Source organism: Pinus tabuliformis, chromosome 9 (genome assembly GCF_031772625.1).
Source record: "Pinus tabuliformis cultivar Carrire ecotype Pingquan chromosome 9, CPIR1, whole genome shotgun sequence".
Classification (NCBI taxonomy): Eukaryota; Viridiplantae; Streptophyta; class Pinopsida; order Pinales; family Pinaceae; genus Pinus; species Pinus tabuliformis.
The window spans coordinates 759,357,391-759,934,106 of NC_142307.1; the positions used below are offsets into that span (position 1 = coordinate 759,357,391).

A 576,716-nucleotide genomic window follows, 5' to 3' on the forward strand; every position below is an offset into this window, starting at 1 on the left:
TGAGACAAGGTGCCAGAGCAAAGTTCCTTTTCTTGTGTCAAGCTTGTTAAAAAAATGAAACAAGGTCTATGAGCATAGTTATTTTCATGTGTCAAGCTCGTTAAAAAATGAAACAAAATCAAATTCCCCTTCAATTTGAGTCTTTGATTCGATCTCATAAATTCCTAGTCAAGTTTTTCACTTGATCTCGTAAATCAACCTTCATTCCATCCACCTATTAGTAACATGTACTCTAATTAGGTGAATGAAATGAAGCTTGCGGGGCATGCACCTAGAATTGAATCATTATGTTGGGGGAATGCAAACTTATATCAAGCATAGCTTTCCTTTATTTCAAGCTTGTGTAAAAATGAAACCTCTCAAGCATAATTTTTCCTTATTTCAAGCTTGTGCAAAAATGAAACTACTTTCAAGTACTCTCAAGCATAATTTTTTCTTGTTTCAATCTTGTGTAAAAATGAAACCACTCTCAAGCATAGTATTTCTCATGTTTCAAGCTTGTGAAAAATGAAATCATCTTCAAGTATTCTCAAGAATAGTTTCCCATGTTTCAAGCTTGTGTAAAATTGAAACCATTCTCATCCTATCCTATGTCAATGCAATTTTTTTAGCCTCTTTTTTCCATATGAGCCTTGGCTTTCTCATTCCGTTGTCACCATATACTTGGTCGATCATACACTTTCACTTGGTTATTTTACCCTTTCTTAAGGAACCACTATGATGAGTGATCTTATTATCCAACCTCTTAACCTATATGTGTTTTGTGTAGTTCCATCATGACCAGAACTAGTTTCTACCCTCTATACCACTCTTTCCTCCAGGAGGAGTTCTCCTTCATCTCTTTTCAGACTCCCAAAACATGAAAATATTGTTGGGCACTTGTATTTTTGAACTCGTTAAAGTAAATGAAAAGATGTCTACTCAATAAGTTTAACCCTTTTCTGGAATGAGATAGACTATTTACAAAAAAGGAATACCTTAGTCAAACATGGCTAAGAGATCCTCCTAAGTGTCATTTTTTTCCTTTTCGGACTCAAGAGAAAATTTACAAAAAGGAACTTTTGGAGTTTTCTTTTTCACCTTTTTTTCAAACTCTCTAAACGTGAAAACAAAGTCAGATTTCACCTTCGTTGGACTCATAAAATAATCAAACAATGATGAACTCATCGAACATGAAGATACCAAAGCACTCCATTTTAGGGTTCGTAAAAAATACTTAGAGGGATTCATCTAAAGGATGAACTTACATATCAAGCATATGTTATCCTCCTCAAGCTTGTTAGAAAATAAAGAGGTATTGACTAGAAATGTTGGGGAAATTTGAAAAATAGGGTACTCTACATATTAATGGCAATGAGTTTCTCTTGAACATGACACTCTTCTACTTCATCTCCATGGTTTTTCGGTTGGGAGATTTGCTTGTCTTTTTGGTTCCTCATATCAAAGCGTTCACATTTAGTTTTAGTTCAATGATGTCGACTACATTGAGTGTCACTGATATGTTCAAGAGAAGTCATTCAGTTGATATCTTCTATGATATTCCTAAGCCTTCATTCCATTTCTGTCGTTCATGAACTAGTTCCACATCAATATCATTTTGTCTCAAATCTTGATACCAGTTTCATGTCATTGATGGGGGAAACATCAAGGCCCTCCTGTGATAGGTCACTTCCTGTAAACATCAACTCATTATCTAGGAAGTTGACTTAGAAAATCCCTTTGATACCTTTGGGGCTTGCATACATCAATGGTAAGTTTCCTCACTCTCAGCGATGGGTTTTCATCATTGGACTTCGACTGAAAGATTTTGTTTGGTGTTTGACTTCAATTCATTCATTCACACCATATAGATTATACTATAGTACCTTGAGATCCATTAACATCATTGGTGGTTTCTCTCACGTATGTTAATGGATTACATCATTAGCCTATAATAAAATGGTGTCTACCATGTTCAACTCCAGCTCATTTATTCACATGGTTAGACTCATACATTGGATGATCAAGTGAATGAGATATAATACCTTAGATCTAGTTCCATCCATCTAGACTGTGCTTTCAATATTAATACAAGATTACAAAAGTATGATGGCTATGATGATAGAAACAAGTATCCAAGCATGGGTCCACTCTCTGTGATCAGTGGATAGATTTCTTGATCATTGTACATGTAATTTTAGCTTAGGCGCTGAGCATGGATATCACTCCCTCAAAAAAGATATCATGATGAAAATGTATTGTAACAGATGATGATCTCGGTCAGTTGTTCTTTATCCAAACTTGTCACAAGGTAAAGCACTTCAGTCATCAACTACCATTTCCGACTTTGCGCTTTAGGGGGTAATCTGTTATAGGCCATTTTGAAAAATCTGGTCAATAGTCCTACAAACCGGATCAATCCACATTCATGAACATGTTTTCATCACCCCTACATAAAGCCCTAAGCACGACCTTTCTAAAAAGTCTGAGTTTCTAGGATTAAATGCTCAAAATCAATATTTTTAGCCTTGGCGCACTCTACCCCTTTGGCCACCTGCGCTCAACACTATTTTCTCTCTTCTACACCAACGTTGGCCAGCACTAGTTTCTCCTTGCTTGGGGTGCATTGATTCTGCAAATTAGGGAAAATTAAAAAAAAAATCTAAAGCTTCCTCTTCTAGAAGCTTCCAGGGGTTGTTTTAACCATTTACCATGGATAATAAGCTTGATTCCTATTTGATCCTACCTTGGATACTTCACCTCTTATCCCTTAAGTTCATCCTCCCATCATAAGTGGATCTCAAGTTCATTATGGTAAATCCTAAATTACCATCCCTCTCTTATAAATTTACTACCATCCATAACATCAAGGTTGGATTTTGGAGATTGATTGTGCCCTCATGTTGCTACCTTGAATCTAAAAGAACCATCATATTTATGCAATATTAGGGTGACATTAAGGTTTTCTTTGTGACAAGTAAGGACAAGTCAAATTGGGAGATATCTAAAAGATCAACTAATATTATTGGTTGTAAACTCTCTCCTATTTCTATTAATACAAAGGGTATCATGTTTTCCTATATGTGTTGTGGTATATTTACATTCATATATTTCAATGCCTTGTTGATTCATTGAATAGAGTAATTGGATTATGCTATGTAAATGTTGTGGATCCTTGTCTTATTTTAGTTATATGTGCAGGTTCTAATTATAACAATCAGAGCTATGATTAGATATTATGAGCCAAGAGGAAAGTAAATCTTGCAATAGATTCCAAGTAAGCCTCTTTCCCATTCTTCAATTTCTCTAAGGAAAGCTCTATATTATTTGCTTTCTGTTGTTCTAGACCATTCCACTAGGTCTAGGGAGTTCACCTTTGTCCACAATCATAAATTCCTCGCAACAAATGTGTTGTACCACCACTCTTCCGAGGGCAACCATTTGACCCATTGCCATTTTTTATTAGATGCAAAGTAGTGTAGATATCCTTCTAAACATTTATTTAAAATATCAGTTTTCCCTTCAAATTGAGGATGGTAAAATGAGATGTGAATCAATTGAGTACCCAACCAAGAAAATAATTCAGTCCAAAAATTTCTAGTGAAAATTAGATCCTTTTCACTTATAATAGTATTTTTTATTCCATATATGTTTTGGCCTATTTCCATGAATTCTTTTGCCACAATACTTGCTTTAAAAGGATGAGAAAGAGAGAAAAAGTGGGCATACTTTGTCATTCGATTTGCCACTACCATAATGACAATTTTTCCTTTAGATTTGGTTAAATATATAACAAAATACATTGAAACTTCTTCCCAACACTGGCTTCTTATGGCTAATGCCCGAAGGAACCATGGGGTATTGATAGTCTCTCCTTTATTTTGTTGGCATAACACACATTTTGCCACAAATTTTCACACATTTGTTTTAAGACCTTCCCAAATAAAATATTTCTTGACCCTATGGTATGTCTTCAAGAACCATGAATGTCCTCCCATAGGAGAAATGTGTAATTCCAATAGGACCTTTTTTTTGGGTCGAGAATTATTACATAAGTATAAGCAATCTTGATACCATAACAAATAATTTTTCCATGTACATTTTTATTCTGCATCAAGGTTTTGTTGTAGATGTTGAATGATCTTGCATGTATTCTCATCTTGGTTTCGTTTTGTCCTTACGTCTTCCATCTAGTCAGATTTTGGAATGCAAATAAAACATAATAAACCATTTGAGTCTTCCTCCTTCCTTGAGAGTGTATCTGCCACAATATTTTGTTTTCCATTTTTGTAGATAATTTCAAAGTCATAACCCAACTTCTTTGTGTCCCATTTTTGTTGCTCTTTTGAATATAATCTTTGCTAAAATAAGTACTTCATACTATCATGATCTATTTTTACTTTGAAGTGTCTTCCTATTAGAAATGGATGTCATTTCTTAACTATATGTAGTATGGAAAACATTTCATTTACATATATGGGTCTGAGAAAGTTATTTCCTTTGATTTTTCTACTTTCAAAGGCAAGGGGCCTTCCTTCTTGCATCAAAACTGTACCAATTCCATGGTCTGAGGAATCACACTCAATAATGAATATTTTTATGAATTTAGGTGTCATTAACATGGGATTTTTACACATAGCCTCTTTAAGTTCTCCAAACAATTTGGTTTCTTCTTTAGTCCAAGAAAATTATTCCTTTAATAATTGTGTTAGAGGAGTTTCTATATGACCATGATTCTTGACAAACTTGCAGTAATATCCTATCAATCCTAATAATCCTTTGAGTTTCTTCAATGTATTAGGGATTGGCCATTCCCTCATAGCTTTGATTTGTTAAGATCCACTTTGACACCATCATGTGATAAAGTATGACCCAAATATTCCACTTCTTGAGCTCCAAAGAAACACTTGGAAGGATTTTCATATATTTTTTTCTCTTCCAATAGTGTCAATACCCTATCAACATGTTGTACATGCTCTTCCCAAAATTTTATGTAAATTAGTATGCCATCAAAATATACTGGAAAAAAATTCTAAGGGTTTAAAAATATAATTCATCACGCTTTGAAATGTTGAAGGTGCATTTGTGAGTGCCAATGGCATAACCAAAATCTCATAATGACCTTATTGTTTTGCAAAGGCTATTTTTGGAATGCCTTCTTGCCTCATTATGATATGATGCTATCCAGAATGAAGATCCAATTAAATAAAGAAAATTTCTTCATGCAATTCATCTAAAGAATCATCAATCATAGGAATATGAAACTTATCTTTTGATTTTCATTTTGTTGAGCTATATGTAATCTAGAAACATATGCCACAAACCATCAGCTTTGATAACCATCACCACTAGTGAAGAGACACCACTCTGGCTAGGTTGAATTATGTCTGCTTCTAACATTTATTGAACCATATGCTCAATCTCACTCTTTTGTTCATGTGGATATTTGTAAGGCCTAATGTTAGGTGGTACACTTCTAGGTTGCAAATGATTAAAAAGATCATGATCTCACATAGGTGGAAGACCATTACGCATTTCTCCAAATACCTTAGCATGATTGTTAATAACTTTTTGAAGATCCATTGGAGTAGAGGATATAGATGTTTGAACATCTAATGAACATAATTGTACAACTTAACCTTGGTGTCCCTTTTTTCAGTAATTTTGTCATACTATTTGAGCTTATCACTTTACTAAGTTTCCTGGGATACCTCTAAGGGCCATTGTTCCCAATGAATGTAACCATTGGACCCTTAAATTAAGGGCCTTAATACAAGATCAACACTACCAATTTGGATTTAAATCATGATATTGACTAATAAATAATCCTCCATATTCAACTTAATATTATTGCACTTCCTTGAAAAATTTATGGTACCTCTACAATCATCGCTTAAAATTTTGGTGTTGGATATACAAAGAAATTAAGATGTTTTACCAATTTCAAATTAATGAAGTTATGGGTACTACCTGAATCAATAAATACTTTTACCCTTTTCCTTTTGACATATCCTTCTATCTTGAGGTTTTGTGGAGTATTGATGCTAGCAAGTGCATGAAAAGAGATTGTTAGAGTAGTCTCTTCTAGCTTTGAATCTTGTGAAGTTTCCACTTCTTGATCTTCTTCATATTCACAGTCTATGTAGAATAATTTCTTCTCACTGCACTTATGCCCTTTACTATAATTGTTGTCATAATTGAAACATAGTCCCTTTGATAGTATTTCATCCATTTGTTGAGGATTCAACCTTGTTGGTTTAAGAAAGGGAACATGATTTTCTCTACAATTATTAGTGACCAATTTTCTAGTGGCCATATTTTTACTTTCAACTTTCCTTGCTAGACTGAAATCATGCTCTAGAGATTTTGGTTCAAAGATACAAATTACATGTTAGATGCTTTGTGGCACTGTGAATATTTGTCTCTATACTTGGAATGATGAAGAACATTCACATAATCATTTAATTTTCAACCCAGGGTCTGATAGACTTGTGAGGTCTCTGTGATATATGCAAAAGTACCAAATTCCCTATCAATTTTTACGCAAGAAAACTATAGGTGATGGAAAATAATGGCTAAGTGGGTTCCAACTATTGAAATTGGTTTAATTAGTGGAGTCTAATTCAACACTCAAATATCAAGGGAACTATTCCAATTGGAAGTAGAATTCCTATCAGACTCTGGTTTTGAAACAATCTCTGTAGTTTTGCAGTAGTTCTGATGATTTTGCAGTAGTCGTTGTCGATTATGTAGTAGTTGTAAAATAACCTCTACACACACTATAATCAAAACTTGGCCTAATAAAATACAAATACAAAGAGTAAATAAATTTCATTTGAAAGTAAATACATTGTGCAATCACCCGTCTTTTTGCCCCTGTTGCCAACTGAACTAGCCAAGGGTCCTTAGACTTAATAGGTTGCAACTTACAATGCTCCACAATTCTAGGACTAATATAACTTAATGTTGCACCAGGGTCAATTAAAACAGTTACAGCAAGGTCTAAGAGTTTACCTTCAAATTCCACCATGGTCGGTTGGTACTCCGCCTAACGATCCTACAGAGCAGCATTAATCCTTGGTAGGATCCGTTCTATTCGCCAACTGTAGATGCTTCGTATACTTGGGAAACTTGTTCGGTTCCTTTTCGTTGAGGGCAGTTTTTCACGTAATGGGGTCCACCACAGCCCCAACATTGCACTGGAGGCCTTGCTGTCCCTTCGTTGTCTATTTTCCCAGACTGCTCCGTGGTTCTGGATTCATTGGGGGGTTTTAATCAGAGCGAATTCTTCTGCATACTTTTGCTATTTTGTTCCTTGGTGTATCCTTTGTTACCTCCACCACGATTTCCTTTAGTACTACCAGCCAACTTGCTGCTTTTCTTATCGAACCATTTCTTACCCAGAATTTCTCCCTTCTGCTTGTTTTGCTGGTAGCAGATTCGAGCCTTACGTATAGCCTCATCCATTGTCTTTGGGTTGTCAAATTCGATTCTTTCCCTCATGTTCAAAGGTAGACTATTGACAAACCTTTGTACTTTAGCCTTTTCATCCTGAATATAAGGCACATAACGTAGCAGTGAAGTAAAACGAGTGATAAATTCATCTATAGTTTGTTGTCCCAACCACAGGTCATGGAATTCCCTAGCCTTCTCATCATAGAAGCGCTCGGTCAGGTACCTTTCCTTGAAGTATCTTTGAAATTTCTCCCAAGTGATGTTCTGTTCACTTACTCCTCTTACCATCTTAACTTCTTCCCACCATAGGGTAGCCTTTCCCTGTAATTGGAAGATGGCCAGCCGTGCCTTGAGGTTGGAATCATATTCGTATAGCTGGAAATATTTATTCATGTTGATCAACCATGCTTCAGCTGCTTCCTCCTGTTCTCCATCAAAGTGTGGCAGTTTGATCTTACGGAATTCTCCTTGCAACTCTACTCATTGCCTTTTTGATGTCTGTTATTCGAAAGCATTGCCAGATTGTTCCTCTTCCCGTCCTTCTGACTCTTCATGTTCTATGTGGTGATTCTGCTCTTCTGACATTCCTTGCTACTCGGCACTGGGATTCGGTGGATGCTGATTCTGTTTGTCGGACAGGATTTTTATAATCCTCTCTTGTTCCATAGTTAACCTTGCATTGTCTTCCCATAATCGGGCCATTTCATCTTTTAACTCTTGTATTGTCTCCAAAATTTCTAGATTTGTGTTGCGATCCTCCTCTCCAAGTTGTACCCATATTTCGAGGTTATGTTCAGGACCAGCTGCAGGGCCCTGTCCCACCACATACCTGCGTGACGTGTTGTCTGCTCTTCTCATTTTATTAGCTTTTGTTTTTCCTGCACTTAACCTAAAAGTAACAGAAGAAGGGTCAAGCATTAACTTTTTTTTTTGTTACCTGTAACGACTCAATAGAGTCAAAAATTAAATTGTATGTACTTTATCTATTTATCAGTTTCCAGTTCTAGTTCCCAGAGGTCACAGTTTTTGTAACTTCGCTTCGATACCACTTGTAATACACCCATCTACGGAATCATAAATTATTTTGTTTTTACTTAATGTTAATCTTTGCATTAAATCTCGGAGGTATGGATAGGATGACATGTAATTGATGTTAATTATTCTAGTCTCCATATTTCAGCATGAAAGGTTGAGAATAACGTGTTTCTCCTTTAACATTATTAGAAAAGACTTTCCGGAGGTTAGTGGATATCACTGGCTTCACTGCTGACTCTGCTAGCTCCTAACACTTGGCTCTGGCATTCAATTCTGTCGGCTATGTCACGTGAAGGGATGAGGTCTAGGTAAACCTAGATTTTATGCCCTCGATTCCACCACCCTCATCGATGGCTTGGATGTTCTGCTGCCCATCCAAGGGCTGTGCTGCAACATATGGCTTCTCCTTGGTTTAGGCGGAGACGCGAAGTAACCAAAAACATTTCCAATGTTCTGCAGCGGCTTTGGCTAGCTTGCTGCGATTCCCGCTCAGACTCCTTTGCTCTATGAGGATACCATCGGTCCTTCATCCTGCCGAGCACCATCCTAGAACCCGCCTTGGTTATACAGCTTGGTTTTCTAGTAAGTGTTGCGCCATGCAGTAATTTTTTTGAATTGGTTCGTTTTCTTATCTTGCCTCTCACAATTATTGCTCATTGCATCTAATGGCTTTTCTTATTTGGTCTGTTCCATGGTCGAGAATGGTGTTTTCAACCTCCGGCATCTGCTCTTTGGGTCTAGTCGAAGCTATTTGGTCTCTCGAGTTCTTCCGACTCCCAAATTGCCTAACAGGTATGTTCTTATCAGTAACACTCTCATTGTGGTCAATTGCAAGCTTGATTCTAGTTATTCATTCCTCGAAGGGTAACAGAGGGGTTTCCCTTTTGGTTTCTTGGAAAAGTCCAAGCGGCCCATGGCCTTACGTCCATTCTTCATTGTTTGACACAGAGAGATGGCGGATTCTTACGCCATACTAGAATGCCCTACACCCTTCCGGCTTCAGGGAATCTTGTCCTCGGTGTCGCCATGCCGAACCGAGGTCCTGGATATTTCGTGGTTTATAAGCATGGACTTGCCCTCGGGCTTCTCTTGAATTGTTATGTAATTAATTTCTATTTATGGACATGGCACAGGGTAAAACCCTGGTGGATACCTCTGTTTTGTTTACAGTTTGTTAATACAGTGTATCGTTGTTGTTTACTTCCATTTGCTGAGTTAAGTTATAGCCTTCATGTCCATTATGAATGCTATTTCCAAATGTACTAGCTTAGCTTCTGTTATGTGGTGCATAATTTATTATAACGCTTTTTTTTTTTAACGTTGCCTCCCAGGGTTTTGGAATAATGGTGCTTTATCTATGGATATCTCATTGTAATTTTTATTAATGCACAGTTCTGTACATTGAGGCAACACTATAATATTTTCACCTGCTAGACTTGTCCTTGTCTCATTCTGTTTAAGCCGCACCCGTATGGGAGCAGGATGTCTGTTCGGCAATCCTGTGATGCATGAGGGCATTCTCCTGCGGAACTAGCCCTAGCATTTGGCTGGCCTACCATGTGAATAGTTTTACGATTTTGTATTATATATTGTTTTTGCTAACCTAATACCACTACACAGAGGTCTAGTTAATGCTTACTGTAGCGGCAACATGAATGTCTACTGTCATTTGGTCGGTTATATGCAAGTTCATTTCTATGTTATTTATTTTCATGGATGAATCTTGGCTTTGCCTTAAATTTCAGTAGTGGATATTTTCATATAGAAAAGAAGACGAGGGTTCTATATAATTTTTTTTAGATAATCGAAACCCTTACAAACACTCTCTCTGTCGCTTTAATTGTTATCCTCAAACTCTTGTATATAGTAGTCCTACCAGCCACGATTTAAGCCCCTATACTCTGTTCCTTAAAGCTTACTACGTTCTCGTGCATCTAATCATGCTTAGGTGGTAATCTTTAAAACATCCAGCAACCGCCTACTATGTAAGTTTCCCTTTGACCATTTTTAGGGTTAGCCTCTTGCCTTTAGTTTTCTTCTGTAAGTTCTTGAATTTCCCACCTTATATAGATGTATTTTTTTTTATTGTCTGCCCCTGTAGTCTTGCCCACTATTATTATTTAATTTCTTTTTAAGAGATAACAAGAATCTGCTCTTCCACTAACTCGTGCCACAGTAAAATAATTTCTAAAGGAAAACAACTATAACACCCTACAGTTACTGTAAGGAAAAACCCTCCAGACTCTCCTACAGTACAGATGTATTTCCAAACATAGATTTACCAGCTATTTTGTTCCAAGAGATTCTTTTACATACCTGGAATTGCTGCCTTGTTAGGATCTTTCTGACAGTCACCCAAACCTGGGTCTGCTTCAATTCAACCCCCCGACCATGAGATTCATCTTTCGAGACCAGAATCTCCCCCCTTGCTTCTTGCTAGACCGCAGTCTTCCGCAAGTTGCTCATACAAAAAGCAGGGCTATCTGGTCATCACCAAACTTAGCCACTTTTCTATCCTTCTTGGATTCTTTTTCTTGTTCTCTGCCTATCACTACAACGCAGATTTTTCCTCCTCCTCCCTCCTTTTGGAATATTGATTCCCTAATCTAACGAAGGGTGCACTTGTAAGGACCCTTATGTTTGTAATGTAACCCCTTCTTAAATTGCAATTGGAATATTCTATTTTAAATCCACTCTTTGAGCATTTCGCAAGTGATAAATTTATATTTGTAAGACTCATGGTTATGAGAAAATGGTTTTGAGAACTCCTAGTTTGAGTTGGCACTATATAATTTATGTAACAATGAGGACTCTATTACATATAAGGAATATTTCTTCTCATTTTCAAATCAATATATAATAATGAAGAGGTTGTCTAAGGCATTTTCAGCATTTTTTTCATGATTATTAGTATTATTCAAGGAGAAGAATATGTTTTTTTTTTATATTTTTTTCTATGGAAAGTGATGCAACAAAGGTCGAAGAAAGGAATCTTGCTCGATCAAAAATACATCTATTTCGATATCTCCACTTGGTTCTCATTTGACCATCTAATACAAGTAGTTTTTTGTTGAGTTTAGACATCCAAGCATCTTCCCTCTTGTCATTCTTTCCCTTTGACATCACTCTATTCTACTTGGGTGTGATCCTAATCAAGACCATCCCACGACCATATCCCAAGAATCCTAATCACCCCTATGTAGCTATCGATGTGAAATCCTCTTGGTTACATCAACACTACTCTTTCCTAAACCCTAGTCCCATTTTGAAAGGAAAAAAATTATCCCATAACTCTCAAAGCATTGGTCTTCTCTCATCTCCAACCAAAATACAAAATGTACAAAAATTTTCAATCTCTTTACTAATCTTGTCTTCACTATTTTTTCTTTTATATGGATTTAAAAGTATATCATCATTGGATCACTCAAGCTTGAGTCCCATATTCATTCCCAATCATACTAAACTCTTTTTATTTCCTTGTACTTGCCTTGGATCTCCTATATATCAATTATAAGGTTGGTATTGAAGGTTTATGCATTTATTTACATTCATTTGAGTATAACCCTGTATTTTCAAAGAGGGAAAATAAAATTCTCATCAAAATCCCATAATTGTCCCTCATCTCCTCAGTTTAAGTTACATTCAATTATCATATTTAAAGGAGAAATTTTAAAATGTTATACATCCCCTTGGGAAGTGATACCTCTCATCAGCTTATAGATTTGGTTATCATAGAAGACTTAGCCTAAATTAAGTATACAACCACAAAAATAACACCTCCATACCTAATTCTCCCTAATACCATTGGTCATTACTACCTCAACATTGTGTCCCTCAATCAACTCTTCAACAAGTTGTCTCAAAATACCAACATTTGTGTCCTTGAATTATTTGTCTTCACACCATGACCCTCAAACTATTACCTTAATGTATACCTTAATGTATGAAATGTTGAAGTTCTAATTGTTTTATGCAATTAGGGATGCAAACCCTAATTTACTTGGTGCATCGTTGACCAATGTATAACTAGTTATGACATCAACCTAGGGTTTATCTCTCCTACACATATATTTCTCTCTCTTAGTACTTTAATGTTCACAGTAATATATTTTTGCAAGAGGTAAGCCTTGAATTTCTTATGAAACTCATTAATTATCACTCAAGACCAATTTGTATCATCTCCATCCCTTGATTCTCTTAGGAACTTGCCCAACAACTAGACGTAAGCCCAATTATAGCCAGTTGTCTACTAATGGCCTATCAACATGTAACCATTGCGGATAACCATAGCTAATAGTGTTATACATAAACCTCACATTCCCTCATTTTTCCATTATCCATGAAATGTATAACAAACATGGTATGAGCCACAAGGGGCATGGGTCTATCCTCCCATCAAGGTATAATCATTCTACATGATCTTATCAATCTTAATTTGCATAAGAAATAACTCTGGATAGCTCTTGTGCTCATATCATATTTGTAATCACTCATTATTGGCATGTTTGGCACTCCTTGGCTAGAATAATTCATGTAATTAAATACAAAAAACTCATCACACATGACATATACACATTAACAATGGCTTTGTAATCATATTTAAGGATTTTTGTGGAGGATTGTTCATTGATTTATATGGATAAATAGAATAAATGGTTGTCGGAATAATTGATTAATAATTTAGTCATTGTGTTGATATTCATAGAGTTTGGTTATGATCACATTGCTTAATACATTTTTATTATCATCATGGTTGCAATATAGGCTCATTAATAGTTTGAATTTTAATGTTGACATAAGCATTTATTGTTTCATCAATATATTGAGTTTGTGACCTAATTAAACACTAATCATATTGATGGCAACATGATAACATTTTCTACGGTGCAGTTAAAGTGGGCCAGACCATCATTTAACCAATATTATATTTCATTCACCTACTATCTATGCCATTGCCTTGGTGGGTGGGTGAACTATCTTATTGTTTGTTGAATCATGTCATTGTCTCCCTTTGTCTCTCCAAAGCAACCTTGACCTAATTTTTCTATTTATGGATTCTTTCCTTATGTGTAAGACACCTTACTATGAACCTATAAGTGAAATACAAGGCCACTAAGGAGATAGTGAGTGGATTTCCTAATAGTTTCTCTTAGGCTCTTGCTAGCAGGCCAAGGCTTTCCCTTTGCCAAGAGTTTGAATAGCAATAGAATTCTACCACAAAATATATCACCTATGAAATATAAAGTCCTAATGACCTAAGTGATAAACTTGTGTAACTAGGAGGTTGGTCGTTTTCACCTTACCAATTATTCTTTTATCTTTAAGCTAGCTTTGCTTCGGCTCAAGTGAGACTTCCCTAAATAGTATTACTAGATTTATAAGGATATGGAATGAAAATACATTTTCAAGAGAATATTATAAAAAATTATGTTTGTGAAAAGTTAAGAAAATGGAGTGGATGTTGAAATAAATATTAGTGCTTTACCATTAGTTGATGGAGTCAAGACAACACTTAAATTGGAGACAATATTAAATGATGGAAATATGACCAATGTCACTGAAAAATAAAAGTTAATTAAGCTCCTATTCATTAGTGTTGTCATTGATGTCAAAGGTCAAGGGGAGACCCTATCATGGACAAAGTATTGATGGAAGACCATTTTACATGTCAGCTAAGCCAAGGTTTAAGGCCTAGCGATGTCTAAGGCCTCATTGGATGGGATGGATGGGCTTCAGACATATAATATGCCCACAGTTGCTTAAATCATGCTTCTTTGTTGGTTGGTATGACACTCTGACTATGGAACCCCCTTTTCCCTTATCAGGAATGGATTGATGGATAATGAGATGATCAAACCTTACCCTTACTTAAGTGCATATGTTCTACCAGATGGAGATTTCATTTTCTACTACATTCAACCTAGTATTTATCCTAGAACGATAGAGTGATGCCATTAAGTTGGTATACACGGGAACTAATCACCTTTACTCTATGTAATTCTTATGAATAAAAACATATTCAATATTGGTACATCTGAGCTTTATTTTCCCATTATATGAGTTAGACATTAAAACCTGCTGCAAGGAAAGGAGAACATGGACCTTCCCACCTGAAAAAGAACTATACCGATCAACCCTATACTTTATGGAATCACTTCATGGCTACTACATTATACTTGATATTAGTGGGTTAGAATTAGGCCGATCCACCTTACCTTTCTTACTCTCTTCAACCTAGGAAAAATAGAGTGTTGTCCAATGCTTAAGCCGGGAATGTAGGGTCGACAATAGGATATATGAACCTTTACTATACCTTACCTAACCTTGCTTAACCAACCCACCTGCTAGAAAGAAATATACCTTTAGCTCTAAACCATGCATGAATTCACTTAGAGTTAGAAGAGCTATGAAACAAACCTTCCCTTATAGAAGCACCAGATTGGACTGGATGGAATGACTTGGTTTAGTCCTAAACTTATATAGACCCTTCACTCACTTCTTTCCATATTTATGAAATTATTGGGGTACCTTACCTTGAACTTATGCCATTCACCCTAGAACGATGGAGATGTAAGGAAGAGTGTTTACTGCCCTTACTTACTTGATGGAATAACTTTATGGCTGCTACACTATACCTTAGCGAGTCGGGATAAAACACTTTACCCTTACCTTTAATGCGTTCACCTTAGAACGATGGAGATGGATAGTGTGCCCCTATTACCTTCACCCAAGAATTGTAGGGGATCACTATCAGAACCTTCCACCTTGTTGGTTCCACTTACCCACCTAAACATATAGAACTTTGGAGGTACCACTATCAACTACCCTTCCTTATAAGTAGCACTAGATGGGATGAGTTGATTATCCCTTACCTTAGTCCTAGAAATGTCACTCATTGTTTTCCATATGCCCCTGATATTAGTTAGTGTAGTGGTGTTCCCTTACCCTTCCCTTAATACCTCACACGTATTAGAACCAGAACATAGTAAGTATATGTTCCCACACCAGTGTCATTATTAGCTTAGATATATGTTAGCTTATATTAGCCTATTATAGTTACTTATAGGTCGGGCGTTAGCCTGCATCAATACGGTTCATTATTTCACCTATGCACCACACTTACAACATTGAATGGAAGGGCTTCCCATAAAGACAAGCATTCATTCACGGGCATTCACAACACTTACTTGAGGAGAAATATTGAATTTTTACCACCCTTATATACTTTTGTTATTGGACTTGGGTACAACATTTAGTCAGAGCCTTTACACTACGCTCCTTTACTTGCATATTTTCCCTTTACCCTTACAATGGATGAACAACTGGGCACCCACTTACTTCACTAACCTTATGACTTTTTCATGCAACAACAAAACAACGTTCATTGGTTTCCCACATAGCCCCCCTTCTAGACAACACTCACTAGAATCACACTTACTTAATTAAGATGTTGGCTGGGTGCACATATATATTTATAATATTATACTATATAAATAGGTATTTATTATATAAAAATTGTAATATATAAATCTATTATAATATACTTTACATCAATTATATATTAATATTTTAAAATTTAATTATTCATTTTTGTCCCTATCATCTATTTAGGGTTTGCATGACACATCCTACATTCTCCTCGATATTTATTTCCCTTCATTCTCTTCACATTTCAGCAAGCCTTACAGATGGACCCGACTTGTGGTTCTGAAACATCAACTACAATATCTAAATCTGTGGATCATTCTCTTTCAATCAAAAATCTCAACCACATAAATCTTAAAATATATCTAGATTGTTAACATATGTTTTAGAGAGCAGGTTGGATTCCATTCTTTACAAGTTTCTAAGGACATAATGTCAAAGTGACTAAGGCATTTGTAGAAACATTTGATAGAGAATGTTTTCAAATTGGAGATATAATAATTTGTGTTTATATAATTAATTAGTAGGAATTACAAGATTCCCACAAGAAGGAGAAAATTGGTTTAAAAATCAGAGTATGAAAGAGAAATCCTGGACCCCATTCCTAAATAGAGCATTACAACATCAAAATTGGGGAAAAAGATATATGAGAATGGCTACTAAATCCTTGGCGAGATGTTTATTTTTTCATCCAAAAGTCTATAACATTTGAAGGGAGGTATACTCTCATTATTATATATCACATGCAATGTCTCTTTCATTCAAAAGCTCATCAAACAATGAATATGCCCTTATATTTGTTGAAGAATCTTACCAAGGTGGCACATCATATTCAGAAGCAACAACATAACATACACTATAGCCTATCATGATCTAGTTAAAAGGAGTTTTATGGATGAATTTCAACAAAGGAATATATATTAGTAACAATTGTTGACCCAAATTTGATATCAAAATGAACCAATTGCCAAAAGGCCAAGAATGTCAAAATGAAGGCCCATATTCTCAAAGTAAAAAGGATTCAAGTTCATATGAACAAGGAATCAAGTAAAAAATCCCAAGAAAACAAAAGGGGTCAGCTTTTGGAACAAAACCTTCAATTTAGAGAATAATTATCAAGGGAATGTCTAGAGAAATAAATCATGGTTATAGTGAGGAACAAATAAAATGATGGGGAGCATAATTAGAAGCTTCCAATTTTAGTATTCCACCCAAGAAACCTCAAATGAGGTATACTACAAAGCCACCAGCAAGTCCAACAATAGGCCTTCAACAACAAATCTTTTTTGATTATTGGAATCTCAAGAAATTGATGAAAAGGTACCATCTCAACAAACTATTGATCAAGTTCTAAAACCTCAAGTACCTCATAATGAGGTATTGTTATGATCCTTGTGCCTTAAAAATGATAAGGAACCAATAATTATAGTCTTCTTGTAGGGGGAACCTCCTTTTATGATAAATATAATGAATAAGACAATATTTGATGATCCTAAGACTATGTCTCCCCAATATATATATATATATATATATATATATATATATATATATATATATATATATATATATATATATAGGAGACAAAGGGTACAATTATAATAAAATGGGACCATGAGGGATTCTAGCCTACATAACAATATAACAATAGAAATGTTATCACTCAATATCTAGGGATTAATAAGGGGTTTTTGGGTTAAAATGGGGCTTATATAGGGATTTACATTCTCCTCTCCTTCAAACAAATGTAGTCCTAAACATTTGACTATCTATGGATATTTTGCCTAAAAAAATCATCTTCCCATGTCACTTCTTCCACTGGTAGGTTCTTCCATTTGATGAGGTACTCAGTAATTGCTCAATTTCTCAATTGCTTAGTCCTTATTTCTAAAATTGTTTCTAGTTGTAGTATCATTTTCCCTTCTTCATTAAACTTCGCTAGAATAGTTTGGGCTAGGATATTATCATCGATTACCTTCTTTAAGCAAGAAACATGGAGAACTGGATGGACACATGAAGATGGAGGCAACTCCAATTTGTAAGGCATACATCCAACACTTGGAATCCACTTATAGGGGCCATAATACCTTGGGGGTAATCATTAGAAAAATTTTGAGGTCTAAAATAGGCCTCCTAAGGAATATTATAAAATAATAGTGGAATATTATCTCCCCACAATTTTACTCAAATTTCAAGCAGGATGACTTGTTGGATGCATAACTTAATTCCTCATCCAAGGAGTACCCATTCCACATACTTTCAATGGACTGTGCTACATGAAAAATGAGAAATGCATGAAAAATTGTGATTGTGATCACGTTTTTTAATGTATTTCTCATTTTTCGTGTAGCAAGGTCCACCGAAAGTATGTGACATGGGTACTCCTTGGATGAGGAATTAAATTATACATGCAATGAGTGCTCCTGCTAAAAATTGAGTAACATTGTGGGGAGATAAGTTGAAAATACGAGTTGAAAAGTAGTTTTTTTGTTTTTTAATATTTTTTCCTTTTTACTCCAAAAATGGCGAATCATCCCCCATGGTTGACATCATCATCTTGAATCCTATTGGTTCATATAAAGTTTATTTTGGTTGTACATTTTTTCTTTGAGGCGCATTTTTTACCTCAAAATTTCTCTAATTTTATTGTCCTTCTTTTGTTGCTTGAGGGACATCTGTTTATATGGTTGTAGTCTCACAAATACCCAATCCCCCACTTCAAATTTTCTTTCACTGCAATGTTGATATTCTTGTTGTTTCATCCTATTTTTTGCTATAGCCAAGTTGTCCTTCAATAGTTTGAGAACCTCTTGTTGGTGTTGTATGTGGTCCTCTACTTCTTGAGCATTTATAGTCCCTTTCAAAGGTGATGTGATGGATGGAGGTTGATATGGACCATAAAGTTCCATAAATGGTGGTGTGTTTGAGGAAGTATGGAAAGATGCTATTATAGGCCATTTTGTCACATCTGGTCAATGGGCTTGCAAACTGGATAAATCCACATCCATGAACATGTTGTCATCATCCCTACACAAATCCCTAAGAATGACCTTTCTAAAAAGTCCAATTTTCTGGGATTAACTACTCAAAATCAATTTTTTTAGCCCTAGTACACTCTGCCCCTTTGGCCACCTTTGTTCAGTGTTGGTTTCTCCCTTCTGCACCAACCTTGGTCATCGCAAGTTGCTCCTTGTTGGGGGTGCGCTGATTCTAGAAATTCGAGAAAATTAAAAATATTTCTAAAGCTTCCTCTTCCAAAAGATTCCAGAGGTTGTTTTAACCATTTACCTTGGATAAGAAGCTCGAGTCCTATCTCATCCTACCTTGGAGACTTCACCTATTGTCCCTTGATCTCATCCTCCCATCATAATTGGATATCACGCTCATTATGGTAAATCCTAAACTACCATACTTCTCTTATAAATTTACTTCCATCCATAACATCAGAGTTGAGATTTATTATGCCCTCATGTTGCTAACTTGAATCTAAATGAGTCATCATCTTTATGTGTTAGGGTGACATTAAGGTGTGCTTTGTGACAAGGAATGACAAGTTAACTTGGGGAGATATTTACAAGATCAGCTACTATTCTTGGTTGTAAACTCTCTCCTATTTCTATTAACACAAAGAGTATCTTTTTTTTTATATGTGTTGTGTTACATTTATATTAATATATTTCAATGCATTTTTGATTCATTGAATACAATAAATAATTATGCTACATAGATGTGGATCCTTGAATTGTTTTAGTTATATGTGCAGGTTCCAATTATAACAAACGGAGCTACGATTGGAGCTTACAAACCAGGAGGAAAGTAAAGATTGAAAAGAATTCCATGTAAGTCTCTTTCCCATTCTTCAATTTCTCTAAGGGAAACTCTATATTCTTTTCTTTATGTTGTTCTATACCTAGTCCACTAGGTCTAGGGAATTCACCTTTGTTTGCAATAATATTTTTTTCATAAAAAATTGGTGACTCCATTGGGGGACATTTCATCCCTTAGTGGTTTCCTTAAACTTAACACCTTTTTTCGCCTCTTAAACCGATATTGGTTGATTCACTCAGACCTTGATTGACCCTAGGAAAACCCTTCTTTGAGCTTGACTTTATTTTTTATGTTGTATTGTGGTTGGATCTACCTAAGCACACTACCTAGTCTAGAGAAAGAGTGCTTCAGTGCACCCTCTCCTTCTCTATACCTACGCTACAAAGCATTGGTGCTTGTTCGACACCTACATTGATCCATATAAGATCCCAAAAATTGCATTTCTTGCATTTATCTTTTATCTCCTTTGGTCCAACAAGTTTTCCTTGTGTCTCTAAGTTTGTCTTTGTCTCTAAGAAGCCAATCCCTTGAGTGAAATTGTGATTTTTATTTCATTTTTACAAAAAAAATTCCCCATCAATTTCTAAGGGGGGGAGGCTAAATTGTGTATGAGTGTTAACCACCTTTTGATAGGATTTTGTTTCATTCTTTATTTCTTCTTGTCAATTAGGGTTTGTATGCATAGATTGATTGTTGAATTTGAAAATTAAATTTTACATTACAATTAAATTCTATGTGGTTTCTTTTCGTCAATGATCAAGTTGCATTCATATGTTTCTTTGCGTTTGAAACATTAAAAGAAAGGAAAAGAAAAAACATTATTTGCATTGCATATAGTTTTTTGATTTTGATTGAAATAATGAAGTTGAGGAGGTCGATTATTGCATTTCTTATTGATTTCTTCTTCCCTTACTTAGTTAGGCCTTTCATTGTTAAAAGGAAATTGAAAAGAGTTATTTTTATCATGTTAGTTGCATCATAGGTGTGTTTAGGTGACATCAAGTTTTGAGCCTTGAAATCGAAACATAATTCAAGATAAACTCTAAAATTCACTCAATTAATCTAAGGAGCATCTTGAACGTTAACGCACACGTAGAGGTCTAGGCTAGAGACAAGTTAAAACATATTTAAACGTAGGAGTTTTCATTCCTTGTTAATGTTACAATCTAGGGGTGTTTTTTTGTTCCACATACATAAGTGTATCAGATATTTATCCATGTACCTTCAGGTATATCAGATGGCACTCCATGCATGAAAAGTATATGGTAACGTTGTCATCGAATTGTTACACATTAGGCAACAGTACTACGGGTTGTGCTTCCACATACCTTTGGGTATATTTTGGAAGTCCCCACTAGGTTGGCATTCCACCTTACGTAACTGAGTCAGTTGCCTTGTACATTGTGATACACCAAAAACAACATTCAGGGAGAGTGCTTGCACGTATGTAAATTCTTGGTTTACGAAGGTGGTATATTGTATTTCATGGCGACCTGGTAATCATTTTTTCCGAGTTTACCCCTTTTTATCTTTATTATGTGTCTTTAATTTATAAAATCAATTAATTGACTATGGAACAACTCCTTAGTGGATCTTAGGTTGCAAATAATGGCAATATTTCCAGAGTTTACTAGTCAAGGAAGCCCCTCTGACTGGAATCTTGTTCCTTTTCCTTCTTTTGGAAAAATTGGTGCTCCTTATATGGCAACATTGTCCCTTCCCGGATTTATCATTGGTTTGCGAGTTTGGTTAGTTTCGACCTCTTTGGTTATGAATGTCCAAAATGTTTATCAACCATGTAGTCCTCCACTTGAACAACATCAACCTCAAGTTGAACCTAAAGTTGACCCTTTTCCTTCTTCACCTATTGTTTCTTCATCCCTTTCTTCCTCCTCACCTGGTGAAAGTCTCAATTCTAGTAACCACAAAGCTAAGAAGAAGCAGAAAAGGATGAAGAAGAAGAAGCAAAATAAGCAGGGGGGAAACCAATAAACTATTGGTACTAATGCAATTAGTATGGAGAAACCTTCCAATCAGCCCCACAAAGTTAAATTCCCTTGCAAGTTATGTAAGGGTGATCACCTTCTTAGATATTTTCCTAGTATTCACAGGTATTAGAAGTTTGGTGCAAAGGCTCACATCATCCCATGACATCGGCCTCTGGAGATCATGATGGTGATAAATCATCCACTAGTGATAGTAAGATCCATGGGAAAAATGGTAAAGTTGAGTTTCCTTGTAGGTTATGTAAAGGAAATCATCCTATTCACCTTTGTTCTTGTATGGATGAAGCCTCAAAAATTTTGGAAAACCTTACTACTTCTCAGCCTCATCTTCTGGATGGTTATTAGAAGCTTTCCCTAATTCTCCACTAGTTTTTGAAGTGATTGATTAGAATATGTCTCAAGTCAATCCCACTCTCTCTAAACATGAATCACATGAGTCTATTCCTAACCAGCCATTGGTTGAGAAAATGTTTGAATATATTTCACCTTCCGTTGATCATACCTTTCCCATAAAGATCATACCTTTCCCGTACAGAGTGAGTCTCATACCACTCAAGTTCTTCTCGTTTCTTCATATTCTAATGAACTTAGGTACAATCTTCTCATTACCATGACACAATGGGGCAATCCTCCCATTCCAACAGTACAGGGGAGAATTTATCCCATTCCCATAACAAAAGCGGGCAATCCATGTCGTTCCCATGACACCCCCTCCAAGTAGTATGGTCATTTCCTTTGATTGGAGTCGATTGGTAGGATATTGTCTTTTGCCTTATGTGCCCTTCCAGATCATAGTATAAACTTATAATATGCTTGTACATAGCACAATTATAGATGAAGGCATGTTTCTTCGTATTTTTTCCTCAACTACTTGGAAAGATTTAGGTTATCTTTAGCTTGTGCCCGTTACCCATAATTTGTTGGCTTTTAACAGAGGAACCAATCAATTGTTAGGGATCCTTCCTCAATTGCCTATTACTTTGGGAGGAAAAACTATCTATATCAATGTGATGGTAATCCAATTCCCTTTGTATTTTAATTTACTCCTTGGGCATGAATATGTTTATGACATGGGAGCTCTTGTCTCTTCACTATTTCATGTGATGTGTTTCCTGCATGAAGGAAGAGTCATGATCATCGACCAACTTTTTTTCATTGGTCATAATTTTCTTCCAAATCAACCAGCTTCCCTAAATGACCCTTATATGCAAGTGGTATCTTCCCCACCACAGAATAATTATGTGGAAACATGTTTCATGCCCACGTCTACTGATGATCTAGTAAGTGATGTAGCGCATCATTTATTGGTAGCATTGGCGCCTGATCTTTCCCTTGGATCCCTTGATATGTATCCCTTCCAAAGCATTATTCTCCCATCTAATGAGAACCTCTTGGAAGCCATGGCCTCTTGGTGGTCATGATCAAGGTTCCCAAAGTAGAGTTCATTTTCTTGTGTCAATCTCCTTAAAAAATGAAACAAGGTTCCCAGAGCAGATTTCCTTTACTTGTGTCAAGCTCCTTAAAAAATGAAGCAAGGTTCCTGAAGCAGAGTTCCTTGTCTTGTGTCAATCTCGTTAAGAAATGAGACAAGGTGCCAGAGCAAAGTTCCTTTTCTTGTGTCAAGCTTGTTAAAAAAATGAAACAAGGTCTATGAGCATAGTTATTTTCATGTGTCAAGCTCGTTAAAAAATGAAACAAAATCAAATTCCCCTTCAATTTGAGTCTTTGATTCGATCTCATAAATTCCTAGTCAAGTTTTTCACTTGATCTCGTAAATCAACCTTCATTCCATCCACCTATTAGTAACATGTACTCTAATTAGGTGAATGAAATGAAGCTTGCGGGGCATGCACCTAGAATTGAATCATTATGTTGGGGAATGCAAACTTATATCAAGCATAGCTTTCCTTTATTTCAAGCTTGTGTAAAAATGAAACCTCTCAAGCATAATTTTTCCTTATTTCAAGCTTGTGCAGAAATGAAACTACTTTCAAGTACTCTCAAGCATAATTTTTTCTTGTTTCAATCTTGTGTAAAAATGAAACCACTCTCAAGCATAGTATTTCTCATGTTTCAAGCTTGTGAAAAATGAAATCATCTTCAAGTATTCTCAAGAATAGTTTCCCATGTTTCAAGCTTGTGTAAAATTGAAACCATTCTCATCCTATCCTATGTGAATGCAATTTTTTTAGCCTCTTTTTTCCATATGAGCCTTGGCTTTCTCATTCCGTTGTCACCATATACTTGGTCGATCATACACTTTCACTTGGTTATTTTACCCTTTCTTAAGGAACCACTATGATGAGTGATCTTATTATCCAACCTCTTAACCTATATGTGTTTTGTGTAGTTCCATCATGACCAGAACTAGTTTCTACCCTCTATACCACTCTTTCCTCCAGGAGGAGTTCTCCTTCATCTCTTTTCAGACTCCCAAAACATGAAAATATTGTTGGGCACTTGTATTTTTGAACTCGTTAAAGTAAATGAAAAGATGTCTACTCAATAAGTTTAACCCTTTTCTGGAATGAGATAGACTATTTACAAAAAAGGAATACCTTAGTCAAACATGGCTAAGAGATCCTCCTAAGTGTCATTTTTTTCCTTTTCGGACTCAAGAGAAAATTTACAAAAAGGAACTTTTGGAGTTTTCTTTTTCACCTTTTTTTCAAACTCTCTAAACGTGAAAACAAAGTCAGATTTCACCTTCGTTGGACTCATAAAATAATCAAACAATGATGAACTCATCGAACATGAAGATACCAAAGCACTCCATTTTAGGGTTCGTCAAAAATACTTAGAGGGATTCATCTAAAGGATGAACTTACATATCAAGCATATGTTATCCTCCTCAAGCTTGTTAGAAAATAAAGAGGTATTGACTAGAAATGTTGGGGAAATTTGAAAAATAGGGTACTCTACATATTAATGGCAATGAGTTTCTCTTGAACATGACACTCTTCTACTTCATCTCCATGGTTTTTCGGTTGGGAGATTTGCTTGTCTTTTTGGTTCCTCATATCAAAGCGTTCACATTTAGTTTTAGTTCAATGATGTCGACTACATTGAGTGTCACTGATATGTTCAAGAGAAGTCATTCAGTTGATATCTTCTATGATATTCCTAAGCCTTCATTCCATTTCTGTCGTTCATGAACTAGTTCCACATCAATATCATTTTGTCTCAAATCTTGATACTAGTTTCATGTCATTGATGGGGGAAACATCAAGGCCCTCCTGTGATAGGTCACTTCCTGTAAACATCAACTCATTATCTAGGAAGTTGACTTAGAAAATCCCTTTGATACCTTTGGGGCTTGCATACATCAATGGTAAGTTTCCTCACTCTCAGCGATGGGTTTTCATCATTGGACTTCGACTGAAAGATTTTGTTTGGTGTTTGACTTCAATTCATTCATTCACACCATATAGATTATACTATAGTACCTTGAGATCCATTAACATCATTGGTGGTTTCTCTCACGTATGTTAATGGATTACATCATTAGCCTATAATAAAATGGTGTCTACCATGTTCAACTCCAGCTCATTTATTCACATGGTTAGACTCATACATTGGATGATCAAGTGAATGAGATATAATACCTTAGATCTAGTTCCATCCATCTAGACTGTGCTTTCAATATTAATACAAGATTACAAAAGTATGATGGCTATGATGATAGAAACAAGTATCCAAGCATGGGTCCGCTCTCTGTGATCAGTGGATAGATTTCTTGATCATTGTACATGTAATTTTAGCTTAGGCGCTGAGCATGGATATCACTCCCTCAAAAAAGATATCATGATGAAAATGTATTGTAACAGATGATGATCTCGGTCAGTTGTTCTTTATCCAAACTTGTCACAAGGTAAAGCACTTCAGTCATCAACTACCATTTCCGACTTTGCGCTTTAGGGGGTAATCTGTTATAGGCCATTTTGAAAAATCTGGTCAATAGTCCTACAAACCGGATCAATCCACATTCATGAACATGTTTTCATCACCCCTACATAAAGCCCTAAGCACGACCTTTCTAAAAAGTCTGAGTTTCTAGGATTAAATGCTCAAAATCAATATTTTTAGCCTTGGCGCACTCTACCCCTTTGGCCACCTGCGCTCAACACTATTTTCTCTCTTCTACACCAACGTTGGTCAGCACTAGTTTCTCCTTGCTTGGGGTGCATTGATTCTGCAAATTAGGGAAAATTAAAAAAAAAATCTAAAGCTTCCTCTTCTAGAAGCTTCCAGGGGTTGTTTTAACCATTTACCATGGATAATAAGCTTGATTCCTATTTGATCCTACCTTGGATACTTCACCTCTTATCCCTTAAGTTCATCCTCCCATCATAAGTGGATCTCAAGTTCATTATGGTAAATCCTAAATTACCATCCCTCTCTTATAAATTTACTACCATCCATAACATCAAGGTTGGATTTTGGAGATTGATTGTGCCCTCATGCTGCTACCTTGAATCTAAAAGAACCATCATATTTATGCAATATTAGGGTGACATTAAGGTTTTCTTTGTGACAAGTAAGGACAAGTCAAATTGGGAGATATCTAAAAGATCAACTAATATTATTGGTTGTAAACTCTCTCCTATTTCTATTAATACAAAGGGTATCATGTTTTCCTATATGTGTTGTGGTATATTTACATTCATATATTTCAATGCCTTGTTGATTCATTGAATAGAGTAATTGGATTATGCTATGTAAATGTTGTGGATCCTTGTCTTATTTTAGTTATATGTGCAGGTTCTAATTATAACAATCAGAGCTATGATTAGATATTATGAGCCAAGAGGAAAGTAAATCTTGCAATAGATTCCAAGTAAGCCTCTTTCCCATTCTTCAATTTCTCTAAGGAAAGCTCTATATTATTTGCTTTCTGTTGTTCTAGACCATTCCACTAGGTCTAGGGAGTTCACCTTTGTCCACAATCATAAATTCCTCGCAACAAATGTGTTGTACCACCACTCTTCCGAGGGCAACCATTTGACCCATTGTCATTTTTTATTAGATGCAAAGTAGTGTAGATATCCTTCTAAACATTTATTTAAAATATCAGTTTTCCCTTCAAATTGAGGATGGTAAAATGAGATGTGAATCAATTGAGTACCCAACCAAGAAAATAATTCAGTCCAAAAATTTCTAGTGAAAATTAGATCCTTTTCACTTATAATAGTATTTTTTATTCCATATATGTTTTGGCCTATTTCCATGAATTCTTTTGCCACAATACTTGCTTTAAAAGGATGAGAAAGAGAGAAAAAGTGGGCATACTTTGTCATTCGATTTGCCACTACCATAATGACAATTTTTCCTTTAGATTTGGTTAAATATATAATAAAATACATTGAAACTTCTTCCCAACACTGGCTTCTTATGGCTAATGCCCGAAGGAACCATGGGGTATTGATAGTCTCTCCTTTATTTTGTTGGCATAACACACATTTTGCCACAAATTTTCGCACATTTGTTTTAAGACCTTCCCAAATAAAATATTTCTTGACCCTATGGTATGTCTTCAAGAACCATGAATGTCCTCCCATAGGAGAAATGTGTAATTCCAATAGGACCTTTTTTTTGGGTCGAGAATTATTACATAAGTATAAGCAATCTTGATACCATAACAAATAATTTTTCCATGTACATTTTTATTCTGCATCAAGGTTTTGTTGTAGATGTTGAATGATCTTGCATGTATTCTCATCTTGGTTTCGTTTTGTCCTTACGTCTTCCATCTAGTCAGATTTTGGAATGCAAATAAAACATAATAAACCATTTGAGTCTTCCTCCTTCCTTGAGAGTGTATCTGCCACAATATTTTGTTTTCCATTTTTGTAGATAATTTCAAAGTCATAACCCAACTTCTTTGTGTCCCATTTTTGTTGCTCTTTTGAATATAATCTTTGCTAAAATAAGTACTTCATACTATCATGATCTATTTTTACTTTGAAGTGTCTTCCTATTAGAAATGGATGTCATTTCTTAACTATATGTAGTATGGAAAACATTTCATTTACATATATGGGTCTGAGAAAGTTATTTCCTTTGATTTTTCTACTTTCAAAGGCAAGGGGCCTTCCTTCTTGCATCAAAACTGTACCAATTTCATGGTCTGAGGAATCACACTCAATAATGAATATTTTTATGAATTTAGGTGTCATTAACATGGGATTTTTACACATAGCCTCTTTAAGTTCTCCAAACAATTTGGTTTCTTCTTTAGTCCAAGAAAATTATTCCTTTAATAATTGTGTTAGAGGAGTTTCTATATGACCATGATTCTTGACAAACTTGCAGTAATATCCTATCAATCCTAATAATCCTTTGAGTTTCTTCAATGTATTAGGGATTGGCCATTCCCTCATAGCTTTGATTTGTTAAGATCCACTTTGACACCATCATGTGATAAAGTATGACCCAAATATTCCACTTCTTGAGCTCCAAAGAAACACTTGGAAGGATTTTCATATATTTTTTTCTCTTCCAATAGTGTCAATACCCTATCAACATGTTGTACATGCTCTTCCCAAAATTTTATGTAAATTAGTATGCCATCAAAATATACTGGAAAAAAATTCTAAGGGTTTAAAAATATAATTCATCACGCTTTGAAATGTTGAAGGTGCATTTGTGAGTGCCAATGGCATAACCAAAATCTCATAATGACCTTATTGTTTTGCAAAGGCTATTTTTGGAATGCCTTCTTGCCTCATTATGATATGATGCTATCCAGAATGAAGATCCAATTAAATAAAGAAAATTTCTTCATGCAATTCATCTAAAGAATCATCAATCATAGGAATATGAAACTTATCTTTTGATTTTCATTTTGTTGAGCTATATGTAATCTAGAAACATATGCCACAAACCATCAGCTTTGATAACCATCACCACTAGTGAAGAGACACCACTCTGGCTAGGTTGAATTATGTCTGCTTCTAACATTTATTGAACCATATGCTCAATCTCACTCTTTTGTTCATGTGGATATTTGTAAGGCCTAATGTTAGGTGGTACACTTCTAGGTTGCAAATGATTAAAAAGATCATGATCTCACATAGGTGGAAGACCATTACGCATTTCTCCAAATACCTTAGCATGATTGTTAATAACTTTTTGAAGATCCATTGGAGTAGAGGATATAGATGTTTGAACATCTAATGAACATAATTGTACAACTTAACCTTGGTGTCCCTTTTTTCAGTAATTTTGTCATACTATTTGAGCTTATCACTTTACTAAGTTTCCTGGGATACCTCTAAGGGCCATTGTTCCCAATGAATGTAACCATTGGACCCTTAAATTAAGGGCCTTAATACAAGATCAACACTACCAATTTGGATTTAAATCATGATATTGACTAATAAATAATCCTCCATATTCAACTTAATATTATTGCACTTCCTTGAAAAATTTATGGTATCTCTACAATCATCGCTTAAAATTTTGGTGTTGGATATACAAAGAAATTAAGATGTTTTACCAATTTCAAATTAATGAAGTTATGGGTACTACCTGAATCAATAAATACTTTTACCCTTTTCCTTTTGATATATCCTTCTATCTTGAGGTTTTGTGGAGTATTGATGCTAGCAAATGCATGAAAAGAGATTGTTAGAGTAGTCTCTTCTAGCTTTGAATCTTGTGAAGTTTCCACTTCTTGATCTTCTTCATATTCACAGTCTATGTAGAATAATTTCTTCTCACTGCATTTATGCCCTTTACTATACTTGTTGTCATAATTGAAACATAGTCCCTTTGATATTATTTCATCCATTTGTTGAGGATTCAACCTTGTTGGTTTAAGAAAGGGAACATGATTTTCTCTATAATTATTAGTGACCAATTTTCTAGTGGCCATATTTTTACTTTCAACTTTCCTTGCTAGACTGAAATCATGCTCTAGAGATTTAGGTTCAAAGATACAAATTACATGTTAGATGCTTTGTGGCACTGTGAATATTTGTCTCTATACTTGGAATGATGAAGAACATTCACATAATCATTTAATTTTCAACCCAGGGTCTGATAGACTTGTGAGGTCTCTGTGATATATGCAAAAGTACCAAATTCCCTATCAATTTTTACGCAAGAAAACTATAGGTGATGGAAAATAATGGCTAAGTGGGTTCCAACTATTGAAATTGGTTTAATTAGTGGAGTCTAATTCAACACTCAAATATCAAGGGAACTATTCCAATTGGAAGTAGAATTCCTATCAGACTCTGGTTTTGAAACAATCTCTGTAGTTTTGCAGTAGTTCTGATGATTTTGCAGTAGTCGTTGTCGATTATGTAGTAGTTGTAAAATAACCTCTACACACACTATAATCAAAACTTGGCCTAATAAAATACAAATACAAAGAGTAAATAAATTTCATTTGAAAGTAAATACATTGTGCACATTAATTAGACTGATCCTACATTGTGCACATTAATTAGACTGATCCTAATCCATGAACATCTAAAGAAACACACATTTTGCACGAAGGAAACACACACAAATTATTGCAGGAAAATGCAACACGACACCTTATCTCGAGTGGGCCCAACTCGGGGCTCAACCTGTGCCTAATAAATGTTATTCATGTAAATAAGCTCAACAGGTTGAATAACACATCCACGAGAAATTATATTTATGAAAAATATATGACAAAGTTTAGCAAATTGGTTATGAGTTCATACATACATATTTATAATTAACAAGGGAATCTACATCCTGACACACTATCTAAATTTAGAGGCTCCATCATTCAAAACAATTGCCTCATAATTTATCAATTCTAAATACAACCAAACACAAATGTGTCGATTTATGAAATATTCCAAGTTTGGCCTCAATGATGCAATGATTGTTGTATGCCAAGGCATCTTGATCAATCCTCAACTTTTAGTGTGTTGGTTCATGAGACATGGATCACCCTTTTCGATCTTGGAGAGGATCCAAGATAAGAGTGCATGTCTGATTGGTCTGTGAGCAATGGTTGAAGGATAACATATGAATAAAACATCCAAAAATATTGAAAGATACTTCGTCCACTTGCTCCATTTTTATAGTGTTCCATCAAACTTCCAATATATCACCTATTTCCTCGCAATCATTTGTTTATGAAACAAATAATTTCTTTTGCATGCCTTGGCCATGTTTGAATTAACACCTCATGTTTATTAAAAACATATAACTAAAACATCAAAGTTACTCTTTAAACTACTCAACTATAATCTCGAATGTGAATAAGAGATCTAAAAAACTTATTTCATACCTTAGTTGCTTGTGCTAAACATTAGGATTTTGAAGGTGTTTTTAAAGGAAAAGAGGAATAATTGGCCAAAATGGGGTGGATGATTTTGTAGAAAAAAAGTCCAAGCCTCATAGCTCATAATCTCCCATGTATTGATTTTAATGCATGTCCTTGTGAATCTTCGCCTTTCTCTTCCGGAAGTCTTGCATACATATTGCTCTGAGAATATAAAGGATGGTCAAATTCCCCACTATAATAATAGCCTAAGCAATGCTGCAACTCATGCCACCGAGTTTTTTTTTCCATTTCATCCCAATGGGTGCATGCCTTGTAATGCCTGGTTGGGAACCAAATGATTGGAAAATGAAATATCATCCCAATTCATTGGGCTCCATGCTTCAATAGAGAACTAGTATAAAGAATAGCTTGGTTAAGGGCTAAAAAAAATACGGATAACCCATTGGAAACCTCTATTGAAGATACTTGGGGAGACCATTCCACATGTCCTAAGCAATAAGTAAATCCTTACAAGACTCAACCTTGACTAACTCCCAATACTTTGTAACAGTAAAATGTTGATTATGTTGGATGGTTAGCATGTCTGTAGGATCCATCCTTAATTTGTTCAAATCATCATGAACATGCCCCATTTAAACCGTATTATTCTCTTACCATGAGATTTGATGTACTTTCTATTTCTCCATAGAAACTGTGGGAATTCCTCCACTATATAAAATTGTTTATATAGGAGATCAGAGCCCTGAGCTAAACATCACCTACAAATGAATTAGGATTCCATTTGGAGTTCTCTAGCAAGATGAAATTGAAAAGATACAGTTCACATATAAAATTTTGATTGGCACTTTCAACATTAATATATATCCAAAATGTCTCGTGGTTGTGAGATTTTATGAGGTTTCCCATCTACAATTTGCCTCAATTGTAGGTTTTCCTGTCGTTCATGCAAATATATGGAATAAACTCATGAGGGGACTCGACATATAAGACCTTGCAACCCCAAATCTGTTGTAGTCATTTTACGTTTTTCTTGCAAAGCCTTGTCATTCCATTTCTTAATCTTAGCTCTCGATTTAGCTTCTTGGGCCAAATACATAGTAAACCACCTCTTCCTCATTTTGTCAATAACTTGACAATGGGTCTCCTTGTCTACTATCCAAAGATCAAAGAGCTCATATTTATTTTGCCACTAGGGAAGGCCAAGCTTAAGTTGTAGAAACACATAGGTATTAGTGATAATGTCATCAAGGATACTATTAATAAGATGTTGAGCTTCCTTAGTACATTCCTACAAATATTTTTTATCCCTAACTTCAAGTCCTCCTTCTTGATCGATGGCTTCCAAAAGAGTATCCATGATTTGAAGTTTTGGACTATGTTTCTATAATCAAGTCCTCAACTTTTGATTTTGTAGCAAGAGTCATTTGTTTCATTTCAATAATGTTTGATATGCAGGGCCACATAATCTAAATGGTTGGGGCATCACAACCTTACCTCTTGACTTCAATTTCTTCACATTAGGGAAATTTTGAGGTAAAAGATGGCCTCAAAACAAAAATGTACAACAAAAAAAACTATTTTATAAGAATGAATAGGATTCAATATGGTGATGTCAACCATGGGGGATGATTCACCATTTTTGGAGTAAAAAGGTAAAAAGATAAAAAATAAAAAAAGACTACTTTTTCAACTTATCTCCTTACGATTTTACTCAAATTTTGAGTAGGAGCACTCATTGGATGCAAAATTTAATTTTGCAACTGTTAGAGTCGGTCTTTTCATCCCTCCGTCAACGATCAAAATCTCTTTTGTTGCATTTCATTTTTAGGTGTCTCATTTAGTCCAGTCAGTTGCATTCTCCTATGAAGCATAGATTATCTGACGGAAGGGTTTCTACACTCATTTCCCTCATGTTTGACCTACTGGTTTGGTCAAAATTCATCAAAATTGATTTCAGTCCTTTAAAGTCATGGATGGTCTCTTGGTCAAACAATAGTCATTTCAGTCATTAGGTCTAGGGTTTGGTCTTCAGAATGTCAAATAATGCCAGCAAGCCATGAGGATATCTCCAATAAGTTTTCATTTCAAAATTTTCATCATCAATAATTCTCGAGAATGATTCTTCTTCAAAACTCTATTTTGAAGAAGAAATCGTCTAATTTGTTTTTGTAATGAATATGTAATTTTTTTTAAAGTTTTCAAACATGAAATGTTTCAGGCGCAACAATGGTCATCCTTTGCTGAGTTCCAATGCCAAACATCCATGCAAAAATTTCCAAAAGGTTCATCATTTCAATCGAAAATCAAAGGAAACAACGAAAGCAGAGTTTGAAAATAAAGTCATTTCAAAAACCATTGGAAAAAGGGGTTTTATGAGCCAAAAATCTAAAATCTCCTTGTTTATAAGTCGTTTCTTCATTTCAAGAGTTCATTTGCAAACTGGAAACAAGGCAAACATACTTTGGGGTGAGCAAAGCAAAGTTGGAGAAATTCAGTCAAAAACCAGAGGCACAGTGCACTGGGCAAGAGGTGCGGCGCATACAGTTGGCGCGGCGCACTGTGCATCAAATTCCAGTTCATTTTTACACAGGCGCGACGCATAGGAGGGGTGTGCCACATTGAGCGAGCTGCACGGCGCATAGGAGGGGCGCAATGCATTGGGCGAGCTGCACGGCGCATACAGCGAGAGGGTCCCAAAACTGTCAAAACTCCCTCAAATTGCCAAAATTTCTCAAACCTTCTAATGTGCAAGTAAGCTAAGCTCTTTTCCTTGCTAGTGAAGGAGTTTTTCTTAAAGTTTATGGTGGTTGTGTAAAAGAAAATCTAAACCCTAATATATTGCAATCTCTTAAAAGACATTGCCTAGGGTTTTGTACTTGTCATTTTGCTGCCTTCTACCACTCCTTCACTTTTCATTCCTCCATTTATTTTCTCAGCTTATCACCCATTTCCTAACTCCCATAATTAGTCATACCTATCCCCAATTCCCATTTTCCCAAGTCCCTAGTCCTAATTATCCCAAACCCTAGTTAAAAATTCCCAAACCCTAATAGCTGTCCCAAGAGCTTCATGTCACCATTAGGCAAAATGTACCATCATTCAGAGGGTTTTCATCACCATGCCAAGTTTCACTGGGTCATTTTATGCCTTGTTCATGCTTTAGTTGTGCTTAGGTAAAGTTCGAAGGAAATTTCTCTTGGATGGTCAAATCATGAGAAAAACTTGTATCCTGATGTTCATACACCTTCCCCTATCCTTAATTTACTTTATTAAACACTTCCCATCACTGAGATCCCTCAAATTCCTCATTTTTGCACAAACCCTAGTTTCTTGCTACAACTTGACAATTTCCTAGGTTGGGCCTGTGTTTAGCCCTTTTGGACCCCTTCCCCTCACTCAATCTTTGAAATTCCACTTTCCCCTACTTCCTAACATCCCTCCCTAATTTCCAAAATTTTCTGAAGAATTTAGAAGCCCCTTATCGCCTTCATTGCGCTTCATTTCGACAAATCCCCTGTTCCACACAACGGGGTAGGTTTTACTCAAATGATGTTTCTAAGCAAGAAAAGATGAATTTGGAAAAACTGAGAGAGGTTTTTTTCCAAAATAGGCAAATAAAGAAAAACCTCCTTCAATTTTTACACAGGTGTCATGGTTTTAGATAAATGTGAAAAATACAGTTGCCTCGGGAGAATTGATGCACCTCTGAAGTGACCTTGGGAAAATCAAGTTTTCTCCTATCGTGGTTGGCCAAATGACTTTCTTGTTGAGTCAAATTATAATAAGACACAAAGATATTTCCAATGAGCTAGCATGAGCTCAATTTGGATTTGAGGAAGATCTTCAAAAGTTGACTGCAACAGCACTCTGCCTTGAGGCAGCCTCATTTGGCACATTTTGACCAGTCTTGGGAGATTTGACTTTTGACAGGGAAAATGAACTCCAAATTGAAACATTAAAGTTGGGTTGGAAATTATACTCAATACGCTTTCCAACGAGCTATCCTGCGCCCAATTTGGACCACAAGAAGGTCCTCAAAACTGGTATGCAAAAAAGCGCTATGCACAGAAATTTTTAACACAAGGTTTTCCTCCCTATGCACCGCGCCACGTGGCGCTCGTTTTTGCTAGAGGGCTCCAAATCCAAAAAACTTTGCATTTCTAGATTTTTCATGATAAATTATGTTTTCCTACCTATGGACAAGAAATTTTGGCAGGTTTTGAGCCCTCAAGAGGTCAAAAACACTCAAAAAATGACCTCACTGCCCTTATTTTGACACACAGGAAGCAGTGTTGGGAGATTGAAGTTTTGGAGGGGCAAATGGACACAAAATTCAGAAATTACACTTGGTTTGGAAAGTAGACAGGTAGGGCTTTCCAAAAAGCTATCTTGGGATCAGTTTGGAATTCGTTAAGGGCCTCAAATTCAGCTCCAAAGTGGCATGACGCATAGAGAATCAGGCGCGGTGCATAGAGGATTTTTGCCTATTTTTCACTGTACAGCTCAGAAATTCGCCCAGTTTTGACTAGTTTTACTTTTTGATGTAACTATTGATCTACCATGATCTAATTTGATGAATATTGATGTATCATGATGTAAATATGTCAAATTCTCACTTGGTAAGGTAGATTCATTAGTTAAAAAGTTGTTTGAAACTGAATGAATCAGTTCCCTAGTTTATAGAGGCAAGCAGTTTCATGGCCTAATTTCTAGTTCCTAGTTTAGAATCAGTTGGATCAGCTCCTAAACATGTGAGCTCGACCCCTAGAGGCTAGGATGAGCTATGGTTTGTCTATATTATGTTTTTTTTTTTTTTTTTTTCAGTCATTAGCATGGTTGGATACTTGGGATTGCTTGGCACCCTATTGTACATTTCATTTATGCAATTTTGGCAAAGGAAAGACCAAGGTTTTGCAGCACTTGTTGGAATCCATGTGGCTCTTTGTTTTGATGGTTTTTTTCTTCATGTGATTGTAAGTTCATTGATGTTTTATGTATGCCATTTCCCTTCTCTTTGCTTCTGAAATTAAACAAATTGAGTGACAAAGGTAGAATTCATGAGTTTGTTGTGCTCTGCCTTAAAATTTGTTTAGTTTTACATGTTTTCATCTGTTTGGAGAGGATTCTTGCAGCCCCTTTCCCTCTTCAGCTCCTCAACGGTCTTTTCTATCCATTCATTTAATCTAAAGCATCAAAGCTACTGCCTACCTTGCCCCAACCGGAACTCTGCAAAAATTTGGCCTCATCCCCGGACCCAAATTTGCCTTTCCCTTTTTCCAACGAAACTCCCAAAAAATCAAATGAAATTCTTGCACTTCATACCTAGCCTAATATTAGTTGTTAAGTCAGTCATCTCAAGCCCCACCTGATTATCTTTTGCTGAGATTGACCCGGAGAGAGCCCTCTCCTGTCCTCGTAGGGATAGCTACGAGGCTGAGCGTGGTTTGATGTGGACCTAGAATCTTATCTTTTCAGCCTGAGGTAAATCTAGGCTCTAACAACATCCAAAGAGTACCCATGTTGCATACTTTTGATGGACCCTACTACATGAAAAATGTGAAATACATGTAAAAATATGATTACAATCACGTTTTTCAATGCATTTCACATTTTTAATGTAATAGGGCCCATTAAAAGTATGCAACATAGGTACTCCTTGGATGAAAAATGAAAGTCTGCATCTAATGAGTGCTCCTGCTTGAAATTTGAGTAAAATTGTAAGGACACAAGTTGAAAATACGAGTTGAAAAAATATTTTTTTATTTTTTCCCTCCAAGACTTGATGAGGTAATCTATTCTTATTTTATTATTTTTACAATTATTTTATAATATTCCTTAGGAGACCCATTTTAGACCTCAAAATTTCTCTAAAGCTTTATCACCAGTAGTCCCCATGTGAAATTGCATAGCCTCCTCTTGCAATGGACAATCACCTTCACTCTAAAATGAATAATTATCTACACAAGTGTTGGCTATATTCATTTCCACTAGCTCGGACTCAGGCTCCGACTTTGGCTCATTGTCATAAATGATATCAATAGGATCTTCCTCTATTTGTTTTCCCTTTTCCCATTGCAATGCCCTAGTAGAATATCATCGTTAAGGACTAGCCTGTGGGGTGGACTCCTTTTTGCTTCTAGATTCCAATTTCTTGGTACTAGGCAAGAATAATTCCCTTGGTTTAATTTTTCCTCCTTGTGAAAATGATCCCCACGAAACCTAAATTCAACTTAGCTCGTCTTTAATAATGATTTTTATCAGGCCTTGATGAAAACGTGTAGACTAGATTCTTCCTTTTTTAAACAAATGTAACCATATTGGTTAAACTTTTCATTAAGAAATATGACATATCCATTCATTTAGTCTCGAGTAAGTGCATCAAAATGCATATATGGTGTTGGCATTATGATTCTAGTATGGCTCTATGTTACAGGTGTTGTACTTGATGGCAACTCTCTTAAGTGGCAATGCTCTGTTTAGGCTCTCAAAATATGTTGGAAAATAAAAGGTACGCAGGTACACCGTACAAAAGTTGCGGACCCGCAGGAATATCATAGATAAAGTGCGTACATACCCACAGGTTACCCGTTCATGAGGTGCGGACCCCAGTTCACTCACTTCAAGGCAGAGAAGCGCGCTCACGTGGGGTTTCTTATGTTTGGCCCGTGGTATTTAGCCCGCCGTTCTTGATTCTATGGTTTTGGCACGTGGTATAGGATCTAATTTAGCCCTGGTTTGGATCCCTTGTATTGGTTATTGATGGTTTTTTCCCATGGTGTGAATAAGGGCTTGACTATAAATAGGGAAGGAGATCACTTGGCTAAGGCATCTTTTGCAAATTGAATATCTTAAGATCTGAAATATTGGGTTATCGGTTTAAAAGCTTGATCTATATAAAAGTGAAGTTGAAAGTGAATCTATGAAGTGTGATCTCTCAAGCGCGTGATCATATCTGGGCATCTGACTATCTGTGGCACACTAGTGGACTGCCAATTTGGCCCTAATCAGAGGTACGTAGGTAATTAATGGTGCAAGTGTGAGGGTACGCACAACAGAAGAAGGCGCAGTGCGTGGGTACGCACAGCAGAAGAAGGTGCAGTGTGTGGGTACGCAGTGCGATAGAGGTTCAGGTGCGGAGGCACAGTGAAAGTACGCGGCGCTACAGAAGCCGCAGGTGCAGAGATATAGTGAAGGTACGCGGCGCGATAGAAGCAGTAACTGCGGAGGCACAGTGAAAGTACGCGGCGCGATAGAAGCAGTGGGTGCGGGGGTACAGTGAAGGTACGTGGTGCATTTAAAGGAACAGTGCGTGGATACGCAGTGCAGTTCAAGGCTCTCTGCCAGGATACGCAGAGGTGCAGAAGGTGAAGTGCGTAGCAACGCATGCCAGATAAAGGAAAACTGCGGATCTGTATTAAGGCATTTATTTGACTGACTTTTCTCTATTGATAAGGTGTTCTGGGTTTAGTTTACTGTTAATATTGATCTGGTTACTGCAGTTGACTGGGTGATTTACTTGTACTTGATGATCTCTTGATATTTATGGATCCAGTTTGAAAATTTATGAAAAGTGGTCCTTGAAAGAAAAGAAGTAGGGGGTTGTAGCTCCCTTCCAGGAGAGACTAGAAAACGAGAGAGAGTTGTAGCTCTCTGCAGGTTGCAGCCTGTGTACTGGTAAAGGACTGCACCAGTACAAAACCATTGCAAAAGGAGTTTCTAATTTGAAAGAAGATAGAGACATATTGCAGCAGGTGGTTTTCACCCACATTGGGTTTCCACCTTATATCTGGTGTTCTTTGGTGTGACTATCTATTTTTCTTGTTCATGCTCATTATTTTATGGTACTGACATGCAAAAATAATTCAAAGTATAAATAAGGAAGATTTATTAAAAGAACTTGATAATACTGATTCACACCCCCCCCCCCCTCTCAGTATTATTTCCAACAATTGGTATCAGAGCAGGTCCTTCAGAGAAGGTTGATCGCTTGAAGGAATATCATTCATCATGAGCAAGTACGAGAGGGAAGCATCAATCAGGCCACCAATTTTTGATGGGACAAACTTCAATTATTGGAAGGTAAGAGTTACTGCCTATCTTCAATCTCTTGGTACAGAAGTTTGGGATATCATAGATACAGGCTACACTTTTCCTTCAGCCACTCCTACAGATACGGCCGAAAAGAAGAAATATGAAACAAATGCTAAAGCAGTCAATACTCTGCTGGGATGCTTATCTCAAACAGAATTCGTGAAGGTTATATAATATAAATCCACAAAAGAAATATGGGACAAGATTGTCTTGAGCTACGAAGGAGATGAACAGGTAAAGCGTGCTAAACTTCAAACCCTCAGGATTCAGTATGAGAATCTCAGAATGTATAAGGATGAAAGTGTGGCTAACTATTTCCTTCGGGTAGATGAGATTGTTAATTGCATGAAAAACTTGGGTGAAGAAATAAAAGAGGCTATTGTGGTTGAAAAAGTTCTAAGATCATTGTCCCCCAAGTTTGAATCTAAAGTGTCTGCAATAGAAGAAAAGGAAAATCTACGAACTCTTACTATGTCTCAGCTACACGGAATCCTAACTGCTTATGAAATGAGAAAGGGAGGTCCATCAGACAGAAGAGAAGCTGCTTTCAAGGCTTCAGGCAAAGGAGACTACTATGAAGCAAGTCACGTGCCAGAAGAAGAAGAAGAATCAAATTTTGTCAGAAATCTTCAACGGGGTACTGGAAGGTTCAGAGGTAAGTTACCTTTTAAATGCTTTGCTTGTGGAAGAGTAGGTCATTATGCTGCGAAATGTCCTCATAAGGATAAGATTGACAAAGGAAAGGAACCTGCTAGATGGAACAAGAAACGGAATGCAAATAAGAAAATCTACTACACTCATGAAGATAATGATGGTCTATCAAATAGTGATGAAGATGAACGAGGTAATGACTATAAACTTTTAATGGCATTTGAAGATGATGATTACATGGATGCTATAGATTGGGATAGCTTTTATGAAGAAATTTCTAGACTCAAGACATGTATAGAAGAAAAGAATAAGATCATTGATACCCTACAACTTCAAATTGATGAAAAAGAAAAACATCTTGAAAAGTTAGAAGGTGAAATTGTTGGTCTTAGAAAAGAGATTGAGAAAACAAAGGCTATTAATATAAAGTTTGTCAAAGGATCTAAAACTCTGGATGAGATCATCAATGTACAACGTTCTCCTCTAAACAAGACAGGTCTGGGCTATAATGGAGAAACCTCTCAAGCATCCACCTCAAGAAGTTATCTTGATGTAGCAAGAAGGAATGAGCAAAATCACAATGGAGATCACCAGGTAAAGTAGGGACGAATTGCAAACAAAGACTATCAGGGGAAATCCGTCTTAAGGGTGAACATACAACCAGCCACAGGTAAAATCTTCTCAATTTGGTTCAAGAATGGATGACAATAGAAATTACAATCATTTGGCCGGTAGATTTGATAACCGCATAATTTTCTTCAATGGAAAATGTTTCTCTTGCCATAACTTTGGTCACAAAGAAGCTCAATGTGTTGCATATAAAACAATCATGACTAGAGAAGCTCAAAAACAAAGAAGTATGACCGGGATTACAAAAAGGACCTATAACAACTTTTCGGCTCTTGAAAATGAATTTGAATGTTCTATTTGCAATAACTTTGGTCATGAAGATTCTGAATGCAGGAGTAGGTTTCAGCAGACAAAGGAACAATCCTCAAGCACCAAAACATGGAGAATAAAGGAACCACAAATAGAAAGATGTGGGATAGCATTTTATGCAGAGGGACAGGAAAATCTATGGTACATTGACAGTGGATGTTTGAAGCATATGACAGGTGATAAAGAAAAACTTGAATCATAATCTGCTTTAGAAAAGGGAAAGAAAGTTTCTTTTGGAAATGATACTCCTGCAGCTATAAAAGGAAAAGGCACTGATCAGTTAAAAGAAAAAGTCAAAGCTGGAAATGTTTTGTATGTTGATGGATTGAAGCATAATCTTCTGAGTGTCAGCCAGATGTGTGATCAAGGAACCGAGGTGATATTTAGATCAAATGGATGTCTTGTTCATGATCTTGATACAGGTAAAACAGTGATCAAAGGTGAAAGAACTCCAAATAATATATACATATTTGAAGAAGGACAACAACAATGCTATCTAAGCAAGGATGATGAACACTGGTTATGGCACCGAAGGTTGGGGCATCTAAGCTTTTCAAAAATAAGGAAAGCATGCAAATATCAGGCAGTTCGCGGTCTTCCAGATACAAAATTCCAGACAACACCATATGCAAATCATGTCAGTTTGGAAAGCAAACCAGAACTAACTTTCCGAAGAAGGAAGGATCAGCTAGCATGCCTCTTGTGCTAGTACATACAGATGTATGTGGTCCATTCAGGAAAAGGACACCTCGAGGAGAAGAATACTTGATATTATTCATTGACGATTTCTCCAGGTTTGTCTGGTTAGGACTTATGAAGCACAAAGATGAAGCATTCGAAAAATTTAAATCCTTTAAAGCCTTGGTTGAAAATGAGTTAGGATACAAAATTAAGTGCCTCAGATCCGACACAGGTGGGGAGTTTATCTCAAATGAATTTTTCGATTTCTGTGAAGAACATGGGATAAGAAGAGAATTCTCTACAGCTAGAACTCCTCAGCAAAATGGAGTGGTGGAAAGAATGAACAGAACAGTCCAACAAATGGCTCGTGCTATGCTTGATGAGTCTGGAACTCCCGCAACTTTCTGGGGTGAAGCTGCATATGCTGCGGTTGTTATTCTCAACAAAACAAATGTCTGGGTGAACAACACTCAAACCCCTCATGAGCTCTGGTATGGTGAGACTCCTTCGGTAAAGCACTTCAAAATCTTTGGGAGCAAATGCTATATTAAGAATACTGATGAGCAACTTGGCAAACTTGAACCTAGAGCAGATGAAGGCATTCTTCTTGGTTATTCTCCACACAGCAAAGCATACAAGTGCTACAATAAAAGACTTGGAAGAATTGTTGACAGCATTGATGTAGTGGTTGATGAGAAGGGATACATTCCTAGGCAAGTAAATCATGAAGATATCGAAGAAGATGAAGACTACCCTCAAAGACAGAATGATGAAGAAGAAGAACCAGAGGAGTAGATAAGGATAGAAGAGAAGACTCCATCCAGATATGTTCAGAAGAATCATCCAGAATCTCAGATTTTGGGGCAGAAAGAAGCAGGTGTACAAACAAGAAGAACAATTGCAGAAGCTTCAAGCTATTTGGCATTACTCTCTTCCACTGAACCACAAAATGTGAAAGAGGCATGCAAAGATGAATGTTGGGTCAAACCAATGGATGAAGAACTTGAGCAGATCGAAAAGAACAACACTTGGGAGTTAGTTCCTAGACCAAAGGATAAGAATGTTATAGGGACAAAATGGGTCTTCAAAAATAAATTGAATGAAAATGGAGAAGTAATTAGAAACAAGGCCAGACTTGTTTGTAAAGGGTATGCGCAGCAAGAAGGAATAGATTTTGAAGAAACTTTTGCTCCTGTTGCAAGACTTGAGGCCATCTGAATGTTCCTTGCTCTCTAAAGCTTTCAAAACTTCAAAGTATTTCAAATGGACGTGAAATCAGCCTTTCTGAATGGAGACTTGGAAGAAGAAGTATACATTGAGCAGCCAGATGGTTTCATTCTTGGAAATGATCCAAATCTTGTATGCAGATTGAAAAAGGATCTCTATGGTCTCAAACAAGCTCCAAGGGCTTGGTACTATCGTTTGGACAAATATCTTCATCAACAAGGTTTTTCAAAAGGATCAACAGATAGCAATCTTTATATAAAAGTTGAAAACGACAAATTGCTAATACTTGTTGTGTATGTAGATGACATTATTTTTGGCAGCAATGAAGAAGCTATGAGTCAAAACTTTGCCTTGGTAATGTAGAAAGAATTCGAAATGTCCTTGCTGGGAGAACTGACATATTTTCTTGGTTTGCAAATCCAACAAAAAGAAGGAGGGATCTTTTTGTCTCAAACCAAGTATCTCAAGTAGATTTTGAAGAAATATGGCATGGAAGATGCAAAACCAGTATGTACACCCATGGTCACAGGATGTAGCCTCAGTGCAAATGATGAATCAGCAGCAGTGCATCAACCAACCTACAGATCTATGATTGGAAGTGTACTTTATTTGACAGGTACTCGACTAGACATAATGCATGCAGTAGGAATAGTTGGAAGATTTCAGGCAAATCCAAAGGAAACTCATCTTCAGGCAGTAAAGAGAATCTTCAAATATCTTCAAGGAACTCAAAACTATGGCTTATGGTATCCTAGAGATACAGATCTCACACTTCATGCTTATACAGATGCAGATTGGGCCGGAAGCATGGATGACAGGAAGAGCACAAGTGGTGGTGCATTCTTTATGGGTTCCAGATTAGTATCTTGGTTAAGCAAGAAACAGAGTTCGATTGCCTTGTCTACAGTTGAAGTGGAATATGTTGCTGCTGCATCTTGCTGCACTCAACTCCTTTGGATGATGCAGACCTTGCAGGATTTTCAAATCACTTGTATACCACCCATCTCCATCTTATGTGATAATACAAGTGCAATCAGCATTTCAAAGAACCCAGTCATGCATTCAAAGACCAAGCACATACCGATCAAGTATCATTTTCTCTGGGAACAAGTACTTGAACAAAAGGTCAAGTTGCAGTATGTTCCTTCTAAGGAACAAGTTGCTGATATACTCACCAAACCATTGCCCAGGGAGACCTTTGAATACCTCAGGCAAAAGCTGGGGGTTGTTGATGCATCATCTTGTTGTTGAATCTCTTCTGATGGTTGGTTGTACGCAAGGCTCATATGCGTACATGTGCTAGGTTGCGGATTGATCGAAGATCGAATGGCACAGGTTCAGGGGGAGCATATAATGCATTGTTGGCATTATGGAGGAAGTACAGAAGAAGATCATGGATGCTGGTCTGAATATTGCTGCAATATGTCTCTATCTCTTTCATGGTCATTTATGGTGTTTGGTGGATTATGGTTCTTCTTTGCAGATCTGGTTTATAGTCAGGGGAGCATGTTCTTAGGGGGAGCATAACCCTTTGCCCTTGATGTCAAAGGGGGAGAATGACGTTGAAGACCTTGAAGTTGCCATCAAGTCCAAAGGGGGAGATTGTTGGCATTATGATTCTGGTATGGCTCTATGTTACAGGTGTTGTACTTGATGGAAACTCTCTTAAGTGGCAATGCTCTGTTCAGGCTCTCAAAATATGTTGGAAAATAAGAGGTATGCAGGTACACCGTACAAAAGCAGCGGACCCGCAGGAATATCATAGATAAAGTGCGTACATACCCGCAGGTTACCCGTTCATGAGGTGCAGACTCCAGTTCACTCACTTCAAGGCAGAGAAGCGCGCTCACGTGGGGTTTCTTATGTTTGGCCCGTGGTATTTAGCCCGCCGTTCTTGATTCTATGGTTTTGGCCCGTGGTATAGGATCTAATTTAGCCCCGGTTTGGATCCCTTGTATTGGTTATTGATGGTTTTGTCCCATGGTGTGAATAAGGGCTTGACTATAAATAGGGAAGGAGATCACTTGGCTAAGGCATCTTTTGCAAATTGAATATCTTAAGATATGAAATATTGGGTTATCGGTTTAAAAGCTTGATCTATATAAAAGTGAAGTTGAAAGTGAATCTATGAAGTGTGATCTCTCGGGCGCATGATCAGATCTGGGCATCTGACTATCTGTGGCACACTGGTGGACTGCCAATTTGGCCCTAATCAGAGGCACGCAGTGGTGCAAGTGCGAGGGTACGCACAGCAGAAGAAGGCGCAGTGCGTGGGTACGCACACCAGAAGAAGGTGCAGTGCGTGGGTACGCAGCGCGATAGAGGTTCAGGTGCGGAGGCACAGTGAAAGTATGCGGCACTACAGAAGCCGCAGGTGCGGAGAGACAGTGAAGGTATGCGGCGCGATAGAAGCAGTAACTGCCGAGGCACAGTGAAAGTACGCGACGCGATAGAAGCAGTGGGTGCGGGGGTACAGTGAAGGTACGCGACGCATTTAAAGGAACAGTGCGTGGATACGCAGTGCAGTTCAAGGCTCTCTGCGGGGATACACAGAGGTGCAGAAGGTGAAGTGCGTAGCAACGCATGCTAGATAAAGGAAAACTGCGGATCTGTATTAAGGCATTTATTTGACTGACTTTTCTCTATTGATAAGGTGTTCTGGGTTTAGTTTACTGTTAATATTGATCTGGTTACTGCAATTGACTGGGTGATTTACTTGTACTTGATGATCTCTTGATATTTATGGATCCAGTTTGAAAATTTATGAAAAGTGGTCCTTGAAAGAAAAGAAGTAGGGGGTTGTAGCTCCCTTCCAGGAGAGACTGGAAAATGAGAGAGAGTTGTAGCTCTCTGCAGGTTGCAGCCGGCGTACTGGTAAAGGACTACACCAATACAAAACCATTGTAAAAGGAGTTTCTAATTTGAAAGAAGATAGAGACATATTGCAGCAGGTGGTTTTCACCCACATTGGGTTTCCACCTTATATTTGGTGTTCTTTGGTGTGACTATCTGTTTTTCTTGTTCATGCTCATTATTTTATGGTACTAACATGCAAAAATAATTCAAAGTATAAATAAGGAAGATTTATTAAAAGAACTTGATAATACTGATTCACCCCCCCTCTCAGTATTATTTCCAACATATGGTAGTGGTATATTCTATTAAAGAACCCATCACATGTAATGAAATTCTACACAAAATAAACAATGTCGCATCACAGAGGTTGCAATAATTCTCTCCTTATCCCCTGCCTTAGATTAGCTAATGATAATGGATCTTCCAAAAAGAGACACCAAATCTCATTCAAAATCTTGATATTTTTATACCACTTCTTACCGGTTTGAGGAAGCCGAGTGCTTACAGCCAATGTTTCCCCATTCACACGAATGGTGAGCTATTGAACTAAAGCTTTGGTTCCCTTAAACGTATAGGCAAATTCAAAATCTATTTGATTATCATGCCCTTGGAATTTCTCCAACAACACGATCCATTCAGCTTGAACAAAAACATCTCACACAACTTGGGTAGCTTTAATGGATTCCACATCCTCGGGTTCAAATTGCACTACATTTCCCCATATTTTATCTTTGTATCCTCTCCACCCTCTACTTGTTAAATTTCTCTAGCTATTTTTGTATACAACCCTGTTTTTCTTGACCTCGTGTTATCTATGCAAACTCACCCCTCCACCCAACTATTTTCAAACAAAAAAACATAATAATTCCATCATCAATGCACACATGCATTCCCCTATCGCCCGACTGTGAAATATTGTCCTTTCTATTTGCGTCATAATTGTTTTGTTCTATGATTTCATCGATCATGTGAAGAAACATGCTACCAAATGATGCATCACAATTTGAAATGGCATAGGCTACAAAATGGCCATTTGTTGAGAAATCAAAGTAAAGTGGTGATGTGCCAAGTGGATCGAACCATTTATGGTTAAGATGAGGGATTAAATAATGCTAAGGTTGATAAGGTGGTATTAAGTGGGGGTATTAGTATTTGGATTACCTTTGATAAGGTAATTATATTAGGCATAGGCCGGTCAAGAGTAGAGTTTAGTTAAAGTAGTTCAGGAATAGAAGGGTGAATAGTGAGATCATGTAGATAGAAAAGGGGTAATAATAGGCATATCTTTAGGATAAAAGAAGTAAAATGTAGGGTAAGGAGGGTAGTTTAATCCTAAAATAAATTAGTCATGTTCATTGTAATTTTAACATGTTATTAGTTATTATAAATGTTTAGAAAAAAGTGACCAAGAAATAGTCAAGGATTACCTGACACGTGGAGATAAGCATGCAATAATTTTGATTGTCCTTGTATTTAGCATATAGTTTGATCCTAAAGGATAATATCAAAAGAGTGATGATCTCTCTAGAAAAATCAATCATGTTGACATCAAGCAATGTCAAAAATATCATGCCAAACAAGCCTATATTACTTTTCTCTCTCTTGTTTTTTTTCAAGCTCTGCCAGACGAAATCACGGTTTTCCAGCATAAGCATGTACAATTTTGCCCAATGATTTTTCACAATTGAAAGTTTATTTTTCCTAATGATGTCAACTATTCTTTATTTTTCTAACATTACTAGTGCCAATAGCGCCTAGAAACCAGGTTTTTTCTACCAGACCTTTTTCTCTTTCTCATTTTTTTTTTTTTTTAATTTATGGAATAAAAAACAACAAAGTTGTAGAAGGGATGAAAATGTCTACTCATTCTATAAATTTTATATATGACTTATTTGCCAACCCCTAGATGAATTATTCATTGGATTGGAGTTTTTTATATAACCTCAATCGGTATCCATTTTCCATCAATTGTGTCCAAGCTTCTTCAATAGTATAGAGTCACACTGACTCGTTATCAAACACATTTTCAATCTCGTAAGGCCCCAACCATTGAGTGTAAAATTTACGTTTGAAATCCTTGTATCTAGAGTCGAACAAAAGAACCCAATTGTGGGGACCTTCAGTAAGACACTATTTTTTTTTGAACTATAAATAATGTGAATAAGCTTAGATTACAACCTTAAGTAAAAAAGTATTTTCAATTTAGTTAATCATTAGCTAGCAACATCCATACCAAGATCATGGAACACTTTAAACACCCACCATCATTGGCAACACAAATATATTAATGCATTTACATCTAAGGTCCATGAATTACAATGCATTCCACATGTCATTTTCTTTTACATTCTATTAACCATAGATACAACAAATCATGCAATAGAACATCATGAATATAACATGTATCGTTCACCCCGAAGAGGAGATTCGATCTTGGAATTGCCCTACTTTCACTCCCTTGCTTTCATCTATGTCCAAGTGTGAATGTTAATGTGCTCCAACTGAATGTTAGTGACCCACTTGTTGACCTCCCATCTTACTCCTTGGGTACTCTTCTTCCTCGTGGACCCCCGAGATGCAATGGGATTGTACAATAGAGGACATATGGTAGCTAATAGAGGTGTGCACTCCTTGGCTTAAGATTCCCCTCTCTAAAGACCTCCACCTCACCGAAATCAATATAGCTCGGAGTCACTCATAATAACATAATTTCATACATCCAACAATAGGTAAGCAAAAAGCCTCTTCTCCCATAACTTGCCCCTTCTTTTATAGGAGGTTTCATAGGTGACACTTGGAAATTCATGCATAATTAATTATTTTTATTATTCCAAAAGATTTATTATTCACCCACCCATGTGTCACCGTCTCACAAAGGCTCTCAAAAATTATTTTCTTATATTTTAATTTTAAAATAGTATTTTCCTCACCCCAACATGATTCCCTATTTCTTCTCATAAATCTCTCTTGATCCCCCTTTTCTACTCATTAATTTGTGTTCATTACTGAAGTCAACTGATAAGTCTTGGATTTGGTCTCCCTAACTACCTCCTAATTTAACTCAACTTGCCTCTTAAATGTATATTCTTATGTTGCCTCTTACCACATGGAGGTTCTATAAAATGCTCTAATTTAATTTTCTAATCTTTATTTTTATTCACCACCATCTTTTCTTAATAAAGTTTAACTATTTTAGAATTGATCTTTGTTAAACAAATATATGGTGGAGGCAGAATATGAATGATAAACATTGAGATGCATTTATTATTCACAATGATACATATTTATAATACATAGAAGTGACCCCTGGTTTCATATTCCAAGTGGTCCCTTGGACTCCCTTTGGCTATTTAGCTTCCACACCAACCCATAGAGGATTAGGTGTCCAACATTCCCCCCCTTAATTCGAAGGGGTATGTATGAGTCCAAGAAGAGTGTTGTAATACAAAATGTGAAAAATGCATGGAAATACTAGGCTGAATGTGCTCTCTGAAATGTTTGTATAACGGAGGTGGTTTAAGGATGATCACCAACACTTGAACGCTTAGTGCAATTCCCAGAAGTCTTCCAAGTCTGGCAAGAAGTTGAAATATTTTGCAAGAGGAAGTGTCCCTAATGCTTTGGAGAAGGAGAGCTCCAACCTGAAAAAGGGAGGTCTACAACCTGCAATGGTTTAAGGATGACCACCAACTTTTGAATGCTTAATGCAATTCTTGGAGCTCTTCCAAAACCAGCAAGAAGCTGAAGTCTTCTGCTAGAGGAAGTATCCACAATTATTTAAGAGGCATCACCAACTAAAGGCATGCTCCGGGGCATCTTTTTCTCTGGCTACAACTCTGAATCTGGTATGGAAGGTTGTGGTTCAAGCTCGCTTGATGTGGCTTTGAAGCTTGTAGATGACCATCACTTCCCCTTGTAAGATACAAGGTGAGAAGATGAAGAGATATCAACTGCAAGACTTTTCAATATTCGAGAACAAATCCTGTTGTATGAGTGAAATATCTTCTTGGTTGTTGAAGCCCATTTCCAAGAAGCGATCCATCCAAGATGAATCTTTGTTCTTGCAGGAGGTTTGTTTTTGAAGCATCTGTGTGAAGAATGGGTATGATGACCACAATGCTTGCATGGATTAACATCAAAACAGTGATCCTTCACATGGCCAACTCTTTCACAATGTTAGCATTTCACAATCTGTTGTTGTAGAGGAGGAGGAACAAGTGAAAATGAACCATCCTGAAGAAACCCAACACTTTGAAATTGAATGGGCTTGGAGTAGTTTGAAATGTGAATGGAAACCTCCTTTTCATATCCAAGACCTATTTTGTGCTTGTTATGGACAATCTCTTCCCAAGGTCTGATGATCATCTTGGGAAGTACATTCTTAATTTCTATTTATGCATGCAATTATGCTGCTTCATTGGGTATTGGATTTGAATAAACTTGCTGCTTATGGGAGTCTGTTTCAATGTTTTGAATAGAAACAGGTTCAAAATAATGACTGCACTATTGTAATTCCTCTTGCTGAAGTTGGGATTCAAGCTGCAAAAATTCTATCTTCTCTTATGCATTTTGTATACATATTTTACTGTCCACATTAGTGTCCTTACTAATTTAGACTGTGTTATGAGCAGTAGATAGCATTAGATTGTTTAATAACTCTAAAAATTCGTCAATTCTAGCCATGTGTGGGAAGAATACTGCTGCAATGGCTAATGGAATACAAACATAAGGAAACTTCTCCAAAAATCAAATCTGAAAGTTTAGCCTGTGCATAGTATGGTTGCAGATAGAAACCTAAATTTTGTTATTCCCTTGGACTTGAATAATACAATAACTAATGTTGATATGCGAGGTTATAAAATCCTGGAGCATATGCACTTTCAAAGCAACAATGTTGGCTATCAAAACTTCAACTTCCTAGAGGTAAGCGATGGTATTAAATGTAGCACCAAAGAATGGTTTCATACCATGTCAGGCTTGCGTTATATATTAAAAAAAAACCGGTGGTATACAATGGAATTGGGAGGTATGATATTGGTGGAAGAGCATATAATGGACATGTGTTATATATTTTATATACCAGCATTCAGCATATGCAATCATTCCAATTCCACACAAACGTAGAGAGCATACAATCAGCATATAACTCACTGTTAACAAAACACATGAACCATATAACTCAAGGAGCACAAACCAACATATAACAACTCATATAAACCAATGCAGAAAGACCAAACAAACATGGCGTTCAACACATATGTAATACATTGAAACTATTCAATGTTACGTTCAAGTTGTCATACCAAGAGCGAATCCAAGCTGCACCTAGGTGATATCGTGGAGATATCGGGATTTAAAACGCTTTGAACACCCTCGAGACACAACCAAAATATTCTACTGCGACAGCTTAAAAGATGTGAAAGTCATATGCCATCAAGTAAAAATTTGATCCAGTTTGCAATTGCTACCCTTTCCTTATCACAGAGCTCGTGTTTTTCTTTGGCGCAACTAAGGTTGATCAAGAAGAGGTGGGCTCGTAGGAGAAATGAATGGTCACAGGTTCAAGTATTTAAAGAGAACGAGGCCTCCGTGAATTTGATATCATGGCATTGCCAACAAAAGTTGGTTTGATCATTGTGATGGTGATAAATTCAATTACTAGAATTCATGTTCATCTTGTCTAGAATTTATAGAGAAGAGCGTGTCTCCATGTAATAAGGATGGAAACTGCAAATCTAAAATTACCATTGTAATATTGAAAATATTGTTGCAGGGGGGAACCGAATTTTTGAAGTAAAAATTTTCAAATCATGCCTCCCTAATGATGAAAATGACTCCATAGAATCAAAAGAAAGCAACAACCCATTATGGTTGTTAATAACCTTGAATCTCCATTCGCTACCCTCTGAAGAAATTCATGTTATTCCAGCTCCAGTGCAAGACCCATATCAACAAACTTCCTAGATAGGATAGGTATTCGATTGATTGTTTCCATTGTTGCAAAGATGGAGAACGCCTAGGTTGCAGGTTCAACTTCGGCAATTTTAATCACATGCGTTTCAAACCCAGTATTCACGACTGCTAGAAAATGCAGTTCATCCTCGACACCATGTTGGGCTATCAGCTTTATAACTCCTATGCGGTTGTTCAAGAGTTCGCCCATGATTTAATGGTTGATCTAATGAATAATATACAACTTCAATTCTGGTGCTAGGGCCATCGTGATGACCATCATGTATTTTATTGCATGGCATGCATGATAGCCATGTCTAAAACCATAGAGGGCCCAAGAAATGATGGAGAATAATATTATTATCTTTGAATCCAATGGATTTCAATGGAAACAATGGATGGAAGTCAAAAAGTATTTCCTGGATGAGGACTACACAACAACAATTCTGTCATCTGCAGAGAATGCCTAGAATGATAGAGTGGGCACAAATTTTGGATTGAACCATTACATTCGTACTCAAGAGGTAAATTGTTTTTTTCAAAATATTTACATTGTATTTGAATGAATTTCCCAATAGAGATATTGAAAATTTAGGCATTGGTAAAGTAACAAATTTGACAAGAGGCAAAAGAAAGGACCATGAAGTGTAGATTTTACAGACTCCTTAGAGTGCCCAGGTCTAAGTGTAGAGCGCAGGAGGCAGTACTGATGACAGATTCAGGATTTCATCTGAGCTGAGTGAAATTCGAGCAAAACATACATCCAAAAATAATTTTGAGCAAATAAATTGACACAAAATTTCCAGGGGAAATGGCATACCTTTAAGCAGAAATCATAAACCCGATCGATTAGTTCCTCAAAATCCACAAGAGTGCTTGTCAATTTTTTTCAAGTGATCCACATATACCATGCACAATCAACATATATTTGTCCTCAGTATGCAATGTGAGGCTTGATTCTCCAAATGAGTTCACACAGATTAACAATATGTAGTATATACACATGGGCAACATGACCAACGATGCCAACGCACGTAATTCAAGAGAATATGAATCGACTCTTCAAATCCTTGGCAAGCAACAATGATATTTTATGTCAATGTTAGAGAATATTAATGGTTAGATGTAGTGTGGTAGAGTAATTCCTGGCAAAAATCAGATAGGTGTAGTTCTAAAATGCGTAGAGAGACAAACTTGATTTGCCCAGAAAAATTAAGAGAAACAGGTCCAACCAATTGTGGGCAGAGCTTGTTGCTAGAATTTAGTTGAGAAAACATTCATAAAATGCAGAATTGATGGCAGAAATGACATGCATAGAGAGGCCAGAAAACAAGTTGCTCAAATATGAGCAGGGCGGGATACGTCTACTCTGATACCATGTTAAACACACACATGGAAGAGGAAGAATATGAATGATAAACATTGAGATGCATTTCTTATTCACAACGATACATATTTATAATACATAGAAGTGACCCTTGGTTTCATATTCCAAGTGGTCCCTTGGAATCCATTTGGTTTTTTAGCTTCCACATCAACCCATAGAGGATTAGGTGTCCAACAATGTTTCTAATTGACCCTATGTCCCTCTTCCTACTTATATACATTATTTTCCTAATGTTTTCCAACATGGGAAGGGTAGAGTTCTCAAGCGGTACAATATTTTAATTTCTTCCTATCCTCCCTTTACCCCAAGTTTTATTCTTGATTTAATTGCCTTAGTTCTAAAACCTCATTTACCACCTTATGTGAATTAGTAGTATTTTCATATCTTGATTATATTCAGTAGTTTATTTTTTATTCCAAGGGTGCCAATTTGGTCATGCCCTTCAAGAAATTCCCTTTGAAGTTCCAAGTGTGCCACGCCTAATAGTTTCTTCTTGATGTCAAGGGTTCCAAGTTAGTCGTTCCCTTAAAGAACTTCCCTTTGAAGTCCCAAGGGTGCCACATCGCTTTCACACCAAGTACCCAGTGACTACGATGTGAAGATATAGATGCAACGACAAAGACTACTATCATCATTCGTGTTTCCCTCTATAGTGAGACTAATGGTCTTGGGGATCGAGGAATATGCCTCAATGGGTGCCCCCTAGTAAAATCCTCATGAACATCCCAAATCTAGGGCTTGCCCCCATGATATCATGATCTTCAAGGTGAAGGTTTTCCAACTCTTCCAACCCAAGTCATGGCGGGAATTCTAGCAAGTGAAATCAAGGATGTTGTCCCACCCCTCCCATGAAATTCCATCTATATGTATAACGCCCTTACCCATATGTGAGTCATTTGACTAAGAAACTAACTTGTGCCTACAACGACTAACATATCATTAGAATTTACAAAAAAATTCAAACTAAACTTTAAAATTTCAAACACAAAACATTCAATTCCATCAAACAAGATGTCGTTGACTCATCACATGCAAGTGCACCTGGTGGTCTCTTTCCCTACTCGATAATCATCAGTAATAATGTTTCGAAATGTTAGTCATTGACATAATAGCGTATTTTAAATCATTAACATGAAATATTCATCCACATTGTTGTTCACTATGAACCAGAACTAATTTAAGTGGCTAACATAATGAACGCATCCATCACAACTAACATCATCATAATATTAGTAGAAAACATGCATATCCATCAAAGTTGTCATCATCATAACATAGACTAGGAAACAAACAAATCCATCACAACTAACATCATCATAACATCAACTAGATAACAACATAACCATCATATATGTTAATAGTAGATTCAAATTCTAGATCCTCAACCTGAGGTCCTAAAAGAATAATGTGTGAGCCTTAAGGCTAATTCAATGCTAATGTCATATCAAAGTCATTCAACTATAGTGGGGCACTACACATACCCCATATTAATAATATACTTCATCCTGAAGTCTTCAAAATAGGTAAGGAAAATGGTGACACATCTCCTTGGCATCCTCCCAAGTGGTTGAACTGGAACTATAATGATCCCACTAGACCTTAACCCGGTTCACTAATCTTTGTCTAAGATGTAGAGTTATCTGGGAAAATATGTGAACTAGTTTGGCCATCATTGTTCCCTCGTCTGAAACCTACAAATTACCCAAGTCAATAACAAGCGAAGGGTCTAGAATATAATGACATAATACCAAAACATGGTACACATCATGCATACGTGCTAATGATGGAGGTAAAGCAAGCCTATATGCCATTTACTCTTTTCTTTCTAATATTTCAAAAGGTCCGACAAACCATGGAGACAATTTTTCTCCCTTTCCAGATCTTATAGAGCTCTTCTATGGCCTTACTCTAAAAAACACCCTATCTCCCACTTCATAACTTCGATCCATTTTCTGAGTGTCAACATAGATCTTATATCAATATTTTGCTTCTTTAAGCCACCCCTTAATCATGGTTATTTGTTCCGCCATCTCTTACACTACTTTTGGTCCTATTAACACTCAATCCTCTAACTGATCCCAACTGAGACGCATTCTACAAGACCTCCCATACAAGAACTAAAATGGTTCCATCTTGACGGAACACTAATAATTGTTGTTGTAATCAAATTCTACTAGTAGTAAAAAATCATCCCATCGTTTTTATTGGTCCATCACATACATTTGTAGCATGTCCTCGAGGATGTGATTAGTCCTCTCTGTTTAACCACCTATCTTAGGGTGATAAGCAATGTTGAAGTTCAACTGGCTTCCCAAGACTTCTTGGAAACTGGTCCAAAACCTTCATGTAAATGCTACTCCCCTATCTAATATGCTCCTCCTTGGGACTCTATGTAATCTCACAATCTCATCAATAAAGAATCTGGCTATCTCTGGTGCATTATATGTAGTCTTAACTGGTATAAAATAGGTGCTCTTGGTCAACATGTCTACCACTAAAAATATGGCATCATGTCTTCTTGTGGTCATTCGTAGTCCCACGATGAAGTCCATTGATATAACTTCGCATTTAAATTTTGGTATCTCGTATGGTTTTAGTAACTCTACTAGATGTTTGTGTTCATTTTTTATCCGTTGACACTCTAAGAATCTCGCTACAAATTTTACAATGTCCTTATTCACCCCCTTCCAAAAGAAGAGTGGTTTCAGGTCCACACTCATATTTTTAACATCGAGGCGTTCCATGTATAATGATCTATGTGCTTTACTCAAGATTAATTTGTGTATATCTTCATTCAGTGGCACATATATCCTCCCCTCAAATCATAGTAATTCATCACTATCAAGGGAGTATCCTTCATAATTTGGGATCATCATTTTGTCTTCCCTCAGACTCTTGCTCACCGCGCGATACCAGGTGTCCTCAATTTGTAAGTCAAGAAAATTTTCCCTCAGATTTTTCTTTAAGGGAATCACTGAAAATATCCAAGGCCTCCTACTTAAAGCATCAACCACCCTATTTACCAGTCCTTTTTGGTAAGTAATATCAAAATCATATTCATTGATTAGTTCATACCACTTTCTTTGTCTTGCATTTAAGTGGTCTTGAGTGAATATGTGTTGTAGCCCACAATGGTCAGTCCTAAGTTCAAACTTCCTTCATAGAAGGTAGTGTCTCCAAATATTTAGGGAATCAACAATTTCTGCTAATTCTAGATCATGGGTTGTGCATCTCTCTTCATGGTTTCTAAGTTTTCTTGATGCATATGTTATTACTCTTCCTTCTTGCATCAATACACAACCCAATCCTTCCTTGGAGGCATTGGTGCAAACCAAAAATTCTTGCTCCATATTTGGTACCTTTAAAATTGGTGTCGATTTTAATAATACTTTTACCCTTTGGAATGCCTCTTCACATTTTTTAGTCCAATTGAAATTCTTGTTCTTTGTTTGGAGCTCGGTAATGGGGCCTGCTATCTTTGAAAACCCTTTGACAAATTTGCAATAATACCCTACCATGCCCATGAAACTTCATAATTTATGAAAATTTGTCGGTGTTGGCCATTCCATGATGGCCTCAATCTTCACTCAGTCCACCATGATACCCTCCCTAGAGATAATGTGCCCAAGATAATGTATCTCGGATTTGTAAAAGGAACACTTTGACAACTTTCAATATAGTTGGTTCTCTATAAGACATTGTAGAACTAGCCTCAAGTGTTCGTCGTGGCCTTTTGGGGTCTTTGAGTAGATCAAAATATCATTGATAAAGACTTATAAAATCTTGTTTAAGTAATCCCAAAATATTCAATTCATCAAACTCATGAAAACACTTGGGGCATTTATCAAACCAAAGGGTAAAACTATAAATTCATAATGCCCAAATCTTGTCTTAAAGGTTGTCTTGGAGATATCTTCTTCCTTGATTCTTAACTAATGATATCTCGACCTCAGATCTGTCTTTGAAAACACTCTTTCTCCCCTCATTTAATCTAAAGAGTCATCTATCCTTGGTAGAGGGTATTGATTTTGATTGTTACCATGTTTAAATAGGGTAGTCAATGCACAATAGCCAATACCCATCCTTCTTCTTAAAAAAATTACAAGGGATCCCCACGAAGATATGTTGCGTCATATGAACCCCAAGTCCAATAATTCCTTTAATTGGATTTTCAATTCCTTTAGCTCTAGAGTTGACATAAGATAGGGTACCTTTGCAATAGGCTCAGTGCCTGGCTTAAGGTCCCTGGTGAAGTCAATTTCCCTTTTTGGGGTTATCACAAGTAGTTCTTTAGGAAATACATCCTCAAATTCAGTAATAATTGGATGATTATTGAGATTTTTAGAATCTCCCTTATCATTTAGAGCTACCACCATGAACATTTGAAATTGATCCAGGTGGCTCCAGAGAGACACACAGGACAAAGAGGGTTGATAAATTCTCGAAAATCAAAGTTCTCAAAATGACTTCGAACTAGGACCAGAGCATAGATCTCATCGTCCTGATTGTGGAGGTGTGAACGGAACGTCAAACCGAGCTCGTGTGAGGGAGAACAGGCCAGTCAAAGTTTGGTCAAAGTTGGGTTGTGGGCCAGGTTTAAGTGTCCTACAATTTGACCGGCCCCGAGGCATAAACCTAGCTCCCAAAATCAGTCAGAATTGTTTCCTCGTTAATTTTCCCAATGACCCTTATTTTCTAGAAGTTTCAAAAAACCTTCCTCTTTATAAAAATCCAAAAAATATATATTTTAATTATTATAAGGTCGACAGGCCATAACTCCTCGCCGGCCAAATCGCAACAATAAACAATATATTTGTTTAGGATAGGCGGTCATAACCCCCGTCAAACCCTTTAAACAACCATCACATATTACAAGGCCGACGGCCATAACCCCCGCCAGCCTAATAGCAAATCACATCAATATATTGTTTCGGGTCGGCGACCATAACCCCCGCCGAACCCTCCGAAGGCCTGTCGCATATATGTTATATATTACACTGTATTATGGGGTGGGCGCGGGCCATCGACGATGGACCCGACCACACCCCATCGCTTCGATACCATATATCGCGCCGATATTATATGTGCCAACCACCATAACTGTCGATCTTCGATTTTAACGCGCCGATTAATACGCCGACACCCGAACAACACCGATCGTCGATTTCCAAAAAGCGTCGATCGCCGATATGCAATAGCGCGGGGATTTCGGGGGCGGGCCACCCAAGGCGGGCCCAGCCACCTGAATTTCTTTATAAAAAGTTTGGTTATGTTATATATGGGCAGGCGAGATTTGATCCCCCAACCTACCCGCTTTAATAGCTCTGCCCTAACCAACACACCAACCACTTTCTTGGTAAATCCACTAGAGGAAAAATTATATAAACCCAACGTATTTTACTAGTGCAGGGAGTTCGAGGAGCAGAAGGTGGGCACAAATTTCGAGGTAGTTAATTAATATTTTAATGCAAGAACCATGAATTTTGCAAGAGGGAAAAATTTTCACTTTGTCATATTTTGACAAATTTTATATGGATTATAACCTCTCATCACCGCGAATGCAATGGTGTTGTCCATTTCTTCATCACAGTTCTACATTTTTCGGACATTTCTAGAATGCATGTGGAACCATGATTTCATCGAAAACAGGGAGCAAAACCATGAGCCTTGAAATTTCCCCAAGGAGGTAAAATTTTTCCATGTCGGAATATAGTAAATTTTATACTTGTTTTTCATGGTTTTCCGTAGGGATCACAATGGCGAGATAAGATTCGTCATTTGAGTTGCAAATTTCTAGTCCATCCATGGAACAAAATCTTTGAGGAACCCTAGGGGAATCTAAAAGATTCCTTGTGCCCAGAGTTCTCAACTTTTCAGAATTCGGATTTTGGACAGTCGATTCAACACTACTCGATGCCACAAATCTGATGGTACACTAAGATTTTTCATTCTCTCATTTCTTCTTCTGGTCACTTTTCTAAGTGCCAGTGCAGATGTCCACATTCATGTGCGAGCAGTCATCTTCATACGATCGATGCCCTGAGATCGATGGTCTGGGAAGCTTCAACAGTCTGACATCCACTTCTTCAGATGGCCCTTGGTTGTGAGGTATATGATGTGTTCATGTACTTCCTCTTTATGCATTACGCTGCACAGATCCTTGATTGATGTTGATGCAGGATCTTGTTTATTACATGTTGTCATGATCCCTTTCTTGATTTGATGCAGAATCTTCTATGTGATGTACTTGCTGTCATAACTCATCATGTTATGTTTTGAGATCCCTTGTTGTATGTTGTTGGGATACTCTTGTTGTCGTCATGCATGTTTTGCATTGAGATCCCTTTTGTGCCATGTTGGCGGGATACTCATCATGCATGTTTTTGTGTCATACTAATAGGAGTCTTTTGATTGAGAGTTCTAGTTATGGAACATCTCCCAGAGACATTCCTGCGTGAGGGCATTTTTCCTTGTATGATTGCGACGTCATCTCTTGTGTACATCACCATTATTGGAAACACTTAATGTAGTGGCCTACACCATCTTGATACCGGGGCCCGGAGACATAGTCCCTCCTAGACGAACTCTGTTATCAACACTTATGTTTTCATGTGCTGATGATTTTTATGTCCCTCTTCTTTTCCGCATGCAGATGTATTCATTAATATTCTTTTAAAATGCAATTTAAGACATCACGAAAGTAAAAGGTCTTGGAAGGGTCCTTCGTCACACTCGGACCTGGATCAGACATCCCTTTCATCTACATTTCATCAGTTGCATTGAGGAGATGAACCAAAGGGACACCCCTTGGTTCTTTCCCCTCAAGGGTTTTCTTTGGCCGCCATCATTTATGAAATGCAATATATTATTTTTACAGTCTAGAACTAGTTCATATCATTCCAGCCAATCCATTCCTATGACTACATCATAGACTCCTAAGATCATAGAGTACAAGGATACCTTGGTCTTGCATACTCCCAAATCCATCTCATAATCATTTACCATTCTTCCTACATTTCTTTTCATACCACATGCAATATCTACATATCTAAAATCATGTTGTACAATTTCTTCATGTTTAATCTTTGATAATGTATTTAGAGAAATAAAAGAATTAGTAGCTCCAGGATCTATTAAAATGACAAAAATCGTACCATTAATATTACCTGATGTTTCCAACATAGTGGACTAGTGTTTGACCTAGTGATTGCTCACCACTACATGGATGCAATGAGCTTTCCTAGATCCCTCACCGTAACTCATTTTTTATTTGAGTTGGTATTATTTGTCTTTTGAGGGTATTACATGTCTCTAAACTTTTCTTCAAATAATTCCCAAGTTACTTCTGAGACATCCATCCCCAAATGGGGTAATAATGTCTTCCACCAAAGTAGTGTGTTTCCCTTTAACTGAAATATACCCATCTTGGCCTTCAAGTTTGAAGTGTATTCTCTTAGGGTAAAGCACATAACCATGTTTTCTAACCATGGCTCTCCAATTTGACCATCTGTGGACCCCCAAAATTCTAGAAATTTTACCTTTTCCAAATCTCGATGTACATCATTTCTTGTGATGTTTTGGGGTGCTTAATTATGCATGGCAAGTCCTCCATGTTCTCATTCCAAATGATTTATCAATGCCTCAAAACATATGTTGGAATGACCTCATTATTTTCAATACTTCTCTCACAAGAATCTGATCTTGAATTGTGACGTGTTCCCCATCATCTGATGGCATGATAGGAGTTGGATGCTTTGGTGGCGCCATGTTGCACCCTCTAGTAGCCCTACTCTTCTTGGCTCCTCTTCTAGCCATGAAACCTGTTTTAATCAACATCAAGCTGCCTTATTTTCAATAAAGAAGAGACAATAGCTTTAGGGCCTACTATAACACATGCAAGAACCAAACATCCTATCTAAATTAGGCAACACTACACTTCCACCATGAATTGTCCCCAACATGTAATCACACATACATATTTACAACTCTTACTCAACTTATCAAGGAGTCAATGAGAAATCCTCATGGAGTATTTTACCCATATTTTTATTTACTTAATATCTTATAATGTGAAATGAGCATAATCAACTATGGATCTTGAATTACTTCCTAAAAAGAAACATATGTTCCTTTAAAAGAAATACTTACTGTTAACATTCAATTTTATATAGATAAGAGTAACCTTGTATTATTTAAATATTTTATTAACATTTTAATATAAATATTTCTATAATGAATTTTAATGCAATTAAAAGATTAATTAAGGACGTACTTTAGAAAAGGTCAGCTCACGTAAGTCCACGTTGAAATAAAAATAACATTTTAGGGAAAGTATTAATCTTGGTGTTAGAGTACTTTTTTGCCACCTCCTCAGCCATGTAAATACCTTAGTTTTGATATTTTAGTTGAGGCCTTATATAAGAAAGGTTATAAACTATAATGCATATAAATTTACACAATAGTAGGATGGATTTCCAGTATTGTTATTGTAATACCCTAACTGTGTAATTTTTAACAAGACAGTAACTGGGGTTTAGAATTTTAAATTTGCAGAAGAATACCTAGAAATTTTTTTCACTATTGACGTCAATCTCGAGCTGTTGATGCTCCAAATTTTCTCTTTCTACCAAAATACCAACACTTCCTTGCCAACTGGGCAAAATCTTGGTACCCAACTCCAACATACTTCAAATTTAAAGTAATTTGGCCCCCGTGCCCAAAAGCTTCAAGGACAATTAAGATTTCTCTAATTGTAGTTCTTCACTGTAAATTCTTCCTTCCTGCACTATGTTCTCAAGGCCAACAAAAGGATCCCTTCACACTCCCTTCTCTTTTATTGCTTAGAGCCCACTCATTCATCCTCCACCGGCGTGGCTGTGAGACGAGGATTCTTGCCCCCTGTCCCTTTGTGTGGCTCCTCATAGTGATTTAAGGAGGTAGTAATGTCTTATTTCACACTCACTAGTTGTATTAATTTACACATTCCCTTTTCATTAAGGTTTATTTAGTATTATTTTATTTTTGTTTTAATGTTTGATCTTTAATTTGAAAATTAATTCTTTTATAACAACATAATTCTCTTTTATCTTTTAACTTTAATAATTTAATTAATTTTTTGTACTAATTTATTTGGAATAATGTATTGGTTATTTTATGGTGGTGATATAATAAGTATTCCATAAGCATATATTTATTTGATTCTGATGAGTTTAGGTATTTACCTCGTATGTTAATAATTCATTCACTGGACTTTTATAAATGGTTTGAATATATATTAATGCAATATATGCGATACATGCATATGTGGCTATCATATGCATGTCTCATATGCATGCTAATATTTATGTTTTGTTTGTAAAATGTAGGTGGCTCATTACATACACCCCTCCTTCAGAAAACTTCGTCCCGAAGTTATAATTTATGTAGTATATCAATATTTATTTAATAATTAGTATAATTATGTAGGATTTGAAGTTTGAACATTCATAGTTTTACAAACTTAATAGCCATACCTTGTCATTGTTGAATTCCCAATCTATTCTAGATTGACCCTATCCTTCCTAATATCTTCTGCTCTCATCCTATCCGTCCTCTATTGGAGCATGCCATGATGTCATCTATATTGATCTAACCATTCATAGGTTCTAAGGATGACAACGTTGACTATATTGACCTAATTTCCCAGTAGGAATCTGAAAATCATCATCACACATCTAGTGGAGCGTGACTCGCACAATCCTCCCATGACTCTAGGTTTTGGATGATAAATGGCGTGCAATACCTCCACCCCTCTTTTAAGACCAGGGTCAACATCCTATCATGGAATCTTATTGAGCCTTAATTGTTCTTGGAGATTTTTTCATCACATGGTTATTTGGTAACGATGTTAACTACAATGTGAACACTTGTCCATACATTATAACATATGCATCAATATATAAAAAAATCATATTTCAATAACAGTTTCTGTGTAATTCATATATGTTGTTGTCTATGATATAACATACTTGGCCATGTCCAACCCATATATCAATAAGTTACCTTTCATATTAAAATGTAGTCATATTTTTATTTCTATCTCATCAATAATGTCGATATGCATAAATGAAACCAAATTATAGATATCTTCGCCCATAACATAATTTATGATTAAGATTTCATAGCAAGGTTAATCAAATACTAAACTTCATATTGGTATCCATATTCCATCAATGTTAATTAAATAGCATATTTCATATTGTTATCCACGTACCAACAAGTTAAGAAAATAACATATACCATGTACCAACAAAGTTAAGTAAATAACGTTTTTCTTATGGGTATCCATGTACCAGCAAAATAAAATTCATTTTTTTACATGTGATAACTCAAAATGATAGTCTTAAGTATATAACTACAATAAGTAGTTATATACAAAATAAGGTTTTAAGTTCATCAAAATCAACACGGGTTGGGATATATTCGACATATGGGATTTGTATCTTCCCAAATAGTCTATCCAGGGTTATACTTGTCCCACTGGACCTTAACTTGGTCTACCAAGTAGTTCCTGAGCTGTCGAACCCTACGTTCCAATATACGTAATGGTTCAACCAAAATTGTTCCCTTGTTAGATACCTGCGGTTACTTCCATTGAAGGTCATGAGATTTTTCAGCTATGTAATGTCTTAATACATATACATGAAATACATTATGAACTTTATACAAGTGGGGTGACAATGCAAGACGATAGGCGACAGGTCTGACTTTTTCTAGAACTTTGAATGGCCCAATAAATCGAGATGATAACTTTGTTCCTTTTCCAAACTGGATGGTGTTTTTTTGGGTTTGATGCAGATGAAAACTTGATCTGCTACTTCATATTCCTATCTATCCTATGAGCATCAACATAACTTTTTTGTCTATATTGTGCCTGTTTCAATTGTTGCCTATTTTTTTTACCTGTTCCTCCATCTCTTGAATTAATTATGGCCCCACTATCACCTGATATTCTAACCTATCCCAACTTAATGGTGTCCTACAAGGTCTGTCGTACAATGCTTCAAACAGAGGAATTCCAATTTCCAATTGAACTATGGTAATTGTTATTGTATGAAAATTAAAATAATGGAAAATACTTTTCCCAATGTGTTTATTGGTCCATAATGTACATCCTCAACATATCTTCTAGTACTTGGTTTACCCTTTCTGTTTGTCCATCAGTCTCAGGATGGTAAGTTGTACTTAAATTTAGTTGAGTTCCTAAGGTTGACTGCATACAAGTCCAGAATGTTGAAGTGAAGTGCGAATATCTATCTGATATGATCTTCCTAGGTACTCCATGAAATCTGATAATTTCATTTATAAATACCCGAGCTACATCAACAACTTCGTAAGTATCTCTTATGGGAATAAAATGGGTGTCTTTCATTAATTTATCCACCACAATTAGAATGGAATTATGCCTTTATGGAGTAAGAGGTATACCGATGATAAAATCCATATATATTATCTCCCATTTGGTCATAGGAATATCGTGAGGTCGCTGGAGACCTGCTGGATGATAATTGTCAGCATTCACAGGCTGACATTTGAGACATTTTTCAATGAATTGGACAATATCTTGTTTCATGCCTACCAAAAAGAAGAGTTTCTTTGTATCAGCATACATTTTCTTTACACGAGGGTGTGCATAATGTAATGCTCTATGGGCTTCCTTAAGGATGGTGTTTTAGATATCCCCTCTATCAGGTATGCACATCCTTCCATGGAATCACAAAATTCCATCATCTTCAAGTTCATATTCCTCAAACTTAGGTTCCTTTGGATTTTTACTATCAAGCCCAGATCTCACTTTTAAATACTAACTATCACTCAAGAGATGTTCTAGTACTCGCTTCCTCAAGTCTACCTTGATAGGTATGTGGGAATATATATGAGGTATTCTACTTAAAGCATCTGACACTACATTCTCTTTTCCTTTAATGTATGAAATTCCAAAGTCATACTCACTTAGGAGAGTCACTCCATCATATTTTCCTAACATTCAAGTCTCTTTGAGTAAACAAATATTGTAAACTTTGGTGGTCGCTTTCAAGCATAAAGTTTCTCCTTACCAGATAGTGTCTCCATATCTTCAAATCTAGCACTACAGAGGCTAACTCTAAATCATGCATGGAGTAGAGTTCTTCATGAGGCTTTAAGTTCCTTCAGGCATACACTATTATGCCTTTATCATGTCGTAATACTGCACATAATTCTTGCTTGGATGCATCCGTACACACAGTAAAATCTTTTTCCATATCAGGGACTCACAAGATTGGTGAATTAGTCAACAATATTTTAAGTTCAGATAATTCTCTATGAAATTCCTTAGTCCATTCATACCTAACACCTTTACGCTGGAGGGTTGTGATTGGCTTTGCAATTTTGGAGAATCATTCTACAAACCTTCAATAGTAGCTGGGTAAACCCATAAAGCTTCACACTTCATGCACATTTTTTAGTATCATCCATTCCATGATTGCCTTTACCTTCTCGGGATATACCTGAAATCCCTTCACCAGATATAATATGACCCAAGTAATAAATCTTTTTCTGAAAGAAAGAAGACTTGGCTAACTTTTCATATAACTAGTGTTCCCTGAGGAAAGATAATACTATCTGTAAATGTTCTTCATGCTCTTTCTCATTTTTGGAGTAGATGAGAGTATCATATAAGAAGACTTGTACATATTGGTTGAGATATTTGCATAAAACACTATTCATAAGGTTCATGAATATTTTTGGTGCATTTGTCAACCCAAATGGTACCACAATGAACTCATAATGCCTGGAGCGTGTTCAAAATGTAGTCTTAGAGATATCACTTTCCTTAATTATTAGTTGGTGATAATTTGATCGTAGATCAATTTTTGAAAAGATAGAAGATCCTTTCATTTGATCAAAAATGTCATCAATTCGAGGCATTAGATACCTACTCTTTACTGTAGCTCAATTTAAGTCTTGATAGTTTATGCATAACTGCAAGGAACCATCCTTCTTTTTGACAAAAATTACAAGAGCACCCCAAGGTGAAATATTGGTTGAATGTGTCCTATGTCCATTAGTTCCTTCAACTGAATTTGTAATTCTTGAAGTTCTGGAGTTGTCATTCTATAAGGTGTTTTAGAAATTGGTTCTTTACCCGGTTTCAATTCTATCATGAGATCCAACTCTCTTTCAGGAGGTAATCCTTGTAGTTCCTTTGGAAAAACACTCAGAAATTCGGATAACACCGGATGTTGCTCTAAGGATGGTCCTTTTTCATTGCTTACTTCCTTAACTACATATACCTGACAACCTTTACTTGAGCAACGCTTCATTTGCATTGCTGAGATGAAGCGTAAAGATATCTCTCTCTTTATACCTTGAATTTGGATAATCTCTCTTCATCATTTATACAAAGAATTATTTTCCCATAACAGTCTACCCAAGCTTGATGAGCTTATAACCAATCCATGCCTATGACAAGGTCATAAGTTCCTACGGCCATGACATAAACTTTTAATTTAGTCGAATAGACCCTAGATCAACTTTGCATTCCTCCACACTTAAGTCTACAGAGTGAAGTTCTCATGAAGACATTTTCACCTGTCTGAAATCGTTTTTCTTGTAGGTTTCCAAACCACATTTATTTAGAGCATATGATGAAATAAAACTATCAGTCGCACCAATATCAAGTAATATCTTTAGTTTTATATCGTTAATATATCTGAGGATTCTATTATAGTGGACTGATGTTCTGCTTGGTTATTTGTTGACTACTGCATGGATTCTATGATTTCCTTGGGTATTTGATGATAGTTCTTTTCCTACTCGATGCATTACATTTGACGAGGTTTCTGGAAAATAATGCTAAAAGTGCAGTGCTCCACATCCCCAAAAATTAACTTGGGATGGTCCCCTTGAGTCAGAATGTGAGTTTCTAGACAAGGAACTTCGTCCTCTTGTGCTACTTCTTCTCGTGTTTCTTCCTCTATTACTAGTTCCTCGAGATTTCCATGGACTTGTGTTTGACAATTCAACAACTATAGTATTAACTGTCATGGGAGCTATTGCTCCTACTCCTCTTGGGTTAAATCTGTTACCATAAGGAGGTGGTCTCAAGCTACTTCCCCTTAAGAAGTTTCGTGGAGCCTTCCCTAGAAATCCTAGCTGTGAGGGTTCTGTTGGTCTGACATCCCTTTTTAACCCCAGATGCTCCTCTATATAACAGCCACATTTAACGTCCTCAGCTAATGATGATGGCTTCCACATTCTAACCATGGCCATAATTCAAGGATTTAATCCATATACAAAGTGCTCAACTTGTTGTGCATCAATATCTAGATAATGAATATATTTCATAAGCTGCATAAAGCTTATCTCACATTCCTCCACAATTTTTTTACCTTGGACTAGAATATGAAAGGCCCCGGCTTGATGCACTTGAAAGTAAGGTGGAAAGTATTTAGCGCAAAATCTTTCCTCGAACAACTCCAAGGGAAAATTATCTACTGTGAGGTGTAATTTTTTTCCATATTTCCCCACCAAATCAAGGCACTTTCCCTTAACTGAAACATGGAAATCTTCATCTTGGAGGTAGAAGAGTACTCTCTTAGCACAAAATATTTGTTCATTCCTTCTAGCCATGCTTTGACACATTCTCTAGCTCGTCTTCCTGAAAATTATGGGAGTTTGATCTTTTGCAGCTCCCTAGAAATATCTTCCTTCAGTTGTTTATAATCAAAACCCTTGGGCTCCCCTAGGTTTCTTTCCTCAAGTTGAGGTTTCTCTTCCTTGGTATTAGCTATTAGCAACCCTTTTAATGTTTCCAAGGTGACTTCCAATGATCACATTATAACGGTTAACTTAGTTGCTGAAGCGGTTGGCTCTGATGATGGTCTCGGTGGAGGTGATGGCAATGGCAATGACAATGGTGGTGGCGTTAATGATGGCGATGCTACCCGACAGTGTCGTTGTCATTGATATGTATTTACCATCACAACTTTTCCTGGACATATAATAAGATTATAAAAATCTAAGGTATAATTTAGATTTAATATATATAATTTCATAAATTCAAACTCACATATGGGTATAGCTTTTTTTCGCTATTATTACCTGCAGACAAGTCTTACTGGTACTGAGGTCAAGGAGGGTGGTATTGCTACCTCCTTTTCCTAATGCATGGTGATCTATTTTGATGTGTAATAATACTTATTAAAATGCATGAGTCTTCGTAGATCATAGTATCACTTAATAATATATGCCTAGCATTTTCTAGTTTTATTATGGCTGTGGAAGCGGTTATTCAAAAAACATATATATAGATTAGAAGTGTTATAAATAAAATAAAATAAAAAAACATAATTTAATTTTTTTTTTAAATTATTAATATTATTATAATAATAATAATTTTATCAATTATAACTTTCTAAACGAAGATAAATGAGAATGACAATTTCGCTGAGGATAAGGAAAGACAAACAATCACTGGTTAAACTACTTTTATTAAATCATCATAGAGTCATATATGGTGAGAACACAAATTGTAAAAATTTCTTATCCGTAACACAAAGGCATCATATTCTTTCTCTTGGTGGAGGCGATGGCAATGGCTATGACGATGATGGTGGTGTTAACGATGGCGATGCTACCCGATAGTGTCGTCGTCATTGATATGTATTTACCATCGCAACTTTTCCTAGACATATAATAATATTATAAATATCTGAGGTATAATTTAGATTTAATATATATAATTTCATAAATTCAAACTCACATATGGGTATAGCTCTTTTTCACTATTATACCCGCATGCAAGTCTTATTGGTACTGAGGTCAAGGAGAGTGGAATTGCTACCTCCTTTTCCTAATGCATGGTGATCTATTTTAATGCGTAATAATACTTATTAAAATGCATGAGTCTTCATAGATCATAATATCACTTTGTAATATATGCCTAGCATTTTCTAATTTTATTATGACCGTGGAAGCAGTTATTCAACAAACATATATATAGATCAGAATCATTAAATAATAATAATAATTTAAATTTTTTCAAAAAAATTATTAATATTATAATGAAAAATATATTATTATTATTATTATAATAATAATTTTATTAATTATAACTTTCTAAACGAAGATAAATGAGAATAACAATTTAGCTGAGGATAAGGAAAAACGAACAATCACTTGTTAAACTACTTTTATTGAATCATCATAGAGTCATATATGGTGAGAACACAAATTGCAAAAATTTCTTATCCCTAACACAAAGGCATCATACTCTCTCTTCATATATATATATATATATTACCGAAAACAAAATATAGTAGACATAATATACTCTATAAGGGCATAGTGAAATTAATTGAATGAAACCGATGGAGCATGATTAAAGAGTTTCATATTTTGGAAGTATCTCGGTCATAATGGAACATCATTCCTGACAAATTGTGATTTAAACCACTAAAAATTATATTGAAGCAATTTAAATTAAACCATTAATATATATATATATATATATATATTTTTAAACTAAAATTAGGTTAGAAATATGTATTTTAATAAAATTAGGTGAGAAACTTTTTAATGGTTACATAGTCTATTATCGGAAAGAGCTAACCAGCCATATATTGGGTATTTAATGCCTTCAGAGCAGCACACGACTTAACGCGATAACACGAGAGCGGGCAAATTCGGCAATAAATAATATTTGCCCGCTCCGTGTTATCGGGCTAAGTGACGTGCTGCTCTGAGGACATTAAATACCCAATATATGGCTGGTTAGCTCCAGCCGTCTATTATCCATTGAAACTGGTGCACTTCAAGACTGTGAGCTATCACTGAAAAGAACAATTGAACCTTGCACGAGTCCTTGAAAAAGAGTTGTGATTCCTTTTGCAGATCTCCACACAGGTGTTGTATTGTGCGAGAACTAACTTTCAAATTACAAAGATTTTATAACAGCTACTGACTGACAAATAAAAAACCACCATATCTTTGAAAAAATTAATTATTACAATACATCTAACACAATTTAACAAGGCTAACCAAAACATAAATTATACATTTGTAACAAGATCGAACACCACAGCAGCGACACGCCATGTATTATCATCAGTAGTAAATAATTAGCAATAAATTTTGGTCAACGTGATAAAAATTCCCGAGGATGAGATTAGATTCTCAGTACGAATCCATATCTATAGTAGCCAGTTGGAACCAGACGGGCAAAGAGTGCGATTTCAATGTGAAATTATTATAACTTGAAATGAGGTGATATGTCGTGCCTGCACTAGATTACCAGTGTAGATGGACAATTTTATTAGGTCAATAATACCTAACAACATACCCGTTAAATGACTCGCTGGAAGTGACTTCATGGCTATTTTATTAGTGACTTTCTTTCTATTTTATCTCTATTTTATTCCTTTCAATGTTTTTGCTGCTTTACTTTTTTATTTTTATTTTTGTGAGACAGTAACAAGTAGTTTAAGCAGTTTAAATGTCTGAAGGATTTTTTTTTGGGATCAATTTATTCCAAATTTACTAGAGATTTTAGTGGATTGATAAGTATCAGTTATAACATTTGCAAAAATTTAAAAATAAAAAGAAAGAGGATTTTTTCCTATATAGGCAAACCAAAATTGAAACTCTGAGTGCTTTGAAAATCCTGAATTTCACTGTGAACAACTTCAATTCCCCGATCATCTAATGCATTCAACTACAGGATCATGTTCTGGAAATTTTCAAATTTATTTCCACTTCGATTTGAGCCCTCAACGTTCACTCCATTGAAATAATTTCACATCTACTATCATTTGTAATGATCATTCCTTATTGTGAAATTAGAAGGCGAATATACACAAGTTTGGGGTTGAAAACCAATCGGAAGACTCTAATGTGACACATAAGAATCGAATTTTCATATCAAGATTTTATAAATAATTTTCTCCTGAAAATCTTATCGGAACTCGAATTTTTTATTTTTTTTGAAGATGCAATGAGTCTTCAAGGTTTTTAAACTTTACATTAATAAAAGAGTCAAATGTTCTGCTCGACGGAGTCTAATCATAAACAAGTGAATTTATTTGATCCTCTATGACGACAACCCACCCGCCAAAACTACACGTTTTTTTTTTTCGACTGTGCTTCCAGTAGCCACCGCGTGCTTCACGTCCTCGACAACTATGATCCCATTCACCCCTCCGACATACCCTATGTTTCAATGGACCCTGCCATTGGCCTAGTGATAGTTGCAGTGCGGGAGATACTTCCGAAGACCCTGCGGTTGATGGGTGAGCTTTCGAAACTCGTCATGGTCAACATACAGGCCTTGATACGCACCATTGATCCTATGGACAATACCGTCGGTCTGCGGAATCTCTCTGAAAGGGAATTTTTTTTTTATATATATAATTTTCTTGGAGAAATATCGTTTCTAAAGGCGTTGACACAAGAGGCTACGTATCCTGATGTCGAAAAAGTCCCACGGAGGGCGTACGTGATCCTCACATAGGGCAAGAATAGATGCAAAGCCTATGAGCGATACCACCAGGATTTTCATGTACCCAAGGAAACTTGAAATTGATAGACAAAACAATGTTCATACAGGTTATCCGTGTGTGCAATGGGTGCGGTTCTGGGTATTTTCATGTGTGGAAGCCCTAAAAACTTTTACGGAAGCAAATTTATACATTGTCATGGCATTGCAGATTTAGGTTGTCGAAAGATTTACCCCTAAATTCAACAACTGTCGCTAAACACCCTAAATCTATAATTATTCACAATCAGAGCCTTAAATTAAGTTAGTCCATCCATATAACAAGACACATAACATTAGTCAGTGTATCTAGGGCCTATAAGGTTTCGCAGAGTTTGAACTTACTCTGATACTATAATTTTTAACTAGATAATAATTGGGGTTTAGAATTTTAATTTTGCAGAAGAATATTTGGAAATTGTTTTTGCTGTTGAGATCGTCGGTTGTTGAAATTGTTTTTGCTGTTGAGATCATAGGTTGTTGACGCTCCAAATTCATTCTTGTTAAAAAAAACCAACACCTCCTTGTCAAATTAGAAAAAAATGTCATACTCAACTTCAAAATACTCCAAAATTGAAGTAATCTGACCCATGCCAAATCTGACCCATGCCCAAAAAAATTCAAAGACAATTAAGGTTGCTCTAATTGTAGTCCTTCTTCCTTCTTGCACGGGGTTCTCAAGGCCAACAAAAGGATCCCTTCTTCATCGCACTCTTTTCTCTTTTATTACTTAGAGCCACCGTTCATTCATCCTCCACCGCCTTGGCTGTGAGGCGAGGATTCTTGCCCCTTGTCCCTTTGCGTGGCTCCTCACAGTGATTTGAGGTAATCACTTTTATTTGATGCTCACTAGTTTTTTCAATTTATGTATTCCATTTCAGTAGGGTTTATTAATATTATTTTATTTGATCTTTAATTTAAAAATTAATTCTTTTATACTTTTCTCTTTTAACTTTAATAATTTAATACATAATTCTCTTTTCTCTTTTAACTTTAATAATTTAATTCAGAACCTTTAGGTTTATATAGTTTATATATATATATATATAATATATATATATATACAAATTCTTTTATTTAATTAAATTATTTTGTATTAATATATTTGGAATAATGTATTAGTTATTTTATGGTAGTGGTATAATAAGTATTCCATAAGTATATATTTATTTGATTTTCACGAGGTATCTACTTCATATTGTAACAATTTATTCACTGAACTTTTATAAATGATTTGCAGCATATGCGATACATGCATATGTATCTATCATAAGCATCTCTCGTATGCATGTTAATATTTACGTTCTGTTTGTAAATTGTAATCGGGTCATTACATTTATGTGGCCCAAAAGAGTGAGGACATTAGAACTACGTTCTATGCGCACATGTAAATTACCAAGGAGCCAAAGACACATTTTGCTCACCTTGTAAATTACCAAATTTTTCCTTACCCCTAACGACCAGGTGGGTGGAAAATAACAAGTAATAATTAAGAAGATAAAATTCCAAAAAATAATGACGGACAAACATTTAAGCATTGATTGTTAAAATTTTGAAGTACATTGGATCATAGATTTTAATTATTACTATTATTATTATTTATTCTCATTTTATTGTTATTTTGTTTGGATTTTCTCCCCCTCCCTCTCAAAGTAGAATCGTGGACTATTATAGGGACAACTTAAGGTTTAACTAAGTAGACGCTAGGCAAGCTTCAGTGGGGTGGGGTCTTCCATATATTTAGTTTAACGTTATCCAATATGGTATCACTATCCAACCATTCCCATGCACAAGAATTTACTCAATTATGAATATCACTTTTTGTAAGAGAAATATAGTGGAAATATAGACATTCATAGTTCCTTGAATATAAATTAATCTATTTCCTAGTGGATTAATAGACTTTAAAGAACCACATATGCATGTCGAAGGTATTTAATTGGATAGTGAGTTTGGTTCTATCACCCTAGTTGCAATGTGCACCTTTTTCTTTGGGGCATTGTCTAACCAGGCCTGGGGTGTTATCTAACCAGCCACAACCCACAATTTCCTTTGGTTGGGGAAATTTTAATTTAAATAAATTTGACCACATAAATGATTAATTCTTTTTTTGTATAGCGGAAATAGATTTAACAAGAATCTTGGAGCACTCAAAATCCTAAGCTTAACAACATTTATTGGTTATCACTCACATCATGGTTGTTAATGTGGTTTTCTGAGAGGAGGGCGTGAGTTCGATTAACTACAAGTGTAGAAGCAATAAGAGAAGTAGTGGTATTTCACAATACCCCAACCATTTTGAAGGTGTTGGAACTGTAAAGAACAATATCCACCAAGGTTCCACGTTTTTTAATTTTTTTCAATTGTCCACAACCATAAAACATAATCATAACAGGACTAAAAGACTGAGAAAAAACACTAGGGTTATTGAAAATAAAAATGGAAAAGCACTGCCTGGCTTGCACGGAAAGTGGGGATAGCACAAAGGGCTAGAAGAGCCACCATGGTCATGACCTGTCTAAGCCTTCACCTTCTCAAAAGAATCATAGTTCCTCCCCCTCCTGATCCGGACTTAAATAGGAACGCAACAAATTACAGAGATAACCATAAACACAGATATGCAGTGGAAATAATGCTTCATTTCATTAATGTAAAATACTGAAATATGCTTACAAACAGTAATGGAAATAAACTAGCTAGGGCGATGGTAGCTTATCTCTGAGAAGAGATGTGGTGGCTACATGCCTCCGAACTGCTAAAAACTATGTTACAATGAGGCTCGAAGGCCTATTTATTATTGAGAAACAATGGAAAACCCTTAACATTCCAAAACCTAACCCTAGAAGATGAAACGCCAAATTGTGGGCCCCATTTGGGTAAATTGGTGCATCAATTTCCCGGGGTCGTAACTTTGGCATACGATCTTCGTTTGACGTGTACAATAGCTCGTTAGAAAGATCTATCCGAGAACTACAATAGCTCATGGACCGATGTTGCCCCAGATTTCCCAAAAAACGTCGTTTAGGGCCTCAAAACAGCTCCGGAAGTTCAAGACCCGAAAAACTGCTAAAAATAGTAAGTTGTGCTACAATTAAGGAAAATGAAAAGACTGAAAGAGATAGTTGTGGGGGTCCAAATGGGATAGGTGGGTGGCCACCCACATCCACCTGGATCATTCCTCCCCCCTTAGGAAGCAATGGTTCCCATTGCGTTGAGTTCCTCCATCTACTGAACTTGTCTTGCAATCTCTGATGTGTCCAGTAATGGTGGGAAGCATGGTCGACAATGGTCCATATTGAACACTTGGTGCAGGCGAAGGAATGGAGGAATGATTTGCTCCAAAGCATTGTTCCCCATAGCCTGGGTACTGCTGTAAGGACCATGTCGAAGTGGTCTGAGCTTCTGATGGGTTCTGGTAAGGCGTTCTCTCTGCAGATGTAACCAAACTTTGTCGCCCACCTGAAACTTGTGTGGTACCCTTGTGGGTGAGGAGAATTTGTTCCTGTGTTCTGTCATGACCGTATCCCTTTGCTGTTGCTACTGCGTGGAGGAACCCTTTGCGGGGGTCATGGATGTGGTAACGATCTTCCCCTTACTTTGGGAGTGAATCAGACAGATGAATTTCCTGGTCTATGATATGAGCTTGCTGCCTTTCTTGGTAGTGATCAAAGAGGTGGCGATAGGTGGGGCTACCTCCGGTATCCTGTATAATGAATTATCCAAAGAAATAATGACAGCGCGAGGCCTTGACTCATACACAGTATGTCGCCTCCACAAGTATGGTTGGCCTAACAATACATCGCAAACATCCAGAGGTGTAACATCACACAATACCTCGTCTGTGAAGGGCTTGATGATGTAGGGAAGGCGACACTACTGGCAAACTTTGAGATCTCGTCCTTCGTGAAGCCACCTGATACTGTACGGCTGTAGGTGTGGGGTAGTCAGTAGGCCCAACCGCTTCACGACCTTTGCTGAAACAAGGTTCTTTTGGCTGCCACTGTCGACAATGAATTGTAGCGGCGAGCCCTTCACCCACATCTGTGAGTGGAAAAGACGCTCCCCCTCCTCTGGATCTTCAAGCCCATTTTTCTGGATCTTGGCGGTGGCAACAGTGGCACTGGGATCCACATCAATGATTTGCTTCCCTTTGCCATTCCCCTTATCGGGTTCTGGCTCAGGGTCGGAACATGCATCTGATTCGGAAGCCTTCAACTCAGCCACCAGCGACTGCTTGGTCTGGCACTCACTTGTGTTATGAGTGGGACTCTTGTGGAACTCACACCACTTTCCTATGTCCTTCTTCGGCTTCGTGGTGTTGTTCTTTTCTTGCGGCTTTGATGGGTTGTCTTAGGTCACCCCGCTTTGGCTTTGTCCTTTGGGCTTCGGATTTGCAGATCCAAAGTCTCACTTCTTCTGTTTGAACTTTTGCTCAATTTTGACAGTGTATCTATACGCCGTGCCGAGCGAGGAGATGTTCAGGAACTCCATCTCTTCCTGGATGTATCTGTGTAGGCAGCCACGGTATTTGAGTGCCAGATGTAGCTCAGAATCTTTGATACCCAACTGTGTACGAAGGGTATGAAAAATGTTTTTGAACCCTGGCACATCTTGGTCCCGTCCCTGCCGCAGCGTGGTCCATTTGATGTATTTGTCCTCATATCTTTTGACAGGGTAGTACTGCTCCTTGATGGCATCCCAGAAGTCATTCCAAGTGGGTGCAGCTGAAAATAGTGAGCCTGTACTTTCATCCTTCTGCTCGCAGTAGGTTTCCCACCAGTCCTTGACGTGGGGGGCTGCTTTGAGAAGAGCGAAAACAATATTTTCCCGACTCGAAAATTCATGAACAGAAAAATAACCCTCTAGCAGATTTAACCATTTATCTACGACATCTACGTCTATCTGACCCTCGAATATGGGGATTTCAAAATTAACTTGTACCTTAAAGGGCGTGGCATTTCCAGAGTAGCTGCTGGAAGCCGATGCGTCACTTTTGGGTATCCGCTAAAGGATCTGCGCAAAGCTATCCATCATCGCGTTCTGTTGTCACTCGAGGGCTTCTTCGAGCAAGATTTTGATGGGATCTACTGCTCCCTCGTCTTTCTTCTCATCCGTGATGGGAGGTCGTCGGGATTTGTGAGGCTGGTCTTGCAAAGGTTCGACCAGTTCAAACCCTAACTCCTTATATCTCGACATTGTTGGGGACATGCAAAGAAAAACAGAGAAAAAGCAGACCACTCTGATACCACTGATCCGGACTTAAACAGGAACACAACAAATTACAGAGATAACCATAAACACAAATATGCAGTGGAAATAATGCTTCATTTCATTAATGTAAAATACTAAAATATGCTTACAAACAGTAATGGAAATAAACTAGCTAGGGCGATGGTAGCTTATCTCTGAGAAGAGATGTGGTGGCTACATGCCTCCGAACTGTTAAAAACTATGTTACAATGAGGCTCGAAGGCCTATTTATTGTTGATAAACAATGGAAAACCCTTAACATTCCAAAACCTAACCCTAGAAGATGAAACGCCAAATTGTGGGCCCCGTTTGGGTAAATTGGTGCATCAATTTCCCGGGGTTGTAACTTTGGCATACGATCTCTGTTTAACGTGTACAATAGCTCGTTAGAAAGATCTATCTGAGCATTACCACTTTGGGAGGCAACATCGGTCTATGGAGCCATGTTGCCCATATTTCCCAAAAAACGTCGTTTAGGGTCTCAAAATAGCTCCAGAAGTTCAGGACCTGAAAAACTGCTAAAAATAGTAAGTTGTGCTACAATTAAGGAAACTGAAAACACTAAAAGAGACAGTTGTGGGGGTCAAAATGGGATAGGTGGGTGGCCACCAACATCCACCTTGATATATATATATATATATATATATATATATATATATATATATATATATATATATATATATATATATATATCAACTTCCTCATTTGTTTTAAATGACCTATGCGCTTGATAGTGGGGGGGAGGTGATCCAGGTGGATGTTGGTGGCCACCCACCTATCCCATTTTGATATATATATATATAATTTATATAATTTGAGTTGCAAGGTTTATATTTAATATGAACAGTGAATGGCTATTTCCCATACCATCTTTAAGCAATAGTCTTATTTGGCATCAAGGGAGGAGTAATAGTTTAATCTCATTTCGTTTAACATATCCACAAATGAAAAATAAATGTGATATTACAAGAATTTTATAATTTTTTTTATTGTATAACCGATCCTTTAATTATCTAGAAAGTCTTAGCATATAGCACACACAAGTCAAGCAAAAATATGAATTTTTGTTTGAGCAGATGCTTTCTCTTAGCGTAGAAACATAAATATGAATATTTATCTCTATATATAGTGCTATATTTTAGAATGATTTTCTATAAAAAAAGTTTTTTTAGATCTATCAATGTATAGATAGCAAATTCCATAGAGTTACCACCCATCAATTGTCATCAATACCCTATTTTTAGCTGACATCAGTCATCAGTGACTCTGCGTTGACATCCGGTTTGCACCAATCTTCAATGATGCATATTTTAAGATCTTTTCTTATCCCTCTAGTATTGATTGCATTTTTTAACATTTTGATTTCCTTTTGAACCGAATTGACAATCTATGGAGCTGCAGGTGCGTAGTTGTACCTTTGATTTATTGTTTATAACCTGTGTATATGTGTGTGTGTGTGCGTGTGTGTGTACGTCGTTTTGATTTATGCCTTTTGTTTATTACTTGTATTCTTTTTGTATATGTTACATTAATATAACATATGGTCTAGCATAGTCTTCTAGGGCATAACTAGTTAACCATATTACTAGTCTGATATAGAACTATTTTCATCTAAAATTATTTTGCAATTAAGGTGAACATGTATAAGGATTATGGGCCAATGCTGTGTCTGTTGAGTATTGTATTTTTACTGTATACGTTGCTATAGTACTATATTTTATGGTATAGCTACAACTTTAATGATGAAGTAATTGGATTTTTGGTGAACTGTGGAGCCATTATTATTCTGGGAAGAGGATCTGTTGGTCGATTCCTTTTCCAAAAGAGTGATATTGATGACCCTTCAACGTATATTTATGTAATAGAAGGAAACTACAAGGTGTTATGATTCAATGAAATGAAAAAATGATGTCTTCCTAAGATTCATATTACCATAGCCAAGAGGAATTTAAAAAATTGCGGAGGTAAAAAAGGCCCATAAGTCCTAGAGGTTGAAACTTAGCTCTAATATCAAGATGTAGGGACCTTCACTAAGACACTAATTTTTTTGAACTATAAGTAACGCAAATAAGTTTAGATTGCAACCTTAAGAAAATAAGTATTTTCAATTTAACATTAATCCTGTTTGGATTTTTGTTTTTTTGTTTTTTTTCTAGAAAATTTTGAGAGTTTCAGTGTCACCATTGTAGTTGTAATAAACATGGAAATCACCAATAGCAGGGCTATGAACACTTTAAGTTTTCCAATTGTATTTTCTGAAGAAATTCGCTGACAATGAGCTTATCAACATTTTCGAGATGAAGTAATTGGATTTTTGGTGAAGTGTGGGGCCGTTAGTATTCTGAGAAGAGGATCTGTTGGTCGATTCCTTTTCCAAAAGAGTGACATTGATGACCCTTCGACGTATATTTATGTAATAGAAGCAAACTACAAGGTGTTATGATTAAATCAAATGCAAAAATGATGTCTTCCTAAGGTTCATATTACCATAGCTAAGAGGAATTTAAAAAATTACAAAGGTAAAAAGGGCCCATAGGTCCTGAAGGTTGAAACTTAGCTTTGATATCAAGATGTAGGGACCTTCACTAAGAAACTTTTTTTTTGAACTATAAGTAGTGCAGATAAGTTTAGATTACAACCTTAAGCAAATAAGTATTTTCAATTTAACATTAATTCTGTTTGTTTGTTTTTTTTTTTTTTCCAGAAAAATTTGAGAGTTTCAATGTCACCATTTTAGTTGTAACAAACATGGAAATCACCAATAGCAGGGCTATCAACGCTTTAAGTGAGAAATTCGCTGACAATGAGCTTATCAACACTTTAATGATGAAGTAATTGGATTTTTGGTGAAGTGTGGGGCCATTATTATTTTGAGAAGAGGATCTATCGGTCAATTCCTTTTCCAAAGAGTGATATTGATGACCCTTCAACGTATATTTATGTAATAGAAGCAAACTACAAGGTGTTATGATTCAGTCAAACGCAAAAATGATGTCTTCCTAAATTTCATATTACCATAGCCAAGAGGAATTTAAAAAATTACGGAGGTAAAAAGGGCCCATAAGTCCTAGATGTGGAAACTTAGCTCTGATATCAAGATGTATAGACCTTCACTAAGACTCTATTTTTTTTTTGAACTATAAGTAATGCAGATAAGTTTAGATTGCAAACTTGAGCAAATAAGTATTTTCAGTTTAACATTAAATTTATTTTTTTATTTTTTTATTTTTTTCCAGAAAATTTTGACAGTTTCAGTGTCACCATTTCAGTTGTAATAAACATGGAAATCACCAATAGCAGGGCTATCAACGCTTTAAGTCTTCCAATTATATTTTCTGAAGAAATTCATTTACAACGAGCTTATCAGCATTTTAATGATGAAGTAATTGGATTTTTGGTGAAGTGTGGGGCCATTATTATTCTGGGAAGAGGATCTGTTGGTCGATTCCTTTTCCAAAAGAGTGATATTGATGACCCCTCAATGTATATTTATGTAATAGAAGCAAACTACAAGGTGTTATGATTCAGTCAAATGCAAAAATGATGTCTTCCTAAGGTTCATTTACCATAGCCAAGAGGAATTTAAAAAATCACGAAGCTAAAAAGGGCCCATAAGTCCTAGAGGTTGAAACATAGCTCTGATATCAAGATGTAGGGACCTTCACTAAGACACTAATTTTTTTTTGAACTATAAGTAATGCAGATAAGTTTAGATTGCAACCTTAAGCAAATAAGTATTTTCAATTTAACATTAATTCTATTTGTTTGTTGTTGTTGCTTTTTTTTGTACAGAAAATTTTGAGTTTCAGTGTCACCATTTTAGTTGTAATAAACATGGAAATCACCGATATCAGGGCTATCAATGCTTTGAGTGTTCCGATTATATTTTTTGAAGAAATTTGCTGACAATGAGCTTATCAGCATTTTAATGATGAAGTTATTGGATTTTTGGTGAAGTGTGGGGCCATTATTATTCTGGGAAGATGATCTATTGGTTGATTCCTTTTCCAAAAGAGTGATATTGATGACCCTTCGACGTATATTTATGTAATAGAAGCAAATTACAAGGTGTTATGATTCAGTCAAATGCAAAAATGATGTCTTCCTAAGGTTCATACTACCATAGCCAAGAGGAATTTAAAAAATTACGGATGTAGAAAGCGCCCATAAGTCCTAGAAGTTGAAACTTAGCTCTGATATCAAGATGTAGGGACCTTCACTAAGACACTAATTTTTTTTTGAACTATAAGTAATGCAGATAAGTTTAGATTGCAACCTTAAGCAAATAAGTATTTTCAATTTAACATTAATTCTATTTGTTTGTTGTTGTTGCTTTTTTTTGTACAGAAAATTTTGAGTTTCAGTGTCACCATTTTAGTTGTAATAAACATGGAAATCACCGATATCAGGGCTATCAATGCTTTGAGTGTTCCGATTATATTTTTTGAAGAAATTTGCTGACAATGAGCTTATCAGCATTTTAATGATGAAGTTATTGGATTTTTGGTGAAGTGTGGGGCCATTATTATTCTGGGAAGATGATCTATTGGTTGATTCCTTTTCCAAAAGAGTGATATTGATGACCCTTCGACGTATATTTATGTAATAGAAGCAAATTACAAGGTGTTATGATTCAGTCAAATGCAAAAATGATGTCTTCCTAAGGTTCATACTACCATAGCCAAGAGGAATTTAAAAAATTACGGATGTAGAAAGCGCCCATAAGTCCTAGAAGTTGAAACTTAGCTCTGATATCAAGATGTAGGGACCTTCACTAAGACACTATTTTTTTTTTGAACTATAAGTAATGCAGATAAGTTTAGATTGCAACCTTAAGCAAATAAGTATTTTCAATTTAACATTAATTCTTCTTCTTCTTCTTTTATTTTTATTTTTTAATTTATTATTATTATTATTATTTTATTTTTTTTATAAGTGTTCCAATTATATTTTCTGAAGAAATTCGTTGACAATGAGCTTATCAACATTTTAATGATGAAGTAATTGGATTTTTGGTTAAGTGTGGGGCCATTATTATTCTAGGAAGAGGATCTGTTGGTCGATTCCTTTTCCAAAAGAGTGATATTGATGACCCTTCGACGTATATTTATGTAATAGAAGCAAACTACAAGGTGTTATGATTCAGTCAAATGCAAAAATGATGTCTTCCTAAGGTTCATATTACCATAGCCAAGAGGAATTTAAAAAATTACGGAGGTAAAAAGGGCCCATAAGTCCTAGAGGTTGAAACTTAGCTATATCAAGATGTAGGGACCTTCACTAAGACACTAATTTTTTTTTGAACTATAAGTAATGCAGATAAGTTTAGATTGCAACCTTAAGAAAATAAGTATTTTCAATTTAACACTAATTATGTTTATTTGTTTGCTTTTTTTTTTTTTTTAATTTAGAAAATTTTGAGAGTTTTAGTGTCACCTTTTTAGTTGTAATAAACATGGAAATCACCAATATCAAGTCTATCAATGCTTTAAGTGTTCCAATTAAATTTTCTGAAGAAATTTGTTGACAATGAGCTTATCAACATTTTAATTATGAGGTAATTGGATTTTTGGTGAAGTGTGGGGCCATTAATATTCTGGGAAGAGGATCTGTTGGTCGATTCCTTTTCCAAATGAGTGATATTGATGACCCTTCGACGTATATTTATGTAATAGAAGCAAACTACAAGGTGTTATAATTCAGTCAAATGCAAAAATGATGTCTTCCTAAGGTTCACATTACCATAGCCAAGAGGAATTTAAAAAATTACGGAGGTAAAAAGGGCCCATAATTCCTAGAGGTTGAAACTTAGCTCTGATATCAAGATGTAGGGACCTACACTAAGACACTATTTTTTTTTGAACTATAAGTAATGCAGATAAGTTTAGATTGTAACCTTAAGCAAATAAGTATTTTTAATTTAACATTAATTCTTCTTCTTCTTCTTTTTTTTCCAGAAAATTTTGAGATTTTCAGTGTCACCATTTTAGTTGTAATAAACATGGAAATCACTAATAGCAGGGCTATCAACACTTTAAGTGTTCCGATTATATTTTCTGAAGAAATTCACCGACAACGAGCTTATCAGCATTTTCAATAAAGTTGATAGGCCGACTGTCAGCGCCAAAAACAAATTTAAATTTTAAGATGTGGAATTACGCTGACCGCGTTAAAGTTAGTGATGAGCTCTACAAGCATGCCATGAGTAAGTGTGAATTTAAATCATAAATTTATCTGCCGCCATCGATGTATGGTTCGTTGAATAATCATGGGTTAAAACATGTTTTCTCCGAATCGTAATGATTTCCCTTATTCGTCGCTAAACTCATTCCATTTTGTAAATTCGTCTTTCATTTGTAAGTTTCATTATTGTGTTATTTACTTGTTAACGATTGGAAATATATCATCAGGTTTCTCACGCAAGGATCCGTGATCAAATCCTGGGGCTTTCAGTTTCCAAATAAAGACTGCAATGGGAAAGGTGATAAAGCTAATCGGGTTGAGCCCAAAGCACCAGATTTGATGGATATATATCCAGATATCTAGCAGTAGTTTCAGCAATCCAGTTGGAGTGAGTTTTTCCACTACTGCACCGACTACCACAATATCGTGGCTCACTCATTCGCTCAAAATTTCAATGGGAACTGGGTGGAAGTCGATGGGCTCTCCTTCCTGGTTATAGAGAAGCTAATCTCAGAGGCCACAACCCTGCCAGTAGACGAAGAAAGATTTTTTAGAAGCCATGTGTTGGCAGGGGTCGATGTGCCTTTCTTTCTGAAGGAAGAATTCAAGAATCACAATTGGAGAACTGGGGTTCAGAGGGACTGGCTACAAGACAAATGGCACGGCCTACTTCACATCTCTCAGCAATATTTCACATGCGAAGGAAGATTCAATTGGGTAAACCTCTATCATTTCCATTTTCTTGCACATTTGGCTAGTCAGGTTAGAATGAATGCTTGTTTCTATTTACTAGAGAGTCTCAGGCATATGGCAGCTCATTTTAGAGCCAGAACTGACCCTTCTCCCCATTTTATCTACCATAAATCCCTCATTAAACTATTGATTGAAAACCAGTTGGCCAAGGTAGGAAGAACCTGGAGCCACTTCCTATTTTGGGGAGGTTTTCAACCTCAACCCCCTAAAAATCAAAGAGGAAGGCCAAAGACTGCTAAAAAGGGAAAAAAGACTCAAGAAACAAACCATTTTGAGCCAACTCCTAGCCAAAAAGACATAGAGGTCCCTTCTACATCCTCTGGCCCTAAAATCCCCAAAGTCTACCAAAGAAAAAGTGTCAACCTTAGTAAACTAAACCCTGCATCTCCTGTAAACTTATATTCTACTATCAATTCGCCCCAAGTAGTGAGTTCACCTGTTGAAGCCTCCCCTACAAACACAACTACACCAAAAATTATTAAAGGAAAAGAGGTCAAAGTTGAGACCTAAGCTGAGAAAACATTGTTTGAAACTTTTAAAGGAGACAAAAGACCCCATACAAGGCCAACAAACAAATTAAGGTTAAAAATTAAAATAAGAAACAACCCAGATTTGGCCAAGAAGGTAATTGATGTGGATAATCTTCCATTAAAGGACCTTTTCATCAACAGAAAGAAGATTGCAGGCTCTAAGAAGAGCAAGGACAAAGAAACTATAAGAAAAGGTCTTATGGATACAAGGAAAATCAAGAAACAAAGGTTGGAGAAGGTGGATGTGCTTCTTAAAGCAGCCAACACCCTTGGCTAGGAGGCTTGGCGTCATTTTGAAAATTTTGGTTATATGAACTTAAGAAACAACATGTTTTTCCTTTATCGCTTACAAAATGCTTAACAACATTTTATATATAGTAGAGCAAGAAGGAGATGACATTCCCACTGTCAATGATTTTGAAAGAAGCAAGGAGCATTGACATCTCTGTTGTCAACGAAATTTTAACAAGTGATAATGCTAACATTCACACTATCAACAAATTCTAAAAACAAGTAGAAAATGAAATTTTGACAATCATTTTGTCATCAAAAGCTTCAATTCAAAAAAATAAAGGAAGTTGACAATGAAAGTATCAGTGAATTTCACCAGGAAGCCTGATGGAAAAGAATGACAACAGAAAAACAATTTTGGTGAAGATTGAACCTGTTTGCAGAGGGACCTATTTGCCAACAAGGATTCGATTCTATCAGTCAGGGACCTGTTTCTATTTTCGAGGAAGATATTCTAAAGATACTTTTATTTGCCTATGATATCATATATTCCAACATATATTTTATTTTTAGAAAAAAATTGTGTAATTAAAAAAAAAATTCCACATGCATGAACTTAACATATTTTGATATTTTTGGATTATTGTAATTAAGATTGAAACTATAATCCTGTGATCAGTTGATGTAATGTCTATAAAGACAATTTCTGAAGAAAGGGAAAATGTTTCCTTTTATTGTAAAAACATTAGCATTCTGGTGTATTTGAGTAGATCTTAAATATATTACAATTTGATGAGCATTTGCAGAAAATTCATGTGTTATAGTTCCCTATTCGTTATTTCTTTGTTATGAAAAAACTTCTTCATGTCTGGAAAATTTTAGTATCTGAGATTGAAATTCATTAATGCATCTTTCTCATATTTCTCGGTCATTAGTACTTGTTGTTTCTATCAACTATAATTATGTTTTCTTTTCAATCTTCTTCTTCTAAATTTCTCAAATTGTCAAAGGAGTTATTGCTACCTTTATTTTTGTGCCCTGCTCATTAGATATGTAGCATCATTTGATAAAAATAGACTCCATGCCCAATGGTATGTTTTATATATAGCCCAACCAAATTTCATCCTACGAACTAAATCTGGCCATATAGCTTAAAGTGTAAAGCCTACTACTACAATGACCTAGAGTAGTTGTGTTTTAGGGATAGATCCCTATCCAGGTTGAAGGGCCATCTTTCAACCTCAAAGGGGTTAGAATTTACCTTAGAGGCTTTCCTACAATGAATTTTCCTCTAAGAGATAACACATACCAAGATCATGAAACACTTTAAACACCCACCATATTGGAAACGCAAAGATATTAAGGCATTTACATCAAACATCCATGAATTACAATGTATTCCGCATATCATATGTTTTTACATTCTATTAGCCATAGATAAAAAAAAATCATGTAATAGAACATCATGAATACAACAGGTATCGTTCACCCCAGAGAGGAGATTTGATCTTGGAATTGCCACTACTTTCATTCCCTTGCTATCGTCTGTGTCCAAGTGTGAATGATGATGTGCTTCAACTGAATGTTAGCGACCCAACGGTTTACCTCCCAATCTATTCCTTGGTTACTCTTCTTCTTCGCAGACTCCTGAGCTGCAATGGTGATGTACAATAGAGGAAGTATGCTAGCTAATAGAGGTTAGCACTCCTTGGCTAGAGATTCCCCTCTCTAAAGACCTCCACCTCACCAAACTCATTATAGCTAGTAGTCACTCACAATAACATAAATTCATCCATCCAACAATAGGGTAAGAAAAAAGTACCCTTTCCCATAGCTTGCCCCTTCTTTTATAGGAGGTTTCATATATGACACTTGGCACTTCATGCATAATTAATTATTTTTATTAATCCAAAAGATTGATTATTCACCCACCCATGTGTCACCCTCTCACCAAGGCTCTCCAAAATTATTTACTTATATTTTAATTCAAAAATAGTATTTTTCCTTACCCCAACATGATTCCTTATTTCTTCTCCTAGATGTCTCTTGATCCCCCTTTTCTACTCCTTAATTTGTTTTCATTACGGAAGTCAACTGATGAGTCTCAAATTTGGTCCCCTAACTACCTCCTAATTTAGCTCAATTTTCCTTTTAGATGGATATTATTATGTTGGCTCTTGCCACATGGAGGTTCTCTAAATTTCTCTAATTTAATTTTCTAATCTTTAATTTTATTCACCACCCTCCTTTCTTAATGAATTTTAACTATTTTAGGATTAATATTTCTAATTAACTCTATGTCTGTCTTCCTAATTATGTACATTATCTGCCTAATGCTTTCTAACATGGGAATGGTAGAGTTTTCAAGTAGTACAATGTTTTTATTCTTCCTATCCTCCCTTTACCCCAAGTTCTATTCTTGATTTAATTTCCTTGGTTCTAAAAACTCATTTACGACCTTAGGTGAATTAGTAGGATTTTGATATCTTAATTATATTTAGTAGTTTCTTTTTTATGCCAATGGTTCCAAGTCAATTGTTCCCTTTAAGAACTTCCCTTTGAAGTTCCAACGGCGCCATGCCTATCAGTTTATTCTTAATGCCAAGGTTGCAAAGTTGGTTGTGCCCTTCACGAAATTTCCTTGAAGTTCCAAGGGTGCCACATCACTCTCCCTTCAAGCATGGAATGACTATGAGGATAAGATATAGGTGCAACAAAAAAGATTGCTATCATCTCTCATGTTGTCCTCTATAGTGAGACTAATGGTGTTGTGGATTGAGGAATCTGCCTCGATGCACGTCCCCAGTAAAATCCTCATGAGCGACCCAAATCTGGGTCCTTCTCCCATGAAATCATGATCTTCAAGGTGAAGGTATCCCAACCCTTCCAACCCAAGTCACAAAGGGAATTCTAGTGGGTGAAATCAGGGACATTGTCCCACCCCTCCCATGAAATTTCATCTATCTATACAACCCCATCACCCATGTGTGAGTAATTCAACCAAGAAACTAACTTATGTCTGCAGCCACTAACATATCATTGGAATTTATAGCAAAATTCAAACTGAACTTTAAAATTTCAATGACAAAATATTCAATTCCATCAAACTAGATTTTGTTGACACATCACAAGCGAGTGCATTTGTTGGTCTCTTTCCATACTCGATAATCATTGATAATAATGTTTCACAGTGTTATTCATTGACATAATAACATATTTTAAATCATTAACATGACATATCCATCCACATCATTGTTCACCGTGAACTAGAACTATTGTAATTAGCCAACATAATGAACGCATCCATCACAACTATTATCATCGTAATATCAATAAAAAACATGCATGTCCATCAAAGCTATCATCATCATAACATCAACTAGTAAACAAACACATCCATCACAACTAACATCATCATAACATCAACTAGATAATAAGATAACCATCACATATGCTAATAGTAGAGTCAAGTGTCCAAATCCTCAACCAGAGGTCCACAAAGAATAATGTGTGAGACTTATGGCTAAATCAATGCTAATGGTATATCAAGTTTAGTCAACTAGAGTGGGGCATTACACCAATCTCCTTTTTAAACTTTTTCTTTTTTATAAACTTATCAGGTTACTTTGTGCATTGTTGTTGTACAACATTTGTTTGATGTATGGCATCTTGGTGACTCTCATCGAGTTCATTAAGCTAATCCAATTGGTGTTGTTGTGCTTTGGAAAGATCCATCCCTACTTTTAAGGTAGTTCTCAATGTCTTCATTTCAAATTTGATAGGGAGAACAACATTTTTCCCATATACAAGCTCATTTGGAGTGAAACTTGTGGTATCATTTCAAGTGAGTCTATAAACCCATAAGTCTTCTTGAAGCTTCTTGAACCAATCTCTATGATGTTGTTGCACTGTTTTGGTCAATATATTTTCCACCACCTTGTTAGTGACTTCTACTTGTTTTTTTTCTTGTGGATGATAGGAAGTGGACATTTTGTGCTTGATTATGAATTTCTCAGCCATATTTTGGAAAAGTTTTGAAGTGAATTGAGTTCCCTGGTCATTAACAATCTCTCATGGAACACTAAATCGAACAAAGATCTCCTCATACAAGAAGTCACACATTGCTTGTTCATTTTCCCTTGGTATAGCTTTTTCCTCCAACCATTTAGTCACATAATCAAGACATACTAAGATGTACGATTTCTACTTTTATGGTGGATTAATTGGCCCCAAAAAATCAAGGGTCCATTTCTAAAAAGGTCCTATCATGATCTATGGTTGTAGTGGCATCTCATAGTATTGTGTTGGCTTTCCCATTCTTTGACATTTGTCACAACTTCTAACTTACTTGTGAACATCTTTGAAAATGGTGGGCCAATAGTACCCTTGTTGTAGAACTTTGTTTGTAGTTTTTTTGTCTCCAAAGTTCCCCCCACAAGGCTCGTCATGGAAAGCCTTTAAGATGTCATAAATTTAATCTTCCCGGACACATCGCCAAATAACATGATCAGGTCCGTCCAAAACATGTACCCTTGAATGCAAGAGTAATTGGCACTATCCCTTATGAAATTATGTCACTATTTGGGTTACAAATGTTGTGGAAGTTTCTCTGCAGCCAAATAATTAGAAATATCTGCAAACCAAATTACTTCAGTAGATAAAGTGAAAAAATGCTCATTTAAAAAACATCTTCTGTAGAGTCAGACTTATCTTTGTTAGGAATTCATGATAAAAAATCAACAACCACATTTCCCTTTCCAGGTTTATCAATAATATCGATGTTGAATTCTTGTAAAATAAGCAACCATCTAGTCACTCTACCATGACTAATAGGCTTGTTCATAAGATATCATATGGATGAATGATTAGTATGCACAAACACAAGGTATTTGGTAATGTAATGAAGAAATTTTTTGATGGTGTGGATTACGGCAAGGAATTCTTTTTCAATAACTATGTAATTCAACTCGATTGGGACTAGTTTTCTACTGGTGTAATAAATGGCATATGGATTTTGTTCTTCTCTTTGTCCTAGTACAACCCCATCAGTGTTATCTGAAGCATCAGTGTGAATGTGAAAGGGAAGGTACCAATTATGACCTCGCAGAATGTGAGTGGTGGAAAATTTATGTTTAAGTGTATCGAAATCGTGTTGACATTGATCAAGAAAATTTTGTAGCCTTCGTTAAAATATGGAAAAGGGAAGAGGCCATCTTAGTGAAATTTTCTATGAATCTTTGATATTATCTAACATAGCCAAAAACAAATTGGACATCCTTCTATGTGATAGGGGTAACTATCTTAAGGATTACTTCTATTTTGGCATAGTCCACTCTAATCCCTTCATAGGAAACATGATGTCCTGACACGATCCATTGATTAAGGATAATTTGACACTTTACATCGCTGAAAGCAAGATTTGTCTCTTAACAATATATTAATACTTTTTCCAATTTATTCAAGGCTTTTTCGAATGTGTCTCCATAGACAGTGAGATCATATATATAGATATCGACACAGTCATGGGTTAGGTCAAAAAATATGTAGAGAACAACCCATTGGAAGGTTGTTGGAGCATTACATAAACCAAACAAGAGCACTTGGTATGCATGTTCCCCATGGACAAGTAAAAGTAGTCTTCTCTTGGTCTTCAGGGACTACTTGAATTTTATTATAGCCACTGAATCCATCAAGGAAAGAGAAAAAATTATTTGCAACCAGAATATTGAAGACTTGGTCAATAAAGGGTAATGGAAAATAATCCTTCAAAGTAGATTTATTCAATTCTTGATAATCAACACATACTTTTTATTTCCCATTCTTCTTGGGGATAATAACTATAGGAGAAACCTACTTGCTTTCAGAAATGGGATAAATAAAGTTAGCATTTAACAATTTTTATAACTCTTCTTTCATAACGTCTTTCAAATCTTAGTTCATCCTTCTCTAGGGCTACTTGACCGGTCGGGCATCCTCCTTCATATATGTCTGATGAGTGTAGATATGAGGAGGAATCTCTTTTATATAAGTATAATACCAAGCAAAAACACTACTATTCCTTTGGAGTACTGCTACTAGTTTCTTTTGCTGGGAGGACTCTAGTTGGACATTGATATAAAGATTCTTTGCAGGATAAATTTCTATAACCTTAGTTTGGTTTCTAGTATCAGTACTTGGTGAGGATATCACATCCAATTGTTGTACCAAATTAGCACTTTAGCATGTCTCTTGAAAATGTTTCCTTGAGATTTGATCATTTGATGAGAGATAGTCGACATAAGGGTTGGTTAAAATGGTACAAATTAAGTCATCTTCAGTATCTTCTTTAAAATTAACAACCTACTCAACGGCCAAGAGAGGTTTGGTGAATTATTCATCACTATCCTCAAACCATAAAGGTTTTTCAAATTCGAGTAAAGGTTTGGTAGGTGGATACAATGTAATCTTTTTTGTGGAGTTCCCATGTGAAATATTCATATTCCCGAATCTACAGCTGACGTAGTCATATGTTGTGACCAACCAAGATCTTCTAAGATCAATGGATGACCATCAAGGTTAGCTTTAGGTTTTGGAATTATGAAATCAACCAAATATTCCCACAAGTCTATAGAGATGGATCCATAGGTGTGTTTCCATATGATTGAGGGGGCTAGGGTTTCTTTTGGGCCACGACTTAGATTTGTTCAGTCTCTTCATTGGTTTCATGGAACATGGCCTTGAGCCAAAGTAGAGAGGGGCAGTCTTGAGTCGAATTTTTTTTCTCACAGATGTTGCATATCTCAATTTTATTCATTAGGAACTCCCTAAAAAGGTGTTTTTTATGACATTTGGAGAAAAATATAGATAGGTATAGATCATACTCCTTCTTTTTCTTGGCTTTAAAGGTATCTAATTGAGAGCTTAGGGTACTAAGGATACCAATTTTAAATTTTATAGCTCAGCTTTAGTTACCCCTGTACCACTGGATCTATTATCCCAAAAGTCACGTTCCGGTAATTTCGATTATATTTCAAACTTCCTCTAGAATATCTTGTCATAAGATAGCTGAGAAACATCACCTACATCCATGAGATTTAATGTTTCAAGGAAGTATTTATGTATTCCTTTGAGAAAAAAATACACAAGGTTTTAGGATCTATGAGATTTTACTTTGTTCTTTGTAAGGTATATTGAAATTGTTTCACATAATCTTCCAGACTCTCATCGTGGTCTTGGGACATCTTGAAGATCTCCTCCAATATATTTCAAACCTTACAATAGTCCCAATATTTCTTTAAAAATATTTTCTTCATCTCTTCCTATGTTCACATGCAGTTCCCCCCATGCCTGATAAACCAACAGAGAGCTACATCTTCCAAGGTTGTAGGAAATAATTTTTTTGTTTATGCATTCATTGAAGAATCATAACTACGACAAAGAACATCAAACTCAAAAATAAAATGTATTAGGATCTTCCTTAGAAAAGCCATGGAAATTTGGGATGGCAAAGAGATTAATATTCTTCATTTGAACTATTACATCAAGATATTGGATAGGAAACTCAAAAGTGACAAGGCGTTATTTCGTTGGTCCATTCACTTCTTTGCCTCCCATCTCTTTCTCTCTTATATTTTCAAGGGTTTGAATTCTATTAGATCTTGAAGATATTTCTAGCTCCTCATTCAATGTGATTCTTTCCCCTATTAGTACTTCACCTTTCAGTGGTTTCCCTATTGCACTATTCTGAACAAAAGTGACCTTCACTAGGTTCCCCTTTTGATTTGCGAGGATTTTCACAAACATGACTCCCACTACACCATGTATTAGGCTTTTTACATACATTTTATTTTTCCTAACTATGTTGTTTTATGTATGGCTAACATGATTTAAATGCAGGACATTCAGGACATAGGTTACTAAAATGGTTAGTTAACTACCTCCCTTTGGTCACTTCTACACGTAGTGTCATCTCTATCTGACAGGAACTTCTAATAATTTTGAGTGCCTCCTCGACAACGACACCAAAAATGATGGTGTGATACTTGAATCTATATTTGGAATGATGATGATAATTCACATAATCGTTTAATTTTCATCCAAGGGTCAAATAGACTTGTGAGGAGTCCATGATATATGCACAATTACCAAAGTCCCTACCAATTCTTATGCAAGAAAAACTACAGGTGATGCAAAATCATGGCTAAGTGGGGTCCAACCACTAAATTGGTTTAATTATGATTTTCTTAAGTGTTGGAGGCTGAGAAAACACTTAATCTCAAGGGTACTATTCCAATTGGGAGTTGAATTCCTATCAAGCTCTGATTTTGCAACAATCTATGTAGTTTTGTAGTCATTCAGCTGATTTCATAACATTCATTTCAATTATGCAACAACTATGCAATCACTACTACACACACCAAAATCAAAACTTGGCTTAAGAAAATACAGGAACAAAAATTACATAAAATTCATTTGAAAGTAAACACACTATGCACATTAATTCAACCAATCCTAATCCAAGAAAATCTAAGGAAATACACACATTCTGCAAGAAGAAAACACACACAAATTATTGCAAGAAAATGTAATGTAGGCCCAACTCGAAGCTCAACATGTGCCCAATAATTGGAATTCATGAAAACAAGCACAGTGGGTCGAATAACACATCCAAGGGAAATTATATTAATTATCAAAAATATGGCAGAGTTCAACATACTATGTTCTGAGTTCGCACATACATATTTATAATAAACAAGGGAATCTACATCTCGACACACTATCTGAATTCGGAGGCTTCATCATCCAAAATACGCTCCTCATAATTTATCAATTATAAGTACAATGAGACACAATGGTATCGATTTACGAAAGATGATAAGTTTGGCCTCAGAGACATAATGACTGATGCACACCAAGGCATCTCGATTAGTCCTAAAATGTCTGTGTGTTGGTTCATGAGGCATGGATCATCCTTTTCCATCTTGGAGAGGATCTAGGAAGTGAGTGCACGCCTAATTGGCTTTTGAGCAACGATTGGAAGATAACATATGGATAGAACATCCAACAATCCTAAAAGATACTTCATCCACTTAGTCCATTTTTATATTGTCCTATCAAACTTCTAATATGCCACATGTTTACTCACAAGTCATTTGTGTTTGAATCAAATAATTTTATATGCATGCCTTAGACATGTTTGAATTAGAGCCTCATGTTTATTAAAAACATATAACTAAAACATCAAAGTTACGCTTTAAAATACTCATTAACTCTAATCTCAAACGCAAATAAGAGATCTAACAAACATATTTCATAACTTAGCTACCCATCTAAACATTAGGATTTTGAAGGTGTGTTTAAAGGAAAAGAGGGATAATTGGTAAAAATGGGGTGGATGATTTCATAGCAAAAAAGGATGAAAGCATGGATTTGGGTTACACTTTTTAGAGAAAGAGAGAGTGTTTGGGTGGAAAAATCAATGGCTTGATCAAGCTCCTTGGGTGTTAAAAAGATAGCTCGATCAAGGGTTAAAAACTAACCCTTGATTGAGCTTTAGGGCTTGATCAAGCCCTTCATATATATAGATATAGATATAGATATAGATATAGATATATATATATATATATATATATATATATATATATATATATACCGCTCCTGCGGTCTGTGTGCACGATTTGCACAGATAACAGGAGCTCGACTGAGAGTTGAAGAGTAGCTCAACCGAGGTTATTGGAGCTCGATCGAGAAATGGAGCGTTCAAATCAATCTCACCAACCACCCCGCCAACATCGTAGAGACCCAAACGAAGGTAGGTACTTTATCCTTTGTCTTTCTTATTTATTTTTTTCACAAAATGTTTAGCAAATTAATTAAAAAAACAACCATGTACAAAAAAACATGAAAACCAATTAATTAAAAAAAACAACATACAAAAATTATGAAAACCACAAAAAAAAACCTTTGAAAAAAATATTAGAAAATCACAAAACCAACCAAGAAAACCATTAAAAAAAACCTTCAAAACAACTTAGAAAACCCCAAAACCAGCCTAGAAAACCATAAAAAAAACCCTTGAAACAAACCTAGAAAACAATTTGAAACCACACAAAAAAACTATAATGTAGGTTTTAAATTTGTTTCTTACTTGCAATGTTTTGAGTATTAAATGAATATTTTATTTTTTTTTTAATTTTGAATGGTAATTTAAACATTTTTTTTCTAATTATTTTAGGTTTTAAAAATTTTCTTTAGGAATTTTGTGAAATAAATTTTCATTTTTTTTAATTTTTTTTTGTTATTTAAAATGAATTTTAAATTTCTAGCAAATTTGACCAAACCCTAAAAAACTCCAAAACATAAAACAATGAAACTATAACCAATAAATAAGTAAATTAAGAATTTGAGATTGACATGATGAATATGGTTGCTCATAGTGAACCTCTATTTATAAAATAAGAAATTTTACTTTATTTTATTATTTTAAATTTAAATTAATTTATATTTTAAATATTTTTTTAATAATAAATATAGTATGATTCTAACTATTTTAAAAATAAAATATTAATCTTTAGAGTTAAAAATCTAAAAAGGAAATTTTGATATATATATATATATATATATATATATATATATATATATATATCATGTCACTAGGTATATATAGTTATAACATTTTACATAACATATATATAGCATAATATGTAACTATATTTCACTATTATTTAACTATCACATCACATAGTTATATATTATAATATTATATATGAAATATATAACATAACATCGTTTTAAAACTATTTAACATAACATACAATTATTATATATAACATATTACAACATAACCATAACTTTAGTTTATAACATAATTACTATATAATTATATATATTTAATGAAATTATACTTATTTATATAACATCTCATACACACACATATTATAACATAACATAGTTCTATAACTATTTAGTTCATATAACATAAATCTATAACATAGAATTTTATAATTATTTAACATGTATTATAACATAAAATTATTTAACACAACACACACACACACACACACACATATATATATATATTTATAGCATGTCACAACTAGATATCTTATAGTTCTATATATTGTTTATATAACATAACATAACTTGTTAAATAACATTTAACATAACATGAAATTATATAACACACACACATATAAAACATAACATGTAACTATAACTAGAGAGTTTATAATGTAATTATAATATAACTATAACATTGAACATAGCATAATTATTTCCTAAATGGGGGTGATGAACATTGGCTCTATATGGCCGTATGGTGGCGCATGGAGCCCGATGGGCCTCCACGCACCCAATGCGAGAATTTATGAAGCTCCACGGTATGTCGTACCCACCAGAAAATCAGATCTTGGCGCGATAGTTTATATGAAGGCAGGGAGACCCCGGAAGGCTATTCAACGACTTTGGGTGATGAGGAGGGAGTGTTTGGTGCATATTTTTTTGGTCTTAATGTTTCCTGGCTGTAGTTCCGACTAGGGGCAGATGGGCATGGTCTTTACATTGCTTACAACCTAGAGGAGGGAGACCACCAGCAGCCGGAATGGCCATGGGATCCGGGGGCTCTCTCAGCCCCGCAACAACATGAAACTCCAAGGCATCAACCCTTTCTCTAGGTGAATTGGGATAGCTCATGGCACTTATGCTTTCTCTTGGTTTGGTCATGGGAAAATCTTGGTGGGGGGGACTCTGCTAGCCATATCGCCGATAGTGTCTTGTCGATTGGTGAGCTTTGTGCAAGACCGACTCCAACAGACTCCTAGGCTCTCTCTATGGCTTCCTGTTCTTCTACCATTGGTGTTTCCTTCATGAGAGGGTGGATAACATTCAGAACGATGCCTTAGTCTCGAAAGTGCAGGGTTGGTAAAGGTCTCGGTAATGTCTTTTGTTTACTCCTTCTGCAAGTTCAATACAGTTTGTTTTGGTTCTTTTCTCTGGTTAGGTGGAATGCCATCCTCTCAGGGGTGGCTAGTGGTTATGGCGGTGTTCTAATGCCCCGTTAGAGGGGACATGCGCGCTGGGGAGGGGAGGCTCTACACATGGCAGTGCAACAGTAGGAAGAGGAGCCAAGCTCCGCTACTAAAACTACTGGTAGCCATCATTTGGGAGAGGGTGTGGCTTTGTCACCAGCCCACTCCCTAGGTCAAGTAGAGGCCCCCGCCTCCTTGGATTCTATTGCTGCTCAATTGATCAACATTTGTTGCTCAATTGATCAACATTCATCTCAATATCGATACTCTAAGGGAGCAGAGGTATGAAGATATAAATGAATTGGTAGCTTATATCAATGATCTTCAACACATGTAGAATGAGATCCTAGACTCAGTGGAAAGTCTACGTCGTCACCACAGGCAAACAAATGACCACCTCCTCTCCCTGGAAGCGAGGGTGGCACACATACACTTCCACATGCATGAACGCACTGCTCTCTTTGTTGCTCCTCCAATCTTTCCTCCAAATCCACCTCCATAATGTGGATTCCTATGATATGTATTTTTGCCTATTTTGTGCTTTGTAAGTAATTTCTTGTAAGCCAGCCAACAATCACTAGTGATACCAGTTTTCATGGTCTTACTCTAGGATACTTGTAACTTAAATTCGGGCTTAAACCAAATTCTAAGTCTATGGAGACATATTTTGTATTTGTTGATTTTTGATAATATAATGACTATTTTTCAACCGACAAAAAAAAATCATAGCATAATTATTTCAAATATAATATATATATATATATATATATATATATATATATATATATATATATATATATATATTGTAACATAACATAGTTCATAACATTTAACATAGTGTAACATGTACATTGTACATAACTACCATCCTAGATCCATCTTAACTCCAAATCTATAAAGCGTCAAGAGAGATCAAATATCTTGAGGTGCAAACCTTTCCTCGAGTTTTGTAATAAAAAAAGAGGTTTGCACCACGATAGATTTGATCCCTCTTGGCACTTGATAGATCCAGAGTTAAGATGGATCTAGGCTAGTTTTAGTCGTGTGCGGCAAGGAAAATCTATCAAAGATATGATTAATTTTATCAATAATGTGTAAAAACTAATATTAATATAATAATTTTAAATATGTTAAATATGTCTGAGATTAATCTCGTCATTTTAATTTTAAATTTTCTTAGTCACCTCAGTTTGTTAAGATGATAAATATGTTAATAACTGTAATGATGAAATAAAATTTTGAATGCAAAGTGACAATGTAATAGTGTTGAATGATAGAAAATGTGAATAATAATAATGTAGTCAATTACAAATAGTCTTCATTTTGATCAATCTCAAACTATTTTCTTCTACTATTCTTATTGTCACCTTTGTTAGTTTTGTCATCTTTTCATATCAATTATATGAAAATGACAGTTGAAATCATAAACCATTTAAATCTTTAGTTCCAGTTATTGTAGTAAACATCATACATTGTCTCTCTTGCTCTCCAATATTAATAAGTTGAACTACTACAACACAAAAATCAAGGTACATTTCCAATAATTTTTTGTGCTTACACTGAAATTAATGCACATTGTTAATTTAATCACTTTAAAATTAACGTACCATCATACATCCCATTACATCAAATCATAAATCAACATCTACACTGAAATCAATGCATATAATATAAGCAACCAAAAAATATTAGAAAACAACTTCTACACTGAAATGAATTCATCTAATGCAAGAAATCAAATAGGATTAGAAATCAACATCTACACTCAAATAAATGCATCTAGTGCAAGTAAGAAAATAAGATTAGAAACCAACATCTACACTGAAATCAATGCATTTAGTGAAAACAATCAAATAGGATTAGAAATCACCATCTACACTGAAATCAATGCATTTAGTGCAAGCAGTCAAATAGGATAAGAAATCATTTACATTGAAATCAATGCATCTAGTGCAATAAATCAAGTATAATTAGAAATCAACATCTACATTGAAATCAATGCATCGAGTGAAAGAAATCAAATAGGATTAGAAATCACCATCTACACTGAAATCTATGCATTTAGTGCAAACAATCAAATAGGATTAGAAATCATCTACATTGAAATCAATACATCTAGTGCAAGCAATCAAATATCATTAGAAATCCACATTTACACTAAAATCAATGCATCTAGTGCAAGAAATCAAATGGGATTATAAATCGCCATCTACACTAAAATAAATGCATCCAGTGCAAGAAATATTCTTCCCACTCTCCCCCCTACATCTATATCTATATCTCCCTCCATCTCCTTTTTTGTCTCTCTATATCATCCCCCTGAACACACCCGCTCTCTCACTCAATATTTATCAGTCTCTTTGTCCCTACCTACCTCTATCCATCTCTCTCTTCTTCCTTCTCTTCACCTTCCATCAATATCTCTATCTCCCTTTGTCTCTTTATATCACCCCCAAAACATACACTCCCTTTCTTCAATCAATCTATCTATCCCTCCCTCTCTCTCTCTCTTTCTTCCCCTTCTCTCCCTCTCCGCAACTTCTCTCTTCCCTCCTATTGTCCTCTCTCTCTCTCTCTCTCCACCTTTCTCTCTCTATGTCCTTTTTCTTACCTCACTCACTCTCCCCCTCCACCTCCATCTCTCTTTCCTTCCCTCTCTCTCCCCCTCCAACTTCATCTCTCTTTCCCCCTCTCTCTCCACTCTCTCACATCCTCTCTCTTCCTTCATCTCTCTCCCTTTCTCTCCCGCCTCCCTCTCTCTCTCCAACTGTGTTACTATATCCCTCCCTCTCTCCTTCACCTCGCCCTTCTCTCCATCTCTCCTTCTTTGTCTCTTTATCTCACCCCTAAACATACACACACTCTCTCTCCACTTCTCACTCTTTATGTCTTTCTTCTTTCCTCCCTCTCTCCCCTTCCAACTCCATCACTCTACTCCTCCCTCTCTCTCTCTCTCTTTGCCCTCCAATTCTCTATCTCCCCCATCACTCTCCTCCTCTCTCTCATCCTTCCTCTCTCCCCCTTTCTCTCCTACCTCCCTCTCTCTTCCCCCATCACTCTCTCTCTCTCTCTCCCCCAATCCTCTTTATCTCTCTCTCTCTTTTCCCTCCAATCCTCTCTCTCTCTCTCTCTCTCTCTCCCCCATTTCCCTCCAGTCCTCTCTCTCTCTCTCTCTCTCTCTCTCTCTAATATTTTACTATATCCCTCCCTCTCTCCTTCTCTACCCCCTTCTCTCCATTTCTCCTTCTTTGTCTCTTTATCTCACCCCTAAACATATACACTCTCTCTCTCTCTATCTCTCCCTTGTCACTCCCTATCTCTCTCCACTTCTTACTCTCTATGTCTTTCTTATTTCCTCCCTCTCCCCCCCTCCAACTCCATCTCTCTATCCCTCCCTCTCTCCTCCTCTCTCTCGTCCTTCCTCTCTCTCCCTTTCTCTCCTACCTCCCTCTCTCTTCCCCCATCTCTCTCTCTCTCTCTCTACCCTCCAATCCTATAACTATCTCCCTCCCTCGCTCCTTCTCTCTCTCCCTTTCTCTTCTACCTCCCTCTCTCTTCCCCCATCTCTCTCTCTCTCTCTACCCTCCAATCCTATAACTATCTCCCTCCCTCTCTCCTTCTCTCTCTCCCTATATCTCTCTTACACTTATCTACCTCTCTCACTCCTCTCCCTCTCTCTCTCTTCATTCCTCCTCTCCCCTCTCCTTCAAGTTTATCTCCATCTCTCCCTTGTCACTCCCCTATCTCTCCACCTCTATCACTCTATGTCTTTGTTCTTCCCTCCCATATATATCTAGAGTTAATATATATCATGATATATTAATATATATTATAATATAACAAACTTAATATTGTATTAATCCAAAGTTATTAAATTTAATAATATTAATTATAATATATTAATATGAATATTAGATTTAATAATAATAATAATCTTTAAATATTAATATTAGGGTTAATAATGTTTTTTTGCATGGTATTAATAATAATTTGGCCCATGGTATTTGTCCCATAGGCTTCACCAAAATAAAACCTCTTTTTTGAATGTTCGTAAATATAAAGTGGATTATGGAGTAAATATAAAAATAGGTTTTATTTATTTACCATACTTCTTTTATTTACCATGGTATTTGGCCCATAGGCTTGGTATATAATTAGATGCTGATTTCTAATCCTATTTCATATAATTTTATTTATTTATGATACATCTTTATGCCTCTTTTATATTTATTTAATTACTATACCTCTTTTACAAATATGGTATTTGGCCCATAGGTTTCACCTAAATAAAACCTATTTTTTGAGTTTTATTAAACATAAAGAGGTTTATGGAGTAAATATAAAATGAGGTTTTATTTATTTACCATACCTCTAGTTTATTTATATTTTTATTTATTTACCATACCTCTAGAGTAAATATTAAAACAGGTTTTATTTATTTACCATACCTCCAATTTATTTATATTTTTGTTTATTTACCATACCTCTTTTTTGAGTGTTAGTAAACCTTTTTATATTTTAAATTTATATTGTGTTTATACATAATAATAATTAGATTGATTTTTAAAGATAAATTTTAAATGTTAAACATTACATGTTAAATGTTTACATTTACGTTTACATGTTTACGTTAGATCTACCCCCATACTAGGCAACACCTCTGAGCTCAATAACATAATATAACTATAATATTTAACATAGCATAATTATTTAAAACATATATATATATATATATATATATATATATATATATATATATATATATATATATATAAGTTCATGTTTCAACAATAAATCATTGATAAATACATTAAATCCATCATGAAAAGTGCATTTGGTCTAGTAAATAAAAACCCCCATACTGGGCTATAGAGCACCTCTGAGTGCAATAACATAATATAACTATAACATTTAACATAGCATAATTATTTAAAACATAATATATATAAGTTCATGTTTCAACAATGCATCATTGATAAATACATTAAATCCATCATGAAAAATACATTTGGTCTAGTAAATAAAAACATTTAGACTCAAGTTTCTAATTTGTACCATATCGTTTCATTACGTAGTAGAAATGGTTTTTTTGTAAACATTTTTTTCTTGAATTAGTTTATATGTATTAAATGTAATATGTTGAAGCATCCCATATATGCACCCCAACTGTAGGCCATTGTAGTGAGAGAGGTTATGTTATATGTGGTCAAGCTCGTGATAGATCATGTAGCCCACTGAGAGTTAATGTTCCCATTGTAAAGCCTACCTCCGATTTCAGTCAAAGTGTCAGAGGTAGTGTTTTTGAGTTTTTGTTGAGGACCATGCTACATCCAGTGGACCTTCTTCGCCCATTTCAAGTATACCTCTTGCATTTTTAAATCCTCTTTAAATATTATGTGTTTATTTCTTCAAATTATCTTTAATTTTTAAATTGTCTTCAACTGATGTGTTTGAATTGAATGTATATGTCATTATGCTTCTACCTTGCTGATTCACCAACTCGCCTTGCATTGTCTTTGATGTTGGATAGCATGACATGGTTTATCGAGATATACTAGAGGTTGGGCCCACATAGCCACATATTACAGTTCATACATAGTGTCAGGAGGCATGAGATTAGAGGCCCAGATTCTTGGGAGATGGTGAAAGAGGCCACCAAGGACATTGATGTTCATCAGGAGTTGTTCAACATCCCTCTGAATAACCTTGCTAGACATAAAGGTGCAATCCCACTAAAATATTTTAGTAATTTTCATGCATCCCCTTTTGTGTATGATAAATTCATTGGAGTTTGACAATTTCCCCAACCATGACCAAGTCGCAGTTTATTTTGCTAAGAATTTATATGCAAATTTTGTGTTACATATGAGGTCAGATTACACTGATATCAGATCTTTTATGGTACCGGAATGGAATGTACCTATGAGCGCAAGGGGGCTCATAGGAACCCTGGGCATGTACCACCATCTCCAAGATTCTTGCCACTGCCATCTTGGGGCTTGGTATTACCTGGAGAGCTAGAGGAATCGTCGCAGATCGGTGGTAAGACACGGGAAACTATTGCAAACAACATGCAGGTGTCATTGGCTAGTGTGTATGTTGCAATGCATGGAGAGATAAAGAGACCACCACCATTACATCGTGACCCACCAATGCCTTTATATGATGATGCATTTCTCGTGGCTTTACCCTTTGATCAGCTTTTGACACCTACATGTATGTATTGTGATGTCATTTGTGAGACTTGGAGGGTGCATGGCCCACGTAACATAGACCAGGTATATATATACGAAACTTTTGACTCTTATTGTTAAATTATGCATAATTATTTATATTAAATTTTCTAGTTCGTAAATTAGATTGCATAATTATATTAATAACTTCATGATAACATGTAGACACATCCCAACTACATGGATGAGCTTATGAGGTCATTCAAAGGGGTTGGTGATCATCCAAGGCATTCTCGACTAGAGCACATTTCCATGGATTCTCCTCCACCTCCACCTCACATTATATGTTCAGTAATGTGGAGGAGAGTCAGTATGTACAGCGACATGGACCAACAGTTGATGTAAACTTATTTATTCTTAATATTTCAACATTTGCTTTTTTTCAAGTTACATAAATATGCTAATTATTTTGTAGACTAATTATAATTTGTCCTTTCCATTGTGTACACAGGCCCATATGTAGAGTGTCATTGATACCATTGCTATGTGGAGATTTGAGTGGGTGATCAAGAGCTCAAGTCCAAGCCATGGAAAAGGCTCAAAAATTGAAAGTGTTCAAAAACACTTGCAACTTGAATGACCAGATAGGCCTCATCGATATGATCCTGTAGCCGCAAACGACACTCAAATCCGACACCGTATGGAGAAGTTATCGCATTTTGAAAATGCCCAATAAACTACAAAGTTTGAATTTTAAAAAAATTTAAAAAGAATATTCCTTGGAATATTCCATGGAATATTTCCCAGAATATTCGTGGGAATATTATGTTTTGATGACCAATTGGGAGTTGACACGTGGCCTGCCCGGAGGCCGCCACGTGGCCCCAAGTCTACAAAGTTTTGCATGGTAAAATTTTGGTGCACTTCGCAGGATTCGACCCCAGGCCAGGTGGCCGCCAACCCACAGGCTCGACTGGCCCACCTACATGGTGGATCTTAACAACCTAAGGGCGCCGATTATATCTAAATTTGATTGATGTTGAGGTTGGGCGGAAAAGGGGCAAACCCCTAAGGTCCAGCCCCCTAACCACATGACCTAAGCGCAGAACCAAAGGCTAGACCCAGTGAATAACCACAACCCCGACGGTTAAGGGATAACTGGTCACATGCATGCGGTTTAGTTGGCGGAGCACGATAAATCTAGGGGAGGTTGCCAAAAATGGCGGATCTAATTACAATTAGCCAAAAATAATGGAGTTTTTCTAGGTGAAACTGAACAAAACTTCAGGAGGTCATAACTTTGGCTAGGAAAGTCCTTTTGGGACGATTTTTTTTTTGCTATTCTGAGCATTCCAGAGCCATTGGGACAGGTTTTACAGCCAGCAGAGGTCATATTCAGGTACTTTTGCATTGAATAATTTCCAGGAGCCACTAGGGCCTAGGCAGTGTTGGAGTTGTATTGGATTGTGTGTATCCATTGGAGGTGAAACAAAAGTCATTCTTGATTGTTTTCTGTGTTTTGAACTCATTTTCACAGCTTATTTTGCCTGTTTAGGCTTTCTTCTCATTGTATAACCATTTTGAGCATCTAATTCAAGTAAGGACATGCCCATTTGGGAGCCTTGGACCTAGCAGATGTAGCCCAGGAGGGGTGAACTCCCTTATCAGCTGCTGTGTTATATTATGTGAATTTATCTTGTTGTGTTTTTCAGAGTTGATATGCTAAACAGTAAATTGAAATAATCCTCCTTCACACATAAGACTTAGAAATTTACCAAAAACACTTTGTTTCAATTGCAAGACATCATTAACATTTTTCACATTTAATTTAATGGAAATGGATACCTTGCACACATTTTCAAGTACTTCCATTTTCAGATCAGATGGTATCAGAGCTCAGTTACTGTTTCTGTGAATCTGTGAGCAATAATATAAACTATAGACAGAGTCTGAAGCAAGCCAGGAAGCCTTCGAAATGCTTTTGTTATACAATTGCAAAGTAGATAAAATCTCCTTCAGTCAATCTTTGGTTTAGTTTATATTTTGAGTATTAGTTTTGTGCAAAAGGTGTTAAAACAATGTAAGAGATTGATTGTTTTATGGGTTGCAAAATGGTTGATTGTATGAGTTTACTTGAGTTGAAAGGATAGCTGATGTTAGCTAAGTCTTGGAAAGGATTGAAGACTATTTTTCTTACCTCAAATTACCTCAAGATTATATTTGGAAAAACAAACCCATTTGATTAGTGTTTGCTGCAAAAGCTATTGGAGTTTGTGTTTTATGGCTACTTGAATAAGAGTGTAGTTGTAAAGACAGTTGGTTAAAGCTTGTCATTTGTTTGAAAGCTTTGAGAACTTTGCTTTGAAGTTCCTTTTGATAATTTGACCATTTAAATAGTGTCAACTACATCCACACGTGAAGTTTCCTCCTTCATGATATTCTTCAGTGATGACATGAAGAATGAGTTCATTAAGGTGAAGGACATGTGCAGATTCTCATTGAGGATCAAAGAGAAAGTGTTAAGCTTCATGCACAATTGTTGGATATGAAGGAAGAAAGGGAAACAATTCTCCAAAGACTGCATGACATAGAGAAACAACTCCTTCAAGATCAAGAAGCTTTGTCCAAGAAAATGCCTAAGGATGAGGTAAATAATTCAAACTTGTCTTCAATTTCCTCAATTGAAAAGTGTGTTGATTCTTTTGAGAAACATACAAGGGGTATAGGGTCCAAATTAATGTTTAAGATGGGCTATCATGAAGACAAAGGTTTGGGCAAGCATGCACAAGGCATGGTTGACCCTATTTCGGTGGTGGAGTGACCTAAGAATGTTGGTCTTGGATATGAGCAGTTTAATGGCGAAGAATCCAAATCCTTGAATGCATGTGATGCAAATTTAAAGAGAACCTTTATCCCAAGTTCTCAAATGCATATATGTCAAAATTGGTTTAAGGATGACTGCCATTGTTTTAAGCCATCATTGCAGCAAGTAGAGGGTAAACATGTTGCTTATGGCGAGCATGCAAATGTAAATAGTTTTCAAGACAAGCACAGTGATTAAAGTCTAAAAATGAAAGATGTCTCCTCTACTAGTTCATCGTCTCTCGAAGACAAAAAGTATGGACATTTTATGCAGCAAAAGGGGTATAATTGTTCACATGATCAATTTGATTATGTTTCAGCAAAGAATGATTATTTTTCTTGTTCAAATGAAAGGATTTTTTGTTGCACATTTTGTGGTGGATTTAACCATGTTGCTTCAAGATGCTGGTTGAAAAAGAAAGCACACAGGAAGCAGAAGAGGGAAAGAAAACTTTCTCAGAAAGTGGTTAAGCGTTGCACATCTTGTCAAAAGAAGGGACATGATGTTTCTCATTGTTGGACCTTGCATCCAACAAGTCATCCAAAGCACATGCAGCTTGAGGACAAAAAGATTGGCGCAAGTGGATCTATGGATTCCATTATCGATGTGGAAGATTCACATGAAGAACTGTTGCTGCAACAAAAGACGCCATGGAGTTGGCTTGGTAGGAAGTGGATTAACTTCTTATTGCAGTAAGTCATACTCATTTTGTACATGTAAATTTCAGATTGGTATGCATGTATTTTAGTTGAAAAGTTGATGCAAGATTGCATGTAAAAGCAGTTTCAGTTTGAAGGAATTTTTATGTTGTTGCAAAATTTTGCCATGGAGGTGTAAAAGATGAGTATGATACTCACTTATATTGCAACAATGTCTTTTTAGTTCATCTCTTTGTCACCCACATGTTTTTTGGGATGATGCACTTCTTGGTATTTGAAAAGAAGAGTTGAAGTTGCACATGTACATACAAGTTGTATGTGTAATTAGCAAGCTGTATATAGTTCATTGTACATAATACATACACGTGTTTGTAAAGATGTATCTTTTTGTTTATCGACTTGTGTCGATTGTGTGCACACTTTTTACATTGATGGTTGTGTCAATTGTATAGCACATTTCAGGTCAACTTGTTGTTGATGTTGTATGTTGCACAAGGTGCCTTTGGTGTCGATTGGTGCAGAGAACGAAGTGTCGGTGCAAAGCGGTGCAAGATTCCATGAGATGGAAAAGCATGCAAGCAAAGAGGGCACAAATTTCAGCAAGGGTCACTGCTGGTTTCAGAATGGCAGATTGGTATGGCGAGAAAACTTGGTCGGGATTCGACACAAGTATATGGCTCATTCAACAAAAATTCGCCATGAGGACAGTTGGCAAGTCAGGATTTTTTTTTTAAGGCTGAAGAGAAGAGGATGTTGTTATTCTCTCATTTTCTGTACAGTTCAGTTTCATCACTTCAGTGAGCTTTTGGGGTCCAAAAGCTTCTCATTTGGGAGGTGTGATCAGGAGCTCAAGTCCAAGCCATGGAAAAGGCTCAAAAATTGAAAGTGTTCAAAAACACTTGCAACCTGAATGACTGGATAGGCCTCGTCGATACGATCTTGTAGCTGCGAACGACACTCAAATCCGACACTGTTAATTTATGGTATGTTCTATGCTTATAACAGTTTAGTTCTTTTTCTTATTATATTCCACATATTAGCAATCACATGTACATAAAGTAAAGTGTAGATAGAACATTAAACGATCGACAAAAAACAAGCCAAGACAAGAGACACAAGATGTGGTGGCTAGCCAGGGACAAACCCCACAATGTGTGGGGAAACCCTTTAATAAAATCTTCTTTTATCTTCAATAATTCAGCAGAGAGAAATAGTATAATAAATCTGATTTATATTAGTAGTAGCAAACCCTAGATCAGCAACATTAGCATTAGCGGCTTCATCATCAAACTAGGGCAGACGATATCTCACAAACGGACCGTCGGATCGACTTGATTCCACCACCAAAAGTTTCGGGTTCCAGAAGAGGTTTAGATGAACCTATAGCGCAATTCAGATGAGGAGATCTTCTGGTCCATGTAGGTCAAACTTCACTTCTACAGTTGCAGTGTCAGTTTCAACAGCTTCCTTCAAATTAAGGCAGTCGATATCTTGCAAACCATCCATCGGATTGTCTTGATTCCACCACCAAAAGTTGCAGCTTTTAGAGGAGGTTCAGATGAACCTATAGCATAGTTCAGATGAGGAGATCTTCTGGTCCACGCAAGTCAAACTTCACTTCTACAATTGCAGCTTCAGTTTCAGCAGCTTCCTTCAAACTAGGGTAGTCAGTATCTTGCAAACCGTCCGTCGGATTGACTTGATTCCACCGCCAAAAGTTGCGGCTTTTAGAGGAGGTTTAAATGAACCTACAACATAGTTCAAATGAGGAGATCTTCTAGTCCACGCAGGTCAAACTTCACTTCTGCAATTGCAGCTTCAGTTTCAACAGCTTCCAACTTCACATGTGTGAGGGAGAGACCCTTTTTTGCGCAGTAGAGAAGAGACTCTTTTCTGCACAATAGAGACAGAGAGATGTGATGAGATGAATGAGTCCAAATGAGGAAAAGTCCTCCTGTATTTATACACAATGTTGGTGTTTGAATAGATGCGATTGTTGGGCTTTTGAGCCTACATGAGTTGTAGGTCGGCTTGATAATAATTCCATAATCAAAATAAATTCATAACTCCATGATTACTTATCGGAATCGGATGATCTTTATATCAATCCTACACCTCTTGACAAGGGGAATCTAATTAAAATATTATCAGCCATGAATAAGATGACACACATGAAGTTTTGCCCTAGTTGCCAATTTTAACGGACACCGTATGGAGAAGTTATCACATTTTGAAAATGCCCAATGAACTGCAAAATTTGAATTTAAAAAAAAAAATTAAAAAAGAATATTTCGAGAAATATTCCATGGAATATTCCCCAAAATATTCGCGGGAATATTTTGTTTTGATGACTAATTGGGAGCTAACATATGGCCTGCCTGGAGGCTGCCACGTGACCCCAAGTCTACAAAGTTTTGCATGGTAAAATTTTGGTGCACTTCACAGGATTCGACCCCGGGTCGAGTGGCTGCCAGACCACAAGCCCGACTAGCCCGCCTACATGGTGGATCTTAACAACCTAAGGGCATTGATTATATTTAAATTTGATTAATGTTGAGGTTAGGCAGAAAATGGGCTAGCCCCTAAGGCCCAACCCCCTAACCACATGATGTGGGCACAGAGCCAAAGGCTAGACCCGGCAGATAACCACAACCCCGACGATTAAGGGATAACAGGTCACATGCGCGCAGTTTAAGTGCTGGCAATTATGATCTAACTAGTAGTTTAGTTGGCGGAGCACACTAAATTTGGCGGAGGTTTCCAAAAATGGCGGAGCTAACTGCAGTTAGCCAAAATTAGTGGAGTTTTTCTAGGTGACGCTGGACAAAACTTCAGGAGGTCATAACTTTTGCTAGGAAAGTCCTTTTGGAACGATTTTTTTTTTGGTTTTGGCTATTATGATCATTCCGGAGCCATTGGGATAGGTTTCACAGCCAACAGAAGTCATCTTCAGGTACTTTTGCAGTGAAGAAGTTTCAAGAGCCACTAGGGCCTAGGCAATGTTGGAGCTGTATTGAATTGTGTGTATCCATTGGAGGTGAAACAAAAGTCATCCTTGACTTTTTTCTGTGTTCTGAACTCATTTTCACAACTTATTTTGCCTGTTTACACTTTCTTCTCACTGTATAACCATTTTGAGCATCTAATTCAAGCAAGGACATGCCCATTTTGGAGCTTTGGACCCGGAAAATATAGCCCAAGATGGGTGAACTACCTTATCAGTTGTTGTGTTATATTATGTGAATTTATCTTGCTGTGTTTTTCATATTTGATATGCTAAACAGTAAATTGAAATAATCCTCCTTCACACATAAGACTCAAAAATTTACCAAAAACACTTTGTTTCAATTGCAAGACATCATTAACAGTTTGCAAATTTAATTTAATGGAAATGGATACCTTGCACACATTTTCAAGTACTTCAATTTTCAGATCAATAGGATGTTGGGTTTAAAGGCATTAATGATGTAGGTCCATCGATGCAGGCCCCAATCATCGAGCCACATGCGTGGGAGCACCAAACCCAGATTCATAGCCACACCCCCATCCTATTGAACTTGCATTTGGACTCTACTAAGGTTACTAGATTCATGTATATATGTCATTAAAAATGTGCTTCGATATAAGTTGCTTCTGTATTGTTTATTTTGTACAAATGACGATCTAATTAGTTTGAATTTGAATGTGTTATATTGCAATACCAGCTTATGGACACTTACCTTGTGTGGCGAAACTCACATAGGATTTCAAGTGGTACTTAGAGTGTCATAGTTTGTATATTTTCATGCTCATTTCATAGGGCACATTCACATGTGTGATATAGTCTTTGTATATTTTCATAAATGGACAGTTTATAGATGTACATCATGGAAATTATTTTAGTTTATGGATGCTTATTATTTTAGTTTATGGATATTCATGTGATATTTGTAATTTGTCATATGGATAGTTTATTCGTAAATGTATTCACTATTTCATTTTATGGACTTGTATTAAACTTGTTTATTGATGCTCATTAATTTTTGAAGTTTAAATGGATCTGTTAAAATTATTTCGCTAATTTAATAATTTTTCTAAATATACTATAGCTTTTTTTAGTAAAATATCTTCAATTTTGACTTCCAGTTTCATAGACTAAGAAAATAATTACAATCTTAAGAGTTATGATGCAAGTCACTTTGATACTTAAAATGAACTTAAATATATCATGTATCAATTTAATATTGAACATGGAAACAATTTCAATCATGCTTCATATTGGCTTGTAGAAAGTGCCTTTTACTGCAATCAACATGTATGTTATTACAATTCAACTTTAAAAAAAAAATATTTGAATTATAAAGTCATCCGTCATATATATTTATATGTGTGTGTGTGAAAATTTTGTGACCCACCCATATACCATTGTGTGGACAACTTTTTTAATTATTTCAATCAATTTTTTATCACAAGGTTCAATTACAAAACACAAATATGATTGAAATAAGTTTTATTCAATTTTAATATTAAAATGTCATGTAAACAACGAATAGGTTAAATTATTCAACATTATTTATTTTGAGATTATCTACAAGAGCTTAGTCGTAACATGATATAAGTCAATCATATTAAAATTTAATATAAAGGTCAAACAACAATATATGGCAACATTTCTATTATTTTATATAATGGTATCAACTTTCCTAAATTTATGAATAGTTATCCAAGTATTTTAATCAATTCTTTATGATGGAAAGTTAAGTTTTATTCAGTTCTTTATGATGGAAATTTAAGTTTTATTCAGTTTTTAAAAACTCAAATATGATGGAAATTTCTCTTCTTCGCTCTCCCCCTCTTCCATCTATATCTCTATCTCCCTTTGTCTCTTCTTCTTCATCTCTTTATATCACCCCACAAACATGTACACATTGTTTCTCCATATCTATCTATATCTCTCTCCCTCTCCCTCTCTCTCTCTCTTCCCCTTTTCTCCCTCTATCTCCTATTTTATCTCTCTCCCCCTTCTCTCCCTCTTTCTCTCCCTCTTTCTCTCTTCCCTCCTACTCTCCCTCTCTCTTCAACCCCCCTGTCACTCCCTCTCTCTCTCCCTCCCTCTCAAGTCATCCCTCTCTTCCTTTCTCTCCCACCTCCCTTTGTCTCACCCCCACATCTCTCTCTCTCTCTCTCCATATATATATATATATATATATATATATATAGATATATGCCTTGAACTTCTTCCTTCCCTATATTTTCCTCCAACTCCATCTCTTGAGGCCCTCTCTTTTTGGGAGACTCTCTCCTCCTCTCCATCTTTGTGTCCCCCTCTCTCTTACCCTTCTCTCCCACTCTCTCTTACTCTATATTTCAAAAAATTTAAAATATTCTGACAATTAAAATATTATGTTTAAATATTTTTTTATGTAATACATATTTAAAATGAAAGATTTCAGATGTGTGTTGTACATTCACCAGGAAGGAAAATGATCATTTTCATGGACATATTGTCTAAAATTTTCCAAAATATTAATGTTGCAGCTACCTCTATCAAAGTTACATAGAGGGCTTCATGTCTTCCACATGACACTATTTAGACTTTATTTCTTTAAAGGTAGCTTTAAGTTATGATTACTTCAATATTTTAAAAACATTATATATTTCAGCTGAAATATATAATGTTTTTAAAATAATCTTCATCTCTTTAAATCACCCCACAAACATGTACACATTGTTTCTCCATATCTATCTATATCTCTCTCCCTCTCCCTCTCTCTCTCTCTTCCCCTTTTCTCCCTCTATCTCCTATTTTATCTCTCTTCCCCTTCTCTCCCTCTTTCTCTCCCTCTTTATCTCTTCCCTCCTACTCTCACTCTCTCTTCACCCCCCCTGTCACTCCCTCTCTCTCTCCCTCCCTCTCAAGTCATCCCTCTCTTCCTTTCTCTTCATTTTAAAATATTGAAGTAATCATAACTTGTGCAATATACTTACACAATATATGTGAGGCTATCAATTTTTAATTGGAAAGAAGACTATTACAATTGTGAGATGAAAGTAAAAGTCTAATGATGAGATCATAGGAAGAACACACATGTTTTGTCTCAGAGACCAAAAACAAGTAAAAAATGAAATTGAAAACTTGTAAATTTAAATAAATTCAAGGCAAACTATAATATTATGAAAGCTTCAAAACTCTATTCTATTGAACAAGGAAATGAAATCTTATTCTATTGAAATTGAAAAGATAAATTTACTCTATTGTATTTGGAAAGGAAACCTAAGTTATTTGACTTGGAAATGAAATATATTCTATGAAAATTTAATGCAAATCTATTCTATGAATCTACAATAGGGAATTCAAAGACGATTCCTATTAAAATTTGTCAATTAAAGCAAATTTGATCTATGAGACTTGAAAAGCGTGAAAGTAACAAGATTATGCTACAATTGGAAAGCAAATGACAAGAATCGAAATGCAAGAAGCTTAAGAGATTACTAGTGTGTGCCTACTGAACTAGAACTAATCATAATTGTTTAAACATGAATTTGAGACTAAACTAAAAAGACAATCAAAGTAAAAAAAAAAATGGTGCTTTTGGTATTTTTACCAAGCACTTAACCTGTAGAGAAGAAAAAGAAAAGTGAAATTCTATTTTTAAAAAGAGCACTAAAATGAAATGGAGTATTTGAATGAACAAAAACTAAGATTAATCTAAATGCATAGCGTAAATAAATCAATGAAAAAAAAACATATATGCTAATCTCACACATCCTCAGGGGGTGTCCTAATGAGTGTGAGGTGTTGGAAACTCGGATCAAATAGAGAAAATCTCCGCTCAACATTTAAAAGGAAGCCATAAACATAATTATATTACTCACAATGCGTAAAACAAAGTCTTCACAATAGGAAGTGCAATGATAATAATAACAATATCTGAACTTCATTCCCTCCCTTCGCTTTCAAAATGAAGCATTTTTATAATGCTTACAAAGTTAAACAACTCGAGAAACTATTGCATAGAAACTAGAACTTAAATCTATATCTAAGTTTCTGAATCAAAGTGGGAGTTTCACATCTCATGATTCTCTATTGAAGGAGTCAATCATGAGAAGAGATTTATTAACACATCGTCTGCTTCAACAGGGTCTTTAGATCTCACTTTCTTGATTGTAAAACTAGTCACTTGATACTCTGTGCAAAACAAGTATGCCATAGTCACATTGACCACAGGTTTGACCAATCAGATATTCTTATCCTATGAGCTTCGACCTATAGCCAATAGGTGGATCTCCATATTGATGACATTTAGCAACTACTTATGTGCTTTGGTTTTTCTCTAACATGTGCAAACTTGTAGAACTTTGGATTTGGCTATGAAAATTTAGATTAGCCACAGAAAGTGCACATTTTAGTAGCTATAGTATAGTTAAACCAACTTCATAAAGAAAAACAAGATTTTGAGTTGATGATGGATGATTACATTTTAAATGTAATTTGCATGACTTGAATGACTTTTAATTCATGAAAGAGATGGAATGAAGTGAGAATGTATAACAAAATGCATGGAAAAAGGGAAGATGGACTGCCAAAATGAGGACAATTTGGAGGCTCAATATTCCCCCACGCTGAAGGTGTTTCATGTCCTCATGCTTTTGAGAGGCAACAAATTTTCAAAATTTGCAGAGAAATCCTTTAAAGAACGACCTTTTTGGCTTCAATCAAAACATCAAGATCGGAGTGCCTTTTCTTGCTCTTAACATTCGTTGTCTACCTTGGTTTTATCATCAACAACTTAGCTCGTAGCCCTTTGATCTTATATTTCAGAATTTCATTATTTCCTTTGAGTTTTTTATTTTTGTTACACCAATAACACATCTTAAGTAACAGAGTGTCATTCTGAGCTTTTATCACCTTATTCACATCCTTTATGTGCTTATTTAATACTTCTAGGTCATAAATTTCCTACTTCAAAGGTTTAATGATCTCTTGACATTATCTAAGAGAAGTGATATTTATTTCTTGCTTAGGTGAATCAAACATAGGAGTGTCATCATGGAAAACATCATCATGAAATTTTGGTTCGGAAAGAGAATTTACCTTATGCTGTGATTCTTTCTCTATTGACTCAAAATAATCATAATCTTGTTAATGGATGAAGTCTACTTTTGGAGTCTTCCTTATGGCGGTATATGGTGGTTCTTCTTCTACTTCATCAATTCTAATGATCTCAAGTGGACTTTGAGTGATATGATTGGTCATACTTCTTGTTAGTCTCATGTTATTCCTTTCTAGATGCATAGATTTTACTATCTTATCAATGTTTTTCCTCTTGTTTCCCTATTTCTGAGATTCCCTTTTGTTTTCTTCCAGCACCTCTATTTGTTTTTCTTCTTTGTTGGCTTTATTTCTTCTAAAGTTTTCCAATTCATTCTCCTCTTTATTTTGATTTTGTGACTTCTTCTTTGGTACATCCTTCGAATATCTTGCATGCTTCATGAATTCACTAAGTGGAATGTTATCCTTAAAATCCTCAACATTTGGAACCTCTATCTTTGTTGTAGATTTTGCAGCCAAATTTTCATTCTCCTCTACTTCAGACTCAGGGTTAGGGTTTGTAGAAACCCTCCTACGACTTCTCCTCATTATCTTGACTTATTTTTCCTTTGTGCTTTCCACAAAATGATTTCTCTCAAGGAAGTTCTGCCAATTATCACCATTGACTTTCAACTGTGCTTCTACAAGGATTTTTATTAACCCATAATGATATAAGGCTCAGTCAATGTTCCTAGAGTCCCTCTAAATGTTGAATTCCATATTTTTCAAGCTCCACATAGGATAGTAAGGAAAATTGAGTTATTTTCCCTTGCTAAAGTGCATTAAAAGTGTAACATGGTAAAAGAGTAAGGTGCCATATCTCCCTTCGCAAGTAAGGAATTTTTGCAATACTAACAATAAATTTTTCCATTTAGACTTTATTGCAGACACAAGAATCCCTTTTTTGAAGGCTGAAAGATCCATACCAGGATTATGAAGAAAATACTTCCATTGTTCATCTTTAATTCTTTGGTTTTTAATGTCCGTCGGCGATGGAGGACTCAGTTATCTTCAACTTAATGTCCCTAATTTTGCATCTTCTCCGTCAAATGCCTAGGCGAATGCTCTAGTTACCTAAATTTTGTGCCCATTAAACTTCTCAAAGAACTTAAGCAATCCTACCTTCTGCAATGTTTCTCATACCTAAGGATAAGCGCTGAGAAAATTCATCCCCACAGGTTCATGGCGAACAACAAACCCATCATTTAGAAGAAGGACGATTCGATAGGGTTTTAGTGGAGAAATGAGTGATGGGATGGGTGAAATTTGACAGTGGTGAGGTTTAAATGATATGAATGGCTTAAGGTGGTGACAATATTGGAGTAGAACTCTTTCTTTTTAATTCATAATTACCCATGATTCATTTGGATCTGATCCGTTAATACCTTCATAGATTTTAGGATTTGAATTAGTTACATGCGATAAGGAGAATTTTTAATATGATGGAATGACATGTCTGAAGTGATGGAATATAGGATATGATTAAATTCATAAAATAAAGGTAGGTCATTAATTCAAATGTCTATCAATAATTTGCTAATAAATCCATCCACTCAAAATATTTGTAATGTACTTTGATGAAACTGATTAACCATTCCTACAGTTACCTCAGGATGCATAACTCACTTTTTTGTGTTGATTTTTCTTGCTTGCAGGTACATTATGTATCTTTAGAAGAAATGGAAACAAAATGTTGGATGAGATGTAGAATGTTGACAATTTATCTTCAATCTTGTTGCCTACTATTTTAAGATTTGTTAATGCTAGATGTTGACAATGACTAATGATGCCAATCACTGTTGAAAGTTCTTTATAAAAGAGAAACAAATTATTCAAAGAATTTTATTTGAACTTGAAAAAATTATTTTGCAAAGAAATAAAAGGGAATAAAGGAAATGGGAAAAAGGAAGGGAAATGAGAAAATCTAAGTTGCCAAGGATCCCTTGGTTTTCAACTAAGATTTTCTACATAGGAATGCCAACAATGCTAGTTTTCATAACTATGTTTTTATTTTATTTTTCTCCTTATTTTTCTCTATATATATATATATATATATATATATATATATATATATATATATATATCTTTTTCTTTTTCAAGAAAAAGAAATTACAATTATTTTGGAAGTAGAGGAGAAAAATCTCCTTTCCGTACCAACTTTAAATCATAATTTTCTTTCAGATTTTTAACAAACTCTTCTCTTTTCAAAAGGTTATCATATAATTTTAATCTGTGCCTATTTATAAGGAAAATAATTCCTTCTTCATAAATTGTCTTAATTATAAATTTTCCATTATCAAACACAATTTTTATCTCATAGGGATCAAGCCAATGTGTTTGAAATTTCCCTTGAAAATTTTTAAACTTGGAACCAAAGAGAACCCCAATCACCTATCTTGAAATTTTTGGCTTTTATGAATTTATCATGCCACCTTGTCCTCTATTGTTGGATTACGCTTGTTATTTATATGGCATATTGCCATATCCTATCTAGTTCATTCAATTGTGTTATCCTTTGTTTTTGGGCTTCAAGGAGATCAAGCCCCAAGTTTGTTGTTGTCTTGAAAGTCTCCTCTTGGAATTTAATAAGAAGAAAAACTTGTTATCCATAGACAAGCTCATAAGGAATGTGTACAATAGTATTTTTCCATGTGGTACTGTATATCCAGAATGCTTTTGGAAGCCTTTTCGCCCAATCTCTTCTATACAAATGAACAACCTTGGTCAGTATAGCTTCAAGTACTTTGTTGGTGCATTTCACTTGCACATTGGCTTGTGGGTGGTATGGAGTAGATTTGTGGTTAATCTTGTATTACTCCATAATCTTCTACACCAACTTAGATGTAAATTTAGCTCCCTTATCTGTTACAATTTCCCTTGGAATACCAAATCAAGTGAAAATATCCTCAAAAAGATATGTAACTACAATATTTTGAGTAGAAAAAGTATGTGGCTTAGATTCTACCCATTTTGTAACATAATTTGTGCAAACAAGTATACACATTTTTTGCTTGAATGGAGGATTGATGGGTCCAACAAAATCTAGAGCCCATTTTTCAAAAGGATCTATTAATACTTGTGGCTGTAGAGACTCATCTTGCTTGAATGAATAGGTCTTCCCATTCTTTTCAACTATCACATCGTTTAGCATATTCCTTGGCATCCATGAAAAGGGAAGGCCAATAATATCCCAAAAGAAGCACTTTATATGTAGTCCTTCTATCAATGAAGTGCCCTCCATATGGCTCATCATGGTATCCTTTTAGTCTGTTAGGTACTTCATCCTATCAAACACGTCTTCGAATGATCAAATCAGGTCTTGTTCGATACAAATCTCCTTCAATCCAAAGAATAGGTGCACTGGCTTTGATGACCTTTTTTTCTCTCTAGCTGACAATTGTGGAGGAAATTTTGTTGTAGGCAAATAGTTAACAATATCTACAAACCAAGGAGTTTATTAGATATTGCAAAAATATACTCATCAAGAAAACTATCGATTACATGAGTATCATTTTATCATTTTGCATTTTGGAAAGAAAATCAACCACTATGTTTTCTTTTCCTAACCTATCTAAAATGGTAATATTGAACTCTTGTAACAACAAAAGCCATTTAGTTATTCTACCATTAGTAATTGTTTTTTTCATTAGATACCTAATAGCAGAATGGTATGTATGAATGAAAGTCTCATAACCAATTATATAAGGTCTAAAGTTATTAATGACATGAACAATAGTTCAAAACTCATTTTTTAATTGTGTAATTTAACTATGCAAGATTCAAATTTTTACTTGTATAATAAATAGCATAAGGAGTCAAGTATTTTTGTCCCAAAACAACTTCCAAGGTTTTATCTGAAGCATTAGTAGAAATATGGAATGGTAGGGGCGTAACTTGGTCCTCTTAAATTGGTGCTTCAAAAAAATTATGTTTTAATAGCTCACAAGCTTTTTGCTAGTTAGAAGTCTAATAAAATTCACAATCCTTTGTAAGAAGTTTGAAAAGTGGTGAAGCTATTTTTGTGAAGTTTTCTATAAACCTTCTATAGTAACATGTGAAACTAATAAAATTGTTGACATCTCTTTGGCATGTTGGTACTGGAATTTTGGAAATGACTTCCACTTTTGATGTATCCACTTTGATTCCAACACCCGAAATATGATGGCCCAAAAAAATTCCTTCATTAAAGATCATAAAGAATTTTTCATGACTCAATGAAATATTAGCTTCTTTACATCTAACAAGGACTTTTTCTAATTTTTCCATAACTTCTTCAAAGGTGTTCCCATAGATAGTAAAATCATCCATATATACTTCTATGTAATCATGGATCAAGTTAGAAAATATATCTAATACTTCTCTCTAGAATGTAGCAGGTGCATTACATAAACCAAACAGAAGTACCTTGTAAGCAAGCATGCCCCATGGACATGTAAAGGATTTTTTTGTGTTGATCTTCATGTGCTAGTTGAATTTGATTATATCCATTGAAACCATCAAGAAATGAAAAATATTTCTTACTTTATCTATAAAAGGTAGTGGGAAATGATATTTTAGAGCAACGTTGTTTAATTCTCCATGATTTATCGATACTATCCACTTTCCATTTTTCTTAGGCACAATCACGAAGGGTGAAACCCATTGACTATCTGAAATTGGGTAAATGAATTTCACATTAAGAAATTTTTGTAGTTCCTCTTTAACAATTTCCCTCAGATTAGGATTCATCCTTCTCCTAGGTTGTCTTACTAGTTTAGCATTCTCTTGTATATAAATGTCATGCATACATGTATTTGGATCAATTCCCTTCATGTTAGTCTATTACCATGTGAATGCAGAGGAATGTTTTTGTAGCATATTTATCAATTGTTTATTTTGAAATTCTTCCAAGTTATTATTAATGTTTAATTTTTTACCTGAACGAATTTCTACCAAAGAATTGCTAAACTTTTCCATAGAGTTTAACGATATTTTGGATTATCGAGACGAAAAATATTCAATTCCACATCTTCCTGAAAAATTTGATCTAGCATGTCTACATAGTAATTTTGTTCACAATATGAAGAGAAATCGTGATTGTTCATTAAATTCACTAATTAGCTTTCATCATTTTGGGAAATAGTTAACACTAGTTGAATGTTTTCAAAGTCTTCATCATTATCATCTTCAATCCAAACTACATTTTCTATTTTAGTTATTGTTTCTACATGTGGATATAATGTGAACTTCTTAGTAGAAATTCCATCAGAAACGAGCATATCACTAGATCTACAACTTATGAATGCATCAATTGTAGCTAAGCATGGTCTACCAAGAATCAATGGAGGTCCTCCTAGATTATTTTTGGGAGTTAGTATCATAAATTCAACAAGATACTCCCGTGAATCTAGGGATACTGACACATATTATAATATATCATCAGGTTTGATAACAGATATGTCTGCTAATTGCAATAAAGTTGGGGTATATTGAAGATTGGTTAACCTCAATTGATCCATAATATGTTTTATCGTGACTGTTGCACAAAATATTGTCACCATGACATTCTGAAATCAGTGTGAGTCTATCACCACTCATACTTTCCTCCTTTGCAAGTCTTAAACCTCAGTTCTTCACGTCAAGCCTTGAAAGATAAGAGAAAGCCCTTAAAATTCTCTAAAACTTTGGTTCCGCACTTTCTCTTATCATTACTTGCAGTGCCGCACCTACTGGTCATGTCCCCTGTGTACCTGACCGCTCTGTCTCTATGTAATGGGTGCGGACACCTGTAAAAGTCAAAAAGGCACAAGTACATTCTTAAAAACTCACTTTGAGTCATTTCTGGAAGCTTCTAGAAGGAATCTTGAGGTGGCAAGTTCGCTCCTTTAAGGTTCATGCATCCCATACCTTAAGGAGCTAACCCCTTGATGTGAGGAGCTTATCCCTTTGAAAAGGACTCTATCCCTTCATAGGTGGACCTGTAACCTCCTTTCTTTGCACTATAAAATGAAGCATTGCGCTGGTTACTGAAGGGGTTGAATGCTGAATATTTTTGAGGTGAAATGTTGTTGGAATTTAGTCTTCCTAATTGAGCTTGAGAGGAGAGATTACATACCTTTTTTGATCTCATTGGGAAGAGTGTGAGGCTTGTCAAAGTAGAGGAGATTCCTGTTTCGGACCCTGGGAGGAGCTTGTACAACATCAAGGCACCAAAGGTTGTAAAGTTCTTCGATTTTCAAAGTTAATACAATCAAGTTTATTTTTCTCAATAAGCTGTGCTTTATTGTTTATTTCATGGATTCCTTGATCACCATGATGAATATGATTTATTATATTGACTATGCAGGTGTTATTTGTTGTGTGCTTGTTTGTGATTGCAGGTTCTCAAAAGGAAACTCGTTTGGACGGTTGAAGCGTGGCTGCCACAAACTAGTGTTGGACTTAAGGTAGGGTCTAAAACACCTCTTTATTTTTTATTAATGAATCGCAATATATTTAGAGAAAGGTAGATTTGCTTGTCCTGCTTGTTGCTAGATATCTGTTGATACTAGGGAGATCGGTCTTGTCCGCAAGAACGATTTATCCGGCCAACAAATTGGCAACTCCACTGGGGACTGGAATTTGGTTTTTTGCTTTCCCTTTTTCTTTGACTTGAGAAACTTATCCCTGTTTCTAGTTTTTGCTTAATGTGTGTGGGATTGGGTAGTTTTTAGGATCTGGATTCTTTTTGTTTTTTTTGAAGTTTACAGGGAACCACACTTTTCTTTTACAGATAGTGCGGACCTCTCCGCATCTTTCCTTTAGTACATAGAGCGGTACCGCATCTGGTTCTACTGGAAGCCTGCGGACCCTGTTAAAATTTTTGAAAAACCTAAATTGTTTTCGTCCAGTTAAGTTTAGTTTTATTTTCGGCTTTAGTGTCTACCCATATCTACATGTGTTTTTTCAAGAATCTCTTGTGAGTGAGTTCCATTGGCATTTTGGTTTTAGGTGATTTTCTAGAAGTTTTGCGTGCCTGGATTGATTTTCGCTTGGTCTTTGTAGTGACTCAGAGATTAGAAGCCTAAGAAACCTTAGATTACCCTGGTCTTTTTGGTCTTCTTGATGAGTCTAACTGATTTGTGAAATCTCCCCTTGCTGAGAAATAGATCTTGTTTTCTCTTTGCAAAGCTTTGAACGAACTTGTTTGAAAGTTTTGAATTTCATTTTTATAAAAGAAAACGTCGCTGGGTGTTTTTTGATTAATTTGTTATTCTGAATGAATTAATCCTTAGTTTAATCAATAGAAACTAAGTAAAACGTCCTCAAAAAGATTTAAAGATTTTATTCCAATTAGATTTTTAGAAGTTTAGGTCTCAAGATTGATTTTTATAGTTTTGAGTGGTTTCTAGAAATTGTAGAATCTCTTCTGAAAGAAATTGTTTTCTGTATTTTTTGAGTGTTGAAAAAGAAGGGGATTTTTCGTGAGCATAATTAGTAGTCTCGTTTTGAGTTTATTGAAAAAGACAAAAAGATTTTTTTTTCATTTAAATGTTCAAAGAAAGATTTGTTTTTTAAAGAATTGCATTCTCAACTCTTTCTTTTAGTTAGAAATTCATTGAAGAAAAATAATTGTTTATCATCTTAGGTGCATTTTTTGTGTTTTTGGAGTCGAGTCTTCACACCATAAAGTTTCATCTCCATTCCTATTGACTTAAAAAAAAATCCATAAAAATAACGCTTAAATTAAAATTGATCTAGCAATCTTTTTATTTCTAGGGCTCTTATCACCAAAATAGCTTCGACTAGTATCTTGGAGTAGTGGGTAATTAACTATCCAAGATAGTTAAAACAAACAAGTAGCTATATCTTGCAGTAGGAAAAATTCGAATTGTTGCATGTATGCTCTGGGAAGCTCCTCTTAAAGGAGTCAAGCACGAGATCATATCTGAACCAATGAGGTAATCAATCCTTCCTCATTGGGAACGATAGCAGATATACACATATTAAAAACGGTAAACCTCGAATTGACCATTATCGAGGAGCCTGTGGTCACTTGTTGGTAAACCTTGGATTATGTCAAGGAGCCTTCAAGGGGATTGAGCTTTGTTACTCTGCCCTTGCATGTGTATCGAATTGTAGACTATTCTCCCAGGTATATTTGTTTATGTTGGTAACCTTAGTGGCCATAATCTATAGGATTCTTTCCTAAGGTGACGGTGGAGGGAAGATCCCACTGTACCTAGAGCAGACGTCAACTAGACTCACTTGGAATCTCTGGGGGGTTCTCTTCACTTGAGACGGTTTTGTGAAGAAACTTGTGCCAGTCTGTTTCATTAAGCAGGTTGTCGGGGTAACTGTTCCAACCGCCCTTTCTGTATTGAATTCTGCGACGTTGGATTTCATCACCAACTAGTGTTTTTGGTATGGAAAGTTACTGTTTGTGTGTGGTTTGAACTCTTAGATTTTTTAGGCGTGTGATTCAATTGTTTGGTTCTTTAGAGACTTTAGGTGGTTTTATTGAGATTTTCTTTGTTTGCATGTGAAGTAGTTAAAATATTTAATCGTGGCTGAATTATCGAGACAATCCCGTAGACTTCGGGGGCAACCTCTCGAGTATACACCAAGCCAGCTTGAAGGGCTACGAGCTCTTGTAACACCTAGTGACAGTAGAGTTGGGTCACCGGAAGCCGGAGAGTCTCCTTTAATTGTTCATCCTAATTATCAAGTTCAAGCAACAGAGTATATTTCTAAACCAATTTCATTTTCTGAAGTTACTGGTAGTATTTCTTCTACTAGTGAATTAGCTGAAGAACCTGAAATTTTTTAGCCTGAAACTGAACCTGCTGCTACTCCATCTTCAGGATTTGCTTCTCCAACATCTAGTGGTCCTGGTTCACCCAGAGTAGGAAGGATCATTACCCAAAATCTTCCTTCTGGAATCATTTCTATTGAAGAACTTGTTAGTCCGGAAGAAGATATAACTCTCCTTGAAAATCAACCAACTTTAGAACTTAGGGAGCGTGAATCAATTTTCTACAGTCCACCTAGGAGGGACGCTTGGTACGTCTCATTGACCAACTTTTTAGAAAATCCGGGTCTTATTTTTTCACCACCTCGAATTCTTTTTCATCCAACACCTAGAGGTTATTATCCTCCTTTGAATATGTCGAGACAGTCATCCATGTTTTCCCAATCACCGGAAACATTTTTATATGGCGGTTCTTCTGTTCCTTCTGGGTATCAGTCACTCACTGGTACTTTTTTAGGAGCATCTCCTCAACCCATTAAACATGGGATATCAACCGGTAATAACTGAACTCAGCCGTTGAGCATAGAAGAAATTCTAATGATGTTTGGTACTATACCAAATCCGCAACCTCAAGCTAATCAGTTACTGCTTGGGGGGAAACCTCAAGGTACTCAATTATCGTCTGGGCAACCTCAAGGTAGTCAGTTACCGCTTGGGGGGCAACCTCGAGGACAGTACATACCTTCAGGACAATACATACCTCAAGGTCAGCCCTAGACTCAGTACATACCTCAAGGTCAACCCCAGTATCAATATATACCTCAAGGTCAACCCCAATTTCAGTACGTGCCTCAAGGTTATCAACTTCAAGGTCAGTACCCAACCCAAGGTTTCCAACCACCTTCTGGTCAATCATTTGTAAAAGGAACTAGAGATGTACCATTTAATTATCAGCCCTATGCTCAACCCGGTTATGGTCCTCAATATGCTCGACCTTCTATGGGTCCATACCCCGGAATGAATATGGTGTGGGATCCATCTCAATCTCAAAATATTTTGCAACCTAAAGTGCAGTTGTCATCTCAATCTGGACAATCTTTGGTTTCTGGTTCAACCTAGCAACCTGTTTAACCTACTATTCAAACTTCTGCACCTGGTGTAGCTCATCAGTCTAGGCCTAGTTCGCCTCGAACTCCGCCTCAAACGACTGCTGCAATTACTACAACTTCTGTTCAATCTACCCCACCTACATCTGGAGTATCAGCTACTCCGGTTTCTACTGTTCCTACATCAACTCCTCAAGCCTCTTTACCTCAGTCAGGACCTACAATTCAGACTTTGGTTCAGATGTCTGTAGGACAACCGGGTCCAAGTACGGTTGTCACAAGTCAACCGCAATTCACTTATCAACTGTACCAGAGACAATACCAATTTGGTAATGTTGTGCAAAGCCCAGTTTACCAGTATCAACCGTACCCTGGATATACTTATCAGCAACCTCAACAACCCCAGTTTGGTCCAGTTAATCCTGGTTTTCCGGGAGGATATAATATTCCAAATGCAATTCCAATTCCAAGTTATCCTGGATATCCTCCTCCTGGGGCTGGTCTTATGACCCAAGGTTTTCGTGACCCTAACCATCAGTTACCGTTTATTGCAACTTTGGACTTGCCTGATTTGTTGCGCCTTACGAATGATCCGATTAATTATCTTCCGTTTTGGCCGCCAATGCCGAATAAGTTGCCCAGTGATATCCCAAAGTTTGAAGGTAAATCAGGAGAGGATCCGTCAAACCATGTGATGACTTATCACCTCTGGTGTGCATCTAATTCCATTATCGATGATTCAATTCACTTATATTTTTTTCAACGCACTCTGATTGGTCTTGCGGCCAAGTGGTACATTGAGTTACCGCGAGCTTCCTTTTATAATTTTAGTCAGTTAGCCACTTCATTCTTAACTCATTTTCAATTGCCTGTCAGACCATACACGGAATTATTAACTTCATTAAAAAAGTCAACGTCCACATATATTTCAGATCATATTCATGAATGGCGGTGTAGACGACGTTTAGTGAAAGTTTTTATTCTAGATCAAATTTTAGCAGAATGGTTCGTTAAATCATTATTATCTAAAATCACTGAGGATGTAGCTAAGGAAGGAGTTGTTACTGAAGAGCAAGTAATTGCTCAAGTTTAGTACCTTGACCTCGTTTATACGCAGTCGGGTACTTTACACGAAAAAATCTCCGACCTTCCGAAACAAAATCAAATAACTGCAACTCCTTTAGGGTCTCATGCCGCTCATGCTATGATTGTTTCAGTTAGCACCAAAAGCAAGAAGAAATCTTTTAAGAATTCTTCTCCTATTATAACTTTACCAGATTCCCCGACAGGAGACTTTTCCGCTGAATTTCCTGCCGATATTCATGTCGTAGAATCATCTACGGCTAAAACAAAATTCGGTGGTAAAAATAAAGGGAAGAAGAAAAATAAACAAAACTCAAAAGAGAAATCAGATAAAACTGAATCTACTGACGAGAAACGTAAACCTCGCTATCCTTGTCTCATTTGTGACGAAGAGCATTTTACAAGAGATTGCCCACATCAAGCTGAGGTTGCGAAAATCGTCAAAGGTTCTCAAACATCTATTGTCTTGAAGGATCCTTTTCCTAGTCAAGATAGTAAGATGATTGGTTCTTCCTCAAATGCCTCAGAAAAACCCATAATGATGATGTCTCATGTTAGGAATGTGACGCCATCGCAAGATTATGGTAGTAAAAGTCCTGTTGGTGGTAAGGAAGCAGAATCTTCTAATGCAAACCCATCAACTTCAACTCCCTCTGGTTCTGATCCGCTACAGATCCAGAAACCTAACCCATACTTAGTAATCAAACCGCCTGCTAAAGGTATACTTCGGAAGTCAGCTTTCAATCTGCATGCGAGAGCTGCTCAGAATTATAACATTGTTGAAGACTTAGCTATTTCTCCTTCAGCAATGTCGGATTTGGAGGTGCTGCAATCATGCCCAGCACAATGTAAATTACTATTGTTGGCTATAGGAGCTGTTGATATTCTGAATTCGAACCTTATAATCTTCGATTTAGAGAATAGTACACCTCGCCTACCTCATCAAATGGCTTTCCAGATTCCAGTGTTAGTCAAAAACAGACCTTTCTTTAGGACTGTAATTGATGAGGGAGATTCTACGTGTATTATGTCGATCCAGTGTTGGAGATCGCTTGGTTCTCCTACACTCAATCAATCCCCGACGATTCTAAAGGCTTTTGATGGCCGTGGGTTCCATCCTTTTGGCATTCTACAGGATTTACCTATAGGGGTTGAAGGCAAAAATGTTAATCTAGATGTGGAAGCGGTTGATGCCCCTCTAGATTACAACCTTCTCTTGGGTCGCAACTGGTCTTATGCTATGATTGTTTTTGTTTCATTGGTCTTTCAACTTATCAAGTTTCCTCATAATGGAAAGATCGTTACAATAGACCAGCTGACTTATTTTTCATCCGACCCAACCTCTTCTGAAAGTATCCAACATGTCGGTAAAACAACTATCCCTTACAAGGATGTTGGGGTAGGATTGATTAAAGATTCTGGTTTACTAGGAACTTTTTCCTTTCCTCCTCCTAACGTATCGCCTTCTACTGCAACTATTAATATGATTTCATCAAACACTATTGTTTTTTATGATCCTTGGACCATACCTTCCGATTCTGAGGTGGATTCATTTGGTGATGCAATGCCTTTGAGTCCCTATGAAATTGCATATCAGGTTGTACAGTTGTTTTCTGACCCTTGTTCAACCGAATTTGATCTAATGAATGTGGTCCATGGAGACTCACTTTCAATATCAACCTCAGATTCAACAACTTTTTCCGAGCTTGTTCATACTGATGAGCAGATTCGTGAACTTTTGTCTGTTGATGATTTACCATGGGAAGATCTTCATCATCGATCTTCGTTCTTACCTGAGCTTGATCATTTTGAAAATTATTTTTCATCTATTTTTACTACTGATCATGTCAAAGAACCACAGAATCCATTACAACATCCTGATTCTAAGTTAAATTTGGGAAATATCTTTCGAACGGTTCCTATTGACATTTCAGTTAAACCAGGGGTTATTGAAAACATTCATATAGGTGCTTCCTATACGGACAATGAACTCCAAACTTATAAAGCCCTATTTCAAGAATTTTGTGATGTGTTTGTCTAGTCATATGAAGAAATGCTAGGAATTGATCCATCAATTGTTGTCCATGAAATTAAAACTTATCTGGATGCTAAACTTGTCCGGCAATGTTTGCGTCAAATACATCTGCGAAAAGTTTCCGCTATTAAAGCTGAAGTTGAGAAATTAGTTCGAGCAGGTTTCATTTATCCAATTTCCTTAACGGATTGGGTATCGAATATTGTTCCTGTTAACAAAAAGTAAGGAACGATAAGAATATGTATCGATTATAGGGATATTAATCGAGCTTGTCCCAAAGACAATTATCCAACCCCCTATATCGATCAAATCGTTGATGATTGTGCCGGCAGTGAAATTTTCTCCTTTATGGATGTTTTTTCCAGTTACAATCAAATCAACATACTCCCTGCTGATCAACCAAAAATGGCTTTCATTTGTCCATGGGGGACGTTTGCTTATTGCAAATTGCCTTTTGGATTGAAGAATGTTGGAGCAACTTTTCAAAGGGCTATGTCTTACGCATTTCATGACATCAAACACATTGTGTAGCCATATCTCGATGATTTACCTGCCCATTCATTACGTATAGCTAATCATCTCACTCATTTACGAGCAATTTTTATGAGATGTAGGCATTATCGAATTAGGCTGAATCCACACAAATGTGTTTTCTGTATAGAAATGGGTCGTTTACTGGGATTTGTTGTTTCAAAAGCTGGCATTCGTGTCGATCCCTCGAAGGTTGAAGCTATTGTCAAATTGCCTCCTCCTTCGACTCTTCACCAACTCCAAAGTTTGCAAAGGAAAGCAAACTTTTTTCGTTGTTTTATTCCTAACCACGCCGAGATAACAAAGGGTTTTACCAGGTTGTTGAAACAGAATACTCCATTCTCTTGGGATGAGATAGCTGACAAATTTTTTGATGCACTTAAACACGCGTTGAACCATGCACCGTTAGTGCATCCTCCCAACTACACCCAGGATTACTTCTTGTACTTCGCCGCTTCTCATTCCACCATTGGGATGGTTTTATTTCAGGAAGACGAATTTAACAGTGAACATGTGATTTACTATCTTAGTCGAACTTTGAATCCGACTGAGCTTAAATATTCACAGGTGGAGAAATTGGCCTTGGCAGTTGTTCAAGTTGTCCAAAGATTTCGTCATTACATCTTACTACGCAAAACTATAGTAATTTCTAACTGTAACCCTATGATCTATATTTTGACCAAACAATTGCTAGGGGGGAAGTATTCTAAATGGATAGTTATCATGCAGGAATTTGACTTGGAATTTGAAAAATCCAAGGCAAAGAAATCTTTGGTATTTGCGGAATTGATGTGTGATTTCCCGCGTGCTGATACTGAAACTATGGCGGAAGAGCCCATTGCGGACGAATCCTTGTTTCTTATTAGTACTCTTGATCCATGGTATGGAGATATCATTGTTTATCTCCAAACCCAATCTTTTCGGCCTGAAATTTCACGATCTCAGCGACGGAAAATACGTTTCCAATCCCAACAATACAATATCATTGGAGATACACTCTATCGTCATGGGGCAGATTTTGTTTTCCAACGTTGTTTAACTCATGAAGAAGCTGAAAAGGTTCTAAATGACTGTCACTCTAGAGCATGTGGCGGTCATATGTCTGGGTATGCCACAACCCAAAAGATATTGTGCGCTGGTTATTTCTGGCCGTCTTTATTTAAAGATTGTATATATGCGGTCCGAAAATGTCACGATTGTCAAATTTTTTATCGTAAGATGTGTGCTCCACCTACTCCTCTCCACCCTATAATTGTCGTCGGTCCTTTTGCAAAGTGGGGTATCGACTTTATTACATGTAACCCTCACTCGGCCGGGGGGCATGCGTATATCATCCTTGCGGTAGATTATTTTACTAAGTGGGTCGAGGTGATGCCTACATTTTCGGCAGACGGCAAAACTGCTGCAATTTTCGTTTTCAATCATATAATTACTAGATTCGGTGTTCCTCAAGCGATTATTACCGATCATGGGAGTCATTTTCGAAACATCATGATGACTGAACTAACAGATCAACTTGGCCTGCGTCACGATAGTTATACTCCATATTACCCATAGGTTAATGGTCTGGTTGAAGCTATCAACAAATTTCTAGTCATTATGATCCGACGAATCATTGGCATTCATAGGTCGAATTGGCATAACATGTTATTTTCAGCACTTTGGGCGTATCGAACCTCAGTAAAAACATCAACTGGTTTCACTCCTTTTCAACTGGTTTACAGTTTGGAAGCTGTGTTACCCATTGAATGCGAAATTCCATCATTGCAAATAGCCATAGAATTACTCCCAACCACTTCCGAAGAGAAGAAATGTTTGTTGTACTTAGCTCAGCTAGATGAAAAGCGACGTGATACTGCATTAGCAATCGAAACTCATGCCAAACGAATTAAAGCTCAGTACGATCGAAATGTTACACCTCGTAATTTTTCGAAAGGAGACCTAGTCTTACTATACGATCAAGCAAACGATAAGCTAGGGGCTGGAAAATTTGTACCTATGTGGCATGGTCCTTATGTTGTTAAGCGAAAGCTGGCAAAAGGGGCCTATGAGTTGGTAGATTTTGACGGTGTCTCTTTGGGTAAACCCAGAAATGGTCTTTATCTGAAGAGATATTGTGCTTAAATTTGGGTGTGGAGATTTTAGTTAGATTAGTTTCTTTCTAGCTGGTGTGTTTCAGATTAGAAAAGTGTGTTAGTTTAGAGAAGTGTTTTTATCATTATTCCTGCTTATCTTGATTTTACTCTTGATATTACAGATGTCGACGTCTCTTCAAACATACATTGGTTTCACTGATGGTGCTTGTCGTAATACACGGAACATTTCTTCCGCAGCTTGGGTTATCTATTCACCCTCTGATGAGTTGGTATCTATGCATGGGGTAAGCCTCGGTCAAACAACGAACAACATTGCAGAGTATAGTGCAGTGATTGAGTTATTATCTGAATCCATCTCATTTGGGATTCGGAGTTTGATTGTTAGGTTAGATTCTGAACTCGTTGTATTGCAACTTAATAGAGTTTATGCCATTAGAAATCCAGTGTTATTAAGATTATTTTTTAGAGTTCATCTCTTGGAACGTGAATTTGACTACATTGAATATCAGCATATTCCAAGATATTTAAATACATTAGCAGATGCAATTGCTTCTCGAATGTTAAATAGACATTTGTAATAATCAAACAGTAAATTTAAAAACATTCCATAACATGTTATACAAGATAGCCAGTAATAGTGATATAGCATAGCATAGAAGTGTGTCAAATATACATCGTCTTCGATCATAGGTTGAAAAACACCTTATGATCGGCAAAAATGATAGTACAAAAAGCAAAAATGTCGTATGAGTCTACAAAGGCGATCATCCTATCACTGGTGATGATCATGATAAGAAACCACTGCTCAAGCCACCCTACAAAGGAACCTCCTGAAAGGTCCTGGGACCCTAATCACATAGCGCTGTAACCTAAGTGGAATATCATCTATGCTAGTGTCTGGAATATCTGCTGTCAAACGCTCTAGATGATTTTCTAATTCGGTCAGGGTCTCTGTAGATTCGTCTCGTGGGGCCGATACTACTGCAGCTGGGTGTCTCCTCTTATAGGGCCAGAGAGCGGCTAGTCGTCGTGGACCCACATCTGCATTTGCAACTTTTATTATCAGTTTTGGACGATTTAAAAACAAACAAAAATTTAGTTAAAACTTAGAAAATATTGAGAATAATTTTACCTGAATCATCCCACTACTCTCCTAGTGGAAGAGTCATGTCTGAGTCACCACGATAATCCATCCCAACATATGGAAAATCCTGAATCACGAAAAGTTAGTTCTCTAACCAACGAAAATACTCAGGCGGAAATCGAACAACCTCTGAACCCTCCTCAGGATGACGGGCCATAACTGCAACCCAACGCATTAGCTTAGGTTCTCGGGGAAGTCTAACTCCAACGGAAAGCTGTTGTGGGACCAACATTGGAACCTTCTCTAGACCAAAGCTCACAACTAGGAAACCATATCCAAAGTTTTTTAGTTGTCCGTTCTTTGCTCTAGTTAGTTGGCCTTTTACATTCGCCAACACAGTTTCGCACCAGTTGCAGATGGTGCCTCGATAACAGTGTACTGCCATTCTCATTTGGGATCCAGTAGCTACATGCAGTGCTGCGCTTCCGCATAGTCTGGTGACAATAAATGCAATCACTTTAAGTTTAGGACAAGAGATAGTTTTGATATCGATCCCTTTGTCCTTTGTTTGGTCATTACAAAACTCTAGTCGGAGACTATCGACAGACTGGCCACCTGGCCTAGTCCTGAATAGAGATAATCGTTCACCTCTCTTGGGCAAACCAGTCAGGAAATAAATGTCCTCTAGCTCGATTTCGAGCCGGTGGCCACCAATAATGAAACATTGGTCCTGTATATTCCACCTGTCTACCAGCCATTGCAAAAAGTCTACTTGGGCCCTCATGCCAGGTATGGCCCAGAATTTAAATAGTTTGCATGCTCTCAATGCATCCAATGAGGGTTGATGATTTATTGCGGCAAGGTCCACATCCTCGTGCTCACGTTCCCGCCAAATAAACATTTTGTATGTCCTACATTGCACAAAGACATATTGGAATAATTTAGTTCGAAAATTTTTGGGCAGAAATGGAGAAATTTGAAGCTTTAAAACCTATTTCGCAAGGTCCGCACCCGCTAGTTAAGGAAAGTGCGTAGGTCCGCACTCTTCCTGAGCACCAGGTGCGGGACCTTGGCTCTTTCCTTTGTAGAAAAAAGTCGAGGTCCGCAGGTTCCGCATGTCGCGCCTGCGGACCCCCACGAGCGATTTTCTAAACTAATTTTTCCCTAAAAAATCAAAATGGAAGCCTAAAACTGAAATGCAAATGGTTGAAATGCAAGTTAAGGATGATGTGGATTAACTGGAGCTGACAGTTTTCGTTTCCAACGGACGGATTTTCCGTAATCTTCACAGGAAGTTTCTTACCCAAAAGTTCTCTCTTCTCACTCTTAAGTCAAATGGTAAAAATGAATTTACAAAAGCCCTTTTTATAAGCTTTTTTGAATAAATGAATTTTCAATTTGTTTATTTTTCACTTTAAAAAGCTAAGTTTTTGATGCATTTTTATTTATTTTAAACAGGTGTGAGTAATGTTTGAGTTTTTGTGCAGAATATTGGATTTTTCAGGGAAAACTGATCTTTTTCAACAAAAAACATTGGAGTCCTCTTTAAGATCTTTTATGACTCGTAAAATATGAAAAGATTGCCGAGTTTTTCTTTTTAAGCTCGTTAAAACGGAATTAAAAGGACGGTCCACTTATAGCTCTTTTATGACCGTATAAACATGAAAAGATTGCCAGACTTTTGTCGTTTCAAGTTCGATATTGGTTATAAAATGACGTGTCATTGATCGCTTTTTTACTTTTTCGGATCAGAGACACTAATTATGAAAAGTACTCCTTGATCGTAATGGTCAAGTGGTTCTCTCAAGTATTATTTTATACTTTTTCGGGCTTGGGAGACACAAATTTACGAAAAAGGACAACCATGGAGTTTTCTTAAGTTTTTCTTTTGACTCCCTAAAATTGAAAAACGTCGAGTTTCTCCTATACTGGACTCGTTAAAATTTAACAGTAAAGGCCCTGTTCAATTTTAAACAGGAACGAACCACTCCTTCTTAAGGTTCGAATTTTAAACTAAGTTGGACTCATCCGAAGGATAAGCTTATAACCAAGCAAATGTTATCCTCCTCAAGCTTGTCAAAAATAAAGAGGTACTTGCCAAAAATGGTGGGGGAAAAGAGAGAAAAATGAACCTGTTCGTTATACTTTGTGTTTTAGAAAAACATTTAACCACTCTTGAACACGACACTTTTTGTTCACCTGGGTTGGGAAATCCTTTTCCTAACAGTTAATCAAACCATATTGAAAGTCTTCAGCCGGTTTCTGGGTATTATCTTTGGGTCAATTATCACCAAACTATTTGCATTGTCGTTATGTGTTCAAGAGGTCAGTTCAAATAAACCATTCATCTGCAAAATATCTGTCATCCATCTTGACCATCCCTGAGTTAGTCCTTGCCAAATATATTTCTTCAAACTTGATCTATGATTTCGTGTTGTGGACTTGCCTACGACGGATCGTTTTCTATCGACTTCAGCTCATTATCTAGAAAGATGATCTAGAAATCGTCAGTACCTTGTAATCTACATGCCTCAATGGCAAGTTTCTCGCCTTTGATGACAGGTTGCATCATTTGTCTTCAATCAAAGGATTCTATGAGATGTTCGACATCAGCTCATCCATTCACATTTCATGGATTGTACTGAGTACTTTGAGAACCATTGACATCACTGGTAGTTTCTCTTACACTTGTTAACAGTTCACATCATTGACTAGTAATCAAGTGGTTTTTACCATGTTCGACTTCGACACATTCATTCACATGGATAGAATCGTACTAGTTCGGGAAGCAGAAATCAAGACCCTGGATCTAGTTTCCACCATCCAGGCTGCGAGGAATTTTATTATTCATTATACAGTGGACTATTCATAAACAGATGGTTGCGCCCATAGTGTGTCTACATATGTCTATACTTGTGATGTATTACAAAATCATTCATGTATCAAAGCAGTTTAGTTAGTTTTCTAGTCAGTTTTGTTCTGAGTATGGGAATGCCTATCTCAGCGATGATATGTTCACATAAATGTATTTTGTATTGAATGTTTTTACAGGTTCCAACCAGGGTGTCCACAGGATGATCCTTGAAATGATAAAGTACTTCACTCTTCTTAGATGACAAATGCTATCCTCATCTATTACAGACTTCACACTTTAGGGGGTAATCTGTTGCACAAAATATTGTCACCATGACATTCTGTAATCAGTATGAGTCTATCACCACTCATACTTTCCTCCTTTGCAAGTCTTAAACCTCAGTTCTTCATGTCAAGCCTTGAAAGATAAGAGAAAACCTTTAAAAGTCTCTAAAACTCTGGCTCCACACTTTCTCTTAGCATTACCTGCAGTCTCACACCTACTGGTCATGTCCCCTGCGTACCTGACCACTTTGTCTCTGTGTAATGGGTGCGGACCCCTGTAAAAGTCAAAAAGGCGCAAGTACATTCTTAAAAACTCACTTTGAGTCATTTCTGGAAGCTTCTAGAAGGAATCTTGAGGTGGCAAGTTCGCTCCTTTAAGGTTCGTGCATCCCATACCTTAAGGAGCTAACCCATTGATGTGAAGAGCTTATCCCTTTGAAGGAGGACTCTATCCCTTCATAGGTGGACCTATAACCTCCTTCCTTTGCACTATAAAATGAAGCATTGGGCTGGTTACTGAAGGAGTTGAAAGCTGAATATTTTTGAGGTGAAATGATGTTGGAATTTAGTCTTCCTAATTGAGCTTGAGAGGAGAGATTACATACCTTTTTTGATCTCATTGGGAAGAGTGTGAGGCTTGTCAAAGTAGAGGAGATTCCTGTTTCGGACCCTGGGAGGAGCTTGTACAACATCAAGGCACCAAAGGTTGTAAAGTTCTTCTATTTTCAAAGTTAATACCATCAAGTTTATTTTTCTCAATAAGCTGTGTTTTATGGTTTATTTCATGGATTCCTTGACCACCATGATGAATATGATTTATTATATTGGCTATGCAAGTGTTATTTGATGTGTGCTTGTTTATTATTGCAGATTCTCAAAAGGAAACTCGTTCGGACGATCGAAGCGTGGCTGCCACAAACTAGCATTGGACTTAATGTAGGGTCTAAAACACCTCTTTAGTTTTTATTAATGAATCGCAATATATTTAGAGAAAGGTAGATTTGCTTGTCCTGCTTGTTGCTAGATATCTGTTGATACTATGGAGATCGGTCTTGTCCGCAAGAACGATTTATCCGGCCAACAATGACATTAATGGTTGCACCTAAGTCAATTAAAGTGTTTGGAATTTCAATAACATTGATATGAATTTTTACAATAGGGCTACCTGGATCTAAATATTTTTCAATTATTGGTTTCCCATCATAATATCTGCAATTTTTCTTACCAATTGTGTTTTTTTAATGTTTTTTCTTTTTCTTCTTGGTTTCTTGATACACAACTCCTTTGTTGTCCTTACAAAGATAGGTATTTCTTTTATAGCTTAATCTTGATGCAAATATTTTTCAGTTCATCTAACATGTTATAATCAGGTAAAACTATTTGCCTATATTCCTTTATCAATTTGAAGTCTCTCAAGAAAGAGAGGAATTTGTAAGAAAATAAAGGGTTGTTTAGTTATAGGAATTGTAGGAGTTGATTTTATTTGGTTTTCATCTAATTGTGTAGGAATATTTTCCTTTAGAGGGGTCTTTTATTGATTAGGAGATGCCTCCTTTTTAGGAATTTTATCCTCTTTATATTCTTGGATGACAACTAGAGGTGTTTTCTTTTGCAAGACTTGACCATATCTAAGTTGAACATCATTTAGATCTAGGGGGGAGCTATCATACAAACTTGAAAATTTTGGCTCTCAACATTATAGATGGATAGTTTTATTATTCGAATTGGGGAATGGTTATGCAAGTAGTTGATTAGATTTCTGAGGAAATGGAATGGATGGTAATGGAAGGGGTTGACTTGAAGTTAATTAAGATTGGAATTGTGGTTGGATAGGTTGTGGAGGTTGGGGTGGAGAGTCATATCAAGGTTGGTATTGAGGGTATTGTTGTTGGTAAAGTTGAGAATATTAAGAATTTCTATAATAAGAAACATGCCATCCTCGTGAACAAGATGGGTTTTGTGGTTTTGTGGTTGAGGTGACCAAGTTTTCCATGGTAGGGGTGTATTCCAATTATTTTGTGCTTGTGCATAAGATTGTTATTGTGAATTGGTATCTTGTGCCGTCCCTGTTTTCCGAAGTTTCCAAGGTCTTTTAGGAGAAATATAACAAAGTGGTTTTGTTTGCATTAGGGGAATTTTGAGGTCTAAAATGGGTCTCCTAAAGAAATAATAAAATAATATCTAAACCAATAAAATAATATTTATGAATTTGCAATTCACTTTTTGCACCACAATCTATGCAAACATGGTTAAATTCAATTGAAATTACATGGATAAATTCAATTGAAATTTTTTACCAAAATAAAATTAATAAAAAAATTGTATTGATGTGACTATAAATATTTTTTGAGAAAAAGTCATTATCATTGAACTAATGCATTTATACATAAATAACTTAAAAAAAATTATAAATATAAATTCTTGATTGTATAATATATTATTAATTAAAATTTATATTATTTAAATTATATAATAACATGTAATTAATATATATATATATATATATATATATATATATATATATATATATATATATATATCATATAAGAAATGTAATATATTAATTTATGTATTAATTTTATATTACATATTGAGTTGATATGATTTATAATACAAAAAGAAATAATATATAATATAAAAGTGACTATAATATATATTCTATAACATTTAGATTATTTTTCATAATGCTATATATAATAATATATAATATTAATTATAAGTATAATATAAGATTTATATACATTGAAATTTTAGATTTTTTTTCCCCAAACTAAGTTGAACTTAATATACCTTTTTTCAACATATAAAACTAATATACATGTTTTCATCATACAAAACTAATGTACCTTTTCCTTTTTTTAATTTTAATATGCTTGTATTGTTATTAATATTATAATAATATTATTCACAGATTTGATTTATCCTAAAATTACAAAGTTACATTTTTATCTATTTTGATTTCATATGTATAATATATATGTATAAATATTAAATTATAATTAATTTGAAATTGTAATATTAAATAAAATGAGATGAATATATAATTTAAAAATAAATATATGAAAATATACAGATATAATAATTATTGAAATGTGTGTAAATACATGAAGATTGTGTAGGGATATGCATTGAAATATGAAATGATAATAATGATATTTTATTCAAAAAAATGTGAAATGACCTTTATTATGAGTACTCTACTTTATGACTTTAAAAGTACTTAGAGCACTACCATGGTTAACCATGAGTTTTTATCCACTATTGAGAATGTGATAAGTAAGTACATTTAGCTCAAGCAATGTCACCTCAACCATTGGGGATAATGTCATTCCCTAAAATGTGATTGGTTTTCATAAAGTGAATTTTGATTGTACGTTTTCCTTAGGAGGCTCCATTTTAGACCTCAAAATTATCCTAATGACTTGTCCCAGATTCTTCTTGGTAAATAGCTTTAAGTCTCAGTATTGAAGGACACACCTTTGTAGCGTGATTTTATGCACATATAACACATATTTCAACATTATGAAGAGGACATTCTCATAATGCATGCTTCTTCCAACATCTAGGACATAAAATAGACAAAGCAACATTTTCAACATTTTGTTTTTTTTGTACTCTTGGCATATCTAATTGTTCACTAAGATTCCCAAGAATATAAGTTTTAAAACTATCAAGCAAATTATCTAATTCTTCCCTATGTATTGTTCATAATGCAAATTTGTTAACCCTTGACATAAGTAGATCCCTTGGATTCCTGCCATATTTTGATTTTCACCTTGAAATATGTTTACACAATTCACAAATCTCTTAAAATGACAATTGAAAAATGTTTCATTTACCCATTAGTTTAAGAAGATCAATCCATTCATCCCATATAGCTTTTAGTAAGAGAGTTGTTAATGTGTCAAATCTTAAGTCATGCAATTTAACTCTTTTGACATTAAGAGTAAACATCCTTGTGGTTAGATAGGTTGTGGAGGTTGGGGTGGAGAGTAATATCAAGGTTGGTATTGAGGGTATTGTTGTTGGTAAGGTTGAGAATATTAAGGATTTCTACCATAAGAAACCTGCCATCCTCGTGAACTCGGGATTTGTGGTTGAGGTGACCAAGTTTTCCATGGTAGGGGTGTATTCTAATTATTTTATGGTTGTACATAAGATTGATATTGTGCATTGGTATCTTGTGCCATACCTGTTTTATGAGATTTCAAAGGTATTCAAGAAGAAATATAACAAATTGGTTATGTTTGAATTATCCCATATTCTTCTTGGTAAATAACTTTAAGTCCAGTATTGAAGGGCACTCCTCGCGATTTTCTGCACATATTTCAACACTATCAAGAGGACATTCTTATAATGCATGCTTCTTCCTACATCTAGGACAAAAAATAGAGAAAGCAACATTTTCATCATTTTGCTTGTTTTGTACTCTTAGCATTGTTCACTAAGATTCCCAAAAATATCAGTGTTAAAGTTATCAAGCAAATTATCTAATTTTGCCCTACGTATTGTTCCTAATGCAAATTTGATTATGCTTGACATAACTAGATCTCTTGGATTCTTGCCATATTTTGATTTTCCCCTTGAAATATGTTTACACGGTTCACAAATCTCTTGAAATGACAATTGAGAAACATCTCCTTTACCCATTAGTTTAAGAAGATCAATCCATTCATCCCATATAGCTCTTAGTAAGAGAGTTGTTAATGTGTCAAATCTTAAACCATGCAGTTTAACTCTTTTGACATTATGAGTAAGCCTCTCTACTAAGTCTTCTAGGCTTGCATCCTCTCTTTCACTCATCTTAAAGACTTCATCTCTAAGGTCACGAGGTATGCAATAACATTTATATTTTTCTAAAAATACCCATTTTATATCATCACATCTTTGTCGAATTTGTCCCTAGACGCATGAACCATTTAAGAGCCCCATCTTTTAATGTAGCAGGAAACAATTTTATTGTTTTAGTATCAAGTAAATGGTCATAAGATCTGCATAGTACCTCTAACTCAAAAATAATATTTATGGATCCTCATTTCTTAAACTGTTGAAGTTAGGGAGGATAAATGGAGAAATATTTTTCATGGTAGTAGTGGTATTAGTGTCTTGAATAGGGAATCCCAAAGGATCCTCTTCTTCATGAAAACCTCCATCATCTTCTCTTCCTCCTCTTCCACCTCAACCCCCTCTACCACCTCCTTGTGGTGTCCTACCTCTACCTCCACCAATTCTTGGTCTTTCCTCTCCATTATGTACTTCTCCTTCTTCACCTACCATTGTAGATTCTTCAGAGCTAATATAGGGTTCAATGATAGGGTTGTCTTCAACTAACTCCTCTTCCTCTAGTTCCTCTATCAATGGTTGTTCAGGAAAAATTTCTTCCTCTACTTCTTCCTCTTCATTAGGTACCTCTAACTCTTGTCCAATGAGTTGTTCACTTGTTGAAGAAAGAAATATGACTCCTTCAATTGGGGATGTAGGTTCTTCTACTACAACTTATATAGATGAAGTTGGTGATTCCCAAGGGTGAATTTTTGACCTATGAACTTCACGAAGTCTTGATCTACCTGCAAATGATGGAATGCATGTATCGAAAGGTATTGTGGCACTACATGGTCAGGCAAGGGTGGTTGGTGATGTTGGAATTGAACTAAGTCGTCTACTTACAAATCTACCACTAGAAACTCGTTCTTTATACATGCATCCTAAAGGATTTTAATATGAATTTTAATTATGCATCTAAAGAATGAATGCAACTATAATGAAATGCAATTGCGACAACTCTAGTTTAGGAAGAACCCCACAATCGTGATGTGCAGATTCTTACCTCTTGTCTTAGCACTGTTTCGCTTTAGATTGAAATTGGAATTCAAGAATTAGAGTTTGAATCATAACCCCAATTCAAGAACCACTCCTCGCTTTCACCCATGCCACAACATTATCAAGGGTTGGAGAAAAGAACTTTGCTAACTGGTAGGACAATGGATAGATAATTAATTTTCATAATATCTAATTAGTTTTAACTGTTAGTATGTTGATTTAGTAAAAGGAAAGTTTTCAAGATTAATAATATATTTTTAAATTTAGTAAAATTAAGTTTCTTTCCTAGCATTTCTAGATCATTCACATAAAAAATAAAAAGAAAATGGTTGACATTTTGGTCCAGCAAGTGTGGTTCATCCTCGGGATGGAGATACGAAATCTAATCAAGCGCACAAAGATAAATAGGTGAGAGATGTGGGGTCGGAAATGGAGAATAAACGTTAGGTTAGTGTAATGTTAGTAGCTCAAATATGTAAAAAAAAAGGATTAACAAGATTCAAACGTTCACAATAATTAATGAAAGTATTAACATAAGGAGCGAAGTTGAAAAGAATTCAAAAGGTCTTAAATGCTAATAAGATTAAGAAAGGAAAACACAAGTAAATAATTATTAAATAATATACATAATAAGAAAAAATATAAAAATATAATAATATTTTAGTATATTTTTATATTTTTTCTTATTATGTATATTATTTAATAATTATTTACTTGTGTTTTCCTTTCTTAATCTTATTAGCATTTAAGACCTTTTGAATTCTTTTCGACTTCCCTCCTTATGTTAATACTTTCATTAATTATTGTAAACGTTTGAATCTTGTTAGTCATTTGTTTTCATATTTGAGCTCCTAATGTTACACTAACCTAACGTTTCTTCTCCATTTTCGACCCGACATCTCTCACCTATTTATTTCTCAGTGCTTGATTAGATTTCGTATCTTTGTCCAGAGGATGAGCCACACTTACTAGCTTGAAACGTCAACCATAAAAAAAAAAATTAATGTGGGTGATTTGGAAATGTCATAACAAAATTACTCTTCTCACAGAAGCCTTCACTCTAAAAACAAAATTAAGTTGTTTGTAGTATCCTTCATACACACACATACAAATTTCTAATTTTTTTTTACTTAATAACATTTCTATTGACTATATATTTTTAACAAAGAATTTATTAATTAAATTAATTTGTAAATCAACATAAAATAGGGATTAATATTAAACTATTTAATCACTTAAATATTTAATAGATTTGGAAATGTCATAACAAAATTACTCTTCTCACAGAAGCCTCCACTCTAAAAATAAAATTAAGTTGTTTGTAGTATCCTTCATACACACACATACAAATTTCTAATTTTCTTTTTACTTAATAACTTTTCTATTGACTATATATTTTTAACAAAGAATTTATTAATTAAATTAATTTGTAAATCAACCTGAAATAGGGATTAATATTAAACTATTTAATCACTTAAACATTTAATATATTTTTGATATGTACTGTAATGTAATATTTCAATCTATAGTGAGTTTGGATGATGAGTATGTAGAAGATCTAGTGAATCAAATTTAGAGAATGAAAAATCTTAAGAGTGGTGTGATGTCTACCGCATAAATCATTTCTCATTGTCATTATTATTATGTCATTGAATTAATATGTTTGAAATGTCAATGTGAATAGTTGCAGTTGCATATACCGTTACTCTTGTGCACTTGATGAATAATTCATTACAAGCCAACTCATCTTTTGGAAGTTCATCTATAAACTTTGAATGCTAGATTTAGTTTAACCTCGTATGTTTAAAATTATACCGATGGAAAATGGAATATTTCTATCCACTTTTGGTGGAAATTTTCCATATATAAACACCATCTAGCCATTTTCCCTTTTTGTTCTACTTAAAGGTTCTAGTTATATTGCTTAGGCATGCAATTTCTCCCTTTCATTTTAAAAATTTAGAAAAACTTTTTGTATGTCAAAACTAGAACCACATGTAAAAAATATATCTATACAAAAAAGTGGTGGCATTGCCACCACGTGGTTCTTATTTTACGAAAGATGGGATTTCATGAATATATAAACTTTAGGAAAGGAAATAATTACCTCATTGTATTTATACTTCATTCATCTCCCAGATGGGGTGTTGGGGATGCAAACATTGATGAATGATGCAAAAGAGGTAGGTAGGTTACACCACATTAGCACAATGGAGGATTAATTTGGCGACTATGTAACAAACCTATCAAATATTGTTTCTCATAGAGAAGGGACATCTTTCAATCATCAATTCACATGGTGCTTAGACTACAACTTTCGAAGGTTCAACACATCCTAGATAGCTTGAGTGGTAATGCATTCATATCACACCCGTCATTTTGTCCGTGAATTAACTAACTCCAAGTGGTAAGTCAGAGTTGTCGATAGAGCTAAGGTGTTAAGCATAATTTGATTTGAGTAGAGGATCAAGGTTTGAAGGAGGATGGACTATTCACCACCCTAATGGAGCTATAAGTACAAAGAACATGTAAGAGGATAGGTACAAATGAAGAGAGAAACCATACAATTGCAAACATGGAACACGTAGAAGCAATAACACTCATGTGAATGGAGCTAAGAAATTGAACATTGAGACTATTTTTGGGGTTTTACCACTCTAAGAACATTAGGAAGTAAGTGGAAACTGATAACCTCTATCAAGAAGAAGAAAACACTAGTTATATATCAAGAAGTGGATGTTGTGAAAGGTTTCATCATCCTTGACCCTCGACACTTGATAGGTTGGGATTCTAAATATACTAAAATTGTTGACTTGTATTAATATGTAAAAGTAGAATTGATCAAGAAGAGGCCAAAGCAAGCCCAATCCTAGGAAGATTTATATGGCTAGAAAACAAATATAATGACCCTATCAGTGCCATTTTAGGCATAAATGAGAGAACCTTGGATGAGCCTTACAAGCGTTGAGCATGTCATTGCAAATGGCAATATAGTTGATAATGCTACTATCATGAAGGTAGCTACCTATTACCCACCAAAAGAGGGTAAACCATAAGAGAAAAAAACATTCCTCATTAGATAGCTAGCCAAAAGCCCTATAATGTTCTTCAGATAGCTTTATGTTGGAGTTCTCCACCTATTGCTTCGATCAGTTCTCTCACCCATCTAACATTCCTCTTAAAGGAAGGTGAGTCATCTAACAACAAGCATTTCAACCAACTTCGTAATCATGTGGTTTTATTTAATGTTATGGGAATATTAATATGGATCACATGGCAAACTAGATGATTTATCGCTCCTGATTGTATCATTGTTCCCACACTTCACCTAGGAGGTTAGACTTTGATCATAGTCTAGTGAGACATCCTCTAAGTCCTTATGGTTCAGGAAGGGCACTAATAAGGGGCATTAATTTATACAACATGCCCATTGTCATACTAACCACTTTCCATTTTTCCCATTATTCATCTCCATGCTTTGGGTTGATTTTCATTAGTAATTGGGATTGGCACATTATATCCACATACTTGAGTCAGGGCCCAAACATTTGGCCCTGGATGTTGGTGTTGTTCAAAGAACAATAAAAGAATATAAAACCACAATAGAAAGAAAATGTAAAACACAAAATATGGTTGGGACTTATTTAGCACATGGAAAAAATCCTAGTATGATCTCTACCACCCTCTTTAGCCATCGCCCAGTTCCTCAAGCATTTAATGCTTCATGTAAAATAAAGGAACTATACATATTTCAAAGGTATTGGAAAAGAACAAAGCGAACTTGGTATCTTAATCTATGCACCAAAGAAAGATAAATCATTAAAATAAAAGGTACACCAAAGGGGTGGAAAAAGCAGACCAAGGAAAGTGGTGACTCATGCCTCCATGATTACTCTCTCCTTACACATCATTATACTCAAGATGTTGGACCTCCACTAGTGGGTCTCATGATTGTGGCATCTTGCTTAAAGCCTTTCCCACTCCATGACCACATTATCACTTACTCCTATAGATTGATGGGCCTCCAGAGGATATATCACTCTTTTTGAGGGCTAGAAACACCTAATAGGATTGTTGACCTAATCATCCCTAACATAAGTGAGGTAACTTGTTTACAAATCTTGAGCTAGTTAGACATTTGAAGGTAAGTCTTGTGTGAAGTATTCCTATGCCCCTAGCATTAGATATGGTCCACTATGATGCTTTAATGGTTTTTGTCCCTAATGATGTTGATCTCACTTGATCTTGAGAGGTTTGTTTAGGTGGTATCACACATGCAGTAGAGATCCCTTGAAGGATGGCTTGACTCCTTTCCAACACATTCTAAAGGATGCTTTGTCTTGTTATGAGAGCCAATGTGACCTTGTAGCCCCAACCTTGGACCTCTAGAGATGAGCATGGGGCCTTGAGCTGATTCCACATGGTTCCACACCTCTCAATGTACCTTCAAACATTGAAATGTTGAGCTAGAAAGCTTTAGCATTGGTTTACTGGATGATGTGCCTAGATGGACCTAAGACGCCCCCAAGCTGGCCTTAACCCTCTTTGAGGGACGTTGCCTTGTTCAGAGCTCAAATGAGGATGGATGTCACGAAGATGACTTGGGAGGGCTAACACACTATGCCTTGATGTCAATGCTTGATCCAAATGATGCCATGTCATTCCTATGTTCATTAGGAGATATAAGCCTTTTTGTGGACGTTGTCATGATGGATTAAGTGCCTTTTGGATATGTGCCCATGCACTTTAAGGATTTATTTAAGTGAGTAGTACTCATGGACCATTTCATCACTTGCTTGATGGAGATTGATCACTCTTGGAAGATGAGGTAATGGTGGAGTCTTACTTCCCACACATGTGTTATTTTGGTGTTATTATTATATTTTTGAGCTATGTCAAGGTCGGCTTATAACATGTTACCTAGTTTAACACTTCAAGCAAACATTTTACGGATTTTCTTGTAAAATTATGGAAAAGTGACTTGGTTATCCTCGTATAAATAGAAGGCAGTCACTTTCCATTATTCACCATCATCATTCATCACACACATCTTTTCTAATAAGTGCACACTAGCTCGTCTTCCCTATTGAACGCAATGTGATCATTTGTGAAGCGAATTGTCTTGGGAGGGAGAATTTTGCATGGAGATACATTTTTGGATTGATATGTGATTCTTATTGGAATTGTGTAAGTTTAATGTCATCTTCTTCCATTTTGCATGCTATATCTCTGAAATTAGGTTCCCATGTGTGCCATATTAAAAAGTGCAATATATTTCCTTGAAATCTTGATTATTTATGGTATGTAAAAAAATTCTTGTAAGAATCCATTAAAGGAACTTGGTTCATGAATCCTTTGACCTTAAAATCTCCCTATGGAGAAGTAGCTAGGGTTGCTAAGAGAGGAAATTCTTTCCTCCACCTTCATCCAAGGCCCTCTATCACTGATCTTTCCCTAATTGATTCATTGTCCAATTAGATAAAGGCACTTGTCTAATAATTGTTGATCAAAATAAATTTCTCTTTCTTCCTTGTAAATTTATGGTAACTAGGGTTAGGGTTGGCTTAAAATTTGCATTTATAGCAATTTTATGTCCATATGTTATTGTCGTATTGGAAGGCATTGCATTTAATAAATAATAAAAGGGAAGAATCTAACATTGCTTACATATATTAATCCTAAAATTAGGGATGACATCTTGGTAATTTATTGTTGTTATATGCATTTTCAGCCATTCAAAACTATTGTTTACTTAACCCTAGTTTGTCTTTCTCATAGCATGTTGATTATTTGTTGACCTTATCATTTGTAGGTTATCATCTAGAGTTGCTATATACCATCAAGTGCCCTATATTTGCATATCTTAAAACATTAACTTATAAAAACTCTCTTCTAAAATTTCTAGGTATTAGAAAAACATACTTGAACTGTAGGCAACTCTCATCTTATCCTTTCTAGGCTCTACTTGTACCTTTCCCTCAAATCATTACACCTTGTATCACCATTGAACCTTCCCTAGTTGAATATCTTTCTAGTGAATTTTATAGGTAAGCCTCCCTTGTAAGATTAACTTCACCACTACATAACTGGAGAGAAGCCAATGAGGTGACAATAATGGTTCATCTCTTGTCACCATAAGGCTTGGGTTGTCTAGTGGGGATTTACCCTAGGTTTGCTAGGTTTTGCAATATCACTACCCATTCCAAATCCATCAATCTTGATGTTGATGGCCAATAACGACCCTTGGGACTTCCCTAATTCATTTTGTTTTCATCATTTCTACTAAGTTTTCTCTTAGTTTTTGGGTTCAAACAATGTAAATAATGATAATTCCTCTCCTTTTTCTCTTTCATTATGAGCGGTAAAGTTGGTTCTTAAGGCCTTCCTATTGATCTAGATTGTCATTGATGTCAACATGGAAATATTATGGGATACTAAATGATGATGTGAAGCCAAGGAGAAGCAAATCCGTGAAGTAACAGGAGAAAGAAGCTAAGGAGGAAAGCCATTAGGGAATCCATTGGAAGTCAAGAACAGGAGCTATCAAGGAAGAGCTATCGAAGCAAGAGAAGCATATCGGAAGCGAGAGAAGTAGTTTATCGGAGCATATCGCATATGCCCAAGGGTAAGTGCTAAAGCAAAGAACAATGACATCTATCACATATACCCAAGAGTAAGTGTTAAAGGAAGAAAACAGGGAAATCGAAGGAGCATTGTGGACCCAACGGTTATGTTACAATACGCCTCTATTGAAATATCGCATCCACCACATCACGAGTCTTGAAGCCTTGTTACACTGAAATCCCCGATTGCGATATGAGTTGCGGACCCGATGGTCCCATTATAGCACGCCCTAATTAATATCACATTAGTCGTATCAGAACCTTTGCAAGTTATGAAGGTTTGTCACATTAAAAATCCAAATGCAATATAATATACAGACCCGAACAGTTTATGGTAACAGCCCTAATGTAATATCGCATCCGCCTATCATATCACAAGTCATAAGGAATGTCACATTAAAAACTGCGATTGTGATATTATTGCAGACCCGACTGCACCACTATAACATAACTTAATGTAATATCACATTCATTGAATCGCAAAGTTCAAAAGGGATGACATGTTAAAATCGTCGTTTGCGATAAAGTTGTGGACCCGATTGAGTTATCAAAAGAAGCTTATTGGAATATCACATCTGTCGGAAGTGGGGGCATCGACAATTTTAATATCAGAAGACAAAGCATTTCATAACTTGAAAGACCCTTGACTTTTATGAAATTGTGTTTGTGGGACTAAAGCAATGACGTGGCATGTGGGGACCGCCAGACATCTATTATAATGTGGGTATAGCCTCTCCTATATGATTTTCGTAAATAAACAAGTTTATGATATATTTGGAAACAGGCCCCTCCGATATAATTTTAATATGCGAACTCATAAGTCGGCCTCTCCTCCTAATGAACGTGTCTTTTGGTTATTGGTAGGTGAATCGAGTATCTATCACAGAGAAGAAGGTCAGTTCACAACTCGTGAACGTGAGGTAGCAGAAGAAAGGAAGCCAAAGGTCGAGCAAAAGAAAGAGGAAGCCGAAGATCGAGCGAGCAAAGAAGGAAGCCGAAGGTCGAGCATTCGTTGACTGGGTTATTTATTGAAAGGCTTAGACCCGTGTTTGACAGAAATTCAGATAACAGTTCAAAAGGATGTTTTGCGGATTTAAGAAGATTATCTGAGTATGAACAGGGTTGTTTTAATTGAACGCACAATATGAAACCGCGACAGTCACTCCTCTGAAGAAGTCACTCCTAAAGCAGTTACTCCTGAAGTGCCACTCTTGAAGCAGTTACCGCGATAGTAAGAATAGAGGGTCGAAACAAAGAGATGTTTTGAAAAGACATTGAGGCCTAGTGCAGATATCTTATTGATAAGCATCAGCAGATCTTGAAGATCATGATGCATTGTTGAAATCATCATGAGGTAAACTTTGCAGACTATGTTGGGGAATATGAAGAATTGTGAAGACTCCATATGAAAATAGGTTGGCGTTGATGAAGCAGCATGGATACTACAGTGAAGTTGTAGATTGAAACGAGCTCAGTTAAGAAGATTTTGGGAGTCATGAATTACTGTAAAACATATCTAGACAAAGTATAGCAATGGATTAGAGCCTAGAGGGTTAGGGCCCTAAAGGTTGGAACCTCAAACAAACAAGGTAGGTGCCTTGAAGGATAGAGTTGGAGCCCTAGAGGATCGATGTCCTCAAGAAACCAAGTCAGAGCCTGTACCAAAGAAGGGTTGGTGCCTATGGTGTAGGTAAATTCTCGACGTGGACAAATACAATTCCCCTAGCCCGAGAGAGTGGGTCTAGCCACAAACAAACAATCTATGAAAAACTTCCTTAAGCTAAAATCAAATAAGAGGGCCTACCTCTTAGAACGTTATTCCGCTTGATGATGATCCTGCTTCGTTACTCCAGCTACCTTTCATTTCCTTCCTTCGAATACCTGAAACAAGCTTACAAACAACAACAACAACAAACATGATAGCATACAAATTGCATTTAGCCTACTTAAAAGCTCAAGGAATCTTAAGCCATCAAATGTGAGATAACACTTAATGTAGGAAATCAATCAATAATTGTATTATATAAGTTCGTAAAGAGATTACAACCAATGCCTTGACGTTGTTGGTCTCTTCCGACGTATTTGGGTTACCACACCTCCACTAGCATCTCATGGATAGCCCCAACAATGGAAATTTTAAGGCTTCTTCCCTTTAGTTCCAAACCAAACCAAACACACTATTCTCCCTCCATAGACATAAACTAGAAAGCTACAAGCTATGATATCTTGCTGGTTATTCAAGCTCCAAAAACACTAAGACCAGTTTAGCTTGGAAAAGGAGGAGTTTATATAGCTAGGATGGAGGGGAGATGGTTCCTCTTATCATCGGAGGGGCTTTATCTATTGGGTTTGTTCCATCTTAATAGGGGAAAGGAGCCCAAACTGACTTCCTCCGCTCCATCCAACCCAATCATTTACCAAACTTTCGTTACAAAGCTTCTAGACCTGGAAACTTCGACTCCTTTTTTAAAAAACTTGCCAAAAGAGGATTGATGTGACTAAGAAAAGGATCAGTTGCATCGTACGACAGTAGTCCTGGTTTCAATCTCTGCAAATCGATGCGAGGAGGGAATGGGTCATTAGTGTCGGTCTTGTAAATTGGGGTAAAAGGAATATTCTTGGGAAATGATGCAAAAGGGAATTGTTCTGCTCATGAAGAGGGATATAATGGGAGTCCCTTCATGATGGGACAGTATGTAGGGTTCACTATAGAGGTCCTCCAAGATTGTGGAACAAGAAGTACAAGGACAGTGACAAAATGTTGTGTAACAGAATCCCCCTAAAGCGTGAAGAACGAACTAGAGTGGGGTGAAATGCTTTACAAGTAGATGCAGGGAACCAGAGTCCGTCATTAGAAAACCTGCAAGCAAGCATAGATACATATACATTACTAAAAACTGTGACAAATGATACATGAATCGAGGTATGGACGCAGCCATCCAGAGAAAGATCATGTAAATGGATCCAAGGCATGGGCGCAGCGATCCAATAAAGAGGATCATATCGAAACCAAGGTATGGTCGCAACCATCCAATAATGAGAAGTATCACAGATAACAACTCATGGTATGGTCGCAGCCATCCATCTAAAAGAGACAGGTATATCAACATGATCATGTCACATCACTTTGCAACCTGGACTTTTGTAATCTGAGCCTAAGGTCTTGCGCTCCAACAAGACCTGATCAAAGTACAAATTTTAACATGTGAATAAATTTGTTGAAGTCGAACATGCCAGAAAGTCGTTTGATTACCGGTCAATGATGTGCATTGTTAACAAGCGCGAGAGAAACCACCAATAATGATAATGGCTCTCAAGGTACCAGTAGCACAATCCATGGAATATGAATAAAGGAACTGAAGTCGAACACTCATGAAATCACCCAATCGAAAGCCAATGATGTGGACTTGTCGTTGAGTGCAAAGAACTTACCATTAGGGCATGCAAGCGCTAAGGTACTAGAAGGGGGTCTCTCGGCCAGCTTCCTAGATAATGAGCTGAAATCGACAGGAAGTGACCCTGTCAAATGAGGGTCATGATGTATCCCACATCATCGACACAAGACAAAGGGATGTAATGATTTCAAGTGATACGGAGAATCAGAAATGAGTGTAACTGCAGAAGGACAACTCTTGAACATATCAGCGACATGACTCTGGAGTTTGGCAGCTTTTGGATCCATAGGATCAGAGGTCATGATGACGTGGCAGAGATCAAATGGAAGGCAATAATGAACGGCCCAACCTAGGAAAGTCAATGATGAAGTGAGGATATCCCAACCCGACACGAAGCAGAAAGTGTCATGTTCAAGAGTGAGTTGCCGACACAACTAATAGAATTTCCCATTTTCCCCCACCATTTCTGGTAGGTACCCCAATTATTTTTAATCGCAAGCTTGAAGGGGATAGCATGTGCTTGCACTGTAAGTCCATCCTTCGGATGAATCCGACCTAGTAAGATTAATGAGCCCTAGGAAGGAGAAGCTCATGTTCGTCATGGTGACGAATCTGATGTCGTTTAATGTTTTAACGAGTCCGACAAAGGTGTAACTCAATATCTTTTTCATGTTTAGAGAGTTTGAAAAAGACACGGAAAAGAAAACTCCAAAGGTCCCTTTTCGTATATTTGTGTCTCTCGAGCCCGAAAAGGTAGAAAACGATACTTGAGAGAACTGCTTGACCATTTCAGTCAAGGAGTACTTTTTTCGTAAATAGCTTATCCCAACCCGAAAAACGGGTAAATGTATACTGGATAAATGACGTTTCGCAGCCTTTAACGAGTTCGAAACGACAAGAGCTCGGAAATCTTTCCGTGTTTTGAGAGTTAGAGAAGAGCTTAAAGTAGAATCCCTTTTTTTATTTACTTTAACGAGTCAAAAAGAGAAAAATACTCGGCAATCTTTTCATGTTTTACGAGTCAAAAAAGAGCTTAAAGGTGACTCGTCCTGGAGGAACGAGTGGTATAAAGGGTAGCAACCGATTCCGATTATGGGGAACTACTCAAAACATGTAATGGTCAAGAGGCTGGCTAGCAAAACCACTCATTGTTGTGGTTCCTCAAGAAAGGAAAAACAACCAAGTGAAATCATATGATCGGACAAAGAGATGGTGGCGATGGAATGAAACAACCAAGGCACATCTAGCATAAATTAGTTGATAAAAATGACAATCATGAGATGTAAAGTGGCCATTGGTTCATTTTTACACAAGCTTGAACCATGGAGAACTCTGCTTGAATTCGGTTTCATGTTTACACAAGCTTGAAATGAAAAAATATGCTTGAGTTTGGTTTCATTTTTACACAAGCTTGAAACAATGACAAACTATGCTTGAGTTAAGTTGCATGCCTCTAGCATAATGACTCGGTTTGAGGTACAAAACCATGCAATGCAAATCAATCAAACAAGAGGATTGGGTCCCCAGTGGAGTCGCCAATTTGTGGTGTAGGTAAATTCTTGATGTGGACAAAGACAATTCCTCTAGCCCGAGAGAGTGGGTCTAGCCACAAACAAACAATCTATGGAAAACTTCCTTAAGCTAGAATCAAATAAGAGGGCCTACCTCTTAGAACGCTATTCCACTTGATGATGATCCTACTTCCTTACTCCAGCTATCTTTCATTTCCTTCCTTCAAATACTTGAAACAAGCAAACAAACAACAACAACAAACGTGATAGCATACAAATTGCATTCAACCTACTTAAAAGGTTAAGGAATCTTAAGCAATCAAAGGTGAGATAACACTTAATGTAGGAAATCAATCAAGAGTTGTATTCATATAAGTTCTGAAAGAGATTACAACCAATGCCTTGACGTTGTCAATCTCCTCCGACTTATCTGGGTTCCCACACCTCCGCTAGCATCTCATAGATAGCCCCAACAATGGAAGTTTTAAGGCTTCTTCCCTTTAGTTCCAAACCAAACCAAACACACTATTCTCCTTCCACAAACATAAACTAGAAGGCTACAAGTTATGATATCTTGTTGGTTATTCAAGCTCCAAAAATACTAAGACCAATTTAACTTAGAAAAGGAGGAGTTTATATAGCTTGGATGGAGGGGAGATGGTTTCTCTTATCATGGGAGGGACCTTATCTCTTGGGTTTTTTCCATCTTAATAGGGGAAAGGAGCCCAAACTGACTTCCTCAGCCCCATCCAGCCCAATCATTTACTAGTTTTCGTTACGAAGCTTCTAAACCTGGAAGCTTCAACTCCTTACTTAAAAAACTTGCCAAAAGAGGATCGACACGACTGAGAAAAGGCTCAGTTGCCCTGTACGGCGCTAGTCCTGGTTTCAATCTCTGCAAATCGACGCAAGGAGGGAATGGGTCATTAGTGTCAGTCTTGTAAATTGGGGTAAAAGGAAGATTCTTGGGAAATGATGCAAAAGGGAATTGTTATGCTCATGAAGAGGGATATAATAGAAGTCTCTTCATGATGGGACAGTATGTAGGGTTCACTGTAGAGGTCCTCCAAGATCGTGGAATGGGGAATACAGGGGCCGTGACAAAATGTTGTGTAACAGATGCCCCCTAAAGTGTGACGGCCAAACTAGAGTGGGGTGAAATGCTTTACAAGTAGATGCAGGGAACCAGAGTCCGTCGTCGAAAAACCTGCAAGAAAGCATAGATACATATACATTACTGAAAACTCTGACAAACAATACATGAATCGGGGTATGGACGCAGCCATCAAGAGAAAGATCATGTAAATGGATCCAAGGCATGGGCACAACTATCCACTAAAGAGGATCATATTGAAACCAAGGTATGGTCGCAACCATCCATTCGAAAGAGACATGTATATCAACATGATCATGTCACATCGCCTTGCAACCTGGAATTTTGTAATCTAAGCCCAGGGTCTTGCGCTCCAACATGACCCGATCAAAGTACAAATTCTAACATGTGAATAAATGTCTTGAAGTCGAACATGCTAGAAAGTCGCTTGATTACCGATCAATGATGTGAACCGTTAACAAACACGAGAGAAACCACCAATAATGATAATGGCTCTCAAGGTACCAACAACACAATCCATGGAATGTGAATAAAGGAACTGAAGTCGAACACCCGTGAAATCATCCGATCGAAAGCCAATGATGTGAACTTGTTGTCGAGTGCGAAGAACTTCCCATTAGAGCATGCAAGCTCTAAGGTACTGGAAGGGGATCTCTCGGCCAGCTTTCTGCATAATGAGCTGAAGTCGACAGGAAGTGACCGTGTCAAAGGAGGGCCATGATGTATCCCACATCAACGACATGAAACAAAGGGATGTAATGATTTCAGGTGATACAAAGAATCATAAATGAGTGTAATTGTAGAAGGACGACTCTTGAACATATCAGCGTGACGTGGGCCGTGGCAAAGATCAAATGGAAGGAAATAATGAATGGCCCAACCTAGGAAAGTCAATGATGAAGTGAGGATATCCCAACCCAACACGAAGCAGACAATGTCATGTTCAAGAGTGAGCTATCGACAGAACTGATAGAATTTCCCATTTTCCCCCACCATTTCTTGCAAGTACCCAAATTATTTTTAATCGCAAGCTTGAAGGGGATAGCATGTGGTTGCACTGTAAGTCCATCGTTTGGATGAATCTGACCTAGTAAGATTAATGAGCCCTAGGAAGGAGAAGCACATGTCTGTCATGGTGACGAATCTAATGTCGTTTAATGTTTTAACGAGTCCGACAAAGGTGTAAATCGGTATCTTTTTCATGTTTAGATATTTTGAAGACACAAAAGAAAACTCCAAAGGTCCCTTTTCGTACATTTGTGTCTCTCGAGCCCGAAAAGGTAGAAAATGATACTTGAGAGAACCACTTGACCATTTCAGTCAAGGAGTACCTTTTTCGTAAATAGTTTATCCCAGCTCGAAAAAGGGGTAAACGTATACTGGGTAAACGACATTTCGCAGCTTTTAACGAGTTCAAAACGACAAGAGCTCGACAACCTTTTCATGTTTTGAGAGTCAAAAGAGAGCTTAAAGTAGAATCCCCGTTTTTTTTACTTTAACGAATCAAAAAGAGAAAAATACTCTGCAATATTTTCATGTTTTTCAAGTCAAAAATGAGCTTAAAGGTGACTCGTCCCGGAGGAACGAGAGGTATAAAGGGTAGCAACCAGTTCCAGTTATGGGGAACTGCTCAAAACATGTAATGGTTGAGAGGTTGGCTAGCAAAACCACTCACTGGTGCAGTCCCTGAGGAAAGGAAAAACAACCAAGTGAAAGCATATGATCGACCAAAGAGATGGTGGCGATGGAATGAAACAACTAAGGCTCATCTAGCAGAAATTAGCTGATAAAAACGAAAATCATGAGATGTAAAGTGGGCATGGGTTCATTTTTACACAAGCTTGAACCATGGTGAACTTTGCTTAAATTCGGTTTCATGTTTACACAAGCTTGAAATGAAAAACCATGCTTGAGTTTGGTTTCATTTTTACACAAGCTTGAAATAATGACAAACTATGCTTGAGTTAAGTTGCATGCCCCTAGCATAATGACTCAATTTGAGGTACATGCCCCCCAAGCTTCATTTCATTCAGCGAGGTGGATGATATGAAGGTTCACTCTCGAGATCCAGGAAAGACTCAATGGGGATTTTACGAGATCTTAGTCAAAGACTCGATTTGGAAAAGGGAGTCGTTTCATTTTTTTAACGAGGTTGACATAGTGAAAGAACTATCCTCGGACATCTGTTTCATTTTTAAATGAGGTTGATACAAGAACAAACTATCCTCGGACATCTGTTTCATTTTTTAACGAGGTGGATACAGGAAGAAACTATCCTCGAAATATGTTTCATCTCTTAACAATGTTGATACATGAAGAAACTGTCCTCGGACTCCTTGATTAATTTTTTAACGAGCTTGACACAAGACAAGGAACTATGCTCACACCCCTTGTTTCATTTTTTAACGAGCTTGACACAATACAAGGAACTATGATCACTAATCTGTTCATGGACCATACAAGAACATGGCTCCCAAGAGGTCCTCACTAGACGGGAGAACCATGCTCTAGGAGGAACACATGTCAATTGGTACAAATGACAGATCAGGTTCCAATGCCCCCAGTACATAGTGTACTATACCATCTGTGTGATCATCAGCAGATGTGGAGACGGAACAGGTAGCCACATAATTGACCTGTGGCAGGGAGGGTATTGCTTGCAAACAAGAACCAATAGGGGACGATGGTTGCATAGGAGGCACTTGGTGACCAATGAACAACAGTTTATCAATGGTCACTATTCTCCCTTCATGTGGAAAACAAACCACATGGAAAAGCAAAGAAACAAGAGCTCCCATGACATAAACATAGTCACGTCCAAGGAGAAGATTGAAATCTAAGGGACCTTGGACTACCATCACATCTATATAGATGGTCTTTCCTCCCAAAGTAATAGGGAACTTCAGAAGGATCCCTAAGGGTTGATTGGTTCCTCCGTTGAAAGCCAACAAATTTTGGGTGATATGAACAAGTTGTGGGGAACTCAAATATTGCCAAGTAGTAGAAGACATGATGCTAACAGACACGCCTTCATCTAATATAGTGCCATGTACTACCATATTATAGGCTTGTACTGTGATATGGAAAGGCACATAAGATGGGAGGCGGAAAGCAGTCAATTGACTCCAATCAAAAGAAACGACATAACTACTTGGTGGGGGTACCATATGAGGCGGAAAGCAGTCAATTGACTCCAATCAAAAGAAACGATAGAACTACTTGGTGGGGGTATCATATGATTTCCCCCATGCTCTGCAGGAATAGGAGAAGGACTCTCCTGAACAACTGGGACAAGAGGGTCACTCTTCGATTCATGAGAATCTGAGGAGACGAGAAGAACATGAGCAGTATGATCACTACTCTCTTCGGGAACAGAGTGAACAACTGAAGGCGGAGCCAAGTTAACACTCTTTTCGACCAATGGTTGGTCAGGAACAGACACAAGAGAGTCATGCTTAGGAAGAGCAGGATGGGCAAGAGATGAATCCAATTCAATCTCTTTACCAACTAGGAGAGGGTTAGAAGAAAGCCTTTGATAACCAACAGGAAGTTGGGGTTGAGGAGCTGTAAGGTTTTCCAAAACTTTGGAAGCTTTATCCATAAGAGGACAAAGGTAAAGAAGATGTTCTCCTTCACATAACTTACAAGGGAATTTAATTTTTCCCTTCTTCTTACCATCGCTAGCCAAGGGTGTAGCATCAACATGATCTCTAGAGGTCGATGGAGATGGTCGATCCAAATTTTGAAACCATACCTCTAAGACTATGGGAATACAAGGACAATCTCAAAGGAGATGGTCACCCTTACATAGCCTGCAAGAGAATTTGATCTTCCGTGGAGGATCAGATGGTCTATCCACGGGAGGTGCATTTAAAGTAACAGTTGCATGGCTGGCCTCTCGCTTATCTGACTTCTTCTTCTTCGTCTTCATCTTCTTCTTCTTAGCCCCCTAGTTACTGGATTTCAAACTTTCACTAGGCGAAGTAGAAGAGGAAGGTGAAGAAATAGGGGAAGAAGGTGAGAGGTCAACCTTAGAATCAACGTGATGTGATTCAAATGAAGGAGATGGCTGAGCAGGAGTTGGGACACTTGGGACCATCGAGGTCGAAAATAACCAAATAGGTAAACCAATGGTTAACCCAGGGAGGGACAATATTGCCATATAAGGAGCACCAGTGTTTTCAAAAGAAGGAAAAGGACCAGGATTCCCATCTGAGGGGAATACTTGACTGGTAGACTATGGAAATGTTGCCATTGGAATCGACCCTAAGGAATCACTAAGGAAGATAAATTTAACTAGGAATATCTCGTGGGTAGTTAATTTTAAGACACTGAAACAAAACTTTTCCTTTTCATATTTTAAGAGTCGAGAAAAAGGCAAAAGGTGACTCTAGTCACTTTCAGAGTTAACGAGCTCAAAAGAACAAATGCTCAATGATCTTTTATATTTAGGGAGTCAAAAATATCAAAATGATTGCTCAGGATAATCTACGCAAAAAGGATTACCAGGTAACCGTGAACTACAGAATACCTCCCGGCAAACTGAAAAGTACGAGCATGCAATCTCCCTGAATGTTGTGTTCGGTGTATCATGTTTACAAGGTGACAGACTCGGTTTCCTACGGATAAAAGATTTCAAACCTAGTGGGGTCTACCTTTATATACGCAATGGTACAGGGAGCACAAGTCCGTACTAGGAATTTCTAGTGCCGAAGCGAACGACAACTGCTAGGTTTAAAGACGCTGGAACACGTCTCTAGCCTAGACCTCTAAATGTGAGCATTTAGCTTCAATGCTTCCTTAGGTTAATTCAATAAATTTTAATGGTTGATCCTGAATTAGGTTTCAATTCCAAGGCCCTACCGCTTTCATATGAAAACTCCTATATGTAGTTGTATGATAAAAGAAATCTTTCTTTGATGAAAGTTAACACTAATTGAGGGATAGAGAGCACACAATCAATGTAACAATCAAAGAATGAAATCTTTCACTAATACATGTCCTAAATGCACTTAATCTTCCCTTAACAACAAAAGAAGTTTCATTTCATTTCCAATGCTTATGATGATGCAATTCTAGCTTCTCAATAATGCTACTAATGCAATATTTTCACTTAAGTAAACTAGAATGATGTTCTTTTCATAAAATGCAAAATGAATCTTTCACATAAAGCACTTTAATGAAAATTTTCACAATTCCGAACAAACAAGCATCGATCAAATCCAAAGCATGATAAATGAAACTAAAAGCAACTTCTTCCCTGAATCGAACAAACCAAACACATAAATGCTTCAATCGACAAACCAAGCAATGTAATCTATGCTCGGAAAGAGAAAAGAGACACTTGAAATAAGAGAACAAATGAGACTCTTTCACTCATTCAATTGAAAATGAAGCAATGAAGATGTTGCGACTAAAAGATGGATTAAATGAAGCAGCAAATCAAAAACTTGACACAATGAGTAAACAAACAAATGAACTGTAATTGACCTAGATGCCCTAGGGTCATAGAAACCATCCAAAAAAAACTTCAAAAAATCAAGCAATGAAACTTCAAGCCAATCAATCAATCAAAACCAACAAACAAAGCATCCTAGTCACTTTTGGGCAGAAGAAAAGAGTTTGAGGGTCAAGACACACTGGCACTGGAATGGGAGAAACTCTGATTTTTTTTCTTAACTCAGAGACCGGCACGACTGACTAGACTACAACTAGCGTTGATCGGCATGACCGGCATGACTGGCTAGACTACAACTAGCATTGATAGGCCTGATCAGCACGACTAGCCAGGCTACAACTAGCGTTGATCGAGGGATTCAAAGAAAAAATAAAAAAGAACTTCACACAGGGCCAGACTTAACACATCAGAGGGTGGGCTAGTGTTTGTATGCCTTCAAACAGGCTAAGAGGCAGAAATTATGAGGGCAAGACACACTAGTTATGATTAAGGAGAAACCCTGATCTTCACCTACAGGAAACGAGGTGATTGCCTAACTGACAACAAGCGCCACAAGGGGGTATGGCGTGACTGTTTAAGAGAAAATCGCATTCGTTGGTGGGATTGTTTAAGAGAAAATCGCGTTGATCGATGATTTCAAGAAAAAAAAAAAAAATTCATAGGCCAAAACCAGACCTACCATTGTAAATTTCAGACTCAGAGCAGTGAACCAAGCAAAGCAGATAAAACCAAAGGGAAATGGTGATACTACAAAAGTTCACACAAACCATGCAATGCAAATCAATTAAACAAGAGGATTGGGTCCCCAGTGGAGTCGCCAATTTGTGGTGTAGGCAAATTCTCGATGCGGAGAAAGACAATTCCTCTAGACCGAGAGAGCAGGTACAGCCACAAACAAATAATCTATGGAAAACTTCCTTAAGATAGTACTAAATAAGAGGGCCTACCTGTTAGAACGCTATTCCGCTTGATGATGATCCTGCTTCCTTACTCCAACTACCTTTCGTTTCCTTCCTTCGAATACCTGAAACAAGCAAACAAACAACAACAACAAACGTGATAGCATACAAATTGCATTCAGCCTACTTAAAAGGTCAAGGAATCTTAAGCCATCAAATGTGAGATAACACTTCATGTAGGAAATCAATCAATAGTTGTATTCGTATAAGTTCAGAAAGAAATTACAACCAATGCCTTGACGTTTCCAATCTCCTCCAATGTATCCGGGTTCCCACACCTCCGCTAGCATCTCATGGATAGCCCCAACAATGGAAGTTTTAAGGCTTCTTCCCTTTAGTTCCAAACCAAACCAAACACACTATTCTCCCTCCACAAACATAAACTAGAAGGCTACAAGCTATGATATCTTGTTGGTTATTCAAGCTCCAAAAATACTAAGACTAGTTTAGCTTGGAAAAGGAGGAGTTTATATAGCTTGGATGGAGGGGAGATGGTTCCTCTTATCATGGGAGGGGCCTTATCTCTTGGGTTTGTTCCATCTTAATAGGGGAAAGGAGCCTGTTGTCGCGCGGATTGACACGACAACCGTCAGACCGGGGGCTGTCATTCTGATCCCCGATCCCTCCGTTTAAGCCTGTCTCCCGCGGCTAAGGGGGGTAGTCCTTGTGAGATGATGAGGCCAACTATCGACCAGTTGGCTGGGAGACACGAGATACGATTAAGATAAGCACTAAAAAGATTTAATTAATTTAGCAGACCAGTGCCTTAAGAGATTATAGTTAAGATGATTACTTGTTAGATGATATAGAAACGTAAATCATGAATAGCAATCATTTGTCATCGAAAGATATCAGCTAGATCACATGACCAAAACGATATCCGGCAACTGAAATTTTTGAAGAGATAAATGCCTTAAAACACTCCGAGAATCGCAAATCATTAACCAGATATCAATTTCGTATCTCGGCTTGAAAATTTAGATCCCAACATGAAAGATATAACATGGAAACCGCTGAAACTGGCAAAAATAATTTTCCACAAAAATTTTTATATTTTTTCGAATTTTTTTTTTTTAATTTTTTTTATTTATTTTTATTTTTTTAAAACAAAAGTTAAGAAATGAAATCTAAAACTAAAAAAAAAAAAAAAAAATCTTAAAGTTAATCTAAAACTAAACTATATAAAACTAAATCTAAAATCTTTTTATTTTTTATATTATAAAAATCTAAAAAGGAAAAAACCTAAAATTATAAAGCTTTAAACTCAAAATCTATTTGAAACAAAAAAAACTAAATCAAAGTCTAACTAGAGCTAAATTTAAATTCTAAAACATAAATATTTTTTGATTTTTACTTATATGAAACCATAACTAAAAGCAAAATCGCATTTCATTGGTTTTTATTTTCTTTTTATTTTTATAAAACTAAAACTAACCAAAGGTAAAGCCTACAACTAAAAGACCGAAATTTTAATTTGGAAAATTGATAAACAAAACAAAAAAAATAAACGTAAGCCGTAAGAAGATTTCGAGCTGCCAATTCGTAACCCTAGACTGATGACCATAAAACGCCGACTCGATTTACCTGCTACGCAAACGGGATCAATGTTCACCTGACAATATGCAGTTGTTGAACGCGTGAGTAAACAATTCTTTGTAGTGAGAACCGGTGGCGCTTTCAGATCGATCTCTTGATACGCATTTGTTGAACGCAGATAGTCCACAGTGATACGATGTGCAGGATCGAAGGAAAGAGACTGAACGCAAATAGACCAGCGCATTCAACCTGATGCCCACGCTGAGAACGCAATCTCCTATGCTGGCTTTCACGTCGATGAATGTTGAAGATGCCCTTTCGATGCGTTCATAGTTTCTTCTGTCGGCGGAAATGACTGGTTGTGCAAACGCTATCGAAGGTGACTTTTCTGAATGCAAACTGAGCGTTTTGAACACGATTTTGGAACGGGCTCCTCACCTTGCGCTTATGCAAATCACCTGTTGGCAGCTTAAGTGAATCGTAACGTTGCAGAGTTTCAATGCCTGATAGCGTGAACCCGATGAAGCTGACGGCGAATCTTTCTGCGGCAACGTTTCAGATGGAAAGCTTATACCGGATTTATAACTGTGGTGAATGCTTTTAAAACCGTAGATTAACTATATTATTGCTGCCGCTGCAAAGTACATGGTGACCTGAAGGAATTGAAGTAGGCTTCTATTGTATGGAAATGGCGAAAATGCAGATACAATGGTGGGGAGAAAGGCAGTGAAAGATGGCCACGATTTTAGGCTATGATCCGGGCAGCCCTGATCTCCTTCTGAAAATCCTAAAAAAAAATTTACTCGTGATGAAAAACCTGTACAAGAAAAACATAACCCTAATGAGAACTGTATAAAGCAAAATTTTGAAACCCTAGAACAGCTAGTTAATTTACAGATTTGGCCCCTTAACAGCTTGATTCAGCAGTAAGCACGGAAAACATTTTAAAGAATAGAAATTTCAGATCGTCACTGTGAAGAACTTCAGAAAATCTCTCATGCAAACTTAGAAAAATAAACCGAATGATAGACCCAGGATCAAATCCAACTGGGCTCAACACAAAATGCTTGCGGGAGTTGGCTGGTTCAGCCGAGAACTTCCCCGAACGCCCACAAAATTCCTTCAGAAAATGTTTTCTGCACAGCTCAAAGTAACCGTCAACAAAGAGGGCAAAAATGCTGCTAGATCTCAAACAGTAATGGAGATACCTGTCATTACTTCAGAAACCCTAACAGCACTCAAACCCCAGCACGTGAACAAGATATCTGTGCTCACAATACTCTACAAAAAGCTATTATTAACAGCTGAAAATAACATATGCAGAAAATTAAAACAATCTCACAGCATTTCAAGAGAGTAACACCAGCAAGATATGGACCCCAAAGTCTTCTTTTATTAACCAGAAACAGATTTACAAGAGAGCTTCTTCAGTCTTTAGACTCACAGATCCAATGATCTGAAATGACCACCTAAGACCCTATATAAAGGAAATGATCCCAACGGCTAGTTCGAATGATCCATGTAGAAATGATCTCGACCGTTGATGAGGATCAAGACATCTCTTGATCTCATCCGTCGATTTATTCAATTAATTTTTTATTATTATTTTTTAAATTTAAAAATTTAAAAAAAAATTATTATTTTTTATTTTATTATTATTTTTTAAATTTTTAAATTTAAAATTTTTTTATCATTTTTTATTTTATTATTATTTAAAAAAAAAATTTAAATTTTTTATTTATTTAATTTTTTAGATTTTTTATTTATTTTATTATTTTTATTCATTTTTTAATTTCTTAATTCATTTTAAAATGGATCATCGAACTAAGCCTTCGGAAACATCACTTAGGACCTAGGACTTAGGACTCACGAGGGGATTTAAAACATTTTCAACCCTCAAGACACATTTCATGATGACTTTTTTACAATTTATATCTCAAGGGGACAAACCCACTTAATACAGACCCTCACAAAACACCCAGTTCTGCGACACAACTATAATCTAGCAGATCAACACACTAGGATTCTCCTAAAGTTCTAATGACAAAATCCATCCCGGCTTTGGGGTCAGGTTTGAAGGAAAACTCTGCCGATCCATGGATCGGTGAGACAAAAAACCTTCCGGGACGTAGATTACCACTAGAAAGTGGAGTTGTCTATAATGCGACTTTTTGGAAATTCCGGTGACGGAATCCGGCGGAAGAAATTGAGGTTAAATCTTGATTTCTTGCAGTTAAAATGGTTTTTTAACTGCATATTTGGATTCAGCACCCTGGAAAACCCCTGGGACGCTTTCATTGTGCAGAAACTAGCTATCAAACTTGCGATTCCAATAAATTCCTGCCGGATTTCGACTGGAAAAACTAGCGGAAAGGCTTTCAAAAAGTCGCGTTATAGACAACTGCCTAGAAAGTTAGGTCCACCTAGGCAATACACATACACGACTCATGTCTGCTAAGATTATTTACAATTCATACATGCAGACTGGGTTTACAATCAAAATGATCAAGCTGCTGATGACTGCAGGATGGCACGAAAAAGCTGATCAGGTGTTGCCCCTTCTCGCAAAGAAGGGGGTGTACTGCATGGGTAGTTGACCAGTAGAGGTCAACATCTGGCTCTACTTGGGGACACGTTGCTGCTTGCAGGAATGTGAGAATCCAGAATCTGCATCCATACAACACAAAAAATAAGTAGTGTCCATCCAAAATCATGATATACATTAAGCACAATAAAGATAAAAGCTCTTCATTTATTAACTATCTAAAGCAGAAACGAAAATGCAGAAAAAACAAGGAGTAGGGTTAGAAATACGATACAAAGGATGCCCCATGGCATCAGATGTGTTCAATATAGTGTATACTGAGCATTTCCCTGCTTTCAGGCAAATCTGTCGGCTGCTTGTCGGATGTGCCATGTCCAATTCTGCATATGGTAGGACTCTTTCCTATCCGAAAATCAAGCTGCTCACGGCCGTCTGATGCATCAAATCTTCTTCTTATTTTCTTTCTCTTACGTTTTTTCTTTCTGGCAGGTTGAATTACTGATGACCTGGAACTTTCTGTTTCAAAGCTATCAGATGAAGTATGTAAGATATGCGTGCTATGTCTTTCTTTATCCTGCATCTGATCTTCATCATTCTTAAGTCTGTCCGGATCACCTTCAATTAACCATCTTTCAATTGAATCAATAACCTCCTCATAATAAGATGGAGCTCGTTGTAGCACATGAGAAGGCTCCTGATCTATTGATGTCACCTGGTTTCTCTCATTTTCCAATTGCTGAAACCTTTGAACCTGTATTTCAAATGCATCTATCTGACTAGCGTGTTCAACCTTTATAGCACTGATTTGTCTGGCATGGTGCTCCTGCATGTCTTTTATTACTTTAACATTCTCTTCCTTTATGTCCATCAAGCAATGCTGCATAAAATTTATTTCTTTTATGATTCGCTTGCATGTCAGCCAACTAATTATTATGATTGAACGTCATGATAGTCATTTCCTCATCCATAGTTAATAACTTGTTTTGTATAGAGTCAATTTCCTTATCATGATCAGCTTTAATGGTCACCATATTTTCCTCTAAGACTGACATCTTGCTTTGCATGTTTCCAATTTCTGTTTCATATTTAGTTTTCATGGCCTCGATTTCTTTAGCATGCTGATTTTGCGTGACCTCAATCTCCCTATTACGTTTTTCCAGGTGGGTGCATAAAGTTTTCACATCATTGACATAATTAGTTTGATTGATTTCCATATTTCTCACCAGCATCATTAGGTCTCGTATAATTTGCTTTTGCTCTTCTTTTTCATTGTCATTTGTCCCTGATTTTTCACTATCATGAACTTGATCTGCAATATTTCCGGTGGATGACACATCCTGACATGATGAATCGTCTTGGGATCTTTCAGCTGGACCTCTTATCAAATTACTTTCATTCTGTTGCACAATTTTAGAGGTAGAAGGCAAGCTGTTTGGACTATCATATCTATCTTTAAAAGCATTGAGAATGTCTTGTAAAGAAGTGAAGAAATCATTAGGAAAATTATTAAACCAATTCAAGGCATCACCCTCTAAAGAATGGACAAATAGATGCATCTTGAAATCTTCATGATTATATTGAGGGAATCTACAATATAAGATCATTACACAAGTAAACTTGTTTAAATGTTGTCCAACAGTGACCGAATCACCACCCGAAAACTTAAATAATTTAGAAATGGCCTCTTTCGGAAGATCATGGAGATTATCAGTAAAATGACATGGTTTACATGAATAATCCATGATGAACAATAAGGGATCAAATGGATGATAGAAAGAGATTTCTGCTCAAGAAAATTAAGAGATGAGAGAAGTGGAGTCGCCACTTGAACAATGAATCTGATTCTAGGATCCAAAAAGTAACCACAAGCAGATATGAGGAAAGCTTCTTGTCTGGGAAAAATGAGAAAATGGAGTCGCCACCCAAACAAGAAACAAACCCAAGAGATGCTGCTGATATGGGATGAAAAGATGCCAAAAATATTGAATCTGCCAGCTCAACTGAGAGATGAGAGATGAGAAGATGAATGTCGATGAAACTCCAGGAACAGAAAAACTCTGTCCCCGGCAACGGCGCCAAAAAATGTTGGCGTTGCCGGGCCAGATGAAGAGATAAGAAATGAGAAAAATGATTTGTCGTTTGAAACACCGAGAAAACAATTTCCCCGGCAACAGCGCCAAAAAATGTTGACCTCTACTGGTCAACTACCCATGCAGTACACCCCCTTCTTTGCGAGAAGGGGCAGCACCTGATCAGCGTTTTCGTGCCATCCTGCAGTCATCAGTAGCTTGATCATGTTGATTGTAAACCCAGTCTGCATGTATGAATTGTAAATAATCTTAGCAGACATGAGTCGTGTATGTGTATTGCCTAGGTGGACCTAACTTTCTAGTGGTAATCTACGTCCCGGAAGGTTTTTTGTCTCACCGATCCATGGATCGGCAGAGTTTTCCTTCAAACCTGACCCCAAAGCCGGGATGGATTTTGTCATTAGAACTTTAGGAGAATCCTAGTGTGTTGATCTGCTAGATTATAGTTGTGTCGCATAACTGGGTGTTTTGTGAGGGTCTGTATTAAGTGGGTTTGTCCCCTTGAGATATAAATTGTAAAAAAGTCATCATGAAATGTGTCTTGAGGGTTGAAAATGTTTTAAATCCCCTCGTGAGTCCTAAGTCCTAGGTCCTAGGTGATGTTTCCGAAGGCTTAGTTCGATGATCCATTTTAAAATGAATTAAAAAATTAAAAAATGAATAAAAATAATAAAATAAATAAAAAATCTAAAAAATTAAATAAATAAAAATTAATAAAAAATTTAAAAAATAATTTAAAAAATAATTTAAAAATAATAATAAAATAAAAAATAATAAAAAAATAATTAAATTTAAAAATTTAAAAAATAATAATAAAAAATTAATTGAATAAATCAACGGATGAGATCAAGAGATGTCTTGATCCTCATCAACGGTCGAGATCATTTCTACATGGCTCATTCGAACTAGCCGTTGGGATCATTTCCTTTATATAGGGTCTTAGGTGGTCATTTCAGATCATTGGATCTGTGAGTCTAAAGACTGAAGAAGCTCTCTTGTAAATATGTTTCTGGTTAATAAAAGAAGACTTTGGGGTCCATATCTTGCTGGTGTTACTCTCTTGAAATGCTGTGAGATTGTTTTAATTTTCTGCATATGTTATTTTCGGCTGTTAATAATAGCTTTTTGTAGAGTATTGTGAGCACAGGTATCTTGTTCACGTGCTGGGGTTTGAGTGCTGTTAGGGTTTCTGAAGTAATGGCAGGTATCTCCATTACTGTTTGAGATCTAGCAACATTTTTGCCCTCTTTGTTGACGGTTATTTTGAGCTGTGCAGAAAACATTTTCTGAAGGAATTTTGTGGGCGTTCGGGGAAGTTCTCGGCTGAACCAACCAACTCCCGCAAGCATTTTGTGTTGAGCCCAGTTGGATTTGATCCTGGGTCTATCATTCGGTTTATTTTTCTAAGTTTGCATGAGAGATTTTCTGAAGTTCTTCACAGTGACGATCTGAAATTTCTGTTCTTTAAAATGTTTTCCGTGCTTACTGCTGAATCAGGCTGTTAAGGGGCCAAATCTGTAAATTAATTAGCTGTTCTAGGGTTTCAAAATTTTGCTTTATACAGTTCTCATTAGGGTTCTGTTTTTCTTGTACAGGTTTTTCATCAGGAGTAAATTTTTTTTAGGATTTTCAGAAGGAGATCAGGGCTGCCCGGATCATAGCCTAAAATCGTGGCCATCTTTCACTGCCTTTCTCCCCACCATTGTATCTGCATTTTCGCCATTTCCATACAATAGAAGCCTGCTTCAATTCCTTCAAGTCACCATGTACTTTGCAGCGGCAGCAATAATATAGTTAATCTACGGTTTTAAAAGCATTCACCACAGTTATAAATCCGATATAAGCTTTCCATCTGAAACGTTGCCGCAGAAAGATCCGCCGTCAGCTTCATCGGGTTCACGCTATCAGGCATTGAAACTCTGCAACGTTACGATTCACTTAAGCTGCCAACAGGTGATTTGCATCAAGCGCAAGGTGAGGAGCCCGTTCCAAAATCGTGTTCAAAACGCTCAGTTTGCATTCAGAAAAGTCACCTTCGATAGCGTTTGCACAACCAGTGATTTCCGCCGACAGAAGAAACTATGAACGCATCGAAAGGGCATCTTCAACATTCATCGACGTGAAAGCCAGCATAGGAGATTGCGTTCTCAGTGTGGGCATCAGGTTGAATGCGCTGGTCTATTTGCGTTCAGTCTCTTTCCTTCGATCCTGCACATCGTATCACTGTGGAGTATCCACGTTCAACAAATGCGTATCAAGAGATCGATCTGAAAGCGCCACCGGTTCTCACTACAAAGAATTGTTTACTCACGCGTTCAACAACTGCATATTGTCAGGTGAACATTGATCCTGTTTGCGTAGCAGGTAAATCGAGTCGGCGTTTTATGGTCATCAGTCTAGGGTTACGAATTGGCAGCTCGAAATCTTCTTACGGCTTACGTTTATTTTTTTTGTTTTGTTTATCAGTTTTCCAAATTAAAATTTTGGTCTTTTAGTTGTAGGCTTTACCTTTGGTTAGTTTTAGTTTTATAAAAATAAAAAGAAAATAAAAACCAATGAAATGCGATTTTGCTTTTAGTTATGGTTTCATATAAGTAAAAATCAAAAAAATATTTATGTTTTAGAATTTAAATTAGCTATAGTTAGACTTTGATTTAGTTTTTTTCTTTTTTGTTTCAAATAGATTTTGAGTTTAAAGCTTTATAAATTTAGTTTTTTTTCCTTTTTAGATTTTTATAATATAAAAAATAAAAAGATTTTAGATTTAGTTTTATATAGTTTAGTTTTAGATTAACTTTAAGATTTTTTTTTTTTAGTTTTAAATTTCATTTCTTAACTTTTGTTTAAAAAAAAAAAAAAAAATTCGAAAAAATATAAAAAATTTTGTGGAAATTTATTTTTGCCAGTTTCAGTGGTTTCCATGTTATATCTTTCATGCTGGGATCTAAATTTTCAAGCCGAGATACGAAATTGATATCTGGTTAATGATTTGCGATTCTCGGGGTGTTTTAAGGCATTTATCTCTTCAAAATTTTCAGTTGCCGGATATCGTTTTGGTCATGTGATTTAGCTGATACCTTTCGATGACAAATGATTGCTGTTCACGATTTACGTTTCTATATCATCTAACAAGTAATCATCTTAACTATAATCTCTTAAGGCACTGGTCTGCTAAATTAATTAAATCTTTTTAGTGCTTATCTTAATCGTATCTCGTGTCTCCCAGCCAACTGGTCGACAGTTGGCCTCATCATCTCACAGGGACTACCCCCCTTAGCCGCGGGAGACAGGCTTAAACGGAGGGATCGGGGATCAGAGTGACAGCCCCCGGTCTGAGGGTTGTCGTGTCAATCCGCGCGACAACAGAGCCCAAACTGATTTCCTCGGCTTCATCCAGCCTAATCATTTACCAGACTCCCATGACAAAGCTTTAGACCTGTAAGCTTCGACTCCTTATTTAAAAAACTTGCCAAAATAGGATCGGCACAACTGAGAAAAGGCTCAATTGCGTCGTACGACGTTAGTCCTGGTTTCAATCTCCGCAAATCGGCGCAAGGAGGGAATGGGTCATTAGCACCTGTCTTGTAAACTGGGGTAAAAGGAAGATTCTTTGGAAATGATGCAAAAGGGAATTGTTCTGCTCATGAAGAGGGATATAATGGGAGTCTCTTCATGATGGGACAATGTGTAGGGTTCACTGTAGAGATCTTCCAGGATCGTGGAATGGGGAGTACAGGGACAGTGACAAAACGTTGTGTAACAGTGCCCTAGGGGTTGGGGCCTCTAAACACAAGGTCGGTGCCTTGAGAAGATAGGGTCGATGCCCTAGAGGTTGGAGCCTCACAAAAGACCAAGTTGGTGATTGGAAACAAGTTGGAGCCTGAGGAATTGAAGATCAATGTCTTCATCAAGGGTTGGAGCCCTATATATTGTACTTTATTCATTATAAAAATTATATTAATAAAAGGATTTATTCCTATTGCTGATTTTGTGTTCTAAATATAATTGATTTAATTGGTAAATGTAACAACTAAAAATGAATATTGATTCACCCCCCCTCTTAATATTTCCAACAATTAGAATCGGAGCCAATACCTTTACTCAAAGCCTAACAGCTTGAAGGTTAATCAATTAGAACACAAATGGTAAAGCCAAAGAAGAAAGTCTCCAATCCTCCTAAAGATGTGTCTCCCTCAACCACCGAAGTTGAAATCAATCAATTTGTGAAGGTTGCATTGTTCAATGGAAACTTTGATATATGGGAAGCAAGAATGAGGAATTTCTTAAAGACTCAAGGCATTGAAGTCTGGAAATCGGTGATTGTTGATAGCATGATGGATGGAGAATCCAAGGAGTACAATGCAAAAGCAATGAAGGCAATCTTGAATGGGCTACCAGATTCTATAAAGGACAATTTACAAAAATGTTCGTCAGCAAAAGGCATATGGGATAAACTTCATGATCTTCACTCAAAAGGAGCGTTGACAATGATCTTTGGTCAAGAAAATGATGGAAAACAAGAAGGAAATCCAGAACCCATCAAGGAAGGTGAAGATAAGAGTGATAACATCAAGGCTAAAGAAGACCTAGAAGATGAAAAGAATCAATTTTTTTTTTGAAGATCTCCTTACTAAACTTATGGCTACCATGGAAGAGATTATCAGCTTGAAAAAGGAAAATGAGGAACTTAAGAAGAAAGCACTAGTTGGTGACCAAGACCAAACAAGGAAGGAAGTAGACCTTGTCAAGCTTCAAATACAAGAAAGGAATGAAGAGCTTGCCAAGCTTAAGGAGGAATTTCATAAAAAGAAAAGAAAGCATCATGAAGAAGTCATATCCATGGCAAATCAATTGGATAAGGCAAAGAAACAGGAAGATACATTGTCAAGCCACCTTGAACAAAGGCACAAAAGCTTGAACAAACTTGAAGCAGAGATTGGTCAATACAAGGAAGAGATCTCCTCTCTTAAATCTCAACTAAAAGAAGCAAGAAAGTTAATACAAGGAGCTGAGAAGACAATGGAAGCATTGGCAATCATAGAAGGACAGGTTGATGAAGCAGAAAATGAAAGAAACACAATGATATGTCAACTAAAATCAAAGGATGAAATCTTCAAACTAAAATCTGACGTCAACCTTCTCATGACCGAAACATGTAAAGCTACAAGGATCGCGGAAGAAATGGAGAGTAGTCTAGCCAAGGAAAAGGAAGAATTTTTTAGAATGAAATCAGATATCATCTCCCTTAAAACATAAGCAAATGAAGCAACTTGTATCAAGGAAGAAATTGAGAAATGACTTGCTAAGAAGAATAATGATTGCAAAAGATTGGAAGAAGAGATTGTCTCCCATAGGAAAAAGGTTGAAAGAATGGACAAAATCTTGAAGAGCTCTCAAGCCTTGGATGACATGCTCAGCCATCAAAGATCTCCATTTGATAAATCAGGTCTTGGCTATGAAAGTGAATCCTCAAGCAAGAATGATAATGCTTCAAACAACAAGGATGTGAGGAAGTCAAAAAGAAATGTTGATGCTCCCAGTTTCAACAAACGTAAGGATAAGAATCAAGGCAACAATGAAGGAAGTCTTGTTCCAAGAAGAAATGCAGATGATGTCAAGGATGCGAGAAGCAATGGTTATCATCAAAGGATCTCAAGGCAGAAATACTTCAGAAGTACAGCAAGGAAATCTCCATCTCTAAGGTACTAAAGTTTATCTCTTGGTTATTGTTATGCTTGTACAAACTTTGGACACCTGGCTCCAAGAAGCAATTTTGCAAGAAATCATGAATTCTTATTCATGAACAACATAGAATGCTTCAAGTGTCATAACATTGGTCATATGGCATGTGATTGTAACTTGACTTGGGCTCTTACACAAGCTAGAACCATGCCAGAGAAGAAAGCCACTCAAGTATGAAGAAGAAAGCAAATACAATCCGAAAATCTCCTTAACTCTTCAGCCAACAACACATGTTATTGACTTGATGAAGATATCCTTGATATTTTGAGTGTTTGATGATGGGATTCTGCCAAAAGGAGACCATGCATACAGTTAGGGGGAGCTTGTGATTCTTGATCATTATTGCAGAAGCTATCCGTGAAAGGGTCCTTATGATATCCTTGATGAGCTATATTAACAATCATTCTTTGATAGATCATTTCTCAAGAACTCTTCATTGAAGAACATGATCTCTTATCTATCTAATGGAAGATATTTTTCTACTTGATAACTAAGCAGAAATTGGAGTAGCAGAGAAGGCCATCTAATGCTAATAAGGAAAATAACTATGTTGTTGTTATTACAGAAGTTGAATGTCTCGACTCAGGGATATGATGTGAGAACAGGTAAATTGTGGACACAAATAGATGCAACCTTCAAACAAATAGATACATCTGGAAATGGAGCTTGAATGTTTTGTTCACTACACAAGCAAGAGCAGTTGGCAACATTTAACATAATTGAAGCATTGCAAAAAGTTGTCAGTCAGTAGAAAGAATTTAAAAGACAGTCACAAATTGATATCAAAATCTGCTAATGGAGATAACTTGCAAAGAACACAAGGAAAAGATGGCTCATCAAAAGGACTATAGAAAGAAGAATGTTGTGCAGTTGAATATAGCTCAGGTTGATGTTGGTCACTTAGAAAAATAGCAATAGTAAGGCACAACCTCTCACCATTTCATCCAAATGCAATGATGTTGAAATATTGGATGGCAATGACTTAAGGAGAAGCACAGAGATACAGAGGAACTCGGATCTAAAGAGAGATAGCAAGAAAAACAATTTCAGTGGCATTTTCTCTTGATTCGGACTATGAAGACCTCTTAATTCTGACTGTGGAGACAACAGAATTTGGATTGCAGAAGCATAAAAACTTGGACTTGGACATTTGGTGTGTGGCTATTTGGGGTCTGTTTGGGACAATCTTGGAGCAGCATTGTTGAAGCCATGATAAAGTAGTTCTTTTGAGACATGAAGAACATATAATGTGCTAGTTGATGATAAGGCAACAATCTCTCTATCTTGAGTAAAAAAAAGAAGAGCACCATGACAGGGGGAGCAGTTCGACGGGGGAGTCCTTGTGCACTCCTTTGCCATTGATGTCAAAGGGGGAGAGAAGAAGAATATTGCCATCAATGACAAAGGGGGAGATTGTTGATCTAGATTGTCATTGATGTCAACATGGCAATATTCTGGGATACTAAATGATGATGTGAAGCCAAGGAGAAGCAAATCCGTGAAGTAACAGGATCAAGAAGCTAATGAGGAAAGCCATCAAGGAAGCCATTGGAAGTCAAGAACAGGAGCTATCAAGGAAGATCTATCGGAGCAAGAGCAACATGTCTTAAGCGAGAGAAGCAGTTTATCAGAGCATATCACATATGCCCAAGGGTAAGTGCTAAAGGGAAGAACAACGACACCTATTGCATATACCCAAGAGTAAGTGCTAAAGGAAGAAAACAGGGAAATCGAAGGAGCATTGTCGACCCAACGGTTCTATTACAATACGCCTCTATTGAAATGTCACATCCACTACATCACGGGTCTTGAAGCCTTGTTACACTGAAATCCCCAATTGCGATATGAGTTGTGGACCCGATGGTCCCATATAACACGCCCTAATAAATATCGCATTAGTCATATCAGAATCTTCGCAAGTTATGAAGGCATGTCACGTTAAAACTCCAATTGTGATATAATATACAGACCCGAACAGTTTATGGTAACAGCGCTAATGTAATATCGCATATGCCTATCATATCGCAAGTCATAAAGGGATGTCACATTAAAAACTAAGATTGCGATATTATTGTGGACCCGACTGCACCACTATAACATAACTTAATGTAATATTGCATCTGTTGAATCACAAAGTTAAAAAGGGATGACATGTTAAAATCGTCGTTTGCGATAAATTTGTGGACCCGATTGAGTTATCAAAAGAATCTTATTGGAATATCACATCCGTCGGAAGTAGGGGAATTGGCAATGTTAATATCAGAAGACAGAGCATTGCACAACTTAAAAGACCTCCGATTTTTTTGAAATTGTGATTGCGGGATTAAAGCAATGACGTGGCATGTGGGGACCGCCAGACATCTATTATAATGTGGTTATAGCCTCTCCTATATGATTTTCGTAAATAAACAAGTTTATTGTATAATTGGAAAAAAGCCCCTCCGATATAATTTTAATATACGAACTCATAAGTCGACCTCTCCTCCCAATGAACATGTATTTTGGTTATTGGTAAGACTCTTATAAATACAAGTTAAAACGCTTCACTTCAACTAGGTGAATCGGGCATCTATCACAGAGAAGGACAGTTCACAACTCATGAACGTGAGGTAGTAGAAGAAAGGAAGCCAAAGGTCGAGCGAATGAAAGAGGAAGTTGAAGGTCGAGCGAGAGAAGAAGGAAGACGAAGGTCCAGTGGAAGAAGAAGGAAGTCGAAGATCGAGCATTTTGTTGACTAGGTTATTTATTGAAAGGGTCAGACCTATGTTTGACAGTGATTCAGATAACAATTCAAAAGGACGCTCTGCAGATCTAAGAAGTTTATCTGAGTATGAACAGGGTTGTTTTAATTGAACGCACAATATGAAACCGCGACAGTCACTCCTCTGAAGAAGTCACTCCTGAAGCAGTTACTCCTGAAGCGCCACTACTGAAGCAGTTACCGCAACAGTAAGAACAGAGGGTCAAAATAGAGAGATGTTTTGAAGGATAGGGTTGGAGCCCTAGAGGATCGGTGTCCTCAAGAAACCAGGTCGGAGCCTGTACCAGAGAAGGGTTGGTGCCCTAGGGGTTGGAGCCTCTAAACGCAAGGTCGGTGCCTTGAGAAGACAGGGTCGGTGCCCTAAGGGTTGGAGCTTCACAAAAGTCCAAGTTGGTGATTGGAAACAGATTGGAGCCTGGGGAATTTAAGATCGGTGTCTTCATCAAGGGTTGGAGCCCTATATATTGTACTTGATTCATTATAAAAATTATATTAAGAAAAATATTTATTCCTATTACTCATTTTGTGTTTTAAATATAAGTGATTTAACTGGTAAAAATGACAATTGAAAAAGAATACTAATTCACCCCCCTTAATATTTCTAACACTTACCCCTAATTTAGGTGTAACTTTTCTTTGTAAATTTTAATAAAATATAACAACTCTTTAAAAAAAACAACCTTTAACCTTTCCTCACGTTGAGAAAGTTTTCTTAAATAGCTTATGAACCCTCTTTAAAAGTTGAGTTATCCTATTTCATTGCAAACTTTTTGCAATAATTTGATAGGCTAAATTTTCATTTATTCTCATTTAACCTGAGTCTGGAAAAACTAGATTCCATGAATACATTTAATATGTCCTTTATATAATCTCTATAAACACCTTCCATATGCAAACCCTTTGTTTTCTCTCCCCAAAAAGCTACCTAAAATTAGCTACTCTCCCTAAAAACGTCACTTCAACTTTTACAATGCAACCTAATGGTTCTTAGAAACGAATTCTATGGTTAGTCAATAATCAAATATTTTGTGAGACAGTGGAAGGATAATGATCGGATTAATTAAAAACGTTAATGCACTAAAGGCTGAATAAAGAATAATCTGAATAAAGCATAATTATGTTAGTATAACAAAATAAGTTATAGTTTGCTATGTAAATGTGTACATGGTGTGTTAGTGTTAGATTATTTAATAAATTTGTAAGAAACAAAGTTCATCCTAAGATGGTGTAAAATGCAAGGATACTATTCTCCAATAAAATCTACTAGCAAAGTGCTTTGAAGTTTGCACATAGATATGAGGCCCATATGATCCTCAGTTCAACAGTCAACCTTATGACACAATATAACGACTGTCGGGATCATCTACTTGTAACATGACTCTTTTTTTATACCACTAAATGTTCTGGATCCATGCGACACTCAATTCAGCCTTATGCCACAATATAATCAAGAGTCGTGATCATCTATTTGTAACATCTTATCAGTTATTTCTAACATGACTCTTTGTGGTATCATTAAATGTTCTGCGAGTTGGTGCCTACCAAATCTCTGCCAAGGAAAATAATAGAAAGTTAGAGACAATATTGTAATGATAATTTTAAAGTTAAAAAAACACATAGCAATATATTTGGCCAAATAAACTTGTCTGTCTAATTTTAGCCCCATTATTGTAAATAATAGCCAATCTGAATACTTTAACTGGAAACCCTTACGGAATATAAACTTACATCCACTGTTGTATTTCTGTAGGGAGTGCAGATACATAATTGATTGATAGTTTGTACATAAATCGAAACTTAAAGAGTAAATTTACATGGCCTGTTTTATTTATATGGGTGTAATTGATTCATAATTTGTACATAAATCAAGTCCATTCCTGTAAAGTTACATACACAGTTTTATTTCCATAGGAAGTGCCAATGCATAGCTGATACATAATTTGTACAAAGATCAAGTCAACTTGTGCCAAAGGAATGGAGTTGCCTCTGTAACAATCGCCACTACCATACCAAATATTTGAGAAAGACTTCTCGCAGTATTCACGTTCCCTAGATATTATTTCCAATAATGGTATCATAGAACAAGTGATAAAATGAGTTGGATGATTTGTTAAAAAATCAACTTCCGGGAAATTCATCACACAAAAATATAAATCATTAAACACTTAAAACAACAAAAAAGAAAAAAAACAACTATCAATATTGTATTCGGCTAAAATATCGAAAGTAGACTAGGTCAAAGGAAAAATAAGATCAAATTAATCTCAATAAGAATATACATTAGTAAAATTGGATTCCTTGCAAAACATTAGTAAAATTGGATTGAAAAGGAATTTGACCCCAAGTGAAAGAACAAACTTACTACCATGGAAGATGCATGAACGAATCATTGAATATCCTTACAGCATACATAATAAATAATGCTTCAATCCATGTTATTATTTTGAACATCACGTATCACTTTTCAAAGAGACTTATAGAAATTGATTGTTCCTATGATTAAGAATAGAGATTTAATATATTGATTACTTTTACTATTAAGACTTGTCAGGCTAGGCGGTAACTCCTCAAATGAATTGTGTTTCATCATTAAGATTGCTCATGGATATATACAAGGAGGGAGAGACTCTTGCGCTTTACCTCCCAGTGTCTCTTCATTTTCCTATTCTCCATTATTTACTATTTACGTTATTTACAAATATTCACCCAATCCCAGGTGTCAACATTCCCCCCCCTTAATCTGAAGGGATGTTGGTGAGTTCAAGCATTGTTCTGAATCTTTCGAACTTTTCTCTTCCAAGCATTTTGGTGAAGATGTCTACAATCTACTCATTAGTGGAACAATGGTGTAGATGGATTGTCTTGGCCTCAACATGATGTCGAATCAAATGGTATTTTGTATTGATGTGTTTTGTTTGATCATGGAACTTTCAGTTCTTGGCCAACTTTATTGCTGAGGTTTTGTCAATCATGAGTGGAGTTGAATGCACTTGTTTCACCTGCAAATCTTCCAGAATTTTCCTGAACGACACAATTTCTTTTGTTGCCTCAGTTGCTGCCACATATTCTACCTCTGTTGGGAAATCTGTTGGAACTGATTGTTTGTGTAATCTCCAGAAAACAACTCCTGATCCAAGACTCATAGCATAACCTGAAGTAGATACCCTAGTTTCTTTGTTTCCATCGAAGTCTGAATCAAAGTATCTAATCAAGCTGAGATCACCCACCTGTGTATACTTGAGTCCAAAGTCTTGGGTTCCCTTCAAGTACTTTAGAACTCTTTTTGCAATAGACCAATGTCCCTCACAAAGCTATTGCATAAACCTGGAGAGGATTCCAACGTCAAATGAAATGTTCGGTCTGGTAGTAGTCAGGTAGTTGAGACTTCTTACAAATTGTCTATACTTTGTTGCATCTTCAAATTCTTTTATTTCAATGGATGTGAGCTTCAAGTTCAGTTCCATTGGAGTAGTCAAAGGATTGCACTCAGCATGCCAAACCTGTCCAACAAATCTCCAATGCACTTCTTTTGAGAGAGGAATATAGACTTCAATGTTGAGTTACTTCAATACTAAGATAGTAGTGAACATAGCCCAAGTCAGTGATTTCAAAACCTTTCCTCAATTATTTCTTTATGGATGCAATGTAGCTCTCATTGTTCCCTGTCATCAAAATATCATCTACATATACCACAAGATATACAACTGTTTTGCCAACTTTCTTGACAAAAAAAGTTGCATCATCAAGATCATAATGTTTGAAGTTGAGTTTCAGAAGATGCTTAGTTAACTTTTCAGACCAAGCTCGCGGTGCTTGCTTGAGGCCATACAAGGATTTCACAAGTTTGCATACCTTGTGTTCTTGGCCCTTCACAACAAATCCTTATAGTTGGGACATAAAAACATTCTCTTTCAAATCTCCATTCAAGAAAGCAGGTTTTTACATCCATTTGATGGACTTTCCAACCGTTCTGATCTACCAAGGCAAAGAGTGTTTGAATAGTAGCCCATTTTGCTGTGGGGACAAAAGTCTCCTCATAATCGACCCCTTTCTTTTGTGCAAAACCTTTTGCCACAAGCATGGCCTTGTGCTTGTCAAGTGAGCCATCAGCTTTATACTTGTTCTTGTAGACCCACTTGCAACCAATTGGTTTGGTTCCCAATAGAGAGTCAACCAGCTTCCAAGTGTCATTCTTTATCAAGGCATCATACTCCTTTTGCATCGCTTCTTTCCATTCATCATGAAAAGTGGCTTCTTTGAAAGAAGTTGGTTCAAAATCCATAGAAAAATTCAGTTCACAATCATATGAAACATCAATATCAACAGGTGAATCAGAATCATCTACATCACCTACATTTTGCCTGGTTGAATTTCTTGTTCCTATCTTTCCAAACTCATCAAAATGAACACTTCAAGTGTCTTTGTCATCCATTTTGGAGGACCTTTCTGAGATGGCCCAGGCTGCTTAGTTGACTGAGTTGGTACTGAATCAAGATTGAGTCTCCCAATTTTGTCAATCACATCACTCAAAGTATCATCAGTGGTTGGAGCTTCATGTGGGGGAGAGAGTGCTTAAGAAGAAAATTCCACATATTGATCTAGTATAGGAATCCCCCCTTCAAGATGTGGAATCTGATTATCAAATTCTTGAAACAATTTTGCATGTCCGAATCTATCCAAGCGATCAAGTTGCCGCTCAACAACATTGTCAGCTTTGGAAGATTCAAGAAAGATTACATCTCTAGATACAAAAAACTTCTTATTAACTTCATCATAGAGACAATACGCTTTGGAGGTATTTGAATACCCCAAGATGATACACTTGCGACTCCTTGCACCAAGTTTGTTTCTTTGTTCCTTTGGTATCAAGGCATAACAGGTGGAACCAAAGACCCTAAGATGTTTTACCGAAGGAATGTGGCCATACCACATTTCATAAGGAGTCTTGTTTCTAATAGCATTAGATGGACATATATTCTTTACATACACAGCACATAGAACTGCATCAACCCAAAACATCAATTTCACATTCTTAAAAAACATCATGGAACATATCATATTTAAGATTGCCTTGTTCATTCTTTCAGCTACTCCGTTCTGTTGGGGATTATAAGGCACAATTGTTTGATGTTTGATCCCATGTTGGTGAAGATAGTTTTCAAATTCATTTGAAGGGTATTCTTTTCCATTATCAGTGCGAATGGAGCCAATATGAGATTGTGCATCATTTTCAATCCATGCATGGAAGTTCCTGAATGTTTGAAAAGCATCAAATTTGTTCTTCAATAAATAAACCCCACACATTCTGGTGTAGTCATCAATAAATGCCATCATATATTTATTTACATTTGCAGAAGGAATGGGCATTGGACCACATAAATCTGAATGAATGAATTCAAGTTTTCTATGTGCTTTGAAATGTGAATCATGAAAAGACTTCTATGCTTTCCTAGAATACAAGCATCACATTGCTTAAGTTTCCTAGGAATTGTAGGCAAACTAGTAACACCATTTTTCTTCAACAAGCGAAGGTTGTCATAGTTCAAGTGTCCAAATCTAGCATGCCATAAAAGACTTGATGGAAATGTACCTTCATCATAATGAGAACTGTATGAGAAATTTTGTGCACGAGCAAAGGTACCTTGCAGCTTCAGAAGTCTTTCTTCTTCTATCCCCGTCATGACAAGTGAGTGATCTGATGCTTTTCTGACCTCAACCTTGCCATCAAACATATGAATGGAGTGTCCTTGTTGGCGAATGTGGACAAAGGACAACAAGTTTCTCCTTAGCTGAAGGAGATATAAAACATCATGCAGAAGAAAGTCTGGAAGACCAAACAATTTGAGCCTGATTGTGCCAAGCCTTGATGGCTTGAGTTTTGATTTGTTTGCAAAGTATACTGCTCCATCAACATTGTCAGTAAATTCTTCAGAAAAATCTTTTGTAAAATTCATGTGGCAAGTTGCTCATGAATCAAGCAACCAATCATTTTTCCAAGAAGCAAGTGAAACATTAAACAAGTCTTCAGTTACTCCAATATTACAATGTGCCACAACATAGTGAGCGGATTCAGGTGCTTTACCTTTCTCTTTGTCATTGATTTTACCTTTGGCTTGATTTTTTCTCTACTCAATTCTGTCCCAAGGAAACTCACATGTAGATGCGTCATGTCCATCTCTATTGCAATGTATGCAATGAAGATCAGACTTTTTTCCTTGAGAGTGTCTCCCCCCCCCCGCCTCTGAAATTTCTTCTTCCTCTTCCTCTTCGACCACCTCTTCCTCTAGAAGAATCTTGAGCGTGATTCTTCTCTCTGTGCAAGACACGCAGCTTCTTCAGCAGACTGAGGAGTTGTCTTCTTCCCAAAAGCTTTCTCTCTCTCAACAAATTTCTTCACAAGGGATTCAAAGGTAATATCTTTGAGGTTTCCATTTTCTTGCAATGACTCAAGATAATTTGAATAAGTGGGATAAATTGCCTTCACAAAAGCTATAAGAGGAATGTCTACTTGAACATCAATGGCTTTGATATCATGCATAATACATCTTACTTTCGATGCTAAAGCAAGAAGATCATCATTTTTCAATTCAAAACTGAACAATTTAATCATCAATTGAACAACTTCAAGTTCAGAGTGTAAGTCATAGACTTCCTTCAACTTCTGAAAGGATTCAAAAGCATTTGAAAATGGTGAAATATGGCGACTCACCTCTTCATTTACAGATGTTGCAATCAATACATAGGCCTTGTTGTTCTTGTTTTCCCAAATGATGAATTCCTTGTTTGAGGTGGGCTTTGCAAGTTCATTATCTCTTTCTCTTACACAAACTCCTTTCCACATCTCATTGAAAATGAGAGTGTGTTTTATCTTCTGTGACCATTCTAGATAGTTCTCTTTGCCAGAGAGAGCTACTCCAACTATAGATATCAATGAATGCATTTAAAAATGTGTATTGTGGAAAAAAATTGCTCTTCCGTTAGCAAAAAGAAATTGCACTTCCTGTGTAAAAAAAATTGCGCTATAGTAGCAATATTGTAAAAATATAATTCTGATATGTATATATCTTAGGTATATTTGGGGAAAGGATTATATGGGAAGGGTGTATATGGGGGAGGTATTATTTAAGGGAGGGTGTATATGGGGGAAGTCGTTATACAACATATGGAGGTAATATAACGTATGATATGAGTTGTTTTCAGAGTGAGGAATGGTTCGATGGCGCGGGTTGGTAACGAGCCCACGGAGGGCAATTTGCGGAGTCAAGCAGTATGGTGCAAAGTGGTATATTGACCAAGTGATATGTATTATAACCGGAGTATGGTGTGGAGGCAACCGGTGTGCGGGATTAAATGTAAACCAACCAACCAACATTCAGTGTGTAATGGACAGCATTATGTATTAACATAATGGACAACATTCAGTATGTAATGGACAGTGTTATGTATTACTATAATGGACAGCGTTATGTATTAACATAATGGACAGCGTTCAGTATGTAATGGACAACATTATGTATTAATGGTAATGGACAATGTTCAACGTGATATTAACTGTGCGGAGGAGTGGTATACATTATAAAATGGAGGTGTTATAATAACTGTGCGAGAGTATCGAACCCGTGGGGGTATGTGGAGGGAGTTCGGGTGCAGAACAACAAAGGTGGTATCCGAGCAGAGTCGTATTAGAACGGTGCAGTATATGACAAAGCACAGTAATGGTAGTATTGTTTAACTGTGTGGTCGGAAGGTAGAGGGGCCGAGAGGCCGGAAGAAGAGATGAGGGCAACCATGCCAAAAATGAGCGCATAGTAATGGCAGAAGAAACCCAAATAGAAATTGAAGTTCACAACTGACTTGAAATTTTAAAGATTGTACAAAAGACTTATGCCCAAAAAAAAAAATCGTGAAGACACCACTCTAGCTTCAATGCTCACACCGCTCTGGCTTCAATGCTTCTTTTCACAAAAATTGAAACACCGCTCCAGCTAACATACTATTCAGAATGGAGGAGAGCGCTTGGGCACACAGAGAAAAATCTACAAATGGGCATAAGGAAATGCAGGACAAATTTTATGTCAAAGGAGAGGGGCAGAGGACAAACTGCAAAAAAATGGCAGAAGGGAGTTACAAGGGCAGAAAGGGATGCCAAAAATGGAGTTGGCTCTGATACCATGTCAGGCCAAGAGGTAACTCCTCAAATGAATTGTGTTTCTTCATTAAGATTGCTCATGGATATATACAAGGAGGGAGAGACTCTTGGGCTTCACCTCCCAATGTCTCTTCATTTTCCTATTCTCCATTATTTACTATTTACATTATTTACAAATATTCACCCAATCCCAATGATTAGGTGTCAACAAGAGTGTATATATATATATATAATTGTACTAATACAAAGTGTTTTTCTATAGCAAAAACCAGTAAGGAAGGCACACTCAACAGAAAGTTTCTTGTTTTTCTAAAGCAAAAGGCACTAGTAAAGAGAGTAAGTGGTTGGTATCATTCATTGAATTTTGGAGTGATGATGTGATTGAAAAGTAACATGTTTTTTATCATTTCTTTTAGTGTAGAATTAAAGATTTTTGCAACTAGAATATTATTTTTAAATGGATGCATTCAAAGGTTATAAAAGTTAATATGCATTAAATGATGTGAAAGTGGGAATTTGTCCTAAATCATTCCTATTGCCAATCAATTACTTCAACAAATGGGTAGAAAGAAAACTGATTGGGAAGATTTAATACTTGAGCTTACAAAGAAAGAAGTTGCAAGATCATAGGCAGGGACAAACGAAGTGAGGGCTTCTACTTGAAGCGATTACTTCAAAAAATGGGTAGAAAGAAAAATGATTGGGAAGATTTGATACTTGAGCTTGCAAAAAAAGAAGTTGCAAGATCATAGGCAGCGACAAACAAAGTGAGAACTTCTACATGGCTTCACCTTGGACAATGCCCTCAATGAGCTCACATTTTTTTGTTTCAAGAACCACATTTCATGCATAAGAATCTACTAGGTAAATGATTAAAATAAAGGAGATGCAAGAAGCAAACAATATTGTGGGTAGATGTTTTATGTGGATTGACATTTCATTCAACATTGCCAAGAACAACTTGTTCTACCAGTCTATGTTTGATGTTGTTGTTAGCCCAAGTTAAAATATGCATGCCTATGAAGTTTTATGGGTTGAAGGAACATAAGAAATCATGGGAAGTCACTAAATGCATTGTAATGTTAGACATTTGGACCCATGGGAAGGGTATAACCATTAATTTCTTGGTTAATTGTCCCAAGGGGACATTGTTTGTTAAATTTGTCTATGCACCCACGCATGTTAAAGATGTGTCATTAGTATGTGAGTTGTAGGATGGGTCTGTAGAAATTTTGAATAATATGACACATATTCAACAGAGATTATCCTGATCATACAATTTAAGCGGAACATGTATAATACATAATCTCCTCTACGTTGATCATCAAATTACAGAAGCAGAAACATCCACAGGCACACATAGAAGCATCAATCAAACTCATAAACACAGTATGTATCCCGGGGAAAGCATCTCACTAAAAACCCCACACTATCTGTATATTATATTGATTGAATCATGTAACAATACAAAGCATAATACTTCTCACAAGTATCTCCACCTGTTACACACAATACAGCTCAGATTTGATCTCCAAATCTCTCCCGCTGCTTGCCTGCCTCCACTGCTCAAACCTGCTCGAGAACTGATGAGAATAGCTTCCCAAACTCGATTTTACACTGCAAAATAGTCACCCACACTATGTTGGACGTGAGCAACAGCTATAATATCATGAAGATACGTGAGCAAACTCATTGGCATACTCAATCCTTTGATTGTGCAAGATTTGATGCACAACTATAGTCACAACTGATAGCAATCTGATTCTCTACCACTTGTCCCTGTTGAACTGAACATGCACTGACATGCAACTGAGTTAACTGGTGTATTCATTAGTTGTATTATGAGTTAATAACTTGTGAATTAATTAATAACTAATTCACCCAACTCATCTCTAGTCTATTGATCAGTTAGACTAAATACAACCAGTTTAACAAAGCTAAACTGAACACAACTCCATCAACTGCACCTCCAGTCCACTAAACTCAACTCACTTGAGTTCTAACTGAAGTCCTGCATGCAAATATTAGTCATCCCATAGGTAACCACGTATTTCCTTGTGGGATCTGCATGTACCACAGCCGTAGCTCATTCTGAAGTGCTCCAAGAGAATAAGATTAAGTTTATAGTCCAAATATTATTGTGAGATAATAATATTTGACTTTTCTATTTTTGACTTTGATCACTCACACTGTGATCACTCACACTGTGATCACTCACACTTTCATCAAAAATAGAAGTCCATCTATTTTTCCCAACTTGATCAATCATCCATAGACATGATCCATATGTCTAAAAATAGACATAGTCTAAAAATAGACTTGCGCCAAAAATAGCCTGCGGGCCCACTTAGTGAAGGCGACTCTTTTCACTAAGCTCCATCATCTTGTTGCACTCTCAACAAGCGTTTCTTGTTGCACACTTTTCAACACTCCCTCTCAACAAGAAAGGCTTCCTCTCAAACCCGATCCTGTAACTCTGGAATGTTCTCCATGCAACACATTTGGCCGGTCCACTTGCTCTGTCATCAAAGTCTCTGACTGCTATTGCCTCTGTCAACTGAAACTCTGCATCTCTGTGCTCTTCAGTATCTGACTGCTCTAGCCTCTGTCACTTTGATCTCTGACTGCATCCGTGCTGCTGCTGGTTCTATCTCCCAGCATTGCATCCGCACTGCACCTCCCTATTGGGATAGAAACCTCCTCTGATGTTGAAGCTCTACCTGCTGCTGACAAGTGCTCCCTCTCTGAAATCTGCGCTACTGCAACATCTCCATGCATCTCGCACCATTGCACACCTCTCTGTGCCACCTAGCACTGTGCAAAACACTTGTGCCTCTCGCATTGCTACAGCCTGCTAGCTATGCGCTGTCCTGGGATTCCCTGCACTGTCGCTCTCTCTGCCGCTCCATCCACATCTGTCTCTACCCAATCAGTCAGTTCCTGCTACTACACATCGGGGCTCCCGTAGCAAGGTCTCATCCAAGAGGTTGGGTACCTCAAGGATCCTGCCCCTCCTCCTTAGGACAATCAATCCACATCACCCCACCTCCTACCTGGAGGTATGGCTGCATGCGATCCCTCAGCCCACCTGGCTCGAAGTTTCCCCCTACTGGAGGTCTCTGGATGAGTAGATGTCTCTACTCCATCTCCACACAGCTTCCCCTGTTGTGGCTCCTCCACAACCTCCTGAAGTTGCTGCACCAATCGTGGCTCCTCCACAATCGTCTGAGACTTCTTCTGGCTCTGCATGTTGAGAGGTAATATACGCTCCCTCTCAACCACCAAGTCTCCATCAGTTGCCTTGCTGCTCAAGGCTTTGCATGCATCTTGAACCTCAAGAGCATACAGGTTCCTGACCCGTGAACCAATCTCATGACAACGAAAGCATCTCACCTTCGACTTGTCAACCTTCTTCCCATCACTAGAAGAACAAGATTCGAAAAGAGAAACCTTCTCCTTCCCCTTCTTCGCCTTACTTGCTAAGGCACAGTTCTCCTCATCCTGCATGGATGAAGAACCGTCTCTGGTGCTCCGTCTAATCTCCTCCTGCATCAAATCCGACCATGGTCGTTCCCAATTTGGCAGTTTCTCCCTTCCATTCACCGAGCCCTGGTAGCTATGCCAACTCTCAGGAAGGTCAAGGAGTCCTAGACTCACCATCCTCATCATCAATAGTAACCCCCACACTTCCCAGCTCATCTCGACACTGAGTGAACCTCGTGAGATACTGGGGCATACTATCTCCATTCTCAAACTGAATGTTTCTGAGTTTTATCTCTTGCTTTGGAATTAAATTCGAATTCCACCAGCACAAAACTCAACTGCTTCCGATCTAGAATTCGTGAGAACAAAATATTTCTCGTACAGAGATTGACTGTATGGGCTTTCACCGGATATTTCACCTTCCAAAGGAAGGATGAATCCAGAGGCTACCTGGCCCGATTACAGACTCTGCCTGAAGAAATAGAATGTAAACACTTCCTGAATAGTAGATCTGATGATCAATCCTCGCTTGATATCCTGTAAAAATCTCTTCTACAAATCAAGCAGCTCTGATACCATGTAGAAACTTTTTCTACAAATCATCTAGCTCTGATACCATGTAGAAACTTTTTCTACAAATCATCTAGCTCTGATACCATGTAGAAATTTTGAATAATATGACACATATTCAACAGAGATTATCCTGATCATACAATTTAAGCGGAACATGTATAATACATAATCTCCTCTACGTTGATCATCAAATTACAGAAGCAGAAACATCCACAGGCACACATAGAAGCATCAATCAAACTCATAAACACAGTATGTATCCCGGGGAAAGCATCTCACTAAAAACCCCACACTATCTGTATATTATATTGATTGAATCATGTAACAATACAAAGCATAATACTTCTCACAAGTATCTCCACCTGTTACACACAATACAGCTCAGATTTGATCTCCAAATCTCTCCCGCTGCTTGCCTGCCTCCACTGCTCAAACCTGCTCGAGAACTGATGAGAATAGCTTCCCAAACTCGATTTTACACTGCAAAATAGTCACCCACACTATGTTGGACGTGAGCAACAGCTATAATATCATGAAGATACGTGAGCAAACTCATTGGCATACTCAATCCTTTGATTGTGCAAGATCTGATGCACAACTATAGTCACAACTGATAGCAATCTGATTCTCTACCACTTGTCCCTGTTGAACTGAACATGCACTGACATGCAACTGAGTTAACTGATGTATTCATTAGTTGTATTATGAGTTAATAACTTGTGAATTAATTAATAACTAATTCACCCAACTCATCTCTAGTCTATTGATCAGTTAGACTAAATACAACCAGTTTAACAAAGCTAAACTGAACACAACTCCATCAACTGCACCTCCAGTCCACTAAACTCAACTCACTTGAGTTCTAACTGAAGTCCTGCATGCAAATATTAGTCATCCCATAGGTAACCACGTATTTCCTTGTGGGATCTGCATGTACCACATCCGTAGCTCATTCTGAAGTGCTCCAAGAGAATAAGATTAAGTTTATAGTCCAAATATTATTGTGAGATAATAATATTTGACTTTTCTATTTTTGACTTTGATCACTCACACTGTGATCACTCACACTGTAATCACTCACACTGTGATCACTCACACTTTCATCAAAAATAGAAGTCCATCTATTTTTCCCAACTTGATCAATCATCCATAGACATGATCCATATGTCTAAAAATAGACATAGTCTAAAAATAGACTTGCGCCAAAAATAGCCTGCGGGCCCACTTAGTGAAGGCGACTCTTTTCACTAAGCTCCATCATCTTGTTGCACTCTCAACAAGCATTTCTTGTTGCACACTTTTCAACAGGGTCCATCTGAGATATAGGTCCATAGAGTGTTGTACAAGTCATATGGATAACACTATTGATTATGTGGTTCTTGGCATATTACTTATCTTGAGGTATTAGATTTTGGTTTGAACTCCTTATGTCACCAATTTGATTTTAGAGGATATGGGAAAAACATCATATATCAAGGCTATCATTGAATCAACTAGAAGCATCACAAAATGTACACATAATCATACATTTCTTCTTAACCTTTCAAGAGAATTCATAGGTAACAGGGAGTCAGTGCATCCTTCAATAACACGTTTTTCCACTAGCTTCATTTTCATTTAGTCTCTCTTGACTTGTATGTGAGGGGGGTAAAGAGAATATTCCTTTGAAATGAGTGGCATGCTTCATCATTTAGCAGTGAACCGAATGGCCAAATCATGTCTAGGCTAGTGTCATACAAGGTTTTTCACTTGGCTAATAAAGACTAGCCCACAATGGGCTACTTGTATAAGGTAATGAAATAGGGGCTAAAGAAGATATCCATGCCTATTATGAGGGGCAGGGAAGATAAGGGATATGAAAAATGATTATTTATGTGGAAGGTGATTGATGAGCAATGAAACAAAACATTCCATTTGCCCATTCATGCTACAAGGATCTATCTCAACCCCATATTCTATTTTCATGTAATGTTAGATTTGATACTGAGATTAAGGACGAATTTCTCATATGTGATCAACGGATGCTCCCAAGTCCGCAAAAGTGTGGTAATTTTTAATGAAAAGGAAATATAAAGGATATCCAATGGAACATTTGGATTTGACATGGCTTGTAGTGCCTTTCTCTAGTTGACTGGGTTTTACATTATCTTAACCTTGACATAGCCTTATGGGACATATATTATTCTTTAAGGGCCTCAAGTCGAGGATCCAATTATTTTTACTATTATTATTAGGGACGTGATGATGATTGTGATGTACCAAATTGATGTTATTATTGGTTGTGATAATGACTATGATGTACCTATTTGATGATTATATCAATATGATGATTTCATTATATGCTACCACATTTATATATTTTGATGACTATCTGCTTGATTTCAGTTAACATTATGTCGAATATTATGTTATGCGTAGTCATGATGATTTTGATATTGATCTTCTAGCACGTTTAACTATATCAATGACTAAATTTATGAGGCCACCTGGATGAACATGCATGTGATGAGTCAACGACCTCAGGTTTGATTGATTGCATACTATTTATACTAGAATTCAATTTGTAAATAATATTCTGCTATGATTTCTAATTTCATGTTAGTGGCTGCAAACACAAGTCAATTACTTGGCTAAATGATTCGCACCCTATTGTTGGATGAATGTCCTAATGACAATTTGCATTTTGAGGGACTCTTGAGATATGTAGTGAGTTTGATGCAAGTGGAGGTCTTGTGAGTGGGGACCTCTTCAACTTGAGGTCTATTCTCCACTTGCTAATGCACTCGTCTTCCGTACAACCCCATTACAGCTCGAGGGTCAGTGGGAAAGAAGAGTACCGAAGGCATAGGAAGAGAGGTTCACCGGTGAGTTCACAAAGATCAGTAAAGCAAGAAAATTTCAACGCATATGGGATATTAACATCGCAAGGCTAATTCAATTGACACAAGACTTGGGAATCGCTACTTCGATATTTGTACTGCTGAAGTGTTTAAATTCATATATTTTAATTTCATTGTAAGCAATGTAGATCCTTTTTTAAGATATTGAAATGGAATACTAAAGAACTTTATATCAAATTTCATAAGATGAGGTTGTTGTGTAAATGAACAAGATAAATAGTTGCAACGTAGCATAGTCCCTGCCTCTACCGCTAATTAATTGATTAAGGTAGTGCCTCTTTGTGTAGGGCCTGCATTTTGTCGTTATTCGAGAATGCCACATTTCCACAATTTGTTGTTATTCCTGCCTTCGCACCTTTGTACCGCACTCAACGTAATGAAGTTACTCTGAAGACTCCGCAATCTGCATACCGCACTAAGCACAATGAGCTTACTCTGAAGACTCTGCATTCCGCATTCGGCATAGCTATATCTTGAGAGCCTAAAACTATTGAATCTAATTGTAATTTGATAGTATGTAAGCGATAACACTTGAACCTTACCACAGATTTAGTGAAGTGTTGTAGTACAGGTTAAAATCAATTAAAATAGTAACATTGTTCCCTGCATTTTGTCATTATTTCAGCCTTCGCACCTCCATACCGCACTCAACATAATGAACTTATGTCGAAGACTCTGCATTCTGCGTTCTGCATTGATATGGCAACTTATTAATAACACATGTAGGTTGTTGATACCTTGATGAACCGTGAGAAGTGTTCATATTTTATCCCTAGCAAAAAGCTTAATGGTTAAACTATCCTTAAATATTGTAACTTATGTTCATATGTTTTAATAAAACCATGGGTTTCGTTGATACATGATGCAGAGGAAGCTTATTCCTCCACACTCAACGTATCAACCACAGATCCCGAAGATCCACTAAGTTATACAGGAATACCAATATTTGTTTCCTACCCCAATTGCTAATGACAAATTTCAAAGGTATGATACAAGCTCTGTGATGGTTTTGTTGATACAATGTGTGGAATGCAGAGGAAGCTTCTTCCTCCGCACTCTGCAAGGCAGCGCTGAAAACACTACCATTCAAGTCAATTAATATGCTAATAAAGTGGACATAGCAGATTGTTAGTTCATAAATATCATCATATTCAAATATTCAAATTTATGGTGAATGTAGTTAGATTATGATTTCCATACATATTTTTGGGTTGAAAATTATAGTGGATGTAGTAAGATCGTGATTGTCGTTATTTGTCGTTATACGGAACAGACGCCTGAGAAGAACACGTAGTGATATATAATTCAAGGTTACACTATAGTCACATAACCATTTACAGCCACGTCTATAGGTACACTCATAGTTTATTTCACAATGTCGAGGCGCAGATAAAGAGTTTCACTCTGCTCACACAAATCATTTTTAACTTGAATTTCGTTGAAGCTTAAAAGACTCTTGAGATTTAATGATAAGAGTATGAATAAAAAATTTGGCATTTTGTTATGCTTAAGCATTATCGCAATTATATGCGAAGATATGTTCCATGATTTATCATCAATAATTAAATCACTCTGGCTCTATCCACGCATAAGGATGAAATAATCTATTTTTCAGAGAAACAATTTTTGGCACTATGCAATCCAAAAAGGGGATATAGCAATCTTGATGTGTTTCGACCTTATAGATTCATTGAAATTGGCTTTTTCCATCTAAGCCATAGGTTGTAACAAATAATATTCATTGAGCTTTGAATTTGCTATAATGTTAAATGGTAACAAAGATTAGTCCAAAATGACTTTGCGGGATGAGGTCGACATCTCTGTGGAACCCATAGGCTTGTGGAACTTTGTAGATAGTTGAGTTTCTACATTGGTTTCAAACCTACCTGTGTCATGACATACCCAAATTGTCACACTATTACCATAGTATATTATGTAATCATTAGTAGATGATATTTGACCCTAAAGCCTTATCAATGAATGCATTTTGTGTGTCAAAATTCCTCGTCTTCTTCTACAAACTTTTCGTTAGTAGAACGTTTACAAGTGGATTGGGGCCACCACTGAGATTGGAAGGCAAACCGTTGTTGTAGTAGTCACAGATGAGCACCGAGAACTGAGAAAAGATGAGCTTCCTGATGGTTGCCAAAGAGATTCTCATGTTTTCCATGGACACTCCAATGGGTGTTCCCTGAAATCTTCCATTGTGAAGAGCCATGTCTCTCGAAACATCAATTAACGAATTGTCATTGACGGAATTGATTTCCCGCTCAATGGAATGAGTGGCCGCGTGGATGACATCGAGCAGAGGACCCAACCAGTGCGGAGACATTCACAAAGTATAGGGGTTTTCCTTCGGTTTTCTCAATGAGTCACCCTTGTGAAGCCACGCTGCCTCTTTCACATAGTCCCTACCATCAAGGAGGAACTCCATCACTACGCGGCTTTAATCTACCTTGGGTGGTGCTTCAACTAGTGGGTTAATGAGTCTACAAACTCTAGCTTCCCTTACATCACCTCAAAAAAGGGTGCCAACACAATCTTAGCCAGCACGCCCAACACATTAGTTTCAAAGCAGACAAAGGAGGCCATGGTGGATCCCACCGTTGTGCCATTGACAGTGAAAAAGGAACAGATATCTTAGCAAAAAGAAGAATTTTGATAAAAGCATACATTGAATGTTGAAGAACTCTACAAGTGCATTTGGTGAGCCTAATGAATGAGCCTTTCTGGAGCTCCCCTAATGCAACATGGGTATTGTATGTGTTACTGCTCAAACTAGCAAGGGCCCTAGGAGGGATCCTATAGGGTAACTACAGCAACAATGGAGTGACCCACTGTCACCGCAGCTAAAGCTCCTTGCTCTTTACGAACTTTCACTGATGGGAGGAGACTCGGTATAATAGGGATCACGATAATGAATAGATCAATAATTGGATGATAGGTGACCTTAAAGGCCTATTCACAAGAGAGGCTCAAATATATGGCTCGCTTACTTTGAAAGCAAGATGAAAGGCTCTCTAGGAAGGGCTTAGGAGAATTTCAAGGGCTAGGGTTTGAGTATATGAGTTGCCAAGGAGATTCCTAGACCTTAAAATCCTTGTGAAAACTTGATTTCTAGATGGTCTTTGAAGAATTAACTTTGATAAGAAGTGGGACCACACAAGACCAAGTGGACCTAGAATTTGGTCAAGGGGATGGAATTGATCAACCAAGGGTGTGCTTGACCTAATTGAGGGGGAGAAAGGGATTAAAGGAGAAATTATCTTTGAATTTGATGAAATAATCCCAATGAGGTCACTAGCCAAAGGAAACAAAGGGCAAGAATCAATATTGGACCTAGGGCTTGAAATATCTCAAGATCCCACCATCGGAATGGCTTCAAATTTGGAAGGCTCCTAGGAAACACAACAACGCAGTAGAGGCTAGGAGATCAAATTTTTTTAATGGATAAGTTGTGAGAAATGTGATGCCCTAGGTCCCCTATGGAGGTTAGGCCTAGAAAAAAAACAAGGGGGGTGGGTGATAAAGAATATGTTTTTTGGTGATCACCTATGGAAGACCAGTGCCTAAACCTTTGGGAGAAATGGAGTCAAGGAGATTTCAATGCCTGAGATGATTTCACTTCGTGAAGGAGGCCTCTAAAACAATTTCGCATGGCAATTAGGGCATGGGACAAGTGCTTCAAGATCTTTATACTTCGATATGCACTATGTGATGATTTATCAAGATAAAATTTCAACATAATATCTCTAGGAACATTCACTTATTCAAACATGTCCCATCACATGATGCAACGCTATAAAAAGACAAGTTTCCCCTATGTCACACAAGAAAAGCAACAAATTTCAGCCTAGTATAGCGAAAATCCCTAGCAACATGCACATGACATAAGAGAAAGACAAATTAGCATGAAAAGAGCACTTACATGTGAGAAAATGTATATCCAATCATCATATGCCAATATAGAAGCTCAAAGACAAAAATGAAGAGATCCAAACATCAAAATTCATCCATCCATTCAATTTTGTCCTCCAAAAAGAATAGTGAAAATCTCACGAGAGAATGATCCAATCCAAGTGATGATGAATAACAGGGAATGCCTCTCTTCTATTTATACAATCCTCTAAGGGATTCAAATGGCCTAATTTAGACTAAAAATGCCCCTATAATAAAATAATGTGCATAATAAAACTACTTTTGGTGACAAGCCCACCAAATAGCTCAATAACACAAGAAGAAGCCTCTCAAGAGGGTCAAATGATCAACAAAGTGAGTCGTTGGGCCGTTGAGGAGGCCTAATAAAGTCCAAGGGGTGCCATGATCTAGAAATGGACTTCCATCATAGTGGACAAGTGGTTGACCCCTTGTTCTCCAAGAAAAAACCTATGGTTCTCCCAAGTGGGTGTGGGGGCAAAAGGTCATCCTCATGGGTCTCCAAATGGATCGGAACTGCCTGTAGACCATTTGTAAGGGTTGGAATGATGACATAAGCCCCGCCTCTGTAGCAAGGAACAATCCTCTAGATCCTGGAACATCTGCCAAGTGTATGGTGCATCTGTGGAGCCGATTGGGGATGGTGAACTAGGTGCATCACCCTCATCCCAAAGGTGGAATATGGGCAATCAACGAACGTTGTTGGGGGTCCATGAAGTAATCTCAACTATGGTGGAGGCCCATGGCTCTTAATGCTCACCCTACAAGTGCCAATGTGGTCTTCTGGAGGACTAGGACCCCGTATAGGGAAACCAAGCCCCAAATGGGAATCCACCTGCAATCTAAGTAACAGGACATGTCCCTTAGGGTCACGTGTCCCGTATTTCACGTGTCAGACACAAAATACGAGCTAAAACATGTCCAAAATTGTTTTTATAGTGTCCTTCAATCACAACACATGTTTTCGACGTGGTGAAAACGTGCCCAAATGTTTTTTCCCCTTAGGACATGTGTCCCACGAAAAGTCACTCATAAATCCCGTGCATGGTTCATTTTTTTGGTTTTTTTGATCATTTTTTGTCGTCAAAACTCACTGGAGCCATTACTGTGTTGGAACTTGGTCATTGTTTGCTCGTTGGAGTCATTGTTATGTTGTGTTGGAAGTTCCTTCAATGATTCCCAATTGTCAACTTCACATCGACCTGAGTCCTGGATAATAGCGTTCATGGTTTGGAGTTCATGGTTTGGGGCTTAAATTTCTTGTTTTTGAGCGTGTGGGGGCCACGTAAGCATTTTCTTGTATTCCATACGCCCATACCTATATTTGTATTCAAGTGCCTTTTCAAGTGTCAGCTGCCATTCACGATTTTTAACTTTTGAAATAGCTTTTTTCATGGTCTCTATAGCTCGATTCATTTTCTTGTTCTTTAAATATCCATCCACAAACATTTCCCATGTTTTGAAATTTTGTTTTCCCCCTTTTTCTAAAACATGTTCAAGAAAGACTCTATGGCTTGCCTTTTCAATCATTCCTTTTGTGATATAGGCATCAATTAGTACATTGGGCACTCTAAAATCATAACTTAGGCCATCGAATTCCCACTCTTCAAAACATTTTTCAACTCCCTACATATCTCCAAGTTTGACCAATGAAGAAAGCATGCATGTATAGCCATTGTATTGCTTTAATTGCAAATTTCAATGCTATAGAGAGTTGACTTAAATATATAGGGCTCTACCTAGTTGATTTTGTCTTGCAATTGCCCACATTTTCCAAGATGTGCAACTTGAGTAAGTCAAATTCATATACTAGTCAACAAGAGAGCTAGAACTGCTGAGAAAGAAAATATCAGTGTCTGATGTCATATGTGCAATACGCAAAATGCCCCTGTTGAGATCCTTATTTTGGTTCTCAATCTGTTTAATAAGTTAATAACATGAAGATTAAAAAATGAACATTGAACTGTGAGCAATGAACATCATTGAGGTAGTAAATTAATAAACTAATACTATATTTCAGTAACTTAATATGGATCAGGAACTATATTTCAGTGTTATATATATATATATATATATATATATATATATATATATATATATATATAACGTGTCCCTCGTGTCTTGTTTTTGGGGTCGTTGTGTCTCGTGTCGAATACTCGTATTTATGTGTCCTTTGTGTCTCGTGTCTCGTGTCTCATGTCATGTGACTTAGCCTATAATCCTGCATAAGAGCCAATGCGTCCCCTTGCCCTCCAATACAAAAAATCATCAGAATAATCAAGTAAAAGAGCTTAGAAGTCATGAAACTAATGGGGCACTTAATGCTAGCATGCCCTTCCATAGTGGGCTTTGGTATGCACAAGTATCTCCAAGGTCAATAGGGGGTTAGCCAAGGACCATATTAGGTGGTTTCAACCTCTGGAGGGGGTGACATGTCCGTGGTACATCCCTCAAATGGTAGGTGGGAAATGATATAATGATGGAATGGAGTAGGGATCGGGGAAAACATCCAAACCACATGTTAAGGTGCCAAGGTAGTTAAAATAAGGGAATCCCACACCTGGGTATATTAGTGTAGGAGGGAGCAAATCGTGGTACATGAGTTACCCCAGCCTTTGTTTTTCCACCCTTCTTCATATGCCTTTTTCCTTTTATTGATTTTTCTTCATAGCTGCTTGGGGCTCCAAGGGATGACAGCATGATGTGTAACATGTAGCAGTGAATACCCCCTTAAGGTGGAGCAGTTCATTGCCCACCAGGGGTTGGGACAATCATGGGTTCCTTAATGATAGAGGGGACTCATCTAGGGCCGAAAGGAACCAAAGTGATGGCCATGGATAAGGGGTAGAGCTCATGTTTGGCTTTTGCCCACGTGCTAAATTTGTATGTCTCGACCATCTTTTGCATTTTGTGGTACATTTCCTGTTGAGAGTGATCAAATTATGTTTTTTCTTTTCTTTTTAGTTGCATCAACCTCCGCGGCATTGTTCCAGGCCTGACCCAACGTGCAGACAAGGGGAGGGGGAAGCTAACCCTATGTGGACCCAGTGGACACATGTGGACTTGAATGGGAAAAGAGATGAATGGGGCTAAAATGAGTGGAAGGGAAGTAATGTAGGTGGTATCGGGAAGCGGGACCACGCAACCCAAATCGGGATTCCCCATGATTCAAGATGTGAAGCCCACCTAAGAAATAAAGGATAGAGCTTTTGACTGAGCCAACATGTAGTGCCAACCCTAAATCCAAATGGTCACTAAAGGATATCCCACGAGACTAGGATAGAAGGGTAACCACAATAATACAAGCCTAACCCACTCTCTCCATCGAATCCCCCCACCAATCCATGCCCAAAAGTGCCCATGACAAGTAAGGAAAATTACTCAACTATACCAATGAAAATCCATACCTTTGGGGTCAGGAGGCCCACCTTCAAACACACATTCATAACAAGTGCTCGAGGGACTGCATCGCTGGCTTAGCTGACAGAGAAAATGGCACATTGAGCTATGTGGTAGCTGCAAGGAGTTGCTAGCTGCTAGTTGAGGACCATCTAGGAGAAAAACTTTCTCCTATATGCACTACCCACAGGTGGTGGGTAACATCTGGCTCTAACTGGGACATGAGCTCTCAGGAAAGTGCATGAAGCTACTCGGACAAGAGGTCATGAGAACACCAACAATCTCATGGTACTATAGATCTGTTACCTACACATATCAAATACCAAGAACAGGGGGCAACATGTTTTCGTGGTGTCTTATGATCAGCCATGCTTAATATTAGGCCACAAAAATCAACAAGAAATTAAAGTGCAAATTTAATCTAAATGCAGCTAATGTATCATGAGAAAATGTCATATGATGTAAGTTCTAATGAGAAAATCAGCATGCAATGCATCCTACCCTAACATGCATATAGTAATACTAATAATAAGGGTAATGATAAAGCTAGTGCAACCAACATATCATCATATCACTATAAATATGCCTGCCAATATGATTACTCATGAAACAAAACCCAAAGCAAATGCAGACATAATCACATGGAGGGTGAATTGGGGGGGAGGTGAGACAATGTGATTTCCATTCGAGTTAAAAGGAAGCCCTAGGAAAGCAAGTCAATCTAGAAATGTGGGGCTTTCCCTCTCAGTACATAATGGTGGAATGAATGATCACTCTTAAGGACTCCCTATCACGATCATTACTCATAATATTATGCTTTGTGGATGCCACAAGATCATGATGGGAGGGGAACAAAGGGTGAGGAAGAGGAGTGCAACAAATAGGTTGCTCAAGAAATTAGTAGATAATGCCTTTGCTTCTTTGAGATCCCTCCTTGATTCATTCAGAGATAAATATGGGGATAAGAGAGAAGGGAAGTATTTGGTTAAGGAATTCAACACTATTAAGAAAAGAGAGAATGAAATAGTGCAAGAGTTTAACCAAAGATTTAATAAGTTGTTAAAGGATATGACTCGGGACTACAAGCCTCTCAACAAAACAATTTTGTTAAAATATCTTGAGGCTTACCCTGTAGAGGACACAAAGCACAGCTGAAGAATTGGAAAAGGACAAGAAAGCCTCAAGAAACTCAGAAATTCCAAGTTTTGAAAGAGTTCTAGTCAAGTCTAGGGGGAAAGAAGTTAAAGAAGAAGAGTCTGAATCGATAAAAGAATAGGCCCGATTAGTGAGAGAAATGACGATTGAACATGCCAGACACATAAGCGAGATGCAAAATCAGTTAATAAAAATGGAAAGAGTCTAAATGCAGAATATTTCACCTAGGAATAATAATAATAACAGGGGTAACAACAATAATCCATGGCCAAGAAGAAATCCCCCGAATGATCAAAGGCCTCCTACGCCACTTGAATTTGCTCATATGATTGATGAACCTGTCCCTTTCTGCAGACCTTGCGAGAATTTCCATGAGGAAAGTACATGTGTCTTTGCTAAAACAATCTTGGAAGAAAGTAGAAATGAACAAGATAATAATACAAGTCCAGATAACTCCAAGGAAATTCGATGTGCCGACATGATTTCTTTAGCCTTTACCATCAATAACTTCAATGAGGAGGACCCCATTACTCAAGCATATGGTGAAAGTCCTTCTCAGGAGAAAATTCTAGAACTTGCCAGAAGTAAAGTTTACACCTATCAAAGGAAAAGTAAAAATCAAAATCAAAATAAACAAGTTCCTTCTAAGAGGTATAAGTCTAGATTAAATGTGGATTGGGCAGCATGGATTAATAACATCAAAATTGCAGTTCCAGTCTTAGAACTATTAAAGATTCCATCATAGAGAGCATCATTCTTCAAGGTTTTGGGCATTTCTCAACATGAAAAACTTGATACTCGGCCTAAAGATGAAGAAATCAAGTTAAAATATTTAAATTGTTATATGACTAATGAAGACCATCAGCCTTTCTTTCTGACATTGGATATTAATGATCATCTCCTTCACAATTGCATGCTTGATTCTGGTGCATCTACGATTGTTATGACCAAGAAAGTAATGGAACAACTAAACTTAAGGATTTCTAGGCCTTACCATAACATTTTCTAAATGGACTCTAGAAAAGTGGAAGTCCTTGGTGTGGTCTCCTTAGCTGATTATCCATACAGGATCATCACCATGGATATCGCAGTAATTGATGCGCCAGATGTATGGGGAATGCTCATTTCTAGGAAGTTTGCAACCGATTTAGGTGGTTCTATTCAGATGAATCTATCTTACGCCACTATTCCGCAGCAGCATGTGGCATGGTCAGATTGTACAAAGAAGTGGAAAAAAGGGATCATGTGGAAGTTCCAAAGAGATTGGAGAATGGTGAAGAGGTTGTGCCATAAGATCATCCTCCGCATTTTGAGTCAGAGTTTGTTCAGCCAGTTTATCACTTTTCCTCATTCCACCACCCATCCCCTCCTCCAAGCAAAAAGAGAAGCATGTTCCAGTTTGACAGAGATATCAAGCATAGTGGTGAGCAGTTACACCAACCAAAAAGGGTCAAATTTCAACAAGGGACATCTGAAAAGCAACCTATTCATCTACCAATAAGCAAACAGATGCCCGAGATTGTGCCACATCGATGACATCTAATGCCATAGGGCATCGTTTGTATAGTATCTCTAACCCTACTCCCTTTTTTTACTTCATGTCGTTAGCTAGTTTTATTTCATGCATTTATGTTTTATATTAGAGTAGATTTTTTTATTCCAGCGAATTTATTATGTATGTATGATGATTTGGATTTTGAATGGATATCTATTTGATGGACTTATGTTTTCTTGGATGCAGGATTCTGGGGTTCCCACGTTACTTCATGGAAGCAATGTGTCCCCATATGGAGTTAGATGTTGCACTCATTTTGTCAAGGTTTCGAGGAAGCAATTGTACCTATTTTTTCCTCGAATGACTAAATCATCAGCGATCAACATGTGTCATTGTAAACCCATTTTGCAATTTGGTAATGTGAATGATGCTGGTAAGACCTTATATGTATGTAACAACCTAGGTAAGCCTATTATTTTGGCGAAAATTTCATCCTAGGAGGTTTTTCGTCTCACTGACACATCTATGTTTCTAAACACAAATGGTCGGCAGAGTTTTTCCCTCTAGCCTCAGCCCAAAGCTAGGGTGGAATTCTTCATCAAAGTCTTAGGTGAGTCATAGTGTTTTAATCGAGTCATATGTAAAAGTAATTTGGGAATAATTTAAGCTAATTAGCTAAATTATTTTATAACAAATCACTTGGTCTACTAGATCATATTGTGTTGCAGAATTGAGTATGTATTTTGAAGGTCTATACCAAATGCGTGTTCCCCCTTTGAGGGTTGAACGTAAAAATCTTATGTAAAAAATATTTTAGTGCATGGTCCCTCATACTTAGACACCATGGATAAAATATTAGAGGGTGGAAAAAATATTAAATCCCCTCAAGTATCAATTAATTAAATTTTCTAGCAAAAATAAATTAAAATCCTAAGCCAGAAATTTAATTAATTAGTCAAAATTAAATGTCTAAAGAAAGTGGAAAAATTCGTGGGTCTCAAAGGAATTAATTTTTGGAGATTCTCCAAGGGAATATTGGAAATTTCAATAAAAATTGGACCCTTGGACCTTGGTAGTTAAGTCAAAGTCAAAGTTTTGAGGAAATTAACTCAAAATAATTAATTTTGAACTAATAAAAAATGTTTTAAAAGAGAAATTCGAAAATTCCTCAAAAATAATTATTTCAATGGTGGGGATTAAAAGATGATCAAATATTTTCAACGACCAAGATTACTTTGACGGGGATCGAGCCAAGTAGCCATTATTTTTCCACTTGGAAGATTTATTTATATATAGAGAGAGTCATTTGTGTGTCAAAGCCATCTAATTTTTGGCAAAAAAATAGATGTAACGCTACTATCCTGCTGGGAATGTTTTTTGAATCATACTAAAGACTTTGAGGTGCAGTTCATGGTGTTTAGTGTTCACTTATTTGTGGTATGTGCTGGGTACAAGCTTTCCTATATTGTGCTTAATATTTTTTTAAAATTATTTATTCATTAGATGGAGATAAGATCATTTTATTGGTAGATTTTGGGTTTATCTTAGGTGATCTGATTTGCCATATGTCTAACAAGCTTTTCTTGAGAAGAATATATAGTGTTTGCAGGTTCCCTAGTACTTGGGCTCCAAGTTCACAAACTGTGGGCATCAACTGGCCTTGTTTGGACTTAAAATATTTTCATGGTTTATCTAACTTCGCTAAGGTTCTAGATTACATTAATTTTCCAAAGTATTATTAGCCATTTATCAAAGAAAAATTTATAAAAAAATTATTGCTCAAAATTTATTTCAAAAGCCTTGTATATTTGAAAATATTATAAATATATTTGTAAAATATATTTTGTAAACTATTTCTAATTGGGGTTTTGGAGTTTTGAGGATTTTTGTATAAATTAGGGTTTTGGGTATTTTTATCTCCATTTTTGCAGGTTAAATCAAGTGAAAGAGCTGGAATGGAGCTAGATCTAGGCCCTTGAGGGTAAGATCTAATCTCCAAAATTTTTGCAATGTCAGCCATTGCAAAATTTGCAATAAAATTCAGATCCGAAGCAAATTAATTTTTCTGGAACAAGGATTTCAAGTTTTAGCCCTCCCAGGCCTGGATCCAGCCTCCCCAAGGCCAGGGTCTTCCTCCTTAGCCTCTGTGTCAGCCTACAAACTCTTAAAATTGGCAACTAGGGCCAAACTCCATGTGGGTCATCTTATTAATGGAAGCTGATATTTTTCATGGATCCTTCTCATCAAGAGGTGTAGGATTGATCTAAAGATCATCCGATTTCGAAAAGTATTCATGGAGATATGAATTTATTTGTGTTATGGGGCAATTTGTCAAGGTCGGCCAGCCACCAAATAAACCCCATTTGTGTTCAACGTTTTAGTATAAATAGAGGTGGCCTTCAAGTCATTTCAACACACTTGGGATCTCTTCCTCTCTAATTGTCTTTGATTTTAGTAGGAGGAGAGATCCTAAGGGATAACGCTGCCCTAATCTAGAGGGCAGAAGCTGGAACTGTCGGAACTGCCGGGAATAGCCGGAATTGCCGGAACTGCCGAGAACAGCCGGAATTGCCGGAACTGTCGGGAATTTGTCAGAACTATCGGAACTGCCGGAACTGCCTGGAATAGCCGGAATTTTCGGAATTGCTGGAACTGTCAGGAGAAGCCGGAACTGCCGGGAAAAGTCTAAACTGCCGGGAATAGCTGGAATTGTCGGAACTGTCGGAACTGCCGGGAACTACAGGAACTGTTGGGAACTGTCATAACTGCTGGGAATAGCCGGAATTGCTAGAACTGCCGAAACTGTCGGGAACAGTCAGAATTGCAGGGAACTGCCGAAACAGCCGAGAACTGTCGAAACTGCTGAAACAACCAGAACAGTCGGAACTGCCAGAACAACTGGAATAGCCGGAACTGCCGGGTACTATCGAGAACTACCAGGAATTGCCAGAACTGCTGGAATTGTTGGGAATAGCCAGAATTGCCAGAACTGCCGGAAAAATTCGGAACTGTCAGGAATAGCCCGAATTGCCAGAACTGTCGGGAACTACCGGGAACTACTGGGAACTGCCGGAACTGCCGAGAACTGTCGGAACTGCCAAGAACTGCGGGAACTGCCGGGAACAGTTGGAACTGTCGGGAACAGCGGAAACTGCCAGAACTATCGAGAACTTTCAAAGCATCTATCTCCGAAGGAGAGCAGCATGCAAGGGACAACTAACTAACATTGGGAGAGTTGTATGGTACTTAGCAGCAAATACACCAAGCATGCAATGTTACAACTAGCATGCAAGGGACAGCTGGCATGCAACAGCGAGGATGCTAAGGACAACAAGCATGCTAGAGACAACAAGCAAGCTAGGGACAACAAGCAAGCAAGATGCAACCAACACATAGGTCAGTATGGCAACATGGTGCAGCAATGGCACATAATGCAATATAGTCATGGGTACAGTCATGATTAATGAAGCGTGATGAGATGCAGAACAGTGATGATGCGTGCAGCATGGTGCAGCACGGTGAGATGCAACATGATGACGAAATGCAGCACAACGATAGGTGAAGGAATCACCTTGGAGAATCAGTTGAAGCAACCTGTCTTCAACTGATCTCATGTATCATCTTCTTAGAGATGATCTATGCTCTTATATAGATAAGTCAAAGTGTTGACTTCTGTTGTAAACGTACTATCTCTCTCTCTCTACTAAACTATTAAAGAACATATAAGAAGAATTGATCAAGGATTTCCCCACATTGGGGTTTGTCCCTGGCTAGTGAAACATCTTGTGTCCTCTTGTCATGGCTTGTCTTTTGCGATTTATGTTTATGTTCTATCTGCAGTTTACTTTAATACTGATATGATTGCTAATCTGGAAAAGATATTGAGCTAACTATGAAAATTGAAATAAATTGCTCTAAGCATAGAACATACCTAAAATTTAACATGGTATCAGAGCTAAGGTGAAACCAATGCCCAAGCAAGAGTGAAAGAGTAATCACCGAAGATAGTTGGGAAAAAAAAAGGATCAATGGATTCCTCATCCCTCTTCAAATTCACCAAGGGTGAAGTCGAAGCAGTTAATATTATCAGAATGGCGCAGCAGAAGTTTCTAATGGCCTACCTAAAGATCACTTCAATGGGAAGTCTAGATCTAAGGGTGGAAGGAAAGGCAGATGCCTTGGTTGTAGTAAGTTCGGCCATTATGCAAAGGAGTGTCTGAGGTAGGGATACATCACTTGATGATGATAACAATCATTCCAGGGGCATCTTCAATGATCAGAGAAATGACAGGTAATGCAGGTCATCAAGGAAACAACTGACTCTTCAGAGCAAGCAAGGAACCCCAGGTATGAAGAATCAAATGTTGTTTTTGATAAGATAAAGAAGCGTTATCTTGTATTGGCCCTCTCCTTCAGATTCTTTAGGAATCTCGCTTATTGACCGTAGTGCTTCAAGGCACCTCATTAGATAGAAGGGTGCTCTCTCAAATTTGGTAGAGACGGAAACAACCGTGGGATTATACTTGGAGTCGATGCCACCTATCCCGGAAGGGGTGTAGGGAATGTTACCCCTCAACTGAATGAGGGTAACTCTATTCATTTACAAGAATCTCTTTTATGTACGTAATCACAAGAAGAACCTAGTGTCCATCTCGGAAATGGAAGTCAAAGGTTTCAGGGTGGCATTCATCAATGGAAAGGTACGTGTTCAAAAATAAAATTTTCAAACATGCTTTTTCTCATGGGTTCAGGGTTGGCAATTTGTATCAAGTTGTAGGATGGTCCATTGGGGATCATGTCAATTGGCATACTGCATCTATAACACCGAAGGTCTACCTATGGGGCTCTACCCGATGTGAGTCAAATGGTGATAGGGATGCCTGAATTCAAGAAGAGCATGAAGGTACATGTCTGAGATGTACCGAAGGAAAATCTTACAAGGGGACCATTCCCCTCATGCAGCAGGTCCACAGGTTTGGAACAACCTGAGGAGTTTGAGATTCATGATCGGGAATCTCATGTATACAAGTGGAAGAAATCCCTCTATGGCTTGAAGAAAAACACCCCGAGCGTAGTATGAGAGGATTGATAGCTGTCTGATGAAGCTGAGATTCACTAGGAGTGAAACCGATCCAAACCATTACCCGAAGGTTGTGGATGATAGACCTCTCATACCGGCACCTTATGAGGACGACCTATTTCTGACAGGTGCAGACCCTCTCATTTGCAGAAGTAAGAGGGAGTTGGATTCTGGATGTGGAATGATAAATTGCAAGCCTGTGACTACCTTGAGGATCTTAACTTTCAAAAGTTATATGGTAATGATGTCAGACCAGATTTGGGAAATGCCTTTGAGTTTCATAAACTCATTTGCGTTGATGTTCTTGGTGAACTTCCGTCCGGACATATGTTTTGCAGTTAGCATGGTGAGCTCATATTTGGTTGAGCCTCACTAGATTGGTGCCAAGAATCTTCTGAGATATCTTCGGGGCACAATCTCTCATGGATTGAGATACACTGCCGGAAATATGAAACTGTATGATTATTCGAATGCTGACTGGGCAGGCAGTGTGGAGGATCATTAGAGCACTTCTTAGTGCTGGTTCTCTTTGGATTCTACTTCGATATCATTGATGAGAAGGAAGCAGAAGTCGGTTGCTATAAGCACCACTGAGACCGAATACATAGCTACGAGTATGATCTCGTGTGAAGCTGCATGGTTGCAGAAGCTCTTAAGTGAGCTATTTGTACACATGATGAATACCGCTGTGATTCTCTGTGACAACTAGAGGGGGGATTCGATTATTGAGGAATCCCATATTCAATGATTGCTCTAGCAGATAGACATCAGATACTTCCTTATCTAGGATATGGTAAGTCGATGAGTGAGGAGGCTCCATCGGATTGAGACTGATGTACAGGTCGCAGACATTTTTTCAAAGCCCCGGGGAAAGGTCAAATCTGTGACTTTCCCGAACGACTTGGAGTCGTTGAGAGACCTTCTTGTAAGGGTCCTGCATGTTGCATGCATTGTGCTCTGGGAGCTCTGGGAGCTCTGGGGGGCTTGGGGTATTTACTGGAGCAAGATACGACCACAAGGCGAATCACCCTCCCCTAGTGGTGCGCTATGTACAAGATGACAGGTTCAACCTTCCCCTGTGATACCCCGTGGCGACTATGGAACAGGATGATTAGTTCTCCTGTGGCAACTGTGGGCCGGGATGATTAGTTCTCCCGTGGCAACTGTGGGCCGGGATGATTAGTTCTCCCATGGCAACTGTGGAACAGAATGATTAGTTCTCCTGTGGGTCGGGATGATTAGTTCTCCCGTGGCAACAGTGGAACAACATGATTAGTTCTCCTATGGGCCAGGATGATTAGTTCTCCCGTGGCAACTATGGAACAGGATGATTAGTTCTCCTATGGGCCGGAATGATTAGTTCTCCCGTGGCAACTATCAAACAGGATGATTAGTTCTCCTGTGGGTCGAGATAATTAGTTCTCCTGTGGCGACTGTGGGGCAGGATGATTCGTTCTCCTATGGACAGGATGATTAGTTCTCCTGTCGAGGCATCTTACCCATGCAGTTTGGGACTCATGGGAAGTACCTCTCATCTAATCAATGAGCAAGGAAATGGAGTTAGGGACCATAGCAGTACTATCGATGGACGCATCGATGTATCTACCATACTCCCTATGCTAGGATGACCTCCATTGATCTGGGATCAATGAAACTGATCTAGGATCAGTATGAGTGGTTTGAGACACTCTCTTGTGATATTGATCTGGGATCAATAAAACTAACTTCGGGCCAGTAAGAGTGATGTGACACACTCTCTTCAGATGAAACTGACTTTGGGTCAGTAGAGAATGGTATGAGACATTCTCGATCAATTCTTCTTCTTCATGGTTCAGCAGAGCAGAGAAAAGCAGTGCAGGGCACTGATGGCAGAGATAGTACAGTCAAACATATGGATCAGCGGATGGAGTTCTCCCTAGTTGAGAGGGAGTGTTAAAATTGGCAACTAGGGCCAAACTCCATGTGGGTCATCTTATTAATGGAAGCTGATATTTTTCATGGATCCCTCTCATCGAGAGGTGTAGGATTGATCTAAAGATCATCCGGATCCGATAAGTATTCATGCAGATATGAATTTATTTGTGTTATGGGACAATTTGTCAAGGTCGGCCAGCAACCAAATAAACCCCATTTGTGCTCAATGTTTTAGTATAAATAGAGGTGGCCTTCAAGTCATTTCAACACACTTGGGTTCTCTTCCTCTCTAATTGTCTTTGGGTTTTAGTAGGAGGAGAGATCCTAAGGGATAATGTTGCCCTAATCCAGAGGGCAGAAGCTGAAACTGCTGGAACTGCCTGGAATTGCCGGAATTGCCGGAAATGCCGGGAACAGCGGGAATTGCCGGAACTGCCGGGAATTGCCGAAACTGCCAAGATTTACCGGAACTGCCAGGAATTGCCGGAATTGCCGGAACTGCCGGGAAAAGCCGGAACTGCTAGGATTAGCCGAAATTGTCGGGACTACCTAAATTGCCAGAACTGCCGGAACTGCCGGGAATTGCCGTAACTGTCGGGAATAGTCAGAACTACCGGGTATAGCCGGAATTACTGGAACTGTCGGGAACAGCCAGAATCGCTGGGAACTGTCAGAACAGCGGGGAACTGCCAGAACTGCCTGAACAGACGAAACTGCCGGAACTGTTGGGAACTACCGAGAACTACCAGGAATTGTTGGAACTGCAAGAACTGTCGGGAATAGCCGGAATTGTAGGAATTGCCGGAATTGCCGGGAATAGCGAGAATTGCCGGAACTACCGAGAACTGCAGGAACTGTCGGGACTGCGAGGAACTGCCAGGGGAACTATCGAGAGCTGCCGGGAACTGTCAGAACTGCCGGAACTGCCGGGAACAGCCGGCACTGCCAGAACCACTGGGAACAACTGGAACTGCCAGGAATAGCTGGAACAACCGGAACTATCGGGAATTATCGGAGAATCTATCTCCGAAGGAGAGCAGCATGCAAAGGACAACTAACTAACATTGGGACAGTTGTATGGTACTTAGCATCAAATACACCAAGCATGCAATGTTACAGCTAGCATGCAAGGGATAGCTAGCATGCAACAGCAAGGATGCTAAGGACAACAAGCATGCTAGGGACAACAAAAAAGCAAGATGCAGCCAACACATAGGTCAGTATGGCAACATGGTGTAGCAATGGCATATAATGCAATACAGTGATGGGTACAATCATGATTAATGAAGCATGGTGAGATGCAGCATAGTGAGGATGGGTGCAGCATGGTTGCAGTGCGGTGAGGTGCAACATGATGACGAAATGCAGCACAACGATAGGTGAAGGAGTCACCTTGGAGAATCAGTTGAAGCAGCATGTCTTCAACTGATTTCATGTATCATCTTCTTAGAGATGATCTATGCTCTTATCTAGATAAGTCGAAGTGTTGACTTATGTTGTAAACGTATTATCTCTCTCTCTCTACTGAACTATTGAAGAACATATAAGAAGAATTGATCAAGGGTCCCCACATTGGGGTTTGTCCCTGGCTAGCGCCACATCTTGTGTCCTCTTGTCTTGGCTTGTCTTCTGCTATTTATGTTTATGTTCTATCTGCAGTTTACTTTAATACTGATGTGATTGCTATCTAGAAAAGATATTGAGCTAACTGTGAAAATTGAAATAAATTGCTTTAAGCATAGAACATACCTAAAATTTAACATAAACCCTCAGTGTCATCTTTTTAGGCCCTTTTAGGGTTGTTCGTAGCATTCTAGGGCCTCGAACTTCCTTATTTGTCCCAGCATCAAGCCTTAGAGGCTTTTCCAGGCTTGGCCCTAGGCCTAGGAGGCCTCAACCTACCTCGTTACCCTAGAAGGCAGCCATAGAGGGCCTTTCGTGGGTTCTTAAGGCCCTTACGGTCTAGCTACAGCCTTTTTAGGGCTTTCTCCTGCCCTTTGCTCTCTTCCTCTACCTTTCGGCATCCCTTTGAGCCTTCCTCCTCTCCTTTCAGCCCTTGTGTTGACCCCTTTGGCCTTTTGACCCTAGCCGCAGGCCTATTTAGGCCTTTTCCCTTTCCTACTGGGCCTAGCGTTTCCCTCTTCCTAGCCCTAGGTTGACCTCTATCCATTTCTGAAATTTTTTGGGGCTGAATACTTGGTGTGTTTTGCAGAAATTTTGGCTAAAAAGCTTGTATTTTCAAGTGGCATCTTCATTGGAAAATTTCAGCAAATTTGAGCAAGTGATCTAGAAGGCCTTGGGCCTAGGGTTTGCTCTCTAAACCCTCATTTTACCTCTGCTTTGTCACAGCTGTAATATTTGTTTCATAACATTGACATAAGAGCCCTAAAATCACAATCAAGTGATCCAAACACATCAAAATTTTAAAAATAAAAATTTCCTAAATTTTTGGCCGCTTGGGCATTGATCATCTAGCCTAGATCACTGTTTAGCTTGCTAGAATATCTCTACATAACTGTGAAATCAAATTTGATATTTTTTGAATATCACATCCCTAAAAATCTAATTTTTCAGTTTGGCAAGCCTCTAAGTTTTGGGCATAATTTGACACTTCTTGTAGTATTGATAACACATTGATTGTTCACTTTACTTACTATTGTAATAAGTGTTTCAAATATGATATAACATTTAGTAATTCATCATAAGTGGGATAAAATTCGCAAATTTACACAGGCAAGTTATTAGGTTATTCCTTGGTCATCTTGTGATTCATATGTTTGGCAATTTCCTTGTTTAGGAGTGATATGCTTATTGTTGTCCTAACTTCATCACAAGTAGTTTTTTTATGATTTATTTGGCTAATAGTGGTTTATGTTGTTAAGCTCTAACAATTGCTTGTCTTTGAGAAGTTATTAACTTGGCACTAAAATCACTCAAACATCTATATCCTAAATCTTGTTGATGAATTAAGTTATTTCGGGCATTTAAGATCTAATTGGCATTGTAACATTGGCATAAGACCATCATTAATATCTTGAGTAATTGTAATTGCCATCTTGTGTTGGTAATCATTGGCTAATTGATAAGCGACAAGTGCTCTAAGTTCCTTTAATTGTTGTCACTGGTTAAATATCTTGTGGATTGATCTATTGTTGGCACAAAGTAAATTGTCACTTTCTTGGTTGTGAGATTGCATATAATTTATTGCTAACTACTTTGTCGTCAAAGGTTAATCATGACTCTAAGTACTTAAAGCATTGAGCTAATCTCAAAACTAAGAACATCACTCATAAGCATCCTAAGCTTAGCTTGCATTAAAAACTTACCTCCAAGCATAAGCTTGTTTGATAGACTCTTAGGGAAACCCTTGCTCATCTAAATTGAGGGATTCAAACCTTCTTAGTGGTTAACACACTGACTTTTCAGTCGTCAGTGCCACAGCCTCTGCAGCGTCGGAGGCACTGGGTGGTTGGAAAACAGGGGGAGGTATCGCTAATCAAACCTTTGCTTGTTTCCTATTGGCTTCCATCCCACAACCTACTATGAAGACTGTTCTCAAAACGGTTAAGGGGAAGGTTCCATTTAAATTAGGCATATAATCTAAAATTAACCAAGATCCTTGCATCACACACAGATTTTAGGACTTGCACCTCATGTAGGTTAATCATTCATTAAAGCAACAGATGTCCATCTGGTTCTTGACTTTAATTTGTAATAAGCAAGAATTTTGACTCCATAAGGCACTGGTTTCAATTCCAAATCTAATTGGATCCTTAAGTATGGATAAATTTCACTGAGTAGCTAGGCCACTCAACTGTGTCTCGTGGGCAAGTTGATTTCCAACTTGTTTTCCATCATCTCACTTCCATAAGGACTACCCTTGGTAGCCTATTGTTGGGAGACAACTAGAACGGAGTGGGCGGGGATCAGAGAGACAACCCCTACCCTGAGTTGTTATCGCAATCCCTGTACAATCTGAGTGACAACAGGACCATCTAGGAGAAACATTTTCTCCTATATACACTACACATAGGTGGTGGGTAATAGTATGTTGATGGATGTTCGAAGAGTCCATGTTGATTTCTTCAACAAGTGCATGTGGATCCTTAATGAATGTTTGCAGGACACCAGGATGAACAAAGAGGAAAATAATAAAGTTGTATTAGTATGAGGTTCCACCTGTGTTCGAAAGCTACAAGAACTCTTTCAAGATTTCTTCCCAGGAAAGAAACTCTGCAAAAGCATAAATCCCAATGAAGTTGTTGCATATGATGTTGCACTTCAAGTAGTAGCCTTGAACAATAAAGGCATTTGATACGTCCTCATGGACTTTAGTCTTGGAAACGAAATTATAGGAGGTGTTGTCAGTTAGTTTGCACACGTGTAAGTGTCAATCATGGGTTCTAATTTTTGGTCCTTGTTATTCACTAAGTGCGGAAGTGCAAAGAAATCACCACTTGTGGAGACGTATGGAGAAATCACCATTCTCCGCACTTACGCATTGGGTCAATATTGACCAAGTGCAGAGAGAGCACCATTCTCTGCATTTCGGTTGCATCTAAACCAAAGAACCATTGGATCAAATTTTGCAGCTACAGCAATAAAAACATTCACATTGTGTTTTGTGCCATATTGAAGATGGAGTAAGCATGGGTTGCATGTAGATCGAAAGAGGAGAATTTTTCATGCGACTTCGAAAATTCAAAACTCCTTGAAAATTTACAACATATGACATTTCCCAAAACTCAATGGAATTGCATCCAAGTCTACTCTAAATACTACTGCCAAGATTACAGAACCAATGTTGTTGTGGATCCTCCGAAGAGCTTTATCTGGGATTCAAGATTGAAGTCATTGAAAACAACCATGCGAAAAGAATGGGCTAGTTTCGTGCTCTTGTCCCCTAGATCCCTTTTGGATGTTAACCTTGGATTCTAGTCTCGTGGGATCTCTTTTACTTGCCATTTGGATTTAGGGATGGTACTTCATGGGAAACCATGATTTTGGTTGTGTGGTCCCGCTCCCTCATCCACATATATTGCCCCCTTTCCACTCATTATAACCCCATTCATCATTTCTCCCACCTAGGTCCACATTCCTCCACTGGGTCCACATAGGGTTAGCCTTCCCCCTCCCCTTGCCCACACCTTGGGTCATGCCTGGAATGAGGCCCCAGAGATTGATGCAGCTGAAAAGAAAAGTAAAAGCATAATTGGCCACATTCAACAGGAAATGTACCACAAAATGCAAAAGATGGTCAGGACAAACACATTTAGCACATGGGCAGAAGTCATTACATGAGCTCTAGCCCATTCCATGGCCATCACCTTGGTTCCTATAGGCCCTAAATGAGCCTCCTTTATCATTTAGGAACCCATAGTTGTCCCAACCCCTGGTGGGAAATGAACCACCCTACCTTAAAGGCGGTATCCACTGCTATATCTCACACACCATGCTCTTACCCTTTGAGCCCCGAGCAATTAATTAAAGAAAAGTCATAAAAGGAAAAAGGCATACAAACAAGGGTGGAAAAATCAAGGTCGGGGTAATTCATGTACCACGATTTCTCACTCCTACACATCATTTACCCAAGTGTGGACTTCCCTCTTATTAGCTACCCTTGTACCATGGCATGTGACCCAGGTTGCCCCCCCCCCTTCATCCCCTACTCGGTTCCATCACTTTACCACATGCCACCACCATTTCAAGGATGTACCATGAACATAGCCCCATTTAGAAGCAGAAACCACCTAATAGGGTGCTAGGTTAACCCCCCTTGGAGCTTGGAGACATTAGCACATGCCAAAGCCCACTATGGAAGGGCATGCCATTATGAAGTGCCCACTTGTTCTCCATGGTTTGTAAACTCTTTTACTTGATTTCTTTAATGACTTGGTATGCTGGAAGGCACAAAGACGCATTGGATCTTATGCAGGATTGCAAATGGTCTCCATTTTGGGTTTGGTCTCCCTATATGGGGTCCTAACCCTCTAGAGGGCTACATTGGCACATGTAGGGTGTGTGTAGAGAGCCATGGGCCTCCATAGCAGCAGACAACATTCCATGGATCCCCAGAGTCATTCATAGATTGCTCATGGTTCACCTATTGGACGAGGAAGATGCACCTGGTTCACCATGCCCAACCAGCCCCACAACTACATCATGCACTTGGTAGATGACCCAGGACTTGTATGATGATGTGGCATCACTTATACCATCATTCAAGCCCTTCTAGATGGCCTACAAGCATCTTCGATCTATTTGGAGACCCATGAGGACACTTGTGTGCCCCCACACCCATTTGGGAGGACCACAAGTTTATTACTTGGAGAACAAGGGACCAACCCCTTGTCCACTACTTTTGAGAGTCCTATCTCACATTATGGCACCTATGGACTTCATTAGGCCTCCTCTAAGGCCCAACAACACATGTTATTGATCATTTGACCCTCTTGAGAGGCTTTACTCTTTTATTATTAAGCTAGTTTGGTGGGATTTGTTGAAAATAGTATATTAGGTTTGGCCTTTATTATGTCAAATTTTTTCATTAATGTATTTTTCTATTAAGAGAATTATTTTTTTTGCTCTAATTAAAGAGCTCAATACAAGTCATGTAAAAGAGAAGACAGACGTGTATTATTTGTGTAGATGTAATGAATGTAAGTCCTTCTAGATCATCAAAGAAATACTCAAATGTGTACCCACAGATTTACTCAAGAAAAACCGCTCAAAGGAAGGCTATGGATTCACGTCGGCTCAGATATTTAATCAAAGGACATGTCGGCTTAATCTAGGGTCATGTCGGCTCAATAAATGAGAGGACAAGCCTATATATAGGCTACGTGTGGCCCCACCAAAACGCAATTCAATTCATCTCTCTCACGAAGAAGAGCAGCAGCATTAAGGTCGAGGAAAGAGAAGGTAGCCACAGCATGTGAGGAAGTCTGTCCCCTCATGTGAAGCCACCATTGAGCCTACTCCTCATCACGACATTCGGATCTGGGTTAGGGTCTTGCATCACATAACGGTGTGGATGGTTTGAAGGGCAGTTCTGGCTGCAAACAAAAGAAGGAGACTGTTGTTGAAAGGTGTGAGGGTATCGTAGGGCTAGGAGAGCCCTAACTCCATTCATGCATATGCATACGTTCTGAAATCTAGGGCTTCTACCTTCGTTGTGTTGACAGTCAACGTTGTTGCCTTGTGAAGTCCTGTAGACAAGCTCTAATCATAACCTTGGTAGCGTATGAGGCATCTACATATAATGCGAGGATAGATCGAGGCTAGGAGAGCCTATCCAAATTGTTTGGTGCAGACTGTCATGCTCATTCACTGCAGAATTGAACAGTGTGATTGGGTACACATTTTGAGGTATTATCTGTTGGTGTTGAAGGCATTTATGGGTCAATGTTTGGTTCATGTAACTTCTCAATAAAGATTTTATAAGAAAGAGTTCAAGGGTTTTTGCTCTCAAGTTTTGGCGAGGTTTTTGCCCTGGCATGGTGCCAATATCTTGTGTACTTGTGCATGATTGATTTTCTTGTTTTGATAGAGGGTTGATGATAACACTATATGGTAATAATATCAATCAAATCTAAAGAAAATAATATTTCAAGCAATTATCATAGTAAAGAGAAATAGAACAATTGTATTGCCCTTAATTTCTCAACATGGTATCAGAGCGTGGTTCATCAAAGGGCAGAAAGAAGATCAACTCCCTCATGCAGCAGTTAGCAAGTATTGGGCTATGGTTGACAAACCTCATCAATCAAAGGATCAAGCAAGCATGGGTTTATCTAATATCCAAATCTGACAGATCTACAAAAGCTGATGGTTTATTCTTCGCACTCTCAAGCACATTTCAAGATGAAAACATCTGGGTAATAGACAGTGGAGCTTCAAGGCATATGACTAGTCACCATCATCAACTCAAGACTCTCTCCAAGGGAAAGTCCTATTCTGTGGAGCTTGGTGACAATAAAAACTATCCAATGAAAGGCATCGGAACTACCTCCATCAAGCTTAATGATGGAAGCAGTATTCATCTCAACAACATCCTCTATGTTCCAGGTCTGCGCAAAAATCTTATTTCTATTTCATTTTAGAAGAAAACGGTGATAGTGTAGCTTTTATAAATGGAAAGGTAGTTGTTTGGGCTAAAGAATCAAGTCTTGAAAAAGGTAGAACTATCGATGTCTGAGAAGGAAGATTATACAGACTAGCCTCTCCTACAAATTTAGCACTCTGTAAAGGCCGATATTAAATTTCAATCAGATTGACAGATTTCTTTTGTAAAAAAAATGTAAGGACTGATATTAAATTTCAACAAGATTGACAAATTCCTTTTGTAAAATTCTATCAAGTTAATTCTATCAAATTAAATGCATTTGCGTACCTGATTCTCCCATTTGTGTTGATCACATTGCTCCAAGTTTTCTGGTTTCGTTACCAAACCAACTGATTCCTCCCTGCCTATCTGGGATCAACCTCTGTGGTTCCCAGATACAAAGAACTTCGAAATGGAAGTCCACTGGCCCCCGTGCCCAAAACTCCAAGAACAGTTGAAGATTTTCCAATTTTCAATTCCAAAATCCAGCCCCTGGCTCATCCCTCCAACAGATTTATTTTTCTCCTTCTCTATATATTCCCCCCCTCCCTCCCCCCCCCCGTCTTTTTTCATGCTCCTCTTCCGACTTTATGTATTATTTTTGGGCGGTCACCACTCCCTACATGGTGACACCTTACCTTGTAATGTGTAATTCTATCTAATCAAAGCTACAGGAATATTGACGAGTATTAGTTTACCTTTAGGATTTTTTATTAGTTTTCTTTAAATATCATTAGTTTATAATATTTATTTTATTTTGATTTGAATTTCACATTTTAATAATTTATTAATTTAATATTATGCGATATATAAATATATAACCATATTTATATTTAACTTAAATTTTACATTTATTTTCTTATAACTAAATTTACTTTATACTTTTAACTTCATATTATCAAAATTATTTAGGATATTTTATCCTTAATTACAAGGCATTAAGCAATATATTAGGTGATGGGTGAGGGTGTAACGTTTATCTGAAGCAATGTCGATTTTCAACATTTATAGTTAATTTAGAATATATATATATATATATATATATATATATATATATATATATATAGTGCAATACATGCATATGTAGCTATCATATGCATGCATTGTATGCATGCTAATATTCTAGTGCTCTCTATATTAAAGATGGGTCATTACATACATCCCTCCTTCAGAAAATTTCGTCTCGAAGTTAGACTTTTTTACCGTATATCAATACTTATTTTAGCAATTTGTACATTCTTGTTAGGGTTGCGTATCAAGGTTAAATTCTCATTTAATGAAATGATACTATAAAATTGGTGTATTGAAATTTAATATCAGCCTTTACATTTGAGGTGTTGCCCATTGTTTATCCTCCAAAACTTGGAGTCATGGGAGGACTGTGCGAGTCACGCTCCCCTAGACGTGTGATGATGACTGTCGGATGCCTACCGGGAAATCAGGTCGATATAGTCGACGTTGCCATCCTTAGAGTTTATGAAAGGTTAGGTCAGTATAACTGACGCCATGGCTTACTCCAGTAGAGGACGGATAGGATGGGAGCGAAAGAGATTAGGAATGATAGGATGATTTTAGAATAGCTTGGGAACCTGGTTAGGGCAAGGCATGACCATTAAAATTATAAACCTAAAAGTATTCAAAACACCAATTTTATAGTATCTTTTCATTAAATAAGAATTTAACCTCGATACGCAACCCTAACAAGACTGTACTAATTGCTAAAATAAGTATTGATATACGGTAAAAAACTCTAACTTCGGGACGAAGTTTTCTGAAGAGGGATGTATGTAATGACCCATCTTTAATATAGAGAGCACTAGAGTATTAGCATGCATATGATAGCTACATATGCATGTATTGCACTATTATATATATATATATATATATATATATATATATATATATATATATTCTAAATTAACTATAAATGTTGAAAATCGACATTGCTTCAGATAAAAGTTACACCCTCACCCATCACCAAATATATTGCTTAATGCCTTATAATTAAGGAGAAAATACCCTAAATAATTTTAATAATATAAATTTAAAAGTATAAGTAAATTTAGTTACAAGGAAATAAATGTAAAATTTAAGTTAAATATAAATATGGTTATATATTTATATATCGCATAATATTAAATTAATAAATTATTAAAATGTGAAATTCAAATCAAAATAAAATAAATATTATAAACTAATGATATTTAAAGAAAACTAATAAAAAAAATGTAAAGACTGATATTAAATTTCAACAAGATTGACAGATTCCTTTTGTAAAATTCTATCAAGTTAATTCTATCAAATTAAATGCATTTGCGTACCTGATTCTCCCATCTGGTGTTGATCACATTGCTCCAAGTTTTCTGGTTTCGTTACCAAACCAACTGATTCCTCCCTGCCTATCTGGGATCAACCTCTACAGTTCCTAGATCCAGAGAACTTCGAAATGGAAGTCCACTGGCCCCTGGGCCCAAAACTCCAAGAAGAGTTGAAGATTTTCCAATTTTCAATTCCAAAATCCAGCCCCTAGCTCATCCCTCCAACAGATTTATTTTTCTCCTTCTCTGTATATTCCCGTCCCCCTCTTTTCTTATGCTCCTCTTCCGACATTATGTATCATTTCTAGGTGGTCACTGCTCCCTACATGGTGACACCTTACCTTGTAACATGTAATTCTATCTGACCAAAGCTACAGGAATATTGACAAGTATTAGTTTACCTTTAGGATTTTTTATTAGTTTTCTTTAAATATCATTGGGTTATAATATTTATTTTATTTTGATTTGAATTTCACATTTTAATAATTTATTAATTTCATATTATGCGATATATAAATATATAACCATATTTATATTTAACTTAAATTTTACATTTATTTCCTTATAACTAAATTTACTTTATACTTTTAATTTATATTACTAAAATTATTTAGGGTATTTTCTCCTTAATTAGGGTGAGGGTGTAACTTTTATCTGAAGCAATGTCGATTTTCAACATTTGTAGTTAATTTAGAATATATATATATATATATATATAATAGTGCAATACATCCATATGTAGCTATCATATGCATGCATTGTATGCATGCTAATACTCTAGTGCTCTCTATATTAAAGATGGGTCATTACATCTTACCCTCCAGGGCCTAGATCTGGCTTCAAACCAAACTTCACCTTCAAATCCGCAACATACTGAAATCAACCCATGTGAATTATGGCATAGAAGGTTGGGTCACCTACATTTCAAAATTATTCCAACTTCGAACTCCATAGTAAATGGAACCCCAAACCTTAAGGAAGAACATGAAGGTATATGCAAGGGTTGTGCATTGGGAAAGATTGCAAAGAAGCCACTTGGACATAGCACATCCCGTGCTCAAGAAATATTTGATCTCATACACTCTGATGTTTGTGGTCCTATGACAAAATCTCTTGGAGGACATCTATACTATATCACCTTTATAGATGACCACTCCAGGAAACCTTGGGTTTACCTTCTTAAATCCAAAGATGAAGTCTTTTCAAAATTTCAAGAATTCAAAGCCGAAGTAGAAAATCTCACAGAAAGGAAAGTCACGATTTTGAGATCTGACAACGGTGGAGAATACACTTCGAAGGAAATTATAGCCTTCTGCAAGGAGGCTGGGATTAAGAGGGAGCTTATAGTTCCATATAATCCTGAGCAGAATGGAGTAGCTGAACGAAAGAACAGATCCATAGAAGAAAGTGTCAAAGCTATAATTCATGACCAAGATCTACCGAAATTCCTGTGGGGTGAAGCAACAAAGACTATTGTATATGTTCAAAATAGAAGCCCCACAAGTCTCTGAATAATCGAACACCTGAAGAAGTCTTCACTGGAAAGAAGCCTAATGTGGATCATCTCCGAATATTTGGATGTCCTGTGTATATCCACATTCCCAAGGATAAAAGGAAGAAGCTAGATCTAGCAAGCAAGAAGGGAATATTTGTGGGATATAGTAATTCATCCAAGGCTTACAAAATCTACATTAAGGAAGGACATCATATAGAAGTAAGCCGAGATGTAATCTTTGATGAAAATATTGCATTCAAAAGGTCAAAGGACATTTCATCCGATTCCGATGAAGAAGATCTTCCTATATTTGAGGAAGAAGTCAACAAAGAAGAAGAAGATACTCATCAAGAAGATGAAGGTCCGAGCAAACCTGTTACTGTTCCGGAAAAGAGGAAGAGACCTAATTGGTTGACCTCCACACTTCAAGAAGCTGAAGGACATCAGGCTAGTGGAAAGTTCAGAGAAAGCAAGAAACCCAAAAGGTACTCTGGGTATGCAGCCTACATGTCAAAACTGATAGAAAATGAACCATCCACATTTGAAGAAGCTTCCAAGCACCCTGAATGGAAGTCTGCCATGAATGAAGAATATCAATTGATAATGAAGAATGGGGTTTGGGAAGTTGTTCCTAGACCAGAAAGCAAATCTGTGGTAACTTCGAAATGGATTTACAAAATTAAGCATGCTGCAGATGGGAGCATAGAAAAATACAAAGCCATATTTGTGGCTAGGGGTTTCTCACAAGAAGAAGGAATTGACTATGAAGAAACCTTTGCTCCTACAACAAGATATACAACCATTCATTCATTGATTTCTCTGGCTGCATCCATGAAGTGGAAAGTTCATCAAATGGACGTAAAGACTGCATTCCTGAATGGCACCATAGATGAAGAAGTCTACATTGAGCAACCTTTGGGATTCGAAGTCAAAGGTAAAGAAGACTATGTTTGCAGATTGAAAAAGGCCCTATATGGCCTCAAGCAGGCACCTAGAGCATGGTACGCCAGGATGGACGCTTATCTGCAAAGACTAGGCTTTACCAAAAGTTCAGCTGATCCCAATCTCTACATCAAAGTGGTAAAAGATGAACCTGTCATCATCTTACTATATGTAGATGATCTTCTACTAACTGGTGTAGAAGAACGTATTCAGGAATGTAAGAAACAATTGACTACAGAATTCGATATGAAGGATCTAGGATCCATGCACTATTATCTGGGACTAGAAGTATGGCAAGAACCCAATGAGATTTATTTGGGTCAAGGAAAGTATGTAATTGAAATTCTCAAAAGGTTTGATATGATGGAGTGCAAGCCTATGATGACTCCAATGATCACGAACCTGAGACTGTTGAGAAATTCTGAATCCAGTCTGGTGGATCCCACAAGGTACAGGCAATTAATTGGATCCCTGATGTACCTAGTAAATACTCAGCCAGATATATGTTTTGCAGTGAATGTTCTCAGTCAGTTCCAGATGGAGCCTCGTCATGATCATTGGGTGGCAGCCAAGCATATACTGAGATACTTACAGGGAACCATACATTACTGCCTAAAATATGAGAAAGGGAAAGATGTACTTTTCACAGGATTTACTAATTCCTATTGGGGAGGCAGCGCAAAGGATGGCAGAAGCACAACCGGAGGATGCATCGGTCTAGGATTCTCGATGGTCTCTTGGATGAGCAGAAAGCAAGAGACAGCTACCTTAAGCAGTGCTAAAGTCGAGTACGTAGCAGCATGTGAAGTCAGTCGGGGAGCGATCTAGTTAAGGAAATTGTTATCCGACTTATTTGCAGGACTGTTGGCCCCTACAACTATTCATTGTGATAATACCAGTTGTATAAGATTGTATAAGGACCCAATGTTTCATGGGAAGACAAAGCACATAAATAACAAGTACCATTATATTCGGACGCTGGTGCAGGATGGAGCACTGAAGCTGGAGTATGTTCGAATAGATGAGTAGACTACCAACATATTAACGAAAGCGCTTCCGAACAAGAATCTTGTGTATTTTCAAGACAAGCTTGGTCTGGTTGATATGTCGTCCCTCTTTGAGCGGGAAAGATAGACACTACATTTCTGTCTTCCTAGAATGAAGAAGAAATGGAGGATTGAGTTATCATCTGGCATTCGACACTCTTTGAGGATGAGGTAGGGTATCCAAGACAAGAGTGGGCAAGAGGACCGATATTCTTGAGGGTTGGGAACCCAAGATGAGAATAGTCCTAGTAGGGCATACTCGAAGAACACCTGGGTGGGTATAACCCTAAGAGAGACAATGACGAGTGCGTCTATAAGTCATTGGTCTCGCCAACATTGTGCTTTGATCTATTATTGAGAGATGGAGCGATTAAACAATGTTGGTTGAAATGATGCTGTAACAGATGGATAAATAATCCGACTCTTTGCTTATGAGAACTCTTGTATTGAGAATGTCCATGTACCATGTATGTATGAATACCTCCCTAGTTAAGAGGGAGTGTTGAAAATAGTATAACTAGGTTTGGTCTTCATTATGTCAAATTTTTGCATTAATGTATTTTTGTATTAAAAGAATTATTTTTGCTCTAATTAAAGAGCTCAAGACAAGTCATGTAAAAGTGAAGACAATCATGTATTATTTGTGTAAATGTAATGAATGTAAGTCCTTCTAGATCATCAAAGAAATACTCAAATGTGTACCCACAGATTTACTCAAGAAAAACCGCTCAAAGGAAGGCTATGGATTCACGTCGACTCAGCTAATTAATCAAAGGACATGTCAGCTTAATCTAGGCTCATGTCGGCTCAATAGATGAGAGGACAAGCCTATATATAGGCTACGTGTGGCTCCTCCAAAATGCAATTCAATTCATCTCTCTCACGAAGAAGAGCAGCAACATTAAGGTCGAGGAAAGAGAAGGTAGCCGCAGCACGTGAGGAAGTCTGTCCCCTCATGCGAAGCCACCATTGAGCCTGCTCCTCATCACGACATTCGGATCTGGGTTAGGGTCTTGCATCACGTAACGGTGTGGATGGTTTGAAGGGCAGTTTTGGTCGCAAACAAAAGGAGACTGTTGTTGAAAGCTGCGAGGGTATCGTAAGGCTAGGAGAGCCCTAACTCCATTCACGCATATGCATACATTCTAAAATCTAGGGCTTCTACCTTCGTTGTGTTGACAGTCAACGTTGTTGCCTTGTGAAGTCCTGTAGACAAGCTCTAATCATAACCTTGGCAGCGTATGAGGCATCTACATATAATGCAAGGATAGATCGAGGCTAGGAGAGCCTATCCGAATTGTTTGGTGCAAATTGTCATGCTCATTCACTGCAGAATTGAACAGTGTGATTGGGTACACATTTTGAGGTATTGTCTTTTGATGTTGAAGGCATTTCTGGGTCAATGTTTGGGTCATGTAACTTCTCAATAAAGATTCTATAAGAAAGAGTTCAAGGGTTTTTCCTCTCAAGTTTTGGAGAGGTTTTTGCCCTGGCATGGTGCCAATATCTTATGTACTTGTGCATGATTGATTTTCTTGTTTTGATAATTGGTTGATGATAACACTACATGGTAATAATATCAATCAAATCTTAAGAAAATAATATTTCAAGCAATTATCATAGTAAAGAGAAATAGAACAATTGTATTGCCCTAAAGGCCAAGCGAAGTAGTCTATGAGGCCTCCTCAACCGAGAAATGAAGTCCTTTCTCATCATTCTCCTAGTCTCCATTCTCCCCAAGGGATTAGGCACTAGTCTATCAATAGGTGGTCACTCAAAGAACCATTTTTTTCTTCACCCTTCCCTCTTCATTCTAGGTCTAGCCACGATGGGCCACTTAGGGCATCACTTTCCCAACAAAGTAGCCATAGAAAAAGTTCGATCTCCTAGCCTCTACTACGTTATTGTGTCCTCAAGGTCTCCTCCAAATTTGAATAAATTCTGATGGTGGGATTGTGAGATATCCCAAGCTCTAGCTCTAAGATCAAACTTTGCCCTAGTGTTCCCAAGGCTAGTACCTCATAGGATCAATTTGACACCTCTAAGTGAAAACTCTTTTTTTGAACCTTTCCCCTTCCTTGTCTAGGTTAAGATATTCATTGGTTGCTAAACTCCCTTCCCTTAACCTAGGTTGGGTCCACGTGGTCTCGTGTGGTCCCATACCTTTGAAAAGTTAATTCTTCAAGAACCACTTGGGAAACCAAGTTCAATAAGAATTTTAGGGATTGGGAAACTCCTTTGCAAGACACATTCCTTAAATCTAGCCCTTAAATCCTCACCTCCTCCTAGAAAGCTTCATACCTTGCTTGAAGAGCAAGCAAGCTCCATCCTTAACCACCTTCTAGGAAAAAGATCATTAAGGTCACATCACATCCACTGGTTGATTCATCCTTCACAAGTGTCTTTCCATATATCAGGTCTCCTCCTATCGATGAAAGTCCGTAAACAGTAGGGAGGCTTAGCTGAGATGACAGTGGGCTAAGTCGCCATTGTTTCCCTTGACCTAGCAGTTGTCCCTTTAGGAATCCCTTTTAGGCTCCCTGTTAGTTTGACCAATAACAATCCGATTCCTCAATCATTTTATTTGGTGTTTATTTCTTGTGATTAGATTTGAGCTCAAGCTAGTCTAGCTCGAGGGTTTTAGATGAGACTCTTAAACTAGTTTCGATGGACACGAATTGCCACCCTAGTTGGTACTCAACTGGTTTCAATGGACATCAATCACCAGCCTAGTTGGCTATTGGGGAAAATCACTTCAAGTTTCCTGTTGTTGAAATTCGAGTGAAAGCTAGAATTTCTGATAATAATAATTATTTGTGATATATATATGTGTGTGTGTGTGTGTGTGTGTGTTTCTTTTAGCATTCACGTCATTTAGTTATGTCATAAAGCAATTATACATTTAACTATGCAAGTAGATATCACAATGCACAAAGAGACAAGAGACACTAGAAATTAGGCCAGCAGCCAGGGCAAAACCCGGCAATCCTTTCCTTATAGAATATTTTTCAACAAGAGAGAAATCCAAGTCATTAACAAACCAACCAGTAGACCAATTACCCAAGTGCCAAGTCAGCCCTCCATCACGATTGTCCATAATATTGTTCATAATATTGTCCACAAATTTGTCCTTAGGATGTCATATACCACTGAAATAAAGTACCTCGGGAACTTGCTTAGACACAGAAGAATACGCTCTAGAGATTCACATAGACATAGAAAATTATAGCCTCAAGAAGATCACATAGTCACAGGCAAATAGTGCTTCAGGTAGTTCGCTTAACCACAGAAAATGTGCTTCAGGTAGCTCACTTAACCATAGAAAATGTGCTTCAGGTAGCTCGCTTAACCACAGAAAATGTGCTTCAAGAACTTTGCTTGTCACAGAAGAGTAGTGATTCAGGTAGCTTGCTTTAATCATAGAGAATGTGCCTAAGGAACTTCGCTCTTCCTTGAAGAATAGTGCCTCAACTTTTGCTATCTTCCACAGAGATGTGTAGCCTCAGACTTCATATATGTCCGTCTATATATATATATATATATGTTCTTCTTACAAGGTTACTTTTGAAGGGAAATGAATGATCTATATAGAGCCTTCATTAAGAGAAAATGGGTGTCTTCATAGGTAGGCTGACATGACTTCTTGGAGGGTCGACTTAGGCCCTTGGAGAGACAAGACTATACCATAAAAATTCAATTCTCTTCCTTTTAAATGTCCAAATGGGACATGACAAATAATTTTTCTTCTGACTCAAATAAATTATTTTTTATTCTGGCATGAACAACATACTTTGATAGATTATAATAAATATATCAATGATAAAAATATATTATGAAGACCAAACCTAATTACAATTTCAATACTCCCTCTTAACTAAGGAGGTATTCATAATGACTCATCGTGTTGAAATTTGGCAGCTCGGGGAGAAATTCCCTCATTGAGGAAGCCCTCCTCACCCTAAGGAGACCCTTCTAGTACTTGGAAAAATTTAATTTGCACGTGGGAAAATTATATTTTTAATGTGGAACCATGACACCACAAAAAGTACAAGTCAGCCTAAAGGAGGAAATTCAACCTCATCAACCACATATAAATACACCTAATGGGACATCATTTGGAGGAATCACATCACACCATCCATTCATCTTCTTTGGTTCGTACAGGTCTGAAAATTACAGGGTCTGAGCTCACATGTGCGAAGAGAAGAGAGAGGAATCTATTGACTACATTGACTTTATGTTTTGGACCTATGGCCAGTGTTGACTTTTGGTGTTTGGACTTGGTTTGGCCTTCTTTGACCTGAGTTTGTGGATCAACATAGCTAGCTCATTCAACCTTTTCCTTGAGAAACTTTTCAACAAGAGAACATCTCAATAGTCATTATGGATACCTCCCTAGCTAAGAGTGACTGTTGAATTTTGTAGATATGGGCGGTCTTCATAATTAATGTTTTAGCCTTTCAAATAAATGTAATGATAAATGCAAGACATGTTCTTCATCTCGGCTTCAAAAAACTGGAAATTTGAATTTTCAAATTATGAATTTTTGCCTCCAAAAAGTAAGGTCGGCTCAAGTCGGCTCAGGCATATGTTGAAGAATCTAGGGCAAATTAGGTGTAGTGTGATTTTTTGTTACTTGATAACAATTTGTGAAGTATTTTACTTTTCCTTATTAGCTTATTCTTCATCTTATTATTAGTGCATATGTGTGTACTTCATCAAACTGCTACCAAAACATAAAAACAAGAACACAAGATGTTGGCTCTCTACCAAGGCCAAAATCTCTCTTCTCTTGAGAGGAAAACCCTTTAGTGAATTTCTCTTATTGAAGCTTCTATTGATCAATGCCAAACCCTAGACCCTTGACTAGAAGATCCTCCAAGCACAAGTCAAGTCCTTTCAAGATCACTTCCTCTTGCAACACTTCGTCCTCTTCTTTCTAGCACTTTGTCTTCAACACTTCTTTCGTAATTGTAGAAACCTTAGATTGTGTGTTCTAGGATGAACCTTGACCTTTTCTTCCTTCGCTTGGGATGGAGTCTTTCTACCTTAGGATGATGACCTTCTAGTCTCCCAACTGAGCCTTCTTTTCTCTTGACAACTATTGCAGACTTAGGGTAGCAGCAATGCAACCCTAATTCTTCGCACGTGTGGGGGATTCACTTCACAAAACCATGTTAGACTTATCTTCCATCCTTCACTTGCATACCCTTCTTTCACGCTTGAGAGAGAGGCCTTGTAGGCCTAGTTTGCACCCAAAACAATGAGATATGGTGAACTGTAATTTTTTGTTGTCACACCTGCAGGGACTGCTCTCCTTTCCTCACACGTGTGGTTGTAACTGGCCCTTTAACCCTTCGGTTTTATCCTTCTTTTCTTCGCTGCCTTGGAGAACTTCTTCTTATCTTTTTGGTGCCCTTATCCTTACCTTGTACCTTTGCAGACTTCAAAGGAATGTCTTGTCTTATGAGGGAGTGGACAGCCTCTATATATAGAGGTCTATCCCTCCTTTAAGCCGACTAGAAGGTCGACTTGTCAACTTGTTTGCAGGCCAACTTGAGGACTGTTTGGAGGCCGACTTGTTGAGCATACTTCGGATGGTTTCTATGGTGGTGTAACATGGTTGAAGGAGCTTCTTGATGGTGCCTTTGCATAGGAGGAGACTTGACTTTGCTTGGAGGTTTTCTCTTTGAGTTTAATACATATTTATACAAGGTGTAACATGCCCTTAAGGTCTTCAACCTTTTCTTTTCACTATTTGACTCAGCTATAGCACTTTAATTAGTGCTAGACCTATTTCAATGAGCAAGAAACTCATTGACATATATTATAAAAATAATATTTCCTTTCTTGAATAAATACAAATATCAAAAGTACATTTAGGAAGACCGAACCTAGTTACATTTTCAATGCTCCCTCTTAACTAGGGAGGTATTCATACAACATTACAAGGTGTTTGGCTATTATCAATCTTGAAGATTTCACATAAGAGAAACCGGATTTGCAATCCATCTGTTATAGCATCATATCCATTAGCATTGTCATAGTGCAAGGCCTTGACTAACAATTCCATCTCTCTATGGGGCCATGAGTTACAATGCTGGCGAGACCAGTGATTTATAGACACCTTCATCATTGTCTCTCAAGGTACATACCCACCCAGGTGTTCACTGACTATGACCTTCTAGGACTATTCTTGTCTTGGGTTCCCAACCCTCAAAGAATATCGGTCCTCTTGCCTACTCTTGTCTTGGATGCCCTACACATCCTCAAAGAGTATCGGATGCCAGATGATTACCCAATCCTCCTAATCTTTTTCCCAAGTGAAGACAAGAATGTTGTGTCTATCTTGTGTTTACATTTCCATTCATGGCCTTCATCTAGACTTACGGCTGTTAGTCCTGGTCTAGTGCATGACCCATGAAATGAAAAAACACAATTGTCACTCCTTTGTAATCAGGGGTGATCCAAAACTCCCTCTTGATCAAGGACCTGTCAGAGCTCCCTCTTAACTAGGGACTCTTTCTTTCATCAACAACTTCTTCTCCGTGGGTCCTTCAGTTGCTTGATCTCTTTCCTTTCTTTGATGTCATGAAGTCTCTGTTCAAACTTCTTCTAGGTAGGGCACCATCTATCGATCACTTTCCTTCTTGGTTTGTCATGTCATTGCTTCCTTCGTGGAAACTGGCTTTCTTGTCATACATCAGGTTTTCTTGTCATCTAGCTACTCCTTTTTCATCTTGCCCATACTTCGGAATACTCTTCTCATGGATGCTTTGTTGTACTTGTTTGTTTACATGTTTTGACCTAGTAGCCTATCATGACTTCCTCCTGATATTGCTTCAACATTGCTCTTTCTTTTGCTAGATGGCTTCTTCATCACGACATCTTTGTAGAGTAGAATCATTTATCTGCATATTTCATATCTCCAAGGCTTTCGTAGGTGTCAAGGGTCCTTCCTTCCTTTGTCAGAGTTTGCCCTGCCTTCTTTCGGGAGATCTCTTCAAAGTATCTTGTCAGATAGTGATTCTCAGTGATCATGGTGTTCTTTCACACGCTTGATCTTTTTCTTTGTTTGCTTCTTCTTAGATAGATAGGTCAACCATTTCATGCTTCTTGTGAGAGCATTTCTTCCTTGCTTGTTTCCTCGACTAGTCAGCATTTCTTATTGCTTTGTAGTCAGCAATATTATACTCCTTATGTGAGCATATTCTTTTGTTGACCTCCATTGCATTGTAGTACAAGCCTTTGAGCATGTTCTTGGTGAAAGAGATTCTTTCATACTTGATCATGTTATAGAACTATTCTCATGACTCAACAATATACAAATGATAAACTCTGATGCATACATACCTCATCTTGATTCTCCTTTGATCATCTTAGCTACATTTGGTGGTCCTTAGTGTGGCCCTTCTTGCTCCATCTTAGCTTGCCTTCATATCATCCTTTTCTTGAATCCCATGAATAGGATTCCCAATGAGACATCTGCTTTGGTTCATGAACCTTCTTTCGAAGATTCCATCATAGGATCTTAAAAATCCTTATCTTGCAAATGTTTCCTTTTTCTTTTGATGATGGAGGTCTTCTAAGATTCTTAATCATGATCAAATTTTCTTTCATCATGGATGAGGTCCTATACTAGGTTTGCTTCTTCTACATGAATATCTTGAGCTATATCTGCCATGCTCCTATATTCTAGAAGATATTTCCACCCATGCATTTTTATTCTTATTATAAATGCCACATCTTCATGAGTATCTAGAACTCTATGCACATCATGCTTCTAGATTCTGGAGGATGTTTCTAGTCATGCAAGTTTATTCTATTCCTACATGCACCTATACTACTCAAAACTTTGAAAGAAGACTTGAAGTAAAGACTTTGACTTAGTCATAGTAGAGATCCGGAGGATCTTCCTTCTTTTGCTTCTTTCCTTTTTCTTTCACTTCTTGAGTTATGTGAGCTTCTTCCCGCTTTCTTTTGTTGTTGTTGTCCTTCTTAAGCTTAGGACAATTCCTTTTGTAATGTCCATATTCTTGGCATCCAAAACATTGGATTTTGGACATGTCTTTGTTGTTTGTTCTTCGTGGACCAAATTTGCCAAATTTACCCTTTCTCTTGGCCATGGTAGCAAATGCTTGCTCCTTTGATCCCACATCTTCCTTTGCCTTGAGTCTGGTTTCCTCTGTCCTGCATAGAGACCACATTTCACTGAGAGTGGTTGCTTCCTTCTTGGCATATATTCTTGATGTGAAGTTGCCCCAATCCTTAGGTAGAGCATTGAGTACTACAGTTTTCATTTCTCTATCAGACATGACTTCCCCAAGCTCTTGAAGTTGATCTCTCATTTCAAAGATTTTCATGAAGTAGGGAGCTATTCCTTCCTTTGTTATCTTCATCTTGTACAATTCATTCCTCAGAGATATTACTTCTCCGATTGTGGATACCAAGAATAACTCTACTAGCTTATCATAAATTTCTTTTGATGTCTCAAATTTGGAGACATAGGGAATGAGAGAGTCTTTGATTGATTCTATCAGAATCCTTTGAGCTCTTGTCTCATCCTTATTGTACTTAGCTAAGGCTTAAGTTTGTTCCCTAGCAGGGATAGCGATATTCCCTTTGACATGTTCTTCAAGTTGGCTTCTTCAAGTGGACTTGCTTGATGATGAGGTTTGCTTGATGACTTGTAGCTTGATGTAGGTCCTGCTTCAATCTGCTCTTCTTTGTAGGTGCCATTATGTAAGGCTCTTCTTCTTGCTATGTAGACCTTCTTGATGATTGATGGATTGTAGACCTTCTTGTCCTTGAAGTGATTGAGACTTCTAGGCTTGATGCTTCAATCTTGTAGATGCTTCTCCTTGATGAGTGTTCTTGAGTTGCCCCTTCCTTGATGTGTCACCTTAGCTCTGATACCATTTTGAAGAATCTAGGGAAAATTAGGTGTAGTGTGATTCTTTGTTACTTGATAACAATTTGTGGAGTATTTTACTTTTCCTTATTAGCTTATTCTTCTTATTATTATTATTAGTGCATATGTGTGTACTTCATCAAACTACTACCAAAACATAAAAACAAGAACACAAGATGTTAGCTCTCTGCCAGGGCCAAAACCTCTCTTCTCTTGAGAGGAAAACCCTTTAGTGAATTTCTCTTATTGAAGCTTCTATTGATCAATGCCAAACCCTAGACCCTTGACTAGAAGATCCTCCAAGCACAAGTCAAGTCCTTTCAAGATCACTTCCTCTTGCAACACTTCGTCCTCTTCCTTCCAGCACTTTGTCTTCGACATTTCTTCCGTGTTGATTTGGGGTAGCATCAGATGTGCTCTATCCATGTAAATTGGTGGAAAGGCTAAAGCACATGAGATCTCCAAGACCTAGAAAGGGTTTGGGTAGATTCTAACTGGTTTGGGAGATATTAAAATAATTAATATTTTTAATGGAGATCCTAAGTCTAAACTTAGGAAAAATAGAATATTAATGGGTATTAATATAAAACTAGGTTAGAAGGTTCCAAAAGTCATGGATCAAGCCAAATATAATCTTAGCCGTTGATTAGAGATTTAATTTTGGTCGTTGATGGACCAACGAGAAAAGTATAAGAGGAGGCTTGAGGGTCAGTTGGAGGACACACTAGAGTGATCAGTGATTCTATTTTCTAGAGCAGGGTTTGCTAAGAGAGATAGAATCAGTGATCAACAGCGAGGGGCAGTGAATGTTGAAGTTTCTGAGTTTACTTAATTTAGAAACCCTTGTAAGGACCCATTCATCCACGGATTTTATAATAGCAGAACATGAAATCTTATATACAAAATTTTACAGAATTTAAATAATTAATCTAATGAATACTAACCTGTCTGCTTTGCTGACAATCTGTCCGCTCTGCTCTGCTGTCTGCTTTGCTGACAATCTGTCTGCTCTGCCCTTTGCAATTCCTGTCCGACTGCGTTACTTAAACGGCCAAAACCTCCTTGCCGAACTGAGTACAACCTAGGTACTTAGTCTCAAAAAGCTTTCCAATTGAAGCAGTCTGATTCCCCCGTGCCCAAAAACTTCAGTATAATCAAGACTCGTATCCAAAATTATTCTCCACTCTGCTGCCCCCCCGCAAACTGGTTTTTCCCTCTTCTTTTATTTCCTCATCCACCGCTTTCTCCTCATCCCCGTGTCAAAAATTTGGTTACGTGTACTTTATGAAATCAAATCTCATTTGATTTCGTTGATCTTTATTTGAATACATAGTTTAATTTAATAAGGTTTATTTATTATATTTTTTTAATGAATTAATTAAATTTATTAAATTTATACTTTTTAATTAATTTATATTATTATTTTATTATTTTTAAATTGTAAATTTTAATCTGTATTTTAAAATTAATATTTTCTGCTGGTTTTAAGGACTTATCATATATATGATACTATGGTGTGGTATTAATTTATTACCTTAATTTATATCTCCTCCTGTAATAACTAGTTTACATATAGTGCGATACATGCAGGTCCATGCAAACGTAGCTATCATATGGAGGTCTCGTATGTATGCTAATACTCGTATTTTATTTATAGGCAGGTCATTACAACCCTTCATGCACTTTTCCTTATTTATTCCTACCTACTTGTTAATTTTTCTTTAACAAGTTATTTACAAAGTAAATATTGAAAATCAACACCAGTGCATGCTCAACATATTACAAATCAACAACTAAAAGAAACAAGAACAAACACACCACATGACACCATTATTTTTGGACTAATGTCCCCAGAAAAAACCCAATGCGGTAAAACTGATGCAACTATCTGAGGGTTTTCTTATTAAGCAATATCATAGTACAATCTAGGTGTCGTAACTAGCCTACCCAACAAAGAATTTCCTTAGCAGCTATGCCTCACAGTTTGAGAGAAATCTCCTGGCTAAAACCTCGAAAAACCCTTCCGGCTGCTCCTCAGCACAAAACTACTCCTGCAACCCCAGCGTCTGCCCATTCTGGACTGCGTCAGCCCCTCTCTGTCTCACGTTGGCCCTGCGTCAGCCTTTCTTGGCCTGCATCAGCCCCAAGAGGCCTTGTGTCAGCTTTGGGAGCCTCAGCGTCAGCTACGCTGGCCCTTCTGGTGCTCCGCGCAGCACTTGGCTGCCTCTGCGTGGCCCTGCGTGATCCCTCGCTAGCTCCACATCACCCTCCTTCGTTGTTGTGCTGCTCTCCCGGCACAATCTCTGCCTTTTGTATTCCTCTGTACTCAATGCCCCTCAGCTGCTCTCCCAATCACTGATTCTATCTCTCTTAGCAAACCCCGCTCTAGAGAATAGAATGACTAATCATCTAGTGTGATCTCCAAGTGACCCTCAAGGCTCCTCTTATATTTTTCCTGTTGACGATTCAACGGCCGACATTAAGTCCCTAATCAACGGCTAAGATTAGATCTGGCTTAATCCATGTCTTTTCGACCACTCTAACACAGATTCATATTAATACTCATTAATATTTTATTTTTCCTAAGTTTAAACTTAGCGACTGCATTAAAAATATTAATTATTTTAATATCTCCTAATCTCTTTAGAATCTGCCCAAACCCTTTCTGGGCATTGGAGATGTCATGTGCCCCAACCTCTCCACCAAATTTCATGGCTAGAGCATATCCGATGCTACCCCAAATCAACAGTGAATACATAGCAAAGAGTGAGAGTTAGACCCAGAGAGATAGTGCAGAGTCGGGAAAGGTTGATGCAGAGGCAGCTAGGAGTTGCATAGAGCTAGGAGAGGCTAGCGTGTGTGACGCAAAGTGTCTAAGGGCTGACGCAGAAGCTCCAAAAGCTGCGTAGAGGCTAGCAGAGCTGACGCAAGGCCAAGAGGCAACGCTGGGAGGATTTTGTGCGACTGACTGGGAGCTAGTGAGCTGCGTAGGGTGACGCAGTCCCTATCAGAGTGACGCAGAGCAGTGGGAGTTGCAATTGTTGCTATGGGATTGTTCATCCGGTGATTAATCCGCCGGAATATCTGTCTTCGGGGAGAGGTACTACTGTCGAGGGCATTCTCTGTTGGGTGAGCCATTTTTGACACCCTAGTTGTATTCTGAAAACTGCACAATAATAAAACCCTCTAAATAGCTGCATCGGTTTCCCGCATTGGGTTTTTCCATGGATTTTGGTCCAAAAATAACGGTGTCACTTGTGTTCTTGTTTTCTTTCAGTTGATGATCTATAGGTTTTGTTATTGTACTTGTGCTTATTTTCAGTATTTACATGGTAGATAACTTGTTAAGTAATTAAACAAGTAGGAAGAAATAAACCAGATAGTACAAGAAGAATTTCTAACGGGTTAAACTTAGAAATTCCAACATGGTATCAGAGGATGGTTACAGATCACAAGAAAACTGAAGGCATCAGTCGCGCAAAGCATTTACAGCAGATTCAGTTGTCCCAAGTGACAAATCTGATCCTTGCAGAAGGCGACAGAGGAAGGAGTGATGCAGAGGGACTACATCATCATTCTGGGCCGAAGAAAGGCAATGCATAGGCTAAGGGAGGCAGAATCAAGCTCACGCAAAGCCACGCAAAGGCCAGGAGGGCTGACGCGGTTGGCTGGGGGAGCTGATTTGCCGGTGCCGAGATTGCGCAAAGCCAAGTGGCTCAATCCTTTAGTTGTTGGGGCATAGGATGCTGTGGGTAGTTTGTAGAGCAAAGCTGGTGGGGTATTGTGGTCAGAACAGTACCTAACAGGGCAATACCAAGTAGAGGGAGTTGCTACCCAGGCATATTTCTGGCCAAGGAATTCGGATCAGTGTTGCAATTGCACAGATGATCGGAGTGGGGCAACTTGATGTTGGCAGAAGGATTTCCAGGAGGGAAATCAGGACTCAGAGGGAGGCCTGAAGAGAACTTCCAGACGGGAAGTAGAGAGACTCAGCAGGAGTCGAACAGAGGACTTCTTGACAGGAATTAGAGAGACTCAGCAAGAGTCGAACAGAGGACTTCTAGGAGGGAAGTAGAGAGACTCGGAGGAGTCGACAGAAGAGCAGCGAGATGGTCGTGAATGGACTGAGGGATTGGAAAGGCTGGGGCGTCCAACTTTGTGGTCTGGAAGGCCAAGATCATGTTTGTTCTATGTTCCATGAGTGCTTATGTGCCACTTGAGAAGAAGTGAGGAGACATCGAATTGTAGTCAGGAGGACAATATGCGAGGAGAGGCAGGATCCTTGAGGTACCCAACCTCTTGGATTATACCCTGCTACGAGAGCCCTAAAGAGAGAGTAGCAGGACTAGCGGATGTCGGTAGAGACACATGTGGATGAAGTGGCGGAGAGTGCTACAGTGCAGGAGACCCCAGGCAGCACAAGGCTAGCAGGTTGCAACAGTGCGAGAGGCACAGGAGTGTTGCACCAGTGCAGGATGGCATAGAGAGGTGTGCAACGGTGTGAGATGCAAGGAGTTTTTGTAGCAGTGCAGAGGTTAGTAGAGGGAGCACTTGTTAGCGACAGAGGGAGCTTCAGCATCGGGAGTGTTTCTAGCCTGACAGGAATGTCAGAAATTGGGTGGATCAGTTACTCACTTCTCGGTAACTGAGTTGCAGTGCAGTAGGAATATGCAGTAGCACGATGCAGCATGATGAGAGGGGGATGCAATGCAGATGCACTATTGGGAAGATGTACCAGCAGCAGCACGAATGCAGAGGGAGCTGTCGTACAAATGCAGCAATGGCAGTGACAGGGCCATGGGAAGCAGTACAGGATGTAGCAGTGCAGAGGATGTTGGGTGGGGAGGCCTAGCATCAGCACAGGGACAGGTGCAGGATAATCAAGGTGATACTCAGTGTGGAGTATTACTAGAGCACAGTCCTCGATAAGAGGGAGTGTTGATTTGGGGTAGCATCGGATGTGCTCTAGTAAGGTTACTTGGGAGCAGAAGTGAAAACAGGGAGCGGGAGTGAAAATGGGAACGGGAGCGACATTTTCAAAAGCTCTCGGTTTGGGAGTGAATCCCGGAGCATTTTTTATATAATATATATATATATATATATATATATATATATATAGATATATATATATTTTATATTTTGATGCATATATGTCAACAAAAACATGTAGAATGATGAATTAGATATAAAAAACATAAAAACCATAGATTGAACAATATAACAACAATCATCTAGAAGTTATAATCTTCATCAACCACGTCCACAAGGTAGTAACATACAACATATTGAGTCTCATGAATCATGATTCATCAATCTTAAAGTTTCAAGCTTTCAAAATTCAATATATAACATTTATCATTATTGATCACCAAAGTTGTACTTGTAAGCTAAGTGTAACCATTACAACAAATAATATCTAACATGAAATGAAATGTTATAAAATGAAATGAAATGAAACAACTTTCAACTTTCACAAAGCATCATATTCATAATTCATTACCAATGAGTTATAATTGCCAACTTCAAACTTCAAACTTAAATTGTCATATATTGTTTACAAAAAATATCATAATAAATATGAAAGAGTCAACAGTTATACAAACTACTAGAAACTAGAAAATACAAGTAAATCTATTATCTATTGCTAATGCTTGGGTCTCTTTTCGCCACGAGAAATGTCTAATTTTTTAGTCTTGATGGAAAATCAAGATCTTTGTCATTAATATCACCCTCATTAACATAAGATAGAAAAAACATAGCATGTCAAGTCAAGATTTTGTTCGAGTGATGGTTACATTTTTAGTAGGGTCATGATAGAGGAGTTCAACAACCAATGTCACTAACATCAAGGTACATAGAGGGATTGGTGCTCTTCATTAAATATGAGTTCCATACCCTAATACATGACAAAATCCAATGGAAACATTGCAATCCCCCCAATCTTGAAATCCTAAAAAACTAATAAGTCTGCTGGATTTTGAATGAAATTTAAAATTCTACATTCTCCGTATGAAATTCAATGAGGTCAGAACCATTCTCAAACATCCTGGGTCATTTCATGGTAATGTTAAAAGTTTAAGTAAAAGGATGAAAATGAAGATCAAGGAGAATGTCACTTTTACTTTCAGAATTTAACATTACCATGAATCACATATCAATACTAGGGGCATAAGCTTGATAATTAGGTTGCCCCACTAAAAAATTATTTATTTCTTTGAAAAAAATTTCATTTGGAATGTTACTACAAAAAAAAATTGCAAAAAAGGCTAGGGAGCGAAAATTTCACTCCCGAAATTCGCTCCCATACGGGAGTGATTTCGGGAGCATGCTCCTTGGTCGCTCCCAAAGGGAGAGGATTCAGGAGCAGGTTTGGGGGGAGGGCACTCCCCTGCAACCCTGTGCTCTAGCCATGAAAATTGGTGGAGAGGCTAAAGCACATGAGATCTCCAAAACCCAGAAAGGGTTTGGGCAGATTCTAACCGGTTTGGGAGATATTAAAATAATTAATATTTTTAATGGAGTTCCTAAGTCTAAACTTAGGAAAAATAAAATATTAATGGGTATTAATATAAAACTGGGTTAGAAGGTTCCAAAAGTCATGGATCAAGCCAAATCTAATCTTAGCCATTGATTAGAGATTTAATCTCGGTCGTTGATGGACCAACAAAAAAGTATAAGAGGAGGCTTAAAGGTCAGTTGGAGGACACACCAAAGTGATCAATCATTCTATCCTCTAGAGCGGGGTTTGCTAAGAGAAATAGAATCAATGATCAGCAGCGAGGGGCAGTGAATACATAACAGAGAGGCATAGTTAGTACCAGAGAGACAATGCAGAGTCGGGAGAGGTTGACGCAGAGGCAGTTGGGTGCTATGCAGAGGCAACTACGAGCTGCGCAGAGCTAGGAGAGGCCAGTGTGTGTGACGCAGAGGGTCTAAGGGCTGACGCAAAAGCTCCAGAAGCTGCGCAAAGGCTAGTAGAGCTGACACAGGGCCAAGAGGCAGTGCTGGGAGGATTTCGTGGGACAGACTGGGAGCTAGTGAGTTGGGTAGGGTGACGCAGTCCCTATCAGAGTGACACAGAGTAGTGGGAGCTGCAATTGTTGCTGTGGGATTGTTCATCCGGTGATTAATCAGCCAGAATATCTGTCTCCGAAGAGAGGTACTACTGTCGAGGGATTCTCTATTGGGTGAGCCATTTCTGGCACCCTAGTTGTATTATGAAAACTGGATAATAATAAAACCCTCTGAATAGCTACACCGGTTTTCCCGCATTGGGTTTTTCCAAGGACATTGGTCCAAAAATAAAGGTGTCACTTGTGTGCTTGTTTTCTTTCAGTTGATGATCTGTAGTGTTGATACTATACTTGTGTTTATTTTCAATATTTACATGGTAAATAACTTGTTAAGGAATTAAACAAGTAGGAAGAAATAAACCAGATAGTACAGGAAGAATTTCTAATGGATTAAACTTAGAAATTCCAACATTCCAGCAACTGTAGAAACCTTAGATTGTGTGTTCTAGGATGAACCTTGACCTTTTCTTGCTTCGCTTGGGATGGAATCTTTGTATCTTCGGATGATGACCTTCTAGTCTCCCAACCGAGCCCTCTTTTCTTGACAACTATTGCAGGCTTAGGGCAGCAGCAATGCAGCCCTAATTCTTCGCACGTGTTGGGGATTCTCTTCACAAAACCATGTTAGACTTATCTTCCATCCTTCACTTGCATACCCTTCTTCCACGCTTGAGAGGGAGGCCTTGTAGGCCTAGTTTGCACCCAAAACAATGAGATATGGTGAACTGTAATTTTCTGCTGTCACACCTGCAGGGACTTCTCTCCTTTCCTCGCACGTGTGGCTGTAACTGGTCCTTTAACCCTTTGGTTTTATCCTTCTTTTCTTCGCTGCCTTGGAGACCTTCTTCTTGTCTTTTTGGTGCCCTTATCCTTGCCTTGTACCTTCGCAGATTTCAGAGGAATGTGTTGTCTTATGAGGGAGTGGACAGCCTCTATATACAGAGGTCTGTCCCTCCTTTAGGCCGACTAAAAGGCTGACTTGTCAACTTGTTTGCAGGCCGACTTGAGGACTGTTTGGAGGCCGACTTGTTGAGCATACTTCGGATGGTTTCTATGGTGGTGTAACATGCTTGAAGGAGCTTCTTGATGGTGCCTTTGCATAGGAGGAGACTTGACTTTGCTTGGAGGTTTTCTCTTTGGCTTTAATACATATTTATACAAGGTTTAACATACCCTTAAGGTCTTCAACCTTTTCTTTTGACTCAGCTATAGCACTTTAATTAGTGCTAGACCTATTTCAATGAGCAAGAAACTCATTGACATATATTATAAAAATAATATTTCTTTTCTTGAATAAATACAAATATCAAAAGTACATTTATGAAGACTGAACCTAGTTACATTTTCTTCAACACCCTAGAGACCTGTCTATTCGGGCTTCCTTGATCTCTATATAAAGACCATTCGGTCTCCTCCATTGAGCAGAATTCGGATCACATCAAGGATATCTTTTGAGGTTATTTAAAGGATGAATCTGAGGCTCTAGAAGGACTAATTTGAGGAAGGAAGAAATATGAGGCAGACCTAATTCCCTGATAAAGGCCAAAGTCTCTGAGGCATAGTGGAACAAGTTTATGAGGCTACTTATTCTTGACCAGGTTTGACCTAGTTTTGTTCATGGTTAGTTTGACCTCTGTTTTGACTTGAATGAGTTGATAAATATCTTGTTGAACTGAACAATTTCTCTAAGAAAAGGTTGTTAGGATTTCCCCCAAGTGGTTTTTCCTAGGGTAAAATTCTTGTGTTTCTTGTTTGGCTGTATCTTTATGATCCTAATGGCATTTTGTTTCTACTGTTGAGATCTTTTGTGCAATTGTTTTATGAAAAATGTGAATACACGAAAGATTAATGTAAGAAATCATAAGAAGTAATTATCAGATTAAGCGATCCTTGAAAAATCAACAGTGTTTATTATTTTTCTTAGTACTAATCAAGTTCTAGAATAATTAATGACGAATTTAAATCAACGGATACAATATTTTACCATTTCTATGTCATTAGGTCATTTATGAAGTATGAATCAATGTATTTCATTATTGAATTTGAATTTCCTTGTCCATTGTTCATTTCAGTGTTAACTTTTGAGTATTGACTCTAGATACTGATGACCTCAAACCAAGTCTTTGACTTGTCACTCTTTACTGTTTTTAAGTAATTTCAATTTACTATTCCAATATTCAGACTTTAGTATCTATTATTTTTTTTTCTAATCAGATTCTAGATTAATAAATGATGAATTTAAATCAATGTAGATTCTAGAATGATGAATGATGAATTTAAATCAATGTATGCAATATTTTACTATTTCTATTTGATTGAATTATTTATGAAGTATGAAACAATGTATTTCATTATGAATTTGAATCATGCTTCCCAGGATCCCACACATGCCCCTGTGCATCTCCCCGTTCCCATGCCCCCCTGTCCGGGAAACTTGGTGGAACATAGGTTCTCTCTTGTTTAAAAAGTGTAAGGTTATCATTTTTTTATTACTATCTGTTTTCCTGTAATACATTATTCAAGCGACGTATATAGGACTCTGTGTTTTTAACCAGTGTTGCAAATATCTCCAATTTTCCCAACAGTTCTGATTTCTCCCAAGTTTTCATATTGGCCAATTTGTCCAATATTTTCATTATTCTCTATGTCTAAGTTTATTCATGCCAATATTTTCCAATGATAAACTGCTTTCCAAACCATTGGTGATATATTCCCCAAAACAATATTTGCAAGTTTGCAACACTGGTTTTAACTTAGAAAGAACAATAGATTAATTTATATCACAATATTCTTAAACAAGGAAAAGGTATTAATGGTAAACGATGACTCACTTGCAAAACATAGTGCAGATCTGGTCTGCCATCATTTAAAACTTCTGCATGGGTTGGGAGCTTTAGAGATCCATCTGTAGCTGCCATAGTCCAAAGATACTCCTCATCATACCCAGATTCTACGTTCATCTCTGCAGCAATTTTGCTGCATATGTATGATCGAAGTGCTGCTGCAGCAGTAAAGATACTAGACCAGCGCCCATGCTGTCATTACAGACTTTTTAGGTCCCATAAATAGGAAAACATTGAAAACATGCTACTTGGATGAGAATACAATTGAATATTTTTTTAATTATTAATCATTTTAGAACTTTCAACCTTAATTTCTCTAACCTTACTTCGTCTTAATTTGATATGCATGGCCTTTGCAACCTTACGCCGTCCTCCAAGCTTTTTAACAGAAACAAATAGGTTTTGATCATGTTCTTGTAGGTCTTTGTATGCTGGAAAATCAGACCTGAATACCAAAGAAAACCCTCAGCTAATAACAACATTTGAAGTGTCAAAGAATTGCAAAATCTAACCAAAATATACTACACTAGAAATATGGAAAAACTACACATTTAGACAAAATTACATACAGGCCCCTGGCCTCCATAAATCTGTTAACGCCTAACTTCACTTGGCTGAGTGTCATTAAGTCAGGTTGGTCAACTGGAAGTGTCTTTGAAACAATTCCCTTTACATCCCCCGAATATCCATACTGAGAGTGATGCACAGAAGAAGACTCATTCTTCAACTTCTGTATAGGAGGAAGATGTCTGCTTGTTTTTCGACCATAAACAAATACTGTCCAACGCTTCAATGCATGACCAACAGCTTTATAACCCCCATGGAAGAATATCTGTGGGTAGATGACAAACAAGGCATATTATAATTCTCTGCAAAGATATAACTAGGAGAAACATATAACAAATATAAAAATGATGTTTAGCATGCTATTGAGTTGGATTAGACACAATCTGACTCAAGCTTAAGATCATATGAAACCTGAATGATCTTTCATTTGTATGATAAAATCAACTAGTCAGTTTCACCATGATTGACAAGTGCTCAAACAAGGAGACCATCATCCAAAGAATGCAGTATGCAGCTACGATTTGTAGGTTAGAATCACCTAAAGGCAGAACTATGGAACAGGAAACTTCCACACCCCTTCCCCCCCGGGCCTCAACCCCTTTCTTAAATGTTTTTTGTACAGCAACAGGGACTATATTACCTGAGAACATTGTTTCTGGCATTTCCGAAATAACCGAGATGTCATAGCATCTATGTTGTTTGGGTATTGGAGATTAAGAGAACCTTCTACACATTTTTATGAACGCGTAGACTGATTTATGGTGTGTATCAGCCCTGATGCATGGTTTCAGAGTGTGCTCCAACATGTATGAACAAATCCACACTGCCACATGAGATGCCCTAGCACCATTTCAAGCCACTCCCTTCCATTACATTTAAAAGCAGATTAAGTCACTCTAGTTTGCAGCATCAAGTGACCAAATCAAGTCACGATGGTGTCATAAATTCAAGCCACAAAAAACTCAACGGCACTGCAACAGGGTACAAGATTTAACTGTTAGCAGCTTCAAACGTAATTTCATGATATTAGAATATCTTCCCAATTGCTATTTACAAGGGCTGGACCTCACATTCAAAGGGTTTCATTGAAGATTCACGGGTATTTTAAGTCATAAACTCTTTTAGATATATCACAGATTACATATTAATATTATCCATTTTATTATATATAAGACATTTCAAGGTTCGCCATTCCCAAAAATTTGCAACTTTCATTTTATAAACTCATACCTATTTCAGTTTGTTTAGGCAACTTAGAGATACAAGCATTTAGTTTTAAGTTTTATCTAATCCATTTTAAGTATGTTATCGCTTCATAAAGAGTGCTAGACCATTAGTCATTTCACTAATGAGCAAATTGCCATTAGAAAAGAATTTAGAGCAATAGTTCATTTAATAATTTGCAGCCTATAACACTTACAAATGAAAGAAGGGAAGGACAGGCATAGCCAAGCTCGTCTAACACAATTTCTATTAGTCCATTTTTTCCCAAGAAAAAGCTCATGCGGAAATCCAAGGGATGCTTCTGTACATTTGTGAATGGCACTCCTAGTAGTCCTTGTAGATGTTAATAGCTGGGGAAAAGGTACTTCTGCACAAGTCTAAGTGTCTATGTGGAGGTCACCAAATTGACCTCTTAATCTTAGCAATTACTTTAAGTCTCAACTAATTGACTTTTATAAGATAAAGTGAATTAATCTAATGAAATGCAAAGGTTATTTGCATTAGTAAATTAGATGAATCTCAACTGTTGATCTCAAGTGAGGAAGGGAGCACTTGTAATTTCTAAAGTTATTTGAATGAAGAACTGATTTAAGAGCAAAAATCTTTTGTGTGCATGTGATTTCGAGATTGGTGTATTTAATTTGTTTCTGCTGTTTATAATTGTTAAAATTCTAGTTGTGTTATTATTCAGTAAATCTGATCTGCCAGGAAGTAATTAACTGACTTAATGGCAGAAATCTTATGCATGCATGTGATCGTGAGATTGATGTTAATTTTCTTCCACTTTTTAATTGTTAAAATTCTAGTCATGTCATGATTCAGTAGATCTGCTAGAAAGTAATTAGCCAGGTGCCAGGGTTAGAAATTACCAGGCCTGTCAGAGTAGACTAGTGTGCCCCTAACCAAAGGAGATTCAAACTGAGGACCTGGTGGCATAGAACTAATCAAAAGCCCAATGACACTGGAAACAATCAGCTGAGCTAACCCCTTGGACTATCTAATAGTACATTTATGTGGACTTCCTATTAATCAGTAGAGTTTCAAGAATGCTTTCATATACGAAAATATAAAAGGAATTTATTTCAATCAATTTGTGCTCATTTTGCATTAAGATTTCAGCTGTACAACTAACCAAAAGTGCTTACAGTAACTCATAACAGGGAAAGTATCTGGGTCATGTAGCCTTTGAAGAAAACTTCCTTCCTTGGATAGACTTTGTCGAAAAATGGGAAAATTCAAATAACATCATAGCAGCAGTGTTACAGTCCGAAAAGTAACAATAGAACTAATAGTATGCATCTTTGATATGTAAACGGAAGCCTAATTTTCCAGAAATAAAAAAATATTTGTGTAAGCATTATAGGCTGACTTAGGCATTAAAGCACGATGCAGAATACAGTGAACCAGGCCAACACTAATAATCTACAATGCAGCTTACATTTGCTCGCCTATAGGAGTGTACTGGGCCATCCAGGACAGGGAAGATTGATTTGTACAAATATATAACAAGTAGGCCTTGCTTTTACAAACATAGGCCTCATTTTTATCAATATAGAAATGATTTATCTGCTTATTGATTGTGCACTTCTTATTACTGTTAACAGTGACTTTATCCATCCTATTCTATTCCTTGTACTTGCTGCACCTTCATTTATCAGGAAGAAGTCGCTTTCTTACTAAGTGAATATTTGCACCATACTACTAAAGAGGGAGGACTCGTCTCACTAATTTGGCCATTAAATCAATGTACTTATTCATGTTTGTAGTTTAACTAATAGCACAAAATAAATTGCATGATTGCATTCATTATTCTCCTGTGTAAGGATGAAGACTGCTCAAATCACTGCATTATGATGAGCTTCAGTTTTGGCCTAAGAATTGTAATAAATTGCATCATTGCATTTAATATTTTCCTTTGTAAGAACAAAGATTGTTTGCATTGTTAGTTTTTGTAGCATCAGAGGTGTTCTAGTCTTGAAACTTTATGGAGAGGCCAAAATACAAGAGTTCTCCATAACCCATAAATCGTTTCTAAAGATTCCACCTAGAAGTGTCTCAATTAGATTATTAACCTATTTTTAAATATTTTCGAAGTCTAAACTTAGGAAAAGTGGTTAATTAATCAGAATTAATGAGAAAAGTGTGAATTATCTAGAAACTCACACGGATCGACTAGGAAATAATCTTAGCCCTTGATTAAGTTTTAATCTTCGATGTTGGAAGTCCAACAGGAGATTATAAGAAGAAGTCAATGAGTAGATGGAGAACACACGCTCTTGAGATCAATTCCCTTGGAGAGTTTGATTTTCCAGAGAGCAGCAGCAGTTGTCGGAAGAGTTCAAGCCATAGAAGGAAGCAAAGAGGGGCAAGGATAGTGAAGCCGGATGAAGATTTTTCAGATTGGTGAGTACTTTGCAGGGAGGCCAAGATTTTCTCTAGGAGACTACGCAGAAGCCTCCAAAGGGAAATTTGATTTTGCTGAGGTGAAGCTGGTTTTCAGTTCCAAAGGCCGGAAAGCATTTCCAGAGCACCGTAGAGACAGTTTCCTAGTCAGCAGCAGGGAGGATGGCTAGATTGCCAGTCGATTCACACAGCACGTGTGGCAGGCATTGCCAGAGTGACATAGAGCCTATGCAAGCCAACTTGGATGGTTAGATTTTAAGGGGAAGCCAAGTGTCGGGATTGCTCAGAGTGAGGCCAATAGGATTTCAGTAGTTGAAATTTTCACATGCATAACTACATTATCATGAGCTTGAGTTTTGGCCTTAGAATTGGTGATAATATGCTATGATAGAATCAAAAGGATATATAATATCAAAAGAGACTAGATTAGTGTTATATGGTGCAAGAAAGCGTAGCAAGAATGACTCTTTTGATTGTTGTTCACATAACCACAAAATCTAGCACGCCTAATACAAAGCCACACTAGGCAACCTAGATCTTATGGCAACAATGAGATCAGCCACCACTGTCACCTCAATGGACTCTTTCCTGCAATTTAGTGGTGCATGGTATCCCCACAAGGTAGGCTTTCTGAGCAAGGCTTAGAAGTTAGATGACTAGGGTTTAAAGCCAAATGGCTCTCTAAGGGACTTGCATGTAAAATCACCTAAAGAGATCTTAAAAAAAGGAGGGTTTAAATGTGATAGGAGTCCAATGGTTATGGGATTAGATACTGGAAGTGTTGTTAATAAAAAACAATAATTCAAGAGAAATAAACAAATACACAGAGACATATAAATAATAAGGTATGGACACAATACGTTTTCCCTTGGAAACATTTGCACCAAAACTAGCTTGGAATGATAGATCTATATTCCTAGCCCAAAGGCCAATTTATGATGGAGTCTTTATTTCTTTAAGTAGGTTACATTACGAAGAATACCATGGGCAAAACCATGGGCTATCAAAACCTAGAGCCCAAAAACCTCCAATGGTAAATTGAGTCTACTACTAAGTCAAGTTAACCCGAACTTGACTAACAATACCCCCCTTAAACTTGACTCAAGGAGATTAACCTAGACCCAATCTCATTCTTGAAGGCCATATAAAAATGTTACAATCCACTGGAATATATGGGTAATGAACCGCTGTATGTGTCAGTTCTCTATGATATTTTTCCTTGTGCATGGTTCATCAACCATCTCACATCTTGAGATTTCACATCCCCCCTCACTCAAGCTAGCATCGAGGACACTTGCCACCCTCGTACCTATCCAAGGGGTCCATTCAACAACTTGAGACATCAATAACTCCATGCACCACCACACTCCAACATGTATGCTTGAATAATAGGTCTTACAACAAATTCAAAAACTAGCGTACAACTACACCTACCACCATCACACCTATTCAAGTGGTTCATTCCACAACTTGAGACATCATGTGCTATTGCACTACATGTATTCCTAAACAATAGGGCTTATCGCAACCTTAGGGAATCCAACCTACCTATGGCTAGAAATTACAGCTTGGACTTGTTGCCACACAATCTAACAAGGCCCTAACAGGGGAACCTATAGGACAACTACTAGGCCAAGTAACAACAATGGGACAAAGACCTATGTCACCTCAATCAATGTCCCCTGCTCTTTTCAGATTTTCACTGATGGGAGGAGTCCCAGTAGGATAGGAATCACTTGAAAAAGGAAGGATCAATGATCTATGTGAAGTGATTCCACTAAGCCCATTCAAGGAGAGGCTCAATCAATGCTCAATGCTTCCAAGAAGCTAAAGGCTCTCCAAGAAAGACCTAGGATGGAAATCAAGACTTAGGGCTTGGGATTTGCAATGATAATGGGCTTACCTAAGATCAAGATTCCAAATGTGATATAGGACCTCTCAAGAAGCCTTGTAAGGTGATTTGTCACTTGGAATAGGTTTTTCACTTCACTTGAGAGACCTAGAAGGAGGCTACGCTAGACCTAGGGTTTTAGGATATTCATGGGAGGAGTCCTTCCAAGGTGCTCACTAGGTCAAGATAGGAGAGGGAAAAGGGTCTTGTAAGATTTATTCTACAGAATACTAGGTTCATATGACCCTCAAGAAGACCACCTTCATCCAAGGAAAACTAACTAGGTTTCCCTTCTAGGGCATAGGATTTCCAGAGAATTAACTGTGAGAATTCCACCAAAATTTGAGCTATCCAAGAGGAAACACTAAGAAAGAGTTCCATCTAAGAGGCATCTCAAAATTCCTCTTCTAATGAATTTCGTTGGATGCCCTAGGTAACCGTTTAGAAAAAGGGGCCAGAATTTTTGGAGAAGAAAAGAGAGAGAAGTGTTAATTTTAGATAACAATGGTATGTTCTATGCTTGCAACAATTACTTCAATGTCCTTTCGTTAGCCCAATGATAATTTCCACTTATTTTCCAATAGCAATCACATTAACCATTAATCACATTGACAGTAACAATAAATGCAGAAGACAAGCCAAGACAAGAGAACACAAGATTTTGGCTCAAGCTATGGAAAAATCCCAAGATGGGAAAAACCCTTGATCAATTCTTCTTATTATAAATATCAAATGTTCAACAGAGAGAGAGAGTACAATAATACAAAGTCAAAGCAAATTTGACTTGCCGAATCATTGTCCAGAACAACCCAGTCAAATCTGCAATTCTACTCTCAGTCAGCAGTAATTAAATCGGCCCTAACCAGTCAGCAATCTGTTGAAGAATCTAGGGACTAGATAACAATTTTTGAAGTCTATTTCTAATTTGTCTTTGTTAGCTTAATCTTCTTTTTCTCTTATTAATGCATGTGTGTGTACTTCATCAAATTGCTATCAAAAACATAAAACAAGAACACAAGATATTGGCTCTCTGCCAGGGCCAAAACCTCTCTTCTCTTGAGAGGAAAACCCTTCGGTAAGTTTCTCTTATTGAAGCTTCTTTCTTGATCAATGCCAAACCCTAGACCCTTGACTAGAAGATCCTCCAAGCACAAGTCAAGTCCTTCCTTTTCTCTGCACTATGTCTCCCCGGCACTTTGTCCACCTTCTTCAGGCACTTCGTCCTTCTTTTGGCACTTCGTTCTTTCTTCCACTGTTAGTAGTCCTTCTAGAAGAGACACTTATCCTTTTTACTTAGTGAGATCCTTCACCTAAGGATACTCCTTCCTTCTCTTGACCAAAAGAGTTTCTTCTTTGATGTATAGTTGTAGGCTTTGTGTAATAGCACTGCAACCCTAATCCTCGCACGTGTGGGAGGTCTTGTTGATGTTATATGGCTCCATTTTCCTTCGCTTGAGGTCCTTCCTTCTTCGCTTGGATAGGAGGTCTAGTAGGCCTAGTTTGTAGCCCAAACGATGAGAGATGAGAAACTTTGAAGTTGTTGCTATAGTGACCGCAGACAACCCTCCTTTTCCTAGCATGTGTGACTGCAATTGACCCTAAAACAGTCTTTTAGACTTCGGTTATATCTCCTCCTTCTTCGTTGCACTAGAGGCTCCTTTAAACTTGACTTTTCCACCTTTTATTTGACTTCACTTGCTCACTGATTTCAGAGATGATTGCGTTCTCTTTGGAGGAGTGGACAGCCTCTATATATAGAGGACTATCCCTCCTTTAGGCCGACTTGTAGGCCGACTTGCTGCCTTGAGGCCGACTTGACTTCCTTTGCTTCGATGGGTGCTTTTAATGGTGCCATTGCTTCTTTTGATGGTGTCTTTGCTAGGAGGAGACTTGACTTTGCTTGGAGGTGACTTCTTTGACTCTTATACATAATGTAACATACCCTTAAGGTCTTTAACATAATTCTTTTGACTCTTTGACTCACCTATAGCACTTTAACATGTGCTAGACCTACTTCAATGAGCAAGAAACTCATTGACATATATTAAAAGAGTAATATTTCTTTTCTTGGATAAATACAAATATCAAAAGTACATTTATGAAGACCGAACCTAGTTACATTTCCTTCAACACAGTCAATAGTCAAACTTCCCCTCTTAAGCTTAGTCAAAGGAGGGAGGAACTTGGCCTCTCTTGTTGGTCAAAGTCAACCCAAAATAGCCAACAAATCTGCAATCAAACTCGCCCAACCTAAAGTCAACCCTATGGTCAATGCAGGTCAAAGTCAACAAAATGCCTCAGTTTGTGTGCCCAAAAACTCGGCCTGCTCAAACAGAAAATTGAAGTCAAAAGCTGCCTAGAAAGTCAAAGTCAACACTGGTCAATGATTGGTCAAGTTGCAAACAATTTCCTGACTTCAGCCTCTTGAAATTTGACCTCCTTTCAACCATACGTGTGAAGAGAACAACTACCCAATAAGGTGTACGAACCAATTAGATGAGGAGAGAGAAGAATGTGTTGAGTTGATGAGGTGCCAAATGAGGTTGGAGGTCACTCTTATTTATATGAATCAATGAGGGTCAAAATACATGTCTCTTGGGCTTCATGAGCCTACATGATGGTGTGGCCAACCTTGACAATTTGCACATGTGTGGGCTTCACTTCAAAAACACATTTCTCCTTGTCCAATTTCAATGAACCTTAGGTCAATTTTGGTCCTCTCAAAAAGAGAAATTCAATGTAATAATTATCTCCATCAAATGAGCTGTCCAAAGTGGAATTTGGCCTTAGTTTCCATCTTTAATACTCCCTCTCAACTAGGGGGAATTCCACCTGCCAATCTATCCATCATCATGACATCATGTACTATCTCTGCATCTCGTCTCATCTCTATTGAAGATTGATATAGATAATAAGAAGAATCGATCGAGAGTGAGTCACAAGACCTTGCCACTCTCCACTGACAAAAGTCAGTCCACATAACCAGGGGTAGAACCCCAATCTGAATTGATCCTAAACGATCAAGTTGTTGAACATCATGCATCCTAGACATAGGGAGTACAGCAGTACATGATACGTCCCTCTGTAGTGCTACGGTCTCCTCTCTTCCCAACTCATTGGCCAGATGAGAGGTACTTCCCAAGAGTCTCGAACTACATGGGTAGAATGCAATGTGGAAAAAGTTGGCCTCAGGAATAAATCTGCAAGGGTTCGGAAACTGAAAAAGTCGTTAAAGTTGGGAGGTTTTTGAAAAAATTGGCAAAAACTCGGCAAAATTTAAAAAGTACAAAAATATTCATTTTTTTTTTGCATCTAAAGTATCCACAACATCAAATACATGCATTGCCACATAAATATGAAAAGTAAACTAATAAATAAGATGTATAAGATGTCTAGTGCTACATCACATATCAATAGTGAATCAAGTCTTGAATCTGGAGTCCTAACTCAATCTCAAGAGTCAAATATCAACAAAAAATATAATAAATGCATATCATCATTATGAGTCATCTACATGTCATAAACTTACCAGTCACCGAGTTTCTCTACCCATTTTACGAGAATAAGGAATGGCTTTGCCTTTTCCTCTAAAGGAACAAGGCCTTGCTCCTAGGGCTACAAATGGACTCTATCATCCTCTAGAAGCAAAAATAGGTGGTTGCTTATGTCCTCTATTGCTTACCATCCTAGATGGTGTCACCTCCTCCTCCTTGTGTTCCTACTCCTCCTCCTCGTGTTCCTGCTCCTCCTCCTCCAGCTCCAATGCCTTCGGATCCACCTCACAAAACTAGTAAATCTCCTCCTCTTAGGCAGTGACAAACACCTCCTCTCTCCACAGGAATGAATCACAAAGGCTAAAGTGCAAAATGAGTGGAAAAATCGACCTTTTCCTAACTTTTCCTAACTTATATGTGGCACGACACCTCACTCATGATTTTTTGGAAAAACTCTCGATTTTATCCCGAGTTTTTCTTTTTTGAAAAATCGTGAAAAACTCGGTCGACAACATCGGCAAGTTGAAAAAATCGCTACTTCCCAATGTTATCGTGGTTTTATCAGGACTTTTTTCACAGTAGTAAAATGTATGATGGGGCATCCGCAAGAGAAGGTGAACCACTCATACTATGTATATGTCATCAATCATAGGGGAAGGTGAACCACTCACCCTACACACATGTCAACCACCATATGGGAAGGTGAACCACTCACCCTATGCTCTCATATATCACCATGGGGTATCACAGGGGAAGATGAACCACTCAACCTGTACACAGCGTACGAATAGGGGAAGGTGAACCACTCACCCTATGGTCACACATACCTCCAAGTAACCTAGGCCCTCAGGAGCTCACAGAGCTCAATGTCCAACTTAAGTGGGACCCTCATGGGAGGGCCCTTCCATGACTCCCAACCTCTTTCTAAAGGCAATGAATTTGACCTTACCAAGAGGCTTCATGAGGATGTCAGCAACCTATTCATTTGTCCTGATGTGTTAGAGCCTTATTGTTGCTCATTGTACCATATCCCTGATAAAGTGGTACCTGATATCAATATGCTTGGAACAGTCGTGGAACACAGGATTCTATGAAAGGCGATTCCCACTCTGATTGTTGCAATGGATCATGGTGGTATCCAGGACATGCTCAAATAGCTCACTAAAGAGCTTCCTCAACCAAACAGCGTCACAACAAGCCATACTAGCTACAATATATTTGGCCTCAACAGTGCTTAGAGCAACCAATTTTTGCTTCCTATTAATCCAAGCAATTGAGGCAAATCCCAAAGAGAAGCAACTTCCTGACATGCTCTTTCTACCCACCACACTGTCAGCCCAGTCAGCACCAAAATATCCATGTAGCCTCAAATTCCCGACAGTGTATCTCAATCCATAGTTGATAGTGCCATGGAGATATCTTAAGAGCTTCTTTGCAGCAACCCAATGTATGTGATGAGCCTCAACCATATATTGTCTCAAGGTATTTACAGTGAAGCATATGTCCAATCGGGAGTTTACCAAGAATAGTAGGGCCTAGCAGCACTTCCATGTAGCTTCTTGAAGTTTAGTTCCATCAGAGTAGTCACAGACCTGCACTCCACCATCCCATATCTTTCTAACAACTTCACAATGTATATTCCTTGAGAAAGGAAAATATCGCCTTGCTTTTGCCAAACCTCCAGGCCTAGGAACTAATGCATTAGTCCTAGGTCCATCTCGAATTTGGAAGTCAACTCCCTCTTGCATTGATAAATGAGAGGTCTGCACCTGTTAGAAAGAGATCATCAACATAAAAGACCAAAATAAGAGGCATGTCCTTCTCAACCTTGGAGTACAGGTTTGGATCAGCATAGCTCCTTGTAAATCCCAACTGCATAAGATAGCTATCAATCCTTTCATACCAAGCCCTAGGGGCTTGCTTCAACCCATAGAGGGCTTTCTTCAGTCGAAAAACATGAGTCGTTCTATCTTGGACTTCGAACCGCTAAGGTTGTTCCAAGTAGACTTCCACCTTAAGTGAGCCATGCAAGAAAGCAGTCTTGACGTCCGTTTGATGTAGACTCCATCCATGATTGGTAGTGAGAGAAATAATATATCGAATAGTGGTATATCGAGCAACTAGTGCAAATATTTCATCATAGTCTACTCCTTCCTTTTGAGAGAAGCCACGAGCTATGAACCTGGCCTTATATTTTTCAGCACTTCCATCACCTCCATGTTTAGTTTTGTAAAGCCATTTTGAGGTGACCATAGACTTGTACTTAGGTCTAGGCACCACGTCCCAGACATCATTCTTCATGATTGATTCATATTCCTCATTAATCCCATCTTTCCATACTTGGTGTTTATAGCTTCTTCGAACGTGCAAGGTTCAGCTTGAACAATAGTACTCTTGGCAACCAAGTACCCTTAATACCTTTTAGGCTTCTTACTTTCATGAAATTTCCCTCTTGGAGTAGTACGCTTTTCAGCATGTTGAAATTTATCCTTGAGCCATAAAGGTCTTTTCCTTGAGGTAGAGGGATCACCAAGAGGTGGACCAATAAGATCCATCGGGACAGTTACCCACCACCTGTGGGTAGTGTATATAGGAGAAAATTTCTCCTAGATGGTCCTCAGATGACAACCGACAGCCCCTTGTAGCCACCAGATAGCTCGATGTGTCATTCTCTCTGCCACCTGAACCAGCCATGTGGTCCCTCGACCACTTGTCATAAATGTATGTTTGAAGGTGGGCCTCTCCACCACAAAGGTATGGTTTTTCATTGGTATAGTTGAGTAATTTTCCTTACTTGCCATGGGCACTTTGGGGCATGGACTGGTTGTTGATTTTGGGTAGCATCGAATGTGATCTAGCTCCGAAATTTTGTGGAGAGACTAGAATTCATGAGATCTCCAAGGCCCAGAAATCGTTTGGAAAAATTCCACCCAGATGATGAGTTATTAAAATAATTAATATTTTTAATGGGTTCCTAAGTCTAAACTTAGGAAAATAAAAATATTAATGGGTATTAATAAAGATATGGGTGAGAAGCTTCTAAAAGAGGAGGATCAAGTTTGTTTTAATCTTAGCCGTTGATTAGGGACTTAATCTCAGTCGTTGATTCATCAATAAGAAAAGTATAAGAGAAGACTTTAGAATCATTTGGAGACACGCCAGGCAAATACTCAGTAACAAGAGGAAAATCGATTCTCAAGGAGAAATATTTCGATTTCAGAGGGAGAGTTGCAAGGTGAAGGAAGAGAAGGGTTTCAGCATCAGTCAAACACTGAGGAGGAGGTGACGCAGTGCTTAAGAGAGACAGCGCAAAGGGAGAGCTCTGAGAGACAGCGTAGGAAAGGATGAATTCTCGCGCAATCCTCACGCAAATGACGCAAGGATGATGCAGTCCTCACGCAGATGACACAAGGGTGACGCAATGAAGGCTAAAGGATCTCTGGGGTGTCAGAATTTCTCCTAGCTAAGGAGGAAAGTTATCTCAAGTGTTTTCTTGAAGATTTCTCTATGTACTGCAAAATCATTCCTTGTAAAGAGATTGTTGTTGAAGAATAATAAATAAACCCTCATATGTTGCACCGGTTTTCCCGCATTGGGTTTCTCTGGGGAAAATTGTCCAAAAATCACTGTGTTGATGTGATTGATTCTTGTGCTTGTATATCACTGTTATTTTTCTCTATGCTATTATGTGATAACTATAGTAGAATTTATTTTAAGGTTTACTGAACGATTTTGTAAACAACTTATTGTGAGAAATAAGTAGGAGAAGTAAATTAGTTATTGCAATAGAATTTCGTGTTACAAAATTTCACATGGTATCAGACCAAAGATCAGGCAACAGGATTAAAGAATCTACTATGAGTCTGGAGCATGATGTCGGGGCATCAACTCAGAAGGACTCACACAGATCTCCAGAGGAAGAAGAGAGCACAAGGAACATGGATCATGATTATTCTATGTTAGCTTCCAGACTGGAAGAAGAAGTCACTTGCTTAGCGAGTTCTGCCTCCTCTGAGGTTTGGTATATAGATAGTGGAGCTTCCTGACAAATAAAAGGAATACGAGAATGTTTTTCGAATTATCAGGAAGAAAGGATGAACTTCTAGATCACCATGGGAAATAAGTTAAAATGTACCCCCGTAGGAAGAGGTACTGTGGTCTTTCAAATAGAAGCAGGGGATTGGCTTCAAGCAACCAATGTGCTGCATGTGCCAGGATTGGGGATGAACTTACTCTCTGTATCTCAACTTCAAAACAAGGGCTATGATGTTTTCTTCATTAAGGAGAAAGTATATGTCAAACACCCAAGTTGGAAAAAGAAGGCCCAGATTGGAGTCAAAAGTAACAGGCTGTATAGATTACAGTTAGAATCTCCAATGGCACTGATAGGTAGTGGTGGGGAAAAAGATTTGAATGAACTATGGCACAGGAGGATGGGACACCTGCACCATGGGGCTCTAAGAATTCTCAGGAGAACAGTATCAGGAGTTCCAGAGTTGAGTACCAAATGAGATGATGTATGCAGAGGATGCGCACTAGGCAAATACACCAAAGTGGCATTTTCCAGAAGCAACAATAGGGCTAAGAGTGTTCTGGGATTGATACACTTAGATATCTACAAACCCATGTCCACAAAAGCTCTTAGTGGTGCCGAATACTTCGTCACCTTCATTGATGACCATTCCAGAAAGACTTGGATCTACTTTCTAAAAACCAAGGATGAGGTTTTTGGTCGATTCAAAGAGTTCAAGGCTCTAGTTGAGAATCTGACAAGAAAGAGGATAAAGATATTGTGCTCAAACAATGGTGGAGAATACATCGACAAGGACTTCACTGATTTTTGCGCAAGGGAAGGCATCAGAAGAGAGTGGACAACCCCCTATAATCCGAAGCAGAATGGAGTAGCAGAAAGGAAGAACAGGACTATTGTTGAAGCAGCCAGGGCGATGTTGTATGATTAGGATATGCCCAAGTTTCTATGGGCAAAAGCATGCAACACGACAGTGTATGTCCAGAACAGGACTCCTCACAGGGCATTAGGTAAGATTACTCTGGAGAGTGTCTTCACCGGTAAGAAGCTTGAGGTGAGTCATTTCAGGATATTTGGGAGTTTGGCATACTGCCATGTACCCGAAGAAAAGAGGAAGAAATTGGATCAGACTGCGGAAAAAGGATATCTTGTGGGATATAGCGAGAATGCTAAGGCATATAGAGTCTATCTTCCGGGGAATAGGAAGATCGTAATTCGACGGGATGTAAAGTTCATGGAGGACAGAGCTTTCAGGAAATCCCGAGAAATGCCTTCCGAAGAGCAATCAAAGGATGATCCATTGGTCCTACCACTTCGACCAGTGGAAACTAGCACCAGTATTTCTCCAAAAGGTAAAACTCCAGAGGTATCACAATAGGTGGAGTCTCAGGAAGAGGAGGAACAAATAGATATACCCACTACCAGTGGTAGAACGAGCCGGGAACTTTGACAAATACTACGAGATGCAAAGGATTTCGTCGGTGCGCCCAAGAACGAGAAAAGGGAGCGTAGACAGCCAGACAAATGCCAAGCCTTGGTAGCTCAAGTTGGAGAACCCTCTAATTTTCAGGAGGTCGTTAAGCATCAAGTATGGGTAGATGCTATGGTGGAGGAATACAGTTCCATAATGGTCAATGATGTCTAGGAAGTGGTACTTAGGCCTCAGGACAGGGCAGTTGTAGGTTCAAGATGGATCTACAAAGTCAAAAACGTTGCAGATGGCAATGTTGAAAAATACAAAGCCAGGTTTGTGGCTAAGGGGTATGCTCAGAAGGAAGGGATAGACTACGAAGAAACCTTCACACCAATAGCCAAGTATACTTCTATTAGATCCGTAATATCCCTCACAGCACATATGGGGTGGGAGATTCACCAGATGGATGTCAAGACGACGTTCTTGAACGAGGTGAGAGAGGAAGAAGTATATATTGAGCAACCAAAGGGTTTTGAGACACATGAGAAGGAATCTCATGTATGCAGGTTAAAGAAAGCCTTGTATGGGCTTAAACAGGCACCTAGAGCATGGTACGATCGAATTGATGGTTACTTGCAGAAGATGGGATTCGTCAAGAGTGACGCAGATCCTAACCTCTACTATCTGGTTGTAGAGAATGAGCCTCTAATCTTGGTGTTATATGTGGATGATCTTTTTCTGACAAGCTCATCCAAGCTCATCAAAGATTGCAAGGAAAACCTAGCTATAGAATTCGACATGAAGGATTTGGGATGAATGCATTATTTCCTGGGGTTGGAAGTTTGGCAGCAGAAGGGTGGGATTTTCCTTGGACAAGGGAGATACGCTACAGAGATTTTAAAAAGATTTAAAATGCAGGACCGTAGACATATGGCTACTCCAATGATTACCAATTGGAAGAAGATTGATGCATCCGAAGATAAAGAAGTCAATCCCACCTTGTACAGGCAGCTCATAGGGTCCCTGATGTATCTGGTCAACACCAAGCCAGACATTTGTTACGCTGTCAACACCCTCATTCAGTTCATGGTGGAACCAAAAAGGGCGCACTGGGCAGCAGCCAAGCATGTTCTCAGATATATACGAGGAACACTCGAGCATGGACTAATGTACACCCAAGGCAATGACATCAGGCTGAGTGGGTTCACTGATGCAGATTGGGCTAGAAGTTTAGTAGATTGTAAAAGTACCACTGGGTATTGTTTCAACATTGGATCGGGAATAACCTCCTAGTGTAGTAAGAAACAGAAATCCGTAGCTCCGAGCTCAGTTGAAGCTGAATATATGGTAGCCAGCACAACTTTGTGTGAAGCCATATGGCTTAGGAAATTGCTTGTGAATCTATTCAGAAGAAGGATGGAAGCGACCAATATTTTGTGTGATAATCAGAGTTGCATCAAGCTCTTTGAGAATCCAGCTTTTCATGATCGGTCGAAGCACAATGACATCAGGTGTCACTTTGTCAGAGACTGTGTCGAACGAGGCGCCGTACAGTTGAGGTACACCCCGACAGGAGTACAGGGGGCAGACATTCTCACCAAGGCTCTAGGAAGAACAAAGTTTGTTTATTTCAGAGGGAAGATGGGGATGGTTAAGAATCCATTTCAGTAGCAAAAGCGGATATTTTAAGGAGCTACAGTACAAATGTAGCAGTGACAGTTGCAGTGTCATGGGTAGCAGTACAAGGTGCAACAACGCAGTAGATGAGGGGCAACACGCCAAGCATCAGCGACGCAGAGGATCGTTGTCATGGATCAGTGTGATGCTTCTATTGGGAGGCATTGCTAGAACAAGTGTTGCGAAAATCGCAATAATATCAGAAAATCACGATTTTTTTCGTAGTTATCGCAATTTGAACGGTTGTTATCGTGGGGCCGACGAACAACGGGTTTATAACACAAAAAAAATGATTTTTTTTATTCATTTGGACAGACAGCGACAGCGGCGTGGATTGGGAGTGACCTAGGAGAAAAACCTTAGTCGGTTGGGAGCTAAGGAGGAGAAAAACGACTCAAAAACCCTGGTGGATTAAGAGTTGAGGAGGAGAGGATCAATTTTCTCCGGCAAACCAGTATGGGCACCAAATTTATGTGTTTTGTTTTGGTTTTTTTTGTTTTTTCTTGGGTTTGGATAACCCATTGTTTATCAAATATTTTTGAGTTGATTTGATGGTGTTTTTGTTTGTTAAATTGTCAAAAATTCAATGTGTTTTGTCATGTTACTCATGTATGTAATTTTTTTTAATTTTTGTAACTTGCAATCCTTATTGTGCCATAGGTTCATCGTTCAACTTCAAAGTTCAAACTTCATCTTACAAATTTAAAACTCAAGAGTCAAGAGTTCAACCAAGTTACAAACATGCCAAGGAAATTGGACCCTCTGTGGGAATTTGGTGAGCCTAATGGAGGGTTTGATAGAATAAACTTGAGTTGCAAGTTGTGTGGGCATCATATGTCAGGGGGGTTTATAGATTGCAGTATAACCTTGCACAAATCCCTGGATTTGATGTAGGGCTTTGCACAAATACAAATCCGGAAATCATCTGAAGAGCCATGAGATCATTGGAAGAATTAGAGCATGAGAAAGGCCAAAGCAAAAATGAAGAAGCAACTAGCAAAGAGGGTATTAGGCTCAGGTGAACAAGGAAGTAGCATTGGTTCTACTTCAACATCAATATCTACAACCACCCCGTAGCTGCCTTATCATTTTTTGTTCCTAGAACCACGCCTAACTCACAACCATCTATCACTTCAATGCTTAAAAAAACTGAAAAAGAACAAGCTGACAAGTTGTTGGCCAAATTTCTCCTTTGGAGTGATATTCCTTTCAGCGTTGCAAGGAATAATCCATTTTTCTAGCCTTTTGTTGATGTTATTGCAATTGTTGGCCCAGGGTACAAAATACCTTCTTATGATGACTTTAGAGGCCGGATTCTTCAAAATGAAAAGATTGACTGCACCAAAAGATTGGAGGAGTTTAGGACATCATGGGCACAAACAGGATGCACTTTGATGTTAGATGGTTGGACCGACCAAAAGGGGAGAACCTTTATAAACTTCTTGGTTAGTTGTCACAAGGGGACAATGTTTATGAAATTTGTTGGTGCATTTTCACATATAAAAGATGCAAAAACTTTATGTGATTTGTTGTATGTATTTATTTTGGAGGTGGGTGCAGATCATGTTGTCCAAGTCATAACGGACAATGCTGCAAATTATGTTGCTGCTAGCAGGATGCTTATGGAAAGGCATCCTACTTTATTTTGGACACCTTGTGCTGCACATTGTATTGATTTGATGTTGGAGGACATAGGAAAAATTTCCTTTGTCAAAGATATGGTTGACTCATCAAAAAGCATTAAAAAATTTATATATAATCATACATTTGTGCTTAGCTTGATGAGAAAATTCACCAACAACAAGGAGTTGGTGCGCCCCGCCATTACACGGTTTGCCACCAGTTTCATATCTCTTCAATCCCTCTTGAATTCTATGTGGGATGTGAAGAGAATGTTTCCTTCAGAGGAGTAACATGCTTTGACAATGAGCCACAAACCAAAGGGAGGGCCATATGCAGATTAGTTTTATACCAGGAAGACTTTTGGGCGGGAATGCAAGAGGTGTGCACCGTCTGAACCTTTGGTAAAGGTTCTTCGATTAGTTGATGGTGAGAAACCCACAATGGGCTATTTGTATGAGGCCATGGACAAGGCCAAAGAATCCATTCGGGCCTACTATGATGATAAGGGAAATGAGGGGTTTCAAAAACAAATCCTATGGGAAGTGATTGATGAACGATGGAACAACACACTCCATCGTCCCTGTAGTGACCTAGCTAAATAAAGAGCCATTATTGATTTGAAGAAATACTTACCTGGCCTGCTACTGCTGTTGCGGTGAGGGTGCTTAAAAACTGCTCCCGCACTCTCATTACCGAATAACCAAAACCACCCAGCCAAATCGAGTATACCTAGATACTCGACCCAGTATGCTTCTCAATCGATGCATACCTTTCCCCCGTGCCCAGAAACTTCAAAACAAGCAAGGCTCACAAACCAATATGTGTAATTTTTCTCTCCTTCCTCCAACAGCACCTTCCTCCTCCTATGGCACCCGCATCAGTTTCCTTTCTACTCACAGCAAATACACTCACAGGGCAAGGAACACCCCTCCCCCTTCTCTGCCCTCGACCTCTCCTTATGTACCCTTTATTGACGGTGGTTGCTCCCTCCACCTATGAGCCCACCGCTTCTTTTCTCAATGACACCTCTCAACATGCAGAATCGGATTTTATCTTCAAGATATTTTAACATGTGCCATTTCACTTTGATTATACTTTTATATGTTTAATTTAAAGTCTTAAGTCATATGCTTAATTATTTGTCCTATGCTTTATTTTGACTTAGATTATCCCTTTAATAATTCATTCATATACTTTATTTTAAAATTTCTTAAATAGATAATTATATAACCTGATTTTTAAGGCTTTACATAATTCCTTACATTTATTTTCTTTATAACCCTTTTCTTTTACTTTATACTTTTAAACTTAATATCATTGGTGAGCACTCGTTAATCATGAGGCATTAAGAAATATGTGCTTATGGTTAAATGCGACTTTTCTATATGAAGGGGTGAGTTAGGATATTTAATATTTTAGGTAACTTAGAATATAGTTAATAGTGCAGTGCATGCGATACATGCATATGTAGCTATCATATGCATGCATCGTATGCATGCTAATATTCTCGTGCTCTCTATTTTAATGATGGGTCATTACATACACCCCTCCTTCAGAAAACTTCGTCCCGAAGTTAGAGTTCAATACTTATAATAGTGATTAGTACATTCTTGCTCGGATTGAGTATTGAGGTTAAATTTTTTTACTTAATGTGAGAACACTATAAAATTGGTGTTTTGAATACTTTTAGGTTTATAACTTAATGATCATGTTCTACTTCATCAGGCCCCCCCCCAGGCTATCACTACATCATCCTATCCTTCCTAATCTCTTCCGCTCCCATCCTATCCGTCCTCTACTGGAGTATGCCATGGCGTCAGTTGTACTGACCCTACCATTCATAAACTCCAAGGGTGACAGCGTTGGCTATACCGACCTGATCCCTAGTAGGCATCTGGCAGTCATCATCACACGTCTAGGGGAGCGTGACTCGCACAGTCCTCTCATGACTCCAGGGTTCGGAGGATAAACGGTGGGCAACACCTCCACCCCTCCCAGTAGAATCAGGGTTAATACCCTATCATGGAATCTCTTTGAGCCTTAATTGTTCTGAAGTTTCTGTCATCACGTGGTCATTTCGGTAATGAGATTTTATCTGCAATCATAAACACTTGTCCATGCATTTATAACATGTGCATTAATATTTTCAAAAACACATAGCTTATGTATATTTCATACATGTTATCTAAAGTATATCATACCTTGCCATAATCTATTCATGTCATTAGCTTTCATATTCATAATATAATCATTCTTTCGTGAATTTGTTTGTGCATAAAACTCATGACTTTAAATTGCTAACTGATACTTGATTTTTGATCTCACGAACACATATCATTATGTTCCAAACTTTCATTGATCTGAATGTGTTTGCTCCAGTAACAACTAACTGGGTTATTGTCTTACTTGGTAACAAAATGCATCATATGGATAGTTATTAGCGAAGACAAATCTCGATTCCTTCTTTTTAACAATACTGTTACTCGTTGTGTTCTTTTATATATAATTTGATTGAAATACCTAGCTCAAGTATGGTATGCAACACGTTTGGGGAACATATTTTGAACTGAACATTTCCTTTAACAATAATACACCGAACATTGCTCTATGTTTAAATAGTAGTACTCTTTCAATACCTTGGCCCTATGGGTTGAATTTATGCTCATGGAACCTTTGTTCAGGTTGTATTCATCACTTATCTATTTGCTAAATTAGGTCTGAATGTTACGCAAAAGCTTAGCTAATACAGCTACTAATGCTTTAAATTTAGAAAATATGTTAACCAAAGGACCAACCAGCTGAAATAAGAAGAAAATTTCCACGAAAACAAAACAGATGAGAATAGATAATTTGGAGCAGGTTGTAATCAAATTGGGTGCAAATCCAAATGATTCCTCATCAATACAAGCCTTGATTAGATCAAGAGTTACAGATATTCAAGTGCTCAGGAGAAAACTCAAAATATCAGCTCTAGAGCATGTTCAAACACCAGAGACAGTACAGAAAGAGAAACAACAATTGCTATCCCTGATTATCGACCAAAATAAACAGATATGAAAACAGGATCAAAAGTTAAGTAAAAGAGAAGAGTGAGCATATATGTGCAGCAATCACTACTGAAGCAACGACTACAGAGGGGGATCCATCAGAGAAGTTAGCAGAGACTTTGTCACGTCTGAGCATTAATATCAAGAAATTGATAATCTCAAAAGATGCTTTCTATAAAGGATAATGAGATAAGGGATTTCAAGGATGAATTAGTAGGTAAAAATGCGATCATAAATAAGGAGCAAGAAATAAAGGCTAAAATGCAAAAAGAATTTGATTAGTTCAGAAACCAATTAACAGGTACACAGTCACTTGGGGTAATTTTTGAGTAAGGAAGATATTATATGTGACTCTTTAGAGGTCTCTTTTGAATGTTATTTGTCCACTGTATATATTTTCTGAAGTAAAAACTATTAAGAAAACACCTACAGAAGTTTTCATACAACTTGAAGAAAGGTCTCATAGAATAATTTATACAAACTCAAATACATCTCCTATGTCGAGAAGTCAAAGAGAAATATCTACGCTGTTGACAGGTACAGAGGAGTGAGTCCCCTGGTAATTATAAAGGAGGATGACTAAACATTAAAATGAATATCTAGAAGATTGTAAGAATATAAACATCATTACCCATTGTTTGTCATAGGAGCATAAATAATAATAAAAACGAATCCATCCAAGCAAAGTATACCAATACAAGAGAATAACATCGAAATATTCAAGAAGGTACTTATCTCTAGAGAATATGTGAACTCCTTTTGTTTAACTCTGTAAGGAGTTAATCTCGTCCATATTATCATCATCAGGAAGTCCATATCCTCAAGGAATTCACAGCATCAAGGAGTCCATATCATATCATCAAGGAATTCACAGCTTTAAGTAGCATCTGCCTTAAATCTATGTCTTCTTGAATAATTTCAAGTATATCATACAATGTTGCAAATATCATGTAGGTGCTTACATCACCCAGGGACTGTAAGGACTTAGGAAACTCGTAAAATATCAGGGAAATGAAAATGTTGACAACTTAAATCAAATTAAAATATTCCCCTAATGAAGTTACATTCACCTTAAATGTTTTCAACATGATCCAAAATAAGATAGGTAAAGAACATGTCTAATTTTCAAGGACATTTCCGCTTGATAGAAGGTGAATCTAATTTTCAACAGATTTTTAGATAAAAGCTAAGTGGCATAACCATATATTAAAAAGAAAAAGGTTTCCAGGTATAAGCAATTCACAGAGGTAACTGCAGAATTCTGGTAGAAACCACAACTACAATTATCCCAAGGAACCGGAAGGGACAGAGTAATAGTCACCTTATCAATTTAGAGATACACGCTAAGGTAGCTGATAGACCCAAACATTAAGGTTAGAAGACCAGAGAAAGGCTAGATTAGACTATAAACAACAACAGATAATGGTTTAAAACCATGAGGCGCATACCATCTCACTTAAATAGTTATCCAAGGCAATCCAGATCTTATATAATTTATATAAAGATGTCCGTAAGCTTCAAACTAACATGCTTTCAGAGGAATTTGCTTTTTGACAAAAAAAATAAAAGAGCTTGCTATGGTACTCTGAAGTCTAAACCATTTAGGGGATAAGTATCCCTGAAAATAAATGTTTCATGGAAGTCAAATAGTCAGAATATTTGCTGCCTTAAATATACCGATGACACTTTCAAACTGATGTGAAGCAAGTCTAGAAATTTATAGGAAGAGGACATTATCTTTTCAAACACAACTACGAGTAAGCACATTAAATCTCCGAACGGTAGAAAAGATCTTTAATAGCATTTCCCTACGTTAAAGTTCTAGCCTTGTAGCAGTATCTACAAATCTTGGATTTGCTTCATGGTATTTGTTTTCCATATATCTCTGTTATGTGTTTTAACATTATATATCTCACATTCAAATGTATTGTATCAAAAAAAAAAAAATTTAAGAAGGTTGTTGTATCTGAATATGAAACTATATCAGGCTCCATATCTGTATGATGTATCCTGGTAACTTACCGGTAACAGTTTGACTATAGGAATGCAAACAATAATAATAGTGACAGTAAGATGAGAAATCTTCCTAGACAAACACGAAAGGCACAAAAGTTGAGCCTAGAAGCCCATCAAAGGCTAGATGAGCATTTCTTATCAATGAATTGTGCAATGTAATACAAGATAATTCTATAACAGGTTGGGCTATGGTAGCAAATAATCTTAATATTTTGGTTAAATCATATAGAAAATAAAATGAGCATGCAAGAAATTTACGGCTAAAAGTTTTAGTTATGGTTAATTATAACCTTTTAACCACAGTTCTCTTTTGTCAAATTTTTCACCAGGGACAAATGTGGCAAAACATGGTCAAATTTAACCAGATTCAATCAAGATCGATAAAATTAATTGCATCAATCAGTGATTGTTGTCGATAACAGTTGGAAATAGTCAGTAAGGCTAAGTAGTGAGAAATATAACAAGTATAGTACACCAAAGGTGTGGTGTCAGTGATTATTAAACTACAAATAGTAATGTTGCTTTAGCAGAATTTATCATTATACAACTGTAGACTATTCATACACGTTGGATGTATCAAGGACATGGATGTTCGTTGTTGATAATAAATCATAAAAAAAAAGGTTTTCTCATTCCAAATCTAAAGGTAATGTTCGTGAGGAAAAGTTAAATTGACAACAATCTGCACTATGACAATAATTGAATTTGAATCTTGGTACTCCTCCAACCACAAGACTATTATCCAGAAATCAAAATTTAAGTACATGACCGACCAAGAAAATTCTTCAAAGTTTACAATAAATAAACCTACATAAAGCAAGTTGTTCTCCAACATCTTAGCAATAGAATCAGCAAGTCCGCATAAGAACCAAGGTGGTTTGGGGCTGGCTAATGCAATGATTTTTTTCTTTTTGAGGAGATTATGATGAGGGTTCAGAAAGAAACTTATCGGGAATACTGGGAAAATATCAGCAAGCATACATAGCCATAGACTTGCTACAGTAACCACAAAGGTTTTAACAGCATTGGGAACAATTTTAAGAGCAGTTCCTGCAAGAACACTGTTGTGAGCAGCAAGAAGACCATTATGGGCATGATTATCTTCCTCACTTGGAACTCTCTCTTGATGATCTATATATTTCTGAAAATACACTTTCCATTCCACTGTCTACCGCTCAAAATGAGTCTCGTTCCTTTGTTCTTGATACAGACGATGATGAGGGTGATGAATTTGAGAGCTAAGTGTAGTTCCTATTGTTTTTTGGCACAGATGCCTGATATTTAAGATTTACTTTGGATTTTGCATAATGTAATCCTCTACGGGAGTTGATATATAGTATACACATGAGCTTTCTGTTAAATTGCTGTTTCTAATTTTTTTTATCAGAAATTCATCAATGTATATTTGTTTCCTTTCCAGTACCACATGAAGTGAAAAAAAAACAGAGTTACAATCTTGCTGCAGCCATTTTAGGATAGAGCTTGCAATTTAGGAATTTTGGGTTGTGAACTTCCAAAGCGATTTTCGGGCCATAAACATCATTTTTGGGTGTACTTGACAATGTAGGGATCCTCAAAAGCTTTCCAATTGTCCAGATAGCACAATCAGAGGCTAGATGAGAAAGCTATTTTCCCAGCAAGTTGAACATCCATTACCAAGTGGAAGCCACATCAGCCCATGTTACTCACACATGTGGAGCTATCCACACATATCATCGTTCAAGAAGATTCTAGAGGGTCCAAAAACCTAACAACCACAACCAAAATTGGGGAATGACAAAAAACTATCCCTAACCCAAGCAACTATCTAAGGTGTTAATGCCTGGGCTGCAAGGGGAGAAAGAGGTTACATTCCTCTTGAACCGTTACAAATTCATGGATCAATGCTTGACATGTATAGCCATATGAAATGCACTTCAAAGCAAAATAACTGCGTATTTCTGTGTTTTTTCACTTGGAACAGTTTCAACATGATGAAAATCTTGTTTTGCAGCTCCTCAAGCCAAAAAAACTTGACTATAAATCAAAAGCAGAGAAAGAATAATGGTAGACCTAACTCCTAAGAGCTCACATAAATGCACTTAACCATCCCAGGTTTTTTGTTGTCTACATGATCTACAATGGTGCATAAAAGCAATTTTCTCAAAAAAATTGGAAGATCAAATATAATATATCACTTGATCTGGGTACCAAAACACTACATTTATATGAGGATCTGGCGCAGTCATGTGTAAAATAATCATTTTTTTCTAAGAGAATTGTCTATCAGTATCATTTGCAAAAGACAATATCAAGAAGTAGACAAGATTTATAACTGGCAATTGAAATGAAATAAGCATTCACACCTTGGTTACTCCTATTTTGGCCACTGCCGTAGATTTTGACTTTGTAGTGTTGGACTTACTTGAAGGGACCCTTGATAACTGCTCTGGTTCTCCTTGGGCATTCCTAGGATGCACATTCTCATAAACTAGCATCTCTTGATATGAAAATGGTTTCTGCTCTTGCAGCTCTTTCTCCATATTCTCGATATTTATAGGAGATGTAATGTTGCTTGGAACATTTGATGGAAACCCAGTCAATTGAAACCCCACTCCCGGTAATTGAGGCAACCCAGGGTGGCCATGCATATTCATGTCAAATGAATTGCTATCAGAGGAGCTGTCAACAGTTGATCCCTTAGAACAAATTGCTCCCATTCTGTTGAGAAATATATTTGCAGCCTGTCGCATATTCAATTCGTTGTTGAGGTCGGTATGTGATGTACAAATCACCTTAGTCTATTTGCCAGTGAAATTTTACGATTGTTACAAAGCTGGGATAATGCTAACCTAAAAGTACCCGTAATCAGTATAATAAAATATGGAATACAGATGAGAAGATGAGGATGGAAAATCTGCAGTTGAATTCTACTTGTGCTTTGAGGATACAAGGCAAAAAGCAGAGAAAGCCACAAGAAAACAAAGCCAGTAAACGAGCCGATGGATGGAAATGACGACAGGATTGGACATGAGCTCTTGACTGAAATGCTGGGCGTCATACGCATTTTTTATTTCTTTTTTCGATTTTCCCATAAAACTGACCCCTCGCAATACTCATCTGCAAAAGCATCTTCTCTTTGCTTCCTTCGTGGGCATGGGCACTATCCATTACAAAAGTAAAGTCTTCCCTTTGTAATCCAGTACTACTAGTAAAGAACCCAACAGCCAGATTCCAAATTGTTGCATCACGAACATGGGGCAGCATCAATTAATATCAATGCATTACGCTGTAACCTTTCAACGACCTTAACTCATTAGGATGCATTCGCCTTTGATACATAGACCAACTGCAACTGCATGACCCTGTCACTGTCACTCAATTTCGAAGAAAATAATAACACACAAACCGAAGAAGCGTATTTGCTCCTTTTTCTTGTCCAACGCTGAATCTGTTTATTAAACTATGTGCCGTAATTGAAACTGGAAATCCTGTGTGACTTTTGAAAAATATGGAAAACTTCCTTAACCTCTTATCTTTATTGGGATTCAAGAAAGATTCAACAGTATCTTCTGCACCGTCTGCTGTTTTGAATATTTTGATGAGACGTCCGTAACTAGATATATTATTGCAAAACCTTGTATTTTATTCTTCCACTAAAGTTTCAATCGAAATAGAAAAGCAAGCAATTTAAACAAATGTGTAGATTTGCTCTGTGAAGTTTGACAAGATATACAAAGGATGAACCAATTTCACTGGAAACAACACAAGGAAATGATCAAGGCAGTCGAGCGGGCATAGAATCAAACTGCAATCAATAGAAGGCACGCCCCCAAAAAGCCAAGAAATAACGCAAAACTCTCTTGTCAAACCTCGAAGGATTTTAAAACCATCGCGTCATATCGCATCGCATATGCAAAGTAACCAGAATTCTTCTTCTGCTAAAAATAAAAATAAAAATAAAAAGTCCAAAAAATATATTATTTATTCTATTAATTCGTTTATAATTACAGTGCCGTAGGGTTTTAGAAACAATTTACAGGGACCCGGGATTTGGGACAAGAAAATCAAGCGAAATTAAAGAAAGAAAGCGAAATGTTAATCAAGAGTTCATCAGAAAACGAAATTCAGAAACTAGAGAAAAATCTGCACCATGCTTGTTGCGGTGAGCTGATTGGATTTGTCCTTCCTGCGTCTCCTGGAAATCCTTTTCCGAATTTGCTCCATCTACTATTATTTTTATCAAAGTAGTTCAACAATTGCTGCCATAATGTATCGGACGAGCAGTCACTGAGAAGCATAAGCAGCAGAGAGAACGCAGGGTTGTAGGGCCTGTGAGGTCGCAGGGTTTGAACGACAAGCTCTGATACCATATGTAGTGACCTAGCTAAATAAAGAGCCATTATTGATTTGAAGAAATACTTACCTGGCCTGCTACTGCTGTTGCGGTGAGGGTGCTTAAAAACTGCTCCCGCACTCTCATTACCGAATAACCAAAACCACCCAGCCAAATCGAGTATACCTAGATACTCGACCCAGTATGCTTCTCAATCGATGCATACCTTTCCCCCGTGCCCAGAAACTTCAAAACAAGCAAGGCTCACAAACCAGTATGTGTAATTTTTCTCTCCTTCCTCCAACAGCACCTTCCTCCTCCTATGGCACCCGCATCAGTTTCCTTTCTACTCACAGCAAATACACTCACAGGGCAAGGAACACCCATCCCCCTTCTCTGCCCTCGACCTCTCCTTATGTACCCTTTATTGACGGTGGTTGCTCCCTCCACCTATGAGCCCACCGCTTCTTTTCTCAATGACACCTCTCAACATGCAGAATCGGATTTTATCTTCAAGATATTTTAACATGTGCCATTTCACTTTGATTATACTTTTTATATGTTTAATTTAAAGTCTTAAGTCATATGCTTAATTATTTGTCCTATGCTTTATTTTGACTTAGATTATCCCTTTAATAATTCATTCATATACTTTATTTTAAAATTTCTTAAATAGATAATTATATAACCTGATTTTTAAGGCTTTACATAATTCCTTACATTTATTTTCTTTATAACCCTTTTCTTTTACTTTATACTTTTAAACTTAATATCATTGGTGAGCACTCGTTAATCATGAGGCATTAAGAAATATGTGCTGATGGTTAAATGCGACTTTTCTATATGATGGGGTGAGTTAGGATATTTAATATTTTAGGTAACTTAGAATATAGTTAATAGTGCAGTGCATGCGATACATGCATATGTAGCTATCATATGCATGCATCGTATGCATGCTAATATTCTCGTGCTCTCTATTTTAATGATGGGTCATTACAGTCCCATTCATGCTGCAGGGATCTACCTGAACCCCGCATTTTCTTACCCATGTGGGTTCGTATTTGATGTTGAGATCATGGATGGATTCTTAACCTATGTTCAGAAGATGTTGCGATCTCCAGCAGAACGTACAGAAATCTCCAAAGAAATGGAGACATACAGGATGGCAGGTGGCACATTTGGCTTTGAGATGGCTGTGACTGATAGGACGACTAAAATGCCAGGTATTTTTTAGTTTGTTTCAAATTTCATTGTCTCTTCAAGTTCATAACTTCATACTTTGCTTCAACTTTCAAATTTCATTATTTTTCTTATGTTTATTTAAAATTTTATTTGTAATTTTGTTGTAGATGCATGGTGGAGAATGTATAGTGCCAAGGTACCCCATCTGCAAAAGCTTGCCATTCGAATCCTCAACCAAACATGTAGCTCCTCAGGATGCGAGCGCAACTGGAGTGTATTTGAAAAAATACACAACAAGAAGCGCAACATGTTAAACTTAAAACTCAAAATATTGCAAATTTCCAATTAATTTTTTTAATTCATTAAACAATAATTTTTTATAATTATTATTTCATGATCTTTGTACAAGTTGGAGTCCCAACGACTTAATAACATGGTCTACGTCTACTACAATCTTCGATTGTGGGTGAGGCAACTTGAGAGGATACCTGATATGGAGGCCATCTCATTGGATGGGATTGACACCACTGCTACATGGAGGGTTGAGGCTGAGAGGCTTCTCATGGAATCTGCCAATGATTGGTTAGAGCAGGAGGTAGTGGAAGGCATAGAGGGGGAGGAGGAAGAGGAGGAGCAACAGGAGGAGGTGACACCACCTACCCGGGCTACCCCTACCACCAGTAGAGGACGTGGTCTACCTCCTGTAGCTCCTACTCCTAGTTCTTCAGCTTCTAGAGCATAGCAGAGTCCATTGCCAACTTCACTGGCATCTACATCTAGAGGGAAAGGGAAAGCTATTGCATTTTCTCGCGAGAGGGGCAGAGGAAATCAGTAGTATTAGACTTTAGTTATTTGGTTCATTTCATTGTATATGACATTATGACTCATGATATGAGATACATTATTATATTTTTTGTTGATATTTTGACGCTGAGTTGGGACTCAGGAGTCAGGACTTACTATTCAAGACATGATTCACTGTTATGTGTGATATAGCACTAGAAATGATATTACACATCTTATATACTAGTTCTTTTATCATATTTATGTGTCAATGTATTTATTTTATGTTGTAGATGCTTTAGATATTAAAAAAATTGAAAAAAAATGAATATTTTTGTATTTTACAATTTTTTCCCGATTTTTACGATTTTTTCCCTTGCCGATATTATCCCGATAACGATAATTGCAACATTGGCTAGAACACATTCCTCGCTAAGAGGGAGTGTTTATTTTGGGTAGCATCGGATGTGATCTAGCTCCGAAATTTTGTGGAGGGGCTAGAATTCATGAGATCTCCAAGACCCAGAAATCGTTTGGAGAAATTCCACCCGGATGATGAGTTATTAAAATAATTAATATTTTTAATAGGTTCCTAAGTCTAAACTTAGGAAAATAAAAATATTAATGGGTATTAATAAAGATATGGGTGAGAAGCTTCTAAGAGAGAAGGATCAAGTATGTTTTAATCTTAGTCGTTGATTAGGGACTTGTTGATTCATCAACAGGAAAAGTATAAGAGAAGACTTGAGAGTCATTTGGAGACACACCGGGCAAATATTCAGTCACCCATGGGAAATCGATTCTCAAGGAGAAAGATTTCGATTTCAAAGGGAGACTTGCAGGGTGAAGGAAGAGGAGAGTTTCAGCATCAGTCAGAGACTGAGGAGGTGATGCAATGCCTCAAAGAGATAGCGCAAAGTGAGAGCTCTGAGAGACAACGCAGGTAGGGACAAGTTCTCACGCAGTCCTCACGCGGATGACGCAGGGATGACGCAGTTCTCACACAGATGATGCAGGGGTGACGAAGTGAAGGTTAAAGGGTCTCTAGGGTGTCAGAATTTCTCCTAGCTGAGGGGGAAAATTATCTCAAGTGTTTTCTTGAAGATTTCTCTATGTACTGCAAAATCATTCCTTGTAAAGAGATTGTTGCTGAAGAATAATAAATAAACCCTCATCTGCTGCACCAGTTTTCCCACATTGGATTTTTCCAAGGATAACTGTCCAAAAATAACTGTGTTGATGTGACTGATTCTTGTGCTTGTATATCACTGTTATTTTTCTCTTTGCTATTATGTGATAACTGCAGTAGAATTTATTTTAAGGTTTACTGAAGGGTTTTGTAAACAACTTATTGTGAGAAATAAGTAGGAGAAGTAAATCAGTTACTGCAGTAGAATTTCGTGTTAGAAATTTTCACACTCGTCAGGGGATTCGGCGGAAAGAGTGAGTTAGGCTTCTATTCTTGTCTCCACTACCCGATTTTGTGGTTACCCTTGTATCCTAGTCCCGTGGGATCTCCTTCTGTGACCATTTAGCTTTTGGGTTGGCACTACACGGGAAAACCCGATTTTGGTTGCACGGTCCTGCTTCCCGATACCACCTACATCACTCCCCTTCCACTCATTTTAGCCCCATTCATCTATTTTCCCATCCAGGTCCACGTTTGTCCACTGGGTCCACATAGGGTTAGCCTCCCCCTCCACTTGTCCACACCTTGGGTTGGGCCTGAAATGATGCCCCGGAGGTTGATGCAGCTAAAAAAGAAAAGAAAAAACATAATTTGGCCACTCTCAATAGGAAATGTACCACAAAATGCAAAAGATGGTCGAAACATACAAATTTAACATGTGGGCAAAAGCCAAACATGAGCTCTACCCCTTATCCATGGCCATCACCCTAGTTCCTATGGGCCCTAGATGAGCACCCTTTATCATTAAGAAACCAATGATTGTCCCAACCCCTGGTGGGCAATGAACCACCCCACCTTAAGGGGGTATTCACTGCTACATATTACACATCATGCTCTCATCCCCTGGAACCCCAAGCAGTTATGAAGAAAATCAATAAAATGCAAAAGGCATATGAAGAAGTGTAGAAAAGCAAAGGTCGAGGTAACCCATGTACCACGATTTGCTCCCTCCTACACTCATATACCCAGGTGTGGGATTCCCTTATTTTAGCTACCTTGGCTCCTTAACATGTGGTCTAGATGTTTTCCCTAATCCCCACTTTGTTCCATCATTATATCATTTGCCACCTAGCATTTGTGAAAATTTCTAACATGAAATTCTACTACAGTAGCTGATTTATTTCTCCTACAATAACTGATTTATTTCTCCTACTTATCTTCCACAATAAGTTATTTACAAAACCCTCCAGTAAACATTAAAATAATTTCTACTGCAGTTACCACATAATAGCATAGAGAAAATAACAGTGATATACAAGCACAAGAATCAATCACATCAACACAGTTATTTTTGGACAATTGTCCCTGGAAAAACCCTATGCAGGAAAACTGGTGCAACAGATGAGGGTTTATTTATTAATCTTCAGCAACAATCTCTTTACAAGGAATGATTCTACAGAATATTAAGACACTTCTGAGAGAAACACCTAAGACAATTTTCCTTCTCTTCCCAGAGAAGTTCTAACACCCCAGAGACCCTTTGTCCTTCTCTGCATCACTTCTGCGCGAGGCCAGCGTGAGCACTATGTCTCAAGCTACGCTGTCTCTCTAATCTTCCCTCTGCGTTGTCTCTAGGATGGCTCTAAGTCACCTCTTCCTCAGTCTTTGACTGATGTTGATGCCCTCCTCTTCCTTCACCTTGAAACTCTCCCTCTAAAATCGAACTTCTTCTCCTTGAGAATCGATTTCCCTTGGGTTACTGAGTATTTGCCCGGTGTGTCTCCAAATGACTCTCAAGTCTTCTCTTATACTTTTCTTGTTGATGAATCAACGACCGAGATTAAGTCCCTAATCAACGGTTAAGATTAAAACAAACTTGATCCTCATCTCTTAGAAGCTTTTCACCCATATCTTTATTAATACCCATTAATGTTTTTATTTTCCTAAGTTTAGACTTAGGAACTCCATTAAAAATATTAATTATTTTAATAACTCATTATCTGAGTGGAATTTCTCCAAACGATTTTTGGGCCTTGGAGATCTCATGTATTCTAGCCCCTCCACAAAATTTCGGAGGTAAATCACATTTGATGCTACCCAAAATCAACAGAATTTTAGGGTTGTACCATGGACATGTCACCCCCTCTAGAGGTTGAAACCACCTAAAAGGGTCCTTGCTTAACCCCCTATTGAGCTTGGAGACACTTGTACATACCAAAGTTCACTATGGAAGGGCATGCCACCATGTAGTGCCCCATTGATATAGTGACTTGTAAGCTCTTTTACTTGATTATTCTAATGATTTGTTCTATTGGAGGGCAAGGGGACGCATTGGCTCTTATGCAAGATTTCAAGTGGATAACCATTTGAGGCTTGGTCTCCCTATACGGGGTCCTAGCTCTCTAGAGGGCCACATTAGCACTTGTAGGGTGAGCGTTGAGAGCCATGGGCCTCCACCATAACCAAGATTACTTCATGGATCCCTAACAGTGTTCGTTGATTGCTCCTATACCACCTTTTGGATGAGGATGATACACCTAGGTCACCATGGCCCAGTCGCATCCACAGATGCACCATACACTCGACAAATGTTCCAGGATCTAGAGGATTGTTCGTCGTTGCAGAGGCAAGGCTTATGTCATCATTCCAGCCCTTACATATGGTCTACAAGCACTTCCAAACCATTTGGAGACCCATGAGGATGACTTTGTGCCCCCACACCCACTTGGGAGCACAACAGGTTCTTGTTTGGAGAACAAGGGGCCAAGCCCTTGTCCACTATGATGGAAGTCCATTTCTACATCATGGCACCCTTTAGACTTCATTAGGCCTCCTCAAAAGCCCAACAACTCACTTTGTTGATCATTTAACCCTCTTGATGTTAGTTTTTGTAGCATTGGACGTGTTCTAGCCACAAAATTTGGTGGAGAGGCTAGAATACATGACATCTCCAAAACCCAGAAATTGTTTCTGGAAATTCCACCTAGAAATGAGTTAATTAGATTATTAACCTATTTTTAATGTTTCCTAAGTAAATTGGTTCATTAATCAGAATCAATTAAGTCAAGGTGAGAATTCTCTAGAAAATCACACGGATCGATCCGGAAATTATCTGAGCCATCGATTAAGGTTTAACCTTGGTCATTGGAGTCCCAACCGGAAGACATAATAAGGGATCAATGTGATGATGGAGAATACACCCGTCACTTGGGGAATTCGTTTTTCCAGAGTAGCAGCAGTAAGTTGCTAGAGAGTTCGAGCTTGGGTGAGGCAGCAGAATTAGTGAGGGGCAGGGACAGTGATCTGGAGAAAGTTTTCCAGATCCAGAGAGGCAGTAGCAAGTGACAAAAGTGATCCACGCAAAAGCAGCGCAAATACTGCGCAGAGGCTTCAGGTAGAGCAGTTCGATTTAGCTCAGGAGGAGGTCGATTCAATTTCCTAATGTCGGGGAAGTCTTCCAAAAGGCTGGACAGTCACTTCCAGTAGCAAAGGCAGGCTTGATTAGTGGCAAAATCAAGCCACACGTGTGAGAGACAGCGCAAAAGGGCTCACATTTGGGTTTGAACGGCCAGATTTTCGCAGAAACTAGTGTCAGGATTACTTGTGGGATGAGAGAATTTTTCTCTCTAATTATTTCTATCAAATACTCACTGATTGGATAGCCAGTTGGGCATCCATAGATTTTACTCAGAATTCACTGTTGCATAATAATAAAAACCCTCACTTCTACACTGGGTTTCCCAAGCTAGGTTATTCCGGCGACATTTGTCCAGAAACAACAGTGTCATTTTATGTGTATGTGCTAGTATTTTCTCAGTTTCTAGCACTATTATTTCCACAGTTTTATTTGTGTAAATTGCAGTGTGATTTATTCAGTATTTGTCGTAGCAAATTGCAAATAAATTGTTAAATAAAATTAAAAATTAGGAGAATAATTTCCAGTTGCTGCAATAAGATTCTAGTTTAGGAATTTTCACACTTGAGAGGCTTATTCATGTATTACTGAGCTATTTGGTGGGCTTCACCAAAATTTATTGTTATTATGCACATTATTTTTTTCTACAGGCTAAATAAGGCCTAATTAGCTAAATCAAATTCATTAGGAAGTGTATAAATAGAAGTGTGACGGAAACATTTGATTAGCATTTGGATTGGATCATTATCTCTTGGGAGATTTTCACTATTCTTTTCGGAGGACGAAATTGGATCGATCGATGAATTTTGATGTTTGGATTTCTTCATTTTTGTCTTGGAGCTTCTATATTGGCATATGATGATGATTGGATATACTTGTTCTCACATGTAAGTGCTCTTTTCATGCTAATTTGTCTTTTTCTTATGTCACATGCATGTTGTTGGGTATTTTCGCTATACTAGGTTGTAATGTGTTGCTTTTCTTGCAAGCAACTAATGGCTACATTAACTCCAAAGAGATTTTCTCCCACTATTGTGAGCAATCGGAAAGGCTCTGTAACATGAAGTGTGAATATAACAAGAGTCCTATTGCACTCAAATTGTCAAAGTTCCAAGGAAGCAAAAGTGCCAAATTTTCCAATAGGATCGGATCACCTATCAGCAGTCCATGTGTCATCGTCACCCCATTCTGCAAGTTATATGATGTAAATGATCCTAGTAAGACCTTGAGTCTATGTAACAACTTAGATAAGCCTATAATTTTGATGACAAATTTCATCCTAGGAGGTTTTTAACCTCGCTAATTACCTGTGTTTCTAAACACGACTAATCAGAGAAGTTGTTTCCCTCTAGCTTAAACCCCAAAGCTAGGGTGAAATTTATTGTTGAATTATCAAGTGAGTCCTAGTGTTCTTAGTCGGGTCTGATGTAAAAATGGTTTGGGGATAATTTAAGCTAATTGATTAAATTATTTTATTACAAATCACTCGATTTACTAGATCATATTGTGTCGCAGATGGGTTGTGTCATGGGGGTGTAAGATGAATGTGTATTCCCTCTTTGAGTCTTGTAAATGAAAATCTTATGTATTAAAGTGTTGGAAAAATAATTAATCCCCTCATATGTAAATTAATTAATTTTCTGGCAAAATAAAATTAAATCCTAAGCCAAAAAATAAATTATTTTGAGTTAAATTAAATTGTCTTAGGGAAATAAATTCTCCAAATGTAAAAAATCGTGGGTTTTAAAAAAGTCAATTTTTAAAGGTCTTCCACCAAGGGAATACTTTATTTTTCAAGAAAAGTCAGACCCTTGGACCTTGGTGGTTAAGTCAAAGTCATATTTTTTTGGAAATTCGCCCAAAATAATTAATTTTGGGCTAACTAAAAAGAAATTAAATGATAAATTCGAAAATTCTTCAAAAAATAACAAAATCAAGGGTCAAGATTAAAAAATCTTGAAGTGTTTATCAATAATCAGGATTATTTTGACAAGGATCAAAGGAACTAGCCATTTTTTTTTCATTTGGAGGATTTATCTATAAATTAAAGAGTCAGTTGAGTCTCTAGTCATCTTGATCTCTAGCTAGAATTATTGTTGAAGCATTTTGTAAATTATTTTCCCCACTGAGAACTATTTTTTCTACTATAATAAAAGATGTTGGGGTGCAACTCGAGGTGTTTGTTCATTGATCTGTAGTATGTATTGGCTATGAGCATCCTATGTGGTGCTTTACTTGATATATTTTTAAATAATACATAGTGTTTGTAGGTACTCAATCCTTGGTCTCCAAGTTCACAGACTATGAGCAAGGATCATCTTGCTTGGATTCCTAGTCTTCATATGGTGGATTAAATCTTCGCTAAGGCTACAGTGAGCAATAATTTTTCTGAAGCGTTTCAGCCATTCTTTCAAGAAAAAATATTATAAAAAAATATTTTCTCAAAATTTATTTAAAAACCCATGTACAATTTGTAAAATAATTTTGTAATTTTAATCGTAAATTATTTTTCGAACATGGGTTGGGGTTTTAGATCTATTTTGTATATATTTGGGGTTTGGGAGTTTTTATTTTCATTTTTGCAGATTGGATCAAGGGATCAAGAGAGAGAAGAGCCAGATCTAGGCCTTTGAGGGTAAGATGTAGTCTCTAGAGAAGTTTGCATGGACATTAACTGAAGTTTTGAAGGAAAAATTCAAATCCAAAAAAAAAAAGTCGAGACACAGGATTTTAGTTTTTGGCCTCCTCTTGCGATTTCAGCCCCCAGTTTATCATTTTAGCACTTTTATCCCCACAAATTGGCTTTCCTTGACCTTGTCTTGCCTTTTCTTGGCCTCGTTTGCCCTAATCTGCCCTAAACCCTTATCTGAAATTTTTAAGGCTAAATACTTGGCAATTTTGCAGGCTTAGGGTCTCAAAATTCCTATTTTTCAAGCAACAACGTGATCCCAAAATTTCAACCAATTCCAACCATGGGATTTTCAAGGCCTTGGGCCTAGGGTTGGACGTCTAAACCGTTGTTTTTCTTCAGTTTATTACAGCAGTCAAATTATTAATATCTAAGCCCTAAAATCAGATTTTAAATGCTCAAAATCAATTAGAATTGCAAAATCCAAATTTTCACAAGTTTTGGCCACATGGGCATCTTTAATTTGACCTAGATCTAACTTTTATGCTTGTTGGAATTTATTGCATAACTGTGACATTCAAGTCTGAAATATTTATGAAGCAAGTTTTTAGTATTTTTAGGCATTTTGGGCATCATCTCTAGTATTTTTAGCTTGTTGATCTGTCACTAATTGACTGTTGTAATAAGTTTATCAATTCTGAAATTTGTTGAATCACACTTCCTAAAAGCCCTAAAAGTAGAATTTTTGAGTTCTGGTGCATTTTTACTATTTTTGGGCATATTGGCCATCTATTTTTGGCATTTTTAGCTTGTTGATCTATGGTTGTTTACTGTTGTAAACTAACAATCAGATCTGAAACATCATTGAATACATCATCACGAAGTAGGCTAAATAAGTTAATTTACATTTGCTTGTCATTGAGAATTTTTATGTTTTATTTGAAAGGAAAAATTCATGATTTGAAGTGGTTTCCTCACTGTTGTTATGACGTTGATAAAGTCTGAATATTATGAATTTTTATTGCTGATATAAATTGTCATAGATTTGAAATTGGCTCATCTTATCTTTGCACTTGGAATCTGACATTGATCTTGTTGATTGGCATAATATCTTGTGTTAATAATCATTGGTGGATAAGTTGGTTACTTGAAATTTACACTTGTATCTCTTAGCACTCATCTTGTTTAACATTGTATCACAACATTGTTAAGTACTCTTGCATTAAGACAAATTTCACATAAGTACTTAAGTAACTTAAGCAATCTTAACTCAAGATAATCTCACCCATAATCTCTTGCATAAGCATACTAGATTTAGATTGCATTAATAATTTACCTCCTAGCATAAGCTAGGTTGATAGAGATATAGGGAAACCCTTCTCACTTAGCTTGAGGGGCCTTGGCAACTCTTTAGTGGTTAACACAGTGACCTTGCAGTCATCAGAGCCACAGTCTTGCGCTGGAGGCATCAGGTGATAGGAGCACAACAGAAGGTGTCGTTAATTAGGCCCTAGCTTGCTTCCTGTTGGCCTCCTTCCTACAACCTACCTTGGAGCCCAACTTCAAAATAGTTAAGGGAAGGTTACGTCTAGATTAGGCATTTAACTAAAAATAACCAAGATCTTTGCATCACACCAAGGTCATAGATTTGCGTATCATTCAAGTTAGTCAATCATCTTAAGCAACAGGTGTCCATCCAGTCATTTGGTTCCATTTTATTATAAGCAAGAATTTTTTACTCCATTAAGGCACTGGTCTCATATTTTAAAATCTAATCTAATCAATAATCTTCCTCGAATTTAACCAATTAGCTAGACCACTCATCCGTGTCTCCCAAACAAGTTGGTTTCCAACTTGTCTCTCTTCATCTCATTCCATAGGTACTACCCCCCATATAGCCTATTGTTGGGAGACAGATAGAACGAAATGGCTAAGGATCAGAGTGACAGCCCATGTCTTGAGCGTTGTCGCAGTGCCTATACAATCCAAGCGACAACGTTTTGTTGCGTCGTTGTCAGGGACAAGTTTGCTCGTTGCCAAGGTTTACGACAATCTTCCTATCCTACAATCCTCATTTCTCTGTCATTTCATTAGCCCGTCAAGCGACACAACATTTTCTGGCACCGTTGTCGGGGACCAATTTATTGGACTTTGGTGTTGACGACACTCTCATTAGTCTTCCTAATCTTCTAATCTTCCATCATTCTTCATCTTCTCATCACCTTATCATTTTTCCTTTCACTAATCCTATCATCTTGTTCATTCACACTCTTAGCACCTGGACGTTTAGGTTGGTTTCCTGTTTTGGGTGGCGACTCCACTTATTCATTCATTTTTCTCAGGCAGGAAGCTCTACTTGATATCCATCTGCTTGATCCTTGACTAACTTTTCGGTTTTTACCTTTTGGATCTTGGAGCTAGATTCATGTTCAAGTGGCGACTCCACTTCTTTCATTTTTTACAGGAATTTCTGCTAGAAGCTCGCTTCTTGTGGATCTCTTATTTTCTTGAACAGGGATCTCTCTCTCTCTAACATCCATCAGCTTCCCTTTCCCCTTAAGCAAGTCATCATGGGTGACTTGTTCGCCCCTTGTCGCTTTACTAACATTCTTCATGATCTTCCGGGAGATGCCATTGATAATTTGCCTTCCTTCATAGGTAATAATGCAGTCACTGCTAGTGAGCACCTTACAAAGTTTGTTTTTCGTATGGAAAAGTTCGGTGGCTATGCATATGATGAATATGAGGATGTCAAGATGCAACTCTTTGTTATCTCATTACAGGATAATGTGTTGAATTGGTTTTGGAAGTTCCCAGATGAAACTTTTGTGAAAATTTCTAAATCTAGCACATCAGAAACCCCTACTGCATTTTCTGGTTTACTATCTCCTACTTGTTCTTTGCATTAACAAGTTATTTAAATGCATAAATATCGAAGTAAACACAAATGCAGCCTTCACAAATATACAGATCAATAACTGAAATAAACTGAGACAACACAAGGGACACCGTTATTTTTGGACAATCGTCCCCGGAAAAACCCAATGCGGGAAAACCGATGCAACATATAGAGGGTTTTATTATTAAGCAGACTCTGAATACAACTAGGGTGCTGGAAATGGCTCACCCTTCAGAAAATTTCCTTACCAGTAGAACCTCTCTCCGAAGATGGATATTCCAACAAATCAGCAGCCGGATGAACAACCCCACAATGATTCTGACTTTTCCTTGTGCTGGACAGCGAAAGCTACTCCAAGCACTCCTCTGGAACTGCGTCACCCTCTCTTGACTAATCTGCTCTCAGTCTACCCCACAAAACCTCCTTAGCGCAACCTCTTCAGCCCAGTGTCAGCCTCTACAGCCTCTGCACTGTCTGCGTCAACCTCTATGGCTTTCTGCGTCAGCTTCTACGTTCTCTGCGTCTGCTGCTGCAACTTCTGTTTTGTCTGTGCTAGCCTCCTTAGCCTCTGCGTCAACCCTCCTAGGCTCTACGTTGCCTATTCCAGCTCTATGTTGCCTCTCTGATATGTAACCTTCGACCTCCTGCTAAACTGCCCCCCACTGCAACTGATCACTTATTCGATTTCCTCAGCAAACCTCGCCATAAAATCGAACTGACTAATCTCTCTTGGTATCTTTGTGTGTTTCCAACTGACCCTCAAGCCTCCTCTTATACTTTTCCTGTTGACGATTCAACGACCGAGATTAAGTCCCTAATCAACGGCTAAGATCCTCGTTATTTAGAACTTTCTCACCCATATTATATTAATACACATTAATATTTTAATTTTTTTAAGTTTAGACTTAGGGTCTCATTAAAGATATTAATTATTTTAATATCTCTCCATTCAGTTGGAATTTCCCCAAACGATTTATGGGTCTTGGAGATCTCATGTGCCTTAGCCTCTCCACCAATTTTCATGGCTAAAGCACATCCGATACTACCAAAAATCAACACTCCCTCTTAGTGAGGAATGTGCTCTAGTAATGCTTCACCATAGAAACATCACACCGATCCTCCGCATCGGTACCTGTGCTGATGTTTGGCCTACTGCCTCACATCCTCTGCACTATTGCTTCCTGTACTACTACCCATGACACTGCCACTGCTACATCTGTACAGTAGCTCCCTCTCAACACGCTGCATCATGCTGCCCATAGCACTGGCACTGCTAACTGTTGCACTGCAACTCAGTTACTGAGAGGTAAGTAACTAACTTCCCCAATCTACTGACATCCCAATCAGTCTGGAAGCCTTGTGATGCTGAAGCTACCTCTGTTGCCACTGCGCTGCTGCAAACACCTCTATGCCTCTTGCACCTCTGTTGCGCTGCTAGAGACTTCTGCACTCTAGCCCTGCCTTGCCGCTCCACCACACTTTGCTCCACTCAACACCTGTCATCATGCTACTGTCGTTAAGGGCTCTCGTAGCCGGATGTGATCCAAGAGTTTGGGCACCTCAAGGATCCTGCCCCTGCATGTAGTCCTCCTGACTACAACTCAATGTCACCCCACCTCTTCTCTAGAGGTGCATGAGCACTCATGGCACAATCATCATCAGTCTCGACATCCTTCTCCGCCTTTGCTAGAGCTGCCTTTGAATCAAAAGCTTCTCCCTTGCCTTTCTTCCTGGGGCACTGAGATGCATAATGTCCCAGCTCCCCACAGTTGAAGCACTTGACCTTGGAGATGTCCTTCTTCTTCCTCTTCCCTTGTTGTCCTGTAGATGCTAGAGCCGCATCCTCCTCCTCCTCTTTCTTGACTTGAACTCCCTTACCACTACTCCCCGCCTTGGTTAACCTCCTGATCTCTTCCAATCGAAGAGTTGCCCACATCTCTTCACAACTTGGGAGAGTCGCTCTAGCCAAAATGCTTTGGACAAACGTTTCCCAGTCCTCGGAGACTGCATTTAGAGCAGTCTTGACCATAAACTCTAGATCCGGTGTAGACCCCACAGAAGTAAGCTGGTCAAGAATTCCTTGCAACCTAAGGAATTGATGTATCTCCTTTCCTTTCTGCATATGATATGACCTCAGTTGATTCTCCAATAACATCTTTCGTTGCAGGGAAGAGCCCTAGTATAAGGTGGTCAGCGTCTGCCACATCTCATTTGTTGTGTTCTTCTCAGCAATATGTGGTATGACATGATCCTTGACACCGTCTAAGATCATGCATTTCGTCTTCGCCATGGCCTCCTCATACTTCTCATTTGCATTCGGGTCAACTGAGATAGCTATGGTTTTCAAGGCATAGTCCTTGATGCGATGTTTATCCAGGATTGCCAAGATCCTGGCCTTCCACACGAAAAAATTGGAAGCCCCATCCAATCTATCCTAATCCCTCAATCCGTTCACTGAAATCTCTACTCCTCTTCTAAACTCCCTCTGAGTCTCGACTTCCCTCCTAGAAATCTGCCACTATCGAATCACTCCTCTTCAATCCCCCTTTTCCGTTGCAACCCGGATCTAGATTTCTTGGCTAGAAATCTGTTGAGGTAGTGCTTCCCTCTACCTTGGTCCTGTCTCCTTAGACACTGTTCTGCACAGACAAAAACAGCGTCCCACCAGCTCTTCAAATCACAATATGCACAGCTCCCTTAGCCCCGACAACTAAAGAATCTGAGCCCCTATGGCTCCGCGCAATCATAATGTGAGCTGGATCATCTCCTCCTGGCCATAGTGTCAATCCTTCCTGGTTGAGAAAGATGACCGGGCAATGCGTAGGCCTGATCTGTCCCCCCCTTCTATCTCTGCGCAGGCCTGTACTGTTGATGCAGCTATTACATGAGCTCCTCCCAGCTACTGCGTCTTCCCTTCCTGGCTCAGAATGTTGACACAAGCACTACGTGAGCCTCTGCATCACATTCTCTGCACTGCGTCACTCTTCCTTCTAGGTCTTTGGCTCTGGGACAGCTGCAAATCCTCGGATTTCTTCTGCTGGTGTCTTCAGTCCTCCTTGATCTACAATCCCTCTGATACCATGTGAAAAATTCTTAATCTAAAACATCAGAAACCCCTACTGCATTTTCTGGTTTACTATCTCCTACTTGTTCTTTGTGTTAACAAGTTATTTAAATGCATAAATATCGAAGTAAACAAAAATGAAGCCTTCATAAATATACAGATCAACAACTGAAATACACTGAGACAACACAAGGGACACCGTTATATTTGGACAATCGTATGCGGAAAAACCCAATGCAAGAAAACCGGTGCAGCATATAGAGGGTTTTATTGTTAAGCAAAGTATGAATACAACTAGGGTGCTAGAAATGGCTCACCCTTCAGATAATTTCCTTGGTAGTATAACCTCTCTTCGGAGACTCTGATTGTTCCTTGTGTTGGACAGCAAAAGCTGCTCCAAGCACTCCTCTGGAACTACGTCACCCTCTCTAGAACTTCGTCACCCTCTACCGGCTAATCTACTCTCAGTCTGCCCCACAGAACCTTCTTAGGGCAACCTCTTCAGCCCAGCGTCAGCCTCTACAACCTTTGAGCTTTCTGCGTCAACCTCTACGGCTTTCTGCATCAGCTTCTACGTCCTCTGTGTCTGCCTCTGCAACTTCTGCGTCCTCTGTGCTGACCTCCTTAGCCTCTACGTCATCCCTCCTAGACTTTGTGATGCCTCTTCCGGCTCTATGCTGCCTCTCTGATATGTATCCTTCGGCCCCCTGCCGAACTTCCCCTCACTGCAACTAATCATTTGTTTGATTTCCTCAATAAACCTCACCCCAAAAAATCGAACTGACCGATCTCTCTTGGTATCTTGGTGTGTCTCCAACTGACCCTCAAACCTCCTCTAATACTTTTCCTGTTGACGATTCAACGGCCGAGATTAAGTCCCTAATCAACGGCTAAGATTAGATCTGGCTTGATCCTCGTTATTTAGAACTTTCTCAACCATATTATATTAATACACATTAATATTTTAATTTTCCTAAGTTTAGACTTAGGGTCTCATTAAAAATATTAATTATTTTAATATCTCTCCATCCAGGGGGAATTTCCCTAAACGATTTCTGGGCCTTGGAGATCTCATGTGCCTTGGCCTCTCCACCAATTTTCATGGCTAGAGCACATCTAAGGCTACCAAAAATCAACAACTTTTGACTCCTTACAATCAATTTTTTAGGCCTTTGAAGATAAATATGGAAATCAAAGGGGCCCACCTTGTGCCTCTGGTACTGGGCAAAAAGTTGAAAGTGGTCATCAAGAGATTGTTCCGTATTGCAAACCTTGCAAGAAATTTCATAATGAATCCACTTGTGTCATTGCAAGACGAATCCTCGACAGTGGAAAGGCAAGGACAAGTTGTCGAGTTGGTAGCAACAATGAAAAGGAAAAAGATAAGCAACTTATCAATGAGTTAACTCAAATAATAAAAACCATGGAACTTAATCAAGAGAAATTGATGGCAGATCATTCCAGGGATATAAAAACCTTGTTCACCAAATTAGAAAAATGTGATGAGGAGCTAGAAAGCATGAAGGTCAATCACTTCGATCAAGTGGCCGCCATGCAAAACCATTTGATCACTATGGAAGCAAATCATAAAGAAGAAATGAGTTCCATTCAAGTAAATTATGATAAAGTAATAAAAGACATGAAAATCAGTTTTCAAAACAGGTTGTCAACTATAGAGGAAAGGCATGATGAGGAGGTAAAGATCATGAAAACTAATCACTCTAATCAAATGGCTACCATAGAGGAAAAGTGTGCTCGAGAGATGGAGGCTATGAAGTCTAGTATGCAGAATCATTTGATTGCCATAAAAACAAATCATGACAAAGTAATAAAAAATATGGAAGTTGGTCAAATGTGTCTCCAGAATAAGTTGTTGACCATGGAGGAAAGCCATGCCAAAGAAATCAGTGCTATGAAGCTTGAACACTCAGATCAGATGGGTGCCATGAGAATTGAAAAGATCACTCTTCAGAATAAACTACAAATAATGGAAAAGATACAGGTACAAGAACTTCAACATGGATCAAATAATGAAAGAAACAAAGAGCCTGCGACAGATCACAAGCCTCCCGATCCGCCAAAGCAATTCTCATCTCATTTCCAGGAGGTTACTTGCCCCACTCAATACAAGTCAGCTGGAAGTACCAAAATTGAAAAAGAAGCTAAGAATGGTCAGGCTTATGTGTCACCTTTGACCGAGTACATACAGAATAAGATTGGGCATACTTCAGATTCTTCAGATCCTTCATCTAGGCATTCTCAGAATCAGGACAAGAAATCTATAGTGGTCTCATTATTGACATCACAACCCATTGGGAAGAAAAGTAAACGGCAGAAGAAAAGAAAAAAAAAGAATTTTGATGCATCTGATGGCCGAGAGCAGCTCGATATTCAGATGAGTCACAGTCCTAGCATTTTCAGAATTCAGCATGGCACATCTGAGAAGCAACCCACAAATTTGTCGGAGAGTTGGCAGATGCTCAATATGCACCATGTTGATGACATCTGATGCCATAGCGCATTGTTTTGTATGGTATCTCTAACCCTATTCCCTTTTATTTCATGTCAGTTAGATAGTTTTACTTTCAGCATTTATATTATGTCATTTATATTTCAATTTATTAGAGTAGATTTTTCTGTCCCAGCGATATATTTCTATATATGCATATGATTTCGATGTTGAATGGATATCTATTAGATGGACATCTATTTTCTTGGATGCAAGATTTTGGGGTTCTCACGTTACTTCATGGAAGCAACGTGTCCCCATATGGAGCAAGATGTTGCACTCAAATTGTCAAAGTTCCAAGGAAGCGGAAGTGCCAATTTTTTCCAACAGGATCAGATCACTTATCAGCAATCCATGTGTCATGGTCACCCCATTCTACAAGTTATATGATGTAAATGATCCTAGTAAGACCTTGAGTCTACGTAACAACCTAGGTAAGCCTATAATTTTGATCACAAATTTCATCCTAGGAGGTTTCTTAACCTCACTGATTACCTGTGTTTCTAAACACGGCTAATTAGAGGAGTTTTTTCCCTCCATCTTAAACCCCAAAGCTAGGGTGAAATTTATTGTCGAATTATCAAGTGAATCCTAGTGTTTTTAGTCGAGTCTGAAGTAAAAGTGGTTTGGGAATAATTTAAGCTAATTAGCTAAATTATTTTACTACAAATCACTTGGTTTACAAGATCATATAGTGTCGCAAATGGGTTATGTGTCTTGTGGGTCTAAGACGAATGTGGATTCCCTCTTTGGGTCTTGTAAATGAAAATCTTATGTATTAGAGGGTTGGAAAAATAATCCCCTCATGTAAATTAATTAAATTTTCTGGCAAAATAAAATTAAATCCTAAGCCAGAAAATTAATTAATTAGAGTCAAATTAAATTGTCTTAGGGAAATAAATTCTCCAAATGGAAATATTCGTGGGTCTTAAAAAAGTCAATTTTTAAAGGTCCTCCACCAAGGGAATATTGTATTTTTCAAAAAAATTTGGACCATTGGACTTTGGTGGTTAAGTCAAAGTCAATTTTTTGAGGAAATTAGCTCAAAATAATTAATTTTGAGCGAATTAAAAAGGATTTAAATGATAAAAATTCCTCAAAAACTAAAAAATCAAGAGCCAAGATTAAAAGATCTTGATGTGTTTATCAACGGGCAAGATTATTTTGACAAGGATCAAAAAAACTACCCATTATTTTTCCATTTGGAGGATTTATCTATAAATTAGATATTCAATTGAGTCTATAGTCATCTTGATCTCTGCATAGAATTGCTGCTGAAGCATTTTGTAAATTGTTGTCCCACTGGGGACTATTTTTTCTACTATAATAAAAGACTTTGGGGTGCAACTCGAGGTGTTCTTGTTCGTTGATCTGTGGTATGTATTGACTACGGGCTTCCTATGTGGTGCTTTACTTGATATATTTTGATATAAGACATTGTTTGTAGGTACTCAATCCTTGGTCTCCAAGTTCACAGACTGTGAGCAAGGATCATCTTGCTTGGATTCCTAGCTTTTATATGGTTGGATTAAATCTTTGTTATGGCTAGAATGAGCAATAATTTTTCTAAAGCATTTTAGTCATTCTTTCAAGAAAAAATACTATAAAAATTATTTTCTCAAAATTTATTTAAAAATCCATGCATAATTTGTAAAAAAAAATTGTAATTTTACGTGTAAATTATTTTTCTTACTTGGGTTGGGGTTTTAGATCTATTTTGTATATATTTGGGGTTTGGGTGTTTTTAATTTCATTTTTGCAAGTTGGATCAAAGGATCAAGTGAAAGAAGAGCTAGATCTAGGCCCTTGAGGGTAAAATCTTGTCTCTAAACAATTTTGCAGGATTTACGGAAGATTTGATTAAACCTTCACTAGGGCTATAGTGAGCAATAATTTTTCTAAAGAATTTTAGCCATTCTTTCAAGAAAAAATACTATAAAAATTATTTTCTCAAAATTTATTTAAAAACCCATGTACAATTTGTAAAATAATTTTGTAATTTTAAGTGTAAATTATTTTTCTAACTTGGGTTGGGGTTTTAGATCTATTTTGCATATATTTGGGGTTTGGGTGTTTTTATTTTCATTTTTGTAAGTTGGATCAAAGGACCAAGTGAGAGAAGAGCTAGATCTAGGCCATTGAGGGTAAGATCTAGTCTTTAAACAATTTTGCAGGGACATTCACTGAAGATTTGACGGCAAAATTTAGATCCGAGGTCAAAAAAAAAAAAATTTCCAAACAAGTTTTCAATTTTTGGCCTCCTCTTGCCTTTTGAGCCACCGATCTATCATTTCAGCCCTTTTATCCCCATAAATTGGCTTTCCTTGGCCTTGTTTTGCCTTTTCGTATCCTCTTTTGCCCTAATCTACCCTAAACACTTATCTAAAATTTTAAGGCTAAATAATTGGTAGTTTCATCTCAAAATTCATATTTTCAAGTGGCAACGTGATCCCAAAATTTCAACAAATTTCAATTGTGGGATCTTCAAGGCCTTGGGCCTAGGGTTTGACCTCTAAACCCTTGTTTTACTTCATTTTTATTACAACAGTCAAATCATTAATATCTAAGCCCTAAAATCACATTTTAAATGGTCAAAATCAATTAGAATTGCAAAATCTAAATTTTCACAAGTTTTGGCCACTTGGGCATCTCTAATTTGACCTAGATCTAACTTTTTAGCTCGCTGGAATTTACTACATAACTGTGAAATTCAAGTCTGAAATATTTTTGAAGCATATTCTTAATAAAAAAATCAAAATTTTGAATTTTCAGTTTCCGACAAGTTTTTACTATTTTTAGGCATTTTGGGCATCATCTCTAGTATTTTTAGCTTGTTGATCTATCACTAATTGATGGTTGTAATAAGTTCATCAGTTCCGAAATTTGTTGAATAACACTTCCTAAAAGCCCTAAAAATTGAAATTTTTGAGTTCTAGTGCATTTTTACTATTTTTGGGCATATTGACCATCTATTTTTGGCATTTTTAGCTTGTTGATTTGTGGTTGTTTACTGTTGTAAACTAACAATCAGATTTGAAATATCACTGAATACATCATCACTAAGTGGGCTAAATAAGTTAATTTACATTTGCTGGTCACTGAGAATTTTTATTTTTTATGTCTAAGGCAAATTTCATGATTTGAAGTGGTTTCCTCACTGTTGTTATAACGTTGATAAAGTCTGAATTTTCTGAATTTTTACTACTGATATAAATTGTCATAGATTTGAAATTGGCTTATCTCATCTTTGCACTTAGAATTTGACATTGATCTTGTTGATTGGCATAATATCTTGTGTTAATAATCATTGGTGGATAAGTTGGTTACTTGAAATTTACACTTATATCTCTTAGCACTCATCTTGTTTAAGATTGTATCACAACATTGTTAAGTACTCTTGCATTAAATCAAATTTCACATAAGTACTTAAGTAACTTAAGCAATCTTAACTCAAGATAATCTCACCCATAATCTCTTGCATAAGCATACTAGATTTAGATTGCAGTAAAAATTTACCTCTTAGCATATGCTAGGTTGATAGAGATATAGGGAAACCCTTGTCACTTAACTTGAGGGTCCTCGACAACTCTTCAGTGGTAAACACGGTGACCTTGCAGTGGTCAGAGCCACAATGTCTGCAGCGTCAGAGGCATCAGATGAAAAGAGCACAATAGAAGGTATCATTAATCAGGCCCTAGTTTGCTTCCTATTGGCCTCCTTCCCACAAGCTACCGGGAGCCCAGCTTCAAAATAGTTAAGGGAAGGTTACGTCTAGATTAGGCATTTAACTAAAAATAACCAAGATCTTTGCATCACACATAGGTCATAGGTTTGTGTATCATTCAGGTTAGTCAATCATCTTAAGCAGTGGGTGTCCATCCGGTCATTTGGTTCCATTTTATTAAAAGCAAGAATTTGTGACTCCATTAAGGCACTGGTCTCATATTTTAAAATCTAATCTAATCAATAAACTTGCTCGAATTTAACCAATTAGCTATGTCACTCATCCGTGTCTCCCAAACAAGTTGGTTTCCAACTTGTTTTACTTCATCTCATTCCATAGGGACTACCCCCATAGCCTGTTGTTCGGAAACAGCCAGAACAGCATGGGTGGGGATCAGAGTGACAGCCCTCGTCTTGAGCGTTGTCACAGTACCTATACAATTCGGGGGACAACAAGTCCTACCGATGACCTTCTTGAAGCATTCTATCAAAATCATGTAGTAAAGACCTTGGATAGCATTCTTCAAGAACGAATGAAGGAGGAAACGTTCTCCCTGTCTAAAGAAGAGAATGGATGGCATCCTAAACAACATCAAATATATAGTGAAGAATAGGATGATTCTGACGGAGATCATGATAGTCAAATAAATGAAGAATCTATGAGTGACTTTTGGGTTGTTGATTGGGGAATTGGATATGATTATATAAATGAAGACCCTATAGTTTCTCGAATCCATAAGAATGAGCTCAGCAAAGAAAAAAATGCTCTGCCCCTTCTGAATAATAATGTTGGCCCTTGTGAAGCCCTTCCTAGTGATTGGAAGGGTCTCTTCTTTATGTTCCAAGATGATTGAGCCAAAAAAGAGCCTTCCAAAATTGTGGGTAATTCTGATGCCTTTAATGTAAAAGAAATTGAGGAAGATGCTTCCTTTAGCCATGCCACTGATAAAGGGTTTTTCTTCATGTTTGAGCATTCCTCCCCTTGTTATGTCCCTACCCTGGAAATTGATGTTTATGATGAAGTTCGTTCCCCAAGTTTTGATGAAGAGCTAGTTTCCCCTACGAAAAACCAGGAATCATGGTTTTTCCCCAAATACAATGATGAGTCCACTCCTTGTTTTCCCAATGACCAAAATAATATCATCCTCAATATGTTTGAGACATTCACTCCTTACACGGAGGCTGATAGGCCCGAGATAGCTCTTCATCAAAGATTCATATACTTGATCATTCACATTTCTATCTTCTGGTTAGAGGATCAAATTCAGTGCTCTCGATTGGTGTCTTACCCTCCTATAGGGCTCATTTCTATATCATATGGGTCTCCTTTTTTCCCACCTCCTTCCCCTGTAACCCCTCATATCATTATTCCCATTTGTATTGTTGGGTCCATTGCAGAAGTAATCATGGAAGCATGCATTCTTGTATTGATCAATTGACATGTTGGTTGCATTGGATCTATGATTATACCTGACACTTGACAATGTACCATATGCATGTTAGAGTAGGATGCATTACATGCTTATTTTCACATTTGAACTAACATCATATGATATTTCTCATCATAGATTAGTTGCATTTAGATTAAAATTGCATATCTTTTCTTTCCTATTGATTTTTATGACCTAATACTAAGCATGGGTGATCATAAGACACCATAAAAACATGCTCCCCTGTGTGCTTAGTCTTTGTATGGTAGGAAACAAGTCTACAGTAACCAAGAGATTTTTGGTGTTCTCAGGACCTCCTGTTCGAGTAGCTTCACGCACTTTTTCAAGAACTCATGTCCCAGTTGGAGCGAGATGTTACCCACCACTTGTGGGTAGTATATATAGGAGAAACTTTTCTCCTAGATGGTCCTCATCTGGCAGCCAACATCCCCTTGTAGCCACAAGATAGCTCGATGTGCCATTTTCTCTACCACCTGAGCTAACCATGTGGTCCCTTGACCACTTGTCATGAATGTATGTTTGAAAGTGGACCTTGTTACCCACCATTTTGTGGATGATATCCCGAGGAGAAACTTTTCACCAAGATGATCCTCAACCGACAGCTAGCAGGCCCTTGCAGCCACCAACTAACTCGTTGTGTCATTTCTCTGCCACCTGAGCCATCCATGTGGTCCCTCACCCATCTACCATGATCGTATGTTTGAAGATGGGCCTCCCGAACGTAAAGGTATGCCTTGTCATTTGGTAATTGAGTATTGTAGTTTTCTTATCATGGACACTTCTTGGCATGGATTAATGGGGGGATTCGACAGAAAGAATGGGCTAGATTTGTGCTCTTGTCCCCTAGAGCCCTTTTTCGATGCTAACCTTGCATTCTAGTCCTGTTGTATCTCTTTTAGTGGCCATTTGGCTTTAAGGATGGTACTTCATGGGAAACCCTGATTTTTGTTGTGTGGTTCCACTCCCTCATCCACATATATTGCCCCCATTCCACTCATTATAACCCCATTCATCATTTCTCCCACTTGGGTCCACATTCCTCCACTAGGTCCACATAGGGTTAGCTTTACCCTTCCCCTTGCCCACACCTTGGGACAAGCCTGGAATGATGCCCTGGAGTTTGATGCAGCTGATAAAAAATAAAAATAAAAAGCATAATTGGCCACATTCAACAAGAAAATGTACCACAAAATGCAAAAGATGGTTTGGACAAACACATTTAGCATGTGGGCAAAAGCCAATACATAAGCTCTACCCCATCATCATAGCCATCATACCCAATCAAAAAAAAAATAGCTTTGACATACTTTGTTTTCGCAGCAGTAGGTGCATTTGAAGGAGCCTCCACCACTTTTCCTTGCACATAGTCCAATACTTCATGCTCCTCCAAAGTCAGGCCCAAAGTCATCCTCCATGGCATGGTAGTCAGATTTGTCATTGAACTTGTCCTCAGTGTTGACGTAAAATGTAGAGGCCATGGAGACTTGTCCAAGAGTCTTTGTCAAACAGATATCTTAGTGATTGCTATTCTTTCTCTTGCTTGGGCTTGTCCTCACCAGGGCTCTGATACCATGTTAATTTTAGATAACAATGGTATGTTCTATGCTTGCAACAATTACTTCAATGTCATTTTGTTAGCCCAACGATAATTTCCACTTATTTTCCAATAGCAATCACATTAACCATTAATCACATTGAGAGTAACAATAAATGCAGAAGACAAGCCAAGACAAGAGAACACAAGATTTAGGCTCAAGCCAAGGAAAAACCCCAAGATGTGGAAAACCCTTGATCAATTCTTCTTATTATAAATATCAAAATTTCAACACAAAGAGAGAGTACAATAATACAAAGTCAAAGTCAAAATTGACTTGCCAAATCAATGTCCAAAACAGCCCAATCAAATCTGCAATTCTGCTCTTAGTCAATAGCAGTGAAATCAACCCTAAGTCAACAATCAACAGTCAAACTTCCCCTCTTGAGCTCAATCAAAGGAGAGAAGAACTCAACCTCGCTTGCTGGTCAAAGTCAACCCAAAACAGTCAACAAATCTGCAGTCAAACTCAATTAACCTGAAGTCAACCCTGCAGTAAACGTAGGTCAAAGTCAATAGAATGCCTTGGTTTGTGTCCCCAAAAGGTCGACCTGCGCAAACAAAAATTCTCCCAGAAAATCGAGTCAAAAGCACCCCAAAAAGTCAAAGTCAACATTGGTCAATGGTTGGTCAAACTGCAGAAAATTTTCTGATTTCGGCCTCTTGAAATTTGACCTCCTTTCGGCGACACGTGTGAAGAGAACCGCTGCCCAATAAGGTGTATGAACCAATCAGATGAGGAGAGAGAAGAATGTGTTTTGTTAATGAGGTGCAAATGAGGTTGGAGGTCACTCTTATTTATATGAGTCAATGAGAGTCAAAAGACATGTCTCTTGGGCTTCATGAGCCTACATGATGGTGTCACCGACCATGACAATTTGCACATGTGTGGGATTCACTTCAAAAACACATTTCTCCTTGTCCGATTTCAATGAATCTTAGATCAATTTTGGTCCTCTCGAAAAGTGGAATTCAATGCAATAATTATCTTCATCAAATGAGTTGTCCAAAGTGGAATTTGGCCCTAGTTTCCAACTTTAACAAAGGAGAAGGTTGAACACCAATTTTTCTTAGACCAGTTCCTGAACCTTGGGCTATGAAGCCTAAGATAATTCAATATTTATCAATATCATCTTCAAAAAGGCTAAAGAATGATGCCCTAGCAACCAATCTTTAACAATCACCTACTCAGTATCTATGGCTTTTCATGAAAGAATAACAAAATCTCATCCACTAGGAACATCTATCTATCGTCATGCAATGAGTGACATGTGCAATTCACAGCCAAATAACATTTTACAATGATATTCAACAAAATAGGGCACGAGTATTAATTAGTTGCAATAATTCCACACATTAGACATTATTTCCAAGTAAAATCTTCAATAAAAAGTACTTACAAGGTGACAAGAGATATATCCAACCATAGAAAAGAGGTAGCTCCAAGAAAGATCGAAATTTTAGCTTCCAAAGGTATCGAAATGCATCAAAGTATCTCCAAGTAGCATCCAAGAAAAAAATGTGAAATCCTTGTAATCCTTGTACAAGAGAAAAGATCCAAGTGATGATGATGCTCTCTCACAATGAAAGCTAGTTCTATTTATATGAGTCTCTCCTAATTTGATTTAGCCTAATTAGCCCCAACAATTATAAAATAATGTGCAAATAACAAATCTTGGTGACAAGCCCACCAAGTAGCTCCAAAAATTATGAATAAACCATCCAATAGTAGGCTAAAATGATGACGTCATGATGAAATGAGGTCGTTGGAAGGCCACGTTGAGTCCTCAAAGTGCCAAAATGAGAGAGAGGGCTCCATAAATGATGCACAAGGGAATGGCCCCTTGATGTCCATGTAAGTCATCATGTGGTGCTCCAAAGTGGCTCTGGGGCACAAACACTAGTCTCATGAGTCTCCTGGTGAAAGATAACCCTGTAAACTACTCAAAATGAGGGCACTGACGATGGTTCTTTCCCTCCCATGTCTCAAGGGTGAGACAAACCTCCTTTGTGTAAAATTTTCAACTATTGTAGCAACAGGAAATTATTCTTCCAACTTTAAATTAACTAACAGTTTCTTTTCCCACACAAGCAACGAATAATTCACAACTGCAATTTTCACCAAATTAAATTTTGTGGAAGATAAACTGGAAACTGAGAAAATTCTAGCACACACACACGAAAGTTTGACACACTTATTTTTGGACTAAAGTCCCTAGAAAAAACCCAACTTGGGAAAGCCGATGCAGCAGCTAAGAGTTTTTAGTATTAGGTAGCAGTAAAAAATTCTGTGTACTAATATCGCCAATCTAGCGAATCTATCTAAGAGAAATACTGGCAAAAATTCTCTGAGGGAAACTACCCTCTCTCTGAGCAATCCCGACACTTAATTGCCTCTGAATAGCTAGTCATTCAACTTGGCCTGCACAAGCTTTGTGTCACCCTAGCGCTGCTTGCCACATGTGTTGCCTGAATCCACTGCCAATCTAGTCGTCTTGCTTGCTGCTGACTGGGAAAATGCTCCTCCGGCTCTCTAGAAATTCTTCCCAACCTCTAGAACTAAAAACATCTTCCCCTCTAGCAAAATCAAACTACTCACTTGAGGATCTACACAGCTTCCTGGAGAAAATCTCGGCCTCCTCTTTTTGACTCTGCAAAACTAAAAAAACTTCCTCTGGACTCACTGTCTCTGGCCTTGTGCTTCCTTCTTTGGCTCGGACTCTTCTAGCAACTATTGCTGCTCTTTGGAGAATCGAACTACCCAAGGAAATCAATTTTCATGTGTATCAAGTGTGTGTTCTCCATCTACCCATCAACCTCCTCTTATAATCTTCGGTTGGGACTCCAACAACCAAGATTAAAACATAATCGTTCGCTGAGATCATATCTGGAACGATCTGTGTGAATTGCTAGATGATTCTCATCTTTCTCAATTAATATTGATTAATTAACCCCTTTCCTAAGTTTAGACTTAGGAAATATTTAAAAATAGGCTAATAATCTAATTGAGACTCTGAACCACTTCTAGGTGGAATTTCCAGAAACGATTTCTGGGTTATGGGGAACTCCTGAGTTTTAGCCTTTCCACAAAGTATTGAGACTAGAACACCCTCGATGTTACAAAAACTAACACTCCCTCTTAGCAAGGAAGGTGTTCTAGTGTTGCATTGCTGCTACAATACCCTGTCTCTATATCACCCTCTGTCACGCTACCGATGTCTGGCCACTGTGACTTCCTGCCACTGCCCACCAACAACTGCGCAACTCTGACGTTGCATCTATGTTGTTGTTGACACTGCGATACTACTGCCAACTCTACATATGCACTGCAACTCCCTCTCATCTTTTGTTGTTGCAACTGCAACTACTGCAACTGAGAAGCATCCTAAATACTAAATCAATTGTGTTTGTTGCATCTCCTCCTGAGTTCTGACTGCTACTAGCCTCTGCACTGTCCACTGAATAATAAGCGCTACTGCTGACTCTTGTTAAAATGTTCTTAACTCAAGATGATTGTTGTCCTTTGTTTCTTTATCAAATAGCCCAGATCATGAATTATTTCAATAACAGAATTAAAATTCTAAACTTGTAGCAGTCACATATATAGCTAAAAATATAAACAAAAGAAACTAACTTTTCAATTACACATGAACTTTTGTTCTTCAAATCAACTTATTGTAAATGATCCAAAACTTATAAGGACACCTCAAAACTGAGGTTTTCAGCCTTCTAGACACTCGTATTTGCTAGATCTGCTTGTTGCTCACTTAGATCTGCACTCATATTTGCAAGATCTGCTTGCTATTCAGTTAGAAATGCACTCAGATTTGCTAGATCTGCTCGTTGTTCACTTAGGTCTGCACTTAGATTTGCTAGATCTACTTGTTGTTCAGTTACATCTACTTGGTGTTTTAAAAATCAGCCAGTTTGAACCGATAACCAATCAAACCAGTCGGTTCACTAGTCAACCGGGTCAAACCAGCAAAAAAAAACGGGTTTGACCCCTCTTCGCCCAGAAACCACAAAAACCGGTGTTAACCGGCCGGTTTAGGGCGAAACCAACTGGTATAGGGTCAAACCAGTCAGTTAACTACCAAGGCCACAGAGGACCCACGCAGTGCAATTTAGGAAGCTTCTAGGCTGTTTTGGAGGGAAAATAAGGGTTATTTCCCTCCAAAAACACCCTCTCCAAGCCTTTAAAAGGAGTTTGTCCCTCTCATTTGTCTCACGCCTCATTTGGAGTTTTTGTGAGTTTGATTGGGAGCTTGGAGAGTGTTGAGTTTTTGCTGGAGTAGTCATCTTGGAGGCTTGGAGTTGGAGTTATTTTGGAGATAGTTTGGAGGTGTCAATGGGGTTGGCATCTTCAAGAAGAGGCTAAGGAAGTTAGTTTGCATTTCCAGGTAAGGATTTTCACTTGAAAAATTCCCCATGTGACTGTTGTCCATGTATTAAAATTTTTTATGTGTTCTATCATCTATGCTATCAAATCTCTAGTTCTAATGCTATCAAATTTTGTAGGCTACAGGTGCATTTTTTTCCTAAATTTAGTTTGGTTTTCCATGTTTCTTCGCTGCAATTTTTGTTTTTAAATGGCAGATTTCTTTGCAAATTTTAATTATTTCAAGCCAACATGGCTCCAAAAGCCAAGGACAGTGCATGGGCTCATTGTGATTTGATTGATGGAAAAATGATATGCAAATTATGCGATAAACCTATTGGAGGTGGGGGTATTCTCATATTGAAATAACACGTGGCTGGGATAAGAGGCCAAGTAAAGCCATGTGAAGCACCAAATGAAGTGTTAGGTCCTATCAGGGAAGAATAACTTTCCAAGTTTGAAAAGTTTGAGGAGAATAAGGCTAGGAAGAAGGCCATCCAAGATGACATTGCAAGGAAGAGGGTATTATTAGAAGTCATGAAAGAGAATGGGTATGATGATTATGAGATTCAAGACTCCTCTTTTATCCCTTCCACCAATGACCCCTTTCACTATGTTCCTCCTTCTTTTTGCCAACAATCAAAAGGAACAAAGAAACATCCAGAGTTAATTCTCATCCTCTACAAACATTGCCTCTTCTAATCCCACTTCCTCCCAGCCAAGTTGTCAACCCACCTTGGATCAACATTGGAAAAAACAATGCAAAGAAACTTCTTATCAATACATTGTTTGATGGTGGTATGACATAGATATCCCATTTAATGTTGCTCGCGCACCTTATTGCCAAGCTATGTGGGACTATGTTATAGGCTATAGTTGCAGGAAAGGGCTTCAAAGGCCCTAATATGCATGACTCGAGGGGAGCTCTTTTGCAAAAAGAGATTTCTTCCATTGATGAGTATTTGGCTGAGTATAGAGATTCATGGCTCAAAACAGGTTGTTCCATCATGTCAGGTGGATAGACCGATGGAAAGAACCGCACTATCAATAATTTTCTTATTTCTTGCCCTCAAGGAACCTGTTTTTGAGACCAATTGATGCATTTGATGGACTGAATCTCGGTGGGCTCGTATACAAGATAGAAAAGACACCAAAAAGAAAGTGTTTGACAATTATTTTTGGAAAATGTCTGCAGAGCTAGTGAAAATTACCGAGCCCCTTGTTAAGGTGCTAAGGATGGTGGACGGGGAAAAATTGGCCATGGGCTGCATTTATGAGGCTATGGATCAGGCAAAGGAGCATATACGGTGGCTTACAAGGACAGGTTAGTTAAATATGGCCGTATATGGGAGATCATTGATAAAAGATGGAACAATCAACACCATTGTCCTATACATGCAGGTGGGTATTTTTTGAACCCAAAATTGTTGATTTGGCGTACATCGGATGTGCTCTAAGCCTCAAATTTTGCAAGGAGGCTTGGGCACATGCATTCCAAAGAACCCATAAACCGTTTTGGGAAATTCCACCCAGAGACGATTATATTAAAATAATTAATATTTTTAATGGGTTTCCTAAGTCTAAACTTAGGAAAATTAAAATATTAATGGGTATTAATCTAATTGTGGGTGAATCTTCTAAAAAAAAAAGGAGATCAATTCAAAACAATCTGAGCCTTTGATTATGAATTAATCTAGGTCGTTGGTTGTCCAACAGGAAGATATAAGAAGGGGCTTGAGGGTCATTTGGAAAACACACCAAGAGAGATCAAGAAATCGATTTTTTGAAGTGAGAAGTTCTCAAGAGGAAAATTCGTTTGAGGAAATTTCTTGCAGCAGAGGGGCGGGGATAACTTCCGGAGAGAGTGATTTTCTTAGCCGGAGAATCAACAACAGAGAGAGGCATATAGTAATCCAACAGTGGCAGCGCTGAGCCAGAGGGGCTAACGCAGAGCCACCCAGAGGTAGCGTAGAAGCCAGTGAGGAGTCCGAAATTTGCAGAGGGAATCTGAGTTTCAAAAGCCAGGAGCGGGGGTTTGAGACCGGGAGGCAGAAATCGAATCTCGTGGGCAGCAAATCGACCAATCAGAGGAGTGACCCAGTCCCCAGAGAGCTTGACGTTGGGCTAATGTAGACACTGCTCAGAGGCAACCAGAAAAGTCGGGGGGCAATCAATCTGGGGCTAGATCAGCCAGGATTTCCAATGATAGTGTGAGATAACCTCACAATTCTTTATGCTAGTATTTCTCTCTATAACTAAATAACCCTGTGAGGTATTCAGAGATGTATTCAGAATTTGCTACTGCTTAATAATAATAAACCCTCAGAGCTGCTGCATTGGTTTTCCCGCATTGGGTTTTTTTGGGGACATTTGTCCAAAAAAAATGGTGTCCTATGTGTTTGTATTTCCTTTGTCAAATTCTATGCTTCAGAATCATATTTAATTTGGTGTATGCTGCTTCAGTAATTTGATTCAATATTTCAAGAAGAAATTTGAAATAAGTTTGTAATATAATTTACAATCTAGGTGGAGTAGATTCAGTTGGTTGCAGTAGGATTCCAGAGATTGTTAGATCTAGGAATTTTCACAAAAGTATCATTATAAAGCTCGGCTAGGAGATCTGCGGGATGGGGAGGTCAAAGCTGGATTGATTGATTGTTTGGAGCGCATGGTCCCTATCCATGCAGACTAGTTGGAAATACATAGACAACTTACTCTTTTTAGTATGGCAACTGGTACCTTTGGAAAAAACTTGGCAAACATGGCAAGAGATGTGGATCAACCAGGGAAGCAATTCCAATTTCCAATTTGTTTTTCTTTTCAAGTTAAATTATTTACAAATTTACAATTCAAATTATCTATAAATACTTGTAATTTGTAAATAAGTAATGAAATGAACTAAGTTACTAATTAATATCTTTTTCTTTGCATCACATTGGTGGGAGTCATTTGGTGGCCAATGTCCTCAATTGCAAAAGTTTTCAATTAGAGTCCTCAGCCAAAATAGCAGTGCTTCAGGTTGTGAGTGCAATTGGTCTATTTTTGAGCACATACACACGAAGAAGAGACACTGTTTGGAACAAAAACGGTTAAATGATCTTGTCTTCGTGCAATACAACCTTCGACTAAGGAGGAACCAAATGATGAACAAAACACCTGATCTAGATAGCATTGTTTTGGACGATATTTATCCAACATCAGAATGGGTGGAGACTGAAGATCCTGCATTTGATGTTGATTTTGATATTGACATGGCGTTAGCAGGGGAAGAAGCAGATTTGGTGGCACCACCAAAACCAGGATCAGTAGTCACATCAAGGAAAGGCAAATAACCAATGGAAGGCACTAGTCGTGCAACTCGACCAACTTGTGCTTCCATTAGGTCCACTTCTATTGTTATTGGTGGCAGTGCTACTGAGGTTGCAAATGAGGCTGACGCATCCTCAAACTTTGAACTAGATGATGTCTATGTAGCTCCTGCTAATCATGATGATCATATGTCTAGTAGTGGTGATGAATTTGATGACTGATCATGTGTAGACTTTAGAGTCTAGAGTCTAGACTTGTAGTCTTGTAGTAGGCCAATGGCCTCATAGCTTGTAGCATTGTTTTTGGACTTTATAGGCCATTTAGAGCCTCATTGCTTAGGTATTTTTCAATGATATGTATTACACTCGGTGCCATTTTGATATATTCACCTTTACATGGTATATAAATGAGCAAACTTTGCATATTTTGTCTCTGTTGGCTTGGAATCATGGTTTTAAATCTTAAAAATAGTTTTTTTATTAAAAATTAATTATTTAATGCATTTTTATAAAAACTAGTTCATTTAGACTTCACCAGTCTCGATTGAACAGTTCCGATTTGAAACCCGGTTTATTAGGTGGACCGGTCTGGTCACCAATTTCGGTTTTAAAACTATGGATCTGCTAGATCTAACTGCTGGATATGAATGTGAGTACTTTAAATTATTTAGATCTTAATATCAACATACCTAAGTAATTGAAATAAACTGTTAAAATACTCAAACACGTCAATACACAAGATTTACCCTGGGGAAACCCAATAAGGGAGAAAACCCCAACAAAGACCTTCTTACTTTATTGCTCTTGAACAAATTTGCAGGTACAAAACCCTTCTCGAGGGCGCTACAATACAGCTCACTGGGAGAGAGGGCAACTGGAGACAAATGAATCCTTAACTAACTTGAAACTTCTTGCATGAAAATGACTTAGATCAACTCACCTTGAGCCAATGATGTCAAATCTTAAGCAACCCGGACTATATATGAGCTTGTATGAAGTAGATCTAAAGATTACTTGGGCGCACTGCAGAAAAATAGACCAGATCTGGGCGAAATGACTATTGAACTTTGGGTTCTTATATCTAACACCTGAAAACTTGAAACCTTGGGCACTCAAGAGGGATAGGTGCGCCTTGGAGAGTAGATGAAAAAACTGCAGAAAAAAGAACTTGTGTAGCGAATTGCTTTCTCTTGGTCCTTTTATCATTTCTCTTGGCTAGAATGGAGTGCCCAGATCTAATCTTGAATTGAAATTGGATAAGTTTTATGATCCTTCTAGAAGACTGCATGGAAGAGGGGTTAAGAAGTTAAGTTGTTCTCTCTAGACACAAGTGCGCCTCCCCCCCTCCCCCCCACCTTCTAATTTTACATTGACGTCTTTAATATAATAATGCCTTTATAAACTTAGGCAAACTTAGGTTTTTAGCCTTTACATCATAACATTACATTATAACATCTCAACTAGTCACTAGGACTAGGAGTTTACATGACAAACACTTTTACATGACTCAAGGCTTTTACATAGACATTTTACCACTCTCTCAACCGACATGGTCCATCCACCTACAATTACATTTAAATACTTATGTTCAAGATAACAATAAGAAGAAGGTATTATCCATGTGATCATTTAGTACTACAACTTGGACACTTGTTGGAGTAAGCCTAAGAGGGGCCAAGTTCTAGGTAGTCACATCACAACAAGCCAAGGAGTCCATCACACATGCTAGTACTAGCTCACAGGACTTCTTCATTCGTCCTAACTCTTGCTAGACTTAGTTTTGACTGTTGCTCAAAGAGCTCACAAGACATTGCCTTGATTTTGAAAATGGCTCACAAGGCATCCACTAGCAGCTCCATCTTGGCTCTTGTCTAATCTCACAAGGCTTCTACCTTCACCTTGTTGCAGTGATTCACAGGATTTATTGATTCTCCAAATCTTCCCTGGCTAGCCTCAAGGTGGCCATTTAAGGCCTCTCATTGGAGAATGACTTCCAATGCTGCTATTTTCAACATCCCTCTCAGTGAGGGAGGCATTCTCCGCAACTCCAAGCTTGCCTCTTAGGTGCGCAAATTGTTTTACTGGCAAGGGCTTGGTCAAGATATCTGCAACCTGCTCTTGTGTTGCTATGTGATGTAGCTTGAAAATTTTCCTTTGGACCATATCTCTTACATAATGAAACTTTAAGTCTATGTGCTTCGTTCTTTCATGGAACACTAGATTCTCAACCAATTTTATGCAGCTTTGATTGTCACAAAAGAGGACTTTAGTCTCCAGCCAAGTTTTGTACAAACCGGAAATCAACTTCCTGAGTGTTAAAATTGGCAACTAGGGCCAAACTCCATGTGGGTCATCTTATTAATGGAAGCTGATATTTTTCTTGGATCCCTCTCATCGAGAGGTGTAGGATTGATCTAAAGATCATCCGATTCTGATAAGTATTCATGGAGATATGAATTTATTTGTGTTATGGGACAATTCGTCAATGTCGGCCAGCAACCAAATAAACCCCACCTGTGCTCAACATTCTAGTATAAATAAAGGTGGTCTTCAAGTCATTTCAACACACTTGGGATCTCTTCCTCTCTACTTGTCTTTGGGTTTTAGTAGGAGGAGAGATCCTAAGGGATAACGCTTCCTTAATCTAGAGGGCAGAAGCCGGAATTGTCGGGAACTTCCGGAACTGCCGGAACTGCCGGGAACTGCCGAGAACTGCTGGAACTACCAGGAAAGCTGACGCAGAGGGCAGAAGCCGGAACTGCTGGGAAAAGCCAGAACTGCCGGGAAAAGTCGGAATTGCCTGAACTACCGGAACTGCCGGGAATAGCCGGAATTGTCGGAACTATCGGAACTGTCGGAAAAGCTGACGCAGAGGGCAGAAGCCAGAACTGCCAGGAACAGCCAGAATTGTCGGAACTACTAGAACTGCCAAAACTGCCGAGAACAACCGAAATTGTCGGACCTACCGAAACTATCGGGAACTGTCGGAACAGTGAGAGCATCTGTCTCCGAAGGAGAGCACCATGCAAGGGACAACTAACTAACATTAGGACAGTTGTATGGTACTTCACAGCAAATACACCAAGTATGCAATGTTACAACCAGCATGCAAGGCACGGTTAGCATGCAACAGCAAGCATGCTAAGGACAACAAGCATGCTAGGGACAACAAGCAAGCAAGGGACAACAAGCAAACAAGATGTAGCCAACACATAGGTCAATATGTGAACATGGTGCAACAATGGCACATAATGCAATACAATGATGGGTACAATCATGATTAATGAAGCGTGATGAGATGCAGCAGTGATGATGGGTGCAGCATGGTGCAACGCAGTGAGGTGCAGCATGATGACGAAATGCAGCACAACGATAGGTGAAGGAGTCACCTTGGAGAATCAGTTGAAGCAGCATGTCTTCAACTGATCTCATGTATCGTCTTCTTAGAGATGATCTATGCTCTTATCTAGATAAGTCAGAGTGTTGACTTCTGTTGTAAACGTACTATCTCTCTCTCTCTGCTGAACTATTGAAGAACATATAAGAAGAATTGATCAAGGGTTTCCCCACATTGGGGTTTGTCCCTGGCTAGCGCCACATCTTGTGTCCTCTTGTCTTGGCTTGTCTTCTGCGATTTATGTTTATGTTCTATCTGCAGTTTACTTTAATGCTGATGTGATTGCTAATCTGGAAAAGATATTGAGCTAACTGCGAAAATTGAAATAAATTGCTCTAAGCATAGAACATACCTAAAATTAACATCGTATCGGAGCTAAGGTGAAAGCAATGCCCAAGCAAGAGTGAAAGAGCAAACACCGAAGACAGTTGGGAAAGGACAAAAGGATCAGTGGATTCCTCATCCCTCTTCAAATTCACCAAGGGTGAAGTCGAAGAAGAGAATATTATCAGAATGGCGCAACAGAAGTTTCTGATGGCCTACCTAAAGATCACTTCAATGGGAAACCCGGATCTAAGGGTGGAAGGAAAGGCAGAGGCCTTGGTTGCAATAAGTTTGGCCATTATGCGAAGGAGGGTCCGAATGGCAGAGACACATCTCTTGATGAAGATAACAATCATTCCAGTTCAAAGGAATGACAGGTAATGTAGGTCATCAAGGAAATGGCCAACTCTTCAAAGAAAGCAAGGAACCCCAAGTATGAAGAATCAAATGTTGTTTTTGATAAGATAAAGAAGCGTTATCTTGTATTGGCCCTCTCCTTTAGATTCTTTTGGACTCTGGCTTATTGATCGTAGTGCTTCAAGGAAACTCATCAAATAGAAGGGTTCTCTCTCGAATTTGGTAGAGATGGAAACAACCGTGGGATTATACTTGGAGTCGATGCCACCTATCCCGAAAAGGGTGTAGGGAATGTTACCCCTCAACTGAATGAGGGTAACTCTATTCTTTTACAAGAATCTCTTTTATGTACCTAATCGCAAGAAGAACCTGGTGTCCATCTCGGAAATGGAAGTCAAAGGTTTCACGGTGGCATTCATCGATGGAAAGGTATGTGTTTGAAAATAGAATTTTCAAGGATGTTTTTGAGTTCAGGGTTGTATCAAGTTTCACAAAGTCCACTGGGGACCATGTCCATTGACACATAGCACCAGCGGTCTACCTTTGGGGCCCTACCCGATGTGAGTCAGATGGTGATAGGGATGCCTAAATTCAAGAAGAGCATGAAGGTACATGTCTAAGATGTACCGAAGGAAAATCTTATAACGGGACCATTCCCCTCATGCAGCAGGTCCACAGGTTTGGAACAACCCAAGGAGTTTGAGATTCATGATCGGGAATCTCATGCATACAGGTGGAAGAAAGCCCTCTATGGCTTGAAGCAAAACTCCCCGGGCATAGTATGAGAGGATTGATAGCTGTGAGATGAAGCTGAGATTCACTAAGAGTGACGCCGATCCAAACCATTGTTTGAAGGTTGTGGATGATAGACCTCTCATACCAGCACCTTATGAGGACGACCTATTTCTGATAGGTGCAGACCCTCTCATTTGCAGAAGTAAGAGGGAGTTGGGTTCCGGATGTGGAATGATAAACTGCAAGCCTATGACTGCCTCGAAGATCTTAACTTTCAAAAGTTATATGGTAGTGATGTCGAAGCAGATTTGGGAAATGCCTTTGAGTTTCATAAACTCATTCGCGTTGATGTTCTTGGTGAACTTCCGTCCGGACATATGTTTTGCAGTTAGCATGGTGACCTCATATTTGGTTAAGCCTCACTAGATTGGTGCTAAGAATCTTCTGAGATATCTTTGAGGCACAATCTCTCATGGATTGAGATACACTACCGGAAATATGAAACTGCATGATTATTCGAATGCTAACTGGGCAGGCAGTGTGGAGGATCACTAGAGCACTTCTCAGTGCTAATTCTCTTTGGATTCTGCTTCAATATCATGGATGAGCAAGAAGCAAAAGTCGGTTGCTATAAGCACCGCCGAGACCGAATACATAGCTACGAGTATGATCTCATGTGAAGCTGCATGGTTGCAGAAGCTCTTAAGTGAGTTGTTTGTACACATGATGAATACCACTGTGATTCTCTGTGACAACCAGAGGGGGGATTCAATTATTGAGGAATCCCGTATTCGATGATTTCTCCAGCATATAGACATCAGACACTGACTTATCTGGGATATGGTAAGTCGATGAGCGAGGAGGCTCCATCGCATTGAGACTGATGTATAGGTCGCAGACATTTTGTCAAAGCCCCAGGGAAAGGTCAAATCTGTGACTTTCCCGAACGACTTGGAGTCATTGAGAGACCTTCTTATAAGGGTCCTCCATGTTGCATGCATTGAGCTCTGGGAGCTCTGGGGGGGCTTGGGGTACTTACTGGAACAACATACGACCATAAGATGACTCACCCTCCCCTGGTGGTGCACTATGTACAAGATGACAGGTTCAACCTTCCCTTGTGATACCCCGGGGCGAATGTGCAACAGGATGATTAGTTCTCCTATGGGCAGGGATGATTAGTTCTCCCGTGGCAATTGTGGAACAGGATGATTAGTTCTCTCGTGGCAATTGTGGAACAGGATGATTAGTTCTCCTGTGGCAACTGTGGAACAGGATGATTAGTTCTCCTGTGGGCCGGGATGATTAGTTCTCCCATGGCAACTGTGGAACAAGATGATTAGTTCTCCTGTGGGCCAGGATGATTAGTTCTCTCGTAGCAACTGTGAAACAGGATGAATAGTTCTCCTATAGGCTGGGATGATTAGTTCTCTTGTGGCGACTGTGGGGCAAGATGATTCGTTCTCGTGTGGACAGGATGATTAGTTCTCCTGTCAAGGCATCCTACCCATGCAGTCTGGGACTCATGGGAAGTACCTCTCATCTGATCAATGAGCAGGGAAATGGGGTTAGGGACCATAGTAGTACTATCGATGGATGCATCGATGTATCTACTGTACTCCCTATGCTAGGATGACCTCCATTGATCTGGGATCAGTATGAGTGGTTTGAGACACTCTCTTGTGATATTGATCTGGGATCAATAACACTGACTTCAGGCCAGTAAGAGTGATGTGACACACTCCCTTCAGATGAAACTGACTTCGGGTCAGTAGAGAATGGTATGAGACATTCTCGATCAATTCTTCTTCTTCATGTTTCAGCAAAGCAGAGCAGAGCTCAGCAGTGCAGGGCACTGATAGCAGAGATAGTACAGTCGAACATGTGGATCAACGAATGGAGTTCTCCCTAGTTGAGAGGGAGTGTTAAAATTGGCAACTAGGGCCAAACTCCCTGTGGGTCATCTTATTAATGGAAGCTAATATTTTTCTTGGATCCCTCTCATCGAGAGGTGTAGGATTGATCTAAAGATCATCCAATTCCAATAAGTATTCATGGAGATATGAATTTATTTGTGTTATGGGACAATTCGTCAAGGTCGGCCAACAACCAAATAAACCCCACTTGTGCTCAACGTTTTAGTATAAATGGAGGTGGCCTTCAAGTCATTTCAACACACTTGGGATCTCTTCCTCTCTACTTGTCTTTGGGTTTTAGTAGGAGGAAAGATCCTAAGAGATAACGCTTCCATAATCTAGAGGGCAGAAGCTGGAACTGCCGGAACTGCCGGGAATTGCCGGAATTGCCCGGAATAGCCGAAATTGCCGGAACTGGCCGGAATAGCCGGAATTGCCGGAACTGGCCGGAATAGCCGGAATCGTCGGAACCGCCAGAACTGTCGGGAACTGCCGAGAACTGCCAGAAGATCCCAGAAAGCTGACGCAGAGGGCAGACGCCGGAATAGCCGGGAAAGCTGATGCAGAGGGCAGAAGCCGGAACTGCCAGGAACTGCCGAGAAAATTCGGAACTGCCGGGAATAGCTGGAAATGCCGGAACTGCTGGGAACAGCCGGAACTGCCGAAACTACCAAAAAAGGTGATGCAAAGGGCAGAAGCCGAAATTGCCAGGAACAGTCGGAATTGCCGGAACTGCCAGAACTACCGGGAACTGCCGGAGCAGCCAGAGCATCTGTCTCCGAAGGAGAGCAACATGCAAGGGACAACTAACTAACATTGGGACAGTTATACGATACTTAGCAGCGAATACACCAAGCATGCAATGTTACAGCTAGCATGCAACAGACAGCTAGCATGCAACAACAAGCATGCTAAGGACAAGAAGCATGCTAGCATCAACAAGCAAGCAAGGGACAACAAGCAAGCAAGATGTAGCCAACACATAGGTCATCATGGCAACATGGTGCAGCAATGGCACATAATGCAATACAATGATGGGTATAGTCATGATTAATGAAGCGTGATGAGATGCAGCAGTGATGATGGGTGCAGCATGGTGCAGTGCGGTGAGGTGCAGCGTGATGACGAAATGCAGCACAACGACAGGTGAAGGAGTCACCTTGGAGAATCAGTTGAAGAAGCATGTCTTCAACTGATCTCATGTATCATCTTCTTAGAGATGATCTATGCTCTTATCTAGATAAGTCAGAGTATTGACTTCTGTTGTAAACGTACTATCTCTCTCTGCTGAACTATTGAAGAACATATAAGAAGAATTGATCAAGGGTTTCCCCACATTGGGGTTTTTCCCTGGCTAGCGCCACATATTGTGTCCTCTTTTCTTGGCTTGTCTTCTGCGATTTATGTTTATGTTCTATCTGCAGTTTACTTTAATGTTGATGTGATTGCTAATTTGGAAAAGATATTGAGCTAACTGTGAAAATTGAAATAAATTGCTCTAAGCATAGAACATACCTTAAATTAACACTGAGCCACACTGCTTCCCTACATGCATCACTGCTGCAATATATTCAGCCTCTGTTGTGCTATGGGCAATGGACCCTTGTTTTCTACTGGAGGGGGAAATCATGGTTGATCCAAGACTAAAACAATAAACTGTTATGCTCTTCTTGTCTACTGGACTTCCAGCCCAGTCTGAGTCTGCATAACCATGCAAAGAAATACCACCGTTGGAAGAGTAACTATGACCATAGGAAATGGTCCCTTTCAGATACCTCAGAAAATGCTTCGCAGCAACCCAATGTCTTTGTCTAGGTTCGGCCATAAACTAAGTTATCGCACTCACTGACTAACATATATCAAGGGGCAAGCGATAGCGATCAGTAGCGCTCCTCCCGAACACCAGGCAAGTGATAGCGATCAAGGGATTAGAAAGATGGGGTTCCATGGCAAGCTAGACACAACAAGGAGTCGATTAGCTCCCTGTACATAGTGGGTACACTAAATCCAATCCTGTGTCTGAGTCACGTAGTTTCTTGAGGTTGGTGATCATCAGTGTGGTCGTTGACTTGCATTCAAGCATTCCAAACCTCTTTAGGATGTGTTAGTGTCAGTCTTTCTAGCCTTCCTCCAGTGATCAAATATGCTCTTACAAAGTGGTCTCAGAGTTTCCAAGTCAAATTTTGTCATTTCAAAGAGTTTTCAAGCAAAATTTGGTCACTAGGCATTAGGTCTAGGGTTTGCCCAAATGTCAGTCCATGTCACCATTCAGCTGAGTTTATCATCATTCAGAGGGTTGTCATTATCATGTCAGTGTCTAATGAGTCATTTTACATCTTGTTCATGCTTCAGTTGTGCCTTGGCAAGGTCATTTCCCTCTCCTAGGGTTTTGAAAGCCAATTTCTCTTGGACGGTCAAATCATCGGCAAAACTTGTTTCCTGATGTTCATACACCTTCCCCTATCCTTAAAATACCTTATTAAACACTTCCCATCCCTTAGATCCGCCAAATTCCTCATTTTTGCACAAACCCTAGTTTCTAGCTACAACTTGGCAATTTTCTAGGTTTGGCCTGTGTTTTGCCGTTTTGGACCCCTTCCCCTCACTCAATCTCTGAGATTCCACTTTCCCCTACTTCCTAACATCCCTCCCTACTCCCAAAAATTTCCTCAAGAATTTAGAAGCCCCCTATCCCCTTCATTTCGCTTCATTTCGACAAAATTCCTTGTTTCACACATCGGGACAAGTTTCACTCAAATGATGTTTCAGAGCAATCAAAGATGAATTTTGGGAAACTGAGAGAGGTTTTTGTCCACAGCATACCAAGGAAGAAAAAACTCCTTCGCTTTTTGCACAGGTGTCATGGTTTGAGAGAAATGTCAAGAATACCGTTGCCTCAGGAGAATCAAAGACACCTCTGAAGTGACCTTGGGAAAATCAAGTTTTCTCCTAGCTTGGTGGGCCAAATGATTTGCTTGATGGGTAAACTGATAACTAGACACAAAGAGCTTTCCAATGAGCTATCATGAGTTCAATTTGGGGTTGAGGAAGGCATTCAAAAGTTGACTGCAACAGCACTCTTCCTTGAGGCAGCCTTATTTGGCACTTTTTGACCAGTCTTGGGAGATTTGATTTTTGACAGGTCAAATGAACTCCAAATTGAAAAATTCCACTTGGGTTGGAAAGTAGACTCAAAGACCTTTCCAACGAGCTATCGTGCACCCGATTCCGACACCGGGAAGGCCTCCAAAAGCCTCCTGCAAAACGCGACCCGTTGAGCCAGGTGCGCGACCCGTTGAGAGCTCTTCTGCAGTTCAAAAAATCAACGTGCGCGACCCGTTGGGAGGGGCGCGACCCGTTGGGCGTGGTGCGCGACCCGTTGAGCTGTCTCCCTGCAAACTTATTTCAAATTTGCTCAAACACCCTCCAAATCATCAAATCGCTTGAGGTAGGGTCTCCCAACTTGGAAATGGTTGCTGGTCATGTTTATAAGACATCATGAATTTGTTTTGAAGATCAAATTGTGCAAGAAAAGAGACTCCGTATGGCTGCAATGTTTGATTGTTAGAATGTGCTAGGGTTATTGCTGTTTCATATTTTTCCCTTGTAATTATTTCCCTATTTCCCCTTTTCACTTCCCTTGTATTTTCATGCATTTTCCCCTGCTAAATTGTAAAATAAATATAAACCCTACCCCTCTCCCTAAGCACTAAAAACTCAAACCCTAATCCGACTTCTCCATATGCCCATGTAAACACATGAATTTGATAATGTATATACAGTAATTTTTGCAAATGTTTTCCCTATATTCCCTGTTATATACATGTATTCCCATTCTCCTTGTAAAAATGTCCCTCCCCTAACATTCCCTTCATGTTCCCTTGTCCCCTTGAAACAGCAAAGAAATCAGCATTTAAAGGCAGAAACAGCAGTACATTTTGTCCACTCAGCTCTTTAAAACAATGTCAGAAACCGAAACATATGAGCAGAGTGATGACCAAGCATCAGTTTCCGAGATTGAGGTACAGAGGAGGCTACATAAGGGTGGCAAAGGTGGCCATCACAGCAGTATAGGAGCCTTTACCATTATGGTTTGATTCAGCTTATAGTATTGCATCAGTTGACTCAGCAGGGCATCTCATGGGAGGAGTTCATCTCCCGTGAGTTTTTCACAGTGCCACCTCAGCCACATCAGGAGGTCATTCATGAGGAGGGAGGACCATCTCAGCAGCTTGATGCTCCCGTCACCCGACATGTCAGCTCCACTCCTTTGGTCACTTATCAGAAAGGCCCAAGGGCCTTATTTGCAGCAGCTAGGCGAGTACTATCTCCACAGCAGATGGAAGGGGTCTCGCCTTCATCTTCAGCTCAGCGAGTGTTATTTCCACATCAGGTGGAAGGGGCCTCGCTTTCTTCACCAGCACAGGTACTACAGAGGGGCAAAGAGCCCATGATTCATGAGGATCTGGTGATTGATCTTGAGGCCAGTTCTCCTAGCCAAGAGGCGAAGGAGGTCATTCAGCATCTCAGGGCTGAAAATGATGTTTTACAGAGGAGACTTGAGGGTGCCCAATGGACTATTACTTACCTGGAGCAGCGGAACAAGCAGTTGGAGGAGGAAAAAGTCCTCGATGAGCTATGGAGGATTCGTAGTGACCGAGTCCTAAACCGAAGGAGGCCCGGTGATCCATTGCCTGCTGACCGAGAGTCAATGCACATTCAGGAGAATGCTCACTTGGAGAAGCTGTTGGCTAAGGCCAACCAAGAGAAAAGGCTGCTGAGAAACATGAAGAATCACTATTGGGCAAGGATGCATGTTTGCAAGGCCAAAATGAAAATGTTCCAAAGGAGGTTGTCCGAGGCTCTTAAGCGGAAGAAGAAAACCAATCCACTCCGTATCTTGGCTGAGGCATCCCTCAAAGATCATGGCACTCACTAGCATCAGCTACAGCACAAATCCCAAAAAATTTTGAGAATTTTGGGTAATTTTGGCAATTTTTGGAAATTTACAGGTTTTGGCTCCTCAACGGGTCTCACCCCCGGTGAGACCCTTTGTCATCGTAGCTTCGTTTTGCAAAAACTCAGCATTTTTAGATTTGTCATGCAAAGTTACATATGCCTATGGATGGACTTGAGTTTTTATGGGGTTTTGGGCCTCCAGAAGGTCAAAATACATGCAAAATTTGACTTTCTGCCCCTTTTTTGAGTTGCAGAAGCAGTCTTGGGAGAATTGACTTTTGACTGGGCAAATGACCTCCAAATCCAAAAATTCCAGTTGGGTTGGAAAGTAGACTCAGAGACCTTTCCAACGAGCTATCCTGCACCTAATTCTGATACCGGGAAGGCCTCCAAACAGAGCTCCAAAGTGCGCGACCCGTTGAGGAAATTGTGCCAGATTTGACCAGTTCAGCACAGAAATTGCAGATTTGACCCTTTTCGACTTTCTGAGGTTAATGATGATCTTCATGGATGTAATTGTGACATTTTTTGGATACTTTTACTCTTGTTTAACTCTTCTAGAAGTTTCTTTCATGTAAAGGGTAAAAATTGAATGTATGAACTAGTTTCCAAGTTTATAGAGGCAAGTTGTTTTGACTGCCTATTTTGTAGTGCTTAGTTTAGAAGTGGTTCAAACAGCTCCTAGAATGATGAGCTCGACCCCTAGAGGCAAGGGAAGAGGTTGGCTTGCCTATATTATGTATTTTCTTAATCATTTTCAGGGGTTGGAAGGTTGGACTCTTGAGGGAGAAGCTATCATTGTATTATTCACTTGTATCTCTGCAATTTTTGGCTAAGGAAGACCAGGGTTTTGCAGTCATCTTTGGGATTCTTGTGGACTCATGTGTTGATGGTGTGTTTCTTCATGTTCTTGTAAGCTTTGTTATGTGATTCATTTCCTTTCTTTACTGCTGCACATTAAACAAATGAAGTGTTAAAGTATGAATTCATGCTAGCCATGCTCTGCTTTTAAATTTGTTTAATTTCAATGTTTTCTACTGTCTAAAGGGAATTCAAAGTGATTGTTTGCTCTCTTTAGCTCCTCATCTTTCATTCCTCACCATTCATTTCAGTTCAAGGCATCAATACAGGCTCCTACCTCGCCTCAAAGACCCCCTTGCAGAAACTGTGTCAAATCCCCGCACCCTAAATTGCAGCTCCTCAATTTACCACCAAAAACCCCATAAATCCCTAAATCAACCTTTTTAATCAGTTTACTAGCCTAATATCAGTGTTACCTTGTTGGTCATCTCATCCCATTGAAAATCTACCGAGATTGACCGGAGAGAGCCTTCTCCTGCCCCGTAGGGCTAGCTACGAGGCTAAATGGTTTGATGTAGCCGTGAGGTTTACCTTTCTCAGCCTGAGGTGAAATTTCAAGCGCTAACAGGATGTCCACAGTATATTTTCCCTAAGCCAAAAAGATACCATCTTTGTTCTGTCAGACTTCCAACCCAAGGAAGTAATGCATAAGGCCAAGATCTTTCATTTCAAATCTTTCTGTGAGTTCCTTTTTACACCACTCAATTAAGTGGTCTTCTCTTGTCAGAAAGAGATCATCAACATATAGCACTACAAATAGAGGTTGATTCTTGATCATCCTGAGATACAAGTTAGAATCAACATCGATGCTTTGAAAGCCCAAACCTTTAAGAAAATTGTCCATAGTTTCATACCATACCCGAGGAGCCTGTTTAAGGTCGTACAAAGCCTTCCTTAGCCTGCATACATGTGAGTCTTTGCTATGCAAAATAAAGCCTTCTGGTTGTTCAACATAAACTTCCTGCTCTACATTTCCATTTAGAAAAGAAGTTTTGACATCCATTTGATGTAACTTCCAACCAAATATAGAGGCTAAAGAAGTATTCTTTGCAAATGGCGCAAATGTCTTGTCATATCAATGCCTTCCTTTCGGGTGAAGCCACGGGCAACAAACCTTGCCTTAAACTTTTCAATGCTACTATCTGCAGCATGTTTAATCTTGTATATCCACTTAGATGAAACAACTGATTTATCAATAGGTCTTGGAACAATATCCAATACACTATTCTTCATTATAGATTTATATTCTTTGAGCATTGCATCTTTCCAAACTTGTAATTTATTTGCTTGATCAAAAGTAGAAGGCTCAAATTCAGTTAAGTTGCTGACAAGTGCTACATAACCACCATACCTGTGAGGTCTTTTACTTTCCCTAAATGTGCCTTTGGGAGCAGCTATCTTTTTTGCTTCTTGTAGAATTTCCCTGGCCCAAGATGGTTTTCTTTTAACTGAAGCTTCTTCAAGTGATTTTTCTAGGACTTCAACAAGCTCAAGAGACAAGTCATGATCCATGGGATCATCTTGGTTTCTCTCCCTCTGACTCCCTAAACCTCAACTTTTAGCAGAAGGATAGGTAGGCTCATTTTAGGTTTCAAGCTGAAGTTCTTTTGACTTTCTAAAGGTTGCTTCTTCATGGAAGCTAACTTACCGACTCACCTCAATTTTTCTTTGCCCAAGTATATAAACTCGGTAGGCTTTGGATGACTCACTATATCCCACAAATATGCCTTTTATCATGGAGGGTTCTAGTTTGGACCTCGAATGTAAACTGGGCAACCAAAGACTCTAAAGTGGCTTACATCAGGCTTGATTCTAGTGAAGGCTTCTTCAGGTGTTTTATCCTTGAGAATGGAATGAGGGCTAAAGTTTTGAATGTAAACAGTTGTCCTGGTAGCTTCAGCCCAAAGAGAGATAGGAAGGTCTTGGTCAAAAATCATTGCTTGCGAGGCTTCAACAAGGGTTCTATTTTTCCTCTCATCTACTCCATTTTGCTGAGGATTACAAGGGGTAGTCAATTGTTTCCTTATGCCATGTTCTTTACATAAATCCACAAAAGGATGGTATTCATACTCCCCCCCATTATTAGACCTAAGAGTTTTAATCTTCTTATCAGTTTGATTTTCCACTAGGGCTTTAAATCCTTTGAATTTCTCAAAGGTCTCATTCTTGATTTTCATGAAATACACCCAGCATTTTCTAGAAAAGTCATCAATAAAAGATACATAGTACAAATAGCCACTCAAAAAAGGACAAGTCATAGGACCACATATATTTGAATGAATTAGCTCTAGGATATCTTTGTAGCTTGTCATGTGGATGGAGGCACCACTATCAATCAGCCATGTGTCTCACTTGGAAGACATTGAACCAGAGAGAGCTGAAATTCCCAAGTATTCCTTCCTGCCTTCACTTTCTTGTTCATGGAAAGAACTCCTAGTTCTTCTTCTTGGATTTTCTTCTTCAACAGTAGAAGCATATTGTTTGCCTTTGTTATAATTACCTCTCTTCCTGAAACTGCAATGTTTAGCCATGTGTCCCAATTTGTTGCAATTATAACATTTAATCTTTGAAATATCAAAATGTTTACCTTTATAGTGCGCATTACCTTTCTCCTTTTGATCATCTTTGGGAGTGGAATTCCTTTGGAAGGATGGTCTCCTTCCTCTTTTCCTTGTTTTGGGGGCAAGTGCATGAATCTCATCCTTGGAGGTTCCTTCTTTGATCATTACTTTGATTTCTTCTTCGCCACAATCATGCCAAAGTCACTCAAAAGTAGGTTGTTCAGCTCTTCCACTTATGCTTGAAAGGAAAGTTCCCCAAGGAGAAGGAAGGCCATCATAAATGGCCTGCACCAAATCATCATCTTCCAATTTGAGAAATTAGACCCTCATTCACAGTTAATATAGGTGACCTTGCAGTTCTCTTGTCAGCAATCCCTTGTAGGAATGGAGGCAATTGGGTAGTTAGAGGTCCTGGGGAGGTATTGTTAATGAGACTATAGCCTCCTTCCCCAACACTTCTCTCTACAACCTTGTTTGTGACAGCGTCAAAACAATTGAGGAGAAGGCTCTCACCTAGAATAGGCATTTTGTTAAGTTATGGTATGTTCTATGGTTATAACAGTTTACTTCTTTTTCTTATTATATTCCACCGATTAGCAATCACATGTACATAAAGTAAAGTGCAGATAGAACATTAAACGATCGACAGAAAACAAGCCAAGACAAGAGACACAAGATGTGGCGGCTAGCCAAGGACAAATCCCACAATGTGTGGGGAAACCCTTTGATCAAATCTTCTTTTATCTTCAATAATTCAGCAGAGAGAAATAGTACAATAAATCTGATTCATATCAGCAGTAGCAAACCCTAGATCAGTAGCATCAGCATTAGCGGCTTCATTATCAAACTAGGGCAGACCATATCTCACAAACCGACAGTCGGATTGACTTCATTCCACCACCAAAAGTTTCGGCTTTCAAAGGAGGTTCAGATGAACCTACAGCGCAGTTCCAAAGAGGAGATCTTCTAGGCCACGCAAGTCAATCTTTACTTCTGCAGTTGCAGCTTCAGTTTCAGCAGTTTCCGGCTTCAAACTAGGGCAGTCGATATCTTGCAAACCGTTCGTCGGATTGACTTCATTCCACCACCAAAAGTTGCGGCTTTCAAAGGAGGTTCAGATGAACCTACAGCGCAGTTCCAAAGAGGAGATCTTCTAGGCCACGCAAGTCAATCTTTACTTCTGCAGTTGCAGCTTCAAATTCAACAGCTTCCGGCTTCACATGTGTGAGAGAGAGAGACCCATTTCAGTGCAGTAGAGAAGAGACTCATATTTGCGCAGTAGAGAGAGAGAGATGTGATGAGATGAGTGAGTCCAAATGAGGAAAAATCCTCTTATATTTATACACAACGTTGGTGGGTGAATAGATGCGACTGTTGGGCTTCTGAGCCTACATGAGTTGTAGGTCAGCTTGATAATAATTCCATAGTCAAAATAAATTCATATCTCCATGAATACTTATCAGAATTGGATGATCTTTATATCAATCCTACACCTCTCGACGAGAGGAATCTAATAAAATATTATTAGCCATGAATAAGATGACCCACATGAAGTTTTGCCCTAGTTTCCAATTTTAACACTCCCTCTCAACCATGGAGAACTTCATCTGCAATCTGTCTATCGGTCGTTACTATTCATCCATCAAATGCACTGCCTTGTACAGCCTGACCCTTGCCCTGCTCTGCTCTATTTTGCCTGTTCTGCCCTGCACTGATCTGTACTGTTTTGTTCTGTTCTGCTCTGCTCTTGCATTGTTCTGTTCTACTCTGCTTTTGTCTGAATTATGAAGAAGAAGAAATGATCGAGGATGTATCATACTGACTCAAAGTCAGTCTCAGAGTATGTACTACTGGTCCCAGACCAGTCTCAACCAACCCAAATTCAGCGTCATAGTGAGTACAACTCCAATGGTCCCAGACCAATATCATCCTCCACTGACTCAAAGTCCATCTCAGAGTATGTACCACTGATCCCAGACCAGTCTCAACCAAAACGAAGTCAGCGTCATAGTATGGTACAACTCCTACCACTGGTCCCAGACCAGTATCATTGATCCCAGATCAATGGAGTTCATCCTAGCGTAGGGAGTACAGTAGTTACAACAATGCGTCCATCGGTACTACTATGGTCCCTAACTTCATTTCCCTGCTCATTAATCAGATGAGAGGTACTTCCCATGAGTCCCAGATTGCATGGGTAGGATGCCTCGACAGGAGAACTAATCAATCCTATCCTCACAGGAGAACACATCAATCCTGCTACAATCGCCATGGAGAACACATCAATCCAGGCCGCCATGGAGAACACATCAATCCAGGCTTCACAGGAGAACACATCAATCCTGCTACAATCGCCATGGAGAACACATCAATCCAGGCCTCACAGGAGAACTAATCATCCTGCTACACAGGAGAGCGAATCATCCTGTTCCACAAGAGAGCTAATCATCTTGTCCCACAAGAGAGCGAATCATCTTGTCCCACAAGAGAGCGAATAATCTTGTTCCAGTGCACACCACCAGGGGAGGGTGAGTCACCCTGTGATCGTATGTTGCTCCAATAAGAACCACAAGCCCTCAGAGCTCCCAGAGCTCAATGTATGCAACATGCAGGACCCTTGTACAAGGGTTTCTTGATGACTCCAAGTCATTTGGGAAAATCACAAATTAGATCTTTCCTCAGGGCTTTGACAAGGTGTATCAACCTGTACATCATCTTAATGCGAAGGAGCCTCCTTGCTCATCAACTTACCATATCCCAGATGACGTCTATCTGCTGGAGCAATCGACGAATACGGGATTCCTCAATAATCGAATCCCACCTCTGGTTGTTATAGAGAATCACAATGGTATCCAAACAGCTCACTGAAGAGCTTTCGCAACCAGACTGCCTCACACGAGGTCATGCTAGCAACAGTATATCCTGCTTCAGCGGTGCTCAAAGTCACCGACTTCTGCTTCCTGCTCATCCAGGATATCGAAGCAGATCCCAAGGTGAAACAGCACTCGGAAGTGCTCTTACGGTCCACCACACTGCCTGCCCAATCAGCATCAGTATATCCAAGTAGTCTCACATCTTCGACAGTGTATCTTAACCCATTGTGCCACGAAGATATCTCAGAAGATTCTTGGCACCAATCCAGTGTATGTGGTGGGGTTCAACCATATGCTGGCTCAACGTGTTGACTGCAAAGCATATATCTGGACGGGAGTTCACTAAGAACATTAATGCTCCGACGAGTTGCCGATACTCGGTAGCATTTCGTAAAACAGGTCCAGCAGTACTACCGCTTAACTTCTTGAAGTCAAGCTCCATCGGAGTAGTTACAGGCTTGTAGTCCACCATTCCGAATCTTTCCAATATCTTCACCACATTTTTCTTGAGATAGGAAAATTTCTCCTGGATTTTGCCACACTTCAAGTCCTTGGTCCTTCATTTCAAATTCAGAAGCCATCTCCCTCTTACATTTGTGAATGAGAGGGTTTGCACCTGTAGAAAGAGGTCATCCACATGAAACACCAGTATGATAGGCTTTTCATCTTCAACCTTAAAGTAAAGGTTAGGATCGGTTTCACTCCTAGTGAATCCCAACTTCATCAAGTAGCTATCGATCCTCTCATACCATGCTCGGGGTGCTTGCTTCAGCCCATAGAGAGCCTTCTTCAACCTGCATACATGAGATTTTCAATCATAAATCTCAAATCCTTCGGGTTGCTCCACGTAGACCTCTTCTTTGATCAAACCGTGCAAGAACGCAGTCTTGACATCCATCTGATGTAGGTTCCATCCTTGTGAAGCGGCAAGGGCTATGATCGAGCGGATGGTCGTATATCTGGCAACAGGTGCAAATATCTCATCATAGTCTATACCTTCCTCGAGCCTTATACTTTTTCGTGCTTCCATCTGCTGCATGCTTTATCTTGTAAAGCCATTTGGAAGTAACAACAGTCTTGTCCTGGGGTCTGGGAACTACTTCCCAAACATCATTCTTTATGATAGACTCATATTCTTCGGTCATAGCATCTTTCCATACTTGATGTTTGACGACATCTGAGAATGACGAAGGCTCATTTTGTATGATCGTGCTCATGATGGTCAGGTATCCTTGATACCTATTAGGTTTCTTGCTTTCACGAAAGGTTCCTCGGGGTGCAGCATGTCCTTCAGCATCATCAAGTAACCTCTTAAGCCATGAAGGCCTCTTCCTAGAAGAGGAAGACTCATATGGAGGAGGATCAATCGGATCCATGGGTTCTTCTACATCAGGCATTGATTCATCATCCTTTTCTTTCGCCCTTAAATCCAGCCTTTCTTTTCAATTTAGACCCAGAATTATTCCTTTTCTTAGCATGAGAAGAAAAAGCAGCAGGAGGACCTTTAGGCAAGGGCATTTCCTGCTCTTCTACCCTTGTTTGTTCTTGAATGCATCTAACCATTAATTCCTCGAAACTAGGAATTACATTATTGTTCAGAAGAGTAGTCTTGAACACATGCCATTCAGATGGTAATCCTCCGAGAGTTGTGAGTGCCATTTCTCTGTCAGTAATAGTTTCCCCAATAGATAGGAGATCGTTCTTGATCTCAGTGATTCTTAAGAAGTATGCTTGCATACTTTCATATTTACCCTTCTTGATTTCCCTCAACTTATTTCTAAGAAACAAAACTTGATTTGCATCATTAACTTTAAATAAACTCACCAGTCTGTCGTAGATTTCCTTGGAGGTGTCTAGATCAGAGATGTAGGCCACCAAGCGCTTGTCGATAGAGTCCCGGATGATCTTCTTTGTTTTGACTTCTGCATTTTTCCATTTGTTCCAGGCAGCAGCAGATGCATTTGATGAAGGCTCAACAATATTGCCTCTTACATGGTCCAGCACTCCTTGATATTCAAGGGTTAGATCGATAGACATCTTCCATCCGTGATAGTCAGCTTTCTCACGGAGCTTGTCTTCGGCAGGAAAGAGTGTTGAGGACCCCATAGTTCTTTTAGGATAGCCTTGCCAATCTTCTCTTCAATGATTGCTCTTGCTCTTGCTCGGGCTTTGTCTTCACCTCAGCTCCGATACCATGTTAAGCTATGGTATGTTCTATGCTTATAACAGTTTACTTCTTTTTCTTATTATATTCCACCGATTAGCAATCACATGTACATAAAGTAAAGTGCAGATAGAACATTAAACGATCGACAGAAAACAAGCCAAGACAAGAGACACAAGATGTGGCGGCTAGCCAGGGACAAACCCCACAATGTGTGGGGAAACCCTTTGATCAAATCTTCTTTTATCTTCAATAATTCAGCAGAGAGAAATAGTACAATAAATCTGATTCATATCAGCAGTAGCAAACCCTAGATCAGTAGCATCAGCATTAGCGGCTTCATTATCAAACTAGGGCAGACCATATCTCACAAACCGACAATCGGATTGACTTCATTCCACCACCAAAAGTTTCGGCTTTCAAAGGAGGTTCAGATGAACCTACAGCGCAGTTCCAAAGAGGAGATCTTCTAGGCCACGCAAGTCAATCTTTACTTCTGCAGTTGCAGCTTCAGTTTCAGCAGTTTCCGGCTTCAAACTAGGGCAGTCGATATCTTGCAAACCGTTCGTCGGATTGACTTCATTCCACCACCAAAAGTTGCAGCTTTCAAAGGAGGTTCAGATGAACCTACAGCGCAGTTCCAAAGAGATCTTCTAGGGCACACAAGTCAATCTTTACTTCTGCAGTTGCAGCTTCCAATTCAACAGCTTCCGGCTTCACATGTGTGAGAGAGAGAGACCCATTTCAGCGCAGTAGAGAAGAGACTCATATCTGCGCAGTAGAGAGAGAGATGTGATGAGATGAGTGAGTCCAAATGAGGAAAAATCCTCTTATATTTATACACAACGTTGGTGGGTGAATAGATGCGACTGTTGGGCTTCTAAGCCTACATGAGTTGTAGGTCGGTTTGATAATAATTCCATAATCAAAATAAATTCATATCTCCATGAATACTTATCGGAATTGGATGATCTTTATATCAATCCTACACCTCTCGACGAGAGGAATCTAATAAAAATATTATTAGCCATGAATAAGATGACCCACATGAAGTTTTGCCCTGGTTGCCAATTTTAACACATTTAACTAAAAACAACCAAGATCATGCATTCCACATTTAGATCAAATCTTGCATTTCATCTAGGATAGAGCTTGCATCTCATCTTTGCAATAATTGTCTATCTGGTAACTTGACATATTAATCCTTATTGTGCAAATATTTTTTAATTTTAAGGCACTAGTCTCTCACTAATATATCTTAAGAATCTAATTTGTAGTGCTCAATAATCTCGCTTGCCACATAATTTTAAATCAAGTTACTAGGATATTCATTTGTATCTCCTAAACTTGTTGATCCTCAACAATTTCTTCATCCATTTCACCTTTAGGGACTACCCCCCTTAGCCTGCTTAACGAGATAGCTTAAACGGAGCGAGTAGGGATCAGAGTGACAGCCCCTACTGTAAGCATTGCACCTTGGGTGTACACTTTAGGCGACAACATTTTCTGGCACCATTGCCGAGAATAGAATTTTTTTGTTCCTTGTTTTTGACATCTTTCGCCAGGATAAGTTCTTGTCCTCGGTTTCCCTTTACTAACTTTCGATTCTAGCACTTGGGGTGTCTTGGGTGTGTTTTCTTTTTGAGTGGCAACTCCACTTATTCCCCCTTCCACAAGAGCATATACTAAAAGTAATCCAAGTAGCTTAGTTAATCCCACTCCGGATCTTGAAAAGTCCCTTAGAGTTCAATTAAACAAGCTCAATTCTAGTAAACATCTTGTTTTTCTTGGATAGGAAGCCCTCCCTGATATCCATTTTCTTTTTCTTGACCCGTTGAGCAAGACATCATGGACTTGTTCTCCCCTTGCAATTTTGCTAACATTCAAGGTCATCTTCGTGATCTATCAGAGCATTGTATTGACAAGTTGCCATCTTTCCAAGGAAATAATGCAATTAGTGTTGATGATCATCTCAGATATTTTAAGGCTTTCTTGGGTAAATACACTAGCAGAGCTAATTATAATCATGAAGATGTAAAGATGAAGCTCTTTGTTCTCTCCTTGGAAGAAGACGCATAAGATTGGTTTATGGAAAAGCCTGATAACTCATTTTATTCATTACAAACGTTGATTTATGCCTTTAAGGATAAATATGGATATTGTTGTTATAGACGTACCTGACGTATGGGGGATTTTCTTATCTCAAAATTTGCAGTTGATCTTGGTGGGTGCATTCAGTTGGACTTATCCTATGCTACCATCCCTTCCACTAAAAAGGGTATGGTCAAGCTCTACAGGGAGGTTGAAGAGAAGTATCATGTTGAAGACCCAAGGAAGCCTAATAACGCCAATATCAGTGGATCACTCATACAGGATTGCAATGCAATGTTAAGAGATGAATTTGAGACTGTAATAGAACGAGCCCAAGATCCGACATTATCAATCACGAATAAGAAAAGGAAGAGAGAAGTTTGACAGATCTTTGCAATACAGCATTGGTATACTTCATCATCCTAAAAGGATCAAGATTCAACAGGGAACATCAGAGAAGCAACCAATGGATCCACTTGTGAGCAAACAAGTTCTCCAAATTGGTCTTCAAAGATGACATCTGATGCAATAGGGCATCCTTGTATCTCTAACCCTATTCTCCTAAATTAGGTTTCATCCTTGTCATTAGAGTAGGTTTCATTTCAGTGTTTATGTTTAATAGATTTAGAATTCATTGTTAGAGTAGAAATTTCTAGTCCAACACTTGATACCTCATGATGATTTTGATGTGTATTTGAATGCATATCTGTCTGATTTACTTTGTTTTCTTAATGCAAATTCTGGATTCTCACATTCCTTCACTGAAGCAACGTGTCCCCAAGTAGGGCCAAATGTTGACCATGCATATGTCAACAATTCCAAGAAGCAGAGTACACGACAGTGGATAAAAATTTTATAGTCATCGTAATACCAAATTCTGCAATGTTATTGTAATAATGATTCTATTATGACTATGAAGCCATGTAAAAACATTTAGGTAAGTCTTTGATTCTTAACAAAGGGTTTCACTCTTGGGAGTTTTTTACCATCTACCAATTATTCGCATTTTCGAACCTAAATAATTGGCAGAGTTTTTCTCCCAAGCATCCCCCAAAGCTAGAGTGGAATTCTCTGATAAGGTCCTAGGTGAGTCTTAGTGTTATAGACTCTATGTATTTTTATCATACTAGATCATGTGTCTCATGTCGCAAAATTTGGTTGAGTCTAAGAGGTCGTGTTTATTGTGGATTTCCCCTTCTATGGATGATTATTGTAAAATCTTGATGTAAAAGGTGTTCTCTAGGAATATTTTTGGTGAATGGTTACTCATAATTAGACACCATTGGAAAAATATATTTTAGACCCACGTAGAGGGTGGGAGATATGATTAATCCCCACTTGAGTCTTTTTATTTATTTTCTGGCATAAAATTAAAATTAGTTAACCAAAAATTATCAAAAAAAATAAAATGAGAGAGAAATTAATTTCTCTCCAAGTGGAAAAAATCATCAAAAAATAATTGGGGACCTTTTATAAAAGGAAAAATCAAGTCAAAATTAAAGGGCCTCATTTCCAAGGTAGAATATCCTAGTCATAAATTCGTTTGACCAGAAAGACTATTTTTCCAGCAAAATTGAATTTCTTGGACCAGGTGGTTGACAAAATGCACAAGTTACAACAATTCTATTTTTTGAAGGTTCTCCAAGGGACCAAAATCACCCAAAAGTTCGATTTTGGCCCATCCAGCTCAAATTTCAAGGGGATCGAATTTCTTTGGGGATTTGTGTAGCAGTTATCAATGGCTAGAATTAATTTGACGAGGATCAAGCCTTGGATCAAGTCAAACTAGCCATTTTTCCACTTGGAGGGTTCTCACACTCTCATTTTTCTATATAAGGAAGCCATTGAGCTCCTCATTCATCATGATGTACTGATCAAAAAATCTTAAGCAAGTTGTGAGTCAAGTTGTTGGATGTAATTTTTATTTTGCAATAATAATATCAAAGTCTTTGGGGGTTTATTCGTGATGGTGTTCCTTTTTTGCTTCTTGTGGTAATATTATTGTAAACCAGGCTCTTAATGTTCTACTGAATATAATTGCCAAGTTATTATTTCATTGGCCAGTAGTTGGATTATCTATTTGCACAGGTATCTTGCATTAGGTATTGGGTTTAGAAAAGCATTCTTGCTTGCTCGATCTAGCAGGTATCTCTATATCTTGAAGGTTTTAATGTGTATCTAGCCCCTTATGATCTAATAACTTCATTTCAAGTGTGTAGAGGTTATATGGTATTCAGATCTTGGGCGTGAGGGGAAGTCTTCGGTTGGACCAGCCAACTCCCAAGACAAGAGGTTCAATAGTCCATTGTGTTAAATTCTCCAAGGCTTATCTAACAATTTGTATGCAGTGACTTGGCCATGGCTCTAAATCAAAAATCTTTTTCTCAAATTATTTTGAAATTAAGTTGTGCAATAAAGTTAGATGTTCTTATTAGAGCTTGATAATTTTATTGTGGATATTAAAAATAATTTTGTAAATAATTTTACTAACACTTGTATTTTATTTTCCTAGTGTACATAGTGGTGTTATATTTCTCAATTTGAATTTTCTCAATAAGTATTAGAGGACGGCTAGACTTTTTTGACTTCGCAGGTGCTACATCATAATATCAAAGCTTAATTTGATTTATTTGAAGGATCAAACCCTCACCTAGCATAACAGCTAGGGTTTAGGCACTAAATCACTCTTGGAGGAAGCAATCCAACTATATGATCAAGGTCGCAAGGGTTCTAACTTCTAAGCCTAGATCAAGCCTTAAGAGGCCTAGATCCATCACCCTAGGCTCTCTCTCCATCAACACTCAAGCATATTTGGAGGTCGCTAGCCCTATAAGGAGCTACTTCCATTACAATCAAGGGTTTCACATAAGGGTCTGGCATTTGATAAAATTGTTTGCAATTTTTTGTGGTTAAATTGCATGTTCTTGCATAGAGCTAACTTGTTTTTTGGTGGCAGACTAGTAGAAGAAATTTTTAAGGCCTAAAAGGATTGATTCCAAGCTTATTCCAATGGGTCGTAGGAGTTTGAGGCCTTGGAGCCTAGATCGTAGGCCAAAAGGCCATAAAAACCCTAGCCACAAGCCTTTAAGAGACTAATAACCCTAGACACAGACCTTTGGAGGCGAATCAAGTGCACTTCAGAGATTTTTTAGACTAATCCCTCTGTGTTTGCAAGCTTGGTGAAGTTTGTTGAGGGTTTTGACATTGATCTACATTGAAAACTTTCCATATTAACATCTAATCCATCAAATTTTTTGGCTAATTCTTATCTTTGCAGGCCCATCATCACTTGAATGAGGGTTTTGAATTGCTAGGTGTAATTTTCAAACATTAGTCCTTCCTCGTTTACCTAGCCGCAAGCCTATTAGGCCTTTCTAGCCCTAGCCACAACCTCTTCTAAGGTATTTTATGGTTGTATTTGGATATAAGTGCTAACTCTTTGTGGTTGCAGGCATAGCTTGGAGGTTTGGCACTCGTTTGAAGCCTATACATTGAAGTTTGAGGGCTCATCTTGGCATATCACCGCTTGAGACCAGGTTGCAGTCCTCAAAGGCCTCAAAACCCCTTCATTTGTGACATATTTCCTCACTGTCATATGCTTCAGATCTTAAATATTTGTTGCAGACCCTAATCTCAAGAGAAACACATAATAATAAGCCTAAAACACTCTAAAATCATCACATAATAACAAGAAGGATAATCTAAGGTGTTTTGGTTCTTGCCTCATGCACTCCTGGTCACTAATCTCTTCTTGCAGTGGTCTGATTTAAAGTTGCAATGACATTTCTAAGGTCTAGCACAAGTGCTCTTCACATCAAACTTGTTGTTATGCATTGTTTCTTCCTCATTTTCTTTTGGTTATTGATCTTAATTGGACCGACATATATTGGCAAATAAGCTACAATTGGCTCATCCCTTTGTTAGCAAGGGCATATTGACGTCTGGTGCATATTTGGAAAATTAATCATTGCCATTTGGGCAGTAGATTGATAGAGAATTGGCACCCATAGGATATTAACATTGTTATTTGCTCTTCTCTCTTGACTACTCAAGGATAACCTTGTTTTGGTTACTAACTTTCATTTCATTGTGCATCTCTTTGTTGCGTTTAAGTAACTAATCTCACTATTAGCAATCTCATCTAATTGCTTGTACTTGTGCTCTTGCAATCTTGAAAGCCTTCTCTTATTCTAATTTGTTAATCTAACAAGTGAAAGAGAAATCCTAATAAGCACATTTAAGTAATTAGGAATCATTGCTATCATTTGCTTCATTGAGTAATTTTTCGAAGTGTTTCATTTATAATTGACATCTTGTTATTGAAAAGTGGTAATTGAATATCTTGGTCTTGGTTACAAGTAGTTTTGTATTGATCTTATTGGAGCACTTCTCATATTTGCAATCCCATTGAAGCAAACCCTAATTTGGTCATCTTGCATTCTCATCCTAGGTCAGACTTGTATAATTAAAATTTACCCCCAAGCATAAGCTTGGTTGATAGAAATTTAGGGCCACCTTCTTCATCCAATTTGAGAAGTTAGACTTGTTAGCCACCCCCTGTGGGTAGTATGAATAGGAGAAAAAATTTATCCTAGATGGTCCTCAGCCAGCAGCCCCTTACAGCCACCAAATAGCTCAATGTGCCATTATCTTCACCACCTGAGCCGGCCATGTGGTCCCTCGCCCATCTGTTATGATTGTATGTTTGAAGGTGGGCCTCCCGACCCTGAAGGTATGGCTTTTCATTGGTATAGTTGGGTAATTTTCCTTATCATGGACACTTTTGGGCATGGATTGGTGGGGGGATTCGGCGGAAAGAGTGGGCTAGGCTTGTACTCTTGTCTCCTCTGCCCAACTTGTTGGTTATCCTTGTATCCTGGTCCTGTGGGATCTCCTTTACTGACCATTAGCTTTAGGGTTGGCACTACATGGGAAATATCAATTTTGGTTGCGTGGTCCTGCTTCCCGAGACCATATACATCACTCTCTCCCACTCATTTTAACCCCATTCATCACTTTTCCCATTTGGGTCCACATAGGTTTAGTCTCCCCCTCCCCTTGTCCACACTTTGGGTCGAGCTTGGAACGATGCCCCGGAGGTTGATGCAACTAAAAAGAAAAGAAAAAACATAACTTGGCCACACTCAATAGGAAATGTACCACAAAATGCAAAAGATGGCCGAGACATATAAATTTAGCACGTGGGCAAAAGCCAAACATGAGCTCTACCCCTCATTCATGGCCATCACCTTGGTTCCTATGGGCCCTAGATGAATCCCCTCCATCGTTAAGGAATCCATGGTTGTCCCAACAACTTGTGGGCGATGAATTGCCCCACTTTAAGGGGGGTATCCTACTGCTATATCCTATACATCATGCTCTCATCCCCTGGAGCCCTAAGCAGTTATGAAGAAAAATCAATCAAATGAAAAAGGCATATCAAGGGTGGAAAAACAAAAGTCAGGGTAACTCATGTCCCAAAATTTGCTCCCTCCTACACTCATATACCCAGGTGTGGGCTTCCCTTATCATAGCTACCCTTGTACCATGACATGTGGCTTGGAGGATTCCCCTGATCCCCACTCTATTCCACCACTATATCATTTTCCACCCACCACTTGATGGATGTACCATGGATGTGTCACCCCCTTTGAAAGTTGAAGCCACCTAATAGGGTTTGTGGTTAACCCCATTATTGAGCTTAGAGACACTTGTACATTCCAAAGCCCACTACGAGAGGGCATGCCACCATGAAGTGCCCCATTGATTCCATGATTTGTAAGAACTTTTACTTGATTATTCCAATTATTTGTTCTATTGGAGGGCAAGGGGACGCATTGGATCTTATGCGGGATTGCAGGTGGGTCTCCATTTGGGGCTTGGTCTCCCTATATGGGGTCCTAGCCCTTCAAAGGGCCACATTGGCACTTGTAGGGTGAGCATTGAAATCCATGGGCCTCCACCATAGCAGAGAGTACTTCATGGATCCCCAACACTACTCATTGATTTCTCATGTTCCACCTTTCAGATGAAGATGATACACCTGGTTCACCATGCCCAGCTAGCTCCACACTTGCACCATACACTTGGCAGATGTTCCAAGGTCTAGATGAGGTTGTGTCTCACTGCAGGAAACAAAGGGAGGGCTTATGTCATCAGCCTAACCCTTACAGATGATCTACAAGCATTTGCGATCAACTTGGAGACCCATGAGGATGTCCTTGTGCCCCCACACTCACTTGGGTGCACCACAAGGACATACTCAGAGAACAAGGGGCCAACCCCTTGTCCACTATGTTTGTAGTCCATTTTCTCATCATGGCACACTTTGGACTTCATTAGGCCTCGTCAAAGGACCAACGAATCATTTTATTGATCAGTCTGCCCTCTTGAGAGGCTTATGTTTATGTTATTGAGCTATATTGGTGGGCTTTGTCACCAAGGGATGTTATTATTGCACGTTATTTTATTATTTGGGGCTTAATTAGGCCAATTAGGCAAATCGAACTCATTACAAATAGTATAAATAGATGAGAGGTGATTCATTTCTCTCATCATCACTTGGATTTGGGTTTAGTAGCTCTTTAGAATTTCGCATTCTCTTTTGGAGCACGAGTTTGGATGTTATGGATGAATTTTGATGTTTGGATCTAGTTCTCTTGTCTTGGAGCTTCATTATTGACATGATATGATGATTGGATATACTCATTTGTACATGTAAGTAATATTTTCATGCTTATTCTTGTTATTTACTTTGTCACATGAATGTTGCTAGGATTTTCGCTATACAAGTCTGAAATTTACTGCTTACCTATGCGAAATTGTGGAAATTTTGATCTTTTGTAGCGTTGCATCATTGCATGGGCAATGTATGAATGGGTGAATGTTCCTAGAGATTATTTTGACAAAATACCTCTTGATAACTCGTCAATTATTGCATATCAAAGTATTAAGATCTCAAGTAGTTGCTCTCATGCCCTAATGCCATGCGAAGTTGCTTGAAGACCTCCTTGATTCGGTAAATCTTTTCCAAACACTAAATTCTCCTTGACTCCATCTCTCCCAAAGGATAAGGCATTGATCCTTCCATAGGTGATCACTTTTAAAGCATATTTTTCTCACCTCCCTCTCTCTCTCTAGGCATAACCTCCATAGGTCACCTAGGGCATCATTTTTTCCCATTGTAGCCATCAAAAAAACTCGACCTCTTGTCCATAGCTACGCTAGGGTTTTCTCTAGAGACCCTCCAAATTTCAAGAAATTCTAACAGTGGGATCTTGAGATATAGCAAGCCCTACGTCAAAGATTTTTTTGCCCTAAGTTTCCCTTGGCTAGTGTCCTCATTGGGATCATTGCATTCAATTCTAAAAAGAAAATTTGCCCTTTGATCCTCTTCTCTTCTACAATTAGGTCAAGCCTCTCCTTGGTTGGTCAACTCCATATCCTTGACCTAATTCTAGGTCCACTTGGTCTCGTGTGGTCCCACAACCTTACAACACTAATTTCACAAAGATCACATAAGGACCATTTCTCCATAAGGATTTTCAGGTCTAGGAATCATCTTTACAAGATATATTCCAAAACCCTTGCCTTGAGAATCCTCTTAGCTCATCCTAGAGAGTATGTAACCTTGCTTCCCCGAGCAAGTAACCCATATAATTGAGTCTCTCTTGTGAATAGGCCTTAGGAATGACTCCTTATCTTCTTATTGATATATTCATCTAGTGGTTCCCCTTGTACTAGGTCTCCTCCCATCGGTGAAAGTCAGTAAAAGGAAGGGAGCCTTAGTTGAGGTGACAGTGGGCTATCACTCCGTTGTTGCCCTTGACCTAGTAGTTGCTCTATAGGACCCCTACTAGTTTGAGCAGTAACAAGACCCTCATTCACAGTTAACACAAGTGACCTTGTTGTTCTCTTGTCAACAATCCCATGTATGAATGGAGACACTTGGGTGGTTAGAGGTCCTGGGGAGGTATCGTTAATGAGACCATAGCCTCCTTCCCCAGCATTTTCTCTAAAACTTTGTTTGTGACTAGCTTCGAAGCAATTGAGGAGAAGGCTCTCACCTAGAATAGGCATTTCACTAAAAATAACAAAGATCCTACATTCCACATTATATTAAATCCTACATTTCATCTAGGATAGATCTTGCATCTCATCTTTGCAGCAATTGTCTATCCGGCAACTTGACATATTAATCTTTATTATGCAAGTATTTCTTAATTTTAAGGCACTAGTCTCACTGATATATCTTAAGAATCTAATTTCTAGTGCTTAGTAATCTCTCTTGCCACATAATCTTAAATCAAGTTGGTAGGATATTCATTTATATCTCCTAGACTTGTTGATCCTCAACAAGTTCCTCATCCATTTCACCTTTAGGGACTACCCCGCTTAGCCTGCTTAAAGAGATCGCTTAAACGGAGTGAGTAGGGATTAGAGTGACAACCCCTACTCTAAGCGTTGCGCCTTGATGTACACTTCAGGCAACAACACAGGTCAATATACTTGATACAAGGATAACATCCCTAATTTCGACCAAAGTACATGACACAAGAAGAATGTGAGTCCATGATGCTATCTAATCTATCAAGCCATTCTCCCTAATTTCGGTCAATGTACTTGACAAAGGATGATATCCCTAATTTAGGTCAAAGTACATGACACATGGAGAAACAATATCCATGATGTAATCAGCACTCCCTCTCAATGAAAGGGGCATTCTCCACAAGACCAAGCTTGTCCCGGAAGTACACAAACTTCACTTTAGAAAGAAGCTTCGTAGGAATATCAGCGATATACTCATCAATGGAGATGTACTAGAGCTTAACAACTCCCTTCTACACCATGTCTCGAATGAAGTGATACTTGATTCCAATGTGCTTTGACCTCCCATGGAAGGCGAGATTCTTTAAAAGCTTTATACATCTTTGATCATCATAATAGATCACGATCGATTTCAGCACCTCATCAAATAAACCAGCGAGCAATTTACAAAGCCAAACCACTTCATAACTAACTACATAGGTCGCCATATATTCTACTTCCACAGTGTTGAGAGCAACGGAGGTCTGCTTCCTGCTCATCCAAGAAACCATTGCAGAGCCCAAACTAAAAAAGCCACCAGTTGTACTTTTCCCGTCTTCAACACTTCCTGTCCAATCAAAGTCAGAGTATTCATGTATCCCAACCTCATCGCTTGCAACATTATCTTAAGCAATAGTTAACATTACCATGAAGTTATCTCAAGACATGCTTTGCAACAATCCAATGATCATGATTAGGTTCCATCTGAAATTGGCTCAACGTGTTCACAGGGAAGCAACTATTTGGCCTAGTATTAACAAAATACATCAATGAACCAACCAGTTGTCAGTATATAGATGGATCAATGGGATTAGAATCGAAACCCCTTAGCTTCCTCAAATCTATTATAACATATTTCCCTTGACGAAGGAAAATTTTTTCAGGTTTCTGCCATACTTCTAGACCTAAGTAATAGTGGATTAGCCCAAGATCCTTCATATCAAATGCAACGGTCAACTCCCTCTTACGCTGAAGAATGAGATGTTCCACACTCGTCAGCAATAAGTCATCCGCATATAGCAATAGAATCACAGCCTCATTGTTCACAACCTTGATGTGTAGGTTTGGATCAACATCACTCTTAACGAAACCAAGCCTTTTCAAATAAGCGTCAATTCGTGAATACCAAGCTCTAGGAGCTTGCTTCAATCCATACAGGGCTTTCTTCAATCTGCATAAGTGAGACTTTTTCCCATGAACCTCAAACCCTTAAGGTTGTTCTATGTATACCTCTTCATCAATTACACCATTGAGGAAAGCTATATTCATGTCCATTTGATGTATATTCCATCCCATAGAAGCTGCAACAGAAATAAGAGTTCTAATAGTTGTGTACCTAGCAGTCGGAGCAAAGGTTTCGTCATAATCTTCTCCGTCTTTTTGGGAGAATCCTCTAGCCACAAATCTATCCTTGTACTTGTCAATGCTTCCATCTGCTACATTGTTTTTTATTGTCATAGTGGAATTATCATTTCTTGTCAATTTACTTATTATAATAAGAGCGCTAACTTATTGTCTTGCAAGTGAGCATCATATCTAAAATCATAATCTTGCAATATTTTAACTCACTCCTAAAGCACTTGATTGATCTCCATATTGTGACAAAAGTGATCTAAGTGATCTTAAGAATTGCTAATTATTGGTATCTTGTTGATAAATTGGCATTTATCTAATTGGCACATCAACATTGTTAAGAGAAGCATTGGGCTCGTGCACTTTACATTTGTTGATCAAGTGATTTTCCATTGTGAAATTTCTAATCTTGAATTGGTTTACACAAAATTTTATGGCACCATCTAATTGGGTCATTTAGCACTGCTTTGGCGAAGATTGTCCTTGTAATTGTTAAGTACTTTCTTTCACTGCTCTAAATCGATTATTTTTTGGGGATAATTTGTTGCTTAAAACATTTAATAATCTCACCTAAGGCTAATGACTCATCTTACACTTGCATTCCAGGAGTAGTAGTGCATTAATTAGCTTACCTCCAAGCATAAGCTTGGTTGAAAGACGATAGGCCCACCTCTCTCACGTAGCTTGTGAAGTTTAGACCCTCACTTGTGGTTAACATAGTGACCTTGCCATCGTCAGAGCCACAGTCTCTGCAACGTCGGAGGCATCGGGTGGTTAGAAATTCAAGGGAGGTATCATTAATATAGCTTTCGCTATCTTCCCCTAGGTTTCTCTCCACAACCTACACTTGAGACTAATTTCAAAACAGCATAGAAAGTATTCATTTAGATAGGCATCTAATTCAAAATTAGCCAAGTATTTGCATTTCACTTAGTTCCTAGGTGTCGCATCTCATATAGAATAGTGTGCATCCTAAGCAGCAGTTGTTCATCTGCTGACTTGGTAGCTAATTTATAAATTGCAAGTAATTTGTCTCCATAAGGCACTGGTCTCTCAATAATCTAATTAAATCGTGCTAACAATTAGACTTGTGAATCATCATTAACCAGTTTGCTAGGCAATTCAGTTGTGTCTCCCAGACTAGTCAATTCCTAATAAGTCTTTCATCCTCATATTTTGTAGGAACTACCCCCCATAACATGTTGTAGGAAGATAGCTAGAACAGAGAGGACAGGGACCAGAGTGACAACCCCTACCCTGAGTCGTTGTCGCATTCACCTATACAATTTGAGTGACAACAAGATGCTTCTTAATGAATGAATGGTTTTGTATGTGATTTGATGAGTAAGTGGTTCTCTTTAGCCTTTTGGTCATTATTGACAAAATGCGATTAAGTGTGATATTGCTTCTCTAGTGTTGGTGGTGCCTCCTCTTCATCCTTGCTAGATAGATCCCTTCTCAAAACCATTGGAAGATAGATAGTGGAGGATATTCCCCTCAATCATTTTGAAACTTGTTGGGCCACTAGGATTATTTGTTACGGTTTGTAGTGGACAACCCTAATTAGCATTTTAGTTTTATTTGTAACTTCTAAAGAAGAGCCTTAGTTGACCTCAATGCCCAATGGAAAGGCACTAACCTCTGATCCTTCCATCAACTTTATTCTCTTAATCCTTTCAAAAAACTGTTTTGCTGGATTTACTATTCATATCACCTTAGAACTCATTGCCCAAAATGCCAGAAATCCTATCCTATGAGCCGAAGGAGTGCCAGCCTAAAGTGTAAAAGAGGATTGGTGAGGTGACAATGGCCCCCTCTTTGTTACACCAAAACCTCACTTGATCTTCAAGATTTTATCTCAAGAAGGGTGAGTTCGTGTGATAACACTAACAATACAGTATACTAGTAGTAGTAACTATATATTCTAAATTTTCCAAATCTCAATAAGGGCAGAAAGTGTATGCATAAAAATATATAAGATTTTGTTAGCAGTCACCAGGAAGCTTAGTAGAGAAGCAAACCCAGAATAAATGTTACAGGGAGAAGAAAGCTCACCGCGTAATTAAGATCCCATCGTTTTGCTTCAATAACTGTACTTCGTCGTGGCATCACCGCTCCCTTCATCTTAGCAAAATTGGACATGTTTGGAAAAGGTGGCTTCTTCTTAGAGACCTCATTTGTAACTGGGTTCCAATAATAATGTGTTTCTGTTTTCCAGCAAAGATGAAAATACTTCAAAACCATAGGAATCCTGTCATCTCCTAAATATCATAGTTTGTTAGTAATCAAAAGCTTGACAGAAATGTGAATTTGGTCTTTGTTTCACCTCCACCTGTGTAAGCGAAACTGGAGATGGCACATTTAGGGATGTTTACAAAGATCTAAAATTAGGGAGGATATAAAGAAGTATATATCTACATAAGGAACATAGATTTAATGTCAGCAATATTCTATATATCTACTGCATCCAAAAGCCTGAAAGACCAGCATTTTCTTATTGATTTAATGCTGAGATAACGCTACAATGTATATAGCAACTTTCTAAGCATGCAGAGAAGCCCTTCAGATCATCAGTTTGACCAAGATCAAACATGCCAAAAGCATAAGATTATTTCCCCAAAACATATTCATATACATTTCTAAAATTTGAAACTGCTCATTAGGTTGGAAACGCCTTAGAATTATCATCTTACAAAATATCTTATCCACACCCCGAACATTTTCCAAAGTAACATTGTCTTTCAAATTTCTCCTTCTGAAATAATGTTTATTGAGAAACCTATTTGAGCATTACAAAATTGTAAACTTATTTTGTGCCATGTACATGCTCTTAGAATCTAATTGGGTATCTTCTCTTGCAAATAAATTTTATATCTCCAGGCTTACTAACAACAAACTGTTTCCTATTTTTGAAGAAATCCAGATGTTTAAAATTTCAAGCATACCTACAGTTCATTTGTGCAATCCTTCTTGTATATAGCCCAATGAGAGGACCAATAGCAACATAAAAAGAAGGATTGACATGACTTTGAAGTTATCTGGATTTCATCACTTAGAAGTAATAATAAATTATAATAATAATCTAATCTAAGGTCACTACCTAGACAGAGACCAGATTGACATATGACACCCCTTTGTTTGTGGGACAAGAGACCCCCTCGACAGCAATTTGACTGCTTAGTCTATGACACTGTATGTTCAGGCCTGCAGCTAACTACCCTATTGAAACATTTTCACCAAAACTTGAAGCAAAGAAACGTGACTCTCCTATAGAAATAATTCAAGTTTATAGCAGCCTACTTGATACCCAAAGCATAAATTAGAAACACACACTGCTTTTATAATCAATTGTGCTCATGAAGGATAGACAAATAGCCAAATAGTAGAAACTCTTCAAGACTTCAACTATTAGACAAGCTCAAGATAAGCAGATGATTAAGATCAATTGTAGACAACAGAAAGAGAGATCATAATTGGAAAAGAAGGATTGCAATAAAATAGGAGCAAATGGAAAGAAAGGGATGCAGATATGAGGAAAAAAAAGGGCAAATATCAAAGAATGTGTTAAAAGAGTGGGATGCAGCACATATTTCACCAAGGATTGACAATTTCAGAAAAGAATTGTAGGCCATTTTAAGATTGGAGCCAAAGAAGAAATGATGTCCCTCCTTGCCTATGTAGGAAGAGGTAGTCTGTCTAACCACAGCTTGGCAGTGACATTGGATTCTTGTTGTATTCTTTATTGTTCAGCATTGAATATACATTTTGCAAAGAAGTTATTAAATTAAAAGTTCATTTACCTGTGGATTTGTCTAACTTCTTTGTCCATCTTTCCCAAATAAAGTATTCTATCTCTATGTCAAGCTGTGTCAAATCCTCCCTGACAACAACATATTACATAAATTCAGAAAGAATCATAGCGAATAATATAGGCATCAAATCCAGAAACCATTGTATGATCAAGATGTTGTGGGAACTCAAACTAGAGATATTTAAATTCGAGCCATCCTTCTGACTCCAGACAAAAATTTCTTCGTATTTTTCAACTTTGAACGATTAGGAACTTCTGCTATTCAGTGAATCAGAAATTGACCAGAAAAAAGCTTTATTTAGGCTACTGTCACATTTTTATGTAAGGATAAATAAGATCATAATAGCTGTAATAATATGTTACCATGAATTATGAAACATAAATTTGTAGATGTTAGGAGCTCTAAAAATAGCAGAGGGCTACACAATTGTAAAGTGTCTGGAACAAAGCATGACACTTTAGAAGTATCAAGACACCTTTGAAGTATATGCTAATGTGTCTAACTGGTCCTTCTAAAGTAATGCAATTGGCTGTAAGCATAATAATGTGGCTTTTTCTGAAAACTTAGTTATAAAGAAACTCGACGTTACCATAAACCCCAAAACAAGAAAAAGCACTAGTCAAATAAGTAGCATACAGGAAGAATGTCAATACGATCAGGTGGCATACCGATTAGATGATCAATATGGGTATCCCATGTCAATGAATAGAATGATCTCCACCATATTCTCAGAATAAAAACTTGATAAAAATGATGAATTAAGTTGGAATGAACTATGAGATCCAATACTATATTAATATATAATAATGCATTGATATCTGTACCATACGGCCACTATTGATGTTAGTAATCATCATAATAGTAATGGTTGATGACATGTGACCAGTATCACATAAAATGTTAAGGTTAAAGCAAGGTGCTTAAACCACCTGTATGACCTGAATGAAACCAAATCCAAATGTTGATGAAAACTTTGTTGAACAGTTTGCCTCATCAAACACCCTCAAGAAACACTAAAAATTAGCAAAAAAAAATAAACCTTTTGAAGGGCCCGAAGAGTGACCTCCAATCTCTCTTTTATCATCAGAATACCATAGGTCTCTCTTTTATAAAATTTTCCCTTTGACCCCTTCTTTTACCTTTTTACCTTTTCCCACTCAATTAAATAATATAAAGTGACTTTATAAAGTTTTCCTTGTTTTTTCTCCCATAGTCACTTAATAACACCTTTTTAATTTAATTATTCAATGTCACTTTTACATGTTGCTTTTTCACCCAAATGACATTTAGACAATTAAATTAATTGATCCACTTTTCACAAAATATAGCCTATGGGAATCAAATAGGTTACTGAGTCATTCTTTAGAAGTGATCATTTGGAAAGGGACATTACAGTCCTCTCTTCCCAAGATTGTTTGCCCCAAGCAATCCAGAACCTACATATCAATACCAGGATCCCAAATATACCTGTAGAATGCTCCAACATATATCTCTTGTACATCCTGACACAAGTAAACCCAACATCACCATCACACTTTGCCATGTGCCATTTTGATCTCTTCCTAGCAACAGTCTGAAAATTGTTGCACAGTGTTAATTGTGCCTCAACAAATAGTATATCTTTATAGTACGAGCAAGAGTTGGAGCAGAAATTCTAGTAGCACGTACAAAGACATCAACTAAGCCTGATGGTAATGAATCATCCAATGGCCTATAATTTTCAAATATGAAAGCAACCGCTCCACCTGCTCTTCAAGATCTCCTAAATTCCACTTCTCTTGCCTGCTCAAAATATTCTCATCTCGAACATTTACATCAAAAACAGGTATATCATGAATAAGAACTAGACAATATTCATAGGCGTTGCCACATCCATGATAGATGAAAGGTACGTCAACTTAGTATATGATTCTGAAACTCCATAATATGAGGTAAACTCAATCAACAACCACCTACATGATTCATGGAGACGCAAATTCCTTTGTTGAAAATGTTGCACTTTCATTGCAACCCCCAATACCAAGACATATGCCACAGTTTCTGCAATAGGACCACATTTCAATGTACCCATTTCTGCAATAGTTGTTATACATCTTATAAACATTTGATTCTTGAGTATCCCTGCAAAGGCATTGTACTCTTTTGGCTTCCATGCATTTATTACAATGAATAACTGGCAAAAGACAAATGTATTGAAAATGGCGGTATTTCTGACTATATCCTTTCTCTCCTTCGTTCCATCCAAGTGTAGCAGATCAATCCCTTTGTAGTAGACAGTTAATAGCACCATAACTTGGAAGGGAAACCAATCCAAGAATGTTTCACCACATTACATATGTAACAAGAGGATCTCTAAGACCAATTGAAAGTTTGTGCATGAAATCATCTGTTGGAGGTTCAATTGCAAGTGCAAGTGCTACTAACGTGTCCATGATCAAGTTTACCCACAGCATTTGTATTGTTTGTAGAGGCACACCACCGTTGGACACTGCTGCCACAAAATTGATTGTTAAAGCTGCAACATTAACTGTTAACTGAAATTGTATGAACTTTTGAATATTTGCATAAACTGAACGTCCCTATCAATTCATCTTTACCACTGAAGCAAAGTTGTCATCCAAGATAATTACATCAGAGCTTTCCTTGGCAACTTCTATTCCAGAGATACCTATTGTAAGACCAACATTGGCCTCATGCAGTGCCCATGCATAATTCATTCCATTTCTAGTTACCGTAACAACTTCACTATTCTCATTTAGATTTTGAACCAATAGCAACTTGTCGAATGAAACTGAAGGAACCAACACCTGTAGCTTTTTCAAGCTTGTGTTGAAATTCTGATGTTCTATGTTGTTACAATCATTTAAATTCAAAACTTATTTATGTTCCAAAATAAGTTAAGTAATTGTAGATAGAACATAAACCATATAAACCATATGCACAATGGAAGACAGCCAAGAACTCAATGAGACACAGAGAAGTTAGGTCAATGACCAAGGAAAAACCCAACCAGATTCTTCTTCTATCAGAAATCAATTGTTCAACAAAGATACAAAGTAAAATGAGAGAATGAAGAAGTTCACCCAAATCTGAAGAAGATCTCTGATAGCAGAAGCTGATGCAAACACTTAATCACTATTGCTCTCCAAGATCTGCTCTTGCTCTCCAAGACTCTCTTTCTCTCTCTCTCAATCTTCTTCTAGACTCTAAAACTCCCTCTTTCTCAAGTTCGAGTTCTCCTTTCACAAACACAAGTAAGTGTGTCAAGTGAGGATGAGAGGCACAAATATATAGGAAGAGCGAGGAGGTCGAATTCATGAGGAAGTAACTCCTATGCCTTGAGGAGGAATTACATATGCCAAAATAGGAGTGTAACTTATGCCATAAATGGGAGGAATGTAACTTATGCATTTAGCACAGAAGTGTAATTTATGCATTAAAGAGGTGTAAGAGGAATATTTTTATGACAAGTCATTAAAGTGTGTAAAAGAATTAAAGAGAGAGAGGAATGAATCCATTAAAAGAGAGAGAGTAACATAGGGGAGTTACATATGACATAATTGAGTCTCATGATTGAGAGACTTGAATTTCTTTTTAATAATGATATAATAATATCATAAAGACGATAATGCTAATAACAATAATAATATTGATGATTAAGTTAAAAATTAAACAATTGAGATTGATTAAGGACGTCAGATTGAATCATGGATTCATATTCTTCAACCATTGCATCTTTCCACACTTGGGCCTTTACAGCTTATTCAAAAGTGCACAGTTCAGATTGAATAATGTTGTTCATGGCTACAACAGTTCCTTGGAACCAACAAGGTTTCTTGCTTTCTCACAAAGTTCCTCTAAGGAAACATGTTTATCAGCATCCTGAAGAGTGTCACAAAGCCATAAAGGTCTCCTTTTAGAAGGAGGGTCACATGGAGGAGGATACAAAGGACCCATGGGCTCAATGGGTTCATTAGCAAGATCAGTTTTAGCTTCAAGATCTTCTTGTATTTCAAATACATCATCTTGACTATCAACATTAGCAAGAGGAAGAGGAGTGTCCCTTGCTTTTCCAAGAGTTGCATCTTCATCAAATGTTACATCAGTGCTTAATTCTATATTTGTTTGACCAGGTACATATATTTTGTAAGCTTTAGAATTCTCACAATAACCAACAAACGTACCTTTCTTACCTGAAGCTTCCAACTTGTTCATTTTCTTCTTTTGGCACATGGAAGTAGAAAAGACAGCCAAAGATCCTCAGGTGCCCAAATTTGGGCTTCTTGACAATGAAGACTTCTTCAGAAGTCTTGTTGTTTAGGGCACAGCGAGGAGATCTATTTTAAACATAGACAGTTATGTTCGTAGCTTCTCCCCATAGCAACTTTGGCAATTTTTTATCATGCAACATAGCTTTGACCGCTTCCATGATAGTTCTATTCTTTCTCTTAGCCACAACATTTTGTTATGGGTTATATGGTACAGTGGTCTATTTTCTGATTCTAGTTTCTTTGCAGAAGTCGATGAAATCACTGGAAGTGAACTCTCCTCCATTGTTAGATCTGAAAATTTTGATTTGCTTTCCAGTTTGTTTTTCTACTAGAGCTTTGTAATCTTTGAACATTTTAAAAGTTTGACTTTTATTCTTTAGAAAATAAATCCATGTTTTGCAAGAAAAATCATCCACAAAGATAATATAATACAAGTAACCACCAAGAGAAGTTATAGGCATTGATCCACATAAATCAAAATGTACAAGATGCATGACTGGTTCTACTTTTGCTTGAAGGTAATGGTCCCTTCACTTGCATTACGCTTGAGCACCCTTGGCAAATGCCATCATGATCAGATTTGATTTCCGACATTCTGGAAACCATATTTCTCACATGAGGTAATGCTTTGTAGTGCAAATGAGCGAACCTTTGGTGCCAAAGTTCACTTTGATGATTGATGTCAAGGATTTAGTGCACAAATAGGTCTTCAATTGATTTTGTATAGACCTTCACATCTAGATCCCAAAGTGAGGGCATCTCACATGTTGGATCTTGATGGCCAAATGAGAACTTTACCATTTATGAAAGCAAATTTCATTTCTTTATCTTCTAAAGTTGATATGGACACAAGATTCTTCTTTAAACCGAATACATATAAAACTTCTTGAAGAGTCAAAGTTTTACCTTGATCCAGATGGAAAGAAACGGAACTAGATCCCTTTATGGGATACGTAGAGTTATCTCCAAGAATGATCTTCAAATCTTTGGTTCCTTGAGGAACGATAGTTTCCTCTGCGAGCAGAAGGAGCTTCCTTTATTCCTCTATAATCAGATTTGTTGAAGCAATTGTTGAAGTTGGATTTTGATGCTCTTTCGCTTTCTGAATAGTCACGAGCATAGTGGCCATGCTTGCGAATTGTAGCATTGGACTTTTGATAATTCGTTGATCCATTGGGAGCAGACTTTCTCAAATAGTGCATTCCTCTTCTTCCTTTCTTCTTTTTTCCTTCTACAGCAAAGGAAGTAGGTTTTGCGTCCTCATGCTTGGAAATTCTTCCTCTGGAAATCATTTTGGCTTCTTGTTGGCCGCACTTTCCCAGAAGCTCATCAAATGTAGGAAACTTGTCATTATTATTGATGGTAGTAATAAATGTTTCCCAAGAAGAAGGAAGACCTCCAAGCGTAATCAGTATCAGTGCTTTATCAGAAACAACTTCACCAAAAGTCGTTAGGATATTCCGATACATAAGAAATAGTTAAGTATAACTTGGTCTAGTGTAGAGTTAGGTAAAGTGTGTTTCTTTACTACGTACTTTTGTAATTTACAATCTGACGGTCACGATATGTTCTAGACATGAAGTGATCTGACGGTTCATTCTCTCCTCGGTATTACCGACACTTGATCTGTGGCTTAATACCCGATTGGTCCATGATCTCTATTTAAAGAGCATGGAGGGTCATTTGTAGGGTGACCGTTCATGAGAGAAGCTTATGTAAATTTTCTTTCTTTTATTAATAAATTGCCTGAAGTGGCCGCGTTGGCTCAGGCGTGGAATGTTTCCCTCTTTGAGGGTTTTAACCACGTCAAGAATACTGGTGTATTGATCTGTGATCTGTTTGTGAGCAGTGTCCTTTGGAGTTCTATCTAAGGAAGTTACCCTGTAAATTCCTACATGGTATCAGAGCTATTTGAGGGCCGCATCCGTTGGTGATCCAAATCCAAAGCCGGTACAAGTGCATGCTATTGTTGTTTCCTAGATCTATTGTTTCTGACTGCTTTCGGGCCGAGAGGACTGCTCTATTGTGTTAGAAGCATCTGTTCCAGTGAGGAACCCCTTTAGTTTCATGCCAAAAGGTTTTTGGTAGCCCTAGCTACGTCATTTTTAAGATCTAGAGGTATACAGTGTTTATTTGCAGTTTTAGTTATTTATCTCTTTGTTTATTTCGGTTTATTTAGCTCTCTATTTTTTATTACCAGATCTATACCTTTCATTTCTGTGTATGCTCTTTGCCCCGCAACTTTGTGCGATCTGGGCAAATCAGAAACAGAAAGGAAATAATTTTCTCATGCGTATGCTCTTTTCCACCGCGCCTTAGTGTGATCTCGAAAAATCAGAAACATTGAGTAAAATATTTAGTTTTTAGCGAAAGCTAACTTCAAGCCACAAGGTTTGGCTTTTTTGTATGTCCGTGTTGAGTTGTGTGGTTTTTTTGTAGGGGGATCATCAACTCTTCCCTCGGTATTTGTTGCTCATAATGATGAAGTGAGCAAACTTTGGCATGAGCGATTTGGTCACTTAAACTATCACTCCCTTTAAAATCTATGTAAAGAAAATATGGTGACAGGTCTTCCTATGGTATCTTGCAGAGATGGTGTTTGTTCCAGATGTGTACTCGGAAAACATCATCGGGATAGTTTTGAAAAACGTGCATCTTGGCACGCCTCGTCCCCTTTACAGCTTGTGCATAGTGATTTATGTCATCCACTTCCAGTTGTTTCATTCTCTGTCTACAAGTATTTCTTAACTTTCATTGGTGATTTCTCCAGACGCACTTGGGTATACTTCTTAAAACTCAAGAGTGAAGTATTTAACATGTTCTTGGCCTTTAAGGCCTTTGTTGAAAAACAATCTGGACATCAAATTCTTAAGCTAAGATCTGATAATGGCGGAGAATATGTTAACAACAAATTCATCAACTTTTGCACTGAGCATGGAATTCAAATGCAACACACTGTTCCATATATTCCACAACAAAATGGTGTAGTTGAAAGGAAGAATCGCACCTTAAAGGAAATGGCTAATTGTATGCTTCAATCTAAAGGACTTTGTCTTAATTTTTGGACAGAAGTAATTAACTGTGCAAATTACATAGTACATCGCACTCCTATTAAGGTTTTAAAGAATATCACTCCAAAAGAAGCATAGAGCTCAATTAAACCAAATGTAAATCACTTTCGTGTTTTTGGAAGTGAAGCATGGGCCCATATTCCAGATGAGAAACATAAAGCTTTAGAACCTAAGAGTGAAAAATGTATTTTTGTTGGATATTTTGAAGATGTTAAAGGATATAGACTTATTCCACTAAAGTCCAAAAATGTAATCATCCGCAGAGATGTACATTGTAAAGTTTGTTGAAAATATATCGGGCTACAAGCCTAGTTTGGCGGATGTGCCACCTCTCTCTATCCCTTCTACTTCTGAAAACATTTCTTCTTCAGATGATGACAGTGAGGATCACAATCCTCCCCCACCTCCTTAGGATCCTCCTTCAGCTCCTCAGCTTCCAAAATGGGTCCGTGCTACTCGGGATGCAGCAGGTGCTCTTGCAGGTGATCCTACAGATTAGCGATGTACACGTTCTCAGTTCGATAGAGCCTCTTCTTTACTGGCTCAAGCTTCATCGAATCATGATCCTAACACCTTTACAGAAGCTTCAACGATGTACACGTTCTCAGTTCGATAGAGCCTCTTCTTTACTGGCTCAAGCTTCATCGAATCATGATCCTGACACCTTTACAGAAACTTCAGGCCATCCAGATTGGGATGCAGCTATGAATGAAGAAAATCGTTCATTATTGGCAAATGATACATGGGATCTTGTTCCTCTTCCAAAGGGACGAAAACTTGTTAGATGCAAATGGGTTTACAAAACCAAGTATGGACCAAATGGAAAAGTTGATAAACATAAAGCTCGTCTTGTTGCTAAGGGTTTTTCACAAGTTGAAAGCATTGACTATACTGAAACCTTCTCCCCTGTTGCCAAAATGAACTCTATCTGCCTTGTTCTTTCCCTTGCTGCCTCTTTTAAACAGGAAGTCCATCAGATGGATGTTAAATCTGCCTTCTTGCATGGGGACTTGCATGAAGAAATCTATATGGAACAACCTCCTAGCTTTATACATACAAACTCCAGCCTTGTATGTCGGCTTAAGAAATCCCTTTCTGGTCTCAAGCAAGCCCCTCGGGCTTGGTATGCCAAAATGGATAGCTTTCTTTTAGATACTAGCCTTTCTAGGTGTCATTCTGACAATACTGTCTACACCAAGAAAGTGGGTAAGTCTCTTATCATTCTTGTTCTTTATGTTGATGATCTTATCCTTACTGGTAGTGATCCCAACATTATAAACCATGTGAAGGCTAGCCTTAAAAGCAGTTTGAAATGACAGACTTAGGACACTTGCATTATTTTCTTGGTCTTCAAGTCTTGCAATCCAAGGAAGGTATTTACCTTTCCCAGTCCAAGTATGCATGTGATCTTCTACGCCACTTTCACATGGAAGACTGTAAGCCAGCCTCTTCTCCCTTTCAGTCTGGAGCCAAACTTTCAGTCACTTGTACTTCCCCGAAGTCGATGCTACCTTATATCGTCAGCTTCTAGGAAAACTTTTGTATCTGACCCATAATTGTCTTGACCTTTACTTTGTTGTTGGCCTTATTGCCCGGTTTATGCAAAACCCACATGAAAGTCATTGGAAAGCAGCTAAAAGAATACTTCGTTATGTTCGAGGTACGGTTCAGTTTGGGATTCATTACAGTGCAGAAGCATCTCCTCTATTGGTTGGTTTCACTGATTCCGATTGGGCTGGTGACCCTGATGATCGGAAATCTACTACAAGTTATGTGTTCACTCTTGGTTCTAGACCTATTACATGGGCTTGCAAGAAACAAAGTGACATTTCTCTTTCTTCAGCAGAAGCAGAGTATCGTGGCACCGTAGAAGCTAGTAAGGAAGCCCTGTGGCTTCGTCAGATCCTGTCAGAGTTTGGATTTCAACAGCAGCATCCGACTACACTTTGGTGTGATAATCAAAGTGTCATTCAATTATGCAAAGATCCAGTCCAACATCAGCGCAGCAAACACATTGAACTACACATGCACTTCATCAGAAAGCTCATTCATGACCATGTTCTTGAAGTGCAATATTGTTCAACCGATGATCAAGTTGCAGAAATCTTTACAAAGGCTCTCACAGAGGCAAAGTTTACCAAACTTCGATTCATGGTTGGAGTTCAGGAAGTTGTCACTAAGGGGGGATAGGCTCTAATGCCTCCTTCCTTCTCCTATTGTGCCATATTTGTAAATCCTTCAATCCTATCCCAAGCTATTCTTATGAGGGGATGTTATGATATTCCGACACATAGGAAATAGTTAAGTATAACTTGGTCTAGTGTAGAGTTAGGTAAAGTGTGTTTCTTTACTATGTACTTTTGTAACTTACAATCTAACAGTCATGATATGTTCTAGACATGAAGTGATCAGACGGTTCAATCTAACAAGGAACAGGTGCAAAAATTTCAACATAGTCTATTCCCTTTTCTGAGAGAAACCTCTAGCCACAAATCTAACTTTATATTTTTCAATGTTGCCATCAGCACCATGTTTAATTTTACACAACCATTTAGAAGATACAACAGTTTTACCTTGGGGTCTTGGAACCACTTCCCATACATCATTATGAATGATGGATTCATATTCTTCAACCATTGCATCTTTCCACACTTGGGCCTTTACAGCGTCTTCAAAAGTGCACAGTGCAGGTTGAATAATGTTGCTCATGGCTACAACATTTCCTTGGAACCGACAAGATTTCTTAATTTCTCTGAAAGTTCCTCTAGGTGCAGCATGTTTATCAGCATCTTGAAGAGTGTCACGAAGCCATTAAGGTCTCCTTCTAGAAGGAGGATCCAAAGGATCCATGGGCTCCATGGTTTCATCAGGAAGTTCAGTTTTAACTTTTAGCTTCAAGATCTTCTTGTATTTCAAATACATCATCTTGACTATCAACATTAGCAGGAGGAAGAGGAGTGTTCCTTGCTTTTCCAAGAGCTGCATCTTCATCAAATGTTACATCCATGAGAAATTCTATATTTCTTTAACCAAGTACGTATATTTTGTAAGCTTTAGAATTCTCACAATAACCAACAAACGTATCTTTCTTACCTAAATCTTCCAACTTGTTCGTTTTCTCTTTTGGGACATGGAAGTAGACAAGACAGCCAAGATCCTCGTGTGCCCAACTTTGGGCTTCTTGACAGTGAAGACTTCTTCAAGAGTTTTGTTGTTTAGGGCACGGCGAGGAGATCTATTTTAAACATATATAGTTATGTTCACAGCTTCTCCCCATAGCTTTGACCGCTTCCATGATAGTTCTATTCTTTCCCTCGACCACACCATTTTGTTCTGGGTTATATGATACAATGGTCTATTTTCTGATTCCAGTTTCTTTGCAGAAGTCGATGAAATCACTGGAAGTGAACTCTCCTCCATTGTTAGATCTGAAAATTTTGATTTTCTTTCCAGTTTGTTTTTCTACTAGAGCTTTGCAATCTTTGAACATTTTAAAAGTTTGATTTTCATTTTTCAAAAAATAAATCCATGTTTTGCAAGAAAAATCATCCACAAAGAGAATATAATACAAGTAACCACCAAGAGAAGTTATAGGCATTGGTCCACATAAATCAGAATGTACAAAATGTATGACTAGTTCTACTTTTACTTGAAGGGAATGGTCCCTTCACTTGCATTATGCTCGCGCAACCTTGGCGAATGCCATCCTAATCAGATCTGATTTTCGGCATTCCGGAAACCATCTTTCTCACATGAGGTAATGCTTTGTAGTGCAAATGAGCGAACCTTCAGTGTCAAAGTTCACTTTGATTATTGATGTCATGGATTAGTGCATGAATAGGTCTTCCATTGATTTTGTATAGACCTTCAGATCTAGATCCCAGAGATAGGGCATCTCTCATGTTGGATCTCGATGGCCAAGTGAGAACTTTACCATTTATGAAAGCAACTTTCATTTCTTTATCTTCTAAAGTTGATATGGACACAAGATTATTCTTTAAACCAGGTACATATAACACTTCTTAAAGAGTCAAAGTTTTACCTTGATCCAGATGGAAAGAAACAGAACTAGATCCCTTTATGGGATATGTAGCGTTATCTCCAAGAATGATCTTCAAATCTTTGGTTCCTTAAGCAACAATAGTTTCCTCTACGAGCAGAAGGAGCTTCCTTTCTTCCTTTATAATTATATTTGTTGGAGCGATTGTTGAAGTTGGATTTTGACGCTCTTTTGCTTTCTGAATAGTCACAAGCATAGTGGTTATGCTTGCGAATTGTAGCATTGGACTTTTGATAAGTCTTTGATCCATTGAGAGGAGTTGTTGGGAGCAGACTCTCTCAAATAGTGCATTCCTCTTCTTCCTTTCTTCTTTTTTCCTTTTATAGCAAAGGAAGTAGGTTCTCCCTCCTCATGCTTGGAAATTCTCCCTCTAGAAATCATTATGGCTTCTTCTTGACTGCACTTTCCCAGGAGCTCATCAAATGTAGGAAACTTTTCATTGTTAATGATGGTAGTAATAAATCTTTCCCAAGAAGAAGGAAGACCTCCAAGCGTAATTAGTATCAATTCTTTATCGAAAACAACTTCACCAGAAGTGGATAGCTGATCTTTGATTTTGATATCCTCATGAAGTATGCTTGAATGGTTTCTCCTCTATTCATCTTAACATCTTTGAGTTGATTCTTCAGAGCAAGAATTTGACTCAAGTTGTTCACTTGATACATTCCAATCAGTTTGTCATACATTTCTTTGGCTTTCTTCAAATTGAACACATAAGTGATGAAGTGGTCTCCAACAGAGTCAAGGATAATCTTTTTATCCTTGACTTCTCCTTTCTTATATCTGGCCTTGATAACAGCACTAGAGTTCTTAGCTGGTTCTACTAACTCTCCTTCAAAATACTCTCAAACATCATGTTCATCAAGAGTAATATCCAATCTGACCTTCAAAGGGAAGAAGTTTGAAGCATCAACCAGCTTCTCACCATTCTTATAGTAGGAGGACAACATCTTGATCTACTCAAAATTTCAGCAGAAAAATAGAAAGGAACAACAAAAGATATTTCAGAAACAAAAGGGAAGAGAAATTTCAACAGAAAATGAGCAGCAAGTAGAAGGAACAACAAGAGATATATGAGCAAAAAGAGAGTTGCAAATAAAATGAACAAGAAGTTATATTTCAGCAGAAAGAGAGTTGCAAATGGAGCAGACAACAAGCTATATTTCAGCAGAAAGAGAGCTACAAATGGAGCGGACATCAAGAGATATTCCAGCAGAAAGAGAGTTGGAAATGGAGTTGACAGCAAGAGATATTCTAGCAAAAAGAAAGTTGGAAATGGAGCTTGTCTTCACCAAAGATCTGATACCATTTTGAAAAACCGATGTTCTATGTTGTTACAATAACTTAAATCCAGAATTTTTTTATCCTGCAAAATAAGTTAAGTAATTGTTGATAGAACATAAACCATATAAACCATATGCACAATGGAAGACAACCAAGAACTCAATGAGATGTGAAAATTCTTGAATCTAACACATCAGAAACCCCTATTGCAATTACTAGTTTACAATCTCCTACTTGTCCTTTTCATTAACAAGTTATTTAATTTCATAAACATCGATGTAAACACTATTGCAACCTTCACAAATATACAAATCATAAACTAAAATAAACTAAGAAAATAACACAAGGGACACCGTTAATTTTGGACAATCGTCCCCGGAAAATCCCAATTCGGGAAAACCGTGTTGGAATTTCTAAGTCTAACTGTTAGAAATCCTTCTTGTACTTTCTGATTTATTTCTTCCTACTTGTTCTGTTAATTAACAAGTTATTTACCATGTAAATACTGAAAATAAATACAAGTACAGTCTCAACACATACAGATCATCAACTAAAGGAAAAACAAGCACACAAGTGACACCGTTAGTTTTGGACTAATGTCCCCGGAAAAACCCAATACGGGAAAACCGGTTCAACTATCTGAGGGTTTTATGATTAAGCAGTTTCATAATACAATCTGGGTGCCAGAAATGGCTCACCCAACAGAGAATGCCCTCGGCAATAGTACCTCTCAGTCGGAGACAGATATCAGCCCCAATCTGCCCCACGAAATCTCCCAGCGTCAACCTCTAGGGTCTGCGTCAGCCTCTCTGGCCCAGCGTCAGCCTTTCTGGCCTAGCGTCAGCCTCTCTGGGCTCTGCGTCAGCCTCTGGAGCCTCTGCGTCTCCCACACTGGCCCTCCTCAGGCTCTGCGCAACTCCTGGCTGCCTCTACGTGGCCTCTGGCTGCTTCTGCGTGGCCTCTAGCTGGCTCTGCGTCAACCCTCTCCCGGCTTCTGCGTTGATGCTCCCAGTACTATCTCTGCCTCTCTACTACTGCATTCACTGCCCCTCAGCTGCAACTCTGATCACTCCTTCGATTTCCTCAGCAAGCCCTGCCCCAGAAAATCGAATTCTTGATCAACTCGGTGTGTTCTCCAAGTGACCCTCAAGCCTCCTCTTCTACTTTTCTCGTTGACAATGTAGGAATTTACAGGGTAAGTTCCACAGAAAGAATACCAAAAGGACACCGCTCACAACCAGATCTCAAATCAATACACCAGTATTTTTGACGTGGTTAAAACCCTCAGAGTGCAAGGAGGGAAACAATCCACGGCCTGTCCCAACGTGGGTACTACAGGCAATTTATTAATCAAAGAATGAAAATTTACATAAGCTTCTCTCATGCACGGATTACCCGAACAATGACCCTCCATGCGCTTTAAATAGAACTCATGGACCAATCGGGTGTCAAGCCACGGATCAAGTGTCGGTAATACCGTGGTGAGAATGAACCGTCGGATCACTACATATCGTGACCGTCGAATTGTAAGTTACAAAATGTACAACGGTAAAGAAACACACTTTACCTAACTCTAACCTAACTCTATACTAGACCAAGTTGAACTTAACTATATCCTATGTGTCGGAATATCCTAACATCCCCCCTTAAGAACAACTTGGGATAGGATTGAAGGATTTACAAATATGACACAATAAGAGAAGGAAGGAGGCACTAGAGCCTATCCCCCCTTAGTGACAACTTCCTGAACTCCAAGCATATATCGAAGTTTAGTGAACTTCGCCTCTGTGAGAGCCTTTGTGAAGATGTCTGCAACCTGATCATCTGTTGGACAATATTGCACTTCAAGAAAATGGTCATGAATGAGCTTTCTGATGAAGTGCATGTGAAGTTCAATGTGTTTGCTGCGCTGATGCTGGACTGGATCTTTGCATAGCTGAATGGCACTTTGATTATCACACCAAAGTGTGGTTGGATGCTGCTGCTCAAAGCCAAACTCTGATAGGATCTGACGAAGCGACAAGGCTTCCTTACTAGCTTCCACGGCACCACGATACTCTGCTTCTGCTGACGAAAGAGAAATGGCAGCCTGTTTCTTACAAGCCCATGTAATAGGTCCTGAACCAAGAGTGAAGACATAACCGGCAGTAGACTTCCGATCATCAGGGTCACCAGCCCAATCAGAATCAGTGAAACCAACTAACAGAGGAGCTGCTTTGGCACTGTAATGAATCCCAAACTGTACTGTACCTCGAACATAACGAAGTATTCTTTTAGCTGCTTTCCAATGACTTTCACGGGGGTTTTGCATAAAACGAGCAACAAGGCCAACAGCAAAGGAAAGATCAGGACGAGTATGGGTTAAATACAAGAGTTTTCCGACAAGTTGACGGTATAAGGTAGCATCAACTTCAGGAGAAGTACAAGAGACTGAAAGTTTGACTCCAGACTGAAAGGGAGAAGGGGCTGGCTTACAGTCTTCCATGTGAAAATGACGAAGAATATCACAAGCATACTTGGACTGGGAAAGGAAAATACCCTCTTGGGATTGCAAGACTTGAAGACCGAGAAAATAGTGTAAATGTCCTAAATCTGTCATTTCAAATTTCTTTTTAAGGCTGGACTTCACATGGTTTATAAGGTTGGGATCACTACCAGTAAGAATAAGATCATCAACATAAAGAACAAGGATTATAAGAGAGTTGCCCACTTTCTTGGTGTAGACAGTATTGTCAGAATGACACCTAGAAAAGCCAGATTCTAAAAGAAAGTTATCCATTTTGGCATACCAAGCCCGAGGAGCTTGCTTGAGGCCATAAAGGGATTTCTTAAGTCGACAAACAAGGCTGGAGTCTGTTTGTATGAAGCCAATGGGTTGTTCCATATAGATTTCTTCCTGCAAGTCCCCATGCAAGAAGGCAGATTTAACATCCATCTGATGGACTTCCCATTTTAAAGAGGCAGCAAGGGAAAGAACAAGGCGGATAGAGTTCATTTTGGCAACAGGGGAGAAGGTTTCAGTGTAGTCAATGCCTTCAACCTGTGAAAAGCCCTTAGAAACGAGACGAGCTTTATGTTTATCAACTTTCCCATCTGGTCCATACTTGGTTCTGTAAACCCATTTACATCTAACAAGTTTGCGTCCCTTTGGTAGAGGAACAAGATCCCATGTATCATTTGTCATTAATGAATGATATTCTTCATTCATAGCTGCTTCCCAATGTGGATGGCCTGAAGCTTCTGCAAAAGTGTCAGGATCATGATTTACTGGAGCTTGAGCCAGTAAAGAAGAGGCTCTTTCAAACTGAGAACGTGTACGTCGCTGATCTGTAGGATCACCGGCAAGATCACCTACTGCATCCCGAGTAGCACGGACCCATCTTGGAAGTTGAGGATCCTGAGAAGGTGGGGGAGGATTATCATCATCGCTTTCATCATCTGAAGAAGAAAGGTTTTCAAAAGTAGAAGAGATAGGAAGAGGTGGCACATCCGCCGGACTAGGCTCGCAGGCCGATTTATTTTCATCAAATTTTACATCTCTTCTAATGATAACATTTTTGGATTTAAATGGAATAAGTCTATAACCTTTTACATCTTCAGAATATCCAACAAAAGTACATTTCTCACTCTTAGGTTCTAAAGCTTTATGCTTTTCATCTGGAATATGGGCCCATGCTTCACTTCCAAACACACGAAAGTGACTTACATCTGGTTTAATGGAACTCCAAGCTTCTTCTGGAGTGATATTCTCTAGAACCTTAGTAGGAGTGCGATTGATTATATAATTTGCACAATTAATTGCTTCGGCCCAAAAACTAAGACTGAGTCCTTTAGATTGCAGCATACAATTAGCCATTTCCTTTAAGGTGCGATTTTTCCTTTCAGCTACACCATTTTGTTGTGGAGTGTATGGAACAGTATGTTGCATTTGAATTCCATTTTCGGTGCAAAAGTTGATGAATGTGTTTTTAACATATTCGCCACCATTATCAGTTCTTAGCTTAAGAATTTGATGTCCAGATTGTTTTTCAACAAAGGCTTTGAAGGCCAAAAAAGTGTTAAATACTTCGCTCTTGAGTTTTAAGAAGTATACCCAAGTGCGTCTGGAGAAATCATCAATGAAGGTTAAGAAGTACTTGCAGCCAGAGAATGAAGCAACAGGAAGAGGACCACATAAATCACTGTGCACAAGCTGTAAAGGGGCTGAGGCGTGCCAAGAGGCACGTTTGTCAAAACTGTCCCGATGATGTTTTCCGAGTACACATCCGGAACAAACACCATCTTTGCAAGATACCATAGGAAGACCTGTCACCATATTTTCTTTACATAGATGCTGAAGGGAGCGATAGTTTAAGTGACCAAATCGCTCATGCCAAAGTTTGCTCACTTCATCATTATGAGCAACAAATACTGAGGGAAGATTGGATGACCCAAAGTTGTGAAACTTATACAACCTTTTGGAATCATCAGCAAGACCAGTAGCTAGAATCTGTTTAGGATCTTTTAGATCCTTGATTACAACATCATGAGGTGAAAATTCAACAATTTTACCTTCACCTGAGTGAGTTATCTGACAGACAGATAGAAGGTTGCAGGATAAGGTTGGAACACATAATACATCATTAAACTGACCATTGTCTAGATGAACAGTTCCAGTCCCTACAACATTAAGAGATCTATCATCACCAATATATATATTTTTGGTGTTACAATCATTTAAAGAAGAAAACATGGCTTGGTTTTTGGCCATGTGACAAGAGGCTCCAGAATCAATGAGCCACTCATGAGAATGAGAAGAAGAAGAAGATACATTTAATGCATAACTAGACTGAGATGATTGACAATGAGATGCAGAAAGTGCCATTCCGGAAGTTGAAGTTGAAGTAGGCTCCACATGGATGTTATGTTTCTTCATTGCGGCTTCCAAGGCTTCCATCTTCTTAAAGCATTTAGATTCTAAGTGGCCATCTCGATTACAAAAGTTACAATGTCTATCAGTCTTCTTCCATTTGTTTTTATTGGTCTTATCATTTTGCTGAAATGATCTTTCATTTTGAGGCTGAGATGGTTTAGGACCATTCTTTTGAGGATATGACTTCTTAGGATTCTTTGAATTTGGTTGCTGCTGGGCGGCTAACGCTTTCGTGGAAGAGTTTCCAAGATTAAGAAGACCAAGGTGTAAGAGTTTTTCTTGTTCTCTTATTAAGGAATCACAAAAGGAGTCAAAGGAAGGGGCCTTGTAGTCTTGTCCTTGACAAATGAAAGCTTCCCTTGTAGAATGGAAAGTAGAAACAAATACAAAGTAGGCTAGTCCCAACTTAGTAAGGATGGAATAAATAAGGTTACCATCTTCTTTCTTAACTTTAACACCTTCCAAGAGATATCTAAGGGTCTTGAATTTGGACAAGAAATCTTCAATGCAAGAAAAATTATTAGGATCCAAAGTAAGCAGCTCATTTTCAAGTTGATGGGCTCTAATTTCATTTTTAATCCCAAAAACTTTAGCAAGTTTTTCTAATGCTTCATGAGGAGTCTCAAGTCCTGCAATGTGGAATCTAAGATCAGGAGAAATAGACATCCCTATCAAACCACGTGCTTGATCTTGTCTATTTTCCCATTTTGCCGCCTTGTCTTCATCTTTTGGTTTCTTCTCTTGGTTTGTGGCTATTCTGAAGAGACCTTTACTTCTAAGTAAATCTTCCATGTATTCTACCCATTGAAAGTAGTTAGTGCTGTCAAGAATGACTTGGCATGGACTTTCCATTTTAAAAAAAAACTGAAGTTGAAGATGCTGAAAGTAAGTGTTCCAACGGATAGATCTCGAAAAAATAGGCGGTTTTAAAAAAAACGGCTCTGAAAAAGGCTTCCGGATGAAGAAGTTATGGCTTTTTGAAAAAAAAAATTGTTGACGTTGCCGGCAAAGTGCGCGAATGTGCGGGAATGAAAAAATCCGCCCCCACAAAATGGAGACTTGAACCCAAGACCTCTACTCTCTTAAAATAGCTTTGAACCAATTGATCTATACAAAAAATTTGAGAGAGAGAGAGAGAGAGGGGGGGCCTTGGTTTGCGTGCTTGCCTTGAGAAAGCTCTTTTTCCCTACAAAACACAAAACACAAAACCCAACACGAATACGCAAAGAAAAACGAACCTTGCGGCTCGAAGTTAGCTTTAGCCAAAAAACTAGAAATTTTTAAAAAAAAATCTCAAAGTTAGCTTTAGCCGAAAAACTAAATATTTTTCTCAATGTTTCTGATTTTCCGAGATCACACTAAGGTGCAGGGAAAAGAGCATACGCATGAGAAAAATCCTTCCTTTCTGTTTCTGATTTGCCCAGATCGCACAGAGTCGCAGGGCAAAGAGCATACGCAGAAATGAAAGGTATAGATCCGGTTAAAAAAAAGGCTAAATAAACTGAGACCGAAATAAGCAGAGAGAAAATAACAGTAAACTGCAAAAGAAACATTGTATACCTCCCGATCTGAAAAATGACGCAGCTAGGGCTACCGGAAACCTTTTCGCGTGAAACGAAAGGGGTTCCTCACTGGAACAGATGCTCCGAACGCAACAGAGCAGTCCTCTCGGCCCGAAAGCAGTCAGAAACAGCAGATCTAGGAAACGACAGCCGCATGCAGTTCTACCGGCTTCAGATTTGGATCACCAACGGACACGGCCCTCAAATAGCTCTGATACCATGTAGGAATTTACAGGGTAAGTTCCACAGAAAGAATACCAAAAGGACACCGCTCACAACCAGATCTCAAATCAATACACCAGTATTTTTGACGTGGTTAAAACCCTCAGAGTGCAAGGAGGGAAACAGTCCACGGCCTGTCCCAACGTGGGTACTACAGGCAATTTATTAATCAAAGAATGAAAATTTACATAAGCTTCTCTCATGCACGATTACCCGAACAATGACCCTCCATGCGCTTTAAATAGAACTCATGGACCAATCGGGTGTCAAGCCACGGATCAAGTGTCGGTAATACCGAGGTGAGAGTGAACCGTCGGATCACTACATATCGTGACCGTCGGATTGTAAGTTACAAAATGTACAACGGTGAAGAAACACACTTTACCTAACTCTAACCTAACTCTATACTAGACCAAGTTGAACTTAACTATATCCTATGTGTCGGAATATCCTAACAGACAATTCAACGGCCGAGATTAAGTTCCTAATCAACGGCTAAGATTAGATCTGGCTTGATCCATGACTTTTGGGCCATTCTAACTCAGTTTTATATTAATTCACATTAATATTTTATTTTCCCTAAGTTTAGACATAGGAACTTCATTAAAAATATTAATTATTTTAATATCTCCCAAACTAGTTAAATTCTGCCCAACCATTTTTGGGTATTGAAGATATCATGTGTTTTAGCCTCTCCACCAATTTTTGTGGCTAGAGCACAACCGATGCTACCCCAAATTAACACACTAGTGCAGCATATAGAGGGTTTGTATTATTAAGCATATTTCGTGTATACAACTAGGGTGTCAGAAATGGCACACCCAACAAAGAATATCCTCGGCAGTAGTACCTCTATCTAGAGACAGATATTCTGGCAAATCAACAACCGGATGATCAAGCCCCATAGCGACTCCGGCTATTCCTTATTCTGGACAACGAAATCTACTCCAAGCATTGCTCTGGAACTATGTCACTCCTCCAAGAGTTGCATCACCCTCTCCCGGCTCAGGATTTGTTGATCTGCTCCAAGTCTACCCCACAGAATCTCGCCAGCACTGCCTTTGAGGCCCAGCGTCATCCTCTATAGCTTCTACATCACCTGTGTCAGCCTTCTGTGTTCTCTGCTTTAGTTCTTCGGCCTCTGCGTCGACCCTTCTAGGGTCTGCACTGTCTCTCTGGGAACTGTGCTGCCTCTCTGCTATGTATTCTTCAGCCTCGGATGAAAATCCCTTGCCGAACTGCCCCTCACTGCAACTGATCACTTGCTTGATTCCCTCAGCAAACCTCGCCCTAAAAAATCGAACTGACTGATCTCACTTGGTGTGTCTCCAACTGACCCTCAAGCCTCCTCTTATATTTTTCCTATTAACGAATCAACAATCGTGATTAAGTCCCTAATCAATGACTAAGATTAGAACTAGCTTGATCCTCGTCACTTAGAACTTTCTCATCCATATTTTATTAATACACATTAATATTTTTATTTTCCTAAGTTTAGACTTAGGAACCCATTAAAAATATTAATTATTTTAATAACTCCTCATCCGAGTGGAAATTCTCCAAACGATTTTTGGGTCTTGGAGATCTCAGGTGTTCTAGCCCCTCCAATAAATTTCATGGCTAGATCACATCCGATGCTACCCAAAATCAACTCTCCCTCTTAGCGAGTAATGTGCTCTAGCAATGCTTCACCATAGAAGCATCACACTGATCCTCCACATCGATCCTTTGTGATGATGCTTGGCCTGCTGACCCACATCCACTGCACTATTTCTTCTTGTACTGCTCCCCATGACACTGCCACTGCCACTGCTACATCTGTATTGCAGCTCCCTCTCAACATGCTGCCCATATCACTGCCACTGCTAACTGCTGCACTGTAACTCAGTTACCGAGAAGTAAATAACTAACTTTACCCAATCACTGATATCTTGGTCATTCTAGAAGCCTCGTAATGCTAAAGCTACCTCTGCTGCTATCTTATGCTCCCTCTACTGCCACTGCGCTGCTGCAACCTCTTTTGTGCCTCTCGCACTACTGCAACCTCCACTGCGCTGCTACAGACTTCTGCACTCTAGCATTGCCTTGCCGCTCCATCCCACCTTGCTCCACCCAACACCTGTCATCATGTTATTGTCTTTAAGGGCTCCTGTAGCCGGATGTGATCCAAGAGTTTGGGCACCTCAAGGATCCTGCCTCGTTCTGTAGTCCTCTTGACTACTCTTGACTACAGCTCCATGTCTCCCCACCTCTTCTCTAGAGGCGCATGAGCACTCATGGCACAATCATCATCACTCTCAACATCCTTCTCCGCCTTTGTTGGAGCAGCCTTTGAGTCGAAAGCTTCTCCCTTGCCTTTCTTCCTAGGGCACTGAGAGGCATAATGTCCCAGCTCCCCATAGCTGAAGCACTTGCCCTTGGAGATGTCTTTCTTCTTCCTCTTTTGTAATCCCTATTGTCCCACTGATGCAAGAGTTGCATCCTCCTCCTCCTCCTCCTTGATTCGAACTCCCTACTGCTACTCCCTGCCTTGGTCAATCTCCTAAGCTCTTCCTATCGAAGAGTTGCCCACATCTCCTCCCAACTGGGGAGAGTCGCTCTACCCAAAATGCTTTGGACAAATGTCTCCCACTCCTCAGAGACTACATTCAGGGTAGTCCTGACCATGAACTCTAGATCAGGTGTAGACCCCACAGAAGTAAGTTGGTCATGAATCCCTTGCAACCTAAGAACGAAGGGATCTATATCCTCCCCTTTCTGCATCTGGTATGACTCAGTTGATTCTCCAATAACATCTTTCGTTGCACGGAAGAGCCTTGTTATAAGGTGGTCAGGGTCTCCCACATCTCCCTTGTTGTTGACTTCTCAGCAATATGTAGTGTTACATGATCTTTAACCCCATCTAGGATTATGCATTTTGCCTTCGCCTGGGCCTCCTCATACTTCTCATTAGCATCAGGGTCAACTAGGACAACTATTGTTTTCATGGCATAGTCCTTGATGCGATGTTTATCCAAGATTGTCAAGATCCTGGCCTTCGACATGACAAAAAAGGAAGCCCCGTCCAATCTGTCCTAATCCCTCCATCTGTTCACTGCCATCTCTACTCCTCTTCTCTAGATTCCCTCTGAGTCCTGATTTCCCTTGGAAATCCTCTGGCCAACTGTCGAATCACTCCTCTCCAATCCTTCTTTGCCGTTGCAACCCAAATCTAGATTTCTTGGCTAGAAATTTGTCGAGGTAGTGCTTCCCTCTACCTTGGTTCAGTCTCCTTAGACACTGTTCTGCACTCACAGAAACAGTGTCCCACCAGCTCCACAAATCAAAATTTGCACAGCTCCCTTAGCCCCGACAACTCGAAGAATCTGAGCCCTTCAAGCTTTACGCAATCTCTATGTGGGCTCAATTTGCTCCTCCCAGCCAACTGCGTCAATCGTTCCTGGCTCAGAAAGATGACGTAGCTCTATGTGAGCCTGATCTGCCTTCCTCTACCTCTGCGTTGGCCTTGATGGCTGACGCAGCTACTGCGTGGGCTCCTCCCAGCTATTGCGTCTTCCTTTCCCGCCTCAGAATGCTGACGCAGGCACTACGTGAACCTCTGCGTCACACTCTCTGCACTGCGTCACTCCTCGTCTTGCCTCTTCAGCTCTGGAACAGCGTTGTCTCTTGGGACCGCTGCTTCTCTGCTACAAATTCTCATTTTTTCTTGGTTGGTGTCATCAGTCGCCTCTGATCTGCAATTGCTCTGATACCATGTGAAAATTCCTGAATCTAACACATCAAAAACCCCTACTGCAATTACTGGTTTACAATCTCCTAATTGTTCTTTGCATTAACAAGTTATTTAATTTCATAAACATCAATGTAAACATTATTGCATCCTTCACAAATATACAAATCATGAACTGAAATAAACTGAGACAATAACACAAGGGACACCGTTATTTTTGGACAATCGTCCCCGGAAAAAACCCAATTCGGGAAAATCGGTGCAGCATATAAAGGATTTGTATTATTAAGCAGATTTTATGAATACAGCTAGGGTGCCGGAAATGGCTCACCCAACAGAGAATATCCTCGGCAGTAGTACCTCTATACAAAGACAGATATTCTGGCACATCAACAACCAGATGATTAAGCCCCACAGCGACTTGGCTGTTCCTTATGCTGGACAGCGAAAGCTGCTCCAAGCACTGCTCTTGAACTACGTCGCTCCTCCAGGAGTTGCATCACCCTCTCCCCACTCAAGATCTGTTGATCTGCTCCCAGTCTGCCCCACAGAATCTCCCCAGCGCTGCCTCTGAGGCCCAGCGTCGGCCTCTGCATCACCTGCGTTAGCCTTCTGCGTCATCTACATCAGCCCTTTGGCCTCTGCGTCAGCTCTTCTAGGGCCTGCACTGTCTCTCTGGGCATTGCATTGCCTCTCTGCTATGTATTCTTCGGCCTCGGATGAAAATCTCTTGCCAAACTGCCCCTCACTACAACTGATCACTTGCTCGATTCCCTCAGCAAACCTCGCCCCAAAAAATCGAATTGACTGATCTCACTTGGTTTGTCTCCAACTGACCCTCAAGCCTCCTCTTATACTTTTCCTGTTGACAAATCAACGACCAAGATTAAGTCCCTAATCAACAACTAAAGATTAAAACTGACTTGATCCTCATCGCTTAGAACTTTCTCACCCATATTTTATTAATACACATTAATATTTTTATTTTCCTAAGTTTAGACTTAGGAACCTGTTGACCTCTACTGGTCAACTACCCATGCAGTACCCCCCCCCTTTTCTTGGCAAAAAGGGGCAGCACCTGATCGACATGTCCGTGCCATCCTGCCATCATCAGCAACTTGATCATTTTGGTTGTAAACCCAGTCTGCATGTATGAATTGTAAATAATCTTAGCAGACATGAGTCGTGTATGTGAATTGCCTAGGTGGACCTAACTTTCTAGTGGTAATCTACATCCCGGAAGGTTTTTCGTCTCACCGATCCATGGATCGGCAGAGTTTTCCTTCAAACCTGACCCCAAAGCCGGGATGGATTTTGTCATTAGAACTTTAGGAGAATCCTAGTGTGTTGATCTGCTAGATTATAGTTGTGTCGCAGAACTGGGTGATTTGTGAGGGTCTGTATTAAGTGGGTTTGTCCCCTTGAGATGTAAATTGTAAAAAGTCATCATGAAATGTGTCTTGAGGGTTGAAAATGTTTCAAATCCCCTCATGAGTCCTAAGTCCTAGGTCCTAGGTGATGTTTCCGAAGGCTTAGTTCGATGATCCATTTTAAAATGAATTAAGAAATCAAAAAATGAATAAAAAATAATAAAATAATAAAATAATAAAATTAATAAAAATTAAAAAAAATTAAAAATTAAAAATAATAAAAAATTAAAAAATAGAGCAAAAACCCTAACTAATAAAATAATAATATTTTAAGTGAATGCATGCAAAATATTATTTTTTAATAAATCGACGGATGAGATCAAGAGATGTCTTGATCCTCATCAACGGTCAAGATCATTTCAGCATGGATCACTCAAACTAGCCGTTGGAGTCATTTCCTTTAAGTAGGGTGCTAGGGGTCAGTTCAGATCAATGGGAAGATCTGTGAGTCTGATACTGAAGAAGCTCTCTTGTAAATCTGTTTCTGGTTAATAAAAGAAGACTTTGGGGTCCATATCTTGCTGGTGTTACTCTCTTGAAATGCTGTGAGATTGTTTAATTTTCTGCATATTTTCTTTTCAGCAATTAATAATAGCTTTTTTGTAGAGTATTGTGGGCACAGGTATCTTGTTCACATGCTGGGGTTTGGGTGCTGTTAGGGTTTCTGAAGTAATGGCAGGTATCTCCATTACTTTTTGAGATCTAGCAGCATTTTTGCCCTCTTTACTGATGGTTGTTTCGAGCTGTGCAGAAAACCCTTCCTGAAGGAAATTTGTGGGCGTTCGGGGAAGTTCTCGGCTGAACCAGCCAACTCCCGCGAGCATTTTTTGCTGAGCCCAGTTGGATTTGATCCTGGGTCTATCATTCAGTTTATTTTTTAATTTGCATGAGAGATTTTCTGAAGTTCTTCACAGTGAAAATCTGAAAATCTTTATTTCTCTAAAATATTTCTGTGCCTATTGCTGAAATCTGGTTGTTAAGGGGCCAAATCTGTACATTAAATTAGTTGATCTAGGGTTTCATATTTTTTGCTTTATGCAGTCTTCATTAGGGTTTTGATTTTGGTTTTATGTACATATTATTCTTTTTTGGGTGATTTCATCATTTTTGGCAGGCATCAAAGAAAGGAAAAATATCTTTGACATACGTTGTCCGACCAGTTTGCTTTTGAGCCATCCTGTAGCACATCGTTCATATATCTGTGCAATTTTTTTTTTTAAAATCAGAGTTCTGGCTTGCACCGCCACTCATCAGAAAATTTTACGGGCCAGCGTAACTCTCGTTCTGCCTATTCCACCACGTCAATCTTCTGCAATTGTTAGATGCTCAGAGGTTATACGTTAGCCAGGCACGGGGGTTACCATTCGACTGATAAGCATTAAAATGCGAGTTTCAGCTGACGGCTAGAGTTCCTTGGAAAATCCGAGCCCAGTCGAATTTTTTTCAGCAGAAATTCTTCAGTGATCGAAGCATTTGCGTGGCCTGGTCGTGGATCTCCTGGGTATATTTCTTCAGGCACCTGCGTTAAAATTCGTTGCCACTGCCGACGGTGAGAAGGGTCGATTTCTGAGCATCGTTGACAGCAAAGCATCGGACCAAGCATTTCGTTTAGAAGAAATTGGCTGCTGGATCGAGTATTTCCACACGAAATTGTCACTGCAATTCACGATCAAAAAAGTTAATGCGGTAAGAGGATCTGATTTCGATTCGACATACCTCAGGTGATTTTCAAACTGCGTTTCCGTTTTTTCCCTGCTCAGGCTTTCATCGCAGGTAAACCCTTGACGTTTCGTTACCCTTCACAAAATTTTCGAAGGGATTTCAGCATATTTAAAAAATTTTGGGCATTGAACTTACGTTTAAAATGTTTGAAAAAATCTTTTAATAAATTTTGGATTTTAGAATAGTTTTTACATAGTCGAAGTTTTATTATTCGTTTAGATTAGTTTAAATATCATTTATTTTGTTTAAGATTTAGATTTCGTTTCCTTTTTCGTTTGATTTTTTTTTTTGTTTTTTTTTTAGATTTAGGCTATTTGATTTATAATTTTGCATAGTTACGTACATTAGATTTTAATTAGATTTTAATTAGGTTTTAAATTTTGTTATGAAAATAAAAAAAAAAAATAAATATATATATATATATAAATAAATAAAAAAGGATTCATTTAAATTAATTTAGGTTTAGTTTTATAATTTTAGGATAATTTCTAGTTTTCATTTTTTAGACTATGAAAAATAAAAATTTTGTGGAAAATTATTTTTGCCAGATTCAGTTGTTTTCATGTTATATCTTTCACACTGAGATCTAAAATTTTCAAGTCGAGATACGAATATGATATCTGGTTAATGGTTTATGACTCGTGGTGGTTTAAAGCATTCATCTTTTTTTAAATTTTCAGTTGCTGGATATCGTTTTGGTCATTCTAAGAGCATTGTGATTTAGCTGATGACAAATGATTGCTGTTCACGGTTTATGTTTCTATAATCATCTAACAAGTAATCATTGTAATAACAATTTTTAAGGCACTAGTCTGCTAAATTAATCAATTCATTTTAGTGCTTATTTTAATCGTGTCTCGTGTCTCCCAACCAACTGGTCGACAGTTGGTCTCATCATCTCACAGGGACTACCCCCCTTAGCCGCGGGAGACAGGCTTAAACAGAGGGATCGGCGATAAGAGTGACAGCCCCCGGTCTGAGCGTTGTCGTGCCAATCCGCGCGACAACAGAACCCATTAAAAATATTAATTATTTTTAATCTATGCTTTCCCAACATAGAAACTTGCAAAGGGTGTTTTCCAGTGATGAATGGAGTGAATGTCAATGGTCTCGCAAACCAGATCGCAATGATGTGAGAAAGAAAATTAATGAAGAAATATTTTGGAAAAAGGCAACAGATATTGTGAAGGTCATTGAACCGCTAGTTAAGGTGTTGTGGTTGGTGAATGGGGAAAGATTGGCTATTGGCTTCATTTATGAGGCCATGGATCAAGCAAAGTAGCAAATAAAGGCAGCATATAAGGATAGAGTGGCTAAGTATGGGCCCATTTGGGAAATCATTGATCAAAAATGGAACAATCAACTCCAGCGCCCTATACATGCAGTTGGGTTTTTTTTGAACCCAGGGTATCATTATAAAGCTCTGGGGCAAAAGCTTTGACTGGGGAGGTTAGAGATGGATTGATTGACTACCTTGACTACATGGTCCCTAAGGAGAGTGACCAGCTGGAGATACACCGACAAATCATTTGTTTTAGGCTTTCAGCAAAGCCACAGGTACCTTAGGCAAGAACCTAGCAAGAATTGCAAGGGAAGCAGATGAGCCAGGTAAACAAACAATTTCAATTTTCAAATTCTTATTTTGTTAAATTATTTATAATTTGAAAATTGGATATAATTTATTGAGCTAACTCATTACACAACTATGTTTTTTGCAGCAAAATGGTGGGAGGTATTTGGTAGCCATTGTCCTCAATTGCAGAAGTTTGCAATCCATATTTTTTGTGAAACTTGCAATGCTTCTGGGTGTGAGCACAATTGGTCTGTCCTTGAGAGGATTCACATGAAGAAGAGAAACCGTTTGGAACAAAAACGGTTAAATGATCTAGTCTATGTCCAATACAACCTTCGGTTAAGATGCAACAAATCGCTGAACAAAAGACTTGATACAGATCCCATTGTGTTGGAAGATATTGATCCAACATCAGATTGGGTAGTGGAGAGTCATCCAGCAGAGTTTGATTTTGATGAGGATATTGGTCTTGATTTGGATTTACAGATGGAGGCACTAGTTGGACATAATGTTCATTTAAATGCAAATCCACTTGTACCAGGCCCAGCCCCAAGTCCTCCAGTTGCAGGCACTTCCTCTACTCAGCCACGATGCAAGCGCATAGCTCGTCTATCTCAGTGTGCAGTCGTTGCACCTGCTAGTGCTACTACTTCTACAGTTGCAGTTGGAGATCATGATGAGGAGGAGGAGCCATGGGTTTTCCCATCTGAATCTGATTCAGACTCTAAGCCAGAAGATGTTGGCTTCTCTAGTAGTAGCCAGTAGTGACTAGTGACTAGTGATATTTTACTTCTGTTGTAGAGGCCATTTAGAGCCTCCTTGGTTATGTGTTTTTGTTCTGATCTCTATATATTACATGTATTGGACAGTGCACTGGTGCCATTTTGATATAATGGATATATTCATGAGCCTACTTTTGATCATATGTTTTCTTCTCTCTATATTCTAATGCTTTTTGTTTGGAAACATGAATGAAAACCTTTACAATTATTTTTTTATAAAAATAAAAATAAAAATAATAAATTAATGTATTTTTCACAAAGCCCGAGTCATTGAAATCAACTAGGCTGAGTCAATACCAAGTCGGAGTCGGAGTCGGAGTCGACCCTCGACCGGTTCAGAGTCCAAGTCGAAGTTTTAAAACATTGGTTTTGACATCATTCCTAGGACCTTGGTGGGGTTAAGTACTTCTGATTCCTTGGAGGCTCACCTTTGCTTGGTTTTGACATTAATGACAACTTCTTTCAACATAGTGGGAAGCCAAAACTATTTAAAGGATGAAGGAATAGAGAAAAGGATCTGGGGCCTTTTCTAAGCATTTTACTTTAATTCAAGTTTCCTTATTAATAGTTGTTTTATAATTATTCTTCAAGATAATAACAATTGCCCAAAAACAACCTTAATGACCCAATAAGACAATAGATAAGCTTACAGTTTTGTGATTAATACAATATTTTACCGTATTAAATTACAAGCATTAGACTTACCAGAAACCAGCTGGGCGGCGACCCACACGCAAATTCAGTGCTTGGGCAACATAAAGAAGTCCCCCAGCAGCCTGCAGATGAATTGACAAGAAGTAAGAGAAAACATAGAGAACTTTCCCATACACCAAACATCTGAACAAATATGTATCACAGAACACTGCCCTCGAAACTTGTCAACAAACAGTGATGGAATCCAAGACCCATATGCCGAATACAAAATGAGCAATAACTAGACCTTTTATTGATTCAGCTCAAAAATTACATAAGTTTTTATCTAACAGCAACTGGCACACTAATAATTTGCCATTATACATATTACAGACGTTGCTGTTCCTTATCCTGCAATTTGACATTTTTGACCTCCTAATAAAGATGGGTACTTTAATCATAAAGGAGATAGTCATGTAGGTAGTAGCCGGTGCATATTTTTCATATGTACACACACACACCAGAACTAAATAGGGCATTTGTCCCTACAACTGATATTATTCCACCAGAAAAGATCATTTGTTCAAACCCTTGTGGATTGTGTTAAAGAAGATAGAAGGCTGACGTCTCAAAAGCCAGAAAACATCCTAAACTTGTTTCCTATGGGGACAAGGTTTACCCAGGGAAAATTGGCCTTTATGAATTTAGATGAGCAAGAGCAACAACCCCAGACTTGTCATAACAAGATCTAAATGGAAATCATCTTAAATTTTCGTTTGTCTAGGCACCGTGTTTCACAGTTTGCACATATCTTGTTAATCTTGGAAGATGGTAACACAGCGGATATCATTGCATAACATTGAAAATTGAAGAAAAAAATAATATATATATAGTGTAAAGGTGTACCAAACATTACGCTTACATTTATCTCCTTAATCAGCCACTGCATTCCAGCCTGTTGCAGTTGCTTCTGTGTCGGCATCAATCCCTGCATCATTGCATGGAGTTTTTTTTAAGAAAATACCGAAAAATTAAATATACTTTTATAATTTCAAATTTCCAAAGGTCATCATAATTACATAAGGATTAATATAGGAATATAAGGGAATAAAATCAAATGAACTTTACATGCACTCTACTAGAAAATGACTATCAAGTATGCTGGAACCTAATCACTGACGTACACGAGCATAGGGGCACCTACTGCAAGAGTGTTCATCATTAAGTTCAAATTCAAGTTCAGTGACCTTGAAGTTTGACCAGACCAAAATTGGACAGTGTTAATTTTCGTGATAAAATTTGACATCCGATAAATTTGGAAATAAATAAACATATGTAATAGAATCTTATATATTAATTAAAAATATATGATAGAAATGAAAATGGCATATAAGATTAAATATAATTTTCAAAAACACATCATTTTACTCAAAATTTAACATGTAAAAACCCCTCATAAAAGTGAAAGAAAGAATAATGTTTCGGAGAGATTGTTTATTCAAGTTGGAATGGCATGGTAAAGTATATCCTTATTTATTCACATTATTTCACATTATCTTCTTGATTTTGAGAAGAAATTATTTGTTACCAATGTAAACCCATAAACTTCTACATGAGTGTAGATATAACCAGCGTAGATTTATCTTAACTCTGGTTCTACCAAGTGCCGAGAGAGATCAAATATTTTGAGATGAAAACCTCTTTTAAAGTGAAAAGGGATTTGATCCCTTTCAGCACTTGGTAAATCCGGAGTTAAGATGAATCTAAGTTGGTTTTATTATTATTATAGTTATTAATTATTAATATTTTTTATTTTTTTTAGTTTTATGTAGTTTGTCCAAGTCAAAATGTTTTGTTGATTATTATCATTATTAATTTTTTATTTTTATTGTGCCGAGAGGCACTCTCTAGCCCAATATGGTAGAGATGTTGTAATTTAATGTTTAACATTTTGGCTAAGTCAAATTACATAAAAATAAAATTAAATTAAATAAAAATATTAACGTAATGTAATATAAACGTTTAAACTCGATCAAAATAAAATAAAAAAATAAAAATAACCCTAAAAAATAAAATAATAATAAAAATAAAAATGGCCCATGGTATTGAGAACCCATGGTATTCATGTGGAATATAGCCTATTTAAAGGGGGAAATTAAACCAGCCTGGATTCATCTTAACTACGGATCTACGAAGCGTCAAGAGAAATCAAATCTCTTGATATGCAAACCTCTTTTAGAGTGAAAAGAGATTTAATCCCTCTCCGCGCTTGGTAGATCCACAGTTAAGATGGATCTAGGGTAGTTTTACTTTGACAGAGCCAAAATGTTTACAAGACATTACAATATCTCTACATACTCAATTAAAGAGCGCCGCTCCAAGCAATTGCTTTGAACCTTTCATTATTTTTTAATTGAGCCCACATGTAAATGTTCACAAACATTTACACCACTACAACATCTGTCCCATACCTTTTTGCTTTTAGATTTAATTTTTAAAATGTTATAAAATAAAATTAAAATAAAATATTTATAAAATATTTTAATTTAGAAATGAATTCGTTTTTCGGTAAGTGGTATTGTTAAGCCATGGTACTCTTCCTATTTACAAGTTAATATTATCCATGGTAAAATGAGGTGAACATCCATGGTTAAGAATTTTGTAAGTTTATTGTAAGTAATAAGTTTTAATTTAAAAAAATTTATAAAATAAAATTAAAATAAAATATTTATAAAATATTTTGATTTTGAAATAAGTTATGGTTTTTGGGCGTGTGGTGTTGATAAGTCATGGTATTGGCCCATGATATTGGAACAAAGCTCATTTAAAAGTTAATAATATCCATGATAAATTGTCGGTGAATATTCATGGTTAAGAACCTTGTTATATTGTAAGTATTATATTTTTATGTGCTTATTACCAAAATTTAAATATGGTTACAAAATCATTATTTTAATTTATATAGTAAAATGGATTTTAATTCATAACTACTATTTATATTTTATATGTTTTAATGTGATATGTATATTATGATTTTCTTTTAGCTAAAAAATTGTTCATAATTTTTTAATAAAAACAAAATTACAATATAAAAAAATTGATTTTAAAAAATGTTTATATCTAACATCTAGCACTTACACATATCCCCTCTCAGTGCAACAAAATTACAATATAAAAAAATTGAATTTAAAAAATGTTTATATCTAATGTCTAACATCTAACATGTAACACCTACACATCCCCCCTATACTGGGTTGTAGAGCACCTCTCAACACAAAAAAAAATCACGAATTGAGATTGAATTATGAGAACGTTATGTGTTTTTCCATACAAATAATGGAATATAATGGAAGGATGGGAGGGACATTGGGGATTTTTTTATAGACATTGATTGTGGTTTGGTTGGTCCATGTTAACACCTCAAACCTAAAGCCTCAAACATAAAGCATGGAGCCTGGAGGTTGGAGGAAACAAATGCGACATTGGGTGGGCAGAACCACTGAGTTATACCATACACAAATATTTGAAGGAAATGAATGTGGCACCAGATGAGGAAGAACACTATACACAGACTCCGGAATAGGAAAATATAGATCTACATGGTAGTCGTCTAAGGGTTTCTTTTATTTTAAATTTTTTTTAAACTAGAGGAATGTAATGTTGAATTCTAATGAATTAAATCAAATTTAAATGAATTTGATGTCAAATAAGTTTGGATTCACGTTCACTTTGGAATTCATATTTAGATTGGCCAAACTCAAACGAATTTATTCCATTTTCTTTTTTAAAATTCGGCAAATTTCAATTTTTTTGCTTTAAGTCCGCCCAACCTAATGACTTAGAATGTAGTGATTTCACTGAAAGTTGACCTAGAAGTCATTATCAACAAACGTAACAAGTAGCTCTGAAATAAGAAAACCACAATGAATTTGATCAAAAGGAAGAATTTCCCACTTGAAGATGCTTTCAGGATGTTAAAATCATGTATATGCCAAAATTACTTCCAGACGCACAGCAGCGTAATTTGGGGCCACTATGGTTGTCTTTGCTCATAGGAAGGGGGAGTGGAGTCACTGCGGACATGTTTGATAGGATAAAGGCCTTATACTTGGCTCTCTTTGATGGAAGCTTGAATGGCACAATGTAAAAACTATAGATGTGTAATGTGTTATCCCTCTGAGATAAAGAGGCATTTGAGAGGGCATGAAAGGGGAATTGCAAAAGTGCAACATGATGTGGTTAAATCATGTCTAGAATGGAGTAATGCCATGAAATGTGGGAGGAGAATCTATTTGTGGAGACTCAGGGAAGAGACAAATAGTTGGTCCATCCTAAGGTTCAAATTCGAGATTTGAAGTAGATGGAGCAATGAATGAAATAATACATGCAAATTCAAAATGATAGGTGCCTTGGAAAACTAAATTGACTAGGAAAATCCGAAGGTTGACAACATTTCAAGGCTCCTTTGTCCATCATCAGCAAGCTCTTAGGGTAAATCCGCTCAGCTTGTTGGTCTCCTTGGAGGGGTGATGTGATTTGAGACTCTGGGTATTAAAGAAAAAAAAAATTAGCAACAAAATTAGAACCACATCATGCAAATTATATTGGCATGTAGAGATCGATGGGCTTCACTACTAAAGGGGTCCTTCATGGACCAACTTATTTGGGACGTTGGGTGTTAAAGAGGATAAATTTAACAACAACAAAAGCAGAACCACATCATGCAAATTATATCAGCATGTCAAGATCTATGGGCTTCACTACTGAACGAATCCTTCATGGACCAACTTATTTGTCTTTACTTTTAAGTTAGTAAGTATTGCAAGTTTGTGCTACTTTTGGGTTAGTTTGTTCGGAAAGAAAGAAAGAAATTATTTTTAATATCCACAAGGCTAAAGATACCCTATGGGACAGATTGTTTCGCCATTTGGTTCCTATATTTAGCCCTTTTCCTGTGAAGCCTCACAATAAGCGCTCCCAGCTTCTCGACAAACCCCTCACTGAATAAATTATCCCAAGAGCTAGCTACCAGAATATCTGCATAACTATCCCTATTGTCTTTGAAGGTCTTGCATTCTATAATGAGATGTTTTTCTATCTCTAGTTTTCCAGAAGAGCAAAAAATACATACTCTTTCTTCCCACACTTCTTTTGGCCTTTTCCAAAGCCCTCTTTCACAAAATAGTTTATGAGAATTAATCCTTAACTGAGCAATAAGAATTTTGGCTCCCCAAGAAATATTGGCCCCTATTTACACTTTTTGTTGATGATTATGAGTGTGATTAAACTCTTCAATATAGAACTTTTTCTTTCTCCCTATCTCCTTATCCCAAGTAGGCTTGTGAAACTTATCCATAACAAAAGTCTTTATCTCTTTATTGTTTTTGGGACACATGTTCAAGTAAATACCCCATTTACCAAACCATTGTTATTTTGCCACGTCCAAGTCTACTTTCTTTTGCACAATATGTCATTGAAAACAACCTTAGGCCATCTGCCCTCTTCCATTTGGTCAATTTTTTTTAAATATCTTATGACTTGCAGCATAGCAATTGCTTCAATAGGAGCAACCCCCATTTCACTTAACAAGATATCATAAGGAACTGCACTTTTTATTTTGAACTTGTTAGTAATCAAGAGCTTTTGAATTTTCTCAATTTGTTTCCACTATATGTCAGATGTACTATTGCCCCAAAGTTCACAAACGTAGAGAATCACCGGAATCACTAAAAGCCCAAAAAGAGTTTGAGTGGTCTTCCAATTCCATAACTCTGCCTCTCTACACCTATTTTGAAAAGCATAAAATGATTTTCAACCCCCAAAAGTTCTTTTCTTTCTGCAGCCTTCCCAACTTAGATTTCTCTTGAAGTCAATTCTAAGGAATTTGAAATCTGCAACTTCTTCAAGAGTGTTGCCTTCAAATTAGAACTTATGTTGGTTATGTTTTCTTTTGCTAGAGAAATCCACCACTTTTGTCTTGCTGATATTGACTTGCATCCCCACCCTACTACAAAAATGCTCAAGGGAAAGTAAGTGCTCTTACAAACGAAGAGCAGATTTAGCAATCAGAATAAGGTCATCTGCATACAAAAGAAGCCTTATAACAGACTCGCCCAAATGGACACCATCACCCTCTTGTGAATTTAAACACTCTTCAAGTTTGTCAATATATAAACCAAAAAGGGTAGGAGACAATGGGCATCCTTGCTTAACCCCGATATCAGTTCTAAAACTTCGGAGATGCCTATTGAAGTTCTAATTTTGACTTTCACCTCTTCATACAGCCTATGCACAATTGCTCTAAGATGCCTAGGAACCCCAAGTCCCTACATTTTGTGCCAAAGCTTATCCCTAGGGATCCTGTCAAAGGCTTTTCTGAAATAAACAAAGCAACAAAAGGCTTCTTCCTTTTTCTCCCAAAACTTTTCAATGATGTGCATTAAATTTATACCATGATCAATTGTGGAATGTTTAGGTCTGAAACCTGCTTGCCCTTTAGCATGTTTATATCTTTCTTTCACCCACTTGCTGATTTTATTTTCTAGCATGCTTCCAAATAACTTTGCAAACAAGGGGTTTATCATTGGAGGGATTATTGGCGTCACCACTCTTGAAAAGAGGTATTGCCAGACTAGTTGTCCAATCTGTGGGGAACCCCTGTTGCATGATATTGTTGAAAAGTTTTGTAATGTGAGGTGCAAGAAGTTTTAAGCCCCACTTTAGATACTTTGCTTGGAGTTCAACTAAGTTTTTTGCTTTTCCAACACCCAACTTCTTGATATCCATCTCTACCTCTTGCACCATGAAGAGCTTAGTAGCAATGTTGACCAAGGGAGGAGGGTCAACCTTGGGATCCTACTCATAAAGTTGTCTTGCATAATCAAACCATTGAGAAGCTATAATACTATTTTCAGTTTGCATCTTTCTTGGTTGGAGCTCCTTCCAAAATAATTTGGGGTTATTTTTTCAAAGGAAGATTAGTTCTTCCCTCCTTGAGACCATGAAATCAGCTTTTTTCTTTCTTAACATTTGCTTGTAAGTTTTGAGGTTTATGTTATCCTTGCTTGACTCTTTCAAACATTCTCCTTGCATTTTTGCATTCCTCATCAAACCAAGCATTAACCGGAAAGAAATTTGTTTCAAAATTCTTATTGTTTGCTCTTTTGCACTCTGCAAGTGCGCTTTGAATTAAATGTGTTAATTCGTGACTATGAAGGCCATGGATTGGAATTTTCTCCTTCTCGAAGAGCCTCTTTAGCGTTTTTTTGAAGGTATTACAATTTTTTGGGGTAAAAAGAATTTTTCCCTTTGGGAGATTTTGTTGAACACACTAAGTTTTTGACCTTAACTGCTTCTTTCCAGTCCAAGAGAAACTTAAGTAAATTGGCTTGTGATCCTATTTTAAATCCCAAAGTTGTTCTCCAATCAAAACTTCCTCCATTTTCTCACACAAACCATGCAAGAAAATTACATAATCTACTACACTTGGTCCATTGTATGTAGTGCAAGTGAAACTACCAGACTTCACCCATCTAGTCAAACCATTACAAATGACTAAATTGAAAGTCCCACATAGAGTAAAAAATTGTTCACCAAAGAGATTGCAGCCCTTGTTGTCCTCTGAAATGCTTTCCCACTAATGATTACTCTCTTCTATAAGCTAGATAGGGTCGCCATCTTCTTTACAACATTGAAATCATCCACTATAAGGACTTCACCTCACTGAGAATAAGTTGCAATATCTCCTTTTAAGGCTGCAAACGGGTCTTTGTGGTGAAGCCCTCTACTTTTGTATGTTTTTGAAACATGCGGCACAAAATAACATGTTGCAATTCTAATGTGATTTCCATTTTCTGATATTTTAAACCAAATGAATTGTTTATTTGAGTCTTCTTTTTCTAGCTGAATGAAACGATCTTCGTTTCCCCTCACTAATACCATGATACCCCCTGTGTCCTTTGCCATTCCTTGCTACATTGTTCCACACTATCAGCTTACACTACCCTTCAAACAAAGGTGTCTTGCACCCTTCATGTTCATGTGTTTCTATGGGACAAATTATGTCTCTATCTTTTGCAATGGGCCCTAACCCAGGTTCTCATCTCCATGGGTAACCTTTGCAATTCCAACAAACTAAACTTAAGGAAACCTAGGTATGACTTGACTGTTATTTGTTCGAACATACAAGACTCACAGTTGAGTCTTTATCCCTGCTTGCCCATACAGACCTTGTTGCATGGCTTCCTACTAAAGAATTTGTTGCCTCTTCTTTGTTACCATCTTGTTGCTCTGTTCTAGAATGAAGTCCAAAATGGACAATCATAGCTTTACCTTTATATATCCATGCTCTCTTGCCCTCGTCCTTTGTTGCCCTAACCTTTGACATTTCCTCCCTCCTTTCCTCTTGTTGTCTTATAGATAAATCTTCATCTAGAAAAAAGTAAGAGCCCCTTAAGAGTTGCTTCTTACTTAGAATGATATGTTTATCACGCATGCTAGGCATGATGATTTTTATGGGCCTAGCTCTCTCACCGCTAATCTTACCCACCCTCCACGCTTGGCATATTTTCCCTTGCCAAAGTAGCTTGTCTTTTAAGAAGTCCCTTGCAAGGTCAAGAGTACATTCATTTTTCCCATAATCTTTCACCCCTTTAATAATTATGTTTATTGCTCTATCTTGCCTTTCCTTGCTTTCTCTATCTCGCACGTTGTGAGCCAGAATGTTTGCTACTTCTCCCCTATTAGCAGAAATGCTAATAGCTTGTGCCCAAGTTTTGGAAACTTTTGTGAAACCTCCTTTCCATTCTTCTCACGCTTTCACTTCATGGTTGTCTATCTGAGCAACCATTTTCCCTTTATCCTGGGATGATTTCAAATTCACCATCTCTTTACTTTCCAATACATATTTCTTCATGTTTTGCACATCAATCTTCATGCGTTGTCATTTTGTCTTCCCTATTAAGAGAGCTTCTTGTAGCAATGCCACTTGCTCCTTCAAAACTTTATTGCTTTCTGCTAAAGACTGATTTGCAGTTGTTATCACATGAATTTTATGATCTCTTTCCTACTCTTTAACTTCTAAAACCTCCAACCTCCTCTTTGCACTTAACAATGCTTGCATATAAAGATCGAATGACCAGGTGAGAGATGTGGATGTGGGGCTATAGAAGGCAAAATCATCAATGACTTTTCGTCTGGGCCTGTTTTTGCCACGTGCTTGCAAAGGGGACTTGTTTGAATATTGCTTATTATGAAGGGCCAAAATACTTTTCCTTTGGGACCGTTTTTTCCTTGTTTGCTCCCATTTTAGACAGGCTAGTCTTTGCTTTAAAATGCCCCAAAACTATTTGGCATTGACCCAAACCCACTTCCTTGCTTTGGTTGATGAAGCAATTTTCACTTGTACTAGATCATTTGTTTCCACAGGTCCTTAAATTTCTTGCCCTGTTGTCATGCTTGAATGCATTTTTGTCGCCTTAGAAAAGGGAACACATTAGAGACTGAAGTTGAGTAGTAAAATAAATAACTAACATTGTTGATGTTCTTGTTCACCGACCCTTTCCTTGTTCCTATCCAGGTTCCTATTCATTATCCCTGTCGTTGTTCCTCTTTCCCACTCCACCAAAATTTTGCCTGTCGTTTTTCCTATCACTGACACTCACATTTCCTGTTCCCTGCATCCAACAACATGTTGTCCAACATCTATTTCTAAGGTATTATAGTCCCTGCAGAGCTCCAACAGCCTACCGCCACTCAAGCAGACAGACCCACCAAAACAAAAATACAAAGGTGCCAAACCGAGTCTCGCGAAAAATTGTGCCTCCATCAAGGTGCCTAGGGCCCACATTCTAACGCAGATCTCAACCTCCTCCTTATACCTTCCTTATAAGATTCACTACACATAGCCCGGCGCTTTCTAGTGTGTAAAATTTATCCCGCACAGCACATTACCTTTCCTGGTGATCACAGTAAATCCAGTTCTATTGCTTCTTTGAATCTTGTTTGCTTCTGAGTTTTTATAGTGTATGCTACTGATTGTTTTTAGTGTGAATGAGAGAACCAAACAGTAGAAAGAATAAAGAAAAATGGGTATGGAATTACATACCTAGTGACCCAAGCTGTTAATTTTAGGTATGTTCTATGCTTAGAGCAATTTATTTCAATTTTCACAGTTAGCTCAATACCTTTTCCAAGTTAGCAATCACATTAGCATTAAAGTAAACTGCAAATAGAACATAAATATAAATCGCAGAAGACAAGCCAAGACAAGAGGACACAAGATGTGGCGCTAGCCAGGGACAAACCCCAATGTGGGGAAACCCTTGATTAATTCTTCTTCTATGTTCTTCAATAATTCAACAGAGAGAGAGAGAGAGATAGTACATTTACAACAGAAGTCAACACATTGACTTTCTATATCTACATGAGATCAGTTGAAGACATGCTGCTTCAACTGATTCTCCAAGGTGACTCCTTCACCTATCATAGTGTTGCATCTCGTCCACTTGCTGCACCTCACTGTGCTGCACCATGTTGCACTTATCATCACAGTGCTGGACCTTAAAGACCATGCTATGCACTTCATGGTGTTGCTCCTGTCACTATGTTGCTCCAATCATTGAGCTGCTCTTATCACGGATCTGCACCCAATATTGTACTCATCGTTGATCTGCACTCAATGCTGCACCATCACAGATCTACGCTCAATAACTGCTATGTTGCACTTCATCATCAGTTGCGCCTATCACTGTGTTACACCCAATCATACACTCAAGGCATACTGCAATATATCATCATCATCATGCTGCAATACCTTGTTGCTATACTACTCACATCATGCTGCTGCAATACTTATGATGCTCTTAACATACAACATCCACTTTGCTGCATATCAGCCTTAGCTGCTTACTATGGCTTGCAGCCTAGCAGAGCAGCTAGGCTATAGTTACTTAAGATTGCCTTATTTATCTTGTTGTTACCAACAACATACAAAGATATCAACGATGTCCATCTAGACTTCTATACGCTATGATGAGGGCTCCTCTTACTGCGGCTAGGGCTTCATTAACTAGCTGAGATAAGGGCTGCACAAACAACTACATTTGTCCTACATATGTTGCGGATTATGGCTACACTTTACAGCGGCTTGACAGCAGATTAGGGCTCCTCCTTGGATAGCAGATTTGAGCTCTTCTTAGCTGCGGATCAGGCTTCCTCAACTGCGGATTAGAGCCTTCCTCCAAACAGTGGATAGGGCACATCCCAACTATGGCTAGGGCATGAACTGCGGCTTGATGTATCCTCCTAGGACTGCGGCTAGGGTTCTTAAGGACTTCTTTTGTAGCGTATAGATGTTCCCTTAGACAGCTGATAGATCTCTTATCAAACTGCGGCTAGGCATCTCCTTTACCTGTGGCTAGATAACTTCATTGACTGCGTATAAGGAGACTCCTTTGATCAGCGGATTAGGGCTCTTCTGTACAGTGGTTAGAACCCTTTTAGGATAGCGTATAGGTCTCAATTAGGCTCCTTCCTTCACTGCGTCTAGGGCTTCTCCGTGACTGTAATTTAGGGCAGCGTATAAGTTTCTCCATGGCTGAAGCTTGATCTTCATTAGGGCAGCGTAGACTTTATTTCCATGCCAGCGTAGGCGTTTCTTCATGATAACAGAAGGGCTTCTTCCATGGCTGCATTAGGCTTCTCCATTAGAGCAACGTAGAGCCTATTCTCCCATGACTGCATTTAGATCTAGGGCATGTTATCTTAGGGTAGCGTATATCCTAGGGCACTCCCTCTAGATCTCATCTTCATCAAACCCAAAACAAGATGAAGAGAGATCACAAGAATGAGTGAGTGTCAAATGACTTAAAGTCATCTTCTATTTATACTAAAACGTAGAGCAAAAGAGGGGGTTATTTGGTTGCTGGCCGACCTTGACGAATTGTCCATAACACAAATAACTTCATATCTCCATGAATACTTATCGGAATCGGATGATCTTTAGATCAATCCTACACCTCTCGATGAGAAGGATCCAAGAAAAATATCAGCTTCCATTAATAAGATGACCCACATGGAGTTTGGCCCTAGTTCCCAATTTTAACACTCCCTCTCAACTAGGGAGAACTCCATCCGTTAATCCATATGTCCGACTGTACTATCTCTGCCATCAGTGCCCTACACTGCTATGCTTTGCTGAGCTCTGCTTTACTCTGCTATGCTCTGCTCTGCTTTGCTTTGCTCTGCTCTGCTCTGCTGAACCATGAAGAAGAAGAATTGATCGAGAATTCTCGTATCATTCTCTATTGACCCGAAATTAATTTCATTTGAAAGAGTGTGTCACATCACTCTTTCTGACCCGAATTCATTTTTATTGATCCCAATTTTAATACTCCCTCTCGACTAGGGAGAACTCCATCCGCTAATCCATGTGTCCCACTGTACTATCTCTGCCATCAGTGCCCTGCACTGCTCTGCTTTGCTCTGCCCTGCTGAACCATGAAGAAGAAGAATTGATCGAGAATGTCTCATACCATTCTCTACTGACCCGAAGTCAGTTTCATCTGAAGAGAGTGTGTCACATCACTCTTACTGACCCGAAGTCATTTTTATTGATCCCAGATCAATATCTCAAGAGAGTGTCTCAAATCACTCATACTGATCCTAGATCAATGGAGGTCATCCTAGCATAGGGAGTACGGTAGATACAACGATGCGTCCATCAATAGTACTACTATGGTCCCTAACCTCATTTCCCTGCTCATTGATCATATGAGAGGTACTTCCCATGAGTCCCATACTGCATGGGTAGGATGCCTTGACAGGAGAACTAATCATCTTGTCCACAGGAGAACGAATCATCTTGTCCAATGGATGCCACGGAGAACTAATCATCCTGGCCACAGGAGAACTAATCATCCTGTTCCATAGTCGCCACGGAGAACGAATCATCCTGGCCCACAGGAGAACTAATCATCCTGTTCCATAGTTGCCACGGAGAACTAATCATCCTGGCCCACAAGAGAACTAATCATCTTGTACATAGTGCACCACCAGGGGAGGGTGAATCGCCCTGTGGTCGTATGTTGCTCCAGTAAGTACCCCAAGCCCCCCAGAGCTCCCAAAGCTCAATGCATGCAACATGCAAGACCCTTATAAGAAGGTCTCTCAACGACTCCAAGTCGTTCAGGAAAGTCATAGATTTGACCTTTCCCGAGGCTTTGACAAAGTGTATGCGACCTATACATCAATCTAAATGCAATGGAGCTTCCTCGCCCATCGACTTACCATATCCCAGATAAGGTAGTATTTGATGTCTATCTGCTGGAGCAATCATTGAATACGAGATTTCTCAATAATCAAATCCTCCCCTGGTTGACACAAAGAATCACAATGGTATTCATCATGTGTACAAACAGCTCACTGATGAGCTTCCACAACCAGGCAACTTCACACGAGATCATACTCGTAGCTATGTATTCGGTCTCGGTGGTGCTTATAGCAACTAACTTTTGCTTCCTACTCATCCACGATATCGAAGCAGAATCCAAAGAGAACCAGCACTGAGAAGTGCTCTAGTGATCCTCCACATTGCTTGCCCAATCAGCATTCGAATATCATGCAGTTTCATATTTTCGGCAGTGTATCTCAATCCATAAGAGATTGTGCCCCGAAGATATCTTAGAAGATATTTGGCACCAATCCAGTGAGGCTCAACCAAATATAGCTCACCATGCTAACTGAAAAACATATGTCCAAACGGAAGTTCACCAAGAACATCAACGCGAATGAGTTTATGAAACTTAGAGGCATTTCCCAAATCTGGTCCGGCATCATCACCATATAAATTCTGAAAGTTAAGATCCTCGAGGTAGTCACAGGCTTGCAGTTTATCATTCCACATCCAGAATCCAACTCCCTCTTACTTCTGCAAACGAGAGGGTCTGCACCTGTCAGAAATAGGTCGTCCTCATAAGGTGCCGATATGAGAGGTCTATCATCCACAACCTTCGGGTAATGGTTTGGATTGGTTTCACTCCTAGTGAATCTCAGCTTCATCAGAAAGTTATCAATCCTCTCATACTATGCCCGGGGTGTTTTGCTTCAAGCCATAGAGGGCTTTCTTCCACCTGTATACATGAGATTCTCGATCATGAATCTCAAACTCCTCGAGTTGTTCCAAACTTGTGGACCTGCTATATGACGGGAATGGTCCCCTTGTAATATTTTCCTTCGGTACATCTCAGACATGTACCTTCATGCTCCTTTTGAATTCAGGCATCCCTGTCACCATCTAACTCACATCGGGTAGCGCCCCATAATAAGTAGACCTCCGGTGCTATAGATGAGATGTGACAACTGACATGGTCCCCAATGGACCATCTTGCAACTTGATACAAACGCCAACCCTGAACTCAAAAAGCATCTTTGAAAATTCTATTTTCAAATACGTACCTTTCCATCGATGAATGCCACCCTGAAACCTTTGACTTCCATTGCTGAAATGGACACCAAGTTCTTCTTGCAATCAGGTACATAAAAGAGATTCTTGTAAATGAATCGAGTTACCCTCATTCAATTGAGGGGTAACACCCTTTCCAGGAGAGGTGGCAACAGCTCCAAGTATAATCCCACAAATTTTTCCATCTCTACCAAATTAGAGAGAGAGCACCCTTCTATTCAATGGATTTCCTTGAAGCACTGCAATCAATAAGCCAGATTCCCAAAGAATCTGAAGGAGAGGGCCGATACAAGATAGCGCTTCTTTATCTTATCAAAAACAACATTTGATTCTTCATACCTGGGGTTCCTTGCTTTCTCTGAAGAGTCGGTCGTTTCCTTGATGACTCGCATTACTTATCATTCCTCTGACCATTGAAGATGTCCCTGGAATGATTGTTATCTTCATCAAGAGATGTGTCTCTGCCATTCGGACACTCCTTCGCATAATGGCTGAACTTATTACAACCAATGCATCTGCCTTTCCTTCCACCCTTAGATTTGGACTTCCTATTGAAGTGATCTTAAGGCTATTAGAAGCTTCCGCTCGATCATTTTGATAATATTCTCTGCTTCGACTTCACCCTCGGTGAATTTGAAGAGGGATGAGGAATCCATTGATCCTTTTGTACTTTCCCAACTGTCTTCGGTGATTGCTCTTTCACTCTTGCTTGGGCTTTGTCTTCACCTCAGCTCTGATACCATGTTAATTTTAGGTATGTTATATGCTTAGAGCAATTTATTTCAATTTTCATAGTTAGTTCAATATCTTTTCCAGATTAGCAATCACATCAGCATTAAAGTAAACTGCAGATAGAACATAAACATAAATCACAGAAGACAAGCCAAGACAAGAGGACACAAGATGTGGTGCTAGCCAGGGACAAACCCCAATGTGGGGAAACCCTTGATCAATTCTTCTTCTATGTTCTTCAATAGTTCAACAGAGAGAGAGAGAGAGAGATAGTACATTTACAATAGAAGTCAACACATTGACTTTCTATATCTACATGAGATTAGTTGAAGACATGTTGCTTCAACTGATTCTCCAAGGTGACTCCTTCACCTATCATAGTGTTGCATCTCGTCCACTTGCTGCACCTCACCGTGCTACACCATGCTGCACTTATCATCATAGTGCTGGACCTTAAAAACCATGCTATGCACTTCATGTTGATGCTCCTGTCATTGTGCTTCTCCAATCATTGAGCTGCTCTTATCACAGATCTGCACCCAATGTTGTACTCATCGTTGATCTGCACTCAATGTTGCACCATCACAGATCTGCACTCAATCACTGCTATGCTGCACTTCATTATCAGTCGCACCTGTCATTGTGTTACACCCAATCATACACTCAAGGCATACTGCAATCTATCATCATCATCATGATGTTGCAATACCTTGTTGCTATACTATTCACATCATGCTGTTGCAATACTTATGATGCTCTTAACATACAACATCCACTTTGCTGCATATCAGCCTTAGCTGCTTGCTATGGCTTGCAACCTAGCAGAGCAGCTAGGCTATAGTTACGTAAGACTGCCTTATTTATCTTGTTGTTACCAACAACATACAAAGATATCAACGCTGTCCATCTAGACTTCTATACGCTATGATGAGGGCTCCTCTTGTTGCGGCTAGGGCTTCATTGACTAGCTGAGATTAAGGGCTGCACAAACAGCTACATTTGTCCTTCATATGCTGCGGATTATGGCTGCACTTTACAGCGGCTTGACAGCAGATTAGGGCTCCTCCTTGGACAGCAGATTTGAGCTCTTCTTAGCTGCGGATCAGGCTTCCCCAACTGCGGATTAGAGCCTTCCTCCAAATAGTGGATACGGCACATCCCAACTGTGGCTAGCGCATGAACTGCGGCTTGATGTATCCTCCTAGGACTGCAGATAGGGTTCTTAAGAACTTCTTTTGTAGCGTATAAATGTTCCCCTTAGATAGCTGATAGATCTCTTATCAAACTGCAGCTAGGCATCTCCTTTAACTGTGGCTAGATAACTTCATTGACTGCGTATAAGGAGACCCCTTTGATCAGTGGATTAGGGCTCTTTTGTACAGTGGTTAGATCCCTTTTAGGACAGCGTATAGGTCTCAATTAGGCTCCTTCCTTCACTGCGTCTAGGGCTTCTCCGTGACTGTAATTTAGGGCAGCGTATAAGTTTCTCCATCGCTGAAGCTTGATCTTCATTAGGGCAGTGTAGACTCTATTTCCATGCCAACGTAGGCATTTCTTCATGATAACAAAAGGGCTTCTTCCATGGCTGCATTAGGCTTCTCCATCAGAGCAACGTAGAGCCTATTCTCCCATGACTGCATTTAGATATAGGGCATGTTATCTTAGGGCAGCGTATATCCTAGGGCACTCCCTCTAGATCTCATCTTCATCAAACCCAAAACAGGATGAAGAGAGATCACAAGAGTGAGTGTCAAATGACTTAAAGTCCTATTCTATTTATACTAAAACGTAGAGCACAAGAGGGGGTTATTTGGTTGTTGGCCGACCTTGACGAATTGTCCCATAACACAAATAAATTCATATCTCCATGAATACTTATCGGAATCGGATGATCTTTAGATCAATCCTACACCTCTCAATGAGAGGGATCCAAGAAAAATATCAGCTTCCATTAATAAGATGACCCACATGGAGTTTGGCCCTAGTTGCCAATTTTAACACAAGCAGTGCTCTGGAAAGTTTCAGCAAACACTAGTAGCGGCAGTTGACGTTAGGGCAATCAGATCCACAGCACACAGAGACTTCAAATCCTCGACATTCAAATCTGCAGCATTCAACACTCAACATTCAAATTAGGAATGATAAAACGGTTTGGATATAATCTTGTCATGTTAATGTTTATAGAATTTGGTTGAGCATTCTATAGGGGTTTTGGAGTCCAAACTTGGAAATTTTGGAGGATGGCTAAATTTTTTTTCTCCATGATTGTATTACACCGTGAGACGGTTAGACCATGGCCTTTTATAATACAAAAATTCTTGTTAAGAAAAGAAAATTGTCTATGGAAATAAAGTAATAGAGGGTCACATCAAAAGTTGTTGGGACCAAAAGCAAAGCGCCAATTTTTAAGACTCTTGAAGCAAAACATTCCAAGAGCATTTTTTATATAATATATGTTTTGATACACATAAATTCAAAAAGAATGCAGAATGGTGAATTAGTGCAGGAACATGAATGTTGAATTTGTAACTATGGTCGGTCTTCATAATATACATTTGGTCATTTGATGTAATTGTATTTATCATTGTAAAGCATATTTATAAATGCTTGAGTCAAAAGAAAATGTATTTTGTATCAAAGTCCCATTGCGACTTTTTAAAGATGAAAATTTTAATTTTTGAAATGTAAATTTTGGCTCCAAAAATGACAAGTTGGCTTCCCTCCAAGTCAAGTCAGCGTATCCAAAACACACGTCCATTTACTCAAAACAGTCTATTATATAAAGGCAGCTTGACTTCCTGCATTTGGGCATTCACATTCTCTCACACAAGACAGTTTCTAGGCAAGAAAGCGAAGGACTAGAAGGATGAAGTAGGACGGAGGTTGAAATATCTCCTCTCTCTCTCTCTTGCAACTTGCACATGTGAATTAGTCTCTCTCTCTCCCTGGTTCGCATTTTTTTGGTGCAACTGTTGTAGGGGACCGAAATTTCTAGGTTAATGGGGCAACTATTACAGAGCCGAAATTTCTAGAGAAACTAGCTATTGCAGGAGAGACGAAATTTCTAGAGAAACTAGCTATTGCAGGAGAGCAGAAATTCTAGGTCAGACAGACAGAGCGAAGTGCAGGATCAGATTGGGTGACTTGACTTGGAGGAGAAGGCCAAGTTTAACCATAGGTATAAGTGTGTCTTATTGAACAAGAAGAATTTCTCTATTGAAAAAGGTTTCTAGGCTTTTCCCCTTTGTGGGTTTTCCCAGGGTAAATCTTGTCTTCTTTTGTGTTGTGATCTCTATTGTTCCACTGTTCTTTATGGTTGAATTTCTGAAGTGTAATGATTGAATGATATATTGGAATAAGTTTAAAAGAAGATCTACATCAAAAGTAATTATCAAAATTTTAGAAATATTGTGCGAACCCTAATTGCACTAAGAAAATCAACATGACATCATGTTGAGAAATCTAAGGGCTTGAGAAGTTAATGATTTCTCTATCTTGATAATTGCTTGTGAAGTAAATTTTCCTTTAGATTTATTCAAAAAAGATCTTTTATATGTTAGTGATTATTAACTTCATCAACCAGCTATCATGCATGATAAATAAAAGAATAGTAACACAAGATATAGGCAGCAACCAGGGCAAAACCTCTCCAAATTTTAGAGGAAAAACCCACGGTAATTCTTCTTATGATATCTTCACTTAACAAAATTTCCAAGACCAATACAAGACCCTTCTTACCAATGTGACTCCAAGATCAAGGCTAGATCATTCTGCTACTGCAATTCTTAGACCTGTCGTCCCATGGATCAGATCTGCTCTCATGGATGGATGCTCGAGCTTCCTTCTTCCTTCCTCTTGTCCTTCCAAGCCTCCTTTGACCAAAATAATCCACTAGCCTAGTAGATCTCTTCAATGCTTGCTTTCAACAAGATGATTTTCTCTCTTCAAGAAGACTGTTTAGAAACCCTAGCAGCAGATCTGAAGATGACACTTTCCTTCCCACGTGTGGGTGATCCACTTGGTCTAGAAACCTTCTCCTTGCTTCGCTAGGCTAGTAGATTTCTTCTAGGCATACAACTGAATCCTTTAGGCTTCAAATCAGCTCTAATCATGAAGATGTCATGGGACTGTAACATAGCCCTAATGGTGACCAGTACCTTCGCACGTGTGGAGGGTTTAGGGCTCTTCTAGCCCTCCTAAACCCTTGCTTCAGCAGTCGTTCTTCTTCCCATGAATCTGCCTTTAAGATAGACCCAAGACCGAGATTTTTCCTTGATGATGAGGGCAGATTAAGTGATGCCCTACCCTCACACATGTGACAGACTTCTGCGGCTATGGACAGGCTTCTCTGCAGTTGTGGACAGACTTCTTCTGCAGCTCCCTTACTTCGCACTCTTGGACAGACTTCTTCGCATGGAGTGAGACCCAATTGATCTTGTGATGATGTATCCGAATAGATGAGGAGAGGCCTATATTTATAGTGTATGAGGGTTGTTCATTAGGCCGACATAACATGCCTCTAAGCCGACGTGAATGTGATATAAAGCCGACATGAACACTCAAATATAAATATATATTTATGCCAAAAATACATTGCTTCTTCCATATTCGTTTGGAGGGGTTAATTGCTAGCCTTTTGATCTTGACTTGGAAGGAGTCTTGCACCATGATTCTGCCCTTGATCTTGGAGTCATACATTGTACATATTTAAGTGTAAACATTTACATCAATGACACAAACCTATCACCTAGCCTAGAGCTCATAATGAGAGCTACTAAAACAAATACATTTTTGAGCATGAAACCCATGACTCAAATTCACAAAATATTTTTGCTAGATACAATTTACATCATTTACATTGGAATGTGTCATTATGAAGACCGAACCTAGTTACACTTTCTTCAACACTCCCTCTTAACTAGGGAGGTATTCATACATACATGGTCCTTGGACAATTTTTCAAGTTCACAGAAGAATTCTCATAAGAAGATCGGATTTGCAATCCATCTATTATAGCATCATTCCAACCAACATTGTTTCCATATAGCAAGGCCTTGACTAATAGCTCTATCTCTCAATTAGATCAGAGCACAATGTTGGCGAGACCAATGACTGATAGACACATATCATCATTGTCTCTCTTAGGGTCATACCCACCCGGATGTTCTCCGAGTATGCCCTACTCAGACTATTCTCATCTTGGGTTCCTTGCCCTCAAGAATATCGGTCCTCTTCCCCACTCTTGTCTTGGATGCCCTACCACATCCTCAAAGAGTGTCGGATGCCAGATGATTACATAATCCTCCATTCTTTCTTCCAAACTAAAGACAAGAATGTTGTGTCTAACTCTCCCTCTTAACCAGGGATGAGTTCCAAGTTTCTCTTTGCTCAGAAACTTACTCATGTTCCTTTACTCATAGGAATCTTCCAGAGCTCCCTCTTAAACAGGGACTCTATCATCAGTGCTTTATAGGGTCTTCTAGTTGACTGATGATCCAACACCTTGATGTCATCAATTTCTTCATATGTAGGGTTCAGCCATCCATCACTTTCCTTCATCATGTCATTCCTTCTTTCCTGGAAAGCATCCTCCTTGGATTTGCATCTAGGGCTTCCTTCATAGGGCCATCTAGCTCCACCTTTCTTTCAGCGGTGATTGCTCTATATCTTGAGGTACATAGTTGTGACATCCTTCACAACTCTTCTTACCAAGGCCCTGCATACATACCCAAACTTATCCAAAAAGTCAGAAACCAAAAATAAATCACATATTACCTTTTTGGTGATGGCCTTTTTCCAGTGACATCTCCCTGTAGATATCAACATCCTACATGTTGGAATTTCTAAGTCTAACCGTTATAAATTCTTCCTGTACTAACTAATTTATTTCTGCCTACTTGTTCTGATTAATTAACAAGTTATTTACCATGTAAATACTGAAAATAAATACAAGTACGTGCTCAACACAATACAGATCATCAACTGAAGGAAACAAAACAAGCACACAAGTGACACCATTGTTTTTAGACCAATGTCCCCGGAAAAACCCAATGCGGGAAAACCGGTGCAACTATCTGAGGGTTTGATTTATTAAGCAGTTTCAGAATACAATCTGGGTGCCAAAACCGGCTCACCCAACAGAGAATAATCTCGGCAGTAGTACCTCTCAGTCGGAGATAGATGTTCCGGCTGAAACCCCAGATAATCACTCCGGCAGCTTCACAGCTCCAATCTGCCCCACGAAACCCCAGCATCAGCCTCTAGGGACATCAGCAGCCCTTTCTGGCCTAGCGTTTGCCCGGCGTCACTCTGGCTTGGCCTGCGTCAGCCTCTGGAGGCACTACGTCGGCCCTTTGGCGCTTTGCGTCACCCATGCTGGCCTTATGAGGCACTATGCAGCTCCTGGCTACCTCTGCAAGAGCCCTGGCTGGGTCTGCGTGAACCCCTGGTTGGTTCTGCGTCCCTCACTCTCGGCTGCTGTGTTAATCCTCCTGGTGCTATCTCTGCCTCTCTGCTTCTGTATTCACTGCCCCTTAGCTGCAACTCTGATCACTCTCTCGACTTTCTTAGCAAACCCAGCCCCAAAAAGTCGAAATCTTGATCAACTCGGTGTGTTCTCTAACTGACCCTCAAGCCTCCTCTTATGCTTTTCTTGTTGGTCCATCAACAGCTGAGATTAAATCTCTAATCAACAACTAAGATTAGATTTGGCTTGATCCATGACTTTTGGACCATTCTAACCCAGTTTTATATGAATTCAGATTAATATTTTATTTTTCCTAAGTTTAGACTTAGGAACTCCATTAAAAATATTAATTATTTTAATATCGCCCAAACCGGTTAGATTCTGCCCAAACCATTTCTGGGTCTTGGAGATTTCTGATTACCATAGTTGCACAACTTCGTGATCTCTTCCTTCCTTTCTTTACACATTTCATTCCTAGGAGCTGCAGAGTTCCTCAGTTGTAATCAGAACACCTCATACTTCCATATGAGGGCATATTATGTTGATTTCATCTAATAAGTAAGTGACTCATGCATTCTAGCATCCTGTTGAGGGAGGATATTTCTTCTTTGATCATGCCTCTTAAGAGCAACGATCCATGTTCTTTGTAAGCATATGACATGATTTCCACAATATTAAACTTGAGCATACATACCTCATCTTTCCTCTGGGCCATCCATACTTCCTGCAGCAACTTCCTTTGAATGAAGGAATTTCATTCTCTTGATCTACTTCACTGTCATGTTATCATAGAATTATTCTATAAATTCCACAGGATTGGAATTCTTGAAGAAACACTTACTTTTCCTCTTGATCGGTGAATCTTTTCATTGAAGATCCTATTAGAGAATCCTTGAGGATCTTGCATATCCTTATCTTGTCGATGCTATCCTTTTTCTAGATGACTTCCATAATTATCACTTGAGCTTTCAATGAGGTTTCTAAGAGCTATATCCTACATAGTTGGCTTCCATAGGTTTTGTTCCAGACATTCATCATATCTCACGAGCTCTTACTTCTAATACTTCTACCATGCATCCTAATTTATTTACAATACTTCCTACCTACAACAGAAGAGTATCTTTTTGATGAAGGATATTTTTTCACTTCTTCTTAGGCTTCTTTGTCTCAGGCTCTTCTTCTTCGGTAATATGGGCTTCTTCCTTATTTCTCTTTTTATTGTTCCTTTTAGGACAATCTCTTCTATAGTACCCATAGTTTTGACATTTATAGAATTGTTCCTTAGCCATGTTCTTCCTTCTCTTTTGAGGGCCAAATTTACAAAACTTCCCTTTTCTTTCGTTATTAATTGATCCCTTTCATCTAATCTTTTGTCACTTACTTTATTCAACCTGTCTTCTTCTACCTTGCATAGAGACCATAATTTGATGAATGGGATAGCTTCCTCTTCCTTAGTAGATATGAGGTTACCTTGTTCATTAGTCAATGCATTTAGAATAACGGAGATCATTTCTTTATCAGATACCATCTCTCCTAGATCTTGCAATTGAGTTTTTATTTGAGATGAAGATATCCCTACATCCATTGATACCTTCAATTTATATAGATTAGATCTAAGTGATATGATCTTTTCTATCATACTTATAAAGAAAAGTTCTACCAACTCATCATATATCTCTTTAGATGTCTTCATCTCGGCTACATAGGGAATGAGAGGATCTTTGATAGATTCCTTAAGAATCTTTTAAGCCTTTAGATCCCTTTCCATGTATTCAGAAAATGCTTGTTCTTTGGATGGCTTGGAGACCTTTCCATGGACAAGATGAATGACTTCATTTACCTCGAGGACTATATCTATCCTTCTTTTCCATTCAAGGAAGTTTAATATTCCAACCAGCTTATGATTTTCCTTGAAACATGACGTCATTTTTACTAAATTATAAGAAAAAGGTACTTACTTGTGAAGATAGAATCTTCAACTTGATGATGATGACGAACTTGATGCTTCAGATGATCCTTTTGAGAAGGTTCTTACTTTGACGAGGGAAGACTACCTTCTTTAGGATGATCTTTTTCCAAATGAGATTTGTTGACCACTCTGTGTCAACGACCTATAGCAGTACACCCCATTTTTTGCCAAAGGGATCTATCATGTTCGAGTATTCGCATCATTCAGATTTCATCATCAGTCCGCAATTTGTTAAAGATGTAAATCCATTATGCATGGTTATAATATAAATGATCTTAGTAAGACTATCATGTATGTAACAACCTAGGTAAGCATAGTATTTTGGTGACAATTTCTACCCTAGGAGGTTTCTTGTCTCACTGATTCATCTGTGTCTCTAGATACAAATTATCAGCAAAGTTTTTCCCTCCAACCTCACCCCAAAGCTAGGGTGGACTTTATCGTCAAGATATTAAGTGAGTCCTAGTGTTTTTTATCAAGTCTTCGTAAAAGTAATTTGATAATCCTAGCTAATTGGCTAGATTATTTTATCACAAATTACTTAGTCTTCTGGATCATATTTTGAGTCGCAGAATTGGGTAGATATTTGAGGGTCTATGACAAATGGGTGTTCTTCCTTCATGTATTAAATTGCAAAATCTTCATGTAAAAAATATTTAGTGCATGGTCCCTCATAATTAGACAGTGGACACCATGGCTAAATATTAGAGGGTTGGAAAAATTATTAATCCCCTCATAAGTCAATTAATTAAATTTTCTGGCAAAATTAAATTAAATCCTAAACTAGAAATTTAATTAATTGTGTCGTAGGTAAAACTAAATTCTCCGAAGGTGAAATTTTGTGGGTTTTAAAGAAGTTAATTTTTGGAGGTCACCAGTCAAGGGAATATTGAAAATTTCATGAGATTTTGGACCGTTGGGCCTTGCTGGTTAAGTCAAAGTCAATTTTTTGAGGAAATTAACTCAAAATAATTAATTTTGAGTTCATTAAAAATCAATTAAATGAAAAATCGATTTTTCCTCAAAAATTAAATAATTTCGACAGTGATGATTAAAGATTAATTATATCTTTATAAACGGTCGAGATTAATTTGACATGGATCAAGCCAACTAACCATTGGATATTTTACCTATAAATTAGAGGTCGGTGTCAATCTATTTCTCATCCGATCTTTGAATCGTGTACTAAGATTTCAAGCTCTCTTGTATATTTTTTGGAATTAATGCAAAACTCTTTGGGGTTTCAACTTGCAGTGGTGTTCCTCTTCATGAATTTATGTTAACATTGTTTTAATTTCTGCTTAACATTATGTGAAAACTGTCAATCAATAGCTCTCTTAGAATAATCTGAATACATGTATCTTATTTAGTTTGTTGGATCTAGGGTAACATTTTTAATTTTGATTGAAGTAGCAGGTATCTCTATTTCTTTAGAATTTTATTGTTATTCTATTTCTCTACTTGGTTTAATGGTTGATCTAGTGTTTGCAGGAGATCTCTCAAGTTTTCATTGAGCGTTTGGGGATAGTCATCAGTTGGACCAGCCAATTCTCAGCATATATTTTCTGAAGAGCCTGCCTCATATAAGCTCCAAGGTTTATCTAACGAAAAAAAAAAAAAAAACAAAACAAAAACTGCAGGGTGTTTTTGGGCTAGTACCTCTCTACAAACTAAAATTTATATTTAAATATTTTGTGGAAAATTTGATAGATCTAGATATTAAGAACCTTAGATCTTAAGATCTGGGAGCAGAGTTGGACTCATACTCCTCAAGTCTTACAGATCCGCAACTCTTGTGCATAGATTTGTAAATATTTTGTATAGATCTGAAAATTTTACAATGGGTTTCTGGGGTTTTATTTAGCTTTTTTTCCTATATATATATGGTTCTGGATATTTTCTTTTCCATTTTGCAAGGGTTGATCTGAAGGTTCTTTCAAGAAAAAAATTTCAAGATCTCAGAAAGATCTAGGCCAAGATCTTGTCTCATAGATCTTGATTTGCGTTTTGTCCTCCATTGTTTCGTTCATTCTCCTTTTCTCCCTCGCTGATTTGCATCTTCTCCAGCGTTCCTCCCTTGCTCCTCACCCATCCGACATGAACACAAAACTCTCCCTCAACCTGCAAAACCTCTCTTTCGTCCTCCCTCCTTCGCATTTCCTTCCCTCTTCCGTCAAAACGCTCTCTCACTTTCTCACGATTCCCCTTTTAATTTTTATTTCATCTTTTGTTTTAATTTTCCTTTGGGTTTACTTTCAAAACACAAAAAAAATCGATTTTTTTTAAATGAGCTTGCTTTTCATTTTTTTAATTTTTTTTAATTTTGTTTATAACAAAAGAAGACTTTAAAATTTAGATTTTAAGTGTGGCTTTAATTTTTCAAGGTTTCAAAATTTCAAATATTTTTGTGGCCTCTTGAAAATTTAATTAATTATTTGCCATATTAAAATTTTTAATCATCATTCATAAAACTTGGCACATTAAAATTGCCAAGGGAATAATATAAATCTTTTACCTAAAGTTCCTTCTTGGGGTTTTTGTGTTAGGGGTTTGGGACTTTAAATTTTTTAAAGCAAAATATTTGAGGGGTAAAATTAAATTTCTTCTATAGTCAAGGCACATTTAACTTTTTTTAATTATCTCAAAAGTTTGACTATTGGAAAACAATAAATTTTTCTGGATGGGAGTCACTTAAGAAAAATCATTTTAATTCCAGAATTCTTTGGAAGTGTTTAGCATTTGAATTTCATGGTTCTTCATGGTAATTAATTTTCAAAATTTAATTGTTTAAGTCTTTGCATGCTAAGGGTTTTGAACATTTTTATGCTTGACATCTATTTGAGATTGCTCGTCATTTAATTAACTCTAAGCGCGGTGTTAATTACTTGAATTATTGGATATTGCATATTAATTTTTTTTGCGATTTTTTCAAGTAATTATTAAGTATTCTTTCATGAAATTGTGATAAATTGCATATCTTTTGTTTCCTAAACTGAGTATTATTTTTGAGCATCTAAATAATTGGCATTGATATTAAATTGTGAAGAAGCTTTTGTACTCTTTGAGCTATAATCGAATTAAAAAGATTTGAAGTGATCAGATTGTGGTTTAATTGGGCATTATATTGTGATATTGCTGGGAAGTTCATCTTTCAGTTTTTGTCTAATGAGGTGAATATTTATTTGGCTGATTAAAGGTTTTTGGCTTACAACTCTGAAGCAGATCGTGGCATAAGCACTTTCAATCCTTGAATCTAACTTCATTCTTGCTCCATATTCTAATCATTGCATGCATTTGCATATTAGGTTAGCCTTGCATAATTAAAATTTACTTCCAAACATAAAGTTGGTCGATAGAAAAAATAGGTACCCATACATCTTTGCTTGAGAAGCCTACTTCTAATAGTACTTAAAACGGTGACCTTGCAGTCGTCAGAGCCACAACTCTCTGCAGCGCCGTAGGCACCCGGTATGTTAGATTTTCAGGAGAGGAATTGTTAACCACACCTTAGTGTGCTTCACCTTATCTTCTCTCTACCATTTACTACGAAATTAGACAATATAGAAAAGATCGAAGGGTTGAAACTTAGATAGGTATTAAACTAAAATTAACCGAGATTCCTGCATTTCACATTAGTTTTAGGATCTGCATTTCATATAAGATAGTTATTCATCCAAGCAGTGGTTGTTCATCAATCACTTGGTCTTAAATTCCCTAGCCAGATTGTTGACTCCATAAGGCACTGGTATCATTCGCTTAAATCTAATTGAATCCTATAAGTCTTGCTAAATCTAAAACAAGTACTTGGTCGCTTGACTATGTCTCCCGAACCGGTTGGTTTCCAACTAGTTCTCTTTCATTCTGTTTTTGTAGGGTCTACCCCCCTTAGCCTGTTGTTGGGAGACAACTTAAACAGAGAGATTGGGGATCAAGGTGACAGCCCCCGATCTGAGTCGTTGTTGTGGTATCTAGACATTGTGTGCGACAACAAGATCCTTGCTTCAAATCGATCTAGCCTTCCTTAGTTTTGAAGAACTTCCACTTCTTTGGTGATATATGAGTGATGATCTCATAAGTGCTTCTAGGGTTTTGGTCTTTCTTCCTGCTTCCTTCTTGAAGATGATTTCAAGATTCTTTGATAAATTATATTTCTTCGATCTAGGGTTTTTGGAATGATGAAGATCTTGATCTCTTGCTTGGTGTTCTTTGACTTGCTTTGATACTTCTTTGATTCTTGTGTGTCTTCTTGCTTGAATTCCCCTTCTTGACTTCAACACCTTTCCTCTGAAACCATGTTGAGAAATCTAGGACAGTAATGATTAGGAGATTTCTCTTCTTGATAATTGCTTGTGATATACTTTTACTTCTTGAGTTATGATCTTCTCTTCGTTATATTATTAATGTGTTCTTTTCATCAAGACAATTACCAAATAATAGAAGACAAGAGACATAGTATGTAGGCTTGTTAGCCAGGGCCAAAACCTCTCACTCTTTTAGAGGAAAACCCAATCAAAAAATTCTTCTTATAGATATTCAATTGACGAATACCAAGACCATGACAATGACCCTTGACTCTAGTGTCCTTCCAAGACCCTTGTCACCAACCTCTTCTTTAACGATGCTCCTCAGCTTCCTATCTCTTCTTGTGCTCGACTTCTTTTCTTCTGGATCTCGGCTCCCTTTGAATCTCGGTCTCTTCTTGTAGGCTTGTCAACCCACCACAGAAACCCTAGCTTGTCTTCGCTTTCTTTCTAGTCTCAAGAGAGAGACTTCTTGACTCGGCTTCTCTTAGCAAGGTCTAGTCCCAGCAGTTTCTTCGGCTTCTTCTGGATCACTTCAATTCTGTTATCTTCGTATGTAGGAAAACAAATTAACCCAAAAACAATACTTGAATTCCTTCGCTCTTCTTCTCCTTGACTTTATTGGTATGGAGGCTTCTCTAGATGGCTATTTCGCACTTCTTTTCTTGACTTTCTTCTTCACCGAATTGCTTGCTTCAAGTGAGGTTGAGTGAGGCTATATATACACTTTGTCTCATGTCTTTTAGGCCGACATGATCTCTTATAGGGAAGCCGACTTCCTCTTCTAGATTCTTCATTCGATTTAGGCCGACTTGGAGAGAGTTAGTGACAAGGTCTTGGAGGACTATTTTACATAGACAAGTGTAACTCAACAATGTGTATCATGACTTCTTTACATGGCAATGACTCTTTTATTCTTTTATGACTAGATGCCTAAATTCCTAAAGGCTCTCAATGGGAGCCTTGACTCAAAAAAAAATCTCTTGCTCATGAAACCCATGATGCAAGCATTACAATATTTTATTTTTCTTCTTTACATCTCTTTACATAAAATCACAATTACATGTCATTATGTAGACCAAACCTAGTTACACTTTTCAACACTCTCTCATTGTTGCAACAAGGGCTGGCCTTTGCCTCGTGAGGCCTCTCGCAAGGCCTACAGATTTTGAGGCAACAAGTACCTCAAAAGAATTTTAGCTAGTCTTGGAATATGGCCATTAAATATGGGGTATATACGATTTCTATATTTGTAACTTTTCAACTGCTTACATGGTCTATGAAGGATACCACCTCATTTTGGTATAATTATCCTAGATATTTATTTGTGGTGGAAATTGTGTCTTTTGAAGTCATTATTATTACATTAATGTCCATCAAATCTAATAATTATCTTGCATTGGCACAAATAAAATGGATTTACAGATGAACAAGGTTATAAAGGTATGCCAAATTAAGGTAGGTGAAGGAACTACATTCAAACCACAAGTTGGTAAACTCAACTTCTATGATTTGGAGAAGTTTGCAGGAGTATTATATAGTTGTTGGAATTATGAATTTTAGGATAGCATCCAAAAGGATGATATTATCAAGGAGGACAAAGCCTTGAGTGTCAATCAGGCCAAGTGAAAAATGAACCAACAAGAAATTAGTTGGTTGAAATTTGGCTAATCAAAATAAAAGTAGGAAGAATCAGATCAATTTGGAACCACCCAGATTATCTTATTATTGTAAAATAAATGTGATGAGGTGAAGGAAGTCTTGGCAAATCAGTGCAAATATCCCTTAACTTGTATGCATTCTATTGTTGAAATTTTGATGTTCTATGTTGTTACAATCACTTAAATCTATAATTTCTTTATGCTGCAAAATAAGTTAAGTAATTGTAGATAGAACATAAACCATATAAACCATTTGCACAATGGAAGACAACCAAGAAATCAATGAGACATAGAGAAGTTAGGTCAATGACCAAGGCAAAACCCACAAGGGGAAAACCCAACCAGATTCTTCTTCTATTAGAAATCAATTGTTCAGCAGAGATACAAAGTACAATGAGAGAATGAAGAAGTTCACCCAAATCTGAAGAATATTTTTGATAGCAGCGGCCGATGCAAACACTGAATCACTTTGGCTCTCCAAGATATGCTCTTGCTCTTCAATACTCTCTCTCTCTCTCAATCTTCCTCTAGACTCTCCAACTCTCTCTTTCTCAAGTTCAAATTCTCCTTTCACAAGCACAAGTAAGTGTGTCAAGTGAGGATGAGAGGCACAAATATATAGGAAGAGCAAGGAGGTCGAATTCATGAGAGAGTAACTCTTATGCCTTGAGGAGGAGTTACATATGCCAAAATAGGAGCATAACTTATGCCATAAAGGAGAGGAGTGTAACTTAAGGAGAGGAGTGTAACTTATGCATTTAGGAGAGAAGTGTAACATATGCATTAAAGAGGTGTAAGAGGAATCTTTTTATGATGAGTCATTAAAGTGTGTAAGAGAGTGTAAGAGAGTGTAAGATGCGTAAGAGAATTAAAGAGATAGAGGAATGAATCCATTAAGAGAGAGAGAGTAACATATGCATTAATTGAGGGGAGTTACATATGACATGATTGAGTCTCATGATTGAGAGACTTGAATTTCTTTTTAATAATAATATCATAATAATAATATTAATAATATTAATGATAATATTGATGATTAAGTCGAAATTTAACTATTAGGACTGATTGATGATCATAAGGGATTTTCCATCAACAATACTTCATTACCAATTGATGCAAGGTGATTTACTATTTTTGGAAAGTCATACTTGAGAATTTAGACTCTCTATTTTTAGAAATTATATTTTTAGACTTTCTATTTTTAGAAATCCTATTTTTAGACTTTCTATTTTTAGAAGTTCTATTTTTAGACTTTCTATTTTTAGAAATTCATCCCTGAGCTACCAATTTCCAACATCTATTACAACAAAAACTAGCACCTTTGTATCATGTAAAATCACGTGCACCAAGGGGCTACCTTTGTGCAACTAAGGAAGGCTACATGTTGTCACCACAACAGTTCTTCCTCTCTCCTTTGGTTGGCTCTTCTCCAACTCAATGGGGCTTCCCTAAAACATGGGATTGTTAAGGATATAGACAGGAGGCATAAGGTGATTTACGAAGAGTATGTTATAAATCAAATACATAAAAAACCAGAAGTATACACCATGTACACAAATGTGAGCATGGAGTGCAACTCCAAGATAGATAAGAGAGAAAAGATACACAATAACACCTTAATTAATAGAAGAACCTCCTCCAAATACCCAAATACATTCATACATGCAAATCACATGTCCTCAATAATGACTATGTGATCTCTATATATACATATTCACACACTGCACATGTGACCCCTTTGTTATTAGGCCAACCCTATCACATAAACAATTACACATTACATGTACATTTAACCTCATATTCCCCACCTTAGGGTAATATCCTAGTACCCTCCTTCAAGAAGCTTTCTCCTAAAAGCTTTGTAATCAAGGGTGTTACATGTGATGAAACCAACTACTAGGATTTCCTTATATTCCAACTTTTTTCTTGTCATTGATGATGATCAATGCATCCAGATTCAACTCTTTTCGGTCTTAACCCTTGATGGTTGGTTGTTGTATAATTTTCTTTCCTTTGGTTCCATATAGAGTTGTTGTGCCTTCTCCAATTTGTAGTAGTTGTTGATCTTTGATTATATCTTGTTGAATAAAAGTCTTGTAATGGACTATTCCATAAGTATTGATGAGTATTCCATGTTCTTCCTTGATAAGTTTAATATTGATCTTCTTGTCTTCCTTGGAATCTTTCCTGATAAGGATTGTGTCAATAAGTTTTTGCATTTGATTGTTTCCTTCACTCTGCACACCCATTTCATATGTCCTCTTTTTAAAGATAAAGGCATCCTTTATTCTCTTTGCTTGGTCTTTGATTCCTTTAGCCTTGAAGATAACACCATCATATTTGGCATGTACATCCTCTAGATGGAGTTCAACTTCTTCAAGTATCTTATGGTGACCTTATTGAATCTTGTCTTCTTTCTTCTTTTGAAGTTGCAATGTGACCCCATCTATAAAATTATGATGTCCTTCTTCAATTCTATAAAGCATTTCTGATTTTACCTCATCCATGTCTAGGGCTTCTTCAATCTTCTTGCAAATTTCCTCTTCAAGTATTTTGGTATTCTCTTCATGCAAAAGTTCCTTGTTTTCTCTTGACATTAACAATGCTTATTTTCTTCTTTAAATCTCTTGACGTCATCTAGTAATTTTCTATTATGGTTTTGTAATCTACATATTTCCTCATCTTTATTTTTTAATCCTTCCATTCAATCATCCCTTTCCCAATTCCCTTGCTACTATTTCCTTGCATTAATTGTTGAATATGTTTAATGGATGCTACATTAAGATTTTGTATCTTAGATAGCTCATCGCGCTTCTTCTTGATCTCTTCTATTGTTTGTTTTAATTCATCTTGAATTTTATACAATTCCTCCATTTTTGTATCCTTGATCCATTTATTTGAGAAGCGTTTTTCAAATGCTTCCCATGTGACGTTCCATCTAGTATCATAATCAATACTCATCCACCACTTCCAAGCTTCACCATGGAAATAAGTTCTTTCCATTGAATTTTTAATGCCATGTTCCTTTACCATCCTCAACCATTCCATAGGATTGATATTGTCTTTATCTTCATCTCTTGAGAATTCATGTATTTCCATTGATTCTCACTTGTGGTCTTAACCCAAATTCTCTAATTAAAACCTCGCCATTTTAATAATAATGATATCCAATAGTTATGATCATTTTCTAAGTATATTCTCATGTGTTTTCTCTTGCCAACAACGTTTGAATCACCTCAATCTAACATCCCAACCAAAGTAATGATAGTTTTAAGTCAAAATACCTTTTAAACCCTAATTTGGAGATTGTCTTCCCAGCTAACCTTTGTTCTAATGCATCTCTACAGTTTGGCCCTTCTGAGTCAAAAATTTTGGCCTATACCACTCAAATATGTTGTCTCTACAATTCCACCAGTCTGACTAAAATTTAATGTGCCAAGTGAAATTTATAGTAACTTTCCCCACAATTGTTGTTTTTTGGCCCTTTCTAAATAATGAATTTGTACAGCATGCCACGTGTCCAATTTTTCAAATAATATTCCAAAACTTTTAGTAGGGGTACCTCAATATGTCTTCACACATACCTAAAAATTTCATAGTCTAAAACTTCTCTGCAAAAAGGTTACAATGAACATACCATGATGACTCGTTTGAAACTAATTTTAGGACTAGTCACAAACCCTAACTTCCACAAGATATATCTCCAAAAGTATAATTAACCAAACCTTGGAATTTTTGCCACCTATACCCTAATATTTCTCCTTAGTCTCCTCAAAATTTGTCTTAAGCTTGCTGTAAAAAAGTTATAGTGAAATTTCCAAGATGACTCATTTGAAATTTATTTGGGAATTAGTCACAAACCCTCACATCCTCAGGGTATATCTCCAAACTTATAATGAACCAAAACATGAAATTTTGACCACCTATACCTTGATATTCACCTTAATATCCTCAAAATTTCGTTGTTTGAAACTTCGTAGAAAAAAATTTATAGTGAAAATGCTAAAATGCCTTGATTGAAGGAGCAAAACACTAGGATCATAGGCTCTAATATCAAATGTTATGAATCTAATACATTAAAAACAAAAGTACACTAAATCTAATTGTCATATTACCAATCACTAATCTAATTGTCACTTGTATTTATATTATTCATTTAGGATATTAGTAATACATCCTCAATTAATGACTAGTGACTTAGTTAATATATCCTATCCTAGGCACCATGCAAGGTGTTCGGATCTAGAGCAAGTCTCTCGATGAAGTGTCATCACACATTGCACTATAAATTTGTAGCATTGGGCTGAATATTATACGAGAGTGGCTAGTTATCCTTTTCTGCCATATCGTTGTTAGTGTTTTGCGTTCAATTCTTAACATAGTATCAAAGCTCCTTTAGTCTTAAGGGTAGTTCCTCGTGGTACTAATCCATGAGTACCATGAATAATTCAAAACTCCAAAGGATCACAGAGTTGTATTCTCTTGTCGATCCCATAAGAACTCGAATGATAGGAAAACTCTATGATTCTCTAAACGGCAACATTTTTTAATGTTGGCTCGCATTCCATGAGCATTTGTGGCTCCAGTACTAAATTGTTCATTAGTAATGTTGCGCACTAAAGTTTTATGATGTTGTTGTTGATTGTTGAAACCTTTTGGGATTTAGACTGCCTCCTATTATTGATATGTGTGGCATTAGGATATTCAAAGTTCTGCCACAAATCAGATCCTTTATTTATGGACCTTGTTCAATCCATACTGCACAATTATGATAAATGGTGTGCACATGCACAAAAGAGATATTGTTAATTGCAGTGATCAATTTTGTCTTGCATTATTAGAAGAGCACATGCTTGGCTCAAGAACAAGTTCTCAAGCATAGCTATTGGCATTCACTAAAACTTATAGAGCTTCAAATTGGGTTTTAAAATTGACTGGCAAAGTAATATGCATTCCCCAAGGTTGACAAACTAGATGAAATTCTTCGACAACAAATCTACGTAATAAACATTGCAACTCAAAGTCTTCCATTAAGTGCTACAACCCTCTAAGGTATCCATTTGATTGAGGAACCCGGCCTGGTTAGGCACGAGCACTAGGACAAGCCCATGTTGTCAGCCTTAAGCAACCCCCCCCCCCCCAACGAGCCTATCAACGACAATTGTGTCCACTACGTCTTTTTAGCTTTTGTGGCGATAGAAAATAATGAGCATGCATGCACAAAAAAATGATCACCAAATTTAAACCCCAAATTGAAAGAGAAAGGGTGTATTTCAAGGAGAACACCATATGTTTTTTCATAGATGTTGTTTGTTATGTTGTGCCCAAATGTGAAGGAGAGGGATTTAGCATTTATTTCCACATCATAATCACAAAGATTGAATCATGCAAGAATCATCATACATTTGCTATCACTCAAACAACATGGCCCGAATCTGCAAATTCTGTAGATCAAACCCAAGAACCAATGTGGATGGATTCGATGGAATCCTTGAGAACGACAACACATATATGCTATTTTGTCCATTGCACAAGATCTTCTCTTACTCTTTTTCTTCCTACTCTTAATCTGCACAAGGGAAAAGAAGAAGAAACGATCGCAGGAACTGAAGGCGCCATTATTTGGAAATCCAAAATTGAAATGAAAACCAATGTAATTTTCTCCTCCTTTAGGGTATTCTTTAATTTCAAATCTTAGGATATTGTTATGTTGTTGCAATTGTCCAAAGCGATTCATATTATCATAGATCAGTGATTTGTCCACAAGGAAATTGTCTGGCAAATACGCTAACAAAAAAGAAAAACCGCCAACACAAAATCACTAGGTTCCATCTGCGACAAATCCTCAAATGTGAAAAATTCGTTGAAATCATGGAAGCTTTTGGTAATGCGCTTTATTCGTTAATATGCTCATTATTTATTGTTTTCAAAATTAACCTTTTGGTAATTGCACCTTGAAATAATTTTAAAACAAAACAAAAAAGGGAGGGTGCAATAAGAGGTAAAGAGATATTTAATGGTGTAATGGTTGATTTGTGGGATGAGGTATGCGGTGATTGTAAGCCATTATTAGCACACATGGCATGAAGGAAGGTGATATGTTTTAAACAGAGAAAACAATTGGAATTTAGGCAATATGTTTCAAAAGAGAAAATCATGTTATGTTCATTATCTAGAAAAGGGGTACTTCGAAATTTTTAATACCTTTCATAAGAAAGTGGGAGTGATACTTTGGATGTAATTTGAATTTTTACGAAGGGTTCCCTATTTCTTGAAATATATTTGATCTTTATTCTAGGCTTAGCTTTTTCTTATAAATCTTTTTGAAAAGCTTGAACATTTGTAACTAGTGAGCTACAATTCATGATGAGATACGAAGACTTGTGATGAAGCCATATAACAATTATATTCGAACATTGTTATAATAAGGATATCATAATAAAATGATCATTTTTTTTGGTGGTAGTAGTGTCATAGGTCCATTGGAAATTTGAATAAGGGGATCTTAGGTACACCTTGAGTTGTGTGCAATAGTGAACATTTTCATGCTTGCCTTATGATTCTTTTTTGTGTCTAGTTTTGACACTAAAATTAAAATTTGTCATACAAGAAAAGGAATACACAAAAAGTTGAAGAAATAAAATCAGGGCACACAATTAATGTAATTCAAGCACAATTGAACACATGAAATTAAGTAGCCACAAGACATATTAAAGCCTTCAAGTGGTCGACCATGTTACCCACCACTTGTGGGTGATGTCCATAGGAGAAAAAAATTCTCTTAGATGGTCCTTAGTCGGCAACCAGCAACCCCTTGCAGCGACTAGATAGCTTGATGTGCCACCATCTCTGCCCCCCAAGCCAGCCATTATGCCCCTTTCCCATTTGTTATGATTGTATGTTTGAAGATGGGCCTTCCAACCCCGAAGGTATGGCTTTTCATTGTGTAGTTGGATATTTTTGTTTACTTATCACGGACAATTTTGGGCAGGAATTAGTATGGGATTTCGGTGAAAAGAGTGGGCTTAATTTGTACTCTTGTCTCCTCTATCCAATTTGATGGTTAACCTTATATCCTAGTCCCGTGGGATCTCCTTTATTGGCTATTAGCTTTAGGGGTGGCACTACATGGGAATCCCAATTTTGGTTGCATGGTCCTGCTTCCTGACACCACATACATCACTCCCCTCCACTCATTATAACCCCTTTCACCATATTTCCCATCCACGTCCACATTTGTCCATTGGGGCCACAAGGAGTTAGCCTCTCCCTCCCCTTGTCCACTTTAGGTCAAGCCTGGAATGATGCCTCAAAGGTTGATGCAGCTAAATAGAAAGTAAAAAGCATAATTTGGCCACTCTCAACAAGAAATGTACCATAAAATGCAAAAGATGGTTGGGACATACATATTTAGCACATGGGCAAAAGCCAACATAAGCTCTACTCCCTATCATTATGGCCATCACTTTGGTTCCTAGGGCCCATATACTAGCCCCCTTTGTCATTAAGGAACCCATGATTGTCCCAACCCCTGGTGGGTGATGAACAGCCCCACCCAAAGGGGGCATTCACTGTTATATCTTACACATCATGCTCTCATCCCGTGGAGCCCCGAGCAATTATAAAAAAGAAAAATCAATAAAAGGCAAAAGGCATATGAAGAAGGGTGGAAAAACAAAGGCTGGAGTAACTCATGTACCATGATTTCTCCCTCCTACATTCATACACCCAAGTGTGGGCTTCCCCTATCATAGCTACCCTTGTATTATGGCATGTGACTTGGAGCCTTCCCCTAATGCCCTAACTCTGTTCCATCATTATATCACATGCCACCTGCCATTTGATGGGTGTACCATGGACATGTCACTCCCTTTTAAGGTTGAAACCACCTACTAGGGTCCTTGGTTAACCTTCTTCTTGAACTTGGAGACACTTGTACATTCTAAAGCCCATTATAGAAGGGTATGCCGCTATGAAGTGTCCACTTGATTCCATGATTTGTAAGCTCATTTACTCAATTGCATTAATGTTTGGTTATACTGGAAGGTGAGGAGTTGCATTGGATCTTATACAGGATTGCAGGTGGGTCTTCATCTTGGGTTTGGTCTCCCTATATGGGGTCCAAGCCCTCCAGAGGCTCATATTTGTTGATTTATGGTAGCATCGGATGTGCTCTAAGTCTCAAATTTTGCAGGGAGACTTAGACACATGCATTCTCCAATACCCAAAAATCGTTTTGGAAAATTCCACCCGAAGGTAGTTTTATTAAAATAATTAACTATTTTTAATGGGACCCTAAGCCTAAACTTAGGAAATTAAAATAATTAATGGGTATTAATCTAAACTGTGGGTATAACTTCTAGAAAAAGGCGGAGATCAAGTCAATATGATCGTAACCATTGATTAGAATCTAATCTGGGCCGTTGATTAATCAATGAGAGGATTATAAGAGAAGGCTTGATGGGAGCTTGGGGAACACACCAAGAGAGTTCAGAAGATCAAATTTCTGAAGCAGAGCAGCTGCCGAAGAGAGATTCGAAGTGAGCTTTTGCAGTGAGGGGTAGGGATAGTATCTGAAGGGAAATCTTTCCCAGTCGGAGGATACTCAGCAAAAAAGGCAGACGAAGATCCAGCAGTGGCAACGCTGAGCCAGAGGGGTTGACGAAGATCCACGCAAAGGCAGCGCAGAAGCCAAGAGGGAGTTCGAAATTTGCAAAGGGAATTCGAGTTTCAGAAGCCAGGATCCGAGGTGTGAGACCAGGAGGTAGAAATCGAATCACCTGGGCAGCAAATCGACCAGCCAGAGGATTGATGTTGTCCCCAGTGAGCTTGACACTGGGCTGACGCAGACACTGCGCAGAGGCAGCCAGAAAAGTCGGGGGCAATCATTCTGGGGCTAGATCAGCCAGGATTTCCAGTGATAGTGTGAGGTAATCTCACAAATCTCCTTGTCAGGTTTATTCTCTGTAACTAGATTGCCAGGAATGCTTCTAAAGATGCATTCAGATTTTACTACTGCATAATAATAAAACCCTCATATCTGTTGCACCATTTTCCCACATTGGGTTTTTCCAAGGGCATTCGTCTAGAAATAACGGTGTTATTGTGTTGTATTTTCTTTCTTGTTCAATCTCTTGTTTTCGCATATAAATTAATTAAGTGAAGGTTGCAGTGTATGTATTTCAATATTTGTCGTATGAAATTGCAAATAACTTGTTCATGTAAATCTAACAAGTAGGAGAAATATCATCAGTTGCTGCAGTAGGGATTCTGGTTTAGGAATTTTCACAATATTAGCATTTGTAGGGTGAGCATTGAGAGCCATGGGCTTCCATAATAGTAGAGAGAAGATTGCCACATCATGGGATCCTTTAGTTCCACTCATTGATTGCTCGAGTTCCATTTATTTGACGATGATGATGCACCTGGACCACCTTGCCCAGGCGGCTACACACTTGCACCACACAATTGGAAGTTGATCTAGGGCCCAAATGGAGTTGTGTCTCACCATGGGAGACAAAGGGAGGGCTTGCATCATTGTCTAGCCCTTGCAGATGGGATACATACCTGTTCGTTCAGTTGGAGACCCATGAGGATGCTTTTGTGTTCCCAGAGCCACTTTAGGACACCAAAGCTGATTTGCTTGGATATCAAGGGGCTACCCCGTTTATCACTATGTTTGGAGCCCATTCATTCATTTTGGCACACATTAGACTCCACTATGCCTCTTCAATAGCCCTTCGACCTATTGTATCTATCATTTTCCCTCTTGAGAGGCTTATTTTTGTTGAAAAGTGTAACTAGGTTCGGTCTTCATAATGACAAATATAATTGTGAATTTTATGTAATTGATGAAAAGAAGAAAATAAAATTATTTTTGTAGCACTTGATTCATGGGTTTCATGATCAAGGGATTTTATTTTAGTTAAGGTTCCCATTGTGAACCTTTAGGTTTTGTCATCTAGTCATAAAAGTCAATGTCATGTATGAAGGACCCTTCTTGGGCATATTATATTTGTATATGAGTCAATAGAAATGTCAAGTAGCCCTCCAAGACCAAGCACAAGCATTTGCCTCAAGTCGGCTCAAGTTGAAATTAAGATGATCTCCAAAAGGCATGTCAGCTAATTTACATGGACAAACTACTATTTATAGGCAGCTCAGCTTTCATCCTAGACATAGAATTCAGTTTTGCATCTGAAGTACATCAGGAAGTGCGAGAAAGAGAGATAGAAGTCTCTTATCCAGCATGGGAAGAAGGAGGATAATCTGAGCTTATTTTGGCACTGTTTTTGGTTACTTTTATTCACACGTGTGACTTGTATTAAGGGCTCTGTAATAGGGTTTCCACAGTCAGCAAAGAAGACAAGAAGAATATCTCTATATCAGCATAAATACTAGTCGAGGTCACAAGATTGAGTATCCTAGTCAAGCGAAGAAGGAAGATATCTCCAAACAGCCCACACGTGTAAATTACAAGGGTACAGATAGGCCGAGAGTTGCAGATCTATGGAAGAGACCAAAAATTTCAGAAGTGCTGACAGTTTGACTTGCATTGACCAAAGTAGGAGGAAATTGCATCAAGGTTGATTCAAGAAGGAATCTCATCAAAGCTTTGTGTCTTGGTCTTGGAGAGGCAAAATAGGTCAAGGGTCTTGGTCTTGGTATTCGTCAATTGAAGTCTCTATAAGAAGAAGAATTTGTTCAGGTTTTTCTCTCAAGTGTGAGAGGTTTTGGCCCTGGCTGATAGCCTATATTCTGTGTCTCTTGTCTCTTATGGTTTATGCATTGCTAGTTGTTTGATGAAGAAGAACACTATAATAACACAACCAAAAGAGGATTCTAATCTAAGAATTAAAAAGCATTCACAAACAGTTATCATAAGTAGAGAAATTAACTAATACTTGTTGCCCTAGATTTTTCAACAATTTTTGTATTATGGAGCTATCTTGGTGGGCTTGTCACCAAGCAATGTTATTTTTGCACATTATTTTATTAGTTGGGGCATCATTAGGCCTAATTAGGCAAATTGAACCCCTTAGAGGATGGTATATATTCATGTGATGATCATTTCATTTGATGATCATTTGGATTTGGATCATTGTTTCTTCTGGGATTTCGCTATAGCTATTTGAGGATGAATTGGAGATTCCTTAATGCATTTTGATGTTTGGAAATCTTGTCTTGGTCTTGGAGCTTCGATTTTTGTCTCTTGATGATTGGATAATTTCTCTATACGTGTAAGTGTCTTTTTCATGATCTATCTCTTTATTTATGCAACATGTATAATATATGAAATTTTCACTCATGAAGTTGGAGTTGTTGCCCTAATGGAAATGCAAATTTGTTGAATCTTGACTTTGTGAGGGTTTTTCATATGTTTCATGCATGGGATAGTGAATGAATGTCCTAGGGGTATATGATCTTCATAATTACCTTGATAAGTCATCAATTACAGCATCAAGCATTGTAAATTTCCTTGGTAACCTAGTTGTTGCCTTTAGGGCCATGCGAAGTTGTTGGGGAACTCCTTAACTTGGTATAAGAAAATCTAAATATCAAAAACTCATTGACTTTGTTCTCCCAATAGGCTAGCCACTGGTCTAGTCCTTGATGATCACTAAAATGAAGATCTTTTTCACCTCCCTTTTTCTTTTTTCTAAGCCCTAATCCTAGTGTCTCCTAAGGCATCACATGAAACCAGTTGTAGCCATCCAAAATTGATGAAATCTGGTCTAAAACATTGATTTGGGGTAGCATCAGATGTGCTCTAACCACGAAATTTGGTGGAGAGGTTGGGGCACATGAGATCTCCAATACCCAGAAAGGGTTTGGGAAAATTCTAAACAGTTCAAAAGTTATTAAAATAATTAATATTTTTAATGGAGTCCCTAAGTCTAAACTTAGGGAAATTAAAATATTAATGTGTATTAATATGAAACTGTGTTAGAATAGTCCAAAAGACATGGATCAAGCCAGATCTAATCTTAGCCATTGATTAGGGACTTAATATCGGCCGTTGATATGTCAATGAGAAAAGTATAAGAGGAGGCTTGAGGGTCACTTGGAGAGAACACCAAAGTGATCAGTCATTCTATTCTCTAGAGCGGAGTTTGCTAAGAGAGATAGAATTAGTAATCGGGAGTTGCCGCTGAGGGGCATTAAGTACAGAGAGACAGAGAGGCCGAGATAGTGCCGGGAGAGCAACGCAATAGCCAGGGATTGTGACGCAGAGCCATCTAGGGTTCACGCAGGGCCACACGGAGGCAGTCGGGAGCTGTGCAAAGCCTCAGAGAGGCCAGCATTGTTGACGCAGAGGGCCAGAGGGCTGACGCAGGGCCTCCTAAGGCTGACGCAGACCCATCCGGGGTGACGCAGGGCCAGCGCTGGGCAGAGAGGGGCTGACGTAGTCCAGAAAAGGTTGACGCTGGGGTTTCTGGGGCAGATTGGTGCTGAGGAGCTACCGGAAGGATTATCCGGGGTTTCAGCCAGGAGATTTGTCTCAAACTGAGAGGTATTACTGCCAAGGAAATTCTCTGTTGGGTAGGTCAGTTTCGGCACCCAAATTGTACTCTGATATTGCTTAATAAGAAAACCCTCAGATAGTTGCACCAGTTTTCCCACATTGGGTTTTTCCGGGGACATTGGTCCAAAAATAATGGTGTCATATGGTGTGATTGTTTCTGTTTCTTTTAGTTGTTGATCTGTAATATGTTGAGCATGCACTAGTGTTTATTTTTAGTATTTACATTGTAAATAACTTGTTAAGTAAAATGACAAGTAGGTAGGAATAAATCAAATAAAGTGCATGGAGGGTTTCTAACTAAGTAGACTTAGAAACTTCAACATGGTATCAGAGCGTGATTGCAGATCACAAGAGGACTGAGGACATCAGCCGAGCAGAGCAATAGCAACAGAAAACAATTGTCCCGAGGTGATAAAAGTTGTTTCTAGCAGAGCAGCAACAAGGGAAGGGTGACGCAGTGCCTGTGTCATCAAGGGTGAGCCGGGAAGAGGCAGCACAGAGGCTAAGGAAGGCAAAGGGAGCCTCACGCAGAGCCACGCAGAAGCTGGGAGGGCTGACACAGTTGGCCGAGGAGGCCGGGTAGCTGGTGCCGAGATTGCGCAGAGCCTAGGGGCTCTCACCTTCAGGTTGCTGGGGTTTGGAAGGCTGTGGAAATATTGCAGAGTGGAGCTGGTGAGGTACTGTAGTCAGAACAGTACCTGACAGAGCAAGGCCAAGAGGAGGGAGTTGCTACCGAGGGTTTCTAGCCGAGGAACCCAAATCAGTGGTGCGATTGCACAAGACGATCAGAGTAGGGGGCATCTCAACAGCGACAGAAGGATTTCCAGGAGGGAAATCGGGACTCAGAGGGAGTCCAGAAGAGAACTTCCAGACGAGAAGTAGAGACCCAAAGGAGTCGAACAGAGAACCTCCAGGAGGGAAGTAGAAGAGCATCATGGCACTACACAAAGTAAGAGACCAAGATAGACTGGATGGAGCATTGAACTTCGCAGTCTGAAGGCCAAAATCTTATCCATACTTGACAGAAATCGTGTCAAGAACTTCGCCTTGAAAGTTATAGCTATCCCAGTCGACCCCAATGATAATGACAAGTACGAGGAGGCAATGGCGAGGGCCAAGAGCATCATCCTTGACGGAGTCAAGGACCATGTAGTACCACACATTGCCGAGAAGGAAATAGCATATGAGATGTGGGAGGCCCTCAAGAAATTGTACCAGCATCTACTTCTGTGCAAAGAAGAATGTTACTTGAGAATCAGTTGAGGTTGCATCAGATGAAGAAGGGAGAACTAATTGACAACTTCCTTGGAGGACTGAATGAGATCCAAGATCAGTTGACTGCTATAGAAGCCACACCGGAACAAGAGTTGATGGTGAGGACAGCCCTGAATGCTGTCTCAGAAGACTGGGAGGTATTTGTCCAGAGTATACTGGGCAAAGGGACACTTCCACCTTGGGATGAGATGTGGGCGGCTCTTCGCTAGGAAGAGATCAGACGGCAGTCGAAGATGGGTAGCGGCAGCAAGGGGATCAAAGTCAAACAGGAGGATGAAGATGTTGCCCTAGCATCTGAGGGAAAGCAGGAAAAGCGGAAGAAGAAGGATCTCTCCAAGATCAAGTGCTTCCACTGTGGGGAGTTGGGTCATTATGCGACCCAGTGTCCAAGGAGGAAGAGTAAGGGAGAGTCTTCCGAGACTAAGGCAGCGCCAGCACGGGCAGAGAAGGAAGTTTTGACAAACGATGACTATGCCATGAGTGCACATGCGCCACTTGAGCGAAAGTGGGGAGACATCGAGCTGTAGTTAGGTGGACTACAGGCGATGAGGAGCAGGATCCTCGAGGTACCCAACCTCTTGGATTAAACCTTACTACGGGAGCCCCGAAGAGGAGTAGCAAGACTGGCTGAGTCGAGTAGAGATGGATGCAGATGGAGTAGCAGAGAGAGCTACAGTGCAAGAGTCCCGAGACAGCGCGAGGCTAGCAAGCTGCAACAGTGTGAGTGGCACGGGAGTGTTGCACTAGTGCAGGATGGCACAGAGAGGTGTGCAACGGTGCGAGATGCAGAGAGTTGTTGTAGCAGCGCAGAAGTCAGAGAGGGAGCACTTGTCAGTGGCAGAGGGAGCTTCAGCATCAGTGGGTGTCTCTAGCCCAACAGGGAGGTCAGGTTGGGAGATCAGTTACTTACTTCTCAGTAATTGAGTTGCAGTGCAGCAGTGGGCAGCACGATGCAACATGATGAGAGGAGGTGCAGTGCAGCTGCAGTGCTGGGAGAAAGGACCAACAGCAGCACAGATGCAGAAGGAGTTGTCGTACAGATGCGGCAGTGGCAGTGGCAGAACCATGGGCAGCAGTACAGGATGCAGCAGTGCAGAGGATGTTGGGCAAGAAGGCCTAGCATCAGCACAAGGACTGATGTCGAATGATCAGAGTGATACTCAGTGAGGAGTACTGCTAGAGCACAGTCCTCACTAAGAGGGAGTGTTGATTTGGGGTAGCATTGGATGTGCTCTAACCACGAAATTTGGTGGAGAGGTTGGGGCACATGAGATCTCCAATACCCAGAAAGGGTTTGGGCAGATTCTAAACAGTGCAGAAGTTATTAAAATAATTAATATTTTTTATGGAGTTCCTAAGTCTAAACTTAGGGAAATTAAAATATTAATGTGTATTAATATGAAACTATGTTAGAATGGTCCAAAAGACATGGATCAAGCCAGATCTAATCTTAGCCGTTGATTAGGGACTTAATCTCGGTCATTGATATGTCATGAGAAAAATATAAGAGGAGGCTTGAGGGTCACTTGGAGAGAACACGAAAGTGATCAGTCATTCTATTCTCTAGAGCAGGGTTTGCCAAGAGAGATAGAATTAGTGATTGGGAGTTACAGCTGAGGGGCATTGAGTACAGAGAGACAGAGAAGTAGAGATAGTGCCGGGAGAGCAACGCAGTAACCAGGGAGTGTGACGCAGAGCCAGCCAGGTCTCACGCAGGGCCACGCAGAGGCAGTCGGGAGCTGCGCAGAGCCTCAGAGAGGACAGCATTGCTGACGCGGAGGGCCAGAGAGCTGACGCAGGGCCTCCTAAGGCTGACGCAGACCCATCTGGGGTGACGCAGGGCCAGCGCTGAGTAGAAAGGGGCTGCCACAGTCCAGAAAAGGCTGACGCTGGGGTTTCTGGGGCAGATTGGTCATGAGGAGCTGCCAGAAGGATTATCTGGGGTTTTAGCCAGGAGTTTTGTCTCAAACTGAGAGGTATTATTGCCAAGGAAATCCTCGGTTGGGTAGGCCAGTTTCAGCACCCAGATTGTACTCTGATTTTGCTTAATAAGAAAACCCTCAGATAGTTGCACCAGTTTTCCCACATTGGGTTTTTCCGGGAACATTGGTCCAAAAATAATGGTGTCATATGGTGTGATTGTTTTTTTTTCCTTTAGTTGTTGATCTGTAATATGTTGAGCATGCACTAGTGTTTATTTTCAGTATTTACATTGTAAATAACTTGTTAAGTAAAATAACAAGTAGGTAGGAATAAATCAGATAAAGTGCATGGAGGGTTTCTAACTAAGTAGACTTAGAAACTTCAACATAAAACTGCGTTGATGTGTCCTTGAGAGGTGCTCCAATTTTGAAGCAATTCTGACGGTTGAATCTCAAGTTTTGCCAAGCCCTAGCTCGAAGACCATTTCTCCATAGGTTTCCTTTGGTTAGTGTCTTCTTCAAGGATCATTGCATTGAAAATTCAAGACAAATTTTATCTCTTTGATCCTTTCTTTCTCCCTCACTTGGTCAAGTCCTATTGCTTGAAGTTTCACCCCAAACCTTTGACCTTTTTTGGGGCCACTAGGGTTTCTTTGTGGTCCCTCAAGCTTGTCACTCAAATTCCACCAAGATTACTTATAAAGACCTATCCTCCTAGGATTCTTAGGTCTAGGGCACTTCATATCAAGAAATACTCCTCATCCCTAGGTCTAGGTTTTCCTTTAGCCCTTCTTGGAAAGTCATTCATCTTGCTTCTTAAATAAACAAACACTACCACTAGAGTCTCTCCTTTGAATAGGCTATTCAAATCACTACCTCCATTCATTGAATACTATTCTTAGTGATTTCTTTGATATCAGGACTCCTCCCATCGACGAAATTCTGTAAAGAGCAGGGAGCTTTAGCCGAGGTGACAGTGGGCTATTGCTTCGTTGTTGCCACTTTACCTAGTGGTCGTTATATAGGTAAAAGAATGTTGAATGAATTAATTCACATGGAGCAAACAGCTCAATGATAATACAAAGATATTTACAAGAATAGAAACATCAGGTTTCTATGTAGAATATCAAACAAACAGTTTCATCTAAGAAACTGCTAAAAGAATAAGAATAGAAACATCTAAAAGACTGAGCATTACTAAATAGAGATATAGAGATATATTCTAATACCCTCCCTTAATGCTCAATCTATTTACAACACCAATAGACCCGCGAAATTTTACAAATTTATCAGGACCAAGAGGCTTGGTAAAGATATCGGCGGGCTGCTCTGTGGTGGGAACATAGTGCAACTGAACTGAGCCGTCTTCAACCAACTGTCGAATGTAGTGGCAGTGAGTTTCCACATGCTTTGTTCGTTCATGAAAGACAGGATTCTTGGCAAGTTTGAGCACTCCCTGATTATCACAAAACAAAGAAGTAGGCCCTGTTTGAAAAACATGCATATCTGCAAGCATACGACGAAGCCAAACTGCCTCACAGGCTGCCTTAACTGCTCCCCGATACTCTGCTTCTGTTGAGGAGAGAGCCACAACCTGTTGCTTCTTACTAGTCCAAGTAGCAGCTCCAGATCCTAGACTAAACACATACCCAGCTGTAGATTTACGGTCATCAACCGAACCGGCCCAGTCAGAGTCAGTGTAGCCACTGAGAGTAGAAGTGGAGCTGTGAGTATATAAGAGGCCATAATCAGAAGTACCACGCACATATCGTAGCACCCGCTTTGCTGCTATCCAATGATCAGCTTTAGGAGCTGACATAAAGCGAGAAATGTAGCTTACTGCAAAACTTATGTCAGGTCTGGTAGCAGTAAGATAGATGAGACTGCCCACTAATTGCCTGAATAAAGTTTCATCCACAAGAGGAGAGGATGACTGTGCTGAAAGTTTGAGCCCGGGTTCCATAGGAGTCGTGGCCGGTTTGCAATCCTGCATTCTGAACCTTTCCACAAGATTTTTGGCATACTTGGACTGAGAAAGAAAGATCTGATTTTCAGTCTGCCATACTTCAACCCCCAGACAGTAATGAAGAAGTCCCAAGTCTGTCATCTCAAAAGTTCTGCATAGATCTTGTTTGATCCCATGGATCAAATGTGCAGAGCTGCCAGTAATGATAAGATCATCCACATAGACAACTACAAACAAGATATCATCATCAGTATGCTTGATATACAGGTTTGCATCAGATGGACTCCTCTGAAAACCTTGATTTGTCAGATACTGATCAATTTTTATGTACCAAGCCCGAGGAGCTTGTTTCAATCCATAGATGGCTTTAACTAACCGACACACTTTCTGTTCTTGACCAGCAACCTTGAATCCTGGAGGCTGCGTCATGTAGACTTCTTCTTGGAGATCACCATTTAGGAAAGCACTTTTTACATCCATCTGATGAACTTTCCAATTGAACTGAGCTGCTAGGGCAAGCACAAGCCTGATAGTACTCATCTTGGCTGTAGGAGCAAAAGTCTCCTCATAGTCGATGCCTTCCTGCTGTGAAAATCCTCGAGCCACAAGCCGAGCTTTATACTTGTCTAAGGTTCCATCAGCTTTGTATTTGACTTTATACACCCATTTGCAGCCTATGGGTTTTTTGTCTGCGGGAAGATCAGAGAGAGCCCATGTGTGATTCTTCTGAAGACTCTGAAATTATGTTTCCATAGCCTGTTCCCACTCAGATATACCCTTAGCTTCTGAATATGTTTGAGGCTCAAAAGTACTGTGAAGGTTAGCCATAAGAGCAAAATTGACTGTAGACTGTTGTTTGTTCTTATGCCTAGAAGTTCTACCTTCAAGGAGCTCATTGTCCCGGAGATCACCTATGGTTTTAGCCCACCATTTTGGCCGAAGAGAAGAAGAACCAATATCAGGATTAGAGGGACCAATATCAGGAGGAGGAGAAGCAGGCTCAAGAGCAATAGGGATAGCAAGAGGGGGATTAGCTTCTGGAGGAAGCTCAGATAGAGTAGTATCAAATCTTGATGCTACATCATCCCTCCCATCAGATGGACTGACTGGAAGAAGAACACTGTGAGGCGGATCCTCAGAACGCTGCTCAGAAGAAGACTGAAAGAATCCTCTGTCTTCATCAAATACTACATCTCGACTGAAGCTAAGTCGACCAGTGGCTATATCTATCAGCCTATAAGCCTTGTGATGATCACTGTATCCTGTCATCATGAGTTTCTGACTTTTGGAATCCAACTTAGATCGCTTAGCAGATGGAATCCAAACATATGCAACTGAGCCAAAAACTTTGAGATGACTGATCTTAGGCTTACGACCAGACCACACTTCTTCAGGAGTCTTCCCTTTAACAGCCTGAGTAGGGGATCGGTTAAGAAGGTAAACAGCAGTAAATACTGCTTCAGCCCAGAATTTGTTTGGAACACTCCGGTGTTGTAACATGGAACGAGCCATTTCAACAACCGTGCGATTGCGACGCTCGACAACACTGTTCTGCTGGGGAGTGTAAGGTGTGGTGAATTGACGTTTGATGCCATGAATATCACAGAAGTTGGCAAAAGCTGAGGAACAAAATTCCCCCCCATTGTCGGTCCTAAGGGTCATGATATTACAACCAGATTCGTTTTCAACTAAAGTTTTAAACTTCTGAAAGGTACTAAGAGCATCAGATTTATTTTTTAAAAAATACACCCACATCTTTCGACTGAAGTCATCTACAATAAGTAAAAAGTATTTGCAAGCAGTTATAGAAGCTGTATTCATAGGCCCACAAATATCAGCATGAAGTAACTGAAGTACCTGGGATGCGCGCCAAGATTCTCCATTTTTGAATGATGACCGATGTTGCTTTCCCGCTTGACAGGCGCTGCATACCCCCAACTGCTGAGTCTGAATATCAGGTAATCCTGACACAAGTCCCTCCCGAGAGAGCTGAGAGAGATACTGCATATTGAGATGCCCATATCGCTGATGCCATAGAGTACTGATGGGAGAGACACGAGCTGCTAGTGCCACTTCTGGAAAGTCACCAGTGTCAAGTAGCCTGTATAGACCATGGTCCTCGAGGCCAGTAGCAACTGTCAGACTGGTCTCCCTGTCAATGATGGAGCACTTGTGTGCACTGAACATAACATCAAGCTGAGGAGAATTCCTCATAATCTGACTGACAGAGAGCAGATTAATCTCCATACCAGGAACATAGTATACATTTAGAAAGATGAGCGTGCGTCCACCAGACTGAATTTGAACTGTACCCCTGCCAGCAACAGTGTACTTTTCACCTCCACCAAATACAACTGAATCACTGAAAGGTGAAAAGTCAATAAACCAGTCACGCCTGTGAGAGAAGTGGCGTGATGCACCAGAATCAATGTACCATGCAGAGGAAGGTACATGTTCTGAAGACCTTTTAGCCATAAAGGCGTAAAAGGCAGAATCTGTCTGCTCGGAATGTTCTGCAACATTCGCTGTCTGATGTGACCCTCCCTGTTTCTTTTGTTCAGCAGCAATCCTCTGCCTGCAGTCTTTCTTCATGTGACCGAACTTGTGACAGTAATTACACTGTACACTTTTCTTCCTGTTAGGATCAAAAGACTGAGATGATCCTCTCTGCTGAAAAGACTGAGAGGACTGATATTTTGCAGCAAATGCATTTTCCAAGGGCACTGATGAAGTACCACTACCAAACTGCTGTTTCCACCTATCTTGCTGCAGAAGTTTGGTACATAAATCTGAAAACTTCAGATCAACATTTGTGGTTGTAATGTTGAGTGTTTCAATGAAGTGTTCATAAGATTTTGGTAGACTCTTCAGGGTAATGACTACCATATCTTCTTCCTCCATGGTCCGACCAATGGCGTCGAGCTGATCTCGAATGTCTTTAATTTTGTTGAGATGTTCCTGTAAAGACATATGTTCATCCATCATGATGGAAAACAACTGATTTTTTAGAAAAAAAGCTCTGCTTTTATCAGATGTCTCATGCAATTCTTTCAACTGTTCCCAGATTTCAGCAGCTGTCTTGCCAGAAGGGATCTGTGGTAACTGATCATCAGCTACAGAGAGCTTGAGAAGCATAACAGCCTCTCGATTTCGATCATCAAATTTATCTTGATCGGTCCCGGCTGTACCTGGACGAAGCTCTTTGCCCAAAATGAGTTGATCAAGACGCCTGTACTCAAAAATGGTCAGCAGTCCTTGTTTCCAAATGTTATAGTTGCTGCCATTAAACCGTTGATTTCCTTCTAACATCAGATTGGTAAGTGTGGCCAGTTTCACCAGGAAACTACAGAAGTATGACACACAAGAACAATGTAGCTGACTGTTTATCTGATGTAAATTAGAGAACAGAATTTGTCCTTAAAAAAAAATTTACTCAACAGAGGTATCTCTCCAGTCTAAATCAATGATAATCCCGCTAGCACAAAAAATATAAATTTCTGAGAATTTATTTTCCCACAGGAGCATGCAAATTTTCCACAGGATACCAAACAAAATCCGCTGATAAAATTCTAACAACCAGAACTGCTAATGGAAATGACGGCAACCAAAACCACGGATTGGTGACGTTGATAAATTAAATCCCACTATCTAACCATGATGGCCCACGTGAGCGATCAAGGCTTTACGTCTCAACTGGAAACGTCTCAGCGTGTTTCGACTGCCACGGGCTGCAACAGAATATATAAATGGACCACGGATTTTTCAAAAGACACCTGCCACGGGTTATCACATACGGGCTGGACCACGGATTTTCAAACTTCAAACTGCCACGGGTTATCAAATATGGGCCGGAAATATAATCACGGTTTTCAGATCTATATAATCACCACGGATACGTGAACTACACAGATTACGTGAAATACCAATCGAAAAATAATGAACCACGGGCGTATGACAGAGCTGTAATGAACCACGGGGTTTACATAACAATATTTGCAAGATACAGCGATTGCAAAAGAAACAGGTTACGTGAAATATAATGAACCACTGGTTATAAATATACTTCCACGGGTTTGACTTATAAATCCACGGGCTTCAAAAACTGTATACACGCGGATTCACAAACTGTATATCCTTGGGTTATCACGACTGCATATGGTCAGAACGACTGCAAAAAATTATAATCACAGGATGTGGAATTATATAATCACCACGGATTTTGACTGCAAAAATTATACTCACGGGTTTCGGAAATATAAATAACCACGGGGTTTCAGAAATATATATCCACTCCAATATATATCTTTTCAGATTTCAAATGAGTATCCACAGACTTCAAATATAGATCCTCGGGCTTCAGAAAGAATATCCACGAGTTTTATAAAAAAATGCGTATCCACGGGTTTGACAGTCTTGAAACTAATAATCACGAATTTGCCCGCAGATATAATTTTCAAACCACGATTCTGTCTTTCAAAAAAACACAAGTGAGTTTTGAGAGAAAAACACCTGGATCATGAATGCTGAGAAATTCCTCGATGTGGTCGAGTAGCTGCCAGGTGAAGAGGAAGATAGCCGGATCCACGATTCCCAGCAAAACTGGCCAGTAAAAAAAAATCCCGCTCCCACGAAGATAGTCACCGCCACAAAGTTATTTCTTTAATAAACTGATCATGCAAGAGAAGAATCCATTTCTGTATCGAGATGGACGACTGTAAGCTTTTATCACAGCGAGCAAAGCCGAGGCTAAGACTCAGTGAAGGCTGCCTGGCTTACAGAGGGCTCGACCTTAGAAAGGACTCAAGAGATTTCGATGCAAAGAGAAATACTGTTCAAGAAAAAATCTCTTAACCTTGCTCTGATACCATAAAAGAATGTTGAATGAATTAATTCACATGGAGCAAACAGCTCAATGATAATACAAAGATATTTACAAGAATAGAAACATCAGGTTTCTATGTAGAATATCGAACAAACAGTTTCATCTAAGAAACTGCTAAAAGAATAAGAATAGAAACATCTAAAAGACTGAGCATTACTAAATAGAGATATAGAGATATATTCTAATAATAGGAACCCTTCCTAGGATGCCTGCTAGATTGAGTGGTAACAGACCACATCAGCGTTCAAATTGTAACTTGCAATAGTTTTTCTACAAGTGTCTCTTTGAATCAAGACTTGATCGAGTCATTGAAATTCTGAGTCAAAGTTGGTCGTATATGACACCCTTAGCTTGCTAAACTAAATCAAGTAAGCAAGTTCAAGCGAGAGTAATACAAAACAAACAAGTTCAAGTGAGAAAGTTCAAGAGAGCATGACATTGGTTAAAATCATGGGATAAATTTCTTTATTGGAAACCTTCTTAGAAACAACCAAGAGGAATTCAGTCATACTGACCAATGAAACATTGGAAAATTTATTACATGTTTGCAAATCATGCACACAAAGGTTCATTTGTTGCAATCTCAATCCCAGTTCTTGAATGATGAGTTGATGGATTTCAAAAATCAAGAGTCTATGGAGCATTCTAAACTAGTCTTTATTCAAAACAACCCTCTATTTGATGATGATAATGACGATGATGGTTCTATTCAACAATCCACTAATGAGCAATTCAACAAAACAACTTCAATTGCACATGAAGATGAAGTTGTGCATGATCAAGTTCAACACAATCTTCAATGGCATTGTAAGGCCTTAGGAAGAATTACACTTCAACAAAAATTGAAAAGGTTTAGGATATGGCAACGACAATAGCTTTCATATCCCAAATTACTTCAAACCAATTAAATTTGTGAGCAGAGGATGTCTTGATCAAATAACATTAGAAATCAACGAGGTCAAGGATACAATTGAAAAAAAACACAAAGTGCCAACATTGCAATTGCACTAGTTATATGGGTTAATAATGTTTTGATTTCCATCCTTGTCAACATTGTGGCAAGAAGAATCATTCAATGGAAAAATGCTCCAAAAGAAACAAACATGCAAGATTAAAGATTCACAATGGATAGATTAATTCTTGGCAATGAGCATCCACAGCCAAGCAGTTAGTTCAATCTTAACAAAGAATTCAATCTTAAGTAAAGACATATCTTGCAGTATATAGTGAGATGAAATTCGTACTCTCTTACACTTGAAAGGGAGGAGTACACTAATAAAACTCTCATATACGGAGAAAAAAATCAAGTAAAAAGGTTATAAGTTGTAAACCAAAACCACCAATTCAAGTGAAAATGGTTAGTGGTAAACCAAAAAAACACCAAATGGAGTAAAACAATAGTTAGTGGTAAATCAAAATTACCAAATGAAGTGAAGATGGTCCGTGATCAACCAAAAACCACCTCTAGTAAGATGATGAATTGATTAAGGTTAAGCCACTTGAAAACGCGTGTAGTTTCTCCTTTTAGTGGAGAAAGGGGAGTATTGATGATAGTTATCAAACTTACAATTTCAACAATAACAACAAAAAGAAAAAGAAAAATATTTGTTAGATGGGCATCAACAACATCAGGGCAATTGCAAAATATTTCATCACTTCAATTAGACAATTGGTTTACAATCAAATCATAGGGAAGTTTCAGCATGGAATTCAGAACTTCAAATTTTCATCGAATCAATGTTTAGAAAGATCCAACATGGAATTTGGGCTCGTCTCGTTTAGCTTTTTATTATCCAATTGGTATACATTGGGTATTAACACCTAAAGGTGTCAAAATGGTTAGTGGTCAGCCCAAACCACCAGACTTACCATCAAAATTGGTTATCGGTCATCCCAAACCACCAGATTCTAAGAGCACTTGGAAAATGAACAGAATGTCAAATAATTCAAAAAATTTCAAACATTGGCAATTGTCCACTTCCATATTTCAATTCTTTTCCAATTCATTATACATCCACCATCCAACATCTAGTTTTGATTGTTTTTCAAGTAAATTCTTCATTGAAGCTCAAATTAGAGGCTTGTAAAAGATCCAGTATATCAGCGTTTGCATTAGTGTTTGTTACTTAGTATATAGAGAAATAGACTTATGATTGAAGGGGGGAATGTTCGCCTATGTCTTACCTTACCAATCACTAAATCTAACTATTACCTTTATTTGTATCATTCATTTAGAATATTAGTAATATATCCTCAATTGATGACTACAGAGTTAGTTAAGATTTCCTATCCTAGTCCCCATGTGAGGTGTTAAGATCTAGAGAAAATCTCTCTATAAGGTGGCATCACCCTTTGTACTATATATTCGTAGCATTTGTGTGAATATTATACAAGATGGCTAGTTATCCTTTTTCCATCTTCCTAGGCCTGCATTTTCCACCCCTATAGTGTGCCTTTTACTTTAATGATTTTCCTTTATTTTGTGCATAGCTTCGGAGCCTAAGCTTGCTTTTATAATTTTCCAATACCCCCTTAATATGTAGTAGTGTCTCGCTCATCGAGGTTGGGACATTCAAGAGTTCCTTTATTTTAGATGTAGCATTGAATGCTTTAAGGAATTGGGTGATGGCTAATGAGGGGGGTAGAGCTCATGTTAGGCTTTTGCCCATGCGCTAAATATTGTCCCAACCACCTTTTGCATTTTGTATTTTCTTTCATTGTGGCTTTATATGCTTTTAACTTTCTTTTAGCTACATCAACCTCTGGGACCAAGTTTTCGGGCCCTGGCTCAAGGATGTGGATGAAGGGTGCTAATCCCAATGACCAATGACTACCAACTTGAAGAATGGATATAAATTATCGGGAGGGATGGAAATTAGTAATTGTGGATTACCTTGAAGGCTTGAACACACTATAGCAATCAATGCCTCCCCAAAAGTGCCCTTCTTAAACCCTAAAGCCTTAGGGAAGATCCCACTAGACTAGCGTCAAAGACTAACCTCCCAAGTGAAGTGTGGGAACAAGAATACAATCGAGATCGATTAATAATCTAGTTTTCCTCGTGATCCATATCAATATGCCCATAACATTAAATGAAAGCACATGATTGCAAGAATAGTTAGAGTACCTATCGACAAATGAACCACCTTCCTTCAAGAAGAAACATTAGATGGGAGAGAGATCTGACAGAAGCAACAGGTGGAGATCTCTGGCATAGTGTTGCGTGCTAAACATCATGGGGTTGCTAATTGGTTGGTTGTCAAATTAAGAGAAAAAATTTCTCATAGGGGATTACCCACCTTTTGGTGGGTAATAGGGACCACGAAATAGGATACTCATAAGAGTCATCAATATTTATAAAGGAACAATGCATTAATGAATGATATCCTCTAGGGAGTAGTAGAGGTTCAAAGGCCCTAACCCAATATCTTGGAGGGGCAAAAGAGGAAGGAGGCCCAACACTTATAAAATTTAAGATGGTAGGGAAGGAACTCTAGATGGAAGCCTATAATCTAGATGCTCAAAGGAACCAAACAAACAGTGTATTGGATAAGGAGAGCCCAACTCTATGGCCATCTAGAGCTGAACTATCTGTTGATTTGGTAATGTACACCATATATCTTAGAATTATAGCTCCTCAAAGTTCTCAAGGAAGTCACTCAACCTCCAAGGTGGGGTTGAGAGGAAACTCAAGGTTGCAGAAATCTAGAATTTAAAGTATCATGGATCTCTACCTGCCTCATTGCTTTAATCAAACAACAAAACCAAGAAGTATGAAGTAATCCTCCTAATCACCTCTATCTAGGATGGGGCAAAGACATCGAGGTCTAAATCAAAATAATCTCTTCATGAAATCAATGCACCTTTTGTCAATGTTTGGTGAAAAAAAGAGGAAAGGAGGTCCTCGAGTCCTGAAATAAGCAATAATATCTCCCTCTAATCTCATAGTAGTGTTGAAAATTAGCACCTAAGGGATGGAATTTCCTTGAATAAAATTTCATTTTTTACTATTCTAGAGTGACTTTCTAAAACTAGAAGGTCATGTCTATCATTGCAACCATGACTTTCCAAAATTAGCAAGTCACCTTGTTTCAATTGATAATCATATATATATGATGGAAAATCACTTAACTTACACTTAATCAATCTCAATTGTTTAAATTTTAATTTAATCATCAATATATATATTTAATATTATTATTATCCTTATGATACTATAATATTATTATTAAAATGAAATTCCATGTCACCCTCTCCTACTTGGCACTCAATCATGCCACTTCACATCTCTCTCTCCTTGATGGAAAATCAAACTCTCTCATTCAATGATATGTTACTCTCTCTTCCTCTCTCTCTCTTTAATGCTCTTACACCTTTTACACTCTTACACAGTTTAATGACTCGTCATAAAAAGATTCCTCTTACACCTCTTTAATGCATATATTACACTTCTCTTTAATAGCTCAAATTCTAAGGCATGCATACTCCCTCTTGATGGCATGAGTTACTAAAGCAAGCGTAGCTCCTTTATGGCATAAGTTACACTCCTATTTTGTCATATGTAACTCCTCCTCAAGTAATAGGAGTTACTCCCTCATGAATTCGAGCTCCGTGCTCTTCCTATATATTTCTGCCTCTCATCCTCTCTATTACTCACTTGTGCATTGTGAAAGGAGCATACAAACTTGAGAAAGAGAGAGTTAGAGAGACTAGAGAAGAATTGTGAGAGAGAGAGAGAGAAAGTCTTAAAGTGTAAGAGCAGATCTTGGTGAGCCAACATGAATTCAGAGTTTGCATCAACTACTACTATCAAAGATCTTCTTCATATTTGGGTGAACTTTTTTCTCTCATTGTATTATCTATCTCTACCAAACAATTGATTTCTAATAGAAGAAGAATCTGGTTGGGTTTTCCCCTTGTCGGTTTTGCCCTGGTCATCAGACCTAAATTCTCTAGTGTCTACTTGTGTTCATGGTTGTCTTCTATTTTGCATCTAGTTTATATGGTGTATGTTCTATCTACAATTGCTTAATTAACATTGCAGAAGAAAGAAGATTTGGAATAAGTAATTGTTGCAACATAGAACTTCAAAATTTGAACATGGTATTAGAGGTTTGGTGAAAACAAGCTCAAGAAGTCAAGCTCCATTTCTAACTCTCTTTCTGTTGGAATATCCCATGTTGTCAGCTCCATTTACAGCTCTCTTTCTGCTAGAATATATCTTGTTGTCCGCTCCATTTGCAACTCTCTTTCTATTGAAATATATTTTGTTGTCCGCTCCATTTGCAGCTTTCTTTCTGCTGAAATATATCTTGTTGTCTGCTCCATTTGTAGCTCTCTTTCTGCTAAAATATCTCTTATTGTCTGCTCCATTTGCATCTCCCTTTCTGCTGAAATATATCTTGTTGTTCATTCCATTTGCAGGTCTCTTTTTGTCAAAATATATATTGTTGTTTCTTCTACTTGTTGCTCATTTTCTGCTGAAATTTCTCTTCCTTTTTGCTGCTAAAATATATCATTTACAGTTGAAATATCTCTTGTTGTCTCTTTTGATTTGCTACTGAAATTTTGAGTAGATCAAGATGTCTTCCTCTTACTTTAAGAATGAAAAGAAGTTGGTTGATGCTTCAAACTTCTTCCCTTGGAAGGCCAGATTGTATATTACTCTTGAGGAACACGATGTTCTAGAGTATGTTGAAGGAGAGGTAGCAGAACCAACTGAAAACTCCAATATTACTATCAAGGCTAGATACAGGAAAGGAGAATTCAATGCTAAAAAGATTATCCTTGACTCTCTTGGAGACCACCTCATCACTTACGTCTCCAATTTGAAGAAATCCAAAGAAATGTATGACACGCTGATTAGAAAGTACCAAGTGAACAACTTGAGTCAAATTATTGCTCTGAAGAATCAACTCGACAATGTTAAGATGAACAGAGGAGAAACCATATGTTCCAAATGGAAAATTAACAGCGATATTAAGCAAAAGACACATGCCACACAAAAAAAAACAGACAACAATTAAACACCCATAAAATTGCACCAGAATTGCACCAAGTTGAGCCATTTTATTATCAAAAGGAGAGTACAATGCATGGAATGTGTGCACCTGGGCTTGCCAAAGAAAGCTAGACAATCCCAGGTGAGAAAAATGTTGCCCAGATGCAAAGAAAAGACTTCTCCTCAATGCACTGCATTGGCCCTGGAATTTTTGCAATTGGTGGCTAGAAGAAACCCCTGTTTGAGCCTCCAAAAGTCCTCAGAAAATTCTGCCAAATTAATGATGGGCTCTCCACCACAAACCCAGAAAAACCCAAGAAGAGTTTGGGAAAATTTTACCGACCACCCGGGACCCAAAATTTAAGCTCACACCTCCTAACTAGCTGCCAAATAATTCTGTTGTTTTGGGGAATCAAAACTCTCCAATATTTCTACAAAATTAAGAGCATACTCCTTGACCCCTGACCGACAAAACCCAGAAATCTTTTGGGCTAATTTTGGCCTCCCAGAATTACCCAAAATTGTTGCTACGCCCTCCTCCACTGGTTCTGCGTCCCCCCTAAAGAGTGATTGTTGATTTACCCTTGTTTCCTCCCTCTAAATGGCTGGGAAAATTCAGAAATGCTTCTTTGGAAATTTAGGCCCAAAACCCCAGCTCCACTAGCTCCTCCTTACTACAAATTTGGCCCACAAATTCTGCCCAAAAAACTACTATGCAGGCCCTAGAGGACGAATTTGGGTTCTCTCTGTAGCTGTAGACTCCACCTCTGCAAATTACCACAAATTCTCGTCCACCCTCAAGAGATTTTCTCCTAATTTTTCCAGCTGAAACTCCCTTGGAAACTCCTCAAATCAGTGGTACAAACTTCTGCCCTTGCATCCTCCTAGAGATTCTAACTGGTTGAGTTATGGTTGAAAATGACCCACAACTTCTAGCAATCTCCTCTCCGATAAACTGTAAAAATCTCGCCTAGGGTGGCACTCTAATTCCACAGAAGAAAGACCTAAGATTTCTACCCGGAAATCTCCTTGTGCTAAGCAGCACTAGTAGTCTTGGCTAAGCAGCTCAAGAGTACTCTAAATCAAAAATTCAATTTGTCAAAAAGCCCCCAAAATGATGTCTCTTCCTTCTATTTATCTTTGCTACCCCCTTTCTCTCCTTGTGGACCCCACCAATTTGACCTCCTTCTCACTAGCTCGATTTTCCTAAGGGGTTCAATTTCCCCTTTTTGGGTGGCCCCACATCCCATTACCAATTTAATTTTTCCTTCTCTCTAATCTTGGTGGCCTCCATCTCTCCAAAAATTAAGTGGGGACTCCCTCAACCCACTTTTCCTAAGTTTATATGCCAAAATATTTCCCAACAACCAATTGCGAAAATGGAAATTATTCTTAGCAAAATTATTTAATTGGGAGCATTGCATTCCTCCCCACCAAAATAGTTTGTCCTCAAGCAATGCCTGAACAAGCACCCTCTCAATTAGTTGACCCCAACAGTCTCTGCACACAATACCGAGGTCCCAAATGTACCACCCAGCCATCCCTGATCTCTACCCTATCCTGCCAGGATCCCAAGCCATCCTGATCAGCATGAGGCATCCCTTGCTCCACTCATTGTCCAGCTCATCATAAGCACCAGACGCCCTCTGCATACCGCCACTAAGTAGAGCATCATGGTAGTATAAGATCCCGATCATCTCCTCGTGACACTGCTCTACAGAATAGTCCCTCTCGTGCACTTCAAGAGTGGACTCCTGAAGATGCAATCCAATCCTTGTGGGATTGAACCCTCGTTTGCCTGGGCTTCCCCTGATCTCCTCCTGTTGATCACCCTACCACACCGGTGAAGTTCCCCACACGATCAATGAATCACAAAAACCCAATGGAAGATCTGGATGACCTTCCCCTATAGAAACTAGCTCACCTCTATGGGTAGTTGAACTGTTAAGCCCAGTTATGCTAGAATCCCCTGCCCGTCGCAGAAGGAACCTATCCTGTTGACATCATGACACCCCAGGCATGCCCCACTGCTCAACATGCTCGTACCGGACCCTTCTCTCCTGTAATGTTCGGCCACTATATCTGTCATGATCGGCGCTATGGGCAACTCCGCAATGCTCGAGTCCACCACTCCATGACTAGCCTTGATCCTGAGTAGCAACCGGCCTCGCCATATGACAAAGGTCTCAGCAACTCCCCGTGTGTCAATCTGGGAAAGAATTGGATCGCCCTCCATCGTAACCCTGCCCATCAATAAGTGGAGTGGTCCACTCACTAACCGGATCCATGGATCCACCAACCATACTGGGAGCTCACAACTCCCACTCCCCACGGGTTGTCATTGCATAGCACTGTTACCTGCTAGAAGCCATCTGACCCTCATCTCTGACGCTTGTATGTATCCCGTAGGTGGACCCTGAGTATCAAGAATTTGTCCCATGCATGCCAATCTGCCCTGCTCCTGCCAGACCACACAGTGAAACTGCTATCCCAAAACCTGATGCTACCTCGGACACTGCTAAGAGTCTAGACACCCTCCTATAGATGAAGTCTACCATTTCTTGTCCCTCATGCTCATGCAGCACCTCAAACTGCCTCGCGGAAAGTGTATCATGCAACTCTCTAGCGATCACCTCCCCAAGTGTGAGCCTATGGGTGGAACATATGCTCCCTTGGCAGTAGACCGTGTTGATTTGTGGTAGCATCGGATGTGCTCTAGCCACAAAATTTGGTGGAGAGGTTGGGGAGCATGAGATCTCCAATACCCAGAAAGGGTTTGGGCAGATTCTAAACAGATCAGGAGATATTAAAATAATTAATATTTTTAATGGAGTCCCTAAGTCTAAACTTAGGGAAAATAAAATATTAATGTGTATTAATATGAATCTGCGTTAAAATGGTCCAAAAGACATGGATCAAGCCAGATCTAATCTTAGCCATTGATTAGGGACTTAATCTCGGCCGTTGATATGTCAACAGAAAAAGTATAAGAGGAGGCTTAAGGGTCACTTGGAGAGTACACCAGAGTGATCAATCATTCTATTCTCTAGAGCAGGGTGTGCTAAGAGAGATAGAATCAGTAACCGAGAGATGCAACTGAGGGGCATTTGAGTATAGAGAGACAGAGAGGCAAAGATAGTGTCGGGAGAGCAATGCAGTAGCCAAAGAGAGTGACGCAGTGCCTGCGTCATCAAGGGTGAGCCGAGAAGAGGCAGTGCAAAAGCTAAGGAGGCAAAGGGAGCCTCACACAGAGCCACGCAGTAGCTAGGAAGGTTGACGCAGTTAGATGAGCAGGCCGGATTGCTGATGTTGGGATTGCGCAGAGCCTAAGAGCTCTCACCTTCAGATTGTTGAGGTTTAGAAGGCTGTGGGAATATTGTAGAATGGCACTGGTGAGGTACTGTAGTCAGAACAATACCTGACAGAGCAAGGCCAGAGGAGTTGCTACCGAGGGTTTCTAGCCGAGGAACCCAGATCAGTGGTGCGGTAGCACAAGACGATCAGAGTCAGGGGCATCTCAACAGCGACAGAAGGATTTCCAGGAGGGAAATCAGGACTCAGAGGGAGTCCAGAAAAGAACTTCCAGACGAGAAGTAGAGACTCAGAGAAGTCGAACAGAGAACTTCCAAGAAGGAAGTAGAAGAGCATCATGGCACTACACGGAGTAAGAGACTAGGATAGACTGGACAGAGCGTCGAACTTCGCAGTCTGGAAGGCCAGAATCTTATCTGTACTTGACAGAAATCGTGTCAAGAACTTCACCTTGAAGGTAATAGCTATTCCAGTCGACCCCAATGATAATGACAAGTACGAAGAGGCAATGGTGAGGGCCAAGAGTATCATCCTTGACGAGGTCAAGGATCATGTAGTACCACACATAGCTAAGAAGGAAACGGCATTTGAGATGTGGGAGGCTCTCAAGAAGTTGTACCAGCATACTTCTGTGCAAAGAAGAATGCTGCTTGAGAATCAGTGGAGGTTGTATCAAATAAAGAAGGGAGAACCGATTGACACCTTCCTCGGAGGACAGAATGAGATCTGAGATCAGTTGACTGCTATAGAAGCGACACCGGATCAGGAGTTGATGACGAGGACAGCCCTGAATGTTGTCTCAGAAGATTAAGAGGTATTTGTCCAGAGTATATTGGGTAGAGGGGCTCTCCCACCTTGGGACAAGATGTGGGTAGCTCTTCGCCAGGAAGAGATCAGACAGCAGTTGAAGACGAGTAGCAGCAGCAAGGGCATCAAAGTCAAGCAAGAGGAGGAAGATGTGACCCTAGCATCTGAGGGAAAGCAGGAAAAGCGGAAGAAGAAAGATATCTACAAGATCAAGTGCTTCCATTGTGGGGAGCTGAGTCATTATGCGACCCAGTGTCCGGGGAAGAAGAGTAAGGGAGAGTCTTTCGAGACTAAGGCAGTGCCAGCACGAGCAGAGAAGGAAGTTTTGACTAACGATGACTGTGCCATGAGTGCACACACACCACATGAGCAGAAGTGGGGAGACATCGAATTGTAGTCAGGTGGACTACAGGCGATGAGGGGCAGAATCCTCGAGGTACCCAACCTCTTGGATTAGACCTTGCTATGGGGGCCCCGAAGAGGAGTAGCAGGACTGGCTGAATTAGATAGAGACGGATGCGGATGGAGCGGCAAAGAGAGCTACAATGCAGGAGTCCCGAGACAGCGCAAGGCTAGCAGGCTACAACAGTGCGAGAGGCACAAGAGTGTTGCACTAGTGCAGGATGGCACAGAGAGGTGTGCAACGGTGCGAGATGCAGGGAGTTGTTGCAGCAGCGCAGAGGTCAGAGAGGGAGCACTTGTTAGTGGCAGAGGGAGCTTCAACATCAGTGGGTGTCTCTAGCCCAACGGGAGGTCAGTTGGGAGATCAGTTACTTACTTCTCAGTAACTGAGTTGCAGTGCAGGCTGCAGCAATGGGCAGCACGATGCAGCGTGATGAGAGGAGGTGCAGTGCGGATGCAATGCTAGGAGAAAGGACCAGCAGCAGCACGGATGCAGAGGGAGTTGTCGTACAGATGCAGCAGTGGCAGTGGCAGAACCATGGGCAGCAGTACAGGATGCAGCAGCGCAGAGGATGTTGGACAGGAAGGCCTAGCATTAGCATAGGTACCGATGCCGGATGATCAGAGTAATACTCAGTGAGGAGTATTGCTAGAGCATAGTCCTCGCTAAGAGGAAGTGTTGATTAGGGGTAGCATCGGATGTGCTCTAGCCACGAAATTTGGTGGAGAGGTTGGGGCACATGACATCTCCAACACCTAGAAAGGGTTTGGGCAGATTCTAAACAGATCATGAGATATTATAATAATTAATATTTTTAATGGAGTCCCTAAGTCTAAACTTAGGGAAAATAAAATATTAATGTGTATTAATATGAATCTGTGTTAGAATGGTCCAGAAGACATGGATCAAGCCAGATCTAATCTTAGCCGTTGATTAGGGACTTAATCTCGGCCATCAATATGTCAACAGAAAAAGTATAAGAGGAGGTTTGACGGTCACTTGGAGAGTACACCAGAGTAAGAGAGATAGAATCAGTGATCGGGAGATGCAGTTGAGGGGCATTTGAGTACAGAGAGGCAAAGATAGTGTCGGGAGAGCAGCGCAATAGCCAAGGAGAGTGACGCAGAGCCAATCAGGGCTCACGCAGAGGCAGCCGGGGGCTGCGCAGAGCCTCAGAGATGCCAGCGTTGCTGACGCAGAGGGCTAGAGGGCTGACACAGGGCCTCCCAGGGCTGATGCAGACCCATCCGGGGTGATGCAAGGCCACCGTGACGCGGAGAGGGGCTGACGCAGTCCAAAGAGAGGCTAATGCTGGGGTTTCTGGGGCAGATTGGTGCTGAGTAACTATTGGAAGGATTATCTGGGGTTTCAGCCAAGGGATTTGTCAGAAACTGAGAGGTGTTACTGCCAAGGAAATTCTCTGTTGGGTAGGCCAGTTTCGGCACCCAGATTGTACTCTGATATTGCTTAATAAGAAAACCCTCAGATAGCTGCACCGGTTTTCCCACACTGGGTTTTTCCGGGGACATTAGTCCAAAAATAATGGTGTCATATGGCGTGTTTGTCTCTGTTTCTTTTAGTTGTTGATCTGTAATATGTTGAGCATGCACTAGTGTTTATTTTCAGTATTTACATTGTAAATAACTTGATAAGTAAAATAACAAGTAGGTAGGAATAAATTAGATAAAGTGCATGGAGGGTTTATAACTTAGTAAACTTAGAAACTTCAACAGACTGCGCCATCTGCAAGCTTGTATCGTCAGCTCATGCACCCACCAAATGCCTCAACTAAAGAGTCTCTCTCTGAATACTCTGTGTCCCAACTAGTTATCCCAAGCGAGCCTCCTGCGTCATGCTGCTTGTGATTAAGGCAACAAGGGCCAACATCCAACTCCTCTGTGCCTGCAAACAATGTGGAAGTGAGGCAGGCGCGCAAGACCCCATGGATGTCGTCAAATGATGCTCATCTGCCTCCTCACTGATCCTGGGTGAACTATACCCAATGGCATGCCTGTCGTCCTCATCAGGTGGTCTCCCTAGAGGTAACACTCCAAAATCCCCATGGGTAGCATCACACCTCACTACATACGGCCAAGAACCCGTGCGCTCCCCTACATACAAACATGTACCTCTACGCCCCTCGACACAAGACTGCACCCAGTTGCACCCCTTTGTGCCCTACTGGAAACCATTACCTAATGTCGTACTACCTTGCACCATAAAGCATCCCATGTGTGCCAATGTATCTGCCACTCTGCTAGTGGACCCATCATGATGCGTGACATATCTCCACCCTTGTCCTGGTGGACCTGAGACGTATAACTCCATACATGCTCGGGGAAATATCGTTGTTGCACCGATCATCCGTGGCTCCCATGCCCAATACATCAATGTGAGAGCATCGTCTCCATGCAGTTCCCTATCCAATGGCCTATCAATGCCACCTCCTTTGACAACCTCCTGCCAAGGTACATTGATCATCCAATGGCCCCACACAGCCAACATACCAAGACAACTCATGGAGTCTGCATGCTCCTCTATCATCTCAACCTATCACTGGTGTTGTCCGAAACTCTACTGGGAATATGAAACTGGGGGTTTATGGGCTCTCCACCACAAACCCAGAAAAATCCAAGCAGGATTTGGGCAAATTTTACTGTCCACCAAGGACCCAAAATTTAAGCTCACTCCTCCTAATTGGCTTCCAAATAATTATGTTGTTTTGGGGCACCAAAATTCCAAAAAATCTACAAAATTAGGAACATACTCCTTGACCCCTGACCGACAAAACCCAACAATCTTTTGGGCTAATTTCGACCTCCCGAAATTACCCAAAATTGGTGCTACGCCCTCCTCCACTGGTTTTGCGTTCCCCCTGAAGAGCGATTGTTAATTTACCCTTGTTTCCTCCCTCCAAATGGCTGGGAAAATTCAGAAATGCTTCTGTTGAAATTTAGGCCCAAGACCCTAGCTCCACTAGCTCTTCCCTACTGCAAATCTGGCCCACAAATTCTGCCTAGAAAACTACTACACAGGCCCTAGAAGAAGAATTTGGGTTCTCTCTGTAGCTGTAAACTCCACCTCTGCAAATCACCACAAATTCTCGTCTACCCTCAAGAGATTTTCTCCTAATTTCTCTAGCTAAAACTCCCTTGGAAACTTCACAAATCAATGGTACGAACTTTTGGCCCTGCGTCCTAAAGATTCTAACTCGCTGAGTTATGGCTGGAAATGACCCACAGCTTCTAGCAATCTCCTCTCCAATAAACTATGAAATTCTCTCCTCGGGTGGCACTCTAAATCCACCGAAGAAAGAGCTGAGATTTCCGCCTGGAAATCTCCTTGTGCTAAGTAGCACTGATAGTCTTGGCTAAGTAGCTCAAGAGTACTCTAAATCAAAAATTCAATTTGTCAAAAGGCCCCCAAAATGATGCCTCTTCCTTCTATTTATCTTTGTTGCCCCATTTCTCTCCTTCTGGGCCCTACCAATTTGACCTCCTTCTCCCTAGCTCGATTTTCTTAAGGGGTTCAATTTCCCCCTTTTGGGTGGCCCCACATCCCACTACCAATTTAATATTTCCTTTTCTCTAATGTTGGTGGCCTCCACCTCTCCAAAAATTAATTGGGGACTCCGTCCACCCACTTTTCCTAAGTTTACATGCCAAAATATTTCCCAACACCCACTTGCAAAAATAGAAATTCTTCTTAGCAAAATTAATTTAATTGGGGACATTACAGCATACTTCATGAGGATATCAAAAATCAAAGATTGGTTGTCAATTTCTGGTGAAGTTGTTTACAATAAAGAATTGGTACTAATTACGCTTGGAGGTCTTTCTTCTTCTTGGGAAACTTTTATTACTACCATCAATAATAATGACAAGATTTCTACATTTCATGAGCTCCTGGGAAAGTGCATCCAAGGAGAAGCCAGAATGATTTCCGAAGGAAAAATTCCCAAGCATGAGGGAGAACCTACTGCCTTTGTTGTCCAAGGCAAAACGAAGAAGGGAAGAAGAGGCCATCACTAAGCTTGCTCCCATCAATTCTCTAGATGGAGCAGAGCCTTATCAAAATTCAAATGCTACAACTGCCATAAGAATAGCCACTATGCCCATGATTGTTCAGAAAACATAAGAGCACCAAGATCCAACTTCAACAATCGTTCCAACAAATATGATTATAGAAGAAGAAGAGAAACTACGTCTTCTCGTAAAGAGAGTTTCAATTCTTTAAGGAACCCAAGGTATGATAACAATGCAATTGAAACACGATTAGAATACTTTCTTGTTTCTGCTCTTTCTAGTTCCTCTCTTGCAGATTATTGTGACGTTTGGTTGGTTGATACGAGTGCCTCAAGGCACTTTACTTGCTATAAAAAAGTGCTCTCTAATCTGGTTGAGAGGGAGACTGATTTGAAAATCATTCTTGGAGACAACTCTACATATCCTATAAAGGGATCTGGTTTTGTTTCCTTCCATCTGGATCATGGTAAAACCTTATCTCTTCAAGAAGTTTTGTATGTACCTAGTCTGAAAAAGAATCTTGTTTCTATTTCTGCTTTAGAAGATAAAGGAATGAAAGTTGCTTTTATAAATGGTAAAGTTCTCACTTGGCCGATAAGATCCAGCATGAGAGATGCCTTCACTCTGGGATCAAGATGTGAAGGTCTGTATAAAGTCAGTGGAAGACCTATTCATGCATTGATCCATGACAACAATCATCAAAGTGAACTTTGGCACCGAAGGTTTGCTCATTTGCACTACAAAGCATTACCTCATGTGAGAAAGATGGTTTCTGAAATGCCAAAGATTAGATCTGATCAAGATGGAGTTTGTCAAGGGTGCGCTAGTAGGAAGCAAGTGAAGGGACCATTCCCTTCAAGCAAAAGCAGAACCAGTTAGGTATTGCATCTTGTACATTTTGATTTATGTGGACCAATGCCTATAACTTTTCTTGGTGGTTACTTGTATTATATAATCTTTGTGGACGATTTTTCTCGCAAAACATGGATTTATTTTCTGAAAAATAAAAGTCAAGCATTTAACATGTTTACTCTATTAGAAAAACAAACTGGAAAGTGAATCAAAATATTCAAATCTGATAATGGTGGAGAGTTCACTTCCAATGATTCCATTGTCTTTTGCAAAAAAGTTGGAATCAGAAAAGAGACCATTGTTCCATATAACCCAAAACAAAATGGTGTGGTCGAGAGAAAGAATAGAACTATCATGGAAGCGGTCAAAGCTATGTTATATGATCAGAAACTGCCAATTTTCTAAGGGGAGAAGTTACGAACACAGTTTTCTATGTTCAAAATAGATCTCCTCATCTTGCTCTAAACAACAAAACTCCTGAAAAAGTCTTCACTAGTGAAAAGCCCGAAGTTGGGCACCTAAGGATCTTTGGCTGCTCTGTCTACTTCCATGTCCCAAAAGAGGAGGAACAAGCTCGAAGAGTCAAGTAAGAAAGGTACATTTGTTGGTTATTATGAGAATTTTAAAGCTTACAGAATATATGTACCATGACAGAAATACAGAGTTTAGCAAAGATGTAACATTTGATGAAGATGTAGTTCTTGGAAAGGCAAGAAACACTCCTCTTCCTCCTACTAATGTTGATAGTCAAGATGATGCTTTTGAAATACAAGAAAATCCTAAGCCTAAAACTGACTCTGTTGATGAACCCATGGAGCCCATGGACCCTCTTCCATGTGATCCTCCTGCTAAAAGGAGACCTTTATGGCTTCGTGACACCCTTCAAGATGTTGATAAACATGTTGCTCCCAGAGGAACCTTTAGAGAAAGCAAGAAACCATGTTGGTTCCAAGGATATGTCGTAGCCATGAGCAACATTATTCAAGTTGAACCATGCTCTTTTGAAGAAGTTGTGAAAGCTGAAGTTTGGAAAGATGCAATGACTGAAGAATATGAGTCCATCATTCATAATGATGTATGGGAAATGGTTCTAAGACCCCAAGGTAAATCTGTTGTTTCTTCTAAATGGTTGTATAAAATTAAACATGGTGTTGATGGCAATATTGAAAAATATAAAGCTAGATTTGTGGCCAAAGGTTTCTCTCAGAAAGAGGGAATAGACTATGATGAGATCTTTGCACCGGTTTCCCACTATACAACCATTCGATCCATTGTGGCTTTAGCTGCAACCCAAGGATGGTCTCTTCACCAAATGGATGTGAAGACTTCTTTTCTGCATGGCTTCCTCAAGGAAGAAGTATTTGTGGAGCAACCACAAGGCTTTGAAGTACATGACTGGAAAACTCGTGTGCAGACTGAAGAAATCCCTCTATGGTTTGAAGCAAGCTCCAAGAGATTGGTATGCCCGCATTGATAGCTTCTTGATGAAGCTTGGTTTTACTAGAAGTAATGTTGATCCAAAGCTTTACTTCAAGATAGTCCAAGTATGGCAGAAACCTAGTGAGATTTTCCTTCCTCGAGGAAAATATGTTGTCAAGATGCTGCTTGAAAGATTTGGTATGACAGAATATAAATCCATGAATACTCCAATGGAGATGAACTTCAAGAAGCTAAGTGGTGAAGTTGCAGGTCCTGATTTAGCAAATCATTCTGAGTATCGTCAACTGATTGGGGCACTGATGTTCTTAGTGAACACTAGACCGCACATGTGCGTTGCGATCAATACTCTGAGCCAATATATGATTAAACCATCTCATGCACACTGGGTTGTTGCAAAGCATGTGCTGAGATTCCTGCATGGGACCATCAATTTGGGATTGAAATACATTGTCGGTGATATAAGACTACATTGATACTCAAATATTGATTGGGTCGGTAACTCTACTGATAGAAAAAGCACATCTGGGTGTTGCTTCAGCTTAGGATCTACCATGATATCCTGGATGAGCATGAAGCAAAATTTTGTAGCCCTCATCACGGCTGAAGTCGAGTACATTGTTGCTAACATGGCTAGCTGTGAGGCAGTATGGCTGAGGAAGCTCTTTGGAGAGTTGTTTGAGCATGTTTTGGACATAACAGTAATTTATTGCGACAATAAGAGTGGGATTCGACTTGCAGAAAATCTTGTGTTCCATGACAATTCCAAGCATATTGAGATCAAATATCACTATATCCGAGATATGGTGTAAAGAGGAGCAGTAAGACTCCATCATATAGCGATTGATGACCAAATCACCAACATTCTTACCAAGCCTCTGCTAAAAGGAAAGTTCTTGGTTTTCAGAGAGCAGCTTGGACTAATGGATGTGACCCTTCCTAGAAATGGTGGTCATGGGTGATGAGCCTTGGATGTGTGAGATCCTTGTCATGTGTTAGCTAGTGGATCCCCCCAAGCAGTGATGAGCCTTGGATGTGCGAGATCCTTTTCATGTGTTGGCAAGTGGATCCCCCCAAGCAGTGATGAGCCTTGGATGTGCGAGATCCTTGTCATGTGTTCACAAGTGTATCCCCCCAAGTAGAGATATGACTTGGATGTGCGAGATCCTTGACAAGTGGGTTATCCCCCCAAGTAGAGATAAGACTTGGTTGTGTGAGATCCTTGTCAAGTGCTTATCCCCACAAGTAGAGATGAGACATGGTTGTGCAAGATACTTGTTGGTAATCTCCCAAGTGAATATAGGGCGATGGATGAACCTCCCCTATGATGATTCTTCTTCATTAGATTTTAACATCATTGTTCCAACGCAAAGATTCATGTGTCGGATAGAAATTCCCCCCTCGCTGAGAGGGAGTGTTGAAAATTGGTAGATAAGGGATGAATTTCCTTGAATAAAACTTCATTTCTGACTATTCTAGAGTGACTTTCTAAAAATAGAAAGCCATGTCTATCATTGCAACCATGACTTTCCAAAATTAGTAAGTCACCTTGTTTCAATTAATAATCATATATATATGATGGAAAATCACTTAACTTATCCTTAATCAATCTCAATTATTTAATTTTTAATTTAATCATCAATATATATATATATATATATATATATTCCACTGGAAAAATCGTAATCTTTCATTAACTTTGAAAAATTACATATTGTAGATGCTATTTGCATATGCTGTATCCTTCTAGCCAATGAGGGCTCGGTCAAAATTTATGTGTTCACCAAAAATCTTTATGTTATTTTGTGCTTTCTTCACCATGCAGGGTGTTCGTTTCAATAACAGGAGTCTGATATATGACTATACATATGCCACGCAGGGCATTATAAAAAAAACACATAAATATCCTAATGAAAAATATATACAAAGTTTTTCAAAATATATTGCTCAAAATTGCAAAAAACCAGTGATCAAGGGCTCTCGACCCTGTAGTAGTTTTGATCTATGTATGGCCGATGATAGTAGCAGTATTCATTTGTCCCTCGCTGTTCCTAGATCATCCACTCTCCTCTGGGAAGTGTTGTGGCCTCCTTGGATAGCCCGTCAACACAGCTGTTATGTTCCCTGTAAATGTGATTGCATGAGATGGTGTTAAATTGTGCTTTGAAAATATTTACTTCATCCAATATATTACTGAGTGTGTGTGAGTGACAGACAGTGATATTATTGAACCAATTCACAATGATCTTAGGGTCACCAAAGATATTTAAACTCGTGCAATTATGCCCCAAAGAGAAATGCAGGAGGTGACGAAGGGTAATGAGTTCTGCATAGTTGTTAGTTCCAACACCTAGTCCCATCTTAGCTTTAAAATAATGTTGCTCATTTAAATAAAAGATGAAACCACCACCACATCTATGTTGTTGTGCCGCGCCATCGAAAAAAGCCCAAGGTATGTTTTTATCAATTGGTGTTGGGGCATGAGGCCTCCGAGGTCGAGGTTGATGAGGTCCAGGCATCTCATTATAAGTTGATATAATACAAGCAGTGGTGTGAGGCCAACACACAGGTCTATTGTCAAAAATAGATCGGTTTCGTGCTAGCCAAATATGCTAGATGATTATTAGAGGAAGACTGTAACTTTGAACCCCGATGTTGATTGTACCAAGCTTCCCATGTGCTGCCGATATCTTCGCCTTCCCAATGCCCAACAGAATGTATGGAAGTGGAGATATTATGCCAAAGGTTTATCAGAGATGTACATTTCAGAAATAGATGGTGGGTCGATTCAGATGAGTTTTTGCATAAGATACACCAGCTCGATCCATTTAAGGATCGATGGGTGAGGGACTCTCCTGTGGGGACTTTGTCTCTGAGTATACACCAGAAGAACAATCTGGTCCGAGGAGGCAATGTTAGTTTCCATATAGTCTTCCACCAGAAAGTGGTCTGCTCCGGTTGCCTGTGGGAGATCAAGGATAGATATCCTAACTTTGGAGAGTATGCACCATTCTCCGCAAGACACCAGATGAGTTCGTCTGGTCCCTCTTTAATCCTGATGTGCGATTCGCATAATGCAGAAATGTATTCTTGCCATTCCTGGTGCCAATGTGGTGGTCAGTCAAGCTGCAAGGCTGATTTCCATCCTTGGGAGAAGATGTTTGTGTTCTGAGGATCCACGATATTTGCAATCACCTTGATCTCTTGGGAATGAAGATATTGAATGAGGTCTCTAGACAGCTGATACCTACCACCACCTCCAGACCATAGATCCAAACCAATGTGGGCCAATGAACCATCGTTGACTCTCCAAACGAGATTGTCCCTGATGTGAGGCAGGGAATGTAAAAGTGCCTTCCAGACTTATGAAATGCCAAATTTGGGCTAGCTTGGCAATCGAACCCAGTCCATGATTTGCTGAGGCCATATATACTTATGATATGTGATAGTAGTCCAAAGATTTTGTCCTGTCAGCAGAGTGCAGCCCATTTTTGCAGCAAGGGCTTGTGCAAATAGATGAAGGTATTTTTGACCCCAGCATCCCCATTTCTTTGGTAGGGCAATCTTGTTCCAGCTCACCCATGCAAATATCTTTTTGTCTTGATTCCCATTCCATAGATATCTGTTACATAGTTGTTGTAGACGAGCCAAAATGTTCCTGGGGATCCATGCCAGTGCCATCCAGAAAACCGGTGTAGCCTTAAGAACAGATTTGATAAGAACAAGCCTACCAGCTATAGATAAGTATCTGAGGCTCCAGATAGAAAGCCTTTTCTCCAGTTTGGTGACTAGCCAAACCCAATCTGCAATTTTTTGACTAAGAGGCTTTATCCAGAAACCCAAGTATTTGAAACCCCTGTCCAGGGGTATGATACAATAAGGGAAATGCTAGAGGGCAAGTTGAGACTCCTGGATGGAAGTTCGAGCTAAAGTGATGGTAGATTTTGTGTGATTAGCTATCATCCCAGTAGCCACCGAGAAAAGAGAGAGAATCCTGGAAAAAGTAATAGAGTCCCGGATACTCCCATCCAGGAAGATGAGGACATCATCCACGAAGAGCAGATGGGTGAGGAAACATGCATTAGATATATTGAGACCACAAAGACTTCCATCACGCTTAGCTGATGCAAGCAAGCGACTAAGCCCATCCATGACGATCAAAAAGAGGAGGGGAGAGAGAGGGCAGCCTTGTCTAAGCCCCCTCTCAGAATGAAATAAATGGGAGGCAGAACCATTAATGAGAACACTGAAAGTAGGAGAGGTAATACAAGCCATAATCCAGGGGATGAATCCATGGGGAAATACCAGATGAATAAGGAGCATCTTAATGTAAAGCCAACTGACACGGTCAAAGGCTTTTGCCAGATCAATCTTAAGAATAATGCCTTTATGATGCTTAGTCCAGATCGAATGAATTGCCTCCTGGGCCGAGCCAATGGCTTCATGAATCTGACGATGTTCAAGAAAGGCAAATTGCTAATGGGCAATATGGAGAGATAGTATAGGGCGGAGTCGGTTTGCAATGATCTTGGAGATGATCTTGTACAAACAATTGCATAAAAAGATGGGCCTATAGCCATTAAAGGAGGATGGGGAATCAGATTTTGGAATGAGGGCAATAAAAGTCGAATTGATAGCATTGTACAGCGAACCGGACAATCTGCATTCTTCCACAACTTTCAATAGATCATGCCCCAATAGGTCATAGAATGCAAGATAAAATTCTATGGTCCACCCATCCGGCCCTGGACTCTTGTCCTTTTTGAACCATTTCAACGTTCCTTCGAGTTCTCCTGCAGTCACAGGTGCACATAATTCCTCGGCCTCATCCTCATTTACAAATCTGGGGAAATGTCCGGCCACATTGATGATATCAGCCAGGTTTGAACCAGGTGGGTTTTTGTATAGATTCCTGAAATGTGTAGTGTCGAGATGAGAGAGTTTGTTGAAAGTATCAGCAAATCCACCCTCTGGTAGAGGTAAGTTCCATATAGTGTTAGTTACCTTCCTACCTTTTGCATAATTCTGAAAGAATCTAGTATTGTCATCACCTGCTTTCAACCATATGGCCCTACTTCTGAGTCTCATAGATTCCTCTCGCTCCTTCAAGATTTTGGCCTTCTAATTCTCCAGCTCAATCAAATGTGATTTGTCCTCTGCTGATATAAACCCCAGGCTTTGCTCATCCAGCAGAGAGCTCGCTCAGATTCGATGTGAGATATAAGCAAATGCTCCCTCTGGTGTTTCTCTTTTGCCCAATTACTAGAAAGATGTTTGAGCTGAGACAGGTTATGGCAGAAACCTTTAGCCAAGGAGTCGTATCTGCCAATCGGGTTTGCAGCCCAGAACTCCGAAACAATGTTAATGTAAGCAAGGTCCTGTAACCACACATGGTTAAATTTGTAAGGGGCTTTAGGTTTAGGATGAGGACCAGACACCTCCAAATAAATGGGGGAGTGATCCGAAATGCCCCCTGAACCGACCCATTGCTTGTAGTGATGCAGATGCTGCATGAGGGGGACCTTCAATAGGAACCTATCTAATCTTCGAGCAAGTGCAGCCTCACCCACCCTTCTGTTTCGCCAAGTAGGAAGAAGTTTATTCAGGGGGACATCCACTAATTCGTGTTGCTCCAGGAGATTTGACATGTAACCTGTAATAGAATCCACTTGAACCATAGACCCCCAAGATTCACCAAAACCCAGGGAGAAATTGAAATCGCCACCTAGGATGATGTGATCAGGGGAGAAAATCGTGAGATCAAGCAGGTGCTACCAGAAATGCTCCCTCTGTTGACAGGGGCCATATATGTTTACAACCCTTAGGTTAATGCCAAGCTCTGTCGAAAAAAAATCTAACCCAATGAATCTGTGGCCTCCCCAAGATGCTAGAGCTCTGATGGACCGGGGCTTATATCCAGTGGCAAGGCCCCCTGATCTCCCTACTGCATCCATTGCCAAAAAGTTCCATCCCGGTAAAATAGATTTTAGGGAGCTGGTAATGAGATCAGCCTCACCTAGGGTTTCTTGGAGCAAGATAATGTCAATAGGTTCAACCTCAAAGAGTCTGCACAAGGCTAGTTTCTTGGAGGCACTAGCCATGCCTCTGCAATTGAAAGAAAGACACTTCATGGGGGGAACCTACCCGGGGTGTTCAATGCTCTAAGAACCCCGTCAAGAGTAGATTGACAGCCAGAGGCGACCTCAGCCCCTACTCGTTTGATGGCTTTGGAGAGGTCTGATTTCCTCCCCCGTGTAGTCAAAGAAACCGAGCCGGGTAGGGAGAGTCCCAAGCCAGCAAGATGAACTGGTGTACCACTAGATAGGTTACGGGAGCGTAGGTTATAGTGATGGGATGATGAAATCCAGTTGGAAGATGGAGAGGTGGAGGATGTGGATAAAGATTGAATGGAGGGTGCAGCAGTGGCAATAGAGGGAGGAGTAGCCATAGAGCAGTGTGCCGCAAAAGTGATAATGGGAGGTGGAACAAAAGATGTGGAAAATGCAAATGAAGGAGATAGAGAGGTCAGAGGAGTACTCGATGCTTTTGCAGCTTCAGCAGCCGCCCAAGATCTGGTGAGTGGAGGCGAGATTGATCTATGCACTTCGTCCACCGACTTTGAGAGAGGGTCGCTGACCGGGGGAGAAGGGCCCTGAACAGGTGAACGCTGCACGACCAACGAGTCAATCCTAGAAGGGGTTGGTGACGCCTTTGGAGGGTCCTCTGGTTTCTTGATGAGAGGGCAGTATTTGAAGATGTGACCCACCTTGTGACATCGCCGACAGTGGAAGGGGACTCCCTCATAATCCAGGATTTGGACCTTGGTGAATTTCCCCCATTGTAGTGTAATTTTCTCCTCCAATCCCTCGCGCGTATCCAAGTGGACAAAGATGCGAGCAAGGGTTCTATATTGCACAAAAGTTCGATCATGGTCCAGGTAGGTACCGAGGGCATTCCCTATCCTGATGAAGACCTCCTCGCACCAATACTATAATGGGAGCCTTGGCAGGCGCACCCACAGTGGCCCCGCCCCAATTTGCTCTCTCTCTGGATCGAAGAGGGGGCTCCATCTCTTGAGAAGTACTGGCGCCATCTTAATGTGCCAATACCTCGCAAGGACCAAATCCGTGTAATTTTCTTTCGCAAAATGAAGGGCAAACCAGCCCCTGGGCAAGACCTGCACCTCTGGCAGCACCTTAAGCAATCCACCCCAAATCTCTTTGACCCATAGAGTGAGTCTAACAGCCGAATAAGCTCTTCCGTGAACATGTCCCACGAGTACTGTGTTGGCCATATAAGCCACTTCTCCAATAGCAGAGGTCTCGCAAAACCGGATGGTGATGTCCTTTGAAGTCGCCTTCACACACTTTGTCTTTCGTTTCCCTGTACGTGGTGTTGATGGGTGGCCTGCCAACGGATCAGATGAACCTTCCAAAGGGGTGTTTTTCGCAGACTTAACCTTAACCGCAAGAGTTTCAAAGCATCCCGACGGTGAGTGTGCAGGAGGGGGGGGGGGGGGTTTGGAACCTCGGAAGTGTGAGTGACTTCAGGCGGTGCGGTGAAGAAAGACGAGATGGGCGAATGGGGGTCAAAAGAGGGCGATGGAGGAGTGTTTGCGGTGAGAAAGTGCAGGGTACCAGGTGATAACAGAGGGCAATCCAACGTTGGAGATTCAATGGAAAGCGACCCTATGAACAGAGGATCAGTACAGTGCCCCCGAAAGGATACCACCAGCGACGAAATAGTCGGAGCAGGGTCGAATGGGAGAGAAGAGCCAGATGTCGGTGCGGAGAGGTTAGGGTTTCCGAAAATGACACAGTCAGGTTGAGGGTCCTCGGAAAAATCAAGTTCCTCGACTTCCATCGAATCGTCCATGTTGCAAGCAGTAACTGACAACGGAAAGAGACATGCGCGGCAGCAACGGGAACTCAATATATATATATATATATATATATATATCCTTATGATACTATAAAATTATTATTAAAATGAAATTCCATATCACCCTCTCCTACTCGGCACTAAATCATGCCACTTCACATCTCTCTCTCCTTGATGGAAAATAGAACTCTCTCATTCAATGATACGTTAATCTCTCTTCCTCTCTCTCTTTAATGCTCTTACGCACCATTTACACTCTCTTACAAACTTAAATGACTCGTCATAAAAAGATTCCTCTTACACCTCTTTAATGCATATGTTACATTCTCCTTAATGGCTCGAATTCTAAGGCATCGGATGTGCTCTAGCCATGAAATTTGGTGGAGAGGCTAAGGCACATGAGATCTCCAAGATGCAGAAATTGTTAGGAGAAATTCCATCAGGATGAAGAGTTATTAAAATAATTAATATTTTTAATGAGTTCCTAAGTCTAAACTTAGGAAAATAAAAAATATTAATGTGTATTAATAAAATATGGGTGAGAAAGTTCTAAGTGACGAGAATCAAGCCAGTTCTAATCTTAGTCGATGATTAGGGACTTAATCGCAGCCGTTGATTCGTCAATAGGAAAAGTATAAGAGGAGGCTTGAGGGTCAGTTGGAGACACACCAAGGGAGATCAGTCAGTTCGATTTTCTAGGGAGAGGTTTGTTGAGGAAATCGAGCAAGTGATCAGTGGTAGTGAGGGTCAGTTCAGCAAGGGATTTTCATCCGAGGCTGAAGAATACATAGCAGAGAGGCAGCGCAGGCCCTAGAAGGGTTGACGCAGAGGCCGAAGAGCTGACACAGAGGACACAGAAAGCTGACGCAAGAGCCGTAGAGGCTGACGCTGGGCCTCAGAGGCAGCGCTGGGGAGATTCTGTGGGGCAAACTGAGAGCAGATCAGCAGATTCTGATCCGGGGAGGGTGACGCAGATCCTGGAGGAGTGACACAATTCGAAAGCAATGCTTGGAGCAGCTTTCGTTGTCCAGCATAGGGAATAGCCGCAGTCACTGTGGGGTTTAATCATCTGATTGTTGATTTGCCAGAATATCTGTCTCCAGATAGAGGTACTATTACTGAGGATATTTTCTGTTGGCTGAGCCATTTCTGACACCCTAGTAGTATTCATGAATCTGCTTAATAATACAAACCCTCTCTATGCTGCACTAGTTTTACCGAATTGGGTTTTTCTGAGGACGATTGTCCAAAAATAACGGTGTCCCTTGTGTTATTTTTTCTGTTTATTTCAGTGCATTGTCTGTATATCTATGAAGGTTGCAATATTGTTTACTTTGATGTTTATGGAATTAAATAACTTATTAATGTAAAAGAACAAGTAGGAGATTGTAAACCAGTAATTGCAGTAGGGGCTTCTGATGTGTTAGATTCAGGGATTTTCACATGGTATCAGAGAGATTTCAAATCATAGGCGACTAAAGACACCAACCGAGAAATCTGAGAATTTGCAGCAAAGAAGCAGTTGTCCTGAGAGACAGCGTTGTTCCAAAGCTGAAGAGGCAAGAGGAAGAGTGACACAATGCAAAGAGTGTGACGTAGAGGCTCACGCAGTGCCCGCGTCAGCATTCTGAGCCCGGAGAGGAAGACGCAGTAGTTGGGAGAAGCCCACCCAATAACTGCATCAGCCATAAGGGCCAGCGCAGAGGCAGAGGAGGGAAGATCAGGCTCACGCAGAGCCACGTCATCTTTCTGAGCCAGGAAGGATTGACGTAGTTGGCCAGGAGGAGCAGATTCAACCGACGCAGAGATTGCGCAGACCCTGAAGGGCTCAGATTCTTCGAGTTGCTGGAGTTAAGGGAGTTGTGCAGATTTTGATTTGTGGAGCTGGTAGGACGATGTTTCTGTGAGTGCAGAACAGTGTTTAAGGAGACTGAACCAAGGTAGAGGGAAGCACTACCTCAACAGATTTCTAGCCAAGAAATCTAGATCCGGGTTGCAGCAGCAAAGGAGGATTGGAGAGGAGTGATTCGAAAGTTGGCCAAAGGATTTCTGAGAGGGAAATCAAGACTCAGAGGGAGTCTAGAGAAGAGGAGCAGAGATGGCAGTAAATGGATTGAGGGATCAGGACAGATTGGACGGGGCTTCCAATTTTGTCATCTGGAAGGCCAGGATCCTGGCAATCGTGGATAAATATCGCATCAAGGACTATGCCTTGAAAACCGTAGTTGTCCCAGTTGACCCTGATGCAAATGAAAAGTATGAGGAGGCCCAAGCAAAAGTGAAATGCATGATCCTAGACAGGGTCAAAGATGTGGGAGACCTTGCCCACCTTATACTAGGGCTCTTCTGTGCAACGAAAGATGTTATTAGAGAATTAGCTAAGGTCATACCAGATGCAGAAAGGTGAGGAGATAGATCCATTCATTCTCAGGTTGCAAGGAATTCGCGACTAGCTTGCCTCCATGGGTTTACATCGGATCCAGAGTTCATGGTTAGGACTACCCTGAATGTAGTCTCCGAGGAGTGGGAAACATTTGTCCAAAGCATTTTGGGCAGAGTGAATCTCCCTAGTTGGGAGGAGATGTGAGCAGCTCTTCGACAGGAAGAGCTTAGGATATTGACCAAGGCGGGGAGTAGCGGTAAGGGAGTTTGTTAATTTTAGGTATGTTCTATACTTAGAGCAATTTACTTCAATTTTTCCATTTAGCTTAATATCAATTCCATATTAGCAATCACATCAGCATGATAGTAAAGTGCATATAGAACATAAACATAAGAAAACAAGCCAAGACAAGGAGACACAAGATGTGGCGCCAACCAGGGACAAACCCCAATGTGGGGAACCCTTGATCAAATCTTCTTATATTGTCAATAGTTCAGCAAAGAGAGAGAGAGAGAGAGAGAGATAGTACATATATATCAGAAGTCAACACTTTGACTTGAAAAGATAGAAGATCATACATCTTAGATCTTCACGATGAAGATGACACAATAGTTCTGATGACAAGGACTGCAGATTTGAACTCAGGTGAAGGCACACTTATCAGACCTCATTCTTCAACGGATTCTCCAAGGTGATTCCATCACCATGTTGCATCCATCATCACTATGTTGTACCCATCATCACTGTGTTGCACTTCATTACTATGTTGCACTCATCATCACTATGTTGCACTTCATCACTATGCTGCACTCATCATCACTATGTTGTAACAGAGGTACCTTACTGTACCTCATCCAAGATTTCCAACCTCCGAGAAGGGCATCCTAAACTGTCCTCTATAATACAGATCTTGCTCCATCCATGCCTGCACCTAGTCACCGAGATCCTACACCCAAGTCTGTAGGTATGCAGAGACTATAATAACATCTTTAGTAGATTACTGTTATAGGTCTTAAGGCCTTTCAGCTTCATTTGTTTGATGTTGAGACAAGACAGCACCTACAGGTATGTTGCCTAGACATATACCGAGATTATCATCAGCCTTCTTTGCTCCATTCGTCCGAGAACACCATCTTCAAATCACAAGTATGCCGAGAGAGGATACTGCTCCGTGTCATGCGAGGTTAACGTATCATTGATGCCAAGGTTGTCAACAAGAAGTCATATTCATTCCAAGAATGTATTGAGCCCAAACCTCACTCCCAGCTGTGTCCTTATCCGAGGGTATTTCTGCTCCACACATCTGAGTTTATGACTGCACCTAGGGCATCTCCTTACCTGTGTTAAAGCCTCTCCTAGGACTACGTAGGAGCCTCCTTTAGGGCAACGTAGGTGCTTCTCTTCAATGAGATAATCCTCCTCCAAGACAACGTCCATAGGGCCTGCGTCTAGATGTCTTAGGGCAGTGAATTGGTCTCTTTAAACAACGTCTAGGTCTTCTCCTCCAAGACTGCGTTAAGCCTTTTCCATGACAACGTTTAAGGTCATCTCCATGACAACGTTAAGGCTTATTCCATGGCTGCGTTAGGGCTTCTTCATTACTGAGTTAAGGGTTGTCCTCCATGACAACGTTAAGGCTTCTTCATTAGGGCAGCGTAGAGCCTAGGGCACTCCCTCTAGATCTCTCCTTCATCAAAACCCAAAACAGAATGAAGAGAGAGATCACAAGAGTGTGAGTGTGTCTAAATGACTTGAAGGCCACCTCTATTTATAATAAAACGTGAAGGACAAGTGGAGGTAATTTGGTTGCTAGCCGACATTGACAAATTGTCACATAACACAAATAAATTCATATCTACATGAATACATGTCGGAATCGGATGATCTTTAGATCAATCCTACACCTCTCGGCGAGAGGAATCCAAGAAAAATATCAGCTGCCATAAATAAGAAGACCCACATGGAGTTTGGCCCTAGTTGCCAATTTTAACACTCCCTCTCAACTAGGGAGAACTCCATCTGCTAATCCATCTGAGTGCCCTGCACTTCTATGCTCTGCTCTGCTGAACTATGAAGAAGAAGAAGTGATCGAGAATGTATCATACCATCCTCTTGACCCGAAGTCAGTCCCATATAAAGGAGAGTGTCTCATACCACTCTTACTGATCCGAAATCACTTCCAAATAGAGAGTGTATCATACCACTCTTACTGACCCGAAGTCAGTTCCAAAAGAGAATGAGTTATATCGCTCTTACTGACCCGAAGTCAGTTCCAATTGATCCCAGATCAATGTCATCCTAGCATAGGGAATACGGTAGTAACACGATGCGTCCATCGGTACTACTATGGTCCCTATCCTCATTTCCCTACTTGTTGGCCATATTAGAGGTACTTCCCATGAGTCCCAAACTGCATGGGTAGGATGTCTTAGCAGGAGAAGGATGAACCACTCATCATGCCTACATGTCGCCAGGGGTATCCCAGGGGAAGGCTGAACCACTCACCCTGTACACAACAAATCATTAGGGGAAGGTTGAACCACTCACCCTATGGTTGTATCTCGGCAGGAGAAGGATGAACCACTCATCCTGCCTACATAGCCAACCACTCCAAGAAGTATCCCCAAGCCCCCCGAGCTCCCAGAACTCAATGTCCATATTATACTGGACTTTCAGGAGAGAGTCTCTCCACGACTCTTAGTCGTTCTCGAAAAGTGAAGAATTAGAACTTTCCCAGGGGCTTCATCTGAATATTGGCGACCTGCACATCAGTCCCAGAATGATGGAGCCTTCTTGCTCCCCGTTGTACCATATCCCAAATAAAGTGGTACTTGATGTCTGTATGCTTGGAGCAATCATTGAACACGGGATTCCTCAACAATCGAATCCCCCTCTGGTTGTCACACAAGATCACGATTGTATCCAGCCCGTGTCCAAACAGCTCGCAGAAGAGCTTAGACAGCTTCACAGGAGGCCATACTCACAGCTATGTATCCGGCCTCATCGGTGCTCAAAACAACCGACTTCTGCTTCCTGCTCATCCAAGATATCGAAGCAGAACCCAAAGAGAACCAGCACCTAGAAGTGCTCTTGCGATCCTCCACACTGCCTGCCCAGTCAGCATCAGAATAATCATGCAGCTTCACATTTCCAGCAGTGTATCTCAATCCATGAGAGATTGTGCCCCAAAGATATCTCAAATGATTCTTGGCACCAATCCAGTGAGGCTCAACCATATATGAGCTCATCATGCTAACTGCAAAACATATTTCCAGACGGGAGTTCGCCAAGAACATCAATGCTAGTATGAGTTTATGAAACTCAGAAGCATTTCCCATATCAGGTCCAGCATCACTACCACATAACTTATTAAGTTAGGCTTCATCGCGGTAGTCACGGGCTTGCAGTTCACCATTCCAAATATGGAATCCAACTCCCTCTTACTTTTGCAAATGAGAGGGTCTGCACCTATCAGAAAGAGGTCGTCCTCATAAGGTACCAGTATGAGAGGTCTATCATCCACAACCTTAAAGCAATGGTTTGGATCAACTTCACTCCTAGTGAATCTCAGCGTCATCAGATAGTTATCAATCCTCTCATGCCAAGCCCGGGGTGCTTGCTTTAAATCATAAAGAGCTTTCTTCTACCTGCATACATGAGATTCCCGATCATAAATCTCAAACCCTCAGGTTGATCCACATCTGTGGTCTTGCTATTACACGAGGGGAATGGTCCCCTTGTAAGTTTTCCTTCAGTACATCTCGGACATGTACTTCCATGCTCTTATTGAATTCAGGGATCCCTGTCACCATCTATCTCACATCGGGTAGAGCCCCATAATGAATATGGGCAGACCTCTAGTGCCATAGAAGAGATGAGTCACATGACATGGACTTCCTGCAACTTGATACAAATTGCCAACCCTGAACCCAAGAGTAAAAGCATTTGGAAAATTCCTTTTTCAAACACGTACCTTTCCATCGATGAATGCCACCTTGTAACCTTTGTCTTCCATAGACACGAGGTTCTTCTTGAGATCAGGTACATAAAGAACCGTTACCCTGATTCAATTGAAGGGTAACATTCCCTACACCCTTTGCGGGGTAGGTGGCATCGTCTCCAAGAATAATCTTCACGATTGTCTCCTTCTCTAACAGATTAGAGAGTGCTTCCTTGTATCCGGTGAAGTGCTTTGAGGCACCACTATCAATAAACCAATTTCCCAAAGAGTCTGGAGGAGAGGTAGTGGATAGGGCCAGTATAAGATAATACTCCTTTTGCTTATCAGAAACAACATTTGATTCTTCATACCTGGAGTTCCTTGCTTTCCTTGAAGAGTCGGCCATTTCCTTGATGACCTGCATTCCTTTTTCCTTTATGCCATTGTACCTGTCATTCCTTTGATCATTGAAGATGCCCCTGGAATGATTGTTATCATCATCAAGTGATGTGTCCCTTCTATTCGGACACTCCTTCACATAATGGCCAAACTCATTGCAAGCAAGGCATCTGCCTTTCTTTCCACCCTTAGTGTACTTGTTCTTTGTAGCAGCTGGTGCATTTGATGGAGGCTCGGGGACTTTACCCTTCACATTATCCAGTACTTCTTGCTCGTCCAATGTCAGATTCAGAGACATCTTCCATCTATGATAACCTTTTTACGAAGCTTGACTTCAATTGGGAAGAGGGATGAGGAATCCACTGAACCTTTGACCTTGTCCAACTGTCTTCGGTGATTGCTCTTTCACCCTTGCTTGGGCTTTGTCTTCGCCTCAACTCTGATACCATGTTAATTTTAGGTATGTTCTATGCTTAGAGCAATTTACTTCAATTTTTCCATTTAGCTCAATATCAATTCCAGATTAGCAATCACATCAGCATGATAGTAAAGTGCAGATAGAACATAAACATAAACATCAGAAAACAAGCCAAGACAAGAGGACACAAGATGTGGCGCCAACCAGGGACAAACCCCAATGTGGGGAAACCCTTGATCAAATCTTCTTATATTGTCAATAGTTCAGCAGAGAGAGAGAGAGATAGTACATATATATCAGAAGTCAACACTTTGACTTGACAAGATAGAAGATAAGACATCTGAGATCTTCACCATGAAGATGACACAATAGTTTTGATGACAAGGACTGCAGATCTGAACTCAGGTGAAGGCACACTTATTAGATCTCATTCTTCAACGGATTCTCCAAGGTGATTCCATCACCATGCTGCGTCCATCACTATGTTGCACCCATCATCACTATGCTACGCCTATCATCACTATGTTGCACTTCATCACTGTGCTGCACTTCATCACTATGCTGCACTGCATCACTATGTTGCACTCATCATCACTATGCTGCACTCATCATCACTATGTTGTAACAGATGTACCTTACTGTACCTCATCCAAGATTTCCAACCTTCGAGAAGGGCATCCTAAATTGTCCTCTATAATACAGATCTCTGCTCCATCCATGACTGCACCTAGTCACCAATATCCTACACCCAAGTCTGTAGTTACGCCGAGACTGTAATAACATCTTCAGTAGATTACTATTATAGGTCTTAAGGCCTTTCTGCTTCATCCATTTGATGTTGAGACAAGAGAACACCTACAGGTATGCTACCTAGACATATGCCGAGATTATCATTAGCCTTCTTTGCTCCATTCGTCCGAGAACAACATCTTCAGATCACAGGTATGCCGAGAGAGGATACTACTCCTTGTCATGTGAGGTTAACGTATCATTGATGCCGAGGTTGTCAACAAGAAGTCGGATCCATTCCAAGAATGTATTGAGCCCAAACTTACTCCCAGATGCGTCCTTATCCAAGGGTGTTTCTGCTCCACACATCCGAGTTTATCACTGCACCTAGGGCATCTACTTACCTGCTTTAAAGCCTCTCCTAGGATTGCATAGGAGCCTCCTTTAGGGCAGCATAGGTGCTTATCTTCAATGAGATAATCCTCCTCCAAGACAACATCCATAGGGCTTGCGTCTAGATGTCTTAGGGCAGTGAATTGGTCTCTTTAAACAGCGTCTAGGTCTTCTCCTCCATGACTGCGTTAAGCCTTTTCCATGACAATGTTTAAGGTCATCTCCATGACAACGTTAAGGCTTATTCCATGGTTGCATTAGGGCTTCTTCATGACTGAGTTAAGGGCTATCCTCCATGACAGCGTTAAGGCTTCTTCATTAGAGCAACGTAGATCCTAGGGCACTTCCTCTAGATCTCTCCTTCATCAAAACCCAAAACAGAGTGAAGAGAAAGATCACAAGAGTGTGAGACTGTGAGTGTGTCTAAATGACTTGAAGGCCACCTCTATTTATAATAAAACGTGGAGGACGAGTGGGGGTAATTTAGTTGCTGGCCAACATTGACAAATTGTCACATAACACAAACAAATTCATATCTCCATGAATACATGTCAGAATCGGATGATCTTTAGATCAATCCTACACCTCTCGACGAGAGGAATCCATGAAAAATATCAGCTGCCATAAATAAGAAGACCCACATAGAGTTTGGCCCTAGTTGCCAATTTTAACAAAGTTCAAATCAAGGAGGAGGAGGAGGATGCAGCTCTCCCATCAGCGAGACGGCAGGGGCTACAGAAGAGGAAGAAGAAAGACATCTCCAAGGTCAAGTGCTTCAACTGTGGGGAGTTGGGACATTATGCCTCTCAGTGCCCTAGAAAGAAAGGCAAGGGAGAAGCTTTTGTCTCAAAGGTTGCTCCAACAAAGGCAGAGAAGGATGTCGAAACTGATGATGATTGTGCCATGAGTGCTCATGCGCCTCTAGAGAAGAGGTGGGGAGACTTGGAGCTGTAGTCGAGAGGACTACAGAAGTGGGGCAGATCCTTGAGGTGCCCAAACTCTTGGATCACATACGGCTACGGGAGCCCTTAACAACAGTAGCATGATGATAGGTGTCGGGTGGAGCAAGGTGTGATGGAGCAACAAAGCAGTGCTAGAGTGCAAAAGTTTGTAGCAGCGCAGTGGAGGTTGCAGCAGTGCGAGAGGCACAGAGGTGTTTGCAGCAGCGCAATGGCAGCAGAGGGAGCACAGGATAGCAGCTGAGGTAGCTTCAGCATCATGAGGCTTCCAGACTGACCAGGATGTCAATGTTTGGGTGAAGTCAATTACTTATTTCTCGGTAACTAAGTTGCAGTGCAGCAGTTAGCAGTCGCAGTGCTATGGGCAACATGAGGCAGCATTTTGAGAGGGAATCGCAGTGCAGATGTAGCAGTGGCAGTGGCAGTGTCATGGGTAGCAATACAGTAGTGCAGTGAATGTGGGGCAACAGGGCAAGCATCAGCACAGAGGACCAATGCAGAGGATCAATGTGATGCTTCTATGGTGAAGCATTGCTAGAGCACATTCCTCGCTAAGAGGGAGTGTTGATTTTGGGTAGCATCAGATGTGCTCTAGCCATGAAATTTTGTGGAGAGGCTAAGGCACATGAGATCTCCAAGACCCAGAAATCATTTGGAGAAATTCCACTCGAATGAAGAGTTATTAAAATAATTAATATTTTTAATGAGTTCCTATGTCTAAACTTAGGAAAATAAAAAATATTAACGTGTATTAATAAAATATGGGTGAGAAAGTTCTAAGTGATGAGGATCAAGCCAATTCTAATCTTAGCCGTTGATTAGGGACTTAATCTCGGCCGTTGATTCGTCAATAGGAAAAGTATAAGAGGAGGCTTGAGGGTCAGTTGGAGACACGCCAAGGGAGATCAGTCAGTTTGATTTTTTGGGGTGAGGTTTGTTGAGGAAATCGAGCAAGTGATCAGTTGCAGTGAGGGGCAGTTCAGCAAAGGATTTTCATCTGGCACTGAAGAATACATAGCAGAGAGGCAGCGCAGGGTCTAGAAGAGCTGATGCAGAGGCTGAAGAGCTGACGCAGAGGACGCGGAAGTCGTAGAGGCTGACGCTGGGCCATAGAGGCAGTGCTGGGGAGATTCTGTGGGGCAGACTGAGAGCAGATTAGCAGATTCTAAGTCGGGGAGGGTGACACAGATCCTGTAGGAGTGACGCAACTCCAGAGCAGTGCTTGGAGCATCTTTCGCTGTCCAGCATAGGGAACAGCCGAAGTCACTGTGGGGTTTGATCATCTGATTGTTGATTTGCCGAAATATCCATCTCCGTATAGAGGTACTACTGCCGAGGATATTCTCTGTTGGGTGAGCCATTTTTGGCACCTTAGTTGTATTCACAATCTGCGTAATAATACAAACCCTCTATATGCTACACCGGTTTTCCCGAATTGGGTTTTTCCGGGGATGATTATCCAAAAATAACGGTGTCCGTTGTGTTATTGTTTCTGTTTATTTCAATGCATGATTTGTATATCTGTGAAGGTTGCAATAGTGTTTACTTCGATGTTTATGCAATTAAATATCTTGTTAATGTAAAAGAACAAGTGGGAGATTGTAAACCAGTAATTGCAGTAGGGGTTTCTGATGTGTTAGATTCAGGAATTTTCACAATGTGTACTCCCTCTTGATGGCATGAGTTACTAAAGTAAGAGTACCTCCTTTATGTCATAAGTTACACTCCTATTTTGTCATATGTAACTCCTCCTCAAGGCATGGGAGTTACTCCCTCACGAATTCGACCTCCTTGCTCTTCCTATATATTTATGCCTCTCATCCTCTGTATTACTCACTTGTGCATTGCGAAAGGAGAGTACAAACTTGAGAAAGAGAGAGTTAGAGAGATTAGAGAAGAATTGTATGTGTGTGTGTGTGTGAGAGAGAGAGAGAGAGAGAGTCTTGAAGAGTAAGAGTAGATCTTTGTGAGCCAAAGTAATTCAAAGTTTGCATCAGCTACTACTATCAGAGATCTTCTTCAACTTTGAGTGAACTTCTTCTTTCTCTCATTGTATTATGTATCTCTACTGAACAATTGATTTCTACTAGAAGAAGAATCTGGTTGGGTTTTGCCCTAGTCATTAGACCTAAATTCTCCGTGTCTACTTGTGTTCTTGGTTGCCTTCTCTTTTGCATATGGTTTGTATGGTGTATGTTCTATCTACAATTGCTTAATTAACATTGCAAAAGAAAGAAGTTTGGGAATAAGTAATTGTTGTAGCATAGAACTTCAAAATTTCAACAAGTAGATGGGGCGTTAGAAAACTAGGTGCTCCTCTATCTCAAGCCCTTGTAAGTGGCATAACTAGGAAACCTTATCACGTTATGGGATGTGGTGATATGTCTCAATTCGATGTTTGGGAGAGCCAACCCAAAATTGACCAAAGGGATCTTAAGGGTATGCACCCAGTGTCTACATGTATATAGAGGTCAAAAGATGAGTCCATCTCTTATCTCCAAAACATGTTCAAATAAAAGGCCATCTTTAGGCTAAGACCTAGATATACTATCTATAAATGATTTCTATGATTCCCAAGTTTAGGTCCTTAAATGGCAATAGGTGATATACCACAACAAGGGAGTACTTGAAAGGGGGAATATGGTCTAGAGAGATGGCCATGGACTTATCTAATCACCACAACAAGGGAGTACTTGAAAGGGGGAATATGGTCTAGAGAGATGGCCATGGACTTATCTAATCAGTAGACCTCTACAAACCAACACTGAACACACCCATAGGGGTTGGATAAGGCAATGGCTTCCAAAGTGCAAAGTGATCAATAGGGATATCAATGCCTCCATGAGGCCAAGCGCCAAAAAGACCATGAGGAAATGAGACCAGTCAAAAAATGTTCTTGAGGCTAGAACTGTAGCTCTGAAATTCCACTTCAACAATGAGGTGGGGGGGAAGTCCATTTGCATAGGATGATGCACCTAAGGAGAAGGGTCAGAACCCTATCTTGTCAGCCCAATCAATATGAAGCATGCATGGTCCCTAGATCTCAAAACCATAGGGGACTGTGTGCCTTATAACCATGTCCATGAGGCGCGTCTTGGATGAGGTATCTTGGAAATGGTTCTAGACACATTGTCTCTCAAGAAGGGAAAGGGAGTCGTATTTATTGTTGAGTTGAGATTGGAGAGCATGTCACAGAGATTGAGATTGGATAAACCATTGATCTCTCTATAGGTTCTCAAGCAAGAAGTCGAGATGGATCGAATCATTTGCAAAAAGGATGCATACATATCAACAAATGCTGTAGAAGACAACAGTCATTGTATTGAATATGCTCTCAAAAAAAAACTCCATTTCATCATTGTATATCCCAGGGAGGGTTCATTAGATGAGGTATCTTTGCTTAACCCCAATACTGCTCCCTTTGAAATCAAAAAGGCAATGGATTGTGCAGAGATGACCAAGAACCAATTCATAGAGTCTCATGATGGTAGCTCAGAGTGTCTCCAAAATGCCAATGTCACGAGAGCTCTGAAACAAGGCTTCCCTCGGGACCAAGTCAAATGCTATCCAGACTCCACAAACAAAATACTTCAAAAAATGATCGCAGACCTCCTCAAAAAGGGCCTTGAGTGTGAAAATATGATTAGTAGTCTAGTACACAGGTGGGACCCTGCCTATCCCAGACCCTTAAGTTGCCTCCTCTCCAGCTCATCTAAAAGACATAAATGACAAACTGTAGCATAGATCTTGAAGAAGGTGTGTCCAGACTCCAATCATGATGCTTCTGTAATTATTCAGATTTGAGCTGTCCCTCGATTTAGAAATTTTAAGTGAAGTGTTAGATAAGCTAAGACTTCAGATTTTTAATCCTCCTCAATGCTTTTCTGACACTGAAACTCAATTATGAAAATTCCACAACATGAAGATAGCTCTTTTCCTACCCTTTTCCAGTGTTGAACAGTTTAAAGATTGGTTCAAACTTTTAGCAGAAAGGCTAATCTTTGGACAAAACTCAACCCAATAAAAAGTAATTATTTCCTTTGGAACTTAAAAAATTGAGGAGATTACTATTAAACTTTTGAAGAAATATGTTAAGGAATCAAAATGACTAAGAACTCAACATGCGTTTTTATTAAAAATCCCATTGAAAGAAATAAATGGCAGGGTGCTTGGAACAAAAATTCCACTAGAGGTATTCAAACAATGCATTCAATTTGGTAGTATCAAAGAAAAGGAAAAGAATACCAAATTCTTAATTCTTGTATATGTTAATCTTTTTCGGACATTCTGTGGTGGATGCTGCTTACAAAACTCCTGTATTGCAGGACGCAGTCTTCTTATAGCTTCAGGTCTCCTCGCAAGTTCCAAAAGTCCCTTTGGAGGCTGCAAAGGAAAAATGAAAAGTAGATTGATTGCCTATGAGGATTTTTAAATTTTAATATAAGAAAATAGCCATCTGTACAAAGGATGAAAACAACCTAACATATTTGAGTTATACAGATTCCAAACTACCAATTCAGAGCATCAATAATCATAAGCAAGGTGGGTTAGAAAAGAGAAAAAACAAATATGTCTCCTTGATATATTAACCAGTTATTTCTCATCAATAACCTTTATAATAAACCATATCAAGACGAGGGAAATTCACAAATAGCCAAGAGCATAGCCTTGAATTGTTCAAATCTTTAAAATATCCATCTTGTTGCATGTTATAACTCTTAATAATGAGCAACAATGGAAGACAATGAAAAAAGAATTAGGATCAAATTACTTACAAAAATAATCAAAGTCATATTTTCTTTATCCACTGTCTTGACAATCTCATCAACAACAGGAACCAGAATTTCTGTTGCAAGAGGAATGCTTTCAGAAGAACTCCTTTTGTGTTGCTTCAATATTACTCCATGTGTGCCAGATGGAACTGTGCCTTCCAAAGAATGTGTCTCCATCTGTTCAACAAGCGTGCCCCTGCATATTGCAGGGGATTCTACCACCTTTAGCCATGTAAGACTCCTGCTGCCATGATCCAAAACTGTTCTTGGGCCAGGAACTTGAATTACCTCAGATACTTTTCCCATTGAACCACCCATAACCTCAAACTTAACTGTCCAACCAACAACATCAACTGCCCCAGAAACAATGTCATCGGCACTCAAGTGTTTTGAACAACTAACATGGCTGTCCCCTCTAGCTCCAGATGAAACTACAGCAAAAACAATGAGACATTAGCATACATGCCTGGATAACATCCATATGAAAGCATGACAGTAAGAGCTAAAAAACGAAACATTAAGGAGATAACAAAATGTGAGTGGGAAAAACAACTGTGGATGGCTCAGGGGATGAAATCCTAACTGGTTGGTAATAATAAACTAGAACAGCCCCTTTGAAGAATGCCGGCATGCCACTGATAAATTTTTCTATCATTGCCTTTACCTCTACAAAAGAACTTTGACTGCCCATTTAAAAACAAGCACTTAGTTTGTAATCAGTCAAAAGGCAAAGGCTTGGGCCTCAAACAAGATTAAGGCAAGGAGAACTAGAGGTTACTTTTTGAAAACCAGAACAAAGTTTTCTTAGCTCCTCATTCGAACATTCAACTGAAAAGTGCTCAATCCAAGGTTACTTGGGAGAGGGAGCGGAAGCGGGGAGCGGGAGCAGAAGCAGGAGTGGGGGCAACATTTTCAAAAGCTCCTGGTTTGGGAGCGAATTTTTATATAATATATATTTTTATATATTTTGATGCATATATGTCAACAAAAGCATGTAGAATGATGAATTAGATATAAAAAGCATAAAAACATGGATTGAACCATATAACGTCAATCATCTAGAAGTTATAATCTTCATCAACCACATCCACAAGTTAGTAACATACAACATATCATGTCTCATGATTCATCAATCTTGAAGTATCAAGCTTTCAAAATTCGATATATAACATTTATCATCATTGATCACAAAAGTTGTAACTTGTACTTGTAACCATTACCATTACCAAGTAACCAAATGATAGCAAAGAACATATAACATGAAATGAAATGTTTTAACTTTCAACTTTCACGAAGAATCGTATTCATAATTAATTACCAATGAGTTATAAATGCCAACTTCAAACTTCAAACTTAAATTGTCATATATTGTTTACAAAAAATACCATAATAAATATGAAAGAGTCAATAGTTATAAAAAGTACTAGAAACTAGAAAATACAAGTAAATCTATTATCTACTGCTTGACCCTATTGCCATGAGAAATTTCTAATTTCTTGTCTTATGCTCTATTTGGAGTTTCCTCTTGCATAGTCGAACAACCTTGGTGCTCCTAATTAAATACAAGTTCCATACACTAGTACCCTAGGTGCTCTTGATTATTGGAAGTCTCCCCCGCATAGAGGGCTTGGTGCTCTTGATTAAATACAAGTTCCATACCCTAGTACATGACAAAATCCAATGGAAACATTGCAATCCCCCCAATCCTGAAATCCTAAGAAAATGATAAGTTTGTTGAATTTTGAGAGAGATCTAAAATTCTACTGTAATGTTCCTAAGTAGGGATACAAGTGATATACAAGCATACAATCAGTTCAGCAAACAAAAAACGAAATAGACACGAAGCACCCATGGAAATGCTGGAAATAAGGAACTGCTGAGCCATTTTATTACTTCTTCAAGAGCAAATTACAATAGTAAATAGAATGGTGCACCTGGGCTTGTCTCAATGGACAAGCATGACCAAACCCAGGTGAGCAATAGCTGAACTGAAGGCTGCTACAACTATTGCACCAAACTGCATTGTGTTGCCCAGAAAACTGCTCTTTCTACTGACTTCGAAGGGTTGGAATCACTACTTCCCATGCTCAGAAAATTATGAGATTCGAGCTCCTGACTCCTTGGCCTAAACCCAGAAAACCCACGAAGAAATTTGGTTGGTTCAGACTTCTGAAATTCAACCCCCAAGGAGCCCAACTTCAGTTGCAACTGCAAAACTCGGCCTATTGGATTTTGACTGTAAAACCTCCTGGAAAGTGTCCAAAAGTGTTGGGCTGATCCCTCCTACAGATCTCCTGACTTCCCAGATGAGTTTTCGGGTTGTAGCTCTTGCCCTCAAGACCCACGAAATTGTTGAACTGGCCCTCTACATTGTCTCCCAGGCCTGGAATTCGAACTGTTGGGTTGCTGGCTTCTTTGGCTCCAAAACTCTCACTGAATGTTGGCCTAATGTTGTCCTTCAGATTCCTTGGCTCCTCTGATAAGTGGCTAATCCACTATGGCTCAATCTCCCTCTGTGTGTTCTCCCTGTGGCCCAGAGATACGAATTTCCTGAGTGTAGCTGAGTGATGGTACTGTAGAAACTCCCCGGATCTCCTAAAAATGTTGGTGGAACTGCCTTCCTAGGGCAGGCACTCGAAGTCCCCCGAAGGTAAGGTTGAATCTCCTGCTTGAGAGATTCGTGGTTGAACAGCCAGTTGACTCGGCTAAGCAGCTAAGCAAACAGTCAAGTAAATTCGATTTGCAAGGTGAATGAATGATCTAAATGAGAACCTCCTCCTCCTTTTGTCATTGTGGGCCTTCCTTGTCTCATGTAGGCCCCTCCAATCAGCATTTCAAATTCCCTCCAAGCCATTCAAATGGCCTAGTTCGAATTCCCACGTGGGTGGCCCCCACCTTCCACTAGCAAACAAATTAAGCCGAAATTTCTCCTAAGTCCCTAAGTCAAAACTGTTGGGTCCTTTTCCTTAGCCAAAAATGTGCAAAAAAAAATGTGTAGAGATAACCTGTTACAAATGTGTTTGAGAAGGGACATGACAGTCCTCCCCTCCCAAATGTTGCTTGCCCTCAAGCAACTTCAGAGCTGGGTGCTCCAAAATGTGCTCACCCTCCTAGGTGGCATCCTCATCCGGCAAGTTCTTCCAGCATACCAAAAACTCCTAATGGTCGTGCTCCTCAGCGTCCTCTCCCTCCTCTCCAAGATGGTCTCAGGCTCCAAAACCAAGTGGCCCTCATCATCCAGTGGGGGTAACTCTATTGTTGTTGTCACCTGTTGCCCCAACACCTTTTTAAGGCACGAGACATGAAATACATTGTGAATCTTGCTCCCCGGAGGCAGCTCCAACTCATAGGCCACCTCCCCAACTCGTCTAATCACCCGGTATGGCCCATAGAAGTCGAGTTGTAGCTTCTCAGCCCCCTTCTGCTTCAATGTGGATTGCCTGTACGGTTGTAGCTGAAGGTACACCAAGTCCCCCTCCTCGAAATGCCTCTCTGTTCGGTGTCAGTCTGCGTACACCTTCTGCTGGTTTTGTGTTGTCACCAAGTTATCCTTGAGAGCCTTGAGGATGTCTTGGCTCTCTTGGATCCAATCTTTAGCCTTTAGGGCCCGGCTGTCTCCAAAAACAACATCAGCAAAAGATAATGCATCATATCCATACAAGGCACGGAAATGAGTCATACCAATGGACATGTGGTGGGTGGTGTTGTAGCAGTACTCGCCCAAATGCAGCCACTGGATCCAAGCCCTCTGTTGTCCCATCACGTAGTTCCTCAAATACCCCTCCAACCACTGACTAACTCGCTCTATTTGGTCGTCTGTCTGGGGGTGTTAACTGGTGCTAGGAGTGAGCTTGGTACCGACCAATCTGAAAAGCTCCTACCAAAAACCTCCCATGAACCTGCTATCCCTATCACTCACAATTTTATTAGGAAGCCCGTGTAACCGGAAGACCTCCCTAAAGAATAGCTTTGAAACTTGTGCAGTCGAATACCTGGTGGGGATGGCGAAAAAGTGGGCATATTTGGTCAATCGGTCGACCACTACATAAATGCAGTCCTTGCCCTGCACTGTGGGGAGCCCCGTGATGAAATCCATAGATATGCTTTCCCATTTCCCCTTGGGGATGGGAAGCGGTTGTAGCAATCTTGCAGGGTGAATCAACTCCCCCTTGTTCCGCTAACATGCCTCACACTCCTGTACATGCTTTAGCACGTCCCCCTTGAGGCCCTTCCACGTGAATCTCTCCCTGACTGCCATATATGTCTTCCGGAACCCCTGGTGCCCGGACAATGGCAAGTCATGTGTTGCCTGGAGCACTCTCTCCCTCAACTGCGAGTTGGGCACCAGAAAAATGCGCCCCTTGTAATAGATGACCTCATCCATCACTCGGTAGTGCTCATCTGCGTGGGTACCCTCCAAGATCTCGCATGCCCTCCTGTCCTTGGAGTACTCCACCAGTAGCTGAGCCTTCCAATCATGGCAGATGCTCATGAGTGATAGACCAGCGAGTCTCCGTGATAGAGCATCGGCCACCACATTGTGCTTTCCCCACACATACTCTATATTGAAGTCATAGGCCTGCACCTTGCTGACCCATCTCTGTTGCCTGTCGTTGAGGCCCTATTGCCCCATGAAGTGACGAGGACTATTATGATCAGTCTTCACACAAAACCTGTTGCCTACCAAGTACTGTCGGAATTTGTCCAATGCATGCATGATGGCCAGAATCTCTTTGTCATACATGGAATATAACCGCTCATGTGGTAGGAGCTTCCGACTCTCGAAAGCAATGGGATGCTCGTGCTGTGATAAAACTGCTCCAACTCCCTCCCCAGATGCATCACACTCCATGGTGACGGGCTGGGAAAAATCTGGAAGTGCTAAGACCGGGCAACTACTCATCACCTCCTTAAGGCGATCAAAGGCTACATGTGCTCCATCAATCCATGCAAAAGCCCCTCTCTTGGTCAAATTTGTCAAGGGTGCTGCCAGCTGTGAAAACCCCTTGACAAACTTCCGTTAGTAGGTGCAGATACCCAAGAAACCCCACAGTGTTGTCACATCCTGGGGCACTGGTCAGTCGTGGATAGCCCGTATTTTCTCCTCATGGACCTTCACTCCATCAGCACCGATGATATGCCCTAAATAGAGCATCTATGTCAAGCCAAACTCGCACTTGGATAGTTTGGCATAAAATTGTTGCTCCTCCAGAATACGTAGCACCTCCTCCAAGTGCTGGAGATGCTCCTCCCACGTCCTACTATAAATCAAAATATCATCGAAGAAAACCAGCACAAACCTCCTCAACTGTCTCCAGAAGACATGGTTCATGCACGACTGGAAGGTAGCCGGAGCGTTGGTTAGCCCAAATGGCATGACCAAGAACTCGAAGTGCCCATAATGGCACTGGAAAGCTGTCTTGGGGATGTCCTGATCCCTCACCCTGATCTGGTGGTACCCCGAATGCAGATCGATCTTAGAGAAGTACTTGGCTCCTCTAAGCTCATCCATCAACTCATCTATGCGGGGGATGGGGTACCTGTTCTTCAGTGTCTTCCGGTTGAGGGCCCAGTAGTCAATGCACATGCGTAAGGTCCCATCCTTCTTCTTCACCAATACTACTGAAGAAGCGAAGGGACTGGAACTTGGCCTGATATGGCCCAATGCCAACAGCTCCTGAATGGCCCTCTCAATCTCATCCTTATAGGCCTTAGGATGCCTATAAGGGGTAGTGATCACTGCCTGCACACCCGACTCCAACTCAATAGTGTGCTTGAATCCCCTGTCTGGCGGTTGCCCTGGTGGAATATCCCCAAACACCACTGCGTATCTGTCCAACAAGGCCTGTATGTCTAGTGGTGGTGGCTGGGCTTGTCCCCCAACCTCCGAAATCCTCAGCTCCACTGCCCATGCGATGTCCCCATGTCGCAGATCTGCCTCCATCCTGTGGGTTGAGACTGTCTGGGGTGGATAGGAATGCATGCCTCTGAGAACTATTGATTTTCCATCCAGCCCGGTGAACTCCATCTCTAGTTTCTTCCAATCAATAGTGACTCGCCCAAGGGAGTACAGCCACTGGACACCCATCACCATGTTGGTGTCTGGCACATCGACCACAAAGAAGTGGTCCGTCATCGAGTAGTTCCCCATAACTACTGTCAAAGCAAGCACATACCGAGTGCACTGCATGGTACGGTCACCTGGTACTAGGACTGAAAAGCCCTCAAACTCAATCGTGGTGAGGCCCCTCCTCTGAACCAACTGGGCATCTATGAAGTTGTGGGTAGCCCCACTGTCAACTAGGACTGACACCCGTTGTCCCTGTATGGTGCCTCTGATCCTCAATGTCAAGAATTTGGGGACCCCGCATAAAGAAGCAAGGACTCCCCCAGATGGGGCAAAGGATGCCCCTCCCTGTGGAGGTGGTGGTGGTGGCCCCCTATCTGTCGAACTCTCACCATCTCCCACACCACACTCCTGCTCCAACTCGTCCTCCTGGTCACTGTCTGAAAAGACCTCAATATAATGTGCTTTGCCAGCAGTGCACCGATGGCTTAGTGCCTAGGGCTCCCTGCAAGTGAAGCACAACTTCCTCCTCCTGAGGTCCTTCTGTGTCTCATCATCTAGCTGCCCCCGCCCCTGGGTGGTTCTCTGAGGTGGAGGTCTAGTGTCATGCCCCTTTTGTGGAAAAGGGGTCCGTGCAGGGAAAGGCGCTCTAGTCTTGGGGATGGCCCCCTGTAGATCTCTAGTGCACAAAACTGCCTCCTGCAACGTGGAGGGTCTGCGTGACTTCACCAGTCCACGCAGGGGCTCAAGTAAGCCCTCAATGAAGGTGTATACCCTCCGAGCCTCTAATAGATCCAGAACCATCACTGACACTCGCAGAAACTCTGAAATATACTGCTCTGGGTTGCCTGTCTGGCGCAGTTGGGTCAACTCCCTGAAATGGGCCTCCGGATCCCTCTGGTCAAAACGTTCCACCACCCTCCTGGTGAAATCCTCATAAGAAGCCACATTGGCATGCCCCAGGGTGGCCAAGCCATGAAACCACCAGTCATGGGCTTCCCCCTCCATGTGCAGCGTGGCCATCTTGATGGCTTCCTGTTTTGTCATCCGATTGAGCTGGAAGTAGGTGTCGATATTCTCAACCCAAGCCCTAGTAGTGCACTTGGTAGTGCCATCGAATGTAGGGAAGTACATCCTCCCTATGGTCCTCTGCAGCTCATAGCTCTATGTACCCTGTCCTCCATAGCCCTTGCTCTTCTCATTTTGCTTGAGCTTGCAGAAATCTCTGAAAGAGAGTGCTTCCCTAAAGTCTGCATCCATAGATTTCCACTCTCTGAAATGATCTCCCATTTGTGTGGGGTCTTCACCCCTTGCTGGTTCGATCTGTGCCACAGGTACGAAAGAGGGCAGTGTGGCTCGAGTTGGCCCACTAGCTGATGGGTGTTGTGCTGCTGGTGAGGGGTGATCGAATGGCTGGGAGGCTCCAGAAGTTTCCCCAAATAGAAACCCTCTAGGAGTGGTTCTCTCTCTGTTCTGCATCTTTATCTCCTCCAACATCTCTTTCTGGCCCTTGGCTAAGTCATTCAAAGCCTTCAGGAGGCTGTCGAAAGCCATCTCTTCCCTGCTCTTGGGTTCCACCATGTCCTCCTCTTCTACCACTGCTTTCTCCTATCCTCCATGTCCGGAGTAATCTCCAACTCCCTTTCTCTGCTCCGATATCTCTTCCTTTTGTACGTGATATTCTGCTGGTCCCCTTCTCTCATAGGAGAAAATCCCCAAAGTTGAGCCCAGACCTAGCCTCTGATACCACTATAATGTTCCTAAGTAGGAATACAAGTGATATACAAGCATACAATTAGTTCAGCAAACAAAAAACGAAATAGACACTTAGCACCCATGGAAATGCTGGAAATAAGGAACTGTTGAGCCATTTTATTACTTCTTCAAGAGCCAATTACAATAGTAAATAGAATGGTGCACTTGGGCTTGTCTCAATGGACAAGCATGACCAAACCCAGGTGAGCATTAGCTGAACTGAAGGCTGCTACAACTGTTGCACCAAACTGCACTGCGCTGCCCAGAAAACTACTCTTTCTACTGACTTCGAAGGGCTGGAATCACTACTTCTCGTTCTCAGAAAATTATGAGATTTGAGCTCCTAACTCCTTGGCCTAAACCCAGCAAAACCCACAAAGAAATTTGGTTGGTTCAGACTTTTGAAATTCGAACCCCAAGCAGCCCAACTTCAACTGCAACTGCAAAACTCGTCCTGTTAGATTCTAACTGTCAAACCTCCTGGAAAGTGTCCAAAAGTGTTGGGTTGATCCCTCCTATAGATCTCCTAACTTCCCGAATGAGTTTCCGGGTTGTAGCTCTTGCCCTCAAGACCCACGAAATTGCTGGATTGGCCCTCTACGCTGTCTCCCAGGCCTGGAATTCGAACTGCTAGGTTGTTGGCTTCTTTGGCTCCAAAACTCTCACTGAATGTTGGCCTAATGTTGTCCTTCAGATTCCTTGGCTCCTCCGGCAAGTGGCTGATCCACTGTGGCTCAATCTCCCTCTGTGTGTTCTCCCTGTGGCCCAGAAATACGCATTTCCTGAGTGTAGCTGAGTGATGGTGTTGTAGAAACTCCCTAGATCTCCTGAAAACGCTGGTGGAACTGCCTTCCTAGGGCGGGCACTCGAAATCCCCCAAAGGTAAGGTTGAATCTCCCACTTGAGAGATTTGTGGCTGAACAGCCAGTTGACTCGGCTAAGCAGCTGAGCAAACAGTCAAGTAAATTTGATTTGCAAGGTGAATGAATGATCCAAATGAGAGCCTCCTCCTTTTGTCTTCGTGGGCCTTCCTTGCCTCATGTGGGCCCCTCCAATCAGCATTTCAAATTCCTTCCAAGCCATTCGAATGGCCTAGTTTGAATTCCAATGTGGGTGGCCCCCACCTTCCACTAGCAAACAAATTAAGCCGAAATTTCTCCTAAGTCCCTAAGTCAAAATTGCTGGGTCCTTTTCCTTAGCCAAAAATGTGCAAAAATGTGTAGAGATAACCTGTTACAAATGTGTTTGAGAAGGGACATGACATCTACTTTTTGCATATGAAATCCAATGAGATCGGAACCACTCTCAAACATCATGATTTGTTTCATGGTAATGTTAAAAATTTATGTAAAATGATGACTCCTTTACTTTAAGAATTTAAAATTACCATGAACTGCATATCAACACTAGAACCAAATTCTTGTTTCCAATCTTCAATAGCTCCCTCTATCACTTCTAAATTGGCAGGGAGCGAAAACTTTTTAGGGAGCGCACTCCCGGGGTTGCTCCCGCCCGAAGCACGCTTCGGGAGCGGGCTCAAGAGGGGGGGGCGCTCCCCTGCAACCCTGGCTCAATCAAACAATAGTAATTTTTTCTTAGGTGCTCAATCATCCTCCCTTGAATAAGCATGCACCCAATAATGCAAAAAATGTTACTCCTAGTAGGAAAAAGGAAGTATTCAACCAAATTGTAAACGATTACTATAAATGATCTATTAAGTCGAGATTAGGGGTGAAGGTGTGAAGACAATGAATAAACAACAATATGAGCACCCCAACACTTAAAATGAATAAGTATATTGAAATATATGACAATCTGGAAAATGTTATTCAATGAGAGGGGTTCAAATCCTTACTTTTATTTATGCAAAAATTAATTTCCAGCAAGCTGGAAATTGATTATTCCCTTGAAATAATGATGATTTATTGCTTAGAAGTGAAAAATATGACAAAGTTTATAAGTTTATACCTATTAGGCTCAAACCCTTGAAGGAGGGCTTCACTTACCCCTCAAATCTACTTCTGTAAATTGATTTGCAGACCTATAAAATCCTTGGACAGCCACTATAATTTGCTTCAGATTAGTGTTTCCAACACAATACAAGCAAGCTATGTCTTTCTTGGGCCAAATAGATAAGATACAAGCACAACCCAAGTGATAAAACTAACTGAAAAATAGAAATTAAACTCGAGCTACTGAAATATTTTTGTCTTTTTATATTTTCTAAGTTTTTTTTGTATATTTATACAAAGCAGAATTTAATTAGCAAATAATTGAAATAGGTGGAGATGCAATGAGGCTTACCTTAGCCTTGCAAATTAGCTCTTCCAGTGTCAGAATGCGATCACAATCCCTTCTAAATTAATCTTGTATTTTCAGACTAAGATGTGAGATTAGAGTCGAAAAGACTAGTCGACCTCACTCTAATCTAAGATGATGTACTCATGCCCAAATTCAAGTAGGAGCGATTTCCTCTTGACGTACCTCAAGCCAATGGATCAAGTATGGAATTAGGAGAGATCTTTTCCTTGCAGGAGAAACCCACAATAAGGGCTAGTCCAACAATAAAATTTTCATAACTCTAAACCAACAAAGAGAAAGTGAGGTCTGGCATCCTAACCTTCCTCTTCCACATGACTATGTAGCCCCTCAATGGATTGATCCACTAACTTTGTGTAATTTGGAGGAATATACAAGTATCTTATGAAGCGTAATATCTTACATGGCTAAGAAAAAGAAGAACAAAAGAATCAATTCACAAGACAAGTTGTTTGCACCAAAACGTTTCTTATTATGGCATGATTATCTCACAATTCTCAACACACAAATAGGATGAGGGACTAACCTATCATTTTGTTTCTAACAGTTTTTTTTTTCTAATTAGACTTGTCATCCACAACCCAGAGACTAAGTCTTTGCAATGAAAAATATTTTTTACAGAGAAACTCCCACAAAAAGGGGTTGATTTGCTACAATAGGCCAAACAGCTAGCTTTAGGAGGCTCAACCTTACTTGAAGGAGGCTCAATGTGCTTGAATTTGACTTGAGAAGAGGTTCTTTGCTTGAAGGAAGGCTTTCTTTGATAACCAACGGCTGGATTTTGTCCACTTGAGGTCCAAAATTTCTTTGGAGTGCCTTTTACGCTATTAACATCTTGCTTTTGAGGCCCAACGATTGCCTTGATGAAGTTGACTTGGTCCTTTGACTGAACTTGAGATGGCTTTCCCTCCTTTTTGCTTGGATGATTGACTTTATTGAGTTAGTTGACCTTTTTCTTCATTGCATTGGCCCAACAGTCATATGTGACCCTACAAATAGCCTCATTTAATCCAAACGTGTGGACCTACCCCATGAATTAATGTGCCACAAGAGTAGATCTCCAACACATTGCTTGATTTTCCAATTTGGCACATGCGTTTGCTTGGAAAGAATTTATAGATGACATTTGATATATCATATACTTCATTTGACAAAGGATTGAACCCAACATGTCCAAAAAGAGCCCATATGTGCCACAAATGGACAATGGCCACCTTTGACTGAGCATATTGTTAGTTTTTGTAGCATCGGAGGTGTTCTAGTCTCGAAACTTTGTGGAGAGGCTAAAACACAAGAGTTCTCCATAACCCAGAAATTGTTTCTCAAAATTCCACCTAGAAGTGTCTCAATTAGATTATTAAGTTTATTTTTAAATATTTCTTAAGTCTAAACCTAGGAAAAGTGGTTAATTAATTAGTATTAATTGAGATAAGGTGTGAATCATCTAGAAACTCACATGAATCGATTCTAATATGATCTTAGCCCTTGAATAAGTTTTAATCTTGGTCGTTGGAGGTCCAACAGAAGATTATAAAAAGAAGTCGATGGGTAGATGGAGAACACACATAGAGATTGATTTCCTTGGAGAGTTCAATTTTCTAGAAAGCAACAGCAATTGTCGAAATAGTTTGAGCCAAAGAATGAAGCAAAGAGAGAGAAGGGCAAGGACAATGATCCGAAGGCAGATTTCCAGATCCGGAGAGGTAGCAGCAAGAGGCCGAGTTATTCCCAGTGAGGCAATGCAGAGGACTGCACATGCAACTTCAAAGGGCAATTCGATTTGGTTGTGCCAAAACCCACCTTAAATTATGCGGCCTTCCTTTCTTTGCAAGGTAAGTGACCTCGCTGTTTGAGGAGGCACCTACAGCTCCATGTATAGGGTTGTTTGACCCCCAAAACAACACTCACAGGCCTGCGGCTTAAGATCCCTTACTCGGCCTATCTCAGGGAGGATTCTCCTTGGTTTTCTAGCCCAGAACAACCTTCTATGAGGGCAGCCTTCACACAGACCTTGCTGCCTCTTCAAACAGTCCTCAAGGAGCAAATCCGAGCTCCTTTCCTTTGCGGCCAACAGCAAGGTAACTTCGCTATGCCATCAGTCACAAAGGTGACCTTATCGTCCCCTCTCCTTTGCTGAAGTAGTCTCGGTATTGCGGCCTTCTAGCCCAGCTCCTCAGCCCTCCTAACAGTAGCTCTGTCACCCTAAAAATGACCCTGAAACAGTCCTTTAACACGTTGTTCCTGCCTCCATATGTTGTGGCTAGGGCATGTCATAACCCTCCTTGACTGTGGCTAGGTAGCTGCGTCTAGGGCTGGTTATAACCCTCCTTCTTGACTGCATCCTCTAGGTTACTAGGGTTGTGTTAGGACTGCGTCTAGGGCTTGTTTAGGACAGCGTCTAGGGCTTGTTTAGGACAGTGTTTATGACTTGTTTAGGACCTCCTCCATAGTTGCGTTAAACTTCTTCCGTGAGCTCCTTTAGGTCAACGTAGATCCCTTTCCCTTCCATAGCTTCATTGGCCTGTCTTCTTTGCTACCGCTAGGGCAGCCTCCTTTCCTCCAACGTCTAGGGCTACTTCCTCCTAGATTTCTCTCACACTAAAACCTAAGACAAGTGGGGAGAAATCAAGAGAGAAGTGTGTATGAAATGACTCTCGAGTCATCTCCTTTTATACTAAAACGTTGAGCACATGTGTGGGTTATTTGGTTGCTAGCCGACCTTGACGAATTGTCTTATAACACAATAAATTCATAACTCCATGAATACTTATCGGAATCGGATGATCTTTAGATCAATCCTACACCTCTCGATGAGAGGAATCCAAGAAAAATATCAGCTGCCATAAATAAGATGACCCACATGGAGTTTGGACCTAGTTGCCAATTTTAACAATTTGTCCCTAGTAGAAAAGAAGCTTGGTTAAAGAAAGTGTATATCTCCCTAGTTAAGAGGGAGGGCATATTGTGACAGTTATAGTAAGGACCTTGAAGAAAGAATAAGATCGAAGAAAGGCTAAAGCCGTACAGATGGTTATTCGTAATTGATAAAGTTGTGAACAAGAATTAGATGTTTTGGAAAGTGTTGAGGCTGAGTTTGGTGTTGCTAAAAAGATTGAAGAAGGAAGCTTTCATCAAGATGTGTTTGGATATTGTGATGACCTAAGTAGTGTCAGAATAGTTGAAGACCCCGGAGTTTCGTGCTAGCATACAAGAACATATGCTTTGGAAGTTTGATACTGGTTGGTGTTGCAAAGCTACTAGATCTTCAAATGGTTGAACAGGTAGCTGAGGTGGGGGTCTCTCCCTAAGAATTTTTGAATATTTGACAAGCATGCTTGGATTGATGATTGAGAGGGAGAGATGAAGTACCATAAAACTGCCTATATGATGGTACTTGGACATCTTGGCTGGTTGTTGATGGCGTCTGGATCCTAGTAAGGGAGGGTATCATTGGTCTTGTGGAGCTCCAACCTTGGAAATGATACCTAGATCCTTGACGGTTGGTGTTAGGGTTGAAGCTTAATGGTACCTGTTACCCACCACCTATAGGTGACACCCATAGGAGAAAATTTTCTCCTAGATTGTCTTTAGTCGGTAGCCAGCAGCCCCTTGTAGCCACCAGATAACTCGATGTGCCACATCTCTGCCACCTGAGCCAGCCATTATGCTCCCTTGCCCATCTGTTATGATCATATGTTTGAAGGTGGGCCTTCCAACCCCGAAGGTATGGCTTTCATTATGTAGTTGGGTAATTTTGCTTCCTTATCATGGACACTTCTAGGCATGGATTAGTGGAGGAATTCGGCGAAAAGAATAGGATTGGTTTGTACTCTTGTCCCTTTGTCCAACTTGGTGGTTAACCTTGTATCCAAGTCCCGTGGGATCTCCTTTATTGGCTACTAACTTTAGAAGTGGCACTACATGGGAAATCCCAATTTTGGTTGCGTGCTCCCACTTCCCGACACCATATACATCACTCCCCTCCACTCATTATAACTCCTTTCCACATATTTCCCATTCGGGTCCACAAGGAGTTAGCCTCCCCCTCCCTTTGTCCACACTTTGGGTCGGGCTTGGAACAATGCCCTCGAGGTTGATGTAGCTAAAAGGAAAGTAAAAAGCATAATTTGGCCACTCTCAATAGACAATGTACCATAAAATGAAAAATATGGCCAGGACATACAAGTTTAGCACGTGGGAAAAAGCCAACATGAGCTCTACCCCTTATCATTATGGCCGTCACCCTAGTTCCTAAGGCCTCTATATGAGCCCCCTGCATCATGAAGGAACCCATGATTGTCCCAACCCTAGTGGATGAAGAACTACCCAACCTTAAAGGGGGTATTCACTACTATATCATTCACATCATACACTCATCTCCTAGAGCCCCAAGCAACTATAAAAGAAAAATCAATAAAAAGGCAAAAGGCATATGAAGAAGGGTGGAAAAACAAAGGTCAAGGTAACTCATGTACCAACGAGCTATTCACCAATGTATGTGTTGCACAAGATGGATAAGAATATTTTCTGAACTAGCTACAGCAAGGAGAGGCAGTCTAGCGTGGGTGAAAGAGGGTTGTTTTAGGGCATGTTTCAAGGTGACCAAGGGATGGAAGGTAGGCTGAATACCTTGCTGGAGGGCTGAGGAAATACAGGTTTGTTTGAGGGCTGTTTTGGAGGTCATATGGTGGTTGGGAACTTTGTTTTAGCAGGTCGTGGGAGCTAGGAGTTACCTGTGGTAGGCCATAGGCCCTAACCCCACAGAAAGGCAATTGCGTGGACTATTTTAGGGTTGGTTTTACCCCTAATCAATAGCGTGGAGGTAGAGCATTCAAGCAAGGGAAAACCGCAATTTTTGAGGGTTGATTTGATGACTGGTTATGGGTTGTTACAACATTGTTTGGTGCCCTAACCAGTCACTGTGGTGATAGCAGCAAAAGTAGGGACAAAATAGCAATGTTGAAGTGTGTTGGGTCACAGTTTGGTGACTAGATTTGGCTCAAATTGACAAGCAACTTGTTGGAGCCAATTCTATGACATTCCGAGGTGAGGAAAAGTCATATTAGGTGCAGATAAGGCAGTGACGAGATTGGGTGTCATGGAGCTAGTTGGAGGGCAATGTGTTGGCTACCTAAAGTAGCCTTAGACGAGCTATCTTGAACTACGAAGAGCAGCTTAAGGTTGGGTGAAGGACGATGCCGAAGTGCAACACCTTGATGGACTAAAGTTGTTGCTAGTGTTGCAGATTGGAGCTCGGGAATTAGGCCTACCCAGAGAACACTTGATGAGCCTGTGTTCATTGTAGCAGACGTGACTTGCAGCAGTGATAGGAGGCAACCCTCTTGGAGTCTCGATGTGTAGATGCCTTGATGGACTAAGGTACTACTAGTGAGCAGTACGGAAGCGAAGGACCGGCAAGACAAGATACGACATCAAAGTTGCGCAACGAAGATTGTCATTGTATCTTGTATACCATAGACTGTTGTATTATTTAGATTTGGTCTAATATAACAAAGATTGGGATTGTACATATTGTACAATTTTGTTTAAAACTGTATATATTGTGCATATGTGATTTACTGATTTATATTTCCGCTGTAAAAAGTAGTTCATGTTTGAGATTCTTGGTTTGGTAGCGTCAGTGATTTTAAGACTAACCTAGACCCAAGGTCGTGGAAATTCAACATGGTATTACAGCATGTCTGAGCTACTTTGGAAGTAAGTAAATCAGAGTTGTGCACAGCGAATTATAGCGTGAGAGGGAGTTGGTCACATTGTGAATGAAGGGTTCACTACAATGTCGAAGTTGCAAGCAGGTATCCGTTATGAGGACAGGTTGGAGGGGTTGTCCAACTACAGTCCATGGAAGGAAAGGATCAAGTTGATCTTGCAGGTCAACGGGATTTGGGCTTTTGCCGAGAAAGAGATCAAGAAGCCAACCGACCCTAAGGATCTGGAAATATGGGAAGATTTGGATGCAAGGGAGAGACTGATCATTCTAGATGGTGTGAGGGATGCCCTGATACCTCTTGTCCGGGAAGAACACTGCTCATGAGATGTGGGTGTCTCTTCAGGATTTGTTTCAGAATAAGAACGAGAACCGGGTATTGGTATTGGAGGATAAGTTGAAGTCCACCAAGATGTTAAAGGGTGAAAGCGTGACCTCGTATCTGACAAGATTGTCTCAGGTCAAGGATGAGGTTGTTGCCATCAGTGTGACTGTTTTAGATGGAGATATGGTAAGGATTGCCTTGAAAGGGTTCACCGAGGAATGGACACCCTTCATCAAAGGAATCATTGTTAGGGAGAAGCTGCCAGACTAGGACAGGCCATGGGATGACTTCATTCAGAAAGAGTTGCGAGACGAGGATCTTCAGCTGAAGCAGAAAGCTTCAGATGATGACGTGGCACTTGCATCACGAACGAAGGGTAAGCAAAAGAAGGACTTGAGTAAAGTCAAGTGTTTCAACTGTGGCGATATGGGTCATTTTTCGTTAAGATGTCCAAAGGAGAAGAAGGGAGAGGATGAGAAAAGAAAAGGGTAGCAGGCCGCCCTTATTGCTAATAAAGCAAAGATGGATGAGCTCGCTAGAAGATTGGAAGACGAAGAGGAGGATTTTGCTATGATTTCTCATTTCTCGCAGAGTACTATCAAAGAGGATGGATGGTACGTGGACAGTGGTGCGACGAAGCATATGACAATGTCACGGGATATTTTTTACTCTAGCTGGATGGGACTCGAAGTTGCACATGGTGTTGGGCGACAAGAGTTAGTTGGAGATCCGAGGATTGGGTGTTGTGCCATTCAGAATGGAGACAAGACGTATGATGTGGGTCCAGGATGTACTGTTTGTACCAGGACTCAGATATAATGTGCTCTCCGTCTCGATGATGGAGAAGAAGGGGTTTGAGGTCTTGTTCCAGGATGGGAAGGCAAGACTCAGGCTCAAAGGCTCTAAGTCCGATGGGATTGTACTCGGAGTTAGAGAGCATGGTCTCTACAGGTTGACTGCCAAGCCTGAGGATCATGGAAAGAAACAAGTGGAGCAGGTACAGGTTCCAAAGAAGCAAGAGCAGGTGCAGATGCAGGCTTCAGAGGAGAAGGTATAGGTTCCCAAGAAGAAGGTACACTTTCCCGAGAAGGTCCAGGTTCTAGAGACTCAGAGGGAGTCTAGTTCAAGAGGGAGCTTACAGATTCAGAGGGAGACTTTGCAACCCAAGAAGAGCGCGTGGTCATTTGTCAGCAAGGGTGTGCTCCTACAACTGCCAAAAAGGAATCATGGAAAGAGTGGAAGACGTTACAGGATAAGAAGAAGAAGCAGGTTGCTTCTAGCAGTGACAGCGACACTTCTGAGAAGGGCATAGTTCACCATACAGGGATTGCTACGATTGTGAGTGCCAAGAGTTGGGCAAGTGTTGCGAGCAATGATGATGATGACAAGATACTTCCTAGTCTTGGAAGTACCTCCCTCGCTAAGAGGGAGTGTTGATTTGTGTAGCTTGGGAGGTACTCCAAGCCCTAGGTTTCAGGGTTTGGAGGACAAAGCGCCACAAGGGCAGCTTGTGGGCTTGGAACCCAAGTATGCCTTTTTGGCACCCATTGTGTTTTGGGGCAATACCATGATGGATTCATGGCATGCGATGGATGAGGATGATAGTGCTCGGAAAGACGATTCCAACACATCGAAAATCGTCCGAATCCGAGTTGTTGTTATAGAGATATGAATTTTTGAAGTTGACATAATTAATTTGGTTGTCAAATAGGCCGACTTAATAAGTGTCACTTCAAGTGGGACATTGAGCCATTATATGTGTATAAATACAAGGCGTATTGAGGTCATTTAGAGCATCCATCTTGTGCAACACATACATTGGTGAATAGCTCATTGGAGAAGAAGATGTTCTGAATTAGCCATAGCATGGAGAGGCAATCTAGCGTGGGTGAAAGAAGGTTGTTTTAGGGCATGCTTCAGAGTGACCAAGGACTGGAAGGTAGGTTGAATACCTTACTGGAGGGCTGAGGAAATACGGGTTTGTTTAAGGACAGTGTTGGAGGTCATATGGTGGCTGGGAACTTTGTTTTAGCAAGCCATGGGAGCTAGGAGTTACTTGTGGTAGGCCACAGGCCCTAACCCCATAGAAAGGCAATTGTGTGGACTGTTTTGGGGTTGTTTTTACCCCTAATCAACAGCGTGGAGGCAGAACATTCAAGCAAGGGCAAACCGCAGTTTTTGAGGGTTTATTTGATGACTGGTTATGGGTTGTTACCAATGTTTTTCAAACCGGAACCGGTGACCGGACTAGTCCACCTAATGAACCGGTTTACCGACCGGAACCGGTCTAACCGGGACTGGTTTGGTCTAAACGAATCGGTTTTAGAAAAATACATTAAATAATTAATTTTTAATGAAAAAAACTATTTTTAAGATTTAAAACCATGATTCCAAGCCAATAGAGACAAAATATGCAAAGTTTGCTCATTTATATACCATGTAAAGGTGAATATATCAAAATGGCACCGAGTGCAATACATATCATCGACAAAATAGCAAAATACATAAGCAATGAGGCTCTAAATGGCCTATAAAGTCCAAAAACAATGTTGCAAGCTATGAGGCCATTGGCCTACTACAAGTCTACAGTGTACACATGATCAATCATCAAGTTCATCACCACTACTAGCCACATGATCATCATCAGGAGCTACATAGACATCATTTGGTTCAAAGTCTAAGGATGCCTCAACCTGATCTGCAACCTCAGTAGCAATGCCACCAATAACAATAGAAGTGGACCTAATGGAAGCACGAGTTTGTCGACCTGCACGACTAGTGCCTTCCATTGGTTCTTTGCCTTTCCTTGATGCCGCTAACTATCCTAGTTCTTATGCCGCCACAAAATCTGCTTCATCCCCCGCTAAAGCCATGTCGACATCAAAATCAGCCTCAAACACAGGATCTTCAGTCTCCTCCACCCATTCTGATGTTGGATCAATATCGTCCAACACAATGGGATCTAGATCAATATCATCCAACTCCAAGATGACTACTCCAGCAAAAACTCAACACTCTCCAAGCTCCCAAGCAAACTCACAAACACTCATAAACACTCCAAATCAGATGTGTGAGACAAGTGAGAGGGAGAGGGGCCTCTTAAAGGCTTGGAGAGGGTGTTTCTGGAGGGAAAGCACCCTTAATTTCCCTCCAAAACCTCTAAACTACCTTGGAAAAGTTGCACTTTGGGTCCTCGGTGGGCATGGCAGGTAATTTCTATCCTAAACTAGCCAGTTAGGACCGATTAGGGCCAAATTCTCACCACAGCACCTCCTTAACCGGGCTTTTCAGCCGGTTCCAACCGGTGGCCCTGTTGACCGGCCGCTTAGACCGGTAACCGGTCAGCTAGGCCGGTTTTAAAAACTATGGAACTTGTTATAGCACTGTTTGGTGCCCTAACAGACACTGTGGTGACAGTAGCAAAAGCAGGGACAAAACAGCAGTGTTGAAGTGTGTTGGGTCACAGTTTGGTGACAAGATTTGGATCAGATTGACAAGCAACCAGTTGGAGCCATTAATATGACATTCCGAGGTGAGGAAAAGTCATATTAGGTGCAGATATAGCAATGACGAGATTGGGTGTCATAGAGCTAGTTGGAGGGCAGCGTGTTGGCTACCCAAAGTAGCCCTAGACGAGCTATCTTCAAGGACAAAGAGCAGTTGAAGGTTTGGTGAAGGACAATGCTGAAGTGCAACACCTTGATGGACTAAAGTTGTTGCTAGCGTGGCAGATTGGACTTTGGGAATTAGGCCTACCCAAAGAGCACTTGATGAGCCCGTGTTCATTGTAGCAGACGTGACTTGCAGCAGTGATAGGAGGCAGCCCTCTTGGAGTTTCCATGTGTAGATGCCTTGATGGACTAAGGCACTACTAGCGAGCAGTACAAAAGCGAAGGACCGGCAGGACAAGATATGACATCGACGTTGAGCAACGAAGATTGTCATTGTATCTTGTATACCATAGACTGTTGTATTATTCAGATTTGGTCTAATATAACGAAGATTAGGATTATACATATTGTACAATTTTGTTTAAAACTGTGTATATTGTGCATATGTGATTTACTGCTTTATATTTATGTTGTGCAAAGTAGTTTATGGTTGAGATTCTTGGTTTGGTAGCGTCAGTGATTTTAAGACTCTAACCTAGACCCAAGGTCGTAGAAATTTAACTCAAACTTCATCACAACCAATTATTGGGCAGGTCGAGCAGCACGCAGATGAGGAGAAAGCGAGGGAACAATAGGAGAGAGTAGAACGAGTGGAGCCCACTCAGCCAGTGACTCCCATCACAGGGAGAGGACGAGACAAGTGGGCAAATTAGTTGATTGGGAGGCTCGAGAGAGAGTTGGAGCCCCCAACTCCACATTCAGACAGAGTAACAGCCACAAATATATACGAGGTTCATGGCACTTATAACTGAGGTGATAGACTCACAGCGTTCTATAAGGAGGCAACTTCTCAGCAGGTATGGCGAGATGCCATGGTGGAGGAACATTCCTCCATCACGATGAACGATGTTTGGGTGATAGTGCCAAGACCAGTTGGCAAATCAGTTGTGGCATCACGTTGGGTATACAAGATCAAGCACGCAGTTGATGGGGGTGTGGAGAAGTGCAAGGCTAGATTTGTGGCCAAAGGGTTCTCTCAGGTTGAAGGGATTCACTATGATGAGATGTTCGCACCAGTGGTCCGATATTCGTCCAGTGGGACCATATTAGCGATTGCAGCGTAAATGAAGTGGAAGATCCACCAAATGGACGCAAAGACCACCTTCCTTAATGGAGTTGTTGAGGAAGAGATATATGTTGAGCAGCCTGAGGGGTTTGAGACTTTCAGCAGAGACACACATGTTTGTAAGCTGAAGAGAGCTCCTTATGGGCTCAAGCAAGCACCGAGCGCATGGTATGCCTGGATAGACAGCTACCTTCTTGGATTGGGCTTCACCAAGAGTGAAGTTGACCCTAACCTATATTATATTGTGGTTGGGGGCAGCCTCTCATTCTTGTGTCGTATGTTGATGATTTGATATTGATAGGGAATGAGAAGCTCATCAAAGACTGCAAAAGAGATCTCACAGAGGAGTTTGAGAGGAAGGATATAGGGTTGATGCATTATTTCCTTGGGCTGGAGGTATGGCAAGATGATGGGGAGATCTTCTTGAGATAGGGAAGGTACACGCACGAGATTCTCAAGAGGTTCCACAAGCAGGATTGCAGGCCCTTGACTATGCCTCTAGTAACAAACTAGAGGAAGTTGGATGCTACCAGAGGTGAGTGAGTAGATGCTACTCTTTATGGACGGCTCATAGGGTCGTTGATGTATCTGGTGAACATAGGACCATACATTTGCTTTGCAGTCAACCAGTTGAGCCAGTTCGTGGTTGAGCCAACCATAGTGCACTAGGTTGTTGCCAAGCACCTGTTGAAGTATCTCAAGGGCACATTAAATTATGGATTGTTGTACAAGAAGGTTGATGGTGTGAGGCTTCAAGGCTTCATAGATGTGGATTGGGCAAGGGGTTCAGTAGACAAGAAGAGCACTTTAGGTTGTACTTTCAGTGTTGGGCCAGCAGTTGTTTCCTAGTTTAGTAAGAAGCAAAGATCAGTGGCACTAAGCTCAGTTGAGGCCTAGTACATGGTTGCCAACCTGATAGCTTACAAGGCCATATGGTTGAGGAAGCTACTTGTTGGGTTGTTCAGTCAAAAGTTGGAGCCCACAATCATACACTATGATAATCAAAGCTGCATCAAGCTCTCTGAAAATCCAGTGTTTCATGACCGCTCCAAGTACACTGAGATCCAGTACCACCATATCAAAGATTGTGTTCATAGGGATAAAGTCAGTCTCCGATATGTGCCTACAAAGGAACAGACAGCTAATATTTTGACCAAGGCATTGGCAAGGGGCAGATTTTTCTACTTCAAAGATAAACTGGGTGTAGTACAGAACACCTTCTTCTCTAGGAAGGAGTGTTAAATGGAGTTAGAGGAGGAAGGGTTCAGCTAAATTTAGAGGTGCACTAAATTTGGCAGAGGGACCCATAGGTAGGCCTAAGGCGCAGTTTACACTTTGTCTCTTTATTTTGACTTAGGAAAATTTTAATTTTCCTATAATCAAAAAGTGAAACAATCTCAGCGATCCATGAAATTTAATCTCAGCCATTCATGGAGATGGTGGGAGAGGTCGACTTCAAAAGGAGGGAAACTTGGCTCATCATGCATCAGAATTGTATGTTCTCTCTTTAGCAACAGAGCATAGTGAATTCCAGCACTAGGGTTTCATCTACAGCTCAGACCAGCAAGAGAAAATAAGTCGCATAGCCATCAGAATCTTCAAATTCATGCTTCCAACAGCAGTGAGTGAGTGCTTGCACAGAGTAACTGTGCAAAAGGTTGTACAAAACTGTATGGAATTTGTACTGTGTAACAAAGGGAGGCCAAGTGGGCTAGATTAAGTCCAGTTGGGCGCAGAAAAATGTCGTTCGATTTCTGAGTGAAGGGAAGGATTTTCCCTCTTCTATGTAATTTTCTGAATTTGCTATTACTGAAGAAAAAATAAAGAGAACACACAGGTTGCAGGGTTTCACCAGTTGGGGTTTCTTGGGTAAATTTTTGGTGTATTCTTTTTTGTGTGCTTGTGTCTTCAAGAATTTATTTTTCCACTGCCATTGTTCTGTTAGAATACTCAGCATATTTAGTAAATGTGTTTGGAAGCTCACGTTTTAGTTCTTTCATCTCAGAATATTTATTAAATTAGTAGTTAGGTATTAAAAGCTAACAAACTTTAGGATTTTGAGGTTAACAATATCTCCAAATAGGTCCACCCTAAGCCCTCCAATTCTACGCAGGACAAAAGGACCTAGGAATGGAGTTTAAGCAGACTGGGCATGACCGACCATAATAGGCCTAGGACACCACAATACATAACATCACATCACCTACAAGGATTTGAGTTGCATTCTTTGGGCTTACAATGGTGCTACCAAATGAAAAAATGCATATAGGTACCCGTACTGAAATGAGAGGTAACAAGAACATCACATGACCAAGTGTAATGCTATTCCTATGATAAACAAGCATACCAAGCAATACATCATCGAAACCTCTAGCACATCATCATCCGTGTCATCAACAATCCATAGAGCAAAGTGGCCACCCTAACCATCCAAGCTTTTTGTGATGAATATCACAAGCGTAGTGAAAAATTTACTAGTATATGTGCCATGCAAAAGGAAGAGTAACAGATAGCAATGGAGCAGTAGACTTCAGCACTGAAGTAGGCTTCACACAAACAAAATGAAACCCTGCAGAAGGTGGAAGAAAAGGGTTGTGCAACCCTAGCTGTCCAACACAACAAATTGAAAGATCTCTTTGTCAGGCTGACAATACTGCAGAGGCACCAGAACCAAATGAAAGCCATACTACCCCCCCAACCCCAAACTCCCATGGCCCACACAACACCAGTACCAAGAGGTGAAGAGGAAGAAGAGGAACACAGCACCTCCCAGGCCAGTTCCTCCTACTCTAGTGGAGCCACCACAGTTCCACTGGCTAAAGCAAGAATGTTTAGTCTCTCTTTTGTTTAGAGCTATCTTTCTCATTGGAATATGTATTGATGAGTAATTACTAATTAGGCTTTTAGGACAGTTTGTTAAAGTTTATACAAGCAGAGATGTATTTTGAGAAAGCAGTTAAGTTCTTTTGATAAAGAGCTGTCACTGCCAGATGACCTTCATAGCTATCCTACCCACCGCTGGGGAAATTTTGTAATATAGGCTGCCCTGTAGCAGCCATGGCTTCTTTTCGAAATTAACATAACAACCCATTCCACTCAAAAAAAGACAGCGCTTCATTTGATTGTGAAGAAATAGCAGATGATCCAGAGATCTATGTACAGTTAGATGCCAGTTCTAAGGTTGTTTGCCCCAATCTATTTGCGGGAAATTAGGCACACAAAGTTTAGAAAGAGGGTAGAGTATGGCTTCATTTTGGTAAAAGGGTTCGCGACAATATGAGTTTCACTATGGGTGATCATGGAAACAAGTACAACAGGTTTGAGATTTCCAGCTTCCACAGTAAGACATGTTTGATAATAATGTTTCAGGTATTACTGTGGGAGAACTTGTTTTTATTATTGTTTCGAAGATGAACACAAGTGAGGTTCAAGGCGTCTATATAAGTACGTATCAAGCACCTATACCCGAAACATTGTTATCCAGTAAAATAGGTGTGAACTCGAGAAATTTAAAGGGCCAGTTCAGATGGAAGAGTGCTTGAATTGTCGCTCTTCTCATAAACGCATTTGCATGGGGTGTGGGCGTATACATACATGCCTACGTATAATACTCTAGGAGCATACGTTCATCCACAAACCTACTATGTTTGTGTATTCCATGAAACCACCTTAATCACTAGCCTTGCAATCTCCCGAAATTGCCTAACCAATCAACCTGCACCCCTTTATAGCTTGTGAGGGACATAGCGAATTCGCTTCTTAACGTGATAAGAGTCAATCCGGCAAAAGGTATGCTCTGCTTTGGGTTAGTTTTAGCCCTAGATTGCAATCCATGTGTGAATACAGGCACCCATCAATCCGTCTATATCGATATTGCGAATTTCTTTTCACTCATTTTGGATGCAAACTCATGACACCGGTATTTAAGTGCTAATTAAATGTGTAACAAATTGGATATGGAACAAAAACATTTAATGTACCGCTGCTGGACAATTTGTGTGGAAGCAGGGGAATTGAGCTTGATAGATGTTTACGGTGAATGAGAATGAATCAAACTTACCTTGAGAGGCAGCTGGTTTCGAGATGGTATTGAAAACATAATTTGAACTCAATATTCTGTTGCTGCTGACAACGGTCCATTCGCAGCGCAGAGCTGATAAATGAAGATACTTTGAAGGTAATAAACTATTGTACAAGTGAAGGAATTTACAGGCGCCTGTCTGCCAGTGCCTGTAGAAGGAGGTGGTGGCGAAATTATGTGGAAGTGTGTGGCGTTGGGCTTTCATCCCGCCTTTCTGTGCTTAAAAATGTGACCCACTCAGACACTTTCAGTTGTACCTCTGTTGAATTGTAGCATGCCTGCGTGAGAGCGTCACTTTACTTATCTCCCAAGTTCACCGGAAGTCTCACTTCCCTTTCTCGGCAAACTTGAACCTAAAGTGACACATTTGACCTTGGTTGATGCTGAAGCACAAAGTTGATATCCATATTGATAGGTTTAATGATTATAAATTACCCGTGGCTACAAGGATTGGACCGGATTTCATTGCAATTCCAATCCATTGTAATTTTAATAAAATACGAGTGTTTAGAGCAGGACTCTCTCGGTGTTCTCCAGCCTCCAGCCCAGTATGGGTGCTCTGCGCTTCAGCCGAGTTTCATGTCTCGTTGGAGTTATTTTATGTAAGCATTTTGATTGGATTAATTTACATATGAATAAAAGTGTTTCATGTCTTGTTGGAGTTATTTTATGTAAGCATTTTGGTTGGATTAATTTACATATGAATAAAAGTAAAAGTAAAATTTTGAGTTGTAATTTTTTTTAGTGTGAAAAGATATTTGATATTTTCAAGCAATTTAAATAAATATGGATATATGTTAGATTTATATAATAGTTGATTAGTTGTAAGATAATTATGTTTATTTGTTTAAGTTCCTACATTCTCTTATGTGTGGTTTAAATGTGTGTAAATAGTAGTATTCATAAACATTTATTATAATAGAAATTGATATTTTTATAAAATCTTTTACATTAGGAGGAGGATTAGATTTGATTGATCCATTTCAGAGTGTAATTTTCAATATATTGTGATTCTTCTACTAATATGAGTGTTATAAAAGTTGCACTTCCTATTTATATAATTGTTGATTGGTTGCAATGTAATAAAGTTTGTTTGCTACACTTTCCCTTCTCTCCTCTATTACTATTTAACTGTATGAATAATAGTAGTAAAAAAACATATATTTTGTAGCATTTTGGAATTATGTGAAGAATAAGAGTGGAGACACCTATCTCATGGCACCATGTGTTAAAGTTACCTAGGATCACTGTCTTCCACATTGGCTTGGGGCTAGCATGCAAGAGAATACCCTAAAGTGGCTTGGGAAATAAATTAACGTTATGAGATATAAAGTAATGAGATAAAGTGCACTTTAAGTGAAGTCAATGAAAGATTAAAACATAATTGTTGGATCATGCAGGGCTAAGATCAAATCTCAACCATTGATCTTAGAGGCTACCTAGAAGGTCAAGAAACATATCCATTTGGATCACGAGGAGGGTTTATTCATTCATTTGTGTGAGGTACAAGAGAAGTTGAGGAGGAGGGCTCGAATCCCAACAAGGGCACAAATTTCTAGAGAGGAAGAACAACTTGAATTCCAAGGAAAAGGGGCATGAAATTTTAGGTTGATAGGGCACAAATTTTCAAGTGATTTCTTCAATAGTTAACAGCAAACTACATCCTAAATTTTGAGGGTATATTCCAACATTTGTTACTATGTTCATCCAATAGCCTTAGTGCAAGTTTCAAGGCGGTTGGAGGCACGAAATTCGAGGCAAGTTGGGGCACAAAATTTGAGGGAATTGTGCATCATTTAATGCTATATGTTTCTATAGTAATTGACACAAAGTTTTTAGCAAAGTGGGTATAGAAATCAAGACAACAAAGGCACATATTCAAGGAGGAAGTCTGGCACAAATTTCAAGGAAATTTGGGCACGATTTCCAAGAAATAAGTCTGCATTTATTGCTATAAATTTCTTTGAAGAAATAATAAAACCCTTCTCTCTCTCAGTGGTTTCCCTTTGGGGTTTTTCCAGGGACAATTTGTCCAAAAATCTCTGAGTTCTATTGATGAGTTTGTTGGTTGTAGGTTGTTGATTTCAAGTTCAGATTTGTCTCTTGTGTTGTTGTTCATAAAAATCACACCTTTATTTGTTGAGTTAAACGCAATTTTCTGAGTAATTTTTATTGGCACAGTTACCTGAGTGTTTGAAATAATTTATACAACAGATTTTTGAACTGTAGTTTGATTTCTAAGCGTGTTTTCTAACATGATTCAGAGTTTGGTTACTCAGATTGAATCAATAGTGGGACAACAATTAGAACTCAATTTCGTTCATCAAGGAGGAATATTTCTTGAATTTTCCATAGCTATTAGTTTGAGGTTTGAGGACAGATTAGAGGGGGCAAGTAATTTATGTCCATGGAAAGCAAAGATCAATCTTATTCTAGAGGAAAATTGTTATGAAACCAGCTCAAGAAAAGATAGAAAAGATAGATCAACGCCTTAGAATTCAGCCTCTTCGAGGGGGAAACCTCCTTTACATTACATAAATGAACAATTCTTGGATGATACAAATGAAAAGACCTCCTTTCTATATATAGGAGTCTAAGGGGTCATAACATAATTAGAGCCGACATAACAATAATAATGTAAGGGCACAATAATAACAATGGTGGGCTTCTATGGGGCACAATAGTAACAATATGGGCACTACATGGGTACATCAATATAATAAGTGGGTTGTACTAATAACAATAAGGGGTTACACTAGTAGTATAGCTGCCTAACATGCCCCTCTCCTTCAAAAAGCGTTGTCCTCAACGCTTGAGTAGTTCTTGATGCTTATGTATAAAATTTTTGTCCTCCCATGTGGAATCTTCAGCGGGTAAGTTCTTCCACTTGATGAGATACTCTGAAATTGATCGATTTCGTAGCTGTTGGGTTCTTGTTTCTGTGACTGCTCCAGGTTCCAATATGATTTTTCCTTCCTCTTCAATTTCTAGCAATATTGTTTGAATTTGGATCTTTTGCAACTTTTGAATAAGTGGCCATACTTCTTCGTCCTTCTTCCATTCATCCCTTGCTTCGTTTATCCAATCTGGTTGGATAATAGAAATAGCACAAAACAATGCTTCCACATCCTCATCCTTGAAGAGTCTTCCCATTTGGTAAGGTCGCCATTTTTTAAGTGCATGTAGTATTGCCAACATTTCCTTCTCATAAATAGCTTGCTTGAGATGTAGCAGTAAAAATACCCAATCACCTACATCAAAACATTTTTCACTACGATGTTGATCTACCTGTTGTTTCATTTGATTTTGCACCGAAGTGGCGTTATCCTTTAAAAGTTGGAGAACAAGTTGTTGATGCTCAATGTGATCTTTCACTGCTTGAACCTTTTTCTTCTTGATATGTCCTTCTATATCTAGAGTTTGAGGAGTGTTAATTTCTTCCAATCCTTTACAAGATATGGTTGGATTCATTTCTTGATGCTCGATGTGATCTTTCACTTCTTCAATATTTTTCTTCTTGATATGTCCTTCTATCTTGATAGTTTGAGGAGTGGTAATTTCGACCAATGAATTACAAGATATGGTTGGATTCATTTCTTCTTTCTCGATGTGATATTTCACTTCTTGCACATTTTTCTTCTTGATGTGTCCTTCTATCTTGAGAGTTTGAGGAGTGGTAATTCTTGCCAATGCTTTACAAGATATGGTCTGATTCATTTCTTCTTTCTCTGGGGTGGGGTCCTCGTGTATATCTTCTTCTTTTGATGTTTCTTGATCCTTTTCTTCCTCCTCTTCATATTCTATGTAAAATAATTTCTTCTTAGCACACTTATGACCTTTAGTGCATTTGTTATCACAATTGTAACAAAGCCCTTTTTCTCTTTTTCTTCCAATTGTTGTGGTGTAACCCTTGTAGGTTGTGGAAGGCTAGGAGAAACAACACTTCCATATTTATAGTTGTGAGGGGTATGCTTCTTGGTTTCCATTTTGCTTTCCACTATGTCACAAATCCCTTTTACTTTTTCCAATTGTTGTGGTGTTGCTCTAAAGAAGGGTTTCTCTTTGTATCATCATAATGTGCTATCATTTCCTCCGTGAAAATTGACCATGTAACAAGTTGTTTACGAGAACAAAACCCTTCATACCATAAAAATTGATCCGGTTCTAAATAGGAATATGCAATACATACCTTTTGTAACAGTGGTACACCATGTAGATCAAAATATTGCTCCATCTGAAGTATCCAATTTACCGGATCCTTGCCATCAAACTTCCTCATCTTGCTTTTTCTTGATTTTAGGAGCTTTATCTTGAAATGACTGTAACTCTGTACTTTCGGATCTTTAAGTTCTGAAATTGCAACCTGTAGTAGCCCTCTGTGTCCTATTTCCAATGCGACCAGTCTGATCCAAATTGGATTCTCCAAGAAAGAGTTATGCACAATCTCCCACAGTGACCTGATTATAGACTAGTTCAGTAGAGCGAACTTGTACAACGTGCCACGAGTCACTGTTTCGACCTTTGGCTCTGAAAAATATATACAAGAAACTACAGTCTGTCCTCTTTCTGTACCTTATTACGAAATTTCAATCTGATGCTCAGAGAGAAAGTTATGATGATTTTCCCCAGGTCACCTGTTTGGAATGTAATTCAGGAGCCTGCAAAAAGACCAACTTCCTCGGATCATATCTCCGCAAATATAGCGCGAAAAGCTCTGAAATTCGGACTCGAGATTCAGCGCGATTTCTTCTCGAATGGGTTTTTTTTTAGCTTCTGAAACGTCACAAAAAAAAAAAAAAATATAGCGAAAATTCCACGATGACCTGTTTGGAGCAACGAAACCCTAGAATCCAAGGCTTTGATACCAAATGTTATGAAACCAGCTCAAGAAAAAATAGAAAATATAGATCAACGCCTTAGAATTCAGCCTCTTCGAGGGGGAAACCTCCTTTACATTACATAAATGAACAATTCTTGGATGATACAAATGAAAATACCTCCTTTCTATATAGGAGTCTAAGGGGTCATAACATAATTAGAGCCAACATAACAATAATAATGTAAGGGCACAAGAATAACAATAGTGGGCTTCTATGGGGCACAATAGTAACAATATGGGCACTACATGGGTACATCAATATAATAAGTGGGTTGTACTAATAACAATAAGGGGTTACACTAGTAGTATAGGGGCCTAACAAAAATGAAGTGTGGGATATCCTTGATCGAGCCTATGCTATTCCTACAGATGTGGTATTGTTGGCTACTTATGAAAAGAAGAATATGAAATCCAAGAGAATTATCCTTGATGTCATCAAATACCATGTGATTCTTCATGTAACCAGTAAGACTTATGCAAAGGAGGTGTGGGATTCCCTTTGCAAGATGTACCAGAGTTCACAATAGAATCGGAAATTGGTGTTGAGAGAGAAATCAAGGAACACCAAGATGTTGAAGGCAGATATAGTCGCCTCATACCTTACCAAAGTATCTCAAGTTTGTGATGAATTTGGGGTTGTTGGAGAGCAGATAGATGATGATAAGTCATTTAAAGTAGCCTTAAATGGCTTCTCTAAACCTTGGGACAAATTTGTACATGGAATTGTTGCAAGGGAGAAGTTGCCTAATTGGGAAAGACTTTGGGATGATTTCATATAGGAGTTGAGAATTGGCTCAAGTTCTACTAGCCAACAACATGGAGAGGATGAGGAGAATAGTGTTCTTGTTGCCAAGGGAAAGAATAAGAAATTCAAGAAGGGGCTCAAGGATGAGGCCAAGACGAAGGGTGAACAGAAGAAGGATATGAGAAAAGTGAAATACTTTGTGTGTCATAAGATGGGACATTGTGTAGTGACTTTCCCAAACAATAAGAAGAAGCAAGTTGCAGTTGCAGCAAAGGTGGATGAGTTTTCCACACAATTTTAGGAGTTGTCATCGATTGCTTGTCTTGCTTCTAGTGTAGATTCCTCAAATGCTTGGTATAATGATAGTGGAGTTGCATGCCATATGTTTGGTTTTAGAGAATGCTTTACTAATCTCAGAGCGAATGGATTTATTCGTGAGGTATTTGGAGATGACACCAGAGTCAACGCAATTAGGTGTGGGACTGTTTTGTTGGCATTATGGCTTTCATGGTTGTAGCTAGCTTATGTTGGTATTGTGTTCATGGCTGCAGTTGATGTCAACCTTGTAGCATGGTAGCATGTGTTGCAGATGTTTTGTCATGCATATATTTGATTGGTTGCAGCTGATTGTGTTGGCATTGATGTCAACCTTCTGATGCCTTGTGATGATCTAGACGGTGCATTGATGTCAACCTCATGATGGTTTGTATGTTCGCATTGATGTAGGATGATGGCATTGATGTGGCTTAATGCTTGGACATGTGTCAGTGATGTGTGTGATCCATGTTGATGAGTTTGGCAAGTTTAGGTCTTCATGTTTAGGTCCATGTTCATGACTTGTTAAAGAGAATTTTGGGCTCATGGTGATGTTACTGGTGTGCTACAAAGTTCCTATAGACTTGTTGCAGAAGTGTTGGAGGTGTGTAGGTGTTTAAGGAAGAGCAGATGACTTATTGGCATGATGTCAACTAATTTGAGAGGTCTTGGCACGTTGATCAGTTAGATAGGGTTATAGGCTTTGATGTGATGTTTTAAAGGCTTTACATGAGTTTACAGAGGGTCTACAAGATTGGGAGATGCTTAGGGAAACATATGGTCAAGTTCATGAGGTTTTGGAGCAGTTTTGATTGAGTTATGGGGCTGAACAAAGGGCATCTAAGGTCCTCCAAAGTAAACCTGCATTTTTACTCGAGTCTTACACATGGAACATGTGTTACCCCTCTTAGTAATGCCCTTCCCTAAGGCAAAACCTACATTACCTTGTGTAGGCTCTATTTTCTCTGCATTCCTCGGACACATAAAGAGAAATTTAACTTGGTAATCCCTAGAAGCTTCGAAATTAAGTGGATAAGTTCGCAAATGGTTGAAAAAATCCTCCAATGGGTGGCAATGCCTTAAATGCACAAGTAATGATGGTTATGGATGGTTTTCGTCAAATTTGTGCACCTTTGATCTCAGTCCAAAAAGGGATTTCGCCCAACATATTACATATACTCCATTTTGGATCTGTGAAATGGTTGGTTCAATGATAGAGTGAGTGAGAGGGCTGCAAAAGAGGAAGAATGCTCCAACCATGTTGGTGAGCAAGGATACATCAGCGCATGTGTGAAAATGGCAATAGAGTGAGAAGATCTTAAGCATGTAGTTGAGTATTGAAGCAAGCATCAGTTTTGCTGATCAGATTTGTGGTCATTGCAGTTGAGATTCAGAGCTTGATGGTAGAGATGGAGAGCTTGGTGTAGCTCCATGATTGTGATAGTGGTCTATTTGTTTTGCATGGTTTTTAGTGCATATGGCAGGATGCCATATTGTTTTTATGTTGCATATACATTGAGGGTTTGATGTTATGGTTGAGTGTGAGATGTGTTTATGTTGTTGGATGGCTATTTTTTTGCAGATTTGATGTATGTATTGGATCCACTATTTTGCTAGAGTACAAAGCATATTGTTTGTGATGATTTTAATTATGATTTGTAGAGATTGTCTTGCTGTTGGGGTTTGATATTGCAGAGTTGAGCCTTGTTGAGCTATTGTCTTGGATCCATTTTGATAATGAATGAAATTGCGGTCCACATAGAGTTGTGGAGCAGTGGCCTCTGGAAAATGGGTGTTTGCTAAGTTGGAGCAGTGATTCCATGCTAACAAGTGCTAGTTGCAATGTTACAGAAATGGTTGTTTTTACCCAGTGGTATCTGGAATAGTTGATGGTCTTCAACTCACTATATTTTTGGGATCGAGTCTGCTAGTCTGTGGTGGCAGGTTAACTGTTGTTTGAGTTCGAGTCTCCTAGCTAGTGGTGGCCAGTATCTATGTATAAGACATTTGTTTGACATAATAAATGATTTAGAGCAGCGCAGCAATAGCAAGGGTGGTTTTTTGTCCCCAAGGTGTTTTCCACCAAGTATCGTGTGTCTCATATGTGATTATGTGATTGTGCTTTGATGTGTTGTTTATTATTGCTCCCATGGTTGTTTTTTTTTAGTTGCTTACATGGTTATATGCTCATGTTATGATCTGGTAATGTGTAATGGGTTGATGGTTATTTATGCATGATTCAGTAGAGAGGTTTAAATAGGTAAAAATCAGTAATAAGACACACTACAGATTCACCCCCCTCCCCTCATTAGTGCTCAAGGTTTCCAACAATTGGTAATAGAGCGGGGCTCTTGGTTGCATCTTGATCATTGGAGAGTAAATCTGGGGTTTGTTGGCGAAAATTTTGCATTTTTTCAGAATGGGTTCTCCGAGAAAATTGTTCCTCACTGTTACAAATTTCAAGGTATGGCAAGAAAGTATGAAAAATAAATTATTTTCTTATGGATCTAACATTTGGAGATTGGTTTGTGAAGGATATGATGAGGATTCACCTTTATCTAAAGTAATGAAGCAAAATGATCAAGCAAGGTGTATCATTTTTCAGAATCTCCATAATGCAGACCTAGAGAAAGTTGGAGAACTAAACATTGTCAAGGAGGTTTGATATAATATATATGTTATATGGAGCAAGCAACAATAACAATGATGAAGAGGTTGAGAAGAGAAACAATAAAAAGAAGAAGAATAAGATATCCAAGAAGAACAGAGATCTAAAGAAAACTAATAAACAAATAATACACACTCACACTAATAAAATAAATAGCAGAAATATAGAAAAACTAGACATGGCGGAAAGCGCCTCGACATTACAACATTCCTCACATTCTCATTATTAAAATAATGTTTATGATACATATAAATACATGAGGAAGTTTGTCTCAAGATAGTGCATCTATCTTGAACAAACTTGGTTGAGAAAATATCTCAACAACACACTAATCTAGGAGCCTAACTAGTTGGAGAGAATCTCTCAACCAACTAAGCCTAAACTAACTCCTAACCATGAGGCACAAACTCAATCTAGAAAGGTAGGATTAAATCCTAACTTTCATGATTTTAATTAATTTAATTACTTGTACTTAGAATTGTTTTTAATGTGAGAGTGAGGCTAACATTCTCCCCCTCAATGATAAGTCCAAATTAAGAACCAGGAACCATCTTCTAAGTTCTCATGCTAACATTGTTGATCCTCAAAAAACAATTGCTTGAAAAACGCCAAAGCTGGATGTTGAAGAAACTGCAATATGAAGAGACCATGAGTCAGCTGCATGTCTGATTCATCTCTGAATGTCGCTTAACATCTCCATCATGTACCAAGCTGCAAAAGTATCCATTTGTCCTTTGCTTGCAATCAACATCCTTTGCCCACTGAAAAAATATAGAGAATGCCCACTCGCTGATGACGCTGAAAAACAACTCACTGTTGCTTTTGCTGTGTTTGAAAACTGCTCACTGCTGAATTTGTTGTCAATCGCCCACTGGCGAATTTTTTTGATGCTCACTCACTGATGAAAATGCCACTGGCTGCTTCACTGATGTTGTCGAGACTTTCAGTCTGACAACCACTGTCAATTTCATTGACATTTTCCCCCCTTTGTCAACTGAAAGGAGAGACAATTTTCTTCAAATTATTTCAGAACTCCCCCCCTTCAGGTGTAGGAGTGGTTTACTGGTGTACGCCCCCACTCAACTGCACGAGAGTACCATCTTCATTTTTACTGTTGGCTACAATATGTGTGAGTGAATTCGATTGTAAAACTTATACAATCTTCTGACTGTGGATGACCATTCCTAGGGATCAATCCATGAATAATCGATCTTCAATCTGCTTGATTGTTGTTGTTTGTTGCATTGTGTTGATGAATGATTTGACTTGCCACAATGGTGACAAGGATGGAGATCAAAACACTGATCTTCTAAATGATGGTTCTTTGACAATGAAGGCATTTTGGTTTGACTGCAACTTCAGTTTGTGTGTATTCCTGTTTGTCTACAACTTCAGTTTGTGTGTCTTCAAGTTTCTCAGAACTAGCCGATGTGATTTGTGCAAGAAACCCTGCACTGACAAACTTAATGGGCCTTGAATAATCTAGGATATGCAAGTTGGTGTCATCTTTGACATATCCTAAGCCTCGTCGATTTCTGTTACTTTGGATTTCTTCCCATGGCTTGATGATTGGTTTGGAAGAAATTTGAACTGGATCAGGGACCACTTCGACACTTGAAGTTGGTTGGATCAGTGACTTGGAATCATGAGCTGAATTTGTATTGTTCAAAGACTTGGAAGCACCACTCTTCTCTAGCAACTCAGTTCTTTGTAGTTTCGACTCCAGTTGAAGGAATTCAATCATTTCATGTGCATGTTGAAGATGCACTTGAATATCAACAAGAGTTGTTTTGCTAATGTTCACCATGTCGCCAGCTGATGATAAAATCAAATTTTTAAGAATTTGGGACAGTTGAATGTGTGCCGCCATGTTAGCCTACTCACTTTGAATTCAGGCTCGCTTGTACTGTTGTTTATTGCTGATGCTTTAAACACTTGCTAGAGTTTTATAACTTGGTTGCTTAAACTCTTGATTTCACGCTCGCTTGATGACGATCGCTTTGCTTGAATGCTTAACTGACACTTTGTGAATGCTTCAATCAACTTCACACTGGCTCGTTTGTTGTATATGTCGTGCTTTGAACTTTCACAATTGATTTTGACATGCTTGCTTGCTTGGTTGTGTGATTGACACACTCGCTTGCTTGGTTGTTTGAATGACACGCTCGCTTGCTTTGATTGTTTGAATGACATGCTCGCTTAAGTTATTGCTTATTGCTCACTTGAAGAAAAGAATACTAGAACTCACACTCGTTTGATGATGATTGCTTGTTAGATGGCTTGCTTGAACTTGCTTGATTGATTACTGACACTTTGTGCTTTCTTGAATGTACTCACTGAATGTGTTGATTTTAAAAAAGAAAGGGTGTTGAACACTGCCAAAAATGCACCCAAGAGACAAATGACAAGTTCAATCTTGATGACTTAGTTGAAGACTTACTTGACTTAATGTATTCACCTTAACAATTCAAATTAGGGTGTCGGTTACAACTGAGAATGCACCGCTACAATTCAGTTAAAAAATGTCTATCTGCAAGTGATACAAAAAAGTGTTGATGATATTGATGTCGTCTTGGCTTGAAATTCTTGATTTTGTAGCATCCTTAACTTGATTGATTTGATTACATGATGTAAAATGTGCTTGCTTGGAAGATCATCTTATCAAGTTGATGATGTGACGCTTTGTGCTTGTGTACTTAAGCTTGATTACAGGAGCTTGATTAAGCGTTCTTATGCTTAAGCTTGCTTATGTGCATGTAGTTGTTTAATCATAATACAAAGAGATAATCTGAACATAAGTCATGCACACGCATTCATTACACATGGTGTACCTAAGATCCCTTATTCAATTTCGGGCGGATCTAGGACACAAGCACCACAAAAATTATGATTTTATTAATCACTGGAGTACATCATTCTTCAATGTCACAACTTTGTCGTGGAAACTTCTCAATGAGAATGTCACACTAGCAAACTTTGGAAGCAAATTGTCTTCAAAAATTGCCTCCAGAAAATCACACCTTATCTCTCCATAATAAAAAATTTAATGCACCTCTCTTCAAAATCACCTTATTTCTCCAAAACACTCCTTATTACTCCATTGACTTTATAAATATTACAAATCTTAAAAAAACTATATATATATATATATATATATATATATAATCCACTTTTCACTCAAGAAGACTTCTCCTTATTACTATTAGAAATCTTTTTTAAAATATTAAATAACCTTTATGTAGTCACTTGAAAAAATTGAACAGGTCTCCTTATAAAAAATCAAAGCATACTTAAAAAAATTCATTTGGAGAAGTTATCGCAGCAAAAAAAATGTTATTTTTGGCATGAATAAAAAAGAGCTTGAATCTGCAATATGCAAGGTGTCAAGTGATGCTACATAAACTGCGCTCTGGCCACCACTATTGCCACACTCTTATTTGTTTGGCTCATTACAGTGGAAGCTTCTGCAAACAAACCCAACTGCAATTGGATCAAATATACTCTTCCATGAAGACTGGATATTTTTATGTAGATCTCTCGCACTTAATGTGCTCACACTGTGAACCATGAACAGAACTAATGCCTCTTTCACTAGTAAGCTACTTCAAGTCTCACACCCTCAGTAATCTTTCGAAATGTAAATACCAAAGGACAATTGCCCAAAGCAATCTGCAAAATATAAACACTGCCAAAGAAGAACTGCCCAAAGGAACCTTCAAGATCTAGTGCCAAAACTGCCCTGACCGATCTTCTAAATAAAACTGCTAAAATATAACTCGTTATCAATCTTCTGAAAATTCCAAAGGAGAACAGATTTGAATAGCTCCAAGCACTGAACTACTAAAAAACACATATTCAACAATATTCAAATATCAATCTTGACACTGTTGAAGAGGATTGTCCAGTTATCTTCAACAATCAAACTGCTGAATTTTGAAACTTGGAACTGCACTCTAACACAGGATGCTGAAAGAGACACTAATTAAGTGTGCCTCGATGTGGTTCAATCGGTGACCTGTTGACTGCTGAGGTGGAAGACGCAGTAAAACATGCACCAATCTCTAGAATCATAGACCCAGAAAATGTGCTGACTAAGAAGAAAATCCCCTAGAAAGGGATAACTCAAGAATGAAAAGGAGAGAGTTATAGTCGAAATCTCTACCAAAACAGAGAACTAAAAGCTCAAGGGTGTCGGGACTTCGACATCCGATGCCGAGGTCGCGCAAGAGGTTACCTTGATGGTTTCTTTGATACCACATGAAGAAAACTAATAAACAAATAATACACACTCACACTCATAAAATAAATAGCAAAAATATAGAAAAACCAGACATGGCAGAAAACGCCTCAACATTACAACATTCCTCACATTCTCATTATTAAAATAACGTTTATGATACATATAAATACATGAGGAAGTTTGTCTCAAGATAGTGCATCTATCTTGAACAAACTTGGTTGAGAAAATATCTTAACAATACACTAATCTAGGAGCCTAACTAGTTGGAGAGAATCTCTCAACCAACCAAGCCTAAACTGACTCCTAACCATGAGGAACAAACTCAATCTAGAAAGGTAGGATTAAATCCTAACTTTCGTGATTTTAATTAATTTAATTATTTGGACTTAGAATTGTTTTTAATGTGAGAGTGAGGCTAACAAGCTCCAGTTGAACCAATTGTGCAATAGGACAATAGGTCTGGAGGTATAAATTGTAATGATTTATTTTTGAATTATATTTTTTATAGCAGTGGTGATAATAATTAAGATTTGATTAGTGCAGTAGATGATGGTCATAGTTTCATGCTCCTTAAAGATGAATATGAATTTTTCATGGTTGTAATTGATGAACTTTGTGGTGAAGTTGATAGTATAACATATGCATGCAAGGAGCATGATAAGATATAGCATATTTGTGATGAAAAAGAGAAGAATATTAAGGAGGAGATCACTATTTTGAGGACGTAGTTGGTAGAATACAAAATAATTGAATAAGTCAATTGCAACAAGCATAAAGAAAAGAAGGACTGTGTTGAAGCACTTGAAAGTGTAATTGAAAAATTGAGAAAGCAACTTGAAGAAAAGGACCAACAGTTGGAGCAAGATAAGAGCACCATAGCAATGGGTAGATCCAGCCTTATTTTTCAAAAGGGAGAGACAAGTTCACATGTATGAAAGAACAACCAAGCATAACCAAAGAAGTCTACAATGAAGAATGTGATCAGCCATGAAAATATTATAGGAAAGATGCAATAGATCCACCACCAACAACAAATAAGAGAACCAACAATATCATTCACTCCTAGGATTGATGGTGGCAAATTTCAGACAAGGATTCAGAACTCCTTTGCCCCCTTGATTGACGAAATTGAGTGTTTTTCTTGCCACAAATTTGGACATGTGGTTGCTACTTGTAGGAGGAGAATGTACACATCTATGTAGCAAATTGAACAACCAAGAAGAGGACTAGCCTTTAGGTATAAAATTTAATTTAATGGTTATTCTTTTGCTTGTAACCTGTTTGGCCATAAGTTAATTGATTACAGATCTGGCATGAGGAGATGGAGATCCGACATGAGCAGTAAATGATCAGATCCTTTGGATTCTTATCTTGGCCATATAGAGTGTTATTTATGCCACAATTTTGGGCACATGGAAAAATTGTAAGATGCCCAGATCATTAAGGCCTTCGGTTCAAAATCAATAGACAAAGGAGAATGCACAACCAAGGAACCAACCAAGGAACATGTGGAAGAAGAAGGAGGAGCAACTAGGAAGGTGTGACATTACAATTTGTTCATGTGATGAGGATGATATGTGGTATATTAATAATGGGTGCTTACACCATATGTCATGAGAGAGAAGGAAATTTCACTTCCTGAAGAGAACCAAGACGGATTGTGTTGTTTTTGAAGGTAATGAAACCATGAGAATGTTGGGAAGTAGTAAAGCCAATCTTGTTGAGAAGAGGACCAATACAAATGATGTGTGGCTCATGGAAGGCTTAAAGCACAACATTCTGAGTGTGAGCCAAATGGTTGATGGAGGCAAGGAAATGGGTTTCAATTCCAAAGGTTGAATCATTCAGAAAGAAGGGTCAAAGAAAGTGATTGCCAAGGGAGTCAAGACACCAGAAAATGTGTATGTGATGAAGGGAAGAGTGAGTAGAAAGAAGAGACCAAGGGAGTACTCTTCTTCATCAAATTCAGAGTAGGAGAGATCAGACCCTACTGTAGTCTATTCTTGCATGTTAGATTTACTTGACTGTAGAGGTATATATGAGACTAGCATGGTCTCAGAGGGAGTGTTGGCAACTTGATGAGTTCCTGCAGCAACGAATTTTTGATCTAGTGTTTTCATGCACCTTCAAATCAACATGTCTATCATATACATATGAGGTATATTTTGCTCAGGGGGAGCTATGTTTTCAAGGCTTGTTCCTTATGTTTATGTTAATTTTCACTCACATTTTTGTAGCTGATGTATCTATTATCTATGAGTGGAAAGATGTGTTATGTCAGTCTTGTTGTAGCTTTTATTAATCATTTTTCAGCTACCCAAGCATGATATTGGAGACATTGGTATGCACAATGTGACTTGAGACATGGACCAACCATGTTTGGGTTGTTATATGTTCATTATTACAGCCATGTACTATTTATTGTTTCATCATTTTATGTTGGTTGAGAGTCCAGTCAGTAGTGGTTTGAGTCCCCATGGTGCTAGGCATGTTTTGGAGAGTCTCATGGAGTCATTTTGCAACCATGTGTATGGGCTAATGATGTTGTAACAACCATGGTATGTTATGCTTTTGATTCATTGTTCCATAGGAGATGCTAATAGCAACAATGTATTTCATTGTAAAATCCATGTAAATGCCCATGAAGCCATGTACTAGCATTGTTCTTATGATTGGGTCTTCTTGTGGATTGGATAGACAGTCATGAGGTCATATGAGAGTCATGTATGAGGTCCTATATCATTGCTTAGACCATGTATTTGTAATATATATGTCACATAGTCGTGACTCGTGGTCTTATGGAGTCTTGGTCCATAGTGTGCTTTTGTCTTGTGGCAAGAAAGCAATGTTTGCAGCAGAAGCAGTTCACTATGATGTTGGAGATGGCATGTGTTCAGGGAGAGCATCTTATTTTCTCTTGTTTACTTCAACCATCTATTATTTCCATTATGATTGACTTGGAGGTGTTCATGGTGTGCCTCATGTTATGTTATGATTGTTAGGGTTCTTGCCCTTATTATATGAGTAGAGAGGATGTGATTGGCCATTGTTGATTGTTGCAATGGAGAGCATGGGTTGGTGCTGCATGCGTATATTGTTGCATATTATGTCATGTTGTTCATTGATGCTACTTATGGTTGCTTGATGTGCATATTGTTGTTGTTGCTAGAGATGATTTGTTTGACATGTTGCTCATTGGATGTGCTTGATGATTGGTTTGTTATGTTGTTTGTTGTTGTTGAGGTGTGAGGCATGGATGCTTGTTGATATGCATTATTACTTCATCCATGCAGAGATCAGATGCTTCAGTGCTTGTGCTTTAGTTCTTGTTGCCTTATCAGATGGAGTTGACCCTTTTCCATTGATGTCAAAGGGGGAGTGATAGAAGAGATTGGTCTAGAGATTGTGTGTGGTTGCCATCAATGCCAAAGGGGGATATTGTTGGCATTATGGTTTTCATGGTTGCAGCTAGATGGTGTTGGCATTGTGTTCATGGTTGCAACTAGCTTGTGTTGGCATTTATGTCAACCTTGTAGCATGGTAACATGTGTTGTAGATGTTTATTCATGCATATGTTTGATTAGTTGCAATTGATTGTGTTGGCATTGAGTTGGATGTGTTGGCATTGATGTCAACCTTGTGATGATATAATTGGTGCATTGATGTCAAAATCATGATAGTCTGTATATTGGTAATGATGTAGGATGATGGCATTGATGTGGCTTGATGCTTGGATAGGTGTTAGTGATGTGTGTGATCCATGTTGATGTGTTTGGAAAGTTTAGGTCTTCATGTTTAGGTCCATGTTCATGACTTGTTACAAAGATGTTTGGGCTCATGGTGGTGTTATCGATGTCCTACAAAGTTGTTACATACTTGTTGCAGAAGTGTTGAAGGTGTGTAGGTGTCTAAGGAACAGTAGATGACTTATTGGTATAATATCAACTAGTTTGAGAGGCCTTGGCATGTTGATTAGTTAGACAAGGTTGGAGGATTTGATCTGATGTTTTAGATGCTTTACATGAGCTTACAGAGGGTCTATAGGATTGGGAGATGCTTAGGGAAGCATATGGTCAAGTTTAGGAGGTCTTGGAGCAGTTTTGACTAAGTTTTGGGGCTGAACAAAGGTTAACTCGGGTCCTCCAAAGGAAACCTGCGTTTTAACTTGGATCTTACACATGAAGCCTACATTAACCCTCTTAGTAACACCCTTCCCTAAGGCAGAACCTGTGTTACCCTATGTAGACTCTGTTTTCTCTGCATTCCTCGCACACATCAAGATAAATTCAACTTGGTAATTCCCAAAAGCTTCAAAATTAAGTAGATAAGTTCACAAATGGTTGAAAAGATCTTCCATTGGGTGTCAATGCCTTAAATGCATAAGTAGTGATGGTTATGGATGGGTTTCGTCAAATTTGTGCACCTTTGATCTCATTCCAAAAGGGGATTTCACCCAACATAATATATATACTCCATTTTGGATCTATGAGATGGTTGGTTCAGTGATAAAGTGAGTGAGAGGGTTGCAAAAGAGGAAGAATTCTCCAGTCATGTTTGTGAGCAAAGATACATTAGTGCATGTGTGAAAATGGCAATAAAGTGAGCAGATTTAAAGCCTATAGCAAAGTACTGAACCAGACATCAGTTTTGTAGATCAAATTTGTGGTTGTTGCAGCTGAGATTCAGAGCTTGATGGTAGAGATGGAAAGCTTGGTGTAGCTCCATGATTGTGAGACTGATCTATTTGTTTCACAAGGTTGTTGGTGCATATGGTAGGATTCCCTATTGTTTTTATGTTGCATATACATTGATGGTTTGATGTTATGGCTGAGTGTGAGATGTGTTTATGATGTTGGATGGTTATGTTGTTGAAGATTTGATGTATGTACTGGAGCCACTATTTTGCTAGAGTAGATAGTATATTGTTTGTGGTGATTTTGATTATGATTTGCAGAGTTTATCTTATTGTTGGGGTTTGATATTGCAGAGATGAGTCTTTTTGAGCTAGTATGTTGGATCGAGTTTGAAAATGAATGAAATAGAGGTTTTCATAGAGTTATGGAGCAGTGGCCTCTGGAAAATGGTTGTTTACTAAGTTGAAGCAGTGATTTCGTGCTAGCAGTTGCTAGTAGTAGTGTTGTAGAAATGATCATTTTTCCCTATTGCATCTAGAATAGTTGATGGTCGTGAACTCACTGTATTTTTTGGATCAAGTATCCTAGTCTATGGTGGTAGACTAATTGGTGTTTCAGATTGAGTCTCCTATCTGGTGGTGGCCAATATCTATGTAAAATATATTTGTTTGACATAATAAAATATTCAGAGCAGTGTAATAGCAACAAGGGTGGTTTTTTTTTTGTCCTGTAGGGGTTTTCCACCAAATATCTTGTGTCTCATGTGCGATGATGTGATTGTACTTTGATGTGTTGTTTATTGTTGCTCTCATTGTTGTTTTTTTTTAGCTGCTTACATGGTTATATGCTCATGTTATGATCTGCTAATGTTATGCATGATTTAGTAAAGAAGTTTAAATAGGTAAAAATCGGTAATAAGATGCATTACTGATTGAACCCCCCCACCTCAGTAGTGCTCAAGGTTTCCAACATGTTTCTTTTAAGAAGGGATGTTAATTTCCTATGACAGTGAAGGAAGTTTCTACCATTGAGGATAGAGGATTTTAGGTGTTGTTCAAATGTGGACAAGTACTCATCTACCCTAAGGGGTTCCACATCATTTCGCGCAAAGTGATTGGGATCAAACAAGGGAATTTCTACAAGCTCATGTTTCAAACCAACCATGCCTTGATTCATAACAACAACATTAGTAGAAATCTATGTGAGATATGGCATAGGAGGATGGCTCATTTACATCATGGAGCTCTCATGATTCTTGGGAGATTTTCAGAGGATTGCATGAATTCAGTGTGGAGCATGAGGATGTATGCAGAGGGTGTGTTATGGGGAAGTACACCAAGATTGCTTTTCCAAGTAGTGACAACAGGATAACAGGTATACTTGATTTTGTTCATTCTGATGTATGTCGTCCAATGTCTTCAATCTCTCTTACTGGTTATAAGTATTATGTTATATTCATAGATGACCTCTCTAGGAAGATCTAGATTTATTTCATGAAGACCAAGGATGAGGTCTTCAAGAGGTTCCAAGAGTTCAAAGCTCTTGTGGAGAAACAAATAGGGAGGGATACTCAGGTGTTGAGGTAAAATAATCTGGGTGAGTATACCTCCAACGCCTTCAAGAACTTCTATGCACCAGAAGGCATTAAGGGAGAGTTGGAAGTTCCTTACAACCCGCAGAAGAATGTGGTTGTTGAAAGGAAGAACATGGTAATTGTGGAAGAAACTAGAGAGATGTTTCATGAGCATAGTTTACCATTCTTACTTTGGGTTGAGGCTTGTAGCACCATGATATATGTTCAAAATAGGAGTCCTCATAGTGCATTAGGGTGGAAAACTCCTCAAGAGGATTTCTCTAAGAAGAAGCTTGAGGTTGGGCACCTTCAAATCTTTGGGTGCCTGACATGGTCACATGTCCCTTTAGAGAAGAGGAAGAATCTAGAACCCATTGCAAAAAAGGGTATCCTTGTTGGGTATAGAAAGACTTCAAAGGCTTATCGCATATGCATCCCTTCCTTATGTAAGGTTTTTTGGAGGAGGGATGTGAGATTTGATGAAGAAAGAGCCTTTTAAAGAACTTTGAGGAAGAGCAACAGGGACCTTAGATACATGTTCCTTAGATTGCAAGGCCATAGATTTAAGGAGGTACAAGTTCATCTGGTACTGGTTCTTTACTAGTTTCAATTGTCACTGGATCCTAGATTATCAGTTAACAATGTACTAGAACATCTAGATTAGCGTATCAAAGCAATAATGGACAATTTTTATCTATGCCTTTTGTAGGTGAGGAGGACGAGAAAGATTATGTCACTCCACTAAAGAGGAAAATAAATAGGCTATAAGAGTTTTTGAAAGAGGTTAAGGAGCCAGTGGGGAGTCCCAAGAGTGATGTCGGAGAGAGAAAACCACCAAAGAAGTTTTACAATTATTTGGCTATGGTGAGCAACATCCGAGAGGCAGAGCCTTCTTCATATGAGGAGGTAGCAGATCAGCAAGTCTGGAGAGATTCCATGGTGGAAGAGTATGCTTCCATTATGAAGAACAATGTTTGGGAGGTGGTATCGAGACTAGAGGGGAAGTCAGATGTAACTTCTAGGTGGATATATAAGATCAAGTATGTTGGGGATGACAACACATTGAAGTGGAAAGAATGATTTGTGGCAAGAGGCTTTTCACAGGTGGGGGGAGTTGATTATGATGAGAGCTTTGCACCTGTTTCTCAATACACTTCGATAAAGAGTAATGATATCAATTGTAGAAAAGATGGGATAGAAGATTCACCAGCTAGATATGAAGACCACATTTATGAATGGACTTCTACAGGAAGAGGTGTACATTAACTAGCCACAGGGCTTGAGATTCATGGGAGAGAGTCTCTCATGTCTGTTTGAAGAAGGTACTGTATGGACTAAAGTAAGTTCCACAAGCCTGGTATTCATTGATAGATACTTACTTGCAGCAGATTGGTTTGGAGAAGAGTGAGGCAGATCCAAACATGTGTTACGTTTGTATTAGAGGAGTGTTACACAACATTTTGTCACTGTCCCTGTACTCCCCCCGTTCCTTGATCCTGGAGGACCTCTACGGTGAACCCCACATGCTTTGCCTTCATGAAGAAACTCCCATTATGTCCCTCTTCATGAGCGAATCATTTCCGTTTTGCACCATTTCCCCTGAAACTTCTGTTTTGCCCAGTTTACAGGATCAGCACTAATGGACTTTGTCTCCCCCACGCCAATGTGCAGAGATTAGCACTACTCATCGTGCCGACTGGAGCAACTGAGCTGTGTTTTAGTCACGCTGGTCCTGCTATGGAAAGTTTTTTAAATTAGAGCTGAAGCTTCTAGCTCTAGAAGCTCCGTAACAGAAGTCTGGTAAATGGTTTGGCCAGGTGGGGTCGAGGGTGACAGTTTGGACTCCTTTCCCCTATAATGATGGAACTACCTCAAGGGATAAGTCCTTCTCCCATGAGAAGAGGATCCATCTCCCATCCATATTTCCTATATAAACCTCCCTTCTTCCCAAGCACAAAATAGTTGTAGTTGATAGTTTTTGGTAGAGTTATAGTTGAGTGTTGACGCTATTTTGGAGTAGACAAGCAAGCTATTACTAGGTAGCTATCTAGTTGTGTGAGGGAGAAGTGTGTTTTGGTTTGGATTGAACTCTAAAGGGAATAGCTTTTAAATCGTGGAATGCTAGCAGAAGTGTGTGGGAACCTGGTCTTGTCAGAGGAAGACTGCAACCTCAAGACGAATGGTTGTAATCTCTCTTTGATATTAATATATGCAACTATCAATTGATTTCCTACATGTTTTGTAATATTACATATTCATGTCTTAATGTTTCTTGATTTGTTAAGTAGGTTGAATTTCAATTTGTCTATTATTATGTTTGTGTGTTGTTGTTGTTTACTTGTTTCAGGAGCTTGAAGAAGGAAGCGAGAAATTGCTAGAGCGAGCAAGCGAGGACATCATCAAGCAAGATAAGAGACCAAGAGCTAAGCCCTATTGATTGATTCTAACCTAAGGAGATATTCCATAGAATGTATCTGTTGTGGCTAGACCCATTGTTGGGCTAGAGGAATTCGTTTGTGTCCACACTTATAATTTTACTTCACCACAAATTGGCGACTCCACTAGGGATCCCAATCCTATTGTTTTTCTGGATTTCATGATTTTGTGAGAACTTTTCTAGTTCCACATTTTCCCTTTGGTTCTGTTTCTTTTCTCCTACTTACTGGTCTGATTCTAAAATTCATAGTAGCATATCTGGCTCCTGTTTGAATTTTTTTTCTTTTTTTCCTTAGCTCCCTCGATCAGCGCGCTTAATTCACTGACAGTCGCACCGATCAGCGCGAGTTGCTGAGGAACAGTCGCGTTGACCGGCGTCTGGCGCTTGTTGTCAGTTAGGCAGTCGCACCGATGGCTGTAAGTGAAGATTAGGGTTTGTCCCAAATCATGGTCAGTGTGTTTTACTCTCATGATTTTGACCCCGTAAGCTTTTTAGACCATCTTCTCTCTAACTAGAAAGCTTCATTTAGCTTGCTTTGTGTGCTTGCTTGATTTAGCCCACCCTCTAATGTGTTAAGTGTGGCCCTATGTGAAGTTCTTTTTTATTTTTTCTTTGAATCCCTCGATCGGCGCTATTTTTGGCCAAAAAGTCGCATCGATTAGCCATTAGCGCTAGTTGTAGTACTGGTCAGTTGTGCCGATCGGCGCTACTTTTGGCCCAAAAGTCACTCCGGTCTCAGGGGTAAGAAAAAATCAGAATTTCTCCCATTCTAGTGCCAGTGTGTCTTGACCCTCAGACTCTCTTCTTCCTCCCAAAAGTGACTAGGATTCTTTGTTTTCAATTGAATGAGTAAAAGAGTCTCGTTTGTTCATTTTTGATTTTATGAAAAGGAGAACATCATTTTAGTTTACTTAAGCGAAAATATTGCATTAGTAGCGTTATTGAGAAGCTGGAATTGCATCATCATAAGCATTGGAAATGAAATGAAACTTCTTTTGTTGTTATAGGAAGATTAAGTGCATATAGGAGATTTATTAGTGAAATATTTCATTCTTCGATTATTGCATTAATTTTGTGTTCTCTATCTCTCAATTAGTGATAACTTTCATCGAAGACCAAGATCTCTTTTCTCATATAGCTGCATGTAGGAGCTTTCGTCAGATGACAGCGGTAGGGCATTGTAACTGAAACCTAATTCAAGATCGACCGTTAAAATTTATTGAATTAACCTAAGGAAGCATTGAAACTTAACTCTCACATTTAGTGGTCTAGGCTAGAGACGTGTTCCAGCATCTTTAAACCTAGCAGCTGTCGTTAGCTTCGGCATTAGACAACGCTAGTACGGACTTGTGCTCCCCGTACCGTCGTGTATATAAAGGGAGACCCCACTAGGTTTGCAATCCTTTATCCATAGGAAGTCAAGTCTGCTGCCTTGTAAACGTGATACACTGAACATAACATTCAGGGAGATTGCCTACCCATACTTCTTGGTTCGCCGGGAGGTATTCTGCAGTTCACGGTTACCTGTTAATCCTTTTGCCTAGATTATCTTGCGTGGTCATTCAATCTTTTTGACTCCTTAAACTTAAAATATCACCTAAGCACTTATCCTTTCGAGCTCGTTTCAAATCGAAAGTGATAAAGTCACCTTTTTCCCTTTTCTTGACTCTTAAAACATGGAAAGGCCAAGTTTTGTTTCAGTGTTTTAAGATTAACTCTCCACGAAATGTTCCTGGTAAAAGTTATCTTCCTTAGTAATTCTTTAGGGTCGAATCTGATGGCAACATTTCCAGAGACCACCAGTCAAGGATTCCCCTCAGATGGGAATCCTGGTCCTTTTCCTTCTTTTGGAAATGTTGGTGCTTCTTATATGGCAACGTTGTCCCTCCCTGGGTTAACCATTGGTTTACTTGTTTGGTTATTTTCGACCTTGGTGATCCCAAGTGTCCCAACTCCTACCCTGCCATCTCCTTCATTCGAATCACGTCATGATGATTCTAAGGTTGACTCCTCGCCTTCTTCCCCCATTTCTTCACCTTCCTCTTCTACTTCGCCTGGTGAAAGTTTCAAATCTAGTAACTAGGAGGCTAAGAAGAAGAAGAAGTCAGATAAGTGAGAGGCCAACCATGCAGCTATTGCTCTAAATACACTTCTTTTCGACAAACCTTCCGATCCTCCATGGAAGGTCAGATTCCCTTGCAAGCTGTGTAAGGGTGACCATTTCCTTTGAGACTGTCCTAACATTCCCAAAGTCTTAGAGGTATGGTCTCAAGACCTGAATCGACCATCCCCGTCAACATCTGGTGATCATATTGATGCTACACCTTAAACTGATGATGGTAAGAAGAAGGGAAAGATTAGATTCCCTTGTAGGTTATGTGAAGGAGAGAATCTTCTTCACCTTTGTCCTCTCATGGATAAAGCTTCCAAAGTTTTGGAAAACCTTACAGCTTCTCAACCCCAACTTCCTGTTGTTTATCAAAGGCTTTCTTTTGACCTTCTCCCGGTTGGTAAAGAGATTGACTTGGATTCATCTGTTTCCCATCCTGCTCTTCTTGAGCATGACTCTTCTGTGTCTATTTTCGACCAACCATTGGGCGAAAAGAGTGTCGACTTGGTTCCGCCACCAGTTGCTCACTCTGTTCTGGGAGAGAGTGGTGATTATAATTCTCATGTTCTTCTCATCTCCTCATTTTCTCATGAATCGAAGAGTGACCCTCCTATCCCAGTTGTTTAGGAGAGTCCTTCTCCTATTCTTGTACAGCATGGGACAATCATATGATACCCCCACCAAGTAGTTTTGTTGTCTCTTTTGATTGGGGTCCATTGACTGCTTTCTGCCTCCCATCTTATGTGCCCTTCCAAATCATAGTAAAAGCCTATAATATGGTAGTACCTGGGGCACTATATTAGATGAAGGTGCATCTGTTAGCATCATGTCTTCTACTACTTGGAAAGCTTTGGGTTCCCCACAGCTTGTGCCTGTCACCCAGAATCTGTTGGATTTCAATGGAGGAACCAATCAACCTTTAGGGGTCCTTCCAAAGTTCCCTATTACTTTGGGAGGAAAGACCATCTATCTAGACGTGATGGTAGTCCAAGGTCAATTAGATTTCAATCTTCTCCTTGGACGCGGTTATTTTTATGTCATGGGAGCTCTTGTTTCTTTGCTTTTCCATGTGGTTTGTTTTCCGCACAAAGGGAGAATTGTGACTATTGATCAACTATCGTTCATTGGTCACCAGGTGCCTCCTATGCAACCATCATCCCCTATTAGCTCTTGTTTGCAAGTAGTACCTTCCACGCCACAGGTCAATTATGTGGCTACTCGTTTCGTCTCCACATCTGTTGATGATCACAAAGGTGGTATAGTACATTATGTACTGGGGGCATTGGAACCTGATCTGTCTATGGTACCAAATGGCATGTATTCTTCCCAGAGAGTGGTTTTTCCATCTAGTGATATCTTGGGAGCCATGTTCTCGTATGGTCCATGATCAGTTTAATGAGGATAGTTGCTGGTCTTGTGTCAACCTTGTTAAAAAATGAAACAAGGCATCGTGAGGATAGTTCTTGGTCTTGTGTCAACCTCGTTAAAAAATGAAACAAGGCGTCATGAGCATAGTTTTTTGTCTTGTGTCAAGCTCGTTAAAAAATGAAACAAAGGTCTTAAGGATAGTCCTTTTACTGTGTCAACCTCGTTTAAAAATGAAGTAACTCCCTTTTCCAAATCGAGTCTTTGATTAAGATCTCGTAAAATCCTAGTCGAGTCTTTCCAAGATCTCGAAAGTGAACCTTCATTCCATCCACCTAGTTGACTAAAATGAATCTTGGGGGGCATGTACCTCGATTGAGTCATTATGCTGGGGCCATGCAAACTTATAGCAAGCATAGTTTTTTGTTTCAAGCTTGTGTAAACATGAAACCGAATCCAAGCAGAGTTCTCCATGGTTCAAGCTTGTGTAAAAATGAACCCATGCCCAATTTACATGTCATGATTGTTGTTTTTATCAGTTGATTTATGCTCGATGAGACTTGGTTGTTTCATTCCATCGCCACCATCTCTTTGGCTGATCATATGCTTTCACTTGGTTGTGTTTCCTTTCCTGAGGGATCGCAGTGATGAGTGGTTTTATTAGTGAACCCCTTGACCATTACATGTTTTGAGCAGTTCCTCCATTGCGGGAACCAGTAGCTACCCTTTATACCACTCATTCCTCCAGGATGAGCCACCTTTAAGCCCTTTTCTAACTCGTACAAAATGAAAAGATCGCCGAGTATATTTTCCCTTTTTGACTCGTTAAAGAGAATAAAAATGGGGGGTCTGCTTTCAAGCTCTTTTCCGACCCTTTAAACATGAAAGGATTTCCAAGCTCTTGTCATTTTGAACTCGTTAACGGATGCGAAAGGTCATGCGCCCAGTATAAGTTTACCCCTTTTTTGGGCTGGGAGGCACTATTTACAAAAAAGGTACTCCTTGACTGAAATAGTCAAGCGTTCTCTCAAGTATTGTTTTCTACCTTTTCGGGCTCGAGAGACACAAATGTATGGAAAGGGACCATGTGGAGTTTTCTTTTACGAGTCTTTTTCAAACTATCTAAACATGAAAAAGATACCAAGTTACACCTTTGTCAGACTCGTTAAAATATTAAACGACATCGGATTTGTCACCATGACGAACGTGAGCTTCTCCTTCCTAGGGCTTGTTAAAATTACTAGGTCAGATTCGTCCAAAGGATGAACTTACAGTGCAAGCATATGCTATCCCCTTCAAGCTCGTGATTAAAAAATAATTGGGGTACTTGCCATAAATGGTGGGGGAAAATTTGGAAATTTATCAATCGTGTCGGTAGCTCACTCTTGAACATGACACTCTTTGCTTCGTGTCAGGTTGGGACATCCTCCTCTGTATCGTTGACCTTCCTGGGTTTAGGCCATTCACTTTTTCCTTCCATTTGATATCTGCCACGTCATCATGACCACTAATCTCATGGATCCAAAAGCTGCCAAACTTCTAGTTGTGTCGCCGATATGTTCAAGAGTTGTCCTTCTGCAGTTACACTTACCTCTGATTCTCTGTATCATCCAAAATCATTTTGCATCCTCTCGTCTCGCATCGATGATGTGGGATTCATTATGGCCCTCCTTCAACACGATCGCGTTTTGTCGACTTCAACTCATTATCCGGGAAGTTCACTGAGAGACTCATTTTCGGTACCTTAGAGCTTTCATGCCCTAATGGCAAGTTCTTCGCACTCGACGACAAGTTCACATCATTTGGCTTTCTATCGAGTGATTTCACAGGCGTTCGACTTCAGTTTCTTTATTCACGTTCCGTGGATTGTGCTAATAGTACCTTGAGGACCATTTCCATTATTGGTGGTTTCTCTCACGCTTGTTAACAATTTACATCATTGACTGGTAATCAAGCGACTTTCTAGCATGTTCGACGTCAACACATTTATTCGCATGCTAGGATCTGTACTTTGATCGGGTCGTGTTGGAGTGCAAGACCCTGGACTCAGATCACAAAAGTCCAGGTTGCGAAGTGGTGTAACATGGTTATGATGATATGCATGTCTCTTTCAGATGGCTAGTTGCGACCAGACCATGAATTATCATATGTGATCCTTCTCATTATTGGATGTCTACGACCATACCTTGGTTTCCTTATGATCCTCTTTGACGGATGGCTACACCCATAGCTGGATCCATTTACATGATCATTCTCTGGATGACTATGTCCATGCGACGATTCATGTATCATTTGACAGAGATCTCTGTTTATGTATTTGTATCTGTACTTGCTTGCAAGTTTTCTGACGACAGATTGGTTCCCCGCTCTGATTTATAAAGCATTTCATCCCTCACTCTAGCTTAGATTTCATGCTTTAGGAGGCATCTGTTACACAACATTTTATCACTATCCCTGTACTCCCCGTTCCTTGATCTTGGAGGACCTCTACAGTGAACCCCGCATGCTTTGCCTTCATGAAGAAACTCCCATTATGTCCCTCTTCATGAGCAGATCATTTCCCTTTTGCACCATTTCCCCTGAAACTTTTGTTTTTCCCAATTTACAAGACTGGCGCTAATGGCCTTTGTCTCCCCCGTGATGATGTGCAAAGATTAGCACTACTCCTCACGCTGACCAAAGTGACTGAGCTGTGTTTCAGTCACGCCGGTCCTGTTATGGAAAGTTTTTAAAATTAGATCTGAAGCTTCCAGCTCTAGAAGATCTGTAACGGAAGTCTGGTAAATGGTTTGGCCGGATGGGGTCGAGGATGATAGTTTGGACTCCTTTCCCCTATAATGATGGAACTACCTCAAGGGATAAGTCCTTCTCCCATGAGAAGAGGATCCATCTCCCATCCATATTTCCTATATAAACCTCCCTTCTTCCCAAGCACAAACTAGTTGCAGTTGATAGTTTTTGGCAGAGTTATAGTTGAGTGTTGATGTTATTTTGGAGTAGACAAGCAAGCTATTACTAGTTGTAGCTATCTAGTTGTGTGAGGGAGAAGTGTGTTTTGGTTTGGAGTGAAGCCTAAAGGGAATAACTTTTAAACTATTCTTGTTTGAAGTCATCGTGGAATGCTAGCAAAAGTGTGTGGGAACCTGGTCTTGTCAGAGGAAGACTGCAACGTCACAACGAATGGTTGTAATATCTCTTTGATATTAATATATGCAACTATCGATTGATTTCCTACATGTTTTGTAATATTACATATTCATGTCTTAATGTTTCTTGACTTGTTAAGTAGGTTGAATTGCAATTTGTCTATTATTATGTTTGTGTGTTGTTGTTGTTTACTTATTTCAGGAGCTTGAAGAAGGAAGCGAGAAATTGCTGGAGCGAGAAAGCGAGGACATCATCAAGTAGGATAAGCGACCAAGAGGTAGGTCCTCTTGATTGATTCTAACCTAAGGAAATCTTCCATAGAATGTATTTATTGTGGCTAGACCCATTGTTGGGCTAGAGGAATTCATTCGTGTCCGCACTTATAATTTTACTTCACCATAAGGAGACCCCCTCATTCATGTTTTGTATGCAAATGACTTATTCATGATAAGAGAGGAGAGACTAATAGGTGCTTGCAAGCAATATCTTGCTTTAGAGTACGAGATAAAGGACCTTGGACTAATGCACTACTTTCTAGGGATGGAGGTGTGGTAGGAGGGTGGGCATATCTTTTTAGGACAAGGCAAGTATGCAACTAATGTTTTGAGGGGATTCAGGATGGAGGGTTGCAAGCGTGTGCCTATATCGATGATCACCCCAAAATCTTAACACTTCTAAGAGAAAGTTGGTAGACCCCACTTTATATTTCCAGCTCATCTCGTCGTTGATGTATCTAGTCAACTCCAGGATAGACTTATATTTTGTTGTTAAAACTCTCATTCATTGTATGGTGGAGCCTAGGATAATGCACTAGACTGCAACAAAACATGTGTTGAGATACTTGCAGGGGATAATGGACTACGGATTGAACTATGTGCGAAGGGATGGAGTCCACCTAGTTGGCTACATGAATTCTGATTGGGCAAGTAGTGTAGTGGAAAAAAGAGCACTTCTGAGTGTTGTTTCAATTTGAGCTCGGCAATTGTGTCTTGGCTCAATTAGAAATAGAGCTTAGTGGCACTGAGTTTTGTAGAGGCAGAACACATGGCAGCTAGTGTGGTGAGTTGTGAGGCCATTTGGCCTCACAAGCTGTTGTTGGATCTATTTTTGTTACACATCAATTTGTCACATCCATGCAAATGATGCCAAATCCGGATTCTTCTTCATCCAAAGAATTGTTGTCATGAATCCCTAAGAAATATGGAATAAATACCTCTCCATAAAATATAAGAATCTTGGATTACATACCTAAAAAACCCTAATTTTAGAGATCATTGCAAGTGCTCAGATCACAACTTGTGATGTCACATCTTGCATAGTAAACGAGTAGTGATTCCATTGCGAATTGTCTTCATTAAAAGTGTGACAATCTTCTTACATGGGTAAAAATAAAAATAAAAAATTAAAGAAGCTTCTAATTTAGAAGCCTCGTGAATGGTATCTACTCCAAGCAATGGATATTGGGCTCGAGTTCCTCCTATCTTGGACCTTATTCCTACCATAATAGATCGCATCCCTACCATAGTGGATCTCAAACCTCAATCTTTAGCCTATAAAAATAGTGTACTCAAAGGGAAAGAGGTTGGCTTTTTTACTATTGAGATTATACTTTCATGCTGCCATAGTATCCATTGACGGATTTTTGATTGCGAGGTTGGATGTGGAGGATCATTGGGAGGAAGATTTCAACATAAAGACTTGGTAGTAACACTCTTCTTTTATTCATTCTTAGTACAAAAGCATATTTCATTCCCACACTCATTGTTATAATGATTGTTATGAGATTCCTTGATCACTTGTATAGTTTGTGTTGAATTATTTATGTAACATATGCTTTGATCAATTGTATGTTTGTATCTTTGCAGATCTCTTCTTGGATCATTAGGAAGGAGATTGAAAGCTACATCAAACAACAAAAAGGATCATCAGCGAACATTTTGGAACGAGGTATGAATCATTCATCTTTCTTACATCTATGATTTGATGATAAACTAGGGAATGCTTTTATGTATTTCTCTGTTTTGTTCTAGATTTGGTTCCCAATTTAAGGGAGATCTATCTTGTTAGCAAGATAAGATTTGTCTGCCAAAAAAATTGGTGACTCCATTGGGGAACAAGTTTATCTCTAGTTTTCCTTGTTTTCTAAAGAGTCGAACATTTTTATGAGTCTTTAAGAAACCCTTGTTGATTATGAAAACCCAAGTTTGTAAGATCTTTTGATTTTTTTTAATTTTTCCACTCATCGCACCTTGCTGTGAGAGACAATGTGATCTCGTCGCACTCTTTTGCTTAACAACTGCAACTATCACACTGGTTTATACTAGATGCTTATGATAGTCATAGAAAAATTAATATTTTCCTGATTTTTTCTCTATTTGGTATTGGATCGGAAGATTACTTTGGTTTTTGGTTTAGTTACTAGTATGTTATAAGTCAAATGTTTTTGGTTTGGTTTTGTTTGATTATATCCTTGTGAAAAATTTCATTTTTTACATTACTTTGACTTGAGTACTCCATTGATCTATTGAAAGAAGGATAATTGTTAATGTTGTGAATATCCAAGTCCATTAGCTATTTCTTTCTTTATTTACAATGATCATTTTCAAAGTTATATTGATCATATTTTGGAAAAGAGTTTCATTACTTTGCATAAGATATTACTTTTCACAAAAGATAATTTTTTTCTCTTGAGTTGATTTTCTTGTTAGAGTGAATTCATTGCATTAATTACTTCATTCTAATAGATTCTTGCATTTTAGAGAGTATCGTTGTATTTTGAAAGAAGTTGTTTTGGAGTTGATTGTTTGGTTTTAAAGGAATTTGATTGAAATAAGACTTTTACATTTTGGGAATTTAAAAGTTTATCTCCTTTCTCTAATTATGAATTCATTGAATTGGAAAAATAACTTATTCATATTAGTTGCATTGGATATTTGAGTCGATTCATAACACCATCGGTTTCATGTCCATCACCTATTAAGTAAACAAAGACTTTAAAAACCAATGCTTAATAAAATCAATTAGACATTCCTTTATATTTTTATTGTAGTCAAACCTACATTAGATTAGTTTTAGGGCTTTAGAATAGGTTTGAAAATTAACATTCCGAAGTTGCAAACAAACTTAGAAGCTTGTGATAGGGAGAGAAATCCATTTGCTACAATTTGTCTCTAGGAATATACTCTTACACAAGAGTCAAGTAAGAGGTCATATCAGACCCAGTGAAGTAATCGACCCTGCTTCATTGGTTATGGTAGTGTTGATCTACACATATTACAAACAACGTCGAAAGAAAATTGTGAATCATTTGAGAGGACTACCTCATTTTGAGGGATCTCTTAAGGGGATTGAAATTTATTACTCTACCTTTGCATGTATATCCAACCTATGACTATTCCCCCGAGGCTAAATTGTTGTACGTGGTAACCTTAGTGACCATAATCTTAGGGCTATTACCCAAGGTGATGTCAAGGGGGAAGTCCTTGTTGCACCTGGAACAAACATTGACTAGACTTACTTGGGCCTTCTTGGAGGGCACTTCACTTGAGATGGTATTATATGTGAAGTTACTTACACCAGGTCATGACCATTAAACAGGTTGTTAGCATATCTGGTTCCACCCACTCTATCTCTAGCCACTTTTCACATTGATCTCTGTGACATTGGATTTCATCACAAGCTAGTGATTTTGTTGTGAAAAGGTTGTTTGCATGTTTTGAGTCCTTAGATTTATTAACAATGTTACTTTACTTGTTTTAATTTTTAGCAAGACCATAGGTGTAAATTATGAATTTGAATTTTTAAATATTTTTAAAATTCCTAATAAAAATTCATTGTGGCATGTTTACCTCGTTGCTGTCGTAGAATGTAGGGTTTACCCCTTGAATATGCACTTGGTAAATTGAAAACTATTAAACTAGAAAAATAAAAAAACTACAGAATCTGAATCTTGAATGTCATAAGTTATAGAATCTAAAACATTTCAAACCGAAGAAGTTGAAAATGAAATGGTTGAAACTCCAGAATGTAAAGTAATTAAATGAAATATTTTACAACCTGAAGTATTTGAACCCGAAATTATAGAACCAAAGGTACTTTTACCCGAGGAACCAAAAATTACCGAATCAATAACTTCATAAGCTTACATCTCTCCTTTAGGTCTAGTATTTACCCTTTACCGGTTACATCTCAAGAACCTGTGATTTCACGTGATGAAGTAGATTATCTTCCACTTAGTTTATGAGCATAGAGGAGATTACTCAAGAACTTATTCTTGCTAAACCTCCTATCATGAGAGTTATCAGACCTCATATTCTTCAAATTCAAACATCTCCTTTACGACAAAACCCTTGGTACCGAGCTCTTTTAAGCTCTTTGAGATGTATCATAGATAGTATGACTGACAAAATTCCCTTGTTACACACTCCTTTATCTTTTTTACCTAGTCCAACCATGACTGAGTCTACATCAAAAAGTCAAACTTCATCCGCTTTTGTTAGTGGACCTACTAAATCAAGTATGACTTCCATGTTTACCGGACCTCCAAAGTCCTATATTTATGGTTGAACTTTTGCACATGTAGGGTATCAATCACTCAATGGGGTATTTTTAGGAGTTGCAATTGGTTTTTCATTTCCTCAATTTCCCTCTTGGTCTTCAAAATTTTTGTCTAGTTCATCTCTAGTAAATATTGGTCAAACTTCCTAAACAATACTTGTTTCACAAACTTTTGTATTTGGAGTGCAACTAGGGTTACATCAATGACTCAATTTATTATCTGTATCTGGTGGCTTAGGAATTTTGCAACAACCCCCTATAGGATCTTATCCTACTGGGGTGCAATCCTCCTACAGTCCTTATATTCCTACAAGGGGAACCTCCTATTGGAACATATCCTTCACTTGGGGGGAAACCTATTGTTGGATCTTACGCAACTCTTGGGAAAACACCTTAGAAAATTTTACCACAACCTACTCGAACTCAACCTTTTACTGGTGCCCCATTCCTTAGAATGACTTGTACTCCTTGGAACCTTGCTTTTGGAAATATGCCTTAGATTCCCTCTGGTCAACTTGTTCAAGGTATACCATAGATTCCTTCTAGTCAACCTGTCCAAGTGATAGTTCAAATCCCTTTTGGTCAACCTGTTCAGGTTGCACCCCAGATTCCTATTGGTCAACCTATCCAGGCTACACCTCAAATATCCATTAGGAAACTTGTTCAAGGTATACCCCAAATTCCATACCAAGGTTATCCTCGGATGCAAGCAAGCCAACCTTTCCAAGGCGTCCCACTTACGGCTCAACCTGCTCTAGGTGTCTTGGATTTCCTCCTTCGATTTATCCTAGTGGAATGCAAATGGAGTTTATCTGCAAGGCTATCAATATCCTTAACCTAATTTCAATTAGTAGTTACCATTTATTGCTACATTGGATTTACCAAATTTGACCCGACTTACCAATGATCCAATTTATCATCATCCTTTATGGCCACCTATTCCTACAAAGTTACCAAGTGATATACTAAAATTCGATGGTAAGCTTAGGGAAACCCATCAAATAATGTGAAGACTTATCATTTATGGTGTTCATCTAACCCCCTAAATGATGATTCCATTCGACTACATCTCTAGCGGAATCTTACAGGTCCTAAAACTAAGTGGTATATCGAATTAATGTGAGCATCCTTTGATAATTTCAACTCTTTGGAAACAACATTTTTAACACATTATCAACTACCAATCTAATATGAAATAGGTACTGAACTTTTGACCTCATTACAATAATCAGACTCCACACATATTTATGATCATATAGATGAGTGGAGACATCATTGTCATTTAGTGAAAGCTTATATTTTGTATTAACTATTAGTGGAATGGTTTATTAAATCATTATTTCATACTATGAGAGGAGATGTTTCCAAAGTTGTTGTTACCAAGGAGTAGGTTATTGCTCATGCCACTATCTAGATCTTGTTTATTCACAATCTGGAAAGTTGTATGATAAAATTCCTAATGATCCTTGATCATCGAATGTTATTCCATTAAGTTCTACATAATATCACACTGCTGATGGTGTGGTTGGTTTTTTTAGTCAACATTCTATGAGTAAACCTTCCGGTCATTCTAATCCCAAGTTTACTCCTACCGTTGATGTTCAAAATTCATCTCTTGATACTACTCCTATTAATACTTTTGAAGTTAACGCAGTTTAATACTTATCAATTGGTAAATCTCAACAACCTAGAGGTAAAGAAAAGGGAAAAGGAAAAGTAAAACAAAATGCCCCTCAATAGGGAAACCAACAAAATGCAATCTCTTGATGAGAAATGTAAACCACGGTATCTTTGTATCATTTTTAACGAGGATAATTATACCAAGGAATGTTTGAATTATATTGAGGTTAATTGATTTCTTAAAGGTTGTTTTTCACCTGCGGTTTTAACAAACCTTTTCCTCACTTAGGAGACAAAAATGGTTGCACAAAATCAATATTCTTCTTCTTAAAACTCAACTGACATCATGATGATGTGTGAAGAGATAATTATGGTCACTACTAAAGCCAAATATTATGGTTCTCCAAATACTCCAAATAGAAGTACTACAAATCTACCTTCCACATCGATTCCACCCCCTTCTGATCCTCTACAAATCGAGCAATTAATGTTTGAAACAATAATTTGACCCCCTCTTAAAGGTGTCATTTGTAGGTCATATTTTAGTCTACACGTTAGGGTGGCTCAAAATTATAATATTGTTGAAGATTTGGCATAGGATCCTTCTACATTGTCAGGCCTCAAAGTCCTTCAATTTTTCCCAACACAACGTAAATCATTGTTATCATCTATTGGTGAAATTGATCCATCTTATTCAAGCCTTATAGTTTATGATCTCCAAGATCATGTACCTAGACTCACACATCAACTTGATTTTCAAATTCAAGTTGTTGTATTAGGCAAAAATGTTTTTTGTATCGTTAGCAAAGGAGCTTCTATGTGCATTATTTATCTATCTTGTTGGAAAGCCTTGGGTTCTCCTTCAATTAACCAATCACCTACTACTCTAAAATCTTTTGACAGAAGAGGATTCAAACCCTATGAATTCTAAATGCATTACCCATGCAATTAGACGGTAAAACGGTTACTGTCAAAGTAGAATTTGTTGATGCACAAGTTGACTATAACCTTTTACCAGGTCGTAGTTGGACTTATGCCATGTCAACAATGGTTTCTTCACTCTTTCATGTGTTACAATTTCCTCACCAAGGAAAAATAGTTACTGTAGACCAATTTTTTTTTATTTTTTTTTTTTTTTTTTTTATTTTTTTTTTATTTTTTTTTATTTTTTTATGATGATTCACATACCACTGGTAGTGTACCTTTCATAGGTAAAACTCTAGTTTCTTATGAGAATGTTGATGTGGGATTACTTAAAGATTCATCACTAATGGGAACTTTCTCGCTCCCTCCAGCCAACATTTCTCGGATAGTCACTTCATTCAATATGATTTCATCAAGCACTTTTGACTTCTATATATCATGTGATCCTTGGATAGTGCATAGTTAATCATAATTAGAAAACTACGACAATGAAATGCCACTTAGCCCAATTGGTTCAGCTTATGAAGCTATTCACTTGGCCTTTATGGTCTCTTCTAAATCAAATGACTGAGTGAAGGTAGTCTTAGATGAGTATTTTCAATCTTCTTGGTTGATATCTATTTCATCTCTCGATCATTTTGATGATGTTTTTCCTATGGATGATAACGTTATGGAGATCATTCCATTTGAATAAATGTCATGGGATGATAATCGTCATACTTCCTCCTTTCTTCCCAAACTTGAAATCATTGGGAATAACTTTGACGATATGTTTTTACCTGACATAGTTGATAACCCTGAATTTCCCATTTCGCTTTATAGAACTACATTTGAAAGGAATTTAGGGAATATATGCATGACTATTGCAATCGATATATCAGTAAAACTGGAATCATAGAGAATGTTCATATAGGTGCCTCTTTCTCTCTTGAAGAAATTCGAACATATAAGTCCATATTCCAAGAATTCCATGACATACTTGTTTGGAGATATGAAGAAATGTCAATAATTGACCCACAAAATGTTATTCATGAAACCAAGACTTACCCAGATGCTAAGCTTGTTTAGCAGAGACTACGTCCAATGCATTCAAGAAAAGCTATCACCATCAAGGCTGAAGTTGGAAAAGCTTCTGAAAGATTTTTTTTGTATAATGTTCCTTTGACTGTCTGTGTTTCCAACATTTTTCTAGTTACAAAAAAATAAGGTACCATTTGTGTATGTGTTGATTATAGGGACATTAACAGGGCTTGCCCCAAAGATAACTATTCGGCCCCTTTGACTGACCATATATTCGATGATTGTGCTAGAAATGAAATATTTTCTTTTATGGATGGATCTTTTGGTTATAATCAAATCAACATACTCCTTGCAACACAACATAAAATTGCTTTTATTTGTCCTTGGGGAAATTTCTCTTATTGGAAGCGTCCATTTGGACTTAAAAATGTTAGTGCAACCTTTTATATAGATATGTCTTATGCATTTCATGATATTAAACTTATTGTACAACCGTATGTTGACAATTCACCTGTACATTCCAGGAAATGTCAAGATCATCCTATACATTTACGAGTGATCTTTCTCCAGCATCGACATTACAATATTCGTTTGAATCCACATAAATGTTCTTTTGTGTGGAATCTATTCGTTTACTAGGATTTATTGTCTCAAAGGATGATATTCATGTTGATCTGCGGAAGGTAGAGGATATTTTGAATTTACCTCCTGCTTCTCATTTACGCCAACTCTAAAGTTTGCAAGGGAAAGTAAAATTCTTATGTCATTTCATTTCGAACAACACTAAGCTTACTAAAAGTTTTACTCAAGTGTTGAAAAAATGGGTTCCTTTCATATGGGATGACATCACCCGAAAATCCTCTGACACTTTGAAGGATGTGTTGACTCACACACCATCATTACATCCCTCTGATTGTCCTCACAATTACTTCTTATATTTAACTGCGTCAAATGGTACTATTACTATGGTACTTATTTAGGAAGATGATTCAAATGATGAACACGTGATCTACTATTTGAGTAGGAACCTTACCACTTCCAAAACCAAGTATTCACATGTGGAAAATTTGGCCTTGGAAGCTATTCACGTTTTACAAATACTTCGTCACTACATTTTGTTACGCAAAACCACAATGTTTTATGATTGTAACCCCATACAGTATGTTCTTACTCGATAATTACTGGGGGGAAATACTCAAAATGGATTGTAATTCTTCAAGAATTTTATTTGAAATTCATTAAATCCAAATCTAAGAAATAATTTGTTTTTTTTCAAAATAATATGTGACCTTCACTACACTGATACAAAAACAATGTTAAAAGACTCTATTCCAAATGAATATTTGTTTCTTATTATTTCATCATATCTGTGGTATGGGGATATCATCATTTATCTCCAGACTCATAACTTTCAACCTAAACTATCTTGTACTGAACGTCGTTGGATTCGATACCAATCCCAACAATACCATATTGTTGGTGATACACTTTATCGTCGTGGTGTCGATTTGATTTTCTGATGTTGTTTAACAAATGAAGAAGCAGAGAAAGATTTGAATGATTTCCATTCTGGAGCATGTGGCGGTCATATGCCAGGATATGTCACTGCCCAAAGAATTTTACGAGTAGGGTATTTCTGGCCCTATTTATTCAAAGATTGCATTCTCACGGTTCAAAAATGTCTCGTTTGTCAGATATACAACCGTAAGATGTGCACACTGCCTTCTCCACTCCATCTTGTAGTTACCTTCGTCCCTTTACGAAATGGGACATTGATTTCATGACATGTAACCCACACTAAGCCGGGGGGCATGGGTATATATCGTTGCATTCGATTTTTTTACAAAACGGGCCAAGGCGATTCCTACATTCAATAATGATGGAAAAAATGCTGCCCTATTTGTATTCAACCATGTAATTGCTAGACTCAGTGTCCCACAAGCCATCATCATTGACTATGGCACCCATTTTTTAACTTTATGATGTCAGAGCTAATTTCTAAGTTAGGTCTACACCATGATAACTCAACTCCCTATTATCCATAAGCTAATGGCAAAGTAGAAGTCATGAACAAAGTTTGACCACTGTGCTTCAATGAATGATAGGGATTCATAAAAGGACTTGGCATATTATGTTTTTTTCAACATTATGGGCATATTGTACCTCAATAAAACAACGACCGAACTTGCACCTTTTCAACTTGTATATGGTCTGGAAGTTGTGTTTCCTATTGAGTGTGAAATTCCATCACTTAAACTAGCTATCCAATTAATCCCTGCTACTTTTGTCGAGGAAGAGTGTCTTTTATATTTAGCACGTTTAGATGAAACTCATCGAGATGTCATTCTGGCTAATGAGGCTCATAAAAAACATATTAAAGCACATATAAAAACATTAAGCTTCGAGTATTTTTGGAACGTGAAACTGTCCTTTGGTATGATCAAGAACATGACAAGCTAGGAGCTGGTAAACTCGAGCCTTTGTGACATGGCTCTTACATTGTAAAACATGCACCTGCAAAAGGTGCCAATGAGTTGGTAGATCATGATGGGATTCCTTTATTTGAGCCTATAAATGGGCTTTATGTCAAAAACTACTATGCTTAGGTTTTCTACAGAAGTACTTCATACATTATTGTACCATAGTTTATGGTGTGTTGCAATTTTTCTTTTTTGTGAATGGTTTCTATTTCTGTTGCTTATTTTGTGTCATACCTGGTTTGTAGATGTTGGCATCCTCTTTAGGTTATGTTGGCTTTGCTGATGGTGCCATCTGTAGTACTTAGAACCTTTCTTCTACTGTATGGGCATCCTACACACCTAATAATGAGTTAGTGAGTTTGTATGGGATATGTTTAGGTCATACAATTAACAACATTGCGGAGTATATTGTTGTAATTGAACTATTATATGATGCCATTCCTTTTGGAATTCGTAGTTTGGTTGTTAGACTTGAATCTCAACTCATAATGCTATAGTTACATAATGTTTATTCTACAAGGAGTCTGTCAATTTTAAGAATGTTTTTAAGAGTTTATCTCTTGGAGAGAGAGTTTGATTATATTGAATATCAACACATTCCAAGAAATCTAAATACATTACCATATTCATTATCAAAGTATGTCTTAGATATACATTTACGCAATTTGTAAAAACAATAGCATGCATACACTATACAAAGATAGAAAGCTCAATAGAAATAGTTTCCATAGATAAGTTTTGCAAAAGAGTTTATACAACAAAAGTGTCCAAGATCCATAAGGTTTCCAACCTTTTTTATGCCAATAACATCAAAACAAAATCCACCCTAAATGCCTAAACCCTAATCATGATGTTCACGGTAGCAAACTGCAACCCTGGTGACATGTCGAAGCAAACAAACCTAGCTATGCAGGCACACCTATTGTATGCCTCTGAAAGAGAAGTGGTACATCATCAACTTGAGAGTATGGAATACCTTGAGTAAGCCCCTCTAGGTTCCGCTCAATCTCCCCTATTGTTTAGACTGCCTCTAGGTTGTGCTCACCGATCTCAACCTGTTGTTGGCCCTGCCTTTGAGTAAGGGGCATCCCTATTGGTCCAAAATCTGCATGATAATTAAATGATTAGTATTGACACAATTTCTTTTTTTTTACTTGACTATTCACAGCACATCCCTGTTGGGAGGACTAAATGTAGGTCTCCTGTGAAATCAGTACCTTCGTAAGGATAATCCTCAATTGTAATGATCTACCGACGAAGCCATGTAAAGAAGGTGGGATTGAAGGAAATCATTTGGCCACCACCATGTCGTGCCATCAAGTCAACCCATCTCCTCATATAGGGATCTCTCAGCTCAAGAGGATCCACCACTACCCTTTGAGACTGAAACAATGGTACCCTCTCCAGGATAAAAGAAAAAAATGCTAAAATAGATCCATAATCGAATTGTTTTAGGCGACATGTTTTGCAACTGTTGAGTTGTTGTTTCATATTAATCAGAAATCCTTCACACTAGTTAAACACTTTAGGCTCCATACACTTGATGGCATATTGCATCTGAGATTTTGTTACCACATGAGGAGTTGCACTCCCAACAACTCGAGTAATGGTAAACAAGATAGTTTTTAATGGAAAGCATTATATAGCGTTTATTTAAATCTTCCCACAACGTGTTTTACATGATTCTCACACACAATACTCAACAACATAATAATCATTGGGTTCACCACCACCTCAATGACCAAATATAAAAACCCTAGCTCCCCTCTTTAACAACCCAATTAAAAATAAATATCTTCCATTTCAATGGTAAGGGTATGAAAACCAATTTGGAAACGTTGCTCATTAACTGAGATCTCATGATAGGAGTCAGGAAAAAATTATCCAATTTGCGTCGCTTGAGTGCTAGCATGGTGTTTGGATCATTTGTTGCTATAAATTCTTGAGCTTCATTCTCTCTTTCTCTCCATTCTAGCACCATGATGGATCAAATTTTGTTAAAAACAAAGGGAAAAATGTTAGATTACAAACATTTGATAATTTTGAATTAGTTTCATAAAAAAAATAAAATTTTCAATGTGTTTTCTATTAATTTGGAAGCTTAGTGATAAATTCCAATCACTGGCCTAGATTCCTCTTTTCGAGAGGACCAAAAGTGATCTTTGAAGCACTAGATGTGGACAAGGGGAAGTGTATTTTTGAAGTGAAGCCCACAATGTCACAATTGATTAAGTCGGCCTAGAGGACAAAATAGACCTCCTCCAACGCCTATAAATTCAAGTCATCTCAAGCTCATTTTGACATCAACTCAACATCATAATCTCTTCTCTATTTGGTTCGATACTTCTGAAAATTGTAGGCCATCTCTTCACACATGCGAGTAAGAGGAGGGAGAAATTTCAAGGGGTCGAAATCTACTTGGACCAACACTTGGACTAAGGTTGAATTTTGGAGATTGGGCATGTTTTGGCTCATTTTGACTTCGGGTTTTCGGAATGTTTTGGAGGGCCAAATTTATTGGCACAAAAATCGAGATTTTTTGGGAACATTAATTGTGGTTGAATTTAGATCTGCAACTAGGGTTTTTTCAAACTTTTGAATGTAACACCCTCCTCCCATGTCTACCCAAGTAACCATGCCAATCGGGTAAATATGCGACAAGAGGCTAATATGATTGGATTCAACCACCTAAGTGACCTTAAGGAAGTGGAATATACGGAACACATCAACCAACCTATCCACATCAGCAACATAACCCTTGGGATACATGTCATCCACTCAAACATCTTGTCCTTGGGTCCCACTGCTGTTCTGGATATCTTAAGCCTCAGTCGCTCTCATGCTATAGGCAAGAGAGAGTCTAGAAACCCAAAGTCGCTCGCACGGGCTTGCCTGCCAGCGACCAGAGACTAAATTTGTCAGTGCTATGCAGGGAAAATTTTAAGGATGGAAATTTATCTTAACGTTTAGAAACCTTGGCGAATCTAACTAGTCCATTATATGCCATCTATAAAATGTTTGGCGCTATTTCTATAAAAATATTCAAATTTATAATAATTTTATATAGTCTCTATATAAAATTTTAATGATTTTTAAGGTAAAATAATTTTATACTATAAAATTTGGGTGAAACATTTAAAAAAAAGGGAAATTAACGAACCTTTTTTTTGGAAAAATCATGGAAAATTAGCCCATTTGCAAATATTAGCCCCAAAATTTTCCATGGTGCTATGCCCGTGACCCCGAGATTTGAGCCACTTTTTCAGGTCCAGAGCCCAGGTCACTGCCCATAATGGAATGATAATTCAGGAACAGTAAAAGAATAGGGAAACAATGATGCAAAAGCAATAAGTTGAACAAGACCTTAATCAAAACCTTACTAGCCATGCCAGGCATTTTGTCAAACATATCATCAACATGTAACCTACAGTTGTAAACAACATAATTACGTGTAGGGATCTCATACTTATCTGAGAATCACTATGAACCATTATTCTGTCATGTCATTTGCTGCACTATCATGTATTAGGTCATAGATACATTATCCATTAATTTACAAGCAAAAACATGCTGAGAGTCATACATAGCTACTACCATAAAACACACATATAACCAACATAATAAAAACAGAAATATTCATGAAAGTATAACCATATAAACCACATATAATCCATCAAAATTCTCACAGAAATACAAGGAGAAATAACCTTTCATTAATGATGCAAAAACCAAACTAGGTATGGGACTTCAACATTCCACTCGACCATAGAATGACTGAGCCAAATCTCTCTTCATCCATTCGCCTCGTGCCATATTCCAAGCATGAATGTGGGACTCAAACCAAAGGAACCAACCAGGGCATACTGAGGCTAAACCACCTCACCCTCATCAGTAGAAGCTAGGCTTTACCGTAATCCATCCCGATCACTAGGCCAACACAATGAACACATCATAATAGTGTTTACCGTGATCTCCACCCGGTCACTAGGCCAAAAAAGCATGGATGCCACCAGATTTCTCCACCTACACCGTGAGGAATTTTTTGGTCTCCTAGTCTCTCAGGCTTTACCGCAATCCAAACCTGGATCACTAGGCCCTAAATCGGGACACACTGTCCAGGATTTACCACATATCTCAAACCCTAGATTACTAGGCCCAACGAAGAGAAAACCACCTCTTGGCTTTACTGTATAACCTGTGATTCACCAACAAGGATTCTTAGGCCCACCGAGGTAACACAATCTTGGGTTTACCCCAACCCACAGTTTGACTCACGGGTCACTAGACCAATGGATTTACTGTGGTCCACAACCGGTTCAGGGACCACTAGGACATGTTCTCTATCATTCGGAGATCCAGCCCACTCAGCTTCGAATCCATCCGATAATCTAGCTCAAATAAAACATGAGAACCCCATGATAGAAAAGAACCACATGAAATACCATGCATGCCAAATCTAGCAAGGAAAACAGACATGCAAATCGATACCTACAATGAATCTTATTGTAGTTGCTTGATCCTTCCTTTCCTTGCTTGATCTTTGCTTCCTCTTGCCTTCTTTGCCTTTCTTGCTCCAATGCCAAAACTGCTCCAAGAAAACTCTAAGTGTCTAAGAGTGAGAGAGCTCCAGAACTCAACAAAGAAAAGGTTACCAACTGATCCTTAGAAGCCTTTTTATGAATGAGGCCTCTATTTTCTTCATTTTCCATCATTTTCCTTCAATTTCCTACTCACATGCAACCTGTGACCTTTCACCTCCCTTTTCTCCTAATTTCCATTATTTTCATAAATAAATGTGCAAAAAATGCCATTTTGCCTTTCCAAAGCCTTAGACATTGCCTTTGCCAATTTCATTAGCCATAAACAAACAAATGAACACCCCCTAGGATGTCTTGCCCAACATTAAGCTTGGAATAAGTGTCCCATCAACCGTGGTTATTATTTTTTCCTTTATTAACTTTTATTACATGGAATTTTCACCAGGGTTGTTACATTGAATTTGACTTTGACCAAGTTTGAAGGATATTTTTGGGTCTGTTTTGAAGCACTTTAACCAGTTGATCAGGCCACATTTTTTAACTATCTATCGAGCCAATTTGAAGGACTATTGGTCATTGACTGTTAACCACTTGCTGCTACTATTGTTGTCGTTGACTTTGACTAAATTTGACTATTGGTTCATATTTTGGAGTATGGTTGGTTGTATTTTTGGATAAGTCAATCTTTGACTTTCATTCTTATTTATGGATTTGGGCTCATTGTACTCTTTGCTAAACATTTGAAGACAATCCAATAAAAGAATAATTTCAAAGGATTTTCCCCCTTATGGGTTTTTTCCCTGGCCTTTGACCAAATTTGTGTCTCTTGTTGATGTATTGATTGTCTCCTATTGTCATTGCATTTGTTGTTCTATCATCTATTACTGAATTGAATTGGAAGAATTGATTTTGAACAAGTGAATTGGTCTAAAGTAATTGAACTAGCATAGAGTAGTGAAAAATTAACATGGTTTCAAAGCTAAGGTGAAGGACAATCCCAAAGGAGACAAGAACTAGAGAAATCATCTTTGGAAAAGTTGAAGGAGCCTATGTAATCAGGTCAAGATGTATACCTCTTACTTCGAGGAAAATGAGAAGCTGAGTGACTTGTCTAACTTTGTTGCTTGGAAGATTAGGTTGGAAATCATATCAGATGACAATGATGTATTGGAGTACATACTGTTATCACTAGGTTGACATAGCTCAGCCTGTCTAACCTAGTGATAACAGGATGTGTCAACCTAGTGATAACACATACAAGGAAAAGTTCTCAAGCCTCTCGACAATTCTCCTGTTGCTGCCAAGAACAAGTACAAGAAAGGTGAGTTAAAAGCAAAGAAAATTATAGCTGATGGTTTACAAGGATATTTACTTGCTTATGTTGGAAAATTGAAGAAGTCTAAGGATATGTATGATTAGTTGGTCGACATGTATGAAGTTACTAATTTTAATGAAATCATCTCCTTAAAAGATCAACTCAAAGATATGAAGATGAATGAAGGAGAATTTGTGCAATCTTATATCATGAGGATATCTCGTCTTAAATCTCAATTGCAGAGAGTTGGGGTGCCTGGCAGGGAGTTAGTGTTGGTAACTCTTAGAGGTCTCCCTCCTATTTGGGAAACCTTAATTACCACCATAAGCAATAAAAATAGTTTCTTGTCATTTGATGAGCTCGTTGGAAAACGCATTCAAGAAGAATCAAGGATTATCTCAAGAGGTAGGATACAAAAGCATGAAGAAGTAGAGGCCACTGCATTTGACACTGATAACAGGAAAAATAAAGGAAAAGGAGGTTCATCAAGTTCAAGGAAGTCTACTCCCTGAAATTCAAATAGGACGAATAGAAGACACAAGGAATAGTTTCACATTGAATGCTCCAATTGTCATAAGAAGGGTCATTATGCTCGAGATTGCCCCGAGAAGAACAATGCTCCAAGATATAACACTAGAAGCAATAATAACATGTTAAATAATAAAAGAGGGAGAGATGATGGAAAGAATGATTGTAAAGGAAGATATGGAAGAAGAAGAAGAGATGCTCCTAATGATCACAATGAAGATCGTTGTCCTTACAAGAAGTCAAGAAATTCTAGGTATGAAAGTAATGCTGCTACTAGTCAAATTGAATATATCCTTATTTCTACACTTTCCATTTCCTCTCCCCTGGATACTTGGGACAATTTGTTGGTTGATAATGGGGCCTCTCATCATTTCTCTGAGTATAAGGAGGCTCACTCTAATTTGGTAGAGAGGGAGTCCAATTTGAATATTATTCTTGGAGACAACTCCACTCATCTCGTTAAGGGATTTGGTTCTATTAAATTTCATTTGGACTCTGGGGAATTTGTTTTGCTTCATGATGTGATGTATGTGTCGAGATTGAAGAAGAATTTGGTATTTATATTTTCTTTAGATAACAAAGGAATGAGAATCGCCTTCATCAAGGGAAAAGTATTTACTTGGCCTATGGGATCCCCTATGAGAGATGCTTTCACATTGGGATCTAGATTTGAAGGACTCTATAGAGTCACTAGAAGACCTCTTCTAGCAATGGTCCATGATACTAATAATCAAAGCGAGCTATGGCACCAAATATTGACTCATATTCACTATGAAGCTCTTCCGAAATTGAAGAAATTGGTCTTTGGGATCCCTAATGTTCAAGCTCAACATGATGGAGTATGTCTAGGTTGCGCCAGTGGAAAGAAGACAAGGGGACCATTCCCCTCTAGAAATAATAAGATGAATGACATCCTCCAAATCATTCATTTTGACATATGTGGATTGATGCCCATACATTATTTTTTTGGCCATCTATACTACTTAACCTTCATCGATGATTTTTCAAAGAAGACATGGATATATTACTTGAAGCATAAGGATGAGGCCTTCGATATGTTAAAGAACTTCAAGGCTTTGTTCAAAAATCAAATAGGGAAGAAAATTAAGATCTTCAGGTTTGACAATGGTGGAGAGTACATTTCAAATGAATTCATAAATTTTTACAAGAAGGAAGGTATCAAGAAGGAGATGATTGTGCCCTATAATCCTGACCAAAATGGAGTGGCTAAGAGAAAGAACAAGTATATTGTGGAAGCTGGCCGAGCCATGCTCCATGATCAGAAGTTACCGAAGTTCCTTTGGGGTGAAGCAACTAAGACAATGGTGTATGTTCAAAACATGGTACCTCATCAAGCATTGGACAACAAGACTCTCGAAGAAGTATTCACAAGGTGTCGATCCCAACATTGGTCATCACCGGATATTTATATGCCCTGTATATTTCCATGTGCCGAAATATGAAAGAAACAAGCTGGAAGTCACTGGAATAAAAGGTACGTTTGCTGGGTGTTGCAAATATTCCAAAGCATTTAGAATATATATTCCTAGTCAAAAGAAGGTTGAAATTAGCAGGGATGTTACATTCGATGAAGATGTTGCCCTTGGAAAATCAAGGGACCTTCCCCTCCTCTAGAGAAGGAAAATGATGATATGGATGTTTTAGAAGGTCCTTCCGTGATTGAATCCAAGAGAGACATTGTTGATGATCCCATGGACCACTTGGATCCTCCTCCATGTGACCCCCCTGCCAGGAAGAGGCCACTTTGGTTTTGTGACACATTATAGGATGTCGAGAGACACATTCCTTCTAGAGGGAATTTTTGAGAAAGCAAGAAGCTATGTAGGTACCATGGATATGTTCTAGCGATGAGTAATATGATTCAAGGTTAGCCTCACATGTTTGAAGAAGTCACAAAAGAACAAGTCTAGAAGGATTCCATGGTAGAAGAATACGAATCAATTATGAAGAATGATATATGTTTGTTCCGAGATCGAAGGGGAAACTTGTGGTGAATTCAAAATGGTTATTCAAAATCAAGCTTGGAGTCGATGGAAGTATTGAGAAATATAAGGTGAAGTTCATGGAAAAAGGATTCTCCCAAAAAGAGGGAGAAGATTATGATGTTATATTTTCTCTTGTGGCCTGATATACCACCATTCATGCTATAGTTTCCCTTGCTGCAAGTCAAGGATTGAACGTTCATTAGATGGATGTGAAGACGACATTCCTTCATGGCATGTTATGGGAAGAAGTTTACTTTGATCACCCATAGGGATTTGAAGTGGGGGATTGAAAGACACGTGTTTGTAGGTCGAATAAGGCATTGTATGGATTAAAGCAAGCACCCAGAGCATGGTACACACACATAGATAGTTACCCGGTGAAGCTTGGATTCACAATAAGCAGCGCTGATCCCAACCTCTACTTCAAGGTGGTCCAAGGTATGCCCTTGATTTTAGTTTTATATGTTGACAATCTATTCTTGACAGGTAGTGAGCCCCTGATAATCAAGTGTAAGAGGGAGATAGCCTCTCAATTTGAGATGAAGGACCTTAGACTCATGCACTAATTCCTAGGTCTTGAGGTGTGGAAAAGGCCCAGTGAGATTTTTCTTTCACAGGGAAAATATGTTGTGAAGTTGATGGAGAGATTTGGAATGACAAAATGCAAGTCCTTTCTCACAACAATGGAAATGAATTTCAAGACACTGTGTGGAGAAGTTGCAGGACCTAATTTTGTAAATCCATCTGAGTATAGACAGTTGATTAGGGCTTTGATGTTCTTAGTGAACGCCCATCTAGACATATGTTATGCAGTGAAAACCCTGAGTCAATTCATGATCGGGCCTCTCCCTGCACATTGGGTTTCTGCCATACATATTTTGAGATATTTGCATCGGTCGATTACCCTTGGTTTTAGATACATTGCTAAAGACGTGAGACTTCATGGATATAATGATGTTGACTGCGTAGGAAATGTTGTTGATAGGAAGAGAACTTATGAATTTTGTTTTAGCCTTAGATCTACCATGATAACTTGGATGAGCAGGAAACAAAAGTCCATAGCTTTGAGTATCGTTGAGGCATAGTATATTGTTGTTAGCATGGCTAGCTGCGAAGAAATTTGGTTGATAAAGCTCTTTGGAGAGTTGTTTGAGTAGGTCCTAGACGCTACAGTAATATATTGCGACAACAAGAGTGGGATTTGATTGACATATAATCCCATATTCCATGACTAGTCAAATCACATAGAGATCAAATATCATTACATTCGATACATGGTGCATAGAGGAGTTATTAGACTCCATCACATATCGACAAATGAGCAGATATCTGATATTCTCACCAAGGATTTTTCGAAAGGGAATTTCTTGGTATTCAGAGAGCAACTTGGGGGATGTGACTCCTCCAGATAAGGGGCTTAGTTGATCAAGAACATTGAGCATAGATCTTCCCCCTTGGTTGAGCTCCCAAGGTGGGAATGAAGTGTTTAAGGCTCCTAGGGTTGAGGGAACTTTGGACAATAGGTGTGAATGATCCCTACTCTTGCAGTAGGTCGGGTATCTCCCCTATTATCACCCATAGGGTGTGCATGATCCTTGTCCATTATGACAAGGTATCTCCCCCTATCTTGATATAGCAGAGTATACCACAGCTGGAATCATACCCACAAGCCAGGCTTGTCATGATTGCCCCTCCCCATCTGGCCAACGGGTTGAGGAGGCTTGGGGATGTGTGATCCTTACCTTTTGTAAGTTGGTTATCTCACTCAAGCCCGAATTATGATGTAGGCGTTCTACGTCATTGTTATATGGAAAATTCACTTATGTGGACAAAAATGAACTCCCTAGATATAGTGGTATGATCTGGAACAATAAAGGGAAAAAAGGTATATGTTTTCTTTAGAGATATTATAATATAGAAAAGATACCTACCCGGAATCTGTAGTAAGTCATCCTCTTCTCTTTTCTTGTAAGCTCCAACTCTAGCTCCATACGCTATAAATGGAACCTGCAACAATGACTAAAACAAGCAAGAGAACTACAATATCCACATAGTATAATCTAATATATCTAATCAATGAGTCAACATGGCATTGAAATACATAAGCATCAACATGAAACATGTATAGGAAAACATAGTGCTTTTTGTATTAATAAATAAAGGAGAGAATTACAACCATATATAGAAGCTAACTTTGTAGATGTCTCCCCAATTGTATCATCCTTCCTTTCCAAAAAGAAAATATTCACACTCAACGCTAATGCGTAAAAGGGTGATGCTTTCTTAAGCTCAAAGCAACAACATGAGGGCACTAGAAATCTCCAAAAGCCAATTCAGAATCCATGGGAGGTAGTAAATTTATAGGGTAAACATGGTAGTTTAGGATTTACCAATCTAGGCTTGAGATGCACTTATGAGGGAGGATAAGTTCAAGGGGCAAGAGTTAGGACCACTATTGTAGGATCAAATAGGAATTCGAGATATATATCCATAGTAAATGGTTAAAACCACCATAGATGCTTATGGAAGGAGAAGATTCAAAAACGTTTTTTAAAATTTCCTAAAATTCTAGAATCAACACACCTACAAAACATAGCAACCTGTTTTGATCAACAGAGATTCTCAGTTATGCAACTTGCATCTAACGTAGGTGGATAGGCATGCAAAGTGTGTTAGAGCTAAAAACATGGTTTTTGAGCAGATAGACCCAAAAAATCACACTTTTTTGGAGAAGTGATGCTTAAGGATTTGCAAAGGGATTATGACAAAGTGTTCAAGGATGTTGATTGATCCGATTTTGAGGGCTATTGAACATATGTGACAAAATGACCCATAACACACATGACTCTTGAGGGTCATTACTGGGAAGATCGGTAGGCAATAGGATGGATGTGATCCTTACCTCTTATATAGAAAGTGGTATGCTGCCCATTGATTGAATAATGGAATGGTTGTGATCCTTGCTCGGTAAGTTGTACGTCACTTATTGCATGATATAGAGGGTGGTAGATAAAGCTCCACTATGATTCTTCTTCTTTAGATTCAAGAATGATTCCACAGATTGAGTTGAGAAGAGAACATGATTTTATGGCAAGATACTTGCAATGATTACATGATGCAGTTGGAATTTATCCCTAGCTGAGGGGGATTATTAATTTGGAAGCTCAATGACAAATTTAAATCATTGGACTAAATTCCTCTTTCCAAGAGGAACAAAATTGACTTTTGAAGCACTATATTTGGACAAGGGAAAGTGTATTTTTGAAGTGAACCACACAATGTCACAATTGATCAAGCTGACCTAGAGGACAAATTAGCCCTCCTCCAACACCTATAAATTCAATTCACCTCATGCTCATTTGGATATCAACTCAACACAAGAATCTCTTCTCTATTTGGTTCGATACTTCTGAAAATTGCAGGTCATCTCTTCACATGTGTGAGAAAGAGGAAAGATAAATGTCAAGGGGCCGAAATGTGCTTGGACCAACACTTTGACTAAGGTTGACTTTTGGATATTGGACATGTTTTGACTCATTTTGACTTGGGTGTTTGGACTGTTTTCGAGGACCAAATTTCTTATCACAAAATCAAGATTTTTTGGGCACATTGACTGTGGTTGACTTCAGATCTGCAACCAAGGTTTCTGCAGCCTTTTTGACGTTGGCTTTGACCAAGTTTGAAGGAGATTTTTGGGACTGTTTTGAGGCACTTTGAACAACTGACTGAGCCACATTTTTTTACTACTGACCGAGTCAGTTTGAAGGATTTTTGACCACTTACTGTTGTTGTAGCTACTGTTGAATTTGACCAATGTTGGATTTGACAAGATTTGACTATTGGATCATATTTTGGAGTTTGGTTGGTTGTATTGTTGGATAATTCAATCTTTGTCTTTCATTATTATTTATGGATTTGGGCTCATTGTACTCTCTGCTTAACATTTGAACACAATATAATAGAAGAATAATTTCAAAGGGTTTTCCCCCTTGTGGGGTTTTTCCCTGGTCTTTGACCAAATCTTTGTCTCTTGTTGATGTGTTGATTGCCTCTTATTATCATTGCATTTATTGTTCTATCTTTAGTTGTTGAATTGAATTGGAAAAATTAATTGTTACTAAAAAATATTGCTAATTGAAGAAGTGAATTGGGCTAAAGTAATTAAAATAGCATAGAGCAGTGAAAAATTAACATTTTCCGCTTCTCGAGCATGTTTTTCCAAACCGAGCGATGTCAGCGCAAGAATTATCTTCGGACCCGTAACCATCACGAATTCAAAGAGAATACCTGTGATGGACCTTCGACATACCTATGTTCTTTAACAAGCTCAAATCTTAAAATTTTATTGTTAAAAATGAAAAATGAGACCATGATGCTGAACAGGAGGGAGAGAACTATTACCTAAAAAACATGACATCTAAAATCATCCACCAGATTGGTTGCAATCCGCTCTAGAAGATTGAGGATAAAAAGAGATTTTCTAGCTCTGCGATGGGTAAATCTCAAATGGTGAAAATAAATTACTTTTTGTCCTTTTTATAGGAAATTAAGTCATTTTTAATTATTATTTTTACCAATTTTTGCCTAATTAATTATAATTAAGCTCTTTTATTCAATTTTTGAGCAAATATGATGAATTTTGACTTAAGTGTGTAGATAACAGGTTGAAATTTTGAAACATAAATTAATGGCGTGAGTCTACTTTTGTCACTTTTTCAGTCTCATTAAAATTGTACGAAAAAGGAACCCCCTAGAGTTATCTTTAAGCCCTTTTCAGACTCTCTAAATATGAAAATGTAGTTGGGTAAGCTTGTTTCGTTCACACCCATAAAGTATCTGAAGAAATGTTGATCCAATATAAGTTTAACGCTTTTCTTGACTAAGTAGACTATTTACAAAAAAGGACTTCTTTAGTCAATCATGACTAAAAGAGTTCCCTCTTGTATTATTTTATACTTTTTTCGGCCTCGAGAGACTAAATTTACGAAAAAGGGCTTTATGTAGTTTCCTTTTTATTTCTTTTTCAAACTCTCTAAATGTGAAGAAGAATTCAAGTTATCCCTTCATTGGACTTGTAAAATGCAAACAATGTAGGACTCGTAAATCATGATGACACCGAACAACTCCTTCTTAGGGTTCATTAAAAATAGCCTAGAGGACTCATCCGAAGGATGAGCTTATACTACAAGCATATGTTATACTCCTTAAGCTTGTGTAAAAATAAAGAGGTACTTGTTAATAATGGTTGGGGAAATTGGAAAATAAGTATTCATTCTTTGTATTTGAGAAGGCAGTATGTCACTCTTGAACATGACATTCTGTCACTTTTTTTTGTCAAGGTTGGGAAATCCATTTTCCTCTCATTTGAGGATACCTTAGTGAAAGTCTTCATATTGGTCTCTGGTCTTGTTTTGAGTCAAATGTTGTCAAGCCAATTGTCATATCGCCAATATGTTCAAGAGAATTTTAACCTTAGTTAAAATCACTTTGCAGTCTTTAAAGCCTTTTATTGCGTCTGTCATCCTTGAGTCAGTCCTAAATCACTCCTCTTTTGTTCTTCAAAACTTGATATTTGTTTCATGTCGTAGGCCCTCTTGTGATGGATCACTTCTTATCGACATCAACACATTATCTAGGAAGTTGATTTAGAAACCCTTTTTAGTACCTTGGAGTTTGCATGCCTCAATGGAAGGTTTCCTCGCCTTCGACGATACATTTTCATCATTGACCTTTGATTGAATGATTCTATGGGTGTTTGAATTTAGATCATTTATTCACACACCATAGATTGTACTAGAGTACCTTGAGGGCCATTGTCATTATTGGTGGTTTCTCTCACATCTGTTAACGGTTCTCATCGTTGGTCGGTAATTAGATTCTTTCTACCGTGTTCGACTTCAAGACATTTATTCACATGGTTAGATTCATGCCACAAATAGATAGAGATGAAGACCCATAATTTTTTCTAATACATCTAGGTTGCATGGAATTGTGAGTATTCATGAAGGTGACATAGAACAATGTAAAATTTGAAACGGGAACTCTGGCCAAAAAACCCCAAAAAAACATCAAAAACAGTGCTAAAAACGAAAACTGTGTATACTGGAACGATGTTTTTATTTTTTAGGCGTTAATTTTGAACATGTTGTAAAAATGGCAGTGACTACGAACTTTACTATGAAATTTTCGTGCAAAATATAGCTTCAAAATGAAAGTGATGATACTAGAACAATGATTTTTTTTTAGGGTCAATTTTCAACATTTTTAAAAAATGCTAATAAAACCAAATTTTTATGTGTCAAACAAAGTTGTTTATGAGCAAAAAAACACATTAATGTTTTTGGTAGAATATCATTTTTCTTTCCTAAGTATAAATTTAACATGTTTTCAGCCATAACATGCTAGGGTGGGTGCCACAGCCCGACTCGTCCCCTACCTCTAACCCCCCTCTCGACACCCTCACTACCTTCACCCACACCCCTGCCCCCCTTAATCCCTACCAACCGAACCCAACGCCTGCCCGAGCACCCTCACCCTCCCCCCCGCCCCTCCCAACCCTCCCAACCCCCCCCGCCAGCCGGGGCGCCCTGCCAACCCCCCCCGCCAGCCGGGGCGCCCTGCCAACCCCCCCCCGCCCGAGCACCCACACAACACCCCGCACCCAAACCCTCTCAACGCCCACCTCCCCCGGCCCGGGCACCCTCACCCGCCCCCCCAACCAACCCCCCACCCAGCCACGGCACCCTCACCCGCCCCCCGGCCCCAGCGCCCTCACCCACCCTCACCCGCCCCCCGGCCCCAGCGCCCTCACCCACCCTCACCCGCCCCCCCAACCAACCCCCCACCCGGCCACGGCGCCCTCACTCGCCCCCCGGCCCCAGCGCCCTCACCCACCCTCACCCGCCCCCCCCAATCGGCTCGGGCACCCTGCCAACGCCCCCCTCTTGGGCGCCCACACAACCTCCCACGCCCCAACCCTCTCAACCTCCCCTCCCCCTGGCCCGGGCGCCCTCAACCGCCCACCCACACGGCCCTGGTGCCCTCACCTGCCCCACCGGCCCGGGCGACCTCACCCACCTTCACCCGCCCCCCACCCCGCCCCGGGCGCCCTCACCCACCCCCCTGCCCGAAGCCCTCACTAGCCCGCCCGCCCAGCCCGGGCGCCCTCACCTGCCCCCCTGCCGGGCGCCCTCATTCGGCCCCTCGCCCGCCACCCTCACCCGCCCGAACGCCTGGCGCCCTGACCCACACCCCCCACCCCGCCCGGGCGCCCTTACCCGCCCGACGCCCTAACCCTCCCCCTTGCCCGGGCGTCCTCACTCGCCCCCCTGCCGGGCGCCCTCACCGGCGCGCCCGCCCGGCGCCCTCAACCGCCCCCCCGCCCGGGCGCCCTCACCCACCAGCCTGCTAGCCCGGCCTGGGCGCCCTCACCTGCCCACCCACCCGCGCGCCCTCACCTGCTCGCCCACCCGCGCGCCCTCACCCGCCCGCCCGCCCCCCCGCCCGAGCACCCTCACCCACCCTGCCTCGGTCCCACCACCCGGGCGGCCCGCGTCCCTGCCTGGCAAGCGGCAGGGCGATTTCAAGAATTGCCCTGCCGCCTGCCGGGCGAGGGTGCGGGCCGCCCAGGGCCCGCGCCCCCACCCGGCAGGGCGATTTCGGGAATCGCCCTGCTGCCTGGCGGGTGGGGGCACGAGCCGCCTAGGTGACGCCTGCCTCAGCCGTGCGGCAGCGCCACTTGGGTGGCCCGCGCCCCCGCCCGACAGGCAGCAGGGTGATTCCGGGAATCGCTCGGGCGGGCGGGCGAGGGCGATCGGGCGGGTGAGGCAGGTGAGGGCGCTGGGCGGGCGGGCGGGCGAGGGCGCCGTGCGGGTGGGCAGGCGAGGGCGCCCGGGCAGGTGAGGCAGGTGAGGGCGCCGGACGGGCGACGACGCCCGAGCGGGTGAGGGTGTCGGGCGAGTGAGGGCGTTGGGCGGGCAGGCGAGGGCGCCCCCACCTGGCAGGCGACACGGTGATTCCCGGAATCGCCCGGGAGGCCCTCGCCTGCCCGCCCGCCGGCGCACCCTCACCCACCTCACCCGCCTGCTGGCCTAGCACCCTCACCCGCCTCACCCGCCCGGGTGCCCTCGCCCGCCCTCACCGGCCCGCCCGCCCGGTGCCCTCACCCGCCTCACCCGCCCGCCCGTCCGCCCGCCCACATGGCGCACTTGCTCGCGCACACTGCGCCCTCGCTCGCCCGCCCGGCGCACTCCCCCGCCTCACTCGCCCGCCCGCCCGGCGCCATCGCCAGCCCGCCCCGGGCGCCCTCCCCGCCTGCCCGGGCACCCTCACCCGCCTGCCTGCTTGGCGCCCTTGCCCGGTTGCCCACCCGGCACCCTTGCCTGCTTGCCCGCTCGGCGCGCTCACCCGCTCGCCCGGCGCCCTCACCCGCCTCACCCGCCCGGGCGCCCTCACTCGCCCGCTTGCTTGCCCCGATGCCCTCACCCGCCCGCTCGCCCCGACGCCCTCACCCGCCTGCCCTGCGCCCTCACCCGCCCGGCGCGTTGACCTGCCCGCCCGCTTGGGCCTTGACCTGCTCGCCCCCCCCGCCCGGGCGCCGTCACCCGCCCGCCCCCCCGGGCGCCCTCACCCACCCTGCCTCGGCCGCGCCACTCGGGCGACCCGCGCCCCCGCCCGACAAGCGGCAGGGTGATTCTGGGAATCGCCCTACCGCCTGCCGGGCGGGGGCGCGGGCCGCTCGGGTGGTGCCTGCCTCGCTGCGCCACCCGGACGGGGGCGCAGGCCGCCCGAGTGGTGCCTGCCTCGGCCGCGCCACCCGGGCGGCCTGCGCCCGCGCCCGGCAGGCGGCATGGCGATTCCTGGAATCGCCCGGGCGGCCCTCACCCGCCCGCCCGCCCAGCGCCCTCACCCGCCTGCCCGCCCGGCGCCCTCACCCGCCTCACCTGCCCCGCCCGCCCGACACTCTCACCCACCTCACCCGCCTGGGAGCCCTCGCCCGCCCGCCCGCTCGGCGCCCTCACCTGCCTCACCTGCCCGCCCGCCCGCCCGGCGCCCTCTCCCGCCTCACCTGCCCGCCCGCCTGCCCGCCCGCCCTCGTCCGCCCGCCTGCTAGGGCGCCCTCACCCGCCTGCCCGTCCGGTGCCCTCGCCCGCTCTCTCGGTTCCCTCGCCTACTTGCCCGGCGCCCTCACCCGCCTCACCCACCCGGGCGCCCTCGCCCACTAGCCCGACACCCTCACCCGCCTCACCCACCTGGGCGCCCTCGCCCGCCCGCCCGCTTGCCTCGGCGTCGTCACCCGCCCGCTCGCCCGGCGCCCTGACCTGCCCGCAGCCCCGCCTAGGCGCCGTCACCCGCCCGCCCCCCGGGCGCCGGGCGGGTGAGGTGGGTGAGGGCACCGGGCGGGCGGGTGAGGGCGCCAGGGAGGGCGGTCGGGTGGGTGAGGGTGCCAGGGAGGGCGGTCGGGCGGGTGAGGTAGGTGAGGGCGTCGGGCGGGCGGGAGGGCGAGTGAGGGCGCCGGGCGGGCGGGCGGGCGGATGAGGGCGCCTGGCAGGCAGGCGGGCTGGTGAGGGCTCCGGGACGGGCGAGGGCGCCTGGGCGGGTGAGGCGGGTGAGGGCGCCAGGCGAGGGTGCCCGGGCGGGTGAGGCAGGTGAGGGCGCCAGGCGGGCGAGGGCGCCTGTCACGCCCCTACACCTGCGGTAGTCTTTCAACCTCTTATAGCGAGGTGCGGCACCACCGAACACTTTCTTTTCACCAATATAATGTTCATGGACTACGCCTAATTCACTTTTCCTTACTTAGTTTTTGTTTCGCAACCAAGCAATGTTATGTTTAGCCTTTATACTAATGAACACCCATACTCATCCATTATCACCAGCAATTATAAAAGAGAACAATAATTGCACAGTATAAAGGGAGGGGCAATTCCCTGAACAATGAGTCTGCCCAACAATAGATATATTAATCAATCTTTCTTCAATAATACAGGCTTCACAAGTATCCTTGGCAAAATCCAAGTCTATACTTAGCCAATTTTACAACAAAGGCAAAACAGCCTTTTACAACATTTGTGCACACCTTGCACGGTGGGAGGGTGCTCACCCGAGACACCAAGACCCCCTCCTCAAGCCTTACACAAATCTGCACTCCAATCGTTCACCTAGGCACACCTTGCCCACGCCTTCACCCACTCTCCAAACCGTGCAACTTAACGAAGAGAGCGCATGAGCTATGCGCCGCACCCTCTTATTTTTGCGCACTTATCTTGAGCGAAGATCTTATGATCGAATGAGAGTTCATTGTGTTGTTTTGAGCTCCATTGCAATACATATATATAGGCCTCCTAACGTGTGGGTAGGCTGCCCAGCTGACCACCCCAACAATGTTTAGCACACCCCTTGCAACGCCTTTAGAACCGTCGGCCAGCCCTCCAACGCATCCATGCATTGCTGGGTATAAGTTCCCTTCATCGCATTTCATTTCAAGTGTTATTTCGTAAGTGTCGTAAACCGGTCGCATGACTTTCGTTGCTCCTAACTCACAGAAACGTCGCTTCTTCGTGCAGCTTGCGCCCGCCCATGCACCGCGCGCCCGCCCGCGCCTTTGCCCGCGCGCTCACCTGTTGTGCGGCTTGACTCGCCGGTGCGCCCGCCCGTGCACGCCAACATACCCGCGCGCCTGCGCCCGTGCCCGGTCCGCCCGGCGCCCAACCGAGTCACTAACCAAGGACCTTACATCCTCCTCCACCTGAAATCGTTGTCGTCCTCGACAACATATCATCCCGGTAGCCATCTACCAAGATCATCACTATCCATGATGTCAACTCCTCCACATATGGCAAACATCCCTGCAACATATGTAGAACTCCATCTCCATCATGTCTCCAACCTAGTGACCAACTGCCACCAAGCTCTCCATACCAAGGTATACACCTCAACGGTATGTCATGTATCAGATATCATCTCGATCCATGATCATCGACCCCTCTGCCACAATCTCCACTGCAACATCTCGTGTCGACCTCATCATGTGTCATCATGCGAACCTCTGTCATGATACTCCAACAAGAGCTAACACATGTCCATCATGTGCCAACATCTCATCCCAATAACAACATCATTCTGTACACTAGATCCCATCATGACTCAAGCTAGTTGGGTAGCTAATCCAACCATACACCCAAACCACAAGAATGCACATTCTTCCATCACCACCAGTCATTTCTCAAAACAACCTGTCACATTCTTGACTCATCAAGAATCTATCTCCATAAGTGTAATCCATGCTCAGGTCCATGGAAACTCCATCCATCTCATCTGCAACATGTCATGATGCTTGATGCCAAAACCATCCCTGCACCATCAGTCATACCTGCTCAATATGCATAAGGACTCATTGCCATGAGTAGCTAACAATGAGCCCCATCTTCCCATCCATCTAAGAAGATGTAGAGGGAGTAGAGCCTGAAGGCTCTCCCTCACTAATCAACTCGATCCATCTATCAGGATCCTCAATCTCCATCCTTTGTATATAAGTAACCCGGTCTTCCTTCTGGACATCCGGCCTCACATACACCTCCTCCTCATCATCATCATCCTCAACCAACTCTAGCCTTCTTGATAAGTCCAAGATGCTATCTGAAAGTGACCTGATGACCAATGACTGTTCGGTAAGCTTTGCCTCAACAGTAGACAACCGCTTACTCATGTCTCCCATTCTCTTCTCATCCTCCATTTGCATCACTCCCAATTTACAATCAGGTCTTGTCACTCCAATGGTTGGCACACCAATGGGTACATCCTCCCTTCCATCATAAATGTAGAGCTTCTTCAAATGTGGAACAATCATAGCATCAAATTGTTTCATGAATTCCATCCCCAATACAGCCTCATAGTCATCAATCCGCACTATAGTGAAATCAACCTTCCCTGTCCATTCACCAAGTGTAGTGTCCACCCTCTCAGCTATACCAAGAATTTCAATAGGAGGAGAATTCACTGTCTTCATCTGTGCCTTTGCCGGTACAAATTTTAGCCCAATTCTTCTCGCAGTATCCTCGCCCATGAAGTTGTGAGAAGCCCCACTATCCACCGTAGTGAGTACATCAACACCTCCAACCTTCATCCGAACATACTCCAATCTGTTCCTCTCAGGATTCCTCCAAGAGACCACCTCCGTAGTAGCAGAAGCACCAAGTATCTGCATCATCCCCACAGAAGCACCTTCATTCTTCGCATTAGATTGTGCAATAGTATCCACCTTTGGTCTAGAAGGACAATTCTTCACCGTGTGTGGTCCAGCACATATCCAACACTTCAATGCTTTCTTCATCTTCGAACTATGATCTAATTTCGAAGCATCATCCTTCTTCTTTTCCTTTGGCTTATCGGACTTCTTCTTCTTGTCATCAGAAGTCTCATCATAATGCTCCACCAACCTGTCAACAGCAGCAAAAGCTTCCTCAAGTGTCCTAATCTTCTGCCTCTTCACTTCATTGCGTGCCCAAGGCTTCAACCCAATAATGAAGTTGAACACCTTGTCCCTCTCCACCATGTCAGGAAGTTCTAGAGCTACACTTGCAAACTCTCGCTGATACGCTTGTAGGCTCCCGGTTTGCTTTATGTACTTAATCTTCGTCCTTGCTTCCCATGTCTCATCCTGAGGACTAAAATGGGTCTGCAAAGCCTTCTTCATGTCATCCCACGAAGTGATGTCATCAGCACTGCCATTGGCAATCTGGTCCATCCTCCTTCGCCACCACATCTTAGTATCCTTTGTTAAGAACTGAGCAGCAAACTTGACCTTTATCTCATCATCAGCTAGACCCAACCGTTCCAAGTATTGCTCCATGTCCCATAGAAAGTTTCCAAGAGTTTTTGCATTCCTTGTGCCATCATAAGATTCCAGTTCCTTGACTTTCACATGAGGCACTCCTCCACCTGATTTATGCCTCACGAACTTCTTCAACACCACAATCTCGTCCTTGGCTTCGTCAAGATATTTCTTCAAGTTCACGATCTCTGCAAGAGCTTGATCCCTTGCTTCTTCAACCTCCTTAACTCTTATTTCAAGTTGTGTAAACATAAGATCAGTGTACTCATGCTGTGTCCGGAGTTCATCAAACTCTTCCTTCATCTTCGAGTTGGCCTCTTGCTCCTTAGCAAACAAGTCCATATTCTTATCCCAGGAAGTTTCCATAACCTCCATCCTCAACAACATCTTTTCCATAAGTGCTAGAGTAGCATCTTGTCCATGACTAGACCCAGCTTGAGATTCAGCTGCCATCTCTAACAACTTTTTCTTCTTTTGCAATCTAGTTTCGACCATCCAACAACTTCACCAAGTAGCTTGCAACCTGAACCAACCCTTGTTCCACTTGTGTGAAGTGGCTTCCTTCACCTGCAAGTACCCTTTCCACTGTCACGAGCAACCCTGCTCACCAGCTTCCTGCAAGACTCCTCCAAGTCTTCAGACTAGCTCTGATACCAACTTCACTTCGGTGAAGTTGTGTAGCAGCTTCAACCAGGATATAAGCTCTGATACCAACTTCACTTCGGTGAAGTTGTGTAGCAGCTTCAACCAGGATATAAGCTCTGATACTAACTTCACTTCGATGAAGTTGTGTAACAGCTTCAACCAGGATATAAGCTCTGATACCAACTTCACTTCGGTGAAGTTGTGTAGCAGCTTCAACCAGGATATAAGCTCTGATACCAACTGTCACGCCCCTACACCTGCGGTAGTCTTTCAACCGCTTATAGCGAGGTGCGGCACCACCAAACACTTTCTTTTCACCAATACTAATGTTCATGGACTACGCCTAATTCACTTTTCCTTACTTAGTTTGTGTTTCGCAACCAAGCAATATTATGTTTAGCCTTTATACTAATGAACACCCATACTCATTCATTATCATCAGCAATTATAAAAGAGAACAACAATTGCACAGTATAAAGGGAGGGGCAACTCCCTGAACAATGAGTCTGCCCAACAATATATATTAATCAATCTTTCTTCAATAATACAGGCTTCACAAGTATCCTTGGCAAAATCCAAGTCTATACTTAGCCAATTTTACAACAAAGGCAAAACAGCCTTTTACAACATTTGTGCACACCTTGCACGGTGGGAGGGTGCTCACCCGAGACACCAAGACCCCCTCCTCAAGCCTTACACAAATCTGCACTCCAATCGTTCACCCGGGCACACCTTGCCCACGCCTTCACCCACTCTCCAAACCGTGCGACTTAACCAAGAGAGCGCATGAGCTATGCGCTGCACCCTCTTATTTCTGCGCACTTATCTTGAGCGAAGATCTTATGATCGAATGAGAGTTCATTGTGATGTTTTGAGCTCCATCGCAATACATATATATATATATATATATATATATATATATATATATATATATATATATATATATATATATATATATGTATATATATATGTATATATATATGTATATATATATATATGTATATATATATATACATATATATATACATATATATATATATATATATATATATATATATATCTCTCTCTATATATATATATATATATATATATATATATATATATATATATATATATGCCTCCTAACGTGTGGGTAGGCTGCCCAGCTGACCACCCCAACAATGTTTAGCACACCCCTTTTAACGCCTTTAGAACCGTCGGCCATCCCTCCAACGCATCCACGCATTGCTGGGTATAAGTTCCCTTCATCGAATTTCATTTCAAGTGTTATTTCGTAAGTGTCGTAAACCGGTCGCATGACTTTCGTCGCTCCTAACTCGCAGAAACGTCGCTTCTTCATGCATCTCGCGCCCGCCCGCGTGTAGTCCAGCTCGCGCGCCCGCCCGTGCCTTTGCCCGCGTGCTCACCCATCATGCAGATTGACTCGTCGGTGCGCCCGCCTGTGCACGCCAACATACCCGCGCGCCTGTGCCCGTACTCGGTCTTCTCAGCGCCCAACCGAGTCACTAACCAAGGACCTTACAACGCCGGTCAGGCGGGCGGGCGAGCGAGGGCGCCGGGCGGGCCGGCGGGCGAGGGCGCCTAGGTGGGTGAGGCGGGTGAGGGCGTCGGGCGGGCGGGCGAGGGCGCCGGGTGGGCAGGCGGACGAGGGCGCTTGGGCGGGTGACGGCACTGGGCGGGTGGTCGAGGGTGCACGGGCGGGTGAGGCGAGTGAGGGCGTTGGGCGGGCGAGGGCACCCGGGCGGGTGAGGTGGGTGAGGGTGTTGGGCGGGCGAGGGCGCCGGGCGGGCAGGCGGGTGAGGTGGGGAGGGCGCCGGGCGAGCCAGGGCGCAGGGCGGGCGGACGGGTGAGGACGCCGGGTGGGTGAGGGCGCCGGGCCTGGTGGGCGGGCGGTGGGGGTGGGTGAGGGCACCGGGTGGGCGGGCGGTGGGGGCGGGTGAGGGTACCGGGCGGGCGGGCGGATGAGGGCGCCAGGCGGGGGGGGGGGGTGAGGGCGCCCGGTAGGGGGCCCGGTGAGGGCGGGCGAGTGAGGGCGCCTGGGCGCGGGGGGCGGGTGAGGGCGCCCGAGTCGGGCGGGCACGCGGGTGAGGGCGCCGAGCGGGGGGGCAGTTGAGGGCGCCCAGGCTGGGTGGGGGAGCGCGTGAGGGTGGGTGAGGGAAGCCAGGCCGAGGTGGGGGGCGGGTGAAGGTGGGTGAGGGTGCCCGGGCCGGGGGGCGGGTGAGGGCGCCTGAGCCGTGGGGGGGGGGGTTGAGAGGGTTGGGGCGCGGGGGGTTGTGTGGGCTCCCGGGCAGGGGGGGTTGGCAGGGCGCTCGAGCCGGGGTGGGGGGCTGGTGAGGGTGGGTGAGGGCGCTCGGGCCGGGGGGCGGGTGAGGGCGCCCGGGCTGGGGGGCGGGTGAGGGCACCCGGGCCGGGGGGCAAGTGAGGGCCCCGGGGCCGGGTGGGGGGTCGGTTGGGGGGGCGGGTGAGGGCGCCCGGGCCAGGGGAGGGGGGGTTGAGAGGGTTGGGGCGCGGGGGGTTGTGTGCGAAATTCGCAGACACCAAAGACCCATTAGAAGAGGAAACTGAGCAAAAGGAAACAAAAAATATTGTGGAAGAAGACAATGATGAAACTCTAGAGGACGAAGAGTTTGGATTACGTGACATTGTTGATTAAATTTAAGTTATGCTTGTAAATCAAGCTTTGCAATGTTTTGACTTTGACATTTTATGAGAAGAATAAACACTCAATTAGGGTTGTTATAGGTTCAATATCTGTAATATGTGATTTTCGCATTGATTTTTAAGTTCATCATTATTTTTTGAAAAAAAAAGTGATTATTATTATTTTTTTGACATGAAATTCATAAAAAAAGCTTTTATTTAACCATTTTTAGTTAAAATTATCATATAAAAATTGTGATTTTGACATGTCAATTCTAGCAAAAAATGATCAAAACGTGTAGTTTTTTAGTTATATTTATGTTAAAAATGGTTATTTTTATGTCCATTGTTAAAAAATATTGTTTTTTAGAAACAATTATTTCATGTGGATTGAAAAATTAATTAAGGATGTATAAATATGTAGAATATCGAAAATTCTAAATATCGACCTGCTAATTTAAAAATGCAAAACAATAAAAACCTCACTAAAAAAATAGTTAAAATTAAAATAAAAAACAAGAAAATGTGAAGAAAACGACCACTTAAAAAATGATCAAATTTACAAAATAATTATTTACATTTTATACATTAGAAAATTTATAGCCAAAAAACAGGTCATTTAAAAAAAGGGGGTGATGCAGAATACTCACTTTTTTAAATCAACATGAAAATCACTACCATTTTAAAACGATTCTAAAACGTAATGTACATAAAAAAAAGTAAAGTTCCAAAAACTATGCTCTAAAAAAAACATGTTCGTTCTGCATCACCCCTTTTTAAAATCAGCTCATTTTTTTGCTATCTCTACTAAACGGGTAACAGTATCAGTTCCTGTTTCAAAGTTTACATTGTTATAGGTCCATGATGTATGTCTGGTGGGTATGTTCATATTGAGTTTTCCAATCATGGATCCAAATATATGTCTAGTGGCCATGACTTCATACTTATGCTTAGAGTCATTTGAATTATGAGTATTGAAATTCCTACCTCATAGATGATCATTTGATGAATTGTATTGTAATTTCTTGATTGTTGACTTGTAGGATTCCAACTAGTGGTTCCTTGATTCTAACCTTCAAATGATAAAGAACTTCAGTCATTATATCATTTCTGACTTTATAATTTAAGGGGGAATTAGTTCCACATTAATTTGTTACATTCATGCAACTAATGCCAAATCGAAATCCTTTGTCATTCGAAGAACTGTTGTCATGAATCCCTAAGAAAGATGGAAGAAATACCTCTCCATGAAATATAAGAATCATGGATTACATGCTTAAAAACCCTAATTTTAAATATCATCACAAGTGCTCAAATCGCAACCCACGAGGTCGCATCTTTCATAGTAAATGAGTAGAAATTCCATCGTGACTTGCCTTCATTAAAAGTGCAATAGTCTTCTTACAAGGGTAAAAATAAGAAAAGTTAAAAAAGCTTCTATTTTATAAGCCTCGTGAATGGTATTTACTCCAAGCGGTGGATATTGGGCTAGAGTTCCTCCTATCTTGGACCTGAGTTTGTACCATGATGGATCTCATCCATACCATAGTGGATCCCATCCCATCCATTGTGGATCTGGATCCTACCTTAATGGACATCAAACCTCCATCTTTAGACTCTAAAAGCAGTACAATCAAAGGGAAAGGGATTGGATTTTTAACTCTTGAGATTATACTTTCATGTTGCTATAATATCCATTGGAGACTTTTTGATTGCAAGGTTGGATTTGGAGGATCATTGGGAGGAAGATTTCAACATAAGGCTTGGTTGTAACTCTCTCATTTTCTCCATTCTTAATATAAATGCATATTTCTTTCCTACACTCATTGTTATAATGATTGTTATGAGATTCCTTGATCACTTGCATAGTTTATGTTGAATATTTTATATATCATATGCTTTGATCAATTGTATGTTTGTACCTTTGCAGATCTCTTCTTGGAGCATTAGGATGGAGATTGAAAGTTACATCATGTAGAAAATCTGTGTAGGTTAACTCGATAATGCAATATAAACCAAAGTAGAATACTATAACCTACTTCTACCATCAATTTACGGAAGCTTCAAGCTGAACAATATAACCAAAAGAAGAAGAATCAATGGCACAATACACATGAAAATACTTTTGGGGAAATCCTCAGATAAAAACCCCAAACTATTGTATTGTCATACATGGTGGAAATACATAGGAATTATACAAAGCCTTAGCTCTCATAGCTAGCCAGCTCTCAGTACAATCCTCACAAATGCTCAAAGGCAATCTTGGCTTCTCTCCAACCTTCCTCTTTGCCCTCCAAGCTCCTATTTCCTTGCGTTGTTCCTCGTGGATGATTCCTAGTTACCAAGTGGAAAACCCTCCTTCAAAACTGCGCAATCATCAAGGATTTATCCTTGACTGCATGCATGAGTTTTCTCCATGAGAAAACACATGCAACTGATAATACATTGTCCTTGAACATTAATTTCAACTGGGTCTTTCTCAGAATAGACATGCATGAGTTTCTGATGAGGGAATCTTCAGTTAATTGGAGTAGCACTAGTTGAGTGCATTAATGCATCAAATGACTGTTAACTCACTATTAGTTCCTCAAATAGTTTGGAACTAATCTAACTGGACTTAACTCAGTAAACTGAGTTAACTAATTATAACTCAAATATAACTCAATCTTATCTCCTTAATTTAAGGGATAACTCTTGCATGACTTCAGAAAGACTTCTAACTTGAATTTATCCAACTAATTAATTTAAAATAAATAAATAAATTATTTCCAAGTAGCTGTTAAGACTAAATTCGATTTTAGTTCACAATTTAATTCAAGGACAAATTAAATTGGAATATTCTTGTTGCCATATTTCAACACTCCCTCTCAACAAGAAAGGGATTATCTGCCACCCTAATCCTGTCTCTATGGAACTTGAATTTACACTTTGAAAATGCCTTTGTCAAAATGTCAACATCTTGCTCCTCTGTCGAAATATACTACAACAACATGATCCTCTCGATCTGTGAAAAGCCACGGGCAACAAATATTTCCTTGTGCTTCTCCACACTACCATCAACAGCTTGCTTTACCTTGTAAAGCCAACATGAACTCACAACTAACTTGTTCTCCGGTCTCGGAACCACATCCCAAACACTGTTACGAACTATGGAGTCATACTCCTCCACCATAGCATCAACCCAAATCAGCTGCTGCACTTCTTCCTCAAAGGAAGATGGCTCAATCTCAACACATTCCCCAGCAAGGGCCATGTATTTAGTGTACCTTTCAGGTGACTTCCTCTGTCTGCGCTGAGAAGATGGTGCTCCCACATTCTCTCTCTCATCTTGCAACAATCTGTCAGCTTCTCTTGTGCGCTTCCGTCCATTTCTGGAAGACTCTGCTTAAGTGGATGTCTCCACTCCTGGAACCTTAGCATGTGGCTGCTCCGCATCAGTCTGAGGCTCCTCCTCCTTAGGAACCAATAGTTCCTCCACAGCCTGTAGTTGGAGCTCCCTCTCAAGGGAAACTCGCATGGACTTCTACTCATCAAACTTGAGATCTCTGTGAACCGTTGTCCTCCAACTGCTAGGAAAGTACACCCAACAGTTGTGAGGTGTATCAGTGTACCCCACAAATATCCCAAACTCTGCTGTCGCCTTAAGATTATTCCATGCATCCTTTGTCACATGGAAATATACCAGTGAGCCAAAGATACTGAAGTGACCCACATCTGGTCTCTTACTGGAGAAAGCTTCCTCTGGTGTCTTCATCCCAAGTATGCGATGCGGGCTTCTATTATGCAAATAGACCGCTGGGTTGCATGCCTCAGCCCACAAGTGAAGTGGTAGGCCTTGGTCATGCATCATTTGCCGTGCTGCCCCTACAATAGTTCTATTCTTCCTCTCGGCCACCCCATTCTGTTGTGGGTTATGAGGTGCCGTCAACTCTCGTTTAATTCCTTTCATTGCACAGAAGTCCTTAAACTCTTGAGAGACATATTATCCACTGTTGTCGCTTCTCAATCTTCTTCCCTGACTCTTTCTCGACCAAAGCTTTGAACTCACAAAAACTTTGTGATGGTTTGTCCTTCTTCTGCATGAAATAAATCTAGCATTTACGAGAATAGTCATCAATGAAAATCACAGAATACCTTTTCTTCACTGTGGATGCCATCAAGAATGGTCCACACAAATTAGTATGAACTCGCTCTAAGATAGCCTCTGCTCGACTATCTCGATCATGAAAGGAAGACTTGGTGTAATTTCCTAAGGTACAACCTTTGCATGTGTCAATTTTCTCAAGTTTACCTTTGGGAAGTCCTGTAGATATTTGCTACATTATCTTCAAAGCCCCATGATGCAAATGGCCCAACTGCCTGTGCCACAACTCGCCAATGTCTTGGCTTTTCACCAATTCTTCTTTCATACTCAATGCTGCACAATCATCTACCTCTAGTTTATAGAGATTCTTCACCCGAATCCCTATCCTCTTGGTCTGACTCATGGCTATGTGTCTTAGGAATGCCTTTCCTTTACTGAAGACAACATTGTAGCCTTTGTCCTCCAACATCGTGACCGATACCAAGTTCTTCTTCAGTCCAGGCACATACATCACATCTGTCAAGGTGAGAGGAGCTCCATGCTTCCTCTTAAAAGCAACCGTGCCCACTCCTGAAACACTATACCTTCTGTCGTCACCCATTTCTATGTGTATCTTGAGGTCTTTCTCCAAAGCACTGAATAAATTTTTTTCACCGGTTATGTGGAATGAGGCTCCACTGGCAAGATACCAGACACAACCCATCATCGATGACACCATGCATGCGATGAGGGTAAAGTCCATTCCGAACTGAGAGGCTAATGCCTCACCTTTCGATCCTTCCGAGGATACCTCCTTGGACTTCTTCGATGGGCAATTAGTCGCATAATGTCCCATCTTATGACAATTAAAGCATCTTACTTTAGACATGTCACACTTCTTCCCTCCATGAGAAGAATTCGATTTGAAATGTGAAGCCTTCCCCTTCCCTTTCCTTGCCTTACTTGCTAAGGCTAGATTTTCTTCATCATCATTCTTGGATGAAGAACCATCTTGTGTGCTCCTCCTGATCTCCTCCTGCATAAGATCCGACCACAATCATTCCCAATCCGGTAGTTTCTCCCTTTCATTCACAGAGTCCTGGTAGCTATTTCAACTCTTTGGAAGGCCAAGGAGAGCGAGGCTCACCATATCATCATCGAAAATAGTTATTCCCACACTGGCAAGCTCATCTCTGCAGGTGGTGAGCTTGTTCAGATATGTGAAAATAGTATCGCCCTTCTCCATCTTGATTCTTCAAAGCTTATCCTTGAGCACCAATTTCCTCTGGTCGCTATTGTTCTCGTAAAGGTCCTTCAATGTCTTCCACATTGAAAATGGAGTATCCTTCCCATGGAGACTTGAGACAATATGGTCTCGAACTCCCTCAAGGATGATCTGTCTCGCCTTCACCACAAACTTCTTCCACTTAGCCAACTCTTGTGCATTAGTTGTAGTTGGCTTTGGGATTTCTTGATCAATGAGTTCCTTCAAGCCATTGTCTTCTAATATAGCCTCCATTCTATCCTTCCATGCTATGTAATTAGAGCTACCTTCCAAGGCATACTCGAGTCTCAAGCCATAGAACGCCATTGGCCAACCTTGAAGTATGATATGAATTTGATTTGCACTTGCAACCCCGAACTTCAAACTTTGAATTCTCTTCTCAATATACCATTCACAGCTCTGATACCATGTAGAAAATCTGTGTAGGTTAACCTGATAATGCAATATAAACCAAAGCAGAATACTATAACCTACTTCTACTAGGATACACATGAAAATACTTTTGGGGAATTCCTTATATGAAAACCCCACACTATTGTATTATCATACATGGTGGAAATACATAGAAATTATAGAAAGCCTTAGCTCTCACAGCTAGCCAGCTCTCAGTACAATCCTCACAGGAAATCTTGGCTTCCCTCTAGCCTTCCTCTCTGCCCTCCAAGCTCCTATTTCCTTGCGTTGTTTCTTGTGGATGATTCCTAGTTACCAAGTGGAAAACCCTCCTTCAAAACTTCGCAATCCTCAAGGATTTATCATTGACTGCATGCATGAGTTTTCCCCATGAGAAAACACATGCAACTGATAGTACAATGTCCTTGAACATTAATCTCAACCGGGTCTTTCTCAGAATAGACATGCATGAGTTTCTAATGAGGGAATCTTCAGTTAACTGGAGTAGCACTAGTTGAGTGCATTAATGCATCCACTGACTGTTAACTCACTATTAGTTCCTCAAACAGTTTGGAACTAATTTAACTGGACTTAACTCAGTAAACTAAGTTAACTAATTACAACTCAAATATAACTCAATCTTATCTCCTTAATTTAAGGGATAACTCTTGCATGACTTCAGAAAGACTTCTAACTTGAATTTCTCCAACTAATTAATTTAAAATAAATAAATTAATTATTTCCAAGTAGCTATTAAGACTAAATTCAATTTTAATTCACAATTTAATTCAAGGACAAATTAAATTGGAATATTCTCAGTGCCATATTTCAACACATCAAACAATAACAAGGATCATTATCGAGCATTTCAGAACAAGGTATGAACCATTCATCCCACTTACATCTATTATTTGATGATAAAATAGGGAATGCTTTTATTTATTTTTCAGTTTTGTTCTAGATTTGGTTCCCAAGTCTAGGGAGATCTGTCTTTTCAGCAGGATAAGATTTGTCTACCACAAAATTTCGTTAATGGTTGAAGGCCACCTCGATTTACATGATAATCGTAGTGGCATCAAAATATTAAATAATCTCGTATTTCATGATTGACTCAAACATATTGACATCATATACTATTTCATTCAGGATCATGTCCAAATAGAAGCAGTGCAATTAAGATACAATTCCACTAATAAGCAAGTTGTAGACATTCTCATGAAGTCCCTTATTAAGGGAAAGTTTGAAGTTTTCAGGGACAAGATGGGAGAGGTGAAGAATAATTTTCTCGGTAAGAGGGAGCATTGAAGTTAGCTAAGATAAGTGTCTTCCACAATGGCTTGGGGCTAGCATGTGGGAGAATATCCTAAAGTGACTTGAGAAATAAACTAGCTTTATGAGATATAAAGTTATGAGATAAAGTACACTTTAAGTGAAGTCAATGAAAGATTGAAACATAGTCATTGTGTTATGCAACCTGATCACAAAAAAGATAGATCAACGACTTCAAAATTAACCTCTTCAAGTGGGCAACCTCCTTTACATCACATAAATGAACAATTCTTGGATGATACAAATGATAAGACATCATTGGTATATAAAAGAGTATAAGGGGTCACAATATAATTAGAACGTACATAACAATAATAGTGTAAGGGCACAACAATAACAACAATGGGCTTCTATGGGGCACAATAATGATAATATAAGGGTTACATGGGCACAACAATAACGGTAGGGGCTATACTAACAATGAGGATAAGAGGCCTATACTAGTATTATAGGGACCTAACATGCCCCTTTCCTTCAAAAAAGTGTTGTCCTTAATGCTTGAGTATTTATGTATGCTTTTGTATGAAATTCTCATCCTTCCATGTGGAATGTTCACCAGGTAAGTTCTTTCACTTAATGAGATACTTTGAAATTAATCGATGTCGTAGATATCGGGTTCTTGTTTCCATAACTGCTTCAGGCTCAAATATGATTTTTCCTTCTTCATCAAGTTTTGGCAATATTGTTTGAACTGGGAGCTTGTCACTGATAACCTTCTTTAAGCATGAAACATGAAAAATTGGGTGTACTCAGAAGATGTAGGCAACTCCAATTTGTATGCCATAGTAATAGTCTTTTGCAACACCTCGTATGGACCATATTAATTGGGTGATAATTTATCACCCTTCTTAGCTTGAATGAGGGACATTTGTTTGTATGGTTGTAGCCGTAAAAATACGAAGTAGTCTACATCGAAACTTATTTCACTGTGATGTTGATCTGCTTTTTGTTTCATTCGGTTTTGTACTAGAGTGAGGTTATCCTTAAAGAGTTGGAGAACTTGTTGTTGATGCTCGATGTGATCTTCCACTGCTTGAACCTTAGAATTTTCTCTTAAATATGATGTGATGGATGGTGGATGATATCCATAAAGCGCCATAAATGGGGTCTTTTTTTTTTTTTTTTTTTTTTTTTTTTTTTCTGCAATATGGAAGGAAGTGTTATACCATCATTCAGCTAGAGGTAACCATTGGACCCATTGTGTTTGTTTATTAGATATAAAGCAATGAAGATATCCTTCCAAACATTTTTTCACTATCTTAGTTTTCCCATCAGATTAAGGATGATAAGGTGAGCTATGAGCTAATTGAGTACCAAGACAAGAAAATATTTTCATCTAAAATTTTCTAGTGAAAATGGGACCTTTGTCACTTAAAATAATCTTTGGGTTGCCATGTAGCTTTTGAATAGTTCCATAAATGCAATAGCAACTGTACTAGATTTAAAAGGATAAGATAATGCACAAAAGTGTGCATACTTGGTAACCCTATCAACTACCACGATGATGACATTATTTCCTTCATATTTGGGTAAACCCATGATAAAATCCATTGAGACCTCCTCCCAACATTGATTTGGAATGGATAAAGGTTGTAATAGACCCGGGGTCTTAATTGTCTCAACTTTATTTTGTTGGCAAACCAAACATTCTATCAAAAACTTCTAAATATGAGATTTAAGGCCATCCCAAAAAAATTCTTTCTTAACCCTATGGTAGGTTTTTAAAAATCCCGAGTGCCCTCCTAAGGGGGAGGTGTGACATTCCAAAAGAGTCTTTTGTTTGAGTTGGGAATTCTTACAAATATATAAGTGATATTTGTAACATAATGAATCATTTTTCTAGATAAATGTATCATATGCACTAGTATCTTGCTGTAACTTTTGAATGAGTGTCCACACACCTTCATCGTTCTTCCATTCATCTCTTGCTTCAGTTATCCAATCATGTTGGATAATAGAAATGACATAAATTAATGCTTCCACATCCTCATCCTTTCTTGAGAGTGCATCTGCAACAACAATTTTCTCTCCTTTTTTGTAGATGATTTAAAAGTCATAACCCAACATCTTTGTGACCCATTTTTTATGCTCTTCTAAAGATAATATTTGTTCCAAAAAGTATTTAAGGCTATCATGATCTATTTGTACCTTGAAGTGTCTTCCCATTCATTATTGTCGTCATTTATTTAGTGCGTGTAGTATTACCAACATTGACTTCTCATAAATAGATTTATGTAAATACTTTCCCTTGATTAGACGACTTTTGAAAGAAATGGGTCTTCCTTCTTGGATTAAAACAACACCAATTCCATTTTTTGAGGCATCACAATCCATAATAGAAGTTTTTGTGAAGTCTAGTGTAGCTAAGACCAGTGCTTGGCACATTGCCTCTTTAAGATATTCAAAGGCCTTAGTTGCTTCTAGATTCCAAGAAAATTCATCTTTCTTCAATAAAGTTGTTATTGGTGATGTTATTCTCCCATAATTCTTAACAAACTTGCGATAATACCCTGTCGACCTGAGAAATCCTCGAAGATGCTTTAGGGTTGTGGGGTTTTTCCATTCCTTAATGACTTTAATTTTGTTAGGGTCTACCTTAACACCCTCATGAGATACAATATCCCAAAATATTCCACCTCTTGTACTCCAAAGAAACATTTGGAGCTTTTTGCATATAATTATTTCTCCTCCAATAGTTTGAGCACCTTGTCAACATGTTGAACATAATATTTCGAAGACTTACTGTAGATTAGTATATCATCAAAGAATACTAACATAAATTTTATAAGGAAGGGTTTGAAAATGGAATTCATCAAACCTTGAAACGTGGAAGGTGCATTAGTAAGGCCAAAAGGCATGAGCAAAAATTCATAATAACCTTCATGAGTTTTGAATGTTGTTTTTGGAATGTCTTGAGTCTTCATTCTAATTTGATGATACCTTGAATGAAGATCCAACTTGTTGAAGTAAATTTCTCCATGTAATTCATCCAACAATTCATCAACGATAGGAATTAGAAATTTATCTTTAATAGTGAGCTTGTTGAGCTCCCTATAATCCGGACACATACGCCATGATTCACCCTTCTTCTACACCAATACTACTGGAGCATAGAATGAAATTTGACTAGGTTGAATTATACAGAGCTCTAGAATTTTTGCAACCATATGTTCAATTTCACTCTTTTGGGCATATGGATATATGTAATGCCTAATGTTTGGAGGAAAACTTATTGGAATATGTAATGCCTAATGTTTGGAGGAAAACTTATTGGAATCAGATGAATAGCATGATCATGATCACGAATAAGTAGGAGGCCTTTTCGAGTCTCAAATACTTTGGAATGATTGTCCAAGACTTTTTGTAGATATGAAGAAATAAATGATGTGGATGTTTGAACCTCTAGTGAGCATAATTGTGAAATTACGCCTTGTTGTTCTTTCTTATGAAGCTTTGTCATGAAATTAGAGCTTTTTATCTTCCTCGGTTTCCCTTTGATACCCCTTAATTCAACTTCCTTTCCTTCCCAAAAAAAATTTAAGAAAAGTTCTTGAAAATTAAAAACTATCATCCCCAAAGATTATAACCATTGGACTCCTAGTACAACATCAACACCACCCATTGGAATGGAAATAATTGGACTATTCAATACATATTCCCCATGATTATCTTAATATTATGGAACTTTCCAGAGAAATTTATAGTTCCTCCATTTGCAACCATCACTTAAGACTCTGGTATTGGATATAGAAAGCGATTCAATTCCTTGGCTATCTTACAATGAATAAAATTATGGGTACTACCTGAATCAATCAACACTATTACCTTTTTCTTCTTGGTATATCCTTCTATCTTGAGAGTTTAAGGAGTGGTAATTATTGCCAATGCATTACAAGATATGGTCGGATTCATTTCTTCTTTCTTTAGGGTTGGTTCCTGATGTATATCCTCTGCTTTTGATGTTTCTTGTTCCTTTTCTTCCTCCTCTTCGCAATCTATGTAAAATAATTTCTTATCAACACACTTATAACCTTTAGTGAATTTTATATCACAACTGTAACAGAGCCCTTTCGCTCGTTTTTCCTCCAATTGTTTTGGTGTAAACCTTGTAGGTTGTGGAAGGCTAGTAGAAACAAAACTTCCATCTTTATAGTTATGAGTGGTAGATTTCCTTGTTGCCATAATTTTTCTTTCAACTTTTCTTGCCACCTTGAATGCCTTCTCCAATGAATCAAGTTCCCAAAGGTGAACCTCATGTTGGATATTATCCTTTAAAGTCCCTATAAATACATCAATCCTATGCTCCTCTTGAATATCATTTCCCTTGATATTCAATCTTTGGAAGTCCTTAATGTGCTCTGCTATTGAACCCTTTTTTTGAGATTTATCAATTAGCTAAAAAAGGTATTGCTCTATGTATCCTCACAATGTGCTACCTGTTAGAGCCTAGATTTGTCTCAGGCTGAAAAGACAAGGTTCTAGGTCCACATCAAACCACGCTCAGCCTCGTAGCTAGCCCTACGAGGACAGGAGAGGGCTCTCTCCGGGTCAATCTCGGCAAAAGGTGATCAATGAGGCTCGAGATGACTAAATTGGCAATTGATGTTAGGCTAGGTATGAAGTACAAGGAGTTTGAGGTTGATTTTTGAGGTTTTTGTTGAATCAAAGGAAAAGGCAATTTTGGGTGCGGGGATGAGGCACAGTTTTTGCAGAGGTCTACTTGGGGCGAGGTTGGCGATTGTCTTGATGCTTTAAAGATAATGAATGGCTAGATCTAACTGGTGAGAAGCTAAGGAGAGCAAGAAACTTTCAAGGATTCTCCTTAAACAGAGGAAAACAGGGAAAATCAAACAAACTTAAAGGCAGAGCATAACAATCTATGGATTCTACCTTAACACTTCATTTGTTCAATTGCAGAAGATGAACGAAGGAAAATGATACACATTAACAACTTACAATTACAGAAAGAAGCACACCATCAACACACAAAGCCACAAGGATCCCAAACAATGCTGCAAAACCCTGGTCTTTCCTTTGCCAAAAATGCAGAAGTGAATGTACAATAGAGTGTTAAGCTTTTCCCAAGAGTCCAACCTGTGCTACTGAATGAAAATTTACATATATAGATCAAGCTAACCTCATTCCCTAACCTCTAGGGGTCGAGCTCCTCCTTCTAGGAGCAGTTTCAACAAATTCTAAACATGGAGCAGGAATCTAAGTGACCAAAACAACCTGCCTCTAAAAAGAAGGAAACTGATTCATTACATTAATTGCTTGCTAATTTGTGAATGAATCATCTAGAAGAAGGTAGATAGGTGCCATGTTACCTCAAATACATCAAATTACATCATGTTGGGTCAAAAATCACATCAAGGAGTGAAACTGGTGAAAACTGGCCGAATTCCTGAGCTGGAGGATGAAAACTGGACCAAAAACCCCAATGCGTAGCGCCCTGATCCCTATGCGTAGCGCACCTTTAAGCCTGTTTTTGGGGCACTTATCGACATCCAAATTGATCTCATGATAGCTCTTTGGAAAGCCCTGGATGTCTACTTTCCAACTCAAGTGGAATATTTCAATTTGGAGCTCATTTTCCCCCTCAAAATTGCATTCTCCTAGAAGTACTTCCTGTTGTTGAAAAAGGTGGCAGCAAGGTGGTTTTCATGGTGTTTTTAGGCCTTTTGATCCTCCAGAACTTGATGAAATGCTTCGGAAATAACTGAGCATGCATAACTTACCATGACAAACCCAAAAATATAAAGTTTTTCTCCAGCAAGTGTCCCAATCAAAAGCGAGCGCGCTGATAAAAAATTGTTTTTGAGACCAAAAATTTCAAAATGACAAAATTTTCTCCGAATTTGCTCAAATTCGGAGCGAAGACCCTCCATCATGTATCATGCTCAGCCAATGAAGCCTCAGCCAAAACTCGAAGTGGATCTAGCCCCTTTCGTCGTGTTAGTGCTTTGCTCAACCTCCTTTTCAAAATCTTTATTTTTGCTTTGCCGACATGCATGCGAGCCAATAATGATTTTTCATGTGACGAAGCATGTCTTTGTCTCTGTTGGCCTTCGCCAACAACTCCTCCAGGTGTCGATTGACTTTCTCAAGCCAAAACTCTCGGTTAGCATCTACCTCCTGCTTATAAACTGAATCTGTGTCTGACATGGCTTTGAAAACAAGATGTCTGCAATATGTATGTTGTAGGTGTGGTAAAATCACAATTTCAATGCATACTTAAAAGCCAACTGAAGCATCATAAGAATTATGCCATAATGGTAATACTCTGTTTCAGTGTATTGGCATGAAACAGTCACTGTTTTGATCACAAGGACAGTTTTGGCAAATGAACAAAAGTATGAAGTGTACCCTTTGTGATGTTGGCTAAGACTTGACAAATAAGTTATTTCACCAATGGAGAATGGGAAAATCTTCACCAGCCACCCACAAGTCCTTTAAAAACCCTAAAGAATGATTTTGGTTAGAGCCTAGGGTTTCGTTTTTTTTTACACCCAATACATCACATTTTCCCCCTCAAAAACACTACAAACAATTTCAAATTGACTGAGCAGCCATGAAACACCTACTTGCAAGTTTTGGAGGCGATTTGGTAAGATCTGGTCGCATGAACAAAATTTTTTTTGGTGCTGTGACTGGGTGCGTAGTGCCTAAACCCAACGCGTAGTGCACACCTCAGTGCGTAGCGCCTATGTATTGTTACACTGGCCAGTGAGGCCCAATGTGTAGCGCTCACCTCAGTGCGTAGCGCACACCTCCAATGCATAACACATTTTGTAAGAGGCATTTGGAGGCCTTCCCGGTGTCGAAATTAGGCACAGGATAGCTCGTTGGAAATCTGTAAGTGTACTTTCCATTACAGCTGGAATTTTTCAATTTAGAGTTCATTTTCCTTATCAAAAATCAAATCTCCCAAGACGGGTCAAAATGTGCCAAATGAGGCTGTCTCAAGGCAGAGTGCTATTGCAATCAACTTTTGAATGCCTTCCTCAATTCCAAATTGAGCTCATGATAGCTCATTGGAAAGATATTTATGTCTAGTTATCCTTTTGACTCATCAATAAAGTTATTTTGCCAACCAAGCTAGGAGAAAAATTGATTTTCCCAAGGTCACTTTAGAGGTGCATAAATTCTCCCGAGGCGATTGTATTTTTGACATTTCTCCAAAACCATTATACCTGTGTAAAAAGTGAAGGAGGTTTTTCTTCCCTGGCCAATTTTGGACAAAAACCTCTCTCAGTTTTCTAAAATTCATCTTTTATTGCTCTGAAACAATATTTTAGTAAAACCTATCCCGATGTGTGAAACAAGCGATTTTGTCGAAATGAAGCGAAATGAAGGGGATAAGGGGCTTCTAAATCTTCGGGAAATTTTGGAAAGTAGGGAGGGATGTTAGGAAGCAGGGGAAAGTGGAATATCAGAGATTGAGTGAGGGGAAGGGGTCCAAAAGGGCAAAACACAAGCCTAGCCTAGAAAATTGCAAAGTTGTAGCAAGAAACTAGGGTTTGTGCGAAAATGAGGAATTTGGGGAATCTCAGTGATGGGAAGTGTTTAATAAGGTACATTAATGATAGGGGAAGGTGTATGAACATCATGATACAAATTTTGCCGATGATTTGACCATCCAAGAGAAATTACCTCCAAAACCCTAGGAGAGGGAAATGGACCTTACCAAGGCACAACTGAAGCATGAACAAGGTGTAACATGACCCAATGGAACCTGATATGATGATAACAACCATATGAATGATGATAGACTCAACTGAATAGTGACATAGACTGACATTTGGGCAACTTTGAAAAGAGTGAAAGCAAACCCTAGACCTAATGCCTAGTGACCAAATTTTGCTTGAAGACTCTTTGAAATGACAAAATTGACCTTGACACCTTAAAATTACTTTGTAAGAGCATATTTGATCACTGGAGGAAGGCTACAAAGGCTGAAACTAACATTGGCTCCAATGAGGATGGTAGCTCGTTGGAGGTGCCAAGAACGACAGATCTCTGGAAGAGCTAGACAGTGCCTTAATCCATTGGGCAATGGAGTAAAAAATTCAAGCTGAAATGCATGACTGAAAACCGAGAAAACTAACTTAACAACAAGACTGAAAATTGATTCACAAATGACTCATGACTCAACTAAAAACTAACGCGATACTTAAACACAACCGACAAACTGAAAATGATGCTCAAAGGAGAGCTTATTCATCACAACCTACTCTAACAGTTTCATTCATCACCTGATCAAGTGAAATGAAACAACTAGTGAAACCAAGTAAGTATTCCATCTGCTGTTCGAATTTTCCGCAAGTGCTCACTTATGAACAACAAGAGAGAACTACTGAAAGGCAACTCCCATGATAACTTAGAAACAGATCCGTTGAATGATATGAATTCTCTATCCGCCTCCAAAAACACTGCATAAGGATCTTGAAATTCAAGCACACTGGAACTTAGCTCATCCAATGGATTACTTCTCTTTTCCTCATACCATGAATGCAAACTTTGATCTGAGCCTTGTGACGAGACCTCTGCTGAAAATGACAAAGAAACCGGCTGCCGGATCAAGTTTGTATCAATACACGTTTCAAGCTCACATATAGTCAATGGAGAGAGACTTTGACTGCAAACCTCATCCAAAACATCAGCTATTGGATCATGAAAAACTTGAAAAGACAGCTGCAACCCTGTTTCTATTGGTTCCAATGTGATTACATGATTGCCTACATGCTGCTCATTCTTTACTGAAGATTTACTTTGCAATTTTCCCTTCAAAAGCTGAAATGATTCAAAACAGAAAGGTAGGGAACCTTCTTGTATCATTTGATTATATGTGTCAGCTTCCATGCCTTCATCTACAACTTGACAATCAATGGCATTTGGGGGCTGGAAATCTGAATATGAAAAGTCTGGAACAAAGTTTTCATTGCTCTCAAGATGGTCCAAATCAAAACTTGTTGACAGCTCATTTCTGATTGCATGGAAGTTGTCTCTGATGAACTGACATGAATAAAAAAAAAAAGGCAAAGATCCTTCACTTATTTCAAAATTTGCTTCACTTTCCTCGTCACTGTCATAGCTGATATGTGATGGCTGAACATTGTATTCAAGCTGCTGAAAATGAACTTCTTCCTCCCACAAACTAGCTGCTTGTTTGATTGCAAGATTAGCTTCTGTTTGGAGAACATAATCATCATCATACTGATCAAACTGAGGCAAATCATCGGTATAAAACATATCATCAAGCATGCAAGTCATATCAACAGTTCTTTCTTTGCTAAGGTGATCTACAAAACAATCATTATCAGATCTATGATTACTAGGATAAGAAACAAAATGTTTTGGAGCGGCCATTTGTTCTTCTTCAATCAACAAGCCATGGGCTTGAACATCATAATCATTCCTTGGGGTGATCCTTTGCATCATCTCTTCTACTGCACTTACCAAAATGTCAAGCTTCACCTCTAGAGATGTTGATTCGACCAGATCTATGTTTTTCATCTCTTCTTCTTTCAACCTTGCCCGTTGGATCAGCAGATGCGTCTCTACATTTACTGCTCTGTTTTGCATCTCGTGAAGTGTTGCAATATCCCTTTCTCTCAGCTGAAACTCCATCTCCGGATCAAAGGCACCCGGATAGTGCAAGAGAGCAGATCTAGGAGTAGGCCTTATCTCAACTGGCATTGAATAATAAACTTGATTAAATCTGGTTGAAAACTTGTGTACTGTCTCGCGTGGTAGTCTTTTCAGCTGGTTATACTCTTCTACAATCAAGAAAAGGTTCTTCCCGATCATCCACCTGTTGAGAAAAACTTTGACGAACTGCCGGAAATTTGAGATTCTCGCATCAGGCAGGGCTTTGAACCAACTCTTCACTTTAGCTTGCAAAGAAAGAGCATCAAGCCTTATACTAACATCTTTGCTATCAACTTCAAAAAGGTCTAGAAAAGACTCAAAATTCTACACATGTTGCTCAGCGTTGACATTCTTACTTTCGCCATCAAACCTCGACAAGTATAGATCATAGTTTTTGGGGAAAGCTTGGAGAACAAAAGGTAAAACAAGAGGTTTATACTGATCTGGAATTTTACAAGGTGTAGGGGTACGTACAGCAGGTATAGAATCAGTCTTGGTCTCTTGAGTTTCATCAGTTTTAAGACGGTCATCACAAGATTTAGAAGAAAGGTCTTGATCAAGCTCAAAGGTATGCAAATCTTTAGTATTCACAATCTTCAAAGGGAAATAATCAACTGCAGGCCGAGGATCTCTTCTCAAATACAATATACTTTGCAAAGCCTTCTTGACATTCTTGGGAAAAGAGAAGAAATAATTTATGACAAAGAATAAAATGTCTTGGATGAAATTCCAACTTGAATACCTGATCTGTCCATGTTGTCCTTTCATGTTTTTGCTGGTCGGGATCATCCTCCAGTGGAGTCTTTGGATCTGATCTCGAAACTGATTTAGAGTCGCCAGGTGAATGATTTCAGCCTTGCCAGTGTCTGATCGTTGTCCACCATCAACAATAAAATCTGAACTTGATACATGTATTGGGGTAATTAACAAGTTAGATGTCACGATTACAAGCTACACCGGAGATTGACTGAAGCAGCGTTTATCTACTTCCGCTAATGCAAAGAAAAAGTGTTTCGAAGGCTACCTGGCATAACTTCAGGCTTGGTCTGTAGCTATAAAACAAATGACCACAAGCAAACCATTTTCTTCCCCAGTATGGTCGCCACTATGTTAGAGCCTAGATTTGTCTCAGGCTGAAAAGACAAGGTTCTAGGTCCACATCAAACCACGCTCAGCCTCGTAGCTAGCCCTATGAGGACAGGAGAGGGATCTCTCCGGGTCAATCTCGGCAAAAGGTTATCAATGAGGCTCGAGATGACTAAATTGGCAATTGATCTTAGGCTAGGTATGAAGTACAAGGAGTTTGAGGTTGATTTTTGAGGTTTTTGTTGAATCAAAGGAAAAGGCAATTTTGGGTGCGGGGATGAGACACAGTTTTGCAGAGGTCTACTTGGGGAAAGGTAGGCGATTGTATTGATGCTTTAAAGATAATTAATGGATAGATATGACTGGTGAGAAGCTAAGGAGAGTAAGAAACTTTCAAGGATTCTCCTTAAACAGAGGAAAACGGGGAAAATCAAACAAACTTAAAGGCAGAGCATAACAATCTATGGATTGTACCTTAACACTTCATTTGTTTAATTGCAGAAGATGAAAGAAGGAAAATGATACACATTAACAACTTACAATTACAGAAAGAAGCACACCATCAACACAAAAAGCCACAAGGATCCCAAACAGTGCCGCAAAACCCTGGTCTTTCCTTTGCCAAAAATGCAGAAGTGAATGTACAATAGAGTGTTAAGCTTTTCCCAAGAGTCCAACCTGTGCTACTGAATGAAAATTTACATATATAGATCAAGCTAAACTCATTCCCTAACCTTTAGGGGTCGAGATCCTCCTTCTAGGAGCAGTTTCAACAAATTCTAAACATGGAGCAGGAATCTAGGTGACCAAAACAACCTGCCTCTAAAAAGAAGGAAACTGATTCATTACATTAATTGCTTGCTAATTTGTGAATGAATCATCTAGAAGAAGGTAGATAGGTGCCATGTTACCTTACATACATCAAATTACATCATGTTGGGTCAAAAATCACATCAAGGAGTGAAACTGGTGAAAAATGGCCGAATTCCTGGGCTGGAGGATGAAAACTGGACCAAAAACCCTAATGCGTAGCGCACCTTTCAGCCTGTTTTTGGGGCACTTCCTGACATCCAAATTGAGCTCATGATAGCTCGTAGGAAAGCCATGAATATCTACTTTCCAACCCAAGTGGAATTTTTCAATTTGGAGCTCATTTGCCCCCTCAAAATTGCATTCGCCCAGAAGTACTTCCTGCTGTTGCAAAAGGTGGCAGCAAAGTGGTTTTCATGGTGTTTTTAGGCCTTTTGATCCTCCAGAACTTGATGAATGCTTCGGAAATAACTGAGAATGCATAAATTACCATGAAAAACCTAAAAATATAAAGTTTTTCTCCAGCAAGTGTCCCAATCAAAAGCGAGCGCGCCGACGCGCTACCCATAGAGCGGAAGAAACTGTTTTTGAGACCAAAAATTTCAAAATGACAAAATTTTCTCCGAATTTGCTCAAATTTGGAGCGAAGACCCTCCATCATGTATCATGCTCAGCCAGTGAAGCCTCGGCCAAAACTCGAAGTGGATCTAGCCTCTTTCGCCGTGTTAGTGCTTTGCTCAACCTCCTTTTCAAAATCTTTATTTTTGCTTTGCCGACATGCATGCGAGCCCAATAATGATTTTTCATGTGACAAAGCATGTCTTTGTCTCTGTTGGCCTTCACCAATAACTCCTCCAGGTGTTTATTGACTTTCTCAAGCCAAAACTCTCGGTTAGCATCTACCTCCTGCTTATAAACTGAATCTGTGTCTGACATGGCTTTGAAAACAAGATGTCTGCAATATGTATGTTGTAGGTGTGGTAAAATCACAATTTCATTGCATACTCAAAAGCCAACTGAAGCATCATAAGAATTATGCCATAATGGTAATACTCTGTTTCAGTGTATTGGCATGAAATAGTCACTGTTTTGATCACAAGGACAGTTTTGGCAAATGAACAAAAGTATGAAGTGTACCCTTTGTGATGTTGGCTAAGACTTGACAAATAAGTTATTTCACCAATGGAGAATGGGAAAATCTTCACCAGCCACCCACAAGTCCTTTAAAAACCCTAAAGAATGATTTTTGTTAGAGCCTAGGGTTTCATTTTTTTTTACACCCAATACATCACATTTTCCCCCTCAAACACACTACAAACAATTTCAAATTGACTGAGCAACCATGAAACACCTACTTCCAAGTTTTGGAGGTGATTTGGTAAGATCTGGTCGCATGAACAATTTTTTTTTTTGTGTTGTGACTGAGTGTGTAGTGCCCAAACCCAATGCATAGCGCACACCTCAGTGCGTAGTGCCTGTGTATTTTTACACTGGCCAGTGAGGCCCAATGTGTAGCGCTCACCTCAGTGCGTAGCGCACACCTCCAATGCGTAGCGCATTTTGTAAGAGGCATTTGGAGGCCTTCCTGGTGTCGAAATCGGGCGCACGATAGCTCGTTGGAAAGGTATCTGAGTCTAATTTCCACTACAGCTGGAATTTTTCAATTTAGAGTTCATTTTATTTGTCAAAAATCAAATCTCCCAAGACGGGTCAAAATGTGCCAAATGAGGCTGTCTCAAGGCAGAGTGCTGTTGCAGTCAACTTTTGAATGCCTTCCTCAATTCCAAATTGAGCTCATGATAGCTCATTGGAAAGATATTTTTGTCTAGTTATCCTTTTGACTCATCAAGAAAGTGATTTGGCCAACCAATCTAGGAGAAAAATTGATTTCCCCAAGGTCACTTCAGAGGTGCATCAATTCTCCCGAGGCGATTGTATTTTTGACATTTCTCCAAAACCATTATATCTGTGTAAAAAGTGAAGGACGTTTTTCTTCCTTGGCCTATTTTGGACACAAATCTCTCTCAGTTTTCCAAAATTAATCTTTTATTGCTCTGAAACATCATTTGAGTAAAACCTATCCCGATGTGTGAAACAAGGGATTTTGTCAAAATGAAGCGAAATGAAGGGGATAAGGGGCTTCTAAATTCTTGGGGAAATTTTGGAAAGTAGGGAGGGATGTTAGGAAGCAGGGGAAAGTGGAATATCAGAGATTGAGTGAGGGGAAGGGGTCCAAAAGAGCAAAACACCGGCCTAGCCTAGAAAATTGCCAGGTTGTAGCAAGAAACTAGGGTTTGTGCAAAAATGAGGAATTTGGGGAATCTCAGTGATGGGAAGTGTTTAATAAGGTACATTAATGATAGGGGAAGGTGTATGAACATCAGGATACAAATTTTGCCGATGATTTGACCATCCAAGAGAAATTACCTCCAAAACCCTAGGAGAGGGAAATGGACCTTACCAAGGCACAACTGAAGCATGAACAAGGTGTAACATGACCCAATGGAACTTGATATGATGATAACAACCATATGAATGATGATAGACTCAGCTGAATAGTGACATAGACTGACATTTGGGCAACTTTGAAAAGAGTGAAAGCAAACCCTAGACCTAATGCCTAGTGACCAAATTTTGCTTGAAGACTCTTTGAAATGACAAAATTGACCTTGACACCTTAAAATTACTTTGTAAGAGCATATTTGATCACTGGAGGAAGGCTACAAAGGCTGACACTAACATTGGCTCCAATGGGGATGGTAGCTCGTTGGAGGTGCCAAGAACGATAGATCTCTGGAAGAGCTAGACAGTGCCTTCATCCATTGGGCAATGGAGTCAAAAACTCAAGCTGAAATGCATGACTGAAAACCGAGACAAACTAACTTAACAACAAGACTGAAAATTGATTCACAAATGACTCATGACTCAACTAAAACTGACGCGATACTGAAAATGATGCTCAAAGGAGAGCTTATTCATCACAACCTACTCTAACAGTTTCATTCATCACCTGATCAAGTGAAATGAAACAACCAGTGCAACCAAGTAAGTATTCCATCTGCTGTTCGAATTTTCTGCAAGTGCTCACTTATGAACAACAAGAGAGAACTACTGAAAGGCGACTCCCATGATAACTTAGAAACATATCTGTTGAATGATATGAATTCTCTATCCGCCTCCAAAAACACTGCATAAGGATCTTGAAATTCAAGCACACTGGAACTTAGCTCATCCAATGGATTACTTCTCTTTTCCTCATACCATGAATGCAAACTTTGATCTGAGCCTTGTGACGAGACCTCTGCTGAAAATGACAAAGAAACCGGCTGCCAGATCAAGTTTGTATCAATACACGTTTCACGCTCACATATAGTCAATGGATAGAGACTTTGACTGCAAATCTCATCCAAAACATCAGATATTGGATCATGAAAAACTTGAAAAGACTGCTGCAACCCATTTTCTATTGGTTCCAATGTGATTACATGATTGCCTACATGCTGCTCATTCTTTACTGAAGATTTACTTTGCAATTTTCCCTTCAAAAGCTGAAATGATTCAAAACAGAAAGGTAGGGAACCTTCTTGTATCATTTGATCATATGTGTCAGCTTCCATGCCTTCATCTACAACTTGACAATCAATGGCATTTGGGGGCTGGAAATCTGAATATTAAAAGTCTGGAACAAAGTTTTCATTGCTCTCAAGATGGTCCAAATCAAAACTTGTTTACAACTGATTTCTGATTGCATGGAAGTTGTCTCTGATGAACTGACATGAATCAAAACAAAAATGCAAAGATCCTTCACTTATTTCAAAATTTGCTTCACTTTCCTTGTCACTGTCATAGCTGATATGTGATGGTTGAACATTGTATTCAAGCTGCTGAAAATGAACTTCTTCCTCCCATAAACTAGCTGCTTGTTTGATTGCAAGATTAGCTTCTGTTTGGAGAACATAATCATCATCATACTGATCAAACTGAGGCAAATCATCGGTATAAAACATATCATCAAGCATGCAAGTCATATCAACAGTTCTTTCTTTGCCAAGGTGATCTACAAAACAATCATTATCAGATCTATGACAACTAGGATAAGAAACAAAATGTTTTGGAGCGGCCATTTGTTCTTCTTCAATCAACAAGCCATGGGCTTGAACATCATAATCATTCCTTGGGGTGATCCTTTGCATCATCTCTTCTACTGCACTTACCAAAATGTCAAGCTTCACCTCTAGAAATGTTGATTCGACCGGATCTATGTTTTTCATCTCTTCTTCTTTCAACCTTGCCCATTGGATCAGCAGATGCGTCTCTACATTTACTGCTCTGTTTTGCATCTCGTGAAGTGTTGCAATATCCCTTTCTCTCAGCTGAAACTCCATCTCCGGTTCAAAGGCACCCGGATAGTGCAAGAGAGCAGATCTAGGAGTAGGCCTTATCTCAACTAGCATTGAATAATAAACTTGATTAAATCTGGCCGAAAACTGTTGTACTGTCTCCCCTGGTAGTCTTTTCAGCTGGTTATACTCTTCTACAATCAAGAAAAGGTTCTGACCGATCATCCACTTGTCGAGAAAAACTTTGACGAACTGTCGGAAATCTGAGATGCTCGCATCAGGCAGGGCTTTGAACCAACTCTTCACTTTAGCTTGCAAAGAAAGAGCAAAAAGCCTTATACTATCATCTTCGCTATCAACTTCAAAAAGGTCTAGAAAAGACTCAAAATTCTGCACATGTTGCTCAGCGTTGACATTCTTACTTTCGCCACCAAACCTCGGCAAGTATAGATCATAGTTTTTGGGGAAAGCATGGAGACCAGAAGGTAAAACAAGAGGTTTATACCGATCTGGAATTTTACAAGGTGTAGGGGTATGTACAACAGGTATAGAATCAGTCTTGGTCTCTTGAGTTTCATCAGTTTTAAGACGGTCATCACATGATTTAGAAGAAAGGTCTTGATCAAGCTCAAAGGTATGCAAATCTTTAGTATTCACAATCTTCAAAGGGAAACAATCAACTACAGGCCAAGGATCTCTTCTCAAATACAATATACTTTGCAAAGCCTTCTTGACATTCTTGGGAAAAGAGAAGAAATAATTTATGACAAAGAACAAAATGTTTTGGATGAAATTCCAACTTGAATACCTGATCTGTCCATGTTGTCCTTTCATGTTTTTGCTAGTCGGGATCATCCTCCAATGGAGTCTTTTGGATCTGATCTCGAAACTGATTTAGAGTCGCCAGGTGAATGATTTCAGCCTTGCCAGTGTCTAATTGTTGTCCACCATCAACAATCAGATCTGAACTTGATACGTGTACTGGGGTAATTAACAAGTTAGATGTCACGATTACAAGCTAGACCGGAGATTGACTGAAGCAGCGTTTATCTACTTCCGCTAATGCAAAGCAAAAGTGTTTTGAAGGCTACCTGGGATAACTTCAGGCCTCGTCTGTAGCTATAAAACAAATGACATCAACAAGCAAACCATTTTCTTCCCCAGTATGGTCGCCACTATGTTAGAGCCTAGATTTGTCTCAGGCTGAAAAGACAAGGTTCTAGGTCCACATCAAACCACGCTCAGCCTCGTAGCTAGCCCTACGAGGACAGGAGAGGGCTCTCTCCGGGTCAATCTCGGTAAAAGGTGATCAATGAGGCTCGAGATGACTAAATTGGCAATTGATATTAGGCTAGGTATGAAGTACAAGGAGTTTGAGGTTGATTTTTGAGGTTTTTGTTGAATCAAAGGAAAAGGCAATTTTGGGTGCGGGGATGAGACAGAGTTTTTGCAGAGGTCTACATGGGGCGAGGTAGGCGATTGTCTTGATGCTTTAAAGATAATGAATGGATAGATTTGACTGGTGAGAAGCTAAGGAGAGCAAGAAACTTTCAAGGATTCTCCTTAAACAGAGGAAAACAGGGAAAATCAAACAAACTTAAAGGCAGAGCATAACAATCTATGGATTCTACCTTAACACTTCATTTTTTCAATTGCAGAAGATGAAAGAAGGAAAATGATACACATTAACAACTTACAATTACAGAAAGAAGCACACCGTCAACACACAAAGCCACAAGGATCCCAAACAGTGCTGCAAAACCCTGGTCTTTCCTTTGCCAAAAATGCAGAAGTGAATGTACAATAGAGTGTTAAGCTTTTCCCAAGAGTCCAACCTGTGCTACTAAATGAAAATTTACATATATAGATCAAGCTAACCTCATTCCCTAACCTCTAAGGGTCGAGCTCCTCCTTCTAGGAGCAGTTTCAACAAATTCTAAACATGGAGCATGAATCTAGGTGACCAAAACAACCCGCCTCTAAAAAGAAGAAAACTGATTCATTACATTAATTGCTTGCTAATTTGTGAATGAATCATCTAGAAGAAGGTAGATAGGTGCCATGTTAACTTAAATACATCAAATTACATCATGTTGGGTCAAAAATCACATCAAGGAGTGAAACTGGCCGAATTCCTGAGCTGAAGGATGAAAACTGGACCAAAAACCCCAATGCGTAGCGCCCTGATCCCTATGCGTAGCGCACCTTTCAGCTTGTTTTTGGGGCACTTATCGACATCCAAATTGAGCTCATGATAGCTCGTTGGAAAGCACAAGATGTCTACTTTCCAACGCAAGTGGAATTTTTCAATTCGGAGCTCATTTTCCCCCTCAAAATTTCATTCTCCCAGAAGTACTTCCTGCTGTTGCAAAAGGTGGCAGCAAGGTGGTTTTCATGGCGTTTTTAGGCCTTTTGATCCTCCAGAACTTGATGAAATGCTTCGGAAATAACTGAGCATGCATTAATTACCATGAAAAACCTAAAAATATAAATTTTTTCTCCAGCAAGTGTCCCAATCAAAAGCGAGCGCGCCGACGCGCTACCCATAGAGCGGAAAAAACTGTTTTTGAGACCAAAAATTTCAAAATGACAAAATTTTCTCCGAATTTGCTCAAATTCGGAGCGAAGACCCTCCATCATGTATCATGCTCAGCCAGTGAAGCCTCGGCCAAAACTCAAAGTGGATCTAGCCTCTTTCGCTGTTTTAGTGCTTTGCTCAACCTCCTTTGCAAAATCTTTATTTTTGCTTTGCCGACATGCATGCGAGCCCAATAATGATTTTTCATGTGACGAAGCATGTCTTTGTCTCTGTTGGCCTTCGCCAACAACTCCTCCAGGTGTCAATTGAATTTCTTAAGCCAAAACTCTCGGTTAGCATCTACCTCCTGCTTATAAACTGAATGTGTGTCTGACATGGCTTTGAAAACAAGATGTCTGCAATATGTATGTTGTAGGTGTGGTAAAATCACAATTTCAATGCATACTCAAAAGCCAACTGAAGCATCATAAGAATTATGCCATAATGGTAATACTCTGTTTCAGTGTATTGGCATGAAACAGTCACTGTTTTGATCACAAGGACAATTTTGGCAAATGAACAAAAGTATGAAGTGTACCCTTTGTGATGTTGGCTAAGACTTGACAAATAAGTTATTTCACCAATGGAGAATGGGAAAATCTTCACCAACCACCCACAAGTCCTTTAAAAACCCTAAATAATGATTTTGGTTAGAGCCTAGGGTTTCATTTTTTTTTTACACCCAATACATCACATTTTCCCCCTCAAACACACTACAAATAATTTCAAATTGACTGAGCAGCCATGAAACACCTACTTGCAAGTTTTGGAGGCGATTTGGTAAGATCTGGTCACATGATTTTTTTTTTTTTGGTGCTGTGACTGAGTGCATAGCGTCCGAACCCAAAGTGTAGCGCACACCTCAGTGCGTAGCGCCTGTGTATTTTTACACTGGCCAGTAAGGCCCAATGCGTAGCGCTCACCTCAGTGCGTAGCGCACACCTCCAATGCGTAGCACATTTTGTAAGAGACATTTGGAGGCCTTCCTGGTGTCAAAATCGGGCACAGGATAGCTCGTTGGAAAGGTTTCTGAGTCTAATTTCCACTAAAGCTAGAATTTTTTAATTTAGGGTTCATTTGCCTTGTCAAAAATCAAATCTCCCAAGACTGGTCAAAATGTGCCAAATGAGGCTGTCTCAAGGCAGAGTGCTGTTGCAGTCAACTTTTGAATGCCTTTATCAATTCCAAATTGAGCTCATGATAGATCATTGGAAAGATATTTTTGTCTAGTTATCCTTTTGACTCATCAAGAAAGTTATTTGGCCAACCAAGCTAGAAGAAAAATTGATTTTCCCAAGGTCACTTCAGAGGTGCATCAATTCTCCCGAGGTGATTTTATTTTTGATATTTCTCCAAAACCATTATACCTGTGTAAAAAGTGAAGGATGTATTTCTTCCTTGGCCTATTTTTGACAAAAACCTCTCTCAGTTTTCCAAAATTCATCTTTTATTGCTCTGAAACATCATTTGAGTAAAACCTATTCCGATGTGTGAAACAAGGGATTTTGTCGAAATGAAGCGAAATGAAGGGGATAAGGGGCTTCTAAATTCTTGGGGAAATTTTGGAAAGTAGGGAGGGATGTTAGGAAGCAAGGGAAAGTGGAATATTAGAGATTGAGTGAGGGGAAGGGGTCCAAAAGGGTAAAACACAGGCCTAACCTAGAAAATTGCCAAGTTGTAGCAAGAAACTAGGGTTTGTGCGAAAATGAGGAATTTGGGGAATCTCAGTGATGGGAAGTGTTTAATAAGGTACATTAATGATAGGGGAAGGTGTATGAACATCAAGGTACAAATTTTGCCGATGATTTGACCATCCAAGAGAAATTACCTCCAAAACCCTAGGAGAGGGAAATGGACCTTACCAAGGCACAACTGAAGCATGAACAAGGTGTAACATGACCGAATTGAACCTGATATGATGATAACAACCATATGAATGATGATAGACTTAGCTGAATAGTGACATAGACTGACATTTGGGCAACTTTGAAAAGAGTGAAAGCAAACCCTAGACCTAATGCCTAGTGACCAAATTTTGCTTGAAAACTCTTTGAAATGACAAAATTGACCTTGACACCTTAAAATTACTTTGTAAGAGCATATTTGATCACTGGAGGAAGGCTACAAAGGCTGGCACTAACACTACCAATTCTTCTATAAACATTGTCCAAGTGACAATTTATTTACGAGAACAAAGCCATCGATACCACACAAACTGATTTTGTTCTAAATATAAAGATGCAATGTGTACCTTTTGTATGTTCAACACATCATGTAGATCAAATAATTGCTCCATCTGTAGTATCCATGTTATCGAATCCTTGCCATCAAAATTCCTCGTATCGATCTTTGGAATGTGGTTAGTCTTCAAACCACTATTGGAGTCTTTAAAGTCAAAACTCATATTCCTTTTGTCCTCATCATGATCTTCATGGAGTACCTTGTCAACACTAGGAATCATTTCTTGTAGCAACTTTTTCAAACATTCCTTCAAACCTTCCAGGTCCCTTTTCATTTATGTTTTTAAACCATCCATATTGAAATTCATCATTGCTTCCATGTTGGATTTTAAACCATCTATCTTAGCTTCCAGTTCATTTTTGGTTACTCTTTGCGAGAGTGAAATTTGTTGCACTTGATCTCGTAATTTTGATATATCATGTTGCATTTCTTCCTCTTATTCATGCATTATATTATATATTTATGGTTTCTTACTAGGTGTGTCCATTTTTTTGCTTCGAGGCATTTTGTAACCAAACAATGATATATATGCTTCACTAAGCCCTTTGAATCACTTCAAACTGATTTTTTAAACAAAACTTATGCAAAATTTTTAAAAATTACACACTTTTTTCTTACTTTTTTGGAGTTTGATATTAAAAATATTGTATCTCTATAATTTCAACACTCCAAGGTCTGAAATTCCATCTTGTAGTATCCATCTAAGTCTTATTTCCAATGCCACAAGTCAGACAAAAATTGGATTCTTCAAGATAAAGTTATGCATAATCTCCCATGATGGCTTGTTTATGGACTGATTCAGTTGAGAGAACTTGTAATGAATGTCATGTGTCACTGTTTCATATTTTGACACTAAAATTGCTACACTAGAAACCAAAGTCCATTCACTTTCTTTAACATTTTACAAAATTCAAATCCAATGCTTGAAGAGAAATTTATGACGATTTTCCCTAGTTCACTTGTTTGAGACTAAATTCTGGAGCATGCAGAAACCCTAAATTCTTCAGACTATATCTCAGAAAATATAACGAACCAATATTTTCTATTCATACATAAATTTCACCAAGATTTTGGTTCCACTTGGTTACAGTTTTAGCTTTTGAAGCTTTGTATAAAAAAAGTTATAGCGAATCCAAAGCTTTGATACCAAATGTTATGCAACCAAATCACAGAAAAGATAGATCAATGACTTCAAAATTAGCCTCTTCAAGGAGGAAACCTCTTTTGCATCACATAAATGAACAATTTTTATATGATATAAATGATAAAACCTCCTTGTTATATATAGGAGTCTAAGGGGTCACAATATAATTAGAGCCTACATAGCAATAATAAAGTAAAGGCAAAACATTAACTATTGTGGGATTCTATGGGTAAAAACAATAATAATATGGGGTTACATGAGCACAACAATAATGATAGGGGCTACACTAGTATTATAGGGACCTAACACATTGGATCATGGGGGGCTAAGATTAAATCTCAACCATCGATCTTGGAGGCTGGTTGGAAGGTTAAGAGACATACCCATTTGGATTTTTAAGTGGCCTGAATCCCAAGGAGATCTCATTCATTCATTTGTGTGAGATACACAAGAGAATATGAGAAGGGGGAAGGCTAAAATCCCAAGAAGGGCACAAATTTATAGAGAGGAATAATAACTTGAATTCCAATGGAAAAGGGCATGAAATTCTAGGCCGAGAAGGCATGAATTTTGAAGAGATTTCTCTAGTAGTTAGTAGCAAGCTACAACATGATTTTTGAGGTTAGATTCCAACATTTATTATTTTATTCGTATAATAGTGTTAGTGCAGCTTTCAATAAATTTGGTGGCATGAAATTTGAGGCAAGTTGGGGAAAAAATTTCAAAGGAATTGTAAAACATTTAATGCTGTCTATTTCTACAACAATTGACATGACTTTCTGAGAAAAGTGGGCGTAGAAATCAAAACAGCAAAGGCATAGAATTCAAGGAGGAAGTCTCAAATCCCAAGAAGGGAACAAATTTATAGAGAGGAAGAATAACTTGAATTCCAAGGGAAAGGGGCATGAAATTCTAGGCTGAGAAGGCATGAATTTTGAGGAGATTTCTCCAGTAGTTAGCAGCAAGCTACAACATGATTTTCTAGGTTAGATTCCAACATTTACTATTCTATTCGTATAACAATCTTAGTTCAGTTTTCAAGAAAGTTGGTGGCATGAAATTTGAGGCAAGTTGGGGAACAAAATTCGAAGGAATTGTAAAACATTTAATGTTGTCTATTTCTACAATAATTGACATGACTTTCTGAGAAAAGTGGGCATATAAATCAAAACAACAAAGGCATAGAATTCAAGGAGGAAGTCTTGCATGAATTTCATGGAAATATGGGCACAATTTCCAAGAGATAAGTCTTTATTTATTATTGATGTTTATTTTTGTAATTTTTTTTGAAGAAAGAATAAAACTCCTCTCTCTCTCATTGGTTTTCCCTCCAGGGTTTTTTTCAAGGAAAATTTGCCCTAAAATTTATGAGTTCTAATGATGAGTTTGCCATTTGTAAGTTGTTGATTTCAAGTTAAGATTTGTATTATGTGTTGTTTTTCATAAAATCATACCTTTGTTTGCTGAGTTAATGCAATTTTCTAAGTAATTTTATTGGAATAGTCACCTGAGTGTTGACAAAGTGTTTGATGAAATTCCTATAAGAGATTTATGAATGGTACATTAATTTCTGAGTGTGTTTTATAACACCTTGGAGTAGTGTTTATGACTATAAAAATATGTGACCTATCTCGCAAAATATTGGAATAGCTTCTACAACTATAAAATTTCATTTCTTCCTTCCATAGAATATTACTTGAAATACTTCATGGAGTAGACCACTTAGGGGGAGACATCCTAAGTGGGAATAAGCCAATGTGGAAAATACCCCTCCCTCCTATGTGTGGCCTAGATGTGTGTAAATAATAATTAGATACATTTATATTTATGGATGTTTGGAGCACTTTGATTAATAACAACATAACACACCTATGTTGTGGCATCTTAGAATAGATTCTAGAACTATAGATTATTCTCCCTTCCTCCTAAAGACACTTATTTGAAAGAATTCACAATGCAAAGAATTTAGGTGCTAGGGGGAAGACATTCCAAGAGGGAATAAGCTAAAATATGGATAACTTATGAGAGTCATTTTTGGTAATGTCATCTTTAGAAAGCTCTAACAATGGAAACTATCACCTCTTAGGAATTAACCTTCTGTTGGTGTCTTGGAAAGATGGTAGACAGTGGAGCATATAGGTTTTAGCACTGTATGGTTAATTGTTGCAAATAGATTCTTGATAAAATAGAAAATATGTAATGGCACACATTAACACATAGATTTTACCCTTAAAACCAAATCAAGAAAACTAGAAATAACTTTTAGTATATCCATCTTTACAGTATTAAAATATAATATGTATATTTCACAACATCCAAAAACTTCCAATCCCTCTTCCTTATATTAGAATGCAACTATAGTTCCTTAACAGAAACTAAAAAACCATGCGTTGAACCACCATGCACCACAAAACTGTTAAAAGCAAAATTTGTGTGTCGAAAACTGCAAAAAACGGACCCAAAAACCAACAAAATAAAAATTAGGGGCACTACACTCAACACAATGTACAACACGTGGAGGTAGTCATGCAAAGCATATAACACATACCCAACATTCTTCCACTTGTTTTTTTCTTTTCATATAGGGAGTCACATCAATACATGATCAACAATCTAGGGCAATAATGTCCATTGTTTCTCTACACCAAGAGAAATTCTCAATCCTCACATATTTTGTTAATGAATCTACATTCTTCAGAGTGTCCACATTTATGAGTAGACCTTCTTGTCTTCATTCATATCTTTCACAACGTGATATTGAACATAAATACGATTTTTTATTAGAACAATAAGCTAGGTTCTTTGCTAGGAAGTCTGCACTTTGACTATCACAATCTATCCTTACAACTTGTAATACTAACCCAATACCTAAACACAATATTTGTAACTATATTACTTGCTTACTTGCATGAGTGGCTACCATGTATTCAAATTCTACAGTTGAGAGTGCCATTACACTATCTCTTTCTCATCTAATTATTTTCTCCTCCAAATAGGTTAAACACATACCCACTTGTAGATCTTTTGTGATCCAAATCTCTAGCCCAATTTGCAGCAACAAAGCCATAAATGTCCAACACTCTATCCAATCCTTGTTTTCATTGGTAACACAATCTATAAATTGTAATGTGACACTAATAATTATAAACCCTCTTTATTGTCCTCAAACACTGCTTCCCTAGTATTGACATATGCCTACTCAATACTCCAACTGCATGTGCAATGTCTGGTCTAGTACAAACCATTGCATGCATCAAACTTCCAAACTCATTGGCATATGAAACATGGGACATGTCCTCTTCCTCTTCTTATGTCTTGGGACATTGATTTGCACGTAAGAACCTTTACCAATTTGTATTCATGCATATTAAACATTTGTAATATTGTATCAACATACTTCCTTCGATTTAACTAGAGTTACCCATTTTCTGGATCTTTTTTAATTTCCATACCCAAAATGAAGTTTGCAGCACAAAAATCCTTCATGTCAAATTTAGAGGACAATTGTGTTTTCACTTCCCATATGATTTCCGTATCATTTGCAATCAATGATATATAATCCACATATAAGACCAAATAAGATGATCACCAATAAATTTAAAATACACACAATAATCTTCTTTGTTCCTTGTGAAGCCAAGTCCTAATATATAAGTATCAAATTTTTGATACCACATCCTTAGTGATTGCTTTAGCCCATATAGGGAATTTTGCTTCCTACATACCAACTCTTTCTTTCCCTTCCCTACAAAGTCTTATAGTTGAGTCATGTATATTTCTTCTTCTAGATCCCCATGTAGGAATGTTTTCTTCACATCCATCTATTATACTTCAAATTTAGAAGTAGAAACAACAAATAAAAGAAATCCAATAGAAGTTAACTTGGCAATAAGAGAAAATATCTCGCCAAATTAAATTCCCTCTACCTGGGAATAACCTTTTGCTACTAACCAAGCTTTGCATTACCCCACTCTACCTTCTACATTCAACTTCTTCTTAAACACCCATTTGCTACCAATGGGATTTATTCCAGTCAGAAACTCCAGTAGATACCAAGCCTCATTCTTATCAACGTTGCTATTTCTTTAATGATGGCTTTTTTCTAGAATTTATCATCGTCTAAATCCACTATCTATCTAACAATTATATGATTGTCATTAGTAATAAACAAAACAAAATTTGAACAAAAATCAGGTGGAGCATACGTTTTTGGTTGCCTTATTTCTTGAACCAATCTCCTCAATATTGGCGTATGTGGTTATTCTATTATTATTCATGTTCTTTTGTAGATTTTGATTTATTATCCTTTAATTCCAACTCTATTTTATCTAGTTCTTTCTCCCTTGGTAAGAATTCTTGTTTGACAACACCTTTGATTTCTCTAAATACCACATTTTGACTATACACAACCTTATTATTTTCTAGGTTACAAAGCCTATACCATTTCATAGCATCTTTATATCCAATAAAGATACACGTTTTATCTTTCTTATCTAACTCACTCCTATTCTCCTTTGGAACATGTACATAAGCATCACATCCAAATACCCTAATATCTTTAAGAGAGGATTTTTTACCAGTCCATACCTCATGTGGAGTCTTTTCATCCGACCCTAATGAGGATAATCTATTTACCAGGTACCATGTAGTGTCCACTACCTCTGACAAAAATTCATGTCCTAACTTGGCACCATTGAGCATGCTCCTTGCTTTGTCCATTAGCATCCCATTCATATTTTTGTGGCTCCATTCTATTGAGGTGTGTATGGAGTATTCTTCTACATTTCTATAAAGCACTTCTTATACAATTCTTCAAATTTATTTCTCTAGAATTCTCCACCATTATCTATCCTCAAGACCTTAATTTTATTCTCTCTCTGATTTTCCACAAGAGCCTTCAATTGTTTGAATCTTTCAAATACTTTGGACTTATTCCTAAGGAATTAAATCCATGTATTCCTATAGAAGTCATCTATAAATGAGACATAGTGCATAAATTTACCTAGTGACGGAACTGACGTAATCCCAAACACAACATTGTGCACTAAATGTAATGATACCTTCGTCCATCACTAATAGTGATTCCCAGTAGCTTATATAGAGTTCCAATTTGAACTCCTCTTAGCAATAACATTGCTCGAACCATTATGCAAATATTTTTTTCAAACATTGTTTTTACACCCGCGTGACTAATCTTGCTTCAAAAAGAAAATTTCTAACAAATCTTTGGATGTGTAGAACACTAGGGAGTGTTCTAATCCTTTTACCCATGAGTTTTAAATTGAATTTTCCTCACCATATTATTTTGGTTGTCAATTCATCTCCTAGAAAAATATTACTACCATCATATCTTTCATACTTGCAAAACCATTCCCTGTGACAAGTCATATGAAAGGATGTACCTAAGTTGAGCAACCATGCCTTATGGTCTATATGTGTACTTGAAGAAGCCAATTACACATCTCCTCCTTCATTTGAGGAGTT

The 576,716-nt window shown here is 39.0% G+C and overlaps 1 protein-coding gene across 5 annotated transcripts; it reads right to left on the reverse strand.

The window, feature by feature from the left end:
• Positions 1 to 174,535: 174,535 nt before the first annotated feature.
• LOC149150943 (uncharacterized) lies at positions 174,536 to 479,670 on the reverse strand. Of its 5 annotated transcripts, XR_016262992.1 has the most exons (12): positions 479,077 to 479,670; positions 454,089 to 454,516; positions 453,559 to 453,696; positions 364,136 to 364,201; positions 363,286 to 363,356; positions 333,950 to 334,029; positions 332,205 to 332,356; positions 238,777 to 239,039; positions 238,529 to 238,652; positions 238,196 to 238,399; positions 189,039 to 189,185; positions 188,665 to 188,899 (listed from the first exon to the last, which is right to left on the reverse strand). XR_016262992.1 is itself a non-coding variant. In XM_089441070.1 (11 exons), the coding sequence occupies exons 1-11, from the start codon at positions 479,371 to 479,373 to the stop codon at positions 174,839 to 174,841; spliced, it is 1,647 nt and encodes a 548-aa protein (XP_089297196.1). In that variant the 5' UTR covers positions 479,374 to 479,670; the 3' UTR covers positions 174,536 to 174,838. The 5 variants fall into 5 exon arrangements, 4 of the variants coding, with proteins under 4 accessions (XP_089297196.1, XP_089297194.1, XP_089297195.1 ...); XM_089441070.1 differs by lacking the exons at positions 188,665 to 188,899; positions 189,039 to 189,185 and adding an exon at positions 174,536 to 174,940 and having other exon boundaries at positions 479,355 to 479,670; XM_089441068.1 differs by lacking the exons at positions 188,665 to 188,899; positions 189,039 to 189,185 and adding an exon at positions 174,536 to 174,940 and having other exon boundaries at positions 479,077 to 479,669.
• Positions 479,671 to 576,716: the final 97,046 nt, after the last annotated feature.

Bases quoted from the DNA above. Each gene is read 5' to 3' on its own strand.
- LOC149150943 (XM_089441068.1), bottom strand. From the start codon at position 479,302: ATGAAAGCCCAACGCCACACACTTCCACATAATTTCGCCACCACCTCC. The intron at 334,030-363,285 runs GTAAGTCTAATG...TGTTGTTGTCAG, and splicing joins CGCCGCCCAGCTGGTTTCTG to GGAGGATTTGACACAGCTTG. The intron at 332,357-333,949 runs GTAAATGAACTT...GCTGGAAAACAG, and splicing joins GAAGTTAGACAAATCCACAG to AAACACATTATTATTGGAAC.